We start from the raw sequence: 576,716 nt of genomic DNA on the forward strand, positions 1-576,716 counted from the left end.
ATGGACTCAAAACATTAACTTTGCTGCCAAACCTGTTGAGTTTCTCCGGCATTTCATTTTCGTGTGCAATCATAGTTAGGTAGAACCAGTCAGCCTCTCTGGATGACTCCTGGGTAACAATGAGGTATCCTTTGAAAAAATGGCTGGGAATGTCAGTGCGGAACCAAAACACAAGATCACAACAGATACAGCCATAGTCTTTTGACATCCAGAACAACTAATCAGTAGGCCATTGGCTTGCTGAAAATGTGATCCTGTTGCCTTGATTGGTCTGGAGATAACTTTTAATACAGCACTTCAAGCATCTTGGATATAGTTATAGTGCAGTGCATTCTAACCAACAGGAAAAGGAGGCAAGTGGTAAGCAACATTCGCAGTACAGAAATGCCAGGCAATAATCACTTCCAGTAAGAGATAATCTAACAACTGCCACTGGGATTCCTTTAAGCAACTTTGGCGGTAGCCTGGGACTCTTTTCAGCTGCTTAGGTTGCTGTTTTCGTCATTGTTGGTCTGGCTCTCCTTGTAGCAGCTTCAGTCAGCTTGAGACACTAAGCAGCATTTTCTTCAGCATCTTCTTCAGCATCATGGTGTGTCCAGCTTGGGATTACAACGGGGGTTCGGATCCTCGAGCCCAGAAACATAAGATGGACTAAGTGAACCTTGTCTTAAATTCTAATTTTTTATATTTTTCTCTTATTGTATTATTATGGAAGGATTGTTATTTTGAATGTTTATCTTTTTTTCCAAATTTATTACAATGATTTTATGCTTTTGCTAGGCTGTAAAGCTGGACTTTTTATTTCCCTTTTCTTTCCTTAATAATTTTTACCCAAGAATCTGTACATAGGTATCTTTCTACCTAAGATGGCACCTAAAGTGGCAACTTGTAAACTTTTCATTGTACTAATGTGAGAACATGAGACAATAAAGCTAATTCATTTCAATTCAGTTGACATTCAATGGTGTTTTCATTACTGAATCCCTCACTATCAACATCCAAGCATTACCACTGACCAGAAACTTAACTGGACTTACCATACAGTGGCTACTACAGGGGGTCAGAAGCTAGGAATACCAGAATGAGTAACTGACCTCCTGACTCCCCAGAGCCTATCCACCATCAGGAAGACAGGGCAAATCAGGAGTACGATGAAATATTCCCACTTGCCTGGATGACTGCAGCTCCACCATCACTCAAGCTTGCCATCATCAAGTACAAAGTAGTCTGCTTGATGGGCACAATATCTACAAGCATCCGTACCATCCATCACTTACACTTAGTAGCTGCAGTGTGAACTATCTACAAGTGGCACTGCAGAAATTCCCCAAAGATCCTTAGGCAGCACCGTCCAAACCCATAAGTGCTTCTTGCTAGAAGGTCAAGGGCAGCAGATGCATAGGAACGCGACCATCTGCAAGCTCCCCTGTAAACCACTCACTGTCCTGACTTGGAAATGTATTGCAGTTCTTTCACTGTTGCTGGATACAAATTCTGGAATTCCCTCCCTAATAGCATCATGGGTCTACCTGCAGCATATGGCTGTAGTGGTTCAAGAAGGCAGCTTAGCACCACCTTCTTAAAGGCTGCAAGGGGCTGGCAATAAATTTTGACCAGTCAGTAACACCCATATCCCACGAATGAATAAATAAAGAAAAGATTTCTCATCTTCCCCAGAGGACGGGGACCATCCAAAAGTCCCACTGATGCTGAGTCCATCAAGCTGCATGCCAGGAAAACCTGTAGCACCTTTTATACAGAAAATAATCATTTAAGTACATGACTTCCTATACCGAATTCCTTGCACCACAGCTCATGCTACATCAATTAAGACCGCAATTATGAACCCATCACAGTGTACAGACCTCCTTCCTTGAAGAAATTCTAATTCGGTATCCTTTTCAGTTTAAATCTGTCACCTGAGCTTCAGACTGTTCTTCATAGTTGACATGTAATGAGGTAATAAGTGATTCTTTTCATTTAGCTAATACAAATGTTTTAATTGCAAAAATGTCAACATGACACTTGCATAAAAGAATGCACTCAGCTCCTGACCTCATTACAGCTTTGGTTCAAACCTGAACAGAAGAGCTGAATTCCATAGACGTGGTGAGAGTGACAACCCTTCGCATCACGGCTGCACTTCACCAAGTTTGGCATCAAGGAACTACAACAAGACTGAAGTTGATGGAAATCAGGGGGAAAACTCTCCATTATTTGGAGTTATATCTGGCATATGAGAAGATGGTTGTGGTTGTTGGAGGTCAGTCATTTCAGCTCCAGGACATCTTTACAGGAGTTCCTCAGAGTAGTGTCCTATACCGAACCATCTTCAGCTACTTCATCAACGAGCTTCCCTCCGTCACATGGTCAGAAATGAGGACGTTTGCTGACGATTGAACAATGCTCAGCACCATTCACAACTTCATTTACATCGAGAGGCAAGAGGCATGACTGAAATGTTAAACCACTTTCTTACCTGTGAGGCAGATGCTGCCCAGGCCGCAATGGGAGAAGAAACTCAGTCACTGAAAGGGTTTAAAATTGATCAGGTGAAGGTATTAGATAAACTGTATTTAAAGTTGATAAGGCAGCTTGACCTGATGAAATGCATTCAAGAATATTTAAGGAAATAAGAATGGATTTTGCAGAAGCACTGGCAATTAACTTTCAATCTTCCTGGACTCAGGAGTGCTGCCAGAGCATCAGAGAATCACATACATTACTCCCTGGTCAAAAACACCTGTAAAGTTCACTTTGGCAATTACAATTCAGCCAATTTAACCTCAGTGGAGGGGAAACTTCTAAACACAATTATTTGGGATAGAATTAATAGTTATGTGGAAAATGTAGATTGATTTGGAAGAGTCACCATGAAGTTGTTGAGGGTAAATTGTGTCTAACCCACTTGCTTGAGTTTTTTGAAGCAATAATAGAGTTGACAAGACCAAGACTTGGTTTGGTATACATGGATTTCCAAAAGATGATCAATAGTGCCAGTGCCATAATAGACTTATGAGAAATGTTTTTGTTATAGAATAATATGGACAATAGCAACATAGATACTAAATCAGCCAAAGGATTTAAACATAGTTTTGATTAATGGCTATTTTTCATGTTGAAAAAATGTTGTACTTGAGTTCCCTAGTAGTTGGTACTGGGACATTTACTTTTCCTGATCTAGATCATGGTGTACAGGGGCAACTTCAAAAATTATGGACAACACAAAACTTGGGACAATTGTAAACTGTGAGAAGGACAATGTCAAACTTCAAAAGGGACCTTTACACATTGGTGGAATTCACAGATGAAGTTCAATGTTGAGAAATGTGAGCTGATGCAGTTTGGTACAAAGTACATGGAGAAACAATATGAAATAAAGGATGCTATTCTAAAGGCTGTGCAGAAGCAGCGGACTGAGTGTATATGTATGTAAGTAATTAAAGGAGAAAGAGCTATTGATAAAGCATGCAGTATTCTATACTTCATAAATGGGGACATAGAGTACAAAAGCAGGGAGGTAATAATGAACTTATATAAGACCCTGTTTCAACCTCAACTGGATCATTGTGGCACTACAATGGTTTGGGTGCTACTCTATAGGAAAGATGTGAATGCATCAGAGAGACTGCAGAACAAGTTTATGGGAATGGTTTCAGGGATAAGACACATGAATTATGGAGAAATAGATAATACAGAGTAGAGTTGAAGGGGCACATCAGGCCAGGCAGCGTTAAAGGAGCAGAAAAATTGTCGTTTTGGAGAAAGATTGGACATGGACCCAAGTTGTGGATTGGACCAAGTCACATCTCTGGGTTCTTCACTGTCACAGCACTCACTCACTATACATCTGCCTGGATGCTTACAGCAATCTCGCATTGTGTTACTTTGCCTTTTTGCACTGTGCCCTCTCAACCAGAAATACGAGAACTCATATTACTGCTGTCGTGCAACATAGATACATGGTCATTTATCATAGATACAAGGCCAGGAAGCTTGTCATAGTTGTCAGCAGGCCTCAGTCAAGTCAAGGAGGTATAGCCTTCCTTCCGTGGATCCTAGCACTACAGGTTAATAGCAGCCTCTGATACCAGTTCAAGGTCAGAAATCATACAACACAGTTATAGTCTAACAGGTTTATTTGAAAACACAAGCTTTCGGAGCCTCACTCTTTCTGACACCTCAAGAAGGAGTGAGGCTTTGAAAGCTTGTGTTTTCAAATAAACCTGTTGGACTATAACATGGTTTCATGTGATTTCTGACCTTGCACACCCCAGACCAACATTGGCATCTCTACATCATGGATACCAGTTCAGGCCTAGCTAGAGTCAGGATACTGTCTTTGTAAGTGATGAACACTCATCTTGATTCTTTCTACTCTTTTGTCGGCTATTTCCTCATGTAATGAGAGGAACGTAGGTATTATGGAAGATGAAAATGGATAACACCATTACTGCCAAACCCAGTGGGGAGGCAGCCTGAAATGTTGGGTAAGGAGGGCAAATGGTATGCATGGTTAATGGTGACATGGGCTGGAGTGGGTGAAAGTGATTGAGGGAAGATTTATTTCTTCATTTATTCATAGGATGAGGGTGTCAATGGCTAGGCAGCATTTATTGCCCATCCCTAATTGTCCAGAGGGCAGTTAAGAGTCAACCACATTGCAGTGGGTCTGGAGTAACATGTTGGCTAGATCAGGTAAGGATGGCAGTTTCCTTCCCTAAAGGGCATCAGTGAACCAGATGGGTTGTTCCGACAATCAACAATGGATTCACAGTCATCATTAGATTGCTAATTCCAAATATTTATTGAATTGAAATTCCACCAACTGCCGTGGCGGGATTCAAACCAGTATCTCCAGAACATCATCAGAACATCTCTGGATTAATAGACCAGTAATAATACCACTAGGCCATTGCCTCCTCTCAATGTTGCAGGCAATAGAGTTGTGGAGCATAAACTTTATTGGGTGTAGTTTCAATGGTAGAGTGAGTGTCAGTATCAAAGAGAAGATGGTGACACACTGACACAGCGATAGAGGACATTAGCATTCTTCCCACAGTGCTGGGCCTTCCTTCACATGGCTGACCCTGCTTTAACTTGGGTGGAAGCCTCTCACCAGGCTGACATGGTCTGGTGTTGTGGCCTCAACTGTTCCTGGGGTGAAGGGGTAGTCCTGTGTTGGCACCAAACTATTCACCAGGACTGCCACAACTCTATCTACCATTCAGAAGCAAATATCAACAACAGTAGGGCAGGCCCAGAGATGGTGCCCAAACCTCAGTGGATGTCTTTCCCACTGCAACTCTCTCGTACCTGTCTGTCTCCTCTCCACCTATCTTCTCCTCTATCCATCTTTGATCCGCCTCCCCATCTTTCCCTGTTTATTTCAGAAACCCCTTTCCCTCCCCAATTTCTGAAGAAGGGTTTAGGCTTGAAACGTCAGTCTTCCTGCTCCCCTGATGTTGCTTGGTCTGCTGCGTTCATCTAGCTCCATTCCTTGTCATCTCAGATTCTCCAGCATCTGCAGTTCCTACTATCTCTGAAACACCTAAACTCTGAACTTATAAAATTGTTTTTCTGCTTCTGGGCACCTATCAGGTCAGCAATAGGAATTTGGCAAGGGAGAATAGCTATATATGCAGCACATATTCACCCTATCTCCCCTTTGACAAAATCTTGCATGTTGAATTAGAACAGATGCTTGAGAGGGGGTTTTAAATTATTTGCAATTGACATGGACACTCATATCTGCCACCATGTACAGGAGCATTGCAGGAAATTGTTTATTAAGTTAATGCATTCTCCATGTTCATAAGGTATTAAATGTTCCTTTGGTCTGAGAAGAACTCCATGGTGAGGCTGGCAGCAGTTTAGCTACTGAAATAAATTCAAAGCATATTGCAGAATCAGTAAAGGTGAATAAAAGCAGTGACACAATCCTGGAAAGGAATTCAGCTGCAGGTATTAAGAGAGCTAGCCTCTTCCTCCCAGAGGTTAACGTGGGGGTAAGTATTATTTCCCTATTTAACTGCAGCTTTTGTTTATTTTTCAAATTTTGCAGGAAGTGAGCACCACGGAGACCAAAAATATACACAATGTTCAATACAAAGAAGGAACTTGCATTTGTAAAGCATTTTACAGTCTACAAATTACTTTTGAATTGTAATTATTGTTATGCAAGTGAACACATTTATTTGTACAGCACAAAAGCAAGCAGCAGGGAGATAAGTGATTAATTCATCTCTTCTGTTGATGTGGGTTGAGGATAGGGTATTAGAAGAATTCCCCCATTTTTCACATTCACTTGAGCAGTAAGATGGTTCAGAGTGTCTGTTTTAATGGTTTACCTAACAATTTCAACAATGCTGCAATGAAGCATTAATCTGGATTATGTGTTCAAAAGTTAGTGTGGGACTTTCTAACTCTGAGCCACCATGACACATACCTTCAATAACTATAGCCAAAAATAAATAGAGTTCAAAACAAAGCAGTGGAAATTAGGGAACTACTGGTGCATTGGGAGGAGATTAATAAGATAAACCCATTGTTATCAAATTAAATGTTTGCTCGATGAACAAGGAACCACACTGAAGTAACTCTATGGAGGCTGGAATCCCATCACCAAGTCACCCTTTACGTACACATGGAAACTTGTCAACACTGATCCAGATCTCAGAAAGTGAACTGGATGCTTGACAGTCCTGTTCTTATCCCTCAGCCAGGGTTCCCTGACTGGACCAGATAAACAGTTTCAATCAGGGAACTCATACTCTGTGAGAGCTACCTGGCTGACTTCATTACAATCACGACATCCCTCCCCCTCTGAGCCCAAGGACATAGGTCAGTTCTTTTTCTTACAACTTATATGCAGAGGTCCACATGCTGGTTAAAGATGACTGTACCTCCCTGAATTTTATACACCACTGGACTTGACCTTGCATCAACTATATGCCTCTTACCCATGCAGGAACTGGGACAGTTTGGTATCTAGTAAAACTTCAGGCTGTTTCTTTAAGCCCGCCTTCAAAGTTTGGACAGCTCTTTCTGCCAGACCTTTTGAAATTGGATGATATGGAGCTGTCCTTATGTTGAGTACCATTCTACTTTAGGGAATATTCAAATTCCCTCTTGGCAAACAAGACCCATTATATGTAATCAACACTTCTAGGAGTCTGTGTATTGCAAAATTTGTGTGCAGTTTTTCTATCATCCCTATGTTTGATGAATGAACTCTATGCACGGCCAGCTGTTTCAACTGGGTGTCCACTATAACTAAGGTCATTAAGCCTATGAAAGGACCTGCATGTCCAATGTGTAATGGAGTTCTGGGTTTACCTGGCTATTCCCACAAATAAGATGGAGCTACTGATGGTAATTTTTGTCCTTGTTAGCATTCTGTTCAGTGGCCCACCAATGCTGCTAAGCGTGTCTCCAGTCCTGGCTACCAGACATAACTTCTCGCCAACATCTTCATTTTGGAAACTTCTGGATGACCCTGGTGGAGTTCAGCCAGTACGTGGTAGTGACCTTTGCTGGGGACAATCACTCTTGCTTCCCACAATAATAAGCTGTCTTCAACTGTGAACTGGTCTCTCCAGGTCTGAAAATATTTCTGTTCTGGTTGTGGTTGCCCTTTGGTTTCCCCCATCACCACCAGCTGTTTCACTTTTTCCACGACTGGATCCTTCTGCATCCAAAGTCTGCTACTTTCAGCTGTGACTGAAATTTTGTCCAGAAAATTTAAAACCGCTACAGACTGTTCCAGTGGCTGTACCACTGGTGATATATCCGCCAGTGGAAGGTGGCTCAATACATTCACATTTGCGGCTTAGAATCCTGGACGGTGTTCCAACTTGTAATTATACGGACTTATTATTAGAGCTCACCACTGAATTCAGCCTGAAGCAATGGGTACCTCTGCCTTGCCCTCTAAGCAGACTTAGCAGGGGTTTGTGGTCCATTATTATTCCATTTTACATCCGTAAAGGAATTGGTGAAACTTCCTGACTCCAAATATGACCACCAAACCTTCCTCCTCTACCTGAGTACACTTACACTCTGCATCAGCCAAAGTCCTGGATGCGTACGCTGTTGGGCATGCATCTCTTTTAGGCCACCTATGAGCTAATACTACCATGATGCAGTACCAGGTGGCGCTGCATGTCAAAGACCAGCTATCTTGGGATCATAGTTTGCCAACACCTTAAAGGATGATAGCTGTTTCTTCACTTTCCTGAAAGCCAAAATTGGCCACGTAACCATTTTCAAGGCTGACATTATTTTGAGAGTTGATACAAAAGTGCCAAGATGGAGGCCAGGTTATATATGAACTTTCCATAATAATTCACCAGACCAACAAAGACCTAAATTCCAGTACAAATGTGGTAGGAGGGGCACCTTTGATCATGCTCATTTTATCGTTCAACAGGTTTAATCCAGTGTTGACTCCATAGCCCAAGTAGGAATACGCATTGTTCCCTTCTAAGATGTCGCACATTTGGGAGAAATGTCTAAGGACTATTTCCAAGTTCTCTAAGCATTCTTTATTGGTCTTTCCTCTTATTAGTATGTCATCTAGATAAATGGTGACCTTCAGTAGACATTGTAAAATGTTCTCCATCATCTGCTGAAAAAATTGCACAGGCTGACGAGACCTCATATGACAGTCTCATATATTGGTACAAACTCTTAAGGGTATTAATTATGGCATACTTCTGGGATTGCACATACACATGGCTCATGTCTAGCACCGCCTTCAAGTCCACCTCCAAGCCACTCACCATCCTGACTTCAAAATATATCGCCGTTCGTTCACTGTCACTGGATCAAAATCATGGAATTCTGTCCCAAAGGGCATTGTGGATCAACCCACAGCAGGTGGACTGCAGCAGTTCAAGAAGACAGCTCACCACCATTTTCTCAATGACAATTAGGGATGGGCAATAAATGTTGGCCAGCCAGTGATGCCCACATCCCATAAATAAATAAATAAAAGCTTTGCAATGGACCACTACCCCCCAACCCCCAGCCAGCTTTGCATATAAATCCACCATGCAAGGTATTGGGTTCTTTCATCCAGCTGTGAAAAGTGGTTCACTATTTGTTTAAAATCCCCACAAAAATGGACCAACCCATCAGGCTTCACGACAGTACAACTGGTACTGCCCATTCCGCAAATTGGACTGGTTTGATGATTCCTTTGTTTTCTAGCCTCTTGATTTCTGCCTCAACTTCTGCCAGAAGGGCAAATGGCACTGGGTGGGCCTTGCAGAATCATAGAGTCTTTCCTGGTCAACATACAAGGTGGCCTTGACTCCTTTGAGAGTCCCTGGACCTTCTTGAAGACCTTCTAGGTATTTAAGTAGGAATTCAGTCAGGATCTGTCCCGTTACGGTGGTGTTGTCAGCAAACTTGTAGATGGCATTCATTCCAAAATTGGCAACACAGTTGTAGATGTACAGGGAGGACAGTAGGGGGCCGAAGATGCATCATTGGGTGTCTCCAGTACTGGGTGTTATTTTGGAGGAGGTGCAGTTATCAATCTTCACTGATTGCAGTTTGTGGGTCAGAAATCTGAGGATCCAGTTGCAGAGGGTGGAGCCGAGACTAAGGTCATGCAGTTTTGAGATCAGTCTGGAGGGGATAATGGTGTTGAAGGCAGAGCTGTAGTCAATGAGCAGAAGTCTGATATAGGTATTTTGTTGTCCAGATGTTCCAGGGATGAGTGCAGGGCTAGGAATATGGATCCTCTGTGAACTTGTGATGTTGGTAGCCATATTGTAGGGGATTGAGACATTCTGGGAGACTGGAGTTGATGTGGGCCATGACCAACCTCTCATAGCACTTCATGTTTATTGAAGTCCGAGCTATTGGGCGGTAGGCATTAAGGCACACTGCATGTGTTTTCCTGGGTACGGGAATGATGGTGGCATTCGTGAAGCAGGTGGGGATTTTGGTTTGTAGGAGGGAGGTGTTGAAGATGTCGGTGAAAACTCCACCAATTGGTCTCCACAGGATCTGAGTGCTCGGCAGGGAACACCATCCGGTCCTATTGCTTTCTTTGGGTTGACACACAGGAAGACTGATCTGATGTCTGAAGCGGTGACAGAAGGAACAGGTGTGTCTGAGGCTTTCGGCACAGGCGAAGCCATGCTCAAAAGAAGCATAGAAAGCATTGATAACAAAGTGTGGAGCTGGATGAACACAGCAGGCCAAGCAGCATCTCAGGAGTACAACAGTTCACGTTTCAGGCCTAGACCCTTCATCAGAAAAGTTTTGATAACAACAATGATAATCTCAAGAAAAAGTAATTGAAATTAGATAATGATGTCGAGGCGCCAGTGTTGGACTAGGGTATACAAAGTCAGAAGTCACACGACACCAGGTTATTGTCCAACAGATTTATTTGAAATTACACAAGCTTTTGGAGCACAGCCCTTTCGTCAGGTGCAGTGACTATAACCTGGTGTTGTGTGACTTCTGACTTTGAAATTAAATTTTATATATATATATATAAACATACATAACAACATATGAAATAAGACCACTTCAGACTATTCATCTTCTCAAGGTTCCTTGTTTCTTTCCATGTCATTATAATAAAGACCTTCATAAAGATTAATTTTAGCCATATAAAAGCTGTGTAATATACTGTAAATGTGAAGAAAACACGGACGTCTATTGGTGTCTATCTATCAATAAATGTAAATAGATTACACCAGCTTGGCCTAGTCCAGAAAGGTTTGAAACAGTTTTTGAAGAAAAGCTGCTGTCTACAATACATTTTTTTTTGTATTTGAATAACATTATTGAATATTTCACATTTAGAACAGAACAGTAGTGAAAGTGGATGAATCTACTGCCAGCCTTAAAGTAAAACAAACACTGAAGAAAAATTACTTGAATTATTTACTGCATTTCATACAATGCACAGTTACTTAACAGGAACTCAGATTCAATAGTTTGAACAAATAAATTCCAAAGCAAAACATTCCCTGAATGGAACAATTGCATACACATATTTGTGCTCAATCTCACAGCTGCCAGTTGCAATTTGATACTTTTGTTCAACTATTTATTGCATGTTAGTTTGTTCCTTTTCTTAGTAAAATTTCCCTTACTGAAAGGGAGTTATTCTCAGTCATCACTCAATGCAACTTTGTAACTAATCACCAGAAAACGCAGCACAGTCTGTAAGTACATCAACTTGTTTCAAGTTACTATCACATATCTCTAGAGCAGGTGGGACTTGAATGCAGGCTTCCTGGTCCAGGGGTAGGGACACTATTGCTGCACTATAAGACATTCTTCTGCCAACCTCTTCTTCTATTTGACTATCAATAAGATGGGAAATCCAGACCTTCTAACTGCCATTCATTAGTACCAGAAATTGTTTGTTTATTGTTTATTCAAATGTAATCTAGCTTGTTGTAAAATAGAGGTAAAATTCCATGCAGGTTAGACATCTGAAATGTTGGAAATAGCAAATCTGGCAATGATCTGCAGACAGAGAAAAATAGTTAATGTTTCAAACTGAACATGACTTCTTCCAATTTGTGCCTCCTGGCACTGCCATGTATCTTGGTTTTGAGGGGATTCCTGGACCGGAGTCAATGTCCCTGCTGCCCTGTTGCCATGTCTTCTGTTCTGGGGATCAGTAGCTGGGCACCGGCTTGCAGACATGTGTGCATCTTCAACAGGCCCTGAAGGTGCTGGGCCTGGATCACCATGGCAATTGCCAACTTATCCATGGAGTCAGACTGATGGTTGTAATTCATTGCAGTGCTGTAGCTTCTAGGCAATCAAAGCCATTGCATCACAGTTGCCTGTCTGCCACTACTGTTGCATCCTGTGCATTTAGATGAAGTGTTTGATTGTCTGGGGCTGAGCAGGGTCCTGGTCTCTGTCAGTCTCCTGAGTGCCAATAGGTTGTTTTTTTCCCCCTCAGCCAGCTGTTGAGGTATCACGGTAAAGTGCTCATCAGATTGTGCTCCCACACTCTCTATGTCTATGGTTCTCCCAGAGGCATCAGTACCTGGACTGGCAGGGGTGCAGAAGGTGGCTTTGCTGGAGTTTCTTCTGAGACCTTGGTAGTCATCCTCAGAGGGTCAGGAGAGCACTTCTTTCAAAGCTGGGAGTTTGTCCGCAGATGTTATGGAGAGATGTATAGAATCTGAAAGACAAAAGAGAAAGAAGGCATTGCAGCTGGTCGTTAGAAAATGACAACTAGGTAGATGGGAGAATGTCAGTAGCATGCAGGGTAATCATTAGCCGGCTGATAACAATAGGATTCTCACAGGTGCCATTCTGGTTTCTTCCCACGATGCCCAGGATTTACCTTCAGGTGGTGGGTGTCCCCCAATCCGAACAGGCTTTCTCTGCCGTTATGGGCTATACTCTCCTGTGATGAGAAAAAAAATAGCACAATGGGTGGCACATCTGTATGTTGTGGTGTATGTGAGGGTAAAAATGATAACATGTACCAAACAACTGAGGAGGCAGCAACACAGGGCATGCATAGTCAGGGGTATGGGAGACAGAAGGGAGACAGTGAGTGAGGGAAGATGTTACAAGCAATAGTGAGAATGACAGAGAGAAATCTGTGGCACTTAACCTACGAGAACAGAGAAATTTCTTTCAGCAGATAGCACAAGGTGAACTGTTCCTTCAGAGGATTAGCAAAGACACAGTGGGCTGATTGACATCCTTCTGTACAGTTACTATTCTATGAAATTATTACATCATGCATCAGGAAAAGTAACATGTTAGCATGTTAGAGACATTTCTAAGCAATGAACTGAGAGTAGTCACTTCAGCCGCCACCACTTCTGTTGGAATAAGAGAACTGCCAGACATTTGATTGGGTAACAACACTTGAGGCTAGACTTCCTCGTGAGTCAATTAGTGGTTTGACAGCTTTTAAGTCAAATTAGGAGACCCAGGCAAATGAAGGTGAGTCCACCTATTATTTTTAAACCAGGGCAGGTAGGGCCATTGCCTCTGCCTAAATCTGCCCCCAGTGTCTATAACAGCAGGTCAAAGACTGAATAGTCCATTTGATTAACTTTTCTTTTAACTTCCCAAAGAATTTTAAATACCTACCAGGACAATTCAGGACTGTTCTCCACTTACTGAAATGAATGCAACTGCAACAACATTGAAGAAACTCAACACCACACAGGACATAAACACATTGATAGTAAAAGGTTATTAAAAGGAGGTGTATAGCTGCTTAGGGATTCAAAAAGGAATTTACACATGGAGGCCTGGCTGAGACATGAAGTGAATACTTTGCATCTGTCTCTACAAAGGAGGTGGATGATATCCAGGCCGCGGTGACAGACGACGAAACAATATCCTTGGAATGGTTCAAAATCATTAATCATCGTAGATCATAGAATCCCTACAGTGTGGAAACAGGCCCTTTGGCCCAACAAGTCCATGCTCCTCTCAGAGAATCGCACCCAGGCCCATTCCCCTATAAACCCACCTAACGTACACATCCCTGAAGACTGCAGGCAATTTAGCATGGCCAATTCATCTAGCCTGCACATCTTTGGTCAGTGGGAGGAAACCAGAACACCAGGAGGAAACCCATGCAGACACAGGGAGAATGTGCAAACTCCACACAGTCACCCAAGGGTGGAATCAAACCAAGGAACGTGGTGCTGTGAGGCAGCAGTGCTAACCACTGTGGCACTGTGCCACCTTGCTGGACAGATTGTCAGTACCTAAAAGTGTTGGTGTTGGGATTGGATGAGAAGGAGTGCCCATAGGCTTTCAGTCTTCCTCAGACCTAGAGATAATGCAAGAAGATTGGAGATTTGCAAACATCATGCTGTTGTTTAAGAAGGTTGGAAAGACAAACTCAGCGATTACAGTCAGTTTAATTTTGGTGGGGGAGCTTCAAAAAGCAATTATTCAGGTTAGCAGTCACATTTTAAAAAATGGATTTATAAAATGTAAATTGTATTTAACTAACTTGCTTTTTTAAGAGGTCACAGAAAGGGTCCCACTGTGATTTAAGACCATACCTTTTTGGTTATTTACCCAAACAACATTAGCCAATTCTCCCCTCCTACCAATGCAATTGGCCTTTCTTGTGTTTATAATTGGGCTATGTTGCTTTGAAACTTAACGTGGAACTCAATAGTATTCTGATCACCATTTCTGAGCAGATCTTTTTCTATGAGATTACAAATTAAACCTGCCTCATTATTCTATACAAGATCTAAAATAGCTTCTTCCCTATTTGGTTCTACAACTTATTGCACCAGAAAACTTTTTCAAAAACTTTCTGTAATCTTATCTTCTAGACTATCCTTGCCAATTTGATAGTTTCCCATTTTTCTTGGATCTAGGGCTGGTGTCAGAGGCCTAGAAATTTGCAATGGTACACACCATTATTTTAAAAAGGTGTAAAGATAAACCCAGCAACTACATGCCAGACTGTTTTACGAAGGTGGTGGGGAACTATTCAGAAAGAGCAGTTCAGAACAATATTATAAACACATGGACAAATGCAGAACAATTAAGGAAAGCCAGCTTAGGCTTCTTAAGATAACATTCAACTAACCAGCTGGATTGTTTTTGAAGAGGCAATAGAGAGGATTGATGGTGAGAATGCTGTTAATGTTATAAGGGCCATGTATATTCATTCTTGTGCTTTTTAAAATTGTGAGAGAAATTGGAAAGAACTGCATTAAAACCAGTGTTTCAAAGAATTGTTGCATATTTTGAAAAGAAAGTAACCTGAAACTTTTGGCCAGCATTATGTAAACAATTATTTGAACAAGCAGTAATTGAAGTGGTTGCAAGTGAATTGGAGCCAAGGGATAGTATACAGATGAAGTTAAATGGTAACAAAAAGTCGAATGGCCTGTGGAATAGTGAACAGTTCTTTATGACAAAAGCCTCTGGCCAAAACCATGTAATTAATTCTCAGGCAACTGAATAGCTTAGGGCAGGGAACAAAATAGGAAGGAATGTTTTGATCTCCATCAGCACAGAAGCTGTCTCTTTGTTCACTGCAGGCATTATTGCTATGTTTGCAGATGACGCAATGATAAGTGTCGGGACAGGTAGTGTTGAGGATGTAGGGTGGCTGCAGAAGACCCTAGGCAAGCTAGGACAGTGGGTTAAGAAGTGGCAGATGGAATACAATGTGGGTACATGTGAAATTTTGCACTTTGGTAGAAAGAATAGAGCCATAGACTATTTTTTAAATGAAGAAAGGCTTCAGAAAACTGAAGTACTAATGGACTTGACAGACTTAATTCAGGATTCTCTTAAGGTTAAAATGCACTTAGCAGTTAGGAAGGAGAATGTAATGTCAGCATTACTTTCAAGATGGCTAAAACATAACAGCACAACTCTTCCATTGAGGCTGTATAAGGCTCTGGTCATTGTTCAGGAACATTGTGAGTAGTTTTGGGCCATGCATCTAAGGAAAGATGGAGGAGGGGTTGGAGGGGTTCCAGAGGAGGATTACAAGAATGATCCCAGAGATGAAGGGCTGTCACAGGAGGAGCAGTTGAGGATTCTGGATTGTACTCAATGGAGTTTAGAAGGATGAGGGGGGATCTGATTAAAACTTACAGAATACTGAGAGGCCTAGATAGAGTCGATGTGGAGAAGATGTTTCACTATCTAAGGGTACAGCGTCAGAGTGAAGGGATGACCTTTATAACTGAAATGATGAGGAATTTCTTCAGCCAGAGGGTGTTTAATCAGTGGAACTCATTGCCGCAGAGGGCTGTGGAGGTCAAGTCATTGCCTGTGTTTAAGATAGATAAATAGGTTCTTGATTAGTAAAGTTGATGTGGGAGAAGGCAGGACAACGGAGTGAGACACATATCAGCCATGAACAAATGGCAGAGCCGACTTAATGGGCCATATGGCCTAATTTTGATCCCATATCTTATGGTTTTAGTCAAAACCCACTTTAAACCTAAAGCAAACTCGTTCAGCTTTCCTTCAGCAGTTGTTATAGGCTATGACTTTTAACTGTTAAGTCAGAGAACTTTTATAAACAAACCCTTTCACCTTGTGCCTCTTAAAAACCGAAAGAAACATTCAAAAAATGCTGACTTAAAAACAACAGTCTGTCCAGAATAAGGATCATGGCACCAGCCCACGAATAGAAATCACCAAGCTACCTCCAGTTTTCATTTGCCTATTTTCACAACCTATTTTTCCATCATTGTTTGTTTGCTGGCATGTGTCTGAAAAGGAGAGTTTGTAACGGGCATAGAGTTTTAATTAGTGATATTAAATGCAAGCAGTTTATAATTGATTACCTGTAGCTACAGCCTAAAACCTTGCAATAAATAATAAATAATTCTTGCTAAATACAGAAACCTGGTCTGTGCTTCCTGTTAATGTGGGTCTGAAAATCAGGTAAGTTGGGGAAATTTGTGCACTTATTTTAAAATTTTTAACCTTTATGATGATTCTGGGACAACTGGAACTTGATTTCCACTACACTATCCCAATGAGTCATGCCAATGCAGTGTACACAGGATTCTAAAATACATTTGATAAAATGATGCACAACTGATTTGTATGACTATAACTCATGTAGCAAAAGGGACAGTAGCTATATGAATAAGAAACTGACAGAGTTACAGGAAACAGAGCAGTTGTTAATGAATGCAATGAACAGGAAGTAGTTTAGATTGCAGTGGAGTTCCCCAGGGTCAATACCAGTTCTTTATGGTATATGTTATAATGGTCTAGGCAATGTGACCTCGGTGGCATGTAGTGTGGAAGCATTGTGAACAATGAAGGATTGTGTAGGACGTCAAAAAGACATAAACATGTTGGAAAAATGTGCAGATAAGTGATTGATTATTTTCAATTTGGAAAAAAATATGAGTGATTCATTTTGATAGAATGAAAATGGATAAAAAATATAAAATAACAGTACCATAATAAAGGAACAGAGTATGTGCACAAGCGAGAGTAATTATTGGAACAGGCTGAGAGATGAGTCAACACATCATACATTACTCTAGACTTTACTATAAGGGGCATGGAGTAAAAGAAAAAGAAGGTTATGTTGAATATGTTTAAGATACCAGATTAGCCTCAGCTGGAAAAAATGCATCTGGTTCTGGGCATTGCAATATAGGAAGAATAAGAAGGCGTTAGAGAGTGTGCTTTGAATGTCTAATGCTAGGTAGAATGATGGGTCATTTTTCACAAGTGGTATGCCAGTAATTTAGGCCATCACTGCATATTAAACAGAAATAACTAATCAATTAACACTGTCATCATAAGTGGTCCCTCACAGATGAAGATGACTCTTTTTCACTCTTAGGATGAGTCCACAGGTGGCTATACAGACTGATAAGACTACCACAGGCTCTTTCACACTTGGGACAGGTGGTGGTCATGGAATGGGGTGGAGAAGGTGTTGGTGTGGCAGTATTCTCCTTTCACTGTTTTCTCCTGGCTTTCATTTTCTCCCAATGGCAAGTTTCGAGGTGCTTGAAGGATGTTCCTCCTCCACTTTGGAAGGTCTTGGGCCAGTGATTCCCCGGCATCTGTGGGAAGAGTTCACTTCATCAATTAACACTGTCTTGATCAACCCCATACAGGCCTGAAATACTCCAACACCCCAAAAATATCAGGAACTAATATTGCTTTAGTCACAGAACGCTAGCTGTTTTTCACATTTCTAGCATTATGAAGGTTTGCTTAATTTATAAATACAATTATAACATATTTTATCCAGTGTTCAAAAGCAAAGTTGCTAGGAAAGTTCAGCAGGTCTGGCAGCATCTGTGAAGGAAGAAACAGAGTTAATGTCTTGGGTCTGGTGACCCTTCCTCAGAAGGAAGTTCTAAATTCTGAGGAAGGGTCACTGGACCACAAACGTTAACTCTGTTTTTTCCTTCACAGATGCTGCCAGACCTGCTAAGCTTTTCCAGCAGTTTGTTTTTGTTCCTGATTTCCAGCATCTGCAGTTCTTTCGGTTTTTATCCAGTGTTGTTCACTATTTATTCACCTCATAGTCATGAACACTCCAGTCAGGCAATTTTGTCCATATACAGAAACCGTGAGAAATGTAATTTGTATAAAGAAAGTAGTCCTGGTTTAATTAAGCAAATTTTAAAATCCAATATTGCAATAATTACGGATTCCCTTTGATGAACAAGGAGCTACTTAGAAGAGTTTATGTTCTAGGAAGTTTGGCCCACGGTTTTTACATCTTAGGATCCTAAATATATTGCTAGAATCTGTTGGAGGGAATGAACTTAAGAGTTGCGTTTTGTTATTCCATATATACAGGAGTTAAAATGTAGGGTCAAATCTTCCAAGCTTGGGAGCATTATATGACAGATATTCACAGGAACTCTGTGGAAACCCTGACATGTGAATCTTTGCGGGAATGGTCTGGCAAGACTACATTTCCAATGGAGAGTTTTCCTGCCGTCTGAGATCCTGCGTAAATACCTCTAAATCTGAGCTTGAAATAGAGAGCGGAGGCAAATGTATGGGACTTGCTTTCATAGTTTCCTAGGAGTAGTCAAATGGTCAAATCATGATCTAACACCTGACAAGGTAACACCATACAGTTTCCATTATTTACATAGACATAGAACATAGAACATAGAACAGTACAGCACAGAACAGGCCCTTCAGCCCACAATGTTGTGCCGACCATTGATCCTCATGAATGCACCCTCAAATTTCTGTGACCATATACATGTCCAGTAGTCTCTTAAATGACCCCAATGACCTTGCTTCCACAACTGCTGCTGGCAACGCATTCCATGCTCTCACAACTCTCTGCGTAAAGAACCTGCCTCTGACATCCCCTCTATACTTTCCACCAACCAGCTTAAAACTATGACCCCTCGTGCTAGCCATTTCTGCCCTGGGAAATAGTCTCTGGCTATCAACTCTATCTATGCCTCTCATTATTTGTATACCTCAATTAGGTCCCCTCTCCTCCTCCTTTTCTCCAATGAAAAGAGACCGAGCTCAGTCAACCTCTCTTCATAAGATAAGCCCTCCAGTCCAGGCAGCATCCTGGTAAACCTCCTCTGAACCCTCTCCAAAGCATCCACATCTTTCCTATAATAGGGCGCCCAGAACTGGACGCAGTATTCCAAGTGCGGTCTAACCAAAGTTTTATAGAGCTGCAACAAGATCTCACGACTCTTAAACTCAATCCCCCTGTTAATGAAAGCCAAAACACCATATGCTTTCTTAACAACCCTGTCCACTTGGGTGGCCATTTTAAGGGATCTATGTATCTGCACACCAAGATCCCTCTGTTCCTCCACGCTGTCAAGAATCCTATCCTTAATCCTGTACTCAGCTTTCAAATTCGACCTTCCAAAATGCATCACCTCGCATTTATCCAGGTTGAACTCCATCTGCCACCTCTCTTCACAAGTATATTTCATGTGGTTTGGCTTTAAAAGGATGTGATTATTATGAGTTTCAATAAATTATTTAATTAGTTTCTTTCTGTATGCATTTACTTTATTATAAAATTTAACCCTAAACTTTCATGTTTAAATAAATAATCCTTTCTGTGAATCTGACTTCACCTGGAACAGTCAAACATTTGCAGTTAGTAGCTTTCAATTTAATAAGTGTGACCAAAAAAATATAGCTGCAGTGCCCCACAAATATTTCATGTTTTTGAAGTTTAGCTTTTAAGTGTATTGCTTGATATATGATGCATTCGGGAGACTACTTACATTGCTGCAGACAAGTCTGGGTTTCTGAGTGCTGTGTTTACTGGCAAATAGACTATTTTTCTTAGTTCTTGATTCTATGATTAACAAATTTAGTATTAGACAGGAAGACTGCAGCATTGATGGATTTAAAACAAAAGCAAAGAACCGCATGCTTGGAAATGCACCTTCTAAATTTCATTTTAAAATCACTTTTGGTTCAGCTTTTGTCACACCTGTAATCTGTAAGATCCAGATTATGACCATTTTCTGGATATCTCATGCCAAAACCTTAAATCTATGTACCCAAGTCTTTGCACATTCAACTAATGCTAATAGTTTTTGTCTTCTTACCTAAACCTGTCACAATCTTGTACACCTCTATCATGCCTCACAAACCTTATCGAGTTCTTTGAGGATGTGACTAGAAAAGTTGATGAGGGTCGAGCTGTGGATGTGGTGTATATGGACTTCAGTAAGGCATTTGATAAGGTTCCCCATGGTAGGCTCATTCAGAAGGTCAGGAGGAATGGGATACAGGGGAACTTAGCTGTCTGGATACAGAATTGGCTGGCCAACAGAAGGCAGCGAGTGGTAGTAGAAGGAAAATATTCTGCCTGGAAGTCAGTGGTGAGTGGTGTTTGACAGGGCTCTGTCCTTGGGCCTCTACTGTTTGTAATTTTTATTAATGACTTGGATGAGGGGATTGAAGGATGGGTCAGCAAATTTGCAGACGACACAAAGGTTGGAGGTGTCGTTGACAGTATAGAGGGCTGTTGTAGGCTGCAGCGGGACATTGACAGGATGCAGAGATGGGCTGAGAGGTGGCAGATGGAGTTCAACCTGGATAAATGTGAGGTGATGCATTTTGGAAGGTCGAATTTGAAAGCTGAGTACAGGATTAAGGATAGGATTCTTGGCAGTGTAGAGGAACAGAGGGATCTTGGTGTGCAGATACATAGATCCCTTAAAATGGCCACCCAAGTGGACAGGGTTGTTAAGAAAGCATATGGTGTTTTGGCTTTCATTAGCAGGGGGATTGAGTTTAAGAGTCGTGAGATCTTGTTGCAGCTCTATAAAACTTTGGCTAGACCGCACTTGGAATACTGCGATAATAAAATGTGAGGCTGGATGAACACAGCAGGCCAAGCAGCATCTCAGGAGCACAAAAGCTGACGTTTCGGGCCTAGACCCTCTGATGAAGGGTCTAGGCCCGAAACGTCAGCTTTTGTGCTCCTGAGATGCTGCTTGGCCTGCTGTGTTCATCCAGCCTCACATTTTATTATCTTGGAATCTCCAGCATCTGCAGTTCCCATTATCTCTGATACTATTTTAACTTGGAATACTGCGTCCAGTTCTGGTCACCCTATTATAGGAAAGATGCGGATGCTTTGGAGAGGGTTCAGAGGAGGTTTACCAGGATGCTGCCTGGACTGGAGGGCTTATCTTATGAAGAGAGGTTGACTGAGCTCGGACTTTTTTCATTGGAGAAAAGGAGGAGGAGAGGGGACCTAATTGAGGTATACAAGATAATGAGAGGCATAGATAGAGTTGATAGCCAGAGACTATTTCCCAGGGCAGAAATGGCTAACACGAGGGGTCATAGTTTTAAGCTGGTTGGAGGAAAGTATAGAGGGGATGTCAGAGGCGGGTTCTTTACACAGAGAGTTGTGAGAGCATGGAATGCGCTGCCAGCAGCAGTTGTGGAAGCAAGGTCATTGGGGTCATTTAAGAGACTGCTGGACATGCATATCGTCACAGAAATTTGAGGGTGCATACATGAGGATCAATGGTCGGCACAACATTGTGGGCTGAAGGGCCTGTTCTGTGCTGTACTGTTCTATGTTCTATAACAAGGTGTAGAGCTGGATGAACACAGCAGGCCAAGCAGCATCACAGGAGCAGGAAAGCTGACGTTTCGTGCCTAGACCCTTCTTCAGAAAAAAAGATTTTTTTCTGAAGTGTCCAGGCCCGAAACATCAGTATTAAGTCGGCCACGTTTCTCTTTCCCTTCTGCCAAGCTGCAACACCTCAGACTTTCCTGTATTAATTTCACTTGCCATTTGTATTATTGTTTCTATTTCCTAATCTATACTTGTTGCAGTTGATTTAAACATTCTTCAACATTTTCGAGATCTCCACGTTTGGTGTAATTGACAATGCAAAAGATCAATGAAGTCATTGAAAGTGCTGCTCCATCAATTGCTTCCTGATCAATTTACATTGCAGTAATTACACACTGCAGGCTTAGGTTCTGGTAGTCCTCCATTGCTGTCATCCAACCTTTCCTAGTCTGATGCTGCCTCTTCACATTTCTGTTCCTCTTCTTTCTCCTATACTTGTCATGTTGTAGCAAACAATGATGCACGTCACAATATCTGGGTCATATTGTAGGGAGCTCCACAGTTATCATGGCATCTGAATCTTTAACTCAAAATGCCAGAACCATTTCCTTTTGACTCAAACAAAGTTAGTATTAGAGAGGATGATGTCAGCATTCATGGATTTTAAAAAAAGCAAAGCAAGATGTTTTTTAGTGGTCCTATAGATATCACCATATCTGTGTTGCTTAAACACATGGAATCAGTAGTTAGCAATGTTCCCCACATGCGGGTGCTCTCAGATTTCACAATCAGCTTGCCTGGATCTCTGGCGCCCTTACAGCTGTAAAGAAAATTAGAGGCAATGCCGATAGCTCGGGAAAGGAATCTGAAGTTGGATCAAAGAAAACAGCTTTTTTTTACTGTTTAATTGGAAGCAGTAGAAATTTCTCATGATATTAAATGAGTGATCTGATATTGTAGTAACAGTCAGTGAAGTGAGCAAGTTCACATTTACCCATACTATATTCCATCCATCAAATTTTTATCTACTTACCTAATTGTAAATTTCTCTTTGCAGACTTTCCATTTCATCTTAACAACTTACTTTCCTAACTATCTTCATCAGTAAATTTAGCTTATGTACTTTTCGTCTCCTCATCCAAATCATTCATATAGATTGTAAACAGTTGAGGACCTAACACTAATCCCTGTGACACTTCACTAATGACAGCCAGCTAACACAAGAATTATGTTTTTATCCATACATTTGCTTCCAATTAGCTGAATATGATAACCCCATACCAGAGGCACTCATCTTATGCAACTATCTTTGATGTCAGATCTTATCAGATGTTTCTTTGAAATCCACGTATAACATATCCTCTATCCACCATAGATGTTACTACAACAAATAACTCACAAAGATTAACTAAAATTAGGGGATAAGGTGACTTCTTCATCTTAGTGGAAGGCAGTCCCTCCCTTGGAAGTTGCTAGCCTGATCTGCAGCTCTGATAGTCCTGGGAACCATGACAGTTCAGTAGTGGACAATGCAGGGTCTGTGACCAGTCTGAGCATGAAGAATCATATGGATTCTGGACCGTTGGGTGGGGAGAGTTTGGTGACCTGAGGGAGGGGATGAGAGGTATTGAGGGATGAATATCAAAGTCCACATGGAGAGGAAAGAAGGCACAATTATTTGGGATGCTGCCCTTGAAGTGTAATGAGAACCCTTCTGGGATATTTCATTCCCTCAGTCCTGCACTTGTAAGAACTTTATTTAAAAAAAGGGCTACCACACTCATAACCTGCTCAAATGTACAATGGCAATGGTATGGTAATATTAGATTAGATTCCCTACAGTGTGGAAATAGGCCCTTCGGCCCAACAAGTCCATACCACCCCTGGCAGCATCCCACCCAGACCCATCCCCCTATAACCCACACACCCCTGAACATTACAGGCAATTTAGCAAAGCCAATCCACCTAGCCTGCACATCTTTGGGCTGTGGGAGGAAACTGGAGCACCTGGAGGATACCCACGCAAATATGGGGAGAACATACAAACTCCACACAGACAGTCGCCTGAGGCTGGAATCAAACCCGGGTCCCTGGCACTGTGAGGCTGCAGTGCTAACCACTGAGCCACCGTGCTGCCCCAATTGATCCTTAATTATTTATTTCGCTGCCTGTCCACTCTTCTTACTATGGGATTGAACGTTGTGGTGAGTGAGAGGGTGGTGGCTGGGCACCTGCTTTATTTAATGTGCTCCTCTGCTGAAAATTCTCACCATAATGCTCAACTATTGTAAATGGTGTGTAAGTAGTGAAAAAGTGAATGTGGTGCCAATCAAATGGGCTATTACATCCTGAATGATGTCAAGCTTCTTGAATGTTGTTGGAGCTGCACTCATCCTGTCAAGTAGGGAGCATTCCATCACACTCCTGACTTGTGTCTTGTAGATGGTAGACAAGCTTTGGGAAGTCAGGAGATGAGGTACTTCATAGAATCATCGAATCCCTACAGTGTGGAAGCAGGCCATTCAGCTCATCGACCAACCAAAGAGCATCCTATTCCGACCCACCCCCTACCCTAACCCTGTAACTCTGTATACTTCCCATGGCTAATCCTCCTAACCTGCACATCCTTGAACAATGGGAAATTTTGTATTGCCTATCCTACTAACTTGCACATCACTGGACTGTGGGAGGAAACTGGAGCACCCAGAGGAAACTCATGCAGACACAGGCAGGATGTGCAAACTCCACATGGCTTCCCAAGGATGGAATCAAACTCGGGTCACAGGTGCTGTGAGGCAGCAGTGCTAACCACTGAGCCGCCTGGGATTTCTTGAATCTGGCTTGCTCTTGTAGCCACAGCATTTATATGGCTATTCCATTTCAACTACTGCTCAGTGGTAAATCCTGGGACGTTGATAATGGGGGATTCGGTGATGGCACTTCTGGCTGATTATTGCAAATGCTTCATCTTATCTTTTTCACTAAATGTGTAGGGCTCCCCCACATTGAGTATGGTGATATTATGGACATTCTTTCTCCAATGAGTTGCTTAATTGTCCACCAGCATTCATGACTGGGTGTGGGAGGACTTCAGAGCTTACATCTGATCCTTTGGTTGTGAAGTTGCTTAGCTCTATCACTTGCTGCTTATGCTGTTTGGCATAAACGTGTTGAAAATTACAGAGATGTTACTGCACAGAAGGAGGTCATTTGGCCCATTATATCAGCACCTGCTCTTCAAATGAGCATTATTACCTTGTGCCAATCCCCTACTTTCTCTCCATACCTTTGCACATTACTTCTATCTGTAAAATCATCCAATATCTGTAGGGAGTGCCACCCTGGTTCACTGTTTACTTGCTGCCTGCTTCTGAGATTGGGCTTATATGTGTAACGTGGTGTGGTGGAAAACACTGGAAACAGATGTTTCAGAGACCAAGAAAACTCTGATTTTATTGAACAAACAAGCAAAATTAATATATTTACAAAACAAGAAAGTGAATATCAAATTGAAATCACAGCCAACCCCAGACCACACCTACCCCGTCTCTGACTGAGACTGTCTCCCAGTTAATTAATACAGTGGGTAAAATAAATACAATGGATGACTGTTGCTATACTATAGGGAAAAAGGGAGAGAGAGAGAGAGTGTTACCTGTTCTAATCCACTTCCCTTCCTACACTGTTGATCCCAACCCCCCCTTGCCTGTCCATGACTGGCCCAGCTGGGTTAGGGGTCTCAATGACCTTAGGCTCACCCTGGTGTGAAAACCATGATTTCGTCTGGCTCTGTCTGTAGTCACTTGCTGTAGATGGGACTCCATGAAGGGCCACAGATACCGATAACAGTCAGTCGGACGGTGTCTGTCGATGCGGCTGGATGCATGGGACCAGCCTGGTGAGTACCCTGGTTTTTCTCCACCTCCTGGTGGTTTTGTGAGTGGGTTGTTGTTGCGGCTGGTGGAGAATGTTGCTGGCATTTTCCCGGTTAGTGTGTCATATCTGAGGATGCCACTGTACATCGAGTAGAAGTTCATAGTTAGGTTTCAGTAGTTGGTTTTACTGTACTGGTTCTGCGATGCCCCACTCACAGTGTAGGATTCTCACTCTCTTTTCTTGCTTCTCTCTTCTTTTCCTTTGCTTTTCGCTGCACCTTCCACTTCACTGTTTCTCTTGTGCTGGGCTTGGGGTCTCCAGTTAAACCCACTGCAGGTTCACATTTCTCTTGCCGACCTGAGAACTATTGTTCCTCTTTTCAGGACTGAAAAGGTTTCCTGAGTACTGAAGTGAGTGATAATCAATTTTTGCTTGGAAAGAATGATTTTGATGGGTTTAGCATGTCCAGTATTTCCCTTGGACGGGTATCTGTTCAGTTAGCATAGTGGTGTGAAGGTTCCAAGTTGAAACAGGTTTGCATATAACACGATGGTGTGGCATGTTCAGTAACTTTGTGCCTGAGCACTGATTTGGTAATGAATAGGTCGATATCTGTGTAGGCTCCAGAGGGCCTGGAATTGTTGAGGTTATTTATTTACTGCAGACTGGCTTGCATTGTTTTAGCTGAGGCATGAATGGGAGGTTTTCCTTTTGGTTTCACTTACCTAGCCCCTGTCCCAGACATCTGCCCCAGGGCTTGTATATTCCCCAGTTTGTTCCGGCCAGCCTTTTCCTGGCTCAGTTGCAGCCCCTGGTTCCTGGAGTCCCAGTGACTTTAATCTAGTATACTATAATTCCCATAACTTCTCCCTTGAGAGGGTTTTTAAGTCCAGGGTATGTCTAACAACTGATGGAGATGTCTAACAACCTTACATGTCCTCTTGAATGCCTCCACTGAACGTGCCTCCCCTCCAGGCAGTACAGTCCAAACTCTAACTATTTGTCATATGAAAAAGCCTTTCTTAACTTGCGTTTGCTTTTTTTTGCAAATCACTTTAAATCTGTGCCTAGACCCTTCATCAGAGAGGGGGATGGGGTGAGGGTTCTGGAATAAATAGGGAGAGGGGGGGGGCATACCGAAGATGGAGAGAAAAGAAGATAGGTGGAGAGAGTATAGGTGGGGAGGTAGGGAGGGGATAGGTCAGTCCAGGGAAGATGGACAGGTCAAGGAAGTGGGATGAGATTAGTAGGTAGCTGGGGGTGCGGCTTGGTGTGGGAGGAAGGGATGGGTGAGAGGAAGAACCGGTTAGGGAGGCAGAGACAGGTTGGACTGGTTTTGGGATGCAGTGGGTGGAGGGGAAGAGCTGGGCTGGTTTTGTGGTGCAGTGGGGGGAGGGGACGAACTGGGCTGGTTTTGGGATGCGGTGGGGGAAAGGGAGATTTTGAAGCTGGTGAAGTCCACATTGATACCATTAGGCTGCAGGGTTCCCAGGCGGAATATGAGTTGCTGTTCCTGCAACCTACGGGTGGCATCATTGTGGCACTGCAGGAGGCCCATGATGGACATGTCATCTAAAGAATGGGAGGGGGAGTGGAAATGGTTTGCGACTGGGAGGTGTAGTTGTTTGTTGCGAACTGAGCGGAGGTGTTCTGCAAAGCGGTCCCCAAGCCTCCGCTTGGTTTCCCCAATGTAGAGGGAGCCACACCGGGTACAGTGGATGCAGTATACCACATTGGCAGATGTGCAGGTGAACCTCTGCTTAATGTGGAATGTCATCTTGGGGCCTGGGATAGGGGTGAGGGAGAAGGTGTGGGGGCAAGTGTAGCATTTCCTGCGGTTGCAGGGGAAGGTGCCGGGTGTGGTGGGGTTGGAGGGCAGTGTGGAGCGAACAAGGGAGTCACGGAGAGAGTGGTCTCTCTGGAAAGCAGGCAGGGGTGGGGATGGAAAAATGTCTTGGGTGGTGGGGTCGGATTGTAGATGGCGGAAGTGTCAGAGGATGAAGCGTTGTATCCGGAGGTTGGTGGGGTGGTGTGTGAGAACAAGGGGGATCCTCTTTGGGCGGTTGTGGCGGGGGCGGGGTGTGAGGGATGTGTTGCGGGAAATGCGGGAGACGCGGTCAAGGGCGTTCTCGATCATTGTGGGGGGAAAGTTGCGGTCCTTGAAGAACTTGGACATCTGGGATGTGCGGGAGTGGAATGCCTCATCATGGGAGCAGATGCGGCGGAGGCGGAAGAGTTGGGAATAGGGGATGGAATTTTTGCAGGAGGGTGAGTGGGAGGAGGTCTATTCTAGGTAGCTGTGGAAGTCGGTGGGCTTGAAATAGACATCAGTTACAAGCTGGTTGCCTGAGATGGAGACTGAGAAGTCCAGGAAGGTGAGGGATGTGCTGGAGATGGCCCAGGTGAACTGAAGGTTGGGGTGGAAGGTGTTGGTGAAGTGGATGAACTGTTCGAGCTCCTCTGGGGAGCAAGAGGCGGCGCCGATACAGTCATCAACGTACCAGAGGAAGAGGTGGGGTTTGGGGCCTGTGTAGGTGCACAAGAGGGACTGTTCCACGTAACCTACAAAGAGGCAGGCATAGCTGGGGCCCATGCGGGTGCCCATGGCCACCCCCTTAGTCTGTAGGAAGTGGGAGGTGTCAAAAGAGAAGTTGTTGAGGGTGAGGACGAGTTCGGCTAGGCGGATGAGGGTGTCGGTGGAGGACTGGTCGGGCCTGCGGGACAGGAAGAAGCGGAGGGCCTTGAGGCCATCTGCATGCGGAATGCAGGTGTATAGGGATCTGTGCCCTCTGGTTCTTGATCCTTTGATGAATGGGAACAGTTTCTCCCAATTTACTCCATCTAGCCACCTCGTGCTTTTGAAACCCTCAATCCCCTCTTAGCCTTCTTCTCTCTAGGGAATTAGAACAATTTTTAACTTCACCAGGCTGAAACCTTGTTTTTTGGTATGCTTGGTACTACTCCTGGTGCGCCTCCAGCACCATTCATTGAGCCAATGTTCGTTCCCCATTGAGTGGAGAATATATTGGGCCACAGCTTGCAGATTGTGCTGGGACTAGAATTCTGCTGTGCTGATCGTCCGCAGTGTCTCATTGCTGCAAAGTCTTGAGTTGCTAGATATGGTGGAAACCTATCCCATTCAGCATGATGGCAGTGACCTACAACACAACGGAGGGTAACCTTAACATAAAATTAGGACTTTGTCTCCACAAGGATGCTGCAGTGGTCACTTGTACTGGCACTGTCATAGATGGATGTATCTGCACCAAACATATTGGTGAGGACAAGATCATGCATGCTTTTCCTTCTTGTTGGTTTGGTCACCATCTGCTGCACACACAATCTTGCAGCTTTGTCATTTAGGACTCTGTTATCTATTATAGGTCAACCAAGCTGGCAAAGTGTGGAGCTGGATGAACACAGCAGGTCAAGCAGCATCTTAGGGGCACAAAAGCTGATGTTTTGGGCCTAGACCCTTCATCAGAAAAGGTGAAGGGTCTAGGCCCGAAACATCAGCTTTTGTGCTCCTAAGATGCTGCTTGGCCTGGTGTGTTCATCTAGCTCCACACTTTGTTATCTCGGATTCTCCAGCATCTGCAGTTCCCATTATTTATTTGGTTGACCTATAGTTGAGCTATACTACCTCCAACAGAGGTTGAATGTGGAGACATACAAATTCCTTAGCTCACACATCTGTCTATGTGTGTGTGTGCATGTGTGGTGGGAGATGGGGGGTGGCAGTCTCACTGGATGTGGTAATCAGCAGGAATTTCCAGTTCATGTTTGACCTGACGCCATGAGACTTCATCAGGTCCAAAGTCAATATTGAGGCCTCCCAGGGCAACTCACTCCCACAGCACTGCCATCTTTGATGGGTCTGTCGTGCTGGCGGGATAGTCCCAGGAATGGCGATGGTATTGTCTGGGACAGTGTTGGTAAGGTTTGATTCTGTGAGTATGACAATGTGAGACTGTTGCTCAACTTGTTGGTGAGATAACTATCCTAATTTTGGCACTAGACCGCAGCAGTTATTGAGGAGAAACCTGCAGGGTTGAGAGGGATTAGTATTCTGTTGTCATTTCTAGTTAATGCCAGATGGCTTGATTCCTTGTTTGAGACCTTTAAGCAGTTTGGTACAGTTTGCTAGGCCATTTCACCACATCTCTGTGGATCTGGTGTCACATGTTGATTAGACCAGGTAAATACAGCAAATTTCCTTCTCGAAAGTCAATTACTGTTTTTTTTAGAACAACCAACATTAGTCTCATTTTTGAATTCCAGATTTTTAAAGTTCAAATTGCACCATCTGTCACAGTGGAATGCAAACTTATGTCCATAGCATTGCCTGGTTATCTGGACTAAAGATAACTGTAAAGTCACCATAGTCTCAAGGGACCATTGGCTTCTGTCTCATTACACAGAGATGACTGGTGGTGGTTTAACTTGATAGTCACCACATCCTAGTTAAGAGCAGAAGTTAAGACGCAGAGTCCTTCATGCTAAGCTCAGCTGATATAGGAATTGAACCCACACTATTAGCATCACTCTGCATCACAAACTAGCCATCCAACCTCCCCAGTAAAGGTACCATAGACCAAGAGGATCATAGGGCTGCTCTCTCATTAGAGAGAGATACAACTGCTGGTGAGTTTAACTTAAGGTTCATTAAACCTCAGGCAAGAGGCACGTTTAAGGTGGTGGAGCCAGTGTGGGAAATGAACCCATGCAGTTGGCATCACTCTGCATTGCAAACCAGTCATCATGCCAACTGAGCTAACTGACCCCAGATACATAGTCCAACATAATGCCACTATGACATCGTTACCCAAAATAAAAGTGATAGATAAGAGCACTTAAAAAAATACCACCAGCAATGCTTTTGGAGATAGTAGGAACCATAGGAACCCTGCAGCCCAATATTATCAATGTGGACTTCACAAGCTTCAAAAATCTCCCCTCCCCCTACCGCATCCCAAAATCAGCCCAGCTTGTCCCCTCCTCCCACCTCAAGTCCCACCCCCATCTCCTACCTACTAACCTCATCTCGCCCCCTTGACCTGTCCATCCTCCCTGGACTGACCTAGCTCCTCCCTAACTCCCCACCTACACTCAACTTTACTGGTTCCATCCCTGCCTCTTTGACCTGTCTGTCTCCTCGCCACCTATCTCCTCCTCCATCCATCTTCTATCTGCCTCCCCATCTCTCCCTTTTTATTTCAGAACCCCCTTTCCCTCCCCCATTTCTGAAGAAGGGTCTAGGCCCGAAACGTCAGCCTTCCTGCTCCTCTGATGCTGCTTGGCCTGCTGTGTTCATCCAGCTCTACACCTTGTTATGCCAGCAATGCTTTTGCCTGATTTTGGGAAATCAATGAGAGGGCCACTGAAAGAGCACTAATGTCTTCCTTGAAGCCAGCCCTATATAATCATTGAGGCAAAACTCCTGCAAAATCACCTACAATGGAGTGGTCAGTGTCAAGATGCTGAAAAGCATCTCTTCCACTAGATCTTGTTTTCTCAACAATCAAGTGGCCTGTGTTTCAAGAGAGGAGGAAGCAAATCCTCCAAACACATACTGAATGCTCCTTAAGTCTAGCAGTAATGCTGTTAATAATTTGAAGAAGCTTGCTATGAATTGTACAAAATAGCAACAGCTTGTCTATTAAGCTGCAACATGCTTTGATTTCAAGTACATTTATGATGAGGTAGATTGGAGCAAAGAAGAAGAGGAAGCAATCTTACATTCTGGATCCCAATAGCTTTTGGGACATGCTGTCCCATTATGCCCAAAGATCTGTGCATTGAGAGTTAGCCTATTCATCCACATGAAGACCCAGAGCACAAACATGTGACCTTAAGTAGACATCATCCTTGAATAGAGGGCAGCTGATAACAATGAATAAATTAGTTCCTGGGACCAGTGGCCTGTCCTATGATGAGTGGTTTTCTGGAAATTAGAAGACTGACAAACTGATTTTACCAAAACATACAAGATTCTGAAACTTGACAGGCTGGAACCTATTGAGGAATTTATAAGCCAGGGCCACAGCCTCAGGATATGGGTTTTTCATTTAGGACTGAGATAAGGAGAAATTTATTCTCTCAAGATGGTTGTGAATGCTCCATCAATTTGTATATTCAAAGCTGGGATAGTTAGAGTTTTTGCCTCTCAGGGAAAAGTGGACAGGAAAGCGCAATTGAGGCAGGAGATCATGATTATACTGCATGGCAGAGTAGGCTTTAGAAGACATATGGTCTACTCACATTTAACATGTTCTTATAAGGCAGTTAAGGTAATCAGTGGATCCACATTGAATATTGGTCAATCAGGATTAGAGACTGAGAACTTGAGAAATTGAAAGAGTCTGAGATTGACCATGCGAAGTTGAAGGATAGGAATTGGAAACAAAACAGATAGAATCTTTCAGTTTGGTGACAAATGTGGGGAAACAGCACCAATATAGCCAAAATGTAACGTAAAAAGAAGTCAGGGAGGAGACTTGAATAAGACTGGAAAAAACTTATCCACATGTCTCAAAAATGGTAGGCTTAGCTTGGATATATTTGGATTCCAACAGCAACGCTTCTTGTTTGGATTAAAATGAGTATGTTATGACAAGGTTAGGAGGAAAATCGGCTCCCCTCTTCTCCGGCACCTGCAATCTGACCCCACAACCAAGGATATATTTCCCTCCCCACCTCTATCTGCCTTCCAGAGGAACCACTCTCTTTGAGGCTCCCTCATCTGCTCCACACTCCCCACAAGCCCCACCACCCCGGCACCTTTCCCTGAAAACACAGTAAGTGCTATACCTGCCCCATACCTCCCACCTCACCTCCATCCCAGGCCCCAAATAAACCATCCACATCAGACAGATGATAATGGGAACTGCAGATGCTGGAGAATCCAAGATAATAAAATGTGAGGCTGGATGAACACAGCAGGCCCAGCAGCATCGCAGCTGAGATGCTGCTGGGCCTGCTGTGTTCATCCAGCCTCACATTTTATTATCTCACATCAGACAGATGTTCATCTGCACATCTGCTAATGTGGTCTATTGAATCTGCTGTTCCCAATGTGGCCTCCTCTACATCGCTGAGACCAAGCGGAGGCTCAGAGACTGCTTTGTACAGCACCTGCGCTCGGTTCACGACAAATGACAACACTTTTCAGTCGTGAACTACTTCAACGCGCCCTCTCACTCCGTGGACAACATGTCCATCCTGGGCCTCTTCCAGTGTCACAATGATGCCACTGGAGGAGCAGCACCTCGTATTCTACCTTGGGAGTCTACAATCCAATAATCTCAATGCGGACTTTACAAGCTTCAAAATCTCCCCCCTTGCCCCAACTTCATCCCATGACCAACCCTCCCTCTCATCCTCACCTCCATGATCTGTCCATCTTCTTTCCCACCTGTCCACTCATCCCACCTCATTGACCAAACCCCACCATTGCCTATCTGCACTCACTATCACCACCCCACCCACATTCCCCAGCCCCATCCCTCCTCTTTCTATTTATTTCAGAGTCCCCAACCCCTACCCCATTTCTCAAGAAGAGTACCCACCCGAAACATCAGCTTTCCAGTTCCTCTGGTGCTGCCTGGTCTGCTGTATTCCTCCAGCTCTACACTATGTTATCTCTGACTCCAACATTGGCTGTTCTTACTATCCCCTCTTTTCAACACCCTTCCTGTTGGGACATACCTTTTTTAAAGCACACAAACAATCACACTTCAATTAAAACTCAATTAACAAGATTAAAACAAAGGTGCCAATTCCAAGTCTTCTTTAGTGAAAGAAGATTTTAAAACTACTATTCCAAAAGAGTAATAAAATGCCACATCAGGAGATACAAATGTATAGATAATAACTTCAAAAAAAGGGGCAAGGATATATTCTACAAACAAGGAAGATAAAGGGCAAGTGGAGTTTCAAAGTTCTTCATATCCTTGAGTTACAACATTTAAACCAAGTCCATGTCTGTTTAATTGGTGCATTGTTCCTTGTCAGCAATTAAATCATACAGTCCTCAGTGTTTGACGAATGGGTGCTTTCCCAACTGGCTTTTCACTGGGCACTTTTTTAAGAGCTGATAAGGCACAGGGAAAGTGAGAGAGCAGAACTTTCCAGTTTTGTTTTGCTACTCAAAAGCAGATGCTGAAATGGGGTCTGCATGTGTATTCCAGAGTCTGTCTTCATTGTTTTTCTAAAATGAACACTCCACAGTCAACTTTTCATCTCCCAGTAAGAGAACTTTTCATATAAGTATGAATTAAATAAGATGTGGATTTCCTGACAATGTCTTAGATGTCTGGTTTCACTGTCTTTGGATGAAGTGGTAATTTTAATATAGAAGATGCAGCAGGAGATCATGATCATACTGAATGGCAGAGTAGGCTTTTAGAGACATATGGTCTTGTCATACGTATCATGTTCTGAAAGGCAGTTATGGGAATCAGTGGACCTATATTCAATATTGGTGATCACGATTAGAGACAGAGAACTTCAGAAATTGAAGGAATCTAAGGCTGACTATGTGAAGTTGAAGGGTAGGAATTGGAAAAAAAACAGATGAAACTTTCCAGTTTGGTGGGAAATATAGGGGAACAGCACCAACATAGTCAAAATGTAACAATTTAGCCAATTGCCTCAATATGTGATCAGATAATCATAGCAGCCATTTCAGTTGAGTATTTGTCTTCTTTAAACGTCACTGAAGTTCATGAAAGTCTTGAATATTAAATCAGGTTATGGAAGTTAAATATTGATAGTCAATATTTACTGTTATTGTAACAAATAAAATGAAAGGAAATGTAATTGAATGTGCGAACAGGTCGTGGTGGTGGATGGGGTCTCCTGGACCTTCATTCAATTAAGAAGCCTAGAGCTCCATGACTATCTTAGGTGGTAATGAAGGAGTCAAAGAATTGATGTCCACGATAAAAAGAAATTGCTTAAAGCTAGGAAGATGTACACTGGCAAAATGTCAGAGGTATTGGAAGAGTTATAGATATAGGTGAGGACAGGCTAGACATGGGGGAAAAAATGAAACTGAGAGAGGAAGAAATAATTTCTGTGAGACAGAACAGACTCAACAGGGTCATCCAAGAAAGTTCTACTTGTGGATCTTGGAAGGGATCAGAACAGGGCTAGGTGGGGCTTGTCTACGGTGAGGGTATAGTTTTAGAGGGAAGAGCTCTGAAGGTGATGAGGTTTGCGTCAGTCTTGGAAACAATAGCTTGATATTTAGCAGTAGGGTCATGAACTAGGGAGAGGAAGAATAAAGTGTCAGTGAGTTGCCATTTAGTCTATGGTAGATAAAGATTGGTTCAGTGAATGACAGCAGGATTGGCCTTGTCAAGTAACAATAGATCAATTAGTACAAAACCATCAATATACCAATATTTAGGGGTCAATACTGAGCACTAAAAGGGTGATGAAAGGCCACGGCAGAGGTTTAAAAAAAATCAAAACTGAAACCCACTCTGTCAAGTGTACATCTGTAGACATTTCTACAGGGTGTGGGATGCATGCCATGCTGTGTCATGTTTTGAAGAAATAGGACACATTATAGCATTTAAATCAGACTCCTGCTGTGCACTTAAGAGTCTGAATTAAGGATAACAATTGCTGGCCAGATTTCCCAGCTCTTGGCAGCCAAACAGAGCCAGGAACAGCTGGCTACAGACGATGTGTTTTTTGAGCACATCCTGTGGGCCAGAAGGAAAAAGAATGCTCCCCCAGTACCTCAATCAAATCTTCTGCTCAATGTAGTCTTTCTTTATTACCACAAACTGCTGATCCCCAGTAGTCCTGACCCTCCTGCCAAATAACTCCACTCCCAATTCTATTAACCCGTGTTCTGCCAACCTACCCCTTCTAATCTCCAGTCCTAGATCCCATGAGTTTTCAAAAGCCCCTCCAATTTCCTCAAAGTTTTCCTCCTGATTGATAGACTCTTCCTCCTCCCCCCCTCCATTAACTCCTAAAAAACAGGGACTGCTGGTTTTCCTGCCTTGCAGCTGGTCAGACTTTCAATTTTCATAATGACCAAATGAAATAAAAATTAAATTTAAAAAAAGGGAATGAAATGGTCCTATTAAAATTGGATGAGGCATGGCAACATTGTGGTAACGTAAAGGACTAGTAATCCAGAAGTGAGAGTTAATGCTCCAGTGACATGTTCAAATCCTACCACTAGAACAATGGGACATTTCTGAACTGAAATGTCAACTTTCCTGCTCCTCTGATGCTGCCTGGCCTGCTGTGTTCCTCCAGCTCCACACTGTATTGTCTCATTAATAATTGAGTTGACCAAGTCCTAAACACCAAACCCACAATATTAAGTCTCTGGCAAGGCATAGAGTCATACAGCATGGAAACAGATCCTTTGGCCAAACTCATATGCGCCAACCAGGCATCCCAAACTGACCTAGTTCCAATTGCTAGCATTTGGCTCATATCCCTTCTTATTCATATACCCATCTGGCCAGCAATTGTACCCACTTCCTCTACGTCCTCTGGCAGTTCATTCCATATGTGCATAACAACCGTTTGTATGAAAAAGTTATCCCTTGGGTCCTTTTTAAATCTTTCCCCTTTCAGCTTAAATGCCCTCTAGTTTTGGGCTCCCACATTCTAGCAAAAAGGGCCTTCGTTATTCACCCTTTCTGTGCCCCTCATGATTTTAGAAAGCTCTATAGGGTGATCCCTTGGCCTCCAACATTCCAGCAAGAAAAGCTCCAGCCTATTCAGCCTCTCTCTATAACTCAAACTTTCCAGTCCTTGGAACATCCTTGTAAATCCTTTCTGCACCCTCTCAAGTTTAACAACAGCCTTCCTATAGAAGGGTGACCACAGTATTCCGGAAGTCACTTCACCAAAGTCCTGTACAGCCACAACCTGACATCTCAACTCCATACTTAACATTCTGACCAATGAAGGCAAGTGTGCCAAATGCCTTCTTCACCACCATGTCTACCTGCGAAACCACTTTCAAGGAACTATGCACCTACACTCCCAGGTCTCTTTGTTCAGCAGCATTCCTTAGTTCCTACCACTGACTGTTTAAGTCCTGTCCAGGGTTGCCTTCCCAAAATGTAATATCTTGCATTTATCCAAATTAAACTCCATCTGCCAATCCTCTGTCCACTGTCCCATTTGATCAAGTCGTGTGTGACCAACATAAGAGACACAGCTACTTCACTTTTCTCCATCGCGATAGTGGGGGCACAATACATCTGTCCGTGACAGTATTGGTCGGGAGGGTCACCAGACCTGAAACGTTAACTCTGACTTTTTCTTCACAGATGTTACCAGACCTGCTGAGCTTTTCTAGCAACTTCTGTTTTTGTTCCTGACCACTATACATGTTTGCATAATGAAGCCCCTCCTTCATACTGAGGTTACTCTCCTTTCTGTTGAATATTTTATTTATTTGTGGGATGTGGGAGTTGCTGGCCAAATGAACAATTATTGCCCATCCTTAATTAGCATGCATGGGTGGTAGAGAAATGCTGTCTTCAGTAGGAATACTCACAACGTTGCTAGGAGAGGTATTCCAGGATTTTGACCAACTGTCAGAAAAGTAATTCCCACTTAATGTGGTTTGTGAGCTGGAGGGGAATTTGCAGGTATTGGTATTCCAGTGGGTCTTCTAGGTAGGAAAAGTTGTAGGTTTGGATGATACTCCAGAAGGAACCTTGGTGAGTTACAGCAATGCATCATGTAGACAGTGCACATTACTACAACTGTGCATCAGTGGAGAATGGAGTGAATATTGAAGGTGATGACAGAGTGTGAATCAAGTGGGTTGTTTTGCGTTGGATGGTGTCAAGCTTCTTGAATGTTGTTGGAGCTACCCTGATTCAGGCAGGTTGAGAATATTCCACTGCACTCCTGACTATGCCTTGTGGATGGTTGTTAGGCATTGGGGAGACAGGAGGTGAGTTGCTCTCTGCAGAAGTCCAAGCCTCTGACATGCTGTTATAATCAGAGCACCTCGTTCAGCGACAACCCCAGGATGTTAATAATATGGATTTTCGTAACATTAATGCCATTGAACATCAAGTGGTGATGGTTAGATTCTCTCTTGTTGGAGGTAGTCATTGTTTGACATTTGCATAGCGTGAATGTTACTTGTAACTTATCAATCAAAGCCTAGATGTTGTCCAGATCTTGCTACATATAGATGTGGACTGTTTCCATATGGTGCTGAATATTGTGCAATCAATAGCAAACATCTCTATTTCTGACATTATGATGAAGGAAAATTCATTGATAAAGCTATTGAGGATGGTTGGACCTAGGGCATTATCCGGAGGAACTCCTGCAGGGATGTCCTGGAGCTGAGATGACAGACCTTCAACAACAGTTATTTTCCTTTGTTGCAGAGATAGTAGGAACAGCCGATGCTGAAGAATCTGAGATAACAAGGTGTAGAACTGGATGAACACAGCAGGCCAAGCTGCATCAGAGGAGCAGGAAAGCTGATGTTTTGGGTCTAGAGTCTTCTTCAGAAGGGTCAGCTTTCCTGCTCCTCTGATGCTGCTTGGCCTGCTATGTTCATCCAGCTCTAAACCTTGTTATCTCTATTTTCCTTTGTGCTAGCTATGACTTCAACAAGTAGATAATCTTTCCTCTCATTACCATAGATTTCAGTTTTGCTGGAGTTTCTTTACAATAATACTTGGTCAAAGGCTGACATGATGCCAAGGACAGTCACACTCATCTCACCTTTGGAGTTCAGCTTCTTTGTTCACGTATGGACTAAGGCTGTAATAAGCTGAATGGCCCTGGCAGAACCCAAAATAAGTGGCAATGAGCTGGTTATTTTTAAGTGACAGTGACAACACTGTTGATAAAACCTTTCATCCCTTTAATGTTGATTAAGCGTAGAATGATAGGGCAGTAATTGGCTAGGTTGAATTTGTCCTGCTTTTTTGAAGACTATTCATGCCTGGGCAATTTTCCAAATTGTTGATTAGATGTCAGTGTTGTAGCTGTATTGGAAGAGCTTGGCTGGCAGAACAGCTAGTTCCAGAGTACAAGCTTTCAGTACTATTGCTGGAATGTTGTCAAGGCTTACAACCTCTCTACGTTCTAGTGCCTTTTTGATAACGTTGAGTAAAATCTGTTGGCTTAAGACAGGGATCTTTGATGCAGCTAACCTCAGGAAAAGGCCAAAATGGATCACCCACTTGGCATTGCCAGTTGGGGATAGATATAAATACTTCAGCCTTTTTGTTTGCGCTGTGCTGAGCTCCCCATAGTTGATGACAACATTTGCGGATACTTCTCCTCCTGTCCACCACAATGCACCAAATGGATGTGACAGTACTGCAGAACTTAGATCTGAAGGTGGTTTTGGGATGTCTATTGCATGCTGCTTCCCCCAGTTAAAGTGAAAGTAGACCTGTGTCTTAGCTTCACCAAATTGACATGTCAATTTTAGGCAGGCCTGATGCTGCTTCTGACATGACTTCCTAAACTCTTCATTGAATCAAAGTTGATCTCCTGGTTTAATAGTATTAGTAGAATTGGGGACAAGCTTGGAAATGAGGTTACAGATTGTTACAGAATACAGTTCCCCTGCTGCTGATGGTCTTGCAAATGTGAAATTTTTGAGTTGATCTTTTTAAAGTCTGTCCCATTTAGCACAGTGCAGTACCACACAACATGATGGAATGTATCTTCTTTGCGAGGAAGGGACATCATCTCTACAAATTCTGTGCAATGGCAATTCCAGCTGACACTATGTTCAACATTTGTGTCAAGTGTGGATGAGGTCAAATATGCTTATTTCTCTGATCCAGTCTAGCGGTCTTTAAGACTCAGCTAGCTTGGTCAGTGGTGCTGGTACCAAGCCACTCTTGGAAATAGATGTTGAAGTCCCTCATCAGAGTACACTCTGTGTCCTTGCTACCCTCAGTGCTTCCAAGTAGTGTTGAACATGGAGGATCACTGATTCATCAGACAAGGTGGGACCTTGTCAGTATATAGTAGTCAGAAAGATGTTTCTTTGCCCATACTTGAACTGATATCATCGGATTATTTGGGGTCCATAGTTAATGTTGAGGACTCCCAAGGGAACTCTCTTCCAACTCTATATCACTGCGATACTGCCTAAGACAGGTCTATCCTGCTGTTTGAACAGGACATGTTTAGGAATGGTAATGGTACTGTCTATGTAAAGGGCCATTTATGTTACCTTTTGAACAAGACACTGGAAATGGAGATTGGACATTGCCATATAACTAAAAAGTGCCAGGAGGGATTTAATTTTAGCAAATTGAAGGCCAAGTGAGATAGTGTAATGTGCAGCTGATTTGCAATTTTAGCTACAAAAGCATGTTACTTTCAGAGTTAATAGGTAGATATCTCATGTGACAGTGACAACAGAACTCTGAGCTGAAGAAACTCGAACTTGCAAGAGCCTTTTAAAAATGCAGTCTCACAGATCTATTAGACAGTGCACCCTAAATGTATGTACTGAGCATGTTCAAAGGTTATGCAATAAGATTAAAAAATAAAGTTGCCATAGCTGTACCAGAACACAGGGCTGCTTTCTCGTTAGAGAGAGAGAGAGAGAGAGAGAGAGACAGACAGACAGACTGAGAGAGAGACAACCAGTGGTATTTTAACCAGAGGGTCACAACTCTTAAAGCAAGGGGAGAGAATGAAAAGGAAAGCCCGTCATGGTATCAGCTGGTGCTGGAATTGACCCATGCTGTTAGTATCATTGCATCGCATATCAGCCGTCCAGACAACCGCTAATGACATGAGAGCACATGAAACTCAAACTTGCATCTGGAGGGGAACTGAAAGATGTGCTTACTTACCAGCTCTTGCATATAGTTATGTACAATAAATGATAATGTTAATGTTCACACACCAAGAACGCAGACCCGATCTTACTAATGATACAACAAGGGTTACGGGCCTTGACAACATTTCAGCTGTAGTACAGAAAACTTGCACTGTAGAACAACCCAATACCAATACCCCAGAACACACATATTTATCTGACAATGTGAAAATCTACCCACATTGCATTCAGGCTACTTCTTGAGGACAGAACAATCTGGTCAGTGAAAACCATGTCAATCTACTTTCATTCATCAACACTGCAGCATTCAGGGTGAATGAGGGACATTTTTGTTCTGTGTCTCTTTGCCTGGATTACTAGTTATCTGGCTGCCAGCATGCAGTGAGGACAGAGATAACAAGGTGTACAGCTGGATGAATATAGCAGGCCAAGCAGCTTTCTGAAGAAGGGTTTAGGGCTGAAATGTCAGCCTTCCTGCTCCCCAGATGCTGCTTGGCCTGCTGTGTTCGTCCAGATCTACACCTTGTTATTTCAGATTCTCCAGCATCTGTAGTTCCTACTATCTCTAACGCAGTGAGGACAGTTCCTTTTAACCACAACATAAAGTAACTACACTTCTTTGACTGTGATCTTCACAGAATTCCTGAACCCTGGCCAGTACATATGAGAACCCCAGTCCCACCAGCCACATACGTAGAGTTAAAACTGGCTGTTTAATCCTGTCCTTGTTTATTCTTCTGAAAAACAACACAAAATGTGTCTCCAGTTTAGGTCAAATGTACATAGGTTAGCTTGCTGTTGAACAAGGGCTTTTAGCCCCTCGTTATCTTTGTCCTGTCAAGAGATTACAATCCCGTCTGTTTTGTCTTGCCTCTTCTTTTGAAGAATTTTTATTTGATTTCCTTCACATCTTTAGGCATGCCATTCCATTGATTGCTCTTTCCGAACATCCATTCAATCTACTTCTACAACAATTTTTGGCTGTATTGCTCCTCATTTTTAAAAAAAATAATTTTTGGAATTGCACATTTAAAATGTCCACAATGACCTATGATCATGACAAGCAAAAAGCTGCTCATTATTGCTTATTTGGAGCTATTCAGTTCCTTCAGCTTATAGTCTACTTTCCTGACTTTTCAAAGCTTGTCCATCAATTAAAAGGCACAAGTCAGGACCGTGATGCAATGCCTTCTATTTGCCTCAATGAGTTAAACTCCAATAAATCCCAAAAAAATTCACGCCGTCCAAGACAAAGCATCTCATTAAACGGGCACTCCAGCCACTTCCTTAAATATTTATCTCTCTTTGTTTGGAATAGAGTGGTGACAGTGTTTACCTTATACAACTTGCACTGCAGCAACTCAGCAAACCTCTTTCAACAGCACCTCCAAATCTGTGGACACTACGACCTAGAACAATGGAAGCATGCACAGGGGATTACCACCATCCATATGTTCCCCTCCAAAACACTCACCATCCTGAATTGAAGAACATTGCTGTTCTTTTACTGTTGTTGGGTCAAAATCCTGGATTTCCCCCAAAACAGCATTGTGATTTGTCCCTGCGGCACACAGGCTACAGATATCAAAGATGTACAATACCACCACCACCTTTTCAAGGATAATTAAAACAAGAGCCACAGAAATTAAAGATAAAAGTCCTGACATTAACACATGGGTGGCATTTGAACATGTGGATAGTAATCTGAACTGGAAGTGCCCTATAAATAACAGCCAGACCATTTTAACTACCAGAACTCTTTTAAATCCTGTCTTTTGATTATATACCTGGAATTAGAGATGCCAACGGACAACTGAAGAAATTATAACTGTCTGGAAGTACATGTTATGTGGCAGGATCAACCTCTAGGGCCCTCTTGTGAGTACCTCTCATTTGGGAAAAGCGGATGAGTCCAGGGTCTTAACTATCCATAAGATCAGTGAAACCATATCACTTTGGACAATTTCATGTTTTAATTATCTAACTTTTATCAATGGTTTTGTCATCTAGTTTACTAGTTAAGTTCAAATCAAATTCCAATAACTTAATCACAATTGTATAGTATATGTAAACAAGGTCCTGCTTAGTTTGGGCATGGCATGTTAAGTGTGAAAATCACAAGGTGTGACTTTTCATCAGCTAAGTAACTTAAGCAAAATTAACCACCCACCATTTTCTATTAGTTGAGTAGAGTTAAAATCATCATCAAAGCAACAGCAAGTTTTTGGAAGACCAGCAAATAAAAGTAGTGAGCATTTAGTTATGTTGGGATATTCAAGACCTATTAAAACTATCAATGTCAACACGTCTAAGAAATCATATATGTGTAGAATCAAATCATGTATCATAAAAGTTGGCTCTTCAGCCCATTATGCTTCTGCCGGCTTTTTAAAAGAGATATCCGAAAAGTCCAAATAATCCAACACTTTCAACTATTGTAAGTGTTGACACATCAAATATTTTTCCAGTTCCCTTTATAAGTTATCGAATTGGGTTCCACCACTCTTCCAGCTAACACATTCCTGATCATGACAACTTGTTATGTAAAATAAATTCTCCCCACTTTGCTTTTGATTCTTTTGGTAATTACCTTAAAAATCTGTGACCTCTGGTTAAAGGCCCTTTATAACCTTCTCCATGATTAAAAACCCCAGCTTCTCTACATAACCCTGGCATTTCAGCCATTCTAGTAACTCCCTGTACCTATCACAGTTCCTAAAGTGTAGTGCATAAATTGGACACAATACTCCAGATACAGGTGAATCAGTTATTCCTGAATGTTTAGTATAATCAATTCCTTTTAAGTCTTTTCAAAAATTACCTTCTTGATCTGCCTAACACCTTTACGGATATACAGACATTCCCTACAGGCTTTCTCCTTCCTCTGTAAAATCACACCATTTAGATTATTTCATTTCTCTTAGTTTCTCCTATCATATGAATTATTTCATACATATCTACAGGAAAATGTATCTTGAAAGTGTCAACTCACTTTTTGAGTCTATAGACTTAAGGCTGTTGCAATTCTTGGGTTTTGTGATACCATAAATTTGAAATTTACGCCCTATATCGCCAAACTCAATCATCGTATATACCAATATACCACCGTATACGTCTACCCAGTCTCACGAACTTCAACATAACATCTCTTTAATCGGTCTCAGCCAATTTCTGTATTCCTGCATAAGCCCAATAAATCTCTTAAAATAATAAAAAAAATTACTGTTTTCAGTTGTGGCTGTAACTTGTTGCAATTCTTCTACACGTGAAAAACCTGTTCCCTATTGTTCCCAAATTACGTGAGGTCGCCCGTTGACGTAATAGCGTCATGACGCATGGTACGTTCAGCGTGCAGACGCTTACGCGCGAGCCCTCGGACTGCAATGATTTAGAAGTTCAGGAATCCCACGTGACGTCACCAGAGGGTGATGTAATGCTTCTCTAAATAGAATGTATTGTAATCTTCTCTCAGTCCAACGTGGTTCCTCACAGACCCGCTTCTTCTATTAGAGTTTCGGTAAGTTGTTGAAAAATTACAAAAGGGGACAGGACGACAACCACGCAGATACTTTGACCTCTTTTGTGCACTTTCCCAAGTGAGTTGTTTCTGTAAAACATTGTTAATTTGCATCTGTTTGCATTTTTCCTTTTTTGCTGATGTTAAATAGTAAACAGTAACTGTATTGGTACGGACACGGGGGTGGGGGTTGTCTTATGGTTTCTAAACTGTTGATGGTTACTGTTCGCAAGTTAAAAACTAAGAACTGTCAGGTAATATCAGCCATTTCATGGAAAAAGTGTGTTTAAATGAAAGTTCCTTTTGAGAAATGTCATTAGTATTCTTGCGCTGTTTTTGTCTGGCATCCTGGCTTGTGATATCGTCTCCTTCACAGAACAGGGACGACGAATGTGAGTTTTCAGAAATGGTGTGAAAAAAAACTTGTGTGAAAACAGGCTGGTAGAAATTAAAACTTTAGTTTCAAATTACTGCTGATCTTCAGTTTGCAACAGTTCAGTGTTCGTTTTTGCTGTCAAATCACGACAAATAATGGACCAGTTATACAAGATATCAATGATAGTACTCTTGCTTAGATTTTTCTTCAGTGAGTTTCAATACAAAAAGTGGGCATTTATTAAAGATACATGGAGTTTGTAAATGTGTGGAGATTAGCGAAAGACTTTTCTTGACACCTTAAGTTACTTAAGTAAGTTTTCCCGTATTAATATTAGATCATTTTAAAAATCTGATTGACTGTATTCTTTGTCGCTCAGGTTCATAGAGCGCTATATATTTAGGTTTGTTCATTTGAAATTGTTACCACTAAGTGTATTTTGTTAATTTATATCAGAACCGGGTTATAGTTGGCCATTACGTCATTCTGGAGCCTATTAAGTCTGTTTGATTAACAGTCTGCAATATTGAGGGTTCAGGGGCCACGTCTGCTGACAAAGCATTCTCCTTTTAAAGCCCATCAATCTAAAAAAAACTAAAGATAAAACGCTGTAATAAACCCAGCAAGTGTGCTTCTCCAAAGTTATTCTATTTAAATCTGTATAATATAGTCTTTCCCCGGCAACCTTCAATAGATACTGTGCTTGCTTGTAAAGCAATACATCCAGAATTGAAACCTATTCTCTATTATTGATGAACTGGTTCGTCCACGGTCATTAATCAAGAGTTTGCAGCACCCATCACCACTAGCGGAGAGGTTTATAAGCAACTTTCAAAGGCGAGGAATGGAGAAAAGTGTGAAACTGTGCCATGCACGAGTGTGAGGATTAAAACTTCGATTATGTCGTAATGTTGTTTCACTTATAATAAAATATATAATTATTTCTTCGTTGTAACGTGAAAAAAACCTTGGGTTAAATAAGTCAATTAGGTTTACAGTGGTTTTCCAGGAATTATAGCATTCATGCCGAGCTGTTCGAGATCGCACCTCATAGCAGATCCCTCACCAAACTTATGAGACAGTGCCTGCGGTTGCACTTGCAGTGTTAATTATTTGCAGCAGTGTCTGAATGCCAAATTGCCGAGGAATTCCTCAAGAGTGCAGGCATTGCCGAGTTCACGTTGGCCACCTGGCCAGGCTTAGTTTGGAGAATTTCGCGCGGCGCCTTCGGCGGGGGTTGAGTTGTGGCTCGAGAGTCAGTCCGTCCGTGCCGGTGGAAAAAGTGGCGGAAAAAGTTCAACTATTCCGCCCCCCCGTAGCCGCAACCCCGTGCGACTAAGCCACTTAACAGCGTGCGGCGGGGGAACTACTTCTCCTTTGCCCTGCGTAAGTTGCAAATTAAAGGTTTAAACTGCGTTAGCGACTCGAAATGTTGCACTGAAAGTGATTGCGATTCCCCTATCCGGAGAACCATCAGTAGGGACCGCGCGCGCACTGCTGCAGAAAGTCTGACTGACCGCCAAACCCTTCCCCTTCATTAGCCTGTTATTAAGAGCAGCACATAGACGGGGAAGAGTTCACTTCACAATCATTCAGGGTGAACTGACCGAAAATGTGACACCTTCATTGAGAAGATTTTAAGGCTAAACGATCATTCAAGATCTATTCACGACGTTGCACTTGATCTTCAGAAACTCCGTACAAAAGTTTATGAAGAGTGTGTACATCAACAAATTGTATCGGCTGCCTCGTATTAACTGAGAAGAAAAGCCTTTTCGCAAATTCAGTCCGGCGTGCTAAGGGTTCCAGACAGATGGATAAATACCTAAATCGAAGTTTACAGCGTCTGCACTTACTGAACTGTTGATGAAGTCAGCGCGATCGAGAGAACTGGATGGCGCAGTGTTTACTATACACACACAGGCTACTACTGTATTCAACTTGGTGTTCTGCCGTACAGACCCCAAGAGAAACAAATTGTTGAAGTCATGGATCAAAAAGTACTGTGAATCTCCCACTAAACAGTAAGCGTAGAGTACTAGAAGAGTTGGAAAACTAAACGGCAGTAAGGCTATTTCCCCCTGACGTTTCGAGGTGCAATTCAAGGAAAAATGACTGGTTGTTTGCAATATGACTCATCCTTAGGTTGTGTAATAAATAGCTTGTAATATACGTTTATATAAATATTAAATGTTAGAGATGCACGATTGATTTCCATGCGGGCATTACCTTGAAACTCAAATTTACTACATTAAATTTGATGGGCTGAATGGCCTAATTTCTGCTCATGTCTTATGGTCTTAAATTCTAAGACAGACAACTCATTTTCTTTCTATGAGTAAAATAACGACATAGATCTGTGTTCGGGATTCATGGTCAATTGTGGCTAATACAGCTCTTGAAAGTGGGGGTTCGTGTATGGAGGCATCACAGGAAGCCCTTTTTCAGAAATAGAAATGAGGCACCGTTCAGCTGGATGTTAACAATCTCATAGTTCGATTTGTTGTCTTGCCCAATAACAGGTTATCTGATTTTCATCTCATCATTGTTGCTTCTGGTTCAGTGTGCAAATTGTTGCAATTTGCCAGGCAACACTTCAAAAGTAATTAGAGATAATGGGAACTGCAGATGCTGGAGAATCCAAGATAACAAAGTGTGAAGCTGGATGAACACAGAGGCCAAGCAGCATCTCAGAAGCACAAAAGCTGACGTTTCGGGCCTAGACTCTTCATCAGAGAGCTCTCTGATGCTGCTTGGCCTGCTGTGTTCATCCAGCTTCACACTTTGTTATCTTACCTCAAAAGTAATTCTTTGGTTGTGAAACACTTGTCTTAAGATAGATAGAGTGAAGTGCTATATGTAAATGTTATCATACCGATTAATATATGTTGGAAGCTTCAATAATTCAGCTTTTGGGGAGACTTGTTGCATATTATTTGCTGCTGAATACACTAAATAACAATGATTTTTGTTTTTAACATAAACAAATGGATGCGATCAAACAGATGAGAAGCAATTTCAGCAAAAGTATATACAAATAAATCAGTGTAATTTTGAACAGGTAAAGACCTATTTACGACTATGTTTGTATTCTATATCATGCCAGGCTAATTTAATTGGTTAATTCATTGGAATATTAACCAAAATCCATAATTTTAACAATATTTCCCAAGTTGTCGAGTTTCTAGGATTAATCCTGTGAGAGACCAAGTGTAATTTGTTGATGACTTAGCTTTTTGAATCATAAAGCTGGGGTTTTGTCCTTTACGTAAGATGCTCAGGGATGAAGAGAGAATATATTTACAGGTTATTTGTTTCTTTGTTTTTGTTTGCAGTACATAATTTGTTGCTAAACTGCTATGGCTTTGAAACTGACGAACTCTGTTAAATGTAAATTCCTGACAGCACTTGTATTTTTAACACCAGTGAAACAGCAACTCCTTTGCTCCACCTCGAGGGCTCCTGTACCCTTTCTGCTCTTTGCTCTGTCTCTTCCATTTCTGCTGTCAACAGTTTCTGTTTACCTCTGCCCCATCCCATGACAAAAATAACTCTATCTCCAGGTACAGCCTATCACCCCTTTCACCTCAACAAGACTTTTTTTTTATTCCCCTATCTCACTCCACTTGGTCACATAAAGATGGATGATGATATCAAACCTATTGTAGTCCAAGATTAGAACTCACTTACTAACACAGGCCCAGCTAGGTTTGCAGAGAACAGGGACACAGTCTGGTGACCAAGGCTCAGCAGTCCCCATTTAAATGTAGCTTGGAATAGGGAAAAGAGCTTAGAATTGCTGTGAAGTGAAAAATACCAAGTAGATTGATGGGTCACTGGGAGACGGGCAAAGTGCCAGTCTAATGGATGAAAACAAGTCCACAAGCATGTCAGAATTTTGAGCCCCAGCTATGTGTTTCTTTTGGCGGAGAAAAGCAAGTGGGACAGTCAAAGCTGATAGTTTGTCATCTGGATTAAGTGTTATCTTAGAACAGACAGACCGTCTCTTAGAAACTCAGTGTATATGGAATGAACAGCCAGAGGAGATGATGGAGGTATGTATAATTACAACATTTAAAAGGCATCTGGATGGGTACATGAATAGAAAGGGTTTCGAGGGAAATGGGCCAAATGCTGGCAAATGGAACTAGATTAATTTTGGATATCTGATCAGCATGGATGAGTTGGACCGGAGGATCTGTTCCCATGCTGATTCCTTCACACAAAAGCCAATATATTCAATTTATTACAATTATTGGAATGATTTACTGCTGTATGCTGTGGTTTCTCCCACCTCGTTCTCTTAAAAAAATGATATTTTCAAGAATACCCATGTAGAGGGGAAATGACATTTAACAAATTATGAGAAGAGACTGCTTATTGTTTGGCAAATGGACTCTGGATGGTAGAGATGTTACTGTGGAGAATACAACATATTGGTATTCTTGGGAATATTATAATGAATGCAAGGTGAAATCCTTTGACAAAATATGTGTAAATTTGACAATATTCAAGTTTTTAAAATTACAACATTGCTATTTGTATAACTGACACAGTTAACAGACACCAAATTTGAAACGTCAACCACATAGACTGGTAAGTTCAGTACAGGTAAAATCTTAATATAGTTTCTCCAAGAGAGTGCTATATCCAAGATTGTGAGTTTTCACTACCAAGCATATTCATATTGCTGAAGTGAATCAGAATTGTGCAATTGAACAAATGTTCAAGCAAATTGAAATTGAAGAGATTAATAATAGGGTTACTAATTTACACCATGCCTTATACCATACTTGGTCTGAAATGGAACATTTAAAAAAATTATTCCTGCAATTCCAAGCACTGTAGGATCAGCTTGATCAGCAAACTTGTAAATAGGGCATGAACCATTTGCTCACTGTACAGTTTTGAGGATGAGATGGGGCACATCAGAGTCATCCTGCAAGCCACAGGCTGCCCTGATCAGATCATTACTCACTGTTGAACACACAAACTCATGAATGGAAAGCAGGCCACCGCATTCATTCTGACAAGTGCCTAGACTACCTCAGATATACCTGGAAGTGTAAATTATCTCAGAAAATTGACCAACAAATGAAACTAGCAGTTGCATGCTACAAATATGCAGTGGCAACACCAGAGCATACTTCAGTCAAACCAAAAAGACATCCTGCTTTTCATACAAATGACTAATGTGGTATATGAATTTCAGTGCTGATGTGATGCTAGGTATGACCATACATCCAAAAGACTGCCAGATCATATCAAACAGCTTGCCTCTTCAGCTGTTTGTAACAGACAAAAGAATGACCCTGCTCAACCAGCCCATGCTTGCAAGACTCAAAACATAGAGCCCAACATTAGATGTAATTCTGTGATTAGGCAATATTTGCTAAATAATCCTGAAAGGACTTATATATTAAACACCTCAATGATTCTAATTCTATAAAAAAAACCCTTTGGCCCGTCAAGTCTACATTGGTTAAAGGCAACCACTTTAACTATTCTAATCCCATTTTTCGGCTCTTGGCCTATTACCTATGTGCCTTGGCATCGCAAGTGCACATCTGAATTATGCTGAAAACAACCGTATGATTGGTATTTGGGCTCACAATGTGCCACACATACTTATATTGAAAGGACTTATACAGTATGCTGTTCTTGGCATACAGAAAGAACATGCACGCACATTGTGTCCAATTCAATTTAACAAAATAGGCAACAGCTAGTCTCTGGTTTGTTCCTCAGGGCGGTAGCTTGACCAATCAAAGTCAACCTCCCTGGTTTAAATTTAAACTAGCTTGGCAACTAACTGTTAGTAATTATTTAATTGGTGCATTTTCCATGTCAACACCTTTACCAGTGAAAGCCCACTTCCAACCAATCGGCACTTTCTTCTCATGCAGTATAAAACATTGTTTTCCCTTTACGTTGGTATGCTAGTAAATGTTCTGGTAAGTGTAATATGAAAAGTTTTGAAAAAAATGGTCTCTTTTTAGGAAACCTTAAGTTCTTGTATTGCCAGATGACTACAGTAAGAGTAGTGTTGTCACTCCCAAAATTTAGTTGGATGAAAATGTGGAGTTGGATGAAATTTCAGTCAAAAACGACAATGCTTCGATTTCCTTTCCAATAAACTGAAGTTTAATACTTCCAATTACTGTCTGGGAGATTCATGATAGTGAAACAAAGTAAAAAAGGAAATAAATAATACCAGTACATTTAAAAGTGGTGAAAAGTGTGCAGACAGTTTTAGATAAAGAGAGGAGCATTATGCTGAATTTTGTTTCGTTTCTATTCCATTTGAATTAAAACATTACATAAGGCTTGCTGTTTTTTTAAAAAGATAGCATTTTTCTTCAGGTTCTGTATGCTGCAATTTTCCAACTCAGTATGGGATCTTGCTGAGGCTTACATGTTTGGCATTTTCAAAAACATTGAATTTTTACATGGCAGCTTTCTTAACATCTTGCTTTTTCTCACTTTGGCTACATTTCCTGGGTGCATTCCTAACTAATTCCAGATCATTTGGTCCCTGGAAAATCAGAGATTGGACATAGCCTGCATTGCCTCAAAATCACCAGTATACCCTGACTATTTAGGAATTGCCAGGGAAGCTTGAACTTGTGGTAGGCAATTCGTCTGAATAGCAACGCAGGTGAGATCAGAACATTAGAAGCACATTTGAATCCTGGGTAAATATAGAAGTGTTCACCCCACCAACCCCTCAGCTAACTCCATCTATACCTCCAATCATTTACAATGACTCCCTGATCACACACTGATCCATGAATAACGCAGAATAAAAGTTTTCTGGTTTAATGGATGCAAACTGCATATTGTCAAATTTTCAGTAGTTTATCAGTTGCTTATGTTAAGTATTACTAAAAAAATTTACATTTGACTTCTTTGTAAGTGGGATTTCCCTGGTAGAAACATGGTGTATTTAAGAAATATTTAGATGGCCTAAAACTAATAAAATCATCATGTAGTTAAATAGTGTAAACAAATCAAATTAATAGAATGGATATTTAACTTGTGTTAAAAATATTCGATAAGTTTGTCCCATATTAAAAAATGTTTTAATTTTTTTTTCTGACAAGCACATGTTGTGATAGAACAAATCCATGGGAACGATGACTATTATGCATTTGTTTTGAAATGCGCATACATAAAGTTGTGGAGTCATTAGTAATGGGACTGAAATTCATGTTCACTAAACTTTGAAGTTGGTAGCACTTTAACCATGTCTGAGGATCCCAGTATTTCACAAAGAAAATTAACATTTTTTAGTGAAATTGGCAATAATCAGTATCAACCAATCAAATAAGTGGGAGGTAGACAAAAAGGAGATTGGAAGAACACAGCAAGCCAGGCAACATCTAGAGGAAAGGAAATGTCAATGTTTTGGGTATTACTGTCCTTCAGGACTGGATGTGGGGATAGGGGGAACTGCAAATAAGGAGGAGAAGTGGGTGTAGTGGAATGTTGGTGGTAGGCGGACACCGATAGTAGGTATGACTTGGTTGGTTGATCGGAGGGATGAATCTGGTTGGAAGGGGGGGTCAGTAGGTGAAATGGAAATGAGGTGGTGGAGCTGGAAGGGGAGCCGTGGGATGGGTGGGAAGGTTATTTGAAATCAATATTGATTCCTCCGGGCTGTCGGTTGCCCAGGTGCAAGGTAAGGGGTTGTTCCTCAAATATGCATTCTGAATCGCTGCAACACTGGAGGAGGCCAAGGGCGGACATGTTGGAGGGGGATTGGGGGTGGGGAGGGGAGTTGAAAAGGCTTTGACCAGGAGGTTAGTACAGGCCAGCCGAGGATGCATGGTGAAACAGTCACCTAGTCTACGTTTGGTCTCACCGATGTAGAAAAGACCACATTGGGAGCACTGGATGCAGTAGACTAGGCTGGAGGAGATGCAGGTGAAGCTCTGTCTCACTTGGAAAGTCCGTTTAGGGCCCTGGATGGAGGTGAGGGAGGTGGTGTGAGGGCAGGTGTTGCGTCTTTTATGGATGAAACTTTTGCATCTTTTTCCAATAGGCCTGTATGTCACAGGGACCAGACACCAACTTCTGACACCTCATCCTATCTCCTCCTTGACCATGACCCCACCATGGTCCATCAAGCCAGTGTCTCCCACACTGTCCATGACCTCATCGCTTCCGGTGACCTCCTGTCCACCGCCTGCAGCGTTATATGCACCAACCCCACCCTGCCCAGTTCTAACTGCTCCCCAGGATCCACAAGCCCAAATGCCCTGGCCAACCCATGATCTCTGTATGCACCTGCCCTGCTGAACTCATTTCTTCCTACCTTGAAATCTTTCTCTCCCTATCGGTCCAGGCACTCCCTACCTACATCCAGGACACAAACTATGCCCATTGCCTTTTTGGAAACTTCCAGTTCCCTGGCCCCCAGCACTTCATCTTAAATATGGACATGCAAACCCTGTACACGTCCATAGCCCTTAAGGACAGCCTACAGGGTCTCAGTTTTTTCCCATGTAAAAGGCACTACACCTGCCCTCACAACACCTCCCTCACCTCCATTTAAGGCCCTAAACAGTCCTGTCAGCGAGACAGAGTGTCACCTGCATCTCCTCCAACCTAGTTTACTGCATCTGATGCTCCCAATGTGGTCTTTTCTACATTGGTGAGACCTAAAGTGGAATAGGTGACTGTTTTGCCGATCCCATAACAGCCAGCCCAACTGCCTAATCACTGCCCATTTGAACCCACACCACACGCCTGCTCCAACATGTCCGCCCTTGGCCTCCTCCAATGATTCAGAATGCAAATTTGAGGATCAACACCTATCTTCCGCCTAGGCATCCTACAGCACGTAGGACTCAACATTGAGTTCTCCAATTTCAAGTAATCTTCCAAACCCCATCCCCCAGCTCCCTTTCCACCCCAACCTCCTCCCTTCCAAGATTCATCCCTCCTGTCAGCCATCCAGGTCATACCACCTATCACCATCATTCCGCTAGCTCCCACCACCCCACCTTATTGGCAGCTCCCCCTACTCCCACGTTTGGTCTTGAAGAAGGGTAATTCCAGAAATATTGACTTCTCCTTTCTTCCAGATACTGCCTGGCTTGCTGTGTTCATCCAGCCTCCTGTTTGTCTACCTTGGATTCCAGCATCTGCAGTTTTTTTGTCTCTAAGTAAGAGGGAGGTGAAAGACTAGTATTATTATCATTTGACTATTAATCCAGAGGCCTTGGGAATGTTGTAGCTATCCAGGTTCAAATCCTGCCATGGCAGATAGTGTAATTTGAATTTAAGGATTATCTGGAATTAGGAGTCTAATTGTGACCATGGCAACCATTGTTGATTGTCGGAAAAACCTACCTGGTTCAGCCGTGCCCTTTAGGGAAGGAAACTGCAGTCTTTACCGTGTCTGGCCTGCATGTGACTGCAAACCCACAGCATTGTGATTGACTCTTACCTGCTGTCTAGGTAATTAAGGATGGTAATAAATGCTGACCTGGCCATGATGCCCACGTCCCATGAATGAATAAAAAAATTGAGTATGTCAGTATCAATCAGATCCCATTGAAGGAGAAATTACTTTGTGTAGCATAATTTCTAGTAGCATTACACAGATCTGTGTCAATTCTCCAGGGACAGGCAATGTCACGTATTGCCAGATGACATGCTTCGTTAAGCTCTTTGAAGAATGCGATACTAGCCAACCAATGAGGCCCAGAGTGTTGCCCATCTTGGCGAATTGAGGCAAGCCTGTTGTGCTGCCTCAGTGAAGTTTCCCCTATTATGTTTTCAATTGTTGATTGAACACAGACTTGAAACAGAAACATTTCAAAGCAAATACATCAGATGCTGGAAATTTGCAATAAAAATAGGAAGTGCTGGAGAAACTCAAATTGCAGCAGGATCTGTGGAGTGAGAAGAGTGGCTCTCAAAATTGTTAAGTTTCTCTCTCCACAAATACTGCCAGACCTCAGTTTCTCCAGCATCTTTTGGTTTTATTGTTTTATTATCACAGTTTTTTGAGTCACAGTTGCAGGTGTTTACTTAATGTTGTCTATACTTTTTATTATATTTATGTTTAATAGCATAAATGCTCAGAACCTGCAAATTCCATTCAACATCTACTTTTGGTGTCTCTCTTTGCTTGTAACGCATGTGGAACTGTTCAGAGCTACCTTCGGCCAGGAATGTCTGGTCTTTCAATTAAGCTTAATCACTGCCCAGAACTTCACCATTCTCCAGAATAAAAGTTGTTGGCCTGTGATGTTTCTTTTATTTAAGTGCCAGTCACCAATAACAAGTTGAGGGGAAAAGGAAGTGCTGACTTCTTCTCAGTATCATGTAACAGGTTATCACTGATAGATTTTCCAAAGTATTGTGCTATGCATTTTCATGTATGACAGTTAACAACCGGATTAAGACATGAAAGCGCTTGAATCTGGAAGAGTAGGATTAAAATGTTTTAATTTTCTTTTTTTCTGAATTTTCGCCAGAAATCTGACTTACTTTGGTAGAAATGAGAAGACAGGTATTGCTATACGTTTTGCATATTTACTGGGTATAAAACAGGGACCATTAATTTAAACACCAAGTTATGATGCTGTATGCTGCATTAGTTTACGTGTTTGTTAGGTGTGCTGGATAGTGCTCTGTAAACATGTGTGGGCATCATGAAAAAACATTAATACAGGACCTGTCCCTGAATCAGGATCTTTTTGTAGAATAAATGTCTGTGAACGAAATGTCTCTCTAACCTCCTAGCAAAGCATAAGAGGAGCAGTTGATGAGCGTTCTTCATAGACAATAATTAAAAAGGTGAGTCTCTGGTTGGTTACTAAAGGCCTCTGGGATGCATATAGACTGAAATGTTGCTGTTTTGGCTAGAGTTTTCTATGAAATACTGTTGCTGAGTGAGTTTATTGAGGATCATGACAGTTTTAATTGGAAACTGGTCTCGATTATTGGATATGGGAAAGCTTAAGGGCTCATCCAAGTGAATCCAAAATCAGGAAGAGAAAAAAAGTAAAGAAGGCATAAGAACCAGCATGGGTTGCAAGAAAATGTTGAACATGGAGAAGAATAAAGTTATTCAAAAAGAGCAGCTCAGACCTAAAAATTACAAAGCAGTTATAAGGCAGAGATAATAGGAACTGCAGATGCCGGAGAATCTGAGATAACAAGGTGTGGAGCTGGATGAACACAGCAGGCCAAGCAGCATCAGAGGACCAGGAAGGCTGTCGTTTCGGGCCTAGACCCGAATCCGAGATCAGAAGGTGTGGAGCTGGATAAACACAGCAGGCCAAGCAGCATCTTAGAAGCAGGAAAGCTGACGTTTCTGGCCTAGACCCTGATGAAGATGGAAGCTCTTAAGATGCTGCTTGGCCAGCTGTGTTCATCCAGGTCTACACCTTGTTAGAGTAGTTATAAGGCAGTTGTGTTTCAACAGGGAAACCATTACTTGCCAATAATATCTTTAACACTAAGGAATAGATCCCTACTCCAAGCACACACTGCCTGGCCTTTGACAGTGAAGATTAAATAGCTTAAATGTTTATACCTCTGGCTCCTTCCAACCTTTTGAAACTGTAAGAAAATTCAATGTGTTTGCTGTGCCAAAGGTGCACAACCTATCCTTTGGCCATCCCAAAGCACTTTACATTCATTGAAGTGTTTTGTAAGTCTCTTCTTTAAAATCTATGTGTATAAACAATAAAAATGTATTAAAGTAACCTCACCAGTTGTGGAAAGTGTATTTATGATGATTATTTGTATGTAGTTGTGTCTCAGTTATTTTGAAAGAAGTCTTCTGTTGTTAATCTATGCATGTTTTGTAGAATTTAAATATTATGATCTCCAGGAACTTAATGCTATTCTGGTGTGTTGTGGCTATGATCATTGAGTATATTGATTTTTTTTTCTAATTTTGGTGTTGCATGTGTCCAAAAACCCCTGTATATCAACACAATAAGAACATGTGTAACTATATGATTGCATCAGCTAACAGAGCAGTGAGTGAAAACGAAAATAAAGCTCCAGAAAACCAACAAAAAACAGCCGGGAAAGTAAAAATGTAACCTATGTGACAAACTCAAGAGGACCCATTGAAGTAAGACTATTTTGACCTTGGAAACATGTCCGCTAGAAAGCCTGCAATGAAATTCAAGGAGCATGGAGAGGTTTGGCCAGAACTTGGTGCAGAGACTTTTTCAAAATTTGGACAACATCCTTTCTAAAGTATTTGAGAAGATTTGTCGCTGGGTTGCGGATGAGGTTGTAGACTTGCTCGCAGAGCCGGTGTGTTTGATTGCAGATATGTCGTCACCCTGCTAGGTAACATCGTCAGTGTGCCTCCGGTGAAACACTGATGTTCTGTCCTGCTTGTTATTTATATGCCTCGGTTCACTGGGGTGGTTGGTATCACTTCTGGTTCTGTTTTTCAGTGGTTTTTGTATTGGGTCCAGTTCAGTGTTTTTTGTTGGAGTTCTGGTTGGAATGCTAGGCCTCCAGGAATTCCCTGACAAGTTTGTGTATCCTTATAGGATATTCATGGGCCAAACTGGAAGAAAACTGACAACAAGGATATATGAACATCAACTAGCCTCCAAGAGACACAATCAATTCTCGCTGGTCTCAATACACATGGACAAAGAAGGACATGAATTTGACTGGGACAACACACCCATAATAGCACAAGCCAAACAGACATGCCAGGGAATTCGTCAAAGGCCTGGCAATCCAATCGAAACTCCATCAACAAACACATTGAACTTGACTTGATGGACAAACCACTAAAAAACAGAATCAGAAGTAATGCCAACCACCCCAGCAAACTGAGACATATACATAAGTGGGACAGAACATCAATGCTTCACCGAAGGCGCATTGATGATGTTACCTAGCAAGGTGACGAAACATGTGCAATCAGACACACTAGTTTGGCAAGCAAGTATACAATATCCTTTATATCATATATGTTGCAATGAATTGCATTAGCACTCTTGCAGAGTCAGTTACTATGATTGATTAATGTATCAATTTCCATTACAGCACAAGCAGAAACCACTAAAATATCTGGGTGCTGCAGTGACAACTCAGACAGGAATCATGCGAGCTAATCTTTCAGCTACATGTTCTCAGACCACTACCATCAAAGCAGGAGACTCTAGTTTTCAAGGAGGCTTATGGGGTGTCTTAGCAGTCCACATAAGTAGGAATGGGGAGTAGTTTACCCAAGAAAGTGGCAGTGGCACCATAGATCACAAATCTGCTGTGCACCCTCAGGTTGATAGCAATTCTCCTCCACCACTGGCATTCTGCTGTTATCCTTGCTTTTGCCTGTCAGCCATTCCAGACTACTACTCCCATTCCAAGGTGATACAGTTTGATGCCAGGCCTTCTAGGGCTAAAACTATTAAACTCAGCTGCAAGGCCATTCACAATTTCTTCCACCATTTGTATGGTATATGACATGGTTTGTTGTATAAGTTTGGCCAGAGAATGTTAATTCAGTTTTGACTTTAATTTTTCATTGTGAACAACTGGATAATGGTCAGTAACAGTGGATCGGTAAAGTAAAGGGCTGTTGGTGCTATTGCAATTTGATGAGTTATTCTGACACAGTCCAGCCAGTAGGGAGAGTGTGTTCATTGCCTCTGCCCTTCAACTCATTGCTTCATAGCTTTTAGAAAAGACTGTGCATCTGATGGTGAGGCTGTACACCATACAGAAGACATCCAATCTTGGCATTCACTGAGCTTAGTACTGCAGGGCTTGTCCAGAAAGACCTGACAGTGGAGGATTGTTTAAGTGTACCAAGGGTCTGCTCTATTAGATCTCGTGTTTGAGCATGATTCTTGTTATATGCATGTTGCTTGTATGTGTGTATATTGCATACTGGTGCCATGCACCATATTTGTTAATGCCCAGTCAGCATACTTGCTTGTCAATAATGTTCATATGCACATGCGCAGCAAAATGCGTCAGACTGAAGGCACCATAACTACTACTGGGATCTGGACATTGAATTGCATTATACACTGCATATTGCAGCATATTATATATATTGTCAAGACAGATGAATCCCATTTGGTTCCAATACTTTTCAGCATGATGTGGCACTTACAAAATGATTTACCTGTAGCCAGTGCAGTTCTGCATAATGGGAACGTCTTCAAGATTCAACAAGCCACGTTCTCATTCTAACTTCTCTCTGGCTTTGGAGAATGAAATATACCCTGTTGTCTTTGGATAAAAAGTGTGAGTGATATCCCTTTTGCAACAGTGGAGAGCAAATTGGAAGGTGTTCCAAATGTTGCCTTCTTCATATTGGAAAGAGCCAGATACATAAAAGTTAATTGTCACAGACACATTTATAGCCACTGGCCATGTTGTCCTTGCCTTGCTGTGAAGCTGCATTCATGGCTGAAGCTATGTGGCATTTCAATGAGGACATTTTTAGCTCCAGCACAATGGTTTTCACTGACGCTCAAGAAGGAGAATGGCTTCTTGAATATCCAGGGTGGATGTGGCTTCCTGCAGGAGGCCTCCTCTCCTTCATCCTCCCCTTTTTCTACTAGCCAGTCCTACTTTATGTCACATCTGCTCATTATCCCTGCCCTACTACAGACCAAGAGGGAAAATTCTGGAATCCACTTAATAGGAGGCTTGTGATTGCTCTGGAGAGGATGCAGAGGAGATTTACCAGAATGTTGCCTGGGCTAGAGAGTTCCAGTAATGAAGAGAGATTGGACAGACTGAGATTGTTTTCATTGAAGCAGAAGAGACTTTAAAGGGAGATATTATTGAGATTTTTAAAATTATGAGGGGCATAGACAAGGTAGACAGGAAGAAACTTTTCCCAGTAGTGGAGGGAATCAGTGACCAGGTGGCATGGATTTAAGATAAGGGCAGAATTTTAGGGAGGATGTGAGAATTTTTTTTTTCCTTGCAGAGCGTGGTGGGAATCTGGAACTTACTCCTTATAAGGGTGATAGATGCAGAAACCCTCATAACATTGAAGGAGTATTTAAATGTGCGCTTGCGATACCAAGGCATACAAGGCTATGGGTCAAGTGCTGGAAAATGGGATTAGAATAGTTAGTGGTTGCTTTTGACTGGCACAGACTTTTGGGCCTTTTCCTGTGCTTGGATCTCTATGATTCTCAAGTACTGCACCCCTGGGAGCAATGGATTCGCAGGGAATCATTGAAATCAAACAAAATCCTACATCAGATGTAACACCATTTCATCTTGATGTTGGGAATTTTAAATAACTCTGCACACCACAAATTCTCAATCAGAATGCACTCAATCAGAAAACTACCTGAAAGTAATTGATAAATAGCAATAAATAGGAGGTTCCAGTGGTGCAATAGTAGTATCCCCACTTGTTCCAGAGGTGTGTGGTAGGAACTCTGAACAGGTTGATTTTAAAAAAAACATGTTCCTTTGTGTGCCTGGATTTTTGAGCTCCACTTAGTTTGTTCACTCATGGGATGTGAACAATACTGGAATTTATTGCCCCTGAGAAGGTGGCGGTGAACAGCATTGGAATCCAATCAATGTTACATATGCATTGACAACACAATCTCCCTACTTAGCGGATGCCCGTTGCATGCATGCTTGCTTGTATCTTCTTAAAAATATGTTCTGATATGCTGTGCACCAGGAATGTACTCCCTGGACATTTTGGACATAAAAATAGACCACATTATGCTGCAGAAATGGGCTTTTAGAGCCAAGTTTGGCTATCATGGGCATTTCATTTATTCCCCCATCCCATGATTAACCTTTAGGAAGGTTAATTCTTTTCTATCCTGTGGATTAGGAAACATCGCCCAAACTGCGATCCACACCCCAACCGTAACCACGACCACCACCAACACCACCACCATCCTGGTACTTGTTTTAAAAATTTTGAAAAATTCTGTTTGAAGAACAATGTTATGAATAATGGTACAGAAATAGTCCATATATTGTGTTCAGCAGGAAAGGAATTATGGACATTTCTTTCATTACACTTACAGTGACTTTCACAATATTTCTGAACTTTTGAATGCCAACTTGCAACTGCAAGTAACATTGCGTCCCTTCAACTGATCAGACTGAAGAATCCTCACCAGGGAGTATGTATTAATTAGACTTCAGTTTAAAACAATATATGTGTGTTGCAATGGAAAGCAAGAACACCTTGGTCTGCGTGAGTCAAAAAAACAAAGATATTCGAGCATTTTCAAGGGACAAAGTCGTAATATTATACAAATTACAGCTCACAGTTAGTAATTCTTTATTTTATTCTTTACTTCGTCTCAGCCTTCAGACTTGGTTCTGTTCTGTTCAGTTCCACGATGACTCAGCTTTCCTGTCCGGCCTTCGCTTTCTCTTCTTGCCCTGTGTAGCAATGAATAATACAGTTATACAGACTGATTTTATTCTAGCTGCTGAATTAACATTCCCCAAACCTCTTTGGTCATTAATATCATTATGCCAGAAAGAAATCAAGCATGACAATACCATTTATGTCAAGATTATCATGCATTTTAATATATATATTATATGTCCCTTCATCAAGAAGGCACAATTAAAAAGACGGAGGAGATGTCATTGAGAGTGAAACATAAAAAAAACGGAAATTGTAAAGAGATTGCATAGAGCTTTCCATGTTACCAACAATTTGTCTGATAGCTTGAGAGCAGGGAACTGACAGAACTTTGTTCTTTCAAAACTACTGGACAAATCAAACAAATATAAAATACTGCAGATGTTAGAAATCTGAAATAAGTTTAGAAACTGATGGGAGTACTCATTCGGCCTAGTAGTATCTCTGGAGAGCAGAACAGAATGAAGGGGAGTTCATTTTACCCAGTTTCCATAAATATTAAAATTTTCAAATCTGAAAGCAAGCCACCTCAAAGCTACAAATTTTCTATTTAAACGGAGGCGAGAGTTGGAGTGACCATTAGTTCTCAGAAAGCATGCAGCTCATCAAAGACTTTAGAAGAGGGTCCGTAACCTAATTTTATCAAGGTGTTGATTCTTAGTTCCCATCAGCTGTGTTTCCCAGGCTTTGTGAAACCCAGCAGCTTAGAAGAGAGTGAAAAGGGCTGGATCCATGAACTAACTGCCTTTACTACATGTATTTGAGCTTTGGGAAGCAGGCTGAACAAGAAACTTTTATAAACCACATCCCACATGCAATCACTAAACACCCAATTGCTCCTCATACGGTGACTGAGCAGCCACTCCTGCACAATTAGCCTCCTGAGTGGTGCTGCTGAGACCAAAAGTGGCTGTTCTCTGATTGACCATCAGCTATTGGTAGGAAAGACTTCCATCCCAGGTCTTGATTCCAGCTGAAGACTGACTGTTTGTTTGGCTTGTGGTTCAGTGGGCTTTCCTGAAAAAAGGCAGCACAGGTCGCTCCATGGTGCCAGATGGCAGGTGAAACTCCCAATGCTAAAACAAAATTCCACTCATGCCATTGGTCCTTCTAACTCCATGATGTCCCTCCATGCCCACCTCTATAATATTTGCTGTAGTCCCAATCTTTTCTCCCTCTTTGGCAATCAATAACAACCAACATTCTTGAAAACAGTGCTAGAAGCTGTTTACAAGCTGGCCAAATCAATTTTTAACTTTGTTTTGATGGAAATCCAGTGCTGGCCCATGTAGGAACCTCACTTTCAGAATTCCAAACATTAATACCGGATCCTAGACCTATATACTCATCATGGGGAATCAGGTGATTTTATAGCTTCAAAGAACTGTTGAAACCATTGAAGGGTGTGCTTTTGGCATTCACAAACAACCAGTAATATTTAGTTGTGATTCATTCCAAATGTGTCTCCCAAAGTTATTTGCTTGAGTGGCAGACGTACTCTGCCAAATTTGGGCCAGACTTTATGAGGAGTGGCAATCATAGGTTGCCTCTCTGCTTCGACTCTTTACGGTAAGAAAGACCTCTGCATTTCTGGCAGGAAGTTCTGATTAATGATCCTGCAGAAATGTAGAACCTATCTAAAATGCAATTCATAGATATTGACAGCACAGGAGGAGGTTGTGCCAGTCAACGAAGATCTGACTACACTAATCCCTTTTTCTGTACTTGGCCCATAGCCCTCGAGGCTATGGCAACACAAATAAATATATAAATACTTGAATTTCTGACTCAGCCACCCTTTCAGGCAGTGAGTTCCACATTCCAAACACCCTTTGGGTGAAAACATTCTTTCTCAACTTTCCTCTAAATCTACTCCTCCTTGCCTTAAACCTGTACCCCTGGTTATTGAGCCTGTATGCCCACCAGACCAGGCCATCGATATGCTGCAGTTGACTGCTATCCTCATTCCTACTTATCACCATACCAATTTTTGTCTCATATACAAACTACTTGATCATACCCTAAACAAAGAACAGTACTGCACAGGAATAGGCCGTTTGGCCTACTAAGCCTACGCTGACTAATTATGCTTTTATAAACTAAAAGCCTTTTGCCTGTATGTGATCTGTATCCCTCTAATCTGTGCCTATTCATGTATCTGTCAAGATAACTCTTAAACGTTGCAGTTATATCTGCTTCGACCAGCTCATCTGACCAATGCGTTCCAGGCATTTATCACCTTCTGTGTAAAAAAAATTCACTTCTAACATCTTCTTTAAACTTTCCCCCTTTTACCTTAAACCTTTGTGCCTAGTAATTGACATTTCTACCTGAGGAAAGACTCCAACTATCCATTCTATCTGTGCCTGTTATAATTTCACAAACCCTTATCAGGTAGCCCGTCAGTCTCTACTGTTAAAGTGAAAACAAAGTTGTTCTGATCTCTCCTCATAGCCGATAGCCTCCAATCCAGGCAATAACCTGGAAAATCTTTCCTATACCCATTTCCAAAACCTCCGACCAGAACTGTATATAATATTCCAAATGTGGCCTCACTAAAGTTCCATACAGTTGCAGTATGACTTGCAAATTTTTATACTCTGTGCCTCTGTGATGAAGACAAGCATGCCATACACCTTCTTGACCATCTTAACTTGCATGGCTAGTTCAGGGAACTGTGCACCTGTATGCCTAAATCCCTCTGGATGTTAATGCTCCTAAGAGTTCTACCATTTATTGTATACTTGCCCCCTGCATTAGACCTTCCAATATGCATCACCTTGCCATTCAACCTGCCATTTTTCCACCCAAGTCTCCACCCTATCTATATCCTGCTGTATCGTTTGGTAATCCTCCTCACTAATCAATTTACTTTCTAATTATCATGAATAAATGCCCTAATTATTACCATTCAGCATAGATCAAATCAAACAAACTGATCTGAACACATCATAGATTCAAATCTCTTTAGCCTTTTCAGTTTTTGTAATCGTTTTTCTAATCTTCAAAATACAGTTCTTTCATTGCTTAAATAATGAAAAAAAGTGACTGCTGTCCTGAAACCTGTATCACATGATAAAACAATTAATGAATAATTCTGCAATGAAAAGCTTTTCTCAGTTTCATGGTTACCAAAACTATCATCAATTGTCATAACCCATTGGTCTTTACCTAGTCTGGCATTTATATGACTCCAGACACACAACAAGGTGGTTAATTCTTAATTGTCATCTGAAATGGCCTAGCAAGCAATTCAGCTGTAGCAGGTAGGTTTGATTTAATTTGATTTGATTTATTGTAGTCAAGTGTACCCAAGTATGATGAAAAGCTTTGTTTTGCAAGCATTAGAGACAGATCATAGCAAGTAGATCATGGGTGCTTAGACAGAGCAAGGCATACAGGTTAGAACTGCACAGGAAGTGTGCAAAGTAATATCAACATTAGCAAGATCGCATTATTTGAAGTTTGAAAGTCCATTCAGCAGTCTAATAATGGCAGGGAAGAAGCTGTTCTTGAACATGCTCATGCGTATGTATGAGCTTCTATATTTTCTGCCTGATGAAAGAGTATGTAGGATTGCATTACTGGGGTAAGAGGGGCCTTTGAAATTGGAAGTCTTTCTGTGGCAACGAGGTGTAAGTGGAGTCTATGGATGGGAGGTTGGCTTCTGTGAAGGTCTAAGCTGTGTACCCAACCTTCTGCAGTTGTGCAACAAACGCTGGCATTGAAAGATTTAAAACAAAACTATGTTCTGTAACAGATTGTTATTAGAGTTTAACTCTACAGAAAAGTAGGGCTTTGTTTTGTGGTTCAACTTTTAGGGCCACTAAGGTAGTCAATCCAAATAAGTTAGACTTGCCGAACAGCTGAACTTCAGCAAGCTGAGCTATATTACTTGCTCCTTGAAATTGTTGGCCTTTTTGAAATTTAATGTCCAAAAACACCTGACAATATTTATTAAAACACTGTCACTTATTTAATGTTGAGAAGTGTAACTCATATAGAGACAAACAGGCCCTTTTGCCCAACTCATCCATGGCAACCAGGCTTCCTAAACTGAACGAGTCCTATTGCCTGCATTTGGCCCATATCCCTCTGAACCTTTCCTATCCATATGTTTGTCCGAATGTTTTTTAAATGTTGTAATTGTACTCACCTCTAACTCCTCCCATAGCAAATCATTCCATATATTCCCACCCTCTGTGTGAAAAAGACAGCCCACGAGTGCGTTTTAAATCTTATCTCTCTCACCTTAAACCTATGCCATCTAGTTTTGGACTTCCATACCCTGGGGAAAAGATTCCCTCATCATTTTATAAACCTCTATAAGGTTACCCTCAGCCTCCTATGCTCCAGGGAATAAAATCCCAGGCCTTCCAGCCTCTCATAGAATAATAGAGTCATACAGCATGGAAACAGACCCCTTGCTCCAACTCATCCGCGCTGACCAACTTTCCCAAACTTAACTAGTCCCATTTGCCTGCATTTGGCCCATATTCTTGTAAATCTTCCCTGTTCATGTATCTATCCAAGTATGTTTTAAATGTTGTAAATATACCTGCAACTACCATTTCCTCCTCCAAACATTAACTTTCCTCTGCGTGAAATAGTTGCCCCCAGGTCCCTTTTAAATCTTTCTCCTCACACCTGAAATTCATGCCCTCTAGTTTTGAACTCCCCAACCCCAGGGAAAAGACCTTTGCTGTTCACCTTATCTATGCTCATGATCTTATAAACCTCCTATGTATGGTCATCCCTCAACCTCCTAGGCTTCAGTGAAAAAAGTCCCGTGTATTCCAGCCGCTCTTTGTAACTTAAACCTTACAGTCTTGGTAACATACATATGAATCTTTTTGCATCCTTTCCAGTTTAATAACAGCCGCCCCATAGCAGGGCAACTAGAACCTTACTCAGTACTCTAATGTGTTCTCACCAATGCCTTGTACAGTTGTAACATGATTTCCCAACTCCTGTTCTCAATAACAAAAACAAAGTTGCTGGAAAAGCTCAGCAGGTCTGGCAGCATCTGTGGCGGAGAAAACAGAGTTTTTGTTTTGGTTTAGTGTTAACTCTGTTCTGAGGAAGGATCAGTGGACCCGAAACGTTAACTCTGTTCTCTCCTCCACAGATGCTGCCAGACCTGCTGAGCTTTTCCAGCAACTTTGCTTTTGTTCCTGATTTACAGCATCCGCAGTTGGTTTGGTTTATTTTGTTCCTGTTTTCAATACTCTTGACTAATGAAGGCAAGCTTGCAAAATGCCACCTTCGCCACCATGTCCACCTGAGATGACACTTTCAGGGAACTATCTATCTGTACCACCAGGTGTCTGTGTTGAACAAGTCGCCCCAGCGTCCTACCACTAACTATGTAAGTCCTGCCCTGGTTTGTCTTACCAAAATGCAACACCTTGCATTTATCTGAATTAAATTCCATTGCCATTCCTCGCTCCACTGGCCCACTGTAATGTTGAACTTTTAACTTTATTTCTTTTATTTTTCTACTTTGTACCTACGATTTTGTATCTAGGTATCTTTCTGGTGCCAGGAATAGCGACTTTGTACACTTTTCACTGTACTCCTTAACCTCTCTACTTGAATACACGTGACAATAAAACCAAATTCTAAGTCTAATTCTATTCGCAACTCCCCCAACCTTTTTTTCATCTGAAAATTTACTAATCAGACTACATACATTCTCTTCCAAATCATTAATATGAATTACAAACAACAGGAGTCTCAGCAGTGATCCCTGTGGAACACCGCTGGTCACAGATCTCCAATCAGAAATACAGTCTTCCGCTTTTACTCTATCTTATGTGACCAAGCCAGTCATGTATCTATCTTACCACTTCACCATGAAAGCTAAACTTCACATTTTATATCAGCCTACCTTGTCAAAGGCCTTTCTAAACTCCATGTAGACAATATCCACTATTATGCCCTTATAAATATCCATGTCACTTCCACAAAAAAGTCAATCAAATTTGTGAGACACAAACTCCCATGCATAATGCCATGCTGCCTGCTGCTAATAAGTTTATATTTTCCCAAATATGAATAAATCCCGGTCTTAATCATTGTCTCCAACAATTTCCCTATCACCGGCCTATAATTCCTGGATTTTTCCTTTCGCCCTTCTTAAAATAAGGAACAGCATTGGCTATCATTCAGTCCTCACGTGTGACTAAAGATTTCATGCACGATCCTGGCAATTTCCTCCCTTGCCTCCCTCTCCTTCCTCAGTGTTATGGGATAGATTCCATCAGGTCTTGGGGACTATCTACCTTAATGATTTTCAAAAAATTCAACACCTCTTTTTAATATTGACATGGTCTAGAATATCGACATATCCACCTCTAGACTCACATCCACCATGTCCTTCTTTTTTGAATACAATGCAATGTTTTTGTTAAGAACCTCACCCACATCCTCTGGCTCCACACATAAATTTCCTTCTATGATTGGTGTGATGGCTCAGTGGTTAGCACTGCTGCCTGTTTGAAACAAGGACTTGGGTTTGATTCCAGCCTTGTGCTACTATCCATGTAGAGTTTGCACTTTCTCCCCATGTCGGTGTGGGGACCTGCAGGAATGGGGTCGGGAAGTGGTTCAGGGTGAAATGCTTTTGGAGGCCATTCAGCTAGCATTCTGGACAGATTGATACCATACCTGCTAGCCACCACTAAAAACAAGTAACATTTGTTAAGTAAATCATAGAACATTTTAAAAATTTTCCCTTTAATCTTGAAATTAATGATTAATAACTGAATTTATTAAACTGGCATGATTGCTGTAATTATCTTGTTGTTTTAAATAAGTACCCGATGTAAATTAGTAACTTTGTTATCTGTGCAAATTCTGCAGAATTTTTTTCAATTGTATTTACGTATTTGAATTCATATGAGCATTCTTTGGCTGGAATTTACAAAGTTTGTGGTTACTTGAGAACTGTTACCTTTACCATTCTTTTGTTTTCAACTAAACTTGCAAGAACTCCAGCAGATAATGAAGATTATATGCTGGAATAGAGCAAAATAAGAATAAAAATGAAAGAAAAATCTTGTGAAAGGTTCTTTTTTTTTCCAACTGTTGGCAAAAGGAATTTTCCATTTATGGTTGAACAGATGTTGCAAGTACTATATATTATATTTAATACTTCAGCAGTGTTACATCATGTAATTGATAATTACAACTTGACACATTCTCTGATTTATGTTCTGTTCTAAGATTTCACAGATTGTTTTGTCTCTGTAAACTACATGCCATTGAAATGCTGTCATGTGACTGTCAGATCAAATTAGGAGTATAACATGGCATTTGAACTGTGAGATTTGCTTGCTTTTCCTGGTTTCATGGTTGAAAATTTAGTGTTGATATCCCATATTTAGAAATCATTTCTCTTTAGACCTTTTGCTAGATCTTTTCAGTCCAGTTTAACTTTCTGCTGGCCCAATGAAAAGCTTGTCTTAAAGCTATCATGTTCATTCAAACTTTGAATTTTCACCATCTGACAGCACCAGGTCTAACAAGTACTTCCATTAAAAACTATCTGACGGTCTATCTGATATTTACATCTTGCATCTGGCATGAATTTTTAGGAAAGAAACGTTTCCTCCTGTGGAAAAAAACTTGCAAAGATCAAAAGATGCAGGCTGGTTCAGATATTCCTTTGACAAAAGTGTTAGTAGGACAGGCTAAATGGCTGAAGGGTTGCATTGACTAAAAAAAAACTGCAATTAAAACCAAGAAATTTTCACGTGTATAAGAATATTAATTCAATAAAAATCCATGAAAAGCGACCAGTAAAAAGTAGCTTTCAGTGTCATTATTGGTTTCGCATTTATGCCACTAAATAACTATAAAGTAAAATTGATAAGAAAAAAGTTGTAGAACTTATGCCTCACTCACCTGTCTAACCACTCAATCACCCACTCATTATTTATTCTGTTTCAACCAAGTGAGAAGGGATGGGTTGGTTATCTTCTTTTCAACCTCTGTCGTTGGCTGCAGCAAGGATTTAATGATCTTTTTTGCACTTGGCTATACTTCACTTCCATTAAAATGTCGGGCATTAGTTAACCAGAAACAATATCAGTTGCCAATTACAGGATTGACTTTAGTGAAACATGAACAATTTTATTACTTGCTAACCCTGAGAAAAATAGTATAAGCAGAACATCAAACATACACAAGCGCAAGAACAAAGTTAAAAAAGATTTGCATATGGTACAAGAATGTAGATAACAGAAAATACGTACTTGTGGTATCCCTGAGGTATTTGATTTTAATTTGAAACTGTGTGAGTTAGTAGTACTCTTGATCAGCAATTGCTATGAAGATGGCTGATATCACTGAGTTTTCAGTGCTTGATGTTTCTTCAATTTGTGATGTCAGTTGTTGCTTAGTCCTTCCTGATCAAGAGCAGAGAGGGACAGCTCCTTTCAATTTTGCTGTTAAAAATCTGTCTCCTCTACTATGGTAAATGAGTTGCTTGAAATAAAGCTCATTCATGTCTTTCTGTGTCTGAGGTCATTGTTTCCATGCTGGATAATTGCACGAGTGTTTCATCTTCAATGTGTGAAAAATCATAGAAATATGTATTTAACATAGAAGACGTAAATTTCTTCATGCTGGCTGATTTCAGTCTCACTGATAAAAGTGTTAATCTCAGTTCACATGATTATGTTCATTCCAGATTGGTTTCTTGGAGGTTGGCTGAATTTGTGGTCAGGTGATTGCTACAGTCACTTTTAAGATCCTATCTTTCTTTTTTAAAACTATTTCGGTTTCTGAAAGTACCAAGTATTAAAAATCAGATGATGGAAGTTGAAAACTGTAACAATTGTGACAACTCATTCACCTCACTCATCCATTCACTCACCTATTCACTAACTCACATCATTTATTAAAAGTCTTAAGACTTCAAAATGTACCTGAACATAACAACAGTTTGAAAAAACTGGGCATGTTCTTGCCTTTTTCTCTCCTTCCAACTCCACTGTGCTTGCTGGAGTGCCTATCCTGTTCATTTTAGCTTCAGCCAGGATCACAGGGTAAAAAACAGCATTGAAAGATCACTGGGAGAAACAGGAACAATTAAGAGTGGTGACAGATATGTGGAAATTTTGGTAGGGATTGTCAGGGCAATAAATGAGTCAGGAATTGAGTACACTGTTAAAGGTGTATGTGTGAGAGCTATCCAGAGAGTTTTGAAAGTATAGAAAAGACTAAGGGAACCAGGCTTTAAACAAAGACTAGCAAAGAGAATGAACAGCAGAGCTGCTGAAACTTGAAACATAGACACAATGAGAAATATATCACACAGGAAAGAAAAGATTGGAAGACAATTGTAAAGACAGTGTGACACAGAAATAGTTCACACAAGAAATTCATTTGCCCAAGATTTTTGCATGTGAGTATCACAATTTATGAGCTGAACACATCTATTAGATAGGATACACATGAAATTTGTTACTTGATACAACATCCCTGTTTATTGCATTGACTCCATCATACTGCAGACATCTTCTGTTCTCAACAATGGGCTGTGTAGCGTTACAAAGAAACCATTAGCTATAGTCAGCCTTCTCTTTGTAAAAGAGAAGTTACGCGATACACTGAAGGCTGCAGGGTAATCACACTTTGAGTGCGTAGGATGGCGCACCAGGTAAAGGAAGGTCAGGTGCAATGTAAATGTTAAGGCAAGGAGGGAGAGGTGTAATGGCAGCTGTTACCAAGGCCATCTGTAAATGCTAACTTAGTGATGTTATAATGGGACTAGAAACCCAGAAGTCAAGCTAATGCTCAAATGGTGGGTTCAAATCCCACCAAGACAGATGGTATTATTCAAATTCAGTTAATTAAATCTGGAATTAAAAAAAAAACTGGTCCAAGGGTGACCATGTAATTGGTGGCAATTCTTAAAACCCATCTTGTTCATGAATGTCCTTCAGGGAAAGAAATCCACCATCCTTACTTGGTCTGGCCTACATATGCCTCCAAACTGCAATGTGGCTAACTCTTAACTGCCTTTTGAAATAGCCCAAGCAAGCCACTTACTTCAATAGCAGTCATGGATGGTCAACAAATGGTAACCTTGCCAGACACACTGTCATTCCACCAAAGAATAACGGATACCAGGATAAGAGAGATTGGAGGACAGGGTGGACAGAGCATTATGGAAACGTGAAACCTTAGGTATTGAGAGCTTAGAAGGAACTCCTCAGATCAAAACAGCTGCTGGTGAAGGAGGCACCTCACCTCATCCCCACACCCTCACCCCCACCACACACATACACACATTTGCCCCTTTTCATCAAATCCTGAATTGTGGTAATTGTGCTTTCCTATGTGTCACTGGCTGAACCAAGCATTTTATGTGCCCTTTAATTGGACTTTAAAAATCTTCAATTGGCAGAATGAAGGTTTGGTTGCCTAGCACTTCCTCTATCATTTATAAAATTGTGGTTGTGGCAGGGCAGGCAGAGTATCACTGAAAGCATACATGTGGCTTTGCCAGGATGGCATTGACTGCACACACGTTTCTTTGCTGGCATCCCATCTAATTAAAGACATTAAAAAAATTAAGCGGGAGGCTGTTCAATGCTTTGAACCCTGTCTGCCATTCAATGAGAGGATGGTTAAAGTATTTCACCACAATTTTTCTGTGCTGTCCCTGTAGCCCTTGATGTTTTTAATTTGTAGAATTCTATCAAGCTCAGTCTTGCACACACTGAATGAGCCTGCATAGTCCTCTAGAGACGAGAATTCATCTACCATCTGTGTAAAATGCATTTCAACTGTAGAAGCTTTCACTTCTTGATTGTGCACAGGATGTACAACAATGCTCAGCTCATCATGCATGTACCCTGGCTGCGTGTGCTGCATCTATATGGTAGGTTACCAACTCTTGAGCCAAATTGGAGGGTAGCAACTGGTTAACAAAGATTGTATGTTGAATATTTAGCTGGTAAATCTGATATGTAACTGATGTGCTTGGATGCAGAATGCATTTATTGAGTACCATGATGCTGCATGAATTTTATTGAGCATTCTATCTGATGTTAAAAACTTCGGTGCAGTACTTCCACTATATGGGTTGCGCTAGAGGAGACTTGCAGGATCCAGCTGTAACAAGTAATCTTAATCGATTGTATTTGCATAGTCTTGCCATAATGAGAGTGTAACCTTTGACACCAGATATATGACAAACAGCTGAGGAAGGTGAGAAGGAATGTAAGTGAATGAAGGGAAAAGGGAACCAGCACATTCTTTTTTCCCATTGGGCTGTCTGACGCATCTTAGTGTGGTGACAGTAAAGAAAATTTTTCTATTTGTATTGAAGCATCAGTCCCATACCTTAATTATCCTTGATAACGTCCTCCACAATGCCATGAAAAATGCCAACAGAAACAAACAATTCAATCTAACTTAATGTAAATGATCAAGTACTCAACAACATTGTATATTTTGATAGCATTATTTTACTACAACAAAATGGCCCAAGGCACTTCACAGGAGTATTATAAACTAAAAATTTACATCAACCCACATGCCATTTGAGACAGTTGGTCAGATAACAAATGTAAGGAGAAAGTTAACCTTCCTACCCCACAGAGGTGTTATTTGACCACCTGAACACTATCAGAACTATTTGTTCTCATTCACGGCATTGGCTTTACTTTGCATTTGAGACATTAGGGCAGGCAGCCAAAAGCTTAGTCAAAGGTGTAGTTTTTGAGAATCATTTTAAAGGAGGAAAAAGAGGTGGAGAGCTGTGGTCAGGAAATTCCAGTGTTTAGGGCAAAGGCAGCTGAGGGTTGGTCATCAATTATGGAGCACTGAAAATTAGGAGGACACAACAGACCAGAATTCGAGGACTGCAGATATCATTCTGAATTGAGATAACATGGTGTGTAGCTGGATGAACACAGTAGGCCAAGCAGCAGAAATTTCTTTTCTGAAGAAGGGTCTCGACCTGAAACGTCAACTTTCCTGCTCCTAAGATGCTGCTTGGCCTGCTGTGTTCATCCAGCTTCACACCATGTTATCTCAGATTCTCCAGCATTGGCAGTTCCTACTACCTCTGTGAATTGAGCCTGGATGAAATTAATGAAGTAGTCAGTGTGTATAAAGATTCCAGAAACAAAGATCTGAACTTTAAAGTTGATATGTGGCTTGTGCAGGAACAAATACTATAGGAAAACAAGCCATTGATGTCTCTTGCCCATGAGTTGGGTTTTGCTGCTTTCAGTTTTGAACCAACTTCTCCTGCAAGAGACAGAAAAGAGTGTCAGGGTAATTTTTTTTGTGAATTGGCTGTCATGGTTGAACGACTGGCATCATATACAAGGTGTGAGATGTGGATATAAACTTTGTAGCTAAGAATGTGAAGATCAAGTGAAGTTATGAATGTTAGGTATGAGTCATGAATAACTGAGATTGTTGGTAACTTAGTAATCGTAGGGGTGGTGGGGTTTGATGGTGTTACTGTCTAATAGTTCATTTATAAGGCTGTGGACTTTGAAAATTCATTTACTGATTTTTTTTTTGCCCTTTTTTAAAGTTACTGAATTTCTTGTGGCACTGGATCCAAGCTATTGAGGCTGCATTTCTGGCATTGATCTTGCTGGATATCTGGTCTCATTGCCTTCCGAAGGTTTGTTTTGAGAATCTCCAGACTCCTTCAGTAGAAGACATTCCTTCTTCGAGCAATCTCTGCAACAAGGCCTTAAGTATTGCATCTGTGAACTTGGAAGCATCTCTCATTTTTATTGTCAGTCAGGGCATGACTGTCTAGGCTAGCTTTCTGTGCTCATCCAAAGGCCAGTTAAGAGTCAACTGCATTGATATGGATCTGGAGTCAAATGTGAGTCCAAACAGATAAGGATGGCAGATTTCCTCCCTTGAATGACATTAATGAACAAGATGGGTTTTTGCAACAATCAGTATGTGGTTACTACTAGACCACCTTTTTATTGAATTTATATTTTACCATTTGCCATGGTGGGATTTGAAACCATGTTCCCAGAACATCAACCTGGAGTTATGGGTTACTCTTCCAGGGAATTTGGCATTACTCCATCACTTTCCTTCCAATAGTCACTTTTGCAGCATTCTTTCTCTTCCCTAACCATTTCCAGGACTTGTGATAGGATCATTGGCACCTTAAACTTGGAGCCATTCAATATGGTCATGCCTGATCTTCAATTTAAAATTCTTTTCCATCTGTTCATCATATCCCGTGATTCCCCAAAAGGCCAAAGATCTGTCTATCTAAGCCTTAGTGCATTCAATGTCAAAGCACTCACATTCCCTTGGAGTAGGGAATTACAAGGACTTCTCACTGTTTAAGAAATTTTCTTCATCGTAGTTCTACACGATTGGCCCTTATCCTGAGACTGTGCCCCTGTGTTCAAGAATCCTGAGCCAGGAGGTTCAACCTTTCAGTGTCTACCTTATCAAACCCCTTCAGAAATTGGCATGTTTAATTGAGATCTCATTCTTCTGAACTCCAGAAATTAAGTTAGGTTAAGCTTACTTAGTCTCTCATCCCAGAAACCAGTTTAATGAATTTTGAATGTATTGTCTCCAATGCAAGTATATTGTTATGAAGAGATGCGATACAAATATTAGTTTTTGTTTTAGAAAGGATTTTAAGGACCCATGTGAATATATTTTGAATTTTTAAACAAAGCACGCTTTGATAAGAAAAAGGCACTGGATTCAGGGACAGGAACAGGGAACTTGGAAAGAGTCATATATTTTATAAAGAGGACGCATAGCTCAGTTTATGGGTGGAATAAGACTATTGGAACTTTGAGTTCAGTCGGCAGAGAATTTGACCTGTTTGAAGGGCCTATTACCTCTTTTCTCCTTCCTCGCAACTTCTCTCAGAAAAGAGTGTGACCTGAAAACCCAACATTACCTCACTATCTGAAACCAAGGGAATTCAGCCAACAGTAACAATTCTAGGAAGGAACCTGAGTGCCAGCAGCTTGTGTGTGCAGAAAAGCTTCATAATCAGAACAGCATTTGGGACATTTGGCGACTGATCCTTTTTTAATGGGTTTAGCTAGGACTTGGCTAAAGCACTTTAATGTTAACACTCTGCAAAGTTTTCATTCTTTTGTTTCTCCTTAGACATGCAAGTGTTTATGAATTGGATATTTCTTAAAGGAATAAATATATATGTATTAGTATGACCCAAACTGTTCTCAATACTCTTAGCATCTTGTTTGAGCAAGTTTGTTTTGGAACTAAATCAATTCATGGCTACTGACTAAAGAAACCTGGCTGAATTCTTAATTCTGTGTTCTTAATTTGAATCTGACACAGTCTGAAATCTATATTATGGGCCAGAATGGTTGCATTTAAAACGTGTGACCAGTGGAGGAGTGGCACTATTGCAGGAAATAGTGCGTAGCTATAACCTCGGTCATAACAATATCTTTCCTTAAAAATGGAGACCAAAGTTGGCAGACAGTCCTCCAGGCATGCTAACCAAAGCTCTTATGATTAAGCCCTTACAATTATAGCAGGTATTTCTTACAATAAAGGTCAATCTGTCATCTTGCCTTCCTAATTGCTTACTGTTACCTACATGCTAATCTACTATGTTTTTTGTATATGTATGGATAAATTCCTTTAAACACTAACAATGACAAGATTCATACTTTTAATATATTTTCCAATTGCAGAAACACATCTATTGTTGGATGCAACATTGTGAGTTTTGCAGGCATGGGCTGTTGAATCAGTAACTTGCTCATTGCAAACAGTCAAAGAGATGTACTGCTAATCTTTGGGATGGTTGGCCTGCACATCTAGTATCACAGTGGTGCTGTACTTAAACCAAAATAGTTTGCATGAATTGCAAAAAATCTTTGTGGCTTGACAGCAGCATCTTGTTTGTAGTGAATACCATTTCCATGGTTACTATGTAGCAGCAGTATGAAACAGCTAGTTTCCCCTGTTCAGTTTTCCAAAAAAGCTTACCCTTAATCTGAAGTACACTTGGGCATTTTCCAGGCCCAAGAGCAGCACTTTAGGCCCATTTTTGACTTTGCACATTTTCAGTGAGAAACGATCCAATCAGGGTAGCCTCTATCCCACAAGAAAGCTTTGAAGCTGCTATTTCAGCATTAAGCTTGGTTTGTTCATTTTCCAAGGTTACTGATTAAAGCCAATTTTATAGCTCATACAACTGTAGAAATCCTATTATGTTAATTATACAGTGAAGGTAGATTTGTGGTAGACAGTAATAGAGAACCTCTTGGCAATTTCTCAGCTAAAACATCAAGGAAAGGAAGCTTCATTGGCAAGTTCATTTTAAGGTGAAATTGAATGCAGTATGGAGCTTATAAAGACATATAAGGGAATTCTTGTGTGCAGCCCCAGATTCAATTATTGCAAATACGTTAACTATACATCAAATTTATGCAAATAGTAGGAGGTTATGTATCATTCCACTGAAGATTCATTTCTCATGGAATCCAACAAAGATGTTTACAAGAGCTCAGCCTAGCAAGGATCTCGTGTCAACTCTATCTAATTTGGCGTACATTATGTTAAAACTGAACCCAACAACAAACATTCCTGAGTCCATAAGTTCAATGATTAATGTTGCCACAATCAGCCCAAGCGAAATGCTGTCCAGGTCTTGTTGGATGCGCATGGGAACTGATTCATTGTCTGAGGAGCTGCGAGTGGCACACTGAAAGATCATTAAAAAATTGTGGCCCTTTTTCTGCTAGCCCTTTTTGTGTTTATATTTTTCTGTCTTTCATTCTAATCTTTGTTTCCTTCATTCTTGCTTCCTCACACCCTGCCATTCTTATTTAAATTCTCCCAACAGTACCTGAAATTCGTCTTTATATTGGTCTCTGTCTCGCAGGGATGGAACTTTTCCAGTTTGTACTGATCCCATTTTCTCTAGAATCAGTTCCAAAGCCTTAAGAATGTGATTCACCCCTCCAACAAAATTTCATCAGCCATGTAATTAGCCAGTCTATTTTCCTATTCCTTGCCTCACTAGCTCATGGCATTGGGGGTGACCCTGAGATGACTCAGCAATTCAGATATTGCCTTTAATTTATTTCCTAGCTCCCTATTTTCTGCTTGAAATACCACATCCCTCTTTTACTATGTCATTGTTACCAACATGGACCTATTCTCCCATCCCTCTCCGAATGTTTTGTAACCACTCATTGATATTTTTGATTCCGGCAAAATATTGTGCTGATATCTCTGTTGCAGTAACTTCTATCTGTTCAACTTATGACAGAATCTGTCATCACTATTGCCCCTTTCCACTTATTTTTCTCTAGTGCCTCAGATATGGCCCACACTGTATTCCCAGAGAAATAGTCTCTCGGAAAATCTGTCAGAGAGGGAGATGGCTCCGGAACTTCCTATAGAAGTCTGACACTGTCCTGGTAGAGATTTGTTCATCCCTTAGACATACATCATGTCTAATCCAAAATAATAGTCAACTTCTTTTGGACATTTATTGAATTCAAATTCTAATGGCTAATGTCTCAACTTCCACCACTGAAGCACCAATTCTAGGGTGAGTAATGAAGTGGATGAGACTTGTGTAATGTCATCTCAGTTTATTGCCATACAAGCCAAGACTGCTGCCATCATGCAGGGCTTCACAGTAATTTGTTCTCGAACAGATTTTTGAGACACCTCTCATGAACAGCAGTAGTGTTTTAGTAGGGAGGAAGTATGCTGTTTTTTCTCGGGTTGATTTATTTATTCCTAGATTCCTGCCAGTCAAGGCTGTATCAAACATGTCAGGATGATGCAGCCCAAAACAGGGGTTTCTGGGCCCAGAGATGCTTGACATCATCCCCCAAAGCCTCCTGCATTCCTCTACTGAATCTCAGCAGCTTTTTGCCAGCTGCATTGGGCTACCGACGCCTAAGACCACTGGACCAGGCAAAAGCACAAGGGAAAAAAGGCATTAAAGGAGTGTGTCAGGGTGATCCATTTACTTTTGCATGCAATATAATATGATTTCATTTAAATTGGCTTTGAATTATTTTCTGTATGACTCACTAGCAGCATTCTAAATTAGGTTCTTTCCATGCTGAAGGTAAAGAAAGATCAAAACTTAATGTTCAAATTGAATCCAATATCCAATTTGCCTTACAAAGCAAATCCCACAGTTGCAAAATCAGCAGATTCATTTAGTGGAACTAGTCACTGAATCACTAAGCATAAATGAGGAAGAGTAAATTGTAATTACATTGGAGGATCCCAATATTGAGTCTGCAAGCAAATGCCACTGGGCTTTTCATCATGAATATTTCATAGTTATTTAACACTGCCAAACAGCTTAGGAAGTCTGGAAATGTCCATAGAACATCCTACAAATTACATTTATGCAGGGGTTCATGATTATCTAACCAAAACATTAACAATTATTGAGAATATGGCTATTCTTCTAGAACAAAATAGAATCATAGAATCCCTACAGTGAAGAAACAGGCCCTTCAGCTGAACAAATCCACACCGACTCTCAGAGCATCCCCCCAGACCTATCCCCCTATAGCCCACCCAATCTACACATCCCTGAACACTACAGACAATTTAGCATGGCCAATCCACATAGCCTGCACATCCTTGGACTGTGGGAGGAAACCAGAGCACCCAGAGTAAAATCACACAGAGAATGTACAAACTCCACACAGACAGTCGCCCGAGGATTGAATCAAACCCAGGTCCCTGTTGCTGTGAGGCAGCAATACGAACCACTGAGCCACTGCTCCACCCCAAAATCTTAAGATTATACTAAGCTTTCATAGTGAACACACTTTTGAATGTTTTCTTTTATTGATTCATTCATGGGATGAGGGCATCACTGGCTAGGCAGCGTTTATTGCCCATCCCTAATTGCCTAGAGGGAAGTTTAGAGTCAACCGCTCTGCTATGGGTTCAGACCAGGTAGGAATGGCAGTTGCCTTCCCTAAAGGACATTAATGAACCAGTTGGTTTTTCCAATAATCAACAGTGGATTCATGGATATCATTAGACTCTTAATTCCAGCTATTTATTGAATTCAAATTCAATCATCTGTTGCGGCAGGATTCGAACGCAGGTCCCCAGTATGTTATCTGGGTTTCTGGATTAACAGTCCAACAATAATAGGGCCATTGCCTCCCCTAGCTTTATGTCATAGAGATTGGCCTTAAAGGGGCAGGTTGCAAAGGATGCAGTTGTGGGGTAGATTTTAGAAATCCTGATCTCCACACTGCTATGGAGTTTTAACTCCATAGCCTTTGTTTCTTCCCCCAGGATTTTCCTACTCTCCCAGCAAACTGTAAACTGATTTTAAGGCTCTGCTGCAGACATGGTAGACTTGAGAATGTGCCACAGCCCCATGTAGAGCTAGGTTCTCCTACTGGAAACATAGGAGAGTTTGATTTTTGACTTCAATGGAGATGTGTCTGAAACAGCACCCCACCCACCCCCAAATCCTAGGCCACCTTTGAAGGGGTGGTTGGCGTGAGGGGTTGTTCTTTAGCGGGGGTCTAACTAATCCAAGAGGATTTTCTTGTGCTCTTAGAAGAAAGCTCTTGTTCATCTTGGGCACAGACAATGCTGTAAAGGCCCTTTTCCCTGAGGCAGTCCCTGCTGCTCTTCTGTTTCTAGGTTTCCTGAGGCCTGAGAACCTGGCTGACTATAAGTATTTTACAAAACAAGCTAAATCATTTCAATATTTAATGGTCATCCTGCCATCTTCGAGTAATTTGGCTGCATCTGCCTCTGTTAAACCTGGAAGTAGGTGGGTTGGAGGTAGGTTGGGTTTGAGAATTTTAAGTTTTTGCACTGTGCCAAATCCCAGCCTATGCATTTTTAGGGTTTAAATGCCCTACTGTATCCACATCTTGATCTTCTGAACACGTCCATACAATTGGCTTAGCCTACATCTATGGATAGGCACAAATGCACAGACTGAACAGTCTCCATGAGATGCTGTGGAAGTGACATAAATCACCTGGAGCTTTATAAGAAAATGTGAAAAATGTGCCGTTTAGCATGTTTCCTCTGATAGTGCAGAGTTTGAAAGAAGAACATTGTGCCACATACCCGACCCGATAGTCATAAATGTTAAGGAACCATAGTCACTTGAATTTCCTTGGCGAAAACAGTGAAGAAATGAATGGGGTAAGGAAGGCAGCTTGCTTCTACAATGAAGCTATAAACGAATAATGTAGGCATTTAAATTTCTGGGCAGTAACTTGTAACAACTAACAGTCGGACTGACTTATTTACCAAAAGGGCCTAACCTCGATGGATGAATTTACTTCGCGGTGCCAATATTATACGAACACTGATGGGCGTCAGATACTTTGACTGCATTTCCGGGGAGCTTCAAAGGCCTGAGGGAAGCCAGGTGCACAGGCACATTCCAGCCTTATGATATACACACCAAGCCAGATTAGGCCTTCGGCTAGTGATTGCCCACATCTGACCCACCAGTGTCAACTCTCATCAAGAGCAGGAGTGGACAAAGAAGAATAGTGAGAAAGAAAAACTAGTAGTGACTGGAGTTACCAGGTTTCAAACTTTTGCCTGTATTATAAACTAGGAACACAATAGAAATGCCTTGCACTCGCTGTAATTTTCATACCAAATATGCAAAATTTCCTTGTGTTGGGCAAAATTCTATTCTGAAATGCAAATTATAAAATTATCCCTTGTTCCCTTTGAACTGTATAACTGTTTGTCTCTTGCTGTTGTTACAAAATGTCACTGCTATCTCTTTCTGGAGCAACTTGGAAGTGATCTCTCAAAACAATTGCAACCTATCCAGCTAGCAGTTCAAGTCAAAGGAAGTTTCATACCTCATAATCTACAAAAAATCAGTTTTCTACAGTTACCTAGTAAAATGATTGACAATTCTGGAGTAAATCTTGTAAATGTATTTCTTAGTCAACCATTTCACTTGTTCCCCATTCTCTGGAGTGGAGTCATACTTATTTCTTTGTTAACTCTGATGATTATGAAAGAGGCTGCCTAAAATTTGTGGAGATAAAAGAAGAGTCATACTAACTGTAGCAGGGTGAGAAGTCAAAATTCATTTTAAACGTGAATTTTCAATGGGAGTGTCACAGTTGAATCCCATGCAAAAAGGACAAAGAGGAATAAACATTTTTTTTTGTCAGAATTAAAATAAGTTGAGTTTGTCACTTCAATATTTAGTTGTTGCTTTATAGTATATGAGGAAGGATATATATATTTTGGAGGCAAGATTGGTGATGATTATTATCTATCCTTGGGATTGATATTTCAGACAATGAAGTCTCATACCAGTTTTAGAGTACTGGGTGTTACAGCAATTAATTGTTAGAGTGAGCTTTTTTTCTCCCATTGGAGATATGGATTAAGCTGGAAATATTTTAACTGACTTTTTTCACTAGAAAGAAGCAAATTCTTCAATATTCCCAACCTCAAATCATTTTAATTAGGCTTTTTTGAGGGATTGAAGGCCTTGGACTAAGGATCCACTTGGTCTTCATCGAAATCATAGAATCTCTACAGTGTGGAAGGAGGCCTTTCAGCCCATTGAATCCACACCTATCCTCCAAAGAGAATTCTACCCAGAATCATCCCCTACCCTATCACCATAACCCTGCATTTCCCCTGGCTAATCCGTCTCTGCTGCACATCCCTGGACATTATGGGCAATTTAGAATGGCCAATCCACCTAACCTGCATATCTTTGGACTGTGAGAGAAAACCAGAGCACCCAGAGGAATCCCATGCAGACACAGGGTGAATGTGTAAACCCCACACAGATACTTGCCTGAGGGTGGAATCGGACCCAGGTCCTTGGTGCTGTGAGGTAGCCGTGCTAACCACTAAGCCACTGTGCTGCCTCAAAGTGTAAGATCAGATCTTCATTGGAAGCACCAGAGCAAAACTACATCCCTTCCAGCACACTTTTTTTTTGAGTTTTGATGTGGGTTTGTATAAGTCCTATAACAAATTCCTCGGAGATTTTTTGACTCCCGGGGAAAGCCTGTTGAGGAACTCAGAACATTCTGAAAGGTAAGTGGGAAATGTCTGATGCTTTCACTTCTCATAATTGGATGCTGCCTTGTAATATAGATGTGTTCTAATGTTAGAATTCATCATAGGGATCTGTCCTACTTGGGTCCTTGCACTGGGCCACCGTTGTGACAGTAGCGCCATGAATTGCAATAGTTTTCCATTGGAAGCAGGGCCATAATCTGTTTAAAACAAAAGCCCTGTCAGCCTTTGCTGTGATTTTAATTGACAGACCAATTAGTCCTTTTTTCGAAAAGACTGCTTTTGAAAATTGAGAAGATAAATCCTTCTGCCTGCTGCTGTCCAATGACCAACACCCTGCGTTGAAATGGAAAGTGGACACAGTTCTGTTCTGCCAGTTTCAGGGAATGTTGTTGAGAGTTTTTGATAAGAAAACTGTGACCACAATGAATGCTTAGCTGGGTTCCAAAGGCTATAAATGGCTTGAGTCCATCAGGTCATTTATTAATCTGAGGATGACTGACATTTTTAAGAAACTGTAACAATATGCCTTTGATGTGGTTCTTGATTGTTTAGAAATGTAATAGGCACTTAAAAGATTGTAAGATAATAAAATGTGAGGCTGGATGAACACAGCAGGCCAAGCAGCATCTCAGGAGCACAAAAGCTGACGTTTCGGGCCTAGACCCTTCATCAGAGAGGGGGATGGGGGGAGGGAACTGGAATAAATAGGGAGAGAGGGGGAGGCGGACCGAAGATGGAGAGTAAAGAAGATAGGTGGAGAGGGTGTAGGTGGGGAGGTAGGGAGGGGATAGGTCAGTCCAGGGAAGACAGACAGGTCAAGGAGGTGGGATGAGGTTAGTAGGTAGCTGGGGGTGCGGCTTGGGGTGGGAGGAAGGGATGGGTGAGAGGAAGAACCGGTTAGGGAGGCAGAGACAGGTTGGACTGGTTTTGGGATGCAGTGGGTGGGGGGGAAGAGCTGGGCTGGTTGTGTGGTGCAGTGGGGGGAGGGGATGAACTGGGCTGGTTTAGGGATGCAGTGGGGGAAGGGGAGATTTTGAAACTGGTGAAGTCCACATTGATACCATATGGCTGCAGGGTTCCCAGGCGGAATATGAGTTGCTGTTCCTGCAACCTTCGGGTGGCATCATTCTCACCCATCCCTTCCTCCCACCCCAAGCCGCACCCCCAGCTACCTACTAACCTCATCCCACCTCCTTGACCTGTCCGTCTTCCCTGGACTGACCTATCCCCTCCCTACCTCCCCACCTACACCCTCTCCACCTATCTTCTTTACTCTCCATCTTCGGTCCGCCTCCCCCTCTCTCCCTATTTATTCCAGTTCCCTCCCCCCATCCCCCTCTCTGATGAAGGGTCTAGGCCCGAAACGTCAGCTTTTGTGCTCCTGAGATGCTGCTTGGCCTGCTGTGTTCATCCAGCCTCACATTTTATTATCTTGGAATCTCCAGCATCTGCAGTTCCCATTATCACTTAAAAGATTGTACTTTATTTTACACCAGAGAAAGTTCTGTTTCTGGTATCAATGATGTTTGGATGAATTCAGAGTTTTTGTTAGCCTGTTAGAAATTTAGTAATTTTTTTCTAATGATTTTAAGATAATTCCCATTTCCTTTTACATAATTGCTGAAGACAGTTTATAGTGGATAGTGGATGAGTAACTATGGAGGGTACATGGGGATGGGGGGGTGGCATGGTTATAACATTTACGTGTCATGAACAATCTGAGGGGCAGGCTTATGGGTGGGGTCTGAGGAGACATAGGTAACATGGGTAATCTGAGGGGGCATGAAGCTGAGGTGAACTGAAAGGCTAAACAAGTAAAGTTTAGAGGCCTTTTAAACAAGTTGGGAGTTGGGCTGCTTTGTTGGAGAAACAGGGTCAGCCTTCACACCCAGTGACAGCTTGCGGAATATACTGCAATTCTAACATCTGTGTGAAAAGACAAAAGTCCCAAACAAAGTCATATATGGGTACAATGCGCATTTCAAATGGCTTTAAAGGTCAGTGTTTGGGCTTTTCCAAGGTTTGAAAATGAAGAGTATTTGTCCAGGCAATGAAAACCACAAACACAACCATTAAAACAGTGACCTTCATTACTTATACTGAAATGTTTGCTTTTTCTTAAAATTCTTTCTTTGCCTTCAACATAATCAAATTAGATTAAATAGGGATTAAATTAAATATTGAGCTTGATTGTGAGAAAAAAAATGTAACTGCATTTATTTACTAAATACAGGTTAGCTTATTCAAATGTTAATGCGGATGCCATTCATTTATTTGCTGTTGTGTATTTGGTTGTCAGATTAATTCAAAGACAGTTATGAATTTGGAGCAAGACCGGCCATTCGTTTGCAATGCTCCAGGTTGTGCACAGGTGAGTATTGCTAACTGATTAGCTATGTATTCTTGGAATCAATGTTTTGTTACAACTATTGGATAATCTGTCAGCCTCTGCATAAAGTGAAATTATGATTTTCTCTCTATTACCTCATTTTCAGATTAGAAATTTAGAAATTATAACACAGCAACCATGCAGTTTACTAATGTCTGACTGTCATTACTTGCACAACTGAACTTTTCACCTCTAAACCATATCCTGGACTTCTCCAGCTCTGTCCCTCAAGAGTATCTTTTGTTGCCATAAAGTGTAAAAGCAAAATATTATGGATACTGGAAATCTGAAATAAAAACAAAGAGCTGCAGAAACTCAACAGGTCTGACATTAACCGTGTTCCTCTCTTGACAGATGCTACCAGACTTGCTGACCTTCCCTAGCCCTTTGTGTTTTTAACTTTTGTTGCTAAGTCTGCAACTCCTGCCTTTCCTTAGAGCTGCACCTGTTTTGTCACTGCAATTTGGCAGAAGTGAAGTAGAAAGCACATTTGTGCACACAAGTGGAATCCCCATTTATTTCCATTGATGTTAAAGTGGCACAACAGAAGAAACTCTTTAAGCTTTAAGACTCTGTTCACTCTCTCTTTCTGTAAGCCTCCTGTTGTCTGCTTCTTTTGTTTAACTTCTAACTTTCTGTTTCTCATACATTTTCCTCCTGTCTTTATATTGGACAGTTATTCTGTTTATTGACATGTATAGCACATCTCCTCTCACGTGCTAGAGAACTGAAGGTGCTCTAAATTCAGATAAATTTAGAAAAGTAACATTTATAATTTCTGGGAAAGGAGGTTACTATGGAGTGTATTTCTTTGTGCCAAGGTCAATGAGTTGAATTGTGACTGAATAAGGAACTGAAACATGATTTGAGCTAGTAGATTAATTGCAGGCTCAGGTCTCAGGCTGTTACTGAGGGAGTAGGTGGATTTGAATTGGAGTATGAGAACAGCCAGAAGGCGAACTCTAGTTCTTAGAATAATCAACTGAAGAATTGGGCTTTGTTTCTGGTCATCATGTACTTAGTGAAAATCAGTCAGAATTACACAGCTCAACAAGTACTAATGGATAAAAGCTATATTATTTATTTGGTCATATTAATACCAAATAGGTGAATGATTCAAATTTTGTAATTATTCCAGGATGAGTAATAAAATCAATAAGCTTTAAAATGTCTAATAAATGTCAGGATATTGAAGGTATTGCTCCAATAGATGGTGTTGTAGACCCAAGATTAAAGGGCAGAAATTTGCCAGTGGGAGGCCGAAAGTAACAAGTTTCTTCAATTCATGTAAAAAAGTGTACTTTATGACAGTAGAACCCTTGTAAAACTTTAGCCTACATCTGAGAGGGGAAACCATTGCAACAGAAGGAGATCTACAGTTTTGTTTAAATAGAGAAGTTCTTCCCATACGTAAAAATTTCCATGTGGATTCAGTATCTCTAGGAACACAAAGAAAACTTTGCTTTCCATTAGTCTTGTCGGAAAGTAATTTCTTTTTCCCATTTAAGTAGTGTCTAGGGGTATAAATATCATGGACCCGGAATTAAGCAAGTGAATGAGTTCCCAATTTCACTTACTGACTCCCCACAGCTCCCCTTCCACTGCCCATTAAAAAAACCCTCTAGTTTAGAATTGACATACTGTCTTAATCTGTGTGCCCTGATCCATTTATCTCTGCCTTGAATTTATTTTCATTGAACATGATATTTCTTACCCCATGTAGATACACACTAGTTAAATTGCTTAAAAAGAAATATCCACTAGTTCCATTTCTCATCTAAAAACTTAATTTTCAAATATTTATTTACTCTTTAAAAAAAAATTGACATAGACCAAAGCAACCTTGCATTGCAAAACAATTCTGACCTCTGTCTTTGAGCTTTTAACCATGTTGTTAAATTCATTCATTCTAGATTCTGACTTACTGACATATGGAAATAGGCCTAGCAACCCATGGTACGAAAGGGACATTTTGACTTTATATTGAGTCATTTGATGACTAATGCATTATTCTTCACATGACTACCAGGCACCAAGCCTAGTACTGCAGGTAGTAAGCAGATTTTTAATTAGTGTAGGAGGGCAGCTGAAGGTAAAGTTTAGTTCTTAGAGTAATTATTTTTATTATTTATTCATGAGATATGGGCATGATTCATTGCCCATCTCTTGTCTCCCTGTGTAGGTGGCAATGAGCTATATTCTTTTGTCTAGATAGACTCAGCTCCTGACCTCAGTCTTGGCCCAAGCACTGACAAAACAACTGAATTCGCGAGGTGAAGTGAGAGTGACTGCCCTTGATGTTGAGGCTGCATTTGGCTGAGTATGGCCTCAAGGAGCCCTAGCAAAATTATAGTCAACAGGAATTCAGGAAAAACTCTGCTGGTTGGAGTCATACCTAGCACAGGTAGATGGGGAGAGAGATGATTGTGATTGTAGGAAGATAGTCATTTCAGTTCCAGAAAATCTTTGCAGGAGTTCCTCAGGGTAGAGTCTAGACCCACTCAATTTCAGCTACTTCATCAATGACCTTCCCTCTGTCATAAGGTCAGAAGTGGGGACGTTTGCTGATAATATCCAACACGATTATCCACTTGTCAAATACTGAAACAGTCCTTGTCTAAATATAGCAAGACCTGGACAATATCTTGGCAGACAAGAGGCAAGTAACATGCCACACAACAGCCAACTCCAACAAGAGATAATATAACCATTACCCTTTGAGATTCAATGGTATTATCATTGCTGAATTCTGACTAACAACATCCTAAGGATTACCAATGAGTAGGAATTGAACTGGATTAGCCATATCATAGAATCCCTACATTCCCTACAGTGTGGAAACAGGCCCAATGGCCCAACAAGTCCACACCGACCCTAGAACATCCCACCCAGACCCATCCCCCATAACCCACGTAATCTACACATCCCTACAGAAAATTTAGCATGGCCAATTCACCTAACCTGCACATCTTTGGACTGTGGGAGGAAACTGGAGCACCTGGAGAAAACCCATGCAGACATGGGGAGAATGTGCAAATTCCACACAGACAGTTGCTTGAGGCTTGAATTTAACCTGGATCTCTGGCGCTGTGAGGCAGCAGTGCTAACCACTAAGCCCACTGTGTTATAAATAATGTGATTACAAGAGAAGGTCAGAGGCCAGGAATCTTGTAGCGATTAAACCCCCACCTGACTTGTCTGCCATGTTTGTCCACTATCTGAGACACAAGTAAGGTATGAGATGGAATACTTGCCACTGGCCTGGATGATTGCTGCTCCAGAAACACTCAAGAGGCTTTACACTATCCAGGACATAGTGTTTGATTGGCACCAGTTCCACAAATGTTCACTTTCTTCACCACTAACACTTGGGACACGCTGCTGCTACTGCTACTATTTACAAGATGCACTACAGAAATTCACCAATGCTCCTTAGATGGCAGCTTCCATAACAATTTCCATTGGTACAAACAAAGGCAGCAGATACATGTGAAAACTGCCACCTACATGTGCTCATCCAAGGCTGTCACCATCCAGACTTGGAAGTGTATAGCCATTCCTTTAGTGTCTTGAACTCACCCTATTTATTGTTTTTACCTATATCTTGTCCAGCCAGCAATGCCCTCATTCCATGGATGAATTAAAAAAAACTCTAAAGCCTAAACTTCACCTTCTAGCTGCCTTCCTACTCCAATTCAAATATGCCTACTCCTTCAGTAAGAGCCTGATATAGAAGCTTACACATAGCCTGCAAACCTACCCCATGTTTCAGGTTCCTGTTCACTCGTAATTCAATCCATAGCCCTTGGCAGAAAAAAAACTCACACCTTTCACAGAAATTGAAAACAATGATTTGTGTAGCTATTTGAGATTTGGAGCACCTTCATTTCTCCATTTGAGATGAGAGAACAAGTGCAATACAATAATCATGTGCTCTCTTGTTATTGCACAAGTTGGTGTTCTGCTCAGCAGACTGGACTGTGAGTTAGGAGAAGGTATAGATGAAAATTTAATTCATTCAGAAGCTATCCACTGAAATAGAGTTAAAATTGATACCTGTGTATCAAAGACTGAAGATGCCCATGAGGCTGGTAGAGTGAGTTGGGAGAAAAGTTGTTCGAAGTGGTTAGAAGTAGGGATGGGTAAATTGTATGTAGACCAAAACTTTGCAGTAGATGTAACTTGGAATAAGTGATATGTATCACCTTCAATTGTTGGAAACTTGAAGAGATTTGGTATAGCCCCCCTCCCATTTACAAAACAATGGCAGTTGGCTGTATGACTTATGGTACATCTGGGGCATCTACCTTCTAAAGATTCTGATGCAGCTTACTCGTTTTGTAACAGCAGGGCAAAGGGTTGATAAAGTGCCAGCTACTTCCAAAAATGAACTTTGGGCCAGACATTTTCTTTAGGCCAGACATTTTCTTTAGGATCCAGGTCGTGATCCCCAAATGGATTCTCAGTTGGAAAGTGCAAATCAGTTGCTGCCACCTGTCTTGTTTCACCAAGTACACAAGTGCATTTTGTCCTTCTGAGAGAATTAAGAGTTCCTTTTCCTGTTTTTTCTGATGCTGCTGGCCTCAAAAGGGCTGGATATAAACTTTTCCACTTAAAGGCCTACAGGATCACTGATCTAAAATCAGGACCTGGTAGGAGGGTGCTCAAGAACCACAAATGTTTGGGCCAGTTATATTTAGCTGGAAAGCCTTTCTTTAATCATTATAAGCAAGATAAGGAATTCATCACAAAATACATTGCACTAGATAACTATCAACGACCAAGAGGTAACATGAGCTCTTTAACCCTAGCTTGCAACTTGAATGATAATATGGTTATAAATGTAAATGTTTGAAATCAATGCAGTCACTGCCAGGGTACTGTCTACACAGACTAGTTTTCGGGTTAGGTAGCATCATTCAAATCAACTAGTTTATGGTTTCCCTTTTGAGGCATAGCCTCCACGAGTACCTCTCAGTCTATTGGAGATGCTGGAGTTTGTTCTGTATGTTGTGGTTTTGATATGTACGTAGATCATTGAAGGTAGCAGGACAGATAAAGAGAGCAGTAAACAAAGCATGCAATATTCTCAGCTTTATTAATAGGGTTAGAGAGAAAGGAAGTGATGTTGAACTTGTGTAAGACAATTGCTAGACCTCAGCTGGACTACTGAGCATATTTGTGGGTGCTACATTACAGGAAGGCTGTGAATGTACTGGAGAGAATGAAGAAGCCGTTAACAAGAATGGTCCTAGGTATGGAAACCCTCAGTTATGATGATATATTAAAGAAGTTGGGGATGTTCGCTTTGGAGAGAAGAAAGTTTAATGGAAATCTGATTGATGTTTTCAAAATCATGAGCAGGCTGGATGGAGTAGATAGGCTGAATTTGCTTCTGCTTGGAAAAGGAACAAGAGTGCATAAATTTAAATTGATCTGCAAAAGAAGCAAGGGTGAAGTGAGGAAAAACTTTCACTTGAGTACGGAATGTAAGGCCTGAAAATGTGGTGGAATCATGTTCAACTGTGACATTCAAGGGGCATTGGATGATTATTTGGATACAAGTAATGTTGCAGCAGTATAGGAGAAACAAGAGAGTAGCACTTTAGATAATGATGCTTATTTGAAGAGCCAGTGCAGACACGATGGGCCATATGGCCTCCTTCTGTGCTGTGCTTTATGTGATGCTTAACTAACCTGACCTGAGGCTGTTTCATTTAAACAAACGTGTTGGAAGACATTTTGGTACAGGTGTTATCAGGAATGATCACCGGAAGTAGTTACAGATCGTGCATTATGAGACAGAAACTTCAATTAACGCTATCTGGTAACTTCACACTGTTGAACCCATCTTCATTAGCATGAAAGAACCCCTTTGAAGGCACTATTTACAGAGACTATCAACAATTTATTTGTGGGTTCCTGCTTATTTCTGTTAGCTGTTGTTGTAATTATAGAAATATTTTGTGATTTTGAGAGTTCTTAGAGGTGCTAAAGTCTACATGGAGTTGTATTCCATGGACTGGAGGACTATTTCCTTATCTCAAGGATTCTGCAAAATCATTTATTCCCTGATATGATTGTAGTATGCATTCACCTGGCAGGTTATGAATGATGAAGGGAATGATTAGCATAGAACATGCTGCCAGAGTGAGAAGGAGGAAGTAGAGAAGGGTTCATATCAGTGGGCCGTTATATCGGCCCTTGGGTTTTCAGCATACAAATCTCCAATCTGAACCTTTATGAGGAACAGTGTATCAGATGCCTATGCTTCATTAAGAATGCCCTCATGGAAATCTACCACCAGCTGTAGCCTCAGAAGAGGACAGAGAGCGGCATTGCCAGGAGCTGTGAAGGTGACTGTGGCCATGAAATATATATGGCTGAACTGAATATGTTTCTTTCATTCCAAAGACAGGCAGATGGAATAAACACAGCATGTCGCTTTACAAGAAGACCGGCTTCTCCTCAGTGCAGGGTGGCACTCACTGCACATGTGTTACTTTGCCTGTGTCACAGTGTCAGATATATTGGAAACAAAATGGATTCCACTCCCCCAATGTCAAGTTAACGTGTGATCAGAGAAAGGGGCAGATCACTGTTAGCTAAGCTGGTAACATTCATGATTTATTCATTCTGTCTGTCCATTGTGCCATCTGCACTTGAGTCACCACTACAGACTATTAGGTATCTTACTGTGTAAGTAGGCTCTTTGTGGCCAACATTGTTTGTGATTCTACTGCAAAATGCTTACATAGACGCATGACATTTGTGCTGTAAAAAACATATTGCCACAAAGAAGATGATTGAACAGCCATTGCATGATATAAGTGTTGTCAATTAAACACTGAAGTGGGATTCCTAAGTCTCAGTATAAGTTTCAGGAGCAGGGCATCTTTTTTGGGGCATTTATTTGAAGCATTTTAATTTTGTATATGGTAATGTTTAAATTGGAATGTGGCAGGACTTCTGCGCATTGCCAGTAGGATAGTCCACTTAACAGGATGGGCCAGGATCTCTGTATCAAACTAAGGTCAATGGTCACTGCTTGTATTGCAGGAGACCTTGGAAGAAAAGGAACCATGGATGACCTTAAACTGAGGTAAGTCTGGGATCTCACCAGGGCTGGTTCGGCAGGCCTGTGTGTGGGGGCAGGTTTGAAAAGGCTCAGAGGCTGATTGAGATGGTCAGGAAAGACTGTAACAGGGGTCTTCAAGTGGCCAGGAGAACAAAAAAGGAGACACCCCTCCCCCACTTTAACTAAACAGCAGAGTGTAGTGTTTAACTTACGAGATACATATAGCGTACAGCTCCACTGCCTGTTAAATTGGAGTGGCAGTGAGATGAAGCACTTATTTGGGTATTAATTGCCCTCTTTCATGTCTCAATTAGGCACCCACCTGATGCCTCTTCCTGTGTTCACAAAATAATGTCAGAGGCGGTTGGTGGTCCATCTGTCTGCTTTTAGCCAATTGTTTCCACGCTGCAGGAGTCCGGCAAAACTAGGAAGAGTAGGTTTCAAGTTTCTTGGTGGTCTCCCACGTGTTACAGAATCTGAGGGCAGAGCCATCAACACCATTTTTAATGATGATAAGCATAGAAGTAGCAGGAGGAAGAGAAAGTGAAGAGGCAGTGAAGGTTGCTCATCTCTGACAAGGCTGTTGATTTTGTCTGGGATTGTCATATCTAACTGCACGACCAGAAAAAAAAAACCCAATTGTCTATTTACCGGTGGTCCCATTGCTTGCTTTTCTTCTGTTGTTGCTGTGAATTTAGCCAAAATGCAGTGCATTTTGAGAGAGGTCAACAGACTTATGCTCCACAGACTAGCTGTCAGTTGGCTGGGATAATGCTTCAACAACCTTAGCAATCTGCTGGAAGACAGGTTGGGCAGCTGTAACAGCCTGCAAGTCCCTTTGAACGATTGAATATGTAACCATGGTTGGCAGCAGTCTGAGCTTGCATGGCAGCCAGTTGATCATGCGTGACTTCAGTTTAAGATTGTGCTACTACTCCAAACATCGGTGGTTTCTGCGTATGTTGCTGTGATATTCTGGGATAGGCCTTGAGATGCTGCTCTAAGGTTGTGTTCATAAGATTGTAAGAATATAGGAAGTAGGAGTAGAAGCAGACCATTCAACCCAACAAACGTATTCCATCATTCAACAAGTTCAAGACTGATCTGATTGTGGCATAACTCCACTTTCCTGCCAACTCCATAACCCTTGACCTAGATCAAAATTTGTCTAACTTGGCCTCAACTTCCACTGTTGCGGTGGATCAACCGGCACCGTGATGCTCAGCTCACTCTACCACTTCCTTGACATCGTCTTGGCTGTTCTGCGATACTGGTATTCCAGGGATGCCTTTCTGCCAGGAACCACAGCTGGGGTGCTACCGCTAAGCTCAAGAGCTGTGAGCCTTGGGGTTCTAGGGGTCTTAATTCCAAAGGACGTTGGTCTCACACTTGGCCTGATCAACATCTGATTTGCAAGGCTTTTGGCGGAAAAGGCAATATTGGCCTCCCTGTGGCTCTCATTCTTCTAAGCTCCTTTGAATACAGTCCCAACCTGCTCAGCCTACTTTCCCATTCTAATTTAGCTAACTCTACCTTGCAATTTCTTTAATTGAGTTCAAAACGCTAATTTTGGACTTATATTTATCATCTTCAAACTGAATTTGAAACTTAAGTGTGCTATGATCACTCTTACCAAAAGGATCCTCTGCTATAATCACTAATTAACCCTGTCTCATTAAACATTACCAGGTCTAAAAATGACCTATTCCCTGGTTGGTTCCAGAACCTGCTGTTCTAAGAAACTTCCCGAACAAATTCTATTAAGTCATCCTTTATTGTGAATATGATTCATCTAACTGACTTGAAGATTGATATCTTCCATGATTATTATTATTTATATTATTATTTATGCTTCTGCTGGTGGCTGTAGCTCTACCCATGAGGAGATGTATATGCTGCCCTGCAGTGTAGCTACTGTCGGAGGACCTATAAACATTTCCCACCACTGACTTCTTCCCTTTGCTATTTCTTATGTCTACATAAAGCAATGCTATATTTTGACTCTTTGAACCAAAATAATTGCTCAGTACTGTACTGCACCCTCATCCTTTGTTAGCAAAGCAACTAGCCTCATTTTACTTTCCTCCTGTTCCTCTGAAATATCAAAATAATCTTGAATATTCAGATCAGAGCCACGATCACATTCTAATCATGTCTCTTTAAACAGCAATTATAGAATACTCATTGACTTTTAATTGTGCTATCAATTCAGCTATTTTATTGTGAAAGCTATGGGAATATGCACAAATCATATAAGGAATTTTAATTCTGTCTTTTTATCATACATCCCTACTCTAAACTTTGTTTGCTGGTGCATTCTTATGTTAGGATGCTTTGTCTCTGCCTGAAATACTCTGATAATTGTTACCTGCATTTTGTGCTGATTTTCCTATTCAACTTGCCAAATCTTCCCTCACATGACCACTTAACCCTCCCCTCATTTTTGCAAGAAAATTAATATAATTCTGAAGATTGGGAACATTTAAGAAACCAACAAAGGATTATTCTAAAAAAAGTTGACAAACTTGGACATGAAATAAAATAGGCAAATAATATAAACCACAAACAGCAAAAACATCTACAAATATATAAAAATGATTAGTATAGCTCAGATGAGTATTGGGGGGATATTGAACAAAAATGATTTAAAAATCTTTTCTTCAGCCCTAGTTACAAGGCCACAAGTCTATTAATGGAATTTGTTATATATGTATGTTTATGTTTAAGGGATTTTACATTTAAGAAATCCAGGTACTCCAACAACCTGAATGGGTGTATAGGTGGAATACATATTGAAATCAGACATTCTGCTACAACAACAACAACAAAAACAAAGTTGCAGGAGAAGCTACGCTGGCCTGGCAGCATCTGTGAAGAAAAAAGCAGAGTTAACGTTTTGGGTCTGGTGACCCCTCCTCAGGACTGAGAACTCAGAACAGTATTGAGTTCTGAGAAAGGGTCACTGGAACCGAACGTTAACTCTTTTTTACTTTCTTCACAGATGCTGCCAGATCTGCTGAGCTTTTCCAGTTATCACTTCTCGAGCTTTTCCAGTAACTTTGTTTTTGTTCCTGATTTACAGCATCCGCAGTTCTTTCGGTTTTTATTCAGACACTCTGCTGTAGTGTTTGTTTTAATATTTTTAATGTGTTTAAAATAAACTATGTTGCACAGTTAATCAGCCCCTGAGAAGTGATTGATTCTTAGTCCAATACCTTTAAAAAGATATAATGCCAGCAGTGGAGAATTGTGGCTTTGAACAACTAACAATGTGAAGAATCCACAAAAAGGCCAAGGAAAGATAGCAAAAGCAAATACAGCAGAAAAATATCATGAAAAATCTGCAATAAAATAGCTGCAGAGCAATGCTATAGAGCAGTGAGTACAAATCTTATGAAATATGCCTTTAAGAAAACAGCAGGCACAAAGCTCCACAATGGAAGTGTTTAAAATTGAATTCTGGAACAGATCTGAATTGAGGCTGAAACGAAGCTGTTATAGGAGCCAACAAAAACTAGTAAGATCAGGGAAATAATTCTGAGGGCTGAAAAACTTTTAACAAGAGTTTGGAGTTTTTTCAGTACTTGGAAAAGTCTGTGACTGCCATTTTGAAATGGTTAAAGGTGTGAATCTGCAATTTTGTTTTAAGGTAGAGACATTAAGAATGATATCCTTTTACTATTTGATGAAGATAGAGTACAGTTAAAAAAATTCAAGAGTCTTACAGCAACAACAAATGAAATGTCTCACAAGCACTATTGCAACAACATTGCTGCATTGAAGAAGTTTGTCTTCAAGCAATTTAAAAATACTGCAGTTGTTTTTTCAAGAAGAAAACATTTAAGAGACAAGAACAGGCATAGTCTGTGTGCTGGTTCATTAGCCAGGAAGGAACGGTTAAGGGAATGTTATCAAATACCTTCAAAATTCCCTAGTTTAAATTGGAATATCAGAGACCTCTAGCAGAATTTAAAGGTTCAGAAGTTTCTAGATTCTGATGCAGCTGATGCAGAACGACAAGCCATCACATTTGTTTAGCAACTATAGTTGAAGGTCTATATGGAGTAAATGCATCAAGATTAACAATTGAAGAGATAAAAGACACTCCAAAGATATGGAGCAGTTTAGAATTAGAATAAAGTAGGATAAACACCGACTAGGGTTCATGTCACTTGGACAGAAGCTTTCACATTCCCAAGATCACTTTGTGAGAGATACAAATAAAAGGATTTGTGACTTTTCAGATGGGGAGCATGAAAATAGAACTGTTGAATTGATGGTCACCTTCACCTACACGGAAGCCTTACAGAAAGATTTGAGATGAACTGTAGACTTGGTGTGTCGTACATCTACTGAAGAATGGAAGCAAGTACAAAATGGTCCACCTTGGTCAACAAAGCTTTCAGGTTCAAAGTACAAACACAATGGTTGACACATTTACGAGAACATCCAAATATAGCAAATTGTGTCATAGGTATAATCTCTATGTATCAAGGTGATCCCTTGTTTTTAAATAACTTGGTAAGGCACATGGTATAAATGACTATTTGTAGAGGCAGTGTGCTACAAAGAACTGTAGTCTGAGCCAAGCAGATTTCTTGCAAGGTCAATCTGCTATCCCATCAGAGAAATATACAGAACCAGAATATGATGATGTACATGACAAGACCAATGAGTAGTGAACACTGTTACATCTTTCACATTGTTAATCTGTTGGAGTGATTGATTTGTAGATCAATATCATGAGATTTGACCACGATTTCCATGTCCAAGAGGACTAACTCCAAGCTCCATGCAAAGTTCATAGAACATTACAGCACAGTACAGGCCCTTCGGCCCTCGATGTTGTGCCGACCTGTCATACCAATCTCAAGCCCATCTAACCTACACTATTCCATCTACGTCCATATGCTTGTCCAATGACGACTTAAATGTACCTAAAGTTGGCGAATCTACTACCGTTGCAGGCAAAGCATTCCATTCCCTTACTACTCTCTGAGTAAAGAAACTACCTCTGACATCTGTCCTATATCTTTTACCCCTCAATTTAAAGCTATGCCCCCTTGTGCTCGTCGTCACCATCCTAGGAAAAAGGCTCTCCCTATCCACCCTATCTAACCCTCTGATTATTTTATATGTTTCACTTAAGTCACTTCTCAACCTTCTTCTCACTAATGAAAACAGCCAAAAGTCCCTCAGCCCTTCCTCGTAAGACCTTCCCTCCATACCAGGCAACATCCTAGTAAATCTCCACTGCACCCTTTCCAAAGCTTCCACATCCTTCTTAAAATGCGGTGACCAGAACTGTACACAATACTCCAAGTGCGGCCGCACCAGAGTTTTGTACAGCTTCACCATAACCTCTTGGTTCCGGAACTCGATCCCTCTATTAATAAAAGCTAAAACACTGTATGCCTTCTCAACAGCCCTGTCAACCTGGGTGGCAACTTTCAAGGATCTGTGTACATGGACACCGAGATCTCTCTGCTCATCTACACTGCTAAGAATCTTACCATTAGCCCTGTACTTTGCCTTCTGGTTACTCCTACCAAAGTGCATCACCTCACACTTGTCTGCATTAAACTCCATTTGCCACCTCTCAGCCCAGCTCTGCAGCTTATCTATGTAACATGATGGAATATGGCATTAACTCTTACATAGATAAGCTGGCACTCTTCTTCAGGAAAGGAGCAAGTCATCTGAAGAGATTTGTGGAAGATGTCTTCCAAATATTTGTAATGGGGCCTGAAGGCCAATTTTGAACTCTCTCTAAGCCCCCTGTCTGGGATGCATGCTGTTAACCAACTGCTGATTCAACACTAAAAGTAGGCTGTTATCTTTTATCTTTGCATTATGTGTGTCAACTGAACAAAAGAGGCAGTAGACTGGAACCTGCTGGTTTGCTGTTCCAGCTAAAGAGAGTATTTGTTGACTTGTGTGGAAATGATTTTAGAAAAGATAAACTGTATTGTGTGTACAATTCAATTTTATAATAAATTTGACACATTAATACTTATCGAAGATACTGTGTTATATGCTGAGAAAACTTCATTAATCGCTCATAATTTTCAAGTTACATAGGTTTAAACTATTGAGGTAGCAAAATGTCTACAACGTGATATTTTTTCAATTAGATCAGTTTTTGTGTTCAACTCAAATTCATATTAAGTGGAAACATATTTATAACTGACTAAAATAAAATGAACTGCTCAGTTTTTTTTACACTTAATGCCTGTTAATGTAAAATTTGTTTGTCTGACAGAGATTTCCAACAGAGGATCACCTAATGATTCACAGGCATAAGCATGAAATGACTTTGAAATTTCCAGCAATAAAAACAGATAATATTTTATCAGGTAAGAACACAATATTCAATAATAACATTTACACATTGGTAAACTCTTACAAAAGACATTATATTGTAAAATGTACTTTATTTAATTAAAAATATAAATGATACTTTATGTAGAAAACTATAACAGTAAAAGCCTTCAATATAACTCCAGAAAGTAATTTAGACTGATGTTCATTATCTACAGAATCATAAATAGGTGCAAATTGATTGTGATTTCTTCTTAAGCACAAAGACTGACCATGCAGACAATGTATACAAGAGTGGGGCCCCAATGCTTGGCCAAAATTGAGCTTAGGGCCTTGATGAAACAATGTGGGCAAGGTACCACCCAGAGCCTGAAGTTTCACGCTGATCAATGATCAATTTAATGCAGGAGTGCCAAATAGAAATCATGTTTGCATTTATGCATAAAGCTGGTCTCCACAAGTACCCAGACAATTGTCTGTATCAACAGTTTCTGGCATATCAACAGTATCGCTGGCAGCTATTGGGCTAGACATTGCTTTTTGAAACTGGCTCTTATTGCAGGAATAACAAAACGTGAAATGAAGCCTAATTGCTACAATAAAATGTTTTTTAAAGAATATTTCATAACATATATATTTCTATTGAGCCAAACATGTTTTTGATATTGCTAGCTCATCAGAAGAAAGGGTGTGTGAGCTGTTTAAATTGCTCAGATGAGTTCTCAGATAAAATCTCACCATGCTTTTAACTTGTTCTCCTGTGCAGGGATTGGGGCATATACCCAAAACCAGTAGAATGATTGAACCCATTTACATTATACAGGAATGATAAGAACAGGAGTGCAGAACTTGCTGGGGTAATAGCATTTAAAAAATAAATTATGTTTTCATAACACAGTATCTTTCTATTTTTCTATATTTTTAATTATGGACTGAATTGGGAATTTTTTTTAAAGTAAACAAGGATTCTGGAAAAGATTCCTGCACTTTTTAAAAACAAGTTACCTGGTATTCACTAAATGCTGCTCACACTATCGTTGTTCAGGTTGATGGGGAGGTTACTACAAGTGAACTGGAGCAAGGGGATGTGTATGAAGGGAGATTTGGCTGCCAATATATAACTGGGTGATCTGTGGAATAGTGACAAGCTGTCAATGACAGCCTTCTGCTCGTCAACAGCATGATTGGTTCCCAGGTAGCTGAACATGTTGTGGGTGTGAATGCTTGGTCAGAAACCATTAGACCTCAGAAACGGAAAGAGCTGTCCTGTTTGCTGCAGTAAAAGAACTCATGTTTAGCCTGAAAAAAGCCAGCTTGTTTCCCTTTGTCAGTTGCTATAAGCTGTTCTTGCGGTCACTATTCTGTCCTTTAGATACAAGTAAATTCTTGGTTGTTGTCAGATGTGCTCACTACTTGAAATTCAGTCTGAAGATAGGATCCTCAAATGCACCAATCTTTAATCGACTTATATTCCTTGTCTGAGAATTATGAGCATCTTATGTATTACCCAAATTTGGGTAGTTGTCAATAATGTATGGATTTTTATTGTTACATATTCCTTAACTTCCACACATTTGGTATTGTTTCAATGCAAGATAATGCATCTGCTGTTGTTTCCCTTGAACATATACCATATGAGTATCAAACTCACAATCTTAAATTCATTCAATCTTTGAACTTTGATGGCATTGCTGCAATATCTTTTAGTACATAGAACATTATAGCACAGTACCGGCCCTTCGGCCTTCGATGTTGTGCCGACCTGTGAAACCAGATTTGAACTCTGATCACAGCGCTCAGAAACCAGCGTGCGCACCATTACACCAAGGTAACCAGTGCAAGACTGGCTAGAGGTTTGTGGCTCATTTCGATTGTTTTGTGAAGAGTTAAGACATAGTCATTCTGTTTCTCTCACATCCATATAGCAGCCAATATTCCCTTTCAATTACTGTTATCTTTTCTCTGCGTCTGGTAATAACTATACAAGTATCAATTAGACATATGGATATGGTCTGCATTTTTCAATCTGTACCTGTAACAGTGCTGCCCCTAATCTGTAGAGGATGCATCTGCTCCAATTCAAACACGTAACATACTAATATCTCTGATGACATCAATCACTCTCTGTCTTCCTAATTTTTAAAAAAATTCTTTCTGATGTGCTTATTCTCAACACTAAGAAATCAGACATTGTTCTTTGAAAGATCCCCACAGCTTTGAATTGTGTGAAGTAAGCACAAACTGATATGAAACCTTTGGCTTTTAAACCAGAATCATTCCTCAGCAGAAACTGATTAGATCTTTTCCTGATGAACTTTACAACAATCCCTCCAATATCTAATTTAAAGTATATCTTGTGACCTTCTATCAGGATCTCTGAACTCCAATAATTTCCTCCTCGGGAGAGATAGAAAATAGTATTTCAATATCTTGTGAGTTTTCCATTTCATGGTCTTTATTTCCTTTTAAAACTTAAAAAAAAATCATTTCCTCTACAGCAACATACCATCTGATAGGACAATTCCCAAACCCATGCCTTCCACAGAAAGCGGTTGAGGCCAAAGCAATGAATGTTTTCAAGAAGGAATTAGATATAGTTCTTGAAGCAAATGGGATCATAAGATATAGGAAAAAAGTAGGAACAGGGTATTGAAGTGGATGATCAATACCACTTGATAAGTGATAATACTGAATGGCAGAGCAGGCTCAAGGCGTTGAATGGCATACTGCTGTTTCATATATTATATTCCTGTCCATCAGCAGTTAATCTGGACTCAAATCTTGTGCTACTTCAGTTACAGTTCATCCTGTCTTCAGACCTGTAAATTTCTGAAAATTCTCTGATAGAGACAGAAATTTTTCTATTACCAACTTTTCATTGTTTGTTACCATGTATTGTTCTACTGTTGTATTGGAGTAGCTTCAATAAGCCTTGAAGACCTCTAGCTATTAAACATCTTTAATATAACACATTTATAGTTTTAAGAACACCCCTTGCACACCTCTTTTCACACTACTTTCTATGAGAACTCAACTCATGTGAGTACACATTTCTTTCTCTTTGATGACGTTGCGGACTATTACAATTAACTCCTTATGGGATATAGTTTAACTTTCCATAAGGACTCTCACCAATTGTTATAGATGCACTATAGAAAACACTCTACTTGGGATACATTATAGCTTGGCAGAGCAACTGCTCTGTCCAGGACTGTAAGAAACTACAAAAAGTTATGAACACCGCCCAATCCATCTCAGAAGCCAACCTTCCATCCATTGACTCCACGACACTTCTTGCTGCCTTGAAAAGTCAGCCAGCATCATCAAAGACCCCTTCCACCCTGGTTATTACCTCTTCCAACATCTTCTGCTCCAAAAGCATAAACACATGGCCAACAGGTTCAAGAACAGCTTCTTTCCTGCTATTAGTCTGAACAGACCTCTCAAATTTCAAAGCTAATGTTGATCCTGCTTTTTGTACACCAGGCTGGGCTCTGACTGCCCAGTCAGAGCTTCAGACTGGGCATTGTGACCAGTTTTGTGGCAGGTGACAACTATTCAAATGGAACAGGTTGCATATCAGAAAATATATGGACCATTGCTCTTACAAGGAGGTTTAAACCAACATGAGTGTGGTTAACAGGGCTTAAACTAAACTAACAGGAAGTTGGGCACTAACATATAGAAGTAGAAAAGAGGAATACAACACACTAAGTGAAAGTGATGGGCACTACTAGAGATGGTAGTAGTTCCATATTGGATAGGGGGCCAGCGATGGAGGACTACAGTGAATGTAGAGACATGATTCTAATGCTTGTGTGTAAATGCATAAAGTGTCGTGAATAAGATTGGTGAGAAACAAGCTCAAAAAACTATATAGGAATATGTTGTAATGGCAATAACAAAAACATGGCTACCCCGAGACTTGAAGGTACAAGTCCCACCTGTTCCAGAGGTGACTCACAGTGTATCTAAACAGTTTCTTTAAACATATCTGTGAAGTGAAAAAGGAAGGTGGGGTGGCAGTACTGATTCGAGAAGACATTGTGTTATTGGGAAGGGGGATGGCACTGTGAGGGCAAGCACATAATTCATTTGCTTAGAATTGGGAAACGACAGGGTTAATTTTGTTACTGGCTATATTCTGTATGCTTCCCAATATAAGGGAGAGAGATCTGCAAAATTTCAGGGAGAACTGGATATGCAAAACCTATGAACTGTAATATTGGGGGACTTTAATTATCCAAATACTGATTAGAATAATGTTAAAATAAAGATAAGGATGGGGATAAATTTCTGAAATGTGTTCTGGGCAACTTCCTTAATCAGTATGTTCATGATCCATTGGAAATGGGACATTACTTGACATTACTTGACCTGGTGCTGAGAAAAGAGGCGGTCATGTGAATAAAATGTTGGTGGGGGACTCATCATATGAATAACATTAGTAATAGAGAAAAGCAGGGATCAGTATCAAGTAGAAAACCTAGATTGGAAAGGACTATGGATCAATGTGATAATTAGGAGGTTTATTCAAGGTAAAATATAACCAAAGACTAAAGCAAAGAAATGTAAAGGAGCATAGGTAGTCTTTAAGGAAGAATTGTTTCAGGCTCAAGCCAAGTAGATTCCATTGGAGGTAAAAGGTAGGGCAACCCAAAATTGGGATCCTTAAGTTACAAGGGAGATAGAGATGATCACGAAATGAAAAAAAAATGAACAGTGCATGTCAGGCAATTCGTTGAGTGAAAACCAGATCAAATACTTAAGGTTGAGAGGAGAGATGGAGAGGAAAATAAGACTAACAAGGAGCAAAATGTGAATGAAACCACAATTAATGTAAAAGACAACCTAAAAATATCTATAAGCATATAAATAGTAAATGGACAAGTAAGAAGTGCAGTGCTCCTGTTAGGTACAAACTGTACAAAAAACTTAGAAGGATAGAGTACTTAATTAATTCTTTTAACAAGTGTTTTCTAAGCAGGAGGAATCTGGAAAAATATCTGTAGAAATAGAAAGCGTGGAATTAATGAATAGCATACAAATTGAGGTGGAGGAGGTAGTTGAAAGGCTTCTTACTCATTGGTAAGTCATTTGGTTCAGATATTGACATTTTAAAATAAAAACTGATCATACTTGATGAATTCAATTATATTTTTTTGAAGTTACAGGGCAAGTTTTTAATCATTCATGGGATGTAGGCTTTGTTGATTGGGCTGTCATTTATTGCTTATCCCTGGTTGCCTTTGAGAAGGTGGTGGTGAGCTGCCTTCTTGAACTGTCTCGTCCATTCCATCTAGGGAGATCCAAAATGGTGCTAGGCAGGGAGTTCTGAGGTTTTGACCAAGCAACTGTGAAGGAATGGTGATACATTTCCAAGTCAGGATGATGACTTAAAAACCATGATTGGATGGTGGAACAGCCTAATTTTAGCTCCTATGTCTTATGGTGTTATGGTCTCATGAGTCGCTTAGAATGGAACTTGCATGTAGTGGTCTTCCCATGTAACTGCTGCCCTTGTAGTAGTAAATGCAGCGAACATAGGAGTGGAAGGTGCTCTCTAAGGAATCGTGATCAATTTCTGCAATACATCCTGTAAATAAACAAACTGCTGTTTCTGAACATCAGAGGAATTGAATGATTGTGGATGTGGTCCCAATCAAGTGGGACCAGGCTTTATCCTGAATTTCAAGCTTCTTGAGTGTTGTTGGAGGAATTCCATCACGTCCCTGATTAGTGCCTTGTAAATGGTGGACAGGCACTGAGGAGTCAGGAGATGGGTTACACACTGCTAGACTTCCTATCCTCTTGTAGCCTTTGTATTTCCATGGCTAGTCCAGTGTTGATCCCCCAGGAAGTTGATGGTAATGCCAGTGAATGTCAAGGGATGTCACCTCTTTTGTTGATGGTCATTGTCTACCACATATGGTACAGGTGTTAATTGCCATTTATTTACCCAAACCTGGATAAAGTCTAAGCCTTGCTGCTTTTGAACAAGGTCACTTCCATATCTAAGAGACATGAACAATGCTGAACATTGTGCTATCAGTGACCATCCCCACTTCTGAACTAATGATAGAGAGAAGTAATTGAATAAAAAGCTAAAGATAATTATGTCTACCCTGAGGAACTTCTGCAGTAATGTGATGACTGACCTCTAAAAGCAATAACAATTTTGTACCAGGTATGACTCTGACAAGTGGAGAGTTTCCACTTGATTTTTTTAATTGTATGACAAGGGCTCCCTGATTCTACACTTAGTCAAATTCAGCTTTGATGTCAAGGGTAGTCACTCTCACCTCACTGTTGGAATTCAGCTCTTTTGTCCATGGTTAAAAGTAGACAAATGGTAGTGTATGCCAGTGTTGTAACTGTACTGGGACAGTTTGGCCTGTGACATGGCAAGTTCTTGAGCACAAGTCTTCGGTGGTTTTAGAGAGGAGTGAATCAGATTGGCTGAAGGCTGACATCTGTAATTCTTTTGGCCTCTGGATGAGGCCAAAATTAGCACTTCCAGCTGAAAATTGTTGCAAATACTTCAGCCTCCTCTTTGGCTTTGATAAGCTGCATTTCCTCATTGTTAAGGATGGGAATATTTATGGAGCTGCCTTCTCCAATGAGTTATTTAGTAGCCCACCGCTTTCATGATTGGGATACAGTAGGACTGCAGAGCTTAGATTTGATCCATTGATTGTCATTTTGGTTATGGAATCACTTAGTTCTGTCAGTCATTTGTTGCTTATGCTTTTTGGCATGCAAGTAGTCCTGTTTTGTTGTTTCACTAGATTGGCATCTCATCTTTATGTATGCCTCGTGCTGCTTCTGGCATGGCTTCCTGAAATCTCCATTGAAATTGATGAATGGAATGAAGTGGATGTTTGTGCATAGATTTTGACAAGCATTTTGAAAAAGCACCTTCATAAAAGTCTGTGTCACGCAATTGAGCTTGTGGATCAGTGTCCAAGTGGATAATAAAGTAACTTAAGTGCATAAAACAATGAGTCATGGTACCTGGTTATTTTCCAGGCTGAACAATGGTAGTCAGTGATGTTTCCCAAGAGTCAGTGGGACGATTATTACTTTGGTCTGTTATATGAATTACTTGGATGTTGAAATAAAGAGTAGATATTCAAAATTTTCCAATGATACTAACCTATCCCTAGGAGGGGTGGCAAACAATGAGGATGAAGATCACCAGAGCGGTGATATTGGTGAGTTAGTAGAATAGATAGGCAAGTGGCAGATTAAATTTAGTATAAATAAATGTGAAGGGAAATGGAAAAACAATATAGAACTAATGGTAGTGATCTGATGTGTACTGGAATAGAGGGACCTGGGATTGCATGTGCATCAGTCTTTGAAGGTAGCAGGACACATTGAGAAAGTTGTTGTCAAAACATACAGGATCTTCGGTCTAAAATGTGTTCAAAACAGGGAAATTATACTGGAGATAATGGGAACTGCAGATGCTGGAGAATCCAAGATAACAAAGTGTGAAGTTGGATGAACACAGCAGGCCAAGCAGCATCTCAGGAGCACAAAAGGAGCCTCTCTGATGAAGGGTCTAGGCCTGAAACGTCAGCTTTTGTGCTCCTGAGATGCTGCTTGGCCTGCTGTGTTGATCCAGCTTCACACTTTGTTATCAGGGAAATTATACTGACCCTTTACAAAGCTTTGGTTAGGCCCTGGCTGAAATATTGCATTTGGTCCTGGCTGTTGTGTTTTTGGAAGGATATAAGGGCCTTTGAGAAACTACAGAAGAGATTTAGAAAAATGATTTCAAGGCTGAGAGATTATAGCAATAAGATCAGGTTGTAAAAGCTGGGTTTGCATAAGATCTGTTGGAAGGATACAAGATTACGACACATTTGAATGTGGTAGACCAGGAAAATTTTCCAACTGACCGACTGTACAAGGCTTAGATTTAAACTTTCAGGCAATAGATGCAGGGGGAATGCAAGGAAGAAACTTCTACCTCTCCAGCAAGTGGTAGTTCTCTAGAATTTGCATTAGATAAAAATGCTTGAAGTGGAAACAATCAATCAGTCATGGTGGAGCATTGTTTATTGGAGGCCTGTGACTAGCGATGTTCCCCGGGAGTCGTTATTATATCCACTTTTGTTTGTCTTTTATATAAACAATTTTGATGAAAATATAGGAGTCATAGTTAGTAAGATGACATCAAATTTGGTGATATAGTGGACAGTTCAGAAAGTTATCTAAGATTACAAAAACGTCTTGATCAATTAGGTCAATGGGCTAAGAAGTGGCAGATGGAGTTTAATTTGACTAAATGTGAGGCATTGCATTTTCGTAAAACAAGAGAAGAACTTGTACAATTAAAAGTAGGGCTGTGGATCGTGTTGAAGAACCGAGACCGAGGGGTTCAAATACATAATTCTTTGAAATTTGCGGAGACCTTTGAGTATAGGACTTGAGACATCATTTTGAGGTTGTACAGGACATTGGTGAGGCCTCTTCTGCAGTACTGTGTGCAGTTCTGGTTGCCCTGTTATAGGAAGGATATTATTAAACTGGCGAGGGTTCAGAAAAGATTTACTAGGATGTTGTTGGAAATGGATGATTTGAGTTATACACATAGGCTGGATTGGCTGGGACATTTTTCACTGGAGCATAGGAGGTTGAGAAGTAACCATATATGAAATCACAAGGGGCTTGCATATGGTGAATAGCAAAGGTCTTTTCCCTAAGGTAGGTGAGTTCAAAACTAAGATGTATATTTTTAAGGTGAGAAAGATTTAAAAAGGACATGAGGGGCAACCCTTTTTTTACACATCGTGGTTAGTTTGTGAGATGAACTGCCAGAGGAGGGCTAGTCGTTGGAGGGGATTCTAAGGGACAAAATATACATGTATACATGGAAAGGCAGGGATTGATTAGGGATAGTCAATATGGTGTTGTGTGTTGGAAATCGTGTCTCACTAACTTGATTGAGTTTTTTGAAGAAGTGATGAAGAGGGTTGATGAAGGCATAGTAGTGGGACATTGTCTATATGGACTTCAGTAAGGCAGTTGATAAGGTTCAACATAGTAGACTGGTTAACAAGGTTAGAATGCATGGAATATGGGGAGAACTAGCCATTTCGATAGAAAATTGGCATGAAGGTAGAAGACAGGGAGTGGTGGTGGATGGTTGCTTTTTAGACGGAAGGCCTGTGACCAGTGGTGAGCTGCAAGGATTGGTGCCGGGTCCTCTGCTTTTTGTCATTTATACAAATGACTTGGATGTGAATATAGGAGGAATAGTTAGTAAGTTTGCAGATGGCAATGAAATTGGAGGTGTAGCGGACAGCAAAGATGGTCACCTCAGAGCACAATGGGACCATGATCAGATGGGCTGCTGGGCTGAGGAGTGGCAGATGGAGTTTAATCTAGGTAAATGTGAGGTGCTACATTTTGATAGGGTGAATCAGGCCAAGATTTATATACCTAATGGTAAGGTCCTGGGGAGCGTAGACAAACAGAGTTTGGAGTGGAAGTTCATAGTTCTTTGAAAGTGAAGTCTCAATTTGACAAGGTACTGAAGAAGGCAATTGGTATGCTTGCCTTTATTGGTCAGTGCATTGAGTATAGGAATTGGGAGGTCATGTTTTGTCTGCATGGGACATTGGTTAGGCCACTTTTGGAATACCACATAAGTTCTGGTCTCCCTACTACAGGAAAGACGTTGTGAAACTTGAAAGGGTTCAGAAGGGATTTACAATCATGTTGCCAAGGTTGGAGAGTTTGAGCTGTAAGGAGAGTCTGAGTAGGCTAGGGCTATTTTGTTTGGAGCGTTGGAGGCGAAGGGGGTGACCTTATAGATGTTTATAAAATCATGATAGGCATAGATAGAGTGAATAGTCAAGGTCTTTTCCCCAAGATAGGGGAGTCCAAAATTAGAGGGCATAGGCTTAAGGTGAGAGGGGAAAGATTTAAAAGGGATCCCAAGAGACAACTTTATCATGCAGAGGGTAGTGAATGTATGGAATGAACAGCTAGAGGTAGTGGTGAAGGCTCGTATAATTATAACATTTAAAATACATCTGGATGCATATATGAATAGGAATGGTTTAGAAGAATATGGGCCAAATGTTGGGAAATGAGAGCAGATTAATTTAGGATATCTGGTTAGCATGGACAAGTTGAACTAAACACTCTGTTTCCATGCTGAATGACTCTATGACTCTCAAATAATTTCAAAAGAAAATTGGATTGGCACTTGTAGGAATAAACTCATCATGTTACAGAGACTGAGCAGAGTAGTGAGGCTGACTGCATTGCTCTATAGAGAACTGACATGAACTTGATAGGCCAAATAGCTCCTTCTAAGCTGTAAATGATAATGACCCTAAGTTATAAAACACAAATTTGGGTATTTTGAGAAAATGCATGATGATTTTAAATAAGCAGTCTGATTCATGAGTTCCATGTAGTGTTCACCAAGACAACAGCTAAGTTATATTACCAAATAAATAAATAAGCTGTTTTCTTCTACGTGATGATACATGAACTTGCTCATCTCCAAAAAAACCCCCAAAGTCATGTGAATCATGCAGCAACTTTTCAGATTTGCTGTCCAAATGGAGTTTTGTTCTTTTTTCTCATTACCTCCAGAGCTACTCCCGCAGTGGGTAGATACAGTTTAACAGTGACTGTACTTTTAGACAGGTCTTGGAGCTGATTGAGAATCGTTATTCTGGGGTGTGTTGAAGTAGAATCATTGATAGATGTTTTAAAATATCCATTTTTTGTTAGATAACTATGGAGTTATTGCAATAGAAATTAACCCATTTATCTAACCTCTTTAAACTTAAATATATACAATGCAAAAGCAACAACGATAACAGTCTCCCAACATAACATGGCTAGACGTCTCACTTCTTATACTCCATATTTAAATGTGACTTGGGTATTTTTTTGGCCGAACACTCTTTTCCAATCAAAAGTTTTCTTTAAAGTCCAACTTTACTGTGGTTGTGTTCCATCTTCAGCAAAGGAAAGGCAGTTTAAGGAAATCTCCCACACACCTGGAGAGAATACATGGAAAAAAGTAATGTCTGTAAGGAAATCCCTTTCACATCTATGGTCTCCATCTCTCTTCCTCTCTCTTTTATGATTTCATTTTAATAACTTCTTCCTGATGACTCCTGGAAGTTCAATCTTTCAATAAACTTCAGCATAGGATGAGAAATTCCTCTCTATGTTGCTGTCTGTCAACACTTTGTAAATATGCACTTGAAGATTAGATTTATATTGAAAACATAAATGTCTTGGATTAAAATTTACCATTTAGTTTTTATGATTGGCAACATTTGGTACTGCGACAACTGCATATTATGCATTTCCTGATGTGAGCTGTTAAACCTTTATCTTACAGTATAATAGCATATTCAGTGTGGCCGTGTACTCTAAGTGATTAATTTTTAAATTATCAAATCATGCATTTGGTTGTTCTTTATCATCTCAAAATTTACCGTCCAGTTGGGTCCACTTAGAACGTAAAAGCATGCAATTGGGATTGAATAGAAGAACTATCCATGGATTGAATGAATGATCTGAATTCCATCACATTGAATGCCTCCTAAAATGTACTTCAATTTTCATATTTCAAGCAGATGCTGATATTACAGTGCTTAAATTCCATTCAGCATTAACATATAACCAACTATTGGGAAAACTACACATGCACATTGGAAATACACCTAATCAAAGACACCAAGGACAATATCAAATTGGCAACAGGAAATCATGATGAGTATTTTTCTCTACCACATAGAAACAGAAGATTGATCTTTTGGTCACGTAATTCTCAGAATAGCACACCAGACTGTTTTAACTCATCTCTCAACTTTCTCCTGCAATCTACAGATTTTTAAAACCCAAACTTCTTCATCTAATCAATTTCTTGATTGATGTTGTCTTTTAGTCTTGGCAGTGTTCTGCATTCAAGCCTTGGTCCTCCAATTTGTTTCTATATTCATCAAATGATTTGTGAAACTTTGTGAGATATTGTTTCACACAATGTATCACCTCTGATAATAAGTAGTCCAATATAATGTTTCAGTAGTTTAATGTTACAGATTTTTTTTACAGAACTATTTATGTATTTGGAAAATATTTCGCCCATCCCCCTTTTGATTTAAATATCTGTAGTATATGCTTACCTGAGACTGAAAGGGTAAGCAGGTAGTCTAATCCTAGAGTTTGACAATATTGCTTTAATTTGACATTAGAAGACATATGATACCGCTTCCTGAACAGAGGCAAGCAAATGCTGAGCTGGGAAGGTCATCTTCTCAACATAGTTAACCATGGTTGCAACATGCCTAAAATGGCACCCTTCTATGAACAGCCTTGCATAATCCACTAGGTATTGTGACACTGGAATGTCTTTGAAATGTTACAAAAATATTAATCAAAAATAACCATTGATGACTGATTACTTTGATAATATGGACATCCATTCAGCCTGTTTTAAAGCTTTCAGTATATTTCTCTAAGAAACTTATTTGCAAAGGAATCCTATAATACATTCTTGACGGAGCTCCCAACTCACTACTAAATGCAACTTAGTAGTAATTTTTATGTAGCTGCGAAAAGGGATTCTAGCATTGCTTGTTTGACAGTTTTATGAGCTTGTAATAATATCATCTTTCTTTGAAACCTATTTATTTATTTTGACAAAATTAAGAGTTCAAAAGATTAAAATTTCCTTCAATAGGAATATAAATGGCTGTATTTTCTTCAAAGATTTATGAAATTTCTAAAGACTTGGCATTCCTGTAATAGGGATAATTTGTTCTGTGCCTAGTAAATATTGAAAATGTGCTTCTGATGAACCTTGAACTACATCAAATCATAGAATCACACAGTGCAGAAACAGACCCTTCAGTCCAACTCCTATGCTGACCAGACATTCAAGTCTGATCTAGTCCTGTTTGCCAGCATTTGGCCAATATCCCTTTAAACCCTTCCTACTCATATACCCATCCAGATGCCTTTTAAATGTTATAATTGCACTCGCCTTCAGCAATTCCTCTGGCAGCTTGTTCCAGACATGCACCACTCTGTGTGAAAGGTCACCCTTTAGGTGCTTTAAAATCTTTCCCCTCTCACCATAAATCTATGCCCTCTAATTTTGGACTCTGCCACCCTAGGGAAAATATCTTGGTTATTCACCCTTTTCAAGCCCCTCATGATTTATAAGGTATGATTTATTTCTCTATAAGGTAATTCCTGAGTCTCAAATGCTTCAGGGAAAAAAGCCCAGCCTATTCAGCTTCTCCTTTTAACTCAAACCCTCCAGTCCCAGCAACATCCTTATAAATCTTTTCTGCACCCTCACAAGTTTAATGACATCCTTCCTATACAAGGGCAACCAGAAAAGTTCACAGTATTCCAAAAGTGACCCCACCAATGTCCTGTACAGCTGCAACATGACATCCCAACTCCAATACTCAATGTTCTGACTGTTGAAGTCAAGCAACCCAAATGTTTTCTTCACCATTCCGTCTACCCACAATTCCACTTTCTAGGAACTATGCACCTGCACCCCCAGATTTCTTTGATCGGCCGGACTCCCTGCGGCCCTACCAGTAAGTGTATAGGTCCTGAGATAACAAAGTGTGGGGCTGGATGAACACAACAGGCCAAGCAGCAACTTATGAGCACAAAAGCTGACTGTTTTGAGCCTAGACCCTTCTTCAGAAAAGGGGGATGGGGAGAGGATTCTGAAATAAATAGGGAGAGAGGGGGAGGCGGACTGAAGATGGATAGAAGAGAAGATAGGTGGAGAGGAGAGTATGGGTGGGGAGGTAGGGAGGGGATAGGTCAGTCCAGAGAGGATGGACAGGTCAAGGAGGCGGGATGAGGTTAGTAGGTAGGAAATGGAGGTGCAGCTTGAGGTGGGAGGAGGGGATAGGTGAGAGGAAGAACAGGTTAGAGAGGCGGGGACGAGCTGGACTGGTTTTGGGATGCAGTGGGGGGAGGGGAGATTTTGAAGCTGGTGAAATCCACATTGATACCATTGAGCTGCAGGGTTCCCAAGTGGAATATGAATTGCTGTTCCTACAACCTATGGGTGACATCATTATGGCACTGCAGGAAGCCCGGGATGAACATGTCGTTCGAGGAATGGGAGGGGGAGTCGAAATGGTACGCGACTGGGAGTTGCAGTTGTCCTGCCCTGTTTTGCCTTATTAAAATGCAACACCTCACATTTATCTGAATTAAACTTCATATGCCACTCCTTGGCCCATTGACTGAGGTTCCATTGTACTCTGAGGTAATCCTGTTCACTGTTCACTACACTGTCTATTTTGCTGTCATCTCCAAACTTACTAACCATACCTCCTACACTCACATCCAAATAATTTGTATAAGTTACAAAAATCAGTGGATCCAGCATCGATCCTCGTGGCACACTACTGGTTACAGGCCTCTAATCCAAACAACATCCCTCTACCACCACCCTCTGTCTCCTATCTTCAACCCAATTTTGTATCCAGTTGGCTAGTTTCCCCCGGATTCTGTGTAATCTAACTTTCGTAACCAGTCTACCATGCAGAATCTTGCTGACGCTTTAGTGAAGTCCTTGTAGGCAATGTTTACCGCTCAGCCTTTATCAATTTTCTTTGTCACCTTTTGAAAAAACTCAGTCAAGTTAGTGAGACGCTATTTCACACACACAAAGTCATGCTGACTGTCCCTAATCAGTCCTTGCCTTTCTAAAGGCATATAAATTCTGTCCCACGGAATCCCTCCAAAACCTTACCCAGTACCGACGTAAGGCTCTATCGCTTCCTGGTTTTTCCTTACAGCCTTTCTTAAATAATGGCACCAAAGTAAGCAACCTTCAGTCTTCCAGTATCTCACCCATGGCTATTGATGATACAAATCTCAGCAAGGGGCCTAGCCATCTCTTCTCTAGTGCCCCACAAAGTTCTGAGAAACACCTGTTCAGTTTAATGGGATTTATCAACCTTTTTGCATTTTAAGACCTCCAGCACCTCCTGTTATGTAATATGGACACTTCTCAAGGCATCTCTATTTAATTTCGCAAGTTCTTTAGCTTCCATGTCCCGCTGTACAGTCAATACTAATCAAAATGCTGGCTTCATATCTCACTCATCTCCTAAGGTTCTACAATTGATCTTTAAGGGGCAATATTCTCTCCCTAATTATTCTTTTGCCATTAGAAATCTGGAAAATGGACTACACTATGAGAATGTGAAATTGTCCACTTTGTCAGGAACAACAAAAAAGGGATACGATCTAAATGGTGATAGGGCTGTGGGGTGCAGAGGAATTTGTGTATCCTCATGTATTAACCACAGAAGTTTAGTGTGCAGGTACAGCAACTAATCAGGAAAGCCAGTAGAATGTTATCCATTATGACAGGGGGAAATGAATACATTGGGAAAGGGAGGTTATTGAAAGAATAGATGGAAGTGGGGACTTTTCTCAAGATACTCCCAAGTCTAATCCTTCCCCCACAACACTTCCTCCTTCCGTCAGAGCTCCACAAGCTGCATTCACCCCTAATGACTGAATCTGTACCTACAGGACCTTCTCATGTTCAGAACCTGGAAGATTTTCTCCACAGGTGTTCTTAGCTATCAAAAGTGTTTAAAAAAAATACTATTTTCCAAAACCTTTGAGTTCTGAAGAAGTCATACTGTTCTTGAAACGTTATCTCTGCTCTTTGTCCACTGATGCTGCCAGACCTGCTGAGTTTCTCCAGCATTTGTTTGTTTCAAAATTCCACCATATTTTGCTTTTCCTTATTTATGCCTACTCTTGTCTTCCTGTTAGCCACTCAATCTTTAAATCACAGTAATATATTACCCATTATGCCATGAGGTTTTTTTTCAGCCTTGACCTTTGATGTGTCACCTTTATTAAATGCCTTCTGGAAATCTAAGTACATTACATCCATCAGCTCCCATTTATCCACAGCATGTGTTACTTCCCCAAACAACTCCAAAAGGTTGGTTGAACGTGACTTCCTTTTCATAAAACCATGTTGACTTTGCCTGATTACTTTCAACATACGTAAATACCCTACTATAACATAATTAGTAGCTTCTTAACATATTCCCAGTGAGAGATGTTAAGCTAACTGCCCTGTGGTTTCTTGCTTTCTGTCTCCTCCTTTTTTGAATAAGAGTTACATTTTTTTATCTTTGCCTCCAAGCCTGTCACCATCGTGACTTGGAAATATCAGTGTTCCTTTAATGTTGCTGCATCAACATACTGGATTTGCTCCTCAACTGCACTGTTGATGTACCTAACTAAAAAAACTACAGCAATTCAAGAAGACAGCTCACTACCACAATCTCAAGGTCAACTAGGGATGGACTATAAATTTGGCCCAGCTAGTGAAGCCTACGTCTCCTGAACAAAAAAGATATAATGGGACCAGAGATAGTAAGAACTGCATCTGCCAGCTCCTTATATCATTAATTCTCCAGTCTTACTTTCTGTTGGACCAAAACTTGCTTTGCTAACTCTTCTTTAAATATGTATAACTTCTATTGCGTGCACTTATATATCTGGCCAGCTTTCGCAGATGTTCTAGTTTTCCTCTCGCTATTAGTTTTTGGACATGCTTTGCATTTTTTATATTATGTCCAATCTTTTGACCTGCCATCTGTCTTTGCACAATCTTTATGCTATTTCTTTAGGTTTAATACTGTATTTAATATTCTGAATTAACCACAGGTGGTCGGTCTGAACCATATAATTTTTCTTACTCTTTGCAACGCATGTATTCTGCATTCTGAGATTTCCATTTATATGATTGCATCTCCATCTCTATTAACCTGTCCTTTAAACTAATGTGCCAATTCACGATAGCCAGCTCTGCTTTTATGCCCTTATTAATTGCACTTATTTAAATTTAAAATCGCCTGAGGCCAACTTTTCTCCAGTCCCTACCCACCATGAATCTGAATGTACAATGCAAAATTTTCAAGATTTGTAGTTCGGGTTGTGGATGAGGTTGTAGACTTGCTTATCGAGCTGGTGGGTTTGGTTGCAAATGTTTCATGACGCTGCTAGGTAATATCGTCAGTGCGCCTCTGGTGAAGTGTCGGTGTTCTGTCCCGCTTGTTATTTACATGCATCAGTTTGTGGGGTGTTTGGTACCAGTTCTGGTTCTGTTTTTGAGTGGTTTGTATACAGGGTCTAATTCAATGTGTTTGTTGATGGAGTTCCGGTTGGAATATTGGGCCACCAGGAATTCACTATCGTGTCCCTCCTTGGCTTGTGCAATTAAGGATGTGTTGTCCCAGTCAAATTCGTGCCCCACTTTGTCCGTGTGTAGTGATACAAGTGAGAATTGGCCATGTATGTTGGTAGCTAGTTGTTGTTTGTGTATCCATATTGTAGGTTTTCTTCCGGTTTGGCCTATGTAGTGTTTCTCACAGTTTTTGCATAGCATTTTGTATATTACACAGGTTTTGCTGGTTTTGGGATCCTTTATGTTCATCAGAAGCTGTCCTAGGTGGTTGTTTGTTTGTGGGCTACTTTGATACCTGGGGTTCTGAGTAGCCTTGTGGTCATCTCTGAAATGTCCTTGATGTACGGTAAGGTGATTAGTGAGTCTGCTGGTATTGTGTCTTCCTGTAGTGGTCTGTCTGGCTGGTAACAGCAGGTTGTGCTTTTCGGGTATCAATTTCTTTTGAAGACTCCATGTAGGTGCTTCTGTTCTGCTTTGCATAGTTCCGGCTTGCTGCAATGTGTTGTGGCTCATTTAAATAGTGTCCTGATGCAGCTCTGTTTCTGGGCATTGGGGTGGTTGCTGGTATAATTGAGTATCTGGTCCATATGTGTAGTTTTTTTGTATATGCTAGTCTGGAGCTCCCTGTTATTTTTGCGTTCTACCATTATGTCCAGGAAGGTTAGTCAGTTGTTGTTCTATTCTTCTTTTGTGAATTTTGTCCTGGTGAGGATGTTGTTTATGTGTCGGTGTGTTTGTACTAGTTTTGTGCATTTGATAATCATGAAGGTATCGTCTACATATCAGACCCAAAGTTTGGGCTGTACAGTGGGGATTGCTGCCTGTTCTAACATTTGCATTACAGCTTCTGCATTCAGTCCTGATATTGGGGATCCCACTGGTGTTCCATTGATTTGTTTGTTTGTGCCGTTGTTGAAGGTGAAGTGAGTTGTGAGGCACAGGTTGAGTGGTTTCATGGTGGTGTCCTTACTGATGCTGTTGGTGACCTCGGGTGCCTGCATGCTTCATTTGTCCAGTAGTGTGGCAGTTGTCTCTTTGGCCAGGTTGATATTTATGGATGTAAATAGTGCTGTTACATTGAAGGATATCATCGTCTCGTCCTCTTCTATCCTGGTGTCCTTGATGATGTTGAGGAATTCTTGGGAAGAAGTGGATGGAATTGGTAGTGTTGTCACTAAATATTTCACTTTCTGTTGCAGTTCTTCAGCAAGTCTATATGTTGGTGTGCCTGGTCGTGAGACAATGGGTCTGAGTGGTCTCCCAGTTTGTGTACAATGGGGAGTCCATAGAAGCAGGGTGTGTTGGATCCCTTTGGCTTCATTCTTTTGGTAGTCTGTTTTGCTGATGTCTCCTGAGTTATGTAATTTCTTCAGGGTCATTGTAATCCAGTTCCCTAATTGTTGTTATAAGTCACTTGGAGATAGCAAGAACTGCTGATGCTGGAGTCAGAGTCACAGTGTGGAGCTGAAGGAACACAGCAGATCAGGCAGCAAGAGAGTTGACGTTTTGTTTCGGGACGCTTCTTCAGAACCGGGGAGGGGGAAGGGAGCTGAGAAATGTATAGAGAGGAGGGGTGGGACTGGGGCAAGGTGGGTGGGATGGTGATAGGAGGATGTAGGTAGGGAGTGGTGGAGATTGGTCAGTGAGATAGTTGGAGCAGATCGGTGGGAGAGAAGATGGATGGGTTGTGTCAGGTCAGGGAGACGAAAGGGAGGATGGGTGGGACTGGGGAAAGGTAGATGGGGTGGTGATAGGTGAATGCTGATAGTGGGTAGTGGGGATTGGTCAATGGAAAGGGTGGGGCAGATAGGTGGGGAAGAAGATGGACAGGTTGTTTCAGGTCAAGTTGGTTTTGACATGAGAAAAGGCCGGGGTGGGGAGATTTTAAAACTGGTGAATTCTATGTTCAGGCCATGGGGTTGTAGCTCTGGAGGCAGAATATGAGGTGTCATTCCTCCAGTTTGTGTGTGGAGTCATTCTGGCACTGAAGGAGGCCCAGGATGGACATCAAGGGAGTGGGAGGCGGAGTTGAAATGGTTGACTACTGGAAGTGTTGTCGACTATCGTGTGCAGAGCGCAGATGCTCCACAAAATGGTCCCGGAGTCTGCACTTGGCCTCACCGATGTAGAGGAGACCACATCAGGAGCAATGGATACAGTAGACCAGGTTGGAGAATGTACAGCTGAACCCCTGTTGGATATGGAAAGTTTGCTTTGGGCTTTGGATTGAGGTGGGGGCTAGGCATAGGGGCAGGTGTAGCACTTCCTGCAGTTGCAAGGAAAAGTGCCATGTGCGGTGGGGATAGTGGGAAGCCTGGAGCAGACATGGGAGTCTTGGAGTGAGCGATCCCTATGAAAGGCAGATAGGGATGAGGAGGGAAATATCTCTTTTGGTCATGGGGTCAGATTGTAGGTGGCAGAAGCGGCGGATGATGATACGCTGGTTGCGGAGGTTGATGGGGTGATATGTGAGGACAGGGGTGTTCTGTCTTTTTTTTGTTGGGGGCAGAGGTGTGGTTAATGCAAGAGCTGTGTTTGAGGGCATTTTCAATCACCAGAGGGGGTTGTTGCGGTCCTTGAAATAGGAGGACAACTGGGATGTCCGGGAGTGGAATGCTCTATCGTGGGAGCAGATGTAGCAGAGACGGTGGAATTGGGAGTATGTGATCGCATTCTTGCAGGAGGATGGTAGCTATGGGAGTAAGTGGGTTTGGAATAGATGTTGGTGTTGAGGTGGTTACCAGAGATGGAGACAGAGAGGTCCAGGACAGTGAGGGATGTATCAGAAATAGTCCAGGTGAATTTGGGGTTGGGGTGAAAGGTGTTAGTCGAGTCGATGAACTGTTCACGCTCTTCATGGGAGCATGAGGCAGCCTTGGGAACCTACAACCTGATGGCCTATACATAGAATTCAGAGTTTTAAAATCTCCCCACCACCAGCCTCATCCCACATTCAAACCTCCCTGTCATCCCCACCTCCTTGGCCTGACAAACCTGTCTATCATCTTCCTCGCCTATCTGCCGCACTCTTCCCATCGACCAATCCCCATTACCTATCACCACCCCAACTGCCCCTTTCTCCAGCCCCACCCATCCTCCCTTTTGCTTCCTTGACCTGGCACCACCTGTTCATCTTCTCTACCACCTATCTGTCCCACATATCCCACTGACCAATTTCCACTACTCTTTGCCTGCATCCACCTATCACCATCCCACCTACCTTCCCCAGCCCCACCCCTCCTCCCTCTATTTATTACCTAACTCATTTTCCCCTCCCTAGTTCTGAATAAGCATCCTGATCCAAAATGTCCATTTGCCTGCTCCTCTGATGCTGCCTGGCCTGCCGTGTCCGGTTTGACACAATGTTGTCCCTAATTGTGGTGTTAGGTCTATCACCATCTTTTGGTAGTTGTTGGTATCTGCTAGTAGTGCGTTAGCTTTCTTGCTGTATTGGGCTGTATTTAGGATTACTGTCATGCGTCCTTTGTCTGCTGGAAAGATAACAATGTTCCTGTCTTTCTTGAGTCTTTCCAGATAATTCAATCATATTATGGTTGCTGCTACTTGGGCGCCTTGTTTAGGCGATCATTAATTAACCCTATCCTGTTGCACATCAGGGCTAGAATAGTTGGTTCTGGAACATGCTGTTTCACGAAACCATCTTGGAGATTATAATCTTTGATTTCCCAAGCCAAATTGGAATAGGGTAGATAAAATGAGAGAGATGAATGCATGTCTCAAACATTGATGTGGGAGAAGTCGGTTCCAGTTCATGGGGGAATGGAATCCGTACTTGGAAACATGGACCAACATTGGATCTGAGCTGGAAGCTGCAGATCTAGAGAAGTAGAGGGCTTTAAACTAAATAGAGGAGGCAAAGGATCAAATGTATGAAGATGCAATAAATGGAAAAGTGGAGAGGCACCTTGAGAGAATAGTAATATGGGACTTGAGCATCAGAGGATGGAAGAAAGGGACAGAATGGAAAGCCAAAAAATGTACCAATAGTCTAGATTGTACAGCGCTAGCAAAAAGCCAAAACAAAAAGCCCTGCATCTGAATTGTCTGAATGTGAATCATGACAAAGTTTACAAACAGGTAACAAACATTGATGTTAATAACGCTGATTTGATATGTGTTATGAGGATTGGGTTGTGAATATTAGAGGATATACTATATTCAAGTGGAAGCTACATAAGGTGGAGGGGTCAAACTGCTAATAAAAGATTGTGTTTGTGCAGTAGTTACAGCTGACCTTTGTTCAGGGGATCAGGATGTATAATGGCTTGATATTGTGTAATGTGACAGGATTAAATTAATGGCCTCATTCATGAAGGCATCCTTCAGTTTGTTCACTATAAGAGGATACAAAAACATTCCAGGAATAGCTGTAAATCAGGAGATGAAAGGCAGAGATGAACTTAATGAAATTACAATCTTTCAGGAGGTAGTAATAGCAAACTTGATTGAGCTGTGGGCTGACACATCTTGGGGTCCAGAAGGACTTCAATCCTAGAGTCTTAAAAGAGAAGACTAATGAGGTAGTAGAAACATTGGTGTTAAATGTTCAAAATGTTCTAGATTCTAGAAAGTTTCTATCAGATTGGAAAGTAGAAGAAGGGTCAAGGCCCGAAACGTCAGCCTTCCTGCTCCTTTGATGCTGCTGGGCTTGCTGTGTTAGTCCAGCTCTACACTTTGTCATACATAAATGGCTCTTTGCCTGATTGGCAGGATGCGATGAGTGGAGTCCAACAGGCATCTGTGCCAGGGCCTCAACATTTTACAACTGAGATCAGTTACATTAAGGAGAGGACTGAAGGCATTGAGCTAAATTTGTAGGTAACATAAAGATAGGTAGGATACTAAGTTGTGAAGAAGACATTAGATTGTTGCAAGTGGATTGTAGATAATTGAGTTGACAAAGTCTGGCAGATGAAGTATAAACATGGTAGGAAGAATGAAAAAACTGAATGAAAAAATGGAGAATGACTGTGGAATTCTGATGTGCAAAGGAATCTTGGGGTGCTAGTGTATGAGTCTCAAAAAGTTATAGGCAGATGTAATATTCAAGAGAGCCCAAGGAATGTTATCCTTTTTTATGAAAGGAATTGTATATCGACGTACGGCTGTTATGCTTCAGTCATATGGAGCACTGGTAAAACAACCTTGAATACCATGTGCAATTTTGGTCTTATTTAAAGAAGAATTTTGGGGATAGTTCAGAGGAAGTTTACTGGATTGATACCTAGAATGATTGCGTTGTCTTTTAAGGATAGCTTGGACAGGCTAGGCTTGCTTCCACTGAAGTTTCGAACAGTGAGGGTTAACTTGATTGAAGTATATAAGATTCTAAATAGTCTTCAAAAAATGGACATGGACGGGATGTTACCTCTGTGCTTCAGGAGAGAACTCAAGGAAGGGCGTTTATTTAAAAACCAGCTTTCCTCGCCACCTTCTCATACATGTAGACACTCTTTCAGGACCATGATGAGAATTTTTACTGAGTGCATGTGACTTTGGAACTCTACCTCAGAAGACAGTGGATATGAGGTCATTTAATTATTTTAAGGCAGAGTTTGATTCTTGTAGGCAAGGGAATCTAAGGTTGTCAAGGTAATTTGGGCCTCAGAACATAAACAGATCAACCATGATCATCCATGTCCTCCAGCACCATCTTCAGGGAAGAGTTGGCAATCAGATGGATGGAACATTCCAAACTCTGTCTCTTTTCTTCTTTCTATAGCATTCAGAAATAATATTAGATATTGCTACTCTGCCTTTTGGAATCCTTTTAAACGAGATCCTCCCATTGATAGGTATGGGTCTTCATAGCCTCATAGTTTGAGATTTGCTGGGAAACCCTGAGGTGGGTTCTAGTGCTGTGCCTGAGTTAAACAGCCGTGGAAAATGCTGCAACAACGATCCCTATCTAATGCTAGTCCTGCTGCTGTTCTGTAAAAATTTTGCCCATGAGATTATAACAACAAGGAAGTTATATTAACCATTATAAAATCTACTGAAGTATTATTTTTGATTCTGCATGCCATATTCTGGAAGTATGTGAAGGCCATTGAGAGAGTGCTGAAGAGTGGTACCAGGCCTGACAGACTTCAGTTGTGTGGAAACACTGGAGAAACTGGGATTGTTCTCCTAGTGCAGGAAAGGTTAAGCAGTATTTAAACTGCTTTAATATTGTAAATAAGAGCAAATTGTTTCCAGTGACAGAATAATTGGTAACAAGAGGTCACAAAGTTAGGGTAATTGAGAAGGAACTATTGGTTTATGAATAAACTTTTTTTACACTGCAACTTGTTACTGTCACAATTGCACTTAGAAATTCTGGTGGAAGCAGATTCCATTCTAAGTTTCAACAGGGAGTTGGAATACAGAGCTGTACTTGGCTATGATGTTCTCCACTACTGAATCATTAATTAACCTTGCACCGAGACTCATTTATGAATTCAATGGACTTAAATTGAGCTGATGTATAGTGTTAGTCATGTGGATCACTTCACAGCATGAATTCCCACCTGTATACAAGTGGAGGTGAAAAAGAGGTAATTGTGAAAAGAAAAAAAATAAATTTGAACTTCTTACACACATTAGTAACTTTCTTTTTGAGCAATTAGTTTGCATAGGGCCAGTTGATGTTTGTTAATAATTTTACAGGTTTACAGATTTTCCTCAAACTATTCTATGTTGTCTCACAATAAGGAGGTTTTGGTAATTGTTAGGATATTAGAAATGCATTTATTTTCCCAAAATGAATCGGTTGATTAACTCAAATATCTATCCCAATCATAATTGTGTAAATCACAGTAGTTGTGCAGGACAACAAAGCATACGATACAGTGGTGACCCAAGGATGGTATTACAGCACTTTACGTTCATGCAGTGCTTTGAAGTTCCTTTCTTTGTGTGTATTAAGTAAGATTTTATCACTAGTTATTTTTCAACATTAAATGACTTTTAGTTTTGATCATAAGTCATTCTTTCATCAAAAGTATCCACAACAACCAAATTTGCTTTGCAAAAATAGGACAAGCAAGTTAGTCCAAACATCTTGGTGTTATTTTTTGTAGCATGCAACAGCCTGGATCTTATGGTTACATTGATGGAAAAACTGTCAGCCTTCAATGTGGTTAGAACTGTAAAACAGGTTTTCCATTTTTTTTGATGCTTAGTTCATCCACAAGAGTATGTTGTCAAGATCCCTGAAGATAAAAAAAATTTAGAAGTCATTTGAACTGGTGATGAACTCCCACTTTTATGCTATTCCTAATCTGTAAAGAACCTTAAAAATTGGAACCTTGTTGAATAATGTATATTTTGGTTTTTAAAGATATAGTAGGTTCATCATTACTCATGAAAAAATGTGCTCTGGCCTTCAAAAACTAAGTTTATGTTCAGGAAATGTTGATTTTCCCCATAATGATTGACATGGCTACATGCCAGGCATTTGCTTGGTTGTCTGTGAAATAAACATTTGTATAAGTTTGTATGTAGCCCAACTCTAATTATCAAGAATTCCAATTTAAATACAATAACAAGTACAGCTTTAGGCACAGAAGCATTTGAGTCTTCACATCTTTTGAGGATTCAATGGACAGTAGTGCATACCCTTGAATTATTTTGTGATCGTTGGTGATTGATTCTTAAGTTAGCATTGTCTGATTGACTGCAGTTGAATTCACAAAAGAAGTTATATGGCTTTCAGGAGCTATTTTTTAAGATTCCTGTGACCACTTTAAATGCAGTTCAGATCTCTTTACAAACCATATAACATTATAACCAGATATTTGTGGATAATGATTTTAAAAATCCTTGCATTGTAATTTTAAAATTTTTGATATTTCCACTTTTACTTTAATCCAATGTGTACATCACAATCTCAATTCTGCTATCTGCAAAATAATTGAAAAGTGAAGGATAATCATTGTTTGTCATTTCTTGGTTTGTTCTCTGGGAGAAATATCTGAGATTAGCTTCTTATCCTTCTTGAAGACTTCAGTTTTGCTCATGCTGGAGATCAAACTAAATCTTGAATGGTGAAGTTCATGCCAAAGAAGTTGCTAGATGTTTGTGGCCAGCTTTCCTTGAAATCAATGATGCGTGTTGTTACTTCGTGGCTGACCATTGTTCCTTCTAAGCTGCACAGGCCACACACAAATTGGCTGCTTTAAAGGGCCCAAGCATGTAAACAAACCACTCCCTTTCAATAAATAAAAATTAGAGTCAGGTGTTGACCACAGAATACCATTAATGGAGTTTCGGTATCCAGTAGATACTACACCCTTCAGTAAATGTTCTTTTATATCAAACATTGATAATTAATTGTCATCATGTGAACCTATTGCCGAGGAATTAAATGGGTGTGTTGAGAATATTCAGAATTTCAACTCTCAGTTTTCAGCCATTATGTTGTGAAAATGAGACCTGTTCTGAACCTGGATGTTGATCCTTGCGCTCCAAACCTTTATATTGCTGTGATCTGAATTCTGGCTGGTAATGAATATTTCAGTTGTTTTGGAGTGTATGACACAAGGCACAGTACTGGAAAGGGCTCAAATCCTTTTTTACTTGTTTGATCATATCTGATGAACCTGTAGGTTGTGGCACTTCAAGTCCTTTTTAAATGCAATCATGATTTCTGCCACTATAATTTTTTTCAGTCAGTGAGTTGCACACCTTTGTGGAAGAAGGAAAACTCTCCTCAACTTCCCTTCAATTGTCTAACTCCTTGGACATATGTCCTGCTATTGGCCTCACGCTGAGGGAAATAAATACTTCCTGTTTACTTTCTCTCAGCCACTTACATTCTGTCTTCTGCATCCTCTCTTTCAAAGCAAACAATGAATGAATAAGCTTGCATTCATATAGCACCTTTCATGGCCTCAAAGCTTCCCAAAGAACTTTCTAACTAATAGTACTTTTAATGTGTATTTTCTGTTTGGATGCAACAAACATCTACTTAACACTTAAAGCAGTAACTTCCCTTTAGTATTTCATAGCATCCCAAGTGATTCAATAGTTTAGTTAGTAACTACCAGCAGAATGCAAAGACAGATGAGGAAAAAAATATTGTATGTCAGGAACAGATGACAACATCACTGGGTTTCCACCCTGGTAGGCAAATGTCTAACCATGTCCATGGTTAAAAGAGTTTGAATAAAAGAAACAGGTATGGCATTGATTTTCTTTTAAATTTCATAGAATACATACACACAACACTAAGAAATGCTGATGCTACAGACATGCACACATCTAAGAGAAACAACATATGAGGCCATTAAAAAGAAGCAAATATTCCATTGGAGTTCATTTGTAGAGGAATAGAATTAAAAAGCAGGGACATTATGTCAAACATGAATGCAACGTGGGTATTGTACTTGGAGCACAGAAAACGGACCTGGTATTCAAATTATAAAGAGGATGTAGTGACACTGGAGAAGATATAAAAAAAAAGCTGTTCTAATAAATTGGATCTCCCAGTTCTAATTTTATCAGGAATATTGATCAGGCTTGACTCTTTCCTCCGGAGAAGAGAAGACTGAAGGGTGAGCTGTCAGAGATTATGAAAGGGTTTAATAAAATAGACATAGAAACAATGGACTAAAAGTGCATGCAAATTTTATGAAGTGATTGTGGTGTGCAGCTCATTGTGACCTGTGCTGTAGGCTGCCTGCACACAGATCCGGAGTCCCAACAATGAGTGATGCTGGTGTGTGTTCCAGCAAACTTAAAGGCAGTCTGCCCCACTCAGAGTGAAGCCATGCAAATTGACTGAGGGCTGCATAAATTGATCGTTCAAACTAAGTGTGGTAAAGTGGAAGACAAGGCCAAGAAGAGGACTCCAAGACGTTGTGAAATTGCAGCGATAGCAATTGTGGCGGAGGTGGGTTTGAAGAGAAAAAGTGTTACCGTGGGAATGGTCAGGAGGCCTTCACATCAGAATCCCCAAAGAGCATGGGAGTAGGTGGTGAGGGAGGTAAATGTCTGAAGTATGACCCTACCGACTTGGCAGAATGATTTCTCAAATGGAAAAGGTCAATAAATGCAACTTCTCTTTACCTTTCGAAACCCACCTTTCACACTGTTCAATTTACCACAACCCCATCACTCAATCCTCAACACTCAGGACTCATGCCTAAAACCTAATATTCCCATTGTCCAGTTCTAACCAGCATACACCTTCCACTGTGGTGTCAGATTTACATCTACCTCCACATACCTCCAGCTGTGATAGGCTTAACATCATTGAAGTTCTTAACATCATTCTTGAATCTATAGGTCACCCATAACATGAGGAGAACCAGAGAAGTATCTGGGGGAGAATGAGAGAAAAGAGAGACTAAGTTTGAGGGTGTCATTGCAATTACATAGAACACATTTCCTTTCGGAGCAGGGCTGTCCCAACTGAGTGTAAAAGTCGAGTGCAAGTTCATATGATTTTGCGGCTGGTGTGACCTGCAGTTGTTGGACTGTTAATTGACTTTAGATGGGACATCTGTTCCCATTAAAACGGTCCCACCTCTCAGAGCTGCCTGTCAATCATATGGGTGGCAGTTCTCTGGTCCTAGGAGCACCACCGGGAGGGATGAGCTTGCTGGGAGTGCAGCAAGTCCCAGAGGGAAGTGAGCAGCAGTGGAGCTGGATTTTGAGGTAAGTGTTAGGTCTCACAGGAGCAAGACAGAACACCCAGAAAAGAAAAGCAATGTTGTTGGTGACTTGGCTATACAGGACACAGGGACTGGATACCTTGAGGATGGCATCTGACTAGCACAGTGCACCCTAAAAGTAGACATCCCTTGCCTTGTCTGGTCAGCAATCTTTCGTCAAAGCCCCAGATTTTCATTAGTTTTTCTGGATTTTATTTTTTTCAGATTGTGCTCAAACTGATTGCAATACCCTATTGCCCATGTGGGTATTTTATGCTAAACTACTGTCTTTCAAAATCATTTTGTAAGAAGTGTTGCGAACTGTCCACAGAATGGAAACCGGGCAAGAACAACACAGCACAAGAAGTTCTTCTATAGTAATCCAGCTGTCCTCATCGGATGGCCTTGGTGCTGCATTCCAAAATGACTTTATGCAGAGTCAAAAACAGAAGTTGTTGGAAAAGCTCAGCAAGTCTGGCAGCATTAGTGAGGAGAAATCAGAGTTAAAATTTCAAGTCTTGCGACCCTTCCTCAAAACTGAGTTAACTCTCATTTCTCTTCGCAGATGCTGCCAGACCAGCTGAGCTTTTCCAGCAACTTCTGTTTTTGTTTCTGATTTGCAACATCTGCAGTTCTTTTGGTTCAAATTTATGCAAAGAGTGTTTAGAATGTGGAAATCACTCAGTGAGGACTAATTGAGACAATTATTACAGATACATGCAAGGGAGAAAGACACAGAAAGATTTGTTTTTAAATTAGTTTAAGAAGGGTGGGAACAAGCTCATGTCTGTGTTTATTCTGTGCAAGAACCTCTTGTGCTGCACACCCTGGTTCTGTACTCTGGATTGTTGGCAACACTGAATAGATTTTGTTTTCCCCTAATCAACCTGTTCAGATATGTTATTATACACTTCTGGATGAGGTGGGACTTGAATGTGGGCCTCCTGACACTACCACCACACGCCAAGAACCCTTACAGAACACTTTATAATTAATGATTTTGAAAGGCCGCAATTGTAGCATAATCTAACCACCTGACAATAATGTATTTCAATCAGTTTGAAGTCTGAATCAATCGGAAAAAAGTTAGAGTCCTGAAAAATGAATTGGAAACTAGGGGTTTGATTAAAGATCACTTAGCCTGAAACATTGATCTGGATTTTCATTCAGACTTGTGGCTGAAAGTTGGGCTCAAATAGAGGTTGTGGGTTCTCACTTATTGGCAGTGAGACAATTTCAGCAATTTTCTGGGACGTCACTTCTGAATTAGTCACCTCTGCATTCACTTTCATCGGCAGTCTGTGCCAGTGGCCCAGTTCGAGGGCCAGCAGCTCTGAAAACCTGACTGCCCTTATGGAAGAGTTGGATACTGCTGAGGCTGATCAGGGAATGCGAGAGTGAAGAAATAAACAAAATCTAGAGTGGTGAGCCTACACGATGAAAGGGAAACACTTCCCTTAGATTGGACTGATCACAATTAAAACCTGTTCCCTCAGCCATGGGTACTGCCTGTTCTGCTCGGTGATCTCATAATTTTCCCTTTTTATTTCGTAAAGCCAGGAGATAACCTAGCACCTTACAGAAATCTAGGTCAAGAAATTAAGATTTTATAAATAATGACTTAATTTGTACATTTTAGAAATACATTTATTTCATAATTTTAGATGAATTTATACTTTTGTCTGATTTTTCTCACATTCCATACTCCCAATCAGAAGGGATAACATGCAAAGCTGAGGTAAGAATTATTTGAGTTTCCCTAACTCTGATTTTGGAGTTATGCCTGCAGCTGGTATCATTTCAGTGATGACATTCTTCAAAGTGAAGATGTCTCACACATTGTTCCTCTCTCTGGTTAAATCAGAGAACTATTCCCCATACACTTTCTGTTGAGAGCCCTTCTTCTGTTTCTCCTTCTTGCAGCACCTTGCCTTGCTCTGTGTTGCCTATTTATATTCTTCAAGTAACATTCTCTCTCCAGGGAACTGTCGAATAATACATCTGTGTCTAGGAGCAACGACTTTGCAATAAGCTTTGAAGTCAGCAAAATGTCCCTCAGCACCATAATACTCCCTGTAGCTTTTAGTGACTTCAAACGTCAGTAGAAATCATCCAATGCTTATATGGCAATGATTAGAAGAAATCAACCAACAACAAATATAAATGTGGTGGCTGAACCTTTTAAAATAGAGCTGGTTGGGTGTTGTTAGACAAGAGTTTGGCTGTCTGAGATTGAGTTTGTCAGCTGGAGCATTGAGTTCCAAAATGGCACCTTGTTGTTAAATTACTGTTACAAACAAGATGACATCATAGAGATAGAAGGAACTACTGATGCTGGAGAATCTGAGATAACATGGTGAGAAGCTGGATTTCTGAAGAAGGGTCTCAACCCAAAACGTCAACTTTCCTGCTCCTCTGATGCTGCTTGGCCTGCTGTGTTCATCCAGCTTCACACCATGTTATCTTGGATGACATCATAACCTGCTTGATGTGTACACTTCTTTTTGATGTTCACTGAGCTTATGTTATTTTGGATGTTGCATATTTTATCAAGTTATTCCAAACTTACTCCTAAAGCCTGAAAAATATGTAGTAACAAGTCAAATTTATCATTGTATCTATCTGGGAGCTTGATCGCGAGATGTTGGAGAATGAGGAAGAGAGTAAGTTTATTTTAGTTAGTAGAGCTTAATGCAAATAATTCTAAAACATTATTTTTGTAGACCAGACTCCCACCCCTACTCGATTTCTGAAGAACTGTGAAGAAGTTGGACTCTTTAATGAGCTGGCATGTTCCTTAGAGCAGGAGTTTCGGAAAGCACAGGAGGAGGAAGATAATAAAAGGGTACGTGAGTATATTGTCTTATTGTACATGTTTCTGCTGTAGGGTCTCGTACTCTTTCAGAGGGAGCGGTTTGGAAAGTCTGAATAACTCTGCACTTTCACTTCTTTATATGCCAATTAACAACAGCTTGCTTTGATGCAAAAATTGATTCATTTTTTGATTACTCTTTGGTGCTGTGCTAACAGAAGCTACCAGGCTGAGAAAATACCACATAAATGAATATTTACAAGTCCCAATAATAGATCAAACTTTAATATCTATCTCTGTGCTCTCTCTGTGACACAATTTACTGGATTAAAGGTTTCTCCTTCACTATAATCTGAAAGAATTTGAATAAGAGAAACTTTATAAATTTTGTACAGAATTTCTGACAACACACAACACAGAAACCAAAGCATTTCTGTTCAACTAATCTGTGCTTGATTCCATAGGTGGCTTCCTATACCATGCACCACATCTCAGCATTTCAATGAATCTTTCTCTTCCCTATTTTCTCTCACACTCATCTGGTTCTGAGGACTTGGTCTTTTTATTTAGTGCTTTTTTTAAAATTGTGGATTGCAAGGAGAAAAAAATCTCTTTCAAAATCAGTGTTTGGAAGAGTGCTGTCATTTAGAAAGCAAGTAACCTGACATCTATTGCAGGTATTGTGTATTCATTTGATTGAACAAACAGTAATTGAAGTTTGAGTTGTAAATGATTTGGAGATGTAAGGGTTTACGGATATAGCTGAAGTGGACAACAAGAAGTCATTTGGTCTATGGACTAATGACCAGTTAGTGATCACTGGCAGACACATTCACACATTCAGATAAAGAATAATTAATTTCAGTCGTAGAATCACTGTGATTAGTTCTCAGATAATTGAACAGCATAGAGCTGGGAACAAGTTACTGAGAGAGAGAGAAATGTTCAGCTCCTCCCCAGTTCGGGAGCAGTCTTTCTGTTCACTTAAAAACAAATTTAAACCTGAAGAAAAGCATTTTATGTATCCTGAAACAGTTGTTGTAAACTGATAACTGTTAAGTGATAAATCGGAGACCTTTTATAAATGAATGGGTCATCTTGTGTCTCCTACACACTAGTAGAAACACCTAAAGAAAGACAGCTGCAAAGCCCTGTGCTGGCCATGAGTAAAGTCCTAAGGGGCAACTCACCAACAGAACCTAAAACAAAGTAATGAATTGTCTTTTCAGTTCTTTTTTCCTCTGCCATAACCTATTTTTACCTACTTGTTTGTCTATGCAAAGGATAGCTTATAAGGAGATTAAACTTTTAATTAGCGATATTATATGCCGATGGTTTGTGACTTTCTACCTGTAATAAGAGTCTAAATACCTGTTATAAATATCGATTCTTGTTCAGTGCAGAAACCTGGTCTGTAATTTCTATCAACCTGGATCTGAAAGTGAAGTAATTTGGTGAGCTTTGCATAATTTATAACACTTTTAACTTCTGTAATATCTCCCTGACTACTGGGACTTGATTTTCAGTGCACTACCTCAGTGAAGTGTAACATAGCATACCTAAGAAAGCATCTAAACTATTTGCCTCATTGCAGCAAGTTCTGCATTCAACTATTCTCTGACTAAGGAAATCCCTCCTTACTTTGTAACTGGATTTAGTGGCGATTATACTTTGTACATAGTTTCTAGCTTTTGGAAGAGTCTCCCTGAGTTTATCTATAAAGAACTCATCAAGCCACTACTAAGTTTTCTCCATCTTTCTTTTTCAAACTTTCTTGCTGTGCTCTTAGTTTTATTACTGTTCTTGTAAATATTTTTAACTCCTTAAAAGAGGACATAGATTCTTGAGATAAAAGTGTAGAGACCGGAACAATTCATAATATTCTAAGGACATCTTAACCAAGGTTCAAAATGAGATTGAGTTCAACACTTTAGAATTCAATACAAAATCCCAGTGCTTTCTAAGCAGTTTCAACTGTTTTGCTGATTGCTATGACTCAAGACTGATAAGCACCACTTGAAGAGCAATTAAGGGTGGTTCATCAATGCGAGCCTGGCCATTGATGCTCATATCCCATGAATTAATGAACATTTTTTATAGTTTGTATCCCCAAGTCCCTAGATTCCTTTGCACTTCTGTGCCATTTAGTTCCTTACACTGTAAGGTACTGCTGATGCCTTTATTTCCCTGATTATGTCACCTTACATTTATCTATTGATTGAATTTAAACTTAACTTTAAAATCTGTGAGTATTTAAATATCATCTTGTATTATGTTGCACTTTTCTTCCCTCAATATTAGCTGTACAATTTGATATTGACATTGAGTTACTTTTGATATTTTGTTTTTGAGTTACTTATTTCTAAGTCCAAATAATTATTGTAAATTGTGAATAACAGTGGTTCCACTACTGAAATTGATTGTTCCTTATCTGAATGTGTCAAGCACCTACAACTACATAGATGAGCGAATGAGCTGAAATAAAGATAAAGATTACAGATGATTTCATGATATTTAAATTTAGGACATAAATGTTTCAGAGTATATAGTATTTTGAAGAGACAAACAGAATGGCAAAGGAGAAAGGTATAATAAAAAGGTAAGAGATAAGAATTTTAGTGAGGAAGGATCTTGACTCAGAAAGTCATGAAATAGAATCAATATGGATGATGATTTTATGAATAGCAAGAGTCAGAAAATGCTGTTTGTAGAAGTTTATACGTAACACTGTTCTCCTGGGTGGAGCCTTTTATGAAGTATTCAACCATGTAACAGGCAATGTGATAATTGTGGGTAAGTTTAATCTTTGTAAGAAGGACCAATTAAACAGGCAACCGGGGTACACAGGATGAGTGTGGAATGTTTTTATGTTTGTTTATAGGAACAATATGTTGTGGAACCAGTATGTGACAAAACATGTTCGGTTCTAGTCTTGTGTAATAAAACAGGGTTAATTAGTGTTCTTGTAGTAAAATATCGGCTGGGAACTAGTGATCATAATATAGTTGAATACCATGTTCAGCTTTGAAAGCCACGTACTTGAATCTCAGCCAAGAATCTTAAACTTAAATTTTAAAGAATGCCAATTATTTATAGGTTTGAGAGGAGAATTGCTAAAGTTAATTGGATAAACAGACTAAAATGTATGACCATTAATAAGTAATGTGAAACCTTTAAAGAAACAATTGAGAATGTCAAAAACTCAGCAAAAATCCCTTTGCACCTTATTAAAGTGGTTAAGGATAGTTTTACATGAAAGAAGAGTCATATTATTGTTCTGTGCAAGATTATAAATTTGAGGACTATTTTGGAAAACAGTAAATGGCGACCAAAAAGTTAATAAAAAGAAGAGAAAATAGGATGAGAAACTAGTCAAGAATAATAAAGGGGAGTAGATGGTAAATATTGATTTCTTAGAGCTAGAGGCAAGAGAAATGATGGAAATGAGGACTTGGCAGACATATTGAACAAACATTTTGCATCTATTTTAACAAAGAAGATATAAGTTACTTACCAGAAATAAAAGGCAACTTAATGTGGTTTACATATAGTAATATAATTTTTGGAATTTGAATTTGTTAGTTACTTCTGAGGAGGTTTTAAATAAAAAAAATGCTGTCAGATATTATTTTCAGGACAGTGACATAAATCCAGTATTTATCAGAAAGAGGTGAATGCAGTAACCTGTGTTGTTAATGGAAAGATATTCTTCTGTTAAGTTTATGATGGGAGGGATTAACACTTAAATCCAGTTGCTATATTTTTTTTGTTCAGAAAAAATCTAGGATTGTGCAAACTTGTTTAAATTCAGTTCGGAAGATACCATAATTGAGTTCAGGACCAAGTTTACTTTCTCTCCCAGAAAGAGTTTAAGGCATCAGTTACCTCAGCAGATAGGTTTAGTTTTTAAACCGTCTAAAACAGTATAGCATATGTAGAAATGTTCAGGTTATTAGAGGTGAGAAAGTTTAGGCTCTCAAATTTGTGAGATATTCTTGAGAAATAGACTTGGGAAAGGATTCATTGAATTATTTCCATACTCTACAGCAAAGAAACTGTAAAGAGTCAGAGAAGCAGAAACCTGGTATTTGAGATAAGAGTGTAATTTATCTGGATTTTGAGTCTAAATAATAGATAGTTTCAGGCTACTTCCCAAGACTTTGTTTATCTCAGTTTTCAAGTCTTTCTAACTGTCTTCTGTATTTAAATATTTTGTCTTTTTAAATTTCTTCTTTTGAGTAACAAACTTCTGATCAGTTAAAGAAATTCTGCAGCCTTGTGTGACTATGTCTACAATTAACCATCACATTAAATAGCTAATCAGAGAAAAAACATACTTGATCTATCAAATCAGATCTGTGTCTGGTATCTCACATATCCAATAGCACCATGAACTTGAATCATAATTTACTTTTAGCGCCTAATGTTAAGTTAATATCAATGGAGAACAAGTAGTGGAGAAAGTTAAAGGACTAAAATCCAACAAATCCTCAGGACCTAATAGTCTACATGTTCGTGTTTTTAACGAGAGAACTGCAGAGATAATGGATGCACTGGCGAAGATCTTCCAAAATTCCTCAGCTTCTGGGAATGTTCCCTGTAGCGTAGAAATATTAGCAAACGTAACACTGCTATTTAATGGAGAAGAGAGAAAGAAAACAGGAAACTAAAGGCCAGTTAGCTCCATGTCAGTCTTTGAAAATTTTTTGGAATCCATTATTAAAATAAACTTAGCAATCAAAGTCTAATGTTTCACAAAAGGGAAATCAGGCATACAGTATAATATATTATGCAACAATAATACGAGGCTTTGATGGAGACATATGAGTGTTTGGCTATGAAGAGATACAATATAGGCTGGGGCTATTTTTTGTAGAGCAGAGAAGGTTGAACGGTATCTAATTGAGGTTTAGAAGATTATTAGGGGCATAGGTAGGGTCAATACGAATCAGAATTTCTCCTGAGTAGGCAGTTCAGTTACCAAGGGGCATTGATTTAAGGTAAGTAAAGGGGAACCAGAAGATGTCATATACCTAGATTTTCAAAAGGTATTTGATAAGGTACCACAGAAAAGGTGAACTATGAAGGTATGGACTCTCTCCTAAAGTTAGGGGGTAATAAATTAGCAGTAATAGATAATAAATTAACAGACGAGAAGCAAAGGATACACGTAAATGGGGCATTTTCAAGTTGGCAAGTGGCAGGCCAGTGCCACAGAAATCAGTAATGAGTCCTCAGCTACTTTCAATCAATATTAACAACTTAGACAAACAGTAACTTAAAACTGATGTTACAAAGCTAATTGGGAGTTGGCAGGAGGAAACAAAGGATGAGAACAATGTAGACATGTGAGTGAAAAACAAGATGGCAGGTGGTACGTAATGTGGTTAAGTGTGGCATTACTCACTTTAGTCAATGTAATGATCCCAGCAGATGTTGTTCCTAGATCTGGCTTGACAGATCATAATTTTACTTGGTTTAATTCTACCAAAGTGATCTTTTATTGATCCATAGGCATGAAATGCTGCAGGGTTTGCTTTAACAACAAAAGAGAAATCTATAACAAAAGGAATGTAGCTAAAATAGAATAATCCAAACTATGTACCTATTATACAGATTCAAAAAATTTAAATGCCTTGTAAGGGCATAATCACAAACGTTTCTGGGACTAACATTGACTTTTCACTCCAAGGTAACACTAAATCTATCATTCCCTTCTCAGAAGCACTGCTGTACACAGCCATTCATTTCCAAGGTCTTCACAGGACTAACTTGGTCAAAGACAAAAGTTAAACTAAAAGCCTCTCAGTTATCACCAGTTCTATTAAGCTTAAAAAATGCAGATTTCAGAATGCTCTAACAAACCTTTGAGGTCCCATTATTTACTATGCTGGTTACAAACATTCTAATATAAACAAAAGCTTCTTAGCGCACAAAATCTATTCAGTCTACAGCCAGGCTCCAAAACTTTCTAAAAGACATCACCATGGTTCCAGAAATACGTATGAATTAACTATTAGCTTCAGACTCATAAAAACTCATCAGTTATCACTAGAAATCACAAAATCCAAGTTTATAGCAACTAACATTAAAATTATACATGTCAATTAGATTACATCACACAGAATTTTTTTTAAAAAGATTGAAGCTCCTTAATAGTGATGTCCAGAGAGGCAAATAATTAAAGTTAGCATACAAATAATGCAAGCAATAGGAACTTGGGAACAGAAGTGGGCCATTCAGCCCAATGAGCTTAGCCTGGTATTCAGTGGATCATGGCAGATCAAATGCTTCAATGCATTTTATCCCCTTCATCCCATAACCCTGTGCAGCAATAGGAAAGCAACTTGTTTATTGGAATTTATTGCAAGTGATTTGGAATACAGAAATAGAGAAATTTTGCTATTCTTGTACAAGGCTTTAATGAGACCACACTGAGGATATATGCATAGTTTCGGCCTCTATTTTTGGGAGGATATATCTGCATTGGAGATAGTCCATTGAAAGTGCATTAGATTGACCCTGTCATCCTAGGTACCATCCTGTGATTAGAGAGTAATAAATTGGGCATGTGTTGTCTGAGGTTCTAAGCATGGAAGGTGATCTCATTGAAAAGTGCAAGGCTGTGAAGGGGCTTTATTGGGTCGAGAATGAGCAGTTGTTTCCCTCCCTGGAGAAATAAAATATAAGGCACAGTCTCAGAATAAGAGGATAATTGTTTTGAAGTCATTTTTTAACCCAAAGGCTCATACATCTTTGAAATTCTCCACCAGAGAGTTGCCAATGCTCCATTGTTGAATAGATTAAATCTGGAGTCCACTTATTTTTTGATCTCTCTGAAAATCAAGTGATATGAGCAGTGGGTGAGAATGTGACGTCAAGACCCAAGATTAGCCATCAGAATTTAAGAACATAGGAGCAGGAGTGGTCCATTCAGCACTTCAAGCCTATTCAGTCAATTTAGGTCATGACTGATCCTCTACCTCAATGAAATTTTCTATCTGTTCCCAATTTCCCTTTATGTAATTAATATGTAGGAATCTACTGATCTGTGATCTGTCACCATGATCTGTAATCTGTTAGTTTTCCCATCAACAGGATATTTGTACCTGTGGAGTCAGTACTTATGTTAGATCCTGTAACATAAGAACTAGCCATGGGTAATTTACTGTCAACACTACAGCTCCTGGTATCTACAGATATGTTTTACAACCACAGGCACTTCAATATGTGTGTTTATACAAAAGTATCTGGTCATAAAGTAGCACACTTCCATCAGTGTGTTGTGCTTCACATAGCCACAGTTAATATGAAGACAGACTTTATACCATCATGTATAAAGATATGGCAATAATATCATGAATACATTTAGTAAAGATATACTACGTACTAGCTTCAAGATATAATACAACTCCCTGCCTTGAACATATTCTGTGACTCCCTTCCATTGCTATCTTGGGTAGAGAAATTCAAAGTTTCACTACCTTCTGAATGATGAAGTTTCTCTGCATCTGAGTCATAATTGACTTGTCCCTATATTCTGAGACTGATTCCCTGATCCTAGCCAGACCCACAACCCAATCCCAGCTATGGAAACATTCTTTCTACATCCACCCTTTAAGTGTTTTAAATAAGATTACTTTTTATTCTTCTATACCTCAGAGCATACCATCTCAGCCTCTTCAATCTGTCTTCATTGGACAGTCCTGTTATTGAAGGAATTAGTCCAGTGAGCCTCTGCTGAATTCCTTCTGCTGTGTCTCCTTCATTGGGTGAGGGGACCAAAACAGCGCACAATACTTTAGATCTGATCTCACCTAAGCCCTCTATAATTAAATCAAAATATCCTTAAACCCATGGATAGCAAGTGGCCTGAATCGAGTCCCTAGCTGTGCACTCAGATACCGTACGGACCAGAAAGTGGGAATGGTTGCGCATATCTTTAACCCCTTGATCCAAGGTCCTCACCTGCCTCAAGAAGATCATCATCATCCTGATGCCAAAGAAAGATCATGCAGCATGCCTCAATGACTACTGCTCAGTGGCTCTGGCCTCCATAATTAAGAAGAGCTTCAAGAGGTTAGTCATGGCCCACATCAACTCCAGCCTACCAAATTGCCTTTGCTCCTTTGCAGCATGCCTACAGGCACAACAGGTCCATAGCAAATGCCATCTTCCTGGTCCTACAGTCATCCCTGGAAGATATAGATAACAAGGATACCTATATCAGGCTCTTATTTATTGACTACAGCTCCACCTCTCTCACCATAATTCCAAACAAACTCATCTCTAAGTTCCAAGATGGAGGTCTTGGTGCCCTCCTCTGTAACTGGATCCTCAATGTCCTGATCTATAGACTGCAATTAGTAAGAACAGGCAACAACACACTCCCTACACCACCACCCCCTGATAATCATCAACACCAGTGACCTGAAAAGCTGGGTACTCAGCCCCCTAGTGTACTGCTTACACACTCACAACTGTGTGGCCAAATTCCGTCCCAATTCCATTCAGAAGTTCACTGGTGACACACCATTGTTGGTCGGATCTTAATCTCTTTCCTGTATTCTGTCTTGTTGTTGTTTGAGTGCTTAGTGGCACAGTGTAAAGACAAAAATCTCTCCATCACCATCAGCAAAATGAAGGTGCTGGTCATCAACTTCAGGAAGCAGAGTGAAGGGCATGCCCCTATCTGCACCAATGGTGCTGAGGTGAAGAGGGTCATGAGTGCCAAGTTCCTGAGAGTAATGGTCACTAACAATCTGCCCTGGTCCACCTATATCAATGCGGTGATCAATAAAGCACAATGCCTCTACTTTCTCAGGATGCTAGGGAAACTTGGCATGTTCACAAAGATTCTCATCAATGTTTATAGGTGCACTGTAGAAAGCATCCTATTTGTGCATCGCAGAGTGGTGTGGTAACTGCTTTTCCCCAGGTCGCAGTAAATTATAGAGAGTCATGAACGAAGCCCAGTCCATCATGGAAAACAGCCTTCAGTGCATTGACACCACCTATACTTCCCGCTGCCTCAGGAAAGCAACCAACATAATCAAAGATAATAAAATGTGAGGCTGGATGAACACAGCAGGCCCAGCAGCATCTCAGGAGCACAAAAGCTGACATTTCGGGCCTAGACACTTCATCAGAGAGGGGGAATGGGGAGAGGGAACTGGAATAAATAGGGAGAGAGGGGGAGGCGGACCGAAGATGGAGAGTAAAGAAGATAGGTGGAGAGAGTATAGGTGGGGAGGTAGGGAGGGGATAGGTCAGTCCAGGGAAGACGGACAGGTCAAGGAGGTGGGGTGAAGTTAGTAGGTAGATGGGGGTGCGGCTTGGGTTGGGAGGAAGGGATGGGTGAGAGGAAGAACCGGTTAGGGAGGCAGAGACAGGTTGGACTGGTTTTGGGATGCAGTGGGTGGGGGGGAAGAGCTGGGCTGGTTGTGTGGTGCAGTGGGGGGGTGGGGGGGGGGAACGAACTGGGCTGGTTTAGGGATGCAGTTGGGGAAGGGGAAATTTTGAAACTGGTGAAGTCCACATTGATACCATTAGGCTGCAGGGTTCCCAAGCGGAATATGAGTTGCTGTTCCTGCAACCTTCGGGTGGCATCATTGTAGCACTGCAGGAGGCCCATGATGGACATGTCATCTAAAGAATGGGAGGGGGAGTGGAAATGGTTTGCGACTGGGAGGTGCAGTTGTTTGTTGCGAACTGAGCGGAGGTGTTCTGCAAAGCGGTCTCCAAGCCTCTGCTTGGTTTCCCCAATGTAGAGGAAGCCACACTGGGTACAGTGGATGCAGTATACCACATTGGCAGATGTGCAGGTGAACCTCTGCTTAATGTGGAATGTTATCTTGGGGCCTGGGATAGGGGTGAGGGTGGAGGTGTGGGGGCAAGTGTAGCATTTCCTGCGGTTGCAGGGGAAGGTGCCGGGTGTGGTGGGGTTAGAGGGCAGTGTGGAGCGAACAAGGGAGTCACGGAGAGAATGGTCTCTCCGGAAAGCAGACAGGGGTGGGGATGGAAAAATGTCTTGGGTGGTGGGGTCGGATTGTAAATGGCGGAAGTGTCAGAGGATGATGCGTTGTATCCGGAGGTTGGTAGGGTGGTGTGTGAGAACGAGGGGGAAGCCCCTGCAGCCTAATGGTATCAATGTGGACTTCACCAGTTTCAAAATCTCCCCTTCCCCAACTGCATCCCTAAACCAGCCCAGTTCGTCCCCTCCCCCCACTGCACCACACAACCAGCCCAGCTCCCCCCCCCCCCCCCACCCACTGCATCCCAAAACCAGTCCAACCTGTCTCTGCCTCCCTAACCGGTTCTTCCTCTCACCCATCCCTTCCTCCCACCCCAAGCCGCACCCCCATCTACCTACTAACCTCATCCCACTTCCTTGACCTGTCCGTCTTCCCTGGACTGACCTATCCTCTCCCTACCTCCCCACCTATACTCTCTCCACCTATCTTCTTTACTCTCCATCCTCGGTCCCCCTCCCCCTCTCTCCCTATTTATTCCAGTTCCCTCTCCCCATCCCCCTCTCTGATGAAGGGTCTAGGCCCGAAACGTCAGCTTTTGTGCTCCTGAGATGCTGCTTGGCCTGCTGTGTTCATCCAGCCTCACATTTTATTATCTTGGAATTCTCCAGCATCTGCAGTTCCCATTATCTCTGATACTAACATAATCAAAGACCTCTCCCACCCTGGTTATACTCTCTTCCACCCTCTACCATCAGGCAGATGATATAAAAGTTTGAACACATGTATGAACAGATTCAAGAACAGTTTCTTTTCCACTGTGCATAGTCATTGACACTGTTCAAGCTCCTTTAGAGCCAACTGTCTCAGAGTGAACAGGATGTCTGACCCTCCTGTTCTTGTCTGTCAGCCAAGGCTCCCTGATTGGACCAGATTCTCACCTCATTACAATCACTAGTATCACATGTATAAAAATACAGTGAAAAGTATTATTTTGTGCGCTATGCAGGCATATCATACCATGGGAAGTGCTTCAGGATAGCAAAACAGAATGCAGAATACATTGTTTTAGCTGCAGAGAAGGTGTCGAGAAAGAGATCAAAATTAACATTTGAGAGGTCCATTCAAAAGTCTGATACGATGGAAAAGAAACTGTTTTAATGAAGACCTTTTTCCTGTAATTAATACTTGAGTGAAGAGGTTAAGTAGGGTTTGAGCAGATTAGAGGCCGGGAATCTTAGTGAGTAACTCACCTCTTGACTCCACAGTCTACAAAGTACCAGTCAGAACTGTGATAGAATACACCACAAGGTATTAATAGTTGTTTATTATATAGAGTACATAATAAGTAAATTTTGAGCATCGTTCAATTAATTTAGCCGTTATTTCTTAGAAAACAGTTCATAAAAAGTCACTGTCTCATTGGAGACCTTATGACCTTTAAGCATGCTTCAAATAGAAATATCAACATTTCCAAATATATCATAAAATCCACAATTTATTTAGATTAATTCTTCAATGGATAATATTTTACTCAAACCAACTTAATTTCAGGAGGAAAACAAAACAAACTTGCTGGAAAAGCTCAGCAGGTCTGGCAGCATCTGTGGAGGAGAAAACAGAGTTTTTGTTTTGGTTTAGTGTTAACTCTGTTCTGAGGAAGGGTCAGTGGACCCGAAACGTCAACTCTGTTCTGAGGAAGGGTCACTGGACCCGAAACGATAACTGTGTTTTCTCCTTCATTGATGCTACCAGACCTGCTGAGCTTTTCCAGCAACTTTGTTTTTGTTCCCGATTTACAGCATCCGCAGTCCTTTTGGTTTTTAATTTCAGGAGGATTTAACTGTAACAAAAAACTTTGTTGATACTTTATAGCTAAGATAATAGCATCTTGTCAGAAGCAATTCTGTTATTAGGGATTCCATTACTAAAGTATCCAGTACAGTTCAAAATCATTAACTTATTAATGTAGTATCACATAATCAGTATGAATACTCCTGCTGCTGGCACACACATGCTACCAACAAAAGTTAAAAACAACATAGTACATTATGTAGAAGAAAAAATATTGAAATTTTGTCTTGGTCACAAATGAAAGTTCACAATTACCAGCATTTTAATTTATCTCATCTGAATTTTCTATTTTTCCCTTTCCGCAATACTTTTAAAAAAAGATTGTGACCAGAAATTTAAAAATGTCTCATGTTGACACCATTTATTTTCCGTAGTGTTAAAACCTAAAACATCTGTGGTAACCATGTCTGCTGGAATAATAATCAGACATCTTGAGCTGATTAAAGACTTCAATTTGATATTTGTTAGTTTCAGTGTGGCTCCAATTCAATATAATGACAGCAAAAACTGTTCCAAGTGTAACACTGGTTTGGAAATCTAACTCTTGAGTATGAGAGAAAAAAATATAAAAATGTTGCAGAAGGAAATACACTGCAAAAATACTATGATTTGATTGCTGCATCCTTTACTGGGAAACCTCAGTTGGATTTGAATCACAAACTTTGAAATTTAACTGCCCTTCACTAGTCTGTGCCAGGTTGACCTGGAAAATAAGAGGTGCTGAACGTAGATATTTTGTTTATCTTTATTTCCCAATGTTTCTGTCAGCAGTTTGCCTATAATACAGCATGTTTCAATGCCGTGTAACTAGACTGTCTGGTGGCCCAGGTATGGATTAATGGACATTTGTTTGTTTACTTATGGGATGTGGGCTTGCTGACTGGCCAGCATTTATTGCCCTTCCCTAGATGCCCTTAAGAAGGTGGTGGTGAACTGCCTCCTTGAACCGCTGCAGCCCATTAGCTGCAAGTAGACCCACAATTCTGAAAGGGAGGGAATTCCAAGATTTTGACCCAGAAGCACTGAAGGAAAGGTGATATATTTCCAAGTCAGGATGTTGACTGGCTTAGAGGGGAACTTGCAGGTGCCTTGCCCTTCTAGATGAAAGTGGTTGTGTTTTTAGAATGTGCTGCCTAACGGCCTTTAGAGAGTTTTTGCCGGATGCCTTGTAGCTAATACACCCTGCTGCTACTGAATGATGACTTTGGATGAATAAAAATAGCGAAGGAAGTTACTGCAAGAAAAAGACAATCATACTGGTTTGTAGTATTTTAACAGATAATTTGGCTTCAATATTTGCAGGTACATGGTTATAATTGTTTACTGTGTTTCCTACTTTGTCGTCAGCTAAATTTATAGGCTGGCAGCTTGCCAGTTGGGAAAACTAGCAGTTGGAGGCCACAATCAGAGATCCTTTGGAAGAATCCCCTGTAGTTGTTGGGCTGGTAGAAATCAAAAATCATGGAACAAGCTGGAGATTGGGATTTGCAGTAGGGGAGATTGAATACAGAGCATCCAGAAGGTTAGGGTTTGGGAAGGAGTTTTGGAGATTGTGTTTGGGGGAATGGTTGCAACAGCAGTAAGGCAGAAGTGCAGTCAATAGAAGGTGAGACCAAAGATCTGTTTCAAGTATAGCGAGCTCCCTGGATGCACCTGCCTCACAAAGTATGCTGTAAAAACACTAGCTTCTTGATCTGAATCTTTTGTCTTCTTTGCACTTCTTTGTTTTCTGAGCATTAGACACCTGGCTAGTAGGTGTTAAAGTCAATCAGACTTCTCTACATTGAACATGATAATAAAGTGACCTGCCATTCTGAGCTGAGACAGCCACATAATTTGTTCCCTGCTGTCAAACAAATATCAGTAGGAATATAGTATCAGAGATAATGGGAACTGCAGATGCTGGAGAATTCCAAGATAATAAAATGTGAGGCTGGATGAACACAGCAGGCCAAGCAGCATCTCAGGAGCACAAAAGATGACGTTTCGGGCCTAGACCCTTCTCTGATGAAGGGTCTAGGCCCGAAACGTCATCTTTTGTGCTCCTGAGATGCTGCTTGGCCTGCTGTGTTCATCCAGCCTCACATTTTATTATCAGTAGGAATATGTTTAGTGGAATGAATGCATGAATGATCAAATGAATGAGCTTTATTGTCATATACTCAAATGAGTACAGTGAAAAGTTTGAGTCTCCAGTTACAGTGCCATTGTCGGTACAAAGGTACCCAGCTTCTTCAGTTACAGGATTAGTTACAGTGTAACAACGTCACCACTGCATGGTGCCATCTTAGGTACAGAGTACCTAGGTACAATCCTTAGTTACAGAATGGAGAGGTGAAGAAAACAAAGTTACATTACAGCTATGCACAGTATAACCACAGGTTCAGAAAAACAAGAAGCAAATTTAAAAAGACAAACATCACGGACTCTCTCCAAGGTCTTTCTGCAGCAGACGAGCGCAGGGGGCGTCCAAGTGGGGTCTGATCACTGACTGCCATCACATCCATACTGGGCTGCTGTTGCCATGAATGAATGCATTGTTTCATTTTTAGGGTTTAATCCCCCTCCTTTGATTTCTTCCCACTTACTGTGAAGGAAGGGGGCTAATAATCAAACTATTTGCAACTGTACTGTTCTGGGAGTATTCTAATCTATTTAATTGGCACACTTAGGTAAATTTTCTGCAACTTGTCTCTTGACAGAAATCATTAGCATGCTAGGAAATCATGCCATTACAACCTTTGATTTTCTAACCTTTTATGTATATGAAAAAAATGTTATAGGCACAACTTTGTTTGAGAGAGAGACTTTATAGTGTGAATAGATTTATGGAAAATGTAACTTAGTTTCCAAAAAGAAGACATTTGCAGCTACGGCAATACCAGAAAACACTATCAATAAAGAATATTCTGGCCGTACCAGGAGGGCAGCCAGCATCCATGGCAAGAGAACATTTCAGCTTTGAATCTTTCATTGAGGAAATGTTTCAGTTGTGGTTTCAAAAGTGCTTTTAAATCAATTTACAGATCCTACATCGGAAACCTAACAATAGGGTAACTTATGAAATGGAATGAAACAAATATGATGTTGCAGTCTCTGCTAGTGCCACTCTATTGGTTAATAGATTTGCTGCATCTTGAAATAATGGCTACGATTACAAAATTAAAGCATTCCACATTGACAAGTGTATCTGAAGTTTGTAGTTTGCCATTATAGTACAATCTCTTGCCAATATCTGACATTTGAGTGCCAGTTCAGACACCATAAGTCTCAACCACTGTGTTCTGAAAACCCTGAACAGAGGAGGAGTGACACAGTGGGTGGGAGGTGGAATTTGAACAACAAGCACTAATCGTGGGAAGGCATGAATAAGCATCTCCGCCTATAGCTGGATCAGAAGCTTAGGACTGTCAAGAGGGAGGCCGTTAATGGTTAGTCAGATGAAGGTACTTTCTGCATGCCGGATTTGACATGGATTAATTTCAATTGTCAGAGGGACATTGCCAGCGAAGCTTACTGATGAGTCAGAAGGCCTTAATAGATTTGTGTTCTGCACTGCAGCATGACCTCCGGTTCATGGAACTCTGATATAATTCAATGCCCTTGTTTCTGAAAGTCACTACAGCCTCAAACCTCTGCACAAGCAGTTTGTTCCAGGGCTCCAGTGGGGACATGTGTAGCTTTTTACAGGCAGTTGCTCATTGCTGCATCAAAGAAATGATAATTGTCATGTTCAAAAGTGTTGGAAAGTTTGTCATTGGACTAACCCAGAGATCCAGGGAGAAAAATTTGTGGGACACTGCAGGTTTCATAAGAGAAGCTCATGATTGCTTGTATCCACATGGCAATAAGGGCTTCTTATCAGGTGAAAGGAGTGCCACTGCATTAACTTTCAATTGATATTCAAAACCATGGATGTAGCCTTCAGGGGTATGCTTGGTTCCCAGAAATCTCACATGATGCTTGTATATTAAGCCAGATGCCACAGCGGTTTGTAGAAATTGATTCTTGGTGATCAGGATTGCCTGATTAATGCCTGGCTAAAAACTGAATGTGTGAACCCTTGAATTGGCCTGAAGAAGGTTATAATAAATGACATGGTTCAATATGCGTGACAATCAAGCAGCTGATCGGTTAGTTGAAATGAGTTTCTGCCAGCACTGCTTCAGTGGACTTTTTATAATCTGCACCACTGAGGATCTTACAGGTGTTCATTGTCTGCTGTGCACAGCGTAATCTTGTGACACAATGGGAGGAAGCCTTGCTGACTGCTGTGCTTGAGGATATACGCTTCTCATCTGGTGAGGAGTATGAGGATGAGGAGTATGAAGAGGAAAAGGAAACAGTGCAGGTACTAGGTATATCAGATACAAGAGCAATGGAAAGATTACGAGGGAGGTTGTAAGTCATTCACTCACCCTAGACACCGTCAAGCATGATGACAAATTAGCACCTGGCATATATTGCACAGAAACAGCTGTTTGGCCCAATGAGTCGGTGGCACGTTGGCTCAGTGGTTAGCACTGCAGCCTCACAGTGCCAGGGACCCAGGTTCGATTCCCACCTCGGGCAACTGTCTGTGTGGAGTTTGCACATTCTCCCCGTGTCTGTGTGCGTTTCCTCCGGGTGCTCCGGTTTCCTCCCACAGTCCAAAGATGTGCAGGTTAGGTGGAACGGCCATGCTAAATTGCCCATAGTGTTCAGGGGTGTGTGGGTTATAGGGGGATGGGTCTGGGTGGGATGCTTCAAGGGACAGTGTGGACTTGTTGGGCCAAAGGGCCTGTTTCCACACTGTAGGAAATCTAATCTAATCTAATCTAGTCTATCTGGCATTTCTGTTCCATTGGACCTTCCTGCCATCTTTGTCTATCTATATCTGATGTTGTAACGCTTTATTCACTTTGTCCTAATCTGTTTAACTATCCTCCCCTTAAATGCATAAATACCGTTTGTTTCAACTGCTTCATTTGGTAGCAAGCTCCACATTCTCACCATTCCTTCGTAATGAAGTTTCTTCTGAAATCCCTGCTGGTTTTCTTGCTGACCATCCTATATTGATGGACTCCAGTAATGCAGTTTCCCACGACAGTCTATCTGTAATCACTTTTTAAAAACTCTTCATCATCTAAAAGACCTCTATTAGACCATTCCCCAACCTTATCTTTTTCTCAGGAGGAAAGCCACCAGTCTGTCAATCCTTTCAAGATAAATATATCCGCATATTTTTATACACCTTTTCCAATGCCTTTACATTCATTTTAATAAGTGGTGATCGGAACTGCACACGTTACTCTTAAGTGTGACCCAATGAAGGTTTAATAAGATCTACACTCAAACTTCAGGGATTATCAGAATAACTATTTATCAGTACCCCTTGATAGGCTGCTCCGTGCTTGCAACCCCAGCTGTAGAAAAGATAATATTCCACTTCAACTCATTCTCTCCTCCACATTATTTTGCAGGCATTCAAACAGTTAACCATGAGACAACATTAACACCAGACAACAAGTGAGAATGAAGGAAACCACACTATTTATTCACACATGTGATCATATAAAGTGTGATCCCCTTTGCCATCCTCACGTAGCCATGTGCTCTTTTTCATGTGTTTATAAATGCTAGAAATCTCTGTTCAGGATGTCTTAGTCTTGAGGTGATCTTCCCCAGTGATGATTTCTGGAGATCCTCCCGCTATTCCTGGGATGTCTGAGTGGAATCTGCAGGGATACGATGCAGAGCCATTGAGCTGCCCTTTGGCTGGTTGGAGCCATTTGATAGTTACTTCCTTACTGCTCCATACCATTGACAGATCAGAAAAAAAAAAGAATGTCTGGAGAAGTAGCCTGAAGATCTGCTCAGTGAGGCCTATAAAAGTAGAGCAAATTAAAGTTTGAACTGATTTTGCTGGCTTATTGTCACTGCAGACAGGTCTGGATGGCACCTGAACCTCTGACCTCATGAATTCATGCTGGTTTCTGCTCCCAACATGTGATTGGGTTCCTTTCGCATCTTCGCCAAGTTAATTAGCTGGCAATGTGTAATCAGGTAAGATCATTGTTCCCTGCTCACTGTGAGACTTCTCAACCTCTGATTGGCCAACAGATGGAATTTCCTCATCTGGTTCCTAATACCAGTAGAAAACATACTGGTAACCAATTTATCTCTGACTGTGGGAAGATCTGTCTGGCTTTCTTGTCTTCATTGGCACTGGATATCTCTCTTCCAAACTCTCTCACTTTATGATTTGGCTCAGATATGCAAACATCTGCTCCATGTGCTCTTGCAATAGAGATAATAAAACCAGAATAATACATCCAGTTCTCAGGAGAGCAGTGCTTGAATGGTTTGCACTTTTTTAGGGAAGCTTTAAATTACACAACAAAACTCGAAATGAATATTATTTGTAGCTGAGCAGAACCTGTTTCTGTTCAGTTCACTGCTATCCTGAACTTCTTTTCCTCCAGCTCCTTCCAGATTGCCACCTGAATTTGCAATCTGTGCTCCCATTAAACAGGTAAATGTCTGTATTATTGCAGAAATCCTTTTACTTTGGACATCTGTAAGAAGCAGGATAATGCTAGAGGAGAGATAATAGAAACTGCAGATGCTGGCGAATCCGAGATAACAAAGTGTAGAGCTGGATGAGCACGGCAGGCCAGGCAGCTTTTGTGCTCCTAAGATGCTGCTTGGTCTGCTCTGTTCATCCAGTTCTACACTAATGATACAGGATTCACACAGATTGTATGTTTCTATGAAAGTCAAAATGTCATTGATAACATCAATGCAGCCTTGCAGGCCCCTATCCTATGACACCACTGCCTTGATAAATTGTCTTTATTAACATCCAAGGTCTGTGATCACCAGAAGCACATGATCAGATTTGGGGGACAGGATGTTTGGTCCCTTACAGTCATGGCTTGCATATAATGCTTGCTGCTGGTCGGTTACTAATTGATTCCTTCCTTCCCACTTGGGCCACTTTGGATTCTTGGAGGTGACTGAAGTGGGGAAAACTGCCTGGAGGAGGACTTCCAGCACCAGGCCTTCCGTGCTTGCCTGGCTTCTGCCAGAGATGCAGACTACCTTGCGGAATTTACTTTTAGTTTATAAATTGGAAACGGGGAAGTTGCACATTCTCACCTGAAAAGGCCATCTGCAGTTATAATGATGTTGTATTGCAAAAATTCATTATCCTCCACATTTTGTCCTTGATAAAAGAAAGGCTGACTTACTGGGAGCCATTACTATCCTCTCCACATTTGCATCATAACTTCTCTAAGGACTCTATACTTGGCACAAAGAATCATATGCAAATATGATAGGGCCAAATATGATAGCTTGACATTAAGACTCCATTATTTCTGACTCTCTGGCCACTGCTATTCCTCTAGGGCCCTACCGCTGCATGGCTGGATACCTCTCTATGTTAGGTAATGGATTTCTGATTGGGTTCAATCAGTGTGATGCTTGGCAATTTAGAACAGAACGTGTTGGAGTGCATGTCATGAACTCTGCAAATTAGTTCACTGCGAATGCAACTAAAGAGGCTTCAGTGTTAACTTGCAAACTAGTTTTGTAGGGCCAGCAGCATTATAGAATGCCCCATAGTATCAATATGGATTTCTGCCATCCTGGGCACTGGTTTGATTTGTCTTCACTGATACAATCCTTCATTGATACAACCCTTCATTGATCAGTCCATGATAAGAATATGAAACCATAAAGTGTGTGAGCAGAATTAGGCTACTCAGCCCATTGAGTCTGCTCCGCCATTCAATTATGGCTGATATATTTCTCAACCTCATTCTCCTGCCTTCTCCCCATAACCTTTGATTCCCTCACTAATCAAGAACTCTGTCAAAAATCAAAAATCTCTGTCATAAATACACTCAAAAATCTGGCTTTCTGTGGCAATGAATTCCAAAGATTCACAACTCGTTGGCTGAAGAACTTCTTCCTCAACTCATTTCTAAAGGGTCATGCCTTCACTGTTAGGCCATGCCCTTGGGTCCATGTCTATCCACTAGTGGAAACATCATCTACATATCCATAGTATCCAGGACTCTCTACATCTGAAAGTTTCAATGAGATCTTCCCTCATTCTTCAAAACTCCAAGTACAGCTTCAAAGTCCTCAACTGCTTCTCATATACAATCATTCCCAAGATTATCCTTGTAAACACCCTCTGTACCCCTCCAATGCCCACACATCCTTCTTTAGATATGGGACCCAAAACTGCTCACAACATTCCCTAAGCGGTCTGGTCAGAATCTTATACACCTTCAGCAATACATCCCTATTCTAGTGCTGTCACAGTTGATGCTAACATTACATTTACCTTCCTAACTGCCAAGTGAGACTCCATGTTAACCTTATGAGAATCCTGACCTATGACACCTTAGTCCATTTGGGCTTCAGATTTCCAAAGCCTGTCTCCAGTTAGAAAATAGTCTGCACCTCTATTCTTCCAATTAAAGTACATAACCTGACACCTTCCGCATTGTATTCCATCTGCCACTTGTTTGCTCACTCTCCTAGCTTGTCCAAGTCCTTCTGTAGCCACCCAACCTCCTCCGCACCCTACCCTTTCATCTATTTTTGTGTCATCTGCAAACTTAGCAACAATGACCTCAGCTCCTTCATCCAGATTGTTATGGGTTAGGCTGCCATGAGGTTTGGCACTTGGCTAATGGCAGCATTGTGGCTCAGTGGTTAGCACTGCTGCCCACAGGACCAGGGACCTAGGTTCAATTCCACCCTCAGGTGTCTGTCTGTGTGGAGTTTGCATGTTCTTCCTGTGTCTGTGTGGGTTTTCCCCAGGTGCTCTGGTTTTCTTCCACAGTCCAAAGCTGTGCAGGTTAGGTGGATTGGCCATGCTAAATTGCCCATAGTGTCCAGGGATGTGCAGGCTGTGTGGATTAACCATGGAAAATGCAGAGTTACAGGGATAGGGTGGGATGGGGTTTGTGGATCTCAGTGGTGGTATATTGTTCAAAGGGTCGATGTGGATTTGATGGGCCAAATGTAAGGATTCTATGATTACAAAGCCCCGTACTGCTGCAAAACTACTCCCTACTATCTCCACTCATGGCGTGAGGCATCAAGGTCACTGACTAACAAGTGACTATACCCTTGACTCTCAGAAGTTTCAGCAAACTGTGTTTGCACTCATAATACTAATTTCTGTAATACAGTACAGTTTATTCTATTCTCTGTTTGCAGGGTCTTGATAACATGTGACTGTTGATTTCAGTATTTTATCATTTTCTCATTAACATTTGCCTTCTCATTATGACAGGCACCTCTTGCTACACAATAACGGCAAAATTTCTCACACAGCATGGCCTCTTCCTCTCCCCAGCTCTCCCTCCCATACTAGCACATCCATTCTGTTTTCTTTACTGCCAGGGCCCCAGAGCTCAGAGTGCTCCATGATGTACTAGCTTTCAATCAGGGTGCCATGTGAGATGGGCCACTCGTCAGTTCTACACAAGTGAGAGCTAAGTGTCAAAATGGCTGCAGCATTTTTCTGTCAGAACAGGGATTGGCCTTCTGAAAGCGAAGCCCCTGCCTGCCCAGATTTGATGGATAGAATGTTTAGTCCTTGATGATCTTGGAGTCATGCATATATCACAGTGCTTGTTGCATTGGCATCTTCCTTCCCTGTTGGGCCACTTGGAGGTACCTGGTATGGGCAGACCGCTTGGAGGAGGGCTTCCAGCATTAGGCCTTCCCTGTTAACAAAGTGTGGAGCTGGATGAACACAGCAGGCCAAGCAGCATCTTAGGTTCGCAATAAACAACTGCGCCTCCCAGTCGCAAACCATTTCAACTCCCCCTCCCATTCTGCAGACGACGTGTCCCTCCTGGGCCTCCTGCAGTGCCATAATGATGCCACCTGTAGATTGCAGGAACAGCAACTCATATTTCGCTTGGGAACCCTGCAGCCCAATGGTATCAATGTGGATTTCACCAGCTTCAAAATCTCCCCTCCCCCTACTGCATCCCAAAACCAGCCTAGCTCGTCCCCACCTCCCTAACCTCAAGCTGCACCTTCATTTCCTACCTACCAACCTTATCCTGCCCCCTTGACCTGTCCGTCCTCCCCGGACTGACCTATTCCCTCCCCACCTCCCCACCCATACTCTCCTCTCCACCTATCTTCTCTATCCATCTTCGGTCTGCCTCCCCCTCTCTCCCTATATATTTCAGAATCGTCTCCCCATTGTCCTTTTCTGATGAAGGGTCTAGGCCCGAAACATCAGCTTTTGTGCTCCTGAGATGCTGCTTGGCCTGCTGTGTTCATCCTGCTCCACACTTTGTTATCTCAGATTCTCCAGCATCTGCAGTTCCCATTATCTCTGGCCTTCCCTGTTTGCCTGGTTTCAGCTAGAGATGCTGCCTGGTTTGTGGGTCTGAAGTAGAATCTATTTTTATTTTATAAACTGGAGAATGGGCAGCTCCACATTCTCACCTGAGAAGACAATCTGCTGTTCCTTCTGGGTTCCTCCTAATAACCCTGCATCCTCAAGAGCCTATCCTCCATCTTTGATTGGATAGAAAGCCCATCCTCTAGCCATTAATTGGCCATTTCAGGGAAAGTGCTAGCACAGTAACTAACCCCTATACAGTGCAGGGTGACTTCCATTTGGCAATGAATATTAGCTTTCAGACTCTCAAAGCGCCTAGTTGACTCTAATATCATGTCTACAATAAAACAAATTACTTCGGTTGTTGTTTTAAATCTCTTCTTTCTCTCAGGTATTTGTTCATTTTAAACATATTAGAACATATGTAAATTTTCAAGTTTAAAAATCAGGTGTAATCATTGAAACTGTTTTTATTTATTTATTTATAACAACGATTTTGCCTTTTTGTAGGTATCGGTGGGTTTGAACATTTCCAATCTTAGTGAGGTACAGGGCAAAGAGACATCAATTACGGACAGTTCAACGCAAGCATCAGCTTTATCTCGGACAGTCTCTGCAACCCGATCTGATAAGGTGAATATGTAGCGGATCAGATTATCCATTGAAGTATCAAACAGCGAGTTTTAAGTTTACACTGAACTGAGCATTAAATATCCTAAAGGTTATTGCTGTACTGATTCAGGTGTATCGTATTATTCTCCTCAGCACATCACTTCAGAGGACCTGTTCCAATTATTTTCGAAATGTAAAATGAGCTAAAATAGGAACTTGAACTTTTAGTTAGCCAACAAATAATTAAAACTCAGCTTTACTTTGAAACTATCAAGGTAAGCATAAAATGCTCAAAATACAGGACAGGCTGTTTTATGCTTGCTTTGACAAAAACAAGCTATGACGTGCCTGACATATTTTATACCATTTTTCAGAAATGAGGATTAAAAGAGATAATTTTTCAACCTCACAAAATTAAGAGGAAAAGTGGGGAGAGGAATGGAAGTTGCGGGAGTATGTCATGGATTCAGTAATGCACTTGGGCGTTTTCTTTTCTTTTTATTCATCAAAAATTTATAATGCTTCTATTTTATTCTCACTTGGTTACTTACACCTCTGATTATTTGGATATTTTTATGTGGTTTTTATATCTCTGTGTCAGGTCAATGGCAGTGATAAATTTTAACACTGAATGGTAGTGTAAAACAGGGATCTGAAGTCAACTTTTCCAACCTCACTGCAGAACATTGCCAATGGCTATTTTTAATCACTCAAGGGATGTGGGTGTCTCTGGCTAGGCCTGCATTTATTGCCCATCCCTAATTGCCCAGAAGGCAGTTAAGAGTCAACCACATTGCTGTGGGTCTGGAGTCACATGTAGGCCAGAGCAGTTAAGGATAGCAGTTTCCTTTCCTAAAAGATATTAATGAACCAGATTGGATTTTTTCCTGACACTTAACAATGGCTCCTTGGTTATACTTAATTCCAACTCCTTTATTGAATTAAAATTCCACTATCTGCCATGGCAGGATTTGAAGCTAGGCCCCCAGGACATCAGCTGAGTTTCTGGATTAATTGTCTAACAATAATACCACTAAGCCCTTGCCTCCCAGAAAGTTTAAGAAAGGATTGATTAAAATATCACAAAGTTTGTTGGATTCCTTATGTCCTGGACTTCTTTGATCCTACGAAGGCCTGTTAAGAACGCAAGAACTAGGCAACAGATGGCAAAGCAGCCTTCAATGACAGAGCAGCTGGAAGAAGATGTGCCTTTTGGAGTAGCTCAATGGCTGTCCTGACAGACAGAGGCTGCAGCAGAACCAAACACCCCAATTGCTTAGGTTTCCTTGCCATCAATCAGGGGTTTGTTCTGTCAAGATACAGGCAAAAGTTGGCATGCAATGGTTTCTCAACGCTGAAAGATGTCCACCGCTAGCATTTTTAAACTATCCTCCAAGTCCTTTGGTGACTAGCAAGTGGAGACGGGAGAAGGATGTTACCTGAAAGCTTCTAGTAATGCTGTAACACAGAAGCAGCAATTACAAAATGGTCGCCTGACATTTGGACAGAACAGCTGTACCTTTCATAAGCCGTAACTGTGACTGAGTAGCCCTCTTTAGGATCCCCTCTGCTCATCTCTATTTTGGGGAGGGGACCAGAATAGGTGCCTGAAACATAATATGCTTCACCACTCTTGACTGGATAGTTGTGCCCAGAGGAATCACTTTATGATCATAACAAATAGGAATAGGAGCAGGCCATTTGGTCCCTCAACCCTGCTCTACCATTCAATAGGATCATGGTTGACCCAACATTCCTTGTCTGTTTTCCCACATTTTCACCTAGCCTTTGATTCCCCTACTGATCAAGAATCTATCTCAGCTTGAAAGATGCACAAGGATTCTGCCCCCACAGCTCTCTGTGGCAAACAGTTCCAAAGAACTTTGAGCTCCACTGTGAGCGAACAAATTCCTCCTCATTTTAGTCATAAATTAGCACCCCTTTATTCTGAGTCAATGTCATCTGGTCAGACTCTCTCATGAGGGAAAACGTACTCTCAGCATTTTTCAAGCCCTTAAGAATCCTATATGTTTCAATGAGATCACCTCTTTTTCTTCTAAACCCTAGTGAGTAGAGTTCAAATCTGTTTGGCCTGAGCTCATAAAACAATCCCGAAATACCAGGGATTATCCTTGTGAATCTTCTCCGAACTCTTCCAATGAAATGATATCTTTCTCCAAATTAGGGAACCAAAACTGTTTACAGTCCTCCAGATGTGGTCTCACCAGCATCTTGTACAGAAGCAGTCAGACTTTCCTACTCTTATACTCCAGCCCTTTGTAATAAGACCAGTATTCCATTCAACTTTCTAATTACCTGCTACATCTATGGTAGAAATGCCCAATTGGAACAAATAGCAAACTTTTGGACCTGGACCGTCAGGACACTTATGGACACACTTGCGCATGATCACACAGAACATCACACTGCATTTGTTTCAAGGATATCTGGCAATGTGTCACCATTATCACTGCACTGACAGTCGGGAAGAGCAACTCGTGGAACACCAAGGTTGGTGTTCTTCCTTTTGGGAGGAAAAATCCAAAGAACTCAGAGCTCACATAGTTGGATCTGCTTTCAAGAATGAACTTGTCAAACATCTTCATGAGTTCCCTGTTGGAAACAATGAGCACCTCATGATCCTTCTCAAACTGACATGAAACAAATATGCTATTATGTTCAGTGCATGTACTCCAATCCTAGACATCAATAACAAAACTAAAGAAGGCTTTTTGCCAAAGTTGGATCTTTGAGTATCTTAGGGAAGATGAGGTTTATTCTTATTGAATGTGACAATTCTACAGCAAGAAGAGATTCTAGTCTCTGACATGGAACTATTGGCAAGAAAAGAAACAATGCCAGTGTGTTCTTCTGCTATCAAATGCACAGAACATCAGCTCATCATCATCAATACCTTTCAGAGTTCTGTTAGAAGAACAGGTACAGAATGTCACGGCAACACCTATGGTCCAAATACTGACACCTGATTAATTATGTCGTCATCAGAACCCATAATTGCAAAGATATATGCATTACCACAGCAACATCCTTTATAAACCTTCTCCAATGCCTTAACATCCATTTTAAGAAGTGGTGACCAGAACTGCACACGTTACTCTAAAGTGTGATCCAATGAAGGTTTGATAAGATCCATTCTCAAACCTCAGGGATTCTCAGAATAACTATTTATCAATGCCCCTTGCCAGGCTGTACCATCCTTGCAGTTCCACCTTAACACATACCCTCTGCAAATTATTTTGTGGGCATTTTACGCAGTTAACCACGAGACAACAGTAATACCATACAACATATGTAAAGGAAACAGCACTATTTATTCACATAGGTGATCATACAAAATGTGATCCACTTTGCCATCCTCATTTAGCCACATGGTCTTTCTCATGTGTTTATAAATACTACAAATCTCTATTCAGGATGCCAGAAAGTGATAAGAATGGAAAACCAACCTACAGAAAAGTAATAAGAATGGAAAATCTTGTCACGTTTTGCAGCTGTGATTTTGGTTTTTCCATCCAATTACACAGCATTATTAATTTAAGATCAGCAAGCCAGTTACCTGCTTCCTGGTACCTTTACTTCTCAGTACCTGTGGAAAGTAGAAAAACCAAGTGGAGGATACATTTAAAATGTTTACCTTTAAAGTCGATTAAATGCGTAATGGTTTGGAAATTTTGAAAAATATGGATTAATTTAATGCATTATGTCTTATTTATATTTTAAATTTCTATATTAAAGTTTACATTATTTATTTTATTCTATTTGTAAAAGAATTTATCAGTGCATGGGTCAGTGCAAGGGCCTATGTCAGGATCAGCATCTCATCTGCTTGCCACCACAAGGATGCCAAACCATGACAGTGGAGTAGTAATTCAGCAAGCCATGCCTTCGCCAACATCCAGTTCAGTCATCACACAGGCACCTTCTACCAATAGGCAAATAGGGTAAGTGATTAGTTCAGTTATTGCTGTCTAATCTACCACTTTCATTCATAAATAAAAGAGAGTATGACACTGATATTATGGGAAATAAATTCAATGTCCCTCCCTCAATGACTATTTGGCATTACCTGTGTACAAATAAAAGCCAAACAGGGAATCTTCTTCTGACTTTGAGTGTTACAGTATTGCCAGCAGAGTACATTGTGCTGTTATTTCTTGTGGAGGTTTTGGGGCTTAATTGACACAATGTTGCGCTATTCATAGAACTTACAAAGGGTAATGATCAGTGATCATTCAAATATAAAATTTGACTTCTAATAAAAATGGCATGGGTACTTGTAGGGCTAAGTTTTTGCTGGGAGACTGAACTAAGTTGATTCGAAATTGTTCAAACATACACTCATGACCCATTGAACAGTCAGCGAGGCACATGTATTACTGCGAAACAACTTTCAGAATCTTAGAAGTGAATACATCATTTTACATTAAATGTTTTCAGCTTGGATCATACCTGATGCCTTGGGAGCAATTAGATAGGCAGAGTACAGAGTGATTGTGCAACCTGGCTAATTGTTCTAGTGACTGGAGAATTCTTCACTGGAACTGAGCTAGAAGAATATGTAAAAGGGGAGGGCAAGCACGCAGTGGTGAGGTAATCGAGCAGCAAACAGTGGACATGCAGATGTTTTGGGTTAAAACAAAGGTTTCTATTTCTTGTCCCCAAAAATGTAATTAAACTCTTCACCCACCAATACTTGAAAATTTTAGTTGGTCTTACAGTAGAAGAGGACACCAATTTAATAATTTTAATAGAATTTGTTTACAACCCCTCAGCCCTGATTTTATGGGACACTAACCCTAAAATGTGAATTGTAATATCCACAATGGGTTTGCACAGTTCAATTTACATTTAATCAAGTCTAATAAGGAGTATAAGGATTAAAAATTCAATGCCTTTTTCCTTCACCTCTTAAAAGACCATTTTTGCTCTTGTTGCCCTTGTATTATCCCTTCCATGTACTGGTTTTTAAAAATTGTCTCCAGAATTAGGTAAACTTATTATAAGGTTTCCATAACTTCCTTCGATCGATGTACAGTAAATAGGTTCTTGGCAGAAGTCATTCATTTTGGAGCTTGCAAGGGAAAATTGATATGTGTGAGCTGACAGTATTAGGCAGGAGCAGAAATTTCCCTTTTCCGATGGCACATTAGGGTGTAGAGATGAAGTCAGTGGCATGTTTGTGTCATGTTGGGCCTTGTGCTTTCCCGTGGTGAGTTCCCATTTGTATTATGTTTGCATGCCCTGAGTATGCATTAGTGAAGATGTTTTTCACTTGTGTCCCATCTTCAAGCTAAAGTCAGTGACACATAAGAATCTCATGCTGTCAAGATCACATTCCATAAAGGTGGGGTGCAGCTTTCGGCTTTGTGCAGTTATGTCTAAGGTCAGTCTTTTTCCGTGTGAAATCTGCAGCTCAAGGCAGGAGAATGCCAGCTTGCATGGAGGATCAGGTCCAACAAGGGTGAATCAGTGTCAAGGAAGGTTGTGGAGAGGCCATGGGGCATTAGGGGCAGAAGAGCGATCCAAGGGAGCAAATGGGGGTGAATCAAGTGCTTGGTGGAGTACATGATAATATTCTGGATTTGGTGAGGGTTGGTGGGAACAGTCATCAAGGTAAGGAATTGGGGTGTCTAAAGACATGGTGTTTGGATTTGTCCAATTGTGGACCTATCTTAGATTGTTAGTTGGAAAGTCTTTACAAGACTTTGAGTTTACCTACACTTTGATTATTCTTGCTGAGCATGATCTTTACCATGCCCTTTTATAATGCAGAGAAGCTGACCGTACAAGTGAAGCCATGTCGTACAGATTAGCAAATGCAACATCGGACACTAGCATGACCATTCAATTATGAATGAACATAAAGATAGATCATTGTCTTTTCCACAATAAAGGGATGTCCCTTATTCCCCCGTAACCATCAATATATGCCAACCATGAGGCATGACTGCATGTTTAACTCTGAATAATATTGTCTCAATAAATAATGAAACCACACATGTATAAACTGAAACCAATATAATGTGAAATGCCTACCAGTGAAATTTAAATGTGAACAACATCCATGCCCCTGTTGTGCTCTGAATATTTCGTATGTTAATGGTAATGTAGTTGGGCAGGGAAGTTGTGTCTGTGGAGCAGAGCCTCCCTATTAGTCCAGGAGGTAGTGAGAACTGCTGAAGCTGGAGTCAGAGATAACACAGCGTGGAGCTTGAGGAGCACAGCGGGCCAGGCAGCTTCAGAGGAGCAGGAAAGTTGATGTTTCAGGTCAGGACCCTTCTTCAGAAAGAAGGGTCCTGACCTGAAATGTTAGCTTTCCTGCTCCTCTGAGCCCTGCAGTGCTCCTCTAACTCCACACTCTGTTATCTCTATTAGTCCAGGAGCCTTCTTTTATATAACATAGTCAGTGTGTACTTGCAACATTGTCAGCTGAGTTCAGGTTTCACTGCTGAAAATCTTTCCAAAATGTGAGATCACTTATGTCACTTGTGCATGGTGCTAGCATTGTAACTTTTAATTCTATTTATGTGGAAACCGGTAAAAAGCAAAACGTCCTTTGTTATCAGAAATAGTGCACCATGATTCAAATTCCATGCATATTCTCTGTACCAGCCATTAGGAGAAGACACATGAAGCAGATAAATTTTTATAAAAACTTGACCAAAGTTATTAAAGCAAAACCAATCGCAACTTCAAAGGTAGAGCGTGCTTTACAATACTATTTTGCAGCAAGAACATTTGTAAGGTATTGGGTGGTTGTTACAAGCAGCCTGTAACAAGTCAGGGTCAGGTCAAATCGGTTTGTTTGCTGAATCTCCAACCAACTATTCAATCAGTTTTCTTTCCACTGAAGTTCTCAACAGTAGTTCAAGATACTTATTTCCTGATTTTACTGCCACTCTCACTTAGTTTGTAATGAAAATTTTAGTAATACTTTCCAAGACAATGGGAAATAAAAAGTGTGACTGTGAAAAATTGTAAACTGATTTGCTATGCGCCTACCATACACTGCTGGCAGGGACTACTTTCACCTCTTCAATTAAAACAGATTTGACAGTGTAATGCTTATTAGCTTAGTTGTATTTTTAAAATGTAGGCTTTGCGCAGGATTATATTTATTTCTAATATGAAAACCATGTTCATTGTTAGCATTTATCAATCTGTCATATATATCTATTTGTATAGTACTTGAACAAAGTCATGCAGGCCTATTTCAGGTCAGTGAACTCTGGTTTTCTAGGCCTGGACTCTGATGATTCAACTTTTATTTACATTAACATTTCGTATGCTTAGCTGTTTGAAATTCTCCATCCTGGTCCCTCCCCCGCAACCAAAATGATGGTGCCACTACAGTTTATAGAATTTTTTTATGACACATCTCAGGATCACGTGGGACTCAAACTTTGGCCTCCAGGTTCAAATGTGGGACACTATTGCAAAAACATGGGAGCTGATGGGTTCGCTTGTTCGCTCCACACTGCCCTCCAACCCCACCACACCCGGCACCTTCCCCTGCAACCGCAGGAAATGCTACACTTGCCCCCACACCTCCTCCCTCACCCCTATCCCAGGCCCCAAGATGACATTCCACATTAAGCAGAGGTTCACCTGCACATCTGCCAATGTGGTATACTGCATCCACTGTACCCGGTGTGGCTTCCTCTACATTGGGGAAACCAAGCGGAGGCTTGGAGACTGCTTTGCAGAACACCTCCGCTCAGTTCGCAACAAACAACTGCACCTCCCAGTCGCAAACCATTTCCACTCCCCCTCCCATTCTTTAGATGACATGTCCATCATGGGCCTCCTGCAGTGCCACAATGATGCCACCCGAAGGTTGCAGGAACAGCAACTCATATTCCGCTTGGAAACCCTGCAGCCTAATGGTATCAATGTGGACTTTACCAGTTTCAAAATTTCCCCTTCCCCAACTGCATCCCTAAACCAGCCCAGTTCGTCCCCTCCCCCCACTGCACCACACAACCAGCCCAGCTCTTCCCCTCCACCCACTGCATCCCAAAACCAGTCCAACCTGTCTCTGCCTCCCTAACCTGTTCTTCCTCTCACCCATCCCTTCCTCCCACCCCAAGCCGCACCCCCATCTACCTACTAACCTCATCCCACCTCCTTGACCTGTCCGTCTTCCCTGGACTGACCTATCCCCTCCCTACCTCCCCACCTATACTCTCTCCACCTATCTTCTTTTCTCTCCATCTTCGGTCCGCCTCTCCCTCTCTCCCTATTTATTCCAGAACCCTCACCCCATCCGCCTCTCTGATGAAGGGTCTAGGCCCGAAACGTCAGCTTTTGTGCTCCTGAGATGCTGCTTGGCCTGCTGTGTTCATCCAGCCTCACATTTTATTATCTTGGATTCTCCAGCATCTGCAGTTCCTATTATCTCTGGAGCTGATGGGTTTCTCTTTTTCGTTTGGATATTTACAATCAACCTGTTCAGATGTGTTGTGGCACGCCTCTGAAGCATATGGGATTTGAAGCCAGGCCATCTGGCACTGTGGACGGAACACTACCAGTGTGGCACAAAGATATTTTCTAACCAACCTGTTCAGAAATGTTATTATGCATCTCCAGAGCAGGTGAGACTTGAACCTAGTCTCCTGGCTCAGCAGTATGGACACTAACAACATAGTACAAAGAGCCCCTGCTTCATCATCGGTGTCAGCCATGGGTCATTGGCGGCTCACTGTTTCCTGAATTGCATGTTTTCAGGCTTATTGTATCTCTTTAGATCTTGAGCAAAATAAATTGTGGCTGATGCTGTAGTGCAGTTCTGAGGGAGTATTACATTGTCAGACGTGGATGAGACATTAAACCAAGGTGCCACCTACCTGCCTGGATGGAAGTAAAATATTGCAGGGCACTATTTCAGAAAAGAGCCAGGGAATCACCCCTGAATAATAATTTGACCAAAGTCGAAAACATCAGATTATGTGGTCATTTTCACATTGCTGTTAGTGGGAGTTTGCTATACACAGAACAGCTACTGTGTTTTCTACATCGCAATAGTGTTTATACTTCAAAAAGTACTTTATTGACTAAAGTACTTTGTAGAGCATTAAAGTGCATAAAAGCAAGTTCTAATTTTATATCATAAATCCACCAATGAGGGGGCACACTGGAAAAGGATGGCTGAAATAGAAGAAATGATTTATATTTGTGTGGTGCTTTCAATGAATAAGACATTCCAAGGCTCTTGCAAATATGTTCATATTTCTATGAGCTCAAAATCCTAACAGATAAACTGAAAGACATACACAATAAGCCAACATGTAAGTGTGGAAATAAAGATCTAACAGGACATAAAAGCTTCAGAAATTGCCTTGAAAGAATTGGCAGGTAACATAATAAAAATTTGAATGTGGCTACTAACTTTTCAGTAAAATGAGTAAACTAGTAATACCGTTTCAAATACATAATACTGGTATAGTTGTACAAAACTGGAAGTATAACAAATAGTGGGGAAATTTATTTGTATGTCCTTACTTTTTTGACTTATAAAAAGTAAGTATATTTTTGAGAACAATCTTTGTGTATATACATTGTCACAAATGCAGTTCGGTTTTGTACAGTAGCATATCAAGGAGACAACAAACATTGGTGTTTGACTCTATCCAACAGGCGAAAGACCTCTCTTACATATACAAGACTATATTTACATGCATTTGAGGCACTAGGAGTGTCCAAAAACTGAACAGTTAATTTCATCAGACAGTGGTCCTTCCCCACTGTGCCTTGGTGGCAGATGTCCCAAGCAGTAGAATGTTCCTCAGCATGTAATCCAGGACCTTGGAATGTGACTGTCTGCAACACTCCATTGAGGTCAGCTCTATGCTCTGGAAGACCAACAAGTTTCAGGCAGACCAAAGAGTGTCTTTTACCAAGTTGATGGTCCTCCAGGTGCAGTTGATGTTTGACTTGGTGTGCGTCCTTCCCTACATCCTTCCATCCTTGCACACTGCATAAGTTTCCCAGGGAAGGGAGTATCGTGGGCATTATCTTTTCTTTCACCTTATTGTCCGGTTAGAAAATTTCATCCAGAAATTTATTTTGGTTTTTGCTCCATTCATTTCAAAATTACATATAAGTATGTAATATGAATAGGGAATAAAAGTTAGTTTATCACAGAGAGCTAACTTCAAGTAAAATATGTGTTATGACAATTCCAGCCTAATTAAAATAAGCAATTTGTGAGTGGAATCTCAGTATGGAACCTCATTCATAGAATGGTCCTGTTAAAAGTTCTTAAGGCCATTAACGAGTTCAGGAGCTGATTTGCCCTGTATTTGAGTAATTGTAGCTTTTTTCCTGAAGGCTATTACTGAGACAAGTAGTAATTATCAACGTTCATAACACCCTTTACTGGTATCAGAATTCTTCAAGGACAGATTTTGTCAGGGTAGATAAACTCATCAAATCCCCTTCCTGCCTAGTTTACTAACCTCTGAAACTTTAAAGAGTCTGCCTCCATAAATAGCCACACCAGGCAAGGCTTCCAAAAATGTTTGCACTCTCAACTATAGCCATATAAAAGAATTTCAAGATTGTAGGTCAACTTGAAAATGTTAAATTTCTGAGATAGTATCACCATGTAACCATATTTGCCCTTGGCCACCATGTCTGGGCATTGACCCCTCCAATTCAAACTATCATCCACTTTAACACCCAAATCCTTGTACATTATTTTAATGTTAACATCATGCATTTTCACAGAATAATACCTCTGTGATCCATAAGGCATTTCTCAGTGAGGGGTAACGATCCTGAGGAAATGTGCTGCTTTGTGGTTCCTCTAACCTTTCAAAAGGGAGGAGATTGTTTGCTCTTTAAGGGTATAACGGAAATTCTGTAGAAGGAAAGAAGTAAAGAGCAAAGGTTGTTGCTACCATTCATCATTGTTACTGGTAGTTAATTACCAGTTCAATATGAATAATGTTTTTGGATATAGGTTAAAGACACTTTGCTGATGTTTGCAGGACTAAAAGGCATTAAAGATACCTAAACTTTATGGTACGGCTTCAGTAGAAATTATGGTGTCCATGGGTAGAATTTTACTATCTTCCACCAGTATGTTAGCAGGTGGTAGGGGAGGCAGCTGTAAAGTTCCACCAAGTAGTGTTGAGGCCTTGTGCTCCAGAACTAATTGTAATCTATTCCAGTACAGCTATGGCACTGGCATCTACTTGGCAATGTGGAAAATTGCCTACATTTGTCCTGGCCACAAAAAGTGGAACACACATTTAAACCACCCAATTACTGCCACATCAATCTGCTCTCAATCATCAGCAAAATGATAGAAGGACTCAACAATACTGCCATCAAATCGAACTTATACAACAATAACCACACTGACACTCAGTTTGGATAATGCCAGGCTACTCAGTTCCTATCCTGTTTACATCCTTGGTCCAAACATAGACCGGTGACCTGAACTCAATAGGTGAGGTGGGAATGAACAGCCCTTGATACCAAGGCACCATTTGACTGTGTGAGGTTTCGAGGAGCCTTAGGAAAACCAGCATCAATGGGAATCAGGGGGATAACTCTCCACTGGTTGGAGTCATACCTGGCACAAAGGAAGATGGTTATGGTTTTTGGAAGTCAGGCATCGCAGCGTTAGGACATCACTGCTAGTGTTCTTCAGTATAGTGTCCGAGGCCTAAATATCTTCAACTGCTCTATTAATGATGTTCCCTTGATAAGGAGGACAGGAAATATAAGGTTCATAGTTCAGTACCTCCGCAGACAAAGAAGCAGTCCATTTTCAAATGCAGCAAGACCTGGAAAACATTTAGCCACAGGCTGATGTGTGATGCATAACATTCACTCTATATATGTCAGGCAACGACCATCACAAATAAAAGAGAATCTAAGCATATCCCCTTAACATTCAATAGTGTTACTATCCCTGAATCTTCTACTATCAATATTCTGGAGGTTACCATTGACCAGAAAGTGAACTGGGACTGTCAAATAAATACAGTGGCTAAAAGAGCAAGTTACAGGTTAGGAATTCTGCTGTGAGTAACTTACGTCCTGACTCACCAGTACTTGACAACCAACTACACGGCACAAAGTAGAAGTGTGATGGAATACTCCACGTTTGTCTGAATGAGTGCAGCTCCAACAACATTTAAGAAACAGAATGAAGTAGTCTGTTTAATTAGCACTGTTCTCACAACTTCAAAATTCATTCCTTCAACCACTGATGCTCAGTAGTAGTAGTAGAAGGGTGCACCATCTACAAGATACACTGTGACAATTCATCAGAGCTCCTTTACCAACACCTTCCAAATCTGCGACCTCTACGGTCTAGAAAGATAAGGGCAGCAAGACCTGGAAAACACTTAGCCACAGGCTGATGTGTGATGCATAACATTCACTCCATATATTGTTCCTCTCTGCATTCTTTTCTGATTTGGAACTATATTACCAACAGTATCAATGGGTCAAAGTTCTGGAAATCCCTCCCTAACAATACTATAGCTGTATTTACAACACACGAACTATAACAGTTCAAAAAGGCACTCACCACCACCTTCTGAAGGGTAATTAAGGATTGGCCACAAATGCTGCCCACCCAGCAGCACCACATCCCATGTGAGAATAAAAGAAACACATATTTAATTGAACCTAGCACAAAGCAACTTTCAAATACTTAGAGACAGTAAAAACTGCCGATGCTGGAGCCAATATAACATAGCGTGGAGCTGGAGGAACACAACAGTCCAGGCAGCTTCAGAGCAGCAGGAAAGTTGACCTGAAATGTCAACTTTAAAATACTTAAATGCATTAAAACAAAGTCAAAGGATTTTGTTATTAATATGCATTAACATGTTATTTAAAAATTAAATTAATGAAAAGTAACTATTCCTATACAAGAGAAAAAGCATTCTTATTTGTTCATTGAATGTGTGTGTCATTGGCTCGACAGAATTCATTGCCATCCCATTTGCACAGAAAGCAGTTAGCAATCAAACACATCACTGTAGGTCAAGAGTCATATAGCCAGACTTGTAAGGTTGACAGATTTCCTTCTCTAAAGGACGCGAATAAATCAGATGGGTATTTACAATAATCAATACATAGTTACACGGTCACCATGGTTTAGCCCTTCTGTCTAGAATTCCAGTTTCACCATTTACTAAGGTGGGATTCCAACTGCTGTCCCCAAAGCATAAGCCCAGATTTTCAATTGCTAGTCTTGCAACATTAACATTACACAATCACTCCCTCAATGAGTGGATTGGCTTATTTTCAGTATAAGTCAGATATATTTTCATAAACAATTTATGCAAAAGGATTAACTCATGGTTAGTGTAGGAATATTCCCAAAATACGTTAAAAGAAAAAGTGCAAAAAAAAGTCAGTCTACATTTAAAATTTCTTCTAATTGTTGAAATCTTATTTTTTCTAGTCCTTAGATTTTATACTTGCGCTATAAATGCACCTGCATTCGAATTTTTCAGTTTTGCAGTATGCAAGTGCTTGAAAGGCTCGTACCAAATTCATTTTCCAATATGTTAAGAGGCAAGGTAAGATATTTAGGATAGTTTAACATTTAGATAATAAATAGTAGGGAGAAAAAGTCACTGCTTAAAGCTAGTAGGCAAGAATTTATAGAAGGCATGGCGACACTTCCAGCCACTTAGAGATGGCAGGGAACATACCTCCACCAATCACAGCAGCCTCACAGCCATGTAACATTTTGAGGAGCCTTAAGTGGCAGGAAACTGGACTTCCATTCCTCATGAGGGTAGATATCCTGCTTCAGAGTCAACCTCTGGTTGACAACTCTGTTAGCAGTAATAGCTAAAACTGGGACAGTGAGCAGTCCCCATATTTTTATGCCCCACAATCTGTGAACAGTTATGAGCCAGAGGTCGCACAACAGGAAGGAGAGATGAAGCAAAGCCTGAAGGAGTGGAGAGAGATGAATGGGTATCTTGATGGTTCTTGTAGGATAGAGGAACTAACCACAAATTTCAGATCTTAGGCTCAGTGACTGGTGTGGAAAGGGAAGCCCTTCCACTAGCTTCATAGCTGAAGCCAAGGCCATCTAGTCTACCCCACCATTCAATTACCAGTTCTGAGGAAGGGCCACTGTACTGGAAATGTTAACTCCGATTTATCTTCACAGATGCTGCCAGACTTGCTGAGCTTTTCCAGAAACTTTGGTTTTTAATTCAATTACGATGGTAGATCTGATAATCCTGAAGTCTACTTACTTGTCTTAACGCATAACCCCTGAACTCCTCTGCCCCATTGATTGAAAAGTTGTCTATCTCAGCCTTGAATGCCCTTAACAACCAACCTTGACAAACTTCTGCAATAAAGAGTTCCATGGATCCTCAGAGAGATAAAATTCCACCTCATTTGTCTTAAACAGTCAATCACTTATTCTGAGATTGTGCCTTTTGGTCTTAGACTCTCCCACAAAGGAAACAACCCCTCAATATCTACTCTGTCATGTCCCAAAAGAATCTTGTATGTTTCAATGAAGTATCCTCATATTTTTTCTGCACTCCAATAATACAAGCTCAACCTCACCCCTCTTCATAAGATAATCCCTCCATATTAGAATCAACCTAATGATCTGCTAAGAAATGCCTTCAATGTGATAATATCATTCCTCAGATAAGAGGGAAAAAGTTGTTCTCAGTATCCCAGCTATGGTCTGACTAGTGCCAGGGCTGTATACAACCTTAGCAAGATCTTCCTATGTTTATTCTCAATTCCCATTGAAGTAAAGGCCCGCTTACCCACTGAAGCTGGATGCTAGAATTTGTGATTCTTGTAAGAGGACTCCAAGTTCCCTCTGTGCTGTAGCTTTCTGTAATATTTCTCAACTTAAGTAAGATTCATCTCTTCAGTTGTTTCTGTGACATGTACATTTACCCACATTATATTCAATCTGCCCAAGTTTTTTTCCTGGAAGAACTGCGGATGCTGAAAATCAGGAAATAAACAAAAGTTCCTCTGTTTTGAGAAAGGGTCACCAAACATGAAATGTTAACTGATTTTTTTTCACAGATGCTGCCAGATCTGCTGAGCTTTTCCAGCAACTTCTGTTTATGTTTGAGTCTTTTCCCAATTAATTAACTTGTCTATATCCTTCTGTAAACACTGTGTCATCTTCACTGCCTGCCTTCCCACCTATATTTGTGTCGTCCGCAACCTGATGATTCACTACCCCCAGCCAAGTCATTGATACTTAATGTCAATAATTTTGGCTCCAGCATTGATCCCTATACTACTCCATTAGTTACAGGTTGCCATCCTGAAAATGCTTCCTTTACCACAACTCTTGTACATTATTCATCCTTTATTCAGTCCTCTATCCATGTTAATATACTACCCAATACCATGGTCTCTTATTTTATTGAGTAGGCTGATGGGTGGTGCCTTGTCAAATACCTTTTGGAAATCCAAATATATTACGTCTGTTGATTTCTCTCTTTTCTTTCCTGCTTGTTACCTCCTCAAAGAATTCAATTATGTTTGGTTTGTCATAACATCCCCTTCACGAAGCAACACAGATTCTGCTTGCCGGTATTATGTACTTCTAAATGCTATGCTATTACATTCTTCATAATTGACTCATTAAATTTTCGCAGTGGCATGCATTAAGATAACTGGCCTATGTTTTAATGTCTTTTTTCCTTTTTGAATAAGGTTGTTACATTGGCGGTTTTCCAATCCTCTGGGACTTTTCCAGAATTGAAGGATTGTTGGAAGATTACTACCAGAGTGTCTACTATTTCTGTAGCTATTTCCTTTGTGTTCTCGGATGCAGCCATCCATTCCACGGGACTCATTGGCTTTAGCCCCATTAGTTTCCCTAGCATTTTTCTCTAGTGACAGTTATTGTGTTTATTTATTCCTTTCCCTCTTCTTGGGTCCATTGACTAGGTCATGTTTTTGGAACCTTGTTAGTGTCTTCAATGATGCAAAGTATTTATTTAACTCATCTGCCATTTCCTGGCTCCCCGTTGTTATTTTCCCAACCTCAATTCTAATGGACCTCTGTTCATTTGGCCTCTCTCTTCTTATACATTTAAAGAAACCTTTACTGTCTTTTTTACCTTACACGCTAGTTTGTCCTCAGTTTATTTTCTCCCATTTTTGTAAATTTCTGTTGGCTTTGAAAACATTCTCAATTCTCTGATTTATTGTTAATCTTTGCCACATTGAATTCAACTTTTTAAAAAATTGGAATTAAGAGTCTAGTGACGACAGTGAAATCATTGCCAATTGTCAGGTTAAACCATTTGGTTCACTAGTGTCCCATAGGGAAGGAATTCTGCCATTCTTACCTGGTCGGGTGACTCCAGACCCACAGCAGTGCGGGTGACTGTTAACTGCTGTCTGGGCAGTTAGGCACAAGTGTGATTAATGGTACCCATACAGTAATGCCCTCATCCCATGAATAAATTTTTAAAAATCTTGCTATGCTACCACATAATTTAGGCCCTTAAATGGTGAGTTAAAATGCAATATATTCCCTCTAACCCTGCTGGCTTCCTGTAATATTGATGTCAACATGCGCTTTTGACGCCAGGTATTTGGGTTCTCTTTTAATGTGTTGATCAGTTTTAGTAACCACATTAGAGCTTGACTGCAACCTAAACCATGTTCAAACTTTTGGGTGCAGAAGCCTATAAAGGCAAAATTCTTTTAATTCCCACAGAGGCTCTTCCAGCACCCACAAAGGAACCTTGGACCTCTCTTGCCACAGGCATTCCACCCCATCAGACTGTTTAACAACCCTCCCAAGCAGTTACCTTAGCCCTGAAGTATTTCCTTTGGGACTATGACCATACTTTGATGACACCCAAATCTTGCCCCCATACCCATTTGGTAGTGGTTCCCTGCAGGTTTGGATAGGAGTCTGACAGCAAATGTACCGAGGAAGGTGCATCCTTTGTACCCCCCATAAAAAACACCCACTGTATGAAGTGCTTTGACATATTTCTGCATGTTTCTGTTGAAGTGTAAGTATCTAATAGGGTAAATGTGATGATCATTATCATAATTAAGGCTGCATGTTTAGTACACTTTAGGCAAACAAAGAATCTATTGTGAATAAAACTTTGATAATTGGCCAACTGGATCCCACTATGGCCAATGTTTGAACTTTGCATCGTATTTATTATTTTATATTAACATTGGCTTCAATTATCAATCTGGCATGCCAGAAAATACATTACTTAATAAAAGCTAACATCTATTTAAAATAAGTTTGTTTTCTAGAACATGATGCATAGTTAGAAGGTACAAAGTAACCTAGTAAATAAAAAAAAGGGTTGCTTGATTCATAATAAATCTCCTGTTATGGCGGACATGGAGACAAAATTGTTAACTTTAGAATGAACTAGATTTTAAAAAGTTTGTGCGGCACTATTAATGTACTTGAACACATTTAGCAACTCAACACTAGGTATCCATGAGGTGCTGTGGGCCATCAGTAGCGATAGGATTTTATTCAACAACGTGTAACCTCTTGACCTGACTTGTCAGCTATCACTACCAGATCACGGGATCAACCTTGGCTTAATGAAGAGTGCAGGAGAGCATGCCAGGAGCAGCATTAGGCAAGGCTGCAGAAAAGATGTCTCAGCTTGGTGAAACACCATCACAGTACTACTTGTAGGCCAAGCAACATGAGAAGCATGTGTTGGTTGTTAGGTGATCCCACAAACAACAATACAGATCTAATTTCTGTCGGCCTGCCATATCCAGTTGTGATTGGTGATGGGCACTTAAACAGCCCATTGGAGGAGGTGGCTCCACAAATACACAGTGGAGCCCAGAACATCAGTACAAAGGATAAGTTTGAAGTACTTACAACAATGCTCAACCAGAAGTAACCTGTTGTTGATCCTCACTATTTCTTCCTGAGATCCATATCATCACAGATACTAGTCCTTAACCAATTCAATTCACTGCACATGATATCAAGAAATGGTTGGAGGCATTAGATACTACAAAGGCGATGGGTCCTGACAGCAGTCCACAATGGTACTAAAGGTGTGCTTCAGAACTTGCCATAACCCTAACCAAGCTGTACCAGTACAGATAGAACACTGGCACCTACATGGTAATGTGGAAAGGTGCTCAGGTCTGTCATAACCACAAAATGCAAGACAAATTCAACCGGGTCAATTACTGCCCAGCAGTCAGCCCAGCAGAAGGAATCAAGTGGAAGTTACTAACATCAACTGGCTCACTGATGCTTAGTTTGGGTTCTTTCAGCACAATCAACTTCTGACCTCATTATAGCCTCCAAGCATGGACAAAAGAGCTGACCTCAAGAGGGAAAACAGGTGACTGGCTTTGACAACAGACAAAAACTACTTGAAAACTACACTGGTCCTCCTTTCCAGCACTTGGCTCAGAGCCTTGAATGTTATGATATTTCAAGTGCTCATCCAATTTCTCAACTACCGTTCCAGCCATGGGCAATTGTCTGTGTGGATTTTGCATGTTCTCCCCATATCTGTGTGGGTTTCCTCCTGGTGCTGTAGTTTCCTGCCACAGTCCTAAGATGTGCAGGCTCTGTGGATTGGCCATACTAAAAATTTCCCTGTAGTGTCCAGGGGTGTGCAAGTTAGGTGCGTTAACCATAGTAAAAACCCCATGTTACGGGAATGGGATAGGGACTGGGTCTGGGTAGTATGTTCTTCGGTAGGTCAGTGCAAACTCACGGGCTGAATGGCTTCTTTCGCTACTGTAAGGATTCTATGATTCTATCCTCCCAGTTTCACCAGCACTTTTTGTTTTTCATTATTACAGGAATTTGTCAAGATAATGTCCTTGGCCCAATCATCTTCATTAGTGACCTTCCCTCCATCATAAGGCCAGAAGTGGGGATATTCACTGCTGATTGCACAATGTTTAGTTCTATTCATAACACCTTTGATACTGAAGCCATCCCAGTCCAAATGATGCAAAACCTGAAAAATGTTCAGGCTTGGGCTGCTAAGTGCAAGTAATTCACACTGCACAAATGCAGGGAATGACTATCTCCTACAAGCGAAAATCAAAACATCATCCCTTGACATTCAGTTGCATTACTATCACTGAATATGCCACTTGCAAAATGCTGGGGATTACCATTGACTAGAAGTTAAACTGGGAGTGATATAAGTACTGTGTCCATAAGATCTGGTTAGGCCCTGACTCCCCAAATGCTGTTCAGCATTTACAAGGTACCAGTTAGGACTGTGATGAAACAGTCCCCACTTGCGTGGATAAATGCAGATCCAACAACATTCAAGAAACTTGATACCAACAAGCAGCTCACATGATTGGCATCTCACACCTTTAACATTCACTCCTTTCACTTTTTATGTGCATTGTGCCAAATAAGAGAGAGCCTGTGACAACTCACCAAAGTTCCTTTGAGAGCACCATCCAAATGTATGACCTCCACATCCTGGAAATACAAGGGCAGCTGATGCACAGGAACACCACCATCCTGCTCATTCTTTTCCAAACCACACATTATCCTTGCTTGGAATTACCTTGTTCTGTCTTCAGTGTTACTAGGCCAAAATCCTGGAGCCTGGAATTGCCTCCTGACATGGACAACTGAGGTTCAAGAAGCTTACTACCACCTTTGCTAGGGCAATGGGGATGGGAAACAAATGCGGGTCCAGCCAGTATCACTCACATCCCAGGAATGAATAAAATGTTTAATTGCAGATTTTAAAAGTTATGCATGTCTGAAATTCTGCTAATTCCTGTTGCTCTCCCCAATTGACTTTTGTCTCCTGTGACTAGACCAAAGGTTCTTGTATGAACATAAGATATAATATGAGAGAAAGTTATTTCATTCATTTTAATTTTTCCATGCACTAATACCTTGATGTCCTCCTGAAGTGGTAAATTCCATTTTTGATGAATCAACTACTACTCTATCCAGAACTCCTTGATGAATCGTTCACTGTATATAAAACGACTTTCTGAAAACTAATTTACAGCCTAATTAATTGAAAAGACATGCTGTTGCTTGTCCTGATCAGGTAGATCGTAGATCTCCTGTGGAGAGTGAAATGCTGAGAGGATCTCTAAATATGAAAGTTGTTGCTCTGAAGGTCTAGAAATTTCTCTGGGCAGCTGTAAGCATAGTGAAGTACCATTGGCTGTAAATCTGTGCCATTAAGCTTCTATCCTTTCTCCAAATATCTCTTATGTTAATTTATATAGTGTCTAGGTCCTGTGCTATCTTTCCTTGCTAGATCTCTCTTTGATCATTTTTCCATACAGTGCTGCATTTTCTTAAGTAATATGTCCAGTGAACTATTTTCTCTTCCTCTCTGCAATATATTATTTATTTATAGAGATAGGTTTTCCACTTTATAGGATCATACTTTGTAGTGGAAGGCAATGACATCTACCATAAATTAGACTTATTCTTAAACTCCTAAATTTTTTTGTTAGGCAAGTTGCTGAACGTGTGAGCTGGTAATGTCACAATGAAGAAAGCTGTATTTCTGGAACTAGAGTGAACTTGGCAAGTAACAGTGTATTTCCTCAGTCAATCAGACAGGAAGTTTGTAAAATTAATTATGAAATAACTTGGACAAAAGTTTTCATTTGAATGGATGAATTCAATGGCAAATGAGATAGATAAGGCACATGAAGATGGGGAAAAATGATTGAATTAAGAGAGTGAAAAAGAGACAAAAGATGAAAGAATAGAAGACAATATTTAGAGATCATGTAGAACTAAATAATTTTGATTTATGCACTTGCCTTTGTATACAGGCAGCTATCTCTATTTTGATTGATTTTAAAAGCAAAGAAAGGAAAGAAAAACGCTCTGACAAAGAATAAAAGTTTAAAAATAACACAATAAGTGTAATGCAAGGCAAGGAAAGAAGAAAACTTCCATGAACTAAGCTCAACAATCCTAATAATGGAGCTTTCAAAAGACAAACAACAATATTTCAGGTTGTTATGCATGTTTAAACACACACACCAATGATCCTGTGTCGGTGACATGACATTTTGAAATTGGCAGAGCTGTATGGGTGCATCGAAAACTACATAAAATTAAATGTGCTAAACAGTATTTATTTAGAATCTATTGCTTACTGTTTCTCCAACATAGGCCTTAGAATGTTTATGATAGTACATGTAAAATGCATACTGGACACAAGAAAACTACTTTTGATTTTCTGATTGGAACAAAGATTAGAATTCTAGCCCACTCAAAGGCAGACAGATTTGTTATCGACAAACCTATGTTAATATTGTCAAAATGCAATTTGAAACCTCTGAAAAAAATGTACCTATTAGACTACAGTTTCAGCAAGGCAGAACCAAATGAATTCACCTTTGAACATTGAACAGTATACTGTGCCTCTGGCTTTTTTGTGATAAAGGACTATTTCATGATTAACATTTAATGGAATAGAAAGCTCACAAATGTCATTGCCAGCTCTTATGAAAGCCATGCTAGTAAACTGATTGTGATAACATTTGTCTTTTCAGATCTATGAAGTATTATGGTATCTTAATCTTTGGATCAGACTACTTTGTGTTCCTCCTGCTGAAAACTAAAATAAACTCAAGTACAATAATAATGTTAGAAGTAACAATAAAGAAGGAAGCACAAAAAGGGTTTTAATTTGAACATATTCTTTATTCAGATTGTAGTAGATAATGACTATGTTCAGTAAAACAAGATAATTCTCAGTCACCACCTACCATTTGGAGAAAAAGAGTACCATGCAAATTTAAATCCTGTGTTGCATTGAAAAGAATAAGAATATTCTTTAAAATACACGCACACATTTTATTTGTGTATCTGAAATAAACATATTGGTCTTGAAATTTCAGTTATGCCTCTGTCTCCTGCTATAACTTTGCTGAGAATGGTAGGAGCCAAAAGAACAGGGAGGTACGGTGGCTCAGTGGTTAGCATTGCTGCCTCATAGCACCAAGAACCCTGGTTTGTGCTCTGAGGGTCAGTGTGGACCTGTTGGGCCAATGGGCCCGTTTCCACAATGTAGGGATTTTGTGATGATGATGAAACAGTGCAAAAAGCTAATAGTGACATTTTGCTAAGATTCCTTCCAGTTTCTCACCAAAGTTAGTATGGAAAACGTGTGATAGTTCTCATATCAATTCAGTTTCAGGGAAAATATCTAATTTGAGAATTTGTAATATAGTTTTCTCTCTTGTTTTCTGCCCAGATTGGTCTGCATTTCTCTTACTGTATGGCCACTGATCTGTGTGAAAAATTCAAGGGGTCAGCTGCACAGATAAATTTGCGATTATAATAACCATAAAGGACTTCATCTTTAAGTTGGTCAAGTAAGGTAATTTTTCAAAATGTAGGAAACTTCTGACAGTCCTTTCAGGTGCTAGAAATTATTTTTACTGGAATGGGTTAGGATTTTTAATCTTACTGTCATAGCAAAGGTAGGATTCCCATGACAGGAGTGAAACAACAGCAGCCAGTCAGTAGGAGATTTAATGTTTGGTAGCAGGAAATGGTCTGTGGCATTCAGGAAAGTTTAAGACAGGCTGCCTGTGAGGCCTTACAATTAAAGGAGGTCCAAGGAACAAAAGTTGGATGTGAGAAACATTTCATTTGAATTACTAATAAGGAAATAAAATTTAGGATTCGCACTAAATTTGTATTTAAGTTTTTATGATTCTACATTCTTGAATACACAAAACTTAGGATATTTCACTTTTACAGAAGCATAGGAGCAGGATTAGGCCATTTGGCCCATCGAGCGTGCTCTGCCATTCAACATGATCATGCCCGATTATCCAACTCAATACCCTGTTCCTATTTTATCCTCATTTCTTTTGATCCCTTTAATGCTAAAAAATGTTTCTATCTCCTAAGTGCTTTGGTCCCAGATGCAGAATTACACAGGCTCACTATTCTCTGGGTGAAGAAATTTCTCCTTATCTCGGTCCTAAATGACCCACCCCTTGTCTTTAAACTGTGACCTTTGGTTCTGGACTTCCCAGACGTTGAGGGCATCCTTCTTGCACCTTCCTGCTAACCACCCAGTCTCTCCTTGTACATCAATATCACCATCCCAGGAATCAGTCTGGTAAACTTTTCTTGCAAACGCTCAATATCCAGGGCATCCTTCCTCAGATAAGGAGACCAAAACTGCACACAAAATATGCCAGATTTGATCACACCGGTGCTGCGAACAGTTATGACCAGACATATCGGTTCCTGTTCTCAAATCCTCTCATTATGAAAGCCAATTTCTTCACTGCCTGCTGAACCTGTATGCTTGCTTTCAGCGACTGATGTACAGGGACACCCAGGTCTTGTTGTACCACTCCCTTTCACAATCAATTACCATTCAGGTAATAGTCTGTCTGCCTGTTTTTGCTAGCAAAGTGGATAACCTTACATTTATCGATACTATATTACACCTGCTATTCATTTGTCCACCCTCTCAATTTGTCCAAATCACATTTTTGCTTCTGTGCATCCTTCTCGCAGCATAACCTCCCACCCAGCTTTAGTCTGCAAACGTGGAGATGGACTCGTAGTTTCCTCATTTAGGTGATTTATATGTATTGTGACTAGCTGGAGACCTAGCACTGATCTCTGCTGTCCCCTACTAGTCACTGCCTGCCACTTGGAATCCCCCCTCCTCTATTTCGTCCTACCCTTTTCTTTTCCTGCCTGCCAACCAGTTCTCAGTACATTTCAGTGCATTGCCTCCAAACTCATGTGCTTCAATTTTGCATGCTAATTTCTTATGTGGGACCTTATCCGAATGCCTTCTGAAAATCCAAATAAACTGCGTTGTTGACTTGCCTTAACTGTTATGCTAGATATGTCTTGAAGAAAATTCCAGCAGTTTTTTTCAATCGTGACTTCCCCTTCATAAATACATGCTGACTCTGCCCTATCTTGTGACTATCTTCTAAATGCTCAGCTATTACATCTATGATAAGTATTTTTCCCACTACCAATGTCAAGCTAACCAATGTATAATTCAGTGTTTTTTCTCGGTCTCCCTTTTGAAATAGTGGGGTTACGTTAGCCACCCTTCAAGCCACAGGATCTGTGCCAGAGCCTGTAGAATATTGGAAGATGACTACTAGAGCATCTGCTATTTCTAGGGCCACTTCTTTGAGTACTCTGGGATGTATGTTATTAGGTCCTGTGGGTTTATCTGCCTCTAATCCTGTTAGTTTCCCTAACAGCATTTCTCTGTTGATATTAGTTTATTTCAATTAATCCTTCCCATTAAGCCCTGTTTGCCCCACCACCAATATTTCTGTCTCCCTTTGTGAAGATGGAGCTAAAGTAGGTATTTAATTGGACTGCCATCTCTTCATTCCCAATTATAAAATTCCCCTGTTTCTGAGTATAGGGGACCTATATTCATCTTTGATAATCTTTTTTTCCTCACATACCTATAGAAGTTTTGACTATTGGTTGTATATTCCCTGCAAGCCTCTTCCTTGGATTTAAAACTATCCTTGATTTCTGTTGTTAGCCATGGTCTATGACCATGGTTCCTGTTTCATTTTGATATGGGGTGAATAACTTTTGCAGTGCATTTGTGCACTGTTTAAATGTTTACCATTGCCTATGTACCACTATCTATTTAACTAACACACCCCAATTTACTACAGCTGGATTGTACCTCATGCCATTGTACTTTCCTTTATTTAATTTAAGGACTCTGGACTCATAAACAATTATGTCACTCTCCATCTTCTATCCTATTGTGGTCACTCATCTCTAAGGGCCAAGGCACAACCAAATTGTCAATTATTTCCTCCTCATTACACAATACATAGTCAAGGATGACCTTTTCTCTAGCTGATTCAACATATTGATTCATAAAATATCCCGAATATACTCTAAGAATTCCTCATTTGAGTTATTGCTACTGATTTGAGTTGCCCAATCTATACATATATTGAGATCATCTATACTTACAGCCAAACCTTTGTTACTTGCATCTTTATGTTTCTTTTTAATGCCTTCTGCCATGTTACCACCATAATTTAGGAATCTATACACAACCCCTACTATCGTTTTCTGCTCTTTGGTGATTCTAACCTCAACCCATACAAATTTTACTTCATCACAGCAAATATCCTTCCTTGCAATTGCATTAATTTCTTTTTAAACCAGCAGTGCTACCCCTTTTGCAGTGGAGAGAACTCATCACTAAAGGGGAGAGGCATTTTCTTGTGCAAAGACATTTATTTTTCAGTGTGCAGAGGCACAATGAATTAGCCAGTGACCTGTCGTGGTGAGCACTAAGCAAATGAAAAATGAATGGAGGCAACAAAAGTTGAAATAGCTGGAAAAGCTCAGCAGTTAATGTTTTGGGTCCAGTGCCCCTTCCTCGGAGCTTCTGATTTCTCTCCACCGATGCTGCCAGACCTACTGAGCTTTTCCAGTAATTTCTGTTTTTGTTTCTGATTTACAGCATCTGCAGTTCTTTCAGTTTTGTTTTAGCATGTAGAGGCATGCTGTCTTCCACCTATGCATCTTCACTATGGGTGCTCTACTTTTGCTCTTTTCTTGCTATGTTATCCCCATGCTACAGCCCCAGTGCTCCTGCTCTCTTTATGCCCTGCTGAACGTGCTGCTGTAAGCACATATTCCATATTGAGAGAAAAGGATACTGATACCTCTAAGAGATAAATGTTTTCCTAAAAGCTTTATTAAAGCTCTTGTCACATACAACTCTTCCATATTATGAGTGTGGTACAACATTATTAGTTGTGAGGTCGTGCTGGAGCTCCCAACATGGCTTTGACAGTGACAACGGTAAGTGTGATGTATAACTTCAGTCCATTATCATGATCTACTTTGAGGCTGCTTTCTACTGGTTTGGGCAAAAGTATAATATGTGCACCATAATTCTTGGGAGAAAAGTCAGAAAGTGACAATGACACAAAGACACTTCCTGAATGCCTCCATTCATTTTTCATTTGCTTAGTGCTCACCACGACAGGTCACTGGCTGATTCACTAAGCCAGCTTTATTTCCCAACTGGCTTGCCTCATTTCTGAAAAAAGCGTTCAAAACATCCTGCATAAAGATTTGAATGATACAAAAATACTATGATAATTATGTGACAACGAGTTTTATTTTAAAATGTGACGGAACCAAGAATTTCAGATCTCTTGAGCCATGTAATTGGCGATCATAATAGAGTTTTACACTTGCAGGTTTATCAAAGTGATAGGTATCACAGCTGCGGGATTGAGATTTATTCCATTTTTGGTATGAAGGAGATAATTGTCTGTGTTTGTGTGGCCATTGGAAATTTTGCCTGAGAAAAAGATATAGAAGGAAACTGCAAAGCTATAGACATGACTTTTTTTATCCATACCACTGGTGGGCGAGGTTATCTGTTTGCAGTTTGAATGTGGAATGTATAGCCTTCTGTAACCACGTCAAACATTCTGAAGCTGGATCTCATGGAAGGGTTGGAGTCTCACCTGCTGGTGACAGACCCATGTAGTTACCTCTGGAAAGGTCCATCAGTATTAACTGACACCAAATACTTAATTAGTCACTTTCTGGCCTTGCCCATGGTGCGAAACCTGAGCAGGGTGGGGTGGTCACATTTACTGAGAACCGCAAATCAATCAGAGGTCAGCATATCATTTGAACAGCAATGCCACTGGGGAGGCCAAAATTGTTGCTGGGGTGACACCTTCCCAGCAGCATCTGTGGAGAGAAATCAGAAGCTCCAAGGAATGACCCAAGTTACAGGTAAACAATGATGGGGGAGTTCTACAGGATTGGGACTCTAATGGGAAGACCTTTGAGGAGTGCAAGGCAGGGGTAGGGTTTGATGCGAAGTGCATTCCCGGTTCCCAACATCATGTCCCTCGATCAGATACTGAAGAAACTGGGGATATCTCGAATACGCTAGAAGCAGTCCACATAGTATTCCACTGAGCTAATATCAGTGGTAGTGGCATGAATGCCCTAAGTGGTCATTAATTACTTGCTCAAAGCTGGGAAGGCAGACCCCACGCCTTCCTATTCCTGGCTTAATTCTGGGTGATGCAGGAAGGTGAAGAGGTTTAGGCACGTCAGCACCTGCCTAATTAAATGACCTTACCACCAGGGTTCAAAACAATTTGTTTTCAGTAGCTCTTTTTGAGATTTTTTGAGAGTGTTTTGATTTTCGGAGCTACTTTTTAATTTATGAACTCCTTCATTGTTTGACTTACACACACAATACAATAAATCCTTTTGTCTTTGTGTTGACAGTGAGGTATTTGGATTCTCACTGAAGATGAATTCAGCAATATTCTTAATAATTATCAATTCTTCCCTAAATTTAGAGTATCAACTCACAAGAAAATCTTTAATTTCCTATGGTACATAAATTGGCAGAAGACAACAGGCATAGATGAGCAACAAAGGATTTTTTGCCCAAAATATGAGGCTCATACTACATTAAAAAGCTCATTATTTTGCAGCAAATCAAGAATTTCTAATGTCCTAAGAATGTCTAATTACTTATAGTTATGTTTCTAAATGGTAATCAGTATAATTTTTTTATTTTATAAATCTGTGTTCTGTGCCAGGAATGAGAACAGTGGATACCAATGGAGGATTTTAAACTCATTCATTTTAACGTTTATAAATCTGTAGCATTTGTCCTGCACATAAGTGTGCTTGGTTAGCTGTCAAACACAATGTCAAACAAATTTCAATTTTTGTCCTCTTAAAAGTTTACAATATCTAAGGTTACATATTATGTAGCAATGCTTCAAGTCATTATTTGATGCCTATGCCTTTAGCTGTTTACAATTGTGATGAATGGTACCAAACCAAAAACTCTTAACGAGTGATATTTTACAAAGAAAGTCAGATTGAAGCACTTAGTCTCAAATTTTCAGACAGTCCTTATGTTCATCAGTCTGTAAATTTATTTTTATAATCCTATATGTTCCGTTTGTATTTGTTTAAAGCATATAATCCTTTATGTAATTAATTTTAAATTGTTTCAAATATTTTATAGCACAGATATTCATAAGAGATCTTAAATCAGGGAGTTCTTTATGTTAGCAGCTTTATTAGTTAAGTCATAGACAGCAGCAGCATCAGCAGACAGAGAGTCAAGCACCTGCCTTTAGGCAGAGCACACATGGAATTGGTGGAGATTAATAATAATGCTGTAAATAAGATCTGATATACTCTATACATAAATTATTTTGCCAAATTAATTCATCAATAGTTGGAAAATGTAATGTTTAGAGTTGATGACTGCTACACACACTATTCCCTGGCTTTTATATAATGATTTGTTATTTTCCTTATTACTGACATGTTGCTATTCACATATATAGGCAACAAATGAGTTCTTCGAGTGCTGCTGCATAGACCATGTTCATTGCCAGTGGGTAGACAGCACCACAAGCCACTACCTGCGTGAATTGCATCATGTTCCTTGAAGATGTCAATGACAAAAGCCGTACTACTCTCAGCAAATTGTTTTAAATTTATTTAGTCCACCATAAGTGGAAAAACACTAATGAATTTGTCCCAAATAATGTTTTGAATCTCACATAATTTCTGCCCCATCTTTTACAAAACTGCCCACGATCAATCAGTAAGGTAATTTAACTCATGGTTATCTTGACAATCACTCATGCTAAAGTACCCATAAATATGTTTAATTTCAAAGCAGAATGTGGAACTAGTGAACATTTTGGCATTGGTTATTGATCCGCAAGGTGAGAAATTGTTACACTGAAAGCTTCTATCAATAATAACAAATGCGATGACGATGTAGTTGCAAATGACCATACTTAGTGTTTGTTCCATGTGTAAATGCTAGACTAGTGAAGATAAGTGTTCAAATATTTATTTTTTGGCAGATATATGTAGTAACTCTTCTTATGTGTGTACTTTGTTCTATTTTTGTATAGAATTTGAAAGATACTTTCTCACCACATTGTGTCCCTTGTAACAAATTGGATTTAGTTGACCTATTCCTTTACTCTGCAATTTTTAATCCAAGTAAAACAGCTGTTATTCCAAATTTTGTTTGCTTTTAAACCATATTTTCTTTGGCTGTGGAGTACGGTCTCATTTTTGCTCTTTCTTCTGGTTAATCAGCTTGTGGACCCATTTTAATTCTCTCATGAGCAGAAAGATTGAATTAAACTCCTGCCATCTTGTGGAAACAGTCCATGGAGTATGAGTCCAACATGGCATGCTTCAGAAACTCCATTCATCAAGAGATGAATTTCTTGCCTGTTTGTTATGATCCCAGTTGATGCTAAATCTGGACTTATCAAATCACAGAGTGAAACATACGAACAAGGAGCTGGAGTTGGCCATTCAGCATCTCAAGCCTGTTCTGTGATTTTACAAGCCCACAGCTGCTCTGGTTGTATCCACATTTCCATCTACCTCTGACAACCTTACACCCGCCTTGCTTACCAAGGATTTATCCACCTCTGCCTTGAAAACATTCTTTGACTTCTCAGGAAGGAAGTTCCAATAATCTTGACCCTCTACGAGAAATGTTTTGCCTCATCTCTATTGGAAATTGGTGACCCATAATTTTTAAACAGCGACCCCTCATTCTAGATTCAACTGTAAGAGGAAGCATTCTTTCCACATCTACCTTATCAAGGCCCTTCAAGATCTTTCATGTTTCAGTTAAGTTGCCTAAACTATAGCAGATAAAAGACTAGTCTGTTCAACCAGTCCTTATAAGGCAACCCACTTATTATAGATATTAGTGGGGTACACTTTCTCTGATCAGTTTTGACAGCAGCTGCATCCTTCCTTAAGCACTGAACAATACAGTGCATAGTATTTTAAGTGTGGCCTCATCATCGCCCTGTATACAAAACCTACCTAATGGTATCAATGTGGACTTCACCAGTTTCAAAATCTCCCCTTCCCCAACTGCATCCCTAAACCAGCCCAGTTCATCCCCTCCCCCCACTGCACCACACAACCAGCCCAGCTCTTCCCCCCCACCCACTGCATCCCAAAACCAGTCCAACCTGTCTCTGCCTCCCTAACCTGTTCTTCCTCTCACCCATCCCTTCCTCCCACCCCAAGCCGCACCCCCATCTACCTACTAACCTTATCCCACCTCCTTGACCTGTCCGTCTTCCCTGGACTGACTTATCCCCTCCCTACCTCCCCACCTATACTCTCTCCACCTATCTTCTTTTCTCTCCATCTTCGGTCCGCCTCCCCCTCTCTCCCTATTTATTCCAGAACCCTCACCCCATCCCCCTCTCTGATGAAGGGTCTAGGCCCGAAACGTCAGCTTTTGTGCTCCTGAGATGCTGCTTGGCCTGCTGTGTTCATCCAGCCTCACATTTTATTATCTTGGAATCCTCCAGCATCTGCAGTTCTCATTATCTCCAACCCTCTTTCTGTTAGCTTTCAGAGATAAATCAGCTTGTTCTGAAACTTAATATAAAAGCAAGTTACTGTTGATGCTGGAAATCTGAAATAAAAATAAAAAATGCTGCAAATATTTTAGGTGTAGAGTCATAGAGTTGTATAGCACAGAAACAGACCCTTTGTTCCAACTCACCCATGCTGCCCAGATATCCTGAATTAATCTAGTCCCATTTCCCAGCTTTTGGCCCATATCCCTCTAAACACTTCCTATTCATGTACACATCCAGATGCCTTTTAAATGTTGTAATTGTGTCAGCCTCCATCACTTCCTCTGGCAGCTCATTCCAAATATGCACCACCCTGTGCATGAAAAAGTTGCCACTTTGGTCCCTTTTTTTTAAATCTTGCCTCTCTCACTTTAAAGCTATGCCCTTTTGTTTTGGATTCCCTAACCCAAGGAAAAAGGCCTTGGTTATTGACTCTATCCATCCCCCTCATGATTTTATAAATTCCTATAAGGTTACCATTCAACCTCTGATGCTGAAGGGAAAATGTCCCACATCTCCCTAAAGCTCAAATCCTCCAATCCTGGCAACATCCTGTTAAATCTTTTCTATGCCTCAAGTTTAACAAGATCTTTCATATAGCAGGGAGACCAGAATCGAACACAGTATTCATAAGGTGGCCTTTGTTAGTTTTTATTCACCCATGCGATGTGGGCGTCACTGGCTGGCCAGCATTTATTGCCTATCTCTGGCTGCCCTTGAAAAGATAGTGATGAACATTTTTCTTTTACCACTGCAATCCATGTGGTGCAAGTAATCCTAACAATGTTTGTCAGGATAGAATTGCAAAATTTTGACCCAGCGACAGTGAATGCATGGCGGTATATTTCCAAATCAGGGTAGTGAGTGACTTGGAGGGGAACTTGGAAGTGGTGGTGTTTCCACGTATCTGCAGCCCTTATCCTTCTAGATGTAAGTGGTTGTGGGTTTGGAAGCTCTGGAGGATCTTTGGTGAATTTCTGCAGTGCATCTTGTAGGTAGTAAAAACGGCTGCTACCGAGCATTGGTGAAGGGAGTGGATGGTTATGGATGTGGTGCCAATCAAGTGGGCTGCTTTGTCCTGGATAGTGTCAAAATTCTGAAGAAGAGTGGTGTTCAACTTAAAACAATAACTCTTTTTCTCATCAAAGACACTGCATGAGCTTCTGAGTATTTTGAGTACTTTTGGCTTTGTTCACAACCTTTGTCTTAGCTGATGTGAAGATGAATTTATAACCTGGTTTTCTTGCCATCACTAAAATGGTTTATTTTCACCCCAATATTGCTCAACATCCCCCCTGTCATTCATGCCTTTGCTCCCTTTAGATTCAGCTATTCCAATGCAGTTTGGTTGATGTCCCTCTGTAAATTTTAGGTAATCTAGAACATGCATCTATTATGCTAAAAGAAGGTCTGAATAAGTGTCATTTCCAAATTTGTCTTAGACTAGAATCATGGAATCTCTACAGTGTGGGGACAGGCCGTCTGGCCTCAGACCATCCTGCTGTAACTAACTGAATCCACACATCCCTGAACACTATGGGCAACTTAACATAGACAATTTACCTAAACTGCACATCTTTGGACTGTGGGAGGAAACCAGAGGAAACCCATGCAGACACGGGGAGAATGTGCAAACTCCACACAGACAGTTGCCCGAGGATGGAATTGAACCCAGTTTGCTGGGGCTGTGAGACAGCAGTGCCAACCACTGATCCACCGTGCTGCCCCCTAACTTTCAATGAATCCCATTCCCCTCTTACTTGCTGACCAGTACTGGTTTTTGGTCCAGCAACATCTTGATTTTAATATTTTCATCCTTGTTTTCAATTCTCTCTGTGATCTTACCCCTCCCTATTTCTGTAATCTTTCCACCTCCACAGCCCTCTGGGAGACCTGCGCTCTTCTTCTCATTGAAACCTACAGAATACTGAGAAGCCCGGATAGGTGTTTCCAGCCAGCTAATCAATATATTTCAAAGATTCAACCTGATAATATGACATTATATCAGCATAAAGAGCAGACTGATCAGATGACTTGTTTAGAGACGAGCTAAGGGAGTCTGCTCATGTAAGAGCTATTGCTGCAGCGCTATGATCTCAGACTGACTTGTAGAATTAAGAAATGTGTCTATTTGGGGTTCTACTGGTTTACACTTGTTTGTGCATTTAAAGACAGACTTTGAAGACTGTACACAAGTCTCTTGCAAGCAAAAGTAGAATGGGCTAAATGGTCTACATTATCAGGATTGTTTACAATTAAACCACTGTAGCTGCAGGAAGTATTTCCAGGCAGGACATTTTTAAGATGAAAAACATGGGTCATCCAATTGTACATGCTGTTGTACAACCCTGGAATGTTCTGTGGGACTGTGAGACAAACACACTGCAATATCAGTGTAATCAGTGAAGGGCTGATGCTGGTCAAACAGAGGATTGCAGATTTCTGTAGGCCTCTGTGCCATACTGAAAAAGCATGGCTAGTTCCAGGAACAGCTCCTCTGCCAAATCACCATTAATGGTTGCACTTCATTCTGGGCACTCTGGCATCAAAGAGCAAGTTGAAGTCTAAGATTGCATCCTGCATTTGGTTGCTTTCATGTCTAGCTGTCTCCTATTCTGCCACGTGGAGCCTGCCATAAATAAGGAATTTAAGTTAAAATCCACCTGCTGTCCTTGGAATGGAATGTGGTCAAAAAAGGTTAGGTCACACTCATTCTTGGCTGTTGAATGAAGAAATTTCAGGCCAAGAAAACTTCTCCACTCGTTAAAGAATACAGTTGATTAAAAATGAGGTACAGAATTTCCCAAAACCCACATCCATTACAATCAGTGTGGTATGCAGCTGCCCCTTGGCATTCATTGAAATATATCCTGCGATTATCTGTCAGACATCAGAGGGTTAAAGGAAGCAGGGATGGAGCCAAGATACAGTATTAGAAGCAATGGGCACACTGACACCTGTATCTAATTTAAAATTAGTTTTCTTACCGTGAGCAAAAACATCAGAGAATTCAAATCATCCTGAGGTTCTACAACTTCACCCAGTAAAAGGTCATCATGGCCTTCATTAGGACAGGACTAAGTTGTTATGATTTACTCTTGCTGTTTTGTCCCTTTGCTGGGACTGTTCTGCTGTTCCTGCAGTTAATTGTGAAATTACCCTTTTTGGCTGCAAGTGTGAACCTTCCTCTTGGTTCTAGGTGCGGCATACTGCATTAATGGCTGAGCAGTTACCCTCCAATAGTGGAGTTTCCTTCTCCACCATGAACGAGGAGCAATTACGGCAACTGGGCTTTCCTCCCAATGACTTACATTCCTACGTGGCAAGGCTGGCTATGGTTAACAAACTGGACAGACTCAACTAATGGAGTCACAGGGAGAATATTTCTTGTACGTGGGTTTTAACCAGGCTTTTTGAACAGCCTTACACAATGTGAGATCTGTTCTAAATGCAAAACTGCTCAAAGAATACCAGAGGTCACCAGACTAAATAGAGCATCATCTTGCAGGGTCCAGTTGTTTACTAAATGATAGAGGTTATTTGTGAAAGGATCCAAACTATACCTTGGTTCCTGCTTGGGGAGGAATGCAGAATTATCCATTTCTAATGGTGTATCTGCATTCTGCAGTTGAACAAGCTTGAGAGTGAATCTATTTGTGTTTGACCACCCAGTTTCCACCAACGTTTGTTGATTTCTGGACCTTGACGTGGACCTTGACCTGGATTGGGAGGCTGCTAGTTGCTATCGCACTGCAGACCTTGAGCTGTGCACTGACTGATCAATTCTGGAGCATACCTTGGTCCATGGCATTGACTAAGCCTGAGAGTGTCTTGCTGCCTCTGCCAGGGTTCTACCCCAAGGATTGGACCTCTGTACTGACTGCTTTGAATGCTGCTGTCATAAATTGGGGTGACCCACAGGCTTATTAAACAGAGAGTCCACCGCTGCTGTCACTATGCTGTGAGATCAGATTGGCATTGTACGGCAAGAGGTCAGTTGGTCCTCATACTGATGAATGGGAACCTATTTGTTAACAATTATACAATACATATGCAGAAGAGTTACATAGGAGAAAGACTTCCGAAAACCATGTCGCTTGGTCCTTGTTCCAGATGCTCATCTCCTGGTGCTTTTGTTGACATGCCCTATCCATTTTCATTTCTAGACTTCACCATTCATTCTACAACTCTGATTACACAGGCTTCCCAATCTCTGACCATACGATCCTTTCTTTTTAAAATTTCCTGTAAGGTAATAATTTAACAACTCATCATGATTGATTTCCTTCTGTCATGTTGCTGTCCAATCACCAAACCTGTCCATAGCCAATTTGCAACTCTTCACTGCTCATTTTCTCAGGTAACTTTGTGTTGATAGAAATTTGTGTAGGTTGCACTCAGTCATATCATCAAAACCATTCATATAAATTGTAAGTAATTTTTCCTAAAAGCTGATTTTGTGGTCCCCCCCTTAGCTGCAGATTATCAATCTGAAGATGCCCCTTTTATTCCTAGTGCTAGTTTTCGGTCCATTAAACAATTCTTGATCCACGCTACTATATTACTACTAAGAGAATTGGTCCTTTTTTAAAAATATTTTGTGTGGGACCATATTGAATATTTTGAATCCAACTATTATGTATCTACTAGTTCTCCATTATCTATCCTACTTGTTACATCCTCAAAAAATCCTTAATAGGTTTGTCTGTTTCATAAATCCAAGTTGACTGTAGGTAATGATATGATCTTCTCAAGTACCACAGAGTAGATTTGAGTATTTGCCACCTAATTGGTTCACTGCTTAATTTTCTACTTGAGGAAATGAAAGCGTGATCTATGTAACCTGTCTCATGATCTTACTGTTTAGTACCAGTATCATTCTGGTGAACTTGAAGTATATTGCAACTACTTTAAGGCCTATTTGTCATTCCTGATGCTTTCAGGATTCTAAATGGGTTTGTTATGAAGCGGCGGTCAACCTCCCCACTCCCATTCTGATAACTAAGACTAAAACACCCAGAGAAGCTCACCTCACCTCATAATCTGTTAAAGGAAGTGTGAAAAGTGGTATAACCTGCCTCTCACCTTCCAATCTTTTACAAAGGGGAGGCTAAATGACAGCTACTCTATAATTAACCATTTATTTAACTAACACGAACAGTGAACCAATTAACAGAACTACTAACAATCTGAATAATTACCCATCAACTACCAACTATTCTCAAATAAAACAAAATTCTAATGGTATGCTGTTCCAATAAATACAAGTCCCACTGATACAAACCAAAATATTTTTAAAAATCTTAAAATTTAGCCTCTCAAAATTACAGCCAGGATATGTCATCTGGAATGTTCAGTGTCTTCTCCGCTGTTCTTCAGTCAGGAACACCTTTCTCTGACAGATTCTTGTGTCAGGAATATTTGCTAAGAGTGCCACTGTACCTTTATCAAATGATGATTTTTCTGAGAGTTAAGAGAATTCTGTGAGAGCCAGTAATTTTCTGTTTAGGGCTGCTGGTTGCAACTCTAACAGATGGCAGTTGCTCTCACACCGATTTTCAAATACCTACTTCATTGATACCCTTGATGACCTGTCAGTTTCTTACAATAGGATTGGACCTGGTTTGTCAAAACCATCAGATTTAAATTCGGTTGTTTTTTAGTTTTTAAGTACCTGGTTTAAATTAGTTGGCTGATATCAAAACTGGTTGCCTTAGTAACAAAACAAGACTACTGTCTGGGTTGCTATCCATATAGCCTTTTGATACTAAAGTTTCAATTTCAGGAATTCTCTGTGCATCCTGCTGCTTACAGACTTTTTTAGTCTCCAAGCCTAGAAAAAGCACATCATCTTTTAAAGGGACCACACACTGGTCAACTTGGTTTGTTGTGCTCAATAGATTGTCATCTGATGATTGAGCAGAAGAATTGGAGGATAAACAACAGTTTTGAAACTGGGAATTGGAGGGTGTGTCTTGACTGATTATATGTGAGAGGACTTAAGACAAAGAATTATGGATTAACTCTAGGTTCTACAGGGTGGATTTCACATGAAACTAACATTAGTCCTTAGATTAGAAAACTAGTAAGAAAACAGGAAGTGTGGAAAGTGCTCATCAATCATATGTAGAGGTAAAAGATCAGAGTTAGTTTTGTTTCTGAGGTTTTTAAGATGCTTAATTTGGATCCTGAATCATTCTGCTTAAACCAGCTCAATTAAAAGAAAACTTTACTACAGATCAGTTACCAACAGTAATTTAGAGCCGTGATTTTGATATAATTCAGGAAAATACAGTTGTGAGTGCAATAAACATGGACAGAACAATTCCTTTATGGAGTTACATGCCCCCAACCTAAACTAGATTAAGTAGAATGAAGAATGACTCAAGTTTTCCCTTATACAGCTTAAGTGTGTGCTCAACATTGTCAAATCATTTTAGTCATTACAGTAAAACAGCCATTGGCAATGATGTTGTTTCTCTTCAAAGTTGAAAGAGCTAGTTTTACAACGTGTACTTCAAATACAGAATTTTCATTGCTGGGTGCACATATTGTAAAATTGACCATGATTAATAGTGGACATTTGGCAAAATCCATCAAGCAATCCGTGCCAGATCACAGATTTGTCAAACTTATGCTTATATCTTGTCTAGAAAATAAAACATAGAAAATAGGAACAGGAGTAAGCCATTCAGGCCATTGACCCCTGCCCACCATTCAGTATGAACAAGGCTGATCATCTGACTTAGTACCTTGTTCTCACTTTCTCCCCATACTGTTTGATTCCTTTTACTGCAAGAACTATATCTAATTCCTCACTGAACACATTCAGTATATTGGCCCCAACTGCCTTCTGTGACAGAGAATTCCACAGGCTCACCACTGTCTCTTCACTCCAGACCTAAATGCCATACTTCATATCTTTAAGCTATGACCTCTGGCTCTAGGAAACATCCTTCCTGCGTCTACCCTGTCTAGTTCTGTTTTTAGTTTTATAAGCTTGTATGAGCACCCCCCTCATTCTTCTAAACCCCAGTGAATGTATTCCTAACTGACCCAAGCTATTTTCATGTGTTAGCCCTGCCATCCTAGAAATCCACCAAACTAACAAGATGTTGGGAAAACTCAATGAGGAAATCCGAATCAGCTCGCCACTTGCTCCTAATGACGCCCATGTTGAAAACTGAGCAAGAACATCTCAGAGCTGATGATCAACCACATACACTCCATGTCCGCAGGCATTGGCATCTAACATGTGCCACCCTCCAACAACCCTCTTGGCCCATCTTTGATCCACTTACAGGACCCGGCCAATTTTAGCCCATCAGTCTACTCTTGATCTTCAGTAAAATAATGGTGGTGTCATCAACAGTGCAGTCAAGCAGCACCTGCTCAGTAGTAACCTGTTCAAGGGCACCCAGTTTGGATTCTGCCAAGATCACTCAACTCCTGACCCCGTTACAGGCCTTGGTTCAAATATGGACAAAAAAAAAGCTGAATTCCAGAGGTGAGGTGAGAGTGACTGCCCTTGACGTCAAGGTCACATTTGACCAAATGTTGCATCAAGGAATACTAGCAGAATTGGAATCAATGGGTATTGGGGGCAAACTGTCCAGTGGTTAGAGCCATAACTGGCACAATGAAAAATGGTCATAGTTGTTGGAGGCCAGTCATCTCAGCTCCAGGACATCCCTGCAGGAGCTCCTCAAGGTAGTTTCCAAGCCCAACCATCTTCAGCTGCTTCATCAATAACCTACCCTCCATCGTAAGGTCAGAAGTGGGAATGTTCACTGATGATTGCTGAATATTTGGCACTATTTTCAACCACTAAGATACTGAAGCAGTCCATGTTCAAATGCAATAAGAGCTGAAAAATATCTAGACTTGGGCTGAAAGGCGCAAGAAACATTTGTTCCACACAAATGTCAGGCAATGACCGTTTCCAATAAGAGACAACCTAACCATTTCACTTTGACATTCAATGTGTTATCAACACTGAATTCCCCTATTATGAACATCTTTGGGGTTGCCATTGACTAGAAACTCAATGAGACTCTTCACGTAAACACATTGGCTATAAAAGCAGGTCAGAAGCTAGGAATACTACAGTGAGCAACTCAGCTCCAGACTGCCCAGAGCCTGTCCATAATCTACAAGACACAAGTCATCAGTGTGCTGGAATATTACTGAGTTGTCTGGATGAGTGCAGATCAAGTTTGACACCTTCCAGTACAATGCAAACCACATGAATGGCATTATATCCACAAACATCCACATTCTTCCCCACCAACACACAGTAGCAGCTGTGTGCACTATCTACAAGTTGCATCCAGAAATTCACCAAAGATCCTCAGACAACATCTTCTAAACCCATGGCCACTTCTTTCTAGAAGGTCAAGGGCAGCAGACACATGGGAACCCACCAGGAGTTCCCTGCCAAGCTACTCACCATCCCAACTTAGAAATATATCTTTCTTCCTTCACTGTCACTATGTCAAATTCCCGGAATTCCCTGCCTATGGGCCTTGTGGGTCAATCACAGCACATGGCAGCTCACCACTACCTTCCCAAAAGAAATTAAGAATGGGCAAGAAATGCTGGCTAGCTAGCAATGCACATATTCCATGAGCGAGTACAAAAAAAATGACACTGTGTGCTGAGGGATATACATCCAGCTCATGGACTGAACCAGGTTCCATCTTTAACTCTTAGCTTGCAGTCTAATGTTCATCTACTCTGAGCATACCTGGATATGCACAGCATCCCAGTGTTATGGTGCCTTGTCTTGTCTTTTTTGGCTTTGCCCCTGCTCAGAGAGTCCATGTTCATATTATTTCTGTCTTGCCATGCTCTTTAGCGCAGACAGAAATCTAGAAGCTTGTCTTGGTTCTAAGCAGGCATCAAGCAAATCAGCGGAACAGTCTTAACTCAGAGATCCCAGCACAGTAAGCCAAGGGCAACCTTCCATGCCAATCTGGAGCCTGCTCAGGGCAGTCAGAGTCAGGATTCTCTCCTCAAAAAGGGTGAGGAGTTGAATGACATACAGTGCACTCTTTCAGCCTGTTTTAAGTTGCTTTCCCCCTGCAATGAGACAGTGGTAGGTTTTAAGGGAGACAAAAGTGAATGGCATTGCTGCAGGTGGGGAGGTATCTTGAATGAGTCTAATACCTAGCACAGTTTGGGGGGTGGGGTCACAGTTAGTGAAGAGACACGTTGCAGACAGTATTGAGATTGGTAGAGCATGAGCCTTGGTGGGTAAAGAAGGTGAGATAGGATGAGGTTCAGGCATCCGGTGGTGGCACTAATGCTAATGGAGGGGAGCAGGTCATGGACCTTCTTTCTGCATTGCTGGGCATTCCTCCACATAGCTGTGACTGTTTTAACCCAAGTGGCAATCTCAGACCAGGCAGGTATGGTCTGGTGTCATTACCTCCATTGCTTATGCTGTGGAAGAAGGAGAATGTCCCACACCAGCACTACCCCTGCCCAGGTGGATCTCCAGGTCCCTGCCCACAAAACAGGATGCCAGTATACCCCTGTCAGTCACGTTCAGGACAAATGTCAGGAACGGTGCAGGGCATCTCTAGACTGATTGTTTCCCCAGGTTGATTACAGGATTTTAAAGGTGGTGGAGGCACAAGAGATGCCGGTTTGACAGTGGCTATCTACTGAGTAGCACGTTGTTCCGGGAACTTCATGTGGTAAAATGGTACAGAAATCAGACATCAGAGATGCCTTAGGGATGTGGTAGGTTGTTAACAAAGTCAGTTTTGTAAGATACAGTGACAAATCTCATGGCAAAAAACAAACCTATTAAAAAACTCAATGCAACTCGAACTTTGCCAACAAAATTCAAAATTTAACCCAGAGAAATAGTTTCTCAAAATATACTGGCACAAAAAATGTTGATTGAGCCCTGGCAGAAACGAGACAGTACACCAGATTGGAAAGCTGGAATTAAGATCAAGTACAACCCACAAAATTCTGAGTAGTGGGGAGATTGGGCTCCCATTGCCAGACCACCTTTAGTAGGCAACAGTAATACTTCGCCAGGTGAGACTAAGCTTGACCCAGAGAATGCTCGAGACATCATTTCCAGGGTGACAGATAATTTTAACTTTTGTGATTCAACACCCACTTTGGAGGAGGCTTTAGTCTTGTGATTATTTTCCTGATCACTATGTGTTTAGTGTGATGTGGCCAACTCTGATTCTTCATCACTGCCATCAGGGTAGGTGTTGTCTGCCATCTAATACTGGTGAGAATACAAGGAGTATGGTACCCTCCAACATAAATAATTTTACAGTCTGCACCCCATCTCCCAATCTGTGCCTGCGAGACGTGTAAATATTCTTTCATTGTTTCATGCCTGTAACCCTTCCAGTTCCTCTATTTTCATTTCAGGGTCCAATATATTTGTATACCAGCTTGCAGAGGACTCAGTAGAGACCTCAATGGAGAGCTTTCAGGAGAAAACTGAGATACTGGATGCTTTGGATACCCTTCCAAACCATTTCCAGTCACTGTCATCTGGCATGGAGGTGCCCAGTTTTAACTGAGCAATGCGTCTCATGTGTATCATCAATGTATCAGAGCCTGGCACCTGTGCAGCCTAAATTTTGATGCAAGCTCAGAGACATTGCAAATGTTATTCCACTTTCTCTTGCAGTCTTTCTGCAGACAGGTCACCTATTCCTCTATGTCCCTAATGAGGATGCAAATCTAAGAGATTACCAGAACACCTCCACAAACACTCCAGTGTATTTCCAGCCAATTTGCAATAGCAGAACATTTTGGAAATAAACTTATCTGTAAGTTGGATACCTGGCCTTTTCAACAAAGGTTGTGAAGATTATTTTTCAGAAAATACTTCCCACAATCCCTCCACTCACTGAGAGACATTGCTTGTTGCCCTCACCAAAGTGATTTTGTTCCAACAATTCTGTTTCTTTCTCCCTGTTAATGCAGCCGAGATTGTTAACCCTCTTTGTACACATCACCAAATGGATCCCAGAGTTGTGAACCGTTGCTGCGGTTGTTATCAGGCTTCCTTGTTCGGGTGGTGGTGTCTCATTGTATTGCTGGGGGAGAGCATCTCTCGGCCTTCTGGGCAGCCTGGTGTCATTAGGAAAATGTAGGAAAAATGCACTGTCCCTTCTTGAGACTGATCACCGATCAGGACAACCTGAGACTGGAGGTCAGAGTCATGATCTTGGGATTCAGTGAGAGAAAAATGCTTGAGTCTGGAGGTTTTGTCAGGAATTGACAGCGCCAATGTTGTTGCCTTATGCTGTTATAACAGAGTTGTTTTCATGTTTCTGAGGCCATCTCTTGGCATCAAGGATGACTTTTTTCCAGGTCTGGGATTGTGGGCCCTGAGGTCAGTAAATGGTCCAGTTCCGGATCCACAGAGCTGCTATGGTTGAAGCAGCTGGTGTTTCACTGTTTTTGCTTGGCATCCACATAGGCCTGTCGAAGTCAGCGCCTTTATTGATGCTTCTTCTTTGGTTTGGACAAAGAGCTAAGAGATTCCAATGAATCAGTGGGAATACAACATTATTTTCAGAGAAGCTTTGAGGGCTTCTTTGTAGCTTCTCCTGTCCCTCCCTGGTAACTGCTTGACTAAACTCGGATTAGAGAGCTCACTTTGGGAGTCTTGTGTCAGGCATGCAGATGTTGTGGCCCACCCGACTTAAGCACATGATGGAGAAAGACCAGAAAGTGACTCGCAGTTAACCGATGATGCTGAATGAATAGACCTCAAGCCTGTCACCAAGTTCCTGGTCTACATTATAGCAGCTGATTAACAGTAACCAGTGCCATGATGCAGGGAATTTTGTCCTGAGAGATTACACTGATATGTGAAACCCACCTTTTCAGTAGATTTGCAGAATTTTATGGAGGTATTGTCGGTGATATTTCTCAAGGGACTTAAGGTGTCTGCAGTATATTGTCCAATGCTCCAGTGCGTACAGGAGGGCTGGTAACAATGCTGTCCCATAGGCCAGGACCTTGGTGTTAGGTTTGAGATCTATTCATTGAGCATCATCAGGTGAACTGTAAGGGACTTTCTTGTCTTTCTTCTGAGTGTCTTTGAGTCCAGTGACATTGCATTTCCCTCTGCTGCCACTGCTGCTGTATATGAGCCAGACTGATGAGAGCAGGCCAGGAGGTACACTGACTGCCTAGAGGGGGAAGAGAAAGAGAGAGAGAGAGAATAGTGGGTACAGTGGGTTTGGTGATTTCTAATCAATACCTGCCACATAATGGGCCATATCCTGCATTTCCATCATATTTAATCATCAATCATTGTATAATTAGAGATACCATTCTTATCATCAACTAAAGGTCTGTTCTCAGGCCGTGTGCTGGAATGACTAAATTTAGTCCAATGTGAGGACAACATTCAGAATGTTTTGCCTGGGAGTAATTCTCAGTAAAGTATGGAAGTGCCACTTGGATCCTTACTTTCTTTTCGGTTTCACTATATTTTTCTCAGCCAGATTCTCCTTTTACTTTTGAAGGTCTTGTTTTTGAGCCGAGCTCATGAAACTTTCTTGAATCTCACCCATTTGGTCAAGTATGTGAACATGCTTATAGTTGCTGGAAGATTAGTTCCTTGGAAAAAGGTATGAAAGTATTCTCCCGTCCTCGCACCACATTAGCATACATCAGCTGAGAATTGGTAGGTTTATCCGCCTAAAAGAACCTATTTGGCTCATTAAGACTCACTCAACTATTGGGGTAAGATTGACTTTTGAGTTTCCGTGTGAATACTTCCCTAACAGCTGAGCCAAACCCTTATGGATGAGTTCAATTAAAATGCCTGCTTAAAAATAGAAAGTAATACAGTTTTGAAAACGAAAATAATGTGTATAATTTAATATGTTACGAATGGGCTGGTGTTATTGTTATAAAAAAACGACAATGATTCAAGTCTCTGCTGAGTTGAGTGGAGTTAAAATGAACAGGAAGATTGGCAGCTTTCAATGCTTGAATTACTGAAGAGAAAACATAGTTATTAAATAAATATGGGCTAATTCTACTACAACTGAATAGAGTTCCAGTGGTTACAAATGATGTGAATTATTTAAATCTAAGAAGGTTGAAGCAAACGGATTGCTTCAATTACAAAAATGCGAATTGAGAAATTTGCTAAAACCAACAGAAACTTGGTGAGAATATCAGAAATTTAATTATTTGTATTGCAAGATTTTTATTCTGAATAAAGATTTAAACTATTAAGAAAGATCTGTTTATAATTAAGTAAATATCACTCATTTTCATTTATTTCAAACTTGCATTCAAAAATATCCATGCCAGTCAACGTGACTTCTTTATCAAGACATTTTTTATACAATTTATACCTGCTAGAATAGACTTCTTTATGGTTTCAAATAGAAAATTAAAAGAAACTGTTAACCTGCTTATATAAGCTGTACACTGTAAGAATTTTGGATTGTATATAGGACACAAATGTTTAGCAATCATGTAAACGGAAATCTGCCTGCAGAAAACAATGTTTTAGTGCCAATGTTACCAATTTATGCTTGGTTGGTTTGAAGGAGATAAGGTTTTTAAAATATACCTAACACATAGAAGCACCTGCTGAATTTTTCTTTTATTCATTCATGAAATGTGGTCTTCACTGTCTATAACCTTAATTTTATAATCTTACACCTGCAATATACGATGTATTATATAATGTGTGCAGAATTAGATGTATTGTATGTGTGTTTCTGGGGTCTGCAAGTGTTGTTAAAGCTCTAAGAAGCCCATGTTACATGCTCACTCACTTCTGCGAACTTGGTGAGGACAATTTCAATCAGCATGCAATGCTGATTCAATGTCAGAAGTGACATTTTGGAGCACTGTGTTCCAGTTAATATCCTCACTTAATCACACAGCTGACCAAGCATAAGGACCTCCCAACAACACTATTTATAAGGACTATCAACTACTTTCAGGTCAGTTGTTTAATGACTTCTACTAACTGTTGCTACTATTTTGCAAGTATTTAAAGCCTTCTATAGCTCTTCAAATTGTTCAAGTGCATAGGAAGTGGTGTGGGAGATTTTGAAGGATTTTGTTTGAGACGTATACAGTAGTAAATGTTTCCCTGAGAGTGCACATGGCTGGCAAAATGTTTAGACGTGACAGAGCAATGCCAACTGAAAGGAGCAGGAGAGGAGGCCATTGATGGCATTCAGTAAATGATCCTCTTAGCAGAACTGGAGTCACAGCCGCAAACTCAGAGTGGGACTTGAATAGCACTGCTAAGTATTTTGAAGGTGAATTTGACGATGAACCTTTGTGGTTTGGGTTACTGTCAGGTTGTATCTGGAAATGCTTGCAATATGTCATAGTTTGTTGTCCCCTGTTGAATAAAGAAAGTCACTGAAAATTTCTAGTCAAACAATCTGAGTACGTTCATTCTGTCTTTCCAGAAAGCAATAGGCAGGGTGAGTGCAGAATTTCAGGAGGATTTCAGTGGTTAACAACATCATTAAATGCATCACCTTTCTGGTGCCACACATCATTTCAAGCCTAACTTAGAAATGAATGGGATTCCACTTCTTCAGTATCTCGCAGGTTTATGATCCCACACAGCTAATGATGCAGGTTAATAGTTGATATTCTGGCAGCAATAATGTTGCCCTTTATTCTATGGGAGTCCATTGTGCAATCAGCATTGAGCCACCATGCCAAATTAAAGATTGGCTGTTGGGTAATAAGGTGTCTCTGCTGGCAGCATAACTAATAATTCTAGTGCAAAACCCAAGGATGTCAGTAGCATAATTACAATAAAAGTCATGTTGCAACATGAAATATGATAGAGCATACCATTGGCATGCTGTGACACTGTTTCTGCTGCCTGAGCCACATTGTAGGAACTCTGCATTACTTAGCAGAGCAAGTGTCAAAATCCGTAGTGGTCTGCCACACAACTTTATCTTCATGAAGGAACAGTCTTTGCCACCAGCAATATTGTGAGCAGATGAGGAATCAGAGAGGGAGGAGGAAAAGAAATGGAAGAGGCAACATTGACTGCTTTTTTTTTATGGCCAAGCTGTCCATCAACAAATCGCTTGGCTACGATACCAGTTTCCCACTCACCAATTGTCCTGCACTTTATCATCCCTTTGTTACTCATCATCACATGGTTGTCTTGCCCACGATGCAAAAATAAAATCTATCACAAAAATAAACATTTTCTAACCAACAATTCTAAATGAAAACATGCTGAATTGAATAAAAAGATGAATTCATTATCTTTATGCATTCTCTTCATCTTTTTTAATGGCTTTGCCTGTCCTAATTTTTTTTGTGTTTTGAAGAAGGGTCGCTGGACTCATAATGTTAACACTGTTTTCTCTCCACAGAAGCTTCCCGACCTCCTGAGTTTCTCCAGCAATCTCTTGTTTGTTTGTTTAGCTCATCTACCGAAATGGTTGTTGTGCATCTGGTTAAAACCATTGTACGCTAATAACTATAGTTGCCCTTAACACTACCATAGGCACAATGAGTTTCAATAACCCACCCCTCGTTCAGAACTTCATTTTGCCTCATTTTTTACTTTTTCTTTGCCTATAGAAGACTTTCAAATCCCTTTTAATGTTAGCTACAATCTTTTCCCATATTCCTTCTTCGTGTATTTATTACCTTTATTAACTTTATCTTGGATGTTTTGCTGTTAGTTTGTTCCTCATTTGTATTGTCATCTGTCATATCAATTTTTCTGCTCCTTCTTACTCTTTTTAAATGCATGGGGCTCTTATTTTATTTTTCTCACCTTTTACTCCTTGTATCCTTTTCCATAATTAATATAAACTGTATGGTGTTACGATCACAGTCCATTAAACGTTCCTGCGCTGACACTTGATTCACTTCATTTCCCACCTCAGATCCAGAAATACATTGTTTCTAATGGACCTGGAGCCAATCTGATGCTGAAAACTCTCCTGGTTACATATAGAAACTCAATCTCACTCTGTTTTGTATGCCAGGCTTTATTAGGATGGTTAAAGTCTTATTAACACTCTATAGTTTTTGGACCTCTCTCTAATCTTGTAATAAATATGTTCCTCTCTATCTTTCCCACTAGGTGTCCTGCAGATTACACCCAGATGTACACTGAGCTATTGTTTCTTAGTTGTAATTAAATAAATTATGTCCTTGATCCTTCCATGATGGTCTCTCTCACCAGCAATGTATTGTTCTCCGCAATCAGTACTGGTAGCAATCCTCCTTTACTTCCTTTCTTATCTGACCTTGCTTTGTATCTAGGCGTATTTAATGTCTGGTCCAATGTTTCTTTTGAACTAGATCTTTGTTATTGCCACAATGTTATATTCCAACATGACTATCTGTGCTGCAGTTCACCAATGTTTTTGACCACACTCTGTGCATTCAAATATATGCACAATAAACCCAATTTAGGCCTTAATGCATTTTATTTTACTCCGAACCCTGCCAATACGTTACTACGTTTTACCATAGTGCTATCTGTTTCTCCTGCTTTTTTTGTACACCTTGTTGATAGGTGATAGGACTTTGGCACATTGAAGCATTGCTGAGGCTGAGGCTGAAGCTGAGGCAGCGTTGGTGGGATGTGACTTACAAAATACATTCACTGACGTTGTGAGGTAATTGAACTACAGAGCTGATGACTGTCTGATTAGCCAGCAGCTCTTGAAAATGGGACTTTCCGCTTCAGATGGGGACAAATTATTTTGCCCTTAGCAAATTACTGCCCCCAGTAAACATTAAATGGGCTGAAGGGCAACGGATACTAGCGGGGATGCGTTCCCTGCTGACCCCTCGGGTTATGGGGGGTAGTGGGGAACGGTAGTATCCCCCACACCTGAAGAATCTTGGCCCCAATTCATTATTTCACCTTTCTCTACATCAGAATGGTTCCTGTAATAATTTTCACTGCTTGTTCCAGCCTCAGTGCACCTCCTGTTTAAGATGTACAGACTGGTTTGTGTGATGCCAACTTCTCACTGTTTTGGATCCACCAGTTGAAGTGTGCAGCCATTTGACAGCAAAGTTAGCGCTGGCTGCTGCATGTTGGAGTCATGTTGATTTTAATAGAACATGAAGTCACGTGCTGCCTGCACTGGAAACAACTGACTCAGGTTAATCCTGCGTCATGATTCCCTGCAATCATCTTCTCAAATTTAGTCACCAATTTTTCTGGTATGATCATATTAAAATGCCAGGAGCTTGTGTAATTTTTATATTTGCGTTAACTTTTCTTTAATACTGAGAGTTGTTTTTAGCCCTGGTTTAGCTGAGAGTGGAGTGGTAGTGGGTTAACCAGCATAGGTCAGTCCTTGTAACACCGTACCCACCGACGTAGAGATTCTGGAGTGACAGAGAAAAAGGCAAGGAACGCTCACATTCCAAACACTGGGAGAACCTACTTGGATCACTGCAGTCCCCTTACTAACACCAAAAAAGTGTGTTACTGATTTTGTGCAGCTGAGAAAAGCAGGAATGTCTTCGGCACAAAAATCAGTCATCTCTTAATATTTGCTCAGTGTTCCTACCTCCCCTTAAGGCCATACTTAGGCTAGGGACTTTGAAGAAGCTGCTGAATTTAATTTGCACCCTTTCCTCAGGCGAAGGGGAAACTGCGTGTCAGCACTCGTTGGATGGTGGAAGCTTACCTGAAGTAACTTATTGTCGTGAGGTATGAGCCATAAAAATTAGAGATCTCACTGACAGCACACAACAGGCCACCCACTGGGATCACTGCACTCACTGACAATCTTACGTGCTAAGAAGTCAAAAATGTCCGCAACAGAATTTGTTTCATTTTGAGTATTTCCTCAAAGAAGAGAATTTGAGCATCTTGGAACATAACTCGAAAACAACAAGCAATACACTACAGATATGTACATTGTCGAGGTCATGATGCTTCAGGCCTATTAATATTCTAAATACATCATCATTGCAGTAATAGCAGCTCAATTGTGATGGCTGTAATTATGGGTTGAATTTTACATGTCCCGCACTGGTAGGAGTGAATCCATGACCTGCTCAAATCTCTCATGGAGAGGATTTCACTCTGCCTCATTGAGCCTACAACTCCTCACTCCTAAACTGTAGCTTACAACGATCTGCTTGAGGACACCTCTATTTAGAAGTGCACTGTGGTCTCTGGTCTGTCTCAGCAGTGGCACCAATCCAACAAGCACTTTCTGTGGTTAAGTAGCTAAGCAAGTTGTACTATGCTCAAGACTGGGCTTGTGGCCTGATGCTGAGGCCCCATAGCCCACAGTAAAATACAGTCCTATGTTAAAGAATATATTGCCACACAGATTTGTGAATCAACTGTATGATGAATCTGATTTTCCCATGCCAACAACTTAACACATTATGTGTTGCTTTTCAGAGCTGATATAAAATTAAGCACATTCCTTTATACAAGTGTGCTTAATTAAAAGTCGTTCCAAAATAATTCAGCTCAAAATAATATTGGCAAAGAACTGAATGCGAGTTGCTTGCTTCCCATCTCAACCAGGTGTAGTAAAGGTGGCTGTGCTCACAGTTTTATTTGAAGGCAGCAAGAGCATTTCTGTGCAGGTATAAACAATTGAAAGCAAGATTGCAACAGTCTGTTTACATGGTGAACAATGATTTAAATTGAAAAGGTTTGATTATGACTTTGTCAAACTGCTGGTCTAATCTATTTGATGAAACTGATGATTCAGATAGGTTAGAAAATCCTAAGTAAACATATTTAAATATCTGACATGCCTATTCAAAGAGCAAACTTTTGTGCAATTTCAGCAAATTATCCCTTACATGTGGCCAAAATTCAAATTTAAAATTTCAGGTTATTTAGTAGTGAGTTAGAATTAATAGTTAACCATGGCTCTTCAGCTAGGTAGGTCTGCTACATCTTAATGTGAAATAAACACTTTTAAAATGGGTCATTAAGCTGGTCAGCAAAGAATATTTGGCATTAAACACTGACTGTTATATCGTAAGTTAAGGTAGCATTCTGGAAACTAATCTGCAGTAATGTCATTTCTCTTCAAATTTGAAGGACTGTAACTTCTTGTGTTGTAGCAGGCAGATTCAAATTTTGTTATTCAGACAATTTATCCTCCACTCAATATAAGTTAAATAAACAATAAATCCAGGCTTGTTTCCAAAAAGACTGTTTGCAATTTATGAATATTCAAAGACATATGTTTTTTCAAAGACAATTCTGGTTTTTTCAGTGTTTTCAGATTTGTATTTAATGGGCTAATTGAGGTGCAACTGCAGGTTTCTGAACATTATTCTTTCAAGTCAAAACTACTAAATTTATGCTAGAAAAGTAATCACATAAGGGAATAAGAAACAGAACTCTGACTCTCAAACATTCACCCAGTCTTGCTAGAAAAGAGCATCAGCAGCTGTGGTAGAATATCATGTGTTGATTTGCGCTGGGATTTTTCTTTTACTCTGTTTCCCTGAGTAACTGTTCATGTTTAAAATTCTTAAGGAACATAAGGAATCACTAGAAGTTTTGAGGGAATGCTTGTAAATTCATACGTCCACTTTTTAACTGTTAAGTGGGAAGCAGGGAATTATGCCAGCATGTGGAATGGGTGTAAGGAGATATCTGTCTAGCTGTCACACCATGAAAATTAGTCACTTAGGAAGCTGTTCGCTGGCATTTAGATGAGTTACAGGGTGTGCTCTGAGGGGTTCTCAAATGAATCCCAGTATGGTTGAAGCCCAGATTATTTTTGATGCCCAGAGAAGCATTCCTGTTCATTCCAGCTCAGGATAAATTGTGTGTTGACCTTTTGGAATCTCTGCTTCTGATGCAACATGTTCTCTTGATCAGAATATCAATGGTTGATCCAGTAACCTATTAAAATTTTCTTGGTCACCTACCTGAGTGAGTGAGGTTCTGCATACCTTAACTTAGAAGTGTGCCTCAAATATCATGGAGTTAAAAACTGAGCAGTGTTTTTGCTGCTTCGATACTCCCACACCATGACTGTTTGATAATTGAGATTGATAATAACATATGTAACACAAAAATCTTGTGAAGGACTGCATTCATTTTGGTGACTGTAGTAGATTGGACCGTTTATACTTGTAATAAATCAAACCACATAACATCCCAACATTGGCTACCATTTAAAAAAAGATCTGAAAATGTCTACAGGGTTGAAATCAATTTTTTGGGTGTGGCTGTTAGGTCTCTAAGAAATGTTACAATATGTTTGCAATTAGCCTGGAATTTCAAGACATTTTTTAACACATATGAAGGGTAATTTTGGCAATGCACTCACCGGTAGTGAAAAATCTTGCTTACCATCATGGCTTATCAGAAAACTATGGGACATATGAATGGCAAGGCAAGGTTCTTTATTGCCAGAGAAAAATATGAAAATTACCTTTTATAAGTTAACTATTGACATTTTCACAATGGAATGTGATGATTAGTTGCTCCTTGCAAATAAAAATCTTAGACCTGATTAAATCACAGTTGTTGCTGTTATGGTGCTTTTCTGTTGCATCTGATAGTAATCCATTCTCTTACGCATGTATAATACACAGATCTTCCCAGTAGTGGCACTGGAGTGCTTGATGTTCCTATTATCTACATTTTAGCAGAACATGATTTATGTTACACAATGCTTTTCATTAACGTTTATTCCCTGTAGACACTCTCAATTGTATGTGAGCTGTTAAGTACCCAGGGATGAGCTGTATTAGTCATATTTTAATACCTTTAGACAGCTCTTGAATGGTTTGTTATAAATTTTGGGTACTCTGGCATAGCCCCATAGCTGTTATGCATATTGGCTTGGAGTTAGAATTAGCTTGGTCTGACTTCAGCCTCAACCCAGGCTGTAGATGTGCCAAATCCAGGCAGAGTTTGTAATACCCCAGGAATCTCTTTAAGAGACAGACAACATTTATTAGAAAGGTTAAAGTTATCATTGTCCAAAATTTGTTTGGAAAACCTACAAAAATTCTTCAACCGGAGCTTTAACCTTTTTTTTCATTCTTTGTTAATTTTGAAAATGCTACAGCTCGGCTTGTTAACTATTGTGTGCTGTCTCACAAAGCATTCTATCAAGTTAACTATGTATAATGTATCTCAGTTACCTCTGCACTAGAGCTAGTCTTAATTGTAAATTGCTACCTTTCATATAATCTATTGTTATTGCCACATGATTTATATGCCAATGATTGGCTTGGTAAAATAAAACAACTGGCTAACATGCACAGATGTTAGTTGATCTTCACTTACCTTGCAAAGTCAGTGTGGCAAGGAGCTGGCATAATGGTATACAAATCTGTGGTACCTACATACCTCTTTGGTATATATTTGGTAAACATTCATCAAAATCCAAAATGATGTAACCAAGTATGTTTTCTTTTTATCAAACTTAGCAATAAATGCTTATTTGGTTTTGAACTTTTAACATTTTCAACAGCCCAATTCTTCTTTATTTTTATATCCTATCATTTCTTTGTTTTAAAAATAGATAAATGCACTGAAATAATAACTGCATTCTGCCAATCTACTAGCTTGAGAAAATTCAAAGTTTTACCAGGAATTCTAAATGGCTGCTGTAGGGAGACGTGGAAGGGATTGCCAAGTGAGAGGATTGTACACTAATCTCCAAGGTTTTATTTGGAGACGTTTGGCAGAATGTTTAGAGTATCCAGACCTTCTATGTCGTCATTTTTGGTTTGAAAGGTATTGCAGGTATTAGCTTGGCATTGAATATTCGTCCATAAGCAGATATTCCAAGTCAAGAATCAATTTGGTGAAATACTAAAGAGATGTGGGTACACCCCATTGTAGATCAATGCTTTTAGAAGAAAGTAGGATAAATTTGGAAAGTGAATATTTCATCACCATATAATAAATCGTTTTCATGTTCCTTTGAGAATGTATTTGATCTGAGGAGATAAGGAGTTAAAATCATTACACCATTGTAATTTAGCTGTCCCTTCTTCAGTAGCTTGTACCCAGCCATACATTTAAATGCTTCATGTAATCTATTTGTATTTTGTGATAACAGTTTTATGCCTTAATTCAGACAATTTATGTTGAGAAGAGGACTGTAAGGGTACCATTAGCTTAAGACTTCACATGATATATTACTATTAGCACTAAAAACCACAGAAATCAATCTGTATTAAAGTTACAGTAAGGAATACCCAGGGGCTATATAAAAATCCTAGTCAAAAAGGGTTGGGATCTGCAGTATTTAATGTGAGCAATGTTGGTTATAAACGTGACATTTAATAAACAGCAACTTTCCTTAAGTGCTGAAAATAATAATTTTGATTCATTGTTGAAAGCCTGATACATCTTTGCATACTGTATTCCTTTTGTAACATTGAAAGATATAAATGTATGCAGACAAACTGGCAAATATCATTATATATAAATGATTTCATGCAAAATTTTCAGTGCTTAGCTTTGAACCCTCTAAAACATTGAAAATGCACAGCTATATAGAGCATACATTGTGACTGTGCTATGTTATTGTAAAATAATTACAGAATGATTATGAAACATTTGTGACAACAGACTTGGAATTAACAAGAATAGAAAGTGGTGTTTTAATTACTGGGACAAAAATACATTTTAATACAATCAGGAATTAGAGAATTCAGCGTTGGACCTCATTCTGAGTGACAAAACAGAACAAATAAGCCATTGCAAGATATGAGAACTTAAAATTATGAAATTTTTGCAGAACATCATGCAACTGATACAAGGGATGAAAGATTTTACTTGTGAGGGACAGAGTAGGGGAATTAGGGCCATTTTTATTGGAACATGAATGTTAAAGGGTTCCCGTACAGGGCTTCAGGATTATGAAAGGGTTTTAATAGCACATATATTGAAAGACTTTCCACATTAGGCAGGTAACTTACAAGCAAACAAAAACTCTGGAATATCATTAGAGGAACAAAAAGAAAACTTGAATTCTTTTTCTGCAGTTTGATTATTTTTAGAGGACGGGTTAGTTTGCTGCCACTGAAGGGGTCAGGTAAGTAAGTATGTCAGACTGATGCTGAGTATGAATCCCTACGACTGAAAGGCCACCACTGCTAAAGAAACAGAAGGAAAATATTTAAACAAAGTAAAGGCTTCCCAAAACTAGAAATATTTCTTAATGCATGACCCAGATATTTATGTTTTTAATGAAGGAAGAGTTGGCCACGATTAGGCCTGACCCTCCAATTAATGAAACTGTGGGCCTTCTGCATACATGGATTATTGTTATCATTCTTCTAGCAGTAACTGAGGTTGACAGTATCAACAATGAAAGCAAGGAAGATCTAATGTAATCTCAGACTTCAGCTTGCAACTAACATTGTGTGATGATGTGTTTTGGGTTCAGAATGCCTGTTTCCCTGCAACAGGATATTTGAGGTTCTTGAACATTTCTCTTAAGAGGTAAATTGACCAATTACATAGCAATAATAGGACTCAGGAAATATTCACCAAGCGGTTTAGAATTTAGGAAAAGAAAGATCACAAAAGAAGAAAGGCATGTGCAACAGACTGTGGCTCCCTGAATATCTGAAATACCTAACTCATCTGGAGGAAATGACTTTGTCGATGATGGGTCTACAAACCAGAAAATAAATTGAAAATGATCGTGAGGGTGGCCAACCTGCATCTTTAAACTACTATCCATTATTGCTACCTAGTTCTCCTTCTGCAAATGTGCCTTATTCTGAGACATTCCTTTAATAGGACACTTATCAGGCAAACAATATCAGACCTTAGCACTGAGTGTAGAACTATATTACATAGAAGGGGACCATTCAGCCCATTGTGTCTGCACCTATGCTTTGGTAAAAACATCATATCATCCCATTTCCCTACTCTCTCTTCCCAGTCTTATGTGGAATGTTGTGCCCCAGAAGGCAGTGGAGGCCAACTCTCTGGATACTTTCAAGAAAGAGGTGGATAGAGCTCTTAAAGATAGTGGAATCAAGGGTTATGGGGATAAGGCAGGAACAGGATACTGATTGTGGATGATCAGCCATGATCTTAATGAATGGTGGTGCTGGCTTGAAGGGCTGAATGGCCTACTCCTGCACCTATTGTCTATTGTCTTACAAGTTATTTTTCCTTCAAGTATTATCCAATTCCCTTTTGAAAATTACTCATATTTGTTTCCACACCAGCCTTTAAGACAGCATATTCCTGACCAGAACAACTTGTGTTTAATTTTCTCTCTGATGTTGCTTCTGCCAATTGCCTTAAGTTTATGGCCCTGGTTGGTTACTGATACATGTATGTTGCTGTGAGTATCTAATGCTTATTCCTATTATATTGTCTTGTATCTATTGTGTTACTGTGGATACTGTGTTGCTTTCTTACTCCCTGATTTGGAGAGCAACCACTGTTTTCCTGCAAGTTGCATCCTTTCAACTTTTCCAATTGGTATTTTTTTCTCATGTGGAATGCTATATAAGTGCAATTTGTTATGACTGTTGCATAATTGGGGTCAATGAATCATTGTGGAGCGAAGAAGGTAGTAAGAAGTGTCGATATGAATGGAGGATGGTAAGGGTCAGGATGGGAAAAGCATATAGGGTGTAGAAATTATAGTGAGAACATGTACAATACAATCAAGCTGGGGGAAATGATGGAAAGGACACATTAGCCAATTCAGCATTCCCAGAATCACCTGATCAAGTTTGTTTTTTTTCTGAGTTAGGAGAAGGGATGCTTACACTTGGATGCCTCTCCCAACACAGAGCTTCATTAGTCCATTGATCCAATTCCTTCCGGATATTCAGTATGTTTTACAAATAAAGGCCAGAACCAGCGTAAACTTGGAATTTAGACAATTGGAAAAAGTGAGGTGCCTTGGATAATATGGAAGTCAGGATGTGAGCAAGATATTGCAAGTAATGTCTTACCTTTGATCAGGAGGGGAGGCCTTCACATTTCCTGGGCAAATGTGTCTTTGAGGTAATAACCTCACAAGAAACAAAGAAACAAATAAACTCATGTTGCAGTTGTAAAGGACTTTGGTTCGGCCACATTTGGAGTACTGTGTGCAGTTCTGGTTGCCACATTACCAAAAGGATGTGGATGCTTTGGAGAGGGTGCAGAGGAGGTTCACCAGGATGTTGCCTGGTATGGAGGGTGCTAGCAGTGAAGAGAGGTTGAGTAGATTAGGATTATTTTCATTAGAAAGATGGAGATTGAGGGGGGACCTGATTGAGGTCTACAAAATCATGACGGGTATAGACAGGGTGGATAGCAAAAAGCTTTTTCCCAGAGTCGGAGACTCAATTACTAGGGATCATGAGTTCAAAGTGAGAGGAGGAAAGTTTAAGGGAGATATGCGTGGAAAGCTCTTTACACAGAGGGTGGTGGGCGCCTGGAACGCGTTGCCAGCGGAGGTGGTAGACGCAGACACGTTAGCATCTTTTAAGATATATTTGGACAGGTACATGGATGGGCGGGGAGCAAATGGACACAGACAGTTAGAAAATAGATGACAGGTTAGACAGAGCATCTTGATCAGCGCAGGCTTGGAGGGCCGAAGGGCCTGTTCCTGTGCTGTAGGTTTCTTTGTTTCTTCTTCTTAGATGTGTGTTAAGAAGAACATATATTCTCAGTCTGACAGTAGCTGGCTGAATGTATCTTGAAATCTTCTGTTGAATTAATTCTACTTTGGAAGACATAACCATCTGATGTGTCACACTGCAGATTTTCTGTCGGTAGTACTGGCAAATATCTTTGTAGGTGTCATGTCCATGTCAGTAAGAAGCTTGTGGGAGCTTGATTTTTTTTCCTCATCAAGAATATATTGTATGACTAGCTTCCACTAGTTATTAAAAGCCTGAAGAAAGTGGGAAAGCTTACAAAGAGCAGGAGTCATTAGGTCATTCCCAGGAGGGTCACAGAGTGGATTTAACTTGAAGATAATTAAAAGCTTGGGTATCTGAAATGCTGCACTTGTTGAAATTGATTTCCTGAAGCACAAAAGTACTTGGTGTTTCAATCCATAATGATCAAATCAGGTAAAACAATTAATTTATGGGAAGAAACAGTAGTTCTGACCTTGATTCCAGCATTAACCTCAAAATGCTGTTTTAAAATCCACAATGCAAGTTTTCGGGGAGAATCTGTAGACGTTTGCTGCAAAGCAATAAGTGGAGATTGGCATGGCTAAGTAAGTATCTCAATTCAAACCATAGCAGCTAAGAAAAGAGGTTAAGTATAGCTAACCATGGTAGTATTGGGATATTGGGAGATGATCTGCAAGCACTTTTGTGTTCTGCGAACTCTTGGTTTCTATCTCCGTTGGAGTTTGGAATGCTGGTTGTACATTTTGATGAAAACCATAGACAAAACAAAGGAGATATAATGAATACCGAAATCCTCCCTAATGTCCCAACATCTTACAAACAATGAGCAGCCACCTGAAAATCCCATTCTCTAAGTCCCAGGTATTTTAATACATTGGAAGATCAGAAGTACCCACTCATGTATGAGGACTTGGAAATTCAACTTTGCAATTTTCTGCTAAAGGACTGTAATTTGTGACTGAAAGATAAGTCATTTCCTAGAGAAGAGTTTACTTACTTGTTCACAGTGAACTTTTGGACATATGTATTGTTTCTATGCTAAAGGTTTGGGCGTTCTGCTACGGGATGTGTGTCAAAGGAAGATGCGACTGCCGGGACAGAATCTAACCTACCAGTAAAAGGGTAGGTTGATGTTGCATGTAACTGAATTAATGCAGTCACCTTGGCTTGTTGTACCTGGCTGTAACAATTGCAAAAATTGTTGTTTCAAGATGGAAAAGGTGATACTTCCTTAGTTTTGCAAGCGCTTCTTGTGATTTCTACCTAACAAATCAACATATGCCCAGAGATAATAAAACGTGAGGCTGGATGAACACAGCAGGCCCAGCAGCATCGCATGAGCAGAAAAGCTGACGTTTCGGGCCTAGACCCTTCATCAGAGAGGGGGATGGGGTGAGGGTTCTGGAATAAATAGGGAGAGGGGGGAGGCGGACCGAAGAGGGAGAGAAAAGAAGATAGGTGGAGAGGAGAGTATAGGTGGGGAGGTAGGGAGGGGATAGGTCAGTCCAGGGAAGACGGACAGGTCAAGGAGGTGGGATGAGGTTAGTAGGTAGGAGATGGAGGTGCGGCTTGGGGTGGGAGGAAGGGATGGGTGAGAGGAAGAACAGGTTAGGGAGGCAGAGACAGGTTGGACTGGTTTGGGATGCAGTGGGTGGAGGGGAAGAGCTGGGCTGGTTGTGTGGTGCAGTGGGGGGAGGGGACGAACTGGGCTGGTTTTGGGATGCGGTGGGGGAAGGGGAGATTTTGAAGCTGGTGAAGTCCACATTGATACCATTGGGATGCAAGGTTCCCAAGCGGAATATGAGTTGCTGTTCCTGCAACCTTCGGGTGGCATCGTTGTGGCACTGCAGGAGGCCCAAGATGGACATGTCATCTAAGGAATGGGAGGGGGAGTGGAAATGGTTTGCGACTGGGAGGTGCACGAACCGAGCGGAGGTGTTCTGCAAAGCGGTCCCCAAGCCTCCGCTTGCTTTCCCCAATGTAGAGGAAGCCACACCGGGCACAGTGGATGCAGTATACCACATTGGCAGATGTGCAGGTGAACCTCTGCTTAATGTGGAAAGTCATCTTGGGGCCTGGGATAGGGGTGAGGGAGGAGGTTTGGGGGCAGGTGTAGCATTTCCTGCGGTTGCAAGGGAAGGTGCCGGGTGTGGTGGGGTTGGAGGGCAGTGTGGAGCGAACAAAGGAGTCACGGAGAGAGTGGTGTCTCCGGAAAGCAGACAGGGGTGGGGATGGAAAAATGTCTTGGGTGGTGGGGTCAGATTGTAGATGGCGGAAGTGTCGGAGGATGATGCGTTGTATCCGGAGGTTGGTGGGGTGGTGTGTGAGAACGAGGGGGATCCTCTTGGGGTGGTTGTGGCGGGGGCGGGGTGTGAGGGATGTGTTGCGGGAAATGCGGGAGACACGGTCAAGGGCGTTCTCAACCACTGTGAGGGAAAAGTTGTGGTCCTTGAAGAACTTGGACATCTGGGATGTGCGGGATTGGAATGCCTCATCGTGGGAGCAGATGCGGCGGAGGCGTAGGAATTGGGAATAGGGGATGGAATTTTTGCAGGAGGGTGGGTGGGAGGAGTTGTATTCTAGAGCTGTGGGAGTCTGTGGGCTTGAAATGGACATCAGTTACAAGCTGGTAGCCTGAGATGGAGACTGAGAGATCCAGGAAGGTGAGGGATGTGCTGGAGATGGCCCAGGTGAACTGAAGGTTGGGGTGGAAGGTGTTGGTGAAGTGGATGAACTATTCGAGCTCCTCTGGGGAGCAAGAGGCGGCGCCGATACAGTCATCAATGTAACGGAGGAAGAGGTGGGGTTTGCGGCCTGTGTAGGTGCGGAAGAGGGACTGTTCCACGTAACCTACAGAGAGGCAGGCATAGCTGGGGCCCATGCGGGTGCCCATGGCCACCCCCTTAGTCTGTAGGAAGTGGGAGGAATTGAAAGAGAAGTTGTTGAGGGTGAGGGCGAGTTTGGCTAGGCAGATGAGGGTGTCAGTGGAGGAGGACTGGTCGGGCCTGCGGAACAGGAAGAAGCGGAGGGCCTTGAGGCCATCTGCATGCGGAATGCAGGTGTATAGGGACTGGACATCCATGGTGAAAATGAGGTGTTGGGGGCCAGGGAATTGGAAGTCCTGGAGGAGGTGGAGGGCGTGGGTGGTGTCACCGACGTAGGTAGGGAGTTCCTGGACCAAAGGGCAGAAAATGGAGTCCAGATAGGTGGAGATGAGTTTGGTGGGGCAGGAGCAGGCTGAGACAATGGGTCTACCAGGGCAGGCAGGTTTGTGGATTTTGGGAAGGAACTCACCCTCCCTCCAATTGAAAGCTTGATGCTGTTAATGTTTTCATTGTATTAGTGATGATTTCCAGCATTTGTTACAGTAGATAAGAGTCTTTCCTACAGTGTTAATTGCAATCTTCCATAACAGCCAGCTCATCTCATCGTTGTTCTGAGAATTTCCAAACCATCTCACCTTCTCCCTCTCTTCGTTGACTGCATTCTGTCACCTGTTTGCATGTTGCTGACATCTGGTTCTACCTTTTCAATTTGTATCAACATATAAACTTCATACTGTCTGCTCATCTGACATTAAGTTGTCATTGAGATAAAATGTTTTCCAAATGTACATTCCTCGCAGGGTTGAAAGAACTGTTTTTCAATCCTGCTACAAACTCTAGCTATTGCCTTGAGCACTCCCCAATCACTCAAGCTGAATTAGATCATATGATGCTAGTTGTCTTCCATTCAGTTCTGAACTTCGAACACTGCATTTATACATCACAAAAACTAATTATTTCCACTCTGAAGCATATCCTATCTCGATCCCTATTTCAGCCCTTTTGGCACTCAAACTATCAACTATATTTCTGACACTGACAGAAACAACTTCTCTCATTCCTCCTTGCTTGACACCCACATTGTCTACTTGCCAATCATTTCCATATTACAGATCTAAAATGCCTCCCAGTACTTAATGGATTAAATTGAAATCCTAGTCTTCGTATCAAATATCTGTACAGCCATGTTCATTCATTTTCATAACTCTTTTGACCTTACAGTATAGTGGCTCCAGACATTTTCATCACTCTACTGTTGGTTAGGTGCCTAGCTCCTCTTGCCTAGCAAGAATCTTGTTCTCTGACCATTACCTTCAAAGAGTTCTATATTTCCTCTTTGTTCAATTTATATAAATCTTATAAGAAAGAATGGTTTGATCAAATCTTGCTAATGCATCTAATGCTTATTTTAGATGATTTGGACATCTGGAAGTCACCAGTTTCCAGATTATCAGTTTGCACATTTTCCGAAGATATTGGACATCACTGATGTGAGACAAAGTTCAACCACTAATACTGACTTTTGATCCAAAAAAAACAGAATTTGCTTCAATTTCACTGCCAGAGAGTGCAGAAATGAAATTATAGGATTATGATAAATACTTTGCCAAAATACCATATTCATCCATTTTTAAAAATAGTTGATTGCATAATGAATTAAGACATCCTTCAAGCTACAATATGAAAGGAAGCTGTCTCATACAACTTTACTGCCATTTTTTTCCTTGTTACAACAATATTTTGTCAGGAAGTAACCATGTTTTACTACACAAAAACCTCAAACATGATTTCAAGCTATTTTGTTCTGTGGTTATACTCAGCAACTCATCCCTTGCACTGGGAAGGAAGTGTAAAACGGAACTGTTTGAGGCATTTTCCTGATACTGATTTCAGTGAGCAAATGTAGTCATCCTGGTAAAATTAGCTTTCAAGCTGGATTTGTTTGTTTGAAGCATGACAAGCTTATTTGCTCAAGTATGGTGCCTAATGCTATTCTTCATTTATCTGGTACTAAAAATAAATTAGGACTATATTTCCACTCATTCATGATCAGTAATTGTTTTGGATTAATCCCCTAAAATCTGTTTTTATACAGAATCCTTTGTCTTTCTCATGATACCATTCAAGCATGAACTATAAAGCTGTAATACTTTATGGGTTTTATAGGGCACTGCTGGCTAGAGAAATCATTTTTGTTTTGATATAGAAGAACAATAACAAAGTGAAATCACTGAATGGAAAATGTTGGACAATACAGCCATGATTACCTGAAACACAATGATGTGGGTGGGATATCTTGTGCCAATGTGTACTTGGAAAATGTTCAAATTGATAACATTAATTATGGTAAATTAGATCATGATATTGCTTTCTCATGGTAATTGTGGTGGAAGTGACACTTCTTCTGGTCTAGGTCTGAAATTTGACAATTGAAAGAGAAATTTTGACAAGAATTTTTTGATGTCTTTCAATGGTGCATAATATTTTAAATCATCACTCCATGGTTAGTATATTTCACTGAAGACCATTTGTCAGTAATTACAGTCATGTAATAGTTGTTTTGAGTTTGGTACAAAAGATTGTCTTTCCTTGAATGTGCAGATTTACATTTCAAAAACATTGCTGTAATGGAATAACACAAAAATATTTTAAAATCATACATACATAACCATATTTAAACAACCTGACAGTAAAATCCTTAGATTAGCCCTATAAATGGGCTTTCAACAAAATTAAATTTCCAATTATATATGCAAACCATTTTTTCACATTTGCAGAGCAAAAGGTAAGTGTGCACGTTCTCATATTTTAGTGTTTTGGTGTGTCAGCCATCTATAAGTAAGGCATTTGGTGTAAACAAAAAAAAAATTGGGTTAAAAAGACTGCTTAATAAAAAGGGAAACGTATTAATATTGAAAGAGGAACTCAGTTTTCTTCAGCCTGATTAATCTCTGAACTTTATATTATCAGCTCTGTTGATACATTGCCCTCAGTATTTAAGAGCAACCAGTAGGAAGTGCTGCTGAACTTAATCTGCGTTCTTATTTAAGGTTTGACTCCATTTTGAGGTGATAATGGGTTAAAGTGGGGCTTGGTAAGGAAATCCAGGGCAGGGAGTATCTTCAAGATGGTAGCAAAGGGTTTGCTGAGAGCAGTAGATAGGTAGTGTGTGGTTGCAGGGATAGGGGTGAGGATGTGGGGGTGCTAGGTGGATTGTGGGATATGGGAACAGGGGGTGCAGGGAATAAGAATTCCTGACCTTCCTAGCTCAGAAGTATGGTGGAAAGGCATGAGGCTGGTGAGTCCTACCTTTTTGCTGCCAGGTTTTCTGAGTGCTGAGAAATCTGGCTCACAGGTGTTAAAAATAAAACCAATGATTAAATTTGAAGCCTCATTAGGATATTTAATTGAAGGGTGAGCATCTGGAAAGCAGGTGAATTGGCCATTTCTCAATCCGCTTCTAATAAAACCAGAAGCTGGTATATAAAAGGGACAGGATACAAACCAGCTTATGATTCATGTATTTTAGACCTACGCAGGGCTTAAAATGCCCCCAATCTGGATGAAATGGCTTCAGTGTCATACATTCTTCCAAGTTAAATAGAAATATTTCCTGGAATATAATTTGAACTACATCTGTATTTACTAAGCCAGCAATTTTAAACCTGCCTTTCTATCCCACTTCATTAAGACAGACTTGTTACAACTGAAGTGGAAATGACATGCCGATATTCATGCCTCATGTTCCACAAGCTATAACAAAACCTGTATAATCGATAAAATCCCAATGAGGTTACCAAGACAACCAATTTGACTGACTGACTCCGATTCAGGACAAAAACAATTCACATCAAGTTTTCATTTACTGAAAATAATTATTTATTGTAATACTGCTTAAAGTCTGGGAAAATGAGGCATTTCTGTTCTACTGTTATATATTTTAAACTATACCCACCTCAAAAAATCCCAAGTACACACTCAAATGTTCACAATTCAGACAGACAAAAGTCAGATTGGTTCAACACAGATAATATGAAAATAACTATAGACACAGTAAGCAAAATTCTGAAATCCAGATTTCAAGGGTGGATTAAGTTGTCTCATGTTGTTCTTCTTGTGTTTTAGCACTGATGACATTCTGCTGTCTATAAGGTGATGGTCATTCTTCACTTTGATTGTTCATCTGGCAGACTTTGACCTTTTCCTTTTGGAATTCTTTCTAAGCTTTCATGGTTTTTCTTCTTCCTTACATGGAGGGAATGATAGATGCTTTCAGATCACAGACTCTGATGTTTCTTCTACCCTTGGTCCGAAAGCTTTACAACAACTGTTGCTCAACAAATCGGAGGGCAGCAGTCATTCAGAATTTTTCAAACTCAAAGACTCTTGATATCACCCACTTTCAAATTATCTCCCTCAACTGCTTTGAAACCTGATATTTTCTGGCACAGCCAAAAATATGCTGCCCTTGATTCTTCCAAGTTTCAAAACTCTTCCTGGTACTTCAGCGGTACAACAGTTCAACTTCCATTTAAGTTTATAGTCTCTTCAAAAGAATGTGGTCTCTCACAAACGCTAAAAACCAATTTCTTTAACCAAGCATTTTCATACCTGACCCAATATCATCTTACGTTGCATGCGTCAGACTTCATTTTACAATGCCTCCTGTGAAGTGCCTTGGGACATATTATGTTAAAGGTGCAATATAAATATAAACTTGGAGCAATCACATTTTTATCCAGACCTATTTCTAATTTCTGATTGGCACTGCTGTGTCACAGCGTTAGAGACTTAGATTCAATTCCAGTCTTTTGGTGACTGTCTGTGTGGAGTTTGCACGTTCTCTCCGTGTTGCCCCAAGGGCTTCCTCTAGGTGCTGTGGTTTCCTCCCACAGTCCAGAGATATGCAGGTTAGGCGGTTGGCCATGCTAAATTGCCCAGAGTATCCAGGGGTGTGCAGGCAAGGTGGACTAGTCATGGGAAATACAGGGTTACAGAAATAGGGTAGGGCATGGATCTGGATGGGATGCTGTTTGGAGGGTCGGCGCGGACTTGATAGGCCAAATGGCCTGCTTCCACACTGTAGCAGTTCCCTGATTCTGTGTTGCCACTTGTTTTTGATTGCCACTTGCATTATCTGTTCTACATTATAAGCAAACCTATTTGCTTCAATTCCACCTGAACATGCAAACTGTTCCCCTTACCTAATAATTCCCTCTTTCTTCTCTTGCTCTACTCATCTTCTCTGTTTTTATCCCTAAAATCTCATCTCAGCCCAGTGGCAATCACCAATTAATCAAATGTGTCTTCCTCCCCACCTCTCCAGGCACCTACCTCTCCCTGATAAGATCACAATTTGGATATGCTCATGCCTCAGGACTGCTGCAGTTCAAAATTTATACTGAGAACCACCTCCTCAAGGGGATCGAAAGACAGGAATAAATGTTGGCTTTACTCCAGATCCCAAGAATGTTTTTTCTTTCCTGCTGCTCATGTGTGTAAGCCCCTATTTTTTAAAAATTCTTCTTGCCAGTCTACCCTTCCCCACTGCTCCCTTGAGCAAATCTCAGGATTCTCCTTAATTTTGGCCTTCAAAGTATCTGCCCTCAAAATGAAATTTATTTATTTCCCACTGCATCAATGCACAAGACCATGTTGATATCCTGGAGCCACAAAAGAAAAGTCCTGAAAGTGATTCAGACTGCCCACTAACCCCTTCAGCTAGAGGCACATGCCCAGAGCCCACAACCCAACTTCTCCCAGCTGATTCCATTGAAATTCATGTACTTTAGCAGAATATTAGTTATGAGAAAAATGAAAAATCTATTTTGAGCAATATTTCTTGAAAAAGATCTCAATTAATTGTGTCAGGATGTTATCACGTAGTTCATACAATTGGATAAAATATCTATGGCTGCAATCTCATTAAGAAAATTCCCAGGACAAGCCGTGCACAGAATGCATTTAAAATGGCTATAAAAGTACAGCTTCAAATTGAGGTTTAAAATCATCTCATATTTCACCGTGTTCCAACTTAAGAATTAGAAAGTGGACATCAATCTGTCCCTTGATTTAGAGGGGTCATAGAAGTAATTTTTATGTTAGTTTGGTTTTACATTAATTGGTGTCACATGACTTCAAGAGCCTCTGATTTAAGTGCATTAGTTATTGTCAAAAATCTTGCTTTGGCAGACAGAATGGATCGAATCATGACAACATTGTGTTGTTCTGATGAAAGATAAAAGATATAAAACACAAAGAACATTATGATACTATGTTAATAAACCAGAATTTTAAACTGACGAGGTGAGGGGGGGGGGAAAATAAGGACTTCACAGGGATAGTCTTTCTTCCTGGGAACAGCAAGGAATTAAAGAAAAACCTACCTTCACTAGGCTTTTGCGTGTTCTAGCTCATAAGAAAATACTCCTGATGATATTGGTGAGAGAGAGGAGCAGGAGTTGACTGGGGAGTGGCAGACATTTATTCCTGCTGCTGATGTCAGTTTTCAAGGCAGAGTTGTGGGACCCTGTCGGAAATTTTGCTAGTTACGTGAACTCTTAAAAACAGCAGTTTTCCATTTGAATGCCAATTTTGTCATCAGGGAGAATTAGAGAGGAGTTTGGACTACCCTAGGTCTTTAGCAAAATTGGCCTTACTCTCCACACTAATGGAGTGGTAAAATGCAGTTCTGCAATTCTGCTTGCTTCAAGACAAGGGAGGAGATAGCTTTGTAGCATTGCTAATGACATTGGCCTAAAATTTAAATGAACTAATGGCAACGTCACATGGGCTACCCAGATAAGTATGCAGAAATCACTGCTCCTTCACCAATGCAATGGTATCACAGTCTGCTTTTCTAGATTTACCTATTCTATTAATGTACAATAAACCAGGACTTCCAAGGAAAGGTAATGATGGAAACATGGTACTTGGTATTGAGAAATGTTTTCCTCCATTGTCATTGCCGTAGGGAATTTTCACAGGAACTTCACAAGTGCAATTAATGATCGTATTCTGCTGTTCACAACAAGAAAAAGAATCAGCTGCTGAGATATCAATAGAACTGGGCTTTAACCATATGCTGCCCATTACTATTCCGGTTCGGAATAGTTGGAGCAGTCCCAGACCAGAGAATGAATTTCTTTAATCGCTTACCTCAAGCGAGCAGCATTTCCTTGACATCTAAGTGTCGTATTTAAATGTTGTCATTGGCAGTGCAAAGTGATTTTAGTGCTGTAGGATTGGATACCTTAGCAACTTGAAACCTGCATGTAAAAATTGAACATTAGTGGGTCACAGGTTCAGCAATACTATATAAAAGAGGCACATGGGATAATTGCATCTTCAGTTTAACCTACCTGAGTGTTGGGCTTTGCCAGTGGCTCTCAAAATCACCACGCACTCAACCTTTTTAACCAATGGCTGTCTCCTTTCTTGCTGAAAGGTTATCACCAGTATCAGACAGTCTGCAGTATGTAGCAGTTCTGGGCAGGTCACCAATTCCCACTTTGCTTTTAGAGTCAGCTGGAGAGACCTGGGTGAATCACAACAATGACTAACCACACCCTTGTGCAGTGCACTATTGATCGCACACATGTTGCCTTCAGAGCAACAGATCACCAGCCAATAGCATTCATTGATAGAAAAGTTTACTTCTCCAGCAATGTTCCAGCTACTCCAGTTCTGAGGAAGGGTCACCGGACCCGAAGTGTTAATTCTGCTTTCTCCTCCACAGATGCTGGCAGACCTGCTGAGCTTTTCCAGCAACTTTGTTATTGTCCAGTTACTGCCTGAATATAGAAACAAAATTGTACAGGTCTTGCTCATGTGCAGAAACATGATGCCGAGTAACACAAATATCACTGCCAAGATTATAATTAACCTCTCCCACTCCAAGTCTTCCTCAACTCTGTCTATTAAACCCCAGTCTTGAGACTACTTGTCTTGTTTGCCACTCTTATTTCCATCCTCAAACTCCAACTTTGGCTTCTCTTCTGACTGCCAAGGACCACATCAAGGATTCTCACCTCTTACCACATTTTTTATTCAACTTCTGGCAGTGGTGAAATGGATCAATAAAAGAGGTAATAAAGTTCTACTCTTTGGAATTTTGTGCCCCCGTTATTGTTTGATGTATTGTTTACCCATTTCAATGCTCCCTTCCAATTTCCCCGTCTCCTCAGGAATATCAAAACAAATCTTCTTTGATATTGATCTAATTTAAACTGTTTAGGGTTCTGGGTGAAGGGTTGCTGATTTTTGGCACCAATGCATCTGTTCTGCCTCACTGTCTTGGAATTTTTATTCTGATTATTCATGGCCTATTATTCATGTTTTGGATTCATTTCTTCTCAAATTTCAGGTAGCAGATGACATTGACTGAAGTGTGAATTCAAAAAAATTAGACAATTTCAAATGATTGTAACTGCTGAATGACTTTTAAAATACTTTTTTCAATGACGGGAAAATGTCACTACAGTCCCTTACTTTTTCACCACAGTTTGCACCTAAACCAGCTCCACCTTTGACTACATGGAAAAGTTGCACAATGTGAAAAGGTGATCAATATATTTCAATGAATGTGCTTTTTGGCTAATGCGTGGAAAGAATCTGAGTAGGTAACCTAATGTGCTTTGAAGCCATATCACACGTTTTTTACTTTCTTATCCTTTGAGGCCATGCACTTAATTATCCGCAAAAAATTCAAAGACAGAAATGCACAGATTAGAACGACATAGATTTTAGGTCAGAGAACTGGGGCATTGAAAGTACAGCTGCGCTGCATAATAATAAACACTTAAATCATGTGAATAGATTTTTTTGAGGCTTGTAGATTCTCATCAGAATTTTTCAGTGCAATGTGTAAATTGTTACCTAGATTTCATTTGATTTTGGTGTTTAATAAAATGGCACCATTCTATACAATTAAAAGAAATCTCAACATTATGATAGTGATAATATTTAATTGGTTATGTTAATTTCCAACTTTGAAGGTAAACTTAGTTCAATTTCACTTTATAATGAATCTGTTGAAGCTGGCCAGCCTTTTATTGGCTTTGTACATGAAATGACTGCAGTGGTTTTGGGCATAAATTTACCTTTGCCAGTTAGAAAGTAGAACTAAAAGATTGATGGCCCTTGAGGTCAGAAAAATATTACCCAGATAAGAGCTATAATAGTAACAAGACCAGAAAACGAAAGAAAATCACTTTTCTGATGCAGCTGATGGGCTAATCAGCTAATTATATTCAAAGTAGTTAAACATGAAGAGAGTTTGAATTTATCCGAGTGAATACTATGCTGAGAGGAATTAGGTCCAGAATAGTCAGTATGACAAAGATAGATTTTCATCTTCATCACCTGGGTCCTAATCGGATGAAGGGAACTTACAAAGTCTATCTGTTTTTCACTCCATTTTGGGCTGATAATGAATTTTTTTTTAAATCTTCTTTGAACTGCTCTGACACCATTTCACTTCACTGCCATCTCAGCCTATTGCAAAATGCACTGAGTTAAGATTGAAGTTGTCACAATTGCATCATTGGGATCCAAAGTATATAGGTAAAGTTTAATGCTTTACCTTTGAGTAAATATGCTTGATTCAGATTAGTTGTATCTCAAGGTTAGGTACCTAATCTGAGTTACCATAACTGCTCCTTTGACCAGTTTCCAGAGAAGGGGAGTTAAAATTGATTCCCAAGGTTAAATGTTTTCTTTTGATCAAAGGCCTATCATGATCAAGCAGAAAGCAATTTTACTCAGCAGCCAATGACATCTTCCAGGCAGGGATTATCGCTAATGTTCTTTCTAATTTAAAAAAAAAGTTTTCTGTATTAATATATGTAGCTTTCAGACTGTGGATATGCCAGACTGTGAATCCAACAGAAGATCCTAATTTAGTTGTCATTCTGTGCAAACTCAGGATTATCCAGCCAATGTTGCCGTATTGCAGAATCACATCTAATAAAGACATTATGCAGTCATCTCACCGACATCAATGGGTCATAAGCCTCACCACTGCATGCATCATGACCTCTCTATGGCTCCCACCCTCCACATCCACTTCAACTATTAACCCTTCCTGCCTTCTGCTCTTTCTGCTCATTCACTGGGGGCACCTCACCATCTGTGCTGCTTGTGCATGTTCACTAAATTCTCTTGCATCCACTTCCATCACACTGAATCTCTCCGTTGCCTCGATGCAGGAATGATTAGCTCATAACATGGTGGCAGATATCAGGACGCTCAGTCCCTATAAGGAGAAGATAGTGGGGATGCTGGTGGAAGATTCAGACTGCCCTAAAACGGTGTCAGCAGTGGACAGTCAAGTCACTAACCTTCATTGTGCTATGTTCTGTCCAACTACCTTCCATGCTAACTAATTTATATTTTGAATGAGCTTTGATACAACTTCCTCAACTAACTCTTTCCCTCTTCCAACTAATTACCTCTCCTCTTATTTAGTCAGTGGCTAGATATGTGCGAGGCAGGAGGCGATGAGGGACCTTAACCTCACTCCTTAGGCAGTGGCACTTAGAGTCAGGGTGGTGCCAGAAAGCACCCATGGACAGGAGAAGTGAGACATAGGCACCCCAGTAGCTTCTCCTCAGCTACCCCTCTTCTCTACCTTCTCCCGCCAAAGGCTGCAGCAATTCAGCTGGAGGAGGGTAAGCCTGAATTTGGGTAGGAGACTCACAGCAGGCCGAGGTTCAAAGGCACAAGAGAATTAATGCCCAAGCCTTCCAAGTCAACTGTGCCAAACACAGCAGTAAAAGCAGAAACTGCCAGAAAAGCTCAGCAGGTCCACCCGTACATGCAGAGAGAAAGCAAAGTTAAAGCTTCTTCATCAGAACCAATAATAGCTAGGGAAAGGTTGGCATTTATGCTAAAGAAAGGTTGGGGGATGCAAATGGAGGAAACAATAGGTGGAGATGGAGCCCAGAGAGAGTGGAAAAACAATACGACATACAGAGAAATGGGTTTAGGTCAGCTTGAGAGAATGATTAGCTGCTAATGGGGACCATTAGTGACTGGTGGTGGGTTGTTTGTGGTAACAGCCCATGCAGCGACAAGGCTGGGTGCATGGCAGTTGGGGTCATGGGAGAAGGTACTCAAGCCCTAAATTTATTGAACTCACCATCGATACCAGAAGGCTGCAGAGTTCTGAAATGGAAAATGAGGTGCTATTCTTCCAGCTAGTGCTGAGCTTAGCTGGAGCAAAGCAGCAAGCCTGGGACAGAGATGTTGGCCAGGGATCATGATGCTGTGTTGAAATGGCAGGCAGTTAGATGATGAAGACATTGGGCCTGCACCTAGATTTATTGGGAGACAAAAGAAGAAGTAGACACTACTGGGGGTACATAGGAGGCACAGGGCATACATTGTTGTAAATATACCATCACCTCTGTCAATATATTTTCTCTTGCACTGTTACCGTAGTACTGTAGTATTATTCACTATATTGTTTTCCTATAGGACCTGGTTCAATCACACCTATGTCAGAGACAATGAACCTCTTTTGTACCAAGGAGTAAGAAGTTGTCATCCTATACATTGTTCCTTTTTCAAAAACACTTTGACTGTAGACTCTTAATCTAAAACTTCAACTTTGAGGTCTGCAGTCAATGCATTGCTCATTAACATGGACAAAGCAGAGGCTACAGGCAATATCTTTAGAATGTGTTAGGACCTGGCAGCTCACATTGTTCAATGCCTAATCCCACCTTGTGAGTGAGAGTACGGAATGAATGATGATTCCATATCTCTCTGTGAAAGATTCATTCCATGCATCAGCATTTCAAGGGAAGGCACTGCTGTTCAAGACCAGGAGATGTACAATGGGCAGCTCTCATGTCCACTGACCCTCCTAAAGCAGCAGTCTGTTGAGCAAAATTACACAAAGCACTGCCTCTGCCAGGTTAGATACCGTCACCAAGGATGTTTAAGCATATCCAGTCATTCTGAAGCCTTGAAAAGTTACAGGTAATGGAAGAAAGGGCAAAAGGAGCTTCCTCAAAATTTGAATCAACTTAATGTTTGTATTGAGAGATTGCAGTACTGATGACTCAGATTGTCATACTTATGAGAGATAGTGGGAACTGCAGATGCTGGAGAATCCAAGATAATAAAATGTGAGGCTGGATGAACACAGCAGGCCAAGCAGCATCTCAGGAGCACAAAAGCTGACGTTTCAGGCCTAGACCCTTCATCAGAGAGGGTCTGATGAAGGGTCTAGGCCTGAAACGTCAGCTTTTGTGCTCCTGAGATGCTGCTTGGCCTGCTGTGTTCATCCAGCCTCACATTTTATTATCTTGTCATACTTATGGGCAGTTTCAGAGCTACCCAGCTTTAGCACCAGGACAATGACTAGCTGACTGCTGATTTATCCCTAACCATCATGCAGAGCAGGTTAGCTTTATCTGAAGATTTCATTCATACATTAACATGGAAAATGAAATATTCATTCAGCAATATAAAAGGTTAGGAACTGAAAAACAAAATCGTTCACATGTCCTTGAGATTTAGCAGGGGCTGCCTGCAAGTAAGCAACAGATCACTTCTGAACCCAGCTCAGTCAAACTGGACATGACTGGCTATTATATCTGGCCTTCTGGGCTTTAGGACACATTGCTTTGTCCTGCTTTCTTGGAAGGCCCTCCTGAATCTGTCCCTCACTGTCATCCTCAGAAAATAAACAAGAGTTCTATCTGACTCAGAATGTTATCTCTATTTCTCTCTCTTAGGAAACCTGTCAAGTTTCTCCAGTGTTCTCAATGTACATGCCTGTTTCAACTCAAACGAATATGTGAGAGACATTTGGTGGTAAATATCAGAGTCAATTTACAGGAACTAGGGAGTGTGATGGATTCCACTTGCAAGAAGGTAGAAAAACCGCAAATACAGCCAGGTAGATGGGTTACCTCCAAGAAGGATAGGCGTGTAATGCAGGAGTTTCCTATGGCTGTCCCCATCTCAAACAAGAATGCTGTTTTGGAAAGTATAGGGGTGAATGACTCTCAGGAGAATGTAGTACGGACAGCCACGTTTCTGGTACTGAGACTGGCTGTAATGTAACAAAGGGTATGCTGGTTTCTTAGTGATCGATTGAGATAGGGGACTGTGCAGTCAGAGGCACAGACTGATGTTTCAATGGCCGACAGTGAGACATCAGAATGATGCATTGCCTCCCTGGTGCCAGGATTAAAGGTATCTCTAGGAAGGTGCAGAATATTCTCAAAAGGGAGACGGACCAGCAGGAGGTCATTGTACACATCCAAACTAATGACATAGGAACAGAAAAGGACGAGATTCTGAGGAGAGAATGTAGGAAGTTAGGCAGGATTTTCAAAAGTTGGTCCTTGAGGGTAGTGATATCTGATTACTCCCAGTGCAACAAGCTAGTAAGAGTAGGAATAGGAGGATAGAGCAGAAGAATGGGTCACTGAATAGCTGGTGCAGGGGAGAAGGATTCACATTTTTGGATCATTGCAATCTCTTCTGGGGTAGAAGTGACCTGTATAAGAAGGACGGATTGCACCTGAATTGGCTGGGAATTAATATACTGGTGGGGAGATTTGCTAGGGCTGCTCAGGAGGATTTAAACTAGTAAAGAGGGGGGAGGTGGGCTGGTTGGAACCCAGGGAGATAGTGAAAAAAGAGATCAGTCTGAGACTGGTATAGTTAGAAAAAGGAGTCAGTCAAACAGACAGGGCAGGCAGGAACAAAGTAGAGAATGAGGTAGGACCGATAAATTATAATGCATTTATTTCAATGCAAGAGGCCTAGCAGGTAGGGCAGATGAACTCAGGGCATGGTTGGGAACATGGCACTGGGATATCATGGTAATTACAAAGATGTGGCTCAGGGATGGACAGGACTGGCAGCTTAAAGTTCCAGGGCATAGATGCTTTGGAAGGTTAGAAAGGTGGGCAAAGAGAGGAGGGGGAGTAGTGGTTTTGATTAAAGATAACATTACGGCACTTAAGGAGGATATTCCTGGTAGTATGTTCAGGGAAGTTATTTGGGTGGAACTGAGAAATAAGGAAGGGATGATTGGGATTGTTCTATAGACACCCCAACAGTCAGTGAGACATTGAGAAGCAAATTTGTAAGGAGATATTTGTTATCTGCAAGAATAATAGGCCAAACACAATTGCCAAACATAGACTGGGACTGCCATAGAGTTAAGGGCTTGGATGGAGAGGAATTGGTTAAATGTGTGCAGAGAATTTACTGGTTTAGTATGTGGATGTACCTGCTAGAGAAAGCGCAAAACTTGACCTGCTCTTGGGAAATAAGGCAGGGGACGTGGCTGAGGTGTCAGTGGGGGAGCACTTTGAGGCCAGTGACGATAAATTGATTGGTTTTAAAATAGTGATGGAAAATGATAGACCAGATCTAAAAGTTAAAGTTCTAAATTAGACAAAGGCCAATTTTGACGATATGAGGCAAGAACTTTCACAAGTTGATTGGGGGCAGAAATTTGCAGATAAAGTGACAGCTGGAAAATGGGAAGCATTCAAAAATGAGGTAACGTTAATCCAGAGACAATATGTTCCTGTTAAGGTGAAGGGCAGGGCTGGCGGCTGTAGGGAATGCTGGATGACTAGTAAAATTGAAGTCTTGGTCAAGAAAAAGAAGGAAGCATATTAATGATATAGACAGCAGGTGGTGGGCGGTTGCTTTTCAGACAGAGGCCTGTGACCAGCTGTGTCTCACAAAGATCAATGCCGGGCCCATCGCTTTTCATCGTTCATATGAATGATTTGGATGTGAATGTAGGACGTATGGTTAGTAAGTTTGTAGACGACACCAAAATTGGAGGTGTAACGGGCAGTGAAGCAGGTTGCCTCAGTGTACCATGGGATCTTGATCTGATGGACCAATGGGCTGAGGATTGGCAGATGGAGTTTAATTTAGATAAACCTGAGGTGCTGCATTTTGGAAAGGCAAGTCAGGGCTGGGACTTGAACACATAATGGTAAGGTCCTGCGGATTACTGCTGAACAAAGACACCCTGGAGTGCAGGTTCATAGTTCCTTGAAAGTGGAGTCAGAGGTAGACAGGATAGTGAAGAGGACATTTGCTATACTTGCTTTTATTGGTCAGCACATTGAGTAAATGAATTGGGAGATCATGGTGTGGCAGTACAGGACATTGGTTAAGCCACTTTGGAATACTGCGTTCAATTCTGTTCTCCCTGCTGCAGGAAAGATGTTGTGAAAGAGTTCAGAAAAGATTTACAAGGATGTTGCCAGGGTATGAGGTTTAGGGTGAGGCTGAATAGGCTTGGACTATTTTCCCTTGAGTGTCGGAGGCTGAAGGGTGATCTAAGGAGTGAGAGGTTTATAAAGCATCTTTATCATCATCATCATTGGCAGTCCTTTGCAGATGAGAATTACTTTCTTTCACTCTCAGGGTGAGTCTGTATGTGGCTGTAGGGACCAATGTGGCTATTGCAGGCTCTGTTACACTTTAGGCAGAAGATGGTCACTGGAAGGCATGCGTGGGGTGTTGGCATGGCAGTGCGCTCCTTTTGCTGTTTTTGCCTGGCTTCTGTTTTTTCCCGACTGCAAGTCTCAAGGTGCTCAATGCCTTCCCCGATGTTCGTCCTCCACTTTGGATGGTCTTGGGCCAATGATTCCCAGGTGTCTGTGGGAATGCTGCACTTCGCCAGTGAGGCATTGAGGGTATCACTGAAGTGCTTCCGCTGTCAGCATGGATCACAGCAAGGCCAGTGGAACCAGCTAGGGATACCTTGAGAAGTAGAAGACTTTATGATTGAAATGTATTAATAGCTATAAATAAATTAGAAGATTAGTTGAAAAATCTTGCCAAGCAAGAACAAAGTTGGAAAGTTGGAAACAACATGGCACATAAATAGATGACAGATAGGGGACTGCCATCCTCATCATTCAGGCGAAAACATGCTTCCTGGTCATAACTAAAAGGCTAAAACCAGAAATAATAGCTCGAGGTTTTGAAGAGATTACAATATTAAGGTTGATTCTTACACAACAAGGAAAGTGAGCCTGAAGATTTTCCTAGGTCTTTTAACAATACCTTCCTAGAAATTAATATATATTAAAATTGCATATTTCCAAAGAGAAAAATTCCAAAGCGATGCCTTTTTAAAACTACCTAAGGAAGTTGGAAAATACTTGGGAAATTGAAAACTGGGTCATAATGATGCATCAGGAGTGTGGTATTTCTCAGTTAAATATATCCTGTTGCAAGTGAATTTTTTGATATAAGTGAACTTTTATATTTATTCAAGATCTGGGCATCACTGGCTGGGCCAGCACTCATTGCTCATCCTTAGCTGCCCTAATAAACATGCTGGTGAGCTGTTATCTTGAACTGCTGCACACCATTTGGCTTGGTAGGCCCAAAGTGCCATTAGGAAGGGAGGATTTTGACTTGATAGTGAAGGAATGGTGATATATTTCCAAGTCAGGATTTTGAGTGGATTGGATGGGAACTCACAGTTAGTGGCGTTTATGTCTCTGCTGCCCATGTCCTTCTAGATAGAAGTGGTCATAGGTTTGGAAGGTGCTGTCCAAGGAGCCTTTGGTGAATTTCTGCAGCACTTCTTGTAGGTAGTAACACCGCTACCACTGAACATCGGTGGTGGAGGGAATGAATGTCTCTGGATGTGATGACATTCAAAGTTGTTGGAACTGCATCCATCTAGGCAAGTGGGGGTATTCCATCCGACCCCTGACTTCCGCCTTGGATAAGCTCTGGGGAGTCAGGAGGTGAGTCAATCACTGTAGTATTCTTAGATTCTGATCTGCTCTTGTAGCTAGTAGTTATATGGTAAGTCCAGTTCAGCTTCTGGTCAATAGAAACTTCCAGGTTGTTGATAGTAAGGGATTCTGTGATGGTGATGTCTATAAGACCATAAAATATAGGAGCAGAATTAGGCAATTTAGCCCATCAAATCTGTTCCACTTTGATCACGGCTAATATATTTCTCAATGCCATTCTCTTGCCTTCTCCCCATCATTGAATGTCAAAGGGAGTGGTTAGATTCTGGCTTGTAGGAAATAGTGATTGCCTGTGGTGGACAAATGTTACTTGCCACTTTTCAGCCCAAACTGGACGTACTTTAGGCTTTGCTATAAATTGGATATAGGCTGCTTCAGTGTCTCAGGATTGTAAATGGTGCTGAATGTAGGGCAATCATTGGTGAACCTCCCATGTCTGGTCTTATGATGGAGAGAAGGTCATTGATGAAGCAGCTGAAGGGAAGTGCCTCTGTGGTTAGCCCAGCTGCTTCAGTGTCAGAGACCTGGGTTTGATTCCAGCCTTTGGTGACTGTTTGTGTGGAGTTTGCATGTTCTCCCTATGTCTGTGTGGGCTTCTGCCAAGTGCTCCAGTTTCCTGCCACAGTTCAAAGATGAGCAGGTACGATGGATTAGCCATGTTAAATTGCCCTATAATGTCAGGGATGTGCTGGTTAAGTGTGGAGGAGACCCCAAGATAGATCATTCACCTGGCACTTCTGATTGAAAGTTGTTGCAAATTGTTCAGCCTTATATTTTGCGTTGATGTGCTGGGCTCCCCCATCATGGAAGCTGGGCAGTTTGTGGATTCTCAGTTGCTCGTGTGTTGTTTAATTGTTCGCAACCATTCACAACAGAATATGACAGGACTACAGGGGTTAGAGCTGTTCCATTGGTTGTGGAATCTCTTAGCCCAGTCCCTCACTTGCTGCTTATGCCATTTGGCACATAAGTAGTCATGTTCTGTAAATTCACCAGATTAACAACTCATTTTTAGGTATGCCTTGTGCTGCTTTTGGCTGCCCTCCTGTACTCTCCAGGGTTATGGTTATGGATATGCTTACTTATAAGGTTGCAGATTGTGTTGGAGTAAATTTGGCTACAACAACTGGCCCACAGCAGGTCATTGACACCGGGTTTTGAGTTGCTAGATCTGATCAAAGCCTATCTGATTTAGCACAGTGGTAGTGCCACATAAGGTGATAGAGATTATTCTTAAAATGAAGGTGGGACTTCATCTCCACAAGGACCTTGTGGTGGTCACTCTTGCTGATACTGTCATGGATAGATATATGTGAGGTAGGCAGATTGTTGAGGATAAGGTCTAGTATGTTTTCCTCTCATTTGATTCCTGCCACAGTCTCGGTTTTGCAGCTAAGTCTTTTAGGACATGACCTGTTCAGGCAGTGGTGGTACTGCCAAGCCACTCCTGGTGAACATTGAAATCTCCCACCCAAAGTACATTCTGCACCTTGCCACCATCAGTGCTTCCTTCACATAGTGTTCAACATAAAAATGTACCGAATCACCAGCCAAGAATGGTTAAGGCGTGGTAATCAGCAGCAGATTTCCTTGCCCGTGTTCGACTTGATACTATTAAATTTCATATTGTCCGGAGTCAATTTTGGGGATGCCCAGTGCAGCTCCCTGCCGACCGTATACCATCTCTGCTTGGCCTGTCATGCCAGTGGGACGGGACATATCCAGGATTGGCAATGTTCGGGCTATTTTCTGCATGTTATGAACCACATTTAGTAGTAACACAAGTAGAAATTAGCAATATCCTCTGGGATATACAAAGCAAAAGTGCATTATAATAGTCCAACATTTCCCAGCTCATTGGGACTGCTTTGGTTTGTTTCTATGGCTCATGTTTCAATGGGAGCAAGAGCATTCTGCAGCAACATCTTCTCTTCTAGTCATCTCACGATTACCTCTGAAACACCCCATGGATCTATCTTCAGCCTCTTCTTAGCTAAGTCCTGTCTGTTGGCAGCATCATTCAAGTGTTTTTCAATATTTTGCTGATGATCTACCTCTCTCCCACCTCTTTCAGTGCTTGTATTTTATCAGAATGTCCTTTATGAGCTGTGATTACTTTCGGCTAAACGTCAGGAATTATAGAATAGGAGCAGTTATTTCATGGTTTCAAGTTGTTCTGACTATCAGTGATCTTCACCTCAACTCCATTTACCTGTTCTCCTTTCATTGATATCCTAACCCAACAAATACAACTAATTCCACAGTTCCAGATTTCCACCACCTTGCTTGTCAAAAGGTGTGCCTCCTCAAAGACCTAGCTCTAATTTGATTTGCTTCCTGGTTTTTGGATCTCCCCCACCAGAGAAAACAGGCTTTCTGTAGCTACCTTATTGAATCCATTTATCATTTTTAAACACATTGATTAGTTCACTCCTCACTTTCTGACTTCAGGGAATAAAAGTCATGCGGCCTTTCATCATAATTTAACCCTTTAAATTCCAGTACAGTTGTGATGAAACCTCTATATATTCTCTATCACAAACACTGCCAACTACAATCTCTGTAATATTGTCTACTATTACCTTCCCTCAGTCCATCTGCTGTAGCTCAATTTCACATTTTCAGCTCAAGCCTGGGTTCTGGCTATTCTCCTACTTTCCATTCTTACACCCCACAGTTGAAATCCTCAACAATCTCTTCAAATAACTTTTGGGCTTCATGCCTGCCGAAACCCTGCATCCACAACCTTGCATTCCTTGCTGTGATCTTTTGAGCAATTGATTTTATTTTTATTCCTTTATGGGACATGGACGTCACGGACTGAGCCAGCATTTCTCGCCCATCCCTCTTTGCCCTTGAGAAGGTGGTGGTGAGTTCCCTTCTTGAACCGCTGCAGTCCACCTGTCGTGGGTTGACCCATAAGTCCATTAAGGAGGGAATTCCAGGATTTTACCCTTGACAGTGAAGGAATGGCGATATATTTTCAAGTCCGGATGGTGAGTGACTTGGAGGGGAACTTGAAGGTGATGGTGTTCGCATATGTCTGCTGCCCTTGTCCTTCTAGATGGAAGTGGTCATGGGTTTGGAAGGTGCAGTCTAAGGATCTTTGCTGAATTGCTGCAGTGCATCTTGTAGATAGCACACACTGATGCCACTGAGTGTCGATGGTGGATAGAGTGGATGCCAGTCAAGCGGGCTGCTTTGTCCTGGATGGCGTCAAGCTTCTTAAGTATTGCTGGGGCTGCAATCATGCAGGCAAGTTGTGGGTATTCCATCACAGTCCTGACTTGTGCCTTGTAGATGATGGACAGGCTTTAAGGAGTCAGGAGGTGAGTTATTTGCAACAGTATTCCTAGCTTCTGACCTGCTTTTGAAATCACTGTGCTTATGTGATGAGTCCAGTTGAGTTTCTGGTCAGTGGTAACTCCCGGGACATTGATGGTACAGGTTTCAGTGATAGTAACACCATTGAATGTCACAAGAGGTGGTGTTTAGATTGTCTCTTATTGGTGATGGTCATAGCCTGGCATTTGTGTGGCGTGAATCTCCCTTGCCACTTGTTGGGCTAAGCCTGGATATTGTTCAGATTTTGTTGCATTTGCACATAGACTGCTTCAATATCTGTGAAATTGCAAATGGTGCTGAGCATTGTGCAATCATTGGCGAACATCGACACTTCTGACTTTATGCTGGAGGGAAGGTCATTGGTGAAGCAGCTGAAGACGGTTGGGCCGAGGACATCACCCTGAGAAACTCCTGCAGAGATGTGCTGGAGCTGAGGTGATTGACCGCCAACAACCGTGACCATCTTCCTATTTGTCAGGTTTGACTCCAACCACTGGAGATTTTCACCCTGATACCCACTGATTCCAGTTTTACTAGGGCTCATTGATGCCACACTCAGTCAAATGCAGCCTTGATGCCAAGGGCTGTCACTCAGCTCACCTCTGGAATTCAGCTCTTTTGTCCATGTTTGAACCAAGCTGTAATGAGATCAGGAGCTGATTGGTGTGGGAGGAATCCAAACTGGGCGTCACCGAGCAGGTTATTGCTGAACATGTGCTGCTTGATTAGCACTGTTGACAACACCTTCCATCACTTTACTGATGATTGAGAGGAGACTGACTGGGTGGTAAATGGCCAGTTTGGATTTGTCCTGCTTTTTGTGTACAGGACATACTTGGGCAATTTTCCACATTGTTGGGTAGATACCAGTGTTGCTCACAACTGGCTGTTTTGTCTTTTGTAGTCTGGGCTTTCTGTTCTGGAATTCTCTCCCTAAATTCTTCCTCCTGTCCACTGCTCTCCCCTTAACTTCTCTTTGAAACTCATCATTATGATCAAGTTTTTAGTCCCCTCTTGTAAGATCTTACTTTGGCTTAATGTTAGTATTTGTTCTATTATGCTTTTGAGTGTCAAGATGATTTTTCTACATTGCCAGTATTATGTAAGTGAAAATTGACATTGCTGGTATTTACGTTTTGATTCCTTGCATCTTCTTAAATAATGTTTAACCCAATGGATATTTTGGACCTACTCTAACCCATTGTGAGCTTATTCTTTTCATTATTTTCCTTCCAAGAAACTTGAACGTACGCTTAAAGAAAACTCCAGTTTACCCTTGCTTTTAGTTCTGTTTCCTAATTAACAGGCTGCATTTTTAATATAGAGCTGAAAAGTGTGCTTTAATTGAGAAAGGGTAATTCTATATGATAGTTTTTTTTCTATCAATTAGATGGCACCTGGAAACTGTTGTGCTGCGTATGTCAACATTAGAGCTTATCCTTTGGGATGGAGGTTAAACATCTTTAGTGCCTAGATCTGACATTGTAATTAGCCTGCCAAAACTGTCAGAAAATTCAATGGAGTTTAAAAACATTGGGGAATAGCTAAGTAAATGAGTCATTTTTCAGTTTCTTTTTTGTAAATTTGAAGGGCGTACAGATCAAATTTAATTTGGAATAATGCTAAAGGGACAAAAACTTCACTGAGCCCAAAAACAACATGGCAATATTAAAACTTAACCTTTGACAGCTCCCATGATCCTCTCAGTTGAGGAAAGGGTGGAGAATGATGACAAATTTCAGTTAAAGAAAATCTTTCATGAGTCTACAAATGTGCAGCAGATGAGTTGAGAAATCAGGCCGAAAACCCATGTAGGCGCCTAGGGAGATACAAGGTCAGTGGGTGAAGGACTCACAGAAAAGAGGCCAGAAATTTACTTACGTTGGGACTACGGACCTCATTGTGGAGTGGGATGAACCAGTTGTTGCATGGAGCATTATTCTGCACTTACAGGATGTCAGCATTTAGAGGGATAGTGGTGATATTCCAGAGCTGAATATTGAAACTACTACTTTATATGATATTTTTAGCACTGCTCATTCTGTCAGGTTTTTTTTTGCATATCTATTTTTAAACATATTGCTCAACCCTTTAGGTTGGGATATTTTCTATTGCTCCAATTAAAATCTACAATTTTGATATTCCAATAAATTCTCAGTTTTCGCTTTAGAAGGAGAAAATTATGAGTGATCGCATCACTTTCTCCATGAAACAGCTTGCATCGAGAAGAGTGGGTTCTGCATTCATTTCTGCAAGGCAGACTTTATTGGAATCTACGTCATCATTGATGGTGTACATCTAGCCCAACACCCATTCTCTCACTGTGAAGGTTGTGTGATTATCACCCATGTTTATGATTACTCTTAGGAAAATTCTAAAGCCTTAATTATAATCAAGTCCACAATAGCATGTTTAGTTGAGCTTCAAAATAACAGCATAGGAATAGGAGTAGGCCATTGACCTGTTGTGCCTGCTCGGCTATTCAAACAGATCATAGCTCATTGTCTACCTCTACACCATTTTTCCATGCCATCCCTTGATGTCATTAGTGTCAAAATTCTATTAATTTTTATCTTGAACATGCTCAATGATTGAGATTCCACAGATTCACTACCCTATGAGTGACAAAATTCTTCCTCAACTCGGACTCAAGTGGTCTGCCCCTTATTCTGAGACTGTCACACCTGGTTCTAGGTTCACCAGCCAGGGGAGAAAATCCTATTGGCTGCTGCCCTGCCATAAGAATTTTGTAAGTTTCCATGAGATAACCTGTTTTTCTTTGAAATTCTAGTCTCATCATGCTCTCTTCAAAACAATCCCACTTTTCCAGGAATTAGTCTGTTGAACTTCTGTTGCATTCCCTGTCTTGCTTAGATAAGGAGACTAAAACTCTGTACAGTACTTCAGGCCTCATCTTACCAGTATTCTATATATTGCAGTATGACATCTTTACTCCTGTACTCAAATTCTGTTGCAATGAAGGCAAATGTAAAATTTTGCTGCATCTGTGTGCCACCTTCAGTGGCTCTTTGGAAGATCAGTGCAGACTAGATGGGCCAAATGGTCTCTTTCTGCACTGTAGGGATTTTATGATTGTGCATCAGCACAGATGCATTTAGTCCCAGGATTGTAACTGGTAAGCATGCATCTTGAAGCAGCAGACAAGATGCTGTACAGCACATGCAGTACTTTGGCAATGTAATATGAAAATTAATCTCCCTTGCATAATTGGTATTTGATACAATTTATAGACCCCATTATGGCTGTTTGTTTTACCATTAGGCTTTCTGTGAGGCAGTACTAAGGTTATAAAGAGAGGGTATCCTATCTTCAAAAGTGACAATGCGATTGAAGCAACTACGGTAGAAGTAGTACCAGGCCACAGTTCATGGAATTTTGGTTTGGATTCCAGATTGACACTACTGAATTAGAAATTAATTTTTGAAGTACTTAACTGGCCTGGCAGCACTTGTTGAGTGAAACAAAGTCAACATTTCAGATTGGTGATCTTTCCTTAGAACTGAAGAAAGGCAGAAATATGAGGTTTTAATCCAGTGGAATGTGTAAAATTAAGAAAAAGTGCTTTGTTCCAGTGTCATGCAATCTATTGGGAATGCAGCCATCATTGTTCAAGAGTAGGCAGTATGTGGAGTGAAATATGGCTGAGAGTCTTGCAGTAGTGCTAAAAATTTCTGAGGTTCTGATAAACCATCCAAATGTTATTCCAATTCCTATATAGACATCTTTGATGCGTGATGGTGTGTCATGAATTGAGCAATGATCGAGGTTAGTGATGTGCTGGTACTATATTGAATTTGAAGCTATACAAGTGGTTAAGGACGCTGTGGTTGGTTCGCTCGCCAAGCAGGTTCTTTAGTTCGCAGATGCTTCATTACCCTGCTGGGTAACATCATCAGTGCAGCCTCCGATGAAGTGCTGTTGTGTTTTCCTGCTTGTTGTTCAAACTTGGGGGTCTGTTGGAGTTGATTACCTCATTTCTGGTTTTTCTTTGCAGTGGTGCTTATATAGGGTCTAATTCAATGTGTTTATTGATGGCCTTCTTGGTGGAGAACAGGCTTCTAGAAATTCCCGTGCTTGTCTCTGTTTGGCCTGTCCCAGGATCCAGGTGTTGTCCCAATCGAACTGGTGGCTCTTCTTGTCACTGTGTATGGAGACGAGTGAGTATTAGTCATGTATTATTGTTGCTAGTTGGTGTTCATGTATTCTCGCAGCCAGTTTCCTTCCTGTCTGTAAAATGTAATGTTAGTCGTACTCCTTGCATAGAATCTTGAATACTACATTGGTTCTGTCCATAGTGGGTAAGCGGTCTTTGGTTCTTATTAGCAGTTGGTGTAGGGTTGATGTGGGTTTGTGTGACACTGTGGTGTCCAGTGGCTGTAGGAGTCTTGTGGTCAGTTTAGATATGTGCTTGATGTATGGTAATGTGACAAGGGAGTTGGGGCATACTGTATCTTCCAGTTGTTGTTGTTTGTGTGACAGGCATTGTCAGACCAAGCTGTCCGGGTGTCCGTTGTCTCTCAGTACTTGGCGGAGGTATTATTCTTCATTTTGGTCTAGTTTTGGGTTGCTGCAGTGTGTTGTAGCTTGTTTGAACAATGTTTTTACGCAACTCTACTTGTGGATGTTGGGTGGTTACTGTTAAACTTTAGGACTAGATCTGTGTGTGTGGCCTTTCTGTATACTTTGGTCAGAAATTTCCCATTGGCCTTGCGTTCTACCATCATGTCTAGGAAAAGGATCTGTTTGTTCTTTTCTTCTTCCCTGGTGAATTTGATTCACTGGTAAAAATATTGTTTATAAGTTGGTGTGTTTCTTCTAGTTTAGTCTGTTTGATAATGACAAAAGTGTCATCCACGTATTGAATCCACAGTTTGGAATGGATCTGTGGAAGGGCCGTGCTTTTGGGTCTGCATCACTACTTCTGCTGTTGGTCCAGAGGTGGGTGACCCCATAGTGTCCTGTCGATTTGTTGATAGATCTGGCCATTAAAGGTAAAGTGGGTTGAGAGGCATAGGTCCAGTAATTTCTGCATGTTGTCTGTGGAGATGGTGTTATTCGGGTCCGGTTCTTTCAGTAGTGATGCTAGTGTTTCTATTGCTGTGGTATGTTGATCGATATGAATAGGGTGGTAGCGTCAAAGGACACCATGATCTCGTCCTCGTCTATTCTTATGGCTTTGAGGGTTTTGGGGAACTCCTGGGCTGAGCGGATTGAGGGGGTTGATTTGTTGACGAGGTGTTTTAGTCTTTGTTGTAATTCCTTGGCTAACCTGTGTATTGGTGTCCCTGGGAGAGGGACTATGGGTCTGAGGGGCACTTCTGATTTGTGTACTTAGGGAGTGGTTAAGGTCAGTGAAAATAAGATTGTTGAATTTCTTGGTTACAGAAAGTCTTGGAGCCTTGATTTCCTTCATTTTACCCCATTAACATGTTGCCTAGTTCAGAATCGCTTTTAGAATGCCTGACTTCCATCACGTGCAGTCACCACAAAGCTTTCCAGTTGAAAAAGCACAGGCTACCTTTCAGTGGTCCAAGCTAACTTTAACTTATGCTGTTCTGTCATGATATTGTAACTGTAGCAAGTCAGCAGCACACCTTTTGCATTTTACATGCTACAATCACTTAAATTACTGGGCACCATGAAGTTTGCATGGAATTAATTAGTAGCAATGGACATGGGATCATCCCCAATATGATTCCTGGGCCTATTTTTGGGCCCTGAGCATTTCTACTGTTACTATATTCAGTTCAGATTGCAAGGGTATCCTATGCCATGCCCTTGGCCATTGCCATTATAAAATTAAATTCAAGACAGTATGAGCAAGTACCTGAATACATGCTTGGACAGCTTATTGTAGTGAACAGCACTGCTTCAGATTGAGGAATATCAGAAGCCTCCTACTTTTTCTTCAATCTCAGGGTGAAATCCTGTGGGACTGTGGGAGGAAATTGGAGCACCTGGAGGAAATCCACACAGACACGGGGAGAACGTGCAAACTTCACACAGACAGTCACCCAGAGGGTGGAATCGAACCCGGATCCCTGGTGTTTTTTACCGGGGCCGCAGTGTTAACCACTGAGCCACCGTGCTGCCCCAAGACGACTAAACAGATCTAAAAATCATAGAATTCCTGTAGTATGAAAGCAGGCCCACATCAACGCTCTGCAAAGCAGGTCACCAGGGTCAGTTCCCCACTCTTCTTCAAAATGGTGCTAGAGATCTTTTACATCCACCAGAGAGGGGAGATCTGACCTCAATCTAATGTGTCATTCAAAAGGCTGCACTGCTTCAGTACTACACTGGAGTGTCACCTTAGTTTTCATGCTCCAGCTTCACAGTGAGACTTGAACCCACAGCATTCTCACACAGAACAGAGTGCTGCCAAGTGAATCTTTGCCAATAAATTGGCTTCACACACCTTTAGACAGTTGCTAACATCCTATTACACTGAAGTTCCTGGGATAAAAACTGGGTGCAATTCCCTGTATTCGGTTCAACAGCCCAGGGCAGAACCTTCGCTTTCTACAATCTCCTGTCTTAACTTCACTGCCAGAATTCTGTCTGATTTTACAGATGTTGCTGTTCCTTTTTTTTAAAAGTAAGACTGTCAGGTTTAGTCAAAACTGACAGCCTCCCACGAAGAGCACAATTTATCAGAGCAACCCAGTAATGACCCTGCTGAGGTTGAGTGAATAGAAGTGTTGTAGCAGCAATCAGGATGAATGAATGATTGATGTAATATAAAATTATCTATCAGTGCCTCCAGCAAATTTGTTGGGACACCATGGACTAGATTCTACAAGGTGTGGAAAATACCAGGTCATGAGGTTACAGTTTGAGGTTGAATACAATTCTGCTGCAGCTGACGGCTTCATGAATATCCAGTTTTGAGCTGATGAAACATTCAGTAAGACTTTGTGAAAGGTGGGTTAGCAGTGACATTTTCAGCTTTTTATGTTAGTCTCTGCTCCTCATTTTTAAATCAAAACTTTCTGTTTCGATTGCTTCTGCTCTATGTTCCTCATTGTGCCTTTCCGTTAATAAACTTATTTACAGTGTATCATTTTTTACCATCTCACACACTGAGTTGGAAATTCAATAGGAGTCAGGGGCTGTCAGTTAGCTTTGGCTTACCACGAATGATCATCTGATCCCAGATGCTTACCATTGCTGTATTGAATGAATTTCCATGACTGTTCATTGTATGGTTTTGAAGTCCCTGTAGTATCTTAATCCTTGGTTGTTCTGAGTTGGTACAGCCTCAACCACGAGAGAGCTACATGTTCAAAAACAAAGTACTGCAGATGCAAGCAAATCACAGACTTGAAATTATTCATCTCTCCACTGAGACTGCCTCATTTGCTGAGTATTTCCAGCATTTTTAATTTTAGTTCTTTACATTGTTTCACTGTTCATAAACAAGAAAGGACAAATTAGGCTAGTCATTATTTATTGACTCTGCAACCCCCTGCCCTGCTTCCCCCCCAACCCCGCTTCCCCACCAACCCTACTAGAAACTTTGGCCAAGAAAATTAACGTTGATGTATAGACATAACACAAGTGCTGAAGTGTTCAAAATGGCAGGTGTCTTACCTGCTTTACACAACATTAGAGGGTGTGCATGCCTCATATATTAATAAAACTCATACTGACATACAGGACTCATGCTTGAAACAAACACTAGAGTACTTGCATATACAAATAGGAAGCACACAAGCTATTGGATGACATGATTGCAAATCTTGTTTGACTGCTGGTACATAAGCAAATCTTTGTAACTTTGGTTCTGTCATATATTTTAGTATCCTGCAATGTAAGATCTTATACGTTACAAGTTAAAGGTTTTCCATGAAATTTCTATTTTCAGTTTATTTATATTTTTCTTTATTCCTGTATTTAAGAAATAACTGAAATGGCATGTTCAAAATTAAGTGTTGTGCTTTTAACGGGGAGAATTATTTATTAGAATAAAGAAAAAACTCAAACAAAACTAGCAATTAAGGAATAAATGGACCAAATTAATGAATTAATAGTACGGGAATTACTATGTCTGTTATGGTTGTGATTTAAGCTTACAACTAACTGGCAATTATCAGAGAATATTCAGAAATAGAAACAGAGGTTAAAGATAAGGAAAGGGAAAAAGAACCAAGTGGTTCAGAATTTATAACCCTGTTTGATCTGGTGGAGAAATTTAAGTTACAATCAAAATTTCATAAAGGAAATGCTAAAGACCAAAAAGAGCCTTCAGTTTGCGTCGTACATGACAAGATCTATGTTCGCAAGTCCATAAAAGGGGAAATTTTAATTTTTGTTACTTACCTTATTGTGCAGGAGTGTGGATTTACCTATCCCAACATGTTATCAGAATTGTCAAACAATGAGGGTCTACCTAACTGTCTTAGGACCTTTTCTAATTCCTCGCGCTTTCCCTAATTCTTTTGCTACATTCCATATGACTAAACAGAAATAGTACACAGAACTTCATTAAAGTTTTATTTTATGTATAAAGATGGCATTTAACTCTTTATTCTTCCATTGTACAGTGTAGTTTCTTAAAATAATTGAATAATGTTCAAATTATTATGTTATTGCCTGGCAGGTTGTACTTAGCTATTGAACCTTTGGTTCTTGCACTTTCTCCGGAGCCAACTTTTTCCTTCTAAAGTTTTCACATTTCCATCTTTTTTACAGTTTGGAATTGTGTCTCAAAAGGCTTATCTTCCTTTTGGTCTGTACCATTTCCTTTTTGAAATCTTCATTGTGATTTTAAAATTTCTCCACTAGAGCAAGCAGGGTTATATTGTGAACCATTTGGTTATTTTTCCATTTCCTTATCTCCAACCTATGTTTCTATTTCTGAATATTCTTTGACAATTGCCAATTCATTGAAAGTTTAAATAGTACAATAACAGACTGTAACAATTCTTGTGCTATTAATTCATTAATTTGGTATATTTATTTCCAAATCGCTAGCATTATTTGACATTTTTCTTTATTCTAATAAATAATTTTCCCTATTCTAACTGCAAAATTTAATTTTGAACATGCCACTTCATTCCTATTTTTGAAAAAAAATGTAAATAACGACAAAATAAATTGCAAGTATAAAGTTTATCACCTGTAACAAATAAGGACTTACATTGCAGTGAGCTAAAATACAAGACTGAACCAAAACTCCAAAGATTTGCCTGTGTAACAGGAGTCAAAAGATTGCATTACAACATTGTTCTTTTATCTATGCTCAATATTTATCTATTTTTCCCTACCTTGTACCAGTCTTTATCATAGAAATGTTGAAAATACCAGCAGCAGTAGGCCACTTGGCCTTGCACACTCTCTCCAGAATTTATTATGATTGTGGCTGATAATCCAACTCAATAGCCCGTTCCTGCCTTCCCCCACATCCTTTGATCTCTTTAGCCCCAAGTGCTACATCCAAATCCGTCTTCAAATCATACAGTGATTTGGCATCGATTGCTTTCTGTGGTAGCAAATTTCACAGGCACCTCTCTCTCGGTGCAGAAATTTCTTCTCATTTTAATTTCGAAATACTTTAATCCATATCTTTAGACTGGCTCTGACGCCCTCACCATCTGGGACATCTTTCCTGCATCTAGCCTGTCTGCATTTTTTAGAGTTCTATGAGATTCTCCCTCTCTCTTCTGAACTGCAGTGAGTACAATCCTAATCAAGTTTTCTACAAAACTTTGCATTTGGAATTTATTTTTCCCTTCCTTTGTTCCGACATTGTTTAAAAAAAATTGCATGTTTAAATTTAAATTTTGTAATTAAAACAGAGGACATTATTTATCAGAGTAAAGAAAAGTTTCAAGCAAAGCTAGTGATACAATCCTAATCAAGAAGATCCAGATTCCTTAAACATCTGCCATCACAGTCCAAAGCAGAAGTTGTTGTTGAAGCAAAGCATGGAATTTACTTATTATGATATATTATAGTTGAGTTTGCCGTTAGCATGCAATAAATTATGAGAAGGTTCAAGTATGCATATAGTCAATGGGTTGTTTAACCTCAAAGTCTGACAGTGATGCCTATGAAAACCACCATTATTATCGATATTGTAAGTTTCCAATCTTATAGACTTAAGTGACATTTCTTACTTGCTATCCATCTAACAATGGACCTATCCATGTTTCTGTGTTCTGTAATTGTTGCCTCAGTTTCAGTGTCAATTCAAAGGAGGGGCTAACATTGGAGAAAGGGCCTATGGTGCATGTGAATGTTTGTCCTATAAATGAAATTCCTAGATGCGTGCAATGCAGCTTTGTTAACTTTGTTCCTGTCAGTAACACCACTCGTGTGCATATATTACCATAACTGTACAACTGTATTGATGGCACAATTTCAAATTTGTGAATCCTACCAGCAATTTCTGTGCTTGTCTGAAGTGATACATTGTGCAATAAATGATTCAGTTTTTGTGGACAAGCAGCTTAGCAATTAGAGGCATAAAACTTTGGTTTGTGTCTGGTTTTGGCCATATAAGGTCCTGATCTGGATCAAGTCTCGGAGAAGGAAACTTGCAGGTAAGATGGTTCTTATTAGATGAGGAAAGTTAAAGAGTAGTTTATGTTGGCAGGCTGTTACGCTAAATTGTCAAGGCATTATTTCTGCCGTTACAACACTTAGGAACCATACACATCAGTACTGCAGGATTAGCCAGATAATTCCTCTTCTGTTGTTAAGCTATGAAAAAAAATTAGCTGTTAGATCACCACAAATAATAGACTGAAGAAGCAAGTGCATTAGAAAACAAAATTTGGAAGACATACTTCTGACCAATGCTAGCTTATGTTGCATGCAACCAATTGGTACAGTGACACTGCCACAATATAAATGACAGTAATTTAAAAAATGCATTTTGAAATGTATGTATCACAATTATCTGTTTTGGACTGATGTGCTGTTTGTTTATTGATATAGCCATTAAAATTTAAGCTCTTTCTTACTTTAGACTAAATTGTATTCAGCACTAATTCTTATTCTTAATAATTCAAACTTTGGTAGGGTACCCTCTCCAAAAGGAGAAACTCAAATGCAAATTGACAGTGTTCAAAAATATGTTAAATGCATATCAAATACCTGGATCTGAACATTTTATTCCACTTGTTTTCTCAATTATGCCTCTTTCCTTTAATAACTCACTATTTTGCGGTAAGGCAGGCACTAGTGCCCTCAGAAGCTAGGATCTTAGTCAGGCTTCCCTTTCATTAACTGCACTTTGTCATCAAAGATATGATCTTAAAATTACAATGACCTTTTGCTTCATAGTTTATTTATTTTAGCAGGTTCTCATTCATAAATTTTAACAGTGAAATTTACTTCAAAAGAGTCAATCTTTTATTAGACCCATACTGAGGCTCTATGCAGAAAATTATACAGAACTCTCAATGTGATCTGGATAGTGGCAAGTCCTTTTTTAGCCTATCCAATGAAAGCTAATTGCTGAATTTCTAAATTTCACTTCAGATCATTTAGAGTTTCATAACTGCTCAATTATGTCAAAACAAGATATAATGTAGGTTTGAATTTAAAATTTGATCATAATGGGTAAGTGAAATAATATATTTCCTTTTTTAACAAAAGATTAAAATCTAATAACAACTTCACTCATCTGAGATTTATCTTTCTAAAAGTGTCTTTAGCTAATTGGTAATGAGATTTGCCCAGTGTTGAATTTAACATTCCATAGTCAGTATATTATACGCAAATCAAACAAACATAATGAAGGCTTGTTGATTTTCACTTTGCAGAATGTGTGCAAGGTGGGTGCATATGACCTGTAACAATGTGACCTTACAAAAGCACACTGAACTTTACAAGGTTCAATGGAGCGTGTAATAAGTAACACCCGCCGAATATTTTCTCTGCAGCACCCACTGAGGACTTTGAATTTGTATTAAAACCTTAAACCTTTGTATTCAGAAGATGCACTCAGTTCTCCCACTCAGCCTCCATTTGAAAAAGTGTTGAATGTTTTTAATGAAAAGTTGATTGGTAAATTTTGAGCTTTGTTGACATAATCTAAACAGGCATAATTTTGCTCAATATAAGTGCAATTATATTGATAACTATGCAAAATAACATGGAAATAACAAATGATCACAAGTATAAATAATGCAATAATGCAATAATGATTTAAAATGATTGCAAAACATCATGTAAAATTCTGATTGAGGCAGCCCAGAAATTTCACTTGAAGACACAGATATTTACTTTTCTTTGGAAATTGAAATAATGGAGGTTAATAATAGTTGGAATTGTTAATCTAACATCCCTACCAACCATATTTAACTTTCTAGCAAAGGCATACTGGAATTCTGCAAATCTTGATTGATGCATTTGAATGATTCAAACTTACAAACGTCTGGATGAAAACAAGTATTTAAGTCACTCATTTTTCTTGTTTTATTACAAGAATATGCAGCAAATCAAGATTTGAGTACCTATGTGGGTAAGGAAAAGAGCATAAAATGACAAGTAAGCAGGGTGGATATTGCACTTTGGATGATTGGCACACTTAAGACATAAACATATACACAGACTGTTGAGTCAAATGGGCTCTTCTCATGTCGTAACAACTGTTTCTGTGCATTGTAGTATTTTACAGTTGGAGGACTGAAGCAATTGAATATTCATTGTCAGAAGAAATGAATTTTGGAACACGTTTAAATCAATTTTCTGAAAAAATTATCATATCATATACTATGAATCATGGATACTTAAATTTTGAATCCTGAGAAAATGACTTCACTTTGTGAGTTAATTTCCACCTCCTGTTACTACAAAACAGCCTGAATAGGCTTGAGTTGTTGGATTTTTAGAGCAGAGAGGCTGAGGGAGGACCCAATTGAGGTGTGTAGGATTAGGGCAGGTTGGAACAGGATGGATAGAAAGCAACTGTTCCCCTTATTTGAAGTGTCAGTAATGGGGGGGCATAATTCTAAGGTGAAGGGCAGGAGGCTTAGATAGGATTTAAGGAAAGGATTTTTCTTTTGGGGTGGTGGGAGGGTACTGTCTGGGAGGGTAGTCAAGGATGGAAACCTCATCTGTTCAACAAAACCAGGCGATGAACACACAAAATGTCATAACACTCAAGACTATGGGTCATGTGTAGACAGGTTGACAGACTGAAGGAGCACAGAAGCTGACGTTTCAGGCCTAGACCCTTCATCAGAGAGGGGGATGGGGTGAGGGTTCTGGAACAAATAGGGAGAGAGGGGGAAGCGGACCGAAGATGGAGAGAAAAGAAGATAGGTGGAGAGACTGTAGGTGGGGAGGTAGGGAGGGGATAGGTCAGTCCAGGAAAGACGGACAGGTCAAGGAGGTGGGATGAGGTTAGTCGGTAGATGGGGGTGCGGCTTGGGGTGGGAGGAAGGGATGGGTGAGAGGAAGAACAGGTTAGGGAGGCAGAGACAGGTTGGACTGGTTTTGGGATGCAGTGGGTGGAGGGGAAGAGCTGGGCTGGTTGTGTGGTGCAGTGGGGGGAGGGGACGAACTGGGCTGGTTTAGGGATGCAGTTGGGGAAGGGGAGATTTTGAAACTGGTAAAGTCCACATTGATACCATTAGGCTGCAGGGTTCCCAAGCGGAATATGAGTTGCTGTTCCTGCAACCTTCGGGTGGCATCATTGTGGCACTGCAGGAGGCCCATGATGGACATGTCATCTAAAGAATAGGAGGGGGAGTGGAAATGGTTTGCGACTGGGAGGTGCAGTTGTTTGTTGCGAACTGAGCGGAAGTGTTCTGCAAAGCGGTCTCCAAGCCTCCGCTTGGTTTCCCCAATGTAGAGGAAGCCACACCGGGTACAGTGGATGCAGTATACCACATTGGCAGATGTGCAGGTGAACCTCTGCTTAATGTGGAATGTCGTCTTGGGGCCTGGGATAGGGGTGAGGGAGGAGGTGTGGGGGCAAGTGTAGCATTTCCTGCGGTTGCAGGGGAAGGTGCCGGGTATGGTGGGGTTGGAGGGCAGTGTGGAGCGAACAAGGGAGTCACGGAGAGAGTGGTCTCTCCGGAAAGTAGACAGGGGTGGGGATGGAAAATTGTCTTGGGTGGTGGGGTCGGTTTGTAGATGGCGGAAGTGTCGGAGGATGATTCGTTGTATCCGGAGGTTGGTGGGGTGGTGTGTGAGAACGTGGGGGATCCTCTTTGGGCGGTTGTGGTGGGGGCGGGGTGTGAGGGATGTGTTGCGGGAAATGCTGGAGACGCGGTCAACGGCGTTCTCGATCACTGTGGGGGGAAAGTTGTGGTCCTTGAAGACTTGGACATCTGGGAGTTCTTCAAGGACCGCAACTTTCCCCCCACAGTGATCGAGAACGCCGTTGACTGCGTCTCCAGCATTTCCCGCAACACATCCCTCACACCCCGCCCCCGCCACAACCGCCCAAAGAGGATCCCCCTCATTCTCACACACCACCCCACCAACCTCCGGATACAACGCATCATCCTCCGACACTTCCGCCATCTACAATCCGACCCCATCACCCAAGACATTTTTCCATCCCCACCCCTGTCTGCTTTCCGGAGTGACCACTCTCTCCGTTACTCCCTTGTTCGCTCCACACTGCCCTCCAACCCCACCACACCCGGCACCTTCCCCTGCAACCGCAGGAAATGCTACACTTGCCCCCACACCTCCTCCCTCACCCCTATCCCAGGCCCCAAGATGACATTCCTCATTAAGCAGAGGTTCATCTACACATCTGCCAATGTGGTATACTGCATCCACTGTACCCGGTGTGGCTTCCTCTACATTGGGGAAAGCAAGCGGAGGCTTGGGGACCGCTTTGCAGAACACCTCCGCTCAGTTCGCAACAAACAACTGCACCTCCCAGTCGCAAACCATTTCCACTCCCCCTCCCATTCTCTTGATGACATGTCCATCATGGGCCTCCTGCAGTGCCACAATGATGCCACCCGAAAGTTGCAGGAACAGCAACTCATATTCCGCCTGGGAACCCTGCAGCCTAATGGTATCAATGTGGACTTCACCAGTTTCAAAATCTCCCCTTCCCCAACTGCATCCCTAAACCAGCCCAGTTCGTCCCCTCCCCCCACTGCACCACACAACCAGCCGAGCTCTTCCCCCCCACCCACTGCATCCCAAAACCAGTCCAACCTGTCTCTGCCTCCCTAACCTGTTCTTCCTCTCACCCATCCCTTCCTCCCACCCCAAGCCGCACCCCCATCTACCGACTAACCTCATCCCACCTCCTTGATCTGTCCGTCTTCCCTGGACTGACCTATCCCCTCCCTACCTCCCCACCTATACTCTCTCCACCTATCTTCTTTACTCTCCATCTTTGGTCCGCCTCCCCCTCTCTCCCTATTTATTCCAGAACCCTCACCCCATCCCCCTCTCTGATGAAGGGTCTAGGCCCGAAACGTCAGCTTCTGTGCTCCTGAGATGCTGCTTGGCCTGCTGTGTTCATCCAGCCTCACATTTTATTATCTTGGATTCTCCAGCATCTGCAGTTCCCATTATCTCTGACAGACTGAAGGGCCTTTTCTGTGCTGTATGACTCTATGGAAAGGCTTAGGCTTAGGACTGGCTGAGTTGTTCTTGCAGTGTGATCACATTTCGCAAAAAACAACATCCAAGCATTTCTGTTATTTTTGTTTGTTACAGGCAGGATAGCAACATCACAAATCATTTAAGTTACTGATACAGTTTATCTTGTGAAAAATGAAGTGGTAGCATAAAAGTAACAAATGTACAATGATACAAGATAAGTCAGCTAAAAATGATAGAGTGTTTCTTGTGTTCTTTGAAAAATATATTAAGATTAATCCAAAATTGATACATGTGGTTGAAAGGCAATTTGTTCTGGCTGTTATTGAGAATTCCACTCTTAATAATTGATTTAATTTTGGTTAAAATGTTTGGCAAGTGTTAACAGATTGCTGCTGCATGAACATGGCAAAGAAAAACTCTCCATCTGAAGCTCAGGATCTCTTATCTTATACTCTGTCCTCTCCTTCTAGTCTGGCCCAGAAGTGGAAGCATTTTTCTAGTATTCACCCTGTCAAATTCCCTCAAAATTTAAAATGTTTTATATGTTGAGAGAAGATTTCCATGAATCATATGCAAAACAGTTGCTTGAAAATGAATCAGACAGTTCTCTACAGTACTGTCAGATCTGCCAGTTTATAGGGCAAATTTCAGAAGTTCATCTTCCACTTGTGAAGCCTGACAAATAGATCAATCATGCAAACTATGAACAAAACTAGACCATTCCGCCCCTCTAGCCCATTCTGCATTCAATAAGATCACACCTGATCTTTAGTATTTCAATTTCACTTTCCTAGCCATGCTAAACAACACTTAATTTTCCCAGCCCAACACCTCTTAAGTCAAAAATATTCCATAACAAGAAGGGTCTCGACCTGAAACATCAGGCTTTCCTGCTCCTCTGATGCTGCTTGGCCTGCTGTGTTTAACCAGCCTTACACCGTGTTATCTCAGATTCTCCAGCATCGGCCGTTCCTACTACTGCATAACACATAGAGGTTGTTTGGTTTCTGCCTGGAGTCTGCTGCTGTTCCTGGGCTTGCTGATGCATTTGTTCCTTCTCAATTCCCATGCAGCATTGCTATTCAGTAGCCACACTGATGATGAGCCCTACTCTGGCTGGATCCATTGATCATGGTTCCAGAGGGTCCATATGGGGAATGTCAAAAACAAAACAGCTCCTCAGTCATGTGAGCAGTCAGCAGCCACATCACGCACAAATTACAATTTACAGTGGTTCTCAATTTGGTGGGCCATGGGAAGGCCTTGGGAAGCCTCTACATAGACCATGCACACAGTGGACCTTATTCCAATGCATGCAGCAAAAGCTATGTTATGCAGATACAATAGGAGATTGTAAGTGCAGTCATATGAGTGAAATAATGTTTCCCCACCTGCACATGATCCAAGAAAAGCAGCAATATGCATAGAAGAGCATGTTGTCAACTACTTATAGTTCAAAGTGAGAAAAAAAGCAGCTCAGTATCTTGTGCAGTTTATGAGGACTTGGAATATCTTTGTGAATTGTGGTCAAAGGCACCACTTTTAAGGTCAGCTGTGATTACTTCTGATGCACAGAGATAACTATGAACAATTTGTTATGACCACTAACATGGTCAAGATTGCTTTCAGCCTGGATTTGTATTCAATTGGTTGCAACATGTATTTCACATGTAGAAATCCATAATTACAAATGTCTTTAACCTGTCCTGTGTAGGTGCCTGATTAGTGGAATTGTTCCATGAAAGGTCTCACATAGGTCACAAGTAAAGCCAACTCCCTTAGATAGGGAACAAAAACACTTATGCCACTCACTCTCATGTGGTGGCAACCATCACCATTTACATAGTGCATGTGCGATTTTGATGAGGTTGGCAGGCAATGTAGGTAGCATTTCACAAATTGAGTAACAGGTTCAACCTGTCAATCTAGGTGAACTTCATACACCTCCATATTTCTTTCTGACTTGCAATCCTGTAGACCCCAAGAGTCTTGAACATTGCCACCCAACTCTTATTTAGCTCTTCATTTCCCAATTTATCCCTGAGCTTCAGACCTATAACTTAGTTATGCCAATTATTGTTTTGTACTTGCCCCCAGTTGAGGTCAGTGGTAACCATTGATGATGCCCCTGTCTGCAGTAACCCATACATTCCAATGCTGTTTCATCTTCCATACATAATAATAAAATGTGAGGCTGGATGAACACAGCAGGCCAAGCAGCATCTCAGGAGCACAAAAGAAACGTCAGCTTTTGTGCTCCTGAGATGCTGCTTGGCCTGCTGTGTTCATCCAGCCTCACATTTTATTATCTTGGACTCTCCAGCATCTGCAGTTCCCATTATCACTCATCTCCCATACATGTTGGATTTCTCCTCACTGTAATTGTCCCTCTGTATCCCAACCAACTGCCTCCAATCCCCACAACTGACTTCTCCAATTTGCCCAACATAGCAGGTACTCCTAATAACACCACTTCACTTTCAGTGAACAGATGTCCAAAAGTAACTGTGGCCCCACCCACTGACCTATGTGACAGGATAGTCTCAACTGATGACTAACCAGATCCCTGACTGATCTCTTTTTATTGCCCAAATTTGGCACTAACCCTTGGTTGCTTTCATAGATCCTGCAGGTCCGACCATATCCCTATGGTGTAATATAAAATCCCTGACCCCAACCTGAGCAATGGGCTGACTGCATCTAAGCCCCCGGACTGAGATGCACTTAATAGTAACGAATCTGTGACTGATGATGTTCTCCCCAGACTCGAGTGTGGGCTACTCTCCTTAGGCTTTGAGACATGGCTATTTGATTGAAGCACATTCGGAGTGTTAGCTGTGTAAGCTTCTGGTATGTCCTGTAGGTGTGACATTGATGTAGCACAGTGCTGTACAATTTATCCACCCTCTTGACTGATCACAACTGGCAAACATGACTTGTTGCCTGGCTTTGGGTCTGCACTGAAAGGTAAAGGGCAGATGAACTTTAAAGTGCAGTATTGAAGCAGCAAACTTTATTGTGGGTGAGTCTAAAATGTGTTGGGATGATGTATTGAGGCTGATGCATGTCCAGTGCCAACCTCAATCCTTAGGAAGAGCAAGGAACAGACGTTCACTGTCCATGAAGAATGCCCTGAGAAGTTGGGGGCTACTGACTAAGATGATTGCTCAGAGAGGGTATCAGCAAGCTGAAGCTGCTAGGGAGCCTCTCAGATTTTGATTTTGGTCAGCGTTGCCATCTAGTTTCTCCCTGCCTTGAAAAATAGCAATTCATATACAAATGAGGCGAGAATAGTAATGATGAGATATTAATGTATGCAAATAGGCATTTTGCAAAGTATTAGTAGATTTTTGTGACTGGTCATTCAGAATTGATTGCTTTCATAAATCCTCATTAGTTTCTATTCTTGTAAGCATTTAATCTCATGAATAAACCCATGAATGAGAAACAAGAGTTTTGCGCACTCACAGTGCATGTTAGATCCATTTGAATAGATTAGAAACCTCACAGATCTACATGGAAATGAGGGATTCTTTACTTCACCTTGGACACTTTTTGATGCATCTTGTGAAAATCTTTGAAATTCATAAATTCAGACTTGATTGGCACTTCAAAATTCTCCAATCAAAACTTTTGAGACAGACTGAGATGTTTAAGAAAAAAGCTTTTAAAATGGCATTAATAGAAACTCTGAAGATTTCATCACTAAATTTAAGTAAGACACTTATTAAATGTAGGATTTTTGATTTCTTTAAAACTCTATTTTTGGACATTAGCCATTTTACTTATCAAGAAAAAGAATCAGACTTCTTTCAGAGATAGTAAGAAGTGCCGATGCTGGAGTCAGAGATAACACAGTGTGGAACTGGAGGAGCACAGCAATCCACATCAGAAGAGCAGGAAAGATGATGTTTCGGGCCGGAACCTTTCTTCAGAAAATGAAGAAAATTCTTCAAAAAATTTCTGAAGAATGGTCCTGACCCAAAACATCGGCTTTCCTGCTCCTCTGATGCTACCTGGCCTGCTGTGTCCCTTCAGCTCTGCACTGTGTTGTCTCAGACTTCTTTCAAATGCTTTTATTGATTCAGTGATTCGCATATCTATTTTTTAAGTGTTAGTAGATTCTTCTGACTGATCATTCAGAATGGATTACTTTCACAAATCCTCATTAGTCCCTGTTCGTAGTAAACACTTAATCTTGTCTTTTTTGTATGTTCACTGAAATTCTGATTTGCTATGGTTTTACTTTGATTTTCTATTATGACATTGATGATTTTTTCAATCTATTGTAAGTATTGATACTATATAGATATTGACATTTAAAGCTCTACTCAAAGACCCATTAATAAGAAATAAGATTTGTGTCACTCACAGTGCATGTTCGATCCAACATTTTAATACAAGTATTAGTCAGTCAAGATTAAATGTTGCACATAGAAGTGATTGATTTAGTCCTGTTCACATTAATTTAGGTAAGTCTCTAGTTTTAACGTGGTGAGCTCTATCATATGTGTATAGTACTTGTAAAATTGAATTGCAGAACTTCAGCCAATCCGGAAAGTGGAAGGTTCTTTGCAGTATTAGCAAAGGATAGAGAGACATAAAACTGAAATGCTGCACGATCGCAGCTAGCAGGAGGTTGTAATTAAAGTGACAATTTTATGTAGCCGTCTTCCATACTGTGACATCAGATTTTACAGAGAGGCAAAAATCTCACATAAGGAACTGAAGATTATGTGGCTACCCATCAATTCTTCATATGCACTAAGCATCAGAAGCCCCAAAAATAAAATGATTCAGTGAACTGACCAACACATTACCATGTGGATTCAGCTGCTTAGCTATAGTGGGCATAAAATGGCTGAAATTGACTTCATTTTTAATTTGCCACAATTTGTTTGCTATTGTGCCATGTCTGTGTTTCCAGTTTTAAAAATCAGAGTATGTTATTATGGTTTCATCCACAGGAGGAAGTTACGATAAACATGAATTGACCACATGCAGTATTTGCCCTTGTACTGCAGTGGTAGTGTCCCTACCCCTGGACTGGGAAGGCTGAGTTTAAGTCCCACCTGCAATAGAGGTGTGTAATAACATCTCTGAACAGGTTGATTAGAAAAATATGTTGATTAGCAAAATAGCTTAAATAAAGAAATCAAATTGAATTTTAACATTGATAAGTTTTGGATATTCATTTTTTTTAAAGAAAATAGGATGCCTCATATTACTTGGAAAATAAGTATTTTTGTGGGGTCAAAGAAAAAGAATTTGGGAGCATAAGCACATAAATCAATAATAAGTTGTGACACTGGCCAATGAGGATCTAATACAAAGAAACCAGGTATAGAATTCAAAAGCAGGGGAACGATGCGAAAGGTATATTGAATGCTAGTTAAAACATACTTGGTGAAGAGTTCTTGGAAGGCAGAGATATCCCACAACTTTTGAATGATCGGACGACTATGAATTGGCTGTCTGCCTCTCCCTTCAGCAGAGATCCCATCTCCGAGAGCTGCTGACAATCTGATTGGCACAGAGACCACTATTGGGACTACAAGGGGTCCCCAAAGTGAAAATGCCAAAAACCTGAGACTCAGGGACTTAAAGGGCCTTGTGGTGAGGGAGGTGAGGTGGGAGGCTGGTGAGGGAGAGGCATGAGGTAGAGGTTTGAGGGATGACAGTTGTGATTTGAAGGGAACAGGAAGGGGGCACTTGATAGGTATAGTCCTCGGGAGGTAGATGCTGCTGATTTCAAAAGGGAGATGTAATGAAGACATCTTCAACCCCTTGCCTGCTCAGTCAGAGCAAGATAACTTGTTGAGCTCTCTGCTGTTGCTACTGAGCTGGGAAGTGCCCGTTAATTAACCACTTAAGGCCCTCAGCAATTGTTGGGATAGGGAGGCCACCCGAGGTTTTGGCCACTGCCTGTAAATTTGTAGACCGGTGTTGGGGAAGAAGGTGATGGGACAATGACCCTGCAAGTCTCCCACTCATTTAACTTTGCCTGTAAAACCTCCAGCAGGGGCACACAGAACTCTGACTTTGGTGCACCATTTGTAGTTCTAGTTGCAATATTATAACAGGGATAAAGAGTCACTAGAAAGGGTCCAAATATGCGTGAAGAAGAGGTACATGGGCAGCATCTCTTTTCTCTAAATGAGGAAACAAAGCATCGATTTCATTAAAGTCCTAAATTTACATTAAAAAACAGGTATGGTACAATAGACTCAGAGGCAGTGTTTCTAAAATCACTCCACAGAGGCCATCAGTAAGCCACCCTTTATTTTCATGTGGAAAGTCCTTAGCACCGATTTAACACCCCCAGAGCCAGTTCTCAGAATGAACAGGATGCCTGACATTCCTGCTCTTATCTGTCAGCCAGGGCTCTCTTATTGGAGCAGATTGACAACCCCAAGGAGGGGCAGATCACATTACAATCAGTTTCCACTTGGGGGGAGCAGTATAACTTGAAACAATGAATATGAAATAGTCATCAAAAAAATCAAAGGGGCAGTTCAGAAGAAATGGCCATTGAAAGGATAAGTAAAGAAAATTTGCTACCAAAGGAAGTTGTTAAGGAAGATAGTATGGATGAGTTTAAATAGTAGTCAGATAAGCAGTAAGGAGGCAACAGATAGGGAAGGATAGGACCAGAGGGCCAGGTGGGTATAAACACTGGCATGGATTGGTTGGGCCAAATGGCCTGTTTCTGCACTCTACATTTTATATAATATAAACTTTAAAGGTGTTATGTGTTTATATTTCCAGGTTTCTGTGTACCTTCAAACCATTCAGCCCTTTCTGTTATGAACAGCAAATTCTTGTTTTTGTGGATGTGTCATGGGCCTAAGTTATGAACTTCCTTCTCTAAACTTTCCATCTCTCCCCTTAAGATTCCCTTTAAAACCTGTCTCTGACCAAACTGTCTAGATGTTCAGAATCTTCCGCTCTCTCTGGTGATGAGCTTGGAGATGGGAAGGGCATTTAATTAGGTCTAATGCTGACAACACTGCTGCCTTCGACAGAATTACATTCTTTTTGGGAATGCCCATGGCCAACTTTCCTGCCCCACTGCTAGTTGTTGCCAAGCAGTTTGCAAGTCAGGTTAAACTGTCTGGCTTACTTATTGAGGTGTGGAGCTGGATGAACACAGCAGGCCAAGCAGCATCAGAGGAGCAGGAAGGCTGATGTTTCGAGCCTAGACCCTTCTTCAGAAATGAGGGAGGGGAAGGGGGTTCAGAAATAAACAGAGAGAGAGGGGGAGGTAGATACAAGATGGATGGAGGAGAAGATAGGTTGAGAGGAGACAGACAGGCCAAAAAGTCAGGGATGGAACCAGCAAAGGTGAGTATAGGTGGAGAGGTAGGGAGGAGATAGGTCAGTTCAGGGAGGACGGACAGGTCAAGGGGGCGGGATGAGGTTAGTAGGTAGAAATGGGGGTGAGGCTTGATGTGGGAGGAGGTTATAGGTGAGAGGAAGAACAGGTTAGGGAGGTGGGGACGAGCTGGGCTGGTTTTGGGATGCAGTAGAGGGAGGGGAAATTTTGAAGCTTGTGCAGTCTGACCCCGCCACCAAAGACATTTTTCCCTCCCCACCTTTGTCTGCTTTTTGGAGGGACCACTCTCTCCGTGATTCCCTTATCCGCTCCACACTCCCCTCTAGCCCCACCACACCCGGCACGTTTTTCTGCAACCACAGGAAGTGCTACACCTGCCCCCACACCTCACCCCCATACCAGGCCCCAAGAAGACTTTCCACATCAAGCTGATGTCCACCTGCACATCTGCTAATGTGGTATACTGCAGCCGCTGAACTTGTTGTGGCCTCCTCTACATCGGGGAAACCAAGCGGAGGCTTGCGGACCGTTTTACAGAACACCTACGCTCCATTCGCAATAAACAACTGCACCTCCCAGTCGTGAACCATTTCAACTCCTCCTCCCATTCCTTAGACAAAATGTCCATCCTGGGCCTCCTGCAATGCCACAATGATGCTACCTGAAGGTTGCAGGAACAGCAACTCATAATCCACTTGGGAACCCTGCAGCCAGTAGCACCTATGTGGATTTCACAAGCTTCAAAATCACCCCTCCCCCAGTGCATCCCAAAACGAGCCCAGGTCATCCCCGCCTCCCTAACCTGTTCTTCCTCTCACCTATCCCCTCCTCCCACCTCAAGCCCAACCCCCATCTCCTACATATTAAACTCATACTGCCCCCTTTACCTGTCCATCCTCCCTGGACTGACCTATTTCCTCCCTACCTCCCCACCTATACTCACCTTTACTGGCTCCATCTCTGCCTCTTTGACCTGTCTGTCTCCTCTCCACCTATCTTCTCTTTTATCCATCTTCTAACTGCCTCCCCTTCTCTCCCTATTTATTTCAGATCACCCCTCCTCTCCCCCATTTCTGAAGAAGGGCCTAGGTCCAAAACGTCAGCTCCTCTGATGCTGCTTGTCCTGCTGTGTTCATCCAGCTTGACATCTTGTTATTTCAGATTCTCCAGCATCTGCAGTTCCAACTATCTCTGGATTACTTATCGCCTTGTTTTGAGATGGGACTATCCCACCACTCTCCTTGCTGCTGAGTCCTTTACCCTCATCTCCTGTGTCCGACAGTCTATATGTCCTCTCTCCACCTCCCCCGCCGACTACCCCCACCACCACCACATTACTTACTTGTGGCCTTGGTCCTCCACAACATGACAAACACTGGAGAGGTGTGCTTCAGCAGTCATGGCCTCCTCTGTGGTGCTGCTGACTGCAAGAGTTGCTGGCCTCTGATGTGGCAACTCTCACTGGGCGGACCTCACAAAGCCCTGGATGTTCGCTCCTTGGGCAGGCCTGCTGGTGGGCTCTGCACTGCCTGATTTTCAGTCTTCCCTGAAAAGAGGCCTCTTGCTGGCTCTCCAGCCTTTAGGCGAGACACCCTGCACCGCAACAAAGATCTGCCCATGGTTTCCTTCTTTCGCTTTCATGCCAGTTTATGGTTGATTGCATGACTGTGAAGTGCCTTGGAACATTTTACTACATTACAGACACTATATAAATCAAGTTCTTGCTTTCCTTCACAAAATAGATTACCTCACATTATTCTTATATTAAATTGCAACTGCTACTTACCTGCCAATTTCACTAACCAGATTATCCTCCTGTGATCCTTTACAGTCACCATAGTTTTGTATAACCTTGTATCTTTATGTCTTTGACAAATTTAATGTAATGTTCACTACACCCCAGCCAACTGACTTGTGTTTCAGCTATGGTTTTCCTTGCTATTAGGGATCTTGTTTAACGGAGTCTGTCAGTTCTGGTGATAAATGACCTGGCTGGTCTTGTGCCAGATATATTCAGATTTGTATTATCAGATTTAACGTTGTCAAGGTGGAAATTTTGCTGGATAAATGGTAGGAATGAGAGGGTTGAGTGATTGGGAAATCTGAGACGTGAATATCAAGTAAGCCTTGAAGGAGAGAGAGTTGGATTAGGAGGTTTACTGAGACCATGTACAGATGACTGACAGAGAAGTTGATGAAATAGCCAGAGATAGCTTATTAGTCATTAATGTTATCAAGGTTGTTTTTGATCTTCCATAGGATGTTGGTGTTGCTTGCTTATGGGCGAACCATATATTGCTTATCGGTAATTGTGGTCAGGATGGTAATGACGATCTGCCTTCCTTAACCACAGTTGCAGGTATACCTATGACATTCTTCCAAGGAAGTTCCCAGATTTTGATCCGTTGGCTATGAAGGATTGGTGATAATGTTCCTAATCAGGTTGATCTGGAGGGGAACTTCTAGATGTGCTTCCATATGTCTACTGTCCTATCCCACTAGATAGTAGAGGTCACAGATTTGGAAGATGCTGTCGAGATAGTGTTGGTAAGTTGTTACAGTACATTTGTAAATGATACACGCTGCTGTCACTGTGAGTGGTAGTGGATGGAGTGAATTTTAAAATGCTTGCAGCATCAAGTAGACTTCTTTAACCTTGATGGCATCAAACTCCTTGAATGCTTTTTGAGATATTCCCAATTTCCTGGGGGGGATGAATGTATTTCATCATGTTACTGACTTGAGCTTTGTGGATAGTGCACAGGATTTGGAGAGTCAGGCGATGACTTATTCACTGCAGAATTACTAACCTTTGATCTGCTGTTGTAGCCACAGTATTTGTTTGGCTAATTCAGTTAACTTCTGGTCAATGGATGCAATATGAACACAAACTGTTTCAATTTCTGACAATTTGTGAATCTGGTAAGCATGGTTGCATCGTCATTAAACATTTCCACTTCTGAAAATGTGATGGAGGCAAGATCATTGATGAAACAGTAAAGATGTTTGGGCTATGGCACTACCTTGAGAAACTCCTGCAGTAATTTCCTGGGACTGAGATAACAGGCTTTCAACAACCACAATCATGTTTCTTTTTACTAGGTATGATTCCATCCAGTGAAAGATTTCATCCAGATTTCCATTAATTTCAGTTTTGCCAGTGGAAAGGTTGTATGGGATAGAGAGTTTGTAAGAGTGGCTGTGGATCTGAGTGGCTGTTATTATTGAAAGGTGGGATTGTTGATATGAGGAAGCTATGGAAATCAGAGGACAAAAGGCTTGGGGAGTTTAGATTTAGGTACAAATTGCCAAGGAAGCATTGTTCAGTGTAGTTTGTATGGGAAGAATGAAAGTGGGAGATGTTTGCCAAAGACCCTAAGGTTTGTGAAGGAGGCATTTGATTTTTGACAGATATGGGGAGATTTAATGAGGTGAATTACTTAATAAGCAATTGGGAGAAGATACGCAAAAAGTTAGAGAAGACATCAAAACAGAATTGCACAATAAAAATGCAATGTCCAGTTAGGCTTTGGAGATGGTAATATTTAAAGTGAGCACTTGTTTTGCCCAAATTTTAAAAGACTTCTCAATGAAATTATGATTAATGTAAGGTACTTATTTACTAGTAGGGCAATATAATTTTTCACAACTCTTTTTCATTTTAAGAGGATTAGATGTAAATGGTTGAAAATGGAAAGTTCTATTGCTGATCTAAGCTTCTCTAGGTTTGCGAATGGATGGAGAGCTGGTATTATGGAATGGTATGGTCACCTCCTTTCTAAGCATTTATTGTGCCTATTGAGACCCCAGATTAGCAGTAATGTTTTGTAATCTTTCATTGAAATTCTCCTATTTCACAAAAACTAATTTATGAATATATCTAAATTTACAATGATAAGACCTAAAAGGCTTGTAGAAAAGCTTAAAAGTATGATGATTACATTAATTTTCAGTGGTCAAACATTTGTACAAAACCTTTCTGACCATTTATTTTAACTGACATTTTAACTTATTTACTTTAAAAGGATAGTATCTTTGTTAGAGGGGTGGCATATGAATACATTAAGCACTTAATTGCTAATATTGAGAATCTGACAACAATAAGTTTCAGCAAATTATTTTATAATATTCATTGCACAGTAAATTTTTTTTAAAATGTAAACAATCTTACTTAATTTTAAAAACTGAAAATTGTTGTTCAAATTTGATAGGAAACACCACTGCAATTACTGCTTTCTTTCCATTGATGATGAAGTAATCTTTTTTGCAATCATCTTTTTCAATAATTATGTTATGAATTCTACAACATAAAATCTAGCTTTGATTCATAACAAACTTGATACAACATAACCTCAAACTGGCTGTAAAAGCTTGTCATGATTTATTTTATCAGAATTTTCTTGGAGTGAAATAGAAGTACTGTGCATATTGCGTTTCTGTTCACTCTATCTTGATTCTGATTAAAACCAATAAATCACTTACACTGCTCAAAGTGTTTACTCTGAACTTTAAACAGCTGCTGCTTCTTTGAGGCGGCACTGTTTCCCTGTCTGTTTATCCCGTTTCCAATGGTAATAGCACCACTGAGTCTCTGTATGTCTGGAACTTGGCCTGGGGTTGTTTTGGTTACATTAAGTTTACTTTGGGCTTGCCAGATATAGTGGTGACTTCATAGTGCTGAGCTGGGGAGAGTGGCCAGTGCATTACATCATTGTCTGGCATGGAGTCAGATGGGAAGGATATGACTCACACGGGCTAGTTAAGCTTTGGCTCTTATCCTTCATGTACACTGTGCTCTCATGTTCTGTACATCAGCAGGGAATTCAAGCTCGGTGATGTCCATGAGGTTTGTTATCAATTTTCAACTTTCATTTATTGTTTTTGAGCAGCTTTTAAAGTCTTTACAAATATTATCTTTTGGATCTTTTCATTTGGTGTACAAAGTTTGCCATTACTCTCTCAACATATCAAGTGGACTGTTTTGGTTTTGCTGTATTATTCTACTAAGTTATACTAGAGATATGCCTGCATGTGGATTGATAGAGTGAAGGTTCGGTGAGCAATCCTATATACAATGATGTAATGCATAAACTCCTAATTAGCTCAGCAAGCTGAGAGTAAAGGGCAGGGGAAGTATTCACCTGGTCTCTAGAGGATTAGCCTGACACTTATCTGTGGCTAACAGCTGGCTGTAACCACTGACTTATCTGAGTCAGTCGGACTTTGAAGCTCTTTAGCAGTTAGGTGTTAATGTACTTGTTGAGGTGTTAGGTAACCTTGCAAAATGTAGTGTGTTAAAAAACATAAACTGAACATCTGTTTTGTCATACAGTGTCTTAAAATGCTTCAAGTTTTTATCTCACATGTCGGACTAATTTGGTTCAAGTGCAAGCAGAAATTAACATGCTAGTTCTGAAGTGGATCTGCCCACAAAAGATATAGTTATAAAATGTCTGGCTGTACAGTTTTTGTAACTTAGTGCTGACATAGATACGCCTAACACAGACACAATGCAAATTAAACTTACTGTAGGAAAAACTTGTTGATTCCAGGTGACTGGCAGCAATTCTGCATTAATTTAGTTTAAGGACTGCTGAGATAAAAATCTGAGCCACCTCACACAGTCATAGTAGGAAAAGTCTAACAAGAAGCATAATTGTATTTAAGCTGTGCTCAGGCATTATAAAACAAAGAGGCTTTTCAGTGCTGCCTTCCATTGCAAAGTATTTTAAACTCTTTTCTTTCCATATTTTTTGTTATTTTTTCTGAAATTGGTTTCAGTTCTGTTGATTGTCTGTATTATTATTAGAAAGCAGTCAACATGTAAAATGCCACAGAGTTGATTTGCTGTCATTTGCCTTTTTAAATGTTATTGGAGCTGTGCAGAAGATATTCCTTTTACCAGACATATGCTATGCTTACCACTGGGTTAGGTTAGATACAATACATATAGTTCTTTCTTTGCCCATTTCATTAAGATGTCTAAAGTCATAGATAATAACAAAGAAACTAAAGCTTAATTCCAAGTTAAAAGAGAAAAGATATTTAATAAAACAGCTTTAAGTGTTTTATTGCAGGCTTCTAGTAAAACTAAGATAAAACAAATGTTTTGTGAGACTTCCAATTTTCAGTTTTTTTGTGAATAATTTTAGATATAAATTTTGAAACTGTATCAGTCCTATTCTACAGGTAAGAAACAGGCAGAAGATTTGTTTGTTCATCTTAATTGATAACACACTATTAGCAGCCCCAAGTAAGTGATATGACCCTAATATTGTTCCTCCATACCATTCCCACATACCTGCTTCCATCATCAATTCACTTTTTCTCCATGTGAAGAAAAATATGTCCTCCAAAGGAACTTATTCCAATGTACGGTATAAATGCCATGCAATGAATCTTAAGAAGTGAACCTGTGCTGTTATACAATATGGCACAGGACCTTCGTGCACTAACCCAGTTTACTACTAATTCACCTTTCTCACTTTACTTTAGCATCCTAGACGATCGTTCAAATGGTGTAAGTGGCTTCCAGAATTCATGTCATTTACAATTTATTTAAAATGTAGTAGCTGAAAGTAGCAGACATTTCATCAGTAATAAAACCTGGCCTTGCGTGTTTTGATAAGGAGTAAATGCAAATGATGGATAGGAATACTTAAAAATACTGCTTTTATTTTGACAGGGGCAGAGGTGACATTTCAGTATTTAAGGTACTTGAAGTTTTACAAGTTATTGATTGTCAGCCAGTGATATATCCGGACTGGATCAATCATTATGTGTACTGTTAAGCTGTTATTTACTTTCTACATTTTAACATAGACTACACTAAACAGGATTTACCCTATAAAGTGACAAAATAACATTTGTTCAGGACAGTAGAACAAAAATGCAGATGGCCACCAGGAATTAGAGCAATATTAGGACCACAATCATTCTTCCACAATTTTATCATAAAACTGATATTACACAATGCAGGGTTGCAATGATTCTTTATTACATTTTATCTTAATCAAAGACACAAAATAAAAAGCATAAAAACAACCCATTTATTTTAGCACATCCAAATAATTATTTATACTTCAAATTATCTATGTTCCATTCTAAATTCATCTTCCAAGACTGTCACACATACCTTTATGTTTTCTCCATTATGTTTGTCTCAAACCTTCCTCAAACACTGCCATCTGCTTTAATTCCTTGAGATGGAAGGAAATGTGTTTCTTTCTCCTCTCCTGAAATTTTGGCTTTGAGCTGGTTCGACCTCACCCAAACACCCATTCCACTCAGGTAAAATTGTACACGATGGGGCGAGGGGAGGGGCATCACAGAAGAATCACATTCTGCCTGTACTGAGAAGTCCTCAAATGTGCACTCATAATAAGGGTCTCTCAGGAATGTCGACCCTGCCAATTTGATCTTCTCTAAATCAGCATTTTTGCAGCCAATTTTAATTTTTAAATTTGCATCCCTGCTTAGATTTGATAATTTAGTTGGTAGAGAGAATCAAACTTGGTACCATCCTGCTTGGTGTGGCCAATTGCAAAATAAATAAATGGTTAAAGCATTGAGGGAGCATCATTTCCATTTCTGAATTTTGCGTTATTCTGGTCATTTGCCTTATAACAGGTGTGATTGACAGAGATGTGGCTAAACTAAATCAAAACTGGCTGTTTGTCCCTTGGTAACATGGGCAATAATATATTCACTTCTGGGTGGCAGTGATCAAATTGATTAGAATTCAGATATTGTAAAGGAGGACATGTTACTTTTGTGGCTATAGTGCTTATGCACAAACCACGGTGACAATAGGACCTATGGAAACTGTGAAATTGTGAGATCAAGTACTTCGAGGTAGCTATATCAGAAAAATCAACTTCAACCCAAGGATAAATTTTTGACTTTGGTTTATTCAATATTGGTATCTTCTTAGTTCTTAAGAATTAACTTAATATTAGGAGGCGCTATGCAAATTGAACAATTGAGAACAACTAAAAGTTCAACAACAAAGAATAAATTATCTATTGAATTGCATTTTTCATTTAATCATCCACCTAATTTTAATTAAATTCATTAGCCAATCAAACCCAGCTGTTTTACAACTGATTGACTGACTGAATTTAATTTGTCTGAGATGCAGGGCCCAAGAAAAACAATCTGAGTCAATTTGAACTGGAATTACTTAGCTATGTGGTTTCCACATATAACTAAATCAAATTTGTTAAACCTTTGACATTGCTCAAATTGTGTGGAACCAATACAGACTTTCTTTTGAATTGTCAAATGTGTTTTACTTTAGTATCAATGCAATATTGTAAAACAAAGATTCTTCACATTAGCTTACACACACCTAAACTGACTGAGTTGCTCTAATCACCTGGAATAAGAAATTTGCCTTAGGGGAGATTGTTGTTTCTGTAAAAGAAGTTCAGTCTTCCCTTTCTCATGAATCACTTGATTGCACTACATGTCTGCACAGGACAGACACTGTTGGCTCTTTGTTTTAAGGCTCGTTGTGAGGTAAAACCATTTTATGGGTGTCTTGAAAAAGAGATTTGCTTTTGAGCCAGTTAAAAGGTACTGCCTTATTATTTCTGTAGAAGAAAACAGGTTGGGAATCCCAGTTGAAGAGAAAAACTATCTTAAACTGTGGGATCATGGTAACACTTAATAAATAGAAACATGTGCATATATATGTCAGGTGATAGAAAAATATTGAGCACTTGTTGGTAAAAAAAACCCTTAAAAATTAATAATAATACGTAGTTTGTTGTTTATTTGGATAAATTCACCTCAGTGAATAGCAACAACTTGAATTCATTTAACATAAAAAATGACCTGCAGAAAGAAATGTGCATGTTATCCCTAAAGACGAGGCTAACTAATGTAAATCATCAGACTAGTGTGACGTTCAGTACTGGAGAAGTGGAAATCACATTCAATCAAGTATTGGGAAGACTGAAGTAATCATTTCTGATCCTTACTCAAAAATCCATTGCCCATATGTTCTCCTTGGCAACAATTGAGGCCAGTCTGGTCACAACCCAACTGGAAGATAAGTTTCTAACCACATATTTGAACAATTGTTAAGACCACCTGTGTATCATTGTCCAAAGTCACCTCTGCCTCAGCTCACCCTTTCTCGTGCTTTTTTAAAAAACATTTAGACTTATTCCAATGTATTCTTTGCTAGTTTCCAACATTGTACCTTCTGTTTAGCTTTATTAAACACAGTTGTTGTGTGGATTTAAATTCAAAATGAGTACAGCACAATACAAGTAGTAATTGGTGAAAGGTTGGGTGTGGGTCAGGCAGATATTCATTGTTTTACATTCTGACCCGAGCCTCATTTGAGATCAGAATTATATCCGACTGTGATCCTCAAGTGGGGAGCCTGGTGAGAGATCTGGAATCCATTGACTCTGTCAGCAGGTTTTGCACTGGCCCTTTAACCAATCGCCGTTTTAACATCTTGCTCTCATAAAACAAAGAACTGCAATTGCTGGAGAAATTCAGCAGGTCTGGCAGCACCTATGGAGAGAAAACAGATTTAACTCTAGTGACCTTCGCTCATAATTAGGTTAACATTTTGCTTCTGGGTTTCCTGACCAATCAGAGAAAATGAACAGGATGATGTGAAAGGAAGGATTTCAATTTAATGTGACCCTGGCTATGGTCAGTTTGGCTGAACTATACATTGATTTCTGAAGCTTCAACAACCGCAGGAATAGAAAATCCGAGGAAGTCTACACCAACCTAGCATTTGACCTTGCTCTTACTGGAGAGCCTGCTGTGGGACTTGACAAGCAAGGTGATGTTTTCCAAGGAATGAAAGGCTTTGCGATCACACAAGTATGGATGGGAAAGCGTGAGAAAGTGAGAAGCAGGAGTATAGTACCTTGAACATGGGTGCAGTGCTTCAAAAGATTCAAGGGCAACGTGAGGACCAAAAAGGTGTGTAACATAGAACTTTCTGGCATCAAGTCCCATCATTAGACTTTCCCATCATTCTCCTGCATAAAATGTAAATTCCCTCTCCAGTCACCACCTCTCATCTTCTCCTGGGCAGTCAGACCTCACAGGTTGCTACCTATCATCTTGTAACTGTGCTTTCTAGTCTTCTTGTCATTCTCTCCCCCACACAATCCGCCCCTGGCATTTTAAGTAGACTGTCAAGGTCAGCGTTTATTGCTTATTCCTGATTGTTCCACTAGCCTTGAACCTCAGGAGAACTTTACCTATTCAGTTTCACTATTTGAAAGCTTCCCAACCTGTGAGTTTCAGTGAACAACCAGACACAAAAAATGACAGCAGATGCTGGAATCCAAAGTAGACAAACAGGAGGGTGGAAGTACATAGCAAGGCCGGCAGCATCTGAAGGAAAGAAGCAGCCAATGTTCTGGGTCCTGAAGAAGGATAATACCTGAAACGTTGACTGCTGTTTTCCTCCAGATGCTGCTGTTCTTCCAGCCTCGTGTTTCTCCACCACTCACTTCCCACCCATCCTGGCTGTTGGTGTTGACTTCTCATTTTTGGACTGACTTCAAAAGCAGGAGAGATTAGATGAGGAGAATCACAGTCTGTCAAGTCAAGAAAGTCAATTTGACCCTCCAGTAATCAGGTAACTCATTGGTTATGATGGGCTTTTTGTCTGTATTGGGACCCAGGACCATGAAGTTCTGGTTGCCAAGAGCTGTCAGCCAATCAAAGGTCAAAGGAGCCCAGAAATGCAGTGGAAGTAGTGTGGTTGCTGCTTGTACAATGCCTCTGCCCTGGACTCCTAGGAAAGAGGATTGCCCATGGGAGAGCTATGAATCATTTTGGGCAGGGTGGTTTCTGAGGTTGGAAATTTTAGTGGAGAGGAGATTAGGACATCAAACGGCAGAGAGCTCAAACTGAGTGCCCTCCACCCCACTCCCATCCTGTCCTTTATCCAGTTCCTACATCTGTATTAACGTGCACAGGATTGAGGCAGCTCCCAACCAACTGACTGCTTGCCTGAGATAGCAGGAACTGCAGATGCTGGAGAATCTGAGATAACAAGGTGCAGAGCTGGATGAACACAGCAGGCCAAGCAGCATTAGAGGAGCAGGAAGGCTAACATTTCGGGCCTAGACCCTTCTTCAGAAATGGGGGAGGGGAAGGGGGGTCTGAAATAAATATGGAGAGACGGGGAGGCGGATAGAAGATGGATAGAGGAGAAGTTAGGTGGAGAGGAGACAGACAGGTCAAAGAGGTGGGGATGGAGCCAGTAAAGATGAGTGCAGGTGGGGAGATAGGGAGGAGATAGGTCAGCCCAGGGAGGACGGACAGGTCAATGTGGCGGGACGAGGTTAGTAGGTAGGAGATGGGGGTGGGACTGAGGTGGGAGGTGGGGATAGGTGGGAGGAAGGACAGGCCAGAGAAGTGGGGATGAGCTGGGCTGGTTTTGGGATGCAGTAGGGGGAGGGAAGATTTTGAAGATTGTGAAGTCCACATTGATACCATTGGGCTGCAGGGTTCCCAAGCGGAATATGAGTTGCTGTTCCTGCAACCTTCAGGTGGCATCATTGTGACTGTGCAGGAGGCCCAGAATGGACATCTTGTCTGAGGAGTGGGAGGGGGAGTTGAAATGGTTCACGACTGGGAGGTGCAGTTGTTTAGTGTGAACGGAGCGTAGGTGTTCTGCAAGCAGTCCCCAAACCACTGCTTGGTTTCCCCAATGTAGAGGAGGCCACAACAGGAACAGCAGATGCAGTATACCACATTAGCAGATGTGCAGGTGAACATCTGCTTAATATGGAAAGTCATCTTGGGGTCTGGGATGGGGGTGAGGGAGGAGGTGTGGGGGCAAGTGTAGCACTTTCTGCGATTGCAGGGGAAGGTGCCAGGTGTGATGGGGTTGGAGGGGAGTGTGGAGCGGACAAGGAAGTCATGGAGAGAGTGGTTCCTCCAGAAGGCAGACAAGGGTGGTGAGGGAATAATGTCTTTGGTGGTGGTGTCGGATTACAGATGGCGGAAGTGTTGCATTTCCGGCAACTCATCCCACACACCCTCTCCTTGCAATAACAACCAAAACAGAGTTTCCCTTATCCTCAAGTACCACCCCACCAACCTCCGGATCCAACGCATCATCCTTCAACTCTTCCGCCATCTGCAATCTGTCGGTTCTGCAATCCTACGCTTGGTCCGCACTAAACAACTACTCCTCCCAGTCGCGAGCCATTTCAACTCCCCCTCCCATTCCGCAGACGACACGTCCATCCCGGGCCTCCTGCACTGCCACAACAATGCTACGTGAAGGTTGCAGGAACAGCAACTCATATTCTGCTTGGGAATCCTGCAGCCCATTGGTATCAATGTGGACTTCACAATCTTCAAAATCTTCCCTCCCCCTACCACATCCCAAAACCAGCCCAGCTTGCCCCTGCCTTCCTAACCTGTCCTTCCTCTCACCTATCCCCTCCTTCCACCTCAAGTCCCACCCCCATCTCCTACCTACTAAACTCATCCCGCCCCCTTGACTTATCCATCCTCCCTGGACTGACCTATCTCCTCCTTACCTCCCCACCTGCACTCACCTTTACCAGCTCCATCCCCACCTCTTTGATCTGTCTGTCTCCACTCCACCTTAATTCCCCTCTATCCATCTTGTATCTGCCTCCCCTTCTCTCCCTATTTATTTCAGATCCCCCTTCCCCTCCCCCATTTCTGAAGAAGGGCCGAGGCCTGAAATGTCGGCTTTCCAGCTCTTCTGATGCTGCTTGGCCTGCTATGTTCATCCAGCTCTACACCTTGTTATCTCTGACTGCTTGCCTGCACTGGTCAACCAGATTCTTTCTTGTCCTGCCTGGAGCTGAAATAATTCCATCCCAGATAGAAATGATCTCTTAAGTGGTCATGAATTGCCTATTAAAGGCTTCAATTAGAAGCTGGGTTTGGATAAAGGTACAGCTTAACTCTTGCTTGCCAGAAATTAATTTAGCCGAAGGCAAGAATTTGGCAGGATTTTGATCCATCATCAGGACTCTGATCCAGAATTGCCCCGTACAGTTGCTGATATTGTCCCCAAATGGGGGAAATTGATGCCCTGCTTTCCAGACAAGGACCTGGAGAAATTGTTGGATGAGGTGATGCAGAGGTCGGACCTTCTCTTCCCCTAAGACCAACAGTGGTCCACCACTATTCAACCCAATTAAGTTTCTTTTTTTTAGCCTATTGCCTCTGGAAATGGAAGATTCCACCTGTTCTATCACTGTACAGGATGGTGGTGAGATCACCCCTGGAATACTACATAGCGGCCTCGGACTCCATATTTAAGGCAGTGTACTGTTTCACTTGCAGGCATTGAAAGTATACAGTGGGTTGGTTCATGGGCTGAAGGAGTTATATTCGAAATGTTTGAGCAGGATGGGCCTATAATTTGTGGAATTTAGAAGAATAAGTAGCGATCTTATTGAAATATGGAAAACTCTGAAAGAACTTGGGACAGAAGATAGAGTCATAGAGTCATAAAGCATGGAAACAGACCCTTTGGGGTTCGTGCTGAACATAATCCCAAACCAAACTAGTCCCACCTGCCTGCTCCTGGCTCATATCCCTCCAAACCTTTTATATTCATGTATTCATCCAAACATCTTTTAAAAGTTGTAATTGTACCAGCATCCGCCACTTCAGTGGTAAAGTTCATTTGAAACGCAAACCATCTTCTGTGTAAAAAGTTCACCGCTTATGTCTTTCTTAAATCTCTATCCTCTCACCTTAAAAAATTATCCCCTAGTCTTGAAATTCCCCATTTTCAGGATCAGAAAACTACCATCAACTCTATGTCTTTAATTATTTTATAAACACCCATCAGGTCCCCTCTCAACCCTCTACGTTTCAGTGAAAAAAGTCCCAACCTATTGAGCCTTTCCTTATAACTCAAATGTTCCATATTCAGCAACATCTTGGTAAATCTCTTCAGAACCCTCTCCAATTTGATAATATCCTTCCTGTAACTGGACACAATATTCCAGAAGAGGCCTCATCAATGTCCTGTTCAATCTTAACATAATATCCCAACTCCTATTCTCAAAGGACTGAGCTATGAAGGCAAGCGTGCCAAACATCTTTTTAACTACCCTGCCTATGTGTGATGCAAGTTTTAAAGAATTATATATCTGCACCCTTGGGTTCTGCTGTTTTAACACACTAGCCAAGACTCTACCATTAATTGTATAAACCCTGTTCTTGTTTGTTGTACCAAAATACAATACTCGATATTTATCCAGATTGAACTCCATCTGCCATTTTTCAGCCCATTGACCCATTTGATCAAGATCCCTTTGTAATCTTAGAAAGCCTTCTTCATTGTCTACAATGCCACCAGATTTGGTGTCATCCTCAAACTTATTAACCATGCCTTTCATATTCTTATTCAAATCATTTATATAAATGACCGATCCCTGTGGAACATCACTGGTCACAGGCCTCCAGTCCGCAGAGCAACTCTCCGCCATTACTCTCTGTCTCCTGCCTTTGACCAATTATGTATCCAATTGGCAATTCACCCTAAATCCCATGTGACTAAACTTTACTAATTACCGCACAGTCTACTACTCAGAACCTTGTCAAAGGCTTAACTAAAATCCAAATAATCAATGTCTACTGTTCTGCCATCATCAACCTTTTTGGTAACTTTGTGAGACACCGTTTTCCTCACAGAAAACCATGCTGACTGTCCCTAATCAATTTTTGCCTCTTTAAATGTCTATAAGTCCTAACTTTTATAATCACCTCCAACAATTTACCCACAACCGAAGCCAGACTCTCAGATCTGTAGTTTCCTGGTTTCTCCTTTCAACCTTAGTTAAACAAAGGCGCAACATTCGCCACCCTCCAGCCATCAGGCGCCTCACCTGTAGTTACAGGGGTCACGTAATTTTCTCTCTTACTTCCCACAACCTTCTGGGATACATTTGATCAGGTCCTGGAGATTTATCCACCTTTATATTTTCTAAGACTTCCTGAACTTCCTCTTCTGTAATGTGAACTGTTTTTAAAACATAAAAGTCTATTTCTCAGCTTTCTCTAGACTCTATTTCTTTCTTCACAGTAAAAACTGACTGTAGCCCCTCAGCTGGGAATCGAGATGAAGGGGCACAGCTTCATAGGAGCGTGTCTTCCGTCTAAGACAGTGATACAGAAGGATTTTATTTCTCTCAGAAGTTGTTCCTTTGGAGATCTCTGACTAGTTCATTGAGCATATTTAAGATATTGATGTACCAGGAAGGTGAGGGAGTCAGGCAGGAAAGTCGACTTGATGCTGTCAACCAGTCGGCTATGATCTTATTGAATGGTGGAGCAGGGTCAAGGGATTGATCAGCTTACTCAGGCTCCCTTTCCTTTCCTTACTATGTTTTTATGTTCTTACCTTGTTGACCTCTGGCAAGTTCCAGACAGTTCAGGAAAATCAGAAAATGCTGTTAAGGCCAGAATGCGGGTTAAGTCTCTCTTCATTTAATTAAGGAATTAAATATTGAAATATTGAAACCGTTTACCTGCCAGCTCCAAGCCAGTTTTCTGCTGGCATGCAAAGGTTTAAATGCAGAAATAGGCAAAATCGTGTCAGGTTCCTAATGTGATATCACCTTTTTCGGGCTTTAAACATTTCCTTTCCTGCGTCCAAACATGTGCCACCACAACGCCTTCCCAACCCTACCCCACACCCCATGTCAGTTAAAATTTAGCATTAGTGTTTGTAAACTTGCCTGCCCTCAGGGGTTTATCCAGTTCATCCTGACAACCATCGACCACGATATAGTGTTGTCCCATGAACCAGGGCACTGAGCTTGTCTGAAAAGGATAGCACACATTCTCTCTCGTGTATGTGCTTAGTAGGTGCAGCTGTCATCAAAGGCCAAGTTCTCTGACTGAAAATCCTTAGATCACAGGGTGGAGATTTATGATGGGTAAGAACACATCCGGACCAGCAAAGATATAAATAAGCTTTCTGCCTTCCTTGTATTTCATCCGAACTCAGATCAAGTACCATACGGGAATCACCGCTTTGACCATAACTTACATTGGCTACGAGCCCAACAGCATCACATTTCAAAGGCAAGGATGATGATAAATTTATTTTATTGGGAATGCAAGTCACTGATTAGAGAGGTACCAGGTGAAAGGAAATTGGGGCAGGGCCAGATTCTAAACCAGAGTTTTAGGCAGGAATTCTACGGAATCACGGAGACTCTGCGGACCTTTAGAAATGGTGGGGCGGTAACCTGGCCCAGAAGTCCTTCCCCCTGTTTCTGAGACATGCCATTTCAGCCTGTAGCAGAAAGGGAGCAGGATATGAATCACAAACAGGAGAACCCAAATGCTGCAAGAACATTTTAGCTCAGTGGTGAGTTCAGATAAACCCAAATTCGGCTTTAGAACAGGATCTTAACACATAGTTTGAAAATTATGAAGTTTTGGTATAGTTATAAATACTCCTGAAGGATTGTGGAACCATCAAATTATTTAAAATATGATAGTTGAAAAATAAATGTGTCATCGAAGATTCAAAACCTCAATCTGTGAAATTCCCAGAGGTTTGAAACAAGATTCAAAAAGCTTACCTGTATCAATGAAAATTGATCATCTGCTGTAGTAATTATATTAGCTGTTTGTTGACATTACACCAACCACTATCATTGTACAGTTGTTAATGCTGGCTGTTCTCCACAAACTACACTCCCTCGAGTAGAGTGGGGTTTCCAAGTAAACAGTTTGGTTGACAGCTCAAAAACATTGCACTGACTCTTTTGTTTTTATTTGCTGAATTGTGTTGAGTCTTTTTGGAGGTATTTTCACCGAAGGTCTAGCTGGTTTTCTTACTGTATCTTATCAGACATACCCTTATGGTGGCTCTGAGGTCTCATTCTAGCCCCATCTTACTGTCCACCATTCCCAGAACAACTGTCTGCTCAGCAGATATTCTGGAATTCACCAGCATCCCTTGTGTCCACACCATCTTTAAAAGCTTGTTTCCCAGGGTGGCATTGCATGTTTCCTGATTTTTGCCCTGTGCCTGGCCGATAGGGAAAATCATCACATTTCTTTGTTGGCCTGGGACCTCTAGGTTTTGTTGGACGAGGTAGTGCATGTGGTAGGACTTCCTCTTTCCTGGGGACCAGCGGTGGAGGCCTTGACTGTGGACCATGCCAGCATGGCCTGGGCGTGCCAGCCAGGCTAAAGCTGTCTAAGCCAACTGGAGAAAGGCCCATTACTTTAGATCCGAAGCTAGCTAGCTAATGGAACTGGGATGGAAACAAATCTTGGCATCATTTCTTAATGTTCATGTGAGCTCTCTCTCTATAACCCCTTATCATCTTGGGATGGTTAAAGAAGGTAATCTGTATATAGACTTATGAGCAATGAGAACAATGATTAAAATCACATTGTTGGTTTACTGACAATTAGTGTAATTTCACTTGTCATATAATGCTTACGATGTGCTTGACTGTAACAGAGAACTGCTCATCAATATTAAATGTAGATAATGCATTCCAATCCTAGCCCTTTGCACAGATCCTGCAACAGGTGGAGAATGACCCATATTTAAGAATACAGTGTTAAGGAGTTTTATATTCTCTCCCACATTCAGAGGTCCACAAATTTCTACTTAAATCCTAAAATAGATTGCAATTTTAAATTGATTCCCTGACATTTGTTGTTTTTATATAATTTTGGGTGGCTTCAAATGTCTGGGTGCATGAGGATGTTTATTCGGACTTACAGGAAATTAAATCTATGAAATTAAATTTCATTTCATTTATTTTATGGTCAATGGAATTCAAAATGTTGTGATATAATTACAGAATCCTATGTCCTTGTGTATCACAGTCTTATCTCCAAACTCCCTTCCCTTTCTGAAGTTCATGCTAATGTTATTGCCGCCCAAATATATGCCAATCTTTCTTGTTTGAATGGTGTTTGTATCTCTCTGGTCAAGTTTCCACCCCTAACGCAGTACTGAATTATCGAAGTCATAAGTTATTTGTCACTGTGACCAAGGCAAACTAATTGTACCTCATCTTGACTTGCTTCCAGTCTTTGACACAGTTGAGCCTGCAATGCCTTCCACATTGTCACCTGCATCCATTCATTTCTATCCACTCATAGCCTGAGAATCATCTGGAATGGCTTCAGCATCTGTTTCTTTGCCATTACCTCCAGAGAAAAGAACAAGAATTTACAACCCTCCATCATCTCTGTGCTCTTCAAATTCTGGCTTCTTGCTCAATCCTGATCTTAATTTCTCTACCAATGGCTACAGTGGCCTTCTGAACTCCAGGACTGGAATTCTCTCTGTATATCTATTTCCCTCCCTCCACATCCATTAGGCTCAATAAAATATTCCAACCACATATCTGAGCTTCTTATTTGGCTTGATGCCAAATGCTGTTAGATAGCCCTCTTATGAAGTACCTTATGTTTTACATTAATGGCACTAAATAATTGCAAGTTATTATTTTTATGATTCCTTGAATTACTGAAAGTTTATGTTGAACTGAAGGTTTGTTAAGATATAATACATAGTTAATTTTAAATAATTTCTATCCTGCCAATATTTCATTATTTTAATAATTATAAAATAATTTATGATTTATAAAATTGCATTATTTTGAATGAGATTAAAATAAAGACATGTTTTGCATTGCCATAATCTATTTCTTCTGAACTTTAAAAAAAACATGCTGAGTGAGAGAGTTGATAGCTTGGTGAAATTCCATCATCAGAGTAACATCTGAATCATTTTGCCAGATGTTTCCTGAAGTCTTAAATTTCATCAATGGTCCAAATTTGTTCCTGGTTATTATACAGGAATCATAAATAAATTTGTCTTGCATTAGGTTAAAAGATCCAATGGTCCTTGTATGCCAATTAAATAAAGGGCACTTAGTGGGTAACTGGAATGTGTACTAGAAATTTAATAGAACCCAGAAGAACAGAAAATATGGCAAGTGGGGTAATTAATTAGGCAAGATGCGAATATTGGATTATTGATTGTGGTTTGTGACGCAGCAATATAGTCATTAGCGCATTTGGCCCTGTTAAGCAATAAGCTGGCCTGTGGCAGGCTCATATGTTAATACATTTGCAGACAATGAATATCAATTAACTTGGAAACAAAACTTAATAAAATCCTACCTTCTATATAAAATCAGCAGCGCATCAGAATCTGGTGGCACCCACTTGATGGTTGTATAAAGATGGCATACACCAGTCACTTTGTTGTAGTGTATAAGCTCATTGGGGTGAAGGAGAACAAACTCCTGCATGGTGGCGCAGGACCAGAAAAGTTGAGTCTCTGGTGAGAGGGGTTGTAAAGGCATGGAAAGTAGAAAAGAGATCCAGGGAAGACAGAGAACAGTGTCAGAGTCATGGAGGAATGAAATGGAAATGTTCTGGAATGCACAGTGTGGTTGGAGGAGGGGCACATTGATGGTGGGAAACATCAGTCAAGATTTTTTTTTAAAAAGGAGCTTAAAAAGTAGTGCAATTACTGTCCAAATAGATGGCTATCTCCTGTTATTGGCTGGCAGAATCATTACAGGAGTTTGAATTCATCAATGTCATTTCAGTTACTCTGCTGAAAGTGCTCATGTATAATGTCCTTTGCAATACATAGAAGAAAGGGCCAGCTGAACCTGGAAGTTCAGTCGTGTCCAACAGAGTGATGATTGTAACACTGAACACAAAAATTCAATAAAGAACGAACAAAAACGCAAACTTCTTCCACAGTAAAGAGAATGTCCCCAAATCACCTATAATCCTTTCAATTCATGCGAGCCATCATGTGTTCCAGTATATTGAGCTCTCTGACTAAGCTAGTCTCAACAAATAACAATGATGCACACATGAATAAAATGAAACCAATGGAATGTGAAATATTTACAAGTGAAATTTAATTTTGAAAAACACCCATGCTACATTTATGCTCTCTATTCTTAGGTCACTGATAATGTAGTTAGGCAGCAGACTTGTGGCTGTAATTCAGAGCCTCCCTGTTTGAAAAGAAGACTCTTTTGTAGCCACTTGAACTTGCTGCGTTGTTGTTTTATGGCAGGTTTCATCACGGAAAAGCTTTGTTAGGTACTGAATTACATGTACTTCACATGTATACTGCTGGTACTTAGTGCTTTAATTTTAATCATGTAGGAAGTGGCAAAAGGACAAAACATGGAAGTGGTGCACAGTTCTGGTTACAATGTCAGGAATGGCACGCTGCTGACAAAATCCCACCAGAAGCTTTGTTCAAAAGTTCCATTTCTGGTATTGTTAGCAATACCAATGTTTGTAGCAACCATATGTACTCTGAAAAGCAGAATAGAACTTAAGCAACTTCATTATTTCGTTTTCCATGTTCTTCAGGAAATTTTAATTACTAAAGTATTTGTAGTGTCAGCCATGACCAAGTTGGTAGCACACTTGCCACTGAGTCTAAAGATTTTTATTTCGAGTTCCACTGCACGATTTAAGCATAACAATCTAGGCCTACACTCCATTTGGAAGGTGTGTGTCGTGATTGGAACAAGGTCAGCCAGGTAGACCTCAGAGAATGAGTTCCCTGATTGGAGCTGTTATAGAATCATAGAGTCACATAGCATGGAAACCAATGGTCCAAACTGTCCATGCTGACCGTAAACCCAAACTAAACTAGTCCTACCTGCTGTTAACTATTACCCTGTTCCAATCTGTTAATCCAGAGACCCAGATTATGCTCTGGGGACCTGGTGTGATAGGGTTAGAAATTGAATTCAATAAAATATCCGGAATTAAGAATCTAATAATGACCATGAGCCCATTGTCAATTATCGGAAGAACCCATCTCGTTCACTAATGACCTTTATGAAAGGAATCTACCAACCTGGGGTTCTGCTCACTCTAGAAGCCAGCTCTGAGCTAGCTGGGTCAGTATCACATACTATGCATGAGTAAATAAAGGGTGACTTGGTGAGTGGATACTGGCCTTCGTACAGTTCTACACAATATTTCAGATGTGACATTAAATTGTCTTCCATTGTGCTGTGTAAAAGCAAGGATTTTTGAGTTCACCAGCAAAACTGTCATTTGCAACATTATTTAATATAAATTAACTCTCTGAAGAGGTGCCTAAAAGCTTTTATGATGCAAAGGGTTCAAATGGCCTATTTTGTGATGCTGTGCCATGACTGTTACAGAATCTCAAAAAATGCATTCACGAACATAAAAAAGCTTAAAGATGACACAATAGCTTTTGACAATATAAGAAGGACTCACATCACGTTATTATTGTACATCACCTGACCTGCAGGAAGATAATCTCTTTTGTTTGTATGTGTAGATGGAGATCCAAATCTGAGATTCAGATCTGAAGTTCCATATTTATAAAATCTAAATCAAATTCAATGTTGGAATTTAGATTTAAATTTGGTTTCCAAACAGTTTGTGTAAGCTGATAGCCCTGAAGCTGTACTTATGTGAGCGCCATCGAAATCTGATTAGATCTAAATTGAGTTAGTCAAAAATCAAAAACCATTCACGTCTCTTTCTTACTCAGTGCTTATACATGGGGACTAGTTTAGTGCATACACTATTAAATTGATGAAGGTGTATAAGAGAAAACCTGCAATAAGACAGACAACATGTTTTAATAGGCTTGTAAAGAGCTCTAGTTACTTCTGTTACAACATAGTAAAAAATAGTTGGAAAACACTGTCAGTATTCTACATAATTAAAAAGATAGTATCAGTTTCTGTCAATCTGCTTTGCTTACAGGTGACAACCATAAGAATGAATGCAGCAATGCTGTTCATGAGCAGGCGTAATTTCGTGCTATTCAGTTACCTTAATACTCTTGTGATCGGGAGGATTTGGCATCTTCAGCCTATAGATTTAGATTTAATGCAGCCTGTCACAGCTAGAACTATGCCAGTCACATCTATTTAATCATTGGACAGGCCCTATGTCAGTGTTTTAGCAATGAGTCTCCCCACAATTAAGTCAGGGGGCCAATAAGTGATTCCCAGCACTCGTCATCCAAGGATCAAAAGATATGGGCCAAAAGTACAAACAGAGTTATAATCAACCATGATCATATTGAATGGCAGAAAAGCTCAGAGGGCTAAATGGCCTACTCCTGTTCCTATTTCCTAAGTGGCTTTTAGACCATAAGATCATAAGATATAGGAGCAAAAAATAGGCCATTTGGCCCATCGAGTCTGCTCCACCATTCAGTCATGGCTGATAAATTCCTCAACCCCATTCTCCCGCTTTCTCCCTGTAATCCTTGATCCCCTTGATAATCAAGAACCTATCTATCTCAGTCTTAAATGTATCAACGACCTGACCTCCACAGCCTTCTGTGGCAGTGAATTCCATAGAGTCATCACGGTCTGGCTGAAGAAGTTTCTCCTTATCTCCGTTCTAATAGATCTCCCCTTTACTATAAGGCTGTGCCCTCGGATCCTAATATCTCCTACAAACGAAAACATCTTCCCAACATCCACTCTGTCCAGGCCATTCAGTATTCTGTAAGTTTCAATTACATCCCCCCATATCCTTCTAAACTCCAATGAGTATAGTCCCAGAGTCCTCAAATGTTCCTCATATGTTAAGCTTTTCATTCCTGGGTCCATTCTTATGAAACTCCTCTGAACCGCTCCAGGGCCAGTACATCCTTCCTGAGATATGGGGCCCAAAACTGCACACAATAGTTTGAACCACATCTTAGTTTCAGACTTTATTATGTCACTCTCAAAGTTACTGTGTAATTCTGTCATATTATGTTCACTCTTTCTCACAGTCTCCCTGAGTATTTAACTCAATCCCCTCAGCAAACATTACCATCTGCCTCAGGCCTCTTAACCGTTCTGTACGGCAGAACTAAATGTCCCAAACTCACCAACAGATCCTTTGTCTACTGCTGAAGCAAAAGCTTTGATAGCACATTGTACTGTAACTCATACTGATGCACCAGATTTGAATCTGTGTGCAGAAGGACCGTTAAATATCCAAAGATTTTAGAGCCCCCTTTACAAAATAGCAAGTGATGTTAAATTTGATCGAGAAAATGTGATCAAATTACAAGAGTTGGCATGCCAGTGATTATTCCAATTAGAAAGATATATTGCATTCATTGGCATCTTATACAATTTTATTCTCTGGCTCACGGTCCTGAGTGCTTAATATCGTAGTGATCAGGGGTTCCCAGTTTCTGGCTCCAAACCATGAGTCTGACAGTTTTCAGTTGCTTTCAGAGCAAGTGAGGCCAATTTCTTACAATATACTAGGATTCTCAGCACCATCCAGTTAGTACATTCCACTAGCATCCTAATGCACTCTGTCAAGAAAATCATCACCAGGAAAATCTAAAGACATGAGTTAGTTACCACCTTTCAAGGAGGGAAGAGCAACCAGAGGGAGTAGGAAAAATCATGTTCGTGTGTGTGTGTGTGTGTGTGTGTGTGTGTGTGTGTGTGTGTGTGTGTCAAGTTATCTAATGGATAAATAGTAGATATGGAACCAACCTGTACTAGCTGATGATTGGGACAGATCTCTGCCACAAGCACCCTTTCAATTCTTCTAAATGAATAAGAATGACTTAGACAGCTCCTTTGGATGTTATGCAAAAGTCAACAGGCAATGAAAAATTAGAACTGCAAATTTATAAAATTAAATGAAAATATTGTTGCAGGGGTGATGGTACAGCACAAACTCAGTGCCCAACAATTTTCCTTTATATACTGGGTCTGAGGGCCCGTTTGGTTCACACTTGTAGTGTTCGAACCATTAGTGAGTCTTAATGAAAAGAGGCAGTTGTATTAATAAGATGTGTGATTTATTGCGTTGTAGTTATGGATACAAGTTGCAATGGCTAGTTAGACATAATTTACGAAATTATCGGAGTCAGGGATGATACCTTGGGATCTTCAGGCTATACTTCTTATTCTCCACTCAAGACTGGATGACATCACCGGCTGGATGGAGTATAATGTAGTCTCCATGTCAACCCTTTTAAAACCATGTACAACAGTAGATAGAATTTTGAGAAAATTGGGTTGTGGATGAGATTGTAGACATGCTGACCGGATCAGTGGGTTTGGTTGCAAACGTTTCATCACCCTGCTAGGTAACATTGTCAGTGTGCCTCTGTTGAAGCATCAGTGTTCTGTCCTGCTTGTTATTTATATGCCTTGGTTTGCTGGGGTGATTGGTATTACTTCTGGTTCTGTTTCTCAGTGGTTTGTACACAGGGTCTAATTCAATGTTAGTTGACGGAGTTCCGGTTGGAATACCAGGCTCCCTGGAATTCCCTGGTGTATCTCTATTTGGCTTGTACACTCATGAATGTGTTGTCCTAGTTGAATCTGTGTCCCTTATTGTCTGTGTGTAGTAAAACAAGTGAGAATCGGTCATGTCTCTTGATGGCTAGTTGGTGTTCATATGTCCATATTGTCAATGTTCTTCCGGGTTGGCCTATGTAGTCTTTCTCGCAGTCCTTGCATGATATTTTGCATATTACCCCAGTTTTGCCAGTTTTGGGTATGTGATCTTTTATGTTCATCAGTAGCTGTCATTTGCAGCAACTAGGAGCTATGCAAAGCAGAACAGAAACACTTATATGGAGCCTTTTAAGAAATGGATACCCGAAAAGCACAATCCTCTGTTACCTCAGAGACAGACCACAACAGGAAGACACAACATGACCAGACTCATCAGCCACCCTACTGTACATCAAGGACATTTCAGAGATGACCATAAGACTATTCAGTCCCCTAAGTATCAGGGTAGCCCAACAAACTGATAACTACCCTACGACAGCTACTGATGAACGTGAAGTATCCCAAACCCAAAACCAGTAAAAATTGGGGTAATATACAAAAACCATGCAAGGACTGTAAGAAACACTACACAGGCCAAACTGGAAGAAAATTGACAATATGGATACATGAACACCAATTAGCCACCAAGAGACATGACTAATTCTCACTTGTCTCACTACACATGGACAATAAGGGATGTGAATTCAACTGCGATAATACATCCATGATTGCACAAGCCAAACAGATACACACCAGGGAATTCCAGGAGGCCTAGTATTCCAACCAGAAATCCATCAACAAACACATTGATTTAGACCCTGTGTACAAACCACTGAGAAACAAAGCTAGAAGCAACACCAAAGGCAAACCAAGATGTATAAATAACAAATGGGACAGGACACTGATGCTTCACCAGTGGTTCATTAACAATGTTACTTAGCAAGGGTGACAAAACGTTTCTTTTCTCTATTTATTTGTGGGATGCAGGCATCGCTGGCTGGGCCAGCATTTCTTGCCCATCCCTCGTGGCCCTTGAGAAGGTGGTGGTGAGCTGCGTTCTTGCGCCACTGCAATCCTCCTGCTGTGGGTTGAACCGCAATGCTATTAGGGAACAAATACTAGGATTTTGCCCTAGCGACAGTGAAGGAACGGTGATATATTTCCAAGTCAGGATGGTGAGTGACTTGGAGGGGAACTTGGTGGTGGTGTTCCCATATATTTGCTGCCCTTGTCCTTCTAGATGGAAGTAGTTGTGGGTTTAGAAGATGCAGTCTAAGGATCTTTGGTGAATTTCTGCAGTGCATTTTGTAGATGGTACACACTCATGCTACTGAGCATCGGTGGTGGAGGGAGTGAATGCTTGTGAATGTGGTGCCAGTCAAGCGGGCTGCTTTGTCCTGGATGGTGTCAAGCTTCTTGAGTGTTGTTGGGGCTGCACTCACGCAGGCAAGTGGGGAGTATTCCATCACACTCCTGACTTGTGCCTTGTTAATGGTGGGCAGGCTTTGGGGAGTCAGGAAGTGAGTTACTCGCCACAGTATTCCTAGCTTCTGGCCTGCTCTTGTAGCCGCTGTGTTGATGTGGTGATTCCAGTTGAGTTCCTGGTCAACGATAACCCCCAGGATGTTGATAGTAGAGGATTCAGTGATGGTGGCACCAGTGAATGTTAAAAGGGTGGTGGTTAGGTTGTGTCTTATTGGTGACGGTCATAGCCCAGCATTTATGTGGTGTGAATGTGACTTGCCACTTACAGCCCAAGCCTGGATATTGTCCAGATCTTGTTGCATGTGAACATGGACTGCTTCAGTATCTAAGGCGTCACGAATGGTGCTGAACAATGGGCTATCATCAGCGACCATCCCCACTTCTGATGTTATGAAAGAGGGAAGGTCATTGATGAAGCAGCTGAAGATGGTTGGGCCTAGGACACCACCCTGAGGGTCTCCTGCAGAGATGTCCTGCAGCTGAGATGATTGACCGCCAACAACCATGATCATCCTCCTGTGGGTCAGGTATGACTCCAACCACAGGATAGTTTGCCACGTGATACCCTAGGGTACCCCTGATATTCTAATTTTGCTAGGGCTCCTTGATGCCATACTGGGTTGAATGCAGCTTTGATCTCAAGAGCTGTCACTCTCACCTCACCTCTAGAATTCAACTCTTTTGCCCATGTTTGAACCAAGGCTGTAATGAGATCAGGAGATGAGTCGTCCTGGCAGAACTGAAACTGAGCGTCACTGAGCAGGTTATTTCTGAGCAGGTGCTGCTTGGCAGCAGTGTTGAGGACACCTTCCATCACATGCAACCAAACCCACCAGCTCAGTGAGCATGTCTACAACCTCAGTACATAAAATTGTTACCTGAGATTAGGAAAGGTTGGTGAAGTTGAGGATGAAAAACATGAGTAATACCATGATGTAATCGAAGGAATAATTGTCCATTTGGGAAAAACTAAACTGCTCAAAGAAGTATGTGAGTCATTGTTGGGTGATCCTGTGTTTAGGGTAATCACCAGCCTTTTTCAATATGACTCAGAATGTTGTGTTGCCTTTCTGGTCTCAGGGTAGTGTATGTAACAAAGCATGTAGGAAAAGTAATTGAAAGGTAGATGTAACAGCTAAAATCAATGGTTTGTCTGAATACTAAATTATTAAAAAAATCCAGATCAATGTCTTACAAAAGTAGTTCAATGAATTAATAGCTGTTAATGACCAATCTATGAGCACAATTATTTCAGGATCAGATGATATTGTCTGAAGTTTAGAAGAATGAGAGGTGATTTTATTGAAACATATAATATCTGAAGGATATTGGCAGGGCCTGAAAGGTTCCTCTGCATGGGCATTTCTGAAGTAGGGCCACAATGTCAGGATAGGGACCAATGATTTATGTCTGAGATGAAGAGAAATTTCTTCATTCATAGCACTGTGAATCCTTGGCAGTTTTGTCCCCAGTGTGTCAAGGATGCTCTATCATTCATCATATTGAAGGTTGAGATGGTCATTCCCTAAATAATCAAAGATATGTATAGGGGACAGGAAAGTGTATTTGAAGCTAAAGATCAGACTTGATTGTGGTGAATGGCACAGAAAACTTTACTGGTCTCATGAGCTACTCTTTATTCATTTCCATTAGTTCTTATATGCTTATCATGCACTCGTTAAGGGAAGCAGATAAGAAGCATAATGTGACACAGTGTAAAAAAATAAAGATTTCACATTTCCAGATTTTGGACTCTAGTTTTGTGGAATTACATTGAATATATAGAACCAAATCAGATCATTTTGCCCATCTCATCGTTGCAGGCATTTACAAATACTGAGATCTTCTCCAACTTACCTTTTTTGCTTTTCAGAATGTCTTCCTATTACCTTTCCACTAATGGGCTTGTTCAGTTTCATCTTGAAAGTATCAAACTATTTGCCTCTATCACTTATGTGGCATTGAGTTTCACAATTGTAACCATTCTCTGAGTCAGAAAAGTTCTGCAAATTTTATTGTTGATTAGTGACACTTTCTTTCCATTTTTATCCCGTGTAACCTATTCATAAGTTAAAGACCTCTAACTGGTCACCACTAAAACATCTGCACCATCATGAAAAGAGTCCCAACCATTACAGTTTTTCCAGGTCATTATAAGACCATTTTTAAAGATATTTTTTGTGCTTTCTCCAGTACTTCAGTGTCCTTTTTATGGAATGGAGAATGGAACTACGCATAGCAACCTAAGTGAATTTTGACTGAGATCATTTATAAGTTAAACATAACTGCATTGTGTTAAGCATCAAGAAGCCCGAGCAAAATTAAAGTCACTGTGAATCAGGGGCAAATTTCTGCACTGTTTGGAGTCAGAGCTAGACAAAGGAAGATGGCTGTGGTTGTTGGAATTTAATCATCTGTCTTCCAGGACATCTATGCAGGAGTTGCTCAGCATAGGTATTTTCAGTCACCTGTTTTGACACACCTTTAGAGCAGATGAGATTCGAACCTGGGTTTCCTGACCCAGAGGTAATTCCTCAGTATGATGTGCTAGGCCCGACCATCCTCATGTGCTTCATAACTGACCTTTTTTCTACCATATAGTCAGAAGTGTGGATGCGTACTGATGGTTGCACAAGGTTCAGCACCAGTCACAACTCCTCAGATACTGTGTGGATAACATCCAAGCTCAGGTTGCTAAATGGCAACTACCATTGCATTATGATTATCAGGCAATGATCTTGCCCAACATGAGATAATCTAACGATCTCCCCATGATGTTTACCGCCATTACCAGTACTGAATCCCCTACTGCCAACATCCTGGGTGTTACTTTTGACCGAAAACAGAACTGGAAAAGCTACATAAGTAATATGGTTATATGAGCAAGTTAGAGGCCAGGAATTCTGCAGTTAGTAACTCACCACTGGCTCACTGTCCCACCTTCCAACCCCACCCTTGCCAATGCCTGTCCACAATGTACAGGGCATAAGTCAAGTGTGTGATGGAATAACCTCCATTTACCTGGGTGGGTGCAATTTCAATAATACTCAAGAACCACAGCGTCATCCAGGGATAAATCCTGTTTGATTGACCCAGCATCAGCCACCTTTAACATTCACCCCCTTCACTATAACTACACTGTAAGCAATGTGCACCATCTACCAGATACATTGCAGCAATGCAGCAAGACTGCTTTGAGAAACTTATGAATTCTTGTCACATAGAAAAACAAGGGCAGTAGGTTCAATGCAACATCACCACCTGAAAGTTGCCTAATAATTTACACACAGTTCAGATTTGTTTGCTAATTTGCTGTCATTGAGTGAAAATTCTGGAGCTCCATAACAGCACTAGGGATGCTACGACATCCCAAAAATTTCAGTGATTCAAGAAGGCAGCTCACTATCAACTTCTCAAGGGCAATTAGGAATGGGCATTAAATGCTAGCCTCATCAGTGACATCAGATTCTGTTTCCTTGCTGTATGACTCTATGATCCACATTCCATGAATCAATAGATATAAGAAAATGAATGTCATAATTTCATACTTGAGGAGGTGATGGCCTGATGGTATTATCAGTGGACTGTTAATCCAGAGACCCAGATAGTGTTCTGGGGACCCGGGTTTGAATCCCACTGTGGTAGATGCTGGAACTTGAATTCAATAAAGAATCTGGAGTTAAGTGTCTAATAATGACCATGAATCCATTATTGATTGTCAGAAAATCCTATATGGTTCATTAATGTTGTTTAGGGAAGAAACTGCCATCCTTACCTGGTCTGGCCAACCTTTGACTCCAGACCCACTGCAAAGCAGTTGACTCTTAAATACCCTCTGGGTAATTAAGGATGGGCAATAAATGCTGACCTATCTAGCAAAGCCCTCATTCCGTGAATGAATTAATAAAAAATGCCTTCAGTGGTTTCTGTTGAAGTTATGATGGCATTAGGGAAGTGTTCATATGAAATTTCATCCCCTATGTTGAGAGTTAGAGAAGATGAAAAACATTGTTGGATGCAATGAATAGACAAATTAATGTATTTACTTGAAGTCAGTAAATATGGCAACAGCTGGGTATTTTAACCTGTAAACTAAAGAGGAGTGGTGGCTCAGGTAGAAAGGAGGCAATGCAATGGAATACAGAGGCCAAAAGACCAAAGAATAAGACCATAAGATGTCGGATCAGACATACATGGTTCAGCCTATTAAGTCAGCTCTGCCATTCAGTGAGATCATTGGATGATCTGATAATCCTCAACCCACTTTCCTGCCCTTTCTTCATTACCTTTGATTTCCTTATTGAATAAAACTATGTCTATCTCAGCCTTGAATATATTTAGTGACACAGCATTTGTAGCGTTCTGCAGTAAAAATATTCACAGACTGATTACCATCTCAGAGAAGAAAAATCCTCCTCATTTCTTGCTTGTGGGAGACCCATTATTCTGAACTTAGGCCCCCTGGTCCTAGGTTCCTCCAAATAGAAAATCATCTCTCGGCATCTACCCTACCAAGCTTCTAAGCATCATATTTATTTCAATCAGGTCGCCTCTCATTCTTCTAAACTCCAATGAGTACAAGCCCAAGTTACTCAGTTTTTCCTCATAAGAAAATCTATCCATACTCAAGATCAACATAGCAAACCCTCTCTGGACTCCTTTAATACCAGTATATGTTTTTTTAGGGAACGGGACCAAAACTGAATTTTTGGTCTGACTAGCGCATTGCGTAGGTTATCAAGACTTTCTTATATTCATATTCCATTTCCTATAAAGTAAAGATTTCATCTGCCTTCCAACAATATGCTGAAATTGTATGCTAGTTTCCTTGTGCTTCCTGCACAAAGACTGCTAAAGCCCTCCTTTTTTTCAGCTTTCTACAGCCTTTATCAATGACGTTCAGCTTCTCCACTGTTCCTACCAAAGTGCATAACCTTACAATTTATGACACTATATTCCACCTGCCAAGGTTTTTGCTTACTTGCTTAACCTGCCTGTATCCTTCTGCCGACACTTTGCTCATCCTCACCATTTCCCTTCCACCAATTTTTGTATCATCCACAAATTTGGTGGTTGTATATTCACTCCCATTTCCAAGTCATTAATAAAGATTGTAAATAATTGTGGCCCCAGTACTGATGTTTGTGCCATTCCACTATCTAAAGGTTGCCATCCTGAAATACACTCTCTATGGCAACTCTGTAACATCTATTAATTAACCAGTCCTCTATCCATGCTAATACCCCAATACCAAGCGTTCTTATCTGATTAAATTTGCATTATGTATGGTCTTTTATTGAACAGTTTTTACAAAACTGAGCATCTGTCATGGTGAGATTTGTATCATGTCTCTAGAACATTCGTATGGGGTCCTGGGCCACTAGTGTTGTGACAGTACCATTAAGCTAAACTTCCTTTAATATTCATGGGCGCAAATTATCAGCTCCAGGGAGATATTATCCTTTCATACCATTAGTTTCCCCAAATTCTGTTCCTCTGGTGATTTTCACTGTATTTATTTCCTCCCAGACTTGTGCCCTTGATTGTTTAGTACATTTGGATTGTTGTTTATGTTTTCTAGAGTGAAGACTGATGCAAAGTGTTTATTCAACTCCATTACCATTTTCTGGTTCCCCATTATTATTAGCTCAGCCTTATTCTCTCAGGGGCGTATGTTTACATTCACCTCCTTCTTCTACTTTTATATATTTGAAGAAGCTCTTGCAGTCTGTCTTGACATTGCTTACTAGTTTAAAGTCAAAGTTTATTTTCTTTCTTTTGCTATTACTTTTTGTTAGTTTTTAAAATGTTCTCAACCCTGTTACATCGTTGTCACTTCATGCTTTTTTTTCCCTTTTAATCTGATGCTATCCTGTGAGGATACATAACAGAAATGAAAGAAGGAAAAAGTGCCCATTCAAGGCTCTCTTCTTAAAACTCATCATTACTACCCCAGTGTCTATTCCTAGCCTTCTCCTGTGGTGCCACAGTGCCTCAATCGCTGTCAAAGTGGGAGGGTGGAGAAACAAACTAGGCTGTGCCTTCTTGTCACTTTGACAGGGTGATCAAGAAACCACTGACCGAAGCAAGGGAGGGTGCAAGGAATGTAGCAGTAGGCACTTATTTTCTTCACCTGTTTCAGTTGATTTCAAGAGACATTACTGAGGAAAATCAACTGCTAAGAATATGTAAGTGTTTTTAAATAGATTTTGCAGACGTGATGTATAGCAGTATGGCAAAATAGAAAATTTTCTCAGGAATTGTACAGGAGGAGTACCATAGTTGGCAATTGTGGGAACTCTGCAAACTCCAGTGTAAATTGAAAAATTATGTTGGTGAAATAATGGAATCAGAGCCAAAAAATATTTTGATCCAGGTTGTTTCCACTGGAGGATCATTAAAAAATTATGAGGAGAGCAGCACACCTTCCTGGGAATTTTTCAAATCTTGGAATTAATATTGGAGAATTGAACCTGTCAAATCTTACACAATTGTTCAAAAAAAGCAGAATGGACAGATCAGTAACGACAACTTTCATGAGTCACTGCAATAAATGCTCAGAAAATCAAATCCCATTATTCCTGGAGTCATCACAAAAGTAAAATATTTAAATTAAGTATACAGCATTCCCCAATTTTAAGTGATTTCCAGATAAGGATTGATAGAAAACATATTTCAGATTTCTGTACTTGGCAAGAATTATTATTTGTTGCAAATAATTAGACTCTGTCTACAGGTAAGCAGTTGTAAACTCTTTGTGTGTAACACTACAGATTACAGACCTCTTTACACACAGACAGACAGAGAAACAGATGGAAAAAATAGATTATAGGCAGGGATAACTGAAACTGTAATTCAGCAGTTTCTATCCATGGACTGCTGAGTCAATCCTTATGATTCTTATGCTGATAAGAATGCTGCATATCAGTTGTCCATCTTCAAGAGATGCAAGGTGTCTGGTTTTCTTGCAACAGGCTTCTATCAGTTAGAAATTTCAGCTTACAACAACTAGTGAAAGAAAGATGAACTGGTTTGCCTCAGGCTTAAAGTGGGGATTTGACTGCACTGAACAGAGAGAACTCTTGAGCTGATGGAAATCAGTCTGTTTCTATCTTGTTCCCAGCCCCAAGCTGTTCAATTACCAATCATTTGGTTTTTGACAGACAAATAGTCTCTGTCATCAAAAATTGATCATTAGTCCACAGACAAATCAAATTCTTGGTGCCACCAAGCAGCATCTATACACAACCTCACCGCTGCACATCGTCTACCATCTAAACTTGAATTACTGCTTGTTCAAATAGCAATTCACACAATCTTTGTTGTAAATGCCAGTGTACGTGCTTTTCAAAACATACAGAAATCCTTTAAATCACTTTTTTTAAAACAGTTTTTCTTTCAGTTTTCAGTTTTAAAACGTGTAAAATTAAAAGATATTGTCTTTACACAGCTGAATGATTATAACAGTAGTCTCAAGAAAACTGTTGGAGCTAGATTTTCATAGTGTTATGAAGTCAATGGGGATCTATAAAAATGGCTTGTGGGGCTCAAATACAGAAACCCTGACCCCATTTTTAACAAGTCTCATGTCGCTGGAAGAGGCAAGAGGGCAGGGTATGAACAACATATGAGGGAAACCCAAATTCATTTGGACCATTTAACCTCAGCATGACTGATAGCTTCAACGGAATAGCTGTCTTTGATATGGAATTATCAATACTAATGTTTGTACTAGTGTTTGAGTACTTGAAAGGATTTAAAAGTATTGAGTGGCTTTAATGAACGAATTTTATTTTTCATGAAGGATGATTTGCCCACAGTTCTAACTGAAATGTGTTGGCATGGTGGACGTAAGATTAGAGAGCAGTGTGTGGGAAACATACATTGGTACTAAATTGACCTAGAAGCTATAAGGAGCCAGAGGGTGAGGCATGAGTTGTCATAGGATGTGTAAGAAGCCATTTCCATATGGTGGATGGACATGACTTTGTATGGAGGAGGCATGGCAGTGAGTGAAGTGTGGGGGAGATCTGAGAGGTGAGGGTATAACATTGAGCAAAACAAATGGGTGAAATCCCAGAAAACTGAGGTGTGTCTTTTAATCAGCTGCCTCAGCACTCTGCACCCCATATGATCACTTCTGAACTGTTTCTGGGATCAGGGAGTCGGCTCCTGAACTCACTTGCCCAATTTGAGGTTTAAATTGGTTGTGCCTGCAATGGTATGGAGCCTAACTTGACAGATATTCAAATCAAAGAATTGGCCCCAGAGAACAATGACTCTAAAATTAAGAAGGTGCACTTTAGTTGTATCTCTGAATTTGATTCTTTGGTTTTCACTTCAGTCGAGCAAGACAGCGCAAGGCTACGGCCTCATTGAGTTTATTCTATTGTACTCAGTTTGTGGCCTGTGTTAGAAGGACATATTTCTCTTGGAAATGATCAGGCAACAATTCCTAATTCTACCTGGATGAAGGTACAAAGTCAACATAAGATACTTAATAAATTTGGCGTTTCCTGAATGTGCGGAAGTGAAGGGGTGATCTGAATGAAATGTTCAACATAAACAGGGGAAATTACAGTGACATAGAAAGAGAAAGACTCCTGTTTATTCTTAACTAACAGAAACTACTTGTACTGGAAATGAGTCAAATCAGTTAAAAATAAATCAAAGGTATTCTTTCCACAAATAATTTTAAGAATGTAGTGCAACAGCTGTTCAAAAGTAAAATAGCTAACTGAAAAATAAAAGTATTAATGATATGGAGGGGGTGGGGGCAGAAAATTGTGATTCAAATGCTATAGTAAACAAAATAATGCTGAGATGCGAGAGGAGATATTGGGAACCCTGCAGCCCAATGGTATCAATGTGGACTTCGCAAGCTTCAAAATCTCCCCCTCCCCCCACTGCATCACAAAACCAGCCCAGCTCGTCCCTGCCTCCCTAACCTGTTCTTCCGCTCACCTATCCCCTCCTCCCACCTCAATCCGCACATCCATTTCCCACCTACCAACCTCATCCCGCCTCCTTGACCTGTCCGTCTTCCCCGGACTGACCTATCCCCTCCCCACCTCCCCACCTATACGCTCCTCTCCACCTATCTTCTCCTCTATCCATCTTTGGTCCGCCTCCCCCTCTCTCCCTATTTATTCCAGAACCCTCTCCCCATCCCCCTTTTCTGATGAAGGGTCTAGGCCGAAACGTCAGCTTTTGTGCTCCTGAGATGCTGCTTGGCCTGCTGTGTTCATCCAGCTCCACACTTCGTTATCTTGGATTCTCCAGCATTTGTAGTTCCCATTATCTCTGAAAATAATGGATCAGTTTGTTGGCTTTCTGCTGTTTCTATAACTTGCATAAGACACACTTATTGTTAAAATTGAGTTACACTTCACTGGGGTAGTGCACTGGAAACTAAGCCCAGCTATTCCCAGAGTTGTCACAGAAGTTAAAAACAAATTTATTGAAACATACAAAGCCCCTAACTTACCTGTCAGGTAAACACAGACCATGTTTCCGTCCTTCACAGGACTTACTATTTATTACAATTATGGACATATAATTCTATTAGTGCCCCTTCTTAAACCCACCTCCCCCCCCCCCACCCCTGAAGGAGTGGAAACATTTCAATGTCTCTAATCCACAAGGTTTGCTGAGGTGATCCTTCTACCTGCCAGGAGTTTCTGTTCTTCAACCTCTTCAGATTTGTTTTTTACTTCTTTGCAGGAGGTATAAGTGATATTAACTGCAAAGTATTTTAATTACTGGATAAATACCATAGCTTGAAGCAACCTGTGAGGGAAAATAAACTGGGTTTCTTCATGTTTTAAGCATTTTACTGTAGAGGAAGACAGACTGTCTGCCCTTGCAGCAGTCCAAAGGTTTGCCTGTATCATGCACGCTGACAAGCTGTTCAAGTACACAGGAACTAATCAGATTTTTTTTCAGGCTGGTGGCATTTGTCAATCAGAAGCAGTCCCATCTCCACAGACCAATCAGCAACCCATTGCTTACCACATCTTATGCTGTGTGCACACATTCTGGTGCCAGCCCATCTACAATCAGCCTCCTGCACTGCAAAAGCAAGCAGTATAAATACAACTTACAATTATTTTCATTCACGCGATTTTTTCAAAAGGTGCAGCAATCCCTTCAATACACCTTGATTTTAAAATAGTCATTTTGCCATTTTAATATACAATCAAAAATACATAAAAATAAAAAGATATTGCCTGTACAACTGTATAGGCAGTTCAAGGAAAAAATGCTTTTCAAAATTTCAGAAATTTTGAATCTTTTTCTTTTTTTTCCTGCTTTATCATCTGCTTTGGGTGTGTTGGCAACATAGACAATTATCTGCTTTTTGCCAACATACACAAAGTAACACCCACAATTTCAATCTGGTCATATCTTGTTTCCAGCATTAACTTCGCTGAAACATAGTCCATGCTAGTCATATAGGAATAAACTGATAAAAGGAGGGGATTTGACTGTTTGCTTCACTGAACCATTATTTATTTTAGGCTATTTTGCTTACATCTTTGTGCATTCAGTAGTTAGAGGACTTGGATATTATTCTTCTAGTGGAGGTTGATAAAATTCATGTCCATTTGGTAACAAAAATGTTAATGGGAATGTAAAAATTCTGAATTTACATTGCTCTGCCCATGAGGGGAAGTGGCACTGGCAGGAAATTCTGCATGGCAAGTTATGGGTGTCTAAACTTTAACTTTGTAGACATTGCAACTCCTGGCTAGAAAATCATTGATGTATCTCTACAATTTTATGTAATGAATTCTAACTGTTCCAGAATCTTAAAATAATAAATATTTAAGTATAAAAGTAATTACCTTAATAATTGACCTAAACATTAGCATGCATGATTTCTCCAGGTTTTAAAAATGATTATGTATAATACAATAGACAGTTATTTATTTCCTGTTATTTAATCTCTGCTGTCTCCACAAATATGCCAAGATCAAATACATACTTGAGGATAACATAAGCTTAAGGATAATTTTTCCAAAGTGTCGTTTGGTCTTTTTTGTATGAATGGGCATTTTTGTTGTGGTAATCAAGTTCCTATTATTTTTCTCAGTTTGTTTAATGCTGTTATTATTCTGCAGTGAAATATTGTTCTCCTTATGTCTTTTATCGTTACTTACCAATCATTTTACACGAAAAATCGCTTAAATCAACCTTCTTCCCAAACACAATCTGATAAAATAATTGCTGAATTGCCTGCCATGATTGTTTTTCCCTTATCCCATTACATATATCCTAAACCAGAAATTTGCTATGTTATAATCATTAAATAATTCAAATAAACTTACTTCTATAAACTCTTTCCCTCTAACCCACAAAGCGCAACATTACCCACCAGACCCTTGTCCTCTGAGTGCATCCTGCCCACTAAAAGTGAGACAAAAATACAAGGAAAGGAAGGAACTTGCTTGCCAACTTACTTGCATCCTTGCTGAAAAGGGAAGAAATACAGGAGTATTGAAAAAACACAGAGTAATCAATTGTTCTAGCAGAGATGTGGTAAAATTTTTGTGCATAAGTTTGATATTCTGTTTTGAAATATGCTATGTCTTTTGGACTGAGAAACCTTGAGGTGAATTTGATAAAAAAAACGTTTGAGGCCTGGTGTAAAAATATTGGAGAATCACTGATATAGACCATGATTGCCACAAATGATTCCAACTCTGCCTAAAAGCCACCACTAGTTATTCTAGCATGGATTGTACTAACTTTGCAGAACCATTGAATGTTACACTCAAAGGTTTGGATAGAGCAGAACATCTGTGGCAGGATAAAGTGACATAGAGGCTTGAATATTTATGGGGAGGGAGCAGGAGACACTTGTGATTTAGGAAACCTAATGCAGTGATCCTGCTGAATTTCAACAGAGTAAATGTAGAAACAACTGGCAGAACCTCACAGGGGCCTGAATGACCTGGTTATAGCAAGAGTTCTGCCAGAATTGGATGATAAGTTTGGTGAGGCCTGTCTTACCCCCACATTTATAGTTTTGACAAGTGGCAAAGCAGGTTTCTCACTAGGTTGCAGCACATTGCCTATACAGTGGGATTATTGGTTGTTAAATGTCTTATATACAGGCCAGCTGGCCTCATTAATATTCAGCTGCCTATATGACAAAATATACCAAACAAGCTAGATTCTTGTTAAGAAATCTCAGCATGGTAAACTGAGTGGGTACCTGACAATTCAGCTTGCTACTGGCTCCATAGGACCTACCTAGTTGGGCACCAGGTGCCAACATGTCAGGGCACCAGCCACATGCACCCTGTATCTACAGACATTGGCATCTGACATGTGGTACCCCCAAGAGCTTTCATGGCTCTTCTCCGATCCACTTACAGGATGCTTCTCACTTCAGTGCTGCACGTCGGGCTTCATTGTACTTCTAGAGCAAGGGCCTTGTACACTAAATGACGAAGGCGCAGCTCATGGTCTGGGCCAGGTTGCATCACTGGGCTCTGCACTCACTGTGTTTCATAGTGTTCACTCACTTTCACCTTACCTGGTTGCTGAAGAATTAAGGTTATGGTTACTGGTAGTAAACTCAAGTTAGTCTGTGCACAATGAGGCCGTATCTTTTGCTATCAGTTTTCCTGTTCCTAACACACCACCTATCATTGACTGAAACAAATGACTTCCAGCAGTTGTTGATACCGCCACCTTTGTGGCAATTATAACATGCACTTGATCCCTCTGGTTAGCTCCTGCTGCCTGTTGTTGTGCATTTATCTCTGCAAAAGACAGGGAAGAGTGTCAAGGAGTGTTGTTTAGATGGTAAACTCTTGCAATTGAATAGCTGGCAATGTGAGCAGTCTGTGAGATCTGAGTGTGAGGCTGTCAGCATTGCTAATTGTATGAGGGTGAACTGTCTTCATCATACTCCCATAGAGAATCCTGGTTTCTGTGACATAGGAACTCTCTCTTACTCTGCACTCCTCTACAAAGCCTCCAGTACAGCGTACAAAAGCCTTAATGCCTGTAGTCTCTTCTGTGGTCCTATTTTTTTACTGTTTCCCGTGTCAGCCTTATGTTCTACAATGCTCTCACCACTTGTTCCAGCCACATTGAATTTTCCATTTAAGAAGTGCAACTTAGCTTTAGCAGTGTACGTATTTTTAATCAACCTGTTCAGATGTGTTATGACACACCTCTGGAACAGGTGGGTTTTGAACTCAAGTCTTCTGGCTCACAAGGTAGGGACAATACAACTGCGCCACAAGGGTCCTTCACTTTATGTGGCGTAGGCTGGCTTTCTTTGGTGACAGGAAGTTATAATTTTGAGCCCATTGTTGATGGGGATGACAGCAGGCTTAGTACTGGCTGCACACAGAAATCACACTAATCAGTAGGCAACACAAAAGACATATGCTGCTTGAATTTCAGTAAATGGGATCAGATCTCTCACCGTTGCATCCCCAGACCTGATATCAGGGACTGTCTAATTTATTTCCCCATGGTAATGTTTTAGGTATCTTCAGCAGAACAAGAAATTAACATCCAAGCACAAGTATTGCATTGAAAAATAACGATCAAGAAAGGACAGTGCAATAGCAAATACTCCACTCATGGAGAGTGGGCTGTTCATTTGATTGACCTGTGTCATCCTGAGTGAAATCTCCACATGCACTACATTGTAGGCTGGTGGTACCGCTTTTACATTTGGGCTCTAAGTGAAACTAAGAATTAAAAGGTCCAGCTGTTGCCAATGTGTTTTAAAACAGTCAGAGCTGAGGATTTTTTGAGCCTAAGGAATGTGGCGAGTCTCAGTAGCAATTTCTGTAACTGGAATTTTGGCAACAATTTTGTTTCTTTGTTGGCACTTTGCCAACATAAACCTGAACTTGCTTCTTGTTCCTTTTGAGATAACGATATGATTGTAGATGAATTCTCTTGCCCCTCCTCCCCCACCTTGTTAGTGCTCATTAAGAACTGGTATGACATTCTCTGAAGGTATACCACTGGAAGACATTGTCACGGAAGAGGAGTGGGAGAAGCACAAGATGCAGCAAAATAGGCGGAATTTAAGGATTTCAGGCCTGTCCAATTTTATTTCTCTCCCTTACCACCAATATCTAATAATGTTTGACCTGGAATGAGGACAGTAAGGATGGTTTGTAATTTATTTAAAATGTCATATGAAGGCTATAATTTTTCTGAAGAAAGTTTCAATATGGTTTTTAGAGTTTGTACCAATGGTAAAAGAATCAATTGTAATTTGCTGGGATAATGAGGAAAACTTTCATGTAACTTGAGGATCCTTGACTTGGAAGCAGTAGCAGGAAGGAAATTCAGAAAGAATCTGTGTGGTTGGCAAACTCAAAGGACAGTTAGAAAGACAGGAGTTGGAGGTTGAAGGGGATCAACACACAAATGCAGACATGAAGAGAAAATGGTCAGAGACAGAAAGAGGAACACAGAGAACTTTTGTGAGAAAAAACAGGAGGTGGTCAAGTTTTCTACTTGGCAATAAAGACAAAGAAATACATGAAGGTACATTGCAAACTGGCTGAAAAGGTCTAAAACCTGGAAAGCTGTGAGAATAACTGAGAGTCTCTAAGGAGTTGGCTGAGTTCCTAAAGTGGACAAACTACGAACCAGGTTATTGTTTAGTTGATAAAAAAAGAACTCAAGCAAGCTATACCATCAGTCTGCCATGACCTCCAGAGAGAGGATTAGTGGAAGTGTGTCTTGCTGAGAACATTTGTAACTGTGAAACTTGCAAATGAACACTGTTGTTGGATAGGATTCCTGACCTATCCTGTGTACAAAGAACAGTATGTTGTGGACCCGTCTAGTATATAGTGCCACATGTCAGTGGGAGGTTTATATGTTTGCTCACAGTTGTGTAAGAAGTTTCTTTATTAAATTGACTATTTCAAATGAAATTTCCATGTTTATTTGAATTATCACTTAATTTCTGTTACCTCTGATTTAAATGACTCACTTTAATAAGTGGAATTGTATAAGTAATTTCTTGATTTGGGGGGCCCGGGGTAATTCGGTAAAGTGGATTCTTCAATGTTGCTTGCTAGTACAGAGCTTAAACATTGCTAAAAAGAACGACAAATTGTTCAAGCCTTCACACACACAAGAGTAGCAAATTTCAAATTATTAAGGCAATTTATATTGTAGATGGAGTACTGTTGGTTGACAGATCATCCCTGATTGAGGCATTGCCATGGACAAAACAATTGGGAACTATAGACTCCTGAAGTTTCTGATTAATTTAAAACAGGTGCAGCATTTGAACATGTTCCCTTTGCTTGCAGAGAAGGATCCCTGCATATGAATGTATGTCACTTGAATAAGTATAAATAAGCCAAGATCCGAAATTGCTAGAAAAACTGAGCAGGTCTGGCAGCTTCTGCAGAAAGAGAACAGAGTTAATGTTTCAGTCTTATGAGCCTTGTTCAGAACTGATAGTATTTGGGGGAGAATAGTAAAGATAGGTGGTGGAGTGGGGGAAAGGTTTTATTTTATTGTAAATGAGCTATGTTATAAACATGATCATTATCTTATATTCGTTATTGGTGCAACTATTAGCATGTTCAGTATTTTTCAGCAATTGCTGCCCAATTGTGGAATCATTTAACATAGGCTCTACCCACGACAGAATTGAACAATGCCATGTATGAGCTTTTGTGTGAGTCCAATGCCAGGCACAGAGCAGCATGATCCTTTGTTTGCTCATAATTGGTTCAGTAATGACTATCCTTGGCCACCTTTCATTGACAAAACTCAAAATAAAGTAACACATCTGTTGTGAGTTCTGCTTATGTGACATGTTTAGCATGCTTTTTGTATCTTCTGCTATTTGGACATATACAAAATAGTCAAAGTCTCTGACATTTAGTTATTTCCCATTATTAATTCCCGTTGGTAAGCAAAGCCACAGTCAATTCTGATGGTCAGCTCAACAGGAGCTATTGTGGGGAAGTGGGGTAAGTTAATTCTGGGGACTGAAAGCAGAAAACTGGAATGCAGCGGGGGCGTAATTGTGAAGGCGGAAATCATCATAGGGTGTGGGGGAGATAGCAGAGCATAGAGAATGGACTGCTACTGGAAGGGACATTACTGATGGTCACCACCACTGCAGCCTAGACGTGAGACAGTGCAGTATGTTGGTTGACATGACTAAATTGTCAGGCCAGAATTCAGAAGTAATACTGAGAACTGAAGGTTTAAGTCAAAGTGGGATATAAGAACATGTGGAGGCTGACTACAGATGGCCTGGCCAGGGATTGCCAGGAAGAAAGGACCATGGAGTTTTGTCAGAAGAGACTCATTGCTTATCAGGCTGATCCTGAGATTCAAGTGCGATCTGTGTTGCCTTCCATATTCATGCAAATTGTAAATATGCAGTGGAAACAAAAATCTCCCCGTGCAACATAAAAGCTAAATTTTTGAGTTTGCCGTGTCCTGACCTGCAAGCAGGCAGAGAATTCTACAGAAAAACCACAGAATTTCCACAACAACATCTTCAGAAGAGAAAGGGACATCCCAGCTACATCTTAAAATATTGTTCCAGTTGAGAACCAAATGCATTAAAAAAAAATAACGGCTAGACCATCAAACCTTTCATGGACTGTAAAAGTCTTATTTCATATGACTTAGCTTTTGGCTAAATTTATTTACCTCTACTTTTAATCTGTCTTTATGTACTTGGATTGAGTGGATGTGTTGTGCCTCAGGATTTGTAGTAAACATTTTAATCTTTTACCCCACGTCAGTTTCAGAACAATCAGCTTGATTTCTTACTTAGTCAGAAACTCAAGAAAAACATACTGGCTAATTCTTTACAAACAACACATAAAAAGTTAAGTACATGCATTAGATTGGCAAGTCCATCTTTCAATGCTTTGAAAAAAGCTTGTTATAATCAAATGTGATGGGGAAAATCATCTAACCCATTCCATCCTCAGCTACCATAAGAATAGGAAGGACAGATAGAATTTGGAGTATTAAAAGATCAAGTCATAAAAATAAAACTGTCATAAAGGAAAACAAGTAACTGTTTTTCCTTTAAAAACAATCATTGTTGTAAATATTTTGCTACTAAATGTAAATGAGGAATGATGTGCGTAAGGGCATCTCCAGTTTTCATCCCTAGCTGAAGTATTGACATCTTCATTGACGTTCACTTGTATTAGCAGTTGCCATTGTGTGGTTCTGTTATCCATCATTCAACAGAGAGTTCCAGTCAAAAATGTGGTCAGCTCATATCAGCCTGGATTATATCTGTTGTTTTTAACAATAATCAGTAATTTTCTTAAGTTTTTCCCTCAAACCTGATCAAATGCCAATAAACTGTTCATGTTTTTAAGCGGTATTTTCAATTGCGCAGATGGAATAGAGTCTTAAAGGTTATTTTGTTTATGCTGTGAAAAACATCTTGTCAAAATTATCTCAAATATGTTTCAATAAAAGCCTAAGAATAAGCCAGTATGGATCTACCTCGTACATTTCTGGAATGACTGGCAGTTATCTGACAGCCAGTCTGGAGTCACGAGCAGTCTGAAAAATTTTCCAAATTTAAAAGGAGTCTAAATCTGAAAATTGAGTTCTGTGTTTTGTTCTTTGTTAGTGTTAGAATTTGCAATTTTAATGACATTGGGTGTGGATTATATTGGTTTAGGTTTTGGCTACAGTTGAATAGCATGCTAATGTTCATTGTCAAGGTTTACAGATTTAAGATGATCACTTGGGTGAGGTACTGGCAGGAGAATGGCATGAATAGAATCAATTTATTTTGATGTATTGTATCACTTCAGGAGGTCACCATCTCCAAGACAGCGCAAGGGAATATTAATGAGAGTAATGGAATGAGATCAGGGTTAAACAAACGCAGCATTAGAAGTATGAGGATATGGTGTTCATGTACTAGACAAATACAAAGGGATACTTGTCAAGAGTTAATCAAATAAAGGGCTCATTTTCCTTGATTTTGCACTACATTTAGATCCAAACTATTTAGCTTTGTAAAGTGAAAACAAAAGTGCCTGCTGAGTTCCCTTTGGTGTATTGGAAAGTTCACGTTACGTTGTGATATGTACCTTTCATCAGGTGATGAACAAGCAATATGATTTTCCATAGTTTTAAGGAGATGTATCAGTTATATGCAGGATATATTTCAGTTTGGATTATTATTACCAAGCCAACAAGTATGAAGAGGAATTTTGATTCCATCTATCCATAATTGAGGCAAAGCAGGAGTTAAAATAGAAATAGTATTGTTACAACTCAATGCCCATCTATGGTAATATTAATGCTACAGCATTATAGAGTTGATGCTAGAAATCTATAATGAAAACAGAATATGTAGGAACTGCAAATCTTGAAACATTTTTGGAGAGAAAAATGAGTTTACAATTAAGGTTGATGACCCAGTTCTGATGAAAGGCCATTGAAGCTTAAATTAACATATTTAAGTAGGGCCAATATAGTACACTTTGAAGGTTGATATAAAATTAATTGCTATTTGCAGTGTTTCTGAGGTGTCATGAAGCTGTGTTGCAGTTTCTGTGAAGCCTTTCTCAGCATTTCTATAAACAAACAGAAGGACTGCTCTGCCTGGCTCGTGATGGGAGCTTTCAGCATCCCCATTCCCCCATCCTACCCCAACATTAACACTAATCTCTCCGCTGAAGCTTCGGTGGTCTTTCTGTTCCTCCAATGAATTAATTGTCCACCCTCCTGAAATCGCTAACCATCCCAAAGCTTCATTCCTCAGTGTCTCTCCCAGTTGTCAGGGAGTGTCCTCAAGGAACCTTGATGTGAACACATGCTGCCGCTTTTACCTCTTGGCTGATAGCCAGACTGTCTGATTGGCAGGCTGCCAGGCCGAAAACAGAACAAAAATATCAACAAAACACTCAGAACTCATCACATCTCCAATGTGAGAAAGCTGGTGGAGTGTATGTGCAGCTTGTCAGATATCCATGCCACATATTTAGGTCTTTAATCCAAACCTTTCCCACCATCATGGAGGGGCTTATAGTATGCCAATGTGCTTTTGTAAAGATGTGTTGTGGGTTTTACTTGTCATTCTGTGCTATAATATTATTTCTTACGTCTTTCACCTCTTTTTTTGTATCCTCAGGCCTGTCCCAGGGTCTCTATCTTCGTTACTGCATCTCCACAACAGACAAAGGCAGCCCATGCCAGGGTCAATGCCTGGCAACCTCTCCAATTCTGCAATGCCAGTATCTTCTTCAGTATTGATGCCTGTAAGTCTTTCTAATTCTTGTGACTTTAATATTAGAGGTGTCCATCACCTGAATATTTAAATATAAATTCAAGTAAGTCTAACATGGCACATAACCATCTTATTACAAATTTGAGTTTGCCTTGGGGATGTTCTCATTTCAATGGCATCAGACGATCCTCACACGGTGTGAGCAAATTAGCTTCCTGAGAGTTGGCTTTCATTTCCTCACACAACATTTTGTCTGAATGGGTTGCAATGATATCTCTCTTATGATTGGAATTCAATGTTTTTATGCATTGGTGCTTCTTCAATCTCTCTGAAAGTAGACTGAGCAAAGATTTGGTGGGACAAGATGTGATTCAAGTCCTTAATCAGTTTTATTCACATTGATTGAACATAACAAGTCACAGATTAATTTGGTTTAGCAGGTGCAAGGAGTCTGAAATAGAAACAGAAAGTGCTATAAAAACTCAGCTGGTCTAGCAGCATCTATGGAGGGAATAACTAACTTAATGTTTTGAGTCCAATGTGATTTCTTTTTTTGGAAGTAATTTCTACATATCCTGTCTCGCATTTCAATCGTATTAGAGCATGATTAGTTCATCCAACAGAGTTTAAATGAGGTCCGGTTATAAAATTGCCTCCTGCTCAATGAAAGTGGTTACATTAAAATTGGCTTCGTTGTCTTTTATTTGTTATTGAATCTCTTAATTTGAATAATTCTATAATCTTCTATAGCAAATGTTGACCATGGGAAATAATCTGCAAAATTACTTGTCTAAAGTGAATTAGATTTTTTGTTTTTACAGACTGGTTTTTCTTAAAACGTGTTTCCCAGGAATTCTGTGTAATTTCTTCTGAGCTCCTGTTCTAACTTTGGTAGATGATTTTTGAAATTATTTAAAATGCAGTTTAAAATTATATCCAAGCATAAATACAAATCAGATCAATAAAATGTTTTACAATTATGAAGTTTATATTTTTATAATACCAAGATTATTGTAGTATGAATGGGGAATGTAGCTTTAAATTTCATGTAACTGTTCTGTAGTCTGTGATATATGCATATATTTGGAGACAATTGCAGTAGTCTCTAACTTTACAGTGAGTAGACTCTAAGTCTTGAATGTTGTTCCTGGGTGAGAAGGGCATCAGGACAATTCCTGGCTCTACAAACAGGACTTGGAGACAAGGTCTCAGGAGTTCACAATTTCGTTCCAGGGTGAGAAGATTTTAAGTTTCATGGTAGTACATTGGAAACCTGGAGCGAGAGTAAGTCATTCAGTTCTTAGATCCTAATATGTCATTCAACGAGATCTAACTGCAACCTCCAGACCACATTTGTGACTACCCCAATAGTTTTTTTACCTCTTTGCTTAACAAGACTTTACCCACCTCTGCCTTACAAATATTCAAAGTCTATGCTTCTGTCAAGTTTTCAGGAAGAGAGTTCTAAAGACTCATGAGCCTATCTGAGAAAATAACTGCGCCTCTTTTTTAAATGGGTGACTCATGACTCTTAAGTAGTGTCCTCTAGTTCTGATTTTTGCCATCGGAGGAGTCATGGTAGGCAATCCTGGAAAATGATCAGAGGCTGTTCGGCGTAGAGGCAACAAAGTCAAAAGATTGGCCGCGATACACTGGGAGTTAATCAAAGATATACAAATAAAGTTAAAACAGAAGTTAGCCCTTGTCCTTCAAAACCCCTTATTTGTCCCATACACTGCTGATGTGCTATCTATGCCAAATCACGTAATACTAACAATCCACACCCCATCCCCCCTGACTCCCCCTCCCCCGATAAATGTCATGGTGCAACAACATTCAAGAAGGTTGAGAGCATTCAAGACAAACTGATTGACACCCCATAAACCATCTTCAATATTTAATTCTTTTATCACCTATGCAACATGGCAGCAGCTTGTACCATCTTCAACATGCACTTTAGTAACTCACCAAACCCTGTACCGCAACAGCTTATATACCTGCAAACCCGACCATTTAGAAGGATAAGTACACCAGCATCAGCAAGTTCTCGTCCAAGACACAAACTATCTAACTTGGAACATGAAACTTGCTCGTCCTTCACTGTCACCAGCTCAAAATCCTAGAACTTCTTTCCTAATCTCACTGTCGTCTCCCTACAGCTCATAGATGCGGTGGTTCCAGAAAGAAATTCACCGCCACTTTCTCAAAGTCCATTAGTAAGTTGCGATAAATGCTTGTTTAACCAGTGACATTTACATCCCAAGAATGGGTGTTTAAAAAAAAACCCTGCAGCTGCTAAGGTTTCTAGGATATTCATCATAGCCAGTCTAGAAGAAGAAGTATTTGTGGAATTGGCTGTACTGTCAGTGTGAATTTAAGGATTGAGATGGGCACTCGGAAATGGTAACTCAAAAGCACTAATTGGCAAAACAGGGACAGGGAAACCGGTTAGATGCTGGAAGCAACTGGTGACTGGTGACTCAAGGACAATAATTCTATACAGAGCGAGATGGGTAATAATTTACAAGAGAATGTCACTTTCTGTGTCTTAAAGTATAAGCAACTACAAAATGAATATAGTATTTCATCAATAGTGCATTCATACTCATTTGTTATAGGACACATTTTAAAATGTGAAATTTTGTGATGTCATTCTTTCAGCTAATTAATGGAAGCTTGAATCTCTTTTTAAATATTATATCTCTAATGTGGATCACAACAAATGTGAAATGTAGAGACTAATTTTGAAAAAGGGAAAGAAAAACTGCAAATGCAAGATCCTAAATAAAAACAATGTTTTGGAAATGCATGGTAGGCCAATCATTAATTTGAAGGAATAAATACAACATTTACATTTTGGATGATTTATTTTTATCACAAATTTTTTAACTGCTTTCAAATAGTTTAATAGCCTAAAGATTGGAAGATTGAAAAATCTAGAGAAAATTTCCTGACCTTGCATGTTTAAACTTCTTTCTAGTGGGAATTCACTGGGTAATTAGGAAAATGTTGGATTATTTCTGTCATTCAATAGTGATTTTAGCATTTTAATGTGACTGCCAGAGGCCTGGTCTCAAATTTCATTTAAATAATAATTTTTTACCATACTTCACCTGTAGGCATTTACACATATTAAGGAAGTTCCTGGCAATATTTCCTGAACTTTGGACTAATTACTGATGCATGATATTTATACATGTTGCGTAGTTGTTTTAGGTTTTGAATGGAGGAGCAGCGCTCTTACTGTGTTCTCTTACTGGTAAATCCTTCATACAATACAATCAGGTGCTGAATTTCTTAAACACTTCAAAGAAAGCAAACTTCAAATCAGCGGAGATAACAAAGTATGGAGCTGGATGAACACAGCAGGCCAAGCAGCATCTTAGGAGCACAAAAGCTGACGTTTAGTGACCTATCCCCTCCTCCCACCTCAAGCTGCACCTCCATTTCCTACCTACCACCTCATCCTGCCCCCTTAAACTGTCAGTACTCCCTGGACTGACCTATCCCCTCCCTACCTCCCCATTCACCTCTACAGGTTCCATCCCCACCCCTTTATCTTGTCTGTCTCCTCTCCACCTATCTTCTCCTCTATCTATCTTCGATCCACCTCCCCCTCTCTCCCTATTTATTTCAGAATCCTCTCCCCCTCCCCCTTTTCTGATGAAGGGTCTATGCCCGAAATGTCAGCTTTTGTGCTCCTGAGATGCTGCTTGGTCTGCTGTGTTTATTCAGCTCCACACTTTGTTATCTCGGATTCTCCAGCATCTGCAGTTCCCATTGTCTCAAATCAGCAGGAATAGTTAAACGGTAGAAGAGGCTGTAACCTGCCCAGAAGAGAGATGGAATTGAGTTTGATATTGTGAGTACTTAGCTAATAAAGATTGTGTAATTAATAAGAAGCCAATCTGAGGGCCAGAGGTTTTCAGAGAGTTTACAATAATGTGTGCAGTGAAAATCAGTGATAGAAAATTGGCAACCCATGATGTCAATGGAAAAGAAATCAAACAATGTATGAATGGGTGATAATGGGAACTGCAGATGCTGGAGAATCCAAGATAATAAAGTGTGAAGCTGGATGAACACAGCAGGCCCAGCAGCATCTCAGGAGCACAAAAGCTGATGTTTCGGGCCTAGACCCTTCATCAGAGAGAATGTATGAATGGGTTGCCAGTTTGTACTGCCTGTTATTCTTTCACAAAAGGTCAATCACATCCTCTGTCATGTGTACGGAACTTAGATGGTACCAGATTCAAACCTTGGCCTATGCGCAGTTTCTTTGACTTAGCTGGAAGTGGCAATAGAGAGATGTTAACTGGTTTCAATACCTATAGCGTAAGGAAGACAAAAATGGCTGGCATTCTTGACCTGATCATTGATCTATGACCCTCTACTCTATTGCAGTGCACTTGGAAGACTTCGGGTGTGGAAAAAAATCACAGCTTCTTTCCCAAGGCTTATTGTTAGGAATTTTAATGGGACAAAGTCTTGAAGTGTCTTTGTAAGTGAGCTCCTGTAAGAGGTCAATGGCTCGATGAAAGAATTGAAATGAAAGGATGTGTCCATAGGATAGCTATACTTAAAAGCGAGTTGTTAAGTTGTCCCATATATGTAGTTTGTATGAATTTTTATTTTAATCTCTAATTATACCTTTCCCTATACCAACAACTAGCTAGATTATTAAAAACTGTAACTATATTAAAGCCACTTCCTCCTCCTCTTGGCAGAACACCGTTTGTATAGCAATTTTCATGAAGTCAGTAATGCTATTTGCATCACTCAAACCAGGGAATTTTTCGCTAGAATTTAATGTGGAGGTAACATTGAACTCTGGTTTTGAGCGATACTGGACTTTCCATTTTTACTTTCCCTGCCATTGAAATGTGCAATTTTTCAACAACTTGTTAGGGTATATTTTAGAGTTAATTTTATGTCCAAATGATGATAATTGCTCTCAGTAAACCATAAGTCAATATTATTTTCATAAAGCCATCTAGGTTAGATGAGCATTATGTGCAGTTCTGTCAATGTTTAGACAATGTAACAGAGAAATGAGAATACTTAAAAGAATATCAGAACATATAGCAAGAATACTGGAGTGTAGTTTAAGCTAAGGCTTCATTATACGTAGAGTCATTCCATACCTAGATTAATCTGACCATGCAATTTTCCAATGAACTGGAGAATTACATGTGTGAAAATATTTAAGAACTGGAGAACTGTATGTGTGAAAATGTTTAACTGTAGTAAGTCTGTTATCCTGCAGATTCTCCCTTTAGTAGCCCTAGGGTAGAGACAGATGTGAAAGCAGATCAGTTATTGCACCAGAATTAGTGACTAAGACATTTAGTTACCATTTAAGTTCATGATGAGTGAAGTCATTCCTTCACAATTGTTAATAACATCTTACTGTCATTAACCTACAAAAACAACATGCATTGGTATATTATCCTTAGATTAGATTCCCTCCAGTGTGGAAACAGGCCCTTCGGCCCCAACAAGTCCACACTGCCCCTTGGACCATCCCACCCAGACCCATCCCCCTATAACCCACACACCCCTGAACACCACGGGCAATTTAGCATGGCTGATCCACCTAGCCTGCTCATCTATGGACTCTGGGAGGAAACCAGAGCACCTGGAGGAAACCTACGCAGACACAGGGAGAATGTGCAAACTCCACACAGACAGTCATCCAAGGTTGGAACCGAACCCGGGTCCCTGGTGCTGTGAGGCTGAAGTGCTAACCACTGAGCCACATGCTGCCCCTAACATTGAAAAAATCCCATGCAGCTTTATGCCAGCATAATGAGGAAAACATATATGCTGAGTAGCTTGATCAAAGAGATGTATTTTACAGAAATTCTTGTAAGAAACTGACGGTAGTGGATGCTGAGAGGATTAGGGAGAGAATTCTAGTGTGTGAACCCTGGGTTGGGGTGCAGGAGAAGTGCGGAGGTGTGACATTAGGTTCGAAGAAATTTTCAAAAATGGTGAGGCAAGAAGAAATCCAGAGTTGAGAGTGGGCAATTTAAATTTGGAGGACCAGAAACTAATATACTTAAGAGAATTCAGAGGATTGAATACAATCACTAAGAATGTAATTCATGACTTTGTATGAAGGCTGTTGCTCCAGAGGAGAGCTGAAACCTAATTGGAAAAATTCAAACAGTAAGCTTCAGAAAAATGACATTGGATCTGGAAGACCATGACTTGTTCCAGAAACTTGGAATGGAAAACCTGGTTAGAGGTTAAGGAGAGGTATGTTTAAAGAAGAGATTGATATTGTTGGTTTTGAAAGATGTGGAAATAATCTTGTCAAAGGAAATCATTTACAATATCAGTGAACAGAGGATCAGCCAAAGGAAGTGTATGGTCATCAATTTGAAATCAGAAGCTGGGGTGAGGTGTCATCATGGATCAAAGGGAGCATAGGGAGAGATGGGGGAGAAACTAGAGAGAAAGAGACACAGGTTGAGGGTTAAAGCAGGGTGAAGTTTGGTGAGCAGTTTTATTTGGTGGGTAAAAGGAAGAGGGGAAAATAGAAGACACAGAATTTCATAAACTCATGCTTTCTTTGGAGCTTGGAGAGGCAGGGGAGTGGTAATTAAGTTACTTTAAAGTGGAGAAATGACATAAAGAGTATCTTTCTCTTGATTTTGAAGCAGTTCCCACCGCCCAGCCGCTCTGCAAGGACACAGCAGTTATAGCAGAAATCCTTTCAGAACCAATACTTCCAATTGCCTAAGTTCTGTGCAATAAAGCACATTCTTATCTAAGAAAGTCCATCTTCTTCATGGTGTGTATCCTCTCCCATTAATCACCGGATCGGCTCAAAACAAATCAAAGACAAAAGGAGGATTGGTGGCAGTGAAAACAGCAAATAACATCTAACAAGTACAACATAGCGTAGAGGTGTCAAATTGCAAAAAGTAGCAGGTGTGATCATCTGAGAAAATACCATGTAGTTGCAGTAGTGTGGATGTGATGATGAGATCAGACGATGAGAGAAATCCAGAAGAAAAGAAATCATTTTAAGCAAGTGAGTTTATCACATTAAAGCATGACTGCTTCAAGGAGACACAGACAGCCAGTCAACATTTGGAGTAAGATTTCTGGTGGAGAGAGACAGCAGCAGATGGGGAAACAGCAAAATGGCAAACTCTACACTCCAAAGGCAAAAGCATCATTCAGAAATTGGTAAAGAGTGCTATGGATAAAATTGTGGGCTCGAAAAACAGAGAGGAAAACCAACCGTCTTAGAAAAGAATTCTCAGTCAGGAGGGACAGAGGCTCCATGAGGTAACCTTAGAGATAGCTAAGGAAAGCTGGGAAAGAAAATGTCCATTTTACCCAGGACAAAATGGGAAAATACTATCATGGCTGCAGAAGGCAGGTAAATTGTAGAACAAGAGCAGAGCCATGAGTTTGATTATTGAAAAGTGGGGAAATCCTGAAAAAGGCGGGAGAAAACCTCGTAAGAAATATGAAAATACAGTGTTACAAGGAAACCGATTTTGAACGCTTGAAAGCTGTAACTTACTACATAATAGAGGTAATCATATTAAAACTTTATTGAAAAGTTCAATCCTATGTTGTGGGAATAAAGTTAAAAAGAGCAGCAAATAAAGGAAAATCTGTGACATTGCTGGGTTACAGAGATGAGCAAGGTCCACAGCCATTCAATTTAAATCAGCATTGGGGAGTTCAAGTTTAAGGAAACAGATTTAAGGAACAGCAGATTAGAAGCAATATTGAAATTATAAGGATTCAAACAAGCTTTATAGTAGTAAGATTATTTAGCACATTGAGAAGAAATAGGCAAAGTTACAATGCTTCCTAGCATTTGTAATGCTAAAGCAGCACTGTAAAACACACAAAGTTAGTCTTATCAAGGTAACTGTTCTTATGATTACCTCAAAAGTAAATGCAAAGATTGAAATTGTGCAAGTTAATGCACTGTTGGTTACGATTGATGCTGTTATTACCAAACAAAACATGAGAGTACAGACACTGTTAAAGATGTTCTGAGATCTTGTAATTACGGAGCTTTGAAATCTACATTTATAAGAAAAGAATTATTGTTAGAATTATTGATCAAACCTTTTTAGATTTCTTACAGCCCAAAGAAGATTTGACTTTGGAGAAAACTATTCAAGTTGTACTGTAAGCAGAAACCAAAAAGATGGATCTTGAGTAAAAAAGACCAATAGTCCCTAAAAAGGGCAACTGAGTCAATTAAGATTATAAGCAATGTACTTTAAAGAGGTACATGGCAAGCCTATGCAGAAAACAAGCCACAGACTTGATACAAAAAGAAGTGTCAGTGCTGTGAGAGAACAATGGTTCATAGACGTGGACAATGTCCAGCCATCAGAGGTGAATGCTGCATTTGCAAAAATGTGAGTAGCTTTTAGAAGATGTACAGAAGTAAGATAGTTTGAGAACAATGGAAATACGGGTGGTCACACATTAAGGGTTCTAGACACTAGTACTTCCACCACTATTAGAAAAATAAGTCTGCTTTTGTTGAGATACCTTGTGTTGGAGATGATACCTTGACATCTCTAATGGAACTAACTAATCTAAATAATCCAGAACAAGACTGAACTTGTCTATATCATTAGATGTCCTGTTGATTTCATGCAAATGTTACTGTCCTACGAGATCAGTTAACATAGCAGAATAAACAAAAGTTAGACCCTACAGAGATAAGACAACATGACACTGGTGGAATAACAATTAAAAACATAGGAATGCTACAAGTTACATTACAATGCCAACACAGGTTTAAAATGTGTGCACTGTTCGCAGTTAAGTAACTCTACTTTTGAGCGTGTATACATGTCTCGAACTCGGCTTTGTTAGAAGAGTTGGAGGAGATTGATAGCCTCAGACAATCAGACTCACGACAAAACTCAAACATAGGAAAGAATTCAAGTTAATTTATGTTGGCATATAGAAGCCACTTAATATTGATATGACAGAGGAAAACACAGTTTTAGAGGATTAGTGGCAATATTCAATTCTCTGACTTTCAAAACAGAAGTCAATCACTGTGGCAAAGAGTTTTGCATGGGCAGCGTACTTTCAGTAACATGACTGTGAGTCTGAAACAGTTTACTTCACTGGTCAAACACCAACAGTGGGCCACTGAAGACATTTAGCCTGATCAGCGTCTCAGTGGAGCTAAGCTATATATGACTCCATTGGAGCCACACCATTGTCCACAAATCCAGAACACTGTCAACACTGCCTGGTCTAAGCATCCAGGATATTGAGAAAAAGAGACTACATTTACCAAATAGGAGGTGATTGCCTGATTCAGAAATCCAAGATACTACCAAACGAAGGTACTGATTTCAACAGATCATCTGGGTTCCAGGAAGGAAACTCAGGAGATTAAGAGTTAGCTAGATAATGGAATGGACCAACAACAACTTCTGCAAGCAACTACATATTCATTGAAGGATATCAGAGAGTTAAAAGTTCCTTCAATGAAAAATGCTCTCAAATGAAATACGTACCTTTTTCCAAGTCTGAAGGTAGTGCATGTTGAGAGAACAGCGAAACATCCAGATTGCCTATATATAGAACATAGAACATAGAACATAGAACAGTACAGCACAGAACAGGCCCTTCAGCCCACAATGTTGTGCCGACCATTGATCCTCATGTATGCATCCTCAAATTTCTGTGACCATATACATGTCCAGCAGTCTCTTAAATGACCCCAATGATCTTGCTTCCACAACTGCTGCTGGCAACGCATTCCATGCTCTCACAACTCTCTGTGTAAAGAACCTGCCTCTGACATCCCCTCTATACTTTCCTCCAACCAGCTTAAAACTATGACCCCTCGTGCTAGCCATTTCTGCCCTGGGAAATAGTCTCTGGCTATCAACTCTATCTATGCCTCTCATTATCTTGTATACCTCAATTAGGTCCCCTCTCCTCCTCCTTTTCTCCAATGAAAAGAGACCGAGCTCAGTCAACCTCTCTTCATAAGATAAGCCCTCCAGTCCAGGCAGCATCCTGGTAAACCTCCTCTGAACCCTCTCCAAAGCATCCACATCTTTCCTATAATAGGGCGCCCAGAACTGGACGCAGTATTCCAAGTGCGGTCTACACCGTTTTGCTGTCATGCAGTAAACCTGCTTGTTGTCTAAGAGCAGTGTGTCTTCTTTGGACACTGCACCATGATATTATCATCTACCACTAGTCACTGGATGGTCCTAAGACAAAGTAGACAAAGAAGGATTGGAGGCCACAAACTACCTCAAAAACACCTTATATTACTGCATACTGGCAAAAGAGGCAAATGCCATAAGGTATGAGAAGTAGTCATTGGGGAAAGTACCACAGGGAGAATACTTAATTTGTCTAGTATTATATATTCCCATTGGTCAGTCTTTGTCAAGTTGCAGATCAACAATATGACAGCATGCTTTATGTAACTGAAAATCTAAAACATGCACATGATATATTATTATTCATTAACAACAAACTTCCTGCCTTTCGGAAATATGCAATGCAGCCTACCAAAGGTGCTTCAAAAGCAAGTGTTTTCTAATCTTAAGAAAAACTGGTTTCCTAGAAAGGTACATATTACTGGCAGCTGGCCATTTTCTCATGATTAATTTGTAACTAAGGAGAACCAGTGATGTAATAATTCCATTCTAATACTTAGTACAATCTGTTTATAGTAATTATATCTTTACCTGAAAAATAGCTCAAGTGTCATTTAATAGTGGAAATTTTCTGATGGGTAGATTATGACTGACAGGAAGATTTGAGATAGCAGAGATAGGTAGATTGGTAGCAATTGCATCTACCTGGCTGAAAACTGAATGTGACATTTTTTTTCCATTGGTTTACATCCCTATTCATTACCATTTGCTATTTTTGAGAATGGCTGTGACTAATTTTGCATTTCAAGTTCAAATTATGGGTGTAAAACTTAGTGATAATGTGCCTAGTATTCAACTTTAAATTAGCTGCATAACCATCCAAAATGCCAGGCATTTGACTGAGCGTACCACCTGTTATTTTGGTTCGGATATCAAAACAGAAATCTAGAATCCATGCCTGTGACAGGCATTAAGCTCTCTGAATGTGCAAATAATGGGAACCACACTTGATTGAAACCCTGTTTGCTAGTGGATCGGCTGTATCTCAAAATGCCAGATCTACATGCATGAGGAAGGGATCACTGCAATTTTTAAATGTATTTACCTGAATGTAGAACAAATGCAGCATTGCTCTTCCTGGCTCCACACTAAAAGCGTGCACTGCTGCAGCCACCACTTGCTAACCCAGTTGACCACCTCATTAAATGCTTTTCTCCCTCTCTTGGTCATCTCTCCTTTCAGATTACTAACACAGCTCTCCCAGTAACTTACCTCTCTCCCAATGATTTACAGTTTATCCCCAGTCCTGATCACCCATTCTCACACATTTGTCCCTTTCCCTCAGAAATGTTAACCCACATCCCCTCTATACTGAATGCTTCCTCCTTTCTGACCAGTTATCATCATTCCTGGTCAGTACCTCCATCCAAAATTCCCCTTTTATCTCCCACTTGCTGACCTCCCCTGTCAAAGTTCTCCTCCTCTCTCATGATTTGCTGGTAATATTGGGCCAATTTCCTGAGAAGTGTTGAGTAGCTTTGACTTAGTAACTTCTTTTAACCTTTTTGTTTCACATCTGCTTCCAATGTACTAGTATAGCCAATACTTCCTGTCAAGGAAGTTACAGCACCATTTTGAAGCAAGAGTTTCCTGAAGTGCAAACAGTATCCATCACAATAAAGATTTACATTTTGGTAAGGAAAATGAAGTCAATATTTCACTAGGAAAATAAGAATCTAAAAGGGTAAACGAGCGAGGGGATCTGGGAGTTTAAATACACAAATCACTACAAGTTGTGGAACAGTCCAATGAGGCCATAACAAAAGCAAACTTAGCACAAGTTATTTCCAGAGGGATGCAATTGAAACGTAAATGAGTTATGCTAAACTTCTATTGAACTTTGGTGAGACTACATGTGGAATACAATGTTCAATATTCATACTCACACTATAATAAGGATATAGAAGCACTAGAGAGAGTAAAACGTATTTACAAGCATAATATCAGAAATTCAGGGGTATGCGTCTTGAGAGGATAGACTGGGTTTGTTTTTGAAAAGTTTTTTGGCCAAGCAATGGCCCACTCGGGGCATTCAAAACTATGAAAGCTATTTTTCATAGATACATTGTGAACAAAATCTTGTCTTTTTTTTAGACTAAGTGTGGAGGTGACTTCAAAGTGGGAGGTTTTTCTGTCCTGGGTCATGTTAGGTTTTCTTGTGCAGTGCAGTCTTCTCAGCTCTTTGTATATTCATGTGTGAGAAAAATACCAAATTTTTTGTGCAGACGGACAGGATGATCTGACAAATCCCCCCAGCTTGAAATTTTTGGACTCCATTTTCAGGGCAATGCATTTAAAAGGCACCTGGACAGCACTATTTTCTCTGCAAACCAGTACCAGGCCTCAATATTTGCCCATCAATCCTGTCCATGCCTGCAAATGACAGCGGCTCAGACAAAAGAAGCAAAATGATTCAGAGATGCCTCTACGTTCTCCTGAAGGCTATCCAGGAGCATAGGAAGTGTTAGCCCTGAGGATGGCAACACGAGGCCATACCAACTGTTGAAGCCAGCCCAGACAGAGGTTAGCAACTGAGGCGATATAAGAGAACCTGGCTCCAGTGATACAGGAAGATGAATGATGTGCTGTGATTTGCCAGGATGTGAGCCACGCTGTACTTGTGGCTCCATGCTTTTGAGAGTGTGAACATTGTGAACTTGCCACCACGAAGGACTGTGACACACAAGATTGAGTGCTAGGCACCTCCTTTAGATTCCTCATGAACAGTCACTTGTCTTTCACTTATTTGCTGCACCAATGTAGCACTGCTTGGACCACAGTTTTGCTGTCTCTTGCACATTTAATAGGATTCACACTTAAAACATCAAAGGAGGTACAAAACTCTACAAATCAAGCACCACCAGCTCATTGATTGTTCATCACGATTAGAATGTGTACATTGGAAGTTTTTCACCAAAGGCTTGCATAGGACAAGGGTGTAACCACAAAAGATAGTTGTAAGATTAACACCTCACAGGTGTCCTTTCCAGGGAGACAGAAGGTATCTCAGACACATGTAATGCTTTATAGCTCTGTATCAACTCTAAGTACTTGACAACAATAAACTGTCTTTCAACCAGAATTCCTTAACACCTATCTTCCTCAATATCACAGTTGCCTTACTAACAATGCAAGGGGATTGACAGATGGGGGATGCCTGACATAAGGCTCCTCACCAACGTTGTGGAGGAAGCCACTGACCTGGCAGAAGAACAAAGAGAAAATGCCTTGTGCAGATGTAGAGGCTGAATGTCTACAGTCATATTGTGAGAAAACGTTCTAGCAGCTAATCCCAGTTGTACATCAAGTATCAATGCTTTAACACCTGAATAAAGCCTTTGGTAAGATTGGTGCATTGCAAAACTAGCATATCTTTGTATTTTCATACGCACCTTCTGGATCCTACTCTCAAGCCTAAAGTAAGGGAAAAAAAAAGCCAAAACCCCAAGGCCCATCTGTACCAACACTTCGCAGCTCACTTCTGAGGAGGAGTAGTCACAAGCCTCAGAGGCTGTGTTATCAAGGGTGTCCTCCCCACCTTCCATCAGTATAAAAACATGCACCTACATCCATAAGCCATTTCAGAGTAGGCACGGGGTCACATTGCGGTGAGCACAGCAGTGATGGAGGGAGGATGTGAGGAGGGCAGAGCCAGAGAAGGGTGAAATAGCTGAAGATTCTGACATACAAAGGACTGTGGGAGAACGGGCTCCTTTTGAGACCATTACCGATGGATTGCCTGTCCATTTGGCTGAAGCTAAGCTAATGTGGATGTGTAGGCAAGTAGGTGAATGGCTGGAGGACGTGCCAGAGATTAGGCGCAGACTGGAGTAGAGTAGAGTAACTTTCCCAAGTTCTGTGTGAAGTTATCGCTCCAGAATCTTGGTGCATGGTTGCATCAACGGACTAGATACCGTTTGTTATGGAGAGCCAGATCCAGAAGAACAATCAGTACCTACTTGGTATAACAGAGGACTTTACACCATTGTTTAAACCACGGGTGCATTCGTTGAATGTTTAGACAAGCAGGGGCTGAGTGAATTTGACCTCCTTCCAGGCACCCTACCCCATGAGGTGTGACAGAGATGACTGCATACTCAGAGGGCAACAGTAAGGCACCCAGGGAATGTCATCTCAGGACACTCCAAAGGTACCCTGCCTCACTTCAGCCAGGGACCTGAACACCTCCATCAGGTCAGGCCAAAGAGGTTGATCTGTGTCTGTACAGAAGAACCCCAGGAGGCTGGAATCCGGTAGGCGCTCTGTTAATTAAGGATGCCTTTTAGTCATTTGAGGCAGGGTGACAAAGGAGTCAGCATGTTTCTTTAAGCTTAACCACCTTTGCTGAGTTGGCACACAGGTATAGCATTAGGAAAAGGAAAATTAAAAAAGCATTGAAGTCACTTTGGATACATGGGTATCAACCTACTGTACAACATTAAACTTGGTATGAATATAGCATTTTTCTGTCATCCTGTGGTTTCTTTCAGTGTGCTAAGGCTTGGGATGATGTATTTTTCCTCATAAGCCACCTTGATTGGTACCCTGGATGCTCACATGTGCATCATGTGCAGCAGTTCATAAAGCACTAAGCTTCTTATTCACTGCTGCCCTTTAGAAGGGATGTAACCACTGGAAAGCATGGACCTATGTGAGATGGTTGTGATTTGAGTGTCAGTTTGTGTCATTTTGCTCTTCTTAATGATAGATGACTGTCTCTTGCAAACTAAGGCTTAGATCATTCTAGAGCTAACCCCAGATAATTCTGTATAATTTCAAACTGATGTTCCAACCTGAAAACAGACAGGAGGTTACTGGTGCAAGAGGAACATATCATAGTTAATGCCAAAAAAAACTAACTGTGTATTGTGGACAAGAGAGCCAGAATTGGCTCTTAGTATTGAGCATCCACAAATGTCAATGCAAAGTAATTCACCATAAAATGTGGATACTGTCAGGTTCTCTTGGGTCGGTCTTTCTTGTCTCACCAGTGCCCTACCTTCCTCAGCATTCTCATCATCAATGTCAGTTCCCTCAGCATATACTTCAGGCTCCTCTACATTCTTTTCTAAGGAGACAAGAAAGGTAATCAATGAGGGTAGAGCAGTAAGGCTTTTGACAACGTCCCTCATGGTAGGCTCATCCAGAAGATTAAGAATCATGTGATCGATGATGACTCAGCCATGTGGTTAAAGAATTGAAGATAACCAAGTGTGGGGCTGGATGAACACAGCAGGCCAAGCAGCATCTTAGAAGCACAAAAGCTGATGTTTCGGGCCTAGACCCTTCATCAGAAAAGGGTTATGGGGAGAGGATTCTGAAATAAATAGGGAGAGAGGGGGAGACGGATCGAAGGTGAATAGAGGAGAAGATAATTAGATTAGATTACCCACAGTGTGAAAACAGGCCCTTCAGCCCAACAAGTCCACACCGCCCCTTGAAGGATCCCACCCAGACCCACCCACCCCTGAACACTATGGGCAATTTAGCATGGCCAAACCACCTAGCCTGCACATCTTTGGGCTGTGGGAGGAAACCGAAGCACCCGGAGGAAACCCACACAGACACGGGGAGAACGTGCAAACTCCACACAGACAGTCGCACGAGGCTGGAATCAAACCCAGGTCCCTGGCGCTGTGAGGCTGCAGTGGTAACCACTGAGCCACTGTACCACCCCAAAGGGTGGTAGAAGTTTGGATTGTCTTCAAAAGCCAGCAATGGGGCTCCCTCCAATGCCAGCATATCCTTCCTTAGACAAGGAGCCCCAAACTGCTCCAAGTGTGGTCTGACCAGAGCCTTGTAAAGTCTCAGCAATACATCTCTGGACCTGCATAGGTGGTACAGTGGGAGAGAGATCCCCTGAGGTTTGTCTGGAGGGAGGAGGGTAACTTCTTCAGTTTAGGCATCCCTGGAAGAGGCTTCTCAGTGAGGTTAAAATTGTAGCAGAGATAATGGGAACTGCAGATGCTGGAGAATCTGAGATAACAAAGTGTGGAGCTGGTTGAACACAGCAGGCCAAGCAGCATCTTAAGAGCACAAAAGCTGACGTTTCGGACATAGACCCTTCATCAGAAAAGGGGGATGGGGAGAATCTCACTCCCACTACACCATCTATCTTCTCCTCTGTCCATCTTCGATCCGCCTCCCCCTCTCTCCCTATTTATTTCAGAACCCTCTCATTCCCTTTTCTCATGAATGGTCTAGGCCCGAAACGTCAGCTTTTGTGCTTTTAAGATGCTGCTTGGCCTGCTTTGTTCATCCAGCTCCACACTTTTTCTCTCGGATTCTCCAGCATGTGCAGTTCCTATTATCTCAGGTATTAGTGGAGCGGTGTTTTTCAAGCTGGAGGTCCATGACTAGTGGTGTTCCATAGGAATCCGTATTGGGACCTCTGCTGTTTGTGATATATATAAATGACTTGGGTGAAAATGCAGATGAGTGGGTTAGTAAGTTTGCAGATGATACAAAGATCAGAGGCGTTGTGGATAGTGTAGATGTTTGTCAAAGCATACAGCGGGATATAGATCAGTTACAGACATGGCTGGGAAATGTCAGATAGAGTTTAATCTGGGTAATTGTGACGTGCTGTACTTTGGGAGATTAAATGTTAAGGAAAGGTATACAGTTTAAAGGCAGGATTCTGAACAGCATTGACGCACAGAAGGATCTTGGGGTTCAAGTCCATAGCTTGATGAAAGTAGCCACATAAGTAGATAGGGAGGTAAAAAAGCAAACGGCATACTTGCCTTTATTGGTCGGGGAATCAAGTACAAGAGTCCGGATGTCATGTTGCAGGTTTTTAAGACTTTGGCTAGACCACATTTAAAGTATTATGTTCAGTCCTGGTCACCACATTTTCAGAAGGATGTGGAGGCTTTGGAGAGGGTTCAGAAGAGGTTTATTAGGATGCTGCCTGCATTAGGGGTTATGAGCTATAAGGAGAGGCTAGAAAAACTCAATCGTTTTCTCTGGAGTGGCCTAACACTCTTAACCATGTCCGGTTCTCCCTCCATTTTACCGTCTAAAGTATGTGCAATGTCAGTATCTGCACTGGTGGTTTCAAATCTCATCAAGTTACAGCATGTATTCATCCTCACTAAATTCTTTGTCTTCTAAACTTCCTGGCCAAGCTAAGATCTCAGGCAGTTGAGGAAATCATTGAGTTGTGATGCGGAAGGTCAGTAAGATAAAGGATACCTGTTTCCACAATCCTTAGCTTGTACATCACAGGATTGATTGTGAGATGAAGGCAAAAAAGGATGTGAGAAGCATGATTATGTAAGAGGATACTTTCTTCGTAAGTTATTGTCTAATTCCTCCTTAAACAAGTTAGACAACTCCAAATTGTATTTGCCCTGTGTCTGGTCCTTAGGTCTTGTGACTTCAGAGTTTTACTTAGCCAATATACCCATCATCCCTTGCTGTTGACCAAGTTATCAATCTGTGTTTTAGCAGCCAGGAGGTTACTACAAAATGGAACAGACATTTAGCTGGCCATTGCCTTTCAGGGGCAGTTCCAGTAATGACCAGGGTTGTCTTCTCCTTGGGGCTAGAATTTGCAGGTGTCCCCTCTGGCTAACTCCAACCATTATGTTACAAATTAATTTGCTCAGGTGTCCCACACACCAAAACAGTCAAATCAATATGAGCACAAACTGGTATGACTGCAAAACAGAACCAACTTCATTAGGAAACAAGTTACAATAATCTTTAATGCTAAACATACTATCTCTAATCCTATTTGGCCCCTTTAGCTTACAAAATGTCTCAAGTCTTTTATAGGTTTACACAGCCACACTTTGTCTGGGTCTGCGAAGCTGGTTTCTGTTTTCCTTTCTCTCCGGATGGTCAGGTGGTCTCTGCCTCTTGCCATGATGGTCTCCTCAAAAAGCCTCCAGAAGATTCAAAAGAGATTGGTCTGCAGGTGAAAATTGTATCATAGATAATGGGAACTGCAGATGCTGGAGAATCCAAGATAATAAAGTGTGAAGCTGGATGAACACAGCAGGCCCAGCAGCATCTCAGGAGCACAAAAGCTGACGTTTCAGGCTGAGACCTGATGAAGGGTCTAGGCCCGAAACGTCAGCTTTTGTGCTCCTGAGATGCTGCTTGGCCTGCTGTGTCCATCCAGCTTCACACTTTATTATCTTGGTCTGCAAGTGAACCCTGCTTTAGTACCATTCTGGATGGTTTTCTGGAAATTTCTATAGTTCTGGTCAATAAGGAAGACATACTTAATTGTTTGAAAAGTTGTCAATCATTTGGATAGCTTACTACTGTTTGTTTCTTTGTGTGGCAGGGCCAGGTGCTCTTCTGCCTAGGCCCTCCTTTGTTTGGTGGATAAGTTGCTGGGGAAATGCCTGCCCAGAATATCTGTTGCCTTTTACATCTTGCTAATGTAATTTGTACCTGGGTGCTGTATTTGCCCTGTGTCTGGTGCTTAGGTCTTGTGATTTCAGAGTTTTACTTAGCCAGTATACCCATCACCCCTTGCTGTTGACCAAGTTATCAATCTGTGTTTTAGCAGCCAGGAGGCTACTACAAAATGGAACAGACATTTAGCTGGCCATTGCCTTTCAGGGGCAGTTCCAGTAATGACCAGGGTTGTCTTCTCCTTGGGGCTAGATTTTGCAGGAGTCCCCTCTGACTAGCTCTTGCTGTCTCTGGATGCATGCGTGCAAAAAAGAAGGAAGTGTGTCACTGAATATTTTGCAATATGTTTGAATGATGCCTTGATTGATAAGATGACAGTGTGTGCAATATATTGTAGCAGTAAATGCTGGCCAACCACTGACACCAGCATCCCACAAATGAATGAATATGTAGACAGGATGTCTCTCCTCCTTTCCCCGTGTCCATGAAGACCTCCAGTGTAGAAAAACCTGTGCACCTGATGTTTCTTGTGTTCTGTCATTCTTCACTCTCTCCCAGGCTCAGATTCAGCTCACAATGTCATTATTGCTTCCATAATACATCTCAAAGGAGATGCAGACCAAAAGCAGGGGCAGGTTTTAAGTTATATATGATTTGGGACCCAATGCTGATGTATGTAGTCAATCAATGACAATGGTTGCGTGGGGAAATCAGCAAGAGGCACAAAGAGATTAAGCTGCATCCTTTACATCAAATCGATGCCAGATAAATGTGCCTTGAAATCTCCCCACCTGTTTTCGGGGTTATCCCCAATTTACCCCTCCATATTCTCACTTCTGTAGAAGAGGAAAAGCTAGAGGTCATCAACATAAGATAGATACCAGACAATCACGTAGGAAATTCAGAAGAAACTTCCTTATTCAGGCTGGTAGAAAGATGGAATACCCCAACATGGGAATTGCTGACTTAAATGGAATAGGTGCATTTAAAAGGAAGTAAATAGATATAGATTGGAGAAGGAAGCTGAATATTAGCTAATAGTTAAATAAGAAAGGATGGGAGGAGCGTAAACAACTGCATGTTGTAATTATTTCAAATAGCCTATTCTACTTAATTCTTTGTAAGTTAATGAATCTCAAAAATCATAAAACAGAAATGTACTGCCCTTGATTCCATTGCTTGTAATGCACTGGCTTTTGGCAGCAAATGTCTTTCCCCTTAATCCTCTGTACAAAATGATCCAAAAATGTATATAATCAATTTGGCTGAGGTACCCACTTCCTATTAAATTAACTCAGAATAAATAATCCATCTAAATTTTAGTTGTTTGAAGCCAGATGGTTCAACCTACAATGTCTTAAGTGTTTTTTGCATGGCTATACAGGCACTGTATTTAATATCGAGCAAAGTCTGCTGTTATGAAGCAGAAATTAACCCCCTGTGATAACTAAAACCAAAACACCCAGAGAGGCTCACCTCACCCTACAATCTGTTAAAAGAAATGTGAAAAGTAGTATAACCTGCCTCTCACCCTCAAGCTGTGATAAGGAGGAGGTTAAATGAAATAAACTTCTTTCACTCACTCTACAATCAACAAGTTACAGTTTATTTATCTAACTCTACAAGTGAACAGATTAACTGAACCATTACCAAACTGAACAATTCCCCTTTAACAACCAACTATTCCTGAACAAAACTAAGTTCTAATGGTATGCTGTTCCAATAAATATAAGAACATTTATATAAACCAAAATAAAAAAATCTTAGACTCTCAAAATTACAGCCAGGATATGCCTTCCGGAATGTTCTGTTCCTTCTGCACTGATGTTCAGTCCGGAACACCTTTCTCTGTCAAATTGTTGTGTCAGGAATATCAGCTAAGAGTGCCACTGTACCTTTGATAATGGTAACTCTGAGAGCTTAGAGAGTTCTGTAAGTGCTGGTGATTTTCTCTTTAGGGCTGCTGGTTGTTGTCTCTAACAGATGGGAGTTGCTCTCACCCCCAATTTTCAAATACCATCTTCTTTTACACCCTTGATGGCCTATCAATTTCTTACAATAGGATTGGTCCTAGGTTGTCAAAGCTGTCAGATTTAAATTTAATTAGTTTTTAGTCTCCGAATACCTGGTTTAAATTAATTGACTGATTCAAACTGGTTGCCTTAATAACGAAACAAGACTGCTGCCTGGATTGTTAACCATACAGCATTTTGATTCAAATGTTTCCATTTCAGAAACTATGTGCCTGATGCTGCTCACAGACTTATTTGTTCATCTTCAACCTTAGAAAAAACGCACCATCCCTTAAGGAGACTGTGAACTCTTCTCCCCGACACCCATCATTTTACAAACAAATTCTAATGTCCTGCCTTCCAAACCACAAGTACTCTACCCAACTTCATAACACTGTACTGTACCTTCCAGGCTGCCATGCAGCTGCATACCTGTGCTGATTAGCATGAAATTGCTTTTGCATTGAACTTCATTCTTTACTTGGATCTCCAAAAACAAGCAACAGCCCTGAGGCTATAGCTAGTTTGTATCCAATGAAGGAGACCTCTACCTTTGAGTTAAAGCAAGTAACTCAAAATCTTCAAATGCTCACTTTCATAAAGAATCTGATTTTAATTAGGTCTACCTGGTAGATATAGAATGAAAACAAATTTAAAGTAACTGTTGTAAACTTTCTGTTCTGACATTATTGTATAACCAGGCATTTATTTTGAAACGCTAATATTATTTGCATCTGAAGTCTTTGGATATAATTCTGAGGGACATCTGGACATAAAGTAAACTGTGCGTATTTTGCCCAATGTACTTGGTTGGCCAAGTCAGTCCTTATGCTGCTCGTTGTAGTAATGACCAGCAGCTGGGCCCAGGACAGAGGGTGTACATTCTGATCCAATATAAAGGGCTCAGGGCTTGAGAGGGCCGTCAGTGCTTGAGTTAGGTTTGGGGCTGGTGTGATCTAGCTAGAGGCCTGGGCCAGGAGCAGCACCAGTGAACATGATTCCTGTCCCCGTCCCTGTCCCTGTCCCTGCTCAGGGGACGATGAGCAATGGGAGGAAACTGCTGAGATACAGTATTTAAAACAACCCTGGATTTCTACTGAGGCAATGGGTCAGTTTTGTTCGTGGATGCTTCCTTAATTATTCTGCTAGTCAACCAACACTGAAAGGAAAAGCTTGAAAGGGAATTCCAAGAGATGAAGGAAAATAAATTCATAACTGGAGTGACCAGAATTCTGCCCACCATTCAATTGAGCAGCATTGTGTATAAATGTCTGAGTTGGTGTGATTCTATGTAGAAAGGCTCTACATCCTATCACTTAGCTGATTGAATCAAAAAGAGTGTTCCTTCACTTGTACATTGTGGGGAGAGCACAGACAGTCCTCACGTAGCCCATGCTTGCTAACCCAAAAGAAGACAGCTGCTATTAGGTGTAATTCTGTGATTGGGCAGCAAGGAAATTCATACTCAGCATTGATCAGCTTTGCAGTGGGCAGAATGTCTGTTTGGATAATTCTGCAATAGGTCACTGTTTGCTGAAACACAAGTAGCAACGCTAACAAACAGTTTAGGATAATCAGCCAGCCTTGTAACGTGGCATATTTGCACTTGCTGGTGGCTACTATCATGCATACTCCAAAACCTGTTCTTTGTGAACAAAAGAAACGTGTGCCTTTTGCCTTTTCACACAGGAGCTTGAGGAGATTAGTTCACCATTGTCTTTTTCCATAACAATGCCTCAGTTAATAAAAGTTGACTTACTAATGAAGTTTGTCCTGTAACATAAATTATCATAATGGTTTGAAATTTAGTATCAGAGATAATGGAAACTGCAGATGCTGGAGAATCCAAGATAACAAAGTGTGAAGCTAGATGAACACAGCAGGCCAAGCAGCATCTTAGGAGCACAAAAGCTGACGTTTCAGGCCTAGACCCTTCATCAGAAAAGGGGGATGGGGAGAGGGTTCTGAAATAAATAGGGAGAGAGGGGGAGGCGGACCGAAGCTGGATAGAGGAGAAGATAAGTGGAGAGAAGAGTATAGATGGGGAGGTAGGGAGGGGATAGGTCAGTCTGGGGAGGACGGACAGGTCAAGGGATGAGGTTAGTAGGCAGGAAATGGAGGTGCGGCTTGAGGTGGGAGGAGGGGGATAGGTGAGAGGAAGAACAGGTTAGGGAGGCAGGGACAAGCTGGGCTGGTTTTGGGAAGGGGAGATTTTGAATCTTGTGAAGTCCATGTTGATACAATTGGGCTGCAGGGTTCCCAAGCGGAATATGAGTTCCTGCAACCTTTGGGTGGCATCATTGTGGCACTGCAGGAGGCCCAGGATGGACATGTCGTATAAGGAATGGAAGGGGGAGTTAAAATGGTCTGCGACTGGGAGGTGCAGTTGTTTATTGCGAACCGAGCGGAGATGTTCTGCAAAGCGGTCCCCAAGCCTCCGCTTGGTTTCCCCAATGTAGAGGAAGCCATACGGGGTACAGTGGATGCAGGCAGATGTGCAGGTGAACATCTGCTTGATATGGAAAGTCATCTTGGAGCCTGGGATGGGGGTGAGGGAGGAGGTGTGGGGGCAAGTGTAGCACTTCCTGCGGTTGCAGGGGAGGGTGCCGGGTGTGGTGGAGTTGGAGGGGAGTGTGGAGCGGACAAGGGAGTCATGGAGAGAGTGGTCTCTCCAGAAGGCAGACAAAGGTGGGGGTGGAAAAATGTCTTGGGTGGTGGGGTCGGATTGTAGATGGCGGAAGTGTCGGAGGATGATGTGTTGTATCCGGAGATTGGTGGGGTGGTGTGTGAGAACGAGGGGGATCCTCTTTGGGCGGTTGTAGCGAGGGCGGGGTGTGAGGGATGTGTTGCAGGAAATGCGGGAGACGCGGTCGAGGGCGTTCTCGACCACTTCGGGGGGGGATGTTGCAGCCCTTGAAGAATGCGGACACCTGGGATGTGCGGGAGTGGAATGCCTCATCCTGGGACCAGATGTGGCGGAGGTGAAGGAATTGGGAATAGGGGATGGAATTTTTGCAGGAGGGTGGGTGGGAGGAGGTGTATTCCAGCTAACTGTGGGAGTTGGTGGGCTTGAAATGGACATCAGTTTCTAGCTGGTTGCCTGAGATGGAGACGGAGAGGTCCAGGAAGGTGAGAGATGTGTTGGAGATGGCCCAGGTGAACCTGAGGTTGGGGAGGAAGGTGTTGGTTGTCCTGATGAGTGCAAGACAAAAAGCCTTCTACAACTTGTCTCTCTTTTCGATATTATTTGGGTTCTTCTCTACCAAGTGGCCAATCATAAAGCTCTTAATCAAGTGTGATGAAATCTTCTATTTGTATCCACATTTTGTACTAAGCAAGCCAGCAGTCTATGGCTGACAACATAAATGGAACAGATAGTTCAAAAACTTGCTGCATAAAGCTTCAAACATTCGATTCTGCCCAGCAATAGGGGAGGATCTTATTGCAAGGTTTTATTAGGCTACTTATAATAGTTTCGGTATCACAGAAAGAAGTTCAAGGTTTCACAGCAAGGCAGTGACTGATGATCAGTGACTGGGGGAGAGAGAGAGACAGACAGAAGCAAACGCTGTGTTAGGACTGTTGCAGTTAGCTGCCTATTGCTGGGATGGCAGCTACAAAGATTCTACTTGAGGGAGTCAGCATGGAGTCAAGAGCAGCTGGATGATCTGTTCTATTAGAACTTAAGAACTTCTAGGAATTAGTAGATAGCTAAGTTTTGCAGTTAGGACTCAGAAAGCCTGCGGAGTTGGGGAAAAGGGAAAGTTGCTACTTTGTGTTGGGGAAGCCATGAAGACCTTTGTACAAACCTGAGACCTTTGATTTTTCAGTGCAACAGCTGAAAATCATTATTGAAATGCTCATTAGCTGTTTTTGCTTGATGCAACTGAGCATGAAATATCTGGTAGCAGACCTGGCTCAGTGAAGCTATCTCTCGGTGAAGAACTGGAGTTGTGCTAGTAAAGAAGGACTGGACAACAGTTTCTAAGCCCATGGGAGCACAAACCCATGAAAAGGGGTGATTGTCTAGAATAGTAAAGCAGTCTACATAGTGAAGCAGTCCATGACAGAGTGTTTCTTAAGAGGGAGTTTCAAGACCAGACTGGCAAAAGTGACAAATTATGATCTCTTGTGAAGTTTCATTTGATTTGATGATGCACTGTATTGTTAACATCTGGGGGAATTGCGGAGTTATCCATTGGATTTGTCTTGATTGCATTTGCTGTTAAATGTGTGCTATATGATATTCCATCACAGCCTATTACCTACTTGAACTATACGTTAATTGTGGATATTAGAAATAAGTTGCTCGTGTGTTTTAAATTGTATTACTGTTCTAATAATGTGTAATAATGTTTATTGTTGTTTGTTCAAAACCATGGAATCGTGTGGCTTTGTTCTCTTAGTAAGCCTAATTCTCGTACTTTGCCTTCTTTAAGAAAATAGGTTTCTGTTCCTTAGCCAGTTTGTAACATGATTAGGTATGCTGGTCCACAATTGTAACAAAAGCAATAAAGAAGAATCACTACCCTATTTAACATGCAATGACATCATACCAGGGGCAAATTTTTCAGCAAGCTTGATGCCAAAATTGGTTATTGGAACGTAATGAGAAATCCTCACTGTTGACAAATTCCTCAATCTAATTTTTGGTCTTAAAATGAATCAAGATGCATTCTTGCAGAAATCAGACAGACTGTACTGGGTATGTTAGGAAGAAGTCAAAAAAATCTGATTCTATCTTGATCTATGGTGTAGTTGAGAAGGAGCTTGACTACCATCAACTTAAAGCCATATTGAGGTCAACGAAAACTTGCATCAAGTTAAGCAAAGACAAAAACATTGTGAAAGTGACAGAACACCAATTCTTTGGAATGGTGTATACACCTAATGAAGTTAAGTCAAGTTCTGTAAACGTTGCAGCAGTCTCAGATGAAAGGTCCAAGAAACAAACGAATGAGAAGCTTCCTTGGCTTGATCCAGTCCATGGAATCTTTCATCTCTCACATGTCAGAACTCACAAGAAATATAAGAGCTAAGGAGAGTCCAAAGAAGTGCAGATTAGGTGGATTGGCCATGGGAAATATGGGGTTGTGGGGATAGGATAAGAGGATGGGTCTGGGTGGGATGCTCTTCAGAGTATAGGTGAAAACTCAATGGGCTGAATGGCCTCTTTGCAAACTGTTGGGATTCTAGGATGCTATAAGAGTAGATTTTGAATACCAGACAAATTTGTCACACTACAACAGAAATAAATTTGTCACTCCATATATAGATGCATCTACAAAAAGACTATGTGCAGTCTCGTAAAAAATGAAAAACATTTCCATCCAAAGCCCTCCCATTACCTGAAACCAGATGTGCTGTCACACAAAATGAGTTTTTGGCAGTTTTGAATAGACGTGAGAAAATCCATATATTTGTCCATGGGAGGAACTTTTCAGGAGAGAGTACCATCACCCACAAGAATATATCCATAAGAAAAACCTGTGCAAAACAACAGCAAGGCTACAAAAGTTACTCATAAGGCCTCAGCTTTAATGATTCAATCTAAAATGCAAAATGAAAGAGAAATTATACTATCAGATGCCATGTCTCAGGTATTTTGCAATGACAAACATGAGTTAAAAGATTTATGTATAAAGATGTAGAGGTATAAATACAAAAGATAGATATAAGGATCTAGATATAAAGCTAATGAATGGAACACCTCCAAAACTGAGCCAAGTTAAAGATGATATCAGCAAGATAAAAAGTTACAGAAAATCTCTCATCAAATGATCTAGGGAAGGCCTGATACTGTACAGCAAGCGTAGCCAACAATTCAATCGAAGTGTTCACTCAGATCTGGTTCTTGTAAAGAAGATGGTCAGATCCACAATCACTGTACCCAAAACAATTCAGAGAGAATTTTCCCAGAGTCTCCAGTATATAGACATTAAGGCTGCATCAAAGTAGAAAACTGTGAGCTTGGAGCCAGATCAACTATGTGACATCTGCAACAACAGTGGAATTTACATGAGGTTGCAGACTTCCTTGCTGAGCCAATATGTTTGCTTGCAGACGTTTCATCACCCTGCTAGGTAACATCGTCAGTGCACCTCTGATGAAGCATCAGTGTTCTGTCCCGCTTGTTATTTATATGCCTTGGTTTGCTGGGGTGGTTGGTATTACTTCCAGTTTTGTTCTTCAGTGGTTTGTATATTGGATCCAGTTCAATGTGTTTGTTGACAGAGTTCTAATTGGAATGCCAGGCTTCCAGGAATTCCCTGGTATGTCTCTGTTTGGCTTATGTGATTATGGATGTGTTGTCCCAGTCGAATTCATGTCCTTCTTTATTAGTGTGTATTGAGACCAGTGAGAATTGATCGTGTCTCTTAGTGGCTAGCTGGTGTTTGTGTATCCTTATTACCAGTTTTCCTCCAGTTTCACACAGTTCTTGCATAGTACTTTGTACATTACATTAGTTCTGTTGGTTGTGGGTATGGGATCCTTTATGTTTGTCAGTGGCTGTTGCAGGGTGATTGTTGGTTTGTGGGCTACCCTGATACCTAGGAGTCTGTATGGTCTTGTGGCTACCAACACCGATAAATGGAGCTACATCAGAACATTAATCAAATGAGCCACAACATACTGCGGCGACCCAGAATTGCACAAAGCAGAATAGGAGCACTTATGCGAAGCTTTTAAAAGGAATGGATACCCAAAAAACACAATCTGCCATTACCTCCGAGACAGACCACAGCAAGAAGACACAACACGGCCAGACACACTCGTCACACTACCGTACATCAGGGACATTTCAGAGATGACCACAAGACTACTTGAATTCCCTGAATATCAAACTCTTTTCTTAAATCATGCACTTGTTTTTTTTTATTTCTTCCGAGGTTCAAGTAATTGTCAAAGGCTTGCAGAACTTTGTCTAAAGTATTTGCTGCTTCTTTTATAACTTGGCAAGCTATAAGTAATTTGTTACAGTCCCAATCAAATACAAAATGTATTTATTTGGCCACTTTCTAATTTAGTATCTGTTTTGGAAGAATTTCTGTGCCTTAAGAATTATGTTATCCAAAACAGCTAGCATTCAGTCCTATCTGTCCCATCTCTGAAATTAAACTTGCCTGACAATACCATTTCTGCTACCGTGCCTTCTTCCTATGATTATTTATTTTCCTTGCATTGTAGACTTTTGATTTTGCAATATATTAATGCTGCTACTGTGTGCTGCTGTACTGGAAGCCTTACTTCTGTTTGTGTGATCAAAATGGAAAATTCCTGCCTTTTATGATTGCAATGGAAGATTTTTGCTTGCTGCGAAATGATCCTCACCTTTTGTAGCTTCTGTTGATTAATCCCACTAATTGCAGCCATAATAAATGATTCCTGTTCTCTTAAACAGCTTTACTAAATGAATTCCACGCTTTTCAGTTCCATAAGACAGATACTGTTTCTTTATGGATTTCCCTAAATGATTCCCACTGCCTGGAGTGCTATTAACGCTTCACAGATTTTTTTTTCCTCTGCATGAATTCCGCTGTCTGCATTTAGAATAAATTCCTTCTGCCTTTACTGCATTTGAAAAAAATTGATCTCTTACCTTTTCTGTGGCACCAATTGAGTCTCCTAACTTAATTCTTCGATTAGTCCTGGCCTATTTAGGCTTCTAATTCATCCTTTATTACTTTGATTCTGGCTTTCTGATATGCCAGGGTTTGCAGATTTGTTTTAAATTGTTTCTGTAGCCATTGTCTTCCCTGACTATAACCGTGTTGTGCGGATCCTGCTGCCTATTCCGACTGGACCTGTGCTGTAAGTAATTTGTTTACTTCTAAGGTGCCCAAGCCTGTAATCTGCACCTTTTTTTTAAAGACTTCCCTTGCCCACCAGGGATTTAAACTTCATTCATAGTAGTGACTGAGAGCTATTCCTACAGATCATCGGGAACTGATCTAACCTGTGACCATCTAAGATGTGACTATTGTTTCAGCTCTAAGGAATTTCTGGTTGTCTTCACTGTTGTGCATCCCTTACCAGGTGTGAAAGACTTTTTGGACATCAGCTGTAGATTCTGCCATGCAGAATCTTTTCACAATGTTCTATTCTATAGGGCTGTCAAATATTCAATAGTATTGGCTTAAAGCTCAAGACAAACATGGTGACAATTAGGGACATAAACTCGATAGCCAGGATCTAAAGTAAAAGCTGAACCCAAAGTTCACAGCTGAAAACAAAGACTTTAAAGGCAGGGATAGAACAGTATCTTGGAAGGTACAGCTGAGGAAAATGGACTCTGAAGTTATGCCATGACCTTAGAAAACTGAGAAGAATGCAGCTGGGAAAGGATAAGACTCTGGAGGTTGGAAAAAGACCTGAGAAGACTTTGGTTACAAGGCTGTAGAGCAGGAAGATTCTGAAGTGTGGGACAAGGAACATCAGAAGAATTTGAAGCTTATCCATGAGCTGGAGAATAAAATTTCAGAATCAGAGCATTTCAATAGTGAGAAGAAAGAAGCTAAAAATCGGTCATGCATAATAGATAGTTGCGATGACAGATGCAGTAGAGATCTTGCCGTGTCATCAACAATTGGAAAGACTTTAATGAGGCTAGAAGTGAGAGCTCAGGCAGTAGCAGTTTCAGTGGAGGAGCAGTAGATTCAAGTCTGCACATATTTACACGCTGTTGGTCTGCTAGCTGATTGAACAGAGAACAGTCCGATTGAACAGAGAAATTTCAAGTCAATACGGGCCACAAGCTTTTTGTAGTATTACTGGGATCAAAAGTATTCTCAAAAATGCCTCTACACATACACATTTTCAGACTTAGGCCAATGGGATATGGTTATGGAATAACTTTTATTCCAGGCAAGGCATATGTTAGACTTTCAAGAACAGTAATAAGCAGAAAGTAATGGTCTTATTCTTGTCAAGGTAGAATCTTATTTTCTGACTATAACCAACCAACTCTATTGACAACTGAGGGAGAACCCAAACAATTTTGTGCAGCCAAAAACCTGACAATGAGTACACACAAGTCAGACAACTTTGTATGGGAGGGCAGTTGAAATACAGTCCGACAGACCTGAAAAATTACCATGTGTCGAAACAATACTTGACAATAGCTTAAGATTTATTGGTGTAAAGCCATGGAATTGTTGTGCCAGAGTCAATGTAAACAGAAACCTTACACAAATTTCACGGGAACCATCTTGGTATTAAGAAGTGAAGAGGAATAGTAAGTGTGGATAACTAGGCATTTCAAAAGACATACAGGATTACATTGTGGCATGGCAGATTTTTCACAGACACAGCCAAGTGGCTGCAGAGCCAATCATCATTCTGGAAAGGTTTGGGAAAAGGTAGTAAGGGATTTCATTGCTTTTAAGCAGAAGACTTACTTAGTCCAATTCGATTATTATTGAAGAAGAAACAAAAAGCAGCAGAGATGGCATATCTCCAGTCACAGCGCAAATACTCTGGTAAGTGGAACACCAAGACAGAAAGTCTGGTTAAGGAACAGAAAGTCAGAAGCCATGGTCATTAGACAAACCGAACAATTGAGATTTCATATTGTCAGAACAGCTGAAGTGTCACTGGTCTTAGTAGAGTCAAGAAGTGAGGCTAACTATGGTTATCACAGGATATGGGACATCTGTATCCCTATTACATCATACGTTGTACAGAATGGTACAACTATTCCAAACACTGTATGACATCGTCATCTTAGTTCTGAATTCAAGCAAACTAGATTGGAATATCCAGCCCAGATTCCATATCATCTCAAACTGCGAAATTTGGACTTTGAAGGAGTGGGGAGATTGTTATAATGGTGATAATGGTAATAATGATGTAAATAATGAAATTAATGATTGTAAAGGCTAAGTAAGTAAAAGTAACCTACTGGAATTATGTAGAAAAAGTAGAAAGAAATTTGGGAAGGGATGTGGCATTGCAAAATTCATATCAATTATGATGATCTACTTGTTTACATGACTGACATTGGTAAAGAGTGAAGATACTAGTATAGAGCGAGCATGTGAGGAGAGAGTTCTTAGACACTGCTCTGGAGAGCTGCATTTAATAACCAATTATGCACAGATGTCAAGAAAAGAGTGTCACAATACATCAACAGTTGAGGACTTAGAAATAAGAAACAAGCAGTCTCAAATATTGTATGTGCAGAAACCCGCAGCGAGGATACTTCAGACTAGTATCTCTTTGTGCAAATAGCACACAAAGAATAATAAAGGTTTAAAGCTCAAGATAAAGCAAGTTTCATCACTAGTGGTTATCACAAAATGCAGGGCTATGTGATTGTAATTGGAAGATTTAAATACAATTGTACAAAACAAGTTTTTAACCTGAAATAAAGCATGCTAACTGTATTTTCACTGAAGGCTCAGTGCTAACAGGTGACATCATTCCTTTGGTGATTCCAACAATTAGTATTCATTCTCAAATACATTGTGCAACAGCGTACTGCTATTAACAGATGTGAAGCATTCACAATGGATGTTTCCATTAACGTGCAGTTTCCTGCCTTAGTTTCAGGATGACTTAGAGGAGAAGTTTTTCTTTTTTACAAAAGAGTTTGTTCCCAAATTCAGATGCTGCTGACTTAAAACTTTGTTTTACTTGCTTTATAAAAAGAGGATAGTTAGGATAATTCTGCTTACATTTTGAGTAATGCAGCTCATACCTTGGATAAGACATGATCAATTGATGCAAAAACTTATAATCTAATCATTTTATTAAAGGACATTCTGCATAGTGAAGCATTGTCTCAAGTATTGCTCTGCTTGATGATGACCTTGCAAACATTTTTGATCTGTTGAAACATTTACTTTTGACAGAATATTGAATGTTCATAAACTCTTATGTTTTAAAACTGTAATTGAGACGCAATTTTGTTAAAATGTACAAGATGCCGAAGGAACTTAATTGGATAGACACTGATTGATCTTTTCCTCTGGCTGGAGAAACTGTGGACGTAGTTTCAGGATAAGGGACTGATCATTTAAGGCTAAGATGAGAACACATTTATTCACTGAAAGGTTGTAAACAGTTGGATTTCTCTACTGCAGAAGGATGTGGATACTCCATTGTTGAGAATATTTAGGTTTGAGATAGACAAATTTTAGGTCTTTTGGGGAAGAAAGGCTAAGGGGAGTAGGCAGAAAATTGAATTAAGGCAAAAGATCAACCTTGACCGTATTAAATGTGGAGAATATTTTGGGATTTACATAGTCTATTTCTGCTGCTAATTCTTGTGTTATTAAAATTGTTATTTTTATGACTTTTCTTGTACTGATCTTCTAGTTTCCTTCCTGGTCAGTTGGGTGTTGGCTTTCAAAGGTTTTGTTTTGGAAATTGCCTCCTTGCAGTGTGGATACAGGCAAATGGGCTGAACTGCTGGTGATACTAGCACTCAATGTCAGAAGAAGTCAGATATCTTTTCAGATCAAGTTTTATTGCATCCCAAGATCTCCATCATTCTTTTTATACGTCCACTATTTGTGTGTTGAAACATCATTTCAAACAGATGTTTGGCCCCTTCAGGTATATCTTTTCTTCAAGACTGGGGTTGATTCAGCTTTGAAAGGTTCATCTTTCTCTCCTATTTTTCACCTCGCTTCCTGACATTTTTGCTGATTGCTTCTATACAAGTTAATTACAATTCCATGGTCATTATGGATGATACTCAGTGAAACAATAGGATCTTGCCACCAGGGAGAACTCCACATTGCTATATTTAGAGAAGCTCCATTGCATTAAGTGCCAATCAGCCTGTAACCGCAAATATGCAATTCTGAAGTAATAATCATGACTGATTCTTCAATAATTGTCACCAATTGAGCACTTTGGGGGAAGAAGTGTAAATATTTAACTGTCTCTAAGTTATCTTGTTGTTTAATAAATAAGTACAGCCGAGAATATATCTTTCAAAATATAATTGTATGTATCTCAATCAATTGTGAACTTGTGAAGTGACATCCCTTTAAAACCCTGTCTAAAATATATTTTTTCTTCTGTTTCAAAGATGGATAGGCAATTATCCATGAGCTCCAATATCATGGGAATGCCAGGCCCTTCTCTAAATAATCAGTGCACTCCTCCTCAAGTCCAACAAATGCACTCAGAAGCCAAAATGGTAAGAAAAGCAACACATTCTTTGTCTGCATGAGTGTGTATGGGGGTGGAAGGGTGGGGAATTATCTGTAATTTCCATGAAACACGTGGTTTTAAATACATTCCATCTCCCTATAAAGTTAACGTATTGCACAGTTTCTGGAATTTTTTAAAAAGTTTGAATCACAAATATATGTTGCTAGTGACTATCTGTTGAACAGCTTGTTTACTATGGCCCCTGGGGCTTCTTGAATCATTTTTGTCTTTGTAGTAACGGCTAAACTTTAGTTGTGTTGTAATAGTACTATTCAGCTCTCAGGAATGTTATAATGAGTCAGAAGTGTCCATAATGGGTGTTACTTTATACTATTCTATGTAAGCTTGTTTAGTATGGTTGTTTAATGTCCGACTTGATAACAAAATTAAGCTATTAGATCATATACTTATTAAATCACCCAAAGAGCCTTCGGTCTTTGATTAAACTTAGACTGAGTGAATTTTTCAGATTTTGGCTTTTACACTTAATCTTTCAAAGCACTGTACTATAATACTTGAAAATTGTTTGTGGATTCAGTAAATTTTATTCGATTTAAACTCAAAGCTGATATCCGAGTATTGATTGATTCCTTGCTAATGCACATCCTTGTTAGTGTTAGTTACAACAAGTGAAAGAATGTCACTATATCAATATATGATTCAATTATAAATCATTGTTTGGAAGACTGAGGTATTTTTATATTTTCATGTTTTATTACAGTTCAGTGCAGTATATACTTTCAAAAGGTGCAGATGTTCTTAATTACATATAGGCAATGGCATTATCCTCAGTAGCTTATTACTGTAGACCAGTTTTGTTGCCTGCAGATAACAGTTAATTTATTTGAGCCCCAATATTTACAGGGACAGGGCTGGAGACTGTTTTTATTAAGGAGAAATTTGTGATAAGGGAATTTATCACTTTTTAACCTGCCGTTTGGCAGTGGATGGTCACCTTGACAAGTTGACCAGAGGGGAAGTCCACACTGAGAAAGTTTGCAGGTTGATCAGGTAAAGTTGGATGGAAGGGAGGATCAAGAGAGATTTTGGGGTAACAGGGGTCTGGTTGGGGCAGAGGGGTGGGTGTTTGGCATGAAGGGCAAGCAATCCAGAGGGAAGACAGACCAGATGAGCTCATGGGATAGAAGTTGAAAAGCAATAGCAGTCAGATGGATCAGACATAGTTTAAGAATTAGAGACAGTAAAAGGAATCTAAGCACAACTGAAAATTTGCTTAAGGGGCTGGGCAGACACCCCTGCTCCTCCAACTCACCAGGATTCTCTGAGAAAGCACTTAGCTGCATGAATCACTGGCCTAATTTCCGAAACCTTAGGAAATCCAACTCACTACAATTTGATTCAAATCAAGCTCCTAACTGTACAGCCAGAGCTGATTTACGTATAAAAATGAGACATTCAGTTTCTCCAGTACAGAACACCAGGCTGTGAAAATGCAGATAGTTGCAAATACAGCAGTTGCAATTAGACAAACTAATCTTTTATTTGTAAGCTTCCTCTGTGCCTCTCAGAGCTATTAATTTTTAAAACTTCCTCCCTTCCCCCAAAATGTTTTTGATCTCCTTATGAACATAATGGAGTAGATTTTATGTATCAGGCAGTCAGTGCAATAGATGAGTCACCCATGTGCATGCTAAGATTTGTTTTGAAGACTGGGCCTCATTTAGTTGAGCTGCAGTGTCGAGGCATTAATTGGGAATCTTGATGCAGCTCATTCCAAATGATCAAACAGCCTGTTGGCTGTTTTGGTGGTTCTGGGGGCATTGTGATTGCGGAAGGCTGAGGGCAGCGGACGTCCAGATTATTGTTACATGGCTAGGAGCTCTCCTGCTTTAATTTTGGAATAGCCTTTCTGAGGACTCAACAGCCTGCAAATTTGGTCAAAGCACTAAAGCTTTTCACTCTGTGCAATTGTGCCTGAAAATAGCAACTAGAGCCCTTTGTATGTGGTGGAGGACCAGACTCGCATATTAAGAGTCTACTACCTAAAACAGCAGCCCTTTTCAGGATGACAGCAACAGCATTATCATGGTTAATGGATAATAACTGCCTCACAGCTATCTTACTGCTGCTACTGTAATACAAGCGGTTACCGGGACTCTGCATTGCCATTGTTAGCATCAATGAGGAACAAGTTGGTAATACACCCTCTTGCTGAAAGGTAAGACTGACAGAGACCGTCATCTGCATTGAGTTGGTTTTGCCACCCAGAATAGAATCTTGAATGCACCACCTGAACTCCCCTTGTATTAATTAAAGTTTATAGTATTAAACTTTTAGCACAGCCATAATCAATGTGCCATAGACATCAGCACTTATGCCTAGACCCTTGACTCCGATGAAAATGTTAAGGAAAAATTTTATGCTATCCTTGATGAAGTTCTTGCTGCCATCCCGTAAGGAGACAAAACTAATTGTCCAGAAAGATTTAATGCCAGGGTTGGCTGTGTCTCCAATGTCCATTGGGAAAAATGGGATGCGAAAAGCCAGTGCAAATAGTGCCTTCCTTTTGACAAATCGTGTTTAGCAAACCTCATTGTAATAAACATATCTTCTGCCAGAAGGACATATACAAAATCACATGGAGACACCCTCGATCATAACACCAGAACCTCCTGGATTATCTCATTGTTTGAATCAATGTGATGCCCTGTAATTTCAATCCATGCTGGGATCTGATGTGCACTGGACTGACTGTTGGCTTTTTTCAATCTGTTATGAACATTCAACTCATACAAAGATACTGCAAGAACCAATGTTCCAAGGTGAACAATATCAATGTCTCGATCTTAAAAGTAACCAGACCAAAGGGGTGAGTTTCAAAAAGCAGCTGGAGAACAAATCAGAAAAATCTTCTCATTATCAATTTAATTTCAGAAGAATGGTATCAAATAGTCAGCTGTACTAGATCCCTGTGTCTAGATCATTGGGTTTAATCATTGTTGTCACCAGCACTGTTTTGACAAAAATTAAGCCTAAATATATGACCTTCTGGATCAAGAACAAGCAACCTTTATTGCATTGCAGAACAATCCCAAGATCGCCAGTCAGGAAAGTAGCATTCCAACAACTCAGGCCAACAGCTAAAGATAAATCTGGAAGATAGAAGTCAAGTGGTTGGAAGAGAAAATACAAGAATTCCAACAGTATATTGACCTTCATCCGAAGCAAAACATTTTTGAAGCCACCATGGTAATCTATCGACAAATGTCAAATGGACATAAGCTCCTTTGGTCGCAGATTATGTCTCTCCTAAAGATGCCATCCATCAAAATTGGAAAGAACATTTCAAATTCATCAATAATGAATCCACAGTAGCAGCTGATACTCTCTAGGCTATCTCAGCACCCTGTTGTAGAAGCCATTGGTAGGCCACTATCAATGGAAGAGCTGCCAAAAAAAATGAAATGGATCGAAAACAACAAAACCTGTAACCCTAATGTATCCCAACTGAAGTCTTCAAAGATTTTGGGTCGACAAGGAGATCCAAAACAGTATTACCTCTGCCACTTAAGCTTCCTGCAACCTACAACAATGAATATTTGACAACAAAGATCTGTAGAAATCAACATAAGATAAAATGTACAGAGCAGCTGTTAACATGCACGCCTGCCCTTCAATAAAACCTGGACTATTTATCAGTGACACGTAAAGCAAGAGAAATTTCACCAACAATGTGGAAACTATCTTAGATGAAAAAATACTTACAACCTCTGCCATATTCTTCTCTGCCATAATATGATTTCTCTCAATGGGAGGACTGATAAACAAATGCTAATATCCTTCTTGAAGTCAGATACACAGGAATTTAGGCAAAAAAAAATCTGCAGAATCATCTACAGTGAACTGGAGAGATAATGGGAACTGCAGATGCTGGAGATTCCAAGATAATAAAATGTGAGGCTGGATGAACACAGCAGGCCAAGCAGCATCTCAGGAGCACAAAAGCTGACGTTTCGGGCCTAGACCCTTCATCAGAGAGGGGGATGGGGGGAGGGAACTGGAATAAATAGGGAGAGAGGGGGAGGCGGACCGAAGATGGAGAGTAAAGAAGATAGGTGGAGAGGGTGTAGGTGGGGAGGTAGGGAGGGGATAGGTCAGTCCGGGGAAGACGGACAGGTCAAGGAGGTGGGATGAAGTTAGTAGGTAGCTGGGGGTGCGGCTTGGGGTGGGAGGAAGGGATGGGTGAGAGGAAGAACCGGTTAGGGAGGCAGAGACAGGTTGGACTGGTTTTGGGATGCATCCCAAAACCAGTCCAACCTGTCTCTGCCTCCCTAACCGGTTCTTCCTCTCACCCATCCCTTCCTCCCACCCCAAGCCGCACCCCCAGCTACCTACTAACCTCATCCCACCTCCTTGACCTGTCCGTCTTCCCCGGACTGACCTATCCCCTCCCTACCTCCCCACCTACACCCTCTCCACCTATCTTCTTTACTCTCCATCTTCGGTCCGCCTCCCCCTCTCTCCCTATTTATTCCAGTTCCCTCCCCCCATCCCCCTCTCTGATGAAGGGTCTAGGCCCGAAACGTCAGCTTTTGTGCTCCTGAGATGCTGCTTGGCCTGCTGTGTTCATCCAGCCTCACATTTTATTACAATGAACTGGACACTGTTTCTGGATAGTCAAGAAGTATAGGTCCTGAAGAAGAATAGGACCTGTTCTCCTGACACTCCAGGGGAGGACAAAGAAATCAGCATAAAGATACAATGAAGCTTTTCTTGAGATGTGACAGCATTGATATCAATGATCGGGAGAGCTTATTACCGATTGTTAAAAATATCGACAGGTGGAATGTAAAATTGATAAAAATTTGAAACCCAACCTCAATACGCCAACTTCCACTTTTGACAGCTGCATAACAAACAAATTTAAATTCAACCCTGGCTGACTTTGGGAATATTAGACAAATGAAGGACTTCTGCACTCAGGCATTAAGTTTCTTTCCACTTACCTGCTGGATTCATTTTACCTAATTCATTGGTCTCCAATTCCTGCTTACCGCTTCTCAACCCTCCTGTTTAACTGTTTTGACCTCTGCTTTGCTCTGGATCCTTGATTGCCACCTTACCCTTGACATCTGATCTCCATTCAGGTATGGACCATTATCCAACTTGTGAAACTGGTCTCTGTACCTCTGGTTCCAGTACAACTCCATCTCCCTCCAGTCTTTCTGACACTTAGCTCATCAACCCCCCACCCCGCCCCCGACCTTCTTCTTCTTTTCCCCACGCTGTGGTCTGATGTCAGAGACTTCTTTGCTCAACACTTGCTAGACCCCTCAGTCTAGCTTGGTGTGACTGCGAAATAGGGTTGGACTTAAAATGGTGACTGTATCCTTTAGAACTGAACCCATGCTTCTAAGTTCCCCGATCACAAATTTTCTCCCCGACCATTCTGTCTTAACCTCTGGAAGAACATCAAAGTCTCAGGAACAAATGAAATTTACCTCAGCGATACATGATGTTTTATATAAATAACATCTTGCATCTGAAATTAGGTACATAGAACGTAGAACATTACAGCACAGTACAGCCGTGGCAGCTGCCAAGTGATCCCAGGAATTTCTGGAGTAGGTCCTCTATATTTCATTGATATCGGGGGCTGACTCAGAGATGGAAAGTCCCTGCAAAAGTTTTACTTTCCCTTGGTCATTCAAAGTACGATGTGGAATTAGAAGCTGAAGAATCAAGTAGTTGGGGGAAATTGAAAGAACGTTTTAAGGTTTGCATGGTTCCTTATACTACAGTATTATGAACTAAAGGGAGGATCTAGGTAACTTCTCAATGTCTGGCAGACAGGAAGGCAGATACACTGAGATGCCTTCCAGTGGCTTCACAAATGATAGGGTCAAATGTAAAGTTACACTATGGATTTTGGGGCCTAGACAATACATTTGTCCATAAACTTTGGGAGAATATTCATTCTTTTTACGAAAAAACACAAGAATTGTCCAAAACTCAATAAGTAGTACCTTTGTGTCTTGAATTATGAAGTAAGTATTCAAATATCAAATTAAATTTAGACTTTTTTTTCTTGTCTGCTCAACATTAGAGCAGTTATTTTCATTTTGAAATGATAGTTTGTGTTGATCATCCTTGTAGCTATAATGGTAGGCTATTCAACTATGCAAATATGCCACTATTGTACAGTAATGCTGGTACAATACAACAGTCTTTCTTACACCATCACCAAGAATTCACTACAGTGTTACTGATGCCATTTTAATTTCAACTGCGTTGATTTTTCTTTTGTACCAAGTAAAATGGCAGGAAATGGGATGATATTAACAGCATCTACTTGGGTTTCATTAGTGACACTCCATGGAGCTCTAACATCTCATATGATGGTGTCGATGGCCAGTGTAATTGGAAACCGCAAACATACTATGTCTATGCCATAACACTGAGAATTTAAACAAGAATGGCATGGTCGTTTAGTGGTTAGTGCTGCTGCCTCACAGCAGCAGGGACCCGCGTTTGATTCCAGCCTTTGGAGACGACAGCCTGTGTGGAGTTTGCACAATCTCCACGTGTCTGCTCGGGTTTCTTCTGGGTGCTCCAGTTTCCTCCTACTGTCCAAAAATGTGAAGGTTGGGTGGATTGGCCACACTGAATTGCCCGTAGTATTCAGGGATAGATAGATTGGGTGGGATGCTTTGAGTGTCAGTGTGGGCTTGTTGGGCCAAAGGGTCAGTTTCCACACTGTAGGGAATTATGGGTCTGTAAGGTTTTGGAGTAGATTTGTAGCTTGGGTTGTGGGTGTTGAGGTTGCTTGGCTCACTGAGCTGGTTTGTTGTATCGCAGACATTTCGTTACCATGCTGGGTAACATCCTCAGTGCAGCCTCCGATGAAGCATCTGTGTGTTTTCCCGCCTGGATTTTAATATCTGGAGTCCATTGAGCTGGATTGCCTCACTTCCGGTTTTCCTTCATAATCAAATGTATATGGGGTCGCGTTCAAAGTGTTTATTAATAGCATGCTTCATGGAGTGGCAGGCTTCTCGGAATTCTCGTGCCTGTCTCTGCCTAGCTTGTCCCAGGATTTTGGTGATGTCCCTGTCGAAATGCTCATTCTTCTCATCCATGTGGATTGAGATGAGAGAGTATTGGTCATATCTTTTTGTAGCCAGCTGTTGTTCATGTACCCTTGTGGTTAGTTTCCTTCCTGTTTGACCAATGTAGTGTTTCTCACAATCTCTGCAGGGGATCTTGTAGATGACATTGGTCCTGTCCATGGCGGAAAGTGGGCCTTTGGTTCGGGTGAGCAGTTGTTGTAGGGTTGACATGGGCTTGTGTGCCACTCTGATGCCCAATGGCCGTAGGAGCCTTGTGGTGAGTTCCAATGTGTTCCTGATGTAGGGTAGTGTGATGTGTGTGTCAGGGTGTGTAGTATCTTCCCAAATGTTGTTCGTGTAGGCATCTTCTGACCCAGTTTTTTAGATATTCGTTATCCCTGAAAACCTTAAAGAGGTATTCTTCTTCCTCCTAGCAAGGTTCTGAGTTGCTGCAGTGTGTCATTGCCCCTTTAAACAGTGTTCGCATACTATATGCCCATTCTTTCTGAAGAAATTTCTTTTCTACTGACTTTGAATTTTAAGCAAACCCATTTGGAGAATGGGACCCAGCTCAACTGGAACAGAAGAAAACAATGAAGAGATGATTTTATTTTTAGAAGAAAATATAGGGAGATTTTAAAGCTTCATTTCAGTTAGAAAATGGTTGAGAATGACTTTGAGACCAGAGTTTTATGGTCACCCTCACCCATCCGGAGAGCAATATCAGACAGGAGTGATACAAATGTTGTGCTCCAGAGCACAAGGGCCCGCTATCTATCTATCCATATTTGACTCCACTGACATTTTTTTCCAGTGGGTGGAACCGCCCTGATACTGTGTTCAGCCCGTGAGGTGCAACTCCTCATATTTCCTCTCCCTCATTCAAACTGACCCTCACCCTCACCCCCAGCCCCAACTCAACCTTGTCCATCAATATACCTGACAAAACCTTGGAGTTCATCAAGGCTCCATCCACCTGATGGAAGGGGTCTAGGCCCGAAACGTCAGCTTTTCTGCTCTGAAGATGCTGCTTGGCCTGCTGTACTCATCCAGCTCCACACTTTGTTATCTCGGATTCTCCAGTATCTACAGTTCCTGTTATCTCTCCATCCACCAATGTCTGTTTCTCAGGGATTGGTGCAGCTCCAGTGCAGCCAACATTCATGCTGGCGCATCTGGATAAGCCAGCAACCAATTGTTTTGTGGCCAGATATCTCTCAGAGGCTAGACCTTCTCTTTGATTAAGGAAAAGTCCTCACCTCAGCCAATTAACAAGCTGACAGCCATGAAATGGCTGTATGTCAATCAGCTAAGGGTGAGAGGCTGCTCTTATGATTTTTGTCAGTGGGGATGGGGACCCTGAGCCCAGCTCAAAATCCAATCCCAACTGTTCAGATCCTGCTTTTTGATGCAGCTGTGCTTTGTACCCCATTTTCATTTTAAGATTCATGGTTAGAGAGTGTACTATATATGGCCTGAGCATTTTCTTATGTCAATCCGTCAGTATGGGACCCAGAAAATAAAAGTGATGTAGAATTTGTGAGGTAAGGAGGATTTTGCCACAACCACTAACTGCAATTTTGGAAAGTGCCACTCAATTTGAAAACATACTACTCGCTGACTTAGTCACCTCCAACCCCCACTGCATGACCTCGTCTGATGTGTGGCTGGATCTAGCAGGCTGCACTAGAATACTCACTCAAAAACGGCCATGCATCCTTCCGGAATTATCGGATGGCCAGTAATTTGCTCTACCGTTTGTCAGCCTGTCCATCCCAAATCCTGGGGAAGAGACAAGGTGATGTCTATTATTCATCTGAAAAGAATGCCCGACTGATTTACAGTCCAGATTTGTTCTTTTGCTCCCTTTTCTTGTGGTATTTTAAGATTGGTGATCACATAGAGTAACATATGGCCCAGATTTTGCTGAATAACAAAGAATGACTTTCTGTTTTTCGGATGTTTAGTCCACTTGTGAGCACAGATTACCAGTCTACCTAATGAGTTGGATTTTGCACTGCACATAAACCATCAGTGGCATCCTTGAAAGCGGCTGAGAAGCCATTTAAGCAATCACAATGTAAGAGGCACCAGAGACAGTAAAGGACAAAAGAAACAGGAAATGTAAATAATATTGAAATCATTGTACAGGAAGCAAAATAAAGAATGTGTCATGCAAATGGGATTAAACACAAAAAGTATGTAAAAATTAATTTTAATTTTTAAAATATGCAACATTAGCATCCTTAGGAAATGACTGCATTTCTGTGAAATTTTTGTTGGAGCGTTCCTGGGAAGTTGTTTGGCAGTAATTATGAATTACTACATAGTTAAATGTTAGGTAATCATGACTGAACATAGTTTAAGTTTTTCATTCATCTTCAATGCAATGATAATGGATGATTGGTCCTCATTTATATAACAATGATTTCTGTTTAGATTCCATTAGTGAACACTGTAGTAGCACAGCAAATGGAGGAGTAGGGCCTTAGTGACAACAGCTTCCGGATTTCTGCTTAATGGTGCAAGTGCAGACACCAGGAGTTGCTGTCAGTTTCACTCTGTGCTAACAATTTTATGTTGGCTGCTGACTGTTGCTAGTATCGCAAAATCTGAGCCACAGTTCTTTTGTTCAGAATAACATAGGTGGAAGTTTGTTTTTTCACAAATTCTGCTTTGAAAACACAAAAAGGAAATACCTGCAGAAATGTCATTTTATGTTGTTTTTCAATACATGCGCTAATGTAACACCCTAGCCAAAATAGGTGGATAGTTCTTTGCAACTTCACGCCTCCAAATCTCATTGTATCTGAGATAATGGGAACTGCAGATGCTGGAGATTCCAAGATAATAAAATGTGAGGCTGGATGAACACAGCAGGCCAAGCAGCATCTCAGGAGCACAAAAGCTGACGTTTCGGGCCTAGACCCTTCATCAGAGAGGGGGATGGGGGGAGGGAACTGGAATAAATAGGGAGAGAGGGGGAGGCGGACCGAAGATGGAGAGTAAAGAAGATAGGTGGAGAGAGTGTAGGTGGGGAGGTAGGGAGGGGATCGGTCAGTCCAGGGAAGACGGACAGGTCAAGGAGGTGGGATGAGGTTAGTAGGTAGCTGGGGGTGCGGCTTGGGGTGGGAGGAAGGGATGGGTGAGAGGAAGAACCGGTTAGGGAGGCAGAGACAGGTTGGACTGGTTTTGGGATGCAGTGGGTGGGGGGGAAGAGCTGGGCTGGTTGTGTGGTGCAGTGGGGGGAGGGGATGAACTGGGCTGGTTTAGGGATGCAGTAGGGGAAGGGGAGATTTTGAAACTGGTGAAGTCCACATTGATACCATATGGCTGCAGGGTTCCCAGGCGGAATATGAGTTGCTGTTCCTGCAACCTTCGGGTGGCATCATTGTGGCAGTGCAGGAGGCCCATGATGGACATGTCATCAAGAGAATGGGAGGGGGAGTGGAAATGGTTTGCGACTGGGAGGTGCAGTTGTTTGTTGCGAACTGAACGGAGGTGTTCTGCAAAGCGGTCCCCAAGCCTCCGCTTGGTTTCCCCAATGTAGAGGAAGCCGCACCGGGTACAGTGGATGCAGTATACCACATTGGCAGATGTGCAGGTGAACCTCTGCTTGATGTGGAATGTCATCTTGGGGCCTGGGATGGGGGTGAGGGAGGAGGTGTGGGGACAAGTGTAGCATTTCCTGCGGTTGCAGGGGAAGGTGCCGGGTGTGGTGGGGTTGGAGGGCAGTGTGGAGCGAACAAGGGAGTCACGGAGAGAGTGGTCTCTCCGGAAAGCAGACAGGGGAGGGGATGGAAAAATGTCTTGGGTGGTGGGGTCGGATTGTAAATGGCGGAAGTGTCGGAGGATAATGCGTTGTATCCGGAGGTTGGTAGGGTGGTGTGTGAGAACGAGGGGGATCCTCTTGGGGCGGTTGTGGCGGGGGCGGGGTGTGAGGGATGTGTCGCGGGAAATGCGGGAGACGCGGTCAAGGGCGTTCTCGATCACCGTGGGGGGAAAGTTGCGGTCCTTAAAGAACTTGGACATCTGGGATGTGCGGGAGTGGAATGTCTTATCGTGGGAGCAGATGCGGCGGAGGCGGAGGAATTGGGAATAGGGGATGGAATTTTTGCAGGAGGGTGGGTGGGAGGAGGTGTATTCTAGGTAGCTGTGGGAGTCGGTGGGCTTGAAATGGACATCAGTTACAAGCTGGTTGCCTGAGATGGAGACTGAGAGGTCCAGGAAGGTGAGGGATGTGCTGGAGATGGCCCAGGTGAACTGAAGGTTGGGGTGGAAGGTGTTGGTGAAGTGGATGAACTGTTCGAGCTCCTCTGGGGAGCAAGAGGCGGCGCCGATACAGTCATCAATGTACCGGAGGAAGAGGTGGGGTTTGGGGCCTGTGGAGGTGCGGAAGAGGGACTGTTCCACGTGTTCCACTTCCTCCGGTACATTGATGACTGTATCGGCGCCGCCTCTTGCTCCCCAGAGGAGCTCGAACAGTTCATCCACTTCACCAACACCTTCCACCCCAACCTTCAGTTCACCTGGGCCATCTCCAGCACATCCCTCACCTTCCTGGACCTCTCAGTCTCCATCTCAGGCAACCAGCTTGTAACTGATGTCCATTTCAAGCCCACCGACTCCCACAGCTACCTAGAATACACCTCCTCCCACCCACCCTCCTGCAAAAATTCCATCCCCTATTCCCAATTCCTCCGCCTCCGCCGCATCTGCTCCCACGATAAGACATTCCACTCCCGCACATCCCAGATGTCCAAGTTCTTTAAGGACCGCAACTTTCCCCCCACGGTGATCGAGAACGCCCTTGACCGCGTCTCCCGCATTTCCCGCGACACATCCCTCACACCCCGCCCCCGCCACAACCGCCCCAAGAGGATCCCCCTCGTTCTCACACACCACCCTACCAACCTCCGGATACAACGCATTATCCTCCGACACTTCCGCCATTTACAATCCGACCCCACCACCCAAGACATTTTTCCATCCCCTCCCCTGTCTGCTTTCCGGAGAGACCACTCTCTCCGTGACTCCCTTGTTCGCTCCACACTGCCCTCCAACCCCACCACACCCGGCACCTTCCCCTGCAACCGCAGGAAATGCTACACTTGTCCCCACACCTCCTCCCTCACCCCCATCCCAGGCCCCAAGATGACATTCCACATCAAGCAGAGGTTCACCTGCACATCTGCCAATGTGGTATACTGCATCCACTGTACCCGGTGCGGCTTCCTCTACATTGGGGAAACCAAGCGGAGGCTTGGGGACCGCTTTGCAGAACACCTCTGCTCAGTTCGCAACAAACAACTGCACCTCCCAGTCGCAAACCATTTCCACTCCCCCTCCCATTCTCTTGATGACATGTCCATCATGGGCCTCCTGCACTGCCACAATGATGCCATCCGAAGGTTGCAGGAACAGCAACTCATATTCCGCTTGGGAACCCTGCAGCCATATGGTATCAATGTGGACTTCACCAGTTTCAAAATCTCCCCTTCCCCTACTGCATCCCTACACCAGCCCAGTTCATCCCCTCCCCCCACTGCACCACACAACCAGCCCAGCTCTTCCCCCCCACCCACTGCATCCCAAAACCAGTCCAACCTGTCTCTGCCTCCCTAACCGGTTCTTCCTCTCACCCATCCCTTCCTCCCACCCCAAGCCGCACCCCCAGCTACCTACTAACCTCATCCCACCTCCTTGACCTGTCCGTCTTCCCTGGACTGACCTATCCCCTCCCTACCTCCCCACCTACACTCTCTCCACCTATCTTCTTTACTCTCCATCTTCGGTCCGCCTCCCCCTCTCTCCCTATTTATTCCAGTTCCCTCCCCCCATCCCCCTCTCTGATGAAGGGTCTAGGCCCGAAACGTCAGCTTTTGTGCTCCTGAGATGCTGCTTGGCCTGCTGTGTTCATCCAGCCTCACATTTTATTATCTCATTGTATCTGCTTCTATTCTAACAAACTGAGGCATAGGACTCAACCTTGTATTTTGCTCATTGAAGGTAGTGAGACTGCCGTCAACATCATAGTAATACAGCATTGTCTCAACTTAGTGGCCTACCAATTTGCCTTTGTAAAATTTCTCAAAACTTAATCTGTTTTTGTAAAAAGCCATTCACAAGGCAGACATTGATTGGATTTTTTAATATCGGCCAAAATTGCCCCTGCACTTGTGCAGACATGGCCATGATGTCAGTTGGTCTCAGCTGATTGCTGGAATTGCTGCTGATGTCACCAGGGTGGGGATGAGGGGTCTTGAAGGGACGTGGAGGAGGAGACTGGTGCTAACAAAGCAGAGATTCCCTTCTCCAGAGGAGTAGGACTATTGATCCTTCAACACCACTATGCCATCCAGCCCCCTCCAGCTGCTATGCTGCTAGGATAGGGGCCATCTGTAGAAGCAGGGTGCTGTGCTCAGGGCTGGCCTGCTGTGTTTCACCCTCACCTGCTACTCCAATTTGCAGTTACTGCTCAAGAAGGAATGATGAATGTGCATGAAGACCATGATTTGAATGCTCCAGTCAGAGATTATTGTGTGTGTGTCACTTACAGAAGTGTGGCGTGCCTGCACAGTGAATTCCTGACGTGTGTATAATGCAGTTATAGCATTTAGTCATACTTCTATAATTTACAAATAACGTCGACTCTCTCTCATTGTGTATGTATTCTCCTTACAGCTATGAAGGTGGTGTTCAAATGATTCACAGCCTTTTAACACAGGGAAACTTGGATTGAGGAACAGGAGTAGACCATTTAGCCCTGTGACTCTGCTTCATCTTTGAGAATGGTGGATGTGATTGTGTCTCAACACCACTGAAATAATTCCACAGAGGCCAGTAACCTGTCAGCAAGTCACCCCTTATTTACACATGGAGAGCCACAGTCATACAGCATTGACCTTTCGGTTCAACTCGTCAACGCCAACCATGTACCCAAACTAAATAGGCCCACCAGCCTTCATTTGGTCCATATTCCTCCAACCCTGTCCTATTTATGTACATATCCAAATGTCTTTTAAATGTTGTAACTGTATCTGCATCCACCACTTCCTCTGCAGTTCATTTCATACACTAACTACTATCTGTGTATAAAAATGTTGTCTCCCATGTTCTTTTTAAATCTTTCACCTCTCACTTTAAAAATAAGCCGCCTAGTTTTGAGCTCCCCCACCATAATGAAAACACCCTCACCAATCCAGCTTCCTCAGAGCCAGATTTCAGAGTGAACAGAACCTCTGACATTCCAGTTTATTTCTGTCAGCCAGGGCTCCCTGATTGGACCAGATTAACAGCCGCAATCAGGGAACTCCTATTCTATGATATCTACCTGGCTAACCTTGTTGTAATCTCTACAACCACTTCCTGATTTCCCTATAATATCTGAGACGATTGTTTATCAAAAATCTATCAAATTCATTGTTGAGTAAACTTAGTCACCCACAATTGTTGCGTTCTTTGTGAAAGAATTCAACAGAGTAACAACCATCTGGGAGGAAAATAAATTCCTTATCTCCATCTTAAAATGACGACCTCTTATTTTTAGGCAATGTCCCCTAATAAAACAAAATAATATTTTAATCAACCCGTTTGGATGCGCTACAACTCACATGTGTGGTCACTTTATCCCTAGGTGGGACTCAAACCTTCTGACCAAAAATAAGGGACTACCATTATGCCGCAAGACTTCACTATTCTGCCAATTATAAGTGAAGTCTAATAGCGATTGATAGCAGAAGAATTTTGTTTGCATTATGCTGATGCAAACTGAATCTACACCAGTCAAATAAACAAGCTTTAAGTGCTGCAATGAGGATTACTAGCAAATTAACAACTAGGAACCTGTTTACTCCAGGCTCCCTTCATTACCAAATCCCTGTCTGCAATCAATTATACTCTTTAGGGAGTTCATCTTCCCAGCATCTGTGCATTGAGAACACATGTCTGCAAGTTAAGAATTTTGAATATATTGAAAATAAACCTCCGTCTCATTATAGTAATCGGATTTCAGCTAGTATATACAAGTGGTGTACCCAAGTTAATTTTGCCCACTGTGGGAATCCATATAAGTACAATATGGAATTTCCTGACCACAGATGCCCAAGATTAACTAATTGCATAATCTAGTAATAATGTTCACTGTGCTAACTGGTGAATTTAAATGAAAATATTCATGAATTTCTTTTTGCTTTATATACCTGTTATAAAAGTTCCTAGGCACAGGCTATGTTCTGAATTAAATTAATAGTAGCAATTATTATGATCTTTACTAAAATTAAGTACGGCGCAAAACTTGTCAGGAGCAGCATTTAAAAAGTCATATAAACTTACAATGTTCAATGCCCTGTGAATTCATTTCTAGATCTCATATATCCCAAAATAAATTTTTTGTATTCAAATCTTCATTTTGCTAATTGACACAAGAAAAAATAGGGGTTTTCTTATTAACAAGTTCCAGTTATAACATGGCTTTTACTTTTACACTTGGATTAAGATGGGCTTCCACAGTAATATACTGGGTTTACCCATCTGGAGCAGAGTTTGCAATGAAGAATAAGCTAATCATGATTTGTTTTAAGTGGACAGATGGTCAGAAAAGTGATCCATCAATTATTTAAGTAGCTAATTCGCTGTGCAGCAGCTTTTACAGTGATACTACCATTTTCACTGACTGATATTGTTATTTTTCATGATTTTATAGAATGAGGGTGCTGCTGAGGAAGCCAGTATTTATTGCCTATTCATAATTGTCCTTAAGAAGGTGGTGCTGAGCATTCTCAATGAACTACTGCAGTTTATGGGAGCAGGTACAGCCAAAATGCTGTTAGAGGGAATTCTAGGATTTTGACCCAACAACAGTAAAAGAATGACAATAAAATTCCTAGTGTAGGATGTGTGTGACTTGGAGGGGAACTTGCAGGGGCCAGTAATCTCATGAGCCTGCTGCCCTTGTTATACCAGGTAGGAGAGTTTAAAGATTTGTAACGTGCGGCTGAAGAAAGCTTAGTGACTTGGTTCCACATCTTTGATGATTCACACCGCAACCAAATAAAAGGAAAATGTGATGTCTACAATCCTCTGTGGTGTGCACTAATTCCCCCAACAACTCCATTTTGATTTAGTCCTTGCCCTTTCTTCCTCCTCTTTTTGCTTTTTGTTCTGGTTTTACAATTTTCCTTTGTGCTGGGTATAACCTTAATCAGTAGAATTTTCCCTGATTCCCCAAACTATTTATCATGTTTGGCTATAAAGAAGCCATGAGCTGAGTGGCACCAGGGAACCCAAAGTGAGCATCAATGACCAGGTTATTCTTTTGCAAGTGCTTGATAGCACTATTGAAGATCTCTTCCATATTTTTGCTGATGATCATGAGTAGAATGATAGGGTGGTAACTAACTCAGTTGAATTTGTCTCCTCATGACATAGCTGAGCAATTTCCCACGGTGTGATGTAGTTGCCAGTGCTATAGCTAGATCTGAGATAACAAGGTGTAGAGCTGGATGAACACAACAGGCCAAACAGCATCAGAGGTGTAGGAAAGCTGACATTTCGGGCTTAAACCATTCTTCTGAAGAAGAGTCTAGGCCTGAAACATCAGCTTTCCTGCTCCTCTGATGCTGCATGGCCTGCTGTGTTCATCTAGCTCTACACCTTGTTATCTCAGACTCTCCAGCACCTGCAGTTTCTACATCTCTGTAGCTAGATCTGAACAGTTTGGCTGGGGGAAGTTCAACAATTCTGACAGCATTTGTGACAAGAAAGTTGAATTAGCATTTTGAGTCCCGTGACCTTTCTTAAGAATTGATAGCAGCTGGGAAAATGTGGTATTTATGCTAATAACAGGGGTTGAGGGGAAGGACAGGAGAGAATGGGTGTGCACAGCCACCCTATTTTCAGCTGTTCTTCTTCCCTGGCTTACTATTGACCATTCACTGAGTTTACCTAACTTTCTTTATCTCTCTCCGGGCTCCATCTCTGCCTATCCGCTCACTTCTTCCCCGTCCCCTGTATCCACTGTCATCGGCTTAAATACAAGCTTTCCCAGCTGCTATTAGTTCTGAAGAAGGGTCACTGGACTTGAGACTTTAGTACTGCTTTCTCTCCTGAGATACTTCCAGACTTACTGAGTTTCTCCATTAACTTCTGTTTGTTTTTTAAATCACATTTCCAGCTTCTGTAGTTCTTTGTTTTGTATTAGATTGTCTAGGGGCATGGCTAGTCCTGGAGCAGATTAGTATTGGAAATATTGCTGGATATTTGTCAAGGCCTGTAGCCTTTGCAGGACACAGTGCCATCAGCCATTTCCTGATATCATGTAGAGTACGTCATGTTGTTTGAAAATTGGCTGAGAGTGCCAAGATAGATCATTCACTTGGTACTTCTGGCTGATAATGGTTTAAATACTTCACTATTGCCTTTTGCAATGATGTGCTGAGCTCATCCTTCTTGAGGATGGGGATATTTCTGGAGCATCCACTTCCCGTTAACTGAATGACTGAATGTTGCAGGACTGCGGAGCTTAGGTCAGGTCCTTTGATTTTGGAGTCTCTTAGCCCTGTTTATTACATGCTGCTTCCATAGTTTGCCATGTTCATAGCCCTGTGTTGTAGCTTCACCAAGTTGACACCTCACATTCAGGTATTCCTGGTTCTGCTGCTGGCATGTCCCTCAATATACAAGAATCTTCCAGCCAACAGTAGACTGGGGGATTTGTCAACTCATGAGGTTACATATTGTATTCAAATACAAATCTGTCAATGCTGATGACCCACAGTGCTTTATAGATGCCCATTTTTCAGTTGTTAGCTCTCTTGAAGCCTGTTCCATTTAGTACAGTTGTATCGAGACACAGCATGGTAGAGGATATCCACAGTGTAAAGGTGAAACTTGACCACCACAAAGACTGTGCATTGGTCGCTTCTACTGATAAAGTCATGGACAGGTGCATTTGTGATAGGAAAGTTGTTGAGGGCAAAGTTAGGCAGATTTTTCCCTCTTATTGGTTCTCTCATTTGTTGCAGACCCAGTTTAGCAGCTATGTCATGCTAACTCAGTTTGTAGTGGTGCTACCCAGCCACTCTTGATGTTGGGCATTGAAGACAAGATAAGACTAGGCTGCTGAAACAGATGCAGTTTGCAGCAAATCCTCTCCAGAATCAAGCTGCCATGCAAGCACCTCACCTCAGTTCTATGAATGTTTCATGCCTTAACAGCAAATAAGTACAACCTATGATGCTATTAAGTTTCATTTAGGAGCAACACTGAAACAAGAGATAAAAAGACAAGTTTGGACACCCAAAGCGAGGAGTACCATGGCAATTGACTTGCATGGTTATTAGTCCATGATGGGCCAAATAGCCTCCTTCTGCAATGACATTTCTGTGATTCTTCTGAGATTTAAGCTTGAGATGAGGAGGAATATCTTCATTCAGAGGATGGTCAACATCAATCATTAACCAAGTTCATGACAGAGGTCAATATATTTGTGGCAAATAATAGCATAATGGGAAAATGATGTTGAGACAGAATATCAGTCATTATGTAATTGAATTGCAGAGCAGGCTTAGTATGCTGAATGCTCTGTTCCTACTCCACACACTCTGCCCTTACAAGTCTCCCCTTCTGCGATCATGTTGTCACCTGCTAAATCAATGTTTGAATTTCATCAGGTTTCCATCTCTCCAAAAGCACTAAAACAAATTGTGATCAGCTACTGTGACCATGGTGCACATTTCTTCCCTTCAATTTTGACTTCTTTTCTGCCTTCTGCACATTGATCTCCATCAATTTCCTCCAATACCTCTCCTTGTGTTCTCCAGTTCAAAACCTCTGAAGGCACTTGAAACTTGCCTAGTTGCAACTCTGGTGGAGAGCAGTGAACTCAGTTCAACAGTTTCAACAAAGAAGATTCACGGCCTATTTGCCTCAGTTCATGCAATGGCCTTTCTCATTGAGTTGTCAGCAGAGCTCAGCTGTTATAAAGTGGCCCAGTGGACATAATAGATGTTGTTAAATATAATGCTATCAATAGTCATGTATTGTTCTCAGTGTTATTCCAGGAACCTGTTCAAATCATAGAGTCTCATATTATAAAGATGGAGGCTATTCAGCAATTGAATTCAAGAAGTTCTCCTGGAGCACAATTCAGTTAACACCACAGCCCTGGTCTTGCCCTGTATTCTTGTAACATTTTTTCACTTTAGTGTATTTATCCAATTCCCTTTTGGAATGTTGCTGTTGAATCTTTATCCTAGCCCAATTGATCAGTACATTTATATTCAATTCAATTGTTGCAGAAAACAGTTTTTCGTCATGTTTCTGTTTCTTCTGTCAATCACCTTAAATTTGTGCCCTCTGGTGATCAAATCTTCATCCAGCAGAAATGATTTTTCTTTATTTACTCTTTCTAAACCATTAATGATTTTGAACACTTGTATAAAATCTTCTCAGTCTTCTAAGTATCTGAACTGGAAAGATTTGATTTTGATATTTTATTTGAGCCACTGGTAATGGCTATATCATATTTGAGGAGTTTTGACAGAACACTTTCCCCTTAAATAATCAGCGCATGAGGAAATGTGCCAATTCTGAATGTGGATAAAATGACTGTAAATCAGTAATCCTTTCTCTTTCTAAAAAAAAATTAACATTACCTTTGATCACATAGAATGGAAAAATGGTCCCATCATTTTGCCATAATTAATATCTTCATATCTGCTGACTATAAATTATAAATGACAGTTTCAACAATATTAAGCATCACTATTTGTATTATTCTATGTTGCCTTTGTTTTTCACTCTGAACTATGGCAGCTGGAAGGAAGAGACTAGTTTGAAGATTTTTAATGCAAGCAGAATTTTATGCTGCTCTGAAAATAACAAGTCTGGAATTTACACATGAAGAGCATCCACCTGTCTTGTTTGTGCTGTAAAATATTATTTATTACTGGAAACAAAATAAATGATAGCATGCGGTTGCGTGTGCACCCTTAATGTCTGTTTAACCACTTCCATTCCATAGAGTTTGACATCTTTACCTAAAATAATTGAACTCATAAGCTAATATTTGCACCTTTATTTGTACTGGTGATTGATATCAATTTCAGTTTTCCATTTCTTCCTGCCTCCATTATGAAAGCATTGGATTTCATTAAAGCTAATAAACAGACCAAATGTGTATCATTTTATGTTAGCTCTTCAGTCAAAACTGCTAGACCAAATAGTTATGCCTATAGCTTTAGACCTTAGCAACTTTTTATTCATTCATGGGATGTTGGTTTCACTGACTGAGCCATCATTTATTGCCCGTTCCTACATGCACTTGAGAAGATGGTGGTGAGTTGCCTTATTGAACTACTGCAGTCCATTTGCTGCAGGTAGACCACAATACCATTTAAGAGGGATTTCCTAGTACATTAACCCAGCTATTGTTCTCTGAGAGAACAATAATATATTTTCAAGTTTGTGGCTTGGGGCAGACCTTGCAGGTTTGTGGTGTTCCCATGCATCTGCTGCCCTTCTTCTGGATCAAAGTGGTCATGAGTTAAATTAGGGCATGAGTTAAATTAGCGCAAAATTAGGGCACACGGTATTGGGGGCAAAATACTGAGTTGGATTGAAAATTGGCTGGCTGACAGGAAGCAAAGAGTAGTGATAAATGGGTCCCTTTTGGACTGGCAGGCGGTGACCAGTGGGGTACCACAAGGTTCGGTGCTGGGACCACAACTGTTTATAACATACATTACTGACGTAGAAGAAGGCATTAAAAGTAATATTAGCAAATTTGCTGATGACACAAAGCTGGGAGGCAGTGTGAAATGTGAGGAGGATGTTATGAGAATACAGGGTGACTTGGACAGGCTAGGTGAGTGGACGGATGCATGGCAGATGCAGTTTAATGTAGATAAATGTGTGGCTATCCACTTTGGTGGCAAGAACAGGAAGGCAGATTACTATCTCAATGGAGTCAAGTTAGGTAAAGGGGAAGTACAACGAGATCTAGGTGTTCTTGTACATCAGCCACTGAAAGCAAGCATGCAGGTACAGCAGACAATGAAGAAAGCTAATAGCATGCTGGCCTTCATAACAAGAGGAATTGAGTATAGGAGCAAAGAGGTCCTTCTGCAGCTGTACAGGGCCCTGATGAGACCACACCTGGAGTATTGTTTGCAGTTTTGGTCTCCAAATTTGAGGAAGGACATTCTTGCTATTGAGGGAGTGCAGCATAGGTTCACGAGGTCAACTCCCGGAATGGTGGGACTATCATATGTTGAAAGATTGGAGCGATTGGGCTTGTATACTCTTGAGTTTAGAAGGATGAGAGGGGATCTGATTGAGACGTATAAGATTATTAAGGGATTGGACACTGTGGAGGCAGGAAGCATGTTTCCGCTGATGGGTGAGTCCAGGACCAAAGGACACAGTTTAAAAATAAGGGGTAGGCCATTTAGAACAGAGTTGAGGAAAAACTTCTTCACCCAGAGAGTGGTGGATATATGGAATGCTCTGCCCCAGAAGGCAGTAGAGGCCAACTCTCTGGATACTTTCAAGAAAGAGATAGATAGAGCTCTTAAAGATAGTGGAATCAAGGGTTATGGGGATAAGGCAGGAACAGGATACTGATTGTGGATGATCAGCCATGATCATAATGAATGGTGGTGCTGGCTCGAAGGGCTGAATGGCCTACTCCAGCACCTATTGTCTATTGAGTTTAGAAGGTGCTGTCTGAGAAATCTTGGAGAATTTCTGCAGTGCATATTGTAGATGGTACACGCTGCTGCTACTGAACGTCAATGATTGAGGGAGTGAATGTTTGTAGATGTGTTGCAAATCAAGTGGACTACTTTGTCCTCCAAAGTGTTAAGCTTCTTGAATATTACTGGAGCTGCATGCATCCAATCAAGTGGGGAGTATTCCATTGCAAGATAATAAAATGTGAGGCTGGATGAACACAGCAGGCCAAGCAGCATCTCAGGAGCACAAAAGCTGACGTTTCGGGCCTAGACCCTTCATCAGAGAGGGGGTTGGGGTGAGGGTTCTGGAATAAATAGGGAGAGAGGGGGAGGCGGACCGAAGATGGAGAGAAAAGAAGATAGGTGGAGAGAGTATAGGTGGGGAGGTAGGGAGGGGATAGGTCAGTCCAGGGAAGACGGACAGGTCAAGGAGGTGGGATGAGGTTAGTAGGTAGATGGGGGTGCGGCTTGGGGTGGGAGGAAGGGATGGGTGAGAGGAAGAACAGGTTAGGGAGGCAGAGACAGGTTGGACTGGTTTTGGGATGTAGGGGTGGAGGGGAAGAGCTGGGCTGGTTGTGTGGTGCAGTGGGGGGAGGGGACGAACTGGGCTGGTTTAGGGATGCAGTAGGGGAAGGGGAGATTTTGAAACTGGTGAAGTCCACATTGATACCATTAGGCTAATCTGAATGGGAGAGTTTTAACCTTATTACCTGTGATGGTGCCCAAGGCAATAGTGCCAGTGCTTATATTTTGTAAGCTGTTAAAATGGATTCTTCAATCTTCATTGTCTCTGTGTCACTTAAACATTTATACTATTTATTTCCATGGAAATCAGCAGGGTCACTATAGTTTATCTTTCACCACTTGGAATTAAATCAAAAAGTGAAACTTGTTTTCCTTAAGCAAACAGAAAATGCAGTGTGGTTAGTTACAACTGTGTGAAAGTATTTCAAATGTTTGTTTGCTTTCTTTTACAAAATAGTTTTAATGACTTTAGGATCCTCAATGAAAAGTACATTTTATGTTACAATGTTCACACTAAATATATTAGGATAATTCAAATTCAATATTTGATCATCTAATTTCTTTTTTGAAACTACCAGCATAATTAAAACACAATTTTTGGTGTGGGCCTGCAAGCTACTGTGCCGTTTTGTACATTAGAAGTCTAAATTCAGAATTAGGAAGATTTAAGCATTGCTTAAAAAGCACATTGAATTTAACCACTATAATGGTTTAATAATATGAGCCCGGAATGCAGATTGTTGTATCTAGTGTGTGCGTGTTACTGAGGGTGATGCTAATGGTTTATCTGAGGTTCCCCCAAACACAGGTGAGCAGAAAGTTTGTGGGTGGCTGGAAATGGCACACCACGCTGTCCTTCAGCTGACAACTTTAAGCAGTGTGGCTGTGCGTTAACACACCCTTAGCACAGCGTCCACTTGGCACAAGTGCTTTTGGAAAAACTACCTTGTTTGCTCACTGACACCCTGTTATCTGGCAGCACATTGTTGATCCTTACATTTATTTATGTAATTTATGTATATTGATATTGATTTTATCTTTCTTTTATTTCTCCCATTTGCATCTCTATCCCGGAAGCAATGACTCATACTTGCGTATGGTTCTGCAGAGAGCGCAGAGCTTTGATATCTTGCATGTGGTTATTCGTCCATTCTGACGCTTACCACTGGCATTCTCTCCCTAAAGGCATTGTGGGTTCACCTACAGCCAACAGACCGCTTCAGTTCAAGAGAGCAGCTCAGAATGAGCAATGTAGGCTGGCCCAGGCAGCAACGCACATGTCCCATCAATAAACTTTTTAAAAAAATGCTGGACAGAGATTCAAATTAACAGCTGTATGTGATCTTGACCTTTCCCAAAAATCCCACACAGCTTCCGAAGGGAGGCACGGGACAAAACAGAGAGAGAGCCTGACTTTTATTTATCTAGTAAGTCAATTGTCTAAATTCATTGAGGCTAATTTAGTACCCAGTGCCAATTGACAACACTGTGTTATCCAAAGTGTTCAGCTGATCAGTTATAAAGTCATAGAGTTGAACAGCATAGAAACAGACCCTTCAGCCCAACTCATCCATTCCAACCAGATATAGACCCTTCAGTTTAAGTTGCCCATGCAACTAAGTATTCTAAAATAATCTAGCCCCATTTGCCGGCATTTGGCCCATATCTCTCTAAACCTTTCCTATTCATGTTCCCATCCAGATGCCAGTTGGAAAGCATTGTGGGAATTACAGCAGGATTCCTAGCAAACAGTCTATTAAAATCCATTTACTCAGTAGTGTCCATTTAAACAGCACAAAATAGCAACCAGTCTGCATTGGATAACGAAGAGTCTATTTTAATAAAATGTATAAACTACATCAAGCAGGATTCATGGCCAAATCTGCATTTAGGAGAAATGTTAACAGACATGAAAGGGTTGGTTGGGAATGGATAAGTAGTTAAATTTGGAAAAACTAAGTCATGACTGTGAGATAATGGGAACTGCAGATGCTGGAGATTCCAAGATAATAAAATGTGAGGCTGGATGAACACAGCAGGCCAAGCAGCATCTCAGGAGCACAAAAGCTGACGTTTCGGGCCTAGACCCTTCATCAGAGAGGGGGATGGGGGGAGGGAACTGGAATAAATAGGGAGAGAAGGGGAGGCGGACCGAAGATGGAGAGTAAAGAAGATAGGTGGAGAGAGTGTAGGTGGGGAGGTAGGGAGGGGATAGGTCAGTCCAGGGGAGACGGACAGGTCAGGGAGGTGGGATGAGGTTAGTAGGTAGCTGGGGGTGCGGCTTGGGGTGGGAGGAAGGGATGGGTGAGAGGAAGAACCGGTTAGGGAGGCAGAGACAGGTTGGACTGGTTTTGGGATGCAGTGGGTGGGGGGGAAGAGCTGGGCTGGTTGTGTGGTGCAGTGGGGGGAGGGGATGAACTGGGCTGGTTTAGGGATGCAGTAGGGGAAGGGGAGATTTTGAAACTGGTGAAGTCCACATTGATACCATATGGCTGCAGGGTTCCCAGGCGGAATATGAGTTGCTGTTCCTGCAACCTTCGGGTGGCATCATTGTGGCAGTGCAGGAGGCCCATGATGGACATGTCATCAAGAGAATGGGAGGGGGAGTGGAAATGGTTTGCGACTGGGAGGTGCAGTTGTTTGTTGCGAACTGAGCAGAGGTGTTCTGCAAAGCGGTCCCCAAGCCTCCGCTTGGTTTCCCCAATGTAGAGGAAGCCGCACCGGGTACAGTGGATGCAGTATACCACATTGGCAGATGTGCAGGTGAACCTCTGCTTGATGTGGAATGTCATCTTGGGGCCTGGGATGGGGGTGAGGGAGGAGGTGTGGGGACAAGTGTAGCATTTCCTGCGGTTGCAGGGGAAGGTGCCGGGTGTGGTGGGGTTGGAGGGCAGTGTGGAGCGAACAAGGGAGTCATGGAGAGAGTGGTCTCTCCGGAAAGCAGACAGGGGAGGGGATGGAAAAATGTCTTGGGTGGTGGGGTCGGATTGTAAATGGCGGAAGTGTCGGAGGATAATGCGTTGTATCCGGAGGTTGGTAGGGTGGTGTGTGAGAACGAGGGGGATCCTCTTGGGGCGGTTGTGGCGGGGGCGGGGTGTGAGGGATGTGTCGCGGGAAATGCGGGAGACGTGGTCAAGGGCGTTCTCGATCACCGTGGGGGGAAAGTTGCGGTCCTTAAAGAACTTGGACATCTGGGATGTGCGGGAGTGGAATGTCTTATCGTGGGAGCAGATGCGGCGGAGGCGGAGGAATTGGCTTACCTTAAACCTATTCTCTACTTTTGGACTCCCCTAACCTGGGAAAAAGACCTTGGCTATTCATCCTATCCATACCCCCCATGATTTTATAAATTTCTATAAAGTCACCCCTCAGCCTCTGATACTTCAGGGAAAAATGCTCCAGTCCTTATGACTCAAATGGTAGCCTTCTTAAAGGATTTTAACTTTCCTTTGAATACAACTTCCAGTACAGATGAAAAAGAAAAGTGTGTTTTAATGTCTTTCGTGTGGATGCATCAACTTCAGATAAGCTGAATTTAGTGGAGGAGTCCCAAACCATCCACAACCTCATCACCTCTGGTGACCTCCCATCCATAGCCTACAACCTCATTATTCCTCAACCCCGCAACACCCGCTTCTATCTCCTTCCCAAAATCCACAAACCGGACTGCCTTGGTCGACCCATTGTCTCCACCTGCACCTGCTCCGTCGAACTTATCTCCACCTATCTCAACTCCATTTTCTCCCCCTTGACCCAGGAACTCCCTACCTACATCTGTAATACCACCCACGCCCTCCACCTCCTCCAAAATTTCCAATTCCCTGGCCTCCAACACCTCATCTTTACCATGGACATCCAGTCCCTATATACCTGCATTCCCCATGCAGATGGCCTAAAGGCCCTCTGCTTCTCCTGTCCCACAGGCCCAAACAGTCCCCCTCCACGGACACCCTCAACCACTTAGCCGAACTCATCCTCACCCTCAACAACTTCTCTTTCAATTCCTCCCATTTCCTACAGACAAAGGGGGTGGCCATGGGTACCCGCATGGGCCCAAGCTATGCCTGCCTCTTTGTAGGGCATGTGGAACAATCCCTCTTCTGTAGCTACACTGGCACTAAACCCCACCTCTTCCTCCGTTACTTTTAAAAACTGTATTGACGCCACATGCTCCTACGAGGAGCTCGAACAGTTCATCCACTTCACCAACACCTTCCACCCCAAGCTTAAGTTCACCTGGACCATCTCTGATACCTCTCTCTCCATCGTGGACCTCTCTATTTCCATCTCTGGCAACCAGCTGGAAACCGATATCCATTTCAAGCCCACTGACTCCCACAGCTACCTAGAATACACCTCCCCCCACCCACGTTCCTGCAATAATGCTATGCCCCATTCCCAATTCCTTCGCCTCTGCCGCATCTGCTCCCAGGATGAGGCATTCCACTCCTGTACATCTCAGATGTCCTTGTTTTTCAAGGACCACAATTTCCCCTGCAGAGTGGTTGAGAACGCCTTCGACCGTCTCTCCCGCATTTCCCGCAATGCATCCTTCACACCCCCTCCCCACAATAACAACCAAAACAGAATCCCCCTCATCCTTACATACCATCCCACCAACCTCCAGATCCAACGCATCATCCTCCACACTTCCACCACCTGCAATCCGACCCCACCACCAAAGACAATTTTCCTCCCCACCCTTATCTGCTTTCTGGAGGGACCACTCTCTCCGGGACTCCTTTGTCTACTCCACACTCCCCTCCAGCCCCACCACACCTGGTACTTTTCCCTGCAACCACAGGAAGTGCTACACTTGCCCCTACACCTCCTCCCTCACCTCCATCCCAGGCTCCAAGAAGATTTTCCACATCAAGCAGAGGTTCACTTGCACATCTGCTAATGTGGTACACTGCATCCACTGTACCCATTGTGGACTCTCTACATTGGGGAAACCAAGTGGAAGCTTGGGGACCACTTTGCAAAACACCTCCGCTCAGTTTGCGCGAAACAACTGCACCTCCCAGTTGCGAACCATTTCAACTCCCCCTCCCATTCCTTAGATGACTTGTCCATTCTGAGCCTCCTGCAGTGCCACAATGATGCCACCTGAAGGTTGCAGAAACAGCAACTCATATGCTGCTTGGGAACCCCGCAGCCCAATGATATCGATGTGGACTTCACAAGCTTCAAAATCTCGCCTCCTCCTTCTGCATCCCAAAACCAGCCCAGCTTGTCCCCGCTTCCCTAACCTGTCCTTCCTCCCACCTATACCCTCTTCCCACCTTAAGCCCCACCCCCATCTCCTACCTACTGTCCTCATCCTGCCCCCTTGACCTGTCCATCCTCCCTGGACTGACCTATCTCCTCCCTAACTCCCCACCTACACTCACCTTTACTGGCTCCATCCCCACCTCTTTGACCTGTCTGTCTCCTCTCCATCTATCTCCTCCTCCATCCATCTCCTATCCACCTCCCTGTCTATCTCTATTTATTTCAGAACCCCCTTCCCTCCCCCATTTCTGAAGAAGGGTCTCGGCCCAAAACGCCAGCCTCCCTGCTCTTCTGATGCTGCTTGGCCTGCTGTATTCTCCCAGCTCTACACCTTGTTATCTCTGAATTTAGTGGAGGCTAGCTTCTTAAAGTTGCTTGAGTATTGATGAGAAAAACAGACATTCTGTCAAAGATAATCAATCAGATCATTTCTTGCTGTATATTGCACAAACACATGAATGGGCCTTATGCTGAAACCTTCAATTCTGAAAAACTAGTTTACCTGAAGTTACCCTTTAGCTGTTTCACACTGCTGTTATACAATAGCAAAAGAAGATATTCTGCCAATCACAACAATTAATACTGTGTTATTTGAGTTTTAATGCCCTTGTAATGGCAGGTTCGTATGTTATACTTCACAACAATTGGCGGGTTGCATCAAAATGCATGTTCTTTCAGCTGTTTACAACAGGCAGAGTTTAGACAGTATTTAACCAGCCCATGCTTGCAAACTGACAAGCATTTTGTCCAATGTTAGATGTGATTCCACGAATGGAAAGCACTTATAGAACAATCTCAATGTGCTGAGATTTTTTTCTAACAACCAAGTTAAGATTATCAGTCAAGCTTGCAATGTGACTCACTTACCTGAATGAGTAGCTACATATAATCAAATGCAGGACCTTGTCCTCTATAAATAGAAAGTAAATGTTGAGGCATTACACTTTTTTAATAAAACAAGAGCATGGGGCACAACAGTTCTTTGGTGCCTTCCCATGGCAATGACCTGACCAATCAAATATGACTTACCATTTTTGAATTTAAACAAAAGCTTGGGGAATAACTGTTCTCAGGGTACATTCTGCATATCATGATAACAACTCAACCTTTCAGAGTATACTTGCCAGCCAATCAGCATGCTTTTCTTAAGCTGTTCCTGTGAAGTTTGTTATTATTGCCCCTATCCTGACAAATGCAGGATGCAAAGCTTCAATAGTTTGGCCTTTTTTCACTAATATTTTAGATCCATAATGCTAAGTAACTATTAACATAGAATTTTGTCAAGTACTGTGTACAAACCCTCAGTGAATTGCAATTTGTTTAAATTGTACCTTTGACCACTTATACATGGTGCATTCTGAACTGGTGTATTGGTTTAAGTGGAGGCAGACAGTCCAGATCCCTACCATGACTGTTGGACTGCCTTTGTTTTGTTTGCTGGGCCTCAGAAGCTCTTGGAGGATCGTCAAAGGCTGCTTCACCAGCACCTACAGCGGGAGCATTTAAGGCTGAGATAGATAATTGATCAATAGGGGAGGCAAGGGTTATGGGGAAAACACAGGAAATTGGATGTAAGGAATGTTGGATCAGCCATAATCCAATTGAATGGAAAAGCCCATATAGGGGAGGCAATGGCGTAGTGTTATTTCCCTGCTATCAGTGTCTGCTCATGCTCACTTGTAGATTGAATAAGCAAGTGCAAACCGCTCTAAATGTCTAACTAAGGTCCCCAAAGTACAAGGTGTGTGCATGTTCATGGCTGTATGTTCTGTCCTGGTTCACCATCCAAAGGAATGAGCTCCTTTGAAGAATTGTTCTGATTACACTTGCTGTACGTGTAATGGTCTTTGAAGACAAATGAAAGCAGCATGTATTAGTTAAGGCAAAATAATAATCATCATACTCAATCTTCTGGTACTTCAGGCATTGAAATGAAATATGTATAAGAGGAATTTGTAAATCTGTCACCAACTATCTGCAGGCTCCTTGAAGCTCTGTTACAAATCAAAGGGGACACTGATGTGCCACTTAGCTGGAGGGCCTGTCCTCTGTGGCCAGACATGCTTGTGCTTGGCCACCTCCAATCTTTTCTCTCCCCCTAAAATGTTATGCTGTCTTCTGCTACAAGAAGTGATCAAGAGATCCAATGAGTTAGTTAACATGAGGTATCCATTCAATGCATGCTGTTTAAATTGGTGAGGCTGTCTCAGAGATAGGTACATCACACTGCATAAGGATTGTGAAATAACTCCACAGAGGCTGGTATCCCGTCATCAAGTCATCCTTTATTTACACATGGAAAGTCCCTGACACCGACCTGGATCTCTCAGGGCCAGCTCTGAGAGTGAATAGAACCTCTGACATTCCTGCCTATATCTGTCAGAAAGGGCTTCCTGACTGGACCAGATTTATAACCCCAATCAGGGAATTCATTCTGTGAGGCCCACATGGCTGACCAAGTTACAATCAATGCAGATTGGAGTGAGTGGGAACTGTAGATAGGTAACTGAGAAAATAATGAAGTGCACAGAAAGTGAAGGCCAAGTGAATTTTTGTTGCATACTGCTCATGGGCCGGTAGATATCATGCATTCAGACATCATGCATTTCTGTTTAGGAGGCTGACATCTGGGGCAAAATCTATGTTTAACCTGTCTACCAATAGTCAGAAGTCCAGATCAGGGATTGAAAAAATGGCACCTCTTCCACTTGACCATCTAATCAATGTGTTAGGTATTTCTGGACTATCCACTAAATTCCACCTAGTTTGAACCATTTGATTGCAGGCTTATGCTTTCAATGGTCTTGTAATGCACCCAAAATTGTGAAGAAACAATGGTAACTGATTATGATTTGATTGCTGTTAGAGTGCGACACTGTTGCTCCCTGTGGAAATAATTGGCAAATGAAATGGCCAAGTATTTTTTGGAAGATGATGGACATGAAATATTTTACTTACGTTTGAAATCCCAAATATAAAAAAACACTGGAGTGCAATCTGTTTTCTTTTATTGTTACTTTATAAAGAAAATCCATGTCATTCTCCTACACTTCACAGATACAAAACATACAATGGTAGAATAACATAATTTTATTATGATTTTATTCATTGAGCGAACAGCTTTTCAAGAACATATGATTGAGAAGAATAAGTAATGTAGTTGTTGATAGGAGAGCATATATTTGGCAAAATAAGCATAAAATATCAGCCATTCTTAGCATTATTTCATTAGTAAATGAAGCTTTCTTCAAAGCATATTGTATTCATTGCCAGTATTGCTTGCATGAGTGAATATTTTAGCCAATTAAATTGACAGTAACCTGAATTAAGGTGCTGCAGGTAACTCTGCAATCCTTGTCTTGTGCAACATAAATGTCCCATGTACAATGCATGCTATAATGGGTTATTGAGAACACTTGTCCGTCATAGGTATGGAATAAGATTGTGTTCTGTGAATGCCGTATGTCTTTGGCTCAAGCCAGCTGGTTTTTTTTATATTTTCAGTGACCCTTTTTCCTTTGGTTCTCGATGAAACAAAGTTCAATTGAAATATGCTTTTTGCCCTCTGAGACCAAACCTAAAAAGAATATGGACCTATTTAGAAATTCACTTCTTAAAAATATTGTAAAAGAAGTAGTTTTCACAGACTTTATAAAAGGTCTTGATGGGGACTTTTTATTAGAAACCTGAGTAATTTGGAGTTGCTAAAAAGCAAAATTGGAATAATTCTTTCAAACCTTCAGGCTATAGTTTCTGGCTAAAGTGTCCAATTTCTTTGTAGCTTACTCTGAAGAATATTAACATTGAAATTAAACTAAATTAAGAAGTACTGAGAAATGTATTTCATGTATTAGTCTTAGAGCAATTGTGCTGATTCTAGAAAATAATCTGAAATACTTAAAACAAATAAGTCAATTCTTCCATGACGATAGTGGAGGGTTTTCAGGTGAATTTTCATCAGTTGGTGCCCCACAACAGATTTTTAGGATCTATTACAAAACAACATGCATTTATAAAGGTCCCATAAGGGAATAAAATGTCCCAAGGCATGTTCACAGGAGCATTATCAAACAAAATGACATTGTGTGGAATCAAGGAATAGCTGGTCAAATTTTTGATCATAGTTGTAGATTTTAAAGGGCACCTTGAAGGATAAAAATGAATTAGATGGCAGACAGTTTTAGGGAGATAATATCAAAATTTAGAATTTACACAGACGATGCATGGCCAGTTATGGTGGAATAAATGCAATTGGGTTGCACAGGAAGAAAGAATTACAAGAACACAGAGATGGTGGTGACCAGGAAGTAAAAGTAGCGTGTGGTTGGTGAAATCGATAACTACAGAGGTTTATTGTGAATAGATGAAATAAGGCTGGAGAGTTGGGACTTTTGCAAATGCAAATGTAAGATAATTGGGAGACAGTTTCTTTTTCCCCGTTGGCAGACACAGAAAGTAGAGTTGGGATGTGGAAGGGAGATATGACTGGAATGTAATGTATGGAAGTGATTAGTTATTATCTTATCCAGGATTGATACAATTGCCATTGTGAAGTCATTTAAAGTAGCAAGGTCAAGGTTGCCCACGATTAAAGAATGGGGAGTTGGCATGGAGGGAAAGATTAGATGGAGTGATTAAGGTAGGTTTGGAGGGCAGTAATGTCAGGAGAGAGAGGAGCAGAATATCATAAATTGAGACAGAGTCTGAAATGATGGAGGATGAGCAGTCAACTGGTACAGAAATTGAAATAGATCAGGTAACATAGCTTGACAACCAAATGGATATGGGAGTAAAGAATAAGGATTTTAACTAGGAGGTGTGGGGGTGAAACAGTTGAGATGACCAATAGAGGAGAAAATGCTGAAACAATGACGAAATAGCACAAGGTGAGGCTTGGTAAGAAGTCACCCAACCACTCTGAGTCTGCATGAGGCAAGTATTAAAAGTGATAACCAGGAAGAGAGGCTTCATTTATTAGAAACGTATCATGATCTCTCAGTCTGGCTTCATTTATGGTTTTAAGTGTTGGTATGGACTTTGTTCACAAGTGAATGGATATTCTGAAAGGAAATGTGAAGAAGGGTGGTAATCAGTGATCTACTGACTTAATCTCAGGGTCAGCACTAGGATCAGTAAACTGGATACAGCGGCAATTATGAACATTAGCCTCCAGTGGATGCATTCGATGGAAAGATCGATGACAAACCAGGATAGGTAATTTGAGGTTGCTGTTTATAAGAAAGCAGTGACAGTGCCTTGACAAACTTTTCAGAGGGCTTCAACAGAAAGGCACAGAGGGAAGTTATAAGCTCATTGAAGACAGTGTTGGACTTAGCTCAGCAGGAGGAAAGGCTAGGGTAAAGATCTGAGTGAGACAAAGCGTGCAAGGAAGAGATGATGGGAGGCTTGGCGGCAGAAGCAAGGGCCTGAGAAGAGCCAAGGAAAAAGGACATAGAATTGTTTGTTGGAAGTGGTAGAGGTAAAAGGAGGGTAGGTGAATGTAAATAGAAGTGGAAATCTTTCATTCCTACAGTTTTTTTTGTTCTTTAGACAATTTGTATCTCTACTGCCATTGTCCTTTAATCCCATGGATTTTCATTTTACTAATAAGTTTATTAGGTGGCCCAAATCAAGTGCCTTTTGCAAATCTGTACAAACAACATCAGTCACATTATCCTCAATTTACTGCATCAAAGAGCTCTATCAAATTAGTGAAACATAAATTGCCTTTAACAAATGTGCTGACTGTTGTTGGTTGGCTGGGTAACATCATCAGTGCAGCCTCCGCTGAAGCGCTGTTGTGTTTTCTCGCTTGTTATTTGAACTTGACCCCATATATACCCATCTGCGAAGGAAAACCGGACGTGAGGTAATCCAGCTCAATGGACTCCAGAGTTTAAAAGCCAGGTGGGAAAACACAACGGCACTTCAGCGGAGGCTAAACTGAGGATATTACCTGGCAGGGTAATGAAATGCCTGCGGAACAACGACGAACCAGCTCAGCAAGCTAACCATCCACAACCCGAGCTAGAAATCTACTCCAGCACCTTAGTGCAAACTGTCATTTATTAGACTATTTTCCAAATTCTAGATAATTTTGCCCTAGATTATTTGTTCTAAAAGATTTGCTACCTCCAGTGTAAGGCTGCCTGGTCTATAGTTGCCAGGCTCATTCATCCCTCACCCCTTTTTTCCAAAGAATATTATAACATTTACAACTCTTCAGTCATCTGGTACCACATCCATATGGAAGAAGCAGGAGAAAAGTGATACCAGAACCTGGGTCGGTTTTACTTTTAATTATCTCAGTAACATAGGAAGTATCCTATCTAATCTTTGGGACCTTTCTAATTGGAAAGCTGCCAACCTTTTAATTTATATTCGAATTCTACTTCAATTTTAATCATATTGAGCATCTCTGCTACTTGGTGCCAGTGTAGCATAATCCTCATCTCTAGTGAGACAAATGTGAAGGACTCATTTCTCCATGTTGAACAATATTTGGAAGAGGTACTGAGGGTGGTAAGGGCATAGAATGCACCCAGGTTGAGGCAGTAACCACCAAGAATGGCTTATGGGCCCATTATTGACTGAGCTATTCGAATCCTGAAGGACATAACTGCTACATTTGATCTGTGGCAGATGGTGAGGGAAGAATCTACTTGATTTCCTCCTCACTACCCTCCTGTCACACATGCGTCTGTCCAGGACAGCACTGTGATCTCTTCATTGAGTTCTGTGTTACTGTTGAATGCTAGTTGGGATAGATTTTAAACAGTTCTAAATGGTTATTTTGAGTGAGTTGTACAGCAAGCTGAAAATCCATCAGGAGACAGTCCTTTGATAAATGTCAGCAATACTGCTGTGGTGAAGAGCTTGAACAGAATGTATAGGAAGTTAAACAACACATAAAGCAGAAAGTAGAAGAAGACCAGTCATCAAAGGGGTCAAAAAGATGTTGGAGAGTCTGAACAGTTGCTCGAACAGGTTCTGAGGGAGGGAATATACTGGACTGATAGAAGGCTAAAAAATTAATTGAATCTGAAGGATCCAAGGTGTAAAACTAGAAACTTGAAATGAGCTGTAAGTTCATACAGGACAAAACAATAAATGCCAAGTGGATTTGAACCACTCAACAGCTGAAAAAATGAGATCAGTTTGTGGCCAATCTTGAATAAAACCTGGCTGTATTGCATCAACATAAGCAAATTCTGAAAAACTAACTGTAGCCCAGGAAAGAAAACTTGACAACACCTCCAGACCATCATGAGATTTGGGCCTGTCAATGAATTACCTATGAATTATGGAGGCTCATAGACTCACTTGTTATTGTAAATAATGAAACTTTCTTCTGGAAGAAAAGGGGTTTGTTGAATACTTACTTTGCTTTAAAGAAAGAGCTTGCCTTTGAGGATACCATGTGTTATGTATATACAAAGTTTGTGACAGTTAATCTGCTGGATTTTCCAGCAGCACATGTAGCGATCAGTTGATTAATGTAATGTCAGCTTCATAAGTTGAAATGTGTTTTCCTGTGTTAAATAAATTAACTCAAGGAATGAATCAATCTCTGAAGCAATAGATTATTAGATCATTGTCATTAACATGGGCCTCTTGGCTCCCACGAAAATATAATGCTCTTCTTTCTGCTTGGCTCTGTGACTAAGGCTTTGGTGTGATTTCTGTGAACCATGATGACATCCACCATTCTGCTGATTCACCTCTATTTATTCAATTTCTCACTGTAGCAGAAACCACTAGCTATCTTTTAATTTAGTGCAGCTTCCCTTTCAAGAGGGACATGTCAGAGATGGGAGGTTAACTGGAATATATGTTAACCTTGCATACTTTTGAGTCTCCCTTTTTGTGCATGCAACTAGTAAGCAGCCTGGTCTTACTGGTTGCATGGAGAAATAATTGAAGTGAGCATCCAACATAAAGTCTGCTGACTGATTCTCCATACTTCCCCTTTGTCCTCCTTATGTGCTTAAGTGTAAATCTCCTCTGAACTTTCTGTATTTGACTTGAGTATCTGCCGTGTTAAGAACCTAGAATGTCATTAGCCTTCTTTTATTGTCCAATGTTTGTATTTATTGTCATCCAGCCAACTCTCTCCTTGAATGTTCTTCCGTTCCACCTGTGGCCAATTTTTATACTTCAATCAATTTCTCTTAAAAAAAAATCTCATCAGTCATCACTTGGTGGGAATGTTCTCTGCACAGTTTGCCTGCCATGTCCTACATTACAACAGGACTACACTTGAAAAGCACTTAAAATTTGTTAATATTTCTGTAGTTGTAAAAGGAACATAAAATAATTTTGGCATGCAGGTGAGCCAGTGGTGCAATACTCACCTTGTTAGTAAGGATGGGGAAAAGAAATCATCATTCTGCTCTTTATTCTCCAAAAGTAGAAATCCTGAACCTCTGCTAGTTTATCTGACACCCATTAACTTTTGCCTGGACTCAGTAGGGTTACTCTTGTAAGTGGTTATGAGCCTAACTGTACTAAGATGGAGTACAAATTGTACTCACCTGGCAGCATCAGCCCTCAACCAAAGGTTCCAGGATTTATAATATGTTAATTTAACTTGAGGTGTCAGAAACACCTCATATTGAGACATAGTCCATTGTGGAATGTTTGGAAAAAGTATATCTCTGTGGAGGATCTGTTTGTTTGGGGCAGATGCCTTACTAGTTATTTTTGATTCAGTAACCAAAGTTCAGAAAAGAACAATCAATAGGCTTGTAAGACTGCTGAGAGCCCCAGATTTGCAGATGTAGAACTGTGGCAGAAAGCATATTAGGACTGAGACTGTCTTTGACACAGAGCACTATAGTGGTACCTCTGTGAAACCACCTTAGGTGTGAAGGACAATTGATCAATGTGTGACTGAGAAGGAACATCTCGAAAGAAAGAAAGAGCTTACATTTATATAGCGCTTTTCTTGACCTCAGACCTCCCAAAGAATCTGAAATGAAAGTTTGTACTCTCAGTGTATGCTACCTCATTCTTACTAGATGACTGCTGTGCTTTTGCTCACTTCCTTGTCACTGATGAAAAGGGTTTTCTTAAAAGGAAAGACATGTAGAATGTGGCATTCAATCCTTGAGGCACAACAGTAAAGGATGGAGAAAAATAGCCTAACTGTGTTCTACAAAATATGGAATGGATTGTTGGGAATTGACAGAAAGAAGTGCCTGGTGCCCTCAGGTAATGACAAAACATGAGGTGACCATTCACACAAGCTACAAGTGCCATATGTTTACAAGATAGAGTCAACAATCTTTCTTCCAAGGTCAATTCCACAATGGAACATTCTGCCATAGTCACAGCTCCATCACTTGAGATCTTCCAAGACCGTCTTTAGAAACTGAAGATATAATGAAACATCTTGCCTGTTTCTACTCTATGAATTCCCTCCATAGTTTTAAAGGTCACTCTCAGAATTATGTCTTTTGGAAAAAGAGTCACAGCCTGTTTAAAATTTCTTGGCCAAAAGAATTCTTGCACTGGCCATGTAAATAGTTTCTGCACTTTCTGTAATGCCTCCATATCCTTTAGTGTGAAATTCTTCATTTTAAGAGGAAGGGTCAAATGTTTTGAGACTGACATTAATACAGTTTATAATGGTGATTTGTTAACATGGTAAAAACATTTAAGAACTTCAGTGAAAGTGAACATTTATGATTGTGTTAAGGCACAATGCCTCATTCACTAGTCACCTGTCAAACTGTGTCTTCACTGTACCCTCCTTTTTGTGTGATTGCCTGTTTTAATCCTACGCCTTAAACTACTAATTTGTCGTTGACCCCAGCTGTATACTGCCATCTTGCCTTTAGACGGTTCGTTGCTTGAGCAATACTCTCATCTCATCTCCCAAACTGTCGGTGTATTCTGCAGATAAAGGACACACTGGTTGTTTGACCTTTGCTCAGCTTAATCTGAAACTTCCGGTCAAAGGAACTTAAGACCAAACCAGATGATTAATGCAACCACATCTTTTGAATACATACATCAGTTTTCACTTGTACAATGATGACACTCATCTTTAATTTACCACTACTTTCAACTTTTCCACTGTATCTAAATTATCAGATCATTTATTCATCAGCCAGTACTGGGTGACAAAAGATTTCCTCCAATTAAATGTTTGGAGGACCAAACAAACTTGTGTTGGATTCCAGCAGAAAACTCTGTTCTGTCACTACTAACGTCTTGTCTCTTCTTGGCAATGTTCTGAGGCTGAACCAGACTGTCAACAATCTTGATATCATATTTGGCCCTGATATGGCCTTTGAACCACTTAGGAATACTATCAAAGTTCATGCAATACATGCCTGTGTTTTATCGGCCATTCACACTCCTCCCTCAGCTTATCTGCCGCTGAAACACTCATTCATGCCTTTGCTAGCTTCAAACTTGATGATCCAAGAGACTCCTGTCTGCTCCCCACACTCTGCTCTGAAGCTTGATGTTATCCAAAATTCTGCTGTCCATGCCATTTGGACCAAGTCATGTTCACCTGACACCCTTGGCTATTCTATATTGGTTTGCTTTGTTTTAAAATCTCATATTGCCCTTGCCCCTCTCTATTTTTGTAATCTCCTCCAACCCCTCCACTTTCTGAGTAACCTGTGGCCATCTAATTCTAGTCTCTTGAGCATCTCCAATTTCAGTTGTTCCAAAGTTAGTGGTCACCCCTTAGCTTACTTAACCTCTAAGCTCTGGATTCCCCTCAATAAATTTCTTCATCTGTAGACCTCTCCTCCTTCAAGACATCTGTATATCATGTCTTTAACCAAGATTGATCCAATATCTCGTCTGTAGCTTGGTGTCAAATGTTGCTTCATAACATCCCATGAAGCACCCTGGAATATTTTATCTATGTTAAAGGCTCAAGATTTTAAAAAAAACAGTTGTTTCTAGATGCGTTGATAATATTAAAAATGATTACTTAATGGAATATATACTGAATGAGTTAATCGTTGAAGATTTTAAGAAGTTGATATTTAAAGCTTGGTTCAGTGGTAACGTGAATTGTCAATCAGAAAATTCTGCCATGTAAGGAAATGGTTGTGAACCTCCACCCAAGCTGATGATGCCACATAGTCTTTGGATAGATAAATGGTTAGCCTTGCACAAATTCCTGATGGGAATGGATGTAACTATTGCTATCATGGAATAACCCGCGCCTTGTTATTTCAAGATAAGTACCCTAACGCTGACAGATAGGTCTTTCAACTCAGCATAGATTTAGTGGGATAATGTCAAGAGGGCTTTATTCCGTATCTAATTCAATGCTGTACCTACCCTGGGAGTGTTTGATGGTGACAGTGTCAACAGAACTCTACCTTTAGTTTAAAAGTGTAGGAAGAGAATTGGCATTAGCGAACTACACCAGGCACAAACCACCAGTGGTTAATATCCAGATAAGACAACAGTTTAAAGCCCCATTGCAGGATTTGAGTCGATCCAGTATGACAAGGTTCTGCACAACGGGAGGTCTAATCCTATGTTTGTTACTTTAGGCCAACATATAGTCTGTTTGCTCATTGGAATTTAGAGTTGCTGTGCAAGTAAAGGGATTTTTCTGATAGCTTGGCCAGTACCACCAAAAATAATGTAACTGGTCAATCACCACATTACTATTAGCGGGATCTTTGCACATTAACAAATGGCTAGCATGTTGAATTATGTGAGAGAGACCTCGTTTCAGTATAGCTCATAGTACATGAAGCACTTTGGGATGTTTTATAAGATGTGGTGAAGCACCATATAAATGCAACTTTTACAATAAATATTTGCCAGCATCATGCGGTAGATTAATTTAAATTGTTCGAAACCTCTTAAACCTTAATGAGACAAAAGGAATGAATTTGATTAAACTATTTGTTCTGAGTCACTGTTGGCACGGTATAAGTGTCATTGACTGATAGCAGCCCAGAAAGATCAAGTTTCAAAAAAAATGAGTTAAACAGAGGAGATGATAATGTTAACAGTATGTGAAGCACTGATGTCTGTCTTATCTGATTACTGTGATGATGTACAGTTGTTAAGCTAGTACTGATGGAATCTGGCTGTAGAATTTGATTCTGTAGCCTTGTGTATTCTAAGCGTGCTGTGCTGCTTTGGATGCAAATTTACATCTAAGCCACATGCACATATTTTCAGTTCAACTTGTGTGAATGCAAAGTTGTTCAGTATGTTTGTATGGGTGGTAGAAGCGTACTCCAGAAATATGCTGAGTAGACATATTATGTTATGTAAATTTCACCTTCAGTCCCATTTTCAACTTCATTGTTCCAACTAACTCTTTCTCATGAACACGTGCAGCTGAATATACATTTGGCAGAATGACTCTCCCCTCCAATGCTATTTAAAAGGATCAGCTCAGTCTCATTGATATTTCAATCTTGCTGTGTTTGTAGAAAGGCAGTTAGTTTTTCACTACAGTCGGTGATATCAGTCGGGAGTGGAGTTACACATGATGAAGGCCTTGGTTGTGACAGGATTCTATTCAAGTATCTCACTCCCAGTTCTGGGTGCTGAAGTTACTATCCCTATTGTCCTGTAGTGTGTCAGATTGATTAAATGGAGGCAACACAGAGGAGGCAAAGTTATTTAAAAAGCAGAGAGGGGAGGAGGAAAAGGCATCTCAGCAACTGGTCCATAACTATCCAGAATGTTTGGGAAAATTTCCCTTACCCTGGCAATGAATAGGTTAAACAGCAGTTCTATTTTACAAAGGAGCTGTTCACTGAAATTTACCTCATGTTTGCAGGCAGCTTCAGGACAGAGTGCGAATATTGCAACCAGTCGGTTTCAAGATTACTATTGCAATGAACTTCTTCAAGTTAGGATCCTTCCCAGGTTGACCAGGCAATACCTTGTTTTCCATCCATTGCTGTACAATGGAGGTATCCATTGTTCTGAATGCTGAAAGGGGAGTATAGAGTGGTCAGTGTGGCATGCACAAAGCTTTGCCAGGATAGCACACTTCCACATGGCGCTCGGTGCCACTGGCTACATACATTTCAATTAGTAGGTGCAGCATTTGAGTAAGCGGTGCATTGAAACCAAAAGGGAACCCACTCCCTTTACGCACATTTGGTGTCCAATCAATATATCATCAGGTGCTCGGTACGCCATGTGTCTTATCCTGGCAGCCATCATGACACCTTTATTCTGTGTCTGTCTCTGGGACTGTATCTATTTAAGCCATCCTATCAACTGAGAGGGTGGCTCCTGGGGAATGCAGGCTTCTGCTGGCTACTTGGTTCATGATTTTTGTTGCACAAGCACATATAGTCAGCGTGGTGCTTAAGCACAATTTTTGTGCTTAAGTTGCTATGGAGGAGCGCATCACTCTTCTCTAGAACAAGAGTCATCATTCATCATTGTTTGCTACTTGTTAACAAAAACATCATTCTGATGATAAACCCTATGCCACCAGGTCAACAGTGAACAGTTGAGGAAAAGGAAGAGAAGCAAACCTAAAGAGGAATAGGAAAAATAAAGGAGGTAACCAACATATTCATGGTCTAGTCAGGCTGTCCATGATCAATGGCAAATCTGTGAACAGAGATCCAATTCCCCATTAAACAACAATACCACACATTTGTTTCATTCTATTGCAATACAGAGACTGCTTGACCATAATGCTTTACCTTGAAGGCCATTATCAGTCGTGTTGTGTCATTGAGGGAGGTGATGGCCTAGTGGTATTGTCGCTGGAGTGTTAATCCAGAGACCCAGATAATGTTCTGGGGACCTGGATTTGAATCTCACCATGGCAAATGGTGAAATTCGACTTCAATAAATACTGGAATTAAAAGTCTAATAATGACCACAAAGCCATTATCGATAGTTGGAAAACCCCATCTGCTTCACTAAGGTTCTTCAGATAAGGAAACTGCCATCCTTGCCTGGCCTGGCCTATATATGTCTGGGGACACACGGCAATGACTCTTATCTGCCATCTGGATGATTAGGATAGGCAAGAAATTTTGGCCTAACCAGTAACCTGTGAAAGAATTTTTAAAAATTCCAGTACTTTTCTTGGGACAAAGTCATTTCTGCAGCCACTTCCAGCATGTGCTCCATCTAGAACACACCTCGCTTTTAAGAGGTGTAGATTTATTTTAACTACCATTGAAATTCATGATAAGCTCTCAGATTTTGTATCACCTATTCGGGCGTGCAGCCACTCACATTAGTGATGGCCTGCATACTGTGGCCATTGCAATGAGCTAGCAGCACAAAGTTAGTGTGCTTATTGAATTGCAGTGAACCAGAACTGGTCAGTCATGCATCATGATCCCTGCACTATTTTCAGGCTTTATCCAAATTTGTACCCTCTGTCTCTCTATCTCTGATGTCAACTCATTTACTTCTGTAATAATGCCCAACTTAATCTTTTACTGTGTTGTTACATTCAGTTTCACTCCAAATCGTTGAAATAATTATGTCTGGACAGGGGGAAATCCACTTTTGGGAATTGATAACCCATCTCCTAATAATAAAACTGTACCTCTCTAGTTATGTTGTGAATTGAAATTTGAACTGAATTTTGATTTGTAAACGTTAACACAGAAGGGCAGGTGTTTGTGCAATTTAAATTAATTATACCTTTAATGTTTTTGCATTGTTAACTGCAACATTTTGGAAATGGAAATAAGGTAGATTATTGCTGGTATTAACATGTATTACCTTAAAAATGATTGTCTTACAGCTCATTAGACATTATTGAGTCAACAGCATTGTAAATCTAAAGCAACAAGCTAACTAGAATAGGAGAACCAGGAATTTGAGGATATGTTCTCCAAAATCTCTTTCCTGCCTACTTCATTGTCTTCTGCACCATCGTGTGCAAAAACCTTGTGCATTGCTGTGTCCAGAAGTTTAAATCCATCAATGTTGCTGCCTCTGCTGTTCCCCCGGTTGCATTGTCTCACCAGGCCAAAATCCTCTCTGGCTTACACCAATCCCTACCCTTGATTGCCATTGCCACAACATTGCAACTTTAGCTCAATTCGCCTAATTTACAAATTTCCTACCATCTCAAAAAGATTTTGAAAGTTTTATAATCTCGCAAAGGCATCATTATCCTTTGCGATTGTGAAATGATACATTTTTCAGCTATGTCCTTTACATTTTCTCTCCTTCAAAACCTCTCCTTCACTATCAGCTCAGTTAAATTCCCCAGCTTGATTCCATTGCAACTAAACAGATGATAGCCAAAGCATCTGCAGCAATAGTTTCTTCATGCCAATTTACCATTACCTCTAGAATTCCCCAAGCTTTATTCCTTGGACCCATTCACTTCTTACTCATCATGCTGTTCTTTGGCAACATCACAAATGCCACAGGAGCCAAATTCTAATATTTGTTTAAAATTTAAGACGTTTATTGAAAGAAATTTATATCTCTAAACACGAACAATAAATAGTGTGCTTGAGGAAACAATATTCAGTTCTAAAAAAAATAACTGTGAATAAATGTAAATGTTCACTGTTTCAGTTTGCAAGACCAACTATGGCCCAAATTTTTGACACCATGGAGAGCATATCTGATATTATGAAAATGCTGGAAGAACTCAGGAATTTCAAGTCCTGCTCTCGAACCAGGCTTCTCTTATTTTCATGGGGGCAGGATTGGAGACTGTAGTTCACAGAAGTGTGCTTCCTGGAGAAAACTGGCCATTTAAATGACCAGCTGCCTCTGGTGAGTCCCTGGAGTATGGAGTGGTGACATATAGACCAAGTAAGAGCAGGCTTGTTTTTGTGCATTTGTTTGAGATGGCCAGGGCACCCATTTTGTGTGGAAGTAAGGTATCCTTTTACATGTGGTCCTGGAATACCTGTTATGGGGAGAACAATAATTGCTGGGAATCACAGGTGGTCAGTCAGCATCCATGGAGAGAAAGCAAGCTAATGTTTTGAGTCTAGATGAGTCTTCATCAGAACTGGAGTAAAGTGTGGAGGGGGCAGCATTTATGCAATAGTGGGGCGGTGGGGTGGAGATGCAGTTTGGAGTGCTGGGGGAGAAAGAATGCTGATAGAGCAGATTAAGTGATCTGAATGTGAGAATGGCAGAACTACGGTGTGTCGACCTGCCAGACTGGGAAGAACAGTCAGTCCCATTGGTGTTGGAGGAAGGAGAGAGAGGATACGGTGACAGGAAATGTGTCAAGCAAAGCTAAAAGAAAGGAAAGGAATGAGTTCACAATCTTGAAGGTGATGAACTGAATATTGAGCCTGGAAGGTTGTAGAGTGCCTAGTTTGAAGATGAGATGTTGTTCCTCCAGTTTTCACTGTGAATTGCTGGACCATTGTAGCATGCTGAGGACAGATAAGTGGGTAGTGAGCAAAACGCTGTGTTAAAATGATCGGTCATAGGAAGGTCTGGGCATGCTTGTACACAGACCTAGAGGTGTTCTGCAAAATAGTCACACAGTCCGTGTTTCGTTTCGCTGACCTGCTGTGATCTCCAGCACTTTTTGCTTTCAGTACAGATTCCAGCATCTGCAGTAATTTGCACCTACCTTTTCAGGAGGTAAGCAGACCTTTGGCGAAAGGTAAAGCACCCTTTGGGATGGTGGAATGTAGGTGTTCTTGTGAGTAATAAGTGCATAAGCTCATCTTTTTTGGTTTGATTTCGAGATGAGCGCATCATTATTTGGGCCTGCTCTTGTAGCCAGAGTATCCTTAGCCACAGTATCCTGCTCAGTAGTAATATCTAGAATATTTGATAGTCGGGGATTCAGCAATGGTAATGCCACTGAACATCAAAGGCAATGGTTTGGCACTTGTTGCAGGTGCTCATTGTCTGGTACTTGTAATTGAATGTTACTAGTTGTTTATCAGCTTAAACCTGGATATTACACGACTCTTGCTACGTATGGATGTCGGCTGCTTCAATATCTGGGGAGTGTGGTGCTGAACACTTTGTATCACAGAGGGGGAAAAGCAATTGATCCAAATATTAATTGTGACCAGTTACATTATGAAAAAATAGTCTGATTAACTGTAATAGCATGAGCCCAGGCATATCTGTTTATGCTGGGCAAAATTAAAACTGCAGATTTATTTTGCCAACCATTTGCTGAGATTAGAAACAAACACCCAGTGAGATAGTCTCATCCCTTAGTGAGGTCTGTTTTGATCGCTTTTCTCACACAGTGTCAGAATACCAAAACACACATTTAATTTCTGTCGTTTTGCCATTTCCCATCAAGGTATCCCTCTGGCATCATTAGCAGCTTAACACTACCCTGTGGATCTTATAGAAATAATTTTATGATGTTGTTCTGCTGGAAAGGAGAATTATGAATTAGATTTGAAAAAGATCATTGGTACTTGTCCCAGGAGTTTAGTTGTTAGGAAACAATGAAACAGATGAATAGAATGACAGTTGTTATCATAAACCTGCATCTGCAACACAGAAGGAAAGAACTACCTTGCATGATATCATTTCTCACCCTCAGGAATTCATAAACAATAAATTACTTCTTAAGAGCTGTTGCTGTTATGTTGGCAAATGCAGCAACCAGTTTTCACAGGACAAAGTTGCATAAACAATAAATGCAATGAATGACCAGTTAATCTGCTTTTTGTGTTGTTGGAAGAAGGATCATTGCTGACTTGGCTGCCAGGAGAACTCCCTGCCCACTTTTCAATCGTATACCTTTTGAATAAGGTACTGAAAGGTTTTCTACTGAAGACTCCGTCACCTCCAACCAATCTCATAATCTCAAACAATCTTGATGGGCAAAGGAGGAGTTTTGTTCGAGATCCCAATGTGTCAACAATATCTCAGTGACGTTTTAGTTATTGGCCAATGTAACTCGTACCTGTTACATACCTGTATAATGTATATTCTGTTCAGAAGAATACCTCTTTTCATTAAGACCTACCAGACCCTTAGATCCAGAATGGAGAAGAGGAATTGGTGACCACATTCTATCCCAACCATTAGCTGGTTGTAATTAGTTCCACAGAATGTACAAGGTGGTGATCAGCAGTGGGCATCATTCTTTAAATACCACACAGTAAGAGTAAAAATCCGCTGGACTTGAGAGAAAAGAAAGCTCAAAAGACAAGTGAGTTTACCGCTTTAAATATTTTACTGTCTTACTCCATCAATCAACACCTGCGAGCATGTGAGCAAGCATGCAGTTAGCAGAAAGCACAACACAGAAATAGCACTCTAGGCTATAGCTTTCACTTCAGATCTGGTAAGGAGCAGGAAAAGTGACAAAATGGCAAGGTAAAACATAAAGAAGACAGAGGATGACAGAAGAAGAAGATATTTAAAAGATTTTTAACACTGATTGTGACCATGGAGCTTACTGGAAAGCTGGAATGTAGAGGCATTATGTTTCAGGCAGGAAAGTAGAGTGAATACTCATTCTACTCACAAAAATACCTTTATCTTGGCTGGTGGAAATAAGGAAAACCTTCACTAATAATTTGGCTGGCAAATGGGCAAGTATATGCCCAGTAAGCAGTCCAATACAGCATGCTTTAATAAGAATTTAAAGCTTTAAAATAAATAAAATTATGAAGCATTGCTACAATACAAGTTCTAAAGCTCTTTTTTCTATTGCAGAGTTAAACAACTTATAAAGCAAAGTGCAACAGCATTGCTATTTGTGGAATTGAAAGTCTTCAATAAAATGAAATTTAAATAATGTTTATTTACTGCAGGATTTAAAGCCATAAATATAACAGCATTTACATACAGTAGAATTTGCAGGACAGCTGTGAGCTAAGAAGAATAGACAAATATATTAAGAGGATATAGCAAGATAAGTAATATTACCTCAAAAGATTCAAAACCAAAGATAGTCCAAATGGAACACACGATTGAACATCTTGGATAAAACAGTTTTTAAGTTCCAGAATTCCTTCAAACTTAAACAAAATAACAAGCTGGATGACTAAATACAATATTGTATTCTAAAGGACCCGCAGTTGATGACATTCTTATTCGCTTAAATACAAAGGAAGGAACAGATGCTCTTGAAGATATTCTTCAACCTTCTAATGATTATTAATGAGCTGGCACGGTGGCTGAGTATCATAGCACCAGGGACCTTCTGACTGCCTCAGGTGACAGTCTGTATGGATTTCGCATGTTCTCCACATATCTGCTTGGGTCTCCTCTGGGTGCTCCAGTTTCCTTCCACAGTCCAAAGTGCTAGTCAGGTGGATTGGCTGTGCTAAATTATCCATTGTCTTCAGGGATGTGTAGGTTAGGTGTGTTAGCCATGTGAAATGCAGGTTTTCAGGGGTAGGGCGATGGGTCTGGGTGGGATGCTCTTCAGAGTGGTGTGGACTTGTTGGGCCAAATGGTCTGTTTCTGCACTGTAGGGACTCTATGCATTCTATGGACTTCAATCTGAGAACAAATACAATTCTTAAAACAATGAAATTTAGCAGAAATATTTAACATTAAGGGAAATCCATGGATATTTCTACAGATTAAAAAAAAAGCTTTGACTACGGAGTTTTGAAAACAGGATTCATAACGTTTAGAATGATTGATGAATGTTTGTCAGATATATTACAGTTCAAAGAAGGTTTGATGTTGGAGAAAACTATTCAAGTTTTTCTGTAAGTAGAAAGCAAGATGATTTGCAGACAAATTTTGATATCAGAAGGACAATATTATTACAAAAGAGCAGCAAAATTAATTCACGTTATAAGGTATAAACACTCTAAAGACACACATGACGACAAGCCAGCACATACAGTGGGCCCATTCCTGTGCTGTACTGTTATGTTCCATGATCCAGTGGACCAAGCAATCGGCACAAAGTCTGTGCCATCACTGTGGAACAAAAAGTCTCACAGGCACAAGCAGTGTTCAGATGTGACAAAAGGTTGTTACATCTGTAGAACTGTATGTCTGTTTCAAAGCATATGCAGCAGTAGGATATGGTTTCAGAGCAGCAAAACACCAAGTGCTTATACATGCAAAGGTGTTAATACAATAGTACAATCATACTTAGAAAAGATACCTGAGGCATTTCAAGGAAAAATTGTGAATCAACCAGCTGGAGTTTTACAGAACCTGTTTTGTGTCTTTGGATATCTCATTAATTTTAAGCTTGATACACAGTGAGCATCACTGTCTTATCTGATCAAATGCCATGGATGAAGAAATAGATGCAATAATATACAGAAATGAATTTGCATGTTCCAGATGATAGACTTCTCTGTAACAAAAACATAAGTGAGTTGAGAATGTAAATATGCTTCACAATCAATGCTTCTCACTTTTAAGCCTGCATGAATGTCTTGACCTCAACATTTTTGAGGTATCAGAATAGGATCAATTGATTGTAAGTGTGCAACTGGTACAGGAACAAACTGCTGTTGACTAAGTGGTCAAGGGGCAACCGGCAGAAGATTTCATCGGTTTGACTGGATTCATGGCATAACCCAAAAGAAAGATTATCTGAGATAACAAGGTGTAGAGCTAGATAAACACAGCAGGCCAAGCAGCATCAGAGGAGCAGAAAGACTGACATTTCGGGCCTAGAGCCTTAGGAAATATTTAACATGGCCAAGAAGAACCAATAGCCAACAAACCAGAAGAATCTCTAGCAAATTTAATGAGAAGAAAGAAGTGACCAAGTATGTGCTACCATTTGCTGGTATTTCGTTGAAGGGAGGCCAAGCAAAACATCCAGCAAATTTGTCAAGAATACATTTTTTTGAGGGCTGACAGCATTTCAAAATCATAGATGACTCACTAGCATTTGACAGAAGGCTAACTAACCCAGTTTTCCTTTGGGACAATATCTTAGCAAGGATTACCAAAGACATTTAGGATTGCCAGGTGTACAGCCAGGACTCACTCAATGGTGTGGTGGCCAGAGATCTCAAAACTCATTGAAAATTCTGCAGTTATACAGCATTGTCATTTCCAGACAATCCTCCTACCATTATTTATGATACGTCGGAAGACTAAAATCAGCAAAGTCCTCCCGAAGAAGCAAATACTGAAAGTAAAAATGAACAGTACTACCTATTTGAGTAATGTGGTTCATGCTGTATCACCTTGAACCAAACGTATGCTAAGACCCAATACAGGAAGGAAGATTGATAACAGCACACTACTCCAACCATTAGCTGATATTTGTTGCTTTCACAGCACCAACAATTGACAACTACCAAAATGTAAGCACCTACCTAAAACACCAGAATAATCTCATATGAAAGGTAATAAATACCTCATGTTACACCTAGATGACACTCTGGATTATGTGCACTTTTTCTCAAATAGGGCTTGTAACTACTAAATCAAAGGCAAGAATGCTACCAACTGCATTAAGCTGACTCTAGTTAGAAATTTCCTGATATCACACTTTCTGTGGCTAAGACTCCTTTATTGCAACATAACGTCATAATATCACTGACGTAAGTTTCATATGGTGGCTTTAAACTGATAGGCAAAAATGTCGGCATTTGTTGTACATTCAGCTCATTCACAGCATATAGTTTTTATAGGATTTTAAATAAATAAATCTCATTCTGAAAATCTTTTTTGTTTTTTTTAAGTCAAGCTAAATATTCAGTAAATGCGTACAGGTATTTTATTAGTTTATTCAAAACAATTGCCAAGACAGTATGGGATTTTATTTACTTCGTCCGCATGAACCACAGACTGGAATAATCATTCTAGATGCCAGTGCTGTGTTGCTAGAAGTCATCAGAAATACAATCTCCAGGCACAATAGAGAAAGGAATTTGCAGCAGGCTAGCCAGCTTTGGAGTAAGTATCAGAAATTCTTCCACTGGTTGATCTCAAAGAAAGCATGGGTACTTCCCCTATCATTATATCTCCATTACATAGTTGAAAAGCTTTTGAAGCTGTCAAACATTAAATACCATGGAAAGCAGTGGATCAGTTTACGGAAAATACAGTGAAGGACAATGGATGAAGAGGATTTTGAAGTAGGTGGAAGTGGACACTGTTCAAGAAGGAATGTTATGCTGCCACCAGCAGGTGGTTCAGGAGACTGGTTTAATATGAAACCATAAATGACACCGAAGAGCAAAAGACGTTTGCAAGAGGAGTAGGTCCAAAAGGCAAGTAGGGAACTGTTAAGGAGCAGAAGGAGAATATTGTATCATAGATAGTAGGAACTGCAGATGCTGGAAAATCCAAGATAACAAGGTGTTGTGCCAGATGAACACAGCAGGCCAAGCAGCATCTTAGGAGCAGGAAAGCTGACGTTTTGGGCCTAGACCCTTCATCAGAAATGGGGGAGGGGAAGAAGGTTCTGAAATAAATAGGGAGACGGGGAGGCGGATTGAAGATAGATAGAGAAGATACACTCAGCACTTTTCCCTGCAACCGCAGGAAGTGCTATACCTGCCCCCACACCTACCCCCTCAACCCCATCCCAGGCCCCAAGAAGACTTTCCACATCAAGCAGATGTTCACCTGCACATCTGCTAATGTGGTATACTGCATCCGCTGTACCCATTGTGGCCTCCCCTACATCGGGGAAACCAAGCAGAGGCTTGGGGACCACTTTGCAGAACACCTACACTCAGTTTGCAATAAACAGCTGCACCTCCCAGTCACGAACTATTTCAACTCCCCCTCCCATTCCTCAGATGACATGTACATCCTGGGCCTCCTGCAGTGCCACAACAATGCCACCCGAAGGTTGTAGGAACAGCAACTCATATTCCGCTTGGGAACCCTGCAGCCCAATAGTATCAATGTGGATTTCACAAGCTTCAAAATCTCCCCTCCCGCCATCACATCCCAAAATCTGCCAAACTCGTCTCCACCTCCCTAACCTGTTCTTACTCTCACCTATCCCCTCCTCCCACCTCAATCCTCACCCCCATTTCCTACCTACTAACCTCATCCTGCCCCCTTGACCTGTCCATCCTCCCTGGGCTGACCTATCCCCTCCCCACCTACACTCCCCTCTACTGGCTCCATCTGCACCACTTTAACTTGTCTGTCTCCTCTCCACTTATCTTCTCCCAGCATTTGTTGCCCACCCCTAATTTTTCTGGAGAAGGTATCGGCGATGTACCTTCTTGAATCAAAACAATTCTTGAGGTATAGGGACACTCACAGTTAGGAAGGGAACTCCAGCATTTGCACTTGCATGCATTGGAAACTATGTGTTTAAGTATAATTAATTAATACGCAGCGCCTGTTAGTTGCAGACCAAAAGAACAAGTTCACGGATTACATTAGTTTCAATTGAACAAAAGAAACAACAGACATTTTTTGGTTCATTCCTTAGGGCAATGACTTGACCAGCCAGAATTGACCTGCGTGGTTTAAATCTAAACAAAATATGGAGAAGTTAATGTGAGTCATAATCTAGCCAGTGCATCCTCCATGGCAATGTCCCTAACAATCAGAGTCCACTTCTTAAAGAATTAGCATGTTCTTCTAATGCAGTGTAAATATATTGTTCCCCTTTGCACAGATCTTCTTGCAGGTGTCCTGATGAATACAAAACAAAAAAACTTCAACAGAATGTGTTCATTTTCACCAAAGCTTTGTTCACTGATTATAAGGGGGTACAGTGTTGTTATACATATGACAGGTTAGACTCATTAAAAGAAAGGTTGATTATCATGCTGGGACAGTGTGGCTATGAGCAGTATTATTTTGGAAAACCTCTTGTACTTATTATAAAAAAAGGCAGAAAAAGATTTTGTAGAGAAAAAGTCAGTCACCAGCACTAAACAAATACTCATTTCTGTTTATTTTTGGACAGTTGGCAAATATTTTTCAAATGCTAAAGTTTAAACTTCACAATAGGGCATTTGGAAGAGAAATTGAAACACTGGAGACTTCAGGAGAATTACGGATTGATTGATAGGTATAATGTTATAACAAACAACCCTTTGTTTTATTCCAGACCTGGGTGTCACCAAGGTAGGATATTGCCCTATCAAAATTGGTTTCAAGCAGTAGTATAAATTGCCCTATTTCATGTAACTACACTTTAGCCAGTGACCTTTCAAATCTCAAGGGTGTAATAATGTTGTGTCTGTACTACTGTCAGATCTGATGATGGGTAATTGATTACTTGAGACCGCAGGGAGAATCAGCTGTGGTAAAGCTCTCATTGGCAGTACACAGATAAATAGTTCACAGGGTAGTTAGGATTTTAGTGCATATTTAATGATTCTTCATAATAAAACCTCATGTTAGCATGCTGCATCCAAAATAATTCTCATAGATTGCTCCACTGTTGAGAACAATTTTGCAGATCACAACCTTCCGAGGTTTTAAAAGTAATTAAACAGAAAAGCAATTCTGTGATATGGTGGAGAAGCAATAAATTGAAAATGTGTTTCATAAAAACATGGTTCTGATAATTATTTAGCTGAAGCAATGGGGTGGAGCTGGTTATTGTAGTGCAACGTATTAGAACAAGTCCACTGCAGGGACTTGGATTTGAGTGCAATTCAAACCAAGCATGATGAGTTCATGAGTCCTGATAGAATTTAAAACGTAAATATGAATTCACAGCAACATTCCAGTCATGATAGATTCCTGAAAATGACCCCCTGGGGTTCAGCCCACTGATTATCCATATTTGTTTTTAAAACCCTACTAATGCCTGGCTGTATCTCTAGATTTACCAAGCTAACTTAAAAATATATCATTTATGTAATTCCCCTCATAACCTCAGGATGTCTCAAAGTGTTTCACAGCCAATTAAGTCCCTTTGAACCATAGTTAATGTTGTAATGTTGTAATATAACGCAACATGGCAGCACACTGCAGGACTCCAGAAAGAACATCGAAATAAATGACCATTTTATGTGTTGACTGGAGGGGTAAATGTTGACCAGGTCTCACTAAAAAATATTCTGCATTTCTTTAAATAGTGAGTAACATTCTAAAATTTCACTGAAGAGAGCCACTGAAGATCAGTTTAACATCTCATCCGAAAAACAGTGCAAAATCAGAAATTGCGGGAAGAGCTGAGCAGGACAGAGAGCATCTGTGGAGGGAAAGCTGAGTTGATGTTTTGGGCCCAGTGACACATCTTTGGAACTGTTCTGAATTTTTACAGAAATTTCTGATTTTATTTCTGATTTCCAGTATTCTCAGATCTTTTTGATTTTTTTTGCTCAGTTTGAAGAACAATACAACTCTCCTTTAGTGCCAGTCCAAATTATCTGCTGAAATCTCAGGAGTGGGACCTGAACCCACAAATTTCTGACATTGTACTTAGAGTGCTACCTTATATTTAATCATAATTTCCATCATAATATAATATCCATCAATAATATCAATTTGCCATTTCTTAACATATCTACATAGCAAGTGGAAATTGACCTGATGATTATTAATTTCCTTTCTGATCATTATACACTCAAAACATTTTGTGTTATCAGAAAATTTTAGTGCTAAAGAGACTCTGATCTATTCTATTCACGTATATAAATATAAAGAGTCTCAGAACTGGTCCCCTTGGAACCCCACTTTGGTACATTGTCTCAATATAAGCATTTCCCTTTGCCTTCTATCTTCTCTCCGCAAATCAGTTTTTAATCCACCTAGGCAGTTTTTCAGTTATTTTAAGAGTTCAATAATTAGGGGCATTATTTAGAGATTGCCGGTTGCTTTTTTCGAACCGAGAAGTTTTTTTTTCCCCACAGAGGTTTGTGTGACTTTGGCCTCTCTGTCTACAGAAGACGATGGAGGTGGAGTCATTGAAAACTTTTAAGGCAGAGGCAGATAAATTGTTGGGTCAGGGAAACAGATGTTATCAGAGATGAGAGAGATGTAAAATTCAAAACACTAACAGATCTGCCATGACCTTATGGCATGTGGAGCAGGCTTGAGGGGCTGAATGGCCTATTGCTTCTAATTCATATGTTCATACTTGAATAGTTTCATTTGCTAGTTCACTTACTTCCCTAAGTCATTCTCATAATATTGTTTAGTACAGCCTAAAATTGCTAAGACTGGTTACTGCTTCCTCTGAATGCTTATTTATAACATTCTGTAGATGCCCTTGAGCAGTTTCCCATGATGGATCTGCAGCTAATGGTTTTGTAATTTATAGGTTTGTGTCTCATTAATTTTTGAAGATTGGAATTGTATTTACTATCTTCATTTCTTGGGCATCCTCCAGGAGCAGAGGAACGCTTATAAAATTTCCAACTGAACATCGCTCATTTTCTCCTTGTTGAGAGTGGTAAGATCAAACCCATCTGTTCCAGATAACAGTTATAAACTATTCGAGCTTTGATCTTAAACTTTATGGCATTATCTATGTTGCTCAATTAGTTGACTGCCTTACAGTTCATTCCCTTCTTTTCATTATACATGAGACACAATCTAGACTGAAGTTTATTCTTCATAGGCCTTCATATTATCAGGATTATAACTTTGGTGACTAATGTGATTTTGCTTTCTGAACAAATAATGGCGTGCTATGTGAGAAACTTTAGCATTTTAAGTCTAAGTCAACAAACTCTTGTGATGTCACTCATTAATCATTAAGAGTGAAAATATCAGATAGTTTCTAAGTAGTTTTTGCTTTTTATAACAATACAATGAAAAAATACTTGAAATCAGCAGTGTGATTTTTGATAGCATGTATCAATTTTACCAGTGTACATTTGCATAGAATAATGCATTACTGCATTAATAGTACTACTGCATTAGTACATCTCTGAGAAGATAACGTGTTTCCACATATAAGTTAGTAGCAATGGGTTTTCAGCACTCGTCCATCAAAACTGATCAAATCTAACTTTTTGCTGCAATTTTTATAATGGTGGTAAGGGTTATTCTTCCATACACTTGCTTGGTACTTGTTTTGGTAAGAATGTAAATATCCTGTTATTTCAAAGATGAATGAGGTCTATGTGTGTAAAGTAACTTGTACACACTGGGATGTAGTCAGTAAATTCTTACAGATGTGCAAAAAATGTAGTTTATTTCATTTCATTTTTCTGAATCAGAATGGTAGAGCTCACTCATTAATCTGGCAAAAAATGAAGCTTTTGTAAGCAAGTTTTTCCACAACATCTGTCTGAATAGAGGCATTGTCAGAGGGTGAGGTCACTGGAGAAGGAAGGTGAGGTAACTGCACACAGCTGAATCTACAGAGTGCAGGCCGGGACTTATTAATACAACTGGCTAGTGTTTCTTTAACGGTGCAAGACACTCTCACCACTGACATCCACAGAAAATATAATTCAGGTAGAACAACCTCAACATTAAACTGTGTATTAAATTTGCAAACTAAACATTAGTTCAATGTGATGTATAGTTGAAACATTTAAAAATAATTCTTGTATGAGTACTGTTTAATTAATTAAAGCCATCATGAAAACATTATTGCATAATGAAAATTGAAATTTGGTACATCATTGCTGACTAATTGGTATTGTTTTCCTCATTACCCCCAAAAGTTTTCTGAGTTTTCTCCAAAATTGATGGTGAAGGAGATTTTAGATGTAAGACAATGTCGAAGATAACATTTCAATGAATCTAAATATACTGAATCTAACAGTGCAGGTGCCAATTATTTTAAGGTTTTTTTTAAACTTAAAACAAGAAACCAGAAAGTGGGAAACAGCATTTTCATAATAACTTGGTAGTATATGAATAATTTTTATATTTCAGTTGGATTGTCATGCATGTTGCTGCTATAGTTAGTCTGTTGTTTGTGAGTTTTGCATAATTTGCAGAACGTGTTGAATTCATAAGATCTGCATTGAGTCAACGCTGTTTTTCATGCTGCAAGCGTTACAATGCAGTGCTTTATGAAAGCTATTGTTTGGAAATCCCCAAACATATTACTTTTATCTACACTGAGACTGCGATATCTCTTTGTGTCTATTATGTAATTGCTTAAAAGCCCAGGAATCTAACAGGCTTGTGCAGCATACATGTTGTGTTGTGTGGCAGAAACTTTTGTTAATGGTCTTTTGGTCTTAACTGTACACAATGGAATGAATTGTGTTTGGATTAGTAATCCTATGTTTGCTTAGCAATTCTACTATATCCAGCAGTTATGATGTTGCTGGTTATAAGACTTTAGAAATGACTGTTTACACGTTACAAACAATCTGTTTTCAATAGCACTTGGCTAAAATATTTTTTAAAAACTGTAGGATCCAGGTTTAGTGAATATTCTATGGAAGTATAATTTTTTTCCCAGGCTGTGCCAACTTTCTGATTAATTTGAATTTATTACTACCATTTTTATTTTGAAACAGGTCTACAGGTTGATTTTTATTCTGTCAATTTGTACTGAGTTCATGATCAGTAAAATTAGAATCAGAAGGTCCAGCTGGGACACTTATCCTGTTTTCGTATAAAGTTACTTTGAAAAAGATCCACTTGGACGTAAGGTGACCCAAATTTAATCTAACACATGAGTCTTTCAAAGCAGCACACACATGGTTTCCAGGCCCCAGCCTACTTGGTTATTTTGAAAGAAAGGGGAAAAAAATGCAATTATTTAAAATAGTCGTCGCATTGCTGTTTAAATCTGCTGGAAAGAAACTGAATTTCTTTGCATCTTTTTGGCATCACAAAGTGGACTTTGAGCTCCAAAATGGTACATATGGGACCATGTGAATAGTTCTGGTGAGAGTCTCATGAATGCCGTATTTATGAGGGGGTAGCAGATGCAGAGTAATGTCCACTGAAAGTATGCACAGCTGGCATATCGTGACAACATTGTGTGCAACATTGATTTGACTAATAATGTCACTTTGAAACAGTATTTCATGAATCAATATCCACCTGATGTCTGATGTCATTATCATCACCAAATCCCTCATCATCCACATCTTAGGGCTTACCATTGTTATGATCCAAGTTACTGGACAGGTCAGATCCAAGAGTTAAGTCTCACTATCAAGTTTTATGTTTATGTTTTATTTTTGCTATTTGTAATGCATGATGATCAGTCACTGAATGTATTCATAAGATGCTGTCAATGTACCTCAATGTTTATTGCATACAAATAAAAACACACAATATTTTACAGCACATGAACTGGTTGAAATGGTTTTCTTTCCAATACCAGAAATAAAGATTCACCCTTTTTACCCTCAACAGCAATCTTACAGATACTCTAACCCTCAGTGAAAGATCTGTCCCCATTTTAAACTACCTTGTTCAGTTGGAATGGCTGTAACTGGTTTCTGGAGCTTTCTTCTTGCTGACTTGTAAGCACCTTTGGGGCAAACACAAGAGTTTTCCATACCCGCAGCTGTTCTCTGTTTTTGGAGTATTCTTCAAAGGCTCTTGAACTTTTATTCCCAGCCCTGACTTTTTGGAGACCACTAAACCACCAGAGAAAAGTTAATAATTTTATGAATCATGGAGCCGTGGCCATTCCCCTGGGGCTGTGCCTCAGCAAACCTAAGAATCTGTTGGAAGACATATTGTTGAACTGCTGTAACATTATATAAACTGCTGTGTGCACTGTAATCTACAACCAAAATGGTAGCATTCTGAGCTTGCATGGCAAATGGTTCACTATGAGCTTCCAATTCAGATGTGGGTGACTGTTACTTGTGTCACAGAGTAAAATGTGGCATTAGTATTATGTGCTGCACCCTGATTTGGTCCACCAATAGGCCACATTGTAAAGGATGAACTCCAAGCTCTGTGCCAAATTGATGATGATCATCTCCCTGTTCCTTAACATTGTGTGCTTTCTGGCAGGCTTTATGGTACATACCTACCAACGGATTTTGTGTATGATTTGCCATCTGCTGAGCAGGCACCTATGTTATCCTTGCCCTCTGCATTGGCTACCAGCTATTAGGGGCCAAGGTCTCATAATTCTTGCATCCAATCTCTATGCTGTCCTATGAATTAAGTGCAGTGTCAATATCTGAACAATGGCTGAAAATGTGGCACCTTCCTCTTCAGTGTCCCCTGGCTTTTCCTCCACTGCCTGGGTAGATTACACATCTAGGGCAGCTGTAAGGAGAAATGTACGTGAATAAGTTGTGTTTTCTTAAGCCATCAGCAGCTTTTAAACCATAGAAGATTGGAGGACGTTTGGGAGCTGGCATGTGAGGAGGAGGAATAAGTGTGCCAGTATCATCATCTTCAATGTTTTCAGCCTTACTGTCTGACCACAGTTTCCACAAATATATTGTAATAATAGTGAACACTAATTTCTCCATCAAGACATGAATATATGTCTGTTCCCCACTGTTTGGCTCTCGTGCTGCCTTTGCTCATGCCACTTTGCCCTGTGATTGAGAGAGAGAGAGAGAGAGAGAGAGAGATTTTGCTCAGTGAATGCCATGTAATCTTCTTGTGCGATGTAACTGACATGGTTGAATAATTGACAGCGTGTGCAACCTGCACGATGAGGACGTAAAGCTTCACTGTTTTCTAAATCACACACTTTTTGTATAACTGTCAGAACCAGCTGTACCTTTAGTGCACCACAGCTTGAAGAAGTGAAGATTGTCTTTGAATAATGCAAGCTCTGTGTCAAGTGATATTAACCCCCTGTTGATAAGTACAACCAATCAACAGTGCAGTTAATATTGTGAATTGGTGCGGAAATTATTGAAATGAGCAGGAAGCATGAAGTTGGCTTGCTGCACATATGGCAATCAGTGGACAAGTTAATCATGCAGCTTTAGGCCCGTTTTCAGGGAAATCAAATTTACACCCCCATTTCATCAAGGTAACAGGTAATTCTTTTAAAACAATTCTAGAACTTTTATTTGTTAATTAAAGTTAACAGTGATGCTGAGCGGAGATGAGATCACTGTAATAATCTTTTAAATTAGAAAGATTATACTAGAAAAATCAATAGGTGAGACAGGGTTTATCAGTTACGAGTATGAACAGACCATAGTTTCAGTTCACTTGGGCTTGAATTGAAGATCCACTTCTCTAGCTTCGCTCACGATATTCATACTTAGATTTTAGCATCATGTGAACATTTATATTACATTAAAGTTTGACTTCATATTTATTAAATGCAGACATGCATGTGTGTTGCATGAAAGATTCAAATTGTGCAATATCTCAACGTTTTGAGATTTCAATTTTGCAGTGTTAATTGTCGAGCTGTACAATTAGTGTACTATAGTAGTTGAGATCTGGGTAAGACTAGGATTTTTTTACCCATTACTAATAAATGAGTTGTCTGCTAGACCACCACAGAAGACAAGGGGATTGAAATCAGATAAAGGCAGCCTTGGGAAGGAGTTTTTGTACAACAATTCATTTGTACCAATATTACTTACTTTTGCTGTGTAGCTTTTTTGTTTAAACAATCTGCCAGATAAATGAATGCCTTTGATGTTTGGAGTGCAGGAAATGGCAATCATTGTCTTACTTAGTGGAGTAGATATTCATCAGCCCCTGATTCTGGCTGCGGAAGTGTTATGGCTGTATCATGCATAGTGATGTATGACTGAACTCACAGTATCATGGGTAATGTGCCCACTTAAGATCTGGACATTTTTCTTACCTTCTGGCTTACTTTTACATCTGCTGTTGTTTTTTTTAAATTCTGGTTTTGTAACCAAGATGCCACTGGAGAATGGTGACTTTGTACACTTTTCAGTGTACTTGTGTATTCCTATATTTGAGTACATGTGACAATAAAATCTAATTCTAAAAATCTAAAATTCAGTATATTAAAATATCAAGGCACTTGGACGAATAGACACCCGGAACTGGGTAATATATATCAATATATAACAAAACAACATAGGACCTTTTCCTGCATAATTATGCCAGAATTTTGAAAGAGCTGTTCAATTATTCCCTTCTCCTAAGACCCTATCAATTTCTTCTGCCACTCTCTCAGAGAGTCCTATTCATATTACACTAATTTGCTATGTTTAAAAAAAAGTCTTGATATTGCCACAGGTTAGTTTGCTAAACTCATTTGGGTCAGTTAACTCAGTTAGTTGGACAGCTGGGTTGCAAGGCACAGCAACACCAATAGCGTGCATTCAAATCCCACGCTGGCTGAGGGAACCGTGAAGGTCCCTCCCTTTCAACCTTGTTCCTCATCTGAGGCATCGTGGTCCTCAGGTTAAGCCATCATCAGTCATTCCTGCCTAATCAGGCAGCAGCCCAATTCTGCTCAGGGGCTATAGTGACCTTTTTTATTCTCTCTGCTCCAGGGGGAGATTGAAGCTGGCAGAAGTGGTGATAGGTGTGGAGTGTTGTCAGGATTGGCTGGGGGGACGTCAGGGATATGGTTCAGGCCGATGACAAAAACAGCAAGTGATGGTGATGCAGAGTCAGGAGCTTGAGACTTGGGAGAGAAGCAGACAAATGCGCAAATGGAGCTGAAGAATAGTGTGTAGGAGAAAGGAGAACTTGTGAATAGTGGAAATGAATGAGATTTTTGATGCGAGTGAGGGAAAAACTGTGGACTCGGAGTTGGTGGAATTTGGACTTAGATAGCAGGGAGAAAAAGAGAACGGAGAAGAGAAAAGCAACCAATAAAGAAGTGAATGATACTTTGCCCTGGGTAAATAATGAAAGATTATTTCCAGTGATTATCAAGCAGGGAACAACAGTGTATAGATTGATGAATATTACAAGAAGAACCAAGAAGAAACTGTTTTAACGCTGAGAGCTATGAGATCATGGAGTGCTTCATCTCAAATTTCGTAGGTACTAAAGATTGGATCATCATTTAAAGAGTAGGAGCCGCAGAAAGATAACATTCCCTGTGTCTATTCGATGGGCACCGGCAATTATCAAGCGCAGGAACAATAGCTCATTCCCTCATTCTATACCAGATCAACAAGGGTTACATACATACATTTGAACAAGGAGCAGTAGTGTGCCATTCTGTCCCTCGGACTTGCTCTGCCACTCAATAAGATCATGGTTGATCTGATTGAAACCTTGTTGTGCAGTGGTAGTATCCCTATTTTTGATCCTGGAGGCCCAGGTTTATGTCCCACCTGTTCCAGAGATTATGTAATAACATCTCTAAGCAAGTTAAGTAGAAAATAGTTTGCTTTTCAATCTGTATTCTCACCTACCCTTGATGGCACTTGCTTAAAGCAAATCTACCTATCTCTGTTTTAAAAATATTCAAGACTCTGCTTCCATCACACTTTTAGGAAGGGAGTTTCAACAACATTCAATTGGCTGAGATGAAATATTTTCTGTTTTCTGATCTATTTAAAATGAGGACCACTGATTTTTAAGAAGTGACCCCTTGTTCTGGATCCTCCCATACGCGGCAGCATTCTTTCTGCATCAAACTCAACAAGATGTCTCAGAATCTTGTATGTTTCCAGCAAGTGGCATCTCACTTTTCTGAACACTCATAGGTAGAAGTGATACCTGTTACACCTTCCCGCGTAAGCCAACCCTCCCATTTCTGATATAAGTCCAGTAAACTTTGGAAATGCCTCCAATGTATCAACATCTTTAATAATGCGAAGAGTACTTCAGCTGTAGTTTTATCAGTGCCCTTTGTAACTGAATCATAACCTTGCTACATTTGTATTCAGTTCCTGTCATAATAAATGATAACATTTTATTCATTTTCCTAGCTACTTGCTGCACCCACTTACTAACCTGTTGTGAATTGTACACACGGGCATCCAGATTCCTCTCATCTTAGAGCTCTGCAATTCTTCACCTTTGAAATAATATTCACATTTCCCAATACTATACTCCATTGCCACATCTTTGTCCACTCATCAAACCTATATACATTTTTTCTGGCATCCCTCTGTCCTCTACATAGGTATTTTTCCAACCATATTTCTGTTGTCAGCAAATTTGCCAACTGTACATTCCATCCTTTCATCTAAGTAATTTATGTAATCTGTAAACAGTTGAAATCCCAGCACAAAACTTTATAACATGCCACTTATTACACAGTTCAAATCTGAAACAGGCCTATCCAGCTTCTCCTGATAACTCAAAGCCTCCATTCCCAGCAACATAATGGTAAATCATCTGAACCCTCTCCAACTTAATAATAACAGGGAATAATAACTTCCTATAGCAGGGAAAATAGAACTAGACACAGTACACCAGAAGAGGCTTCACCAATGTCTTCTACAACCTCAACATAATGAGCCTTCTCCTGTAATCAAAGGTTTGAGCAGTGAAGTCAAGCCTATCTTCACGTGATGCAAACTCCAAAGAATTACATGTCTGAACCCCTAGGTCTCTCTGTTCTACAACACTGCCCAAAGCCCCATTTTTAATTGTGTAAGTCTTGTTCTTTTTTAACCAAAATGCAATACCTCGCCTTTATCCAAAATAAACTCCATTTACCACTCTTCAGCCTATTAACCCAGTTCATCAAGATCTCTTTATAATCTTAGATAGCCAATAGGACCACCCAGATTAGGGGATTTTTGCAAACTTAAAACAAATGCTCAACTGTCTTAGTAGTCAGTTCTTTTAAGACCCTTCAAAGCCCATGAGCACCCACCACTTGTCAGCCTGCAACCCCATCAAATTACTCATTATGACTTTTCTGGTGAATGTGATTTTATTGAGTTTTCCCCACTCTTCTATTTCCTAATTTTGTTGCTGCTTCCATCCTCAACTGCGAAAGCTATGGGCTCAGCTTGCCTCCAAGATTATCTGGGAATCTTCAGAAATTGATGATTATTCATCCGGAATGATTACCTCAGAGAAAACTTGAGTTCTTGTTTCACATCAACAGTTTGTACTAATGTTTGGTTCAAGTGTACTTTCTTTGTGTTCCCTATGGGTGGTCTAACCTGACAGATGTCAGGACAAAACCACAAGCAATGTTCCAACATCTCCAAAGTCTCAATGCCCTTTGTAAACTCTGAATAAATGTCATGTGGTCAGATGTCATGTAGTCAACCCTCCATGAATATCTCCCAACTAGAGATGACAACTTTAATTTTATTGGAGATGAAACAACTGATTTTGCTGGGAACTCCTAGTTTTAACAAGCATATTAGAGAACTCAGAATGAATTAAAATCACCCTTTTATTAATTCTTTGTTTGGAACAATGCATAATAGGGTAATACTTAAGATAGGTTGTACTGGAACTGCTCATTGAAAGGCATCTGGGGTTTTGGAAACTGTACTCCTTTCCTGACGCTACAATGTTGGCTTCATACACTTGCCAAAATACCAATGTAAACAAATGTGTGGATAGTTTTTCTGTGAATACATCTGGATAAGCAACTGAATAAATAGTCTAAGTAAACAATTTGGAAGTACAAACCTGCTCTTATCCTTGTGTTCTCTGCCCAAAACCAGTTCCAGCTCACAACACCACCATCTCCACCACAATTAGGACGAGGTGACCCATGCTGTTGGCACCAAACCGTGCCACACCAACCATATAGTTGACTGAGTCAATCAGCATCCCCAAAGGAGTACAAATTTCCATAGTAACCTACACCTGTCCTTAGGAGAGAGATGCAGTAGGTTTTGCTGAAGTTTGACACAAGCAGCTCAGTGGCATAGGACTCTGCATTATATGGGGTGTTCCCTGGGACATACACCAAGACAAGCAACGACGGCACCAGGAGAACAGTCAATCCAGTGAACAATGCTCTTTGGTCTGCCCAAAGCATATTGGTCTTCCAGTGCAAAAAATTAAGCTTGGCTGAGTCGTTCAGGCTGGCACATTGCAAGGTCCTGGACAATGTGCCGAGGGGTGCAATTGCCGCCAAGTGGGGAAGGTCCACAATCTACAGTCTTTCAGCCAAAATATAGTGGGGTCCTGTTAAGTTTGAGATACTCTGTTGCCTTGGTGGGAATTAAAATAGCTTCCTTTTGTGATTAAAAAATGCATTTTTTGTTGGAACTGGATTGAAACGCTAATGAGGAGTATCCAAACTCCACCATGCATTTTGCTTAAAGTCTGGACTGAACTGTTTTGGCCAACTGTTTCGACATTGTTGGTCAGGAACCTGTTGTTACTAAATATTGAAAGGATGTACAAGTTGATATTCAACCAGTTTGGCCACATCATGAGCATACCTTCCTTGGTCGAGTCCTGGATTGGGACTTAACCTGTAACCTCTGGCTTGAAGGTGGGGATGCTGCCCACTGTGCCACAAGACCTGTACATTAATCTGTTATTTACCCTCTAAATAGTAGCTGCTGTTGACTTACTACTAAATAAATTGCACCTGTTGTAAACAAGTACATTATTAAGTAATTCATTGATGTATTGAACTGCATTTTATGTTGTGTATACTTGAGCAATCAAGGATGCATTGAATATTTTCCTGAAAAGTGTGCGGCAATTTTGGGACAGCAATTAAAGACCATTCTTATGTTGTGGAGAATGTAAGTGCTTTTGCAGACTTGGCTTTGCTTGGCCACAAGTGATTTGTGACATGACAAAAAAAGGACAAATTTATCAAGTAAAAATAAATTATTATCCACAAAGAGACAAAAGGACAGCTCTCCATATGTAAGTGGTATGACTTAAATGGCTTTATATTTAGGGAATTTAGCAAAGGGTGCTTACTTTTCCAAATGTATTTCCCATGGCATCATCTAGTGGTCAGATGTGTTATTACCCGCTGTTTATAGCTAGTTGACTAATGCACAGAAATCAATCCTGCTTTCCTGCAGAAATCAATCGGGAAAATAAATATAATTGCTCTGTCCATATTATTGCATGATCTAAAGTGAAGTATTCTTTCTTTTAGTAATGGATACAACCTCTAACTCAGGATTTGTGGTTGAACAGCATAGTTTGTTTTCGCTATTAAAAATACAGCAAATTTCAATTGTATGTGTATTATGTCAGAATATATACAGGCATTGGAATGAAAAGGAACTAACAGCATAGTTTCATAATTAACAGTGGAGAACAACAGTAACATAATTATATAACAGCGCTGTTAATCCTGCGTTATCTGTTAACACAGAAATAAATAAAGATGAATAAAATCACATGAAAAATTAGCTGACAGGAGAGCTTATCATTTGATGAATGTCTGCTTTCATAATACTGTTAAAAGCATTCTGGTGATGTAATTAATGTCAAGTGTGTAAATCAAACTGAATATAGAATTAAGAAGCCTAAAGTCATTTTATTATTTTCTGAATTAAAATATTAATTTAAATTGATTAAGATTTAATTCATTTTTCAGTTTGAATTCCTGTCTTCAATTAAGTTGCTACAAGTTTTGCATCCTTCTTCCTGACAACAATTGAAATTCTGTACATGACTGGAAAATTACTGTTGAAGTATTATACTGAAGGTACTATTTTGCAAAGCAGATTTATGTCTAAAAATATTATACAAGAAAACTTGAATTCTTTAAGCAGGATTTTCATTCTCTTCAGTGTGCTTACATATATAGGCTTAGAAAAGGCATCTCTGAAGAATTTAAGGGCAATGGTTTCATCACACATTCAGCTAACATATCCAACTGCTACTACGATAAAGATTATCTTGATATGTATTGCATCTGTCTATGAACACAAACTAAGGAACATGTTAAAACTGCTAGCAATTTTGAATATGTAGAATAGGACTGGTCAACAATTTGAAAATCCTTTGGAGAAAATGCCAGGCCCATCACATTCTTGATTTCAGAAGTTTGCTGCAGCTCAACAAGTTGCTGTCAGTTGCAAGGGGTATCCCAGAAGTCAGTTCTAGGGAAGGGTGGACTGCCTACAGAGAAAGAACACACTCTGGCAACTAGTCCAAAATGTTTTAGAACTGGCCCAAAGCTCGAGTTTAAACTGGTCTCGGGCCTGTGTGTTAGGATGTGCATTGTTCACACAGCACCAACTGTCACCCAGTCATGGGGTGCAGGCTAATTTTTTCCTAATTAAATTTTGTGCCATGAGCCAAAAGGCACTTGCCTTGTTTTTAGCATGATGTCTTAAAACAAGATCCGACATATTTTGAGAAAACATGCGTATTTCCATTGTGTAATCATAAAAGGAGAGACTTGAATTAGGTAGTGACTGGACTGGGTGGAGGAGGAGGAACATAAAATCCAGTGGGTGGCCTTCCTGCTGTCTCTTTCTGAAATGTTATGGCAGTGGTGGACAGGATCCGCAGCTTACCCTCAGACCTGTTGAAGCCTTTATGTGTTCAATGAATGGTTGTTTAACTGTTTCAGTCATACTGTTTCTTTGGTGGAGTGAGGTCTGCACCATCCAGAAGGCCAACAGGAGTTAATATGCCAGCTGGTGTTGGGCAAGGGGGCCATCCTTTGTGGGTCCCCTGGACCTGTTGGATTGATGCACAAGTGACGAATGTCCAAATTTTACTGTATTTTCGGCAAAGCCTGGAATGAACTGTTCTGCCTTTAAATCCGAGCCATAGTCAGTCCACACCCATCTCAGCCCCACTTCTCACGGCTCGCTGAGATCTCCTGTCCTGGTCTTAGCTGGGCTCTTTGGCATGAAGAGACTGCCTGAGATCCAAGCAGTTGCCACCGCTCCTTATCCAGTTAGCCAGTAACTCTCTAAGGCATGACATCTTGCTGATCTGGGCCACAAATCTCCCCGGAAAACAATTATTTCTATAGCCAACATTAAGCTGCTGCAAAGCAGCTGACAGGTCCATTTGTGGTCACCTGCAAAAACTTCACTTGCGTGGTATTGTTGTGGGGAGGTTGATTTGTCTATAGTGCCTCATAACCTCCAACCCAGTGCGTTTCAGAGCTACAACATTTCTGAAATCACTGAACTGCCAATAAGGTACCTTTGAAATGTAGTCACTGATGAACTACAGTAAACCCAGCTGTCAATTTGTACAGAAAGCTCTCACAAGCAACAAGCAGACAGTTAATCCTTAATAAATGTTAATAACGATGCTTGAGGGTGAAATATTTGTCAAGATGTTGAAGAGAACATTCTAGCTCCTCTTCCTGATATGGTGGTGAATTTCTTCAGGCCCCACACAAGAGTAAGGATGGGTTACAAAACCAGAAATTGGTGGAAAAATTCAGCAGGTCTGGGAGCATGTTAAGAGAGAAAGCAGATGTTTTGGGTCCAGGGACTCCCTCAAAATTGCACTGAACTGCTAACCTAGATTTGTGTGTTAAGTTCTGTTTCTGAACTTCGACTCAGAAGCAAGAGTGTGACTTGCTGAGCTATCCATATATGTTATGAGGCTTGATTCTGGTATCCCAGGAGTGGCTTAATCTATAAATTTAAAAACAACAGCTCATACAAACATCAGCTGCAGGTGGGCACTGTATCACTGACCTAGAATTTGAAACTCAGCAAGGTGAGGATTTTAATGTACTCTTCGTAACCTTAGAGCTAAGATTATTTACAAACTCATTACTTCTGCTCTTTCAGACATTTCTTAGTGGATTAGAATGGAGAAGAAAGAAGAGCAGAAATCCAGTATGCATTGTTTGAATAGTTGTTCTCCTGTATGTCCTTAGTAATTATTCTGCAGTGATAGAGGTAACAGTGAAGGTTGCTAAAATGCCTGGAAAATTGTTTACATTTTTCTATAAAAAGAGCAGAAAAAGACTGAGAAGTGGACAATAGTTTGTATTCGACGTAAAATAATTTCTCGGCAGTAGGTAACAGCGAGGATGCTTTCCAAACTTGGAGTGTAACAGTTACTTCTGCAGAAAAAAATGGCTCGTATGTGTCAAAAGGCTGGAATTGTGAATTGATTTTGAATCCTTTTGCACACTGAATATTTGTGTTCTGTATAAATCAGTCCAAGGGTGGTGCATGAATGAAACATATTTAAGCCTCAACTCCGGTGTGGAGTTTGCACATTTTCCCTGTGTCTGTGTGAGTTTCCTCCGGGTGCTCTGGTTCCCTCCCACAGTCCAAAAATGTGCAGTTTAGGTGGATTGGCTAAGCTAAATTGCCCGTAGTGCCCAGGGGTGTATGAATTTGGGTGGAATGCTCCAAGGGTCAGTGTGGACTTGTTGGGCTGAAGGGCCTGTTTCCACACTGTAGGGAATCTAATATAACCTAATATATTGAGTGAGGTGAGTATGCATCCATAAGCAAGGTTCTCCTCTTTCAGAGATAAATTTCAATAACATAAGAATATAAGAAATGGGAGCTGGGTAGGCCATTTGACTCAGCAGCCTGGTCTATCATTCAAAAAAATTATGACTTATTTTCTACCTTGACTTCACCTCCCAGTACTAATTATATATTCCTTAATTTGCTTAGTACGCAAAAATATATCAATCACAGTCTTGAATTTATTCAATAATTGAGTACTGACAAACTTCTGGGGTGCAGAATCCCAGAGATTCACAACCCCTAGAGTGCAGAAATTTCTGCCCATCTCAGTCCTAATGACTGAGACTTTTTAATGAGACTGCGACCCAATGTCCTAGATTCTACAACCTATAGAAGCTCTTCTTCATCGTTTACTCTGTCAAAATCCTTAAAAAAGTTTTGTACGTTTCAACTAAATCACTTTCATCCACCTTATTTCCTCAAGAAATAGAATGTTTTGATTCAAAATAGTATCCTGGGAGAACTGCAACCTCCAAGGAATCAGTCAAAGCAAGTTTGGGAGGAAAGAAATCAGAGGGGATCATATTTAGATCATTGTATGCATACACTGTTCAATGGCCAACTTCAGATACCATATAATCCAATCAAGAAAGGGTTACATATATATTCTATTTAGCAGGAAAGGTTGAAGAGATGAAAGAAATTAAGAAGATTGTGGTAGAGAAATTAGTGGGATTAAAAGCTGATAAATCCCCAGAACCTGATAGTCTATCACCCCTGAGTGTTAAAGGACATGTCTGCAGGGATAATTGATGCACTGGTGATTCTCTCCCAAATTCTGTAGTTTTTGGAATGATTCCCATGGATTGAAAGGTAATGACCTCACTATTTGAGAAGGAAGCAAGAGGGAAAACAGGCAAATACAGACTGATAATCTTACAGTGTGAGTAAGAAAAATGCTGGAATCTATTACAAAGGAAAAGATAAACAGACACCTCCCACCCCAAGCCGCACCCCCATTTCCTACCTACTAACCTCATCCCACCCCCTTGACCTGTCCGTCCTCCGTGGACTGACCTATCTCCTCCTTACTTCCCCACCTACACTCACCTTTACTGGCTCCATCCCCGCCTCTTTAACTTGTCTGTCTGTCTCCTCTCCACCTAGCTTCCCCTCTATCCATCTTCGATCTGCCTCCCCCTCTCTCCCTATTTATTTCAGGACCCTCTCCCTGTCCCCCATTTTTGATGAAGGGTCTAGGCCCGAAATGTCAGCCTTCCTGCTCCTATGAAGCTGCTTGTGTTCATCCAGTTCTATACCTTGTTAACTTGAATGTTAATGATGTGATTGAACATAGCATGGATTTCTGAATGGGAAATTGTGTTTGACAAATGCCTTGGGGTGTTGTTTGAAGTGTGTTGGTAACAAAATTGATAGAGTTGATGGACGTGGTATACTTAGATCTTCAGAAAGCTTTTGATAAAATCTCCCACAGGAGACGAAAGCACGTGGGACGGGAGGTAATGTACTGGCATGGGTTAATAGTTAGCTAACAGACAGAAAACAGCAGGAATAACAGTAGGACATTCTTACAATGGCAGGCTGAGACTAGTAGAATACCATAAAGATCAGTGTTTGGGCCCCGCAGTTCACCATAAATGTCAATGTTTTGGAGATGGGGACCAACTATAAAATCTCCAAATTTGCAGATGATACAAAACTAAGCAGGAATGTGTTTTACGAGGAAGATGTAAAGTGATTTCAGGAAGATTTGGGCAGGTTTTGTGAATAGACAAGAACGTGGCATGTGGAACATAATGCCGAAAAATGTGAGTTTATCCACTTTGGGTTCGGAGATGTGCAGAGTATTTCTTAAACGATAAGAGGTTGGGAATATAGATGTACAAAGCGACCTAGATGTCTTTGTTGATAACTCACTCATGGCTAACATGCCAGCTATTAGGGAGACTAATGAAATGTTAGCCTTTATTGCAAAGGGATTTGCCTCCAGGATGAGTGAAGTTTTGCTTCAAATATGTAGGAGATTAGTTAGACTGCACCTGGAGTACTTTATGCAGGTTTGCTCTCCTTTTCTCAGAAAAGACACTATTGCATACAGGAAGTACAATAATGGTTCATCAGACTTGTTCCTGGGATGACAGGCATGTCCTATGAAGAGAGATTGTGAAAAATGGGACAGTTTTCTCTAGACTTTCGAAGAATAAGAAGTGACCTCATTGAAAACCACTGATTATCTCTTAAAGGGATAATCAGTGTGGATGCAAGTAAGATGTTTTCCCTGGTTGAGGAGTGAGGACCAGAAGACACAATTTAAAATAAGGGGGTGCCACTTTGCTCTGAGATGAGAACTTTTTTTATATATGGAGAGTTGTGAATCTTTGGAATTCTCTATCACAGAGAACCGTGGAGGCTGAGTCTTTGAGTATATTTGAGGTAGGGATTGATAGATTTCTGATTATTCATGGAATTCAGGGTAATGGGTATAGAATGGGTAAAAGGCATTTAAGAGCTTGACCGTATTAAATGGTAGGACAGGATCAATGGGGCAGAATGGCCCCACCTCTGATTCCATGTTCCTTCGTATGTAGTACAGAAAGAGGAAAGGGGAATAGTAAGGGAAAAAATAACGTGCTGGCACAGATTAATGATTTGCTTTCCTTTCCATCCATTTGGTTCAGCTTCTAATTATGTCGTGATTTTTTTACAAATATTCAAACCAAGTTGAATAGTGCTTCCTTCATCTACAATTCATTTATAATGCTGCCTCTAGTTGTCAAGTAAGCTAGGTACTACTGAATTCACATTTCATGAGACAATGAATTTTGAAAGCAGCTGCAAATTTAATGGAACAGAGCTTTTTTATTGGGATGATTTGATTTTAGAGTTCAACAGCTTCTTGTCAACAGTACAAGTCTTTAGAAAATGATGGAAGTAGTAATTACTAGGTGTCTACACTGGTTAAAGACACAAATGAATTAGGTAGGTGTTAGCAAGTAACTGTCCTCTCTTAATTGTCTCAAGATGGCAGGGAAGACTTTCTGCAGAATAAGCATGTTCCTCAATTCAGTGATTACCATATAAATGAATGATGGAGAATTATATTAATGTTGGTCTGTTTATCTTAACAATGTTTCATTCAGAGCTTTCAAATGCAAAGAAACACACAAAAATGCTGAATATAATAATCCAGAATGACAGCATATGGAAACACTAGGTCTCTTTCTATTTGTAAGAATCTAAGATTAAATTTGAAAATTTCAACTTGATTAATTGTGGTACAAGCATTTTCTAAAATTTTACAATGAGTTTGCTTCTCAACTCAGAAGACAATAAAATTACTGTCTCTGCACAGAAAATTCAAGTCCAAATTTTTAAAAATCCCTGTTCAACCATTGACATTTTTCCCTTCTTGTCTGAAGGGATTGAGTCTTGCTCGGATGTGCTTTCATAGGATGCCCTGTTGGTTCTCCTATTCAAATGGCCAATCTTTGCCTGAACCCGAAGAGAGCATCACAACTTGACTAGGAAAGACATCATAGTTGAATCCAAGATAGTATCAGAGATAATGGGAACTGCAGATGCTGGAGAATTCCAAGATAATAAAATGTGAGGCTGGATGAACACAGCAGGCCAAGCAGCATCTCAGGAGCACAAAAGCTTTTGTGCTCCTGAGATGCTGCTTGGCCTGCTGTGTTCATCCAGCCTCACATTTTATTATAGTTGAATCCAAACTGATTCAAAATGAACTTCCAATTACATCACTGTACCATTACTTGACTTTGCCTCAGCTCATCTCTTGTTGAAATCCTCAAATCCTCTTGCCTGCCTTTATTACTTTTAAACTTGATCATTCCAAATCACTCCCGTTCATTCAAAACTCTTTTGCCCAGATCTTAAATTGCACCAAGTCCTGTGCAATCATCAACCCTAAGCTCACTGACAAGCATTATCTGCTGGTTAAGCAATGGTTTGTTTTAAAATTCTTGTCCTTGCTTTTAATCTCTCCATAACTTCAACCCTCTCTACCTGTGTAATCTCTTCCAGCATCACAACCTTTCAGCACATCTATTTTGCTTTTATCTGGCCTTCTGACCATCCCCAATTTTAATTGCTACATTTGGGCATCCATATTTTGAGCTGCCAAAGCCCTAAGTTCTGGAACTCCCTGCCCCTCTAACTCTCTTTCAACTCTAAAATGTTCCTTAAAACCTAGTTCTATCTGCTGCAATATTTCTTCAGGTACCTCTAATACTATTTTATTTTATAATGCTCCTATAAAGCATTGATATGTTTTATTATGTTCAAGGATGCAATATGTGTTGTAAGTGTTGTTCTTGCTATCCACAAACATGTTATTATCTACTTTCCAACAAAAAGAGACTCTATAACTGGAACTAGAAATGTCAGAGAGCAATGAGGGGCTGTTTAAATTGATTTCTGGTTGGTGGCTTTTTTCAGCAGGTAATATCACGAGCAAGCAGCATGAAGCAAATTGCCAAAAATTAACAAGCTTAATTGATAATGAAAGTGAAGAGCATTATTTTATAACATCAGTTTGTTTTGTTAATGCTCTGATTATAAAGTAAAACTGGCCTTGCTAGCAACACCTTGGATCCTTGAATGAAGAAATGAAAATGTTGAATTGATGGGAAGCATTGAAATATAGTGACATTAAAATGAGTTAAATCGCAGGGGATCAGCTCACAAATTCCTGCTAAATGGAGCTTAGAAAAAGCCAAGGGGACCTCCACACAACCCAATTTGCCTTGCAAATGTGCTCTATGTAAAAAAAATCCTAAATGCAAACACAGTAAAGCAATCAATATGTCTTTATTTCAAATTTGTTCACAGTTTACAATGGCCTGAACTTGTACAGTAAAAAGGATTGGAAAATGAGGGGCATTTAATCCACAAAATCTCAGTAATTTTATTATTCCTGAACATACTGTTTTTGGTCAACATGCTGTCAATGCAGTCAAATGTGTTTTCTATGTTCTCGTGCTGTAGCAAAATCCTGGGGCATCTCTACAGCCTTTGCAGCTTCAACAAAGGAAGTAAGCTAGTGAGACTTGCCAGACTCTTCAGAATCATCCGCCCCCTGGCTTAAGAATGTTTTGCAACCACGATTGAGTCATCTATCAGCTCAATTGTGTAGGACATTATCTTGCCTAACCTGATTTAATTTTCCATGATGGTTTCTGCTGGGCTATTCATGCCATTGATCAAAAAGGGCATTTGTATTTGTGTTATTAAGAACTGCCGTTGCTGGAGTCAGAGATAACACAGTGTGGAGCTGGAGGAATACAGCAGGCCAGGCATCATCATCATCAGAGGAAGAAAGCTGACATTTCAGGTTGGGTCCTGACCCAAAACATCAGCTTTCCTGCTCCTCTGATGCTGCCTTGCTTGCTGTGTTCCTCCAGCTCCACACTGTTTTGTCTTTGGGTTGACTGGTTCACCCTGCTCCTGCTTGTTCTCAGCAACTTGTGCAGAGGTAACATGGGTGAACCCAGTGTGGCGGATGCAGCTCAAAAATGTGGCTTCCATCACCACCTTCCATGCCTCCTTTATCATGAAAATGGCCTCTGAAGTGATTGGGAAGTTCTTCTTATCAAAGAGACAGCAGATGATCTCTCAGCTGCTATTAGTAAAGGATTTTCAGATTCCTAATCACCCCTTAAATCCATTGGCAGGATCCTAGCTAGGTATTGGGAGACATGAGCATCAACTTTACTCTCAAAGCCAGCAATGTCCAGGTGCACAGGGATACTCTCCGTAATGCTGAAACCTTCCATTACATTTGTTGGTGCATTTCCTCATTCACCCCTCAAATATTTTGGACCTCATCCTGACAGTTTTGTTAACCTTATACGGAATGTGTAGTGCATTGACTTTTGCAAAGCAACATGAGTAATTGAACTTTCCTGTCACAGAAACCGCAGCTAATGTGTTCCTTTCTTCACTTTTAACTATTGAACTCTCTTGTTCTTTAAACATTGAATGCAATTAGTGAAAGACACTCAAACTGTCTGCTTCATCTGCAAAAAAAAGCTTTCATCCATACTTTTTCAGCACATTGGTATGACTATTTTGTAACCAGTCATCTGTCATCTGTCATTGAGGCCATAAATCCCACACTTTCATCACTTACCACCCTGAAGATTTGCCTTGAATTGGTCCAGCCATCCCTCCCAGCAGGTGAACCCCTTGTAGCCCAGCTTCTCTGACAGGATGATTACCCTTTCTTGTAGGATCTACTTACTTTATCAACTTCACTTTCTCTCTGACTGTCTATACTTTTCTTTAATTTTCTCACAAGCTTAGCCATACTTCCAAAGTTTGTCCATTTTTTCATAGGGAGATCTTGATGTAAAATGCTGTCATGCCCAGAGCTCCATGACACTGCTCTTTAGCGTGGCCTAATATAGTTGCAGTTGTTTGATGGGATCGTTTGATAATCTCGTACAGGCTCGGCTAATCCAAAATTATCAGTTTTGAATGAGAAACTGCTGGTTAATAAACTGGGATTATGCAATAATGAGGGTAACAATAAGAGATCATCCATGCAAATAGGCCTCTCGCTGCTCAATAGTGAGAACCTTACCTTGTCAAATACTTGGAAAATGGTTCTTTTTGATCTTGATGTTAAGAAAATCCCAATTGGTCATCTCACTTGATTTTCCATAATTTCTTGCTATGTCCTATATTGTTTGGGACTGGGGAAAATTTTGCCCCAGAAAGACTCAATGTTCTACTCTCTGTGTGTGCACAGCTGTACAATTGACATGGCTGCAAGAAGTGTGAGTTAAATTGAAGTTTTTACTTATGTCCTGTTGCTCTGTTACTGGTTTGGATATTCAACGACCAACCCTTTTATGACATAATTAGCTGAGCATTGTGGAAAGACCCATAATTGCATTATCAGCCACATAATAGCCCACATCATGTTTTTTTATTTCATCACAAGTATAATTAGTAAGTTTGTGGATAGATAAAAGAGGTTGTTGTTTCTAAATTAGGAAATGGCCAGACTGCTATCACTTAACTCCCCAGTTAATTTGGTAAATGGTACAATTAACAATAGGAAGCATAGGAACAGCAATAGACCAGTTAATTCCTCAAGTCTATTCAATGAGATAATTGTAACACTTCTGTTTACGATTGGGGATTAAGACCCCCATCAAAACATTTTTAGAACTTTAGAGAATATTTTGGAATCACCATTCTCAACTGCACAGTGTGGTGGGCCTGTATTTGCATAATTGAGCCTCCATGTAGCTGAGTTACAAGTCTCAGTTCTTCCATGTGGGGATCCCAAGTAAAGGGCTCAAAGGTGCAGAAAATAACCAAATGGGAGTTAGCATTGCCTGCCTAATAAACCTTCAGGCAGTTGGCTCAAATATCATGACTAAAGGTCTGGATAGTCACCCTTCTCAATACAGGTGGTACATTACACAAGCATACCTCAAAGACAAGTGAAAGAATTTACTTGTTGTGTCCTGCAATGTACAAAGCTGCTTTTGTTGAACTAGAAATGCTCCACTGTACAGAAAATATTTCAGTGTACAACTTTTGATTCACCCCAGTGCTACTTCTTGTACTATTGGAAATTTCCTCTTTGGAAAATAAGCTGCTACTTCCAATTTTTTTGCTGGTTCCCATCTTCTTTTCCAGATCAACAAAATCAGATTTTTTTTTATGTGTTTTGGGTTTACAAACAGTGCATAAGTGAAAGGATGCAGAACAGGGAGTATGAATAGGAGAATTAAAAACTTCAGTGGAGGATGCATAAAAATCTGGATAGTATTGCCTGTAACCAGGAGCATGAAGTTTTGAGCAGTTTGAAAGTCAGACAGAAATAGTTTGAATATTTACGAGCCTTGCTGTATTATTTAGTGTACTGCAGGTGCTTCTTTCTATAAATCCTACCAAGGCACTGCCACAAATGAGTGTCAGTGCACCTGCCTGACAGAGTGAAATTAATAACATTTACAGTCTCTGGTAAACCAAATTATAGCCTCGGGGGAGTTAAGTATCACCTCACCCAAAGAAGCAAAGCAGCAAAGGATCTGATAAGAGTAATTAATGCATTGAATTTGAAAGTTAATGCTTATAATTAGCCTTAGGGTGGAGTGTAGTAGAAGCACGGCAGATGGCATATCCATACTCAAGAGATTGTTTCAGTGAAAGTCTCAACCAGGGAAAAGCAACTAGCCTGATTTATTGTGGCAATTTTAGGACCAGTTACATAAGCCTATTTAATATCTATATTTTACTTTGGAGTAAAAAAGCCATTAAATAATTTTTGCAACATATTTAGACAATATGTAAAAATACTTTCCTTGATAATGGAAAGCTACCGATAAACATTTTGCATTAGTATTTTTAATTCATTTCAGTTTTTTAGCTTAGCTTATTCTTTCCAAGCTTTTTTTTTAGATAGTATGATTGCATTCTCAAATAAATAACTACAACTATAATCTAAGGCATTTCATTTCAGTTACATGGCTGATAATACGATATTCTTATTAAAATTTTCATGGCACGATATAATTTTATGTTCATTATCATACCTAAATATTCATACTGTAACTTTGAATATAACTGCAAATACTCTCCCTTTCATCTGGATATTTCTAAGTTATGGACAGATCCTTATTAAATTTGGGAAAGGGGCCCCCAAGTAGAATATAGTAAGGTGCCAAAGGAGTTTAAATTAGCACACAGTAAATCCTTATGAAGGTAACTTGCAGTTTGTGGTTTTGAGATGGGCAAACTTTTAAACTTATTTTACTATAACTGTAATACACAGTTTACGGCACCGTTCATTTTCTTCTTATTTCCATCAAACAGCTTGCTAGATGCCTACAACTGTAAGGGTTTAGCCAGGCATCCAGAATTAGCAACACTATTTATCAAATGATGACTAGAAAATGAATATATAAGAAACACTTACCTTAGAAATGGAGGCATCTCATTAATAATACAATGATTCTTTATGCAATATTGAAGAAGTTTGCATTAGTTCACCCATCATAAAGTTACTGGATTTTCTCCACAAAACACACATTATCCACTATATAAATATTGCGCAGATATGTCCCAGGGGTTTGTGATGAAAGTCAAATGACAGAAGAGGTAAGAAGTCACATTTAAAAATTTCACACAGGGAGTGACAAATGATTGGAATGCACAGCCTCAAGGTGATTGAAGTCAGAAACATCAGTTAAATTAATTGAAGAAATAAGATAAATTTAAATTATCTGCACTGATATAAGTTCAAATCCTGTTAATTCTTAAGTTGCTAATGCGCAAAATGCGGGATTTGTATCACACTGTTTATTTTATAATTATAATCTAAAATAGGATTAGAGATTATATAGTGTGTACACGTGTATATGTGTCTTTATGATAAATGCTATTTGGCAGCTATAATCTGGTAGAATAGAGCAATAAAAGGTTACAGTCTAGATCTGACTGCCATAGTCGGAAGGGGACTGTATTGGGAACTGAGGAGAGGTACTAAATCCCAACTCAAATTTGGAAATTTAAAACTGCTGGCATACCTAGAATGAAGGCTGAACTGGAATTCACATACACTTCAGACTAAATCAGGGAGCTACATATGGGTGATGGTGATCCCAAGGAGTCTAGTAGAGGCAGTGCTACAAAGCTACATTGGTTGGCCTGAAAATGTTTGATGCAGTGATTCATGATCTCCTGTTGTCATTCTTGATTTTGAACATTTTCTTTTAATGTATTGAAAACATTTGCTAACATTCATCTATTTGAGTATCAAATCTACTCTTGTGTCCTTAAAGCTAAAATCTAAAAGTAAGCTTTGCATTTTGTTATTTATAACTGACATGTTTTCAGAGTTGTTTTTGATTATTTTTAATTACTTTTTAGTAAAATTAGAAATGTTCATTAAATAGAATTATGTTCCAGCAAGCACATTCCAAAAGCTTACTCATTCAAATATGTTGGATTCAATTTATCTTTAAATTTTATCCCTCTATTGCACAGAGGCTTGATGGACTAAATAGCCCATTTCTGTGCTATAACATTCTATTAAATTATAACAATTATGGATTAGTTAACAACATGCTGGTAGAGTCAACAATCAGCACTGTAAAAATGCCATTAAAAACAGTTTGTTGCAGACAATAAGTAATAAATATGGGAAAATGTATTTTGGTGTTACAATTCAGTGTGTATGTATTGATAGATACTGTCTATCTCCCTTTCTCAGCCCTCCATTAGAATCACAACCACAACTTCTGTCAATATTTTTTCTTTTAACCTATCCTTCTGACATTATTGCCAAGATCAGGCAAGTCTTATGTTGAAAAATGAAGGAATGAGCCCGCATTCCTTCAGTGCATAACACAGGAGCTTATACTTGGTTATGCTCACTATTCTTACATAGATCATGTTACAATTTTGAATTTTTTTTATCTTTCCCTGGAATCAATATCACAGGCTACTCGAATAAACAAACTTCTTTTCTCATGTGCGATAGCATTTGCTTTTATTTGACTGATATCAAGGTAAATCTATCCAGACCTGAGTTAGAAGGAGACTCTTCGTCACTTATAAGATCATAATCATCCTACCATTGCAATGTGCTAGAAATCATCCCATGTAGGATTGCAGCTGAGGCTAAAAAAATGCTCAGTTCATTTCTTAAACAATGAAGAAGTCAGTACATGAATAGTAGCTGAAAGTTTCTGCTGAGATTATGATATCTGATACAGAGGTGGCATTGAGTGATGTTTCGACAGTAGGCATAAATAATCTTTAATAGATTAGGCACATGCTTGGAAGCTCACCTCAGTCGGATATCAAGCCATAGTAGTGAACTAAATGGTTTAACCTGAGGCAAAGACAAGGAAAACGGATAGAATTAGTGAACAGGGATCAAAAAATGGCTTCAGTGATCCCAAGAGTTATAGGTGGAAGACTCTGTTCATCTAATACTGGATGTTGAACACATTTGATGATTTAACTCTTTTGTGGAAATCCACCATTATGGAAACATTGGTCCCTTATGTTTTCTGCTTCCAAAAAGATTACAATCTACATGCACTTCTGCCCAAGATGTAATAATAAATGCGGCGACATGGACAATATCTTATTGGGCACAAATCCAGAGCTGTGATTTCAAATTCCATCATGGCAGCTTGAGAATTCGACTGTGTACTTGTGAGCATTATTGAAGTATTAATGTATATTCTAGTTAGCTTTTCAAATCCTTTAGGGATGGGAATGTGCCAGCTAACCGGGATGCACCTGCATCTGACGCCAGGTCCCCCACCAATGCAGTTTCACAATTATCAATTCCAAACATTTTGAAAGTTTTCCCTGATATATATCTCAATTCAGGGGCAATACAGTTACTCATCCACTTTTAGCAATTTCTTAACAGTATATGGAGAAAACTGATACAGTTGAAAACTGACTTCTATAATAATGGAGCCCTCAGGAGGTGGCTGAGGTGGGACATTCACTCAGCATTTCTAACTCGTGATAGTAACAAAGACTTCAGCCTTCTATTTTGTGCCTGTGCAGGACTCTGCCATTTTTGAAGATACGTAACTGGGTGTGACAGGACTGTAGAGCCCTCATCTGTTCCATTGGCTGTGGGATCTTTTAGCTCTGTCCACAATATGCTGCTTCTACTATTTAATATGTTATGTAGTTGCGTGTCGCAACATTATCAGGTTGGCACCTCAGGTTTCTTTATACCTGTTATTGCTCCTAGCATACTGCTGCACACTCCTCATCAAATCAAGGTTGGTCCCTGGCTTCTTGGTAATGGCATAGTGGATCAATACGTTATGGATTGTGGAGAAAACTGTTCTGCTGCAGCCGATGATGGCCCACAGAATCGAAGGATATCCAGCTTTGAGCTGCTAGATCTTATCTGATTCAATTCCATGTGGTTTGCCGCACAGTATCGTGAAGGACCTCGTCAGTGTGAAGGTAGAACTTCATCACCACGAGGACTATGCAGTGGTCACACTGACCTACGTTGTCCTACTAGACACAACTGTGGTTTGCTCTTTGACTTTCAGACCTCCCTTTTTCTCTTTGAGGATTCCATTGCTGATCTCTTCCACTGTAAATTCCTTGTGCATTTTGACATTTTATTTGCAGTGTGGGCCCCCACTCATAATTCTGGTTTGGCAATTCCAGATCCAGGACATCTTTGATTTCTAATGGCCTGTATGCTCATCATTATTATAATAATTATTATTGTGACAGATACACACTGCCCTTTCTCAGTCTTCCAAGCTAATGTAGCTGGCAATTTTCTTAAGGCCTTCCAAGTTGACTCTGCTTGTGTGTCTGAGAAAATGTACAGATAAATGCTACATAAATGTGTAGCTGTTTGCACCCAATCCCCATGGCAGCATTACACCTAGGATATCCCAGACACAGATTTAGATGAATTATCTATTACCTTGAAAGCAATCCTTTGTTTGTGTGACTCACATGAATACTTTATATCTGTAATGGAGATAATGGCCCTCTTAGTGGACTGAGAGATAATGGGAACTGCAGATGCTAGGGAATCCAAGATAACAAAGTGTGTAGCTGGATAAACACAGCAGGCCAAGCAGCATCTCAGGAGCACAAAAGCTGACGTTTCGGGCCTAGACCCTTCATCCTCTCTGATGAAGGATCTAGGCCTGAAACATCAACTTTTGTGCTCCTGAGATGCTGCTTGGCCTGCTGTGTTCATCCAGCTACACACTTTGTCCTCTTAGTGGACTTACTGGTTTCATCAAGAAATCCAATGTTCACGAGTTGCTTTTACACTCTTTGATATGGAAGCTTAAATGAATTTTATCTGGAAGAGTCCCAAATTGGAATGTAGTTAATGTAACACTAATATTCAAAATAAGAAGGGTGAGCAACTATGAGCTGAGAGTCTAACATCCACCACAGGGCAATTACTAGAATATATAATTAAGGAAAGTATAGCAGGATGCTTCCAAATCTTAATGTTACCAGGCAAAGTCCACATGGTTTTGTGAAAGGCAAGATGTGCATAACTAATTTATTTGAGCGTTTTAAGGAAGTACCAAGGTGGAAATAGAATGACCTGTGGAAGTGGTCTATTTGGATTTCCAAAAGACATTTCACATTGCACAACCTCAAAAGTTGCTACACAATTTAAGAGGTCTTAGTGTAAAGGATAACAAATAAACATGGAATAAAGAATTTATTAGATAACAGAAGGCAGATAAAAGGACAAATGGGTTATTCCATAGGTTGGAAAGCAGCTACTAGTGCTACAGCTCTTAGTACAAAGGCCTGTAAATTTATATCAATGACTTGGATGAAGGTACCAGATCTATGGTCGCTGAGTTTGCTGGTGAAACAAAAAAGGTATGAAAGTAAATTGCCAAGAGGAGGTTCAGAGGCTGGAAAAAATGATATAAACAGGTTAAGTGAGTGGAATGAATTTGACAGATTGCTTTTTTTTACAGTTGTTCATGGGATGTGGATGTTGCTGGCTAGGCCAGCATTTATTGCAAGTCCCTAATTACCAGAGGGCAGTTAAGAATCAAACACATTACAGTAGAACTGGAGTCACAGATAGACCAGATAAAGTAATGCAAAGATGTCCTTCCCTAAAGGACATTAGCAAATCAGATATGTTTTTACAATAATTGACAGCAGTTAACTATTAGGTTAGCCTTTTATTCTAAAATTTTATTGAATTCAAATTTCACCATCTAACATGTGGGATTTGAACCCATATCCCTGGAACATTAGTCTGGGGCTCTGGATTACTTGTCCTGTGGCATTATCACCTACTAAAATGTGCACTTGTCCTCTTTTGCAGGAAGAATAGAAAAGCAGTATATTAAATGGAGGAGGTTTGCAGGTATTGATGATACAGAGGGAATGCTGGCTAGCCAGTGACATCCATATTCCATGAATGAATAAATTAAGAAAAAATTGATTAGGATATAATTGGAATGTTGGTGTTTATTGTTAGGAGAATGGAATATTAAAATGCGGAGGTTTTACTGCAGCTATACAGAGCCTTTCAAGGTAGCCTTTGAGATAGGCACCAATGTTGAGCAGAAACTGATAGCTAAGTTCTGTACCCAAGAAGACGACCTCAACCATGATCTTGGGCTCATGTCGTGCTACATGTAACCCTCACCATACTGTTCTTTGTCTGTAAAATCTTCCTTACTGTTCCAGTTTAACGCCATCTCCTTGATAACTTGTAATGATCTTGCTACCTTTTGTCAGTTTGTATAGTTTTGGATTATTTCATACTTTGTTTTGACCCTCAACATGTGACTCTTACATGTATCATGTTATTCCAGTCATTTAGTTTGTTTTTAGCACCATCTTATTTTACAATTTTGTAATTATCTCTCTACCTCAATTAATTGGAGCAGAGGTCATCCCTTCACTTACTATTCAGCTGTTAACACTTTACTCACACCATTTGACACTTTTGATCACCTGCAGATTTGTTGTTCAGCTTGTTAACACTACACTCACTCCAATTGTACTATCTTTTGACATTCTTAATTACCTGAAATTATCTTACAATGATGTCTCCACCTATAAATTCTGTGCCTGTGTACTTCTCTCCACTTCACCCGATGAAGGAGCAGCACTCCAAAAGCTTGTGATTTCAAATAAACCTGTTCGACTATTACCTGGTGTCATGTGACTTCCAACTTCATCCACTCCAGTCCAACATCAACACTTTCACACAAAGGAAGATGGTTGGAGCTGTTGGAGGTCAACGACCTCAACTGCAGGACTCTAGAGGAGCTCCTCAGGGAACAGTTCTATGCCAAACCATCTTGAGCTGCTTCATCAATGACCTTCCCTCATCATAAGATCAGAAATATTAGTTGATGATTGCATGATGTTCATCACCATTCCTGACTCAGATACTGAGGTAGACCATATCCTAATGCAGCTGGACAATATTCAAGCTTGGGTTGACAAATGGCAAATGATATTCTCACTACACAAGCACCAGGCAATGATCATCTCCAAATAAAGAGAATATAAGTATCACCCTTGACATTTAATGTCTAAACCATCACTGAATTTCTCCTCCATCAACATCTTAGTGGTTACTATTGAATAGAAACTGAACTGGACTAATTATATAAATGCTGTGGTTACAAGAGCATATCAGAGACTAGGAATCCTGCAGCTAGTAACCCACCTCCTGACTCCTCAAAATCTGCCCACAACTTACAAGACACAAGATCGCATTGTGACTGAATACTTCCCATTTACCTGGATGTGTGCAGCTCCAACAAGATTCAAGAAGCTTGACGTCATTCAGGACAAAGCAGCCCACATTATTGGTACGACATCCACAAATATCCACTCCCTCCACCACTCAAACGCTAACAGCAGTGTGTACCATCCATGCGATGCACGGCAAAAATTCACCAAGGCTCCTTAGACAGTACCCTCCAAACTCATGATCACCAGCATCCAGAAGGACTGCACATCCATGGAAACACCACCAGCTGGAAGATCCCCCTCTAAGTTATTCACCAATCTGATTTGGAAATATATTGCTGTTCCTTCAGTTCTCATTGGGTCAAAATCCAGGAACTCCCTCCCTACAGCATTATGGGTATACCTAAACCAAGTGGAATTCAGCAGTTCAAGAAGGCAGCTCACAATCACGTTCTCAAGGGCAACTAGGGATGGGTAATAAATTCTGGGCTAGCCAGCAATGCCCACATCCCACATGAAAGCTAGAATCGTGGGCACAGCTCAAGAATAAGAGGTCTACCTTTCAGAAGGTGATGATGAAGGTGATTTTCTCAGAAGGTCGTTAGTATATGAAGTTCTCTTGCTCTGAAAAAACAATTGAGACTGATTCATGAATTTGTTCAAGGCAGGCTTAGATAGACTTTTAATAGACAAGGCAGTCAAGAGTTCTGATTGAGGCACATGGGGAAGTGGAGTTAAGGCCACTATCAGATGCCAGGATCCTGTTGAAAGACAAAGCTGGCTCAAAGGCTAAATATGTGATAATGGGAACTGCAGATGCTGGAGAATCCAAGATAATAAGGTGTGAAGCTGGATGAACACAGCAGGCCAAGCAGCATCTCAGGAGCACAAAAGCTGATGCTTCTCTTTCGATTCCTCCTACTTCCTACAGACAAAGGGGTTGGCCTTGGGCACCTGCATGGGCCCCAGCTATGCCTACCTCTTTGTAGGTTACGTGGAACCATCCTTCTTCCGCACCTACACAGGCCCCAAACCCCACCTCTTCCACCATTACATTGACTGTATCGGCGCTGCCTCTTGCTCCCCATAGGAGGTCGAACAGTTCATCCATTTCACCAACTCCTTCCACCCCAACCTTCAGTTCACTTGGGCCATCTCCAGCACATCCCGCGCCTTCCTGGACCTCTCAGTCTCCATCTCAGGCAACCAGCTTGTAACTGATGTCCATTTCAAGCCCACCGACTCCCACAGTTACCTAGAGTACACCTGCTCCCACCCACCCTCCTGCAAAAATTCCATCCCCTATTCCCAATTCCTCCACCTCCGCCACATCTGCTCCCACGATGAGACATTCCACTTCCGCACATCCCAGATGTCCAAGTTCTTCAAGGACCGCAACTTTCCCCCCACAGTGGTCGAGAACGCCCTTGACCGCGTCTCCCACATTTCCCACAACACATCCCTCACACCCCGCCCCTGCCAAAACCGCCCAAAGAGGATCCCCCTCGTTCTCACACACCACTCCACCAACCTCTGGATACAATGCATCATCCTCCGACACTTCCGCCATCTACAATCCGACCCCACCACCCAAGACATTTTTCCATTCCCACCCTTGTCTTCCTTCCGGAGAGACCACTCTCTCCGCGACTCCCTTGTTCGCTCCACACTGCCCTCCAACTCCACCACACCCAGCACCTTCCCCTGCAACTGCAGGAAATACTACACTTGCCCCCACACGTCCTCCCTCACCCCTATCCCAGGCCCCAAGATGACTTTCCACATTAAGCAGAGGTTCACCTGCACATCTGCCAATGTGGTATACTGCATCCATTGTACCCAGTGTGGCTTCCTCTACATTGGGGAAACCAAGTGGAGGCTTGGGGACCACTTTGCAGAACACCTCTGCTCGGTGCGCAATAAACAACTACACCTCCCAGTCGCGAACCAGTTCACCTCCCCCTCCCATTCTTTAGATGACATGTCCATCATGGGCCTCCTGCAGTGCCACAATGATGCCACCCGAAGGTTGCAGGAACAGCAACTCATATTCCGCTTGGGAACCCTGCAGCCCAATGGTATCGATGTGGACTTCACAAGCTTCAAAATCTCCCCTTCCCCCACCACATCCCAAAGCCAGCCCAGTTCGTCCCCTACCCCCACTGCATCCCAAAACCAGCCCAGCCTGTCTCTGCCTCCCTAACCTGTTCTTCCTCTCTCCTATCTCTTCCTCCCACCCCAAGCCGCACCACCATTTCCTACCTACTAACCTCATCCCACCTCCTTGACCTGTCTGTCTTCCCTGGACTGACCTATCCCCTCCCTACCTCCCCACCTACACTCTCCTCTCCACCTATCTTCTTTTCTCTCCATCTTCGGTCCACCTCCCCCTCTCTCCCTATTTATTCCAGAACCCTCACCCCATCCCCCTCTCTGATGAAGGGTCTAGGCCCGAAACGTCAGCTTTGTGCTCCTGAGATGCTGCTTGGCCTGCTGTGTTCATCCAGCTTCACACTTTATTATCAAAGGCTAAATACCCTACTCCTGTTCCTAGATGCTATATGAATCCTTTGTCCTTTATATGCTCTTGTGAATAATTAAAACCTTCCTGGTTTATGCTGTAACTGCTAAGCCCTTTCCAAGATGTCTTGAGACAAACAGGCTCCTCCAGATAAATCCAAAGTAGCCATTATAATCCTATATATGTACCCTTTAACTAGCTTCCTACTAACATAACAAAAATTCCTTTTAAGCTGTAATTACCCAAGCTCCATTGAGTTGCACTTACTGCAAGGCTGTTTACCAGTTTCCCAAACCAGATGCTTCAACTACATTTTGTTTTAAAAAATTTAATCACAACCTAAAAGTTTTACTCTTAAATTGAACCATGAAATTAATCAGACATTTTCATAGTGAAACAAAATTCTGAAGGGGCTTGACACTGCTGGTGACTCTAGAATACATACAGGATAAAGGCTGATCATTTAGGACCAAGAAAGGAAAATATTTCAAATTTCAAAGGGTGGTAAATTTTTGGAGTTTTCTTCTTTTAGAGGATTGTAAATGCTGCATTGCTGAAAGTATCTCAGACTGAGATAGACAGAATTTTGGCCTCTAAGGGAATCAAAGATTCATGGGAAATGAGCAGGAAAGTGGAGTTGAGATAAAAGATCAGCCATGATCATATTGAATGGCAAAGCCAGTTTGAGAGTTGGTATTGTTCACTCCTTCTATTGCTTATTTTGTTCTTACCCCAGGTTAAGTCTGGCCTGATGCACTTAAGGACTCTGCCAGATCAGTTGGTAGCAGTGCTTCTGAGCAGATCTTGGTAATCAAGATCAAGGTCTCCCACCCAGAGCACATTCTCTAGCCCTATATGACCTGTGGTTTCTGCAGCCTGCTGAAATAGTGTGCAGTGACCAGTTGACAGGGGGAAAATCTAATGAAATGATCCATCACAACAGTGGCACTTTTTTCTCAAAATTAGAGACAAAGTAAAAAGTCAGTGTGGGTAACAGCAATATGTCATGGACTCCTGTGAACAGACTTTTTGTCAAACATGTCCATAAGTTATGGAGGCAGACCAGGAGAATCCCCGAGGAAATTCACCCTCAATCATCACGTATGCTTTCAGCTTTGAAGAACTAAAACATTGAGGAAACCTCAGTGTGTTAGGATTTATTTTTAGGTCATAATTTCATTCAAAAGTTAAAGCTGATCTTTGAATATAAATAACTGGCTATGTCATTGTTTTCTGGTCACACCTGATAAAAGTCCTAAGTGCATGCAGTTTTACCCAGCCCAGTCCATACATTATTTGGCAGTGGTCTTTGCAGTTTTCATGTAAGTCATCTGAGCACAGCAGCAGACAGACTGGAACTAGCAGGGCTTGGCCTGTAACTGGAGGATGTAGCCTCTGCTGATAAACAAGTTGTATGATTCAATTAATAAACAGCTTTGACTGGAGCCAGCTGGCACACTATCAGAATGTGCAATAAATTATCACCCACTGCTGTAGCCTCACAAGTGAAAAAAATGAAGTGTCTACTCCTTTTTCTGGAGACGTTCCAACTAACCAGCCATGAGACAGCCTTATTTGCCATTTTGATAATGTATTATTAAGTTTCTAGACTGTAGTGATCATATAGTTCCAAGACATTCTGTAGGGAAAGTCTGCTTGGCTGCTGAAGCGTGTTCTATCCTGATTGTGTCAGTAAATTCTACATATTGACATGTTACTTGTTGAGCAGTTTTATTAAAGCCTGACCTGATAACATAAGGGCTGTAGTTATTGCTTACTGTTACAATGAATTTATATGCTCATGCCAGTTTGTGTCTTGTAGACTATTGTTGAAATGAATATATATTCCCTGAGTGTAAAGCTATCATTTTTTCCTGACATTAATATCAATACTAACCTAAATATGCATGTTCAGATATCCATAAAAGCTAAATTTATGTGCAGCTAAAATTTTAACTCGTTAAATTCTTGTTCAAAAACTACACATGGCATTTATACAGTGCTTTTAATATTGTACAATTTTAAAAAGACATTGAACTGAAGACAGAGTTCTTAGGGAGGGATGACAAAGAATGTGGTCAAAGAGTTTCAAGAGGACCTTAGAGGAAGATAGAGAAGCAGATAGATTTAGGGAGGGAATTCCAGAGTGTGCAATTGAAGCTGCAGGAGGTTATCAGGGTGGAAGAGTTAGTAGCAGGGAGGCTATAAAGCGTCTATGCTTTAAGACATGTTGATCAGTACTGGTAGGAAAGGTGGGCATTTGGGACTAGGTGCAGGATGCATTATGAATAACTGAATTTTGAGTAATCTATATTTTATAGAAGATAGGTTATCAGCCAAGAAATCATTGGAAAGTCATACTTAGAGGTGAATAAGACATGGAGCAGATTTTTTAGTGAAGGAGGACTGGTGTAGGAGAGGCAGAGACAGTTTATATAATGGAGGTGAAAGATAATTATAATGGTGAGGACATAGGGTTGGAAATCCAACACAGAATTGAAAATAATACCTCAATAGTAATGAGGGAGGGAGGCAGTTGTATCAGTTGATGGTTCTGGAGGGATTATTGTTTTATTGGCTCCACCCATGCTACTGATGTCTTATGTCATGTATGGATGGAGAGTAGGAGTTCTGTTCCAGCTTCTGGAGGAAGCAGATGTATCTGTACGAGCTGTCTAAGTTTCTAGTAATTATACCTGACCAAATATAGTTATACTTACTGCTATCATACAATAGTCCCTCTTTTATCTAACAACAATCCCTCTTCTGTAGATACTGTGCTGTGGTGTATACTGTATCACTAGTCACCGGATAAACCTAAGACAAAACAAGGACAAGGGAGGATTGGTGCCAGTGAACAATCTCAGACAACCGCACTTGTTACCACACATTGATTGAAGTGGCAAATATTGCAAAGTAACAGGAGTGATTGTCAGGGGAAATACTACAGTAGTCATGGAAGACTACAAAATTTGCCATTGGCTTCAGTCTGTATCAATGTTTAACTGAGGGAAATTATATCTTATTCAAGACTGGACGTTGGAAAAGTAATCTGATAGCAGAGAGGCAGTGGGGGGTTCAAAGAGGTGACAGAAAGAAATAAATTGCATCTGTATTCATGGGATAAACCCATGACTGAAAATGATGTCACCAAACGGCAGCATGTACCTTTAAAGAGGTAGCTGCAAGAACTGTTGGAAAATTCCAAAGTAGACTGTTCAAAGGATGAAAAAGAAGGTGGTGACACTATGACTATATTCAGACAGATTCAAGTCCATTGAGATTTGGTTTAGGCAGGGATAGTCCTATTAAACCTAAGAATGGAGGAGAGACATTGAGGATGAAATACTCAAAGGAGTTGGAAGTTGCAGAGAAGTTGAGGAGGATGAGGAGTTGGTCACAGTCACAGTTTTTTACTGGTTTATAGTTCCAGTATTGCGATAATGGTAGAAACTTCCTTGGAGAATTTCAACAAACAATTATAAGAGAGGTGAGCGCTAATTTGGAAGATGACAATGCATTCAAAGACTTTGCAGAGGAAAAGGAGATTTGAAATGAGGTGATTTATAAGGGCAGGTGGATTAAGTGTGGGCTGTTTGAGGAAGAAGCAATGATAGTGTTTATGAAAGTGAAGGGGATGATCTCTTGAAGAGGGAACTGTTTAGATCATTAGGCTAGGGAGGGGGGATGTGAGGCCAGCAATTTGGAAAATAGGGATCAAGGGAACCAATGTTGGAACAAAAACAAATTTGCTGGAAAAGCTCAGCAGGTTTGGCAGCATCTATGAAGGAAAAAACAGAGTTAACGTTTTGGGTCCAGTGACACTTCCTCGGACCTGATGGTAGCTGGGAAAACATCAGTTTATATGCAGAAAATACGGAGGTGGGTGTGATAGGGAGTAAACAATAAGCTAGAGCCCAAAGAGAGAGAAAGACAGTTGGACAGACAAAGGAGTTGCTATCGATCAGGCTGGGAGGGTGAATAGTTGTTAATGGGGACTGTTAGTGACTAACAATGAAGCGGCGACTAATTCTCCTGATGTGTTTTGGAAGTCCTCTCCATAGGCTCCAGGAACAATGAGCATAAAATGTAGCTCTAGACTGTACATCAATCTGTGTTTACTGCAATGGAACAGTTGGTTGTTGTTAGGAGAAGGTATTGTTAAAAGTACCATTCATTAAAATGTTATATAGCATTCTTATTAGAAAGGTAGTTTGTAATCAATCTGTTTGGCATGTTATGACCAATATTCCCTGTAATTTTGCCTTCTGTGCATGGTCCATTTGCTGCATTGATTTCTAAAATTTAAATGATTGAGTCAGTGTGCCACTTGGTGTGCATGGAACCTGAGAGAAATCTTAGACTGGCTGCACAGCTTGGAGGGAGCAGTGCCAGTGGGCATTTTATTCGGCTGTGAGCTATTTAATAAGTCTCTGGGTTGCTGTTTATAACTCTGGCTCCAACTCCTTTACTATAGAGGCACCTTGCTCAAATCATGGGCTAAACCAGCATTGCAGCTTAAGAGACCATCCCGGCTACCACAAAGGCTCTTTAGTATTCGATGAAAATTCCCCTTTTGTGGTTATTTCTGCTTTCTTAATTCTTGGGAATATTTATTACGTGCTCAATTCTGTCCTAGTTCTGTTTAGTTACCCCAAACCAAGAGTTCAAGAGAACCCCCAGTAGACTCTTTAAATATATGAATTAGCTGCCTTCCAACCACTGATCTACAGCCCAGGTGTGAGGACCCCACATATATTGTTGCTCTGAAATTGGTCCAATCACTGCTTGAGGGCTAAAGCACAGACCTCCGTAGAAATCGTAAACTATTAATCTCACAATAAAATGTCTACTGAAAATTAGTGATAATAATACAATTGAAATTCATATTAACTTCCAAAGCAGCAGACTCCAGTCATAAACAAGGGCTTTAAACCTAAGCAGAGCCACTTATACAGGTGTGAGGGTTTCTCATTTAGGATCTTTGGGCAAGTTCATTGTAGAAATCAGCAATTAGAAACATTATATTGTAGGTCAAGAGGCTTGTCTTATCAGCACTGAACATGTTTAGAATTAAAATACAAAGTGCAAACAGTGGAGTGGAGAGAGCAGGGTATGTTTCATGTGCCACTGACACCAGTCATCAAAGAGTAAGGAGCTGTCCTGTTGGAATGTGTTCTATTTAAATTGGGTTGGATCAGTGCCCTGGCAATTGGCACAATTTGGTCATGCATCGGATTTTAACCTAACAGGGTGGGGATGGACTCAGCATTTCAGATTTTGGGAAATTTAGAAATCCAAGAAGAAAACTTGAGGAAATAGAACTGTGTGTCAGTATGAGTAAAGACAAAGTGGACAGGGAACAGTAATAATGTATCAGTGAATCAAGTTCATGCAAAGAATAAGATACAAATACAGAATGAAATTCAAGACTGTTTATCTTAGTGCATCAAGGTAACCACAAAAAGATAAGTGAATTTGGCACAAATAGGGATAAATGACTTTGTTTTAATCACCATTAAGTAGGTAAGGTTAAAGATAACCAGAGTTTCATTACAAATATTTTAGGATATGCAACATTTTGAAAAAACAGACCGCAAAGGACATGGAATAGCCATTATAGAAAAAGGATTACACAGGCAGAGTGGATCTTGGCTCAGAATGGTCAGAACAAGCAGTAGTTCATAGATCATCGAACTGTACTTATGCTGCTGGACAGAATATGAAACACAAAATTATTGGAGCTTGTAACAAAACCAATTTTAAACTGTGTATGACATTAAACTTTGTATAAACTGGGCAAATTAAATTTGCAAAGATGGAATAGAAAATCAGTTTATATATGCTTTTAGAGGTTTCCTGGAAACAATGAGAGATAGAGCTCTTTTAGACATTGTATTGTGAAATTAGGTAGGCTTAATGAGCAATCTCCTCATAAAAGATCTACAAGAAGCTAGTGATAATAACACATTGAATTCCACGTTAACTTTGAAAGTGACATATTAGAATTACAAACAAAGATCTTAAACTGAACAATCCAATTATGCAGGTGAGAGGAGAGCTGGCTCAGTTTGATTGTTCATGGCCAAAAGAAACAGTATGGTAAAAAATAAATACTAATAAATATTCAACAAAGTCCAAAATTGTCAACAAAAAGATTAGAAAATAAGAACTCACTGAAAAAGATTGATCCATGGTTTACTGAATAGCCTAAGTATTAGATGAAAGGAAGAAGCCTATTATGTTGCAAAGAGTAGTAAAAGAAATGCAAAGATTGGGGGGTTTTGGAAATCAGCAAAGAATCACCAAAATTTAACAAACAGAGGGGGGAGAAAAAGGATAAGAGAGAAAACTAGTCAAGAATAGAGGGAAAAGAAATGTAAGAGTAGCTATATGTATACAAAATGGAGAGTAGCTAAAGTAAGCATTGAATCATGAGAGACAGGCGTTTAATGGTGAATGAGAGAATGTCAGAAGCATTGAACAATATTTAGTATCTATCTTCACAGTTAAAATGACAAATTATGAACCAGAAATAGAAGGTAAGAATGACAAAATTAAGTTAAAATCTGGTAAAACCCTGCCCTTATAGTCCATACCTAGAGCTTGAAAAGAGACATCTGCAGTGATTGTGGGCAGATTTTAAACCCCATCTTCCATGACTTTCGGTGGCGTGAGAATTTAATCAGCAGGAGAGTGGATGGGGTCCCTGCTGCCTTAAAATCTATGCCCTAATTATGCCTCAGGTGGGAATATTCGTGGATGCCTTATGCTCCTTCCCCATTTGAAATCCCTAACCAGGTACTTAATGCCCAGCTGATAATGGGAACTGCAGATGCTGGAGAATTCCAAGATAATAAAATGTGAGGCTGGATGAACACAGCAGGCCAAGCAGCATCTCAGGAGCACAAAAGCTGACGTTTCAGGCCTAGACCCTTCATCAGAGAGGGGGATGGGGAGGGGGAACTGGAATAAATAGGGAGAGAGGGGGAGGCGGACCGAAGATGGAGAGTAAAGAAGATAGGTGGAGAGAGTGTAGGTGGGGAGGTAGGGAGGGGATAGGTCAGTCCAGGGAAGACGGACAGGTCAAGGAGGTGGGATGAGGTTAGTAGGTAGCTGGGGGTGCGGCTTGGGGTGGGAGGAAGGGATGGGTGAGAGGAAGAACCGGTTAGGGAGGCAGAGACAGGTTGGACTGGTTTTGGGTTCGGTGGGGCAGGAGCAGGCTGAGACGATGGGTCGTTCGGTGGGGCAGGAGCAGGCTGAGACGATGGGTCGTGGCAGGAGCAGGCTGAGATGATGGGTCGGCAGGAGCAGGCTGAGACGATGGGTCGGGCAGGAGCAGGCTGAGACGATGGGTCGGCAGGAGCAGGCTGAGACGATGGGTCTCACAGAGCAGTTTTTCCGCCGTCTTCGCCTCCATGCCTACTTCTTCAACCGGGAACCCAACCCTCCTTCCACTGACCCCTTCACCCGCTTCCAACACAAGTCCTCCTCCTGGACACCACCCCCAGGCCTCCTACCCTCCCTCGACCTCTTTATCTCCAACTGCCGTCGAGACATTAACCGCCTCAACCTCTCCACCCCTCTCACCCACTCCAACCTCTCCCCCGCAGAACGGGCAGCCCTCCGCTCCCTCCGCTCCAACCCCAACCTCACCATCAAACCCGCAGACAAGGGTGGCGCAGTGGTAGTATGGCGCACTGACCTCTACATCGCCGAGGCCAGACGCCAACTCTCCGACACCACCTCCTACTGCCTCCTCGATCATGACCCCACACCCGAGCACCAAACCATCATCTCCAACACCATTCACGACCTCATCACCTCAGGGGACCTCCCACCCACAGCCTCCAACCTCATTGTTCCCCAACCCCGTTTCTATCTCCTTCCCAAAATCCACAAACCTGCCTGCCCTGGTCGACCCATCGTCTCAACCTGCTCCTGCCCCACCGAACTCATCTCCACCTATCTGGACTCCATTTTCTCCCCTTTGGTCCAGGAACTCCCCACCTACGTCCGTGACACCACCCACGCCCTCCACCTCCTCCAGGACTTCCAATTCCCTGGCCCCCAACACCTCATATTCACCATGGACGTCCAGTCCCTGTACACCTGCATTCCGCATGCAGATGGCCTCAAGGCCCTCCGCTTCTTCCTGTCCCGCAGGCCCGACCAGGCCCCCTCCACCGACACTCTCACCCGCCTAGCTGAACTCGTCCTCACACTCAACAACTTCTCTTTTGACTCCTCCCACTTCCTACAGACTAAGGGGGTGGCCATGGGCACCCGCATGGGCCCCAGCCATGCCTGCCTCTTTGTCAGTTACGTGAAACAGTCCCTCATCCGCACCTACACTGGCCCCAAACCCCACCTCTTCCTCCGGTACATTGATGACTGTATCGGCGCCGCCTCTTGCTCCCCAGAGGAGCTCGAACAGTTCATCCACTTCACCAACACCTTCCACCCCAACCTTCAGTTCACCTGGGCCATCTCCAGCACATCCCTCACCTTCCTGGACCTCTCAGTCTCCATCTCAGGCAACCAGCTTGTAACTGATGTCCATTTCAAGCCCACCGACTCCCACAGCTACCTAGAATACACCTCCTCCCACCCACCCTCCTGCAAAAATTCCATCCCCTGTTCCCAATTCCTCCGCCTCCGCCGCATCTGCTCCCACGATAAGACATTCCACTCCCGCACATCCCAGATGTCCAAGTTCTTTAAGGACCGCAACTTTCCCCCCACAGTGATCGAGAACGCCCTTGACCGCGTCTCCCGCATTTCCCGCGACACATCCCTCACACCCCGCCCCCGCCACAACCGCCCCAAGAGGATCCCCCTCGTTCTCACACACCACCCTACCAACCTCCGGATACAACGCATTATCCTCCGACACTTCCACTATTTACAATCCGACCCCACCACCCAAGACATTTTTCCATCCCCTCCCCTGTCTGCTTTCCGGAGAGACCACTCTCTCCGTGACTCCCTTGTTCGCTCCACACTGCCCTCCAACCCCACCACACCCGGCACCTTCCCCTGCAACCGCAGGAAATGCTACACTTGTCCCCACACCTCCTCCCTCACCCCCATCCCAGGCCCCAAGATGACATTCCACATTAAGCAGAGGTTCACCTGCACATCTGCCAATGTGGTATACTGCATCCACTGTACCCGGTGCGGCTTCCTCTACATTGGGGAAACCAAGCGGAGGCTTGGGGACCGCTTTGCAGAACACCTCCGCTCAGTTCGCAACTAACAACTGCACCTCCCAGTCGCAAACCATTTCCACTCCCCCTCCCATTCTCTTGATGACATGTCCATCATGGGCCTCCTGCAGTGCCACAATGATGCCACCCGAAGGTTGCAGGAACAGCAACTCATATTCCGCCTGGGAACCCTGCAGCCATATGGTATCAATGTGGACTTCACCAGTTTCAAAATCTCCCCTTCCCCTACTGCATCCCTCAACCAGCCCAGTTCGTCCCCTCCCCCCACTGCACCACACAACCAGCCCAGCTCTTCCCCCCCACCCACTGCATCCCAAAACCAGTCCAACCTGTCTCTGCCTCCCTAACCGGTTCTTCCTCTCACCCATCCCTCCCTCCCACCCCAAGCCGCACCCCCAGCTACCTACTAACCTCATCCCACCTCCTTGACCTGTCCGTCTTCCCTGGACTGACCTATCCCCTCCCTACCTCCCCACCTGCACTCTCTCCACCTATCTTCTTGACTCTCCATCTTCGGTCCGCCTCCCCCTCTCTCCCTATTTATTCCAGTTCCCTCTCCCCATCCCCCTCTCTGATGAAGGGTCTAGGCCCGAAACGTCAGCTTTTGTGCTCCTGAGATGCTGCTTGGCCTGCTGTGTTCATCCAGCCTCACATTTTATTAACTTAATGCCCAGCTAAAGTCTTTGTTCTCCAACTGCTGATATGCAACCAGTGGTGAATGGAAGCACACTATACAAACAGCCTAAAAAATGAACCCTGTCAAGGTGGGTTCCTGGGAGGAGGGTGAACTTTTTCTCAACAGCATTTAGTGCCTGATTCAGGGATCTGGCATTGTCTCAGGAATGGAAGTAGGGAGAGGAGGTGTGGGTGGAGGAGGGGTGCTGAGAATTACACCTCATCTATTCTCCTGATGCCTCTGTCCCCTGATGAGGGACATTGTTGTATGCAAAGAAGGAACACTAAAAGTTGGGTACAATAAGCAAATAGGAAGGTAAATAGAATATTGACCTGTATTAGAAGAGAATTTTAATACAAGAATAAGAAGGACTTAATGGAATTGTGCAGGACTTTAGTGAAACCATACCCGGATTGTTATATCCATATATACAGTTTATGTTTCTATATTTGAGTAAGGATATACTTATCCTGGAGGCAGTATAACAAAGGTTTATTAAATTGGTCGCTGGGATGGAAGGGCTGTCCTACGAAGAGAGGATGCAAATTATCTAGACGTTAGAAAAATGAAAGATTTTCTCATTTGAACTTATCAGAAGGGACGTAACAGTGTAGACACTGGATAGTCATTTCTCTGGTTGAGAAATCGAGAACACAGGCATAATTTAAAGATAAAGGATTAATCACTTAGGATGTGGATAATGGAGGTAAGGTTAGTGAGTTTGCAGATGACATCAATATTGTTGGTATAATGGACAATGGAAAAAGTTATCTCAGTGTACAATGGGATCTTGATCAGTTGGGCCAGTGAGCTGAGGAGTGGTGGATGGAGTTTAATTTAAGTAAATATAAGAGGTGTTGCATCTTGGAAAGTCAAATCAGGGTAAGGCTTACACAGTTAATGGTAAGACCCTGGGAAGTGTTGCTGAACAAGGAGACCTAGTGATGCAGGTGCATAGTTCCTTGTAACTGGAACCACAGGTAGGCAGGATGATGAAGAAGGCATGTGGCATACTTCATTGGTCAGTGCATTGAGTATAGCAGTTTGGACGTCATGTTGTAGCTGTACAGGACATTGGTGAGACCACTTTTAGAATACTGCATTCAATTCTGGTCTCATTGCTTTGGAAAGATGTTGTTCTACTTGAAAGGGTTCAGACTAGTTTCACAAGAATGCTGCTGGGTTTGGAGATTTTGAGCTAGATGGAGAGGCTGAGTCAGCTGGGGCTTTTCCCCAGGAGTGTCAGAGGCTAAAGGGTGAGCTTATACAGGTTTATAATATCATGAGGGGCATGGGTAGGTCGAATAGCCAAGGTCGTTTTCCCAGGGTAGTGGAGTCCAAAAATAGATTGTGTAGGTTTAAGGTGAGAGAGGAAAGATTTAAAAGGGATCTGAGGGGCAACACTTTCACACAGAGGGTGGTGCTTGTACGGAATGAACTGCCAAAGGAGGCAGGTACAATTTCAAAATTTAAAAGACATCTGGATGGCTTAATGAATAGAAAAGGTTTAGAGGGCTATCAGCCAAATGCTGGTAAATGGGACCAGATCAGTTTAGGACATCTGGTCAATGTGGACAGGTTGGACCAAAGGGTCTGTTTCCCCGCTGGATAACCTTGACCAAAATGATGAAATATTTCTCCATACAAATGGTAATGAACATTTGGTATGCTCTATCTTTGAAAACAGACAGATTTTGATGTTTCAGGAAGTAAAGGGATTTGGGAAACTGGCACAAAAGCAGGGTTGAAGCCATATTCCAGGACATTGCTGCAGGAGTTCTTCAGGGCAGCGTTCTCAGTCCAACCATCATCGGCTGCTTCATTTCTGACCTACCCTCCATCATAAGTTCTGAAATGGGGATGCGTGCTAATGATTGCTCAATATTCACAAGCAGGGACTCTCTAGGTGCTGAAGCAGTCCACATTCGAAGGAGCAAGAGATGGGTAACATCTGGGTTTCAGCTGATAAGTGGCAAGCGATGTTCACACCATACAAGTTCCAGTCAAATATATCTCCAGCAGGAGAGGCTTTAACCACTGTTCCTTAACATTCCAATGACATTATCATCTCAGAATCACCCACTATCAACATCACGGGTGGAGGGTTTCCTTTGACCTGGAACTGTATTGGATTCGCCATGTAAATACAGTAGCTTCAAGAGCAGCCCAGAGAATGGGAATTCTGCAGCAAGTAATTCACTTCCTGACTCACCAAAGTCTACCTATCCCAAGGCACAAATCAGGTGGAATCCTGCCCCCTTGCCTGGATAAGTGCAGTTTTAACAATACTTAAGAGGTTCAACATCATCCATGATAAGTGGTCCACCTGATAAATACCGCATCCACAAACATTTACTCATGCCACCATCGCTCCATTATACTAGATTGTACCATCTATAAGGTGCGTTTCAGAAACTCACCAGGGCTCCTTAGGCAGCACCTTCCAAACCCAGGATCACTACCATCTAGCAGGTCAAAGACAACAGGTACATGGGAACTCCACCATCTGCAGCTTCCCTTCCTAGCCATTCACTATCTTGAATTATATTAGAATTATATCAATGTTCTTTCAGTGTCACAGGGTCAAAATCCTAGAACATGCTCCCACCAGTGTCGTGGGTCTGTGTACACTAAATGGCATGTGGCAGCTCACCACTACCATCTCAAGATCATCTAGGGATAAGCGATAAATGATCACCCAGCCACAATGTTTACTTACCACAAATGAATATTTAAAAAGTCTTCAAGTTCATCCTCTGAAATGAATCCTGAGTTTTCACCATTCCACAAATCTACCTTCTATACCTAAAAGGTGCTAGCCTCTCACACCTGAAATTTTTGAGTCCTCTTGTGGTTCAAAGCCACTATCCTTTCTTGCTCAGGACTATCCTAGCTCCCCTCCCTAGTTCTCCAAAATCCATCCACCTGGCCTCCAATTCTCCAGTTCACACTGAGATGTTCGTGTGGTGATCAATGGTTTGATTGATCTGTGTTTGATTATGATAGTCACTTCTCTGATCAATGTAATTGGGGCTGCTTCCTTAAGTTTGTGGGTGAAGTTAGAACATAAAGTAAACTTAGAAGCTTCTTGAGAAGATCTGAACTTTAGACCATACGTGTATAGAACATTATGTAGGTTCTGAGATCTTTTAAAGTAATGTAAATAAATCTGTTGATGATATAGAACTAGAGTGATCTTTGCATTTTTCACAGATAAATCGAACTTCTATGATATACATCAAGTCAGTGAATACATAAAATGTTTAATCACACAATCAGAATCTTTGTGAAACCAAGTGGAAAACCAAGATCCAGCTAAACCACCCGAGCAAAACCCACAGCTCTTGATTCATCCAGAGATTTCTTATCCAGCAACACCCTTGTGTAACAGCTTCTAAAGTGCATCTTACCTGGTTTCAAATCAAGCCTCTTCATTAGGCTGACCTCAGGATAGGGTACTTGACTTCTGAGTTTCCCATGTAACACTGACCTGTCTGATTTCTCACTTGCCCCCCATCACAAGAAAAGAAAACTCCTGGAGGGCTGAATATAAGATCTCCCACTGGGTGTTAGCGATTGAGTATGTGTGTGCACATTCCTTTGAAGAATGCCATGTCATGGAAAGAGACAGAATGCTGCTTCCTAAACAATGCAATGTTATCAGTTTCAGGATTGATAACTCTTTTAAACAAATTTCAAAGGGATTGATGATGTGATATTTGACCATGTGGCATTCTGCCATAGCTACTTCCTGTCTGTTACTTCCTGGTCCATCCTGCTCATTGAGTAGATAGAATAACTCCATTGGACATCATTTCTGAATGAGGAGTCTGAGTGTGTGGTAATGGTGCATAAGCACTTCAGAACACTGGTCAATTAATATAATGGGAAGGCAAAGGATACTTCTATTTGATCTATTCTCAGCTTGACTTAAGCTGTGGAGGAAGAGTGAAAAATTGTTAGGTTAGCACCAACAGCTACACTTGAAGCTCTGTTGCCATGACTGAGCCAGCAGTTTGTTACGCCTACACATATAGCAGCTATTGTCCAGTTTACTCTTGCTACTGAGTCGCAAGGTTCCAGATTCATGCCCCACACCAGGCTTTAGCATAATACAAGATCAAGGCAGTTACTTCAGTGTAGTACTGAGGGATCAGCACTGTTGGGTGGTTGTCTTTCAGATGAAATGTCACTGTATTAAAGAAGATAAAGAGGTCAGTTCCAGTGTCTTTGAGCAACATTATAAATAGCAAATTATCTGGTGATTGTCATGCTGTTATTTGTGGAATTTTATTGTGCAGAAATTGTCTGCTACATTGCCCTACATTACAAAAGTGTCTGCACTCCTGAAAGTACATCATTGGCTATAAAGTGCCTTGAGACATCAGGTAGCTGTGAAAAGAGAGACATAAATGCAAGTATTTTCTAGTATGTCCCTACCCTCTTTGCATCAACTAAATATACCAATATACCAATACTAAATATACCAATATAACTATATATAACTAAATATACCAATAATGCGAACATCAAGTTCTAGCTCCTCACCAGTAAAGCTTATTGATGTTTGGAGACGCCATACAATCAGTTACTGCTTATGGAAACACTGATACTTGCTCAATCCGCATCTGACTGTGGTGATCATCTCTTCACAGAGTGAGGGAAAACAAAATCACAATATAAGGTGTATAGTATTGCCAAACAATTCTAACCAATTATGATTCCCTCCTAAAATTGTTGTTGCCTCAAAGGAAATAGAAAGGTAAGTATATGTATTTTCTCTTATGTTGTTTTGAATAGTTTATGAAAAAAAATTTCTGGTAACTTCCAGACAATGGAAAATAATCTGTTGGAGTTTATTCAAAGGATCACCTAACTCATTTTTTTCATGAGAGTCAGAGGACAACATCAATTTATGTTCAGTTTTCTGGACTGATGCTCCTTAAATTAATATTTGCAAGAGACAGAGAAGTACCTGGAAACATTTACCCTTGCTCGAATTGTGTGCCTCACAGAAAATGATGCAAACACAGGAAAGAAAATTACTGTGGAATATCTAAAATTTCTCCTGAATCAATCATGTTTCTGATCCAAGGTATAATCAGATTACCTTCAACATACCAAAAATCATTTTTTTAAACCTCAAATTATCCAAATATTGAAAGATATTCTCTCAGGCTTTGTATCCTGACACATTTCTGAAGCTTTTAAAAGATCTACTTCATCTGTAACCAGAGCTAGTGTATTATGTACAGCCCTGAAGGTGAAGAGAACACATGTTCTGAAAGCTTAACTCAATGTATTAGGAACTTATACCCTACTGACAATATTTTCTCTTGTATATTTTAATCTAATTTGGCACTCGCAAGGGTAAAGAATGATAAAGTATTTTGTGATAGCATGATGCAAGATGTATTTAAGTGCTTAATGTTTTGTAGCAGTACATATACTTCAAAAGTGAACAATGCAAATTACTATCTACCCATGTGCAGTTCTGGCACACACCCCTGTGTCCTGCCACTATTGAGAAACATATTCAATTCTGGCCTCATAAGCATCATTCAATTTTTCTGTTGTGCCTGCTTCTAATCTGGGTTATTCAAGGTTGAAGTTTTGACATTCAGAGCGCTTTTATGAAATGTAGTTAGGTCCTGTGGGTATATGGAGATTAGCCTTCTGTTTGAACCTATCTCACTGTGACTGCAGACCTTCGTACAGAGTTTGCATGTGTATCAAGTCACCCAGTTATTGATTAAACCCAATCCCAGGTCAGTGGAGGTGAAGGACTTGCAGTAAGACTCGTGTCTGTTAAATGTGTTAGACAGCAGTATAACCACTTTGCAATATTTTCAAACAAAGAGGAATAATCACTTTCTGTAAAATAAAATCATACTGATTTACATTTTATTCAGGATTTATTCAGTAGGTGCTTTGCATTCATCTTTATAAAGTAAGTTCAGTGCGAACTTCCTTCTATTTCCGCATCATGCATTATAGTCTGTTCATCACTTCCATTCTTTGCCTGTTGAGATGAAACTCTGAATGAATTCTGAACAGTTCTAAAGCATGTTTATGTGTCATTTTTTAACGTCCTTATGATAGATTTTAATTTAGATTGTAGAATAATGAAAAACAATGATCCAACATACAATTTAATTTTCCCCCAGGTTCTTTTTGTTAACTGATGCAAAGTCATTGCACATTTTTGGGATAATTACTGATAATTAGAAATTTTAAAAATTTCAGTAGAACAAATTATAGTTATTTTGGTGGTTTGGCTGTGCTAAATTGCCCATAGTGTTCAGGGGTGTGTAAATTAGGTGGGTTATGGGGTAATGGGTCAAAGTGGTATGTTCCAAGTGTTGGTGTGGACTTATTGGGCTGAAGGGTCTGTTTCTACACTGTAGGGATCCTATGGTTCTATGCTTGTGATCTCCTTTACCACATGAAAGGCACTTGGCCAGTCTCCTTATTTTAGCTATGTTTTGAAGGAAATAATATAAAAATGACAAAAGGCATCAATTTGCAAATTGTAATTGTCAATTCAAACAAAATAAAAGAGTGTTAAACTGGATGCTTAATATTTAGAGTTGGTGATTGGGAGCAGTGTTTATAAATCTTTTGGCTTAATGGTTAAACAGTATTTGACTTAAATAAACTGATCTGGAATAAAAACTTGATTGGATAACATCATGGAGCTTCATGATTTAAATAGTGTTACAAAGGTAAATTTGCAATTTTCACCATCTGGTGTCGCGCATTGGGAATTCATACTCCTGGTTAGTGGATCTTGCTTGATTTCTCATCTATTAATTTAATTCGGCAGAAAATCTCTAGGAAAATGTTGTTTTCTTTCCTAAACCCTAAAATATAGTCCCAATATCGTTGGAACTAAATGTGTACATTTAAATACAATGTAGGATAAGGAACATGTAGCATTACCATTTAAGTGGAAGGCTGGTGCTGGTGTAAAATTGTTTGCAGGCACACCTTCAAAGCAATTGTTTTACAGCTGATCCAGTTATCCTTTAGAAAATAGAACCAGGTAAGAAATGCACATGCTGTGGCATTTATACTTGACTTCCAAGATTAGGTTCTAGACAAAATGACAGATGTAAGAATTTTTGCATTATTTATATAAATGGTTTCTTCTTCAAATTTTATTTATTGGAGAAAGTCTTTTAAAATCATTATTTCATATGATTTCACTTTTTTTTAGAAAGAACTTTGTATTTGGAGCAAGTCGCAAGTGATTATATACTTTGGTATTCCTGTATGAAGGGTTTAATTGTGCTTGGTCAGGTATGTGTTCACCTGGGCGTGACTGCTGATTCTAGATTGCTGTAATAGAACAAAGCTCAAAAGAACAAAAGAGAAGTATAGCACAGGAACAGGCGCTTCCGCCCTCCAATCCTGTGCCCATCATCATGCCCTAACTAAACTAAAAAAAACCTTCTGCCCTTATGTAGCCTGTATCTTCTATTCCCTCCCTGTTCATGTAACCATCAAGATGTCTCTTAAATGTTACCAACATGCCTGTTTCAACCATCTCTTCCAGCAATGTCTCCAGGCTTCTACCACTCTCTGCGTTAAAACCTTCCCTCGCACATCTCCATTAAACTTTCCCTCTCACCTTGAACCTGTTTCCCCCCCCCCCCAACCTTGTAATTGAAGGTTTAATATTTGGAAAAAGCCTCTCACTATCCACCCTAGCTATGCCTCTCATAATTTTGTAGACCTCTGTCAGGTCTCCACTCAGCCACTGTCTTTCCAGTGAAATCAATCATAGTCTTTTTAACCGTTCCTCATAATCAATGCTCTTGAGACCAGGCAATATCCAAAGCTCTCTCCAAAGCTTTCACAGCCTTCATGTAGTATGGCGACCAAAATTGTACACAATACTCCAAATGCAGCCTAACAAGGGTTTTATACAGCTGCAACGTGGTTTGCCAACTCTTGTACTCCATGCCCTGGGCGATGAAGGCAAGCTTGCCATATGCCTTCATAATCACCTTGGCCACCAGTGTTGCCAATTATGAGGGAATTGTGAATCTGTATGCACAGGTCTGTCTGTATGTTAATGTTCCTAAGGGTTCTGCCATTTACGATACAATTCAAAACTAATTTTGATCCTCCAAAATGCACCACCTTGCATTTATCTGGATTAAATGCCATCTGCCATTTCTGTGCCCAAGTGTCCAATCTATGTATATCCGGTTGTATCCTGTCACACTCATTGGCACTATCAGCAACTCCACCAATCTGTGTGCCACCTGCAAAATTATTAATCAGACCACCCAGATCAATTATATTTACCACAAACAACAGAGAACCAAAGACTGATGAATGTTACACTTCTGTTAACAATGTTGGTTGAGCAAACTTTCAGCTTTAATGAGCAATGAAACTGACCAAGAACATGTTGTTCAGTCTCAGCATGAAGGATCAAGTATTTCTGCAGAAATTAATGAGTCACCAGATAGCTTGGATGATACTGATCCGGGTCAGTTAGCATCATGCTAGTACTATGAGCCAGGGCATCCGGTTGACTTTTACACTGTGGTCTGATGAATGGAATGCTTGCAAAATCATGTTAATATTTTGAAATGTCTTAACAGCAGAGCAACTGCGTGCTAGACTTCTCGATATGCTCTATAAATTTATTGTTTGATAAAGTGACTGACTGGGTCGCAGCGTTCCACTTGAAAATGCACTGAAAAGTCCTGTGCCATATTGTTACCCTGGAACTAAATACTGAACATTTAATTTCAGTGCCTGTACCTGTACCTGTGACTCTGCGATTACGGTTTTTAGGGGTAACTGTCATGTAACCTTAAAACAGCAGCCGGAATGTACCAAGAACACCCAACAACAAAAAAAGAGGTTGCACTGAATTTTCAGTCTTCCTGCACAACAGAAATACAAAGTAGTGACCTGAAAATGAGGTGCAAAAACTTACTACACATTGCTGATATTACTGGTTATTTTGCTGAATGTCTGAGTAGGCACCCAGCCAGCTAATCGGAAATATTTAAAATGGTATGTTATGATCTCAATATACAAGCCTTGTTACATTTTAGACTGCATTCTATTATTTTCCCTTTCACTGATTTTAAACTAATAGACTCATAGATTCCTAACTGAGTTGTTTCATCCAGATGTCACCTCTGCCTTTTTTCAGTCCTATACAGTCTGATCTGTACCTCATCAGTCCCCAGGATGATAGCTCATGCTATACAATTTTCCACTGTTGCCTCTGGCTCATCATTTGAGCTAGGTTTAAGTGTTAAGTGTTAATACTTTATTCAGTTCACTGCAATGCTGATTTCAAAATCCTATAGGATATGGTGTATACTTAAGTACTTGGATAAAACATTAACAGTTATGTTATCATCTCTAGTGAATACTTGTAAAACAATTATATAAATTACTTTATCATATTAAGTTTTCTTGCTACTTTTATAACTATAACTGCGCTCATTGCCTTTAATTTTTGACCCTGAATTCATATCAAGGATTTTCTTTGTATTTGTCTCGTGGTTGCAGATATCTGTATCCCTCCTATTATTTTTCTCTTCGAAGTTCAATCACACCTCATCAGGATGGGTGAAGCATCCTGATCTGAAAGCTTGACTTTCCTGCACCTCTGATGCTGCCTGACCTGTTGGGTTCCTCCAGCTCCACACTGTATTGAAATAAAAAATATGAAATATGACTACTTACTATTAAGAAAATACTGGAGACAGCAACTAATTTCAGCATGCATTTTTGTTGAAAATTTGAAATGCCTGCGTAACCTAATTTAGTTTTATTTATACAGCTTCACAATTAGTCTTGATGCAATACTCACTTTGTTAGTAAACGTAGTGAATTTCTGGTTGAATTGCCCAAGATATATGCCGTGTCATTTGTTCCTCACAGCTGGAGCACTGTCCCCAAGAGACCTAATTTCAGCTATGCATTCAAGTTGTTTTTGCAGGGGAGAGGGATGGAAACAAAGTAATGTTCTTGTTTCAACTTGACATCACTTTCTGTTCAGTCTTACCATCACCTCTTCAGCAGAGCTGTGTTCCATTAGATTCAGGGAAGGTTCCATTAGATTGGAAAGCAGTGAATGTATCACCTTTATTCAAAAAGAGACATAGGCAGACAGCAGGAAGCAAAAGGCCAGTTAATTGAACATAAATCAGATGAAAGATGTTAGATGCTATTAATAAAGGCTTTATTGGAATGCACTTAGAAAAAGTCAAAATTATCGGACAGAGTCAATGTGGTTGTGTGAAAGGGAAAACAATTTTAACCAACTTATTGGAGTTCTTTGAAGAAGTAATAAGTTGTTGATAAACCAAAACTGGTGGATGTACTGTATGTAGGTTTCTAGCAGACATTTTAAAAAGTTATTGAATAAATTAAAACTCTTGATGCAGTGAGGAGGGGTGGTCGGTGAATGGGAACACTTGGTATGGATATTAGATTGGCTACTAGGAAATACAGAGTAAACATAAGTTTTTAATTTCTGGTTAGAAAGATTTAATGAATGATATGCCATAGGGCTCAGTGCTGGAGCCTCAACTTTATATAAATTATATAAATAACCTAGATTGAAGCTGTGGTTGATAATTTTGCTGATGACCCAAAGATGTAAAAGTAAACGGCAAAGAGGGCATTAGGCTATGAAGGGAATTGATTGGTTAAGTGACTGGGCAAAGATCTGGTAAATGGAGTATAATGTGAGAAATTGTCAAGGAAGAATATAAAAAATATAAATGGTGAGAAATTGCAGAGATTTCAGATTCAAAGGGATTTGGTTGTTTGAGAGCATGAATTGCAAAATGTTAATATGCAATGCTTCAAGCAATTAGGAAAGCTCATAAAACATTATCATTTATTGCAAGAGGAATTAACTACAAGAATAGGGATGCTCACAATCATTTATACAATGCATTGGTGAGACCATATCTGGAGTGCTGTGTATTGTATCAGTCTCCTTATTTAAGGATGTAAATATATTGAAAGCAGTTCAGAGAAAGTTTACTAGACTAATACCTGGATGAGCCTGTTGTCTTATGAGGTCATGTTGAACAGACTAGGCGAGTATCTGCTGGTGTTTAGAAGAGTAAAAAATGACTTGATTTAAATATATTAAATCATTAGAGTTCTTGACAGGATGAAGATGGAAAGGACATTTCCTCTTGTTGGAAAATATGGAATGAGGGATCACAATTCTCAAATAAGGGATTGTCCTTTTAAGACAGAGATGAGAATAATTGTTTTTTCTCACAGATGATCTTCAGCCTTTGGAACTCTCTTCCTCAGTCGGCAGTGAAAAGTAGCCTTTGAATATTTTTAAGGCAGGGTGGATGGATTTGTGATAAATGACTGGGTGAAATGTGATTGGGGTAGACAAGAATGGTGTTACTGAATGATTGACAAGGCTCCTGGTCGCAAATGTCCTACTCCAGCTCCTAAATCAAATGTCTGTCTGTAAACAATGTCAGACCTCTGCCAGTGATTGTTTGAATAATATACTGGTTCCAAAATGGACCAAACAGCCTCCCCCTCTCTCCCTATTTATTCCAGTTCCCTCCCCCCATCCCCCTCTCTGATGAAGGGTCTAGGCCCGAAACGTCAGCTTTTGTGCTCCTGAGATGCTGCTTGGCCTGCTGTGTTCATCCAGCCTCACATTTTATTATCAAACAGCAGGAAAATTGGTTTATTGTTCTCCAAGAGAATTATGCTTGCCATCAGATCCCAAATGGTAAAAGATTCAAGTTCTTTTCCTTCATCACCACAAAACAATATGAACACATTTTGATAGTTTTTTTTTACATTTTAATGATTTGAAGAAGGTAATATGAATATGTCTGAAAGGTTGGATTTTTAGTTTGTTCAGAGAACAAAATTATTGGTATAGTGACTTCATAAAGAAAATGGTTTGGCTCAGGAACATTAAAAGTAAATTGAAAAGGGACTTTTAAAAAGTGCAGATGCCAGCCAATGAAATGCAAGGCATTAATCTTGTCATAAAATATGATTATACACTTTTGGATACCAGCTTGAATTCTATCATTCAGTTTTCTATCTGGTGTTTTTGGATACTAGGGAGAGAATGTGTGTAACATCTTCAAAATGGCAAATTTGAAGAACAATGAGGTTTTAATTAGCATTCCTTGTTTTGTTTCCTTTACAGAGGCTTAAAGCAGCTCTGAGTCAGCAGCCTACGGCTTTGTCAAATGGAAATATGAACATGATGGGTCAAGTAATGGAGATGATGACATCCAGGCAGGAGCAGGCGCCACACCATCACATGCACTCACATCAACCTCAGCCACCTCCTCACCATCCTTTCACACATCAACATCATCCTCACCATCACCAGCAAAACCACCCCCATTCTCATCCACACCTACACACACACCCACCACAACACCAGACTCCTCCGCTCCAACCTCTAACCACAGGAACACAAAATCAGGTAAATCATCTAAGGACATGCCTAAACTGTATTACAGGTTTGTGGCTGAAAAATGATACAGAAAGAAATGAACAATGATTATACTGTTGATTTTCTATTATTGATGTCAATAAAATAGGAATATAAATCATCTTCACTACTGAAAGACAAATACAAGGTGTATTTTGTAGTACAATATATCAACACCTTCACACATGGAGATATGCCTAAATAAAAACGTAGGGAATGTGTTCTTCCATTTCATTTCCCTAGCACCACCATCATGAAGGTTTACTCTATTTGCTATTTCTTGTAAAATATGGGTACATGCTTTCTAATGATAACTTTTGGGGTGAATCCATACCTTGGCCCAGACTAAGGGGGAAGAAAAATAACCAAATCAGCCGTTATGGCAGACAAGGCTCATGGGCCACAATATTCTACTCCAGCTGCTAACTCACATGCCTGTTTGTAAATAATGTCAGATCTCTGCTAGCTGTTATTTGAATAGTGTACTTGTAACCAAAATGAACCAAATAGCAGGATCACAAAAATGGAAAAAGATCCGAGTGATATTTTCTATCACCACAACAATATGAACATGTTTGGATGGTTCCTTTCTACATTTTAATGCTCTAGAAGGCGAAATGAATATATTTGAATGGTTGCATTCCTGTATTCAGAGAAGACAATTATTCGTCTAGTGACTTTAAAAAAGAAACTGGTTTGGCTCAGAATCTTTAAAAGCAAAAGAAAATTGACTAGGGACTTCTTTTTAAAAAAAGCACAAATGCAGCCAATGAAATTCAAAACATTAATCTTATAATGAAGGATGATTACTCGCTTTTAGTACTGGCATCACTTTTGTCATTTACTTTATCATTTGAAGTTTTGGACATGAGAGAGAATGTATATAACGGAGCACTAGAAATTGATCTCCAGGCAATACTGGCCCAAATGGACAAGTTAATTTTAGACTAAAGTCCCTAGGTGTGTAGTTTTAGAAGGTGGGTTGATGGAACAAGCAACAGTGGGTGGGAGAGATGATCCCCAGGACTATAGAATCAGGAGGAGTACTCCTGTTTATCAGAGCTCCACAGAAAGCAATGACAGTTCTTTGCTTGAGCTGGCGGCTCCTGTAGCTATGGAGATTCCTGAGCAGAACGAGCCTGACACCTGCCCAGCTGACCACCAGTGATGAACTTTGCATTGGGGTTCTCCATCTGGTGTAAAGCCCTTTATTAACATTTTCCAGAGCATGTCTACCTGAGACATGGAAGCAAGCACAGCCATTCAACCCCTTGAGTCTGTTCAACCATCTAGTTAGAACGTAGCTGATTTGTACCTGAACTCCAACTATCCACTAGGGTTCTATGAACCTTAGTAACCTTCCCTTAAAAATAAACTTTCAATATTGTTAGGAAATTTTTATTTAAATACATTTTACCAACTCTTTGAGGGAGAGATTTCCAGATTCCTTTCATGTGTAAAGTAGTGCTTTCTTGCATCATCCTTGAATGAGATCACTCTAATGTTAAGGCTATGCCCCATTTTTGAACTCCTCCACTAGAGGAGATAATTTCTCTCTCATCAACCAAATAAAATCCTTTAATGACTTCAGTTAGATCTTCCTGATCAACTTGTATACTCAAGGTAAGTATAAGGCTTAGCTGTACAAGCAGTCCTCGTAGTTTACCTTGACAGCCATAACTCTACTGCTTACCTGATAGCCTTACATCAATTTTAGATCCATAAGACATATTGCAAAGCATTATTCTTTTTATCCTTCAGGAAACTACTGCATAAAATATTCACCAATGAGTGTCCTGGCACCAACAAAGACAGATGCAGATAATGTTCTTTATTGGGAACTGTTCCTCATGTTGCAGCATTTTAAGATTTAAGGACAGAATTGTTGAAACAAAGGAAATGATTCTGAATTGGACATAGAGCAAAAATCTATCTGTCTGATTCTCTGATTTGGATTTTTATTTTGTATCATCTTAATCACTTTAACCTTATGTATAACCAAGCATGAGAAGGTTAATTGTCTAAGTATGGATAGATATTCCTGTTTTGGAAGTATTTTTCCCTGCTAAATAATTTTGATATTTTAACATTCCCAGTAAAAATCATTACAACTATTTTCCACCCATCAATTTTATGAAATACAAATTAACAGTAGTAATGGCAGAAAACCAGCCAGTTACAACCTATGGTAATTACTGCTGTTTTTAGAATTATTAAGATCTAAATTAACATATAACCAGTAGATTTGGTGAAAATGTATTTTATCCAGGTATGGAGTGAGCAAAAAAGAAGTAAAAATGGATTAATGATTTTTCAAGTCTGCATATCAACCATACTTTCGGACACAGCTTGACTCCAGTTGCAAGCTTGCTACTCTTAATATGGAAAGAATTGATATGTACCAGGATTGAATCTAGGTTTGAAGGAAATATTATGATTCATACATTTCTCACCTTGCACTACTCATGCTTATTAGTGTCAATGGATGGAAAAGAGTTGACATTCTATGTCTGCAAACCTTCTTCTACACTCCTTAGACAAACATAGACATTGGGCATGATTTTTGTTGGAGTTATACTAACTCTCTGGCATAGTTCCAGCAGACAGGGTAGGAAATGAGTCTGGGAGTAGCTCCACTGGATCTCCACCAAATGAAGGTTCTTCCAGCAGATGTGATGGGCACGGAGAAAGCATCCACCCCAATTTGAACAGATATATTCAAACCAGATGCAAATTACATGCCATGTTGCTTTGATAATAGAGGAGAATATTCAAAAGTTAAAAGGGGTATCTTTTAAAAACAAAACATTTATTGGTTGTTTTCTGATGACCTCCTCTGCCATCCATGCTGAGATTCCACTGTCTGGGAAGGAGTGGAAGGGAATGTCGCCGTGTGGGCAGTGTATACTATCAGTATGCTGAAATTATTGCAGATTTTAAAGTGGGAAACAATTGGGCTCAGAGTGTTTAAATGTTTCCTGTGAGTAGGAGGATGTGTGGAAGAGGCACAGAATGTGCCTGTACATGAGCACAGCCAGCTTTGGGATGTAGGCACACATTGCTGGAATTTTTTCAGTTCTGCAGAGGCAGGGTTTTGGGTACACAGAAATTTGGAAAAAGGAACCCTGGGGCCAGCCCGCCAATATATTTCCAACACTGTGCAGCAAGGGCGATTTCTCTCGCAGCACAAGAAGTTGACGCAGGTATTTAATATAAAATTAGCCCTTATTTCAACAGTGCAGTGACATTTTCCATACATAACATGGATTCCATGCAATATCTGGAACTCATCATTTAAGTGGAGACAAAATCACAGCAAGAAGAGATTGACTGTCAGATTCGGAGAACAACGAAGGAGCCAAATGACAATGTTATTGGCAAAGCTAAAATAAATTTTAAAAAATAATCAGAGGTAAATTAAAAGGAAGAATAACAAATATAAATGTAGGGAGAAAACTGAAGGAATTCATTGGACTGAACACAGAGAATATGAATATAAACGTACAGAATATGACGAGGATGATCAATTGTAAAAACTGTAACTAGACATACTAACTAACTTACTGTAATGTTCTTTGTTAGTAGTGAAAGACTAAGAAGGTAGAGATGGTAAAGAAAGCAAAATCTGAGGATGAGCCCAGGATAATTAGTGTAATAAATGATTCCTTTCGTAGGAAGAGATAATGAGCACCACGCTGTTCCTCAGTAGCAACAGTCTAAGTAGAACTAACTTCAGCATAAATCAGCTGGAAGCCCAAGACAGACTGAAAACAGATCAAAACAAATGATCCTGCATAAATAGGTTCTTTCTCTAGTGATAATGTGGTAGCTAAGGTAGCAACTATGTGAAACATTGGTGGTAATTTTAGAGGGAACCAATCATTACTGTGTAGGCTGGCAATGTCCCTTTAAATAGAAAATGCACAACATGTTGCCAATGCATTTACCCTCTTACCATCCCTAGTTGGATGATTAACATGTACACACTGGGCCAGATCTTCAACTTCACGGTAAGTAGTAGAAGTCAGAAAAATTGCCACCTTCAAATGCCTGCCTTGGAGTAATACCAGCACTGATACCACAGCTGTCAATGCCAGCGGTGGGTGATTGGGTGTCAGTTGCAGTTGGCCCAGCTGACCCTGGAAGAGGTTTTGACGCACACAGAGAGCTGCCAAGTGTGGAAGTGGGCTGCTTCAAAGGCCTACCTTAGGGCTGTGGGTCCTCATCCAACACTCCCTCTGCCCCCATACCTGGAAATGCTCCTTCTCTCACCCACCCCAACCATGACCCATGATGTCCCTTATTCTAAGGTCTGGCATTTCACCAACTATGTACTATATTGAAGAGGTGAATGCTATTGTGACAGTCGAATGTGTAAACAATAGCTTTTAAGAAAAAGGAAAACATTCATAAATTTGCATTATGTTAAAACAGACTTCATTCATTATGGGGCATTGAAAGTGTCAGTCATCCAGACCCTTTAATGTTGAAACGTCTAAAACTTCAAGACATTTGAAAACACTAAGCCTTGTGTAAACAAACATTGTGAAATCAAAATTGTGAAATCAGACAACGAGGCTGCAAATCATGCAAACAAGGGCTCAATTGTTTCAGCACTCTAATGGTTGTCCAGACTCTCTGCCAACCATCATCATGTATTCTTGTTTTGGGAGGAGAGATGTGGCATGATGCAATGCAAAGGTTGCCAGGAGGTGTTTATCTTGGTTTATCAGGGCTTGAGGGACCATGGGGAGGTTTGGGGGGGGGGGGGGGGGGGGGGGGGGGCGGGGTGTGGGCATGTGTTGGCATAATAGCATGGTGCGGACCTTTTACTTTCAAAAATTTCCCTCTTGCAGACAATGTTTTACAAAACCTCTGAGGTGCCATGAATCAGAACTCTTTGAAAAGCTAGTGCAACTCCAAGAAAATTGTAGAGCAGCAGGTTATGCCTATCTCCACAATAGAACGGGCCAGATCACTTATACTGGGTGTGTGTTTACAACCTAAATGCTTCTGCATCCTTATAAAGCCTTGCTGAAATTCAGCAAACTCTGGAATGTTGTAAGGAAGTGAAGCATTGTGTCCCAGCAGCCATTTTGAAAGGGGTCCCCAGTCAAAGCAACTCAACAAAAATCCATTTCAGCAAAAATTTAGCTAGATATGTCAATCAGCCACCTCCCATAATATCATACTGAAGGGCACACTGCCAACATAAACTAAGTTCTGCAATATTTTCCACATACGGTGGAGAATGGCTTTTTCACAGATGGGGTCTTTTCTGTTCCCTTGTACATTGTAGAAAAACGATTAACATCAGAATGAAATTCTTAGATGAGATTGCAATCACAGCCATGGAATTCCTGTCTCATGTACAGCAACTGATAGGTCTGGTTAGTTGGAATTTATTCAACTTATGCTTTGGGTTGAAGCTTTTATTAATCCAAAATCAAGTAGATTTGATGTTTGATGCTGGCTTACAGGTCTCACCTGGAGCACAGCAGATGCAGTCTCCACAGTCAGGGCACCCAACTCCGACTAGTGGAGGCCGCAGAAGAAGGGTTGTAGATGAAGATCCTGATGAAAGGCGGAGGAAGTTTCTGGAAAGAAATCGCGCAGCAGCAACACGCTGCAGACAGAAGAGAAAAGTGTGGGTGTTGTCATTGGAAAAGAAAGCAGAGGAGCTCACACAAACCAATATGCAACTTCAGGTACAACATTTTCTTAAGAATCATAGTAGCAGAGTCTTCCTGAAAAATGTTTTTTATATTGTTTGAAATGCAAAGTTTAATATAATTTTCTAATCAAACCTTTGACAGGTAGAGGATTATTCGTAATGGTTCCAAAGCTACCTTATCACCAATCTAGAAATATTCATTGAGAACGCAGCATAACATGGCACCTTTTTTCTTTATTGTTCAAACATTTTATGTTAGGTCTCCTGTTTCTTCTTCACTCTCTAAACGAATTAATAAACTGCACACAAGTGTTAAAGTTTACTTTGCAATATTACAAACAATCCTATTTAAGTGAAATTACTGTACGTCACTTTTTAATGAAAATGTCACCTCATTCCAAATGATAAATAAATATTTTTGTGAAAGTAACGAACATAAGATCAAAACACATTTAATAAACACAAATAATAAGTCACAATTTTGGCTCGAGATGGTGAAGATATTATTTATTACTTACTTTTAGCAAACTTGAGTTAACATTGAAAACTTATTCTCTTTCTGACAAAGTCACAAGTAACTTTTAGGAGAAGAAGCAATGTATGTTGGTTTATGTCTGACTTGTAATGTCGTTTCATGTATTAACTACATGTGTTTCTGTAGATGTGTATTCAGGCTTGAATGGTTTCTTACCACTTCAAAGGAGTTTACAACAAGCTTTTTATTACATAGCTGCTTGATCTTGAAATTCAGGGGTTCAGAAAAATGAGAACATTTGGGATTAGTTCTGTCAGCATATGTGTGGTAGGTTCTCTTGATTGACTGCAGCAGCAGAATTGTGTAATCAGCAAATGAACAGCTCAAGAAAGGCCTAAACACTGGTTCAATCATATGTTGACCTGAATTATATGAGGTCATATTTATCACCCAAAATGGACAAATTTGAGCCAGATAGGAGTTAAAAAGTTATAATTCAGATTCAAACCCCTCCCTCCACCTTCACAATGACAACAAATGCTGGAAGCTCCAATATGCTGTCAGAAGACATGCCATTCATTAATTCCTTTTTAAAAAATATTTTTAAACCTTGATAACTGAATCACCTTTTGAAAACCTGATAGTTGAGAGAAGAAAGAGTTGAATTTATTAGGCAAGTATTTAACAATAGTGCTTTTGGGCCAGAAGGAGCAGGAGGGTTTCTAGCAGCCTAACCAGCTACCCAGCAAAGCCCACATTATCTGTTTCTGCCATTCCACCTCCCAACCACTGTCTCACCTATCTCCATCCCTATCCAAGCTCTGCTGCTTCTTTTGCTGCAGGTTTTTTTGGCTGAAAGACAGCCAGACAATTAGTCTGGCTGTCAGATTAGAAGAAGTTTAAATGTAAGCAGTTAAAGCTGAAGGGTGTTCCGTGCTCCTGGGTTTCCTGTCGAAAACTCCTTTCTAGTCCCCATGTATGCTCCTTTTAACTGGCGAGGACACTATGGTGATAATGGAAACTGCAGATGCTGGAGAATCCAAGATAATAAAATGTGAGGCTGGATGAACACAGCAGGCCCAGCAGCATCTCAGGAGCACAAAAGCTGACGTTTCGGGCCTAGACCCTTCATCAGAGATGCTTTCTCTGCCTCACATTTTATTATGGAGGACACTATGGTGTTAGCTCTGAAATAGCCGTGCTGCACTTGTCACCTCGTTTCTATTGTGATGCTTGCTGCTACTATATTGCCCAGGATCTTCTGCTGGAGGGCATGGCTGAATTGGGTGAGCGCCTCATTGTTACACCTAACTTGATGCATCATGATGTGCATCTAAAACAAATTTGAATCACAATTGAAGGTCATGTGAGCTGTTCATATTCTGACCTGTTATAGCAGATATAAAGCTGAAATGGTAGAAAAGTTTGAAAAAGTTAAGTACAAAATTATACCCACTGGTATCCTAGGGTATCCACATCATGCTAAGTCTCTCATCCCTAGAACTACCTGTGTGCCTCTGCGCTTTTACTGTCTAATTGTGCCAGTCAGAAACTGGGGTTCACCAATAAGCATTGTTTGGGGCCTGTAACTCATTATGGGCATTGATATCAGACTAGATTCTCAGACTAGTCCAGGATTCCAAAAATCTCTCCCAAAGACATTATTGCAGGACTCCTCCTTTTGCATTTATCTAGTATTTTTTTCCCACCCACCAGATGTCTCAAAATGTTTTACAGCCAATTTTGTGTACTTGACACGTCGTCATGTTGTAATGCAGGAAATGTTGCGGCCAGTATATACGCAGCAAACTCCCAAAGCAATGTGATAATGATCAAATAATCTATTCTTGTGATGTTGATTAAAGGATAGATATTGGCCAGAACACTGGAGATAACTCCACTGCTCATCTTCAGACTTGGGCCATGGTATCCTTTACACCTACCAAAGCAGTAAAATGGAGCCGGTAACATCTTATCCAAAAGACAGCACCCGCACACTGCTGGATTGGAGTGCTGGCTTTGATGATTATATTCAAGCCCTGAATTGGGTATGAACACAGAACTCTGTAACTCAGAGACTAAAATGTTACCCACTGCATGGCAGTTTATATAATAATTGGAAACCATCACTGTACAAGTGCTTCTACCTGCATTCACTGCTTTTGTAAGTAGCAATGACTAAAATATTGAAATTTTCTGTTGATTTTGGTTATTGCGGTTCAGAAAAATAACATTTTAATACATTTTAGCATCTTCTCATTCTGCAATCAAGCTGCAACCAAAGTTTCACCTAGCCAAGGCATCAAAAATATTATTTTCCTTCTAGTTTGCTTGAGCAAAGTGCTTGTAGATGTCCAGTTGTTGTGAAAAAATACTATAAAATGCAAATGTTTCTTTTATTTTAATTTTTATTTCTGGAGAGAGGTGTTTTTCATTTAAAGCAGTTTCAAGCATTTTTGGCCTGTGTGTCTAGACCTGTGGGTTCGTGACTGCCAAAATCTATTGTGCACAACATTTTAGCAGAACAGGGATAATGCCCTGATATTGACAGGAAAATAATATCAGAGGAGGCACTGTTTTGCTTTCAGGAAATCTGGAAGAATGGGTTTCCCCCATATATTTATGAATGTAACAACAGAATCTGATTGAAAGTTTCCAAATCGATAAATTGACAAATAGTTGATTTTTGATAAAATTGATGTAGGTTGAATTTAATTTTGAGACTTTTGTCATTTTTCTTTCTATGCAACTGAAACCCACTTGATTTTGGTGGAGTTGGGGGGGATGGCTTCAAAATTACCATCAATAATGCAACAATTTCAGATGGAACTGAACACAAGGTTTTGGAGTGAAAAGCTTCAAATTATTCACGTTTGTCAAATGTATTCACAGAATGAGGTCTCTCTCTTGAAGAATGAAGTGACACAGCTGAAGCAACTGTTGTTGACGCATAAAGACTGTCCAATCACAACAATGCAAGAGGAGACGCAAAGCTACCTGAGTAAGTAAAACTCAACTCATCCAAAACAAAATTGAAGAGAATTTTCAGCTTATGACTGGCACTTAATTTCAGAGAGGCTGATGTACCAATTTTCCATTAAAATTGATAAGTGTTATGATAATCTGCAACATTAGTCCATGCCCCTGTGGTAAATTGAAAATTATCCCCAGTGTTTTTAAATGGTGTGTCTTTGAGTGTTTCAATAATCAAATTATTAAATACTTATAAATAACATGACTGTATATTTTATGCCACATTGGAATTTCGAGTCACAGCAGAGGTCTGAGTCACATTGCTGAGTTTACCCAGCATTTTCTGTTTTTATTTTAACATCAGAAGGATGTGTTCCTTGCCAATTATTCAGCTGATGGACTGGTAAACTGGTGTACAATAAACAAAGACACATGGAAGGCTGACAATAAATAAATAAATGGAAGAGCTAGTTAAACTTTTGAATGGAATCTAGGATTAATTGCTTTCTCAGTTTGGATTGTCTCTTTTGTGGTGGCTTCTTCTGTCTTGTCAAGTGGACACTGTAATGTTCAACGGGAGAGGGAAAATAAGGCGTGGGATTGTCAGTGAATGAGCTACTGCTGACAGAAAAGCCATTTCTGGACAGCCCAGTCAAAAAGGGAATATTCAGGTTTCTTCCTCCCTTTGCCCCCACTTCTCTTGTTCAACATGTCACTGTCTGTCCAATGAAAAAAGATTGAGCTCTAATGATGGTAAGGTTCAGCAGCTTGCAGAAGATACAACACATCTTGACACCCCCGCTGACAAGTACTGCAGAGCTCCTCTGGAGGACTGCAGGTGGAGGAAGAAATTTAAATCAACCCACTGGATTGTTCAGTCCCATTTTATATGAGAGCATGGTTTCCATGATTGGCAGGTAGCCCTTATTGCCCAATAGCCACCCACTAGTTGTTGTTATGGTTGAAGTAGCAGATGATAAGGAAACCTGTTGAAGAATGAAGGCATTCTGAGTTCTGCCAAAATTCTGAGCATTGACCTGTACATGCTAAATCTGACACTAGATGACTAAAAAAGTGGAATCTCATCCAGTAATGGTACATCTCAAAATTAACATGTGGTGGCTGCAAAATGACATGTTTGCAGTCAGTGGCACCTTACACCACGGGGACCCTGCAATAAAATTGTGCATTCCACCTGTTTCTCTCTAGGCAGAGAGAATGAAATGCATTCAGTTCTCTTTGGGTACAGGACTTTTGTGACTTCTCTTTTGTAACAGTAAATGGCAAAGTGGGAGATAGTGTAATTATCTTCTGTTCCTGCCTAAAAGGAGCCCAATACTTTAAAGTTGATGCCCATTGATAATGGCATCCCTTGTCCTACCCTAAAGCTACAATGGCCGACCTTCAATGGCAGACCTTCAATTACCTCCTCAGTTAATCTCTGAAGCATTGTTTCTTGCTAAAGTTGAGGTCGGAGTTCGAAGATTGGCTTCATGAGGATCTTTGACCAAATGGGCCTCTTGGTGAGATCTCTCTTCCGCTATTCCTCCTTCATCTTTGAGAATGTTCTCCTCAATGTCACTTATGCCTATGTCATACTGCAGGCCTAAGGAGGATGCAAACACCTGCACCAATGTCTGGAAGCAAGTGGTCTAAACAGAATTCTTGAAATCAGTCCCTCATACTTTAGAACCTGCCACTTCACCACTGGTGGACTTTATCAATTTTAAATAGTGTTACAAACACTGTAAACCCAGTGATAGCCAATGAAGATCAGTCAGCAGCCAACCTGAAGGTAGATCATTTCAGGTAGAGCTGATGAGGATCCTTCCTGATGCAGAATGCATATTTAGCTGTCTGTAAAATAAGAAAGGGCACAACTGGAGTGTTAAGCTCCACAACTCAGCTGGCTCATTTCTTCCATGCTTATGCAGGACACAAAATGCTTTCTGGTGTTGCTCGGAGAAGGATAGACTGAGGAGAGGCCGATCTAGGCCCAACACGTCAGTCTTCCTGCTCCTCTGATGCTGCTTGGCCTGCTGTGTACATCCAGCTCTACTCCTTGTTAAATTAGAGGCCAATAACTGACCGTTTCAGGGCATCAAGCAGCTACTGTTGCAAATAACCAAGTGATGCACAGAGGTACTCCAAGTGCTGATCATGACAAGGAAACCCTGGTGATGTCACTTTCAGGATCCTATGGGGGGAGGTTTCTGTGCAAAGGTACTTGATGCCAGATCAAACGATCTTGCCGTGGGAAATGGAAATGCCCATGAAAGTACCACCTTCCTCTCTGCCAATTATCTTTCACAACTCCCTCATTTGTATCCTCTGCCCTGTGATGGCTTTTCCAGCAGCTCCCACCTTCAGCTGGATCCTTTCCCAATCTGAACCTCAGGTAAAGCTTAGTACCGGAAGCAGACACCTACTCTGCTGACTACACAAGGCTTGCTGGCTGTACATTGATTGGTGCTGTCACCAAGCAGGACATTTGCCTCAGAGTCCTTGATTCTACAGAAAATCTACCATTGGCCTATTAAGTGCCTGAGTGGCAAATAATGCGTGAGATTTATCAAAAAGTTGCATTACAGGGATCACTCAGGCTATGCAGTCTGTGTCTAAGACCACTGTCACTTCTGCAAGATTCTCAACTTTATTTCTAAATGAAAATGGCACCCAGAGTGATAAAAATAAGGAAGCTATCCAAACAATGCACAATGAGTTGAGCCTTTGAGAAAAACATAATTGGTTAGAGTTTTTGGTTCAATCTTTTGGGTGACAAATCATTAGCAGAAATGTTAACCTACTTCCCTTTTTACCTTTTGATCAGCATGCTCTATATTTACAGGGTTTCATTTCAGCTTTCCAGTACGTATCTGGCATTTCTTCCTGATCTGTCAGTACACTTGAAGTAATGGCTGTTTTAAATTCACTACAAAATGTTACTTTCAGCTCAGTGAGGCATTTTGCAAAAGGAAAGTAATTTTAAAAGAATATACAGGTGGAATATAGTTTAGCACATTCTATTTTGCGCCATACACTTTTCAAGCTGACCAGTTTGAAACATGTTGTTTGAAAAAAGAAGTGTTTTGAAAATCCTTTCAAGCCATGTCTTGACCAACATTAATTCTCAGTGTTATTTTTTTCCCAGGTCCTGAGAACAGTCAGCCGGGAAGTCCCATCCCTGCTTGCTCTCAACAGCAAGTCATCCAGCACAATTCAATTAGCACTTCAACTGCCGTCAATGAGGTTGTAGGGAGCTCCACTCTCACCCAGCTTACCAATCAGAGAACAGACCTGAACCCCATCCTCTAAATACTGTCTTTCATCAGGAGAATGCTGGCAGAGAAAATAAAATCATTCACTCCATTCAGGACTTTTGGAACATCAACGTAACCTTGGAATTAGAGATAATTTTGAAAAAAAAAAGACAAATTGCTTTTCATTTTAATAGTTATCAAAATGCTCTTTTTTTTACTTTAGTTATGAAAAAGGGAAATATGCAATTAACGTGCTAATAGCTTGGGAATGCTTTGATGCTTTTCTCATAACTTGCTGGTACCAATTTGAAGATTCTGCTAAAAAAATTTTTGAACTTTTTGAATTTTATTACAATATATTTGTATATAGTCTTCATCTATTATCACCGGCAAGATTTAGCAATCTAACATGATTTGCAAATTAGCAACTACATTGAGGCACCAAACAGTATGGCCACCACTAAAAGGAAGCCTCCAAGGTATACTATGGACATATCCCATAATGCAGCCTCTATTTCTTAAAATTGTTTATTTGCACTGAAAATCAAACTTTATGAATTGAGATTAAAGATGAGTTAATATGATCAGCACAACATACTGAAATTTCCATTATTTCAATATTGAGCAACAAGCTATCATCTGAACTCCCTTCTCAATATGAGCCATTATGATGATTAAATTATAAGTTGTAATTTTCATGGTCTATGTCATAGCTTGGTCTATTTTTCAGACATTATTCCTCCATGTATATGAGTTCTTGTTTATCTAGCATCATCTTTTAAGATTCATAGTAAGAATGATCTAGTAAGCATCTCCACATGGTGTTTAGTTACATCTTTTTGACATTAGCCTCATAGATCAGACTTGCAGGCTACAACTATGGTGATTACACAATCACTAGTTTGTCTGAGCAATATCTGCTGCCTAAATCTTTCTGACGTGTATTTTGGTAAGAGAACAGAGAAAGGAAGTCCCAGTTATGCCATGAATCTACTTTTCTATCAAACTGAAAAACTATGTACAAAGCCAACTAGTTACAATTCTTCTTAAACCATCCCTATTTATTTGAAGCAACACGAAACAATTCAAAATAGTTATCATGTCTGAAAAAGTGTTAATGCTTTTTGAGACTAAAGCCTAGTAACTGAGAATTTTATAGTAGTTTGTACATGTTGATATTTAGTTATTACTCAAAGAACATAGTGAGAACAGAGGTATTTGAACAATTTGAATAGTTCAGTGAATTGATGATGAAATGCACCTTTAATTCAATCTTTATTTATTAATGAAAGCCGCAGCTCACTAATGTTAAATTCGCCTTGACTGCCTCAGTAATAATAAGCTCACGTGAAAGCTGGACCCACCTTCTATTGCCTAACCTAGAGCAACAATGTGAGTGATTTAAATCCCATTTTAGAAATTCTTTGGAAATGGACCAATTATGGCATAATTGAATGAACGGTAGTTGATTCCGCAGTCATGCACTCATGCCAAGGAACCACACTTGCAGGCAGTGCGGTTCACAAAATCGTGGGTCTACAGCCCAGACTGTGGAACCTCACTGACACTTAGTGTAAGTGTCAGTTCTTATTGGGAGGGGACAATCATGGCAATCATTTTTTAATCCAGAGCAGGCAGGCCCATGGGAGGGGTTTGTTGTATTGGCCAAAAATGTTTCCAACTCCACCAACGACATTTTGTATCCCATGCCTCATTTAAATTAAGTCATCCACTTTTTGCTGAGCTCAACAGGCACCTCATCTCCCACCAAAGCTGGCAGAGTGACAGAGGTACAGGAGGGAACAGAAGATGAAGTGGGACTGTTCCATTTTAAACTCCTCTGCTGCTCTATGACCATGAAACAGAGCAAGTTAAATTTCCCCATGCAATTCGTCCCATCCTCCCTCTGTAACACTTTGATGAGTGTACAGTGTCTCTGGAGGATGGACATCAGCCCTTTAGCCTTTTTCTGTCCTTTAGCCTTTTTCTATTGGCCTTCTTATTTTGTGGGAAAAAAAGCCATCTCCATACTTGGTGAAAATGATCACAATGCCAACTAGTGAAAGATCAAGTCTGGAAAGTTAAAATCTAGGCACCAATTTATATTTGTTACTTTTCAGCTATTTTACAGCAAATACTCAAGTATAAGTAGTGTGTTTTCGTAAGATTAGAGTAAAATGTCCATTTCTTGGCATTTGAATTAACATTGCAAACCAGGAGACTCATATGAGCCCACAATGCAAATATCCACCCATTCCCTACAGGGAAGAAAAGAACTTCACACATGCACTGAACTCGTAATTTAATACCCATCTGTCACATGGAATAAATTAGGCTAAACCCAATTGCAAACCTTTTGGGATTGGATTCCATTAAATTATCCTGATCCAAACATAACACAACCTCTTAAGGAAGGGGTGAGGTTTTGCTACAAATTTAGTTTTAAAATAATATATTACTGAGAAATTTTAGAGCTCTGAAACACTGGAAAGTAACTTACCCAAAACACTATGTGCTATAATCTTTCTCTCACGCCTATTCTTATTTTTAAAAAGCTAATGCTTTTAAAGAATTTTGCAGATGATCCCACTGGAAATTGATCCTTCCAATCCGAGATTAGATTCACCCTTAACAGTTTAAAATTACATTTCTTCTCTGTGAAGAAGAGGTATTTGAAAAGATCAGAGGCATTATCACACTGAAGTGAGTGATACACTGGACATTTGACAAAATAACCACCTATTTGAATAATTCACTATCCAAAGGAGAAAAGAAAATCATATTTTCATTTTTGAATTATTGACTTTGTTTTCAAACTTACTCAAGAATAACTTCTAAATGAAAGTACTGTGATTAGCAAGCAGGAAACACAGACAGGACAACATGCTAACGATTAACTGCTGGCAATTGGCAAGCAACATGACTAGAGGCAAATGGGGACATAAACACCATCTTTGAAATGCCATACATAAGTTACAGATCTTTCATAGTGGAGCAAAGCCCAAAATATTTAACCCCAGATTGTTTCCGACGTTGTTTTAAAAGGGTGAATCAAATGTCAAAAATGCTTATAATCAAGTCACATATCACTTGTGACCCTAGAGGTTGAGTTTGATCTTTAGCTTCACATGTCTATGTCTAAACCATTTAACACAAGGCTGCTTTGCACCCTAAGCAGATGACCATTTCAGTAAAATACTTTGGATGGGAAAAGGTAATCTGTCCTGTCAAGTCTTTTCCTCCCACAGACCATGAACAATCCACTTTGACAGGATTGTGTGCAGCTCCATTAAATGATCTAAAAAAATACAAATGAAACTTATGTCAGCTGCAGCTGTCTTAAAACTAAATAATGGCCAGAAATTGGCCTGGGCCTTATTTCAACTAACACATCCCTGAACTGTGAGGCCTGAAGATCAATAGGATTTAGTCATTGGGCCTCATCAGTGTTCTCATATAAACTGCTAATTCTGGTTGTGATTTCATTGACAGTTTTCCGAAAGAAAGGTATTAATACTTCATCGGCAGCAACCTTTAGATAATTTCCCAATGCCTACATCTTTCATTGCTAATTAGTTTCTTGTTGGGGTTTTTCAGCAGGTGCTAGATCCACTATGCAATTTTAAACTACTCAATCTCTGTTCTTTGGTATTTGTTCTCTTTGACTTTAAAAGTAGTCCCACAAATTTGTGATTGCATACCAATGTCTACCCAAATATATCTAGGCCCACAGGGAATGTAAGAAAGAGTGTTAGTGTGATGAAATTAATTTGGATTTTTGGTGCATGCATCATTGAAAATCAGCACAACTTTAATGGATAGATATCTATTAGGAGTTATAAGTTGTCTTCTGAAGTTGTATAAAAAAGTCTTTCCCTGTTTGCAGACAACCTCAGGCTAAGCTACTTTAGAAAACTATGCCCATCTCTATCCTGCATAACACAAAGCCATTAAGAATATTTTGCAGTTGATGTGATCTATGTCCCTCTTGAAAAATGACAGCCTCAAACGAATTCAAGGCTACAGAGTAGGCTATTACTAGAAGCTATTGTTGTTCCTGTGAAAGCAATGGCAAACACAACTATACAAAAGAAAAGGAACTAAGTATTTTATATTGAAAACATTTACCAGGTACTAGCCATCCCCTTTAATATAATCAACAAAGCCGATCAGTGGGTAAATGAATAGCCTATAATGTTACAATAATATAATCAACTAGAATTTCAGAAGACATCTTCAAAGTTAGAATCAACTAGTATTAAATTTAAAAGTGGTTTTAAATGTAACTTTTGCCATTGAATTAATTTTACTATCAGCAACATCTTGTCCTCATTAAATATCAAAGCTGCATTAATTGGATTTTACCCCAAGTATGATTGATTCTTTGCATCGCATTACCTTCATAAACGAATCATTATTCACGTGGCATATTGGACTATAACAAAGTTTGTTTACTTTCTTGTACAAAGACTGCCCGAAGGGATTGTGTCCAGTTTTCAAACAAAAATCTGTCAATTTAAACAGAATTCAAAGAGAAACAATTTCTTTATGTCTGCACAACTTTTTACTGAGTTATATTTTCCCCTGACTTTTTTTTGCCGTTACTTTTAATAATTAAGCATGTTTAACCATTTTTCTTGTTACGTTCTTCAGTCCAGATTATCTGTGATCCATCATTCTAAGTGCCACATGTGACAATTGTTCTTCTGAATTTGTAACTGATATTAATCTATTGGAAGAGAAGACATGCATTATTGATGTTTAATATTATTGGACAAAAAGGTTTGATAATAAGCTAAGACAATGAGCATACTGTGCTCAACTTAACATGAATTGTATTTGTGCACTTTTTTTGTTTTGTGTATAATAATGAATGATGGACCTGTAACTTAAATCTCACCCTTCAAGGATCTACAACTGATACACTGGGATTCAACCTACCTGTTTTTGGTTGCACTAATGTACCCAAACTGAATTGCACAGCATTCAGCAAACTGAGACCACCTCATTGCACATCTACATTACAGAACAATTGTTTACACTGCTTCACATCTAAATTCCTATTGTAATAACCATTTGCAGTGCATTATTGTAACTGCACAAATTAGCCCTGAACACATTCCTCTATTTGTAAAACATAGTTTATAGGGTCACAATTATAAAATAATTGTTTCCCTACAATCGTGGGTATAATTCGAAAATGAAGAGATGGAACAGGAATCAGAGGGAATTTGTGCATTTTTGTTGTAGACAAATGCTTTGTTTGAAGGCTACATTTCTGAAAGTGAGTACAACCACAGACCATGATAAACTCAAAAAGTATGGACAAAACTATATTGGATTCTAATGAAACAGAGACAGGATCAAGAACAAACTTTAATTCTTCCAATGCAAGAATTGCTTTAGTTCTGAACATGATTTCATAACAATTTAGTGCAGCAAGGAACAAATCAATTTCTTAGTTACTTCGTTTCAGTATAATTTAATTTTAAACCACAAAACCACGTTCTACTTTGTAGCACAGATGTTAGCTAATACAAAACATTTTCTGTAATATCATATTTCACCTATTTCAGAACAAAATCTGAAAATGTGGTGTGCATCAGATAATATTCAGTCATAATATTATCATCACATTGCAAATACAGATTGCTCCTTATCTGCAAGTGTGTTTGTGATATTCATAAAACGCCGATACCAATTGGGAGTCTTAGCATTTTCGATACTTTTTGATAAGCCATCAGTTTATGCAAAACAAAATATGGAGTATAAATTGTGAACTCTCATTCACTATTAGGGACCAAATAAAAATTAGTCAAGGTAGTCACAGTGTATGATGATATTCTTATCTGGTGCTATCTGAATGTGTACAGTAGTTAACATTCCACAGAAATTTGATTTAAGATTTTGAGCTTTAAGTTTTTTTTAAAACTGTGATTTGTTGAGAAAAATATCATTTGACCCTCTTGCTAACTTTCTCAAGCAAGATTATCCATTTTCTTTTAAAATAATTTTTAACTAACGTCTAACACCAGCCATAAAATGGATCAGTTTGGTCCAAGAGATGTTTTGCTCTAAGTGCAATGATAAAAATCCACATCCCATGTTTTGGAATTCATCAAGTTTTTGTATTCTTAAGTAAGAATTGTCTGATAGATTCCCACGTTGTAGAAAGCATTTAATTGAAAGCACTATGAGCACAATTATGTTAGATATAGACGTTTAGAAATAGAAAAGGTGTTTTCTTTTTGTGTTGAACAATCGTAATCAGCTTTCCATAATGTTTTCTTGGAATGGTTATTACTAGAAAGCTTGACGAAAACGTTTCAGTGTGGAGAAATGATATATTTTCTTTGCTTATGAAGATTAGAAGCATTATTAGAAGCATGCGGGCACTTTAGGGAACATAGAGGTTTCACGACACAAGCTCTGTTTTGGAGATACTTTCCTGAATCATACCTACAAGTTCCTCAATCCTGCCATGAAGGTAGTTAAACAATTGCCACCATTGTTTTTTTTTAAACATGCAGATATTTGGTTGTAAGTAGTAAGAGAACAGTGCAATTTTTAAATTTTCTTGTTAGTTTAAGTGGTGTTTCACTTTATCTAAAAGAACTGTGAGAGGTGGACCATCCCACTCTAGTAGCTCAGCTAATTGGAATCAATGATGTGTAATAGCATTGTGCTTTGAAAAAGAAATGCATTGAAACCTATTTTTTTTGAAGTCACATCACTGCACCTGAATACACTTTAAAAATCACAGAATTAAATTGGACCATGTGTTTGGAGTCAAAACTTGTGAAATAATAGCTTAATCTCTGAGCACATCAGCTAATCATGGAGACAGTATACCTTTTAACCCATCTGGGATACATTTCAAATCCATAACTGTGGATCCACATGCTATTGAAGTTGCTTCCACTTTTTCAGAATGTCCCATACTGTTGGTTCAACAATTCAGTTCAACTGCTTCAAACTATTCAAACAATATTGTGACAAAATACATTCTGTGTATGCCAGCAATTCGCATTCTGTCTCTTTAAGCTTTGGTACTCATTGGTATCACAGTGTGGACAACATTCATCTTGTTTCCTTCTGAAGATGTTTGTTAACCACTTTCCTTGGTACAAGGAATAAATATTTGGTACATACTTGTAAATACTTGTTTTACAGCACTTATTTTTTTTTGTTATTGTATTTTGAGCTTATGCTTCATGAGCATATTCATCATTGCAAGTAATGACAATTAAATCTGTTGAGCTAGATTAAAATTTTACATTTGAATATTGCTGAATAAAGAGACATGTTGCTGAAGCTGCTCATATTGCATGAATCAAGATAACTGAGTGAATGCCAAATTTCAAACAATCGCAACAAAATACACTACAGGAATAAAGGGTGCTAATTTGACAAGTGAGGTCTGATTGGCCATGCAGAGAGCAATGATAAACAATAGGCACTTCAGCGCCCAGATAATACAAATAAGGCTCAAGGCTTGAATATATTTCTCTTGTTTGCACTTATCAGCTACTATATATGAATTTATGTTGCTTCTAGAAAGCAAAAATGAGCCACAAATTAAATCAGTTGTTAATGTAGCTCTTAGTATGCTCAAAATTGTTCAGCCAGTGTATCTGAATTGCAAAATCACAGCTAACAGTTAATGTTTTATTTTGGGTTTTGGAAAAACGAGCTGGTGAACTACATTTTGAACTCTTGTCTATTATGAACAACCAAAGATGGCCATGCAAGTGTTTTTTTTTCCACCAATAGAATGCTGTCATTTTTCCTGAAAGATTTTTTGCCTACCTCACAATTGACCAACAGTATGTATGAATTTAAGTACCAGTGTAATACTAGGTACTTAGGTCATATGCTCCACTGATTGGCTGAGCAAATGAAACAGTGTGTTTCTCTGAATGCCCATGTTAAACAAAGTACTGAATATACATGAGTAATCTGTACTTGCAAACCCTAAAGCAAAATGTTTCTTGTTAGATGTGATTCCATGATTGGGCAGCACTTGCAGAATAATTCTAAATATTACTGTTAGAAGTGTACAAGATTAAAAGCTTCAGCAACCTGTCCGTCTTTTCAGCAATATTCAAGTTCTGTACTACCAAGTGACAATTTTACATTTCTTTTTCATCTGGTTAGTAAAGATGTGCATTTGTAAAAATGTTAAATATTACTGCAATATAATTAATAAAGCACTCCGGCAATGCGGATAGTACAATGAACAATTATTTCAGAATGTTTATTTGCACCTAATAGCTGTTGCAATTACTAGGACATCCATTATGTTCCTATTTAATCTTCAATTACACCTTCATTTCACACTCCCAAACCCCAAGCATTATAAAGCCCTTCCTTTTCTCTCTAGCTCAGAATCTCATCAAATCAATGGCTTCTTGTAGTTCATAGGACAATTCAATCACAGTAAAGTTAACTGATTTTTTGTTAGTATTCCATTATTAGGCTCAAACTGGAAGCCTTGCAGTGGACCTGTTTATATATCCTCCTGATTGTTGGTAATTTATAATTTTACATATTAAAACATCACAGACATTATCACCACAATTTTGGTAAATTAAGTGGTGGCTGAATATATAAACTATAAACATTGAAACACAGAAAATAGTTGCAAGAGTAAACATTTGGTCCTTTGAGTTTGTACCACTATTCAATAAGATCATAGCTGATCATGCAATCTCAGCATCCCATTTCCGCTTTCTCTCCATATCCCTTGATCCCTTTAGGTGCAAGGGCCATGTCAGTTCCCTCTTGAATATATCTAATGAACTGGCCGCTATAGCTTCCTGTGGGACAGAATTCCACAGGTTCACAACTCTCTGAGTGAAGAAATTCTTCCTCATCTCAGTCCTGAATGGCATATCCCTTATTCTTAGACTGTGATCCCTTGTTCTGGACTTCCCCAACATCAAGATCATTCTTCCCACATCTAACCTGTCTAGTCCCATCAGGATTTTATGTGATTCACGAGACACCCCTTCCATTCTTCTAAATTCCAGCAAGCACAAGCCCAGTCAATCCAGTCCTTCCTCATATGTCAGTCAAAGGGGAGAATAAAAACCTCTGCCTTATCCTGTTCAATCTTCACATCTCTTAGACACTTTATCAAGAATCAAGCTAGCAATCTGCCAGACAAATGTTACTTATTCAGATGTCTACAAGTAATTTCTTGACTGAGATTTATATGTGTTTAAATGGTCCACATAATGTAAATGCTCCTTGTGATGCAATACTGTTAATTATTTAACAATGTTTCATTTTTTTGTACATAAGCAATGCTTCAATACAAAATTTCATTAAATCACAACTTCCTTGAATGGATACAAATAATCATGCATTTCAGACTTGTCTACAATATTTAAAAGCACAGTTTTCTTGAAATGGTGTCAATTTTGATTAACTTAAAATATTTTTGAAGAAAATGCAGAATTGGGTGGTGACACTGTATGAAACACCATGGACAAAGAGACTTTTTCCAATAGACTGCATCATGAAAGGTGTTTTAAATCTGTAAATGAAAACCTGGGGTAAAGCCATGAGAGGCAATGATCCATGAAACAGTAAGGTCACAAAATGAGTAGAAGAATAATGACTTAATTATGGATTAATATCTTCATAAAAGAGATGGATGAATAACCAGCTGGACATCAATTTGATTATTATTATAGCAGGCTGAAATTACCAAGTATTCCATGAGATATGGCAAGGTAGATTATTTGTTCATGCATTTCAGCCATTGGTAGAAATCCTGAACTGAAATTAGAAGAATATGGGTGGATTATAGGATCTTGAGTTGTATTCAAACTTCCAATTGCTTAGACCCACTTTAAAAATCATTAATTAGAGAGACCAATCAGAGAATCTAACGTACATCTGGGATTGAATTCAGTTGTGGAAGGGAGATTTCCATGGTTCTGCAGTGGAAATGTGGATTGGATTAATATTGTTTTCCTTGTGGTTTTAGGGAGCACTCTTCCCAAAAATCAGAGCCTAACAGTTCAGGAAAGTTGTATTTTTTTTAATCCTTAAATTCAAGATTTACTCTCAATGAGAATTATAATTAATGTTGAGGCAGCTTGCAGTGACATTGGATAAACCCCAGAATGTCAAACAGAAAACAAGAAGAAGCAGCTTTGCTCATATAATATCTTTAACATAGCAAAAATGCTCCATAGCTTCATAGGAACATTACCAGAAAGGATTTGGTAACTAACAATGCATGGAGAATTATAAAAGGTGACCAAAATATTGTTCAAAGAGGCAAGCTATAAGAAAGCACAAAAGAGGTAGATTAGACGGAGAATGCAAAAAATATCTGTCAATTTAAGTAGATGCCCATATATTTCTAGTAAGAATTAACTATTTCACTTCCAGTGATCACCCCTTAAACTAGAATTGAATGGATCATAATGTCATACTGTGCAGATAAGGCCATTCATTTCATTGATTCGGTACCAGCGTATCTACACTAATTGCACCTCCTAAGACTTTGCTCATAGCTTTGAATACTTTTTAAACATTGTGAAGTTTCTCACCCATCCCTTTAGCTGAAATTAACCTTTTCTCAAATTCCCTCTAAACCCTGCAGCTTAAAATTATGCAGAGATCTCAGGAAGATGTGTTACTTGAGGACATTGCAAAGCTAGTGAGAGGTAAGGACATGCAAGGATTTGAAAACAAGGCTGACAACTGTAGAATTGAGATATTGCTTGCCCAGGATCAGACGAAATCATGGAGCGCAGTGGTGAACAGTGACCCATTTGGAATATGATTAGCTGGCTCAACTTTATGGAAACTGGCAGTCAAACAGGAAAGCAATGGAATAGTCATATCTAGAAGTAGCAATAAGGCACATGAAGATTTTAAACTGAAAAAAGCTGAAATAGGTAAGGAGCTATCTCACTCACACTAGCAAAATGTTAGTACTCTGCTGTGGGTATGTTCTGAGGTACTGTGGTTTATTTGCAATTGCTTATTTTCTGCTTGATAATTAAATCTGCTATTTATTACAAAATCTTTATGGAGGCTAGCTTAACTTTGCTAAAAACAGCTGGTTTACAATTAGAACCAGAGGCAACAAAATTCAAACAAGTATTGTTGACAATGGAGCAAATCATACAAATGCTAGCACAGTTTAAAGAAGAGTATTATAAGCATGCCTCAAATACAATAATAAAAACCACAGAGCAATGAAAACTTCAGAAAGTAACAATCATCGAATATTGCAACTATGTTTAATTTGTAAGTTAGCACTTAATTTACATGAACTGTTAAAATACTCATAAGGATGAGAAATATCTACTATCCATGGGAAGCTAATTCAGTAAACTGACACCAGGAAAAGACAAAAATTGAATTGCCTAAAGCAAGTATTGAAGTTAGATCTGGTTCCATGATTAATAACAGATGAACTAGCATGAGACTATTTGTAAGGTAATCAGGTACAGAGATTGTGATAATGCTTAATGTTTGAACCCAGTTACAATAACTGCTTTGCCAATCCTCCCTAACATTCCCACCAACTCATCCCCTCCAAATAATGAGCGTTTGCAATTGTCTCAATTTGAATTTCATGTTCTATTGTATTAGGGGAGTGCCTCTTTCAAATTTCGAGGAGTTTCTTGCAAATATGAGGGATTGTCCCAATCTTTGGCTGTCACTTTAGTGGGAGCCGAGAGTACTTAGAACTTTTTTTTGCATTAAGTACATTGTGTCTTTTATGCACAATTAAAATTAAAGAGTCTAAAGAAATTAGAATGGGAGAAGGTGAACACGAACTAGTTGCTGAGGTCCGAGAACTCCTAAAACTAGTGTTACAACGGCCGTAATGATAAGCACTCCAAAAGTGAGAAATTAATATGAGCAGTGATGAATGAGTGATTGACATCCCTGAAAATAAAACCTGATTCATCAATCTTCTTTATAACTGGATGTGAGTTTTGTACCAATGTGAAATGGTTATGGCCATAGTGAATTGTATGGTCTTACTGGGAGAAATCTGCATAACATCACAGAGGACAAATCAAAGAGATTTCTTCAGATTAAAGATGACTTTTGTTGTCATGGGAATCAAATGTCTTTCATAAAAATCTCTCCATGACCGCACATCACCCTATCTCAGAAGACATACCACCTGTGTGCACTTCCAATTCTGATCTCTTGTGCTTCTTCAACTCCATTCACTCCCTCATTTGTAATTACAGATGGAATCTTTAAAGGGTCTAAGCATTGTGTACTGTCACAGAATTGCATGACAGGCCTGGTAAGGCCTATCTTGTCGTCATGAGCACCTCAGGTGGATATTTGTTGCTTTTGACCCACAATGCAATGGGTTTCTCACTAGGCAGTGGCAAGTTGTCAATTAGAGGAATTATTGTTTGCTTAATTCCCTTCCAGTTCCCTTCTCTGGGTTCAATTCCAGCCTCGGGCAACTGTCTGTGTGGAGTTTGCACATTCTCCCTGTGTCTGAGTGGGTTTCCTCCGGGTGCTCCGGTTTCCTCCCACAGTCCAAAGATGTGTAGGCTAGGTGGATTGGCCATGCTAAATTGCCCATAGTGTTCAGGGGCGTGTGGGTTATAGGGGAATGGGTCTGGGTGGGATGCTTCAAGGGGTGGTGTGGACTTGTTGGGATGAAGGGCCTGTTTCCACACTTTAAGGAATCTAATCTAATCTAATTGGCCCAACTCACCTCATTAATAGTCCAAATCCATCAAACAAGCTCAAAATCAAGAAATGTCAACATGGAAGACAGAACAGGTAGCTGGCAACTTCAGATTGCCATTTACTCTGAAGGAACCACATCCCCACCCTCCCACCCCTCCAACCCCAGCCATGTGTTAGCCACATGGCACCAATGTCTTAGGGTATGTTCCATGAGCATCAGTCACACATATCCTACAATCACTAACATTAGCATTTGACCTATGCCAGTCTCTAAGAACCCTCACAACATACATTAGGTCCATGTCTGCATCTTAACGTTGCACCTTGGGCTGTATCAGCAGCTATCACTGTATTACTGTAGCAAGAAACACTGTGCACTCGGGGAAACACACCCAGCTTATAGACTGGACCAAGATCCATGTCCAGGTTCTCACTAGCTGTGATGGAGTTCACTCACTCGAAGCCTAGCTGGATGCTCACATTAGCCATGCCTTTGTGCACAATGACCCCCAGCAGCAGATAGCAGGCTTGCATTACCGCTACCTTGCCTTGCTGTTCAGTGCAGACACAAAGGAACAAAACTTGTCATGTTTGTCAGCATTGTGGGCTCCATTTCTTTTGCAGGGACTGGGATTGAGTGGGATGCTCTTCAGAGGGCTACAAGAGTGGAAGCCAATCTGCTCATACACCAATTTGGCACTTGCAGATCTTCCCAGCATCTGTGTCACCTTACAGGGCATGTTGATTGTCCTTTGTCAACTCAAGGGAGACAGCCTTAGCTTGGGGATCCTAAAGCAGTGAGTCAGCCTCTGATACCAGCCTAAGGGCTTTCACAATGGTCAGTCAGCTGCTTGATGTAAGATGAGTCAAGATGGTCTCCACAAAAGAGGTGGGGAGCTGAATATCAGGCACTCTACCACCCTCTTGACTGTTTCTGGCCCAGTGTAGCCTGATTTTCTCATGGACTGTGAGAGAGAGAGAGGGATAGGTATTTAAGGGGATTAATGTGGGTGGCTCAGCTGTTACATTTGAAGTAGGTCAGGAGGTATCCTGAGCACATGTGTAGGCAGTGTAGGGGGCATGCTGGCAAGGCTAGGACGGGTAAAAGTGAGTGAAAAATGACATTGCAGGCAATAGAGTGATCGAGTATGAGCCTTGGTGGGAGGTGGGTACGGTAGCAGCGATATAGGGCGTGTGAGATATCAAAGAAAGGATGGTTACATTTGTGTTGATACAGTAGAAAAGGAAATTGAACATCTTCCTACAGACTGCATGATCTTCTGTCATCGTTACCCACTGCTGGTCCTGGGGGCAAGAGGCAGCCCTGTGCCAACACCACCCCAATCAGCAGAACCTCCAGGTTCCTGCCCACACAGCAGGGCATCGATACCCATCCCGCTCCATCTGCCATGCCTGGGCAAATGTCAGGAATCATGCAGGACAGCTCTGATTGACAGTACTTGTCCAGGTACACAATCGTCTTCTCAAGATGGGTTGGTCAGAAGGGATGCCAATTCTGAAATATCCAGCAGTGACAAAATTTTTCTGGGAACAGCACACAGTAAGATGGAACTGGAATCAGAGGGGAGATCCACCTTCGGGGCTTAATGGGTTGTTGGTGAGGCGAGTTCTGTACGATCCGGCAATAAAGTTCCCTCAGTCTCACAGGGGAACGAGCGTGAAAATCTCAAAGCAGCTGACACTTTGCCAAAAACCCATGATTTCAGCCGCCCAGTCTCTAAACTCTGAAATTTCCTCTTGCCAAGCCTTCCCTCATCATTTAAGGTTCATGTAAAACCAGCTCATTGACCAAGATTTTGGTGACCTGTCCCAATATCTTCTTAGGTGACCCTCTGTAAAAAGACATGTGATAACGCACCTGAGAAGTTCCTCAAGGCATTTTACTATATTAATTGCACGATAGAAATACAAGTTGTTATAATGATTTTACTGGGGCTTTTTTTGAGCATTATTTATAATCGGGGTTGTTGCTTGTTTAAGACATACGTATTATTGAGAATTTGACGCAAAAGGTTATACCATGATCTGCCTTTCTTTTCATAAGGCAGTTATAAAAAAGCTACATTTAGCAAAGTTAGGGTTAATACCTGGTGAAACAGTTTTTGAATCACAAAGGTTTTCCAAAATGCCTGAAGGTGCTGAAGTACTATAAAGTAGTAAATAATAATTATTTTTGAATAAATTCTGCAATTTAAAATGCTCTAAATTGATTCATTGTAAAGTCTGTTTGTGAGGACTATTTTGAAGGATGATTTCCCATACAAATGTTTGACTTTGATACAACTCGATTGTTCAAAAAAAGGAAAGGAGAATGAATGGAATTAATGTTAAACTACAGAAATAAGTGGAATTGTGTCAGATGAGATGCCCAATCCACCTCCAATAAACCCACATCTGGGGGTAATGGAGATAATGGGAACTGCAGATGCTGGAGAATCTGAGATAATATCCGAGATAACAAAGTGTGGAGCTGGATGAACACAGCAGGCCAAGCAGCATCTTAGGAGCACAAAAGCTGACGTTTCGGGCCTCGACCCTTCATCAGAAAACTTCCTGTTTTCTTTGTGCCTCCAGCACAAACAGGAGTATTTACCCCCACAGTTTCACCATGCTGGCTTTCTCCTCTTGCTATGAAGGGGTTGGTCATGTAGTAGTACTGTCACTAGATTGGTAATCGAGCAGCAAAAGCTAATTTGCTGGGGATGTGGGTTCTAATCCTTTTGCAGCTGGAGAAATTTACATTCAGTTAATTTTAAAAAACTCTGAAATTGGAAGCTAATTTCAGGAATGTTAAACACGAAGCTATAATTGATTGCCATAAAAACCCCATCTGGTTCAATAATATCCTTTCAGGGAAAGAAAATCTACTGATTTTTTTTGTGATGTACGTGTGACTTCAGACCCACAGTTTTACTTATTCAGCCTGAGCAACGAAAATCTGTCTATGCCTTGCTATAAACCCTATGAACAAACAAAAACCCTGCACTTTAAAACACTATTCCATACCAAGACCTTCTGATAATGGATTACATGTGGCCACCTCCTGTAGGAACTTGACTCAAAAATGATTTCATGAGCCCCCTGTAAACTTCCTACCAGGGGCTGCAAACTGGTTTGAAAAGCTATACCTCCCAATCTGGGTAGGGATATTGTTAAAATAAAATCCCTTCCAAAACTCCATGCATCATGCAGAAAAGTCAATCGAAATCTCTAATAGATGGTGAAAAGGATTTTACAAAGTAATGCCAGCCCTACCACACCAGATCATTTCTGGTCATCTATTTTATCAGCATTACACACTTTTTTCCTATATTTATTTTATTTATGGTGTTTGGTGCATTTGCAAGAAAATTAAAATATTGTTGGTGTTGAAGTGTTTCTGATATGCTATGTTAAGAATGACAAATTTCTGGCCAGGATTCCAGAGTCATGATTCGTTCTGAGAGATGTCCATAAACTGCTCAAGATTCATTCTTCCAATTTATGATGTCATGAGAGACATTTATTTGAACAGAGCGTTTTAACTCCACACTGACTTTCTGCCATTCTGTTCATACCCTGAGGTGTATTCTGGAAACTGTACGGTGGTAACTATGGAAAAACATTGAACACAGAGATTACCCGTTCAATGCCTCAGTCTGAATTTCTATGGAATCAATTTTAAAATTGTCACTTATGAGAATAGCATTGATGTGAATCTCCTTTCTTGTATAGAGTAAATTTCATCTGCACCACACCATGACAAAGCAAATGTAGTGTTCATTTCTGACTGGGTTATTCATGATTGCTTTATTTGCATATTAAACTATAAATCAGTATCCTGCATATTTTTGGAAATTACAGGGATTTAAATAGTTTAATTGTGAGTACAAAGAATCTTTAAAAGGTGACACTACATTTCACCGGAAGTAAAGTGTACAATACTTCAAACTGTTACTGCTGGAATTTTTAAAAAAATCATTCCTGGGGTGTGGACATTGATCATAGAATCCCTCAGTGTGGGAGTAGCCATCCAGCCCACACTGACCCTCTCAAAAGCATTCCGCTCAATCCCTGTAACCCTGTAATCCCTGTAACCACTGGCTAATCCACATAGCCTGCACATCTTTGGGCTGTGGGAGGAAACTGGAGCACCCAGTGGAAATCCCCACAGACATGGGGAGACTGTGTAAACTCCACATAGACAGCTGCCCAGGGGTGGAATTGAACATAGGCCACTGGCACAATGAGGCTGCAGTGCTAGCCACTGAGCTACCATACCACCCGCAGTGCAATGCTAATAGCAAGGCCAATGTTTATTTCTTGTGTCTAATTACTCTTGAGAAGTTTGTGGTGAGCTGTCTTCTTGAACTGCCACGGTCCTTACAGAGGACCACAATGCTTGAGTGAGTTAATTCCAAGGTTTTGATTACGTGAAGATAAGGAAGCTGATGAAACTTAGAGGGAAGAATGCAGTTGTTAGTACTCTGTCTTTGTTCTTCCAGGAGCTGAATGCTTCATTTGTCTCTTAAACAAAAAACATAACAATCATGCATCAAGATTGGATGAAACAAAAATGTGTTTTTTGTTATTTGAAGCAAATACTTAACAGTATATATTGTATTTTGGGTGTTATATGGGTGGAGAAGAGCACATGTCCAACAGCTACCATCTGCCACTGCAGTACTGAGCATACACCATGGGATGAATGTTGCGGTGGTAGTGATTGACAGCAGTAAAGATACCTCTTCATTAAGGTACGTACACTTCATCTCACAACATTAGAGATCACAGTAGAGTTGTTGTTAAAGATGACTTGATGAGTGTTGGAGTTGTCCATGGGTGAAGTGAATGGTTATTTGAGGCAGCAGTTTCCACAGTCAGAATTGGAGCCTTCGTACTCATGGCAACCAGTTAAGATAATGAAGAGACTCATGGAAATCTTAGTGGGAAAGAGAAAACTTGTTATTCAGCAGAGTGTAGAAGGGAAAGTCTGATCCCACCATAATCAAAGGATTTTAAATAATTGAATAATACATCTTGTACAGGTGCACTGAAATTATAAGAGCAGTTAACTAACAACCAAACGTTAAAAATATTGTTGAATTCCTTCAGACAAATGGCTATAAATACTAAAGGGGAGCCCCATCCTGTCAGCGAAGGGATTGAAGGACAAATAATGTAAACACCAAGGACCACATGCAGTGTAACAAGGAGTATAACAGAACCTTGAGAAAGGACACCAGAAAACAGATGGCATTGGGAGGGAATATTTGCAAAACATTACTGCATTATTATGAACTCAGGAAAATAAACAATCGCAGCTTCTCAAGGTACCAAACAACATCTACTCAGTATGATGCAGCAGGCAAATGCCTGATGTGGGGTATAACAGTCAGAAGGGAGGTGCAAAGCATTGATGTCAATGTTGCACACAATCATTTCGAGCAAATTGTATAAATATCCTGTAATTTATTGGGAGAGAGGGAGTGCCATGGAGTCTGTCTCTAGTGACTTCTTTCAAGTGGCATGGTAAGGAGCTCCAAATAAAGGTTGATTGGTACTGTTGAACTCTTTAAATTCTTTCTTCAACGAGTTGCAGCAGTACACCTTATTGATGGTGCACACTGCTACTACTTGTATATTGGCAGTGGATGGAGTGAATCTTTAAGCTAATGGATGGTTTGTCAATCAAGTGGGCAGATTTGTCCTGGAAGTTATCAGCTTCTTGAGTTCTGTTGGAACTACATTCATTTAGGTATTAGGGGGTTCTCCAGCACACTTCTGTTTTGCCTTGTTGATGGTAGAAACAAATTTAAGGAGTAGTAAGATGAGTCAGTTTATACAGAATTCCCAGTCTTTGAGATGGTGAAAGATCAGAGACCTGAAACTTTTCCTCTACTCTCAGATTCTGCCTGATTTACTGAGTATTTCTGGCACTTTTTTTGTTGTCAAAGTACTTGCATGCTGCGTCCTACTTAATTTATGGTCAAAGGTGATCCCTGGTATACTAATAGCTGGGAATTGAATGTAAGTGGGAAGTGCTTAGACACTTTCCTGTTAGAGATGGTCAGAGACTGACAATTGTTCAAATCTGGCTGCTCGCAGGCAAAGACTAATCTAGTATCTATAGAATTCCAAATGGAGCTGTACACTGCCCAATCTCCAGTGGACATCTCTACTTCTGACCATATGATGGAGGGAAAATATTTAGTGAAGAAGTTGAAGACGGTTGGCCTTGACACTACCTCAAGGAACCCCTGAAGCAATGTCCTGGAGCTGAGATGATTGATGTCCAACAATGACAGTCATCTTCTTTTGCACCAAGTGTGTCTCTACTGAGTGGATAGGTTTCTCCTTGATTTCCATTGATTTTAGTCAAGTCCATGCTCCTTGACACTGCACGCGGTCAGGTACTTTCTTCATATAGTCATACAGTTATAGAGTCATAGAGTCATACAGCACAGAAACAGATTCTTCAGTCCAATCAATCCATGCTGACTATGTTCCCAAGCTAAACTAGTCCCAACTGCCTGCATTTGGCCCATATCACTCCAAACCCTTCCTAAATAATGAATGTATCCAAATGTCTTACAAATGTTGTAACTGTATCTGCATCCACCGCTTCCTCTGGTAGGTCACTCCACATAAGAACCACTCTGTGTAAAAAAGTTGCCCCTCATATCCTTTTTAAATCTTTCTTCTTGCACCTTAAAAATGTGCCTTTTAGTTTTGAACTCCCCCACCCTAGGGACAAGACTCTTGTCATTCATCTTATCTATGCCCGTCATGATTTTATAAACATAAGGGTTATATCCAAAACGTTGCCTGTTCCTTCTCTCCAGATGCTGCCTGGCTTGCTGTGTTCTTCCACCCTCCTATTCGTCTACCTCTTTCATTTCACCTCTTGAGTCCAACCTTTTTTCCATGTTCAGACTAGTGCTGTATTGACAAGCTAAGTAGCCCTTGTAGAACCTAACTTGAGCGTCAGTGATCAGGTTAATATCACATAAGTGATGTTTGTCAGTACTGTTAATAATCCTTTCCAGCATTGTGCTGATGATTGAGAGTGAGCTGATGGGGTCATAATTGGCCAGGGTGGGTTTGTCCTGCCTTTTGATGATAGAGGAAAAGTAGATAATTTTCTACATTGCCAGGTAGATGTCAGTTTTGGAACATCTTAGCTAGGAGTACAGCTAGTTCTGGATCAAAAGTCTTTAGAACTACAGCTGGGATAGTTTCAGGAGTCCATCACCTTTGCTGTATCCAATGCCTTCTGCCAATCCTTGATATCGTGTGGCAAAAATAAAATTTGCTGAGGATTTGCATCTGCAGTGCTAGGGACATCTAGAGGACACCTGATGATATGCTATTCGCTTACTACCTCTGAGGGATCTGTATTACCGGTGACACAGAACAGCCCGAGATCATGAAGGAAGAGTCAGCAATGTTGGCTATAAGATATGATTGGGTTTGGCTACATCAGATAATTGGTGAGATGGTTGTCCCAGTTTCATCAGGGGTCCTCAGCTAATAGGTACAGCAGACGTGTCAATGTGCCTTTGCTGTGCCTGTTGCCTAGGTGGTCTGTCTGGTTTCATTCTTATTCGACTTTTCATCATCATTTGATGCAAGTGAATGGCTTGCTCATTCTTTTTGGAGGACAGTTAAGAGCTAATATGAAGTTAGGCATTGACCAAATGATTTTCCCAGAAACTGCTTTTCCAATCTCAGTTTAGTCAAAGCTGACAAGCCACTTATATTGTGACAATCACCAAATTGTTGTCATGATAGTCATGGATTATAAGTAATTACATCAACTCTTAAAACTTCTCAGTTCAACCACAATCTTCAGATGATTGGAGGAAACTTGCTTCTAATAATTTTGATGTAGATTTGGATTACTAGAAAGGCCGAAGCTGTTTTGACAACATAAAATATTATGAGTTCTAGAATTTAGAGTCTCCCATCGGCATCTTATAAGTGTCCCAATTTTTACATGCTCTAAGCTATTGTTGTTTTTAGAGATACTTTTTGCATTATGATAAAACAACTTTATAAATGTTTATGCAAAGAATTACAAACTTGGCATACATACATGCCTGGTGTGTCATGAGGCATTCTCATGTGCCAATATTTTTTTCCTGAGTTGGAAGATCTGCTGTCATCTCTTAAATAAATTTACACTAAGTATTTTACAAAAGCTTACAAAGCTGCTATTTAGACAGTTTTAAAATCCAGTCTAGACGACTCAACAAAAAGAATATTGTCCTCCTCTCCCACACAAGTTTTTTCTTTCTTTATTCATTGCCCTCATATTCAGTTGTAGCAACTTGTCTTCTGTCAGTTAGGAGTCTGCTGAACGGGTAATAGAGGCACCATCCTAAAATCATCAGAGGTGCCATACAAACGCAAGCATTTATTTTATTGTGATTTGTGGCCTGATTACTTCTCATATTAATGGTTAACCTGCTATGAAAAAAGGAACAAAGAGTTGTGGTGCAATCTGGTCAGTTGTCAGAGATATATGTGAATATGTGTTATTACTAGAGTTCCAAATATAATCTTCTGAACATTGCACTGACACGATCTGAGTAAAATTAACAATAATTGCTCTTGGGATTTGAATGTATGAGATGCCATAGCTTGACTGCAGTTGCATATTTGTCACAGGTTCGGTATTTTCCCCTTCCAAGTTCCTGCGTTCTCTTGTGGTGAGACTTCTGTGAGGAGTCTTGTCATTGACTACGATGAGAGTCGGGAAGGGCCGGTCTATCTGCAGTTGGTATTTCAACTGCTCTGATTTCAGGACACATGGAGTGTTGGGGTAGATTTTCAATTCATCAGTCGGTACATAACGGGCATTACAATTGGCCATAATGGAAACCAGATGAGTTTCACTCCCATTGAAATGATTACAAATTAAATTAGGCGGCTTATATAATAGGCTGTGGTGGAAGTCATCAGAAATACCAGATTGCTATCAGACGGCAAGTCGAATATTTACCACCCTCTCTTTAAATACTGAAATACATGATACAGTATAATAATAATGTGCAATCGGTGGAGGAGATAGTTGAGGTTTTGTGTCATCTCATTCCTGTTCTAAGTTCAGTGGCTGTGTCATTGCCTAATTATATATATCCTTTCTTTACGTACAGTAAACTGCCAGCACATGGAGGCTAAAAGAATTCTTTGTTCCAATTCCTCACCTATGAAAGATGTTTTCCCACGTCAGATATGTAAAGAGGATAGGAGGACATTGGGGGCTGGTTTGGGGGGAAGAGGCAACATTAGAAATGCAAATAAGATTTTTATCTCCTTGTAGTTATAATGTGACAGTGACTCCAGATATCACCTCCTTACATTTAAGTCTTTGTTTAACAGTAACAATCCTGTCTTTCCTTTGTTCTCATCCCTAATTCCCTTTTTTCAGACTTAATCTGAGATTTGACTTCAAGGCTTCACAGATCAATGATGTTGCTGTAGTTGTAATTGTCCAACATATTGCTTGGCAGATCTAAATTGAAAAACTGAATTGGTTTTAATGAACATTTGTATATAGCTACATGGTAACACTGCTAAAATGTTGTTTCTACTTAGAAGTTTGCAAAAGACTTGCAAAAGATACAACTTCTTCTTATGAAAATATTGAATAAAGTATGGTGACAGAATAATCAGACATATTCTAGAAAAATAGTTTCTTGTGCAAGCTCTTGATATTCAGTCAGTGACCCCCAGAGGCTGTCTGCAGCAATACCTATAGTATTCATTGCAACTCATTTGATGACACATGTAGCACATATACCAAGTTTAAATCATGTAGATAGAGGTTCGATCAGTTACACATTTCAGCAGAAAGAACAGAAGTGAGCAAACTATAGATAGACTTTGTAACTCCTTACATGATACACCGTGTCTGTATGAATTAACATGGTGAATGGTAAAACTCATTCATGTCCTGAACTAAACAATTATAATAGAAACAAAGAAACAAAAAAACAAAGAAACCTACAGCACAGGAACAGGCCCTTCGGCCCTCCAAGGCTGCGCTGATCAAGATCCTCTCTCTGACCTGTCATCTATTTTCTAACGGTCTGTGTCCATTTGCTCCCCGCCCATCCATGTACCTGTCCAAATATATCATAAAAGACACTAACGTGTCTGCGTCTACCACCTCCGCTGGCAACATGTTCCAGGCACCCACCACCCTCTGTGTAGAGAACTTTCCACGCATATCTCCCTTAAACTTTCCTCCTCTCACTTTGAACTCATGACCCCTAGTAAGTGAGTCCCCCACTCTGGGAAAAAGCTTTTTGCTGTCCACCCTGTCTATACCCCTCATGACTTTGTGTTTATTTGTAATGTATTTAAAAAGATCTTGGATTAAGTACCCAGGTCCCAGTTATTGCCGCCTGGTATCAGTTTACCCCAAGTAAGAAAAAGAAAATGCTGGAAACATATAGTAGATGCATGAACATCTGGAAAAACAGATTGACTGATAGATTTTTAACAGATTCTATGGTACCTATCCAAATATTCAACCATCTTTTTTACATTCAGGCATTGATAGAAAATTGGTGCATTTCCAGCATTCTGTTTTCATTTCAGATTTCCAGTTTATTTTAGTTTAGCCACGAAAAGTCAGATCGTGATTTTGACACTCCTTTTCCTGATAAAATAACACAGTGAAACAGTACAATGAAAGGATTATTTGGGCACAAGTCCATTGCAAAACGCTACACAATCTTTGAATACTGTTTCTAATCACTAACCAGAATTCTAATGAATATTTAAGAGGTGAAATTTCTGCCTCAAACCAAGTTTGGACATTTCTGCCTGGTTGCTGAAGCAAAATTTGTCCGTAGGACAACTAGTTGAATGCCCTGGATTTTCCATTGTCAGATCATTTGTATAATTATTCATATCTGTTCTGATCTTGTGCATGGAGCTTCTTAATGCAGGATGCAAGACACCTATCCTGCTGATCAAATTTAAGAGGATGTGGATATTTAAGATTAATGGCTGTGTAGGAGAGCAATTATTGGTTCAAGTTTACAAAATATGAAAAACTATTTAATTATCTGTAACCTGTTCCAAAGTTTGATGTGGCGGAAGAAAAAAGTATAGGGCAAAATAGAGTGGAAAGAAATCTACTATAGAGTTATCAAGCAGAAGCTGTGGGCAAGTAACTCAGATAGAGTGTGTCATTTAATACTTTGTGAGGACTGGCAAAATGGATGTGTAGTTGCACAAAGTAAATATGAAGAAGATTACTTTGTTTGCTATTCCCATACACAGTTTCCAAAGCAACAGCAATGTCGCATACCCAGAAGAAGGTGACAGCCTACTCCAGATTGTGGACCAGACTGGCATAATTTAGGGCTCCAACCTTTGGGTTCAGGGCATGATTTGAGACCTACATTGCCAATTTTGACACAAAATTGATGCACCCACCTCTCTGCTCTAACTGTAACATGGCCAAACCCTGAACTGCTCTCTGTAGCAACGCTGATCTCCTTTGTGCACCACAAGAACTTTCTGGTGAAAACACAGGCTTCCTACAAGAGTGGAAATGCCGAGCATGTTCCATACCGCCTTGGAATTGGCAGTTGTGCAGGAAGACGTTTAATGATCTTACACTATTGCTCAGGAAGAGTAAATCTATCTGCTCTCCACATCTCACATCCACCACACCAACCAACTCTCATATGCCATACGCACAGTCTCATACCCAGAAGCACATGCTGAAACAGAAGAATCTAAAGAATCATCCCTAATATCAACATTTCATCCAATCAGCATACATTATCCGATCATGTCAATTACGTACTCCCCTACACACCTCTGCAAAACTACAGCTATTCAGCTAGGTCAGTTGGCATAACGACACATGACAGGGTAAAGTCCCACAAGACTGGTGAAAGGACCAGCATGCCTGTATCTCCTCCATACACTGAAGGAGATGGTCCACTGATCCATTGGCATCAGAGCCACAGGCACCCAAATGATTCATCAGCCACAAGTGGGCAGCAGCCAAGCCAGAGAAATAGGGTAGCTCATGTGTACATGTACATGTACCTGTAGGCTATGATGATAGACAAAGGATTCAGAATGGATTCGGATAAGGGCTGCTTTGGGATGGGCAAGAGATGGAAGTTGGATAATATACACTCTCTGAGATGCTTAGTGCATTGGTAGGTTAATCACTGGCTAGGAGCATGGAAAATCCAGATCCATCATGACTAAGGGCGCAACACTGAGTATGGAACTGAACTTTTCCGTCTTGGAAGCGATGCGCATCTTAAAGGCCATACTAATGGACTGACCCATTGGTTGCTGCTCTCCACATCTAGTAGAACACAGACAAGGCTCTCCTGACCTATCAGGGCTGCAGTGGGAGCTCAGGCTGATGCCATGAGATCCCTGGTAGCTGGGCATGTGTTTAGACCACTGCTTCCCAGCCACCCTCAGGTGCCATTGTGTATGAAGATATGAGTGGCCTAAAGGGCCACACAGGCTCTAATAGCAGCTTAGCACAGATTGGTAACACTGTGGAACATGACCATTCTGTTCCCTCTCAGGATCAGATCCAGATCACTCAAGCGCCTATCGTTATGATTCTGACATTGCATGTGTAGTTGATGCTAAGCCAGCCCTGCCCCAGACTGCTGTCAGTCATGACAATGGCTCCAATCTGAAACTGGGCTCTCAAACCCCCAGGAGTTCTCCAGGTTACCATCAGTGTCACCATCAGTGAAGAACCAGCAGCCTTTCATCAGCAATGCTGCAACAATTGGAATAGAACAGTGTAGGAGTACTAAGCTAGGTAAAGAAATTTGTGAGGTAGGTGCTACAAGTATGATTAGTTCAGGAATAACAAAGAATGGAGCTGGAGGAACACAGCAGGCCAGACAACATCAGAGGAATTGGAAAGCTGACATTTAGGGTCGGGACTGTTCTTCAGAAAACCTCTGGTGCCGCCTGGCCTGCTGTGTTCCTCCAGCTCCATACTGTGTTATCTCTGATTCCAGCATCTGCAGTTCTTGCTATCTTAATGATTAGTTCAGGGTTTGTTTTGTATTATTAATGTGCTGATTGATAACATTGTTGCGTGATGTGTTTTGCCTTTATAGGGTGATGTTGACCAAGGAAATTTCATGATAAGTAGTCTGAAATGAATATATTGTGAGGGAAAAGTGAACCCAACTTAGGGCTGGGCAAGTGACTATTAACTAAAGCAGTACCACCAAGTAACATTCTCATCCCAACCATAGTGGATGTGCTGTTGGTAAAAATAATGCCAAAGTAACAATTGCATTTATAAAAGCGAAGGATACAAAAAACTGTAACTATAAGCTACTTAGTTTAATACCTGCTATGAGAGAAATATTAGGCTGTTATAAAAGATATAATAGCAGAGTATTTAGAAATAATAATAACATAATTAAGAAATTATAATATAATCAAGCTGAGTCATCATGGATTCTCATAGGGAAACCATAGCTGACAAATTTATTGGAATTCTCTGAGCAAGTAACAATTAGGACAGATAAAAAGGGAGCAGTAGATGTAGTACGTTTGGATTTCACAGCACTTTTGATAAGATACCACACATTGAGCTATTTAATATGAGAAAAGCTTGTGGTGTTGGAGGTAGTACATTTACATGGATGGAGTATTAGCTAACTTATAGAAGAGTTTTCGGGATGGCAACATGTAACCAGTGGAGCTCCATGGGGATCATGCTGGAGCGCAATTATTTACAATATATATTCATGACTTGGATGAGGAAAGTGAGCAGTTATTAAAAAATTCTGTTTCAAGTACAGCCAAGTTTGCAGATGACAGGAAAATAAGTGGGAAGGCATGTAGTGAGGAGAAGTGGTGACAAGGAGACAACAGAGGGATGAAGACAGATGGGATATAATGTCAGAAAATGTGATGTTATGCATTTTGGCAGGACGAATAGAGGAGCTGAGTATTATTTAAATAGGGAAGTATTGCAGATAGCCACAGAACAGAAGAATTTGGAAGGGATAATAGGAACTGCAGATGCTGGAGAATCCAAGATAACAAAGTGTGAAGCTGGATGAACACAGCAGGCCAAGCAGCATCTCAGGAGCACAAAAGCCGACGTTTCAGGCCTAGACCCTTCATCAGAGGCACGTCAGCTTTTGTGCTCCTGAGATGCTGCCGTGTTCATCCAGCTTCACATTTTGTTATCAGAGAAAGATTTCTCTCTGATTCCAATTGACTCCAAATTTGCTCAAGCTCCTTGATGTCACAGTCATTCAAATGCAGATTTGATGCCAAGCGCATTTATTCTCACCTCACCTTGGGTTGTCCTCACAGTTCTATGACATACCAAGAATTCCTGAAAGTGAAGTCCAACCTCATTAAGAAGAGTCCCGACTCGAAACATGAACTTGCGTGCTCCGCTGATGCTGCCTAGCCTGCAGCTCTACACTGTTATCGCTGACTCCAACATCTGCAGTTCTTATTATCTCTGAGCAAGGTGCTGATGGCCTGGTTTTATGTATTGAACTATATCTCTGTAGAAGCCAATCCTATTGAATGAAGAGACAAAATGTTTAGAAGCTCTATAATAATTTAGTTCAGGAATTCTTCTCAGATTTCCAGAGAAAAGTGGCAGACTGCGTATGAAAAAGGTACCAAGTCTTTTGAACAGTTGTGAAAAAATTCTATTTCAAGTACAGTTTTAGTCACAATATTAATGAAGAACAACGTTAATTATTTTAATAGATTTGTTTGAAGCGGCATTAAATGGACATACATTGGTTAGTCCTCAAAAAAGAGTTGTGAGTTCAAGATGTGTGACTCAGCCGCATCTGTTGAATAAATTGTGTGACACATGATAATCTTGAGCTGATTGCCCAATACCATACGTTTTCATTCCCCCAGCCCTCCAGACACCGTTTAATGACTGCATGCTTCAGTAGGGGCCCTAACTGTTTTATAAAAAGGCATATTGTGGCTGCAGCAATTTCTGAGAATCATTCGAGGTGGTGTCAAGTTTCTTGATTTCTATTGGAGCCACACTCATACATGCAACAGGAGAGTATATCATCACACTCTGACTTGGGCCTTGTAAGATGGTAGACAGGCTTTGAGGAGTCAAGAGGTGAGTTACTCAGAATTCGTAGCCTCTGTCCTGCTCTTGTGGGCATAGTATTTATATGGCTGATCCAGTTCAGTTTCTGGCCAACAGTAACCGCCAGGATGTTGATAGTGGATGATTCACTGATGGTAATGTTACTAACTGTCCACAGATGAAGGTTGGATTTTACTTCAGCCAGAGATTGTCATTTCCTGGCATTTGTGTGGCACGAGCGTTACTTGCTACTTATCAGTCCAAAACTTAATGTTTTCCAGGTCATGCTACGTTTGAACATGGACTGTTTCAGTATCTGAGGAATCATGAACGGTGCTTGCATTGTCCAAACATCCCTACTCTTGACACTATGATGGGGAGAATGTCCTTAGTGAAGGAGCTGGGATGGTCACTATCTGACATTGTGGTGTAAATATTTTCAAATAATCTCTTTAGTGGTACAGGTTGGTATTAATTTTCCAGGAAGGAAAATTCCAGTTCTGTTTTTCTTTTTATCATGATGCAATGCATCTTTCAAATACTGAGACAGTTAATTCTGCCAGTTTCTGCTCTAAAAAAACATAGCAACAGTAGGCAGACATTGTAATTCATTCTCCATGAACCACATTATGGCACTTCTTTCTTTTTGCAGTTCCCTTTCTTTCCATTGATTTCAATTTATTGTGTTCTCTGGTCCTACTTTCAGTTCCTCTGCAGAGGTGCCCAGTCTGGAATTCGAAATAGGGCTGAGATTTCTCAAATGTGAGCTTGAAGACTCCCCTCTCCAATTAGTGGATACAGCACATTGACACTTCAATGCATTACCCCAGTGTGAAACTCTATTGAATCGGAACCAGAATATTTCTCCAAATCTTAGAGTAACCTTAGAGGTTAATTTCTTGTTGTCTATTTCTTTTTGCGTAGCCAATATTTGCATGTGAAAAACAATGTGTCAGTTTGTGATGTTGCTATGGAGTTCTTTTCTCATTTGTTTTTCCAACTCCACCCAAGGAGTAGTGGCACACAGTACAGACGGTGCTGTGGGAATGAGTGGGTGCTTTCAGCTGAAACTCTACCAGCTGCAGTAGGCTTTCATGTAATTTGCTGTTTCAAGAAAGTGGTGAATATTTGCTAATCAATTCATTAACATCCCTCGACAACCCCTCCCATCTCCCCCATCATGTAGATGACCTGTTGCATTTGTATTGCAAAACATCTTACCCATTGTTCAACAAACAAAACAATTTCAGCAACTCTGCGACTAACTCAGGATTAGTAGAATAAGGTTTCCCCCTCCTGGATAATGCTCTGACTTTCATGTGGTTTGTGTGTAGGGGAGAGGGGAATGCAATTGTGATGGGGTAGGCAGGATGTGCAGAGGACTGGCTGGATGCAAATACAGCAATGTACCTGAATAATGATTGTAGGGCTGGATTTCATGGAACCAGGGGGTGACCTATACATCAGAAAGAAAGCTGGTCCCTAGTTCCACCCCTAAGTCATGAGGTTTTTAATTTCAGAAATATGCTTTATTCATGAAAGTATCTTTAAACAGATATGCAGTCACTAAACCCCCAGTTTTGTTCTGTATAGGAGCATTTGAAAATAAACATTGGAGATAACAAGGCGTAGAGCTGGATGAACACAACAGGCCAAGCGGCATCAAAGGAGCAGGAAAGCTTTTCAGAGATAGTAGGGAATATTGACTCTTTGACAGCAGCTAGTCAAGCTGATTGGTGCGCAGCTCTTGTAGCCCCTACAGTGTCAGAACTCACTGGCAAGCACTACTGGGGAAGCTAAGCCCACTGGAGGTCACGGTAACCATAGACGATAAAGTCTTGGGATTTAGAGCACAGAGGGACTGGAATGCCTTGAAAGAGTCAGAGGGCGGTGAGGGACCTGATCTTGAAGGCCAAGTAGGGACAAAAGTTGTAACATCTTGAGGAAAGAGTGTCCTCAATGCATTAGGCAGCCCCTGAATCATGTGCCTTTGCATTCTGGCCCACCAGCTACTGCCCACTTTGTCATGGCAGTGGAATCAGGTTGAGGCTCTTAATTGCCAATTAATTGGACAGTTAAGGGCCTCATTAGGCCTAAGAGTCAGCAGTTTGATGGGTGACCTAACCACACACCCTATAATATGGAGTACAATTGGGAATGAACTGGGCACCTAATACGTTTTACATGCTACTTACCCATACCAAAGGCAGACCTTATGTTTGTAGAGGCATGGGGCATAAATTTCAGTGCCAGGGTGTGCCTGAAGGAAGCTAAAGAAAAGCCGGAAAATTAAAGGAGAAAGATGCACAAACTGTGTCTTTCAATTTGACACAATACTTCATCATGGACCCCTTATCTAAGTTTACTCATGTATACTCTAACGTTAAGGGTTTTTCTGATGAAGGGTCTAGGCCTGAAACGTCAGCTTTTGTGCTCCTAAGATGCTGCTTGGCCTGCTGTGTTCATCCAGCTCCACATTTTGTTATCTCGGATTCTCCAGCATCTGCAGTTCCCATTATCTCTATACTCTAACATTAATCAGTATTACCTCCCTAGTTTGAAGGTAGTCTCTTGACTTGCAATCTCTGCTTTTGAGGGACAACTTGCATTAGCGGGTTGAAGTCAGAGGTAACATTTACCCTTATGTAGAAAAACATTTTGTGTGTGTGTATGAGAGAGAGAGAGAGAGAGTAGTCTTCACGAGGGTTAATAACCTTTTCTTAGAAGCAACCCATGGCATTATTCAGCTGTTGGGCAGCTGGTAGCTGTAGCCTCTTATTCAAGCTTTCTGATTTTTATAGCGGCAGTATTTTTGACAAGAAATATAACATGCCTGTGTATGACTCATTGTTTGGAGATAAATATATACGTGTTGTATTTAAGTGGGCTTGTAATTCAAATCTTTGATCTCATAAATGCCACGGATGGCAAGTCCCAAGGTTGCCAGCTGTGGATATTGATTTTTTAAAAATTAAATACAACAAAGATAATGGCGCTGGTGGTAAGTCAAAAATGAAACATACAGCAGTAATGTATGAAATATGGGGTAGAGTAAATAAACTTTTATTAAGAACCTTAGGACATCCAATCCAATGTAATTAAAGTGAAAGCTGTCCTGAATGTTGAATGGAAATTTATTAAATCTAAAGTGAATCTCAACATTAAGATCCCATAAAAAATGAGTTTCAGAAAATTATGATAAACATTAATTTCTTCTTTTGTTCGGTTCAGATGTCAATTTTCATTTTTTTTAAAGCTGTGAGTGCTGTTGACATCGTATTGGTACTGTTTGGAAAGTATTAGTAAGCCTTACTAAAGAAGCTGAACAGGCATCAGCAAAGCAACAGTCATAACACCAGGAATGATTCAGTATTACCCATATATGTTCATTTAATTCCAACACCCTGGCAGAAACAGTTAACCCTTTGAAATCAGCATCTATGTTAGTATCGTATGCACTTTTTAACAAATAAAGCTATTCTTGAAACCAGTTGTAATTAACAAAAAAAGTTTGTTGTTACTAGATTTTGAATCGATGTAACTTTAACATGTTTAGAATCACATTTTATTTTCTGTCAGCAGTTAGGGCAGAGCAAGGAAATAGAGGTGAGACGAGTTGGGCCCACTCTCTGATACATAAGGGGAAGATTTCACAGTGGGCCTTTCAGGGCACCGCCTGCTTAGTGGAGGTACACAGCCAATAGAAATAATTTACATGTTAAATGGGGGCAATTTCTTGGGTTTAATTGCATTCTTGGCATTGGAAGGGGGGTCCAGTGCCACTGGCAGAAGTTGGCAGCTTTATGGAGGTAGCATTACTGCAGCACCCAGGGGACCTGAATTAGAATTAGAATCCCTAATTGTGTGGAAACAGGCCCTTTGGCCCAACAAGTCCACGCCAAACCTCAGAACATCCCACTCAGATCCATCCCCCTAGAACCCACCTAATCTGCACTCCCTGAACACTATGAGCAATTTTGTATGGCCAATCCACCTACCCTGCACATCTTTGGACTGTAGGAGGAAACTGGAGCACCAGGACACAGGGAGAATGTGCAGATTCCACACCGAGGCTAGAATCGAACCTGGATCCCTGGTGCTGTGAGGCAGCAGTGTTAACCACTGTGCCACTATGCCACCTCTAGCCTTTAGAGTTTGATGCGCCTTTCTCCTGCAATATTGCTCAGGAGCTTTCGCCTCCAATTGGAGAATCCTGCAGCCCTCTCCCCTCTTTAATTATTATTTTGAAGTCTCCAATTTGCTCAAACTTGCATTCTCTGAACTGCCTCGGTAATGCCTCCTTGTCTTAGAAGGCAGTCTCTGAGATTACCCCTGTGTCAGGTTCACTCCTGTAACTGCACAGGATTTGGCTCCAATGTCAGGAGTTCAAAGGCATCTAAAAGATTTAGTCCCTTATGTCTTTGGGAGCTAATATCCGTGACTAAGACATTTTTCATGATTATGTCCTGATTAAAGAAAATCTTCTCCAATTTGTCAACACTGAAATTATCCAGTGTGGCCAATAGGATACCTCCAACATCTTCAGTAAAGTATAGAATCATACATTCAGAAAAAGACCTTTTGGTTCTTCATGGTTGTTCTATTACCCTGAAAGAACTATCCAGTTAATCCCAATTACCAGCATTGCAAAATTTTCCTTTCCTCTCTGTTAATTCTCTTTTGAAAGCAAGCTATTGAATACATTTCCAGCATCCTTTCAAATGGTGACTTTACAGTGTGAAGTGGTTGAAAAACACATCAAAATTTATTGTATACTTAAATTATTAGAAAGTTCTGTTTTGCATAAAACAAAAGATGCAAAAAAGTAAGTGATTTTCAAAGGTGTGCACTTCGGATGTAGGTGTTGTAGCCCATTGTTGTCCCAAGTCTGATACATTGGAGCAACTAACAGTAAACATTAGAGGGCAGGTAAGAGTTCGCCATGCTGGTGTGAGATGGGAGTCACGTAAAGATTGACCAACTGAGTTTCATTCCCCAAAGGAGCCTCTAGGTTTTTGTCACCATCTGACAGCTCATAGCCGCTTCTATTTGCTTACCAATTTTTAGATTTTTACATGTTTTTTTTGCATTGAATTCAAATTCTCAAACTGCTGTGCTTTGTTTTTAAACCAGGTCCATATTAGTAGTCCAGTAATATAAACCCGATACTAACACAGTCTCATCACAACCTTCGTATTTAATATTTCTTGGAGGACTTAAGTGCTGAAGCCTGCAGGAAAATCGTTATTTTAAAAAATATATATTTTTGATATATCAGGAAAGGCTTATTTAAAAGAATTTCTTTTGCTTCCTACATGGTATTAACTTCATGAGTTCACTGTTTGTAGTCTATTTGAATTGATTTATGGCCTCCAAACTCATCGGAGGAAAGTTTTTTTGTCTTGAAGAATGAGTCTTCAACGTTAGGCCATGTATCCATGTTCTGAGAGCAGCTCAGGACAATCTAGCAAGTAACTAACCTTAGAATACTACAACCAACCATGAAAAAAATGAGCTGACAAGCTTGATCAGGCCCTGAACATTTCAGTCGGTGAATAGAGGTTTAGGATTACTGCCTTTACGAGGTGAACCATTGAAAGCATAATACAAGGGCCCATATTGGATAGTCAAAATGATTGGTAAAGCAAATGATGCAATTGATACCCCAGATCATCACTACAGTGAAGCTATATCACCACCAGGAAACCAGAGTAGATGTGTCAGGTGATCAAGAAGGGAAAATGAAAGAAACAGTGAGTATGATGTAGAAGGGGGCCTAGACAATTTTTATATTGGACTACCTACTATCTGGTTAGTAAACAAAAATGTTAACAAGATTTGACACCTTTTGGAGCTTCACAGCTTTCTTATTTAAAAACCAAGCAACAAATTAGGGTTACTCACTGAACTTAAAGGCATCTGTAAGGAAAAACTGATATATACAACTGTATTGAACATGATGTGGATATGTGAGAATCCTTTCTTGTAAAACAATACTCTTATCATGTAAATCCAAAGAAACTGGCCTGGAAAACTGAAATTTGAAACCCAATATATGTTGGAAAGCCGTCTAACTGAACCCAATCAATGCAGATGGAGATCCCCAATAATGTTAGCTTGATGGTTTCACTGGATTCCGCATAGTCTACTGAAAGGTCAGTACAGTATCAAAGGCAGAGATCTACCCAATTGCTTGCCTTGGAAACTTCATTGATGGAGTTAGCAGGCTTCTTACCAAAGATGATTTGTTATAGATATACTGCAAAGATGCTTTAATATGAAGAACTAAACATATATCAATGTTGTCACATTAGGTGATCTTTTCCAATGTTAAGTGATGCCAGTTGGGTTAAAAATGTTCCAGCACCTCCCCAAAGACTGATAAACTAAGTAATAGCCAGTGTTCATAGTTGTGTAATTTATGGTGATGTTATGCTGGTATAGAGTGAAATATGAGAACATCACTTGCAACAACAAGAGGCTTTGTATGGGAATTTACAATCATCTGGTTTAGTGTTAAACCATGCCAAAAGTGAATTTGCAAAGTTGCGAGTAACTTGCCTCAGGGAAATATTAGGTTAAGGACAAATTGTGACCAAGAACATGAATTAAGGACGTGAATTAATGGATTTCCTTGATGCTAGATCTTAATGAAAAGTAATAGGAATTTTTGGGGAAGCATATTTTCTTTAGCTGGTTTGTACCAAATTTCAGCAACATGGCCCGTCCACAGACAAATTTGCTTCAGAGTAAATGCAAGGCGATACGGTCAAGCATCTTTGGAAAAGATTAGAATTGGCTTGATCAATTAAGCAGTGCCGACTGCCCTGCATTTCACTAAATCCTTCAAGGCACCAATCGATAATGATGATTTGGGTGCAGTTCTGTTAAAAGAACACAGTTCGGGCATTGAGAACCCAAAAGGATACTTTTCGAAAAAGCAAATTCACCATAAAAAGAATACACAATGCTGGAAAGAGAAACCCTGAGATTGCTGCAGGCTCTTAAACAGTTCATCGTGGCAGAAAACAGTTGGTATACAGTGATCATAACTTGCTAGCCTTTGTTGAAAAACACAAAAATAAAACTTCCAGGTTGTTTCAAAGGTGTTTGCCATTACAGCCTCATCTTTTCAAGAGTGTTTTCCCTGTTATGTGAACAATGTGATCAGCAATGTTTTGACAAGAATATAAACTTGTTTGATTTGTGCAGCTGCTAACAATGTATCAAAGATCACTATATAAATTGAATGAATTTTTATTGTCATGTGCCCATTTGCATGAGTAAGTGAAAAGTTTACAAGCTGCCACTGTATGCCACAAATATACCTAGACACAGAATTTTAGTACAAAGCAGAAAAATAAATAAAGCAATTTAAGAAATTACACATCACAGTCCTACTTACTTAAAGGTAGAAAAACAAAGAATTACAGCTAATAGTTTAACTTCACCGTCCGTAAGCGCTTGGCCATGTTGGGCTGGCACATCTCAAAGGCTTGACATCACACTCACTGTTGCCTCAGGGCTGCCTGTTCCCTCTCTCACCACCTCAGGGCTGCCTGTTCCTGATCTCACTGCCTCAGGGCTGCCTGCTCCCACTCTCACCGCCTTGGGGCTGCCTGTTTCTGATCTCACCGACTCGGGGCTGCCTGTTTCTGCTCTCACTGCCTCAGGGCTGCCTGCTCCCACTCTCACTGCCTCGGGGCTGCCTGTTCCTGATCTCACCGCCTCGGGGCTACCTGTTCCCACTCTCTCCATTCAGGGCTGCCTGTTCCTGATCTCACCGCCTCGGGGCTGCCTGTTTCTGATCTCACTGCCTCGGGGCTGCCTGCTCCCACTCTCACCGCCTCAGGGCTGCCTGTTTCTGATCTCACCGCCGCGGGGCTGCCTGTTCCCACTCTCACCGCCTTGGGGCTGCCTGTTTCTGACCTCACCGCCTCCGGGCTGCCTCCTCCCACTCTCACCGCCTCGGGGCTGCCTGTTTCTGATCTCACCACCTCAGGACTGCCTGCTCCCACTCTCACCACGTTGGGGCTGCCTGTTTCTGATCTCACCGCCTTGGGGCTGCCTGTTCCCACACTCACCGCCTCGGGGCTGCCTGTATCTGATCTCACCGCCTCGGGGCTGCCTGCTCCCACTCAGACCGCCTCGGGGCTGCCTGTTTCTGATCTCACTGCGTCGGGGCTGCCTGTTCCTACTATCAACGCCTCGGGGCTGCCTGTTTCTGATCTCACTGCCTCGGGGCTGCCTGTTTCTGATCTCACCGCTTCGGGGCTGCCTGCTCCCACTCTCACCACCTCGGGGCTGCCTGTGTCTGATCTCACCGCCTCGGGGCTGCCTGCTCCCACTCTCACCACCTTGGGGCTGCCTGTTCCTGATCTCACCGCCTCGGGGCTGCCTGCTCCCACTCTCACCGCCTCGGGGCTGCCTGTTTCTGATCTCACTGCCTCGGGGCTGCCTGTTTCTGATCTCACTGCCTCGGGGCTGCCTGTACCCACTCTCACCGCCTTGGGGCTGCCTGTTTCTGATCTCACCGCCTCAGGGCTGCCTGTTTCTGATCTCATCGCCTTGGGGCTGCCTGCTCCAACTCTCACCACCTCGGTGCTGCCTGTTCCTGATCTCACCGCCTCGGGGCTGCCTGCTCCCACTCTCACCGCCTCGGGGCTGCCTGTTTCTAATCTCACTGCCTCGGGGCTGCCTGCTCCCAGTCTCACCACTTGGGGCTGCCTGTTCCTGATCTCACCGCCTCGGGGCTGCCTGTTTCTGATCTCACCGCCTCGGGGCTGCCTGTTCCCACTCTCACCACCTCGGGACTGCCTGTTTCTGATCTCACCGCCTCGGGGCTGCCTGCTCACACTCTCACCACCTCGGGCTGCCTGCTCCTGATCTCACCACCTCGGGGCTGCCTGCTCCCACTCTCACCACTTGGGGCTGCCTGTTCCTGATCTCACCACCTCGGGGCTGCCTGTTTCTGATCTCACCACTTTGGGGCTGCCTGCTCCCACTCTCACCGCCTCAGGGCTGCCTGTTCCTGATCTCACTGCCTTGGGCCTGCCTGTTTCTGATCTCACTGCCTCGGGGCTGTCTGTTCCCACTCTCACCGCCTCGGGGCTGCATGTTTCTGACCTCACCACCTCGGGGCTGCCTGCTCCCAATCTCACCACCTCGGGGCTGCCTGTTTCTGATCTCACCACCTCGGGACTGCCTGCACCCACTCACACCACCTCGGGGCTGCCTGTTCCTGATCTCACCGCCTCGGGGCTGCCTGTTCCCACTCTCACCGCCTCGGGACTGCCTGCTCCTGATCTCACCGCCTCAGGGCTGCCTGCTCACACTCTCACCACCTCGGGCTGCCTGTTCCTGATCTCACCGCCTTGGGGCTGCCTGCTCCCACTCTCACCGCCTCAGGGCTGCCTGTTCCTGATCTCACCGCCTCGGGGCTGCCTGTTTCTGATCTCACTGCCTCGGGGCTGTCTGCTCCCACTCTCACCGCCTCGGGACTGCCTGTTTCTGACCTCACCGCCTCGGGGCTGCCTGCTCCCAATCTCACCACCTCGGGGCTGCCTGTTTCTGACCTCACCGCCTCGGGGCTGCCTGCTGCCACTCACACCACCTCGGGGCTGCCTGTTTCTGACCTCACCGCCTCGGGGCTGCCTGCTCCCACTCACACCACCTCGGGGCTGCCTGTTTCTGATCTCACCACCTCGGGACTGCCTGCACCCACTCACACCACCTCGGGGCTGCCTGTTCCTGATCTCACCGCCTCGGGGCTGCCTGTTCCCACTCTCACCGCCTCGGGACTGCCTGTTTCTGATCTCACCGCCTCAGGGCTGCCTGCTCACACTCTCACCACCTCGGGCTGCCTGTTCCTGATCTCACCGCCTTGGGGCTGCCTGCTCACACTCTCACCACCTCGGGCTGCCTGTTCCTGATCTCACCGCCTTGGGGCTGCCTGCTCCCACTCTCACCGCCTCGGGGCTGCCTGTTTCTGATCTCACTGCCTCGGGGCTGCCTGTTTCTGATCTCACTGCCTCGGGGCTGCCTGTACCCACTCTCACCGCCTTGGGGCTGCCTGTTTCTGATCTCACTGCCTCGGGGCTGCCTGTTTCTGATCTCACTGCCTCGGGGCTGCCTGTACCCACTCTCACCGCCTTGGGGCTGCCTGTTTCTGATCTCACCGCCTCAGGGCTGCCTGTTTCTGATCTCATCGCCTTGGGGCTGCCTGCTCCAACTCTCACCACCTCGGTGCTGCCTGTTCCTGATCTCACCGCCTCGGGGCTGCCTGCTCCCACTCTCACCGCCTCGGGGCTGCCTGTTTCTAATCTCACTGCCTCGGGGCTGCCTGCTCCCAGTCTCACCACTTGGGGCTGCCTGTTCCTGATCTCACCGCCTCGGGGCTGCCTGTTTCTGATCTCACCGCCTCGGGGCTGCCTGTTCCCACTCTCACCGCCTCGGGACTGCCTGTTTCTGATCTCACCGCCTCGGGGCTGCCTGCTCACACTCTCACCACTTGGGGCTGCCTGTTCCTGATCTCACCGCCTTGGGGCTGCCTGTTTCTGATCTCACCACCTCGGGGCTGCCTGTTTCTGATCTCACCACTTTGGGGCTGCCTGCTCCTGATCTCACCACCTCGGGGCTGCCTGCTCCCACTCTCACCACTTGGGGCTGCCTGTTCCTGATCTCACCGCCTTGGGGCTGCCTGTTTCTGATCTCACCACCTCGGGGCTGCCTGTTTCTGATCTCACCACTTTGGGGCTGCCTGCTCCCACTCTCACCGCCTCAGGGCTGCCTGTTCCTGATCTCACTGCCTTGGGCCTGCCTGTTTCTGATCTCACTGCCTCGGGGCTGTCTGTTCCCACTCTCACCGCCTCGGGGCTGCCTGTTTCTGACCTCACCACCTCGGGGCTGCCTGCTCCCAATCTCACCACCTCGGGGCTGCCTGTTTCTGATCTCACCACCTCGGGACTGCCTGCACCCACTCACACCACCTCGGGGCTGCCTGTTCCTGATCTCACCGCCTCGGGGCTGCCTGTTCCCACTCTCACCGCCTCGAGACTGCCTGTTTCTGATCTCACCGCCTCAGGGCTGCCTGCTCACACTCTCACCACCTCGGGCTGCCTGTTCCTGATCTCACCGCCTTGGGGCTGCCTGCTCCCACTCTCACCGCCTCAGGGCTGCCTGTTCCTGATCTCACTGCCTCGGGGCTGCCTGTTTCTGATCTCACTGCCTCGGGGCTGTCTGCTCCCACTCTCACCGCCTCGGGACTGCCTGTTTCAGACCTCACCGCCTCGGGGCTGCCTGCTCCCAATCTCACCACCTCGGGGCTGCCTGTTTCTGACCTCACTGCCTCGGGGCTGCCTGCTGCCACTCACACCACCTCGGGGCTGCCTGTTTCTGACCTCACCGCCTCGGGGCTGCCTGCTCCCACTCACACCACCTCGGGGCTGCCTGTTTCTGATCTCACCACCTCGGGACTGCCTGCACCCACTCACACCACCTCGGGGCTGCCTGTTCCTGATCTCACCGCCTCGGGGCTGCAAGTTCCCACTCTCACCGCCTCGGGACTGCCTGTTTCTGATCTCACCGCCTCAGGGCTGCATGCTCACACTCTCACCTCCTCGGGCTGCCTGTTCCTGATCTCACCGCCTTGGGGCTGCCTGCTCCCACTCTCACCACCTTGGGGCTGCCTGTTCCTGATCTCACCGCCTCGGGGCTGCCTGCTCCCACTCTCACCGCCTCGGGGCTGCCTGTTTCTGATCTCACTGCCTCGGGGCTGCCTGTTTCTGATCTCACTGCCTCGGGGCTGCCTGTACCCACTCTCACGCCTTGGGGCTGCCTGTTTCTGATCTCACCACCTCAGGGCTGCCTGTTTCTGATCTCATCGCCTTGGGGCTGCCTGCTCCAACTCTCACCACCTCGGTGCTGCCTGTTCCTGATCTCACCGCCTCGGGGCTGCCTGCTCCCACTCTCACCGCCTTGGGGCTGCCTGTTTCTGATCTCACTGCCTCGGGGCTGCCTGTTTCTGATCTCACTGCCTCGGGGCTGCCTGTACCCACTCTCACCGCCTTGGGGCTGCCTGTTCCCACTCTCACTGCCTCGGGGCTGCCTGTTTCTGATCTCACCGCCTCGGGGCTGCCTGTTCCCACTCTCACCGCCTCGGGACTGCCTGTTTCTGATCTCACCGCCTCGGGGCTGCCTGCTCACACTCTCACCACCTCGGGCTGCCTGCTCCTGATCTCACGACCTCGGGGCTGCCTGCTTCCACTCTCACCACTTGGGGCTGCCTGTTCCTGATCTCACCGCCTTGGGGATGCCTGTTTCTGATCTCACCACCTCGGGGCTGCCTGTTTCTGATCTCACCACTTTGGGGCTGCCTGCTCCCACTCTCACCGCCTCAGGGCTGCCTGTTCCTGATCTCACTGCCTTGGGCCTGCCTGTTTCTGATCTCACTGCCTCGGGGCTGTCTGTTCCCACTCTCACCGCCTCGGGGCTGCCTGTTTCTGACCTCACCACCTCGGGGCTGCCTGTTTCTGATCTCACCAATTCGGGACTGCCTGCACCCACTCACACCACCTCGGGGCTGCCTGTTCCTGATCTCACCGCCTCGGGGCTGCCTGTTCCCACTCTCACCGCGTCGGGGCTGCCTGTTCCCACTCTCACCGCCTCGGGACTGCCTGTTTCTGATCTCACCGCCTCAGGGCTGCCTGCTCACACTCTCACCACCTCGGGCTGCCTGTTCCTGATCTCACCGCCTTGGGGCTGCCTGCTCCCACTCTCACCGCCTCAGGGCTGCCTGTTCCTGATCTCACCGCCTCGGGGCTGCCTGTTTCTGATCTCACTGCCTCGGGGCTGTCTGCTCCCACTCTCACCGCCTCGGGACTGCCTGTTTCTGACCTCACCGCCTCGGGGCTGCCTGCTCCCAATCTCACCACCTCGGGGCTGCCTGTTTCTGACCTCACCGCCTCGGGACTGCCTGCTGCCACTCACACCACCTCGGGGCTGCCTGTTTCTGACCTCACCGCCTCGGGGCTGCCTGCTCCCACTCACACCACCTCGGGGCTGCCTGTTTCTGATCTCACTGCCTCGGGGCTGCCTGCTCCCAATCTCACCACCTCGGGGCTGCCTGTTTCTGATCTCACCACCTCGGGACTGCCTGCACCCACTCACACCACCTCGGGGCTGCCTGTTCCTGATCTCACCGCCTCGGGGCTGCCTGTTCCCACTCTCACCGCCTCGGGACTGCCTGTTTCTGATCTCACCGCCTCAGGGCTGCCTGCTCACACTCTCACCACCTCGGGCTGCCTGTTCCTGATCTCACCGCCTTGGGGCTGCCTGCTCCCACTCTCACCACCTTGGGGCTGCCTGTTCCTGATCTCACCGCCTCGGGGCTGCCTGTTTCTGATTTCACTGACTCGGGGCTGTCTGCTCCCACTCTCACCGCCTCGGGACTGCCTGTTTCTGACCTCACCGCCTCGGGGCTGCCTGCTCCCAATCTCACCACCTCGGGGCTGCCTGTTTCTGACCTCACCGCCTCGGGGCTGCCAGCACCCACTCACACCACCTCGGGGCTGCCTGTTCCTCATCTCACCGCCTCGGGGCTGCCTGTTCCCACTCTCACCGCCTCGAGACTGCGTGTTTCTGATCTCACCGCCTCAGGGCTGCCTGCTCACACTCTCACCACCTCGGGCTGCCTGTTCCTGATCTCACCGCCTTGGGGCTGCCTGTTCCTGATCTCACCGCCTCGGGGCTGCCTGTTCCCACTCTCACCCCCTTGGGGCTGCCTGTTCCTGATCTCACCGCCTTGGGGCTGCCTGCTCCCACTCTCACCGCCTCGGGGCTGCCTGTTCCCACTCTCACCGCCTCGGGGCTGCCTGTTCCCACTCTCACCGCCTCGGGACTGCCTGTTTCTGATCTCACCGCCTCAGGGCTGCCTGCTCACACTCTCACCACCTCGGGGCTGCCTGTTCCTGATCTCACCGCCTTGGGGCTGCCTGCTCCCACTCTCACCGCCTCAGGGCTGCCTGTTCCTGATCTCACCGCCTCGGGGCTGCCTGTTTCTGATCTCACTGCCTCGGGGCTGTCTGCTCTCACTCTCACCACCTCGGGACTGCCTGTTTCTGACCTCACCGCCTCGGGGCTGCCTGCTCCCAATCTCACCACCTCGGGGCTGCCTGTTTCTGACCTCACCGCCTCGGGACTGCCTGCTGCCACTCACACCACCTCGGGGCTGCCTGTTTCTGACCTCACCGCCTCGGGGCTGCCTGCTCCCACTCACACCACCTCGGGGCTGCCTGTTTCTGATCTCACTGCCTCGGGGCTGCCTGCTCCCAATCTCACCACCTCGGGGCTGCCTGTTTCTGATCTCACCACCTCGGGACTGCCTGCACCCACTCACACCACCTCGGGGCTGCCTGTTCCTGATCTCACCGCCTCGGGGCTGCCTGTTCCCACTCTCACCGCCTCGGGACTGCCTGTTTCTGATCTCACCGCCTCAGGGCTGCCTGCTCACACTCTCACCACCTCGGGCTGCCTGTTCCTGATCTCACCGCCTTGGGGCTGCCTGTTTCTGATCTCACTGCCTCGGGGCTGTCTGCTCCCACTCTCACCGCCTCGGGACTGCCTGTTTCAGACCTCACCGCCTCGGGGCTGCCTGCTCCCAATCTCACCACCTCGGGGCTGCCTGTTTCTGACCTCACTGCCTCGGGGCTGCCTGCTGCCACTCACACCACCTCGGGGCTGCCTGTTTCTGACCTCACCGCCTCGGGGCTGCCTGCTCCCACTCACACCACCTCGGGGCTGCCTGTTTCTGATCTCACCACCTCGGGACTGCCTGCACCCACTCACACCACCTCGGGGCTGCCTGTTCCTGATCTCACCGCCTCGGGGCTGCCTGTTCCCACTCTCACCGCCTCGGGACTGCCTGCTCCTGATCTCACCACCTCGGGGCTGCCTGCTCCCACTCTCACCACTTGGGGCTGCCTGTTCCTGATCTCACCGCCTTGGGGCTGCCTGTTTCTGATCTCACCACCTCGGGGCTGCCTGTTTCTGATCTCACCACTTTGGGGCTGCCTGCTCCCACTCTCACCGCCTCAGGGCTGCCTGTTCCTGATCTCACTGCCTTGGGCCTGCCTGTTTCTGATCTCACTGCCTCGGGGCTGTCTGTTCCCACTCTCACCGCCTCGGGGCTGCCTGTTTCTGACCTCACCACCTCGGGGCTGCCTGCTCCCAATCTCACCACCTCGGGGCTGCCTGTTTCTGATCTCACCACCTCGGGACTGCCTGCACCCACTCACACCACCTCGGGGCTGCCTGTTCCTGATCTCACCGCCTCGGGGCTGCCTGTTCCCACTCTCACCGCCTCGAGACTGCGTGTTTCTGATCTCACCGCCTCAGGGCTGCCTGCTCACACTCTCACCACCTCGGGCTGCCTGTTCCTGATCTCACCGCCTTGGGGCTGCCTGCTCCCACTCTCACCGCCTCAGGGCTGCCTGTTCCTGATCTCACCGCCTCGGGGCTGCCTGTTTCTGATCTCACTGCCTCGGGGCTGTCTGCTCCCACTCTCACCGCCTCGGGACTGCCTGTTTCAGACCTCACCGCCTCGGGTCTGCCTGTTTCTGACCTCACCGCCTCGGGACTGCCTGCTGCCACTCACACCACCTCGGGGCTGCCTGTTTCTGACCTCACCGCCTCGGGGCTGCCTGCTCCCACTCACACCACCTCGGGGCTGCCTGTTTCTGATCTCACTGCCTCGGGGCTGCCTGCTCCCAATCTCACCACCTCGGGGCTGCCTGTTTCTGATCTCACCACCTCGGGACTGCCTGCACCCACTCACACCACCTCGGGGCTGCCTGTTCCTGATCTCACCGCCTCGGGGCTGCCTGTTCCCACTCTCACCGCCTCGGGACTGCCTGTTTCTGATCTCACCGCCTCAGGGCTGCCTGCTCACACTCTCACCACCTCGGGCTGCCTGTTCCTGATCTCACCGCCTTGGGGCTGCCTGCTCCCACTCTCACCACCTTGGGGCTGCCTGTTCCTGATCTCACCGCCTCGGGGCTGCCTGTTTCTGATTTCACTGACTCGGGGCTGTCTGCTCCCACTCTCACCGCCTCGGGACTGCCTGTTTCTGACCTCACCGCCTCGGGGCTGCCTGCTCCCAATCTCACCACCTCGGGGCTGCCTGTTTCTGACCTCACCGCCTCGGGGCTGCCAGCTCCCACTCACACCACCTCGGGGCTGCCTGTTTCTGATCTCACTGCCTCGGGGCTGCCTGCTCCCACTCACACCACCTCGGGGCTGCCTGTTCCTGATCTCACCGCTTCGGGGCTGCCTGCTCCCACTCTCACCGCCTCGGGGCTGCCTGTTTCTGATCTCACCGCCTCAGGGCTGCCTGCTTCTGATCTCATGGCCTCGGGGCTGCCTGCTCCAACTCTCACCGCCTCGGGGCTGCCTGTTTCTGATCTCACCGCCTCGGGGCTGCCTGCTCCCACTCTCACCGCCTTGGGCCTGCCTGTTTCTGATCTCACCGCCTCGGGGCTGCCTGTTCCCACTCTCACCGCCTCGGGACTGCCTGCTCCTGATCTCACCACCTCGGGGCTGCCTGCTCCCACTCTCACCACTTGGGGCTGCCTGTTCCTGATCTCACCACCTCGGGGCTGCCTGTTTCTGATCTCACCACTTTGGGGCTGCCTGCTCCCACTCTCACCGCCTCAGGGCTGCCTGTTCCTGATCTCACTGCCTTGGGCCTGCCTGTTTCTGATCTCACTGCCTCGGGGCTGTCTGTTCCCACTCTCACCGCCTCGGGGCTGCCTGTTTCTGACCTCACCACCTCGGGGCTGCCTGCTCCCAATCTCACCACCTCGGGGCTGCCTGTTTCTGATCTCACCACCTCGGGACTGCCTGCACCCACTCACACCACCTCGGGGCTGCCTGTTCCTGATCTCACCGCCTCGGGGCTGCCTGTTCCCACTCTCACCGCCTCGAGACTGCGTGTTTCTGATCTCACCGCCTCAGGGCTGCCTGCTCACACTCTCACCACCTCGGGCTGCCTGTTCCTGATCTCACCGCCTTGGGGCTGCCTGCTCCCACTCTCACCGCCTCAGGGCTGCCTGTTCCTGATCTCACCGCCTCGGGGCTGCCTGTTTCTGATCTCACTGCCTCGGGGCTGTCTGCTCCCACTCTCACCGCCTCGGGACTGCCTGTTTCAGACCTCACCGCCTCGGGTCTGCCTGTTTCTGACCTCACCGCCTCGGGACTGCCTGCTGCCACTCACACCACCTCGGGGCTGCCTGTTTCTGACCTCACCGCCTCGGGGCTGCCTGCTCCCACTCACACCACCTCGGGGCTGCCTGTTTCTGATCTCACTGCCTCGGGGCTGCCTGCTCCCAATCTCACCACCTCGGGGCTGCCTGTTTCTGATCTCACCACCTCGGGACTGCCTGCACCCACTCACACCACCTCGGGGCTGCCTGTTCCTGATCTCACCGCCTCGGGGCTGCCTGTTCCCACTCTCACCGCCTCGGGACTGCCTGTTTCTGATCTCACCGCCTCAGGGCTGCCTGCTCACACTCTCACCACCTCGGGCTGCCTGTTCCTGATCTCACCGCCTTGGGGCTGCCTGCTCCCACTCTCACCACCTTGGGGCTGCCTGTTCCTGATCTCACCGCCTCGGGGCTGCCTGTTTCTGATTTCACTGACTCGGGGCTGTCTGCTCCCACTCTCACCGCCTCGGGACTGCCTGTTTCTGACCTCACCGCCTCGGGGCTGCCTGCTCCCAATCTCACCACCTCGGGGCTGCCTGTTTCTGACCTCACCGCCTCGGGGCTGCCAGCTCCCACTCACACCACCTCGGGGCTGCCTGTTTCTGATCTCACTGCCTCGGGGCTGCCTGCTCCCACTCACACCACCTCGGGGCTGCCTGTTCCTGATCTCACCGCTTCGGGGCTGCCTGCTCCCACTCTCACCGCCTCGGGGCTGCCTGTTTCTGATCTCACCGCCTCAGGGCTGCCTGCTTCTGATCTCATGGCCTCGGGGCTGCCTGCTCCAACTCTCACCGCCTCGGGGCTGCCTGTTTCTGATCTCACCGCCTCGGGGCTGCCTGCTCCCACTCTCACCGCCTTGGGCCTGCCTGTTTCTGATCTCACCGCCTCGGGGCTGTCTGCTCCCACTCTCACCGCCACGGGACTGCCTGTTTCTGACCTCACCGCCTCGGGGCTGCCTCCTCCCACTCTCACCACATTGGGGCTGCCTGTTTCTGATCTCACCACCTTGGGACTGCCTGCTCCCACTCTCACCACCTCGGGGCTGCCTGTTCCTGATCTCACCGCCTCGGGGCTGCCTGCTCCCACTCTCACCGCCTTGGGGCTGCCTGTTTCTGATCTCACTGCCTCGGGGCTGCCTGTTTCTGATCTCACCGCCTCGGGGCTGCCTGTTCCTGTTCTCACCGCCTCGGGGCTGTCTGCTCCCACTCTCACCCCCTTGGGGCTGCCTGTTCCTGATCTCACCGCCTCGGGGCTGCCTGTTCCTGTTCTCACCGTCTCGGGGCTGTCTGCTCCCACTCTCACCACCTCGGGGCTGCCAGTTCCTGCTTTCACTGCCTCGGGGCTGCCCGTTCCCTCTCTCACTGCTTCGGGGCTGCCTGTTCCCTCTCTCACCACCTTTGGGCTGCCTGCTCCCACTCTCACCGCCTTGGGGCTGCCTGTTTCTGATCTCACCGCCTCGGGGCTGCCTGTTTCTGATCTCACCGCCTCGGGGCTGCCTGTTTCTGATCTCACTGCCTCGGGGCTGCCTGTTCCCACTCTCACCGCCTCGGGACTGCCTGTTTCTGATCTCACCGCCTCAGGGCTGCCTGCTCACACTCTCACCACCTCGGGCTGCCTGTTCCTGATCTCACCGCCTTGGGGCTGCCTGCTCCCACTCTCACCGCCTCAGGGCTGCCTGTCCCTGATCTCACCGCCTCGGGGCTGCCTGTTTCTGATCTCACTGCCTCGGGGCTGTCTGCTCCCACTCTCACCGCCTCGGGACTGCCTGTTTCTGACCTCACCGCCTCGGGGCTGCCTGCTCCCAATCTCACCACCTCGGGGCTGCCTGTTTCTGACCTCACCGCCTCGGGGCTGCCTGCTGCCACTCACACCACCTCGGGGCTGCCTGTTTCTGACCTCACCGCCTCGGGGCTGCCTGCTCCCACTCACACCACCTCGGGCTGCCTGTTCCTGATCTCACCGCCTTGGGGCTGCCTGCTCCCACTCTCACCGCCTCAGGGCTGCCTGTCCCTGATCTCACCGCCTCGGGGCTGCCTGTTTCTGATCTCACTGCCTCGGGGCTGTCTGCTCCCACTCTCACCGCCTCGGGACTGCCTGTTTCTGACCTCACCGCCTCGGGGCTGCCTGCTCCCAATCTCACCACCTCGGGGCTGCCTGTTTCTGACCTCACCGCCTCGGGGCTGCCTGCTGCCACTCACACCACCTCGGGGCTGCCTGTTTCTGACCTCACCGCCTCGGGGCTGCCTGCTCCCACTCACACCACCTCGGGGCTGCCTGTTTCTGATCTCACCACCTCGGGACTGCCTGCACCCACTCACACCACCTCGGGGCTGCCTGTTCCTGATCTCACCGCCTCGGGGCTGCCTGTTCCCACTCTCACCACCTCGGGCTGCCTGTTCCTGATCTCACCGCCTTGGGGCTGCCTGCTCCCACTCTCACCACCTTGGGGCTGCCTGTTTCTGACCTCACCGCCTCGGGGCTGCCTGCTCCCAATCTCACCACCTCGGGGCTGCCTGTTTCTGACCTCACCGCCTCGGGGCTGCCAGCTCCCACTCACACCACCTCGGGGCTGCCTGTTTCTGATCTCACTGCCTCGGGGCTGCCTGCTCCCACTCACACCACCTCGGGGCTGCCTGTTCCTGATCTCACCGCTTCGGGGCTGCCTGCTCCCACTCTCACCGCCTCGGGGCTGCCTGTTTCTGATCTCACCGCCTCAGGGCTGCCTGCTTCTGATCTCATGGCCTCGGGGCTGCCTGCTCCAACTCTCACCGCCTCGGGGCTGCCTGTTTCTGATCTCACCGCCTCGGGGCTGCCTGCTCCCACTCTCACCGCCTTGGGCCTGCCTGTTTCTGATCTCACCGCCTCGGGGCTGTCTGCTCCCACTCTCACCGCCACGGGACTGCCTGTTTCTGACCTCACCGCCTCGGGGCTGCCTCCTCCCACTCTCACCACATTGGGGCTGCCTGTTTCTGATCTCACCACCTTGGGACTGCCTGCTCCCACTCTCACCACCTCGGGGCTGCCTGTTCCTGATCTCACCGCCTCGGGGCTGCCTGCTCCCACTCTCACCGCCTTGGCGCTGCCTGTTTCTGATCTCACTGCGTCGGGGCTGCCTGTTCCCACTCTCACCGCCTCGGGGCTGCCTGTGTCTGATCTCACTGCCTCGGGGCTGCCTGTTTCTGATCTCACCGCCTCGGGGCTGCCTGTTCCTGTTCTCACCGCCTCGGGGCTGTCTGCTCCCACTCTCACCCCCTTGGGGCTGCCTGTTCCTGATCTCACCGCCTCGGGGCTGCCTGTTCCTGTTCTCACCGTCTCGGGGCTGTCTGCTCCCACTCTCACCACCTCGGGGCTGCCAGTTCCTGCTTTCACTGCCTCGGGGCTGCCCGTTCCCTCTCTCACTGCTTCGGGGCTGCCTGTTCCCTCTCTCACCACCTTTGGGCTGCCTGCTCCCACTCTCACCGCCTTGGGGCTGCCTGTTTCTGATCTCACCGCCTCGGGGCTGCCTGTTTCTGATCTCACCGCCTCGGGGCTGCCTGTTTCTGATCTCACTGCCTCGGGGCTGCCTGTTCCCACTCTCACCGCCTCGGGACTGCCTGTTTCTGATCTCACCGCCTCAGGGCTGCCTGCTCACACTCTCACCACCTCGGGCTGCCTGTTCCTGATCTCACCGCCTTGGGGCTGCCTGCTCCCACTCTCACCGCCTCAGGGCTGCCTGTTCCTGATCTCACCGCCCCGGGGCTGCCTGTTTCTGATCTCACTGCCTCGGGGCTGTCTGCTCCCACTCTCACCGCCTCGGGACTGCCTGTTTCTGACCTCACCGCCTCGGGGCTGCCTGCTCCCAATCTCACCACCTCGGGGCTGCCTGTTTCTGACCTCACCGCCTCGGGGCTGCCTGCTGCCACTCACACCACCTCGGGGCTGCCTGTTTCTGACCTCACCGCCTCGGGGCTGCCTGCTCCCACTCACACCACCTCGGGGCTGCCTGTTTCTGATCTCACTGCCTCGGGGCTGCCTGCTCCCAATCTCACCACCTCGGGGCTGCCTGTTTCTGATCTCACCACCTCGGGACTGCCTGCACCCACTCACACCACCTCGGGGCTGCCTGTTCCTGATCTCACCGCCTCGGGGCTGCCTGTTCCCACTCTCACCGCCTCGGGACTGCCTGTTTCTGATCTCACCGCCTCAGGGCTGCCTGCTCACACTCTCACCACCTCGGGCTGCCTGTTCCTGATCTCACCGCCTTGGGGCTGCCTGCTCCCACTCTCACCACCTTGGGGCTGCCTGTTCCTGATCTCACCGCCTCGGGGCTGCCTGTTTCTGATTTCACTGACTCGGGGCTGTCTGCTCCCACTCTCACCGCCTCGGGACTGCCTGTTTCTGACCTCACCGCCTCGGGGCTGCCTGCTCCCAATCTCACCACCTCGGGGCTGCCTGTTTCTGACCTCACCGCCTCGGGGCTGCCAGCTCCCACTCACACCACCTCGGGGCTGCCTGTTTCTGATCTCACTGCCTCGGGGCTGCCTGCTCCCACTCACACCACCTCGGGGCTGCCTGTTCCTGATCTCACCGCTTCGGGGCTGCCTGCTCCCACTCTCACCGCCTCGGGGCTGTCTGTTTCTGATCTCACCGCCTCAGGGCTGCCTGCTTCTGATCTCATGGCCTCGGGGCTGCCTGCTCCAACTCTCACCGCCTCGGGGCTGCCTGTTTCTGATCTCACCGCCTCGGGGCTGCCTGCTCCCACTCTCACCGCCTTGGGCCTGCCTGTTTCTGATCTCACCGCCTCGGGGCTGTCTGCTCCCACTCTCACCGCCACGGGACTGCCTGTTTCTGACCTCACCGCCTCGGGGCTGCCTCCTCCCACTCTCACCACCTTGGGGCTGCCTGTTTCTGATCTCACCACCTTGGGACTGCCTGCTCCCACTCTCACCACCTCGGGGCTGCCTGTTCCTGATCTCACCGCCTCGGGGCTGCCTGCTCCCACTCTCACCGCCTTGGGGCTGCCTGTTTCTGATCTCACTGCGTCGGGGCTGCCTGTTCCCACTCTCACCGCCTCGGGGCTTCCTGTTTCTGATCTCACTGCCTCGGGGCTGCCTGTTTCTGATCTCACCGCCTCGGGGCTGCCTGTTCCTGTTCTCACCGCCTCGGGGCTGTCTGCTCCCATTCTCACCCCCTTGGGGCTGCCTGTTCCTGATCTCACCGCCTCGGGGCTGCCTGTTCCTGTTCTCACCGTCTCGGGGCTGTCTGCTCCCACTCTCACCACCTCGGGGCTGCCAGTTCCTGCTTTCACTGCCTCGGGGCTGCCCGCTCCCTCTCTCACTGCTTCGGGGCTGCCTGTTCCCTCTCTCACCACCTTTGGGCTGCCTGCTCCCACTCTCACCGCCTTGGGGCTGCCTGTTTCTGATCTCACCGCCTCGGGGCTGCCTGTTTCTGATCTCACTGCCTCGGGGCTGCCTGTTCCCTCTCTCACTGCCTCGGGACTGCCTGTTTCTGATCTCAGTGCCTCATGGCTGCCTGCTCCCAATCTCACCGCCTCGGGCTGCCTGTTCCTGCTCTCACTGCCTTGGGGCTGCCTGTTCCTGCTCTCACCTCCTTGGAGCTGCCTGTTTCTGATCTCACCGCCTCGGGGCTGCCTGGTTCTGATCTCAGTGCCTCAGGGCTGCCTGTTCCTGCTCTCACCTCCTTGGAGCTGCCTGTTTCTGATTTCACCGCCTCAGGGCTGCCTGTTTCTGCTCTCACTGCCTCGGGACTGCTTGCTCCCTTTCTCACTGCTGCTTGGGATGTCTGCCATTGTCAGTGGTGACCAGTCTTGCCATGGGTTCACACCTCACATAAGGAAAGTAAACTGGACTAAGCAAACAAGTTGTGAAAGAACAGGAAAATATGGAAGAAATAAAGATAAAAGCATACAGAGCAGATAAGTTGCATGCAAGCAGGAGCCTGCTGCATGGTGCTGCTACTCTGCTGCCATCTTGCACAGATTTGACCAACAAATAAGACTGAGTGTTTGAATGTGCCTTCTGTTTTTTTTTTGGTTTTGTCTAAATATAAAATGAAACATTAAAATATGTTTTATTTTCCAAGAATTTTATTACAAAGACGCTTCATATTTAGTGCTTCTTGGAGGAGTTAACTTTTGAAGTATTATGGAAAAAATGATTTACTTCAAGCTCTTGAAGATGCCTTGACTAGTTTCTTAAAAAGAGGTCACAATGAACACAAGTTCCTGGAAACTGCAGGCAGAATCTTACTTAGGCCTGAAAGGGTGGGCTATGACAAATCTGGGGCAGAATTACACTAGATGTCCAACAAGGCCTCACCTGACATAGGGCACAACTTGCTGTATCTTTTGTGTATCTGCCAAGTGACATGGTTAATGACTCACAATGCAACAATGACTTGGCAATTAAGAGGGATTACAGCTTGTTAAATGCCTTCCTAACTCCTGAACTCACCTCATTCATGTTCAAGTTCCTATCTTATCCAAGGTGCCAATCAGGCTCGACATTGAGAATTATGGACAAGGAAGTCCGAGCGTGTACCCGGTGAATTCAGCTCGTCACTTGCTCCATGTTGGGCACTAGGTACCAATGTTTCAATGCCACTCTCACACCTTATTCACATCCACAGAGTTCTGTTAAAGAATCACTGGACTTGAAACATTAGGTCTGCTTTTCCCCCACACACCTGCTGAGTTTCTGCAGCTATTTCTGATTTTGTTCCACATCCACGAACATTGGGATTTGATGTGTACTCTAAAAATTCTTATGACACATCTCCGTTCCCTAACATTGCACTTCTAGTTTCCAAAGCTGTACCTCGTGTGACACCAGCAATGATTACACTGTTGTAACACTGCAGCAAGGTTACTGAGTGCTCAGGGATAAACATGCAGCTCATTGCCGCACAAGGCTGTATATCCATCCTGTTCACCTCCTATCATAGCACTCATCCCCACCCTGGATGCTCACAGCATTCCTGCCTTGCCTGGTCTTCCCTCTTTACACTTTGCCCTTCAGCCAGAAACCCTATTTTCACAATGCTGATGTCTTTCCCTGATTTCTCATGCAAATACAAAGCCAGGAAGCTTGTCATAGTTGTCAGCATTGCTCAGTCAAGTTGAGGGTGAGAGGTTTGTGACCGGTGTGGCACAGTAAGACAAGAACAGACTCTGAGACCATCGCAAGGGCTTGGACATGATGAAACAGCTATTTGGGCCGGTCAGCGTCAGGGTGCTCTCCACACAAGGAGTTAGGAGCTAAATGTCACACAGGTCACCATCCAGCTTCACTTTTTTTGTCCTGTTGTAGACTGTTTGCCTCCGGGAGTGAGAGACAGGCAGGTATTTAAGGGAGATGAAAGTAGGTAACATGCTGTTACTTTGGCTGCAGTTGGAGAGGTGCCTGAAGAAAGGGAGTAAGCAGTGCAGAGGGCATGTGGGGTTAGTGATGTCAGGGGATGGGATGGGTGATAGTCAGTCAGTGGGGGAAAACATTACAGGTAATGGTGAGAGTGGTGGTGTATGAGCCTTTGTGGTAGGTGGATGCAGCAGCAGAGATAGTGAATGTAATGTATCTGAGAAAGAATATGACATTATGCTAGTAAACTGGAGAAGGATATCGACTCCCCTAAATGGCTGAGACTGGAGCCTGATGGCAACTTCTGACCAGGCTGGCATGTTCTGGTATCATAGCCTTGGCTACCAGTCCTAGAAGATGAGGACCTCTCACCTCTGCACCATTCTGTTCGGCGGGATCTCCAGGTCCCTGCCTGCAAAGAAAGGTACCAAATTTCCTTTCTCCACCGTGCCCAGAGCACATGTCAGGAACTATGCACAGCAGCTCTGATCATACACTGTAAATGTCTGTCTGTGTGTGTGATTTTGTGTGCGTGTGAGTATGTGTTTTTGTGTGTATGTGTGAGCATGTGTGTATGTGTGTTTTTGTGTGTGTGTGAGTGAGCATGTGTGTAGTATTTGTTGTGTGAGTCTGCATGCATGTGTGTGTCTGTGTCCGTGTGTGTGTGTGTGTGTGTGTGTGTGTGTGTGTGTGTGTGTGTGTGCATTTGCACCTGCGTGTGCATCAGTGTGTCTCCTCCTGTCCCACACTGCTAGAGGGGTCACGGTAATTGAATACATGCAGTTTGAGTGAAGCAATAAATTTCACTTCTGCATGGTGGACCTAGCTGTTCTTCTACTGTTTCAGGAAAACCATCGAATTCTCTTGCGTGGGAGAATTATTGTAAGTCTTAACTGTTTTTACAAAGACCTGTGGCAATGTATTTCATATCTTGAGATTCAGCAGATCCAAAATATAATAAAATATATAATGTTTGTTACTTTTCCTATTAAAATGTAATGCAGAAAATTCCCAGAAGGATTTTCTAAATTAATGTTTCTACCAACTTTTAACACAAGGGAAATTTTATACTTTTTAATTTGGGTGCTTCCGCCTGTGAGGTCAGTTTGATTTCATCTCATTTTCTACTATACATTTGTCCTCTTTACATATTTTTCCTGGATATTCAGTGTTGACAATATGAGTCATATGTTACAAAACTCCACAAGCAAATTTGTTAAACTCATTCTTTTGAGAACCCACTGTGGGAATTAGCAAATTGAGTCTAATCTCTGCTAGGGTTGAATGTGCGCATTTTAATTATAATGACTGCTGTTAGAGCAACTCTCAACCAGGTGTTTCTTTTGGCAAGCTACACTGGCACCTAGTGTCAGCCTCTACAATTTGCTGTGTATTTCCAAGCAATCAATTTCATTGGAAAACCTGCAGTCATGCATTAATTTATGCTAAGTTGCACTTTTATTTTACATTTTAAATTGTCATCAGCAGAACCATGACTCATAGGTCAGTTTCATTTATACATTTCAGTTATATTTGAATCGTATCATTTTTCACTTGACACTAGCTGCAGGCTCTACCAGAGACACTCAGACAACTGACCCCATTATGAATCTGATGGGTGTTCAGTCTTTGATTTTTTTTGATATGCTAATGGTTGCTGGCAGACATTTCTCCTGTTCAGACAAGCTGTTAATTGGTAATGGGGATGCTTTGCTAGAAACACCAGTTTAGCCATGAATTTGTCACAATGAAGTGTATCCATACAAATTGATTGGCAGCATGATGGTTCTCCTGTGACTGTTTTAGTTCAGAAGCTGGGAGACTGGTGTCTCGAAGGCAGCACCTCGTGGTTAGACTGACAATTCCTGTAATGTGGTCAGAAATCTCATGAACCCACTTTATCCATGAATTAATTTTGAACAGTCCAGGCTGGTTAGGGGTACTGAGTGATGATACAACTGGTATCAAGTGTTGAGGGAGTGCTTGGTTTTACTACTGCTTTGTTGTTAGGATTGCACATTCTACGGTCACTGACAGTAGAATCCTTTCACTAACAGCTTCTTAGTTTACACGTCTTCAAATGTTATGGAAATATGAGCTAAACTCTTTGATCTGCTTTAAGCCTAACTCTTTGCTGAAATATGAACTGGCCATCAAAGATGGAGAATAACATTTTGCAAATTCTGGAATGTAGTGGCTGACAGAAGGAGAGATTTCATGCAGCCTGATTGCATTCATAGCCCACAGCACATAACACAGAAAGCTGCAAGGAACATCAATTGGCCACAGTGATTAAAACATGTCAGTAAATCAGAAGTCTTCACAGAGTAGTGGAAGACAAGAGCACTCAGAAAGTTCAGAGATAATGGGAACTGCAGATGCTGGAGATTCCAAGATAATAAAATGTGAGGCTGGATGAACACAGCAGGCCAAGCAATGTGCTCCTGAGATGCTGCTTGGCCTGCTGTGTTCATCCAGCCTCACATTTTATTATCTTCACTCAGAAAGTTCACCAGTGGGAACTGCATGAGGAAACGAGGTGTGGTCATTGCTATTAAAGTATCCCACTAATGAGAGCTAGACCCAGCCAATATCACAGAGCATTACAATGTAAGTACCAAGCATTCAAGGACACTGAGGATTAACAAGATATTTTTTCAATGATCGATTTATTGTCACACATACCAGAGTACAGTGAAAAGCTTTTTTTATGTGCAGCACAGGCAAATCATAGTAAGCAAGGGTGTACAGATCAAAGGTTGTAAAAAAGACTTAGACAGAGGCAGAGATAATGTGAACTTCCGAGATAGACAGAGGCATACAGGTTACTTGCACAAGCCGTGCACTAGGTGAGATCAACGTTAGCAAGATCAGTGTTATTTGAGGCTAAACAGCCCATTCATCAGCCTAATAATGGCCGGGAAGAAGCTGCTACAGAATCTGCTCGTGCATGTGTTCAGGCTTCTGTATCTTCTGCTCCACGTAAGAGGTTGTAGGAGGTCATTACAGGGGTGAGATGGATCTCTAATAATGTTGGCAGCCTTTCCGTGGCAACAAGCCATGGAAGTATAGTCCATGGATGGGAGGTTGGCTTCCATGATAGTCTGGGCTGTGCACACCACCTTCTGTAGTTTCTTATTGTCCTGGGCAGATCAGTTACCATACCAAACCGTTATGCACCCAAACAGTATGCTTTCAATGGTACATCTGTAGAAGATGGTGAGGGACCTTTCGGACATGCCAAATTTTCTGAGCTGCCTGAGGAAGAACAGGCATTGTTGTGCCTTCCTGACTGTCACATCTATGTGGGAAGTCAGGACAGGCCGTCGGTTATCATCATTCTGAGGAACTTGATGCTCTTCACCCTCTCAACCTCAGCTCCATTGTCATAGATGGGGGCATGTTCTTCTCCTTTCTTTCTGAAGTCAATGATCAGTTCTTTAGATTTGCTGACGTTGAGAGAGAGGTTGTTTTCGTTGCACCATGCCACCATGCTCTCCATCTCTTTTCCGTATTTTGACTCATCATTGTTAAATATCTGTCCATCTGTGGTGGTATTGTCAGCAGACTTGTAGATGGTGTTCATTTGGAGTTTGGCAACAGCGTGGTGGTCTTAGAGTTTTGACATCAGACTGGAGGCGATGATGGTGTTGAAGGTGGACCTGTAGTCAATGAGTAGGAATCTGACGTAGGTATCTTTGTTGTCCAGATGGTCCAGGGATGAGTGCAGGGCTAGGGATATGGCATTTGCTGTGGACCTATCACATCAGAAGGCAAATTGTAGGGGATTGAGACAGGCTGGGAGACTGAAGTTAATGTGGGCTGTGAACAGCCCCTTGAAGCACTTCATGATTATTAAAGTCAGAGCTATTGGGTAGTAGTCATTAAGGCACACTGCATGTGTTTTCTTACATTCGAGCATGATGGTGGCCTTCTTGAAGCAGGTGGGGACTTTGGCTTGTAGAATGGAGGGGTTGAAGATGTTGGTGAAAGCCTCGGCCAGTTGGTCCCCACGGGATCTGAGCGCTCGGCCGGGAACGCTATCCGGGCCCATTGCTTTCCTTGGGTTGACTTGCGGGAAGGCCGATCTGATGTCTGCAGCAGAGACGGAGGGAACAAGTGTGTCCTGGGCTGTTGGGACAGGTGTCACCATGCCGCTGGCATTCTGCTCACACCGAGCACAGAAAGCATTGAGCGAGTCAGGGAAGGATGTGTCTTTGTCCACTATCTTGCTTTGTTTCATTTTGTGTCCCGTAATATTGCTTAGGCCTTGCCATAGATGGCAGGAGCATGTTTGGTAGGTTTGGGCATCGAACTTGGTCCGGTACAGCTTCTTGTCATCCCTAATGGCTTTGTGGATTTCTTGTATTGGGCTGATTGATCCAACCTGAATGCTACACGTCTGGTCTTCAGAAGGGAGTGGGTTTCCTGGTTCATCTAAGTTTTATGGTTTGTGGCGGGGGAGGGGAGCATATAGCAGACCCACAACAGGCTTTCAAATTAATAAAATGTGAGGCTGGATGAACACAGCAGGCCAAGCAGCATCTCAGGAGCACAAAAGCTGACGTTTCGGGCCTAGACCCTTCATCAGAGAGGGGGATGGGGGGAGGGAACTGGAATAAATAGGGAGAGAGGGGGAGGCGGACCGAAGATGGAGAGCAAAGAAGATAGGTGGAGAGGGTGTAGGTGGGGAGGTAGGGAGGGGATAGGTCAGTCCAGGGAAGACGGACAGGTCAAGGAGGTGGGATGAGGTTAGTAGGTAGCTGGGGGTGCGGCTGGGGGTGGGAGGAAGGGATGGGTGAGAGGAAGAACCGGTTAGGGAGACAGAGACAGGTTGGACTGGTTTTGGGATGCAGTGGGTGGGGGGGAAGAGCTGGGCTGGTTGTGTGGTGCAGTGGGGGGAGGGGATGAACTGGGCTGGTTTAGGGATGCAGTGGGGGAAGGGGAGATTTTGAAACTGGTGAAGTCCACATTGATACCATATGGCTGCAGGGTTCCCAGGCGGAATATGAGTTGCTGTTCCTGCAACCTTCGGGTGGCATCATTGTGGCAGTGCAGGAGGCCCATGATGGACATGTCATCAAGAGAATGGGAGGGGGAGTGGAAATGGTTTGCGACTGGGAGGTGCAGTTGTTTGTTGCGAACTGAGCGGAGGTGTTCTGCAAAGCGGTCCCCAAGCCTCCGCTTGGTTTCCCCAATGTAGAGAAAGCCGCACCGGGTACAGTGGATGCAGTATACCACATTGGCAGATGTGCAGGTGAACCTCTGCTTAATGTGGAATGTCATCTTGGGGCCTGGGATGGGGGTGAGGGAGGAGGTGTGGGGACAAGTGTAGCATTTCCTGCGGTTGCAGGGGAAGGTGCCGGGTGTGGTGGGGTTGGAGGGCAGTGTGGAGCGAACAAGGGAGTCACGGAGAGAGTGGTCTCTCCGGAAAGCAGACAGGGGTGGGGATGGAAAAATGTCTTGGGTGGTGGGGTCGGATTGTAAATGGCGGAAGTGTCGGAGGATAATGCGTTGTATCCGGAGGTTGGTAGGGTGGTGTGTGAGAACGAGGGGGATCCTCTTGGGGCGGTTGTGGCGGGGGCGGGGTGTGAGGGATGTGTCGCGGGAAATGCGGGAGACACGGTCAAGGGCGTTCTCAATCACCGTGGGGGGGAAGTTGCGGTCCTTAAAGAACTTGGACATCTGGGATGTGCGGGAGTGGAATGTCTTATCGTGGGAGCAGATGCGGCGGAGGCGGAGGAATTGGGAATAGGGGATGGAGTTTTTGCAGGAGGGTGGGTGGGAGGAGGTGTATTCTAGGTGGCTGTGGGAGTCGGTGGGCTTGAAATGGACATCAGTTACAAGCTGGTTTCAAATCAGTTACAAGCTTTCAAATTAACTGATTACACTGACACACCAATATCATGGTTGCTGCAAGAAAACCAATTTTAAATGGATGGAGGGTGGATGTATCGAATCTTTCAGGTGTAGTACCATGTTGAAGTAAAAAAAAATTCTTAGGTCATACTCCATTCAACACTGGAGCACAAAAAGTGTTTGCATTAGAATGAGAAAACAAGAAACATACTACACTTTGCCCCAATTTAAGAAAGAACATGGATACATTGTATGTCCAACCTAATCATTATACTTCTTTCTTAAGTGGAGATGCTTGCACATTCCTTTTTTTAGCAAGTGCAAGAGACACTTAAGTTGACCCAGTGTATCAAGAATGACTGTGACAGAAATTCCAGCCTGGAGGACCAGTGAAACACAATGCAGATCCTACATTTGCCACAAAAGGAAAGCTACAAACAGTTGGGGTGTTTCTTGCTGAAGGCCCCAAAAATGTACGTGGTCAGTTATGAGAGAGAAGGGCAATCTAGATCTAAGTTTGCTTTTTCAGGACAGAGAGGGAACATAATACTCATGCCATACATTTAGTGGAAATAAATATCTTACCCTTGCAGTAATCTAGAATATGAATGCCACTATTTGTGAAATCTTCACTAAAATTTTTGAGCAAAGTCATCCCTGTTTCCAAAGAAGGTTACAAAGATATAAAGTGGTCTCAAAAAAGATTTTATGTCTTTGAAACTACCCATAACGTCGTATTTCAACAACTGCAAGCAACTAATGGAAAACCATCTTAAGGAAAGAATATGTTTAAGTTCAAATTTGATCATAATAATAGTCAACATGCAGAAATTGTTTATGTGCAAAAATGGTAGCTGGAGTCTGTGATTGAGTCTGATCAACAAACTATGGAAACATTCAAAAGATTTTTCAGTAAAGTGGTAGCAGTCCTAACTGTTAGAGATGTAGATACTTGGAGAAGCTTTTAGATCAGCATCAAAAGGAGCTTGATCAGACCAAGGTTAAAAAAAAATTGGAACACTCCACCTCGAAAGAGGCAAATAACCTAAAAGCCAAGCTATTAGCAATCATACAACACTATCAAGTGAGTATTCTCATCCAATTGATACAACAAAGACATAGCTTGATGAAGAATAAGCCTACTTTCAAGGAAACAATCAGAGCTCCAGCATTACTGTTAACCATCAACTAAGGAAAACCTGCTCTAATCAATGCACCAGAATACCAATAACAATAATTCTTGTCTGTAGAGCAGATTCATACTAAAGCAAGTGTGGCCCTAATACAAATATCTATAGAAAGTGTATTTCCAACTATCATGAGGGGATGTTCTCCTCCCTTTATGACTGGCTTGCTCTTTGTTCTTCTTTTCATACCCCCCATTTATCGCTGCCACCACAGATTGCAGCACAGAGAAAGAATGTCAGTTTGTCATCTACCTCTTCCATCAGTTGTAATAGTTCAGATGTTGGAGGTTGGTCTTTTCAATCACTTTTTCCATGATTGGTTCTGAGGTTGCTCAGAGAGAAGATGAGTTGCAGTGTGAAACAACCATCTCAGTGATCACCTTCCAGGACAATAGCAAGGGAGTCCATACTTTCTGTGCATGTGCATAAGAGTTATGTCATAGTGATGTTAGCTCACATGGAAATGGAAGCTGAGTTCATGCAGTTCCAGAAAACGTCCTCTCTCACTATCCCATGTTACAGTTATATGCAATAAAGGCTGTTACTGTTTAGTCGCCTAAGTCTGGACTTGATCTTACTACATTTAGTGTTCTGTTCTTCTGTTGTCTTTCAATTCCAAGCACAATGGGACAATGCACAACATAATCTGGTGGGTAACAGACTAGCAGAATGAACCTCTGATATGGTGAAATCTTGCTGCCTTTTTATACTCATTTTGGAAGATTAACTGTAAGAACATTTTGACTAGCTGTGTTTCATAATTTTGTAAATATTGCTTAGCTCTTTCAGATGTTGATTTTTATTTTCACAACCTTTTCCTACTGTAAATATAATTATTAATCTCCCTTTTCAGGACATATTTTCTGAGGTACACAACAGCACCTTTTGGATACCAAGACCATTCATTAGAAATTTGCTTTGACCTCAGAGATGGAGGGTGAAGAGTATTTAGACCAAGAACAGAGACAAATATATTAGCATCAGAGGAGAGTGCAACAGACTTCAACCAACTCAAGAAGCTGGAGGCACAATTTCCTGGATGTATCTTTGGAGTTATATCTTGATCAATTCATCCTCAACAAGAAGGTAGTCAGAGAATGTTACCTTCTGCAAAAGTGGGAACACCCCAAACCTCTTCTGTAACAGCCATGGCTTCCCCTTTGTGGGAAAATTTAAAACTGCCCTTAACACTTATCACTTTTATAAATGGTGTATAACACATTGGAGAGGGTGAATTGCACATTGATGAATAGAGTTGTTTACCAGGGCAAATGAGTTTATGAGATTTCTTAAGTATCTAAATCATCAATAGAGGAGTGTCCTTCATTTATTCAGAATAGCTGGTTTCCCAACAATCAGGACTTCACTCACGGAATCCAAGTGGATAGAGAGACTCCATTCAACAATGCTGTTAAAACAGGAGTCTGATTTTCTGCCCCTTTGTCTCCTACGGATGGAAAATCAGACTCTGTAAATGTATGACATCCTCAACCCTCCAAATAAACTCTTCATTGAAGAATGGTGGACAAGCAGGAGTAATGGTTCCTTCCCCTTCAATTTGCAGTTTTTCCTCCTATAGTTCCTTTGTTTAATCCCATATTTCGCCATACCAAATTAATGTGCAAGAATGAAAAAAGTTGTAGCCAACATACCTTTGTAATAAATGGAAATGGAGATCTTTAAAAAGATATTTGCCTTGAGATATCATTGTTGTACAAATTTGCTTTGTACGTTTGAGATGCACTTGCACAGAACTTTTGATGTTTCAGCTATAGGGAAGGAGAAAGCCCAAAACTGTTTTGAATATTCTTGGAAGACAGTCTCTTGTTCTAAACCAACTGAGCAATTGGCATCTCAAAGCACTTTAGGTCAACCAAGTACTTGTAAAATGTAGTTACTGCTATAGCATACAAAAGACAGTAGAATAAAAGGGCACAGCTACCTCCCATCAATGTCACAGTGACCAAATTATGTTTCTATGATGTTAATGAATGAATAAATATTGGCCAGGACAGCACAGTAAAGACCATGCCCTTCTTTGAAATAGTGCCATCCTTTACTTTGATCCAAGTAGGAAGATGGGCTTCAGAAAGATGGTACTTCCAAAGGTGGAACAGTCACTCAGTGCTGTGATAAAGTGTCAGCATTAATTTTTATGCTTGAGTCAGACTCAAACCTAGAGTCTTATAACTCTCAGGTAAGCGTCTACCAGCTGAACCATGCTAACAGTAAGCTTGTACTTTCTGGTTATATTGCAAAGGCTGCCATTGATCTATCTGAGGAAATATATTATCATAACAAGCATTTGGCCTTCCATAAAATTTGGGGAAGGCAAAGCCCTAGTTATATTATTGCTAGACTATTAAACCAGAAACTTAATGACTGTTCTGGAGACCTAAGTTCAAATCCCATTATGGCAGATGGTGGAATTTGAATTCAATAAAAAATATCTGGAAATAGTATATACTGATAACCATGAAATCATTGTTGATTGTCAGAAAAACTGATCTGCTTCACTGGCGTCCTTCAGGGAAGGAAATCTGCCATCCTCACTTGTTCTGGCCTACATGTGACTCACAACAATGTGATAGATTCTCAGTTCTCTGAAATGGCCTATCAAGCCATTCAGTTGTACCACTCACTACAAAGTCTCAAAGAAATGAAACCAGACGGATCATGTTGAGCTAGGCACCAGAAAAGACAATGGCGGAAACAGCCCAGCAAAGCCTGCAAAGTCTTCCTCACTAACATCTGCGGGTTAGTGCCAAAATTGGGTGAGTGTCTCACAGACTAGTAAAGCAACTGCCTGACATAGTTATACTCATGGAATCATACCTTACAGACAATGTCCCAGACACAACCATCACCATCCCTGGATATGACTAGTCCCACCGGCAGGACAGACCCAGTAGAGATAGCAGCTCAGTGGCACAGACACGAGGAGTGGTTTTGGGAGTATAAACATTGACTCTGGACCCCATGAAGTCTCGTGGCTTCAGGTTAAACATGGACAAAGAAACCTCTTGCCATTTACAATATACGGTCCTCCTGAGTGCTGATGAATTGGTGCTCCTCCATGTTGAACAACCCTTGGAGGAAGCACTGAAGATGGCAAGGACAACAAATGTAACTCAAGAAAGCCCCACCAAGAGTGGCTGAGCTGCAGTCCCACTGTTCAAGCTGGTTCCGTCCTAAAGGACATAGCTGTTAGATTGAGTCAGCGGCTGGTGGTGTGGGAACCAACAAGAGGGAAAAACATACCTTACTTCATCCTTAGCAATCTGCTGGCTGCAGATGCATCTGTCCATAACAGTATCAGTAAAACTGACTACTTCACAGCTCTTTTGGAAACAATAACTCCATTGTGTTGTGCGGAACTATCACAATGCTAAATGGGACAGATTCAAACAGATCTAGCAACTCAAGGCTCAGCATCCACTAGGTGCTGTGGGCCATCAACAATAGCAGAATTGTACTCCAGCACAACATGCAAGAGCAAGGCTCAGCACATTTCCTCATTCAACCATCACCATCAAACATCAGCTCAGGCTCAATGAAGAGCCCAGAAGTACATGCCAGGAGCAGCACCAAGCATATCTAAAAATGAGAAGTCAATCTGGTGAAGGTACCAAACTGTACCACATATTTTTTTCTTTGTTTATTCATGGGATGACGGTGTCACTGGCCAGGAAGCATTTATTGCCCATCCCTAATTTCCCAGAGGGCCGTGAAGAGTCAATCACATTGCTGTGGGTCTGGAGTCACATCTAGGCCAGACCAGGTAAGGATGGCAGTTTCCTTCCCTAAAGGACATTAATGAACCAGATGGGGTTTTCCTGACAATCAACAATGGATTTACTGTCATCATTGGACTCTCTTAATTTCAGATATTTATTGAATTCAAATTCCACCAACTGGGATTCAAACCTGGGTCCCTGAACATTTTCTGGGTCTCTGGATTAACAGCTCAGTGATAATACCACTAGATCATCGTCTTCCCTTGTATGCCAAACAGCATAAGCACATGGGATCTCACAACCAACAGATCAGATCTAAACTCTGCAGGCTTGCCACATTAAGTTGTGAATTTTGGTGGACAATAAAATAACTCACTGGAGGAGGAGGCTCCACAAATATCCCCATCTTCAATGATTGAAGAGCTCAGCTCTTCAGTGTAAAAGATAAGGCTGAAGTATTTGCAGCAATCTGCACTTAGAGCTGCTGAGTACATGATCCATCTCAGCCTCCCACCGTGGTTCCCAACATCACAAACGTCAGTCTTTAGCCAAATTGATTCATTCCACGTGACATTAATTAACAATTTGAGGATTCTGCAATAGTACTGAAGATTTGTGCTCCTCCAGCCAAACTCTTCCAGCACAGTTACAACACTGGCATCTACCCAACAATGTGGGAAATCACTCAGATATGACCTGTACATGGAATCTAACCTGACCATCGACTGTCCCAAAAGCTTACTGTCAATCATCAGTAAAGTGATGGAAGTTGTCATCAACAACCATCAAACAGTACCTACTCCCCATTATCCTGTTTGGTGATGCCCAGCATGGTTTCTGCCAGGGTCAATCAGCTCCTGACCTCATCAGCAGTGGTTCAAGAAGGCAACTCACCACCACCTTCTCAAGGGCAACTAGGGATCGGTAATAATGTTGGCCAGCCAGTAATCCCCTGTCCCATGAGTGAATAAAACAAAATTGTTGAATGATGAGGCATATCATTAAAGAATGACGAATACTGTTGCTGACTGCTTCTTTTCTATGCTGTTTCTCAATCCATCAATTTCGTCTTTGTCTCTCTGTCTCACAATAACAAATGTTAACAATACAGCTTCTATCTCTCAGATATTGGGAATTAAAATGTTTACATTCTCGAATGATCAACAAAAACAGCTAGATGAATAACAACTTTCTGTGGGCTTCAAAATCTACCTTGCACCCTTTGCTTTGAATGCAGTCATCCCATTTTTCACTTGCAGCGTAATATGCCTGCTGAACATTGTAGAATACAAATGCTACAGCGTACATTTATTCTTTTCTTACCAGCTTTCTCATGTGTGTGTACATGCCTAATAAATGCTACCTGAGCATATTTTTTGATAGTTCTCCTTATTGCTTTTGCTGAAATGATTTTGCAAAAAGAAAATCTGCTAGATACAATAGAAAAATATTCTAAGGGCTCAGCTGAGTGTATTGATATATTGTTGGCTTCGAGCCATCGTGTGAAATTCGATGCAGTGCACAAGCATGAACTGTCCTGTCAACATTTAGCCAGCTGAATAATAGGTCTAAATTTGAATTTCGAACCTAGCCCTTGGAAAAAACAATGATTTCAAATAAAGGCTTAAATGAAGCCACATACCAAATCTTTTTATTTAATGAGTGATTTTTGGGTGGACAAGATAGTTACCAAAACCCTGCAAATCTGGATTACATGAAATTTTGTTGACACTCTCTCAGTCTACTGCTGTAAATTTGCTGGAAAGACAGCAGAAACAAGTTCTCACCATAAATTATAGAAGTGGAACAACTCTTAGAACGTTTTGGGTCTAACTGTGACATTGAATGCAAGAGATAACTTCCAAATTACCATTGAAATTCTTAACAGTTTTCCTCCTAATGGTTACAAAGATTATCACTATATAGATACTTTAATACTGGGTTGTGCCCTGGTGATGGTGACAAAGGACTTCTGAATGATCTACATTTAATCCTGTAATACGTAATTGTTTATTAGTCAGGAGGTAATTGACCATCCTTGCTCACAAAGGGAAACTATAACTGAACATCAGCCATGCAGACAGGGCCTTTCACTGAAGCAGTGCTGCTATTCAAGGGCAATGTATGATCGTAAAGAGGAATAATCGGTCTATGTTGGTGCACAAAAGATACCACAACACAACTGGTATTTCCACACCAATTCCAACTCCAGTGAGCCATCTTAATAGTATTCACAGAGCTCAAGTGTTTGCTGGATGCATTTTACTTTTCATATGCCTGAGTATATCGTACGCTCTCCTCCGAGTTTTGTAATGAGATAGCAAATATGAATAAGAAACAATTTTCAAACCAGAGAGTCATAGAACATAGAACTGTACAGCACAGAACAGGCCCTTCAGCCCACGATGTTGTGCCGACCATTGATCCTCATGTATGCACCCTCAAATTTCTGGTCACTTTGTCTAAGAAATGATATACTGGGCATCATATGCACCCTGAGGAAGGTTCACCAGGTTGATCCCAGGGTATGGTTCGGAGAGTGGGCCAAAATATGGCAGATGGAGTTTAACATAGTTAAGTGTGAAATCGTGCATTTTGGTCAGCAAGATGGGAAGGCGACCTATTACCTAAATGGGGAAAGACTTCGGGGTGCTCTGGTGCAGAGGGATCTGGGTGTCCTCATACATGAGTCACAGAAAACTACCTTGCAGATACAGGAGACAATAAAGAAAGTGAATGGAATGTTGGCTTTTATAGATAAAGGAATGGAATACAGAGGGAAGGAAGTATTGTTGCACCTATACAACGCATTGGTGAGAGCGCACATGGAGTATTGCACCCAGTTTTCGTCCCCTTATTTAGAACATAGAACATAGAACAGTACAGCACAGAACAGGCCCTTCAGCCCACAATGTTGTGCCGACCATTGATCCTCATGTATGCACCCTCAAATTTCTGTGACCATATGCATGTCCAGCAGTCTCTTAAATGTCCCCAATGACCTTGCTTCCACAACTGCTGCTGGCAACGCATTCCATGCTCTCACAACTCTCTGTGTAAAGAACCCGCCTCTGACATCCCCTCTATACTTTCCTCCAACCAGCTTAAAACTATGACCCGAGATAATGGGAACTGCAGATGCTGGAGATTCCAAGATAATAAAATGTGAGGCTGGATGAACACAGCAGGCCAAGCAGCATCTCCTGAGATGCTGCTTGGCCTGCTGTGTTCATCCAGCCTCACATAAAACTATGACCCCTTGTGTTAGCCTTTTCCGCCCTGGGAAATAGTCTCTGGCTATCAACTCTATCTATGCCTCTCATTATCTTGTATACCTCAATTAGGTCCCCTCTCCTCCTCCTTTTCTCCAATGAAATGAGTCCGAGCTCAGTCAACCTCTCTTCATAAGATAAGCCCTCCAGTCCAGGCAGCATCCTGGTAAACCTCCTCTGAACCCTCTCCAAAGCATCCACATCTTTCCTATAATAGGGCGACCAGAACTGGACGCAGTATTCCAAGTGCGGTCTAACCAAACTTTTATAGAGCTGCAACAAGATCTCACGACTCTTAAACTCAATCCCCCTGCTAATGAAAGCCAAAACACCATATGCTTTCTTAACAACCCTGTCCACTTGCGTGTCCATTTTAAGGGATCTATGTATCTGCACACCAAGATCCCTCTGTTCCTCCACACTGCCAAGAATCCTATCCTTAATCCTGTATTCAGCTTTCAAATTTGACCTTCCAAAATGCATCACCTCGCATTTATCCAGGTTGAACTCCATCTGCCACCTCTCAGCCCATCTCTGCATCCTGTCAATGTCCCGCTGCAGCCTACAACAGCCCTCTATACTGTCAATGACACCTCCAATCTTCACATCGTCTGCAAACTTGCTGACCCATCCTTCAATGCCCTCATCCAAGTCATTAATAAAAATTACAAACAGTAGAGGCCCAAGGACAGAGCCCTGTGGAACCCCACTCACCACTGACTTCCAGGCAGAATATTTTCCTTCTACTACCACTCGCTGTCTTCTGTTGGCCAGCCAATGCTGTATCCAGACAGCTAAGTTCTCCTGTATCCCATTCCTCCTGACCTTCTGAATGAGCCTACCATGGGGAACCTTATCAAATGCCTTGCTGATGTCCACATAAACCACATCCACAGCTCGACCCTCATCAACTTTTCTAGTCACATCCTCAAAGAACTCGATAAGGTTTGTGAGGCATGACCTGCCCCTCACAAAGCTGTGTTGACTGCATTTAATCAAGCCATGCTCTTCCAGATGGTCATAAATCCTATCCTGCAGAATCCTTTCTAACACCTTGCAGACGACAGATGTGAGACTTACTGGTCTGTAATCGCCGGGGATTTCCTTATTTCCTTTCATGAAGAGAGGAATTACATTTGCCACTCTCCAGTCCTCAGGTACGACTCCAGTGGAGAGTGAGGATGCAAAGATCTTCGCAAGTGGCGAAGCAATTGCATTTCTCGTTTCCCAAAGCAGCCGAGGACAAATCTGGTCCAGGCCTGGCGACTTGTCAATCTTAATTTTGACAAAATTTTCAGCACATCAGCTTCCTCTATCTCTATCAATTCCAGCATGCACACCTGCTCTTCAAAGGTTCCATTCACTACAAAGTTTGTTTCTTTCGTAAAGTCAGAAGTAAAAAACTCAGACTCCACACACAAGTTCCCTATGCTATCCCTGGTCAGCCCTACTCTTTCTTTAAACATTCTCTTATTCCTCACATAAGTGTAAAATGCCTTTGTGTTCTCCCTAATCCGTTCTGCCAAGCCTTTCTCGTGCCCCCTCCTGGCTCTCCTCAGACCATTTTTGAGCTCTTTCCTCGCCTGCCTGTAATCCTCTAGAGCTGAGCTTGACCCTAACTTCCTCCACCTTATGTAAGCTACCTTCTGCCTTTTGACGAGAAGCTCCACTGCTCTCGTCATCCAAGGTTCCTTTATCTTACCCCCTCTTGCCTGTCTCAGAGGGACATATTTATTCATCACTCGCAACAACTGTTCCATAAACAGTCTCCACATGTCTATAGTGCCTTTACCATGGAACAATTGCTCCCAGTCCATGCTTCCTAACTCATGTCTAATTGCATCATAGTTTCCTCTTCCCCAATTAAATATCCTCCCATTTTGCCTAATCCTCTCCTTCTCCATAGCTATGTAGAATGTGAGGCAGTTATGGTCACTATCACCAAAATGCTCTCCTACCACAAGATCTGATACCTGCCCCGGCTCGTTTCCGAGCACCAAGTCTAGAATGGCCTCTCCCCTCGTCGGCCTGTCAACGTACTGAGTTAGGAAACCCTCCTGAACACACCTTACAAAAACAGCTCCATTCAAATCTTCTGCTCGAAGGAGGTTCCAATCAATATTGGGAAGGTTAAAGTCACCCATTACAATAACCCTACTACGTCCACACTTTTCCAAAATCTGCCGACCTATGCTTTCTTCAGTCTCCCTGCTGCTATTGGGGGCCCTGTAGTAAACCCCTAACGAGGTGACTACTCCCTTGCTGTTCCTAATTTCCACCCATACTGACTCAGTCGGCAGATCTTCCTCGACAATGGAAGCTTCTGTAGCTGTGATACCCTCTCTGATTAGTAGTGCTACACCCCCTCCTCTTTCCCCCCCTCCCTATTCTTTTTAAATGCTCTAAACCCTGGAACATCCAGCAACCATTCCTGCCCCTGAGAAACCCATGTCTCTGTTACGGCCACAACATCATAGCACCAGGTACTGATCCATGCTCTAAGTTCATCACTTTTATTCCTGATACTCCTTGCGTTGAAGCAAACACACTTTAACTGATCCCTTGGTTCCTTCCCAGGAAAATCCTTCCCACTTGCTGGTCTACCTCTTGCTATTGCCTCACCTGCATCAACTCTCTCCTCCGGTATACAGCTCAGGTTCCCACCCCCCTGCCATACTAGTTTAAACCCTCCCGAACTACTCGAGCAAACCTTCCACCCAGGACATTGGTCCCCTTCCAGTTCGGATGCAACCCGTCCTTCTTGTACAGGTCCCACATTCCCCAGAAGGCATCCCAATTATCTACATATCTGAAGCCGTCCCTCCTACACCAGCTGCGCAGCCACGTGTTAAGCTGCACCCGCTCCCTGTTCCTCGCCTCGCTATCTTGTGGCACTGGTAGTAAACTAAAGAACACTACTCTGTTCGTCCTGCTTTGCAGCTTCCATCCTAACTCCCTGAAATCACTTTTTATATCCTCAATCCTTTTTCTGGCTATATCATTAGTGCCAACATGTAACACGATTTCTGGCTGTTCGTCCTCCCCTTTTAGAACATTATACACCCGATCGGAGACGTCCCGGACCCTGGCACCAGGGAGGCAACATACTTTCTGGGAATCCCTATCCTGACCACAAAATCTCCTGTCAATTCCCCTAACTATCGAGTCTCCTACCACGAGTACTTTTCTATTCTGCCCCCTTCCCTTCTTTGCCACAGTGTCAGGCTCAGTGCCACAGAACTGACTACTATGGCTTTCCTCTGGTAGGTCATCCCCCCCAGCAGTATCCAAAACAGTATACTTATTGCTGAGGGGAATGTCCACAGGGGATCTCTGCACTGTCTGTCTGTCCCCTCTCCTCCCTCTAACTGTAACCAATCTATCCTTGTCCTGAGACTTAGGAGTGAGCAACTCCCGGTAACTCCTCTCAATTACCCCCTCTGCCTCCCGAATGATCTGTAGTTCATCCAGCTCCAGCTCCATTTCCCTAACACGGTTTTCAAGGAGCTGGAGTTGGGTGCACTTCCCACAGATGTAGCCAGCGGAGACGTGTGCCATGTCTCCCACCTGCCACATTCTGCAGGAGGAGCAAGAAACTGCCCGAGCATCCATACCCCACTTATCTGAACACCCACTCAGTATTAAAGTAGAAAACTTAGTTCAAGTTGCTATAAAATTAATAACAAACTTATATTCAACAGAGAAAGTTTAGAATGAACCTTACCTTATTGACTAGGTTAGAGGAGGAGGGCGGATGGGAGACACTCCAGTTGTAGAGTCTCGGGTTTAGCCGCCTTGCTGATATATATGGTCACTGCTTTCCTTCCCGGCTGCCCCTCTGGTCCTCGTCACTTCCTCCGCTGCTCCCGCTCCTTCTAAAAAACTGCCTTACCATAGCTGCAGTCTTCTGGGTTCGTCTTACCTCCGCTGCTGCTCGCACTCAAAATGGCCGTTGGTGTCGAAGGGTGAGTATGTATACTCACTGCTTTCATAAATTCAAAATGTGTGGAAACAGATCCTTCGGCCTAACCAGTCCATGCGGACCATAATCCCAAACTAAACTAGCCTCACTCTCCATCGCTTGGTCCATATCCCTCCAACTCTTTCTTATTGATGTACTCATCTAAATGTCTTTTAAACTCTGTAACTGTGCCTGCATCTATCACTTCCTTTGGAAGTTCGTTCCACACACGACCCAAGCTATGTAAAAAATTTGCCCCTTGCGTCTTTTTTAAAATCTCTCTCCTCTCACCTTAAAAAAGTGCCAATAGTCTTGAGTAACAACATCTAAAGACAGTTAGATGAGTACATCAATAAGAAAGAGTTGGAGAATTAACAAACCATGGATATAATACTAATTGCAGCCTGCATTAACAGAGCTCAGCCAGTGCCAATTTTGGTTCGTAGACCAGTGTCACCGTTATGAGGTTTAATTCCGTTTGTGTGTTATTTTATCACATTGATTAGTGTCCTTGCATTAAATTCCAATCACTGCTACCTTCAACAATGATGCTAACTATTTAAATAGTTAAATAGTTGAATAGCTAACTGTTTAAACAGAGGATATGAAAACTTGCAATCACAGCAAAGATTTAAGGGAAGTCATTTTTGTTTTAAAAGGGACAATGCTTGCAGTGGAGTAAAGGGTTAATGATGGCTTCACTCTTAGATTAGCTACTGAGTGTGCGCATAGAGAGCTATAGACAGTGGTATCAGATCATATTGAACCAGGATCCAAGCGTGTAGGGTTTTAGAGATTTCATCTCTATTGCTTAAATTTACCTAAGTTCAACAGAGCATGTTCATCTTCATTCTCCTGAGTGTACACATGATCTTACTACACAGTGGCAATGGTGAGCACACCCACAGAACTGGAGGCAAGTGACCAAGGACTCCTGAAGTGAAGACAAGCAGCAGTACCATGTTACCCTGATGAACAAGGCCAGGCTGTGTTCTGGCCATTGTCATTGGGGAAATTCTGAACAGCAGGCTAGGGGTGGGTGGTGGGAAGAATTCACGGCTCACCTAGGTATGACAGCATGGTGTGGAAAACTTCACCCAACACTGACAAAATGTGAGAACGGCAGTAAACACGGCTAGCTGTAAAAATTCAGCCTTCCACCATGCGTAATAAATTGCCACAGATCAGATGCCTTCAGAGAAATTGGAAAAGAAAGACCCTTTTGAAGATCAGAATAGCAGAAGGTGTGAGAGAAACAAGGTGCAGTCACATCCAGTAAAGGACCTTAACTATGTGAATTCTGCCCAGACAGTATTGGGGGGGAATCATGAGCACAAAGCAAAAGGCCATTTCAGAGCTGGATTAGTAGTATAGAAAATTATAAATAGACATCAGTATATTGTAAACGCCTAGGATTGAGAGGATGCTGAGAAGCAGAATGAATTCCTCTTAGGGGAATATAAGAGGCCCACTTCAGGCTTTTAGCCCTCCTGATAATGCAGGCAGGCACACACGTTGAATTCTGACATGCAGATATTATGGGTAATAGCAAGAAAGCTAATTTTAAATTTGATGTTGGGATGATGTAGATCTTCTTTCAGATGTCGATCCGTAGTGGAGGCCAAAACATTCTCTAATGGCAGCCATTAAGCATTGGAGCTCAGAGAGTATTATTAATATTCTCTACCACATGGGTCAGAGAATTAACAAACCATTCATTATTAATATTCTCTAAGCAATGACACTGGACCCTCTAATCTTAGATTCAGAGACAGTAAGAACTGTCAATGCTGGAGTCAGAGGTTACACAGTGTGGAGCTGGAGAAACACAGTGGGCCAGGCAGCATCAGAGGAGCAGGAAAGCTGACGTTTCGGGTCGGGGGCCCTTCTTCAGAAAAGCTGTTTTCATTTCTGAAGAATGGTCCCACCCTGAAATGTTAGCTTTCCTGCTCCTCTGATACTGCCCAGCTTGCTGTGTTCCTCCAGCTCCACACTGCGTAATCTTGATTCAAATACGATTGCTCTGCTATTTCTTTTGAGTATGACCTTGGCAAAAACTATGGACAGAACATCTGAAGTTTAAGTAACTTCCAACATTGTGCGCAAAGAACAAAAGGTAGATGTCTCTTATTTTAAAGCAGTGGAAGAAGGGTTTGTAGCAATTTAATGACAAATTTAATGTCAATTAATCTTAACAAAGAGTTTCCTATTTTTAAATACTTGTATCAGTTCTGCTGTTTCCAGCAAGAAACAAGAGATCTAATGTGCTCAATCTTATTGTTTGTTGGATCATTTCAACTCTGACAATCTCTTTTTCTGTGTCATCTCTGATGCTTCAATATACTTTTTAACAGGATCACAATTTTTTTTCCACTTCACTGTGGCAATATTTGTAAATTGTACACTTGTAACTCCCCTAAGCATCAGTGAGATAAATAGCTGGATAATTTGTTTTAGAGGCATTGGTTGAAGGATAAATATTTACCAGGACGCCAGAAGTGTTCCTTTTTTTTTCAACTTTTGGAGAACTTTTACACCAATTTTGAAAGTCAGATTGGTCCTTAGCTTAATGCCTCATTCATTCATTCATGCCGTCAGTTAGTTCACTTGGCTGGGCAGCTGGCTTGTGATGTAGGTGTTGCAACAGCAAGGATTTAGCTCCTATTCCAGCTGAGTTTCCATGAACTTTTTGACGTTATCCTTTGCTTGAAGTGTGGTGACCCTTAGTTAAACTTACCACCAGCTATCTCTCTCCAATGAGAAAGCAGCCCCAGAAAGCAGATTAATAGTATCTGTAAGTAAATATTGGCAAGATCATTTTGGCTTTTCATTAGCTTCTTGTAATTACTGGACAACCCCTAGGTGAGCTCTTTCTGTATTGAGAAGTTTTTCTCTGTTTATGTCGAGTCAGTGTTGATTTCCTTACACATTATTCGAAAAAAGTGTGTTGCATACAGGTAAGTTTTGCTACTAAATTGGGCATGTTATCCATTGCACCTGAAGCAATAGTATGAAACTGATTGTATATTCTCATTGTTGTAAATTTTTCACACAATATATACCAGGAGAAGTGCATGTGATAAGGTGTAGTATGGCTCCTATGATGTGATATTATGTATTCCTGCAGCAGTTACTCAATGCTTTTACGCACAATTTACACAATTAGAGATGAATATCATAGAGTGGGCTAAACTAAATTACATTCCTTGATGTTACTTACTGGTTGACTGATTAGGAACAATCATTTAGATGTACAAATTAATAAAGCAGTCGCACGAACAGTTGAAGGAATGTAATACAAAATTTTGGGAAAGAGTGTAATGTTAATACACGGAAACCTATATGTATATTAGAGGTAGTAAGAACTGCTGAAGTTGGAGTCTGAGATAACGCAGGGTGGAGCTAGAGGAACACAGCAGGCCAGAAAAATGAAGAAGGGTCTCGACCCGAAACATCAGCTTTCCTGCTCCTCTAATGCTGCCTGGCCTGCTGTGTTTCTCCAGCTCTATACTGTGTTATATGTATAGTAGTATATCCAGATGAATATCAGTAAATCTAAATCTTTCGTCCCCTATTGTAGGAGCCTGATTGCTTATTTATGTGGCTGTATGTATATGTTATTCAGTATTTTTTCATTACTCAAATTTTGCAGGACTAGGCAACTATCTAGTTGGCCCCCAACACCTCATTTTCACCATGGACGTCCAGTCCCTATACACCTATATTCCGCATGCAGATGGCCTCAAGGCCCTCCGCTTCTTCCTGTCCCGCAGGCCCGACCAATCCCCCTCCACCGACACCCTCATCCGCCTAGCCGAACTCGTCCTCACCCTCAACAACTTCTCCTTCGATTCCTCCCACTTCCTACAGACAAAGGGCGTGGCCATGGGCACACGCATGGGCCCCAGCCATGCCTGCCTCTTTGTAGGTTATGTGGAACGGTCCCTCTTCCGCACCTACACAGGCCCCAAACCCCACCTCTTCCTCCGTTACATTGATGACTGTATCAGCGCCGCCTCTTGCTCCCCAGAGGAGCTCGAACAGTTCATCCACTTCACCAACACCTTCCACCCCAACCTTCAGTTCACCTGGGCCATCTCCAGCACATCCCTCACCTTCCTGGACCTCTCAGTCTCCATCTCAGGCAACCAGCTTGTAACTGATGTCCATTTCAAGCCCACCGACTCCCACAGCTATCTAGAATACACCTCCTCCCACCCACCCTCCAGCAAAAATTCCATCCCCTATTCCCAATTAGTCCGCCTCCGCCGCATCTGCTCCCACGATGAGGCATTCCACTCCCGCACATCCCAGGTGTCCAAGTTCTTCAAGGGCCACAACCTCCCCCCTACTGTGGTCGAGAATGCCCTTGACTGCGTCTCCCACATTTCCCGCAACACATCCCTCACACCCCGCCCCCGCCACAACCGCCCAAAGAGGATCCCCCTCGTTCTCACACACCATCCCACCAACCTCCGGATACAACACATCATCCTCCGACACTTCCGCCATCTACAATCCGACCCCACTACCCAAGACATTTTTCCATCCCCACCCTTGTCTGCTTTCCGGAGAGGCCACTCTCCCCGTGACTCCCTTGTTCGCTCCACACTGCCCTCCAACCCCACCACACCCGGCAACTTCCCCTGCAACCGCAGGAAATGCTACACTTGCCCCCACACCTCCTCCCTCACCCCTATCCCAGGCCCTAAGATGACTTTCCATATTAAGCAGAGGTTCACCTGCACATCTGCCAATGTGGTATACTGTATCCATTGCACCTGGTGTGGCTTCCTCTACATTGGGGAAACCAAGCAGAGGCTTGGGGACCGCTTTGTAGAACACATCTGCTCGGTTCGCAATAAACAACTGCACCTCCCAGTCGCGAACCATTTCCACTCCCCCTCCCATTCTTTAGATGACATGTCCATCATGGGCCTCCTGCAGTGCCACAATGATGCCACCCGAAGATTACAGGAACAGCAACTCATATTCCGCTTGGGAACCCTGCAGCCCAATGGTATCAATGTGGACTTGACCAGCTTCAAAATCTCCCCTTCCCCCACCGCATCCCAAAACCAGCCCAGTTCGTCCCCTCCCCCCACTGCACCACACAACCAGCCCAGCCTGTCTCTGCCTCCCTAACCTGTTCTTCCGCTCACCCATCCCTTCCTCCCACCCCAAGCCGCACCTCCATCTCCTACCTACTAACCTCATCCCACCTCCTTGACCTGTCCGTTTTCCCTGGACTGACCTATCCCCTCCCTACCTCCCCACCTACACTCTCTCCACCTATCTTCTTTTCTCTCCATCTTCGGTCCGCCTCCCCCTCTCTCCCTATTTATTCCAGAACCCTCACCCCATCCCCCTCTCTGATGAAGGGTCTAGGCCCGAAACGTTAGCTTTTGTGCTCCTGAGATGCTGCCGGGCCTGCTGTGTTCATCCAGCCTCACATTTTATTATCTAGATGGTGTAATAGTTTCAGCAGCCCTGAGGCTTCCTGTGTATTGAAGCCATTTTCTAATGTGATTACTGGTAGCTGCACTTCGTAGGGAAGTTTGATTTGTGCAGCTCTTGGACTGGAAGCATGTCGTGTGCCAATGATATTGCTTGCAATACTTTCCTATTTTTCCTGATCTGCCTCTGCAACACGAGTGCCACAGCATCATTGAATAGAGATTCTTTGCAGTGATGAAAACTGAGAAAGAAAAGTATTTGCATTAGCTGGCAATTTAAAAGAAGGGTCCCTGCAGCCTCTTCACGTTCTACATGTTCTGACAGCACTTTGAATTATGGCGCTGTAAAGTACCTACCCAATCTGTTAGTTTAATTATTGTATGGCTTGATTTAATCATTTATTTTTATTTTTAGGCTATGGCAATTTTTTTTTGCTAGCAAATATACGGTTTTTGCTACTGCGTTTGCTGATCCTTGTCATTCAGTTGTTGCCAGCATGAAGCATTTTTCCAGTGGCATAGATCAATTTCCTGACTTCGACTTTCAAATATGTGGCACCTTCATGTGTAATAAAACATTATGAGCACAAGGTGGCAGAGTTCTATTTACATATTCATCAAATTTTACCTGGATATTCTTAAAGCTGCAAATGATCTTTTTGTCCTCCTCCTGTTACTTGAAATATATTCAGGTGAGGCATCATGAGATTCAATATGGTTGAAATAAGCAGCCTGTGTCAATCTTTTCAATTACCCTAAACTGAGAAAGAACTGTCTGTGCATTGACACTAGTGGGGAGTGGAATTGCTAATTTGTGTGGAGACATTTTTGTAGGCATTTTAAGGCAAAATATTTTGTAAATGAGGTGTGTTGGAAGTGCAGGCAAATAATACAAAGAATAGACACATCAAAACGCTTTTGATCAAGTTACCTCATCTTGTACTCAAAGCAAAAATTGCTGGAAATCACAGTGGGTGAGGCAGCATCCGTGCACAGAGAGCAAGCTAACATTTCAAGTGCAAATGACTCTTCATTAGAGCTCATGTGAAGTGTGGTGGGGGCAGCATTTATGCAATAGTTTTGGGGGTGGAGTGCTAGGGCAGAAACGGTGCTGATAGTGCAGATTAAGCGATCAGAGTGTGACAATGGCAGAACAATGACGTGTCCAATTGCCAAAGTGGAAAGAACGGACAGTCCTATTGGAATGGAGGGAGGAGAGAGAGGACACAGCGATAGAGAATTCAACAAGTAAAGCCAAAAGGCAGGGAAAAAATGGTAGCGAGTTCACAATCTGAAGGTGTTGAACTCAGTATTAAATCTGGAAGTAAAGTGCCTGGAAAGATGAAATGTTGTTCCTCCAGTTTGCATGGTGTTTCGCTGGAGACAGAGGGTGGTGGCTGAAGGCTGTTTGTGCGCTGGAGGCTGTTGTCCAGTTGCATACAACAGGGCTCAGTGCTGGGTCCCTTATTCTCTGTGATATACATAAACAATATTGCAGAAAAGTGTGTGTGTGTGTGTGTGTGTGTGTGTGTGTGTGTTCGGGAGTGGGTGTTTGAATGGTGGTGATTAGTTTGTGAGTGACACAAAGAAGGGCCAGGTCATTGACAATGAGGAAGAATGTCTTAGATTAGAGGAGAAAATAGGTAGATTTTCAGATGGACGGATTAGCGGTAATGGAATCTAACCCTGGCAAGTGTGAGGTGATGCACTTTGGAAGGTCTAACAAGATGAGGGAGTACTCAATGAATGGCAGGACTCTAGGAAGGTCAGAGAAACAAAGGGATCTTGGGGTGCTTGTCCATAGATCCCTGAAGACAGTCAGAGATGTTAATAGATAAGTTAAGAAGATAAAGGGGACACGTCTTTATAAGATGTGGCATAGATTATAAGAGTTGGGAGCTTGAGTTGGCACTATATGGATTTTGGTTAGGTCACATCTAGAGTATTCTGTGCAGTTCTGGCCACCACACGAAGGGAAGGCTGCGATGTGCTAGAGAGTCTCCAGTGGAGATTTACTAGGATCTTTCCCGGTCTTGGAGCAGTTTATCTATGAAGAGAGCCTGGATAAGCTCAGGTTTTTTTTAAGAGCAGAGAAGGCTGAGAGAGGACCTGATTGAGGTATAATCACAAGGGGAAGGGTCAGAATGGATCGGAAGCAGCTATTAACCCTTAGCTGACGGGTGAATAACAAAAGGGCATAATTTTAAGGTGAAGGGCCAGAGCTTTAAAGAGGTCAAAGAAAAGACCACATTCATCCAGAGGGTGCTAGGAATCTGGAATGCATTCTGGGAGTGGAAGTATAAAGCAGTCAAACTCAGAACACTTACTTGGATTTCCTTGGATGAGAACTTGAAATCTCATAACATAACAAGGTTATGGGCCAAGTCCTGGAAGGTGGGGCTAGAGTAAATTTAGAGTGTTTTTTGTCAGTATGCACTTGATGGGCCGGTGCGTACTCATTCTGACTTCCACTTTGGGAATTCTCAGTGTTTAATTTGCTTGCGGCTGGTATTGGGGATAGCGAGTTTTGAGAAGATTTGTAGCTCAGGTTGAGTTTCTGGATGTGAGTTTGCTCGGTGAGCTGGAAGGTTAGTTTTCAGACGTTTCGTCACTTTTTTTTATTTGAAAAAATATATACTTTATTCATAAGATGTACAAAAAATAAAACATATTTACACACCTACCCAGTCATGCAAGCCGCTTCGGGTTACCCAGGGGGTACATACACCAACTAAAGGAAAAAAACAAACAAAGAAGAAAAAAAACAAAGCAAAGAAAACACCCTGGCAGTCGTCACCCCGCACAGTCCCCATTGGCCCCCTGACCAGTTGGGGAAGGCGCCAGCTGGGCCCAGTTACCAGATAGGGCACTTTTTTCTATTCTGGGCGAGGGGTTTCATACCGTGGTCTTTCCCCACCGCGCCTTGGCGGCGGCTGCCCCAAGCTTTAGCGCATCCCTCAACACGTAGTCCTGGACCTTGCAGTGCACCAGTCTGCAACACTCGGTTGGGGTCAGTTCTTTCAGCTGGCAGACCAGCAAGTTGTGGGCAAACCAAAGAGCGTCTTTCACTGCATTGATGGTCCTCCAGGTGCAGTTGATGTTGGTCTCAGTGTGCGTCCCAGGAAACAGCCCATAGGGCATGGAGTCCTGCATCACGGAGCTGCTTGGGACGAACCTCGACAAATACCACTGCATCCCCCTCCAGACCTCCTGCGCATAGGCACACTCCAGAAGGAGGTGATTGACAGTCTCGCCCCCCCCGCAGCCACCTCGAGGGCAGCGTGCGGTGGCGCAGAGATTCCGGGCATGCATAAAGGATCTCATTGGCAGAGCTCCTCTCACCACCAGCCAAGCAATGTTCTTGTGCTTGTTTGAAAGTTCTGGCGATGAGGCATTCTGCCAAACGACATTGGCAGTCTGTGTGGGGAACCACACGACGGGATCTACCCTCTCCTTTCCCCGAAGGGTCTCGAGGATACTTCGTGCTGACCACTGCCTGATGGCCTTGTGGTCAAAGGTGTTTCCTTTCAAAAATTTCTCCACGAAGGACAGGTGGTACGGGACGGTCCAACTACTCGGAGCGTTCCACAGCAACGAGGCCAGGCACATCCTTCGCAACACCGGGGACAGGTAGAACCTCAGTAAGTAGTGACACATGGTGTTTGCGTACTGAGGATCTATGCACAGCTTGATGCAGCCGCACACAAAGGTAGCCGTAAGGGAGAGGGTGGCGTTCGGTACGCCCTTTCCCCCATTTCCCAGGTCTTTGTACATGGTGTCTCTGCGGACCCGGCCCATCCTCGACCCCCAAATGAAATGGTAGATGGCCCGGGTGACTGCAGCGGCGCAGGTCCAGGGAATAGGCCAGGCCTGCGCCACATACAACAGTACCGAAAGCCCCTCGCACCTGACAACCAGGTTCTTACCCGCGATGGAGAGGGACTGGAGAGTCCACCTGCCCAGCTTCTGCTTCAATTTGGTGATACGCTCCTCCCAAGTCTTAGTGCACGCCCCAGCTCCACCAAACCAAACACCCAGCACCTTCAGGTAGTCTGTCCTGACGGTGAAGGGGATGAAGGAGCGGTTGTCCCAGCTCCCGAAGAACATGACCTCACTCTTACCCCTATTGACTTTGGCACCGGCCAGTTCAAACTGGCCGCAGATGTCCAATAGTCTACTCCCTGACTGACGATCGTTGCAGAAGACGGCGACATCGTCCATATACAGGGAGGTCTTGACCCGAAGGTTTCCGCCGCCTGGGATAGTCACGCCCTTCAAGCTCACGTCCTTCCTGATGGATGCGGCGAAGGGCTCCACACAGCACACGAACAAGGCAGCCCTGCCTGACTCCAGATCTGACAGGAAAACTGTCCGATTCCCACCCGTTGATCAAGACTGCGCTAACGATGTTGGTGTAGAGCAGCCGGATCCAATTGTGGATGCCCTCCCCGAACCCCAATTTGGAGAGGACGTCCCTCATGTACGCATGAGAGACCCTGTCGAAGGCCTTCTCCTGGTCCAGGCTGACGAGGCAGGTGTCCACCTGCCTGTCCTGTACGTAGGCGATCGTATCCCTGATGAGCGCGAGGCTCTCAGCGATCTTCCTGCCCGGCACAGCACAGGTTTGGTCAGGGTGAATCACCGACTCCAGGACAGACCTGACCCGGTTGGCTATGACCTTGGCCAGGATTTTATAGTCCATGTTCACTAGTGAAATGGGACGCCAATTCTTAATTTCTTCCCTCTCCCCCTTCCTCTTGTAAATGAGGGTGATGATGCCCTTCCTCATGGACTTGCACATTTCCCCTGACCGAAGTGAACTATCGTACACCTCCAGCAGGTCCTGGCCAACCAGGTCCCACAGAGCGGAATACAGCGCGACCGGTAAGCCCTGGCTCCCGGGAGTCCTATTCCTCTCCAAGAACTTGAGGGCTCTGGTCAGCTCGTCCAGGGATATCAGCCGGTCCGGCCACTCCCTCGTGCCATTGTCTAAGACCTCCGTGATAGATGACAGGAATGACTTGGAGGCCATGCTGTCCATGGGCTTCGTGTTGTACAGTCCGGCATAGAAGGATCTGCTGATCCTCAAAATGTCGGGCCGAGACGATGTCACCGAGCCGTCGTCCTCCTTCAGCCGGCTAAGCACAGAGCTCTCTTTGTGCACCTTCTGAAAGAAGAAACGCGAGCATGTCTCGTCCTGCTCCACGGAGCGGACCCTGGACCGGAAGATTATCCTGGAGAACTCCGCAGCGAAGAGCGAGGCTTGCTGGCCCCTCACCTCACAGAGGCCCTCCGTGACATCAACCTCCATCAAGTGCAGAAGGAGCAGGCTCTGCACCCTTTTCTGGAGTCACGACAGCTTTCCCCGCCTCTCTCTCGCCTTCCGAACACCCTTGAGGACAAAGAACCTCTTGATGTATCCTTCACTGTCTCCCTCCAGTCGCCCAGAGACTCAAAGAGGGGTTTCATGGTTCTCCAACCAGTGCACTCCCTCTTAAGCTCCTCGATGTTCTCTGGGGTCAACAGAGTCGTGTTGAGCTTCCACGTCCCCTTGCCGGCCGGCTGGTCGTCCTGTAAGTGACAGTCGGCCAACAGGAGGCAGTGGTCAGAGAAGAACACCGGCTCGACACCGGTGGATCTGACCGAGAACGTCCGTGACACAAACAGGAAGTCTATCCTTGAGCGAATAGACCTGTCTGGCCGCGACCAGGTGTACCTCTGCTGCGCTCCGTCTGCAGGGGTGCTGAAGACGTCGAGCAGCTTGGCGTCCTTCACCGTGTCCATCAGGAATCTGGACGTGACGTCCAGTTGACTCCCCCCATCCGCTGTCCCCAGCAGATCTTCCATCTGCTTCGATGATGCAGTTGAAGTCTCCGCCCAGGATGAGCGGCCTGGACGTAGCCAGCAGGGGTGGAAGCCGCTGCAGGACGGCCAACTGCTCACTCCATATCGCTGGGGTGTGCACGTTGATCAGCCTCAGGGGTGCGTTCCTGTAGGTGACGTCAGCCACCAGGAGGCACCCCCCCACCACCTCCTGAACTTGAGAGATGGTGAAGTCACGCCCCTGCAGCAGAATAGCCAGGCCCGAGGAGCGAGTCGTTACCCCCCGACCAGATCGAAGGCCCACAGGTCCAGGCGCCGGACCATTTCCCGTACCTGCCGAGGTGCGGTACCCCGCACTCCTGCAGAAACAGGAGGTCCGCCTTGATGGTGGTCAGATAGGTCAACGTGGACACACATCTTGCGGTGGACTTGGCACTGCGCACATTAATGCTCGCAACTCGTACCCCCATTGTGGGCAACCTTTGCAGGGAAGCGGGCCACCTCTATAGTGCATGCCCGCGGCGGGGGAGCACCTACGCCCAGGTCCAGGTACCGTCCCCGAGTCCAAGGTCCAGGCCCTCCATCAGTCCCTTCATGCCCATTGCCCGGGCTAAGTGCTGGACGCTCTCCGGGCTCAGGAAACCGTCCGTGCTGCCTTCCGGGTGGCATCCCCCCGTCGGGGGTATGGAGGCAGGAGAGTCCGGCTCTGGGTCAGGCTGGGGACGCGCTGTTTCCTCCTTCCCGCCTGGAAGTTCTGGGGGGCCCTCCAGTGCCCAAGCGGCATGTGACTGGGTGTCGGAGGGAGCCTCAGGATGCCTCCCGTCACCTGGAAGCGTGGTGCTGCTTTCCTTCTCCCTGGAGATCTTTAACTTCTGCTTTGGGCGGGCCCTCTCCGAATCCCCCTCGTCAGAGGAGCTCTTATAGCCCCCCTGTAGCTGCTTCTTCCCGCCTGATGGTTGCGGTTCCTGGGCCCGCCGTCGCACCTTCCTCCTCGCTTTCCGGACCGTCGTCCACTCCCCTGGGTCGCCTGTTGCCGCCTCCATCGACTCCGGGTTGTCATGGGCGGGGAGCAGAGCCTGCAGGGGCGCTTTGCTGGCCTCGGGCCCATCCTGCGGGGCTGGGCCCTCCTGCACATTAGTGGGGTCCTTGCTGGGCCCTGGTGGCTTCCTCTCCTCCGGCGGGGCTGGCCCCGCATTGCCCCTGCCGGCGACCTGGGCGTAGGTGCTCCCCCGCCGCGGGCATGCCCTATAGAGGTGGCCCGCTTCCCCGCAAAGGTTGCAGCTTTTCTCTCGTGGGCAATCCTTTGCAAGGTGTCCCTCCTCCCTGCAGTTCCTGCAGATGGTGGCTTTGCAGTCGGCCGCCACATGACCTGACCTACCACAGGCATGGCAGACTTTAGGTTGCCCTGCATAAGTCAGGTAGCCCTTGCTCCCGCCGATCGCGAAGCTGGACGGTGGGTGTACGACATTCCCGTCCGCGCCCATCATCAGCATCACCTTGACCTGCCTCTTACTCGTCCAGATGCCAAAGGGGTCCACGAGGTCAGTTAGGTCCCCTTCCACCTTCACAAACCTTCCGAGGAAGGTCAGGACATCAACTGCTGGCACATGCGGGTTGTACATGTGTACAGTCACCATACGGCTCCTCTGTGCTGGCATCACAAACAGCGGGACAGCGGTCAATACAGAGAGGGGGCCCTCACCTCCTTTCTCCTTGAAAACCTCCAGGAAGCGTTCGCAAAGCTTGGCACTCCTGAAGGTCACGTCGTAAAAACCTGCTCCCGGGAAATCCTGCAGGCAGTAAATGTCCGCAGCAGCGAACCCACAACAGTCCAACAGGACCCTCTTCACGAAGAAGGTGCGGTCCACAGGTGCACCTTCATCCACCTTCTTTACAGAAACACGGATGGTGTTCCGGACCCCCTGACCTGGGGCACGAGCACTTGCCGCAGCCATCGTTGCAGGTTGGCTGCTCCCCTGAACCAGCGTTAGGCCGAAGCCAGCATTAAGATCCACTGGTCGCAAGGGCGCACAGCCAACCCGACGTCCTCCTTTCACCTCCAACACAGCGCTGTCCTCCTCTCGGTCCACAAGAGAGTGTGTCTTTAGTTTGTTCTAGATGTAAGCTGGTTCACTGACCTTGAAGGTTAGTTTTCAGATGTTTCGTCACCTTTTTTTATTTGAAAAAATATACTTTATTCATAGAATGTACAAAAAATAAAACATTTATACACCTACCCAGTCATGCAAGCCACTCCGGGTTACCCGGGGGTACGTACACCAACTAAAGGAAAAAAAAAACAAAACAGAGAAAAAAAACAAAGCAAAGAAACCGCCCCGGCAGTCGTCACCCCGCACAGTCCCAGTTGGCCCCCTGACCAGTTGGGGAAGGCGCCAGCTGGGCCCAGTTACCAGATAGGATTCTTTTCCCTTTTCTGGACGAGGGGGCTCATATGTTGGTCTTTCCCCACCGCGCCTTGGCGGCGGCTGCCCCAAGCTTTAGCGCGTCCCTCAGCACGTAGCCCTGGACCTTGGAGTGCGCCAGTCTGCAACACTCGGTCGGGGTCAGTTCTTTCAGCTGGCAGACCAGCAAGTTGCGGGCAGACCAAAGAGCGTCTTTCACCGCATTGATGGTCCTCCAGGCGCAGTTGATGTTGGTCTCGGTGTGCGTCCCCGGAAACAGCCCGTAGACCACGGAGTCCCGCGTCACGGAGCTGCTCGGGACGAACCTCGACAAATACCACTGCATCCCCCTCCAGACCTCCTGCGCATAGGCACACTCCAGAAGGAGGTGATCAACAGTCTCGCCCCCCCCCCCCCCCCCCCACCCCCCGCAGCCACCTCGAGGGCAGCGTGCGGTGGCGCAGAGATTCCGGGCATGCATAAAGGATCTCATTGGCAGAGCCCCTCTCACCACCAGCCAAGCAATGTTCTTGTGCTTGTTTGAAAGTTCTGGCGATGAGGCATTCTGCCAAACGACTATGGCAGTCTGCGTGGGGAACCACACGACGGGATCTACCCTCTCCTTTCCCCGAAGGGTCTCGAGGATACTACGTGCTGACCACTGCCTGACGGCCTTGTGGTCAAAGGTGTTTCCTTTCAAAAATTTCTCCATGAAGGACGGGTGGTACGGAACGGTCCAACTACTCGGAGCGTTCCGCAGCAACGAGGCCAGGCCCATCCTTCGCAACACCGGGGACAGGTAGAACCTCAGTAAGTAGTGACACTTGGTGTTTGCGTACTGAGGATCGACGCACAGCTTGATGCAGCCGCACACAAAGGTCGCCGTCAGGGCGAGGGTGGCGTTCGGTATGCCCTTTCCCCCATTTTCCAGGTCTTTGTACATGGTGTCCCTGTGGACCCGGTCCATCCTCGACCCCCAAATGAAGTGGAAGATGGCCCGGGTGACCGCAACGGCGCAGGTCCAGGTAATAGGCCAGGCCTGCGCCACATACAACAGTACCGAAAGCCCCTCGCACCTGACAACCAGGTTCTTACCCGCGATGGAGAGGGACTGGAGAGTCCACCTGCCCAGCTTCTGCTTCAATTTGGTGATACGCTCCTCCCAAGTCTTAGTGCACGCCCCAGCTCCACCAAACCAAACACCCAGCACCTTCAGGTAGTCTGTCCTGACGGTGAAGGGGATGAAGGAGCGGTTGTCCCAGCTCCCGAAGAACATGACCTCGCTCTTACCCCTATTGACTTTGGCACCGGCCAGTTCAAACTGGCCGCAGATGTCCAATAGTCTACTCCCTGACTGACGATCGTTGCAGAAGACGGCGACATCGTCCATGTACAGGGAGGTCTTGACCCGAAGGTTTCCGCCGCCTGGGATAGTCACGCCCTTCAAGCTCATGTCCTTCCTGATGGATGCGGCGAAGGGCTCCACACAGCACACGAACAAGGCAGCCCTGCCTGACTCCAGATCTAACAGGAAAACTGTCCGATTCCCACCCGTTGATCAAGACTGCGCGAACGATGTTGGTGTAGAGCAGCCGGATCCAATTGTGGATGCCCTCCCCGAACCCCAATATGGAGAGGACGTCCCTCATGTAAGCATGAGAGACCCTGTCGAAGGCCTTCTCCTGGTCCAGGCTGACGAGGCAGGTGTCCACCTGCCTGTCCTGTACGTAGGCGATCGTATCCCTGATGAGCGCGAGGCTCTCAGCCATCTTCCTGCCCGGCACAGCACATGTTTGGTCAGGGTGAATCACTGACTCCAGGACAGACCTGACCCGGTTGGCAATGACCTTGGCCAGGATTTTGTAGTCCACGTTCAAAAGTGAAATGGGACGCCAATTCTTAATTTCATCCCTCTCCCCCTTCCTCTTGTAAATGAGGGTGATGATGCCCTTCCTCATGGACTTGCACATTTCCCCTGCCCGAAGCGCACTATCGTACACCTCCAGCAGGTCCTGGCCGACCAGGCCCCACAGAGCAGAATACAGCTCGACCGGTAAGCCATCGCTTCCGGGAGTCCTATTCCTCTGCAAGGACTTGAGGGCTCTGGCCAGCTCGTCCAGGGATATCGGCCGGTCCAGCCACTCCCTCGTGCCGTCTTCTAAGACCTCCGTGATAGACGACTGGAATGACTCGGAGGCCGTGCTGTCCGTGGGCTTCGTGTTGTACAGTCCGGCATAGAAGGATCTGCTGATCCTCAAAACATCGGGCGGAGACGACGTCACCGAGCCGTCGTCCTCCTTCAGCCGACTAAGCACAGAGCTCTCTTTGTGCACCTTCTGAAAGAAGAAACGCGAGCACGTCTCGTCCTGCTCCACGGAGCGGACCCTGGACCGGAAGATTATCCGGGAGGCCTCCGCGGCGAAGAGCGAGGCTTGCTGGCCCCTCACCTCGCGGAGGTCCTCCGTGACATCGACCCCCATCAACTGCAGAAGGAGCAGGTTCTGCACCCTTTTCTGGAGTCACGACAGCTTTCCCCGCCTCTCTCTTGCCTTCTGAACACCCTTGAGGACAAAGAACCTCTTGATGTTCTCCTTCACTGTCTCCCACCAGTCGCCTGGAGACTCAAAGAGGGGTTTCACGGTTCTCCAACCGGCGTACTTCCTCTTATGCTCCTCGACGTTCTCTGTGGTCAACAGAGTCGTGTTGAGCTTCCACGTCCCCTTGCCAGCCGGCTGGTCGTCCTGTAAGTGACAGTCGGCCAGCAGGAGGCAGTGGTCAGAGAAGAACACCGGCTCGACACCGGTGGATCTGACCGAGAACGTCCGTGACTCAAACAGGAAGTCTATCCTTGAGCGGATAGACCCGTCTGGCCGCGACCAGGTGTACCTCTGCTGCGCTCCGTCTGCAGGGGTGCTGAAGACGTCGAGTAGCTTGGCGTCCTTCACCGTGCCCATCAGGAATCTGGACGTGACGTCCAGTTGAATCCCCCCACCCGCTGTCCCCACGCCGGATCTTCCATCTGCATCAATGATGCAGTTGAAGTCTCCGCCTAGGATGACCGGCCTGGACGTAGCCAGCAGGGGTGGAAGCCGCTGCAGGACGGCCAACCGCTCACTCCGTACCGCTGGGGCATACACGTTGATCAGCCTCAGGGGAGCATTCCTGTAGGTGATGTCAGCCACTAGGAGGCGCCCCCCCACCACCTCCTGAACTTGAGAGATGGTGAAGTCGTGCCCCCGCAGCAGAATAGCCAGGCCCGAGGAGCGACAGTTGTTACCCCCCGACCAGATCGAAGGCCCACAGGTCCAGGCGCCGGACCATTTCCCGTACCTGCCGAGGTGCGGTATCCTGCACTCCTGCAGAAACAGGAGGTCCGCCTTGATGGTGGTCAGGTAGGCCAACGTGGACACACATCTCGCGGTTGACTTGACGCTGCGCACATTAATGCTCGCAATTCGTACCCCCATTTTGGTCAGTGACCGCAGTACCCTCCCCAAGTCCAAGGTCCAGCCTCTCCATCTGTCCCTTCATGCCCATTGCCCGGGCTAACTGCTGGACGCTCTCTGGGCTCAGGAAACCGTCTGTGCTGCCTTCCGGGTGGCATCCCCCCGTCAGGGGTGCGGAGGCAGGAGGGTCCGGCTCTGGGTCAGGCTGGGGACGTGCTGTTTCCTCCTTCCCGCCTGGAAGTTCCGGGGGGCCCCTCCAGTGCTCCAGCGGCACTTGACTGGGTGTCGGAGTGAGCCTCAGGACGCCTCCCGTCACCTGGAAGCGGGGTGCTGCTTTCCTTCCCCCTCGAGACCTTTAACTTCTGCTTCGGATGGGCCCTCTCCGAATCCTCCTCGTCAGAGGAGCTCTTATAGCCCCCCTGTAGCTGCCTCTTCCCGCCTGATTGTTGCGGTTCCTGGGCCCATCGATGCCCCTTCCTCCTCGCTTTCCGGGCTGTTGTCCACTCCCCTGGGTCGCCTGTCACCGCCTCCATTGGCTCCGGGTTGTCGGGGGGGAAATCGGAGCCTGCAGGGGTGCTTTACTGGCCTCGGGCCCATCCTGCAGGGCTGGGCCCTCCTGCATGGCCTGGCCCTCCTGCACATTAGTGGGGTCCTTGCTGGGCCCTGGTGCCTTCCTCTCCTCCGGGGGGTGCTGGCCCCGCATTTCCCCTGCCGGCGACCTGGGCGTAGGTGGTACCCCGCCGCGGGCATGCCCTATAGAGGTGGCCCACTTCCCCGCAAAGGTTGCAGCTTCTCTCTCGTGGGCAATCCTTTTCAAGGTGTCCCTCCTCCCTGCAGTTCCTGCAGATGGTTGCTTTGCAGTCGGCCGCCATGTGACCTGACCTACCACAGGCATGGCAGACTTTAGGTTGCCCTGCATAGGTCAGGTAGCCCCTGCTCCCGCCGATCGCGAAGCTGGACGGTGGGTGTACGACATTCCCGTCTGCGCCCATCCTCAGCGTCACCTTGACCTGCCTCTTACTCGTCCAGATGCCAAAGGGGTCCATGATGTCAGTTAGGTCCCCTTCCACCTTCACAAACCTTCCGAGGAAGGTCAGGACATCAACTGCTGGCACATGCGGGTTGTACATGTGTACAGTCACCATACGGCTCCTCTGTGCTGGCATCACAAACAGCGGGACAGCGGTCAATACAGTGAGGGGGCCCTCACCTCCTTTCTCCTTGAAAACCTCCAGGAAGCGCTCGCAAAGCTTGGCACTCCGGAAGGTCACATCGTAAAAACCTCCTCCCGGGAAATCCTGCAGGCAGTAAATGTCCGCAGCAGCGAACCCACAACAGTCCAACAGGACCCTCTTCACGAAGAAGGTGCGGTCCACAGGTGCACCTTCATCCACCTTCTTTACAGAAACACGGATGGTGTTCCGGACTCCCTGACCTGGGGCACGAGCACTTGCCGCAGCCATCGTTGCAGATTGGCTGCTCCCCTGAACCAGCGTTAGGCCGAAGCCGGCATTAAGATCCACTGGTTGCAAGGGTGCACAGCCAACCCGACGTCTTCCTTTCACCTCCAAGACAGCACTCTCCTCCTCCCGGCCCACAAGAGAGTGTGTCTTTATTGTGTTTGAGATGTAAGCTGGTTCACTGAGCTTGAAGGTTTGTTCCCAGATGTTTCATCACCTTTTTTTTATTTGAAAAAATATACTTTATTCACAGAATGTACAAAAAATAAAACATTTATACACCTACCCAGTCATGCAAGCCACTCCAGGTTACCCGGGGGTACATACACCAACTAAAGGGAAAAAAAAAACAAAACAGAGAAAAAAAAAACAAAGCAAAGAAACCGCCCCGGCAGTCGTCACCCCACACAGTCCCAGTTGGCCCCCTGACCAGTTGGGGAAGGCGCCAGCTTGGCCCAGTTACCAGATAGGATTCTTTTCCCTTTTCTGGACGAGGGGGCTCATACGGTGGTCTTTCCCCACCGCGCCTTGGCGGCGGCTGCCCCAAGCTTTAGCGCGTCCCTCAGCACGTAGCCCTGGACCTTGGAGTGCGCCAGTCTGCAACACTCGGTCGGGGTCAGTTCTTTCAGCTGGCAGACCAGCAAGTTGCGGGCAGACCAAAGAGCGTCTTTCACCGCATTGATGGTCCTCCAGGCGCAGTTGATGTTGGTCTCGGTGTGCGTCCCCGGAAACAGCCCGTAGACCACGGAGTCCCGCGTCACGGAGCTGCTCGGGACGAACCTCGACAAATACCACTGCATCCCCCTCCAGACCTCCTGCGCATAGGCACACTCCAGAAGGAGGTGATCGACAGTCTCGTCCCCCCCGCAGCCACCTCGAGGACAGCGTGCGGTGGCGCAGAGATTCCGGGCATGCATAAAGGATCTCACTGGCAGAGCCCCTCTCACCACCAGCCAAGCAATGTCCTTGTGCTTGTTTGAAATTTCTGGCGATGAGGCATTCTGCCAAACGACTTTGGCAGACTGCGTGGGGAACCACACGACGGGATCCACCCTCTCCTTTTCCCGAAGGGTCTCAAGGATACTACGTGCTGGCCACTGCCTGACGGCCTTGTGGTCAAAGGTGTTTCCTTTCAAAAATTTCTCCACGAAGGACAGGTGGTACGGAACGGTCCAACTACTTGGAGCGTTCCGCGGCAACGAGGCCAGGCCCATCCTTCGCAACACCGGGGACAGGTAGAACCTCAGTAAGTAGTGACACTTGGTGTTTGCGTATTGAGGATCTACGCACAGCTTGATGCAGCCACACACAAAGGTAGCCGTCAGGGCGAGGGTGGCGTTTGGTACGCCCTTTCCCCCATTTCCCAGGTCTTTGTACATGGTATCTCTGCGGACCCGGTCCATCCTCGACCCCCAAATGAAGTGGAAGATGGCCCGGGTGACCGCAGCGGCGCAGGTCCAGGTAATAGGCCAGGCCTGCGCCACATACAACAGTACCGAAAGCCCCTCGCACCTGACAACCAGGTTCTTACCCGCGATGGAGAGGGACCGGAGCGTCCACCTGCCCAGCTTCTGCTTAAATTTGGAGATACGTTCCTCCCAAGTCTTAGTGCATGCCCCAGCTCCACCAAACCAAACACCCAGCACCTTCAGGTAGCCTGTCCTGACTGTGAAGGGGATGAAGGAGCGGTCGTCCCAGTTCCCGAAGAACATGACCTCGCTCTTACCCCTATTGACTTTGGCACCCGAGGCCAGTTCAAACTGGCCGCAGATGTCCAACAGCCTACTCACCGACCGACGATCGGTGCAGAAGACGGCGACATCATCCATGTACAGGGAGGTCTTGACCTGAAGGCCTCCGCTGCCTGGGATAGTCACGCCCTTCAGGCTCACGTCCTTCCTGATGGAGGCGGCGAAGGGCTCCACACAGCACACGAACAAGGCAGGAGAGAGTGGGCAGCCCTGCCTGACTCCAGATCTAACAGGAAAACTGTCTGATTCCCACCCGTTGATCGAGACTGCGCTAACGATGTTGGCATAGAGCAGCCGGATCCAATTGCGGATGCCCTCCCCGAACCCCAATTTGGAGAGGACGTCCCTCATGTAAGCATGAAGACCCTGTCGAAGGCCTTCTCCTGGTCCAGGCTGACGAGGCAGGTGTCCACCCGCCTGTCCTGTACGTAGGCGATCGTATCCCTGATGAGCACGAGGCTCTCAGCGATCTTCCTGCCCGGCACAGCACAGGTTTGGTCAGGGTGAATCACCGACTCCAGGACAGACCTGACCCGGTTGGCAATGACCTTGGCCAGGATTTTGTAGTCCACGTTCAAAAGTGAAATGGGACGCCAATTCTTAATTTCTTCCCTCTCCCCCTTCCTCTTGTAAATGAGGGTGATGATGCCCTTCCTCATGGACTTGCACATTTCCCCTGCCCGAAGCGCACTATCGTACACCTCCAGCAGATCCTGGCCGACCAGGCCCCACAGAGCAGAATACAGCTCGACCGGTAAGCCATCACTTCCGGGAGTCCTATTCCTCTGCAAGGACTTGAGGGCTCTGGCCAGCTCGTCCAGGGATATCGGCCGGTCCAGCCACTCCCTCGTGCCGTCATCTAAGACCTCCGTGATAGACGACAGGAACGACTCGGAGGCCGTGCTGTCCGTGGGCTTCGTGTTGTACAGTCCGGCATAGAAGGATCTGCTGATCCTCAAAACGTCGGGCCGAGACGACGTCACCGAGCCGTCGTCCTCCTTCAGCCAGCTAAGCACAGAGCTCTCTTTGTGCACCTTCTGAAAGAAGAAACGCGAGCACGTCTCGTCCTGCTCCACAGAGCGGACCCTGGACCGGAAGATTATCCTGGAGGCCTCCGCGGCGAAGAGCGAGGCTTGCTGGCCCCTCACCTCGCGGAGGTCCTCCGTGACATCGACCCCCATCAACTGCAGAAGGAGCAGGTTCTGCACCCTTTTCTGGAGTCACGACAGCTTTCCCCGCCTCTCTCTTGCCTTCCGAACACCCTTGCGGACAAAGAACCTCTTGATGTTCTCCTTCACCGTCTCCCACCAGTCGCCTGGAGACTCAAAGAGGGGTTTCACGGTCCTCCAACCGGTGTACTCCCTCTTAAGCTCCTCGACGTTCTCTGGGGTCAACAGAGTCGTGTTGAGCTTCCACGTCCCCTTGCCGGCCGGCTGGTCGTCCTGTAAGTGACAGTCGGCCAACAGGAGGCAGTGGTCAGAGAAGAACACCGGCTCGACACCAGTGGATCTGACCGAGAACGTCCGTGACACAAACAGGAAGTCTATCTTTGAGCGGATAGACCCGTCTGGCCACGACCAGGTGTACCTCTGCTGCGCTCCGTCTGCAGGGGTGCTGAAGACGTCGAGCAGCTTGGCGTCCTTCACCGTGCCCATCAGGAATCTGGACGTGACGTCCAGTTGAATCCCCACACCCGCTGTCCCCACGCCGGATCTTCCATCTGCATCGATGATGCAGTTGAAGTCTCCGCCTAGGATGACCGGCCTGGATGTAGCCAGCAGGGGTGGAAGCCGCTGCAGGACGGCCAACCGCTCACTCCGTACCGCTGGGGTGTACACGTTGATCAGCCTCAGGGGAGCATTCCTGTAGGTGATGTCAGCCACTAGGAGGCGCCCCCCCACCACTTCCTGAACTGGAGAGATGGTGAAGTTGTGCCCCCGCAGCAGAATAGCCAGGCCCGAGGAGTGACAGTCGTTACCCCCCGACCAGATCGAAGGCCCACAGGTCCAGGCGCCGGACCATTTCCCGTACCTGCCGAGGTGCGGTATCCCGCACTCCTGCAGAAACAGGAGGTCCACCTTGATGGTGGCCAGGTAGCCCAACGTGGACACACATCTTGCGGTTGACTTGACGCTGCGCACATTAATGCTCGCAACTCGTACCCCCATTGTGGGCAGTGACCACAGTACCCTCCCCAAGTCCAAGGTCCAGCCCCTCCATCTGTCCCTTCATGCCCATTGCCCGGGCTAACTGCTGGACGCTCTCCGGGCTCAGGTAACCGTCCGTGCTGCCTTCCGGGTGGCATCCCCCCGTCAGGGGTGCGGAGGCAGGAGGGTCCGGCTCCAGATCAGGCTGGGGACGTGCTGTTTCCTCCTTCCAGCCTGGAAGTTCGGGGGGGCCCTCCAGTGCTCCAGCGGCACTTGACTGGGTGTCGGAGGGAGCCTCCGGACGCCTCCCGTCACCTGGAAGCGGGGTGCTGCTTTCCTTCCCCCTCGAGACCTTTAACTTCTGCTTCGGGTGGGCCCTCTCCGAATCCTCCTCGTCAGAGGAACTCTTATAGCCCCCCTGTAGCTGTCTCTTCCCTCCTGATTGTTGCGGTTCCTGGGCCCGTCGACGCACCTTCCTCCTCGCTTTCCGGACTGTAGTCCACTCCCCTGGGTCGCCTGTCGCCGCCTCCGTTGGCTCCGGGTTGTCGGGGGGGATCGGAGCCTGCAGGGGTGCTTTACTGGCCTCGGGCCCATCCTGCAGGGCTGGGCCCTCCTGCACGGCCTGGCCCTCCTGCACATTAGTGGGGTCCTTGCTGGGCCCTGGTGCCTTCCTCTCCTCCGGGGGGGCTGGCCCCGCATTTCCCCTGCCGGCGACCTGGGCGTAGGTGGCACCCCGCTGCGGGCATGCCCTATAGAAGTGGCCCGCTTCCCCGCAAAGGTTGCAGCTTCTCTCTCGTGGGCAATCCTTTTCAAGGTGTCCCTCCTCCCTGCAGTTCCTGCAGATGGTGACTTTGCAGTCGGCCGCCATGTGACCTGACCTACCACAGGCATGGCAGACTTTAGGTTGCCCTGCATAGGTCAGGTAGCCCCTGCTCCCGCCGATCGCGAAGCTGGACGGTGGGTGTGCGACATTCCCGTCTGCGCCCATCCTCAGCGTCACCTTGACCTGCCTCTTACTCGTCCAGATGCCAAAGGGGTCGATGATGTCAGTTAGGTCCCCTTCCACCTTCACATACCTTCCGAGGAAGGTCAGGACATCAACTGCTGGCACATGCGGGTTGTACATGTGTACAGTCACCATACGGCTCCTCTGTGCTGGCATCACAAACAGCGGGACAGCGGTCAATACAGAGAGGGGGCCCTCACCTCCTTTCTCCTTGAAAACCTCCAGGAAGCGCTCGCAAAGCTTGGCACTCCGGAAGGTCACATCGTAAAAACCTCCTCCGGGGAAATCCTGCAGGCAGTAAATGTCCGCAGCAGCGAACCCACAACAGTCCAACAGGACCCTCTTCACGAAGAAGGTGCGGTCCACAGGTGCACCTTCATCCACCTTCTTTACAGAAACACGGATGGTGTTCCGGACCCCCTGACCTGGGGCACGAGCACTTGCCGCAGCCATCGTTGCAGGTTGGCTGCTCCCCTGAACCAGCGTTAGGCCGAAACCAGCATTAAGATCCACTGGTCGCAAGGGTGCACAGCCAACCCGACGTCCTCCTTTCACCTCCAAGACAGCACTCTCGTCCTCTCAGTCCACAAGAGAGTGGGTCTTTATTGTGTTTGAGATGTAAGCTGGTTCACTGAGCTGTAAGGTTTGTCCCCAGATGTTTCGTCACCATTCTAGGTAACATCATCAGTGAGCCTCCGACAAAGTGCTGGTGTTATGTCCCCCTTTCTATTGATCTGGTTAGGTTTCCTTGGGTTTATGATGTCATTTCCTGCATTTGGTGATGTCATGTCCTGTTCTTTTTCGCAGGGGATGGTAAATTGGCTCCAAATCAATGTGTTTGTTGATGGAGTTCCGGTTGGAATGCCATGCTTCTAGGAATTCTCGTGCATGTCTCTGTTTGGCTTGTCCTAGGATGGATGTGTTGTCCCAATCAAAGTGGTGTCCTTCCTTATCTGTATGTAAGGATACGAGTGATAGTGGGTCAGTCGTTTTGTAGCAGAAAGCCAACCACCAGGATACATGAACATCGACTAGCCACAAAACGACATGACCCACTATCACTCGTATCCTTACATACAGATAAGGAAGGACACCACTTTGATTAGGACAACACATCCATCCTAGGACAAGCCAAACAGAGACACGCACGAGAATTCCTAGAAGCATGGCATTCCAACCGGAACTCCATCAACAAACACATTGATTTGGAGCCAATCTACCATCCCCTGAGAAAAAGAACCGGAAATGACATCACCAATGCAGGAAATGACATCACCAACCCAAGGAAACCGAACCAGCTAAATAGAAAGTGGGACATAACACCAGCGCTTCGTCGGAGGCTCACTGATGATGTTACCTAGAATGGTGACAAAACATCTGGGAACAAATCAGCAAGCTCAGTGAACCAGCTTACATCTGGAAGACAATAAAGACCCACTCTCTTGTGGACCGAGAGGAGGAGAGTGCTGTCTTGGAGGTGAACGGAGGACGTCGGGTTGGCTGTGCACCCTTGCGACCAGTGGATCTTAATGCTGGCTTCAGCCTAACGCTGGTTCAGGGGAGCAGCCAACCTGCAACGATGGCTGCGGCAAGTGCTCGTGTCCCAGGTCAGGGGGTCCGGAACACCATCCGTGTATCCGTAAAGAAGGTGGATGAAGGTGCACCTGTGGACCGCACCTTCTTCGTGAAGAGGGTCCTGTTGGACTGTTGTGGGTTTGCTGCTGCGGACATTTACTGCCTGCAGGATTTCCCGGGAGGAGGTTTTTACGACGTGACCTTCAGGAGTGCCAAGCTTTGCGAACGCTTCCTGGAGGTTTTCAAGGAGAAAGGAGGTGAGGGCCCCCTCACTGTATTGACCGCTGTCCCGCTGTTTGTGATGCCAGCACAGAGGAGCCGTATGGTGACTGTACATATGTACAACCCGCATGTGCCAGCAGTTGATGTCCTGACCTTCCTCGGAAGGTTTGTGAAGGTGGAAGGGGACCTAACTGACCTCGTGGACCCCTTTGGCATCTGGACGAGTAAGAGGCAGGTCAAGGTGACGCTGAGGATGGGCGCAGACGGGAATGTTGTACACCCACCGTCCAGCTTCGCGATAGGCGGGAGCAGGGGCTACCTGACCTACGCAGGGCAACCTAAAGTCTGCCATGCCTGTGGTAGGTCAGGTCACATGGCGGCCGACTGCAAAGCCACCATCTGCAGGAACTGCAGGGAGGAGGGGCACCTTGCAAAGGATTGCCCACGAGAAAAAAGCTGCAACCTTTGCGGGAAAGCGGGCCATCTCTATCGGGCATGCCCGTGGCGGGGGAGCACCTACGCCCAGGTCGCCGGCAGGGGCAATGTGGGGCCAGCCCCCCCGGAGGAGAGGAATGCACCAGGGCCCAGCAAGGACCTCACTAATGTGCAGGATGGCCAGGCCGTGCAGAAGGGCCCAGCCCTGCAGGATGGGCCCGAGGCCAGCAAAGCACCCCTGCAGGCTCCGCTCCCCCCCGACAACCCGGAGTCGATGGAGGCGACGACAGGCGACCCAGGGGAGTGGACAACAGTCCGGAAAGCGAGGAGGAATGTGCGTCGACGGGCCCAGGAACCGCAACAATCAGGCGGGAAGAGGCAGCTACAGGGGGGCTATAAGAGCTCCTCTGACGAGGGGGATTCGGAGAGGGCCCACCCTAAGCAGAAGTTAAAGATCTCGAGGGGGAAGGAAAGCAGCACCCCGCTTCCAGGTGACGGGAGGCATCCTGAGGCTCCCTCCGACACCCAGTCAAGTGCCGCTGGAGCACTGGAGGGCCCCCCAGAACTTCCAGGCGGGAAGGAGGAAACAGCGCGTCCCCAGCCTGACCCAGAGCCGGACCCTCCTGCCTCCGCACCCCTGACGGGGGGATGCCACCCGGAAGGCAGCACGGACGGTTTCCTGAGCCCGGAGAGCGTCCAGCACTTAGCCCGGGCAATGGGCATGAAGGGACAGATGGAGGGCCTGGACCTTGGACTTGGGGAGGGTACCGCGGTCACTGCCCACAATGGGGGTACGAGTTGCGAGCATTAATGTGCGCAGCATTAAGTCAACCGCAAGATGTGTGTCCACGTTGGCCTACCTGACCACCATCAAGGCGGACCTCCTGTTTCTGCAGGAGTGCGGGATACCGCACCTTGGCAGGTACGGGAAATGGTCCGGTGCCTGGACCTGTGGGCCTTCGATCTGGTCGGGGGGTAATGACTGTCGCTCCTCGGGCCTGGCTATTCCGCTGCGGGGGCGCAACTTCACCATCTCTCAAGTTAAGGAGGTGGTGGGGGGGGCGCCTCCTAGTGGCTGACATCACCTATAGGAACGCTCCCCTGAAGCTGATCAACGTGTACGCCCCAGCGGTACGGAGTGAGCGGTTGGCCGTCCTGCAGCGGCTTCCACCCCTGCTGGCGACGTCCAGGCCGGTCATTCTAGTTGGAGACTTCAACTGCATCATTGATGCAGATGGAAGTTCCGGCGTGGGGATAGCGGGTGGGGGGAGTCAACTGGACGTCACGTCCAGATTCCTGATGGGCACGGTGAAGGACGCCAAGCTGCTCGACGTCTTCAGCACCCCTGCAGACAGAGCGCAGCAGAGGTACACCTGGTTGCGGCCAGACGGGTCTATCCGCTCAAGGATAGACTTCCTGTTTGTGTCACGGACGTTCTCGGTCAGGTCCACCGGTGTCGAGCCGGTGTTCTTCTCTGACCACTGCCTCCTGCTGGCCGACTGTCACTTACAGGACGACCAGCCAGCCGGCAAAGGGACGTGGAAGCTCAACACGACTCTGTTGACCCCAGAGAACGTCGAGGAGCTTAAGAGGGGGTACGCCGGTTGGAGAACCGTGAAACGCCTCTTTGAGTCTCCAGGCGACTGGTGGGAGACGGTGAAGGAGAACATCAAGAGGTTCTTTGTCCTCAAGGGTGTTCAGAAGGCAAGAGAGAGGCGGGGAAAGCTGTCGCGACTCCAGAAAAGGGTGCAGAACCTGCTCCTTCTGCAGTTGATGGGGGTCGATGTCACGGAGGACCTCCGCGAGGTGAGGGGCCAGCAAGCCTCGCTCTTCGCTGCGGAGGCCTCCCGGATAATCTTCCGGTCCAGGGTCCGCTTCGTGGAGCAGGACGAGACGTGCTCGCGTTTCTTCTTTCAGAAGGTGCACAAAGAGAGCTCTGTGCTTAGCCGGCTGAAGGAGGACGACGGCTCGGTGATGTTGTCTCGGCCCGACATTTTGAGGATCAGCAGATCCTACTACGCCGGACTGTACGACACGAAACCCACGGACAGCACAGCCTCCGAGTCGTTCCTGTCGTCTATCACGGAGGTCTTGGACGACAGCACGAGGGAGTGGCTGGACCGGCCGATATCCCTGGACGAGCTGACCAGAGCCCTCAAGTCCTTGGAGAGGAATAGGACTCCGGGAAGCAACGGCTTACCGGTCGAGCTGTATTCCGCTCTGTGGGGCCTGATCGGCCAGGTCCTGTTGGAGGTGTACGATCGTGCGCTTCGGGCAGGGGAAATGTGCAAGTCCATGAGGAAGGGCATCATCACCCTCATTTACAAGAGGAAGGGGGAGAGGGAAGAAATTAAGAATTGGCGTCCCATTTCACTATTGAACGTGGACTACAAAATCCTGGCCAAGGTCATTGCCAACCGGGTCAGGTCTGTCCTGGAGTCGGTGATTCACCCTGACCAAACCTGTGCTGTGCCGGGCAGGAAGATCGCCGAGAGCCTCGCGCTCATCAGGGATACGATCGCCTACGTACAGGACAGGCGGGTGGACACCTGCCTCGTCAGCCTGGACCCGGAGAAGGCCTTCAACAGGGTCTCTCATGCTTACATGAGGGACGTCCTCTCCAAACTGGGGTTTGGGGAGGGCATCCACAATTGGATCCGGCTGCTCTACACCAACATCGTTAGCGCAGTCTCGATCAACGGGTGGGAATCAGACAGTTTTCCTGTTAGATCTGGAGTCAGGCAGGGCTGCCCGCTCTCTCCTGCCTTGTTCGTGTGCTGTGTGGAGCCCTTCGCCGCCTCCATCAGGAAGGACGTGAGCCTGAAGGGCGTGACTATCCCAGGCAGCGGAGTCCTTCGGGTCAAGACCTCCCTGTACATGGACGATGTCGCCGTCTTCTGCACCGATCGTCAGTCGGTGAGTAGACTATTGGACATCTGCGGCCAGTTTGAACTGGCCGGTGCCAAAGTCAATAGGGGTAAGAGCGAGGTCATGTTCTTCGGGAACTGGGACAACCGCTCCTTCATCCCCTTCAGCGTCAGGACAGAATACCTGAAGGTGCTGGGTGTTTGGTTTGGTGGAGCTGGGGAGTGCACTAAGACTTGGGAGGAGCGTATCACCAAATTGAAGCAGAAGCTGGGCAGGTGGACTCTCCAGTCCCTCTCCATCGCGGGTTAGAACCTGGTTGTCAGGTGCGAGGGGCTTTCGGTACTGTTGTATGTGGCGCAGGCCTGGCCTATTCCCTGGACCTGCGCCGCTGCGGTCACCCGGGCCATCTTCCACTTCATTTGGGGGTCGAGGATGGACCGTGTCCGCAGGGACGCCATGTATAAAGACCTGGGAAATGGGGGAAAGGGCGTACCGAACGCCACCCTCGCCCTGACGGCTACCTTTGTGTACGGCTGCATCAAGCTGTGCGTCGATCCTCAGTACGCAAACACCAAGTGTCACTACTTACTGAGGTTCTACCTGTCCCCGGTGTTGCGAATGATGGGCCTGGCCTCGTTTCCACAGAACGCTCCGAGTAGTTGGACCGTTCCGTACCACCTGTCCTTCGTGGAGAGAAATTTTTGAAAGGAAACACCTTTGACCACAAGGCCGTCAGGCAGTGGTCAGCACGTAGTATCCTCGGGACCCTTCGGGAAAAGGAGAGGGTGGATCCCGTTGTGTGGTTCCCCACGCAGACTGCCAAAGTCGTTTGGCAGAATGCCTCATCGCCAGAACTTTCAAACAAGCACAAGGACATTGCTTGGCTGGCGGTGAGAGGGGCTCTGCCAGTGAGATCCTTTATGCATGCCCGGAATCTCTGCACCACCGCACGCTGCCCTCGAGGTGACTGCGGGGGGGTGAGACTGTTGATCACCTCCTTCTGGAGTGTGCCTATGCGCGGGAGGTCTGGAGGGGGATGCAGTGGTATTTGTCGAGGTTCGTCCCGAGCAGCTCCGTGACGCGGGACTCCGTGGTCTACAGGCTGTTTCCGGGGACGCACACCGAGACCAACATCAACTGCGCCTGGAGGACCATCAATGCGGTGAAAGACGCTCTTTGGTCTGCCCGCAACTTGCTGGTCTGCCAGCTGAAAGAAGTGACCCCGACCGAGTGTTGCAGACTGGCGCACTCCAAGGTCCAGGACTATGTGCTGAGGGACGTGCTAAAGCTTGGGGCAGCCGCCGCCAAGGCACGTTGGGGAAAGACCACCGTATGAAACCCCTCGTCCAGAATAGGAAAAAGAACCCTATCTGGTAACTGGGCCCAGCTGGCACCTTCCCCAACTGGTCAGGGGGCCAACTGGGACTGTGCGGTGTGACGACTGCTGCGATGGTTTCTTTGTTTTTTTTTCTCTCTGTTTTGTTTTTTCCTTTAGTTGGTGTACGTACCCCCTGGGTAACCCGGAGTGGCTTGCATAACTGGGTTGGTGTATAAATGTTTTATTTTTTGTTCATTCTATGAATAAAGTATATTTTTTCAAATAAAAAAAAAGTGACGAAACGTCTGAAAACTAACCTTCCAGCCCAGCGAGCAAACTCACATCCAGGTATTAGGGATGTTAGTGTATATGCATGTAAGTGAGGAGGCAACATGCACGGTTTATAGGGCCATTAATGAGCAATAATCCCTTAAACATTAAACTCAGTGTTGCCCAGTGAAAATCTCTCCTCAATGTCCAGAGCCTCCTTAACAGCTGCAGTGAGTTATTCCCAGTGTTAAAATAGATCTTACTCTACTTTATGTGTGACTTTCCCACATTTCTCACCATAGCCCATGTTGGTCAAGCTCCTATATGATTCCTCCCTAACAGTCAAAAACCAGTGGTAAGGATCTGGCTAATAGAGAAAGATGGAAGAGACATGCGAGAAGATGTTTGAGAGAGGATCTTAAAGAAATTCTCAAGATTCTTAGGTATATGGAGAAGGTAAATTCAATTTATCACTTTGAAGTCAATTGCAATATTTACTGGTAAAATCACCATCATCTTACTAGACCATAGGCTGATCTTTCATTAGAGGGAGACAACTGGGGGTGGATTAATCTGAATGTCACCACGCACCAGGCGAGGGGAGAGATTGAGAAGGAGAGTCCTACATGGTAACCACAGCCAGTGCAGGAATTGAACCCATACTGTTGCCATCACTCTGCATCACAAACCAGCCATGCAATCAACTGAGCTGGGCAAAAGGAAAGATATTCAAACTAAAATCAGTGGATTTGAAACTGATATACGAACCTGCCATGAATCAGGTGACTGTGCCCTTATCCGGCAACTTCAGAGTGATGGGCAAATAGGGTTCAGGTCAGTTGTAAGACAGCACTTACACCCAGATGCTTTCTACAGATTTACAGCCCCGGAGGTCAGCATGCAGTTCAAATAAGTGTGGTGTTTCATCGTAGTCATGATTAATCCCATCAGCTGAAAGGTGGTTTTTCCAGCAGGGGTCACTGCATTGCAATCAGAGACAATAATACGATTGAAGTTCGTCTAATTTAAGATTGTTTATCTTGATTTGTATTGTCATTCATAATGAGTGTAGCTAACACCTCACAGGCTGAGGAACAGCAGACCCTGTTGGTCTATTTAGTTTCGTCCCGCGTTAGAAAATACATTTACCAACTAAGTTATTCTACAGGTTTGTAACTCTAACTTTTAACAAGCTGGGTTTTTACACTAGAAAGTTGCTCATTAGTGAATTGTAAAATGAACTAAAGGGAAACATGTGATAATTAAAACTGAAGTCTGCAATCCAGCTGCATTCTATTTGAAGAAACAACATTTAATTTACTTTACAAAAAAATTTTTTCATAAATGTATAACAGTCTTTATCCATAGATGAATGAAAAATCAGGCTGTTGAACATTAATTCAATAACCTTGTGAAACTCAAAACTGAAGATAAACTTGACAAGATGAAAATCTACAAAAGGTTATATAAGCAAAGCAAGAAGACCGTAATTAGAAGATAAATAAATAATTGAAACCAAAACCAGATTGATTTTAATTTTAAAATAGTCTTGTGACCTATCTTATATAGAATTAGGAATATGGTGCTGGATCTTAAAGGTCTTTTAGATGCACTTTGCCTCGAAGTGCTGCGTTTCCCCAACAGTAAAAATGCCCAACTGAAATATCTGCCAGATGTACCTTACCTGAAATCAGCTCAGTGTCATTTTTGTCAAGTTTCATAGAGGGTTTCTCTCTCCAACTCGAGCACCTCTTCTGTTATTTCTCATTTTCTAATTTTTTTGCCCCTTTTTTCCCTTTATGGCGGGTCCCAGCCTGCTCTCTCAGTGGCTCATGTTGGGTCCTGGCCTAGTCTCTCAGTGGCTCATGTTGGGTCCCGGCCTGGTCTCTCAGTGGCACGTGTTGGGTCCTGGCCTGGTCTCTCAGTGGCTTATGATGTGTCTTAGCCTGGTCTCTCAGCAGCTTGTGGCAGCTCTCAGCCTGGTGTCTTGGTGGCTCGTAGTGGGTCCCAGCCTGGTCTCTTGGTGTCTGTTTGCCTGGTCTCTTGGCAGCTCATGATGTGCAAGTGATCCTGCCCAGGCATGGGGGGAGATCAGAGAGGCAGCAGTTCCAGCAGTAGTGACGGTATCTGCAGTGATGGCATTGAGAACAGACAGCCAAGGTCTCCCTGGGGAACAAGATAAGCAGAAGGCTTATCAAAAACTGTTGAATTCTAACTTATTCACTTATTTTCCTAGTTTAAACTACAAAAAACTTTAATGTAAACTATTACCTATTTCTTTATTTTTCTACTGTTCTATGAAGTAATGCTTAACTTTTTAATTCCCACTTCTCTTACTATTTTGTGCCTAAGTTTTTTTGTACCCGGGTACCTAAGATGGTGCCATGTGTGGCAATATTATATACTTTTCACTGTACTTCTGTACTTGAGTGCACATGACAATAAAATCTAAAAATGTAATTGTGTTTTTTTTCTTGCAATTGTCCCAAAATTACCTCATTAATTATGTACGACACTGTTTTTGAATCCTGTTCACCTGATGATACCCAATTCTCTCTCTTGTTGTATATCAAAGTGCTCACCATTGTCAGGATATCCCCAGATTCCTGATGTAGGTGCCACCTTTGAGACCCAGGGATGCACCAGTCAATTGTTGGTGGCCCAGAGCTGCTCTTTTCTGTGCACATAGTGAGACAGCTTTCAGAAACCAATGCTTCTCAGAGCACAGAAATGGCATGGCTTTCAATTTCTAGCAGAGATAAGTGGGCATTACCTCATCTATCACTGTTTAAGCAACAAACCACTCAGTTTATGTGTTCATAACCACATGCCATTTTACATCCATCTCTAAGTCATTGCTGCTCTTTCCCCTATGCCTACTGTAGCCCATTGCTCAAGGTGGGACCATCACTTTGTGGAAAATCTTCAAACTAGTCACTTTTACTAAACAGCAATCTTCCAAGGAGGAGAATGAGGACATTGAACCTTGTCCATGATAGAATATAGCAGTAACACGTGCAACAAGCCAAAGAGGATTTGAGTTACACTTGGTTCCAGTCATTGAGAGCTGACAGCAAATAATCATTCACAGTCTGTTACCATTAAATGAGATCATGGTTAATCTAATAATCCTGCTTTTTCACCATAACCTTTAATTTCCTTACCAATTAAAAATCAGCCTTTAAGATGCTTAATAACTCAACCTCGACATCCCCCTCTGGTGGAAAATTCCACAGATTGACCACCCTTAGAGAGAAAAAGAATTCCTCTTCCCAAAGAGGATAATAATATTATTAGAGAAGATAATAATGAGATAATCTCCTCATAATGAGATTATACCCTCTTGTCCAAGACTTTCTCTGCATACACCCTCTCAAGCCCCCTAAGAATATTATAGTATTCAATGATGTTTCCTCTCATTTTTCTAAACTTCAATAAATTCAAGCAAAACCTGCTCACCTTCTCCTCATAAGGAAATACTGCCATTAGTATAAGATAGAGGGGCAGAATTAGGCCATTCAGCCCATCGAAGTCTGCTCTGCCATTCAATCATGGCTCGTATGCTCCTTCTCCCCATAACTCTTAACCCATTACTAATTGCAAATCTGCTTAATTCCTTCTTAAATATACTGACTGTCCTAGCAACTATCATACTTTGGGGTAGTGAATTCCACAGATTAACAACCAAGCTGGTTCATTAGTTCACAGACATTTCATTACCCTGCTGGGTAACATCATTAGTGCAGCCTCCGATGAAGCGCTGTTGTGTTTTCCCGCGTGGTATTTAAACTCTGGTGTCTAAATAACATGCGGGAAAACACAACGGCGCTTCATTGGAGGCTGCACTGATGATGTTACCCAGCAGGGCAATGAAATGTCTATGGAACAACAAACCAGCTCAGCGAGACAACCAATCACATCATCCACAACCCAAGCTACAAATCTACTTTAAAACCTTGGAGATTATCAACCCTTTGTGAGAGGTAGTTTATCTTCAGCTCTGTTTTAAATTTGCTACCCCTTATCATAAGACTATGACTGCTTTTCCTAGAATGCCCCACAAGAGGAAGTATCTGCTCCACATCTATTTTATCTGTATCTTTTATCTTGAATACCTCAATTTGATCTCCCTCATTCTTCTAAATTCCAGAGAGTATAGGCTTAAACTTCTGTTCATACAACAAACCCTTCATCACTGGGATCAATCTGGTGAATCTCTTCTGAACTGCCTCCAATGCCGTTCATCTTTCCTCAAATAAGGAGGAGAGGGGACCTAACTGAGGTATACAAGATAATGAGAGGCATAGATAGAGTTGATAGCCAGAGACTATTTCCCAGGGCAGAAAAGGCTAGCACAAGGGGTCATAGTTTTAAGCTGGTTGGTGGAAAGTATAGAGGGGATGTCAGAGGCGGGTTCTTTACACAGAGAGTTGTGGGAGCATGGAATGCGTTGCCAGCAGCAGTTGTGGAAGCAAGGTCATTGGGGACATTTAAGAGACTGCTGGACATGCATATGGTCACAGAAATTTGAGGGTGCATACATGAGGATCAATGGTCGGCACAACATTGTGGGCTGAAGGGCCTGTTCTGTGCTGTACTGTTCTATGTTCTATGTTCTAAATAAGGGGACGAAAACTGGGTGCAATACTCCATGTGCGCTCTCACCAATGCGTTGTATAGGTGCAACAATACTTCCTTCCCTCTGTATTCCATTCCTTTATCTATAAAAGCCAACATTCCATTCACTTTCTTTATTGTCTCCTGTATCTGCAAGGTAGTTTTCTGTGACTCATGTATGAGGATACCCAGATCCCTCTGCACCAGAGCACCCCGAAGTCTTTCCCCATTTAGGTAATAGGTCGCCTTCCCATCTTGCTGACCAAAATGCACGATTTCACACTTAACTACGTTAAACTCCATCTGCCATATCTTGGCCCACTCTCCGAACCATACCCTGGGATCAACCTGGTGAACCTTCCTCAGGGTGCATATGATGCCCAGTATATCATTTCTTAGACAAAGTGATCATAAATGTCCAGACTATTCCAGCTGTAGTCTGACCAGTACCTTATATAGTTTTAGAAAGGTATTCCTATTTTATATTCCATTCCCTTTGAACTAAAGGCCAACATCCCATTGGCCTTCCCTATAACCATACATTTGATGCTAGCATTTTGTGAATGATGTACTAGAACACCCAAATGTTAAAATATGATAATTTCTGTTAGCATTTAACCACTAACATTTTCCTTGCTCACACCCCTCTCACAAGAACACATTTGGAAACTCTTCTCAGCTCATACTGAGGAAGAATAGGGCACTGATTATTGACTTGCTACAAGTGGGGAGGTGAAATCTTTTCACAGAAAAACTCTGTGGATGATTTGATACATCATGGTGGATTGTGGAGAATTGGTACATGTCAATTTCAGCTCTGTGGGTTTTCAGCACTCATCTCTTTCATTTTTGGTTAAGTTACCAGAGCATCCTCCTGAGGATAAGTGTATGGAAGCGAACTATTGACTTTCACTTTAAATAAATCAAAGCATTTATGTTTGTTCAAACAGTGCCATTTGATGTATTTTATATTGCATTGCTTGTTCAAATTCATTAACCCAACACAAATTCTAATGGAGTGTGGAGCTGGGTGAACACAGCAGGCGAAGCAGCATCTCAGGAGCACAAAAGCTGACGTTTCGGGCCTAGACCCTTCATCAGAGAGGGGGATGGGGAGAGGGAACTGGAATAAATAGGGAGAGAGTGGGAGGCGGACCGAAGATGGAGAGAAAACAAGATAGTTAGAGAGGAGAGTATAGTTGGGGAGGTAGGGAGGTGATAGGTCAGTCCAGGGAAGATGGACAGGTCAAGGAGGCGGGATAAGGTGGTAGATAGGAAATGGAGGTGCGGCTTGAGGTGGGAGGAAGGGGTGGGTGAGAGGAAGAACAGGTTAGGGAAGCAGAGGCAGGCTGGGCTGGTTTTGGGATGCAGTGGGGGGAGGGGACGAGCTGGGCTGGTTTTGTGATGCAGTGGGGGGAGCGGAGATTTTGAAGCTTGTGACGTCCATGTTGATACCATTGGCCTGCAGCGTTCCCAAGCGGAATATGAGTTGCTGTTCCTGCAACCTTCGGGTGGCATCATTGTGGCACTGCAGGAGGCCCATGATGGACATGTCGTCTGAGGAATGGGAGGGGGTGTTGAAATAGTTCGCGACTGGGAGGTGCAGTTGTTTGTTGCGAACCTGTCTCTGCTTCCCTAACCTGTTCTTCCTCTCACCCATCCCTTCCTCCCACCTCAAGCCGCACCTCCATTTCCTGCCTACTAACCTCATCCCACCTCCTTGACCTGTCTGTCTTCCCTGGACTGACCTATCCCCTCCCTACCTCCCCAACTATACTCTCCTCTCCACCTATCTTCTTTTCTCTCCATCTTCAGTCCACCTCCCCTTCTCTCCCTATTTATTCCAGAATCCTCACCCCATCCCCCTCTCTGATGAAGGGTCTAGGCCCGAAACATCAGCTTTTGTGCTCCTGAGATGCTGCTTGGCCTGTTGTGTTCATCCAGCTCCACACTTTGTTATCTTGGATTTTCCAGCATCTGCAGTTCCCATTATCACTGATACAAATTCTAATGGATCTATTTGGGTTAGGGAATGCCACCATTGCTGAGCCCTGTGTAGTCAATTGCAGGACTTTTGAAATAATACCCTTCCTGGGCGTCATCTTAATTTCTACTTCCACATAAATATGGAAATTTATTGAATGTGAACAAACAGATGAGATTGCAATCTGCTTTGAGGTGATATGCTATGCAGCATTGAATGCCCCTAGACCTGTAAAAAGGTGGGGAAATTTGTCCAAACTCAGTTGCAGGCTCCTGGTTAACAGCACTTTCTATATTAAAGATGAGATTCAGAACTGTATTAGTTCTCCACTGATCAGTAAACATGGATACTCATCCAGAAACACAGTCTTTCCCCAATTATCAGCCTTTGTGTTGTAAGGCTGACTGAAGCTGGCCTTTAACTGTGAGAAGATATGACCTTCTTGGACCAAATAGTTGGGTGGATGAAGATGGTGGGTAACCTCTCCCTCGGCCATGTGATACTGTTTGACAAAAGAATGACTGTAGAGCCTGTATCTAACACAAAATGTGTGTCAAGTGATTGTTGAAAGCTGTATTTGTGCCTCAGTAATGACTATCCTGGTTTATAGCCTGTCAAAAAGCCTGATCATGCTGCGAATGTAGGTTTTTAAAATTGTCTATCTTGTTCCTTCCTAACACAAATTTCTGTGATGCTTGAATCATGCCATAATTGCGACTAGACATTGCTGGGCTGTGGGTGGAGCATTCTCCCACCTGCAAAGCTTTTTCATGCCATTTTGACTGTCTTGTAAAATGGTGGTTGTTTCTTTTAAGTACGTTCTCTTGTTTCATCTGCAGCGTACTTTCAGTTCTGCATCTCCTATAGCTGCTCTGCCACTAGTTCGCTGGTCTGGGCCCCTACATTAACTATAAAGGCTGTAGGCAGGTTTCTGCAGAATACATAGCCCACCTCATCCCCAGTCAATCTCTCGTGGTGCTTAGTCTGGGAATTAGGTTATTGCTGTTGCCAATTGCCATTTCCTCTATTTGGATATCTTGGGGCCTTTCAGGTCACCATGGTTCAGTATTTACAATGCTGCTTAGCTTCCTTGTTCTGACATTTGCTGGTTTGATTTCAGTGCTGGAGCACAGCTACTGCTTTTGTTTTACATTTTCATGGGCTTTCAATTCCTGTTCCTGTGAGAATGAGTTTCTTCATTGTGTCGTACAATCCAAAGATGGCTCCAGCACAGATCCTTACAAACAAGGATCTTTATTAAACTACGTATAATATTTAAAACAGTAAGTAAGGTACAAAAATCGAGGACACTGCTGCTCAGATCCCAGGCCCATGCGACATCAGCAGGATTCATCATTATTCCTCTTCATGAGCAAGCTGTACTTGACCATTATTCTATGTACACACTGAACTTTGGTCTCATCTGCCTGTGTAGGTGGATGTAAAAGATCTATGATGCTATTTTGAAGAAGACAAAAGGAGTTACTTCTGGTGTCCTGGTCAATGTGTGTCTCTCAATCAATGTCACAAACACACATTATCTGGCCATTACCATTTATCTATTTGCGCAAGTTTTCTGTATAATTGATGAATGTATTTCTTAAATTACAAGTAGTTACATTTGAAATAAATTGTACTGAAGGACCTTGTGTGCAAATCACTTGTTGCTTTTCTGACATTACATCTGTGACTACATTTTGAAAGTAATGGAACTAACCAAAATACTTTGCACAACATTTGAGATCATAAAATATACCATGTGAGTACTATGATGGTTCTCCTCCTCTGCCTTTTCTAGGTTCTGTTAAAGCCTTGGCTCATCTTTTATTTTTCAATTCAAAAGTAAGGATGGTGCATCATCTATTTTATCTAAAGAGTACAACTGGCCTGCTGTTTGTTTCCAGCATGTTCAGATTTGGTTTAATAACATCTCACTATATTTCTGCTTCTAAATACTTAACTGACTTTTGCATAAATTTGACAATTAGTTCAGTCTGGACCAAAGTGGCATTTTCAGCCTTTACGAAATGGACAGAAGATTTGCAAACAAAAAAATGACTAGAGTTTTGCTGAAAAAAACACATTTCCAGAGCTTACTTTGTCAAGGCTTCAATGTCGTTTATCAGCAATGCTCAAGTTTTGTGCTACCCAGCAATTAAAGATTGCTTTAGTAAATAAAGTTTCTAAACAATAGAAGGTGCTGAAATATTTTGGACATTTATTCCAATATGTGTGTTGGATATTGTGTAAGTGCCAACATACTAGTGACTAGTGCAGTGATAATGGGAACTGCAAATGCTGGAGAATCCAAGGTAACAAAGTGTGAAGCTGGATGAACACAGCAGGCCAGGCAGCATCTCAGGAGCACAAAAGCTGACGTTTTGGGCCTAGACCCTTCATCAGAGAGGGGGATGGGGAGAGGGAACTGGAATAAATAGGGAGAGAGGGGGAGGCGGACCAAAGATGGAGAGAAATAAAGATAGGTAGAGAGGAGAGTATAGATGAGGAGGTGGGGAGGGGATAGGTCAGTCCAGGGAAGATGGACAGGTCAAGGAGGCGGGATGAGGTGGGAGGTAGGAAATGGAGGTGCAGCTTGAGGTAGGAGGAAGGGATGGGTGAGAGGAAGAACAGGTTAGGGAGGCGGAGACAGGCTGGGCTGGTTTTGGGATGCAGTGGGGGGAGGGGACGAAATGGGCTGGTTTTGGGATGCGGTGGGGGAAAGGGAAATTTTGAAGCTTGTGAAGTCCACATTGATACCATTAGGCTGCAGGGTTCCCAAGCGGAATATGAGTTGCTGTTCCTGCAACCTTCGGGTGGTATCATTGTGGCACTGCAGGAGGCCCATGATGGACATGTCATCTGAGGAATGGGAGGGGGAGTTAAAATGGTTCTCGACTGGGAGGTGCAGTTGTTTATTGCGAACCGAATGGAGGTGTTCTGCAAAGTGGTCCCCAAGCCTCCACTTGGTTTCCCCAATGTAGAGGAAGCCACACCAGGTACAATGGATACAATATACCACATTGGCAGATGTGCAGGTGAACAGCTGTTTGATATGGAAGGTCATCTTGGGGCCTGGGATAGGAGTGAGGGAGGAAGTGTGGGGGCAAGTGTAGCACTTCCTGCGGTTGCAGGGGAAGGTGCCGGGTGTGGTGGGGTTGGAGGGGAGTGTGGAGTGGACAAGGGAGTCACGGAGAGAATGGTCTCTCCAGAAGGCAGACAAGGGTGGGGATGGAAAAATGTCTTGGGTGGTGGGGTCGGATTGTAGATGGCGGAAGTGTCGGAGGATGATGCATTGTATCCGGAGGTTGGTAGGGTGGTGTATGTCCATCATGGGCCTTCTGCAGTGCCACAATGATACCACCCGAAGGTTGCAAGAACAGCAACTCATATTCCGCTTGGGAACCCTGCAGCCCAATGGTGTCAATGTGGACTTCACAAGATTCAAAATCTTCCCTTCCCCCACTGCATCTCAAAACCAGCCCCGTTCTTCCCCTCCCCCCACTGCATCACAAAACCAGCCCAGCCTGTCTCCGCTTCCCTAACCTGTTCTTCCTCTCACCCATCCCTTCCTCCCACCCCAAGCCGCACCTCCATTTCCTACCTACCACCTCATCCCGCCTCCTTGACCTGTCCGTCTTCCTTGGACTGACCTATCCCCTCCCCACCTCCTCACCTATACTCTCCTCTCTACCTATCTTCTTTTCTCTCCATCTTCGGTCCGCCTCTCCCTCTCTCCCTATTTATTCCAGTTCCCTCTCCCCATCCCCCTCTCTGATGAAGGGTCTTGGCCTGAAACGCCAGCTTTTGTACTCCTGAGATGCTGCTTGGCCTGCTGTGTTCATCCAGCTCCACACTTTGTTATAATGACTAGTGCACATCAGTAGTTAGGCCTGCTAACATGGCAGCTCATTGAGACGAGAACCAAAATGGTTAGCTTGTAAGAAAACACCCTCCAACCCCCTTACGTATAAAATGTAAACAGTTAATTCATTGTCGCAATTCACCAAGAAAACAAGCTTGTCTCTCCTGGCAACTTTAACATGGTCACACAACATAGTGTCAGCAGTAATGATCCCCTTACTCAGTGAAACCTCCACAAGATTTTATTGAGGGTGAGAACATTTGAATGTTTCAGCAGCACGGGATGAATCCTCAGTCAAGGCCCAATCCAGAAGCAGTGAGTTCTCTCAGGCTTAATCAAAGCTATTGACAAAGATCTGCTTGGAACTGGTCGGCCAGAAGCTATTTGTCCTCATCTCCAGCCTGAATGGCCTATCTTATACCTTTAGCCCATATCCGCAGATTTTAGACTCCCTGGTCATTGGGACAATCTTTCTTGTCTTTACCTTGTCTATTCCTGTTAGAATTTTATAGCTTTCCTGCTAATTCTTCTGAGTTCCATTGAAAATAATTCCAACTAATCAAAGTCTCACTTCATACATCAATCCTGCCATCCCAGGAATCAGTCTGGTAAACTTTCATTGCACTCCCTCTACTGCCAGAACATCCTTCCTCAGGTAAGTCTCAAAAAGGTCCTGAAGAGTTACAGCAATGCCTCCAGGCTCCCGTACTCAAGTCCAATCACTATGAAGGCTAACATATCATTTGCCTTCTTTGCTGCCTGCTGCACCTGCATGCTTACTTTCAGTAACTGGCGTACAAGGACACCAGGTCTCATTGTACCTCCCCCTTTCCCAATCTATTGCCATTTAAATAATAATCCCCCCCTCCTGTTCTTGCTGCTAAAGTGGATATCCTGAAATTTATCCACATCATACTTCATCTGCCATGCATTTGCCCATTCACTCAACTTATCCAAAACACACTGAAGCACCTCTGCAGTGACCTCTCAGCTCACCCACCTAATCAGCTTTCTGTCTCCTACATATTGGCAGTGAAGGAAATTATCTGTGGATTTTGATTAACCGTAATGTGATGGTAGAAATGAAAGAACTGCAGATGCTGTAAATCAGGAACAAAAACAAAGTTGCTGGAAAAGTTCAGCGGTCTGGCAGCTTCTGCGGAGGAAAAGACGGAGTTAACATTTTGGGTCCAGTGATCCATTCTGAGGAAGGGTTACAGCACCCGAAACGTTAACTCTGTTTTTTCCTTCACAGATGCTACCAGGCCAGCTGACCTTTTCCAGCACCTTTGTTTTTGTAAAGTGATAGTATTGATGAACAGATGGCATATTGATTTTGCTATGAGTTTTGAAATCTTTCAAGCTGCATTCTATTTGGATCACTTAGTTTGATTTATTTGGTATTTATTTCTTTTGTGCGATAAACTTCTGTTTTGTTGTTAAAACCAAATCTGTAGCCTTGTGTGCAAACAGTTTCAATGAAAGACTGCCAAATTAACTAAAACAAAAACAAAATATGATCGATGAAGCCAGATTTCATGCAAATTCATAGCAACAGAAAATGAACCGCTGATGTCCCATTCTTACCCAGAATTTGCTCACAGCAGAGTCAAAAAGAGCCTTTGAGTGGGAGGAGTAGGAGATTTTAAAAATTTTGTTCATGGGATGTGGGTTTTGCTGATTATGCCAGTCTTTAATTGACCAGAGGGCAGTTAAGAGTCACAAACATTACTATACATCTGAAATCACGTATTCCAGATATTAATAGATTTTAATGGCATTGATGGTTTATGTTTGACTTTTGACTATTGTTTAATTTTAGATTTTTTAAAATTCCTATTCAAATTTCAACATCTGCCTTGGATTTGAACACATATCCCCAGAACAATAGCTGAGGATTCTGGTTTACTAGTCAAATGACATTACTGCTAAATCATCACCTCCCCTGTTAATTACTCTGTGTTAAGAAAATGTTCATAGTTAAAATAACAATGATATGCAGTTAGGTGTGAGCTTTTATTTGTATTTATATAGATGCTTCGAATCAGAATATAGGAGGCATGGTTAGTAAGTTTGCGAATGACATCAAAATTGGTGGTACAGTGAACTGTGAAGAGGGTTCTAACATTATGAAGAGAGCTTCAATGGGCTGAATAGTGGCAGATTGCATTTAATTTGAATAAATGAGAGGTATTGGATTTTGGTAAAATAAGCAAGGGCAGAACTTGTACAATTAATGGTAGGGCCCTGGGCAGTGCCATAGAATAGACAGTGACCTAGGGATTCAGGTACATAATTCTTTGAAATTTGCATCTAGGTAAACAGGGTGGTTAGGAAGGCATTTGGTATGCTTGCCTTCATTGCTCAGTCCTTTGAGTAAAGCAGTTGCGATGTCATGTTAAGGTTTTACAGGATGTTGTTGAGGTGTCTTCTGGGCCACTGCGCGCAGTTCTGGTTGCCCTGTTATAGGAAGTATATCATTAAATTGGAGACGATTCAGAAAAGATTTCCCAGGATGTTGCTGGGACTGGAGGCATTAAGTTACAAGGAGAGGCTAGAAAGCCTGGGACTTTTACACTGGAGCATAGAAGGTTGAGGGGTGACCTTATACAGGTTTATAAAATCACAAGGGGCATATATAAAGGGAATAGCAAGGAATTTTTTCCCTAGGTTGGGAGAGTTCAAAACTAAGGGGCATACTTTTAAGGTAAGAGGAGAAAATTTTAAGAAGGATGTGAGGGGCAATTTTTTTTTCAGAATGGCTTGTGTGTGGAATGAAATGCCAGAGGAAGTGGTGGGTACAGGTACAGTTACAACACTTAAAAGGCTTTTGGTCAAGTACATGAACAGGAAAGGTTTGGAGGGATATGGGCCAAATGCAGGCAAGTGGGGCTAGTTTAGTTTAGGAAGACGGTCGGTGTGGAATAGTTGGACCGAAGGCTCTGTTTCCATGCTGTATGACTCTAAGACTCTATAACGACAAGTCTCATGATGCTATTGATTGGTGTGCGTCATCAGTGATGGCTGTCGACATGGGACTCACTTTGAAATAGGACCAATCTGTCAGATTCTAAGAAAGCTATATCTTATCCTTGCAGGAATATACTGGAAGTAGTTCATAAAAGGTATGTGCTCACTGTTATGAGGATAGATTTCCCACTCCCTACAGTTTCAACATGATTAAATAACAACCCAATGAAGTGGAAAACTGACACCACAAAGTTCCATTCACCAGCAGGACAATGAAAAGGGATCCAGAATACTGCAACACTTACACATTTATTTGCTTTCCGAAACAGACATTTCAGAAGGTCAGATTCCTCAGACAGTCAAAACAGGAACAAGGAATATTAGGGAGGCAAGAAAGTGGATCTTCCAGCCCTTTAGCCCTCTCTACCTTTCAGTTATGTGATACTATGTGGGTGATTTATAAATGTTGAAATTATTTTTAGATCTGGCATTTTGAAATCTTGGCATATGAGTGTCAATTAATTTTCTAAAGTTTGTTTTTAAATAAAAGATGCTTGGTCAGACTCTTAGAACTATGACCTAATCCAGTAAGTGTCAGAGAGTAGAGAATGCCTGGAATGTTAATAGAATTTTTGTGTATTAAGGGGTGTTATGACAGATGGTATAAGCATTGAATATCATTAGCTTGTTTGCAGTTTACATTAATCAAGCATTAATTTTGGCTTAACATACCCAGAGAGTGACATTTTTTACAGCTGTTAAAGTAAGACCTGACTAGGTTCAGAAGCAAATGACACCTTTCCCAGAAAAACAATATTTTTCCAGAGCAGTTAAGGGAATAGGTTACCTCAGCAAAAATACTTAGATTGTGCTACTTCCAGTCTACTATGATCTTGTTTGAAATCTGCAAGCTATGAGAAGCTGAGAAAGTCTAAGCCCTTAACATTTTTACTTATTAATGTCAGAAGATTCAACAGTTCACAGGACAGAAACTTGGGTGAATTGTTCAAGTTATATGTAAAGATATCATATAATGGTGTCATTTCTCTGCATTTGAATTGAGGTAAAGTTCTGGTGCTGGGGAATAAGTTGACCCATCATTTTGCTCAGTGTTTTAAGAATTTCTTTAACTGTCTTCTATATCTAGATAGTTTCTTCGCATTTTCATCTTTTTTGCAATAAACTTCTAATTTGTTGTTAAGTAAACTCTGTAGCCTTGTGTGACAATGCTTCAGGAATGACCATCACATTAACTAAAATAAAACAAAATGTATGATCTTACTTGATCAGTACTTTCACTTCACTTAGTTGCATTTGTTCCAAATTCATTAACATTCTGACTTGTCAAAAAGTCCTTCATCTAAAAAATGTTCGAGGTAGCACAGGTTTTCTACATTGAGTTAACCTCCTTCGAAACTTCATAGACAGACATTTCAAACACTTTAAGAATTTCTTTTGCAATATCAGTTTTGGGTGCAGTCAACTATATCACTTCAGAGAAAACTCTAAACCAGGTGTTTGATGCAGCAAGTGAAGATGCCAGGATAGTTTTGAAATTTCTGTTTTAAAGCTTGGCAATGGAAAAAATTCCAGGAGTATGGGACATCTCGTTTGCTTTCTTACTTTAGGCTGTGAATCCCTGTGGCTTGCACTTACTCACTGTAGGGCCTGATCCACAAAAAGTGCGTGAGAAGGTTAAACTGCTTTTTCCCATATTGGACCCAGTAAATAAGCTGCTGGTAGCCTACCTGCTTTCTTATCCCAGGATCGTGGATCATAGAATCCCACAGCGTGGAAACAGGCCCTTTGGCCCAACAAGTCTGCACCGACCCTCAGAGCATCACATCCAGTCTCATCCCTTATAACCCATCTAATCTACACATCCCTAGACACTGTGGGCAATTTAGCATGGCCAATCCACCTAACCTGCACACCTGAATCCATAGCGCTGTGAGACAGCAGTATTAACCTCTGAGCCACCATGCTGCCCAGATTGCACTGTTCCTCTCATAAAATTTGTTAAACTGGTGTGTGTGCACAGATTTTGCATGAATGAGTAAAATAATGCTTTTAAATAAATTGGCAAAACCGTGGCTTAATAAGGTACATGACTTCTCCCAACGATTCTGAACAAACACAACTCTGCACAGAATCTTTTGATCTGTCTCTAATTGATCTTTGTCTCCATTCTTATCTCCAAATCTATCTTTGTTTTTTAATCTATCTCTGCAGGTGTGTTCAAATGTAATTGAAATAAATGTCAGTCGAAGATAAGAGTAAAGATACAATATGGGGCACTCTCCAGGAGAGAAGAGATTATGCGACAAAATAAACTGTACTCTCAAAGGTAGACACAGTTTCAAAATATCACTTATTTCTGTTCTTTATTTGTACAGAATGAATAACATGATTGTTTTCATCCCTTTAAATTAATTTAAGGGAAGTTCAGGTTGTCAATACAGTTCAGAAGCAAACTAAGTGAAACCACAGTGTATAAATTTTGCACTGGATCTTGTTTGTCCTTTTTAGAATATTCAAACCCCACCAAATCATCTCACTGCTATATTTTACAATCTAAAAAGCTTGAGGTTTTTGTTAGCTTGACACCAAGAATGAGAGACTTTTTAAATTCACTAAATTAGGATCATTGCAGCAGAGAAAGTTAAGGGCAGACTTGACAAGAGTGTTTAAAATTATGAACAGTTTTCACAGAAAAATGAAGAAGAAATGGAAATATTGGTAAACAGGTGAGACAGTTGATTTGTGCAGTGAATTATCATAATCCCGAATTTGCTGCTTGACTGGGTAAAATGAACAGATTCAGGGAAGTGAAAATCTTCCTGGAAAGCTCCAATGTGTAGATAGGCCATGGGGAAAGAGTATGAGACAGCGCTTAGTTGGATAACCCTTTCAAACTGCTGAAATATGAATAATGGGCTAAATGGCTTCCCTGTGTGCAGTACGATTTAAACTGATTGTATTATATTAACGCAGAAAAGCTACTTCAATGCTCAGGACATTTTCTTTAGAGCTGAGTTGGCTGAGGGGGGAGACTGATTGATTATCTGCATAATTGTAGATAGCGTATAGTAGGAGGGGCATGGGTATGGAGGATAGGAGGCTGATGTTCCCCTGAGTTGGAGGATCAATGACCAGTGAGTATCCTTTTCAGGTGAAGGACAGGAGGTTTAGAGAAGATATGAGAAAAAAAATCCTTTTGCCAAAGGGTGGTAAAAATCTGTGATGCACTGCCTGGGAAGGAAATAGAGGCAGGAAACCTCACAATCTTCAAAAAGTAAGTGATGAACACTTGAAATGTCATAACTTTCAAGGGAAAAGGCCACGTATTGGAAAGTGGAATTAATGTAGATAGGTTGGCACAGATTTGATGGGCAAAAGGGCCTCTTCTATCTGTATGACTCTAAGGTGGAGGAATATAAAAACGAAAAAAATTTGGCATAGTGCTAAAGAACAAGAAATTGGGATGGATGATCAAAGTTTGATTAGAGGTAATTTATGGAGCATTTTAAACAGCACAGACAAAGAGGCATAGAGAGATTTCCAGAGTTTAGTGCCTACAGTGTATTTGAGTGATATGTTGCCTGCCTCGTCCATCTTTGTGAGCAATTGAGTAGCACTTGTTTAAGCAGCTCACTTTCCTTGTATACTTACATTTGGTTGAAGTTCTCGAGTTCACTGTGTTTGTTTGTAATACTCTATCCATTCATTTCACTGCATAGTACCCAATGGAGCCAATTGCTCTTTATACATTGTCATAGGGCACCTGAAAAGGAATTGTGTCAATAGTGTCCTGGGTTGGAGGGCTTATTTTATGAAACATGATGAAACAGTTTGAGCTTTTACCCAGTGGAAATTAGAAAAGTGAGTGGTGACCTTACTGAAACATATAAGATCTTGAGGGACTAATGGGCTGAGCTCTGAGTGGATATTTTCCTGTTGGAGGAGAGATTGGCATAGGGCATACTGTTTCAGAATGACATCTTGCTTTTAAGATGGGAATGGGGAAAACATTTTTTTTCCTTTGAGGTATTGTCAATCTGTGGAATTGTCTTCCTCAGAAAACAATGGAAGTTGGTCACTAAATTTACTTAGAGTTGAATTAGATAGTTCTTTGATAGGCAAGGGAGTCAAGGAGTGCAGGGAGACAGAAAGGAAAGTGGGGCTGAGAAGTAGTTTCAGAGGGCTTGAATTACCTCCTCTTGCTGCTAAATCTTATGTTCCTTTGTTATGATAAAATTTCGGGGACATGACTTTGTTGTATCAGCTATCTAAAAGCATTGAGTGTGGTTTATATTGAATACAAATAATCTGCCAGTTCATGTTTAATTTTTGATAATTTTGCATTGATTTTTACAATAAAATGTTTAAAAAATGAAATTTCATCCATTGACTTTGATTGTTTTGATGTCTTTTGTGAAGTTTGATTTGTTTGTATTATTGGGTCATAGCATTAATAGCATAAAATTTTTCACAACACTTGCAGTTTTTGTAGTTGAGTGTCTCATAAAATCCTACAGGAAATTTTGGCTTCCAACTTTACCCATCGACGTCTTGTTTAAAGCTCGAGAAGTCGAGATCAACCTAAATATTAGAATGAACACTGTCGTAGCACCAAGACTGCAGCATTTCTTTACTGTCACACCATCTGTTTGTAACCATGGTGTCACATTTGGGCCCAAGAGCAGCTTCCAGCTTCATGTCTGAGCAATGGGTGTCCACCTCCTTAACAATGCTCCACTCTGCACTGCCTCTGCTCAACCAATGTTGAATTTCTCAGTCACACCTTCATCATCTTGAATCCAGTGTACTCCTGACCAATCTCTGAAATTCTAGCTTATATAAACTTTAGGTCTTCCAAAACTCAGCAGCTCATGTCTTCATTCAGTGTCCCATTCCCTTACCACCTCTCTACTCATTGACCTGCATCAGCAACTAATTATGGAACATCTTGATTTTAAAATTCTCATGTTTCTTTTGAAACCTCTCCCTGGTATTGATGCTTCCTCACTCTGTAATTTTCTCCAGTCTCAGAGCCCTCAGAGAGCTGTGCCCTTCTAATTCTGGTCCTGTGAGCAATTTGAATGGTCCCACCATTGTTGGCTGTGCTTTCAGTTGCTTAGGCAATTGAATTCCCTCCCTCAACTCCTTCACCTCTCTCTGTTACTTTGCTCTTTCAAAACAATTCTTGAAACACAGCTTTTGCCTAGTGTCTGCATATGCGGCTCGATTTCATGGTGTGTTCAATAATGCTCATGCAAAGTTCTTTGGATTGTTTCAATGCATTTAAGGCACCACACAAAATAAGTTGTTGTTGTTCAGAGGTACTGTATCAAGATAGAAATCTAGCCGTGCTGTTTACGTGCAAATAAGGCTAAAAATGAGCAAAGAACCCAGTTTGATGTGGAGGCTTTGCCAACTTTAACAGCAGGGCCTCATTAGCACTTTTGTTCAATATCCTGCCCAGCAACCAACCAATTTCACGCCCTGGCTAGCAGCCAGGCAGGAAAACCAATGGGAGGAAACTGTAGCCAGGGACCCTTGGGGATGGAGAGCAGTAATCTGAGGAGAGCAATACTCTGCATTTGGGGTTTGGTGAAAACAGGGGAGCTATTAGAGGTTGCCGCAACTGCAGAGGTCAACAATTGGTGCTTGTGCAGAATAGGGATGAGTTGGAAACTGAAAAGAGAATATCCAGCCTGGAAAGGGGCAGTCAATCATCATGATAGTAGTGGAAGAGAAGCAAGCACAACCGGCAAAGTATCAGCGAAAGGCGTCCTTGGCAGCTCATATTCTCAGCCCACAAATACTAATGGAGAAATCACTTAACTTGGGGAGGCACCAGCTGCTTCCCCCCACATCCATTGCCAGGCTTCCTGGCCCTTGGAAGTTTATATAGCATATGTAAAGTTAAATTGGCCTCCCAGTTGTTAATAACGTTCCCAGTCTCTCCATAGTGGAAAAATATGCCACAATACTTATTGCCATAAAAGTACCAATGAGTCTATAAGTGACTGTTTGGGGATATGTTTCTCGTTTACTCATTTTTAATTCTCCCTGCCATTCTCCTGTCTAATGTGGGGTGGAGGTGGTTAAAGTTGAGATTATTGTATCTATATACAAATGACTATAGCTTTGGTAGGTTGAACTGGCCTCAGTTATTCTTGAATATTTATTAATTCGCAATATTTACTCGTAGCTTTTAAAGGCAATCTGAAAATAAAAATATTTTGACAAATGCGCACAATGCTCAATACCATGTTCATTGCAAATAGAATGGTAAGGTACAGAAGAATTTAATAAAGACCTTAAGATATTAAAGCAATAAACAGATAACCAATGAAACAAACATACACGTAACTGCAGCTGATACTGTGCAGCTGCAGGATGTGTAAAATGAATGGCTCCATCTTGTTGTGGTAGAGGATTTCCTTACAGAGGAAGAAATGTGCCAGGAATCTAAACAAATACCTGTAGATTGTACAGATTTGGTCTGGATTGTGCTGGAATGTATTAGCAAACAACGTGAATGCAGAGTATGAGGTTACACTGAGCTGCCAGTGAAAACAGCAGCACTGCATACCTTCACCGCAAACTGCACCATAGCCGAATGAAATAATGGAATAAAATACAAAGGAGTTTAGTAATAAACTAAATAATACTAAGCTTGACTAACTGTACCAAATATAATATAAGAAAAATTTGTTTTATTAACTTCCTTATGGCCATTAAGAGTAGTCATATTATATGCCAGGAGGTTAGTTTTTTTTTCTTTACTATCTTCCTGATGTGACATAACCCTTTGGAAAATGAGATGATTGTAATTCAAGTTTTTGTTGCACAATTTTCACCTAAACAGCGATTGTGACTATTAGTGTTTCATAAATGCTTTCATTTTACCGGACGTTGCTAACTGAGTAGGCCAAGTAGGGCCTTTTTGTCTGCAGTTTCACTCATGCTTGCTCAGTTTATGAATTTCAAAGCTCAGATTGTTGCTAAGCAGCACAAAGCAATGTGAAATCAGGCCTGCTGGGGTTGCATATGAGTTCCGTTCTTGAGTCAGCTCGCAAGGCAATTTGTATGCAAGTCGGAACACAATGCAAAGGAGCTATTCTTACATACAGGAAATATCGGTATGATAAGTCTTTCAAATGACATCTCTGTATGAGATTGCATTTGTAAGTTCGAGTGCTCATAAGTCAGATGTTTGTAAATTAAGGACACCGGTATTGCAAGTTTTAAAAGGGCCTACATGAGTTTGGAATTTTATCATTGCTGTTATGGCTGATTGCTGCAAATTAATTGAGAATAAAATGCTAATTATCATTTAGTTCCTGCCCTGCCGTGAAGCATTAGTTGAAATACCTCCACAGAGGTTGGTATCCTGTCACCAGCCTCTTTATTTACATGTGGAAAGCCTCTTTATTTACACGTGGAAACACATTGATTCATCTTCCTCAGACCAGGTCACAGAGTGAACAGAACCTCTGACACTCCTGTTTCTATCTGTCAGCCAGGGCTCCCTGATTGGAGACATTAAGAACGCCAGCTGCTGGAAGCCAGAGTCAATAGATGTGAAGCTGGAAAAGCACAGCAGGTCAAACAGTAGCTGAGGAGCAGGAAAGTCACGTTTTGGGCTGAAGCCCTTTGTCAGGGCCAGATTAACAGCTCCAATCAGGGAACTCATATTCTATGAGGTCCATCTGGCTGACCTCATTACAATCACAACGTCCGTCCCCATCTGGGTCTGAGGGCGTAAGCCAGTTCTTGTTTTTGTGGCTCCTCCAGGATATTTTAGCACCAGGTCAGGTTCCTCCAATCCTGCCTCTGATATGGCCGGTGCGTAATGTACAGTGTCCAGAGCATATCAGTAGAAATTAATTCTCCTCTTCAGGTGACAAAGGCATCAAGGTGGTGACACCAGCCATGCCCGTCTCAGATTCCAAGGTATCTTCACTGCTTGATGGAGAGGGAGAACCTATGGGTTCCAGAATAGTTGAAAAGGCGTTTGAGAAGCCAGGCACATTTTGCTCCTGCACCATTTGCGAGATTGCAGCTTTCATATAGCCCACATGCTTGTCTAGGACCGTCGTGCCTACCCGAACTTTATACATCATTGGGCTCAACCTCATATTGACCATGTCTCTTACCCGTGCAGGGCCATTCGCATGGTTCCTGCACAATCTTTGGTCCCCTGTTGTAAACCGTCTCTGCCGTTCGGTGGGATCTTGCGTATGGCGTTGGTGTTCCTAATGCCATTTCACAAAACATTCCCCCACATCCAGTCCCCTTCAGGAAGATCAGATTTAACGTGGTTTGGATTCTTCTCCCCATTAGCATCTCTTCTGGAGCGACCCATCTAATTGAAACTGGGTGGTGCTACAATTAAATGGGAATTGGGACAGTTTGATAGCTAGTGAAGTTGTAGGCTGTTTCTTTAAGCCTGCCTTCAAAGTTTGGACTGCTTTTTCTGCCAGGCCATTGGATAATGAATGGTATTGAGCTTATATATGAAATGCCATTTTTACTTTAGGAAATACTCAAACTCCCTGCTGGTAAACAATGGCCCATTATCTATGATTAACACTTCCAGAAATCTGCATATTGCAAAAGATGGCCACAGTTTTTCTATTGTTGTCCCTGTATTTGATGCATGAACTCAATGCACTTCCAGCCACTTTGAGTGGGTGTCCACAATGACCTAGAACGTTGAGCCCCTGAAAGGACCAGCATAGTTGATGTGTAACTGAGTTCAGCATTTCCTCAGCCATTCTCACAGACGTGGGGGAGATGCTGGCAGTAAGTTTTGTTCTTCTTGGCACTCTGGGCTCTACCCCACCAATGCAACAATATCTACATCCAATCCTGGCCACCAGACATAATTTCTCACCAACATCTTCATTTTGGAAACCCCTGCATGACCCCTGGTGGAGTTCAGCCAGTATCTGGCGCTGATTTTTGCTTGGGGCAATTGCTTTTGCTTCCCCTAATAATATGATGTCCTGTCCTGTAATCTGATCTCTCTGGGTCCAGAGATAGTAGAAACTGCAGATGCTGGAGAATCCGAGATAACAGGGTGCAGAGCTGGATGAACACAGCAGACCAAGCAGCATCATAGCCCGAAACATCAGCTTTCCTGCCTCTCTGGGTCCAAAATGGTTTCAATTCTGGCCCTTCAGTTTCCCCTATCACCACAAGCTGTTTCAGTTTTGTCAGGACTGGGTTTTTCTGTGTCCAATGGTCTGTTCTTGTCAGCTATGACTGCATGTGTCCAGGAAATTTAAAACCATTACGGACTCTCCAGCGGCAGTACCACCGGTGCTATACCTGCCAGTGGGAGGTGGCTTTGGGTGTATTTACTCTCTGTATTAAACAATGTCCTGGATGCATATACTTTTGGGCACTCCTCTCCATTGGGCCACTTATGAGCTAATATTACACGGTGCCATATGGGGAAGCATTGCATGCCAATGCCTGATCACACTTGGAATTATAGTGTTCCAGTACTTTAGAGGATGAAAGCTGCTTTCTCACTTGCCTGAAGGGTATAGCTTAGCTATGCGACTATTTCTAAGGCTGAGACTTTTTTTAAAGAACTGACGCAAAGGTGCCAGGATGGAGGTCAGGTTATGTATAAACTTTCCGTAATTGTTCACCAGCTTAAGTAAAGACTGAAGTCCAGTACAGACATCAGAGCTGGGAAACCATTGATCACCCTCACTTTATCTTCCAACGAGTGTAACCTGGTTTTGTCAACTCTGTAGCCTAAGGAATTCACTAGATTGCCTGGAGCACATATATTTCCCTTCTAAGGCATATGCCCACCTGGCAGAAACGTCTAAGGGCTGTGTCCAAGTTCTCTAAGTTTTCTTTATTAGTGTTCCCTGTTATTAGCATGTCATCTAGATAAATGACAACCTGGGGTAGACCTTGCAAAATGTTTTCCATCATCCACTAGAAACGTTGCACAGACTGATGATATCCCAAATGGCAGTCTTGTATATTTTGGATATTAATTGTAGCATACTTCTGGGAATCCTCATCTAGCTTCAATTGCAAATAAGCATGGCTCATGTCCAACTGTGAAGGACAGCGCTCCTGCCAGCTTTGTGCACAAACCCTCTATGCAAGGACTTGGAGTTTGCATCCAGCTACCAAAAACAGTTTATTGTTTCTTTAAAATCCCCACAAAGGCGAATCCACCCATTGGGCTTCACAATCAGTATGGCCAATGCTGCCCATTCCACAAACTGGACTGGTCTGATTCCTGTCTTTACTTTTGTCTGTAGGGCAAATGGCACTGGGCGGGCCTTGCACATTTGTAGGGTTGCTCCTGGTCAACATGCAAGATGGTCTTGGCTCCTTTAATAGCCGCTCGACCTTCTTGGAAAACAACTGACGATTTGATTAGGACTTCACGCAGGCAGGCATTATCTAATCGAAAAATATTGAGCCAGCCTAGGTGAATCTTTCTCAACCAATTTCGCCCCATCAAACTTGGGTCTGCACCTTTTACTACAATCAGTGCTAACTGAACCTGCTGCTTCTCACAAGGATCGGCACCAAAGTTATACCTTCAATCTGTAAAGGCTCCCTGGTAGAGGTTTTCAATCTAGCGGAGGTCTTGCACAAGTTTAAACGTTGAAGTCCAAAGTGAATTTTGTTAAAGACTGATTCCGTAATCACTGAAATGGCCGCACTGGTATTGACCTCCATTAGAACCAGGGGGCCATTTAACCAGATGTTTATTTTGATTGGCTCTGATTTGGATGCCACTGAGCAACTTAACCCTTCCAAACCCGATGTAGGTGGACTTTCCAGGGTGTGCGCTCTCCTAGATATCAGTCTATGAGTTCTTTTACTCCATTTAAGTTGATTGGGACTGTTTTGCTGTCTCAAGTCCACATACCAGCAGGAAATACAATGGCTTGCCACACTGGATCCTGAAGAAAATGTTAACCATTTGGCCAAAGTTTGGCTTTGTTTTGAGGTTTTGTTGCCGCATGACCTACACTCCATCTGTTCAGTTTATACCCTGAGGGTATGGAATTGCCTTCGCTCGGGTGGTGCTCCCTAAGCTCAGGTGGACTGACAAGGGTGTTCCTATAGTGCAGATGAAGGCCATTTGGCCCATCAGGTCGGAATCAACCCTCCGAAGAGCATGATTTCTCCTCCATCCCTGTAACTCCATATTAACCATTACTTAACCTGCACATCTTGGGACTGTGGGAGGAAACTGGGGTACTCAGGGGAAACACACACAGATATGGAGAGAACGTGCAAGCATCACACAGACAGTCGCCCAAGGCAAGATTCAAACCTGTGGCCCTGGCACTGGGAGGCAGCAGGGTTGACCACGGTGCCACAGTGCCGCCCCAGGCCTGTGTCAACCATGTTACATCTGCACTGTGAGAAAATTGGTTTGTGGCACTATGCTATTACATTGATAGCGAAAGGCAACTCTGGATTGGCCACGCTTGCCTGGATGCATGGCTGGGTTTCAAGGATATCGTGCTTAGGATATCCCGGCAGTAGGGAAAATTTCCAGCTATGGGAGAATTGGGCTACAAGCAGAGAAGGAAAGAGCCATAGGGAAATGATAAGTCATCAATGAGGCAAGTCTGGGGCAATAGCATGAGAAAACTTGCTAATGCCTGTCTATATGACAGGCTTTTGTCTGGCCTGATGTTCCATCCACAGTCTTATGCCAGCGGCTACGGCATCTCCTTACAGGCGGGTCTCATTGGAGGAGAGTGCAACTGGAGTTGTATGAAACCTGGAGCAGCTCTGATCGTGGCACACAGCTGCCTTCAGACTGTGCCACCTCACATTGGTGGCAGCACCCTGGGCTGACTGGCCAGTTGGCAGTCACCCAGGAGATCACTGCTAGAGTGCTAATTTTGGGAGAACAAATGGCATCATCCTGAGATGGGACTGGAGGTTAAACACCATAGAACCAATACAACTCCCACAGAGCACCATTTCAGCAAACCCAAAAACATGCAGGAGTACAG

At 42.1% G+C, this 576,716-nt stretch overlaps 1 protein-coding gene and 1 long non-coding RNA gene across 4 annotated transcripts; one reads left to right on the forward strand and one right to left on the reverse strand.

The window, feature by feature from the left end:
• Positions 1-10,799: 10,799 nt before the first annotated feature.
• LOC125446792 (uncharacterized) lies at positions 10,800-43,537 on the reverse strand. Its single transcript, XR_007246468.2, has 5 exons — positions 43,471-43,537; positions 41,584-41,656; positions 17,295-17,549; positions 12,300-12,403; positions 10,800-12,175 (listed from the first exon to the last, which is right to left on the reverse strand). It is a non-coding gene; the product is annotated as an uncharacterized LOC125446792 (long non-coding RNA).
• Positions 43,538-43,710: 173 nt separating this feature from the next.
• Positions 43,711-459,037, forward strand: creb5b (cAMP responsive element binding protein 5b). Of its 3 annotated transcripts, none has more exons than XM_048522115.2 (12): positions 43,711-43,764; positions 83,863-83,934; positions 97,293-97,386; positions 127,981-128,102; positions 150,774-150,896; positions 154,665-154,837; positions 297,710-297,836; positions 330,421-330,531; positions 437,957-438,241; positions 443,731-443,958; positions 447,292-447,400; positions 450,524-459,037. In XM_048522115.2, exons 2-12 carry the CDS (start codon positions 83,881-83,883, stop codon positions 450,685-450,687), a joined length of 1,590 nt encoding a protein of 529 aa, XP_048378072.1. In that variant the 5' UTR covers positions 43,711-43,764; positions 83,863-83,880; the 3' UTR covers positions 450,688-459,037. The 3 variants fall into 3 exon arrangements, with proteins under 3 accessions (XP_048378072.1, XP_059510230.1, XP_048378083.1); XM_059654247.1 differs by having other exon boundaries at positions 43,732-43,843; XM_048522126.2 differs by lacking the exons at positions 43,711-43,764; positions 83,863-83,934; positions 97,293-97,386; ... (1 more) ...; positions 150,774-150,896; positions 154,665-154,837 and adding an exon at positions 257,543-257,612 and having other exon boundaries at positions 450,524-459,036.
• Positions 459,038-576,716: the final 117,679 nt, after the last annotated feature.

Source organism: Stegostoma tigrinum, chromosome 2 (genome assembly GCF_030684315.1).
Source record: "Stegostoma tigrinum isolate sSteTig4 chromosome 2, sSteTig4.hap1, whole genome shotgun sequence".
Lineage (NCBI taxonomy): Eukaryota > Metazoa > Chordata > Chondrichthyes > Orectolobiformes > Stegostomatidae > Stegostoma > Stegostoma tigrinum.

Coding starts and splice junctions, on each gene's coding strand:
- creb5b (XM_048522115.2), top strand. CDS start 83,881: ATGAATTTGGAGCAAGACCGGCCATTCGTTTGCAATGCTCCAGGTTGT. Junction 154,838..297,709: donor TCTACCAATAGGCAAATAGG/GTAAGTGATTAG, acceptor TTGTATCCTCAG/GCCTGTCCCAGGGTCTCTAT. Junction 438,242..443,730: donor CCACAGGAACACAAAATCAG/GTAAATCATCTA, acceptor GCTGGCTTACAG/GTCTCACCTGGAGCACAGCA.